The 516,697-nt window shown below is 41.6% G+C and overlaps 2 protein-coding genes and 1 long non-coding RNA gene across 3 annotated transcripts; 1 reads left to right on the top strand and 2 right to left on the bottom strand.

The window, feature by feature from the left end:
• Positions 1-154,447: 154,447 nt before the first annotated feature.
• On the top strand, positions 154,448-461,298 carry auts2a (activator of transcription and developmental regulator AUTS2 a). Its single transcript, XM_062432791.1, is given in 19 exon segments — positions 154,448-154,735; positions 226,570-226,782; positions 288,927-289,028; positions 357,511-357,540; positions 427,633-427,681; positions 447,858-448,210; positions 448,212-448,429; positions 449,763-450,055; positions 451,281-451,519; positions 452,586-452,630; positions 453,844-453,939; positions 454,035-454,106; positions 454,496-454,525; positions 455,673-455,744; positions 456,485-456,626; positions 457,768-457,848; positions 457,936-458,019; positions 458,182-458,434; positions 458,625-461,298. Coding segments are annotated over 19 exon segments (3,957 nt in total). The 3' UTR covers positions 459,922-461,298.
• On the bottom strand, positions 456,548-469,711 carry LOC133994374 (uncharacterized). The gene is made up of 4 exons (XR_009927101.1): positions 469,578-469,711; positions 469,394-469,479; positions 457,701-457,877; positions 456,548-456,659 (listed from the first exon to the last, which is right to left on the bottom strand). It is a non-coding gene; the product is annotated as an uncharacterized LOC133994374 (long non-coding RNA).
• A 5,476-nt stretch (positions 469,712-475,187) lies between these two features.
• cxadr (CXADR Ig-like cell adhesion molecule) lies at positions 475,188-516,005 on the bottom strand. The gene is made up of 7 exons (XM_062433255.1): positions 515,853-516,005; positions 493,513-493,682; positions 486,015-486,219; positions 481,260-481,415; positions 481,020-481,142; positions 479,475-479,613; positions 475,188-478,393 (listed from the first exon to the last, which is right to left on the bottom strand). The coding sequence occupies exons 1-7, from the start codon at positions 515,902-515,904 to the stop codon at positions 478,111-478,113; spliced, it is 1,128 nt and encodes a 375-aa protein (XP_062289239.1). The 5' UTR covers positions 515,905-516,005; the 3' UTR covers positions 475,188-478,110.
• Between the last annotated feature and the right edge of the window lie 692 nt (positions 516,006-516,697).

Genomic DNA, 516,697 nt, shown 5'->3' with positions numbered 1-516,697 from the left:
GATTCAGTGATTTGGTGATGGTTAAATACTTGGTTAAATACTTGTGTGATTGTTTAATACTGCTCTGAGGTGACAGAAAATATACAGCCAAGTGATGTTTCTGTTGAGGCTTTGTCAGCTAATGGCAGCCTGTGACCAGTGGATTGGTCTGAGTGCTTCTTTTAGGCTGAATCACAACTCTTAAACGACAATAAAAATGAATTGACTCTGGTTAAATCCTGGTTCCAGCTCGGTCCTGGGAGAGAACGTGGTCTTGGCTGAGACATGACTGTGGTTAATCTTGGATTTGACTTTGGACTCAACGTAGGTGGCATTGCCTACAGCCGTGCTAGTAAAAGACTCACTGGTTTGGCTCTTGATCATATTCAAGATAAATATTTTGAAAGCCACAATTGCTGTCAGTCTCATCTGTGTGGCTTTTATGGTAGAAGTATCTTATTGCACACATCCGTCTGGTACAGCTGCTTTTTCAGTATAGCTTGTAAGCATGTCAGCTGCTGAAATGTCTTACTGCATGTTGTTAGGTTGTATAGGCATGCTGTTGTTTGTCGTAGATCCAGTTGAAGTAACCATGCCAACGCCAAGATGTATTGCAAAGTGTGAATCAACTCATCATTGGCGTATTGTGATTAAAGAAAGAACTGTAGCCTGTTTAAAGACATGTTGCACAATTCAGTGGCCTACGCAACACATTTTAATCTGTTTATTCATGTAAAAAAAAAAAACACTGAGTTCTTACATTTTATCCTCCACTGTAAATAACACAGGATTACCACTGTATAACAGCAACTGTTAATAGACAGAAACAAGTTGAAGCGACTGCCGCCTTGTCTTTTTATGCTACTCATCACACTTATGACTACACATTCATCTATAATATTGCAGCTGTACCATCATATCCTGGTGATTCACCAGAGGGCAGTCTTGCCACAGCGTAAAACAACTGATCCATCCTGTCTGACTAAACACACTAATTACATAAACCTTCAGGAGTCAAGAGAAGAACTGGAGTGTAGGGTTCAAGTTTGCACACATAATTCCGAAATATAGAAATCACCTCAAATGTATGTATACAGCCATATGATACCATCTATAAGGAAAAACATACAGATGTGCAATAGATGTGTGTGTATAGAAAAGTCCAAAACAACACAATTACAGTATGGATAATTGATTTTTGAGCTATTACTGTTATAAAACAATGTACTGTAAACTGTCATATTATTTACATTGTTTATGATTAATTAATTGTTAGGTTTTTTTTAACATTCACATTATAAGTATTTTCTTGGCACTACACTGATTCATGACTATTAAAAACCGAATAATGTACATAAGAAGAAATGCAGTAGAATGACTTAAGATATATAATGTACTTATTTGTATCTCATTTTACAAATATAACATTATGTAGTATAGAAGTTGCTGGATACACTACATTGTACATCTTATAATCTTTGATGTGAAGAGGCTTGGACTCGCTTCACAGATCCGACTTCTTCACCTTCCCCTCTGTGGTGTTGAGGTATTTATGAAGCTCGGCAGCAGTTTGTTGTGCTCTTGCAGTTTCCCCGATGCTGTGAGAGACGCCTGAAGCAAGCGAAGGTGAAATCACAGAGCAGTTTTGTTTTCACAAGCGTTGCTGCTGCGCATCTAACATCTCGCACCTAAAATACAACCCCCCCCCCTGCAAAGTGCAGAAAGAGGGCTGCTCAGAGGGAAGCTAGAGACGGCAGATATTCGGATATTCTGTGTTCAATATGAAGACTAGATGACACACTGATTAAATAGTGAATATGCAGCTATACACAACTCCTCCATTCATACACAAAAATATGACCTGGAGTCAGACATAAGCTAAATAAAAAGATCACGGATTGTGATTAAACGTAACTTAACATTCATTTCTTATTTAATCCTGTTGGCTTAGTGGGAAACAGAAGGTTGTTATTTGTGGGCCGCAGAGGTAACCAGACCTTCATTTCTTGTTAGGAATTCTGTTAAGCCACATGATGGTAATTGGGATTCATTGCAATGTGGTGCACAAGCTCTGTGGACTTTGAGCTAAATCTCTTATTTGCGGCATTATCTTTTTCTCTCTCTCTCTCTCTCTCTCTCAGGCTTTGCACGTCGGGGCCAAGGATGTGTAAACACCGACCTTGCTGAAAACCGTTTCCCGACAATGCCTCCGCAGCTTTCTGGAGAATGCTTGAGGGAAGCACTTAAATGGTGTTCTTAATGCACTTAGCCAGGTATACACTACCTCCAGCTTTTTTTTCTTTCTATTCACATCACAGGTCTATTTGCTTGTGTTTACTTGCTGGAAATAAAAGGTGAGCCCTTAAGAGGCAGCAGAAAATCCCACTTCAGCTAGTTACAAGAGTCATTGAGGTTAGCAGAGCATTCTCTCCCTGTTGGCCTCGTGGCTCTTTGAGAGAAAAAGGTACTTCAGGTATAATACATAAAAACACCCACATACTGCTGTGTGACTACTGCTAAGCCAACCACAAGGACAGTGTTTGTCTCTCTAGTGCTCTTTGGGGTATTTGACTTTTCAAACCTAGTATTTGAATTTGGAAGCAAGGTCCCTCGTATTTTACCTATTTTTATAATACTGAGATAAAAGCACCAGATGTCTCTTATGTGTCTTTTCCATAGTGGATTTCTGGATATTGCAACAGCATTTTTTCTACTTCATTTCATATGCCAGTGTTTAATTCCTCTGCTTCTGTCTGTGCCCTTGTTGGTTTGTTTTTTATTACAGATGAATACCTTTTTATTTTTTCCTGTCTTTGCTATCAGTGTGACTTTATGGATGGCGATGTCACTCAGTTGGTCGGTCGGTTGGTCAATCCACCACTGAAACCCAAACTGACCAACTATAGTTTGCATTGCCACGAACCTTGTTACAGATGTTCATGGTTCCCAGATGATATATCCTAACTACTTGAGTCATCCTCTGACTTTTTCCTCTAGTGCCACCATGAGGCTGCTATTTGTAGTTTTGAGTGAAATGACTCCACAGCTATTTGATTGATTGCTTTGAAATTTGGTTCAGCTATTCATGTTCTCCACACAATACACTGCTATAACTCTAATCTTCTGACTTTTCATCTCCTGTCATCATCAGGTCCAAATTTGAATGTGTCCAATACTTTACTACCAAATACCTGCAAGACTAATGACACTCAGTCTCAGCTGGATTTTAATTTTAGTAATAATTAGTAAATGTTAACATGCTACCATACTAAACTAACATGGTAACCGTTATACCTGCTAAACATCAGCATGTTAGTATGTTGAAATTAGTCTTTCCTGTTCCTGCTGTCTTTACTCTCCTTCCTGCAGTGACTTCTGACTCATGTGATTATAATTGCTGCCATACTGGCCATGACTTCCTCAAATTAGAGATTTACATTTCTAAAGACCATCCAGGTTTTTTAAAAAAAATCAAAGATATGGGTGACTGTGTGGGTGTATTGGTGAAACACATGCTGAGAAGTTTCTGCTGGGTTTATAACACTGTGTGAGCCACAGCAGGTGTGTGAAGATGTATCTAGTTAAAGGTAAAACTAACTTATCATTGATCATATATCAGTGGTTAGGGTATTAGTGAACACAGTACGGCATGGAGATCAATCTGTTCTGACCTTTTAACTCCTAACTTTATAATACAATGAATGAATATTTGTCCTGCACAGATAAGGTGCTTTTCTCTTTATCTATATTTCTTCGAAGTGAAAAGAACCTTGTTTTTCCTGATCAAAGAACAAGGAGAGACAAGTGAGATGCTGGTTTCTCTCAGATCTTCCCTCCGCCCCTGTCTTTTTCAGCTGGTAGAAGCTGAGGGAATTGATTACACGGAGCAGGAGCACTTTGTCAGGCCTGAATGCATTTTTCACAATGTATTGCCAGGAACAAAGGGACACTATTAAAGCTTTCGTAACACCCTCTAAAACTTTTGATTTCCCCCTCGGTTGAGCAGAAAGCGTCAGGAAGACGACGATTGAAAATTAATTGGCAGCGTGTCAGCGGCGTATTTACATTTTGTTCTTTTAAAGATGCAATTAATTACAAGAGATGAAGAGCTCTGTAGAGAGATGAGATGCGTTGCGTTGGTTAGCCTCCTCCCTGCAGACCGTCTTCTGCTCTGAGGGAGTGTAGGCAGGCTTGCCAATTAACCACAGACTAAAAAAGACCCAAAGCTCCCATGTTTCAGCAGGTAAAAAGGCCCAAATTTAAATTGCCTGGCAGGAGATGTAACAGACAGTAGCATGTGGTTTGCATACTCTTATGCTTCAAGCTACACTAGGAAGATGTAACAAAAATGTTCTCTTTCAAGAGTTTTGTAACTCCAGGAAACTATTGCAAATTAGGTGCAGGGCAAACTGTAAGTGCTGTATGCAATGAGTAAAGGGGGCCCTATTGCTTATGCTTTTATTGGCAAATGAGCTTTTTTTTTCAAAGTATAAATAACAGAACTGAACCAGAAAAAAAATGTGTCTGTAGTTACCCTTACATAAAGTCTGTCTGGCATTCATCATCACTATCAAGGGAGCAGTTACACCGACATGTCACAGTCTTCCCTGTCTACACTCCCAGACTATTTATATCACAGATATTAACTGAACACAGATGATAGTCACTTAGTAAAAGAAATGAAACAATGCCATAGTGTTGTTCTCTTTATTGTTTGGCATAATCACAGCATTTTATCTGTTGATTTCTTATATGTTGTACACATCTTTTTCTATGCTGAGGTCGTGCTTTTTTCATATTTTGATTAAACTCTGGAGTCCAGAATTTCAATTAAAGCATCTCCACTTGTGAGGGCTTTGGACAAGTGTGTGTGTGTGTGTGTGTGTGTGTGTGTGTGTGTGTGTGTGTGTGTGTGTGTGTGTGTGTGTGTGTGTGTGTGTGTGTGTGTGTGTGTGTGTGTGTGTGTGTGTGTGTGTGTTTTTTTTTTTTTAATCTCTTTCTTTTGAGGTGCCCTTAATAACCCATATGTCTGTACTGTCCTCCAAGCTGCTGGCCTAGAGAGCACACATGAGCTCCAGTGCTAAAGAGAGACCCATGTCAGAACAAAGTAAGGGTTAGGCCGTCTCATTCCTTTTAATGCTAAAGCACAAAGTGGAGCTGTCAGAAATGCCCTGAGGTAAAATAAGGAATATTTTTGTTCCTGTCCCTCTTCCCACAGCGACCGCAAACACGGCGACAGCACCCAGGACTCACTGCACAGCATCTTTTAAAAGCAACATATGCTTTTGTACTGGAAATACATTAGTCATAAGGAGAAGGAAAGGGTGGGAGGGGAGGGAGTGTGGGGGGGCAATTGAAGTTTGGCAATAACATCTCAAATGCCCCACATTTCCACTCTGGCAGTAAGTACGGAAAAGTTTGAGAAGAAAGAGAAAGTTTGATGTAAGAACATAAAAAGGAATAATGCTAGATACCTCGGGAGCTCGCTTGCTTTGCGCATTCCTGTGAAGACCAAAGAGGGCCTTTTAAAAAGCTTGTATAATTGATTCCACCCAGAGGTAACCCAAGGCAATCACCTACCTCACCACGAGCGAACACTAAAGCCTTGTGTAAAGAGCGCCTGTTTTTGTGCCGTCGCTATTGCTCTCGAGTCCCTGCAATCTTTTTTTTTTTTAATTTTTTTTTTTTATTGGTGCTTTCATCTGCGAGTGTGAATAACTGCGAAGTGAGGCAAAGCTGAATAAACATTGTCTGAATAGGTGATTGATGGATCAATTTGGGTGCCTCGTTTCCCAGCGCTGGTGGCGGCATTCGCATTGATTATGTTGCCTGTGGTCGCCGGCCAAAATACAGTCCTTGAAATGAGTACGTCTGTTGGAAAAGGTCCAGCGCCGCCTCAGCCAAACAGATGGCTCCCAATGCTGCAGTCATATCCATATTAATGGCGTGATTACAACGCATTACAATCGAGAGATCTTGTCATTAATGTTGTGATTTAAAAAGCAATTATGGGTTTTGATTATCCTTTGCCATAGTGAAAAGGTGTATGCGTGTGTGTGTGTGTTGCTTTGCCGGAGGGGCCCGTAGAGATGGCTGATTGATTCATCAGCTGAGGACTGTGTTTAGCCTCCTGACTGACACCTAATGAGCTGAAATAGCTTCTGCATAACAATGGATAGGAGCAGGGTTGAAGAGTGAGAGTGGCTCAAATGGGAGTATGACGATGGTGATGAGAGCATTATTTTGTGTGAAGAACGGATGCTCTGTTTTCAGGTGTCTGAGCTGAGCAGACTTGAGGATCAGTTCACAAGGAAGATTATTCCATTTAATGCAGCAACAAGATGTGTTTTAAAGGTGCAATATATAGAATGTAGTGCCATCTAGAACAACAGACTTGGCAGAGATGGAATATAATTCATTAGTATGTTTTTATGACCTTACAATAAGCCCTTTATATCTACATAGGGAGTGGATCCCATTCTTTTGTGCACGACATGTTGCACTGCTATGTTTCTACAGTAGCCCAGAAAGGACAAACCAAACATTGGCTCTAGAAAGAGCCTTTTGTGTTTTTTTGTGATTTTCGTGGCCATCGTTGGTTCTCCTACACACCCGGAAGAGGAGGGAGAGGAGTTATCAGTTGGTTCTGAGTGTGCAGCCTCACCGCTTGATGCCATTAAAATTCTACACATGGGTCCATTAAGTAAACATGACAGGAAAACACCCCTAAGAACAACAGCACTAACCACCCACATGATAAACAACAGATATATGCAACAAGCTAAGGGTGGTTTGCTGGTTGTGAAAGGTCCTGTAAAATGTAGAAAATCACTTAGTGAAGTCCAAGTAGAAAAGGCTGAATGAGGTAAAGTGATATTACAAAATGGCACCACTTCAGATGATGATATTTAATAATGTAAGAGTTTCCAGAAGCAATTGTGTGATTACAAAAAGCCCTGAAATGACACAAATGCACACACCTTCAATTGAATTTTGCCACTACAAAGTGACACAAAAAAATTGCATTGCAAAAAAAATCCATTACAAGCTAAAGTCCTGAATGAAAAATCCTACTTAAGTAAAAGTATGTAAGTATCATCAGCAAAGTAAAAGTAGTGGTTTGGTCCTGCTGACTGATATATTATTATATATTACACCATTAAATTATTAATAGTGAAGCATCAGTGTTAGAGCAGCATGTTACTGTTGTAGCTGCTGGAGGTGGAGCTAGTTTCAACTAATTGTACACTTACCTAGTTTAGTCCAGTGGTTCCCAGCCTTGGGGTCATGCTCCAGATAAATGTGAGGGGTGGTGAGATGATTAATGGGAGAGGAAAGAAGAATAAACAGAGTTCTGATACACAAATCTGTTTGTTGGACTTTTTTCTCTTATCTTTGATATTCGCATGTGAAATGTAACCCCGACTACACACTGCTTTTTGTAAGATGTCAAAAGACAAATGTTAAGATGAATGTGCTTTTTAAATGAGCTTAAAAGACGTTTAATAAATATGGTTAAAATTAAAAAAGTTAAACATGTTTATTTTATTTTGAAGAGTTGATTGTCTTAACAGGAAGTGGTGTGTGTGAGAAGAGTAATACTGGTCATTTATTGGCCAATGCAAGTGTAATAGAGACAGGCGGGAAAAAAAATGTTTTTGTTTATCTGAAAGTCGCGACAGAAACACGTATGTGTTAAATTCGTGTCAGACAAGTGTATAATTTGTTTCTGAGAGACTTTTTACCCGAAAGTCATTACCAACATATTATTCCTTCATACTTTCTGTTGTTTACGTTTGTGCGTTAGCTTGGCACACGTACATTAGCTCATTAGCCTGCCGAGTGTATGTATTAGCATTCATTAGCACAGTGAATGAACTCTTAGCCACTGCACAGCTAACCCAGTTCATGCTACAGGCTACAGTTCATCCTGTCCGACATGGGAATCTTGAAGATTGAGCAGAAGGAGGTACGAGCTATCGATTCAATGCCATGAGTAACTGGACTATACCAAACATTGCGGCTTGCTGTCATGTTTCCAACCCAAGACCCAGAGACTAGTCATGCTACATAGACCACACCATCACACCTGCTCGCTGGGTTAAAGCCGCAGAGACCACGCCATCTGGGGACACCTGTTTACCTGCGGGATGTGGGTAAGTTTATTTGTGTTGTTGAACATAACTGTTTTCGTTTGGTCTGAACGCCCCTTAACAATCTGATTCACCGTCTTTCTTAATGTCACCGCTCCCTCTCTTGATTCACCCTCTACCTCGCTTGATAACAGCTTCATGTAGCCTCTTACTGTTAAAAACGTCACACATGTAGCTATGACACGGGATGCTTGGATATTTTAAAAATGCCGGTTTTACCACCCAAATACACACAGAGGATGTGTTCTTGCTCAGGGAACACATCATTGACAACCACCATTCAAACTTACTGAGATTAGTGGTGTCTGTGTTTCTTAAAATTAGGCTGCAACACATTGCAAAAATGACTTCAGAGTGGCAGCACAAGAAAGAAACTGCAAAACAGTTCTCTTTCAGGGGTTTTAGCTGCCATAGGTAAATAATAATAATAGTAATAATGATAATAATAATAAAATGATAATGATGATAGTATTATTAATTATAATGATAGTAATAATAATAATAATAATAACGATAATATAATGATGATGGCAATATAATTATAATAGTGATAATATAAATAACAATAATAATAATATAATGATAATAGCAATATAATTATAATTATAGTGATGATAGTAGTAATAATTATAATAATAATAATAATAATAATACAATGATAATGATAATAGCAATAATAATAATAATAATAATAATAATAATACAAATCAAATGAAATATATACCCTACAAGCAGTTCTGTAAATAAAGACTTGAACACACCTGAACGTTTTCTGGGTTACTTTTGTTCTGTTTGTCTTTATCTGTCTGTCTGTCTGTCCCATAGACTGTATATAAGAAGGTCTGTCCCCCATGTCTGGCATTTGTAACAAACAACCCGCGTGAATATATGTTGACAATTGAGCAATTTTATTTATTTATTTATTTTTATTACAATTGAGCGATGTATAATCACTTTTTAATTGAATAACTCAAGCCCCCTTCCTGAATAAAATAGGAATAGGTACATATACATATTGTATTTTATAAGCTTATATTATCCATTGTGTCAAATCTTCATCTGAAAAGTAACTAAAGTTGTTAAATAAATCTCTCTGAAATGTAGTGGAGTGGAAGTATAAACTAGCTTCAGATGGAAATACTTGAGTTAAGTAGAAGTGCCTCAACACTGTACTTAAGTACAGCTGAGTAAATGTACTCACTTTCCTCCACTGGTTAAGTGAATGTAAGACACCCGGTTGCTCTTTTAAAGAACGCGCTAGTGTAAGACCTTGTAAAGGGCAAAACAGTTTTCCCTGATGAAGAGAAAGACGAGTAGCAGTGTAAGAATTTGATCCCATCTTCTACCTCCGCTCTGTTATTATCTCAGGTGTGAAATCCTTCCCTGCTCACGCCAGAGAACCAAGCGGGCGTGCTCAGCTGTGAAATTGTATCTTTTCTGCTCCCTCTGCCCCCTCCCACTAAGCAACTTTCTCCATCCTCTGACAGGATGGCAAAACGCTTTTCTTTCCTTAGCTTAGAAAAATGCAATGCTTCCTGTTGTGAGGTGAAACCATTCTGCTCCACAGCTGAATAACCAGATACCTTCCTCTGCGTGTCTCTCGCTGCTAATAATGAAGGGCTCAGAAACCCAGAGACACCCTGACATGGCAGTGGTGCGTCTGTACACTACTGTCACGACTCGAGATAGATGACTTCTCACATTACAGGGTGACTGGGCTTATGTTGGCTTGTAAGAGCACTCAGAGGAAATGAATCCCACACAGAGCTGAAAAGCTCCATCTGGGGACATTTGAATTGAGATGTAAAGAAAGCATTGCAAAAAGGTACCATCTGTTAACATTACAAGGTAGTTTGAGCACATTTTTGAAGTGCACTCTGCGATGTGGAGCTGGTGCAGCCGAGTAGCTTGGGGCCTGCTTGCCTAATCCTGCGTAGGTCCTCTGTGGCTTCTCCCATGTCTTGACAGCAATGCCCTATTTTCTCCGTGGCTTCCCCTGTGAGAACAGACTGCTCTTCCACACCTTTCAACACTGCCAGGGGGGCCAGAGAGCAGCAGTTTGCCTGGGGCATTATGGCTCATATAGTGCTGGTCTGAACAATGACATGTCACAGTGCTGGAATACATAACCCAGAGGACTCCCTCTCAAAATCTGGAGACTACATTTGCTTTTATTCATCTACAATACAATAGCTTTAAATCAAATTTTGAGCTAACTGTGGACTGTAGGAGAATTTGTTGTAGTCAGGTTAAAGTCATACGTCTCAAATAATTCATTCCTGGTTGTTTTGGCGACCTGTGGTCACTAGTGGTAACAGCAATTGTGTTTTATTACCACAGGTCCCAGATCTCTTGGGGCAGGAAAAACTCTGTTTGAGCAGGTTATACTATGTCAGAATTAGGTTTGTTTGTGGATTAGGGCGATGTTGGAGGCCCACCTATCCTGTAAAATTACTCAATTCTGTCTCCTCTGTGTTTTTAAAGCTGAAGTGCAGGATGTTTGTTTCCCCCTTGGGGCAGTGAGAGTAAAACATTTTTAAAACATCAGTTTTTTTAATGTTTTAAAATCGTCATGTCTGTCTGTTACTCATCAGTTAAAGGAATATATATTATAATATAATATATAATATTATTTTTAATATACATTAGAAAAAATGACTTTCTGAAGAAATTTAGATATGATCTTAATGTTCTGAAACATCCTTTGGAAATGTCAACAGTGCAAAAGCAGGTTCTTCTGCTTCACTGATGGTCAGACTCCACCTCATCAGACCCATATTTACTGTCTTACAAGATGCAGCATAAGGAAACTTGCATTATTCATTAGGTGGTATTCCAACTGACTGGGGATGAAGGTGGGGGCCACACCTCCAGCCAGTTGGAATAGGTGGTCATTAATAATGCTGATTTTATATATATATATATATATAGGTTCCAAGTCAATCTGGGCTGTATGGACAGATAGATTTAGAAAAATCTTGATAACTTTATGTGGATAAAATGTCACAGATATGCTTAATGTAGACTCAAAAATGTTAGAATACCAGATCTTTAAAGCTGAAGGGGTTTATTAGCTTGGTTAGGAGTTGGTGTTGGCAGGAGTTGGCAGCTCATTGTGGCTGCTCCAGTTACTCCCTCAAATATTTAAAACTTAATTACTGTCAAAAAAATGTCCAAAATGTGAGATTTTGTTGATGCTGTCAGTGCTATCCTCTGTGATAAATGCATTGCATTACATGTTGCTGCTTCAAAATAACAGACAACTCTCATTTAACTAGTTGGATTCTTTTAGTGTGAAGTAGCAGCAGAGGTAAATGCTTGGTTTGCATTAGCAGTGACTTAAAACAGCTCTGATACAGCTGCAGGAGAGTGAACAGTAGACTGATACAGCTGCAGGAGAGTGAACAGTAGACGGTGATCTCAACAGTAAAGCAGCATCGTTTCCTGTGTGTTCCAAGTGTTTGAGAGAGGAAATTTGAATTTTGCATGGGAATGGTGGACTCTGCCACTAAAAATGGAGACCATATATGGTTTGATTACATGGAAATCTCAAAGGGATACTGGGCTTTTTTTTTTTAAGGATTTCTGATATCTGTGCTAAACATGGTCAGAGCATGTAGAAAAGCTCCCTCCAAGTCAAAATTGGGGCTTTAATAATTCCTAAATGCTTTGTGGCAGTTGTTTTTTTTCTACCTTGTGAACAAGCTGACCCGGCCATTCTGTAGCCTTTAGGTTGTTGCTAAGGTCGTTGCTAAGGTTTTTCCATGTGTTGTTTGCATGTTGTAGCTTGAACATATACTGATGTGTTTTGAGAAGTTTACATTTTGACAATTAGTACTACTGCTGTTTTTTGAATTGTAAATCATGTGAAGATGTGAAGATTCCAGTAGAGCTCCATATACAATACAGACTTGTAAATGAATATGTCTCCTTTGAAGATTACACAGTAACTTAAAAGGTGACATCAGAGTTAAACTAAAACACAACCAACAAACACAGCTGTAAAGTCTTTTTGTGTGGTGACGGTTGAGCCTCAAGCTTGTATCATCATGATCACGTGTTTGATTCACTGTGTGGAATGATCCTCTGAGTGTTAGCTTACCCCACCGGTTTGTCTTTCTCCTCTGTGATTCATTTCCTCTGCAGCACAAAATGTTGGTGAGACATACTGCGTGCAATAAATCCCTTCCCTATGAAGATGTTTCTCAGGCTCTCTTCTACAAGTGATAAATAACCTTCTAGCTTAAAAAAAATATGGCAATGACACCAGAGGGAGCATTTTTATGTGACTATAGAATCGACAGTAACTCACATGGTACAGGTTGAGTACTGCAGGCTGCACAAAAATGACCACAATCCCATTAAAAAAATAAAGCAGGGTTGAACCAATCAGTGATAATGTTAATAAAAGGGAAAAATATGCAGATTATTACTTAATTTGGAATTTGAACGGCATATCTTACCAAAACACATAACATGGCTGAAACTGCCCGCTGTATAAATTCCTATATTTGGTTACACTAGAGCGCCCTCGCGAATCTGGAAACCTTTCAACAGGCAACATGAGCTCAAAAGCCTTTATAAGAGAATAGTGTTTCCCTTCCTGCAGCCCTCTCAGTGGAGCAAGGCTGACAGTGTGAACGCCCGCAGAATAATTTAACAGAACTGTGGGGAGAGCAAGAGAGAAGACAAAGCCCTCCAATATGATCTCCGAGGACCCCGCAGCAATCCACTGTTCTCCTCCCTCCATCGCCATTACTGACACTATTGATTATGGCTCTGGGAGTGATGATAGCATTCAGCTCTCAGCCCCCCCCTCCTCCAGCGGAAGCCACAATCACGCCGCCGTGTTGCCCAAATGATAGACTGTCTCGGAAATGAAAGAGGAGGTGAGGCCTGGAGAGAGAGAGATAAGGGTGATTGAGAGAGATAGGAGAGGGGTGGGTGGGAATGGAGGCTGGTGAAGGGAAAGGAGGAAAGGGGGGGCATTAATATGACTGGGTTAGTTTTTCATAGCAGCTGAGGAATGTAATGTTTCTGTCGTCCGTATTAAAACACGAAGGCGCAGTGTCAGAGTTGTGTCGGAGGCAACAGGGGCCTCTGTGGAAACATGAAAATGGCGTAATTGCCTCTTTGCCTGTTTGAATTGCTAACAAGGGAGCCTGACATTTCAAATGGGCGTGATTGCGGGAGAGCTCAGGACACCCAGGCAGCCGGGGCTCTTATGTTATCGCCTGCTTTTTAAACGAGACAACGGACAGCCTGCTTGTACATATGGAGCAAATCAAAAACTTTTAAAAAATCAACAGGATCTGCAATATTGTCTGGAATGTCTGCATAAACAGGAGCGGCAACTTTTCATCTGTGTTAGGAGCCACACACACACACAAACACACACACTGCACGTCACACGCCAGGTGGCTCCTTGATTTAATTAGCACAGTGGAGCTCCAATTAGCTGCAATAGTAAATCAGATGGTGCTTTTCATCACAGCACTGAGCTGATAGACCCAGTAGGACTGTATTCTTGATCTCCTCCAGGGAAGACACTGGATCACAGTCGGCTGTGACAGGAGGATTACAGAAGGATTATAAGTAGACTTCAAGCCACTTCTGTATCTCGGTCTTTGTCTTTGACCCTCGGGAACAGAATGTGAGAGTCAGACTAACAACATCACCTTTGGTTGTTCAGTGTGAAGTTGCCATGGACTGTATGTTCTCTGATAGTCGAGATAAAGCGTGTACATGCTTGTCTAGTGCTGCGCTTTTTCATATTCACACACCTGTCACTCATTTTTACCACTACTTTCCATCACCTTAGTTATGATGTACCATACTGTACATATGGGCTTCTTACTTGAAATCTGTATTATCTGTCTGCTCCTCCTGTCTCATCCAACATTCTCAGAAGAACCCTAGAAAGCCTAAATCAAATTGTATCTTATCTGTCTTTATTTATATTTTATTGTAAGACTCTTTTAGAGGTTACAATTAAATAAAAAATGACATTGTTTAAAACTTTATTACCTAATTTCCCATGCCATAAAGCACACCTTTATAATAAATCAGATCTGCCGACACATGAAGTCATCCTGATTTTATCCTGATCATTAATACTGTAGCTACTCCCAAATGTCCTAAGTGTTTTATGTATATTGGACTGTTATGTAAATTGGACTGTTAGATATCTAAATGTTTCTGTAACGCAATCAGATTTTTGATCAATCTAACACATGATAGCTGTCATCATGCCATTTTTCCCCCTGCTGAGTACAATTGCCTAAGATTTAGAGGTGCTGACCTTCATTACAACCACTTCCCACTCAGCTGCAGTGTGCACTGGAGACCGCCTCCCTGATGAAGTAATGCATCATCTGCAAAGATTAGATACATGATAATTTATGTTTATGAAACAGGATCTGCTCCTCAGCTGCATTTTACCATGCTGCACCTGAAAATCACTTGAATGTGCATCGAGGCTCCCTACATCATTACCATTTTAACATTACTGTATCAATCATGGGTGATTCCCCCAAGCAAGATCTGCAGGATTATGGAAAGTGTAGCACTCAGGATATCTGTGAGAGAGCCCCCATTCAGGTTACTTAGTTTGTAGCTGTAGGTATATTTGGTTTCCAGTAGACAATTTTACAAACAACACAGACAATAAACACACATGATAAAAGTGCTCATGATTCAAATAAGCAGGACTTAAAAAGGAAAAATAAATAAAAGTGATTAAAATGAATATCCATTAGAATAAGTAAAATAAAATGCAGGTAAAAATAAATAAATAAATGTTCCATCTATAGGATCTGTGCAGTGCTGCTATGCCTTATTCATCCGAGTGATGGCTGCTGGAACGAAGCTGTTTTCACACCACTTTTTTCTACACCGTCGAACCATAAACCTTCGTCCAGAAGGAAGAAGCTGAAATTCACTTTGCAACAGATGGGAATTGTCCTTTAAAATTGGAGCTGGTTTATCCACTGTAACGGTCTGCTGTGTACAGGGATGCTGGGTTAAGCTGTAACTCACCAATCAACCCACTTAACAATTTGATACAGAGAGTTTCCAGACCATGTTGCCAAAAAAAAGATGAAATTGATTAAATAAAAGCATGATAGAATAAGGACATCATGGTTTTGTCAGTGTGGAAATGGGGCAGTTTCCTCAAACAAAACAAATGCTGGTGCCCCTTTTTGCGCATGACTTCACAGTTTACTTAAACGTTAAGTGATAATTGTCCCAAGACTGTCATGGTTATGCCGGCAAGTGGACCCAAATGCACAGACAACAAGCAGGCAACAGGAACTGAAGAATATAATTACTCACCAGACTCTGGTTAGTGGCAGACAGAGAAAAAACAGAACAGGCTAACTTGAAACACAAGGAGCAAAAAATAAAAGCTGCAAACATCAGGGCTCTGTGCTATGAAGCAGGATTTGGAGTTGGGGAGGTAACTGCAGGTTTAACTCTGGATGTCAGTCCCACAATGGTGATTCACCTCTTACTGTGGTACATCACCATGGTAACATATGCTGAACAGCTAATCACAACCTGTCAACACCTCAACCACTGACCAGTGAGACCAGATCTGAGTAAAAAACGAACAGTATATATTTTTATAGGTCAGTAGAAACATTTTATTTTTCCAGTTCATGACACTAAACACATAATGATGAATTTAGCTGCATCTTAATTGTGCAAAGTTGATTTTATGCCTTGAGTGATGTAAATGATTTTACTCTCTGACTCCATCACTGCAGTCAGAATAATATGAGACAACTTTGTGATGCTAATTAAAAATGAAAAACAAATATTGTCTTTTATTAGAAAAATAATCCACACACTGTTAATTGGCTCCCATGATTATGAATGCAACATTTGGTCAAATAGACTTCATCAGTCATTAATTGGTCTACTTTTTTGTGAGACATATTCTGAATGTTTTTTTCATCCTCCAACTAAATAGCAAAAAATACTCACTCTATAGTGAAGTCATATATCATAAAACGTACATGTATTTCAAGCCTAAGCCTAGTTTTAATGTGGAAATGATTGTTAGTGTTTCTACATTTTATTCTGTTTTATGATTATAGGCTGTCATTCACATTACACTATGTTGAATATGACTTTTTACTGTTTTTAAAATGGGTACCTACTATCACCTTGTAATCCTGTATTATATTATACTTCACCTTTGGTTCTGATGATGTTGCTGTTAATTAACAAACCTGCCTGTTTCACATGAACGTGCACATTGCTGGAGAGGAAAACCTGGAGTTGACTGAGCGCAGGTTGATATTACTGGTTATCTGTACAGCCAATGTTGGGCTCAGTCAAGTCAGATAATGAAAAGATATCGTGGGTATGTTGAACTTGCTTCGTAGTACAGGTCCAGACCAGAGCAAGTCAAAGAAAAAACTACAGAAAACAACAACAGCCCTTGGCTCGAAGAAAAAACCAATACCAAGCTCAAACACTACACAAAGAAACACAAATGCAGTTATCACAAACAAATTATAACCCAGAGCACATTCAAAACACACACACAGCAACACCGAAAAGCCTTAAACAAACAAGTCCAAAACAGTCCATGACAAAGATATTTGTAAGACTGCACACATTCTACTGTTTGACCCTTAATAGATATGTGTGGGCATATCTTCTAAAATCAATTATCATATATTTGGTTGAAGATGGGACTCCTCACACTATCTGACAAAGTCGATGATGACCGAGCAGTGGCTGGTTTCATTGTCCTGGAGCTGACTAACAATAACAGAGACATCGGCATACTTTGAAATATTTCTATTTTCACACCTGCTCTGACACATATTTGTGTAGAGGATAGCCCACAGGGATGTTCACTCTACTAAGCCCTCATGTACTCCTGGGAAACGCACCTGAAATAGATTTGTCTATGAAGGCAGATTGTGGGATTGGATCTAGGTGTCACCTTTCTGAAGAGCAGTTTGCAGATTTATATAGAAGTTTTTTTTCTGTTGTTCTGGATTTAGACTGGAACTCACTATACTGGAACGCAGCCATAGTCAAAAAAACACAGGACAGTCTGACTGGAGTCCCCACTGCATGAGGCTCGACTGTCAGTCCAGATGAGGCTTGAATGACAGCTCAGTGTGTGGTCGAGTAGCTCCAGAGATACTGACAGCGTGCTACACACACGCACACACACACACAGTGAAGTTCAGTTAAATCAGTGATAACAAGGTTTCAACCTGATTGAGCTGTCGGTACCTTGAGAGCTGTGCGTGCGTGTGTCGCTAATTGAATTCAGGGACCTTGGCAAAGTGAGAATGTATTCAAAGTCTCTGCAACCCTGCTTTACTTGTATTGTTATGAATCAGGCCAGCATGTAATTGCTATTTTGACACAGATGTCGTAGCACTGCCTTTCTCCTGATTCCCTTCATCCACAGTCATTTTCTTCATATTTTTAGACCTGAGGAACACACTGTAACATGACTGTGACCTTAACCAGCATTTCTTTGATACTGCTCCTGTTTGAAATGCTGTGAAGGCAGAGCTTTGAACAGATTATATTATCATGGTAGCTGTGTAGCAATGATGTGTTACATAGTCAAAGGCTTTCTGTGCCATGTAAATGCACATATGGATGTTTATTTATATACTGCATTACTAACACAAAGGAGTTAACTAAAATCAATAGGGCTCATCAACAACACATTTCATGGCCATTAGTTTTCAAGATATCTTTTTAAGATGTCTTATAAATCAAAGTGTTTCTGGTGCAGACATTTTCAACTGAAATGAAAGCATTACGAGAGGATTCCTGAGTCAAGTACAATGGAGAATACTGTAATCAAATATTTGTCAAGTAAAAAAGAAGACAAAATATGAGGCTCAGTGACATGATACAACTACATTTTTGTATGAAAGTGCACGCAAGAAAAAATGTAGGCTTCTCATCCTCGGCTGCAGAGACAGCGAGGCCCATCAAAGGACCAGATGAAAGGCTGACCCAGAGAGCCCAGCTCCGCTCTCCAATTCAAACACTGACATATGCTGCTGCTGTTCCTGGCTGCAGCCGCTGCGAAGGCCAAGCAGATGGAGGATGGCCCAGGATGGTAGCAACAGTGGTCTGTGTGTGTATGTGTGTGTGTGTGTGATGATGGGCAGGAGGCAGGGTGCGGGCTTGATCTTGGAGGCTTCGGTGTGTTAACCCTCTATCTCTCTGATTTATATGTGCATTTTCATACACACCTGCCACACTGAGCCAGATGAGCTGCTATGGATTTCCAGATGTTCTGCTTTGCATGTGTGCAGTGCTGTAATGAGGCCCACACTACTGTTTTCCTCTGCACAACTGACACAATAAATAAATGAAGTAGACTCTGTTTTAATACCAGTCAGAAATACATTTCATTTTAAGACTTCAATTCAAGAAAGAACTATGTGACAGTTAAGTAACAGGGGCTTGTTTGTTTCCCACCTGTATGTTTTAATTCTAATTACTTTGATAATCCCCTGACTTTTCCTGCAGCGCCACCATGAGGTTTTAAGTGAAATTAGTGACAAACGTTGACGTTTCCATCAGAGTGTACTTAACGACTCTGAGGATCACTTAACTTTCCATCTTGCGCCATCATCACTGCAAAATTTAAATTAGTCCAATATTTGGACAAATTGCCAGCTGTTGTTTGTGTTTACTGCTAATTGGCAGATGTTAGCATGCGAATATAGTGAACTAAGATGGTAACATGCTTAACATTGTCTGCTAAATATGGTCATTATGAGCATGTTAGAATACTGATTAGCATTAAAGCACTGCTGCTCGTAAGTACAGTAACTATAGTGAGAGAGATGCTTTGTCAGTGCTTTCTCATGCTCTGTGTGAGAAACCAACACTGACAGGTAGCAGACAGGCAGTGAATGCTGTAAGATCTACAAATACTGATGTTTTTCTGCTGAGGACAGTCTTATATTCACACAGGCCTGGTTTCTAAGTTATGAGAAGGTGCCAAACTTTCCATGAAACTTTTCAAAAACCTGCGCAAATCTGAAATATTAATGAGCGATTGAGCGTCAGAGCCAGGTTGTAAAAAGTGATGTGATTTCTCAGATAATACACGTTAATATGAATAATGGTTGGGTAGTGCCATTAAATGTCCATCTGACAGGAGAGGGTGGGAGGAAACGGGAGATGTGAGGAGATTAGATGGAGTGAAAAATGGGTCGTTATGAGCAGTACTGTTACCTTGTAAAGTAGTAGATTGACAAAGATGGATTTCTCACAGTTCCCTGATGTCCAATATATCACCAGGGGCTGTCTTTGTCCTTCACTGTAAGCCCTGAGAAGTACCATCTACCTTAAAGTACCTGAAAACAGCTAAGGAATGTCACTCAACTTACTTTGTAAGCCATTAAAAAATGTCAATTCAGTTAAATAACTGATGATGATAACCAAGTGAACTACTTTTCTTTAGATTTATTGATCTTTTTTTTTAATTTGTTGTTGTAGAGTCCTAGTTCTGGTAATGGCAATTTTCCTTGATTTCCCCCGATTGAATTGAATCTTACACTCCCTTACAGGAAGGTCTGTTTTTCATTTGCTTCCCAAAACCTATATTTAGACACATTTGTCCCCTTATAAAGCCTCCTTTGTGAACACATTACTGTGTATTTAGCCTTAACCTTGTTTTCCTGCTTGCAGGCTTGAAGGAGCTGGCATAAGAATTACATTTGTGTGGCTTCTAACTGATAGTAGTATGAACCACTGTGTGCTCTCGTTGTGTTTATCAGCCACCTGTTGGCTCTCTAAACTTCTTTGAATCCACTTTTGTGGAATTACATTGGCAATATTACCTGTATGTAGTTTATTCCCCCTTCCTCTCATGTGGTTTTGTTTCTAGGCGATGTGATTTCAGGGACAAGCTTTTCTCAAAAAGGCATTTAAGGTAATTATTAACCTTTTTATCTTGATGAATTGGAACTGTTTGCTGGGAAATTGGCAGCCACCCTGCGAGTTTTCCTTGAGTCTTAACATACCCAGTAACATCTTAACTAATGTAATCCCATTAAAACCAGACTCAGCGGCTGCTGGCTTCCACCCAGCTGAGTCTGACTGTGCTCCAGGCCTATGAAGATGAAGGATGCTAGATTACAACAGCTGAACACACTGAGGCTAAAAACTTTCAGATGAACAGACAAGCCCCGGATAATCACATCTGTGGCTACTTCCATTTACATAGCTATCCATCTCTGATAGCAGAACCGCGCCTTTTGTTTTGACCAGAAGGAGTGGAATAGCTTCTCTATCAAACACAACGGTTGCTCTCTAAACACAACCAATTAGGATGACGGATGACTCGTGCCTCGGCAAGCGTCCCAAGAGAGACACGAACATACAACTCGAATAACAACACAAACAAAGAAAACTGTGCGAGCCGTGTGTGAAATATTGAAGTAAAGTGAAATATTTTTCATCCTGGGAATTTTTTGCGCTTTGATTCCCTCCCCTCGGTTGATTGTTCTTTATCATGCCTGACACTGTTCTATTTGAGGAGATTTGTAGCGCCGGGTTTTGATGCATAATGGATGGGGGGCTGACTCGGAGCAGTGCCTTGTGGGAAGATGGAGGAGAGCCGGGAAGGGCGTGCCGCTGTTGCTGATTGCTTCTTATTGAGCCCGGGCGCCCTTGGGATCGTCGTTATGAAGCGCACAGCATGCAGGAGCACTGTACCGTGTCACGCCTCATGCTATAACCTACATGAGTTGCATGCAGTATATCTTCTAGTACTCACAAAAAATAGAGCTTCTCTCCCTTATTTACAATTCAGTAACGCACCATTATTTCTTTAACTTCACATCCTGTCTGAGACACTGAAGGTGTCATTGACGAAATCAACCAGGTTGTAAACAATAGCGAGATGAGCTCCAGCAAAGCAAAACCTAGAAAGGTCTCGCTATAGCGTTCTGCAGATCTGTTAAGAAAACTCATTACTGAGAATTACTGGTGAGAAACCTGTTAAATCAACATCGTCTTTACCCTGAGGACAGAGTTACACAACGACACAGGAATCCTTATTGTTTTTGCTTCTATATTTTCTAAATGAATATCCAGGTGTCCAATGTTGCCTAGGGGATATGTAGGATGAGCAGTTTGTACAGCGCTCACAAGTTATCCTCATTATTTATTACTTTGTTACAATAAAATTCATAAAGTACGGTGTGTGCATTCACCCATGATGCATGTTTAAATTTGGATTTAAACTACCAGCTGTGCTTTGCAGTCGCCTCCAGCTGCATCTTTTCTCATTCCCTTATTTTGCTCCTATCCTCTTCCATTTTTTTCCTTACACAGTGGTATCTTTGTCGATAGCTTGTCGTACCCCACTCAAATACGTCTTAGCCCCAGCCCTGTTAAAGAAAAAGAAAAAGAAAAGAAAGGAGTTATGTTCAGTGATGACAAGAATTGATTTCCAATTTCCTCTACAATGACTGCATCATTTCCAGCGACTCAGGCAATTTGGCCTACATTACTGAGGTTGCCGGGGGCTGTAGATCAGGGTGACAGCTGTCTTCACCTGAGGCCCTGGCTCGTTGAGATCAGAGAGAGATATTTACTCTCACTCCTTTCACCGCCTGGTTCACAAATCAGTCCTGTCCTTTAGAGAATTCAACATTTGCACCTTTTTCATGGACAAAACAAATATGCTGTGTGTTTATATGAGGGATATACTGTAGCATTTGGTTCTGTTTATGTCTGGGCTGTGATGTTTTTGTTTTAGCTTTTATATGTAATAGTTCAACTTGACATTTTTAAATGTACAGTGCCAAGATTCTGATTGTTTAATTTTACATTTGACATTTATTTGTAGATCGAACAACTTCCACCACTTAAAGAGCTAATTGAGGGGAAAGGAGCTGAAAAATGAGCCTGTCCTGATTTACTGATGGTATGAACACCTCCAGAATAGTAAAAGCCTTCAGTATAACACAGTGTGTTTAAGATTGCTTTGAATTTGGTAATGTACTGGTAAGGGAATTTTTCACTTTTAAAGACCACACAAACTTAAAAGCCATAGAAGTATATACTGTTTCAATAGTTTGACTATCTTATCAATATCCTGCAAATATCTCCAAGATGTCTAAGTGGAAAGTTTATGGATTGTGGTTGCAATATTAATGGAGCGTATAGATTCCAGGGCTAAGAGAGGTTTTCTACACATGTGGGAGATATTTGGCAGGGAATAAACTGCATCAGAAAATGCATGACTATAGATTTCTTACATGTGCTTTTAGATGAATCTAGGAAACACCCATAATATATATTATAATATATATAATTAATAAATAAGTAATTGTATTTGTATATCTTATGAGCTGGATACATGATGTTAAAAGCCTCTCGTTTATGTGTTTTTGGAGCTTTTCCTCCACATGTATTCATAGCAGCAAACTTTTGGCCTCAGTTTTTTGTTTTTTTGTTGTTGTTTTTTTTGATAGAAGTTTCAACACAGTGTCGTTATGCTGTATTGATTAGCTTCCCTTTTTCAAACCTCTCCTGTCTCCCACAGGCAGGAAAATTGCCACAGTCAAATCTACAGTCAACACCACCTTTTCACCACCTCACACGAAAAAAAATCAGATCAGTTGAGCTTTTCAGCACGTTGATCCCAGATCGGCAATTGACTTGTTATCGTTGCAGAACCAAAGGTGTTGCTTTGTAGGACTCCTCTCGCTGATTCATCCACTTTAAATGTTTGTCGGTCATCCTGTGTGTATGATGGGCCCTTAAACAGAGAATAGAGGCTTTGTTTTTTTAAAGGTTGCAATTGTGAAATGTGTTGATTCAGTGTTCCTGAGAGTGCTTCATGGTGAGCAGTGACAGAGTGATGGGCAGGTTCCGTGGCTGGCAGTTTGTGTGTGTGTGTACGTGAACGTATGTGTGCGTTATATATTTTGAGATGGTGGTGATGGAGGGGTTTTAGCGATGAACAGCTCGTCGACAATCAGCCCCCAGCTGTCAGCTCTCCACCGGCGTCCTTCACCTCTGTTGGCAAATCTGCAAATGTCAAACTCTTAGGGCAAGAGGGTCTGTCAGTACCTCACAGAAGCTTTTCCTGAAGGCAACAAATCCAATACCAAACCAGCACACACAGATCATCACAAAGACTAAAAAGACTGCTCCCCAATTAGAAAGACATCATCAAGTTTTACAAGTTCCAACTGTTAAAAGCACAATAAAAACAGTGTTAAAGAAAGGCATCATCATTCAATTTACACCGCATGTTAGGTGTTAAATTGGGTCTCTGTAAGGTGACAGAGGCTCCTATTAGGCGTGGTGTGAGGATGGAACTTTATCATAGTGCTGGTGCAGAGGGATAAGTGGGAGGCCATTTATCAGCTGTAATGCATTGCTCACAGCAGTTTTAATCAAAGAGCACTTTGTCCTTTTGACGAATGGTCTGGCAGAGGGCCGCTCCAGCATTGAAACACTTTGTGGCCGCGTTAGATGGCAGGATGGAATTAAGCTTCAGTTACAGCATGCAGTTCTACAGTATATGTGCCAGCGAGGGCGGTCGTTTAAGTTTGACTCCATTCCTTTTGCGTTATGTCACTATCTAAGCTGCTGTAGTGAATCAGTGGTGCTGTTGCTTGATGGAGAAATGCCAGGAATTTCACTGACATGTTAGCGGCTCTGAGGCTGTACTGTGTTGTGCTGGACAATGCAAACATGCTGATGCTGAAGAAAGTATCCATCAACCTAGTTTAGAATGCTTAACAGCTGAAGCTAATGGACATGTCAATATGTATTTTCATAAGCCAAAATGTTGGACAAATGCAATTTTTGGCCTTGTGCTGGTCATCTTGAGGGGAACATGAACCAAACCTCATGACAGTCCATCCAGCAGTTTTGAGATATTTCACCCAAAACTCGAGAAGAAAACTCAAGGGAACACCAACGTTATTAGGACGCATCATATGGGAACCATGAATGTCTGCACCAAATTTCATACACCATAGTGATGCGCCTTCTTAATAAGAGACGGAAGCTACGGTACTAGCATGGCTTAAAAAAATTACTCTTTTTTATTATTGAAAAACCAAGAATTAAACTGATAAAATCAAAAAACTTAACAGCTTTCTTTGAAATATGATGACATGTAACATTTTTCAGAGGCGTCATGGACTGAAACACATTAACCTTGCTGCTGTCAATCATCATTTTTAAGGAATTGCAAAATAATTGCTGCTGTTAGATTTTTAGCTGCATCAATCTACATACTCTTTTCAGTATTAACACTCTCCATGTCACCTCAGATGTTTTTCTTCTCCTAAAGGAATCAGTGCAGTAGATCCCAGCTTTTACTTTTGGTGCATTTAAAGGCTTCACATGGAATTATAATTAGATGAGCGAGATATAGTTCAACCCCCCCACCCCCCCGATGGATCACAAAGAGAATGTGGTATAATTAAACCAATCCCTAGACAGCCGTAGCAGTTTACAAGAAAATTCATTACCTCTTATTCAACTGGCAACGGGTTTACAAATCATTTCAAGTTTAAATAATCAACATTTAAAGCTGAAATGCAAGACTATTACTATTTGAGGAAGGTGTCATTTTTTTTAAGTGAGCTTAAATTCATACATCAACAGCATTCCACATGGAGCTAAATATAATTCAAAGGTCAGGGCCTAAATTCTGTGCAAAAATTACTGTGATATGAAATGAGCAAAGACATGAAATAATTTATAAGAGAAAGTGTGATCTAAGGGAAAAGATGGAGTAGATTAAAAAAAACCCCTTATCCAACCATTTCTTCCTGTCTCCTCTTCCCTCAAAAACAATCAGCTCCCAATTAAATCCTCACACATCTAAGTAATATTCCAAATAACTGAAAATCTCTAATACTGTTATCTAATGAGTCGGCTAATCCAAAGCATGTGTTGAATCAATGTAGAAACCAGTGTGTGAGTGAATGAGAGGTGCTGCTCAAAGTGTCTGGGTGCTTTCTGATGGTCCAGCCTGTTATTTAAGTGAAGGAGACGAGTTGGGGGGAAAAAAAATCAATATCTGAATTCATCTCCCAGATCCCAGGAATGTATTAGCGTTGTTAAACACATTCCACTTAAACAGCAGATGAGCTGCTTTTCCGACACATAAAATGAGTCATCGTTTAAACCATCTTTTAATAGTGTCTCTAGCTATTAAACGCTTTCAAACCGTCATTAAGCCACGTCTCATTTCTTGTCAAACGGTCATGTTGATGGAGCTGATTCATAGATGCAGACGCCTCGCAGCTGATGGGAAAGCACCGGAGGGTCTCATCAATTTAAAGTTAGGCTTGCGTTGACCTTAACTTCCTCTGCCCCCTTCTCTCTTGCACACTCTCTCTCTTCTCTCTCTCACACACACACACACACACACACACACACACACACACACACACACACACACACACACACACACACACACACACACACACACACACACACACACACACACACACACACACACACACACACACACACACACACAGCTGCATAGACATATAAACTATTTTTCAGAGCACATTAGGATTACCATTATATGCAGCAGCTGCTTTAGTCTCACAGCAGGATTTATTGAATGATCTCATGTTGTGTGTGATCTCAGACAGTAATATTGTTCAGTTAACACAGAGATGCAATGCAGAAGGATCCACAGTTAGCAGGATCATGTGCTTGGCCACAGGGTGGTGATGTTTGCCTGTGAAACATCTTTGAGATGATCATCACCTTTCCAATTTAATAAGCAGAGACACTCCACACATATTTGTCTTCATCATGGCTACATTCAACTGTTAGAAGGGCCCAGCCAGGGCTGAAATTTGTTTTCTGGGTCTTATTGACCCCCCCTTGAACCTGAACCTTGTGGTTCTAGACCCTTAAAGCAGTCACCCGCTATGTGCGGCTGCTAACTCATCCGTTTTCTTTCAAAATGTCTCTTTGTCAAAGCCACTCTTGATTTTGTGTTTTTAACAGTGGTGTTGTTCCCAAAACAGCAGAACTATTCATCTCATATCAGTATGTGTCACTCCAGTCTTTTAGTGTCTGTACAAGTTATTTGATATCGGACCAACCAGGAGGTGTTTAATCACTAACTAAGATTTCCGTTAGTTGAAGTATTCTCTGTTTCTCTCCTGTCTCTCCACTCAGCTGGTCTCCCAGTGTTGCCGTCACAACGCATGCCAAACCACGGTCTGAAAGCCTCAACCGAGCATGACAGCCCCGCGCCCCGCCGTTTCTAGCCCCACCACTCTTGGGGATACGCCTTAATTGGCTCTCTTCTTGTGTGGCGACAGGTCCCCCTCTGCTTCGTAAGTCTTAAGTACAGCGGAGCATTAGCATTTGCTCATGCAAAGAGGGGCTTCTAAAGCTTTTCCCAAAGACGTGCCACTGATCTTTCCCAGGGTTCAGTTCAAAGGGAACATCAGCGCTGGCCAGATGGGGGCAAGAGAAGATCCGGCTTGCCAAATGAGCTCTCTCTCCCTCTCCCTGAGCCATCTGCACACATACATATAAAGACCCGCGCACACACACTCTCCTTTCTCTGATCCAGTCATTGTAACTCAGATGACTAGTTAAGTTGACCCTTCAATGCACTGGCTTCATTAGAATAGATGTGACCCAGGGATGAATAAAATACATACTGTGATAGAAAGATAGGATCTGATCCATCTGATCTGTTAGAGTTGTGTAATACAGGTGTACAGCTGTCATCACCTGCAGTGCAAGATTTCAAAGAGGGGAAACAAAAGAGAATGTGGTAGAGGCAGAACAAAACAAAACCAAAAAAAAAGAAGACTAAGTGTGTTGAAATCAGAGCAGGAGGAGCCTTCAATCAAATTCACTTCATTTCAAGAGAGATAAGATGGATCTGCCTCCCAGGTCATGTCTTTCCCCAAACTCCTCTCTGATTCTGAAGTACCTTAAGAGCGAGACAGATCGATACACACAACGCTACCGGGCTTTTGGCACCAGTCACAAATTCAACAAAACACAATATCCTGTTACCCACCGTTAAATTGGATCAATAGTTCCTGTTCTTTCTTTTTTGCTAAGTGTGTTCCAGCCTGATATTTCTTTTACTCGCAGTCTTACAGTCCATAAAGGCAACCTAGCGGAGCAAGAGTGGAGATTTAGTGTAGCAGAGAGTCAGAAACAAGCGCTTCATTATCACTGGAGGTTGGAGTGAAAGTGTGTGTAGTTACTCAGAGGGTTGTTTTGAAGCAACACATGCTTAGTTAGCAGAGATGTCTGGCTCACTACGGCCGCATCATCAATCAGATGGAGGGTGGAGATGGAGATGGTGTACATGCATCTTCCTTCACAGGCCTCCTTATTCCTCTACACGACATGACTCTCCAACTTACACTGTAAAGATTTATGGTATTCACTAATGCCACTGTGCTCTCTCTTCCTTTCATTTGGGCTCAAGCCTCATTGTTTTCAATGTCAAACAGTGAGCTTTTTTGTTTTTTAAACTAAATTATCAGCACATTTTCTGGTGTTTTCTTTTTTTTGCAGAAAGAGAATGCTCTTAATGGTCCCATACATAATGATAGTGTAAGCTGATATAAAGAAACTTTGCACTAATGAACTTAACAAGACGCCACATGAGAAGACATTAGTGCGCTAATGTAGTGTACAATTCCATAAATGGCTAATGCAACAGTTTTGGACATTAAACTTGTATTTTAATTCTATTGATCAGCACAACAAAATGCAAATATGTTTTTTTAATTTAACTACTTAAAGAATATTCATAATCAATCCCTGCTCTTTTGTTGCTTTAGCTTAGGTTTGTTTAACTTGGATGATTGCATTTTTATACACCTCATACACATTCTTAGGATCTGTTGATGTCAGAGGCTTGAGTGACTGGATCACTGGATCTTGTAGTGAAGTAGGTCAGATGTGCTGAAATGTTGATGGATGGTATTTAAAATCAACTGATCGCATACCTTTGTTCCTATCTTAAATGCGATATTTGTATTCTGCTACTCCTACAGTCATGTCTGCTCCTTTTCATCTCATGTGTTTTTCGTTTGTTTTGTCAGATGTGTGCTGTATACAGACGGTATAATATTTACAGACATGCATGTTATACACATATATATAAAAACATGTTTTTTTACTGAGCTCTGTCAAAGTCAACTCTCCTGTTGTGAATCTGAAATCAAATAAGCCATCTAGCAGATTTACCTCACCTACCTATGCAATGTAAAATGTGTGTAGGGGCTGGAGGAGGCTTCTGTTTATTTTCAGTAACTCCTCTGTTGCCTCAGAATGATTGGGTAATGATTTATTGATGATCTAAAATGTTTCACACAGCATGGCAGCAGAGCAGGGGAGAAACGTGACAGTAACTGAGGACAGGAAGTTTGGAGGCCTTTTACAAGCTACAGAGGTTTCGACATCCTAATTAGGATGTCAGACCTCTGCTCATTAACGCAGCTTTTTTTTTTCCTTGAAGGGAAAACGCATCTTCCTCTCTCCCTCTCTCTCTCTCTCTCTTTCCTTGGCTTCTTTAATCTTGTTTTCTCCGTCTCTGCTGTGAAGCGCCGGGTAGGTACTGCGTAGGAAGATTAAGCAGCCGAGAAAAGACATATAGCGAAGGGCAAAGATGTTGACACGGCAAGCTATCAAAGGAAGTCATGTTGATCAGGCAGGAAACATGCCTCACCTTGCGAGGCGTTACATTATTTATTTGTACAGCTGAAGCCTCTTTCAGAGTAAGCAGCGCAACAGCACGTCACTTCAGATTGTGTCTTACCTGAATGGTTGATAAGCAGCTAGAAGTCAGGTTGCTTCCAAGTGGGTTTTTTTTTTTTAAGAGTCAAGGATAAAAGTGTACTCCCAGGAAGAAGAGGCATTGTGCAAATTAGAAATGGAGCCTCAGATTAATTTGACAGTGAAAATCAGAGACAAGATAAAAGACAAGAGAGATATGAATGAAAATTGTTAATGAAGATGATTTTGCTCACGTCAAAGGCAATAGAAAGGTTGTGGATATCATGACAGTGTAATTAGATCATCATTAATGTTATACAGCAATAAATGTTATACAGCTACAACTCTGCACCAAGCTTTTGCAAGTGATTAACCTTCAAAACAGTTTGACTCATGACTGGCTGGTGTAGGCGGAGAGAGCTAGCAGCACCAGCATAAAGCAGAAGCTTCATGATAACTAGTTAGCTTAGAAAGCCCACAGATAAGTGAATGAGGATTTCCATACTGCTACTTTATTCTACAGTACTTAACATCAGCCTTACAATACCAGATCACCACAGCATTCTGCATTCTTTAGAGAAATTGAACATAGTCAACATGTTGGTTTGTACACAGTTCTCAGCTCTAGTTGTGGCCATTCAACAGAGACACAATGAACTGTGTCAGAAATCACTCACTTATTCACTCATTCACTTCTCCCTTTATAATAGACACTAACTAGTTCACTTAATAGTGAGCATTAAATCAAGATTTCACTAACTAATCATCATCATTTTGTGTCATCACCATCAGCTGTAGAGTCGCACAATGGTAGTTTTCACATCTTTGAAACATGCCACATGTACAAGACTCTATTTGTTCCATTGTGGAATATTTGAGGGTACTATATAGTGGATATATTTACACAATCTAATAAAAATTAGGGTACATTTAGTGCACTATAGTAAATGGGGAGTGATTTCGGACAGTGTAATTTGAAATTTTCGGTATAATACAGAATTATATTTATTATGTGTTTAATTATGTGTTTTATGTGTTTAACATTGTTGGACAAACATCTGTTTTTGCTCAAATACAAACATATAAAATGCAAAGTAAAAATAACAACTGTCATTAAAAAACTAACACGACAAGAAGCTGACTTAGCATCTAGTGCTAACCTTTGGTACTGATAAACAGCGCTACTGTACACACAACTGAGTTAATGCTCAATAAACAATGAGTTGTATCTTGGCACAGGATAACCAATAGGAATTACCTCCAGTATGTGTTTACTTTTAGAAGGAGTCAACCAATTTATCCAGCATTTTCTGCTCTGAATAAGAAGACAGAATGAAATATTGCTAGTATGTGTTTGTGCACATATTGTTGAGTGTCAAACAAGCAGACAGACAGGACCAATGGACAGATAAATGAAGTGGGACACTTACAGACAGTGTTCATATTCTATCTTCTTCAGATTTCTGAACAGTGATACATGGAGACGGGGAGGAGATGTAGACCGACGTGCTCAGATATCACAATGGCGTGCCGTTGATTGATGAGGACTCTGACCGACGATCTCTTCCCGCCGTCTTGTTTCTTGTTCAGATCAGTAGCAGACAGCTGACACAAGTGATGGATGTCAGGCTTTTGATTAACTCAAGTCAGACACTCAGTCGGGCTTCCCGAAAGCAACTTTGGAGCACAGATGTATGCGTCCCATTTATCTGTTAGGATGGAGGATGAGGTTACAGGATGTTACGTGTGATATTAGATTGTTACTATATTGTTCCTCGCACTAAAAGTAGTCTACCAATCGAGTGAAACTTGATTCTGTGGCTTATTTATACCATGAAGTGTAAAACGGCAAAATTCACCTCTAATGCTGGAGAAATGGAAATAATGGTATAGATTTTACACTTCTTTCAGTTCAGTGTAGAAAATCACTATGATGTGTGTGATGCTTAAAAGGGAATTTCCTCAGAGTTAACTGGGTGCTGCTGGGTTGGAAATATGTATTACCACCTTAAAATAAGTGGAATCAATTCAGAACACATTTTAAAGCATGGTATTGAAATTCCAGGTATTTTTTTAAGGATTACAGTTTTTGTCTGATATTTGGTATATGACCAAATTCATGCAAACTAATGACATACCCATCAGCCTCAGCTGCACTTTATGTTTAGTGCTATTTAGAAAATGTCGGTATGCTGACATTTTCAGCTAAGATGGTGATAGTGGTAAAAGTAACACCTAATATCGATGTGTCATCATCATTGGGAGTGTTAGCATTTAGCTCAAAGCACCCCTGCCTGTAGCACACAGGTGTAGGGTGGCTTCTAGAAACACAGGAGTAACTGTGTTTTTGCAACCTAGTGTAATCCACAGATGGCGGTTTTCTATCTACTATTATTCCCCATATAACCTCACATGTTTCTCATTCTATAACTGTCCTACATGAGGACATCAAGTGTGTGTGATAGGGATGTGTGTGAGCCAGTGAGAATGAAGGGAGGGACCGGTTTGGAGCCGCCGAACAGACATGTCATTCCCCGTTCAGCTCAAAGCCCGTCATCATCATCCTCAGCCTAAATCATCATTTCCCCTAGCAGCTGATTGCTTTTTATTACATGCACCACACTATTAATCCAGGAGAGAGCCTCCACACTGACACACACACACACATCAAAGAAAGATGTCTGTTGACGTCTGACAGCTGTGTTCGACTCAGGATCACTCCACCATGTTGAGTTTCTGCCAGAGGAAACAGAGAGAAACGCGTTTGATTTCTCATGCAGCTTGGGGAGGAAGGGAGGGTGGAGAGGGACGGCGGTGAAATTCATTAATTCCAGCGATTTGCCAGTCAAAGCTTTTTTTTTTTTTTTTTTTTTCTCCAACCAGACCGAACATAAACAAACACAATCATGTGCAAATGAGTCCAAATGAGATGTGACAGTTCTATTGGGCTTAATTTATTAGCAGTGATTATGCAAGCCCGCTTTTCCACTGGCAGCCAGCAGAGACAACTGAGCGTAAATAAAAGAAATCAGCAGCTTTATGAAAAGTGGATATTATTAATAGTGATGGCTAAAGCTGCTGGCATGATGAGATTCATTTAAGCACTGATATGCTCAGGCTTTATGAAAGGAATTGTATTTTTTTTCTTCACTTCTTGAGCACTCAATCTAAACCTAGAAATTAGCTTTTCAAGGCCCGCTTCAGGCACTATTGTTACAGCAGGGGTTAAACGGACACTATGAATATTTAATGCAATATTATTATTATTTTTTTTACATTATAGCACACAGTGTGAAGTAAGCTTCACGGCAAGAGAAAAAGAGATGGTAATGTAAAGATTATTTGCGCTTGACATAAATTACCTAGTCGTAAGTCACAATCCTGTTAAACTGAACCACAGCATTTGTTAGAAGACTGTAGAAGCATGAAAAACAATGATAAAGCTCATAGTGTTATACATACACATTAAACACACAGGGTTTTGTCGTGTGAGTCACATGAGGCAGAACCTCATACTGAATGCACAGTGAAGATGGAAGTGTACAGTATCACCATGTAAATACATTCAGCTTTCTATCACTGTTGACAGATGTTGAGAGGAATCTGTTTCCAGCTGTGTACTGTGGAATAGTTTATATTCATCTGTCAAGAGACTTGTTAGACTAGTAGATATACACTATGTGCACATATAGCATATGTATATATATATATGTAGTGCTTTAATCAGTCTGCTCATGCAGACAGCTCTTCATAATTCTACCCATTTGTCTCAGTCTGTGTCTTCAGGCTATAAACAGCTCTCCTAGAATCTAATGTTATGCACTTGGGTTTACTGTAAGTTTAAAGTAGAGACAGCCAGGCAAAAAGAAAAGAGTGGCGAGGTGCGAGGCATTGATTTCACACTGTGATTACATTGTGCTGACAGCTTGCTGTTAATCATCTCCGGTGGCGTGGAGGAGCTGATATCATACGGCATTACCCACGGAGGGCCCTACCTACCTTGTCACATAAGAAAAGCAAATTCACCAACGTTCCTCAGATCAATAATCCAGTCAGGTGGGCGGCAGTGACACCGCCGGCCGCCGGGACTTGTTTAATCAACCTGTCGACTGAAGCTGTCCTCGCTGCTCTCTTGGAATGGGGCTGATTTCTCAAAGGAGAGGCTCGCTCGGCTGCGCAGGGGTCAAAGGTCACGGGGCCTGCAGGGGTTTGTGGACTCTTTAATTCTTCCCTCTTGGTGAGCTTTCTTCAATTTATTTGCAGTGGAGCACTCAGATCAATAATCATATCACATTTGATCAGCACATTACTGTTCACTAATGGATGGTAATAAAGCACAAACCATGAAACACAGAATTAAAACGTCTCTTCACATCATTATCATCCTTCTACAGTCATATAGTCATCTAAAATAATTGTCTTTTATCTTTGCAGGTTTGTTTGACAAGGTGTTTAATTTACCAGATTAGCATAATTTGCATGTAAGAGATGAAAACAAAAACAATAGGCAGAACAACGGTTGAATTAATTAGGCGTGTGAAGATGCTCCGTAATTGCTGTAGCTTTGCTGTTGTTGTAAATAGATTGTGTTTGTGTTCCTGTGTGTTCATGTGTGCATATGCGTTCCTGCACACTTGCAGCTAGATTTTGGGATAATTATAGAGCTTTATTGAGTTTGGATTAGAAACATGTCTTTACAGAATTTGTGAAGGCACCTGCCTCCTAAACACCAGCCTGTGTGAGAGAAATGAGGAAGTGAGACTATGAATATGAACGTGATGAATTTGAGTCAGTGTGTCAATTTTGATGTATGTAGTTGTTAACAATTAAGTAATTTGGGTAGAATCCAGTCAATGGGCCTCATTCATGAACATTTTCATATTCTTGTCTTATAACTCTCATGGGTTCAGATTCAACAAACTTAATTTGTTCAACTTAATTCATCTTAATTGCCTGAACTTATTGTAAATTGCTTGTTTCAGCCTGAATTATGTCACATGTTCATGAGGAGGTGCATGTTCACCAGTTCATCAGTAGTGGGTGGCCCAAAACAATAAAACAACTAATACAACACACATCAGCACTGTAGTGAGTCAGAAACAAAGACGGAATGCTTCAATTTGAAGTTAAATGCTAAAAAAAAAAAAACCCTTCTCTTTAGAGCAAATAGCTTATGATGGGAGATGGTCAAGCAATGTGACAGTTACAGAGATGTTAGAGGAGAGAATATTAATGCCTAAAGGTCGGTGATATTACACTGTCAGCTGCAGCAGAAGGTGATACTGGACACTTGCAGAGAGTCATTCCTAGCTAATACTGTAATGTAGGCTATACATTGCTGCACCATATATGCCAATCATAACCTAAAAGTGATCTCCGTAATCTGGCAGAAATGATCATAAGATGGTGGACAGAATATTCATTTTTGCATTATTTTGTTATATATTTTATTTTAGTTGATTTGGTATCATATTAAACTCCAGATTTATTCAGATTTAAGATAGTATAACTCCTCTAAATCAAACAAGTGTTTACCCACTATCTGTTCAGGACTCATATGACAGGTCTGGACCACTTGTAAATTCAGTTTGTATTAAGTTCTGATGAATGCTACAAATGTTCTTCACATCACTTGTTTACACCTCTTTAGAATTAATCTATTTGTATGAGTGCTTCTTGCATGAGTACAGTTGTTTGATGCAAAAATGCAATCTTACATTCAGCTGAAGTTAATGAGCCTTTAGCAATTTAAATTAAACAAAGAGTGTAGCTCTCAAAGTGCCAAATTCCATCTTTGTGCTTCCTTCCACAAATAGTCCAGTGTGTGAAATAGTAACACAAAGCAGCTATTTTGTACTAAAAAGACAAACTTTGGAGGATGCTCATTTGTTTATGTCTAACTCAGAATGCTCAAGTCTGATCAGGACTCTGGATTTTTGTCACTCATCATTTGACTAATTTAAGAGTGTAATTTGAAGATTGAGGCAGGTGTCAATCAAACACAGCCTGCACAACCCTACAGCCTCATGAGAGGAGCTTTAATCATCCACAATAAATGAAATGACATGACATGAGTGTGCAGGCCCTTTTTTATTATGGGAGATTTAAAATGTCCCACAAGATGTTTCTGGAAACAGCTGTAGTTATCAAAGCCACCATTGAGTATGGTCCTGATAGATGTGTCCAGACCTCCCAGCGTGTGCTAACTGAACGGCCGTCTCCCAGTAGAATGAGATCAGAGGAATATCCCTGTTTCATTTATCTAATATTGACCTTTTCGGAGACATTCACAGTCACTGAGCAATGAGCCTGTAGCCAAGGCCTTAAAACCCATTACATGTTCTGATTGTGTCAATCTAATGCGCTAATTGAATGCTATCCCTCAGCCAATCTTCATCAGTGAAGAGCCCACGCTGGTGAACTGATTTGGATATAATTTGCACAGCGAGAGCTTCAATCACAAGAGACAAACATTTTCCCTCTCATTAAAGAGCACATTAAAGATTATCTTCTCTAGTTGCCACAGCGACTCTATCTAATATGATTTGCTGGAAGTGTGCAGAGAACAATTTCCCTGTGATCCAGCGAGACTTGTATTTTCTCTGCTCTCTTCTCTCTCTCGCCTCCTCTCTCTTCTGCAGTAAGTGAGTCTAAAGAGACCTCTTTGATCTTGTCTCCTTGCTCTCAATACTCCAGACTGAATTTAAATCACAAGGCCGACTATTTTAAGAACAAAGCCGCCGTTGTGCTGAACAAGGAAAAAGAGCAGCTCACTTTTATTTCTCCCCACTATCCTGTCAGAGTGAAATTTTGCTCCACAGTAGTAGACGCTGTGCTTACTTGTCATTTATAAACCGGGACATGACATACGAAAAATGAGCCTAGTGGGCACGCTATGAGACGTTGATAGTTATGTGAAGTGAAGTAATAGTTTTTACTGATTTGAGACTAATTGCGAAAACATGTTTGTGTTTACTGCTTTGACTTTGATTGAAATTAGACGTGGCACACATTTTTACAAAGATAGACTACTTAAAACCGTTTAGCATCCGTTGTCATGACGAGGATTAACAAAACAATTTCAAGGCTGGAAGTGCATAATTTCTATTTTGGAATCAGACATTAAGACTCATGTCAACTTAGTATGATTCGTTTATTCAAAACTCTTTTCTTGTGTGAGATGAATGAAGCATATAAAGACTGAGGACAGTGAAAATATTATTCTCCTCTAATACCATACTTTACCTGCTCCTGTCAGAAAATGTTTAAATGACTATACTTAATGCCCATTTAATTAATCACAGAACATTTAATTGCATAGTGCACACAGACAGGAGCTGCCCTGACCTTACAGCTTCACTACTGTAGCCTATAATGAATGCAGATATCTTTGTCACATGCAGGGGATACGTTTATTCTGAGAGCTGAGTGGCGTTTCCTTGAGCTTATAATCTTTTAATTGAAGTGAAATTCTAAAGATGACCAAAATATTGCAAAAATATAGTTAATTAGAACATTTTCAGATAGAAACAGAAATAATACACCTTTTTTTAACAGTGCCACATAGAAACCTAATAGTATTGTATGTGTACTTTCTCAATAAAGTTGAATCTAATCTAAGAAAGATGTGGATTGACACAGGCTATGAGTATCTTAATCACATCCTCACAGAGTCTTGACCAAATTATAGCCAGAGCCTCCACGCTGAGTGTGTTTTTCTCTGTTCCTTAGATGAGAATGGTTCTCTAGGTTTCAAACAGGGTTCAAACTATTTCTGCCCTCCAAGACACTTTGTTTTCCCGTAATCTCATTATCTGTTGAACATTACCCAAAGAGCTCAGATGGATGTTTGGTGTCCGTCTTTTAAAATCAGGGTCAAACAAGAAGTTGTCATTTTCAGCTGACAGCTTTTTTAAATTTTTGTGCAACTACTCAACTAGTTTTCTCTCTCTCTATTTAGTTTTCCTCTTTTGTAACACTGTGTCATGTTGCTGAGCAGTCACTATCAGTGTTGTAATCACCTCCGAATGCCTTACAAACACCGTCAGCGTTTCAAAGCTCCTCCGCTCCTCGTCTTCTTTCTGCCTGCTTGTATGGAAATCCTCGTTATTATTTTTCATCTGGTTGCCCTTTTCAAAAAAGAAAAGAAAAAAAAAAGCAGCAAACATGCCACCAGAAAGGTCAGCAAGATCTGAATAACATTAAAGATCTACACAGACTCTCTACCAGCCAAAGAAAAAAAGACATGCATCTGCTCCTCTCCGCTCACAGGTAACTCTTTAAGGTAGAAAACTGTCTACGGACCAGTTTCACATTAATCTGTGAGCTATGTCTCTTCCTGACAGACTCTTGGCACCTCTATTGCTTTTATTTTGCTGACTGACATGAAATTTACTGGCGGAGGGTTCCTCACCGTAAACAAGGAGGGAATGTGTCAAAGGTTGGAGCGATGGGGATTTAAACTTGACAAGGGATCTAGGCTGAAAGCCACATAAAGCCTCAGTCATAAAAGGGCACGACTCCCTGTAGCAGGTGTTGAACAAGGAAGATGCTTGTAATAGCTGTTTGCTGATAGAAGGCTGCCAGGAGACAGAACAAGACATACGCCTTAACCACTGGAATCCTTTCACATGGGGGCAGTGTTGCACCACCTGTCACACTTCCTTCCTCCACTCCCATTATCTGTCTCCCCCGTCCTCCTCCTCCTCCTCCTCCTCCTCCTCCTCTTGCTGATGTGTTCTTCATCTACCTTTTACTGCAGATGCATGCAGCAGGCGTCCTCCACCCTGGGTCTTCTCATTTCCTCCACTCATGCTGCTTCTTATGAAAGACGACCACAACAGAGACACCCAACAACACTCAAAGCGCCAATAGGAAAGCAGCACGAGTATCAACAGCATATACAGACACTGAAAATGCCAGTCATTTCTGATTTAAGCAGCTGATTGCTAATATTTTGCTTCAATTTTTTTAAAATATATATCTTTGAATGACCTTTGCATTACTAAACAAATCTCACTCACAAAAGAGTTCAAAATTATGTTCATATTAAGTTAATGAGATACTACAGATATCAAGAAAATAATGTCCTTCTATTAACAAACAATGCAGTATTGATTATTTCTGCACTATTAGTAGAAGTTTCATTAACTTTGTACATGTGGAAGCCAAAATTCTTTTTTTTTTTTTTTAAAAGCCAAAGTTGGCCAGACACTTTTACAAACAAACAGCAAACTGTTGGAGAAATGAGCCTTTCTGTACTTCCTTCGACCTCTCTCTCTCTCTCCCCCCTTCTTTCCTTCCTCCCTTTCATCCTTCATCGTGAAGTTAGTTATGGATGCGATCCAGGCCAGCTTGTCTGAAATCCCCCCCCCCCCCACCACCATCCAAAGCAAAAGCACCCCTAGCAATCTCCACTTACACAAGTCTGTTCCACAGGTGAGCGAGTTAGAGCGCCGTCTGGTTCAAGTGTATCACAGCGGACTACTTTTTCTCACCGGTTCAACAACAGCCATTGATTTATGAGCTGATGCTGCACTGTTCCGTGGGTAGTCTGAGGCATCTCTCCTCTTTCTCTCTTCCTCTACTTGCTCAACCCCCTCCAAGCCTGGCAGCAGTCAACTGAGGACAACTGCATCATGAGATGAAGGCAACACATCCAGGGTGGGCGGGGCGTTCATTTAACATGACGCCGATGGAAGAGACTTGACCTTGGTGAACGATGGAAGAGGCACATACATGTATTTTTGTCAGAGCTGGAGGGAAAGATCTGCAAACAAACTAATATCGAGAAATCTTTCAAATAAGCTTTTAAATGTTTATTAAGCTCAATCTAGCCTGTGATGAATTTCTTCTATATTTCACCATCATGATTTTCATTAAGCTTTTACAAAGAAAAAGAGCTCCAGGGTTTTCTTTGATTCTCACTACACATGATAACACTAGATTTTTGTATATAAATTCAAGCTGTGGCAAGCATTGGAGTTAACTTATGTCTGTCTGGACTGGAATGCAACATGACCTTTAACCTCTCTCAAAGGCATTCCTGAGGAAGAAAAGAATCATTACAGAGCAGGATATTGGAATAGACTCCTTCCAGTGGGCTCAGATGAAACTGATTACACCTAAACCATATTTTATATTCTCTCATTTGGACAGACTTTTGCTGAGCTGTGTATTTTCCACCTGCTGATGGAAAGAATCCTTTTGTTCATTCTTTCCTCCCAATCTGTTCATCTGTAACAGCCCTGCATGGGCCGCTAGATCTCCGGGATTGATGGAGGGATTTAAAGATGGACCGACTCAAGGAAAGCCAAGATCAAGGGACCGGGCTAAAATGAGGGCTTGGTTTGAAGGCTGACAGAAAAGAAGAAGAAGAAGAAGTGAGAAACTGATAAATAGCCCCTTGCTTTTTTCTTGCCACTGGTTCTCTATTCTTCTTTTTAGGAACCCCAACATTCCTGCGGTGAAAAGTCACTGCTGGATCCTATTTCTTACCAGCCTGTGCTATGAGCACATAGAGACAAACACACATGGAGATTGTTACCCGTTCAAAAGGCCATGTAATCCAACCAGTTTCCCTTTAGGACTTTTTTTCCTTTTTTTTTTCTTCCTTTACTGTAAAACACGGTTTATTTCAATCAAGATCCACTCTAACCGCTGCAGTGATTTCTGTAAACTACAATTAGCATGTGTGTGTTCAGAGCCAGATAAGTGATCGCAACTTTTCCTATCCCGAAAACTTGGTCAAGTGTGGAGGCTTATGTCATTCAGGACTCAATGTGGAGGCCTAATAATTGTCCTCATGGGATTTTATGGAAAATAATGATAGATAGATGAATGTCTTCAGTTTTCCTCTGGCTCAGGAACCCATTTCATCAGAGTGGAGGGGGCAACGCGGTGGTTCATGACATGTTGAAGTGTCTTTGAGGAGGACGTTTAACTCTTAACCTGCCCATGTCCTGACTGGATATGAGGATAAAGTCAGTACTTTGTATCAAAACGGATCCATGTTTTTCTCATTTGCTTTGGCATTAATTCACCCTCAAGTTGGTAACCAAAACAGATGACACAGCTTTTCTAAAGAACTATTCTACTTTGATATGTTCATCAATACGCTTCATAAGTAGTTCCTCACATTGAAATATTTGAGCCAGTCATAACTTTTAAAGCATGGTAAATGGACTATAATTATATAATGCCTTTCTAGTCTTTATTCAAAGAGTTTTTTTTCACATCATGCCAACATTCACATACACATTCATACACAGATGGCAGATGCTGCTATACAAGGTGCCAACCTGCTCATCAAGATCTAATTTAATACACACACACACACACACACACACACACACACACACACACACACACACACACACACATACACACACACACACACACACACACACACACACACACACACACACACACACACACACACACACACATATATATACAGCGATTTGGGGGTCAGTATCTTGCCCAAGGACACTTGGACATGTGGACTAGAGGAGCTGGGGATCAAACTGCTGATCTGCATGATTATCACACTGTCAAATGTAGTTTACAGGTGCAGCTTATCAGTGGGTAAAAGTGAGTTTTACTAGCATTTGTGTGACAGTAGTTTTGATGCATTCAGTCGGCTGTAGAGGATATTGGACTTCACAGGCTATCACAGAGTGACTATCTCTCAATGAGAGATTAAATACAGAACAAGATTTGTGTTGACTGTGGTTTTGACTTGAGTACTGAGATATTTGGTTGTCTTAAGTGATGATAAAGGAACATGACTCATGAGTTTTCAGTGAGTGGCAGCCTTTTACACAACGCAGATAGCAGCTGTAATATTTTCAGAACTGCAACATTGTGAAAATGAGCTTGAGCATTTGGCTCTACATTAGAAAAACTATCCTGATCCTCCAGCAGAGTTTAAATAGACGTGCATCGATTGATGGATGCATTGATGTCTGTATCAGCTCTGCTTTGTGATGCACTTCCATCCTCTTTTCACATAAAGTTTTCTATGAGACATTAAGATCTCTACACTTTTTTCCCATCTTTCTTTCATGCATGTTATGTTGAGAATTAAACTCTCATTCAGAAGATGTTAAAGCTTGTAGAGGATTATTTTTCTCTTTCTGGCTCTTTTTGTTACGTGCTTGAGTCCTGTGTGCAGACACGGCAGGTCTAAACATTTCATTACAATCATTTGCAGATGATTTCTATCCTCTCAAAGTGTTATTTCAAACAGTATTATCTGTGATGCTGATGAAAAAATCTGGACATCCTGTGCCTGTGTGTGAATGCATGACTATTATTAGCCTGTTTAGTGTTTGATCACCTGCCTCGGTCACTTACTGCCCACTTAATCACGTCTAATTAAAGAATTAGAGGGTGGAATGAAAACTAACAGACCTCTCACCCCATATAAACACTAAAAGTCCTTATCGCCTCTGCCCTAAGCCCATTATTACCCCCCCTCCTCTCTACCCCTGTAATATAAAACAGCTGTTGTTTTGAAATCTTGTATTTGGCGTGGAGCTCTGTAATTAGACTAATAACATTGTCATATTACACTCAGATGTGCTTTGATCCGCACAGTCAGTTGGCAGTTGGATTAGGCTGTGTGCATGTACTGTATGTACAGGGTTGAAATGTGTCTGGAAGATTTAAAGTGTAAACGAGGCAGCTGATTGCATTGGATATTTCTCCAGTATCATCTCGCTTAACACTCATCTCTTCTTCAGTGCCAAAACATTATGATGCAGGCATCACAAGATGTTTACACTGCATGAAATATTCATTCTAACCAGTCATTTACTCTCATGTCGGCTCTCTTAAACTGAGTGAACCAGAATCAGCCAGATAGAGTGCGATAATTGTTTTTGTCTCTATTTCTCTGCCTCTTCCTTTTCCAGTTTCCCTTCATGTTTAATGCCTCCTATCTCTCTCTCTCGGCACAGTGTTTTTATCCAGAAAGCCAATTTTCTCCAGGATATAGTGGCTTCAGGAGACCAAAGGAAACCTTTCCCAAACCTAATCCCCTCACACCTCCAGGGACTTCGAGTTTACATGTTGAAGCACCTTGATCTGATAAACTCCCCTGCAGGCTCGCGTCGCATCTCTCCGAGCCAGCACAACACACTCATGGGCACCCACCCGTCCTCACCCGCACACCACATTTATGCATTTCAAAGTGTTACTGCACTGAGTGATATTAACTTTCTCCGTGATGTGAGAAGTGGAGAGAGAGAAGATTCCCAGAAAGAAATCAACAAATACTCAGTGATTGAACTATTTTGTTGTTCCCTGTGAGTATGTGCGTATAAAGTCAATGTTTGAGATGGTAAGCAAGTATGAGAAGAGTTGTGTTTGTTTACCAGCAGTCAGACCGTAAGGAGAAAAGTTTTTACCTCCTCTCTCAGTGAACAACACCCTCGTGAATGAGCTCTTGCAGATGTAAAAGAAACCAAGTCAGTGTTTCCAAGCACATTTTGTCCTTTCTAACTGTTCCAGTGGTCTTTTGACTGCACAGTACTGATGCCTCATTGCTTCAGTGTGTCTAAAGGACGAGAAATCCCAAGACACCACTACATTTTTTGTGTTATTGGTCTTTAGAGTCCTGCACCAAGGGAAATGCCAACAACTTTTACTTGGATTTACCTGTAGTTGCTGTTTGGTTGAGACTGCTCAGCACTTTATGTCAAATAGTCTAAAGTATAAAGATTTAAAAACTAGAACAAACTGTTTTCTTTTTCTAATCGTATGGCAAACATACATAGAAGTTATAAATCATGGCATACCGTCACTCTATCAACATAGAAAGGAGTCGCCCTTTAATAAAAATTATAATAATAAATAGATGAATAAATCCTGGAAAAGAAAATGTTTTAGAGCCCGTCGGTTTAATAACATGTTGGTCTTTACATGGAGATGGGCTGTTCTTTTTTTCCCCATTGACTAAATCATCATTAACTTATCTTTTCATTGGTGTAGAGTGGGTGGCATCGCTTTGAGCCAAAATAAAGCTATTTTTCTGCCACCAACCAGCAATATGTTCAACAAGTATGCCTTTCTCTTATCCATAACTCCATCAGGGATCACTCCTATAATATAATACAATTAATGTTTAAAATGGCAAGTATTTCTGTATGAATCCCGTCCCAGTATGGCTTCAGTTGTGGGCAGTCCCAAAAAAATGTAAATCCCAAAACCTCTTTTGTTAACCATAAGCAAATCTCACCGATATTAAGTGCTTTTTTTTTGTCAAAGTAAATAAATTCCTCAGAGCATAAATTGGCGGTTTCCTTTGGCAATCTTCTCATTTTCACTGTAGAATCATCACTTTAGACAAATATTATTCCTGCAAAGTAACTTAGCAAACCCAATCTGGCAGCTCTTCAGTTATAGATTTAGAGTTTGGCTCGAGTTCAAATTTAGTACTTTAACATCTTGAAAGAATATGCGATCTCCTCAGCAGTTGTTTTTGGTGTACATTTGTGGCCAAACTTTGGAAATATTTATCACAGCCATCTGTAGCAGTGACACTGATGGCTGATATTGACACATTTTTACCATCAACACTTTACTTTTTTGCAGCTTGCCTTTAGTCCACTGCAGCAATCTACAAGTAATATATACTGTATATTTACAGCTGAATGTAGTGACACAGACTTTGTTTTGGCAAGATGAAACTATGAGAGGTTTTTTAGTACCCATTGCAATTATTTTTGCTTTTCGCTTAGGTAAGAGAAGATTTCACAAAATTTTGAGATCAGAAAAAACACACTAAAACATATTTTAAATTTGAGGAATGTAAAAAATGCATGAATAAATTGATTGGCTAAAGAAATACTATTCATCAATTGATCCTAATTATGACTACAATAAGTGTGAGTTTATTTAACGGTATGTCTGTTCCTACACACCACACTGACATATACACACTGAACATGAAGATATTTAATTTCCTAAGAAAGTTATAATATCTGTCTATGAAACAGACTGACGGAGTGAACTTATTGACTTTACCTGTTAAGCCCACTTCAATCAGAATGCTATGAGATGAAAGTGAGAAGACGGGTTAAATAAGGTTTTTTAGCCTCAAGCTATGCAGGCTTGTGTAAAAAAAAAAGTGGGTTTAATGCTCCAGCCCTGTGCTCACATACAGCGTGCAACAAATATAGCAGGCAGCCAGTGTAACACAATTGCCATTCCATTTGAACAGAGGGTAGTAAATCATCACGAGAATTTTCCATGGCAACCATGCTGGTAAATGGTCGTGTTCGGGCTTAACGATACGTCTGGTGAGAGCAAGCAAGAGAAAGGGAGTGAGACGATGATAATAATAATAGGAAAGTCATATGAATAATCATCAGATTAATGTCATCCACATCAACTGTATGTCAATAAGTGTGAAATTAAACTTGATGTTTCTCTTAGCAGCCATTAACAGTCGATCCAATTAGCCCATCGGACAGGGAGATGTCTCATTCTTAATTTGTTCACTTCCATATCAATCTTATTATAAATTGGAGGGTGAAAAATGTGCGCAACAGGCAATATGTGCTGTTGTGTCGTAGCCAGAGCAGAAATGATGTGGTATTATTAACGTCACTGCGGCTTGGAATACATGAGCCTGGCTGTACTTTGTGTGTGTGCATGTGTGTGTGTGACTGCAGACATATCAGACTCTGTATTCTAATGCAGAGCTGTTATCCTTATCACCAACCTGTTGCTATCAAAGTCACAATCTCCCGCTCTTCATGGCTCCCTCTCTACCCACTTTCCTCCCCCATAGCTTCACTTATATGTTTCTACTCCTTGTTTTTCGCCTCACCTCTGATTTCATCGACGTGAAGCGGGACGCTCAGCTCTCAACAAACCAGTTTGAACAAACGTCATCTCTAATTACAGTCACTTTGCTCAGATAAATGTCATAAATGAAACCTCTTTACTTCATTACACAGTGATTTGTGAACTTATTACATCCTCATGTCACAGATTTAATGATTTGGTGTTTACTTGCTGATTTACAATAGGTGTGCTATACATGGTGAGCAAACAGCTTTAATGACAGACAATTAATGTATGTGCACTGGAGGGAATTATTTACTATAAACATTTATTGGTCATGGTGATAGAGTGCTGTTTCATCTTGGTGATAATGCCCAGATCACTAGTTTCTATACTATTAGAGTTTGCTGTATTAACTGAATGCATATTAGTTTGCTGAAGGTATTGATGCTCTCTGAAATGTTACTAATCCTCCACTTTCTGCTAGCTAACTGCGTATTTAAGTGTTTCTTCAGTAGTTACTAGTGTTTGTAAAAAGGAGCCACAAAGCTACAGAATGTCACTCAATAGGATGATAAGGTGTATGAACTATGTGTGCTGTTTAAAGGCAATAATGGCAGTCATGTGCTGTTTGAATTGCAGAGTCTGGTGTTTAAATGGATACGAATTATAATCTGAATTCAGTTTGCTACTTTAATATTTGATAACACCGCTCAAAGTCATCTGTTGTTTTAACAGCGTTACTTAGTGTCAAAAATGCTGCTGTCATGACACAGCATTTATTTGCACTGGCTTAATGTCATCTCACTTGTCACATATAAAACACGTATACACACACACACACACACACACACACACACACACACACACACACACACACACACACACACACACACACAATTCCCTGCTGTAAATGAGTACACATAAGGTGTGGGATCACTTATGTTAACAAGCTTTGCTGACACTGATGCCAAATGATAACTGCAATCTAATTTAGCCCTTCTCTACACCGTGGTGGAAAAAAATGAATTACAAACTAGAGCTGATACAGTTGAATTGATTAGCTGATCAGCAGTAAATTAGTTGGCAACAGTTTTAATAATCTCTCAATTGTTTAAACTGGTGCATAAATGAGAAAAATGTGGCGGTTCCACCTCATCAAATATGAATATTTATTGCTGTTCTTCCCCTTCAATGATAATGAATGTAGTATTTTTTGCACTGTTGGTCATACAGAGCGACCTATTTAAATATGTTTGCATTTGGGACTATTTTCTGATATTTTATAGATGAATGACAATCCGCAAATAATAACACAATCAGGTACATTTTTCCTCATATTATTTATGGTGTTAAGTAGCAGAATTGATGCTAAGCAAGCAAATCAGCCTGCATCACGCCCTCCACAAACAGTCAGTCCCGTCCAGTCACTCACTTGAAGAAGAGAAGACAACACACTGCGAGTTAGCGACCTTGGGTGCATTTCATTTGCACTTCCCTCTCTGGATGAGTGGAGGTCAAAGGTCAAACAACTTATATGCTAAGTCAACAAGTGCCGCCATCTGTCTGGTCATTAGCACTGACCTTTCAGCAGTTAAGTGGGGTCACGGAGTAGCAGAAGAATAAGAGCAGCGGTATATAGACACATAATGGCTCGCCCTCTGTTGTGTGGGCTGAATGAGCTTATAATAAAGAACAGCCACTTCAGCACTCGTGTAGAAATGTTACATGAGTATGAGCAAGTCAGACTTTAAATGCAAACACTTGTAAAATATCTTTCTTTGTCCTATCCAGAGATAGTTTTTGCACATTATAAAACACATTTAGAAAATGACTGACATTGTTCCTTTAATTGTAGCAGCACACTAAATATGTGAGCTTGTGTACATATAGGCTACCTTCAAATTCACACACATTCACAAAGAGAAACCAGACCTGTCCTGCAATGATAGAGCAGAGCTGCAACTATCTAGTATCAATTCTCTCATACACCACAGTAACAGCAACAACACACACACTGCAGACAAATCAGAGTCTGTAACACTGAAAAAGCAGAGGATCTGGCTTATAACAATTTACTACCGATACAGAGGGGAGAGGGATGGAGGGAGAGGGCAGTTAAAGGAGTTGGCCCAGCCTAATGGCCTTCACCCGACCACCTGGCCTGATTTTACAGAGTCATGCTGAGGTGAGAGAGAGAGAGAGCGAGTGATATTTCCAAGCCTGGCCGGACATGAGTGATAGGAGATGAAGATAGTGCTGATAGAGGGTAATGACTGTGATCTCTCTTTCTCTCTGTCTCACTGAGCCTGCGTCTAGGTTAATGGGAGTCAGGTCAGGTGGGGCGGATCGGGGAGGGGGGGGGGGGGGGGACGCGTCCGGGTGCTCGATGTGATGGTCATCTGGTTATCTGGGCTGTATCACTGTGGAGCAAATGGATGCTGATAGTGTGGTCACCTACATCACTGTGTGAGGTGCAGGTGTCTGGCTTGGTGGGAGCAATAAAACAAAAAGCAGAGCAGGGATAAGGAGAATAAATGAGTTGAAGTTAGTATAAAAAATGTATACAGTTCACAGCCATCATTGAGGTCTAATGGTTAATTGGCTGTGCACAAATAATATATCTCACTGCAAACAGAGATAACCAGGGTGTGAACTAGACGGGAGCCAGGGGAAGGTTGGTCTTTGAAATATTGACAGTGAGTTATTTTTGCGATTCTATTTTTCTGCATTTGCATTATCATGGATCATGTGTAAAACGTGTCTGTTGAGGATGCATTATTCACACATCAAGGTCACTTTAATAAAGACTGAAAACAAACTTTCTTGGTCCCTTAGTCTGTGCATCAAATTGGCATTATTCATCTGTAGTCTCCAATTATTTCTAAGTATTTCGTCGTTCGAAAAAAAGTTGAAGTTCCAGAAAGAATCAATCAAAAATCACCAGGAGTCATCCAGCTGAATGCAGTTACAGTTTTATTGTCGACAGCAAAACCCCAGAGTTGTTTCGGTCTCTAGGAGCCTGTAAGCTTTGCCTTGAGTTCTGTTTTTTTCCCTCAGTGCCACCCACTATTCCCCACAGCTGCTGTTAGCTGTGTGAGCAGTGTTTATCACAGATTTCTTTAAGTTTAATATTACCCAATTACTTTTCTTACTGCATTCTTTTTCTATAGTAATAATAATAATAATAATAATAATATAAACGTGTGGTATATATAATCACATATATTGTGGTTTCTTATACTTATTCAATCATAAAGTACTTATTCACTCAGTAGTTGCAGAATCACATACACCTCTTCGTTTAACATAATGCCTTCAGATTTGATCATCTTTAGCAAATAATAGTCAACAATCAAGTACCCTTTTAACATTGATAATTGTTAGTAATTATCACCAACATTTTACACTACACATCTCTCTGAAGAGCAGCCAGAGCCAGTGACGTAGTCTTCGGCAAATGTTAGCTTGAACTGACGACAACCAACACTGATGCGTACACCTGCTGCCCCCCCTGAAAAATGTGAGTTCCCCGAAAGCCATGACATAGTTCGCACACTGGAGATAACCGAAATGGAAAGTCTACAGCCATGCTAGCAGCTATGTTAGGCTCACTCTATCTGGCACGACTTCACCTACTTCCAAGGTGTATGAATAAGAGGAAAAGTTTAAAGAGGTCAAAACTCAAGTGTTGCTAGAGTTTTGTCCTCTTTAAACACAATGACATATAGTAAGTAATGTTTTATATGGTCTTTTTTCTTTGCTTTGTAATAAGCACTAAATATGAAGTACAGCTGCAACAGATGGAGATATCATTATTTAGATATTAGACATCTTGAACTAAAGTATTAGACAAATTAAAATATGACTTGCTGATGGTTCTTGAGGAAAAGTTTATCCCAAGGGAAACATGAATGTCTACATTTCATGACAATCTATCTGCAACAGTTGTTGAGATATGTCACTAAAATCACAAATGTCAACATCATGGTTGCAGAGTAGGAAAAGTCAGGAAATTGCCAACGTCAATAAGATCATTCTGTTGAGACCATGACGCTACAAATTTTCATGGCATTCCTTTTAATAGATGTTGAGATATTTCAGTCTGGTCAGAGGTAGACACACGGATGTACTGACAGACTTACATTGTCATTCATTGAGTCAAGCCTCTAGCATGGCTAAGAATAAACATGTAAATGTACAGCAAGCAAAAATAAAAGTGAATATTCTAATTTAATTCAAACTTTATTTCAGATTTGGGTCCTGATAAAATACAGAACATTAGATAGAATAAATTACATACAAAAGCACAATACAAGATCACGGTTTAAAAAAGAATAAATATCATATTGATGTCTTACAAAGAGACAACTGTACAATTTACTCTACATCTTTGATTGGTAGCATGTAGTACTAAACCTTATTAACTAAGATGATTTCATTTTCAGAGCCTTTTTTAGCCAGCAAATAAATTCATACATGAGATTTTTTAAAACAGTTAGGAAAGTACATACTCCTGCACAACACTTAACTTCACTTGTACTACACCATCTGGGTGTCTTAAAGGAAAACTCAGGGTTTTTTCAACATCATTTTGTGTCAAAGTGACTAATAGCAACAACAGTTTTTTAAATTGGTCCGGTACTGAGCAAGAGTGCTTTAGCCAGCTGCCACAAAACAGGCTGCATTGAAATCCTTGATGTACATCCACTAAAGTGCTTGTTTTTGCCACTGACAGGCTCAGATCGTTATTCATAGTGTCAGACAAAAGACATAACTTGATCATTTCGCTTGATTTTCATTGTGTCTAACCAAGTCTCGCTCAAGAAGTCTTGTTCTGAAATCTTGTGAGAGTTGAGTTGAGTTGTTGAAATCAGCTAAATATTCAGCCATGACTTTAAGAAATCGTTTCACTAAGCTCCACTTCTGTTCTCCAACACAACAAACTCTTCCTGGCACCCTCCTCTCCACCGCCGTCTTCCTGAAACAACCCAACTTTCTCAAGATTTCAGTGTGAGACTTCGGATGAATTCACATCAAATCAGGCAAAATGCCAGTCTTCCCATTCATTTAAATGGAGGTAGTGCATTTAGACTATGTGAATGGGGGCTGCAGCTGGCATATTTAAGGTGTTCAGCAGTAATATGATCTAAACCACTTGCTATGTTATCTGACAGCTTGTTTATAGCTCAGTTCACCTAATGTGACATAATCACCATTGAATCATTACTCTCAATATAGTACGCCTTATACAAATCACTTTGGACACAGTTGAATAAGGTACAATAAGGCTGTCGCCATAACTCAGCAATATTGTCTGTTCCAGAGATTCATCTACAGTGTGTGACAGATGTTTTACACTTGTCAAGAACTCTCACTTCTTTGTAAAAATCAGTAGGATTGTTACTTAGCAGCTACTTAGTCATGGAATCAGCCTTCACGACTTGCTCATTTCTACAAATGAAATGAATAGCATACTTATATCTTGCATTAGTGAGCTTTTTGTACTCAAGCACAGGTCCTTGTCTGGCTCTACCATATCCCATAATTTAGAGGCTTCACAGGCTTGAGCATGTTACTCAGCTACTTGTTCCAACCAGGCCTGATGTCTGGTGTGTGTCTTATTTTTATGTTTGTAGTGGTGCTTACAGCCTTCATACAAGGCACTTACTATATTATTATACATGGAGCACTGGTCTTTAAGTAGATAAGGGTTGGTCTGTATGAGCATAATAGGCAAAGATGTTTTCCTTTTTGAGGGTTGACCAATTCCGTTTTTCTGTGTTGACACTATTTCCATTTGTAGATAGTACAGGTAGATGCAAAAGGTCAGTTGTTTCTGCACCCTGTGCATCAGCTGTACTAATACAATGGTCCAGTCATTATGTAGTGTGCCAGGCCTCACAAATGTAATTATAATTATCTGTAGGAAAATACACTTTGCTTGACAATAGAAAAATATTATCTTGACAGAACTGAGCCATCTGAGTGGCAAATAATGAATTCCTGTCTGAGAGATCTGCATTCATATCCTTGATGACATATACAATAGAAGATGTATTATCTTGAATGAAGGAATATAACCAATTTAGAAGTTCAGCCTCATTCTGATGGAATTCATAGGGTGAATACACATTTAGGATTAAAAAAAAAAAATCTAAAAATCCTTGTCATTTTGAGTAAACTGTATTGCAACATACCTAACCACATGTATCAATTGGTCCAGCCTGTTATTCCATAGAATAGCCACACCCCATGGTATCCTACCTCTAGGTATCCCCATGCATGAAAGTTATCATTGAGTAAGTTTACTTTTTCTAAGTCTTGCTTTGCTAAAAATGTCTCTTGCATTCATTGTATGTTACAGTTCTCCAAACTGTCATCAACAACTATGTGGCAAGCCTTATCCCCTGTGCTTTGGCCCAGGCCATGACAGTTATATGACAAAACCTGAATGGTCGTTAAGCAAGACCTAGTGAAAGCTCAAAGCACCAGCAGGCACACTCATTCCCCCCCACAGCTAGTGCAGGGTTTGACCTTGAACTCCAGCCATGTGGGTCTCATAATTGCCCTGACACATTTTACATTCATTAATTTAAGGCAACTCTTTATGTTGTTGACGTCTTTCTGTGGCCCCTTGAGAAACGCAGCACTGTGTAGGAGGGCGAGGTTCAAACAATATGTCCAACAGAGCAAGCTCATTCATTTTTAGAGTAAGGAAGTTAAGCCACTGTTCCTCCTTTGACACTGACAGTCTTGTAGATCTCAGGTTTTATTTGAGACCTTCTAAAAATAGGAGCAGCCGAGCCTCGAAGTGCAATGTCAGCCATTAGCTAGCGTGTGTTGATCCATTCAAAGTAATCTAATAAGGTGCTCCTGCATCCACAGTGTTTCTGATTTTCCAGGTCAACACTTGATATTGTGCTACTAGATGCATTAAGTGGCGAGCTAGCCTGCAAAATAACCGCAGCTTAGAATGATCTTTTCATCTTGAAAATTATGTGTAGATGTCATGTTGCATCAGGTGATATAAATGCAGAAATTCAACATTCACAGTCTTACTTCACGCAATTGAAGATATGATATAATATTAACCTATGTGTTGCAGATCTGGTGAAGGATGAAGTTGGACAGGTGGCCATGTGGGAAATGACATGAACTGGTACCATGTGACTACTGAGCTCGGCAGAGAAATGTGGTAAGGAGAATGAATTTACTCACCCGTCATCCATTATATCTGCAGATTGAGTTAGGGAGCATATAATATGATAATTCATATATATGTTTCTCCATAACAGTATTATCAGGAAATAAATTGTCTTCATAAGCTAAGGGAGCATAGGTGTAAATGCCGTTAGCTGCTGGTTACACTGGTACCCAACCGGAAAATCAGGTCTCATTCCCACTGTACAACACCTAAACTAAACCGCAGTACTGCTCCAGTCTTCCACAAAAGCATGTTGAGCATTCCTCTCCTGTCTTCTGTCATTAAGAAAACAATTACTCTGCTCCCCATACCTCATCTGGGCCTACGAGCAGCAGTCACAGGCACCATATGGCCATATGTCACTGAGCACTGTATATCACTAGCACACTGATGTTAGCCTGCAGGCGTGTTATTGCCTACATTCTTCCTATTCATGTACTTTCATCTTCAACAAGACACTTTGACTCTATTTTCTACTGACAGTGTTCCAGCCACTTAATTTACCTTATTTCAAGCCACAAGATCAAAGATGATGTTAGAGAGCTATATATCAATGTGATATTTTACTTCTAATATCAAATATAATGCAGCTCTTGAAAGGGTTTATATTGTATATTTGAAATGAATTACTGTAGCCTGTGTGCTGTGGTGGAATGCATATTTATTTACGTATATTTACTTAAGTATCATTTTGAGGTACACGTTCTATTTTATGCCATGCTGCCATGCTATGCTCTTTCAGAGATAAATATTATACTTTGTACATGTATTTCACAGCTATATCTGCTAGTTAGATCTAAATATGTTAAAAAATTCTTTAGGGGAATTAAGGTATTTTATATATTTTTTTTAAAATAAATTTAGGTCACTTTAAAGGGTTATTTCTGTTATCAGTGGGAAGAAACCTACATTAATTTGGTGTAAAACAAAACATGAAAAGAGGTGAATACTATTTTTTTTAGACACTATATCTGTAGCTTTTTTATACTGCCTAAGATATAATACTGTGGGCCGTTTTGCATAATGAGCACATTTAGCTCTGATATTTTAAGTACATTTCTGTACTTTTAAAATGTCAGTCACCTCCTCCATATGTGGAAAGGTTCCCACTTAATATCCTCTCCTGTTTGCTTCACAGTGCCTGTGTATGTAGGTTAAGTTGTGTGACACTGAGTCTACCACATGAGGCTTTCTTGGTGCCATAATGCTTTTATACCAGTAAGTGTTGAGCATTTAAAAAATAGAGGCTCCTTTTGCTCACAGATCTTTTAGATCACATAAATGTCATTTCATTGTCATCCTGTCAAGTTTTACACATCCAGCCCTTTGTGTGTGAAAAAATGATCTGTTCATCTAAAGTGGGATTTTGAATAGCGGTTAGGAGTTGTTTTGGAGAGTTTTCTTGTAGCTCTTGTATGTTGTTCAGCTGATCATTAGAGAACCCTTGACTCTCATCTCTGGTTGTTAATATCACACTGAAATCTATATCTGCTCATTGTTAATTTTCTTATAAGAAAGGAGATGAGAGCCTGGCTTGCAAGAGCAACACGTGTTTCTCTACAAGGACAGGGCTGATACTGTTAGTATTTTGCCGTAGGTTTATTGGCAGGTAATCATTATCATTGAATTGCATTACAGATGAGAAGGGCCTTGTTAGCATTCAAGATAAATTGCAGACTTTTTGCACATCACAAGTTAAGTACATTTAGTTAAGAATATTTCCCTCTGGACACCGTTAGTATCTTGTTAAATACTAATCTGAGTGACATTTAAGGGACATTGCAACAGGCTGTTACATAGATCCAGTATGGTGGATCTCAGTGGTTCTTTTGATTGTGGGAATTAGCATTCTCAGCTGAATCCTCGAGCTCCTTCAAAGAACAGAGATAATCTATAACTGTATTACCAGTTTTAAATGGTCATTTCTTCGAAGTGTCTCTGACTGAAATCATTGTTAATGAAATGCTACACCAAGCCGACGATTCTTTGTTGTAAATACTGCTACCATCCGTTCAGTGAGTTAATTCCACTCCATAATATTATTATTAATGTAGATTTAAAATAACATAGGACCAATAATTTGACTCCTGTTGTGCTGCCATTCTCAAGCGAAGGAAAACTGAACTAGATCACATCCATCAGTTCACACAGCAGAAGGTTGACTATGCTTTTTGTTAAGAGAATTCTCAGTATCATTTGCCAATAATGATGAGGATTGTCTAGTTTTAAATCTTGAATACAAACACTTTAAGCTTGTATTCATAAACTGTTTCATGTTTTTTTATTCTAATTCAACCTCTGAGCTCAAAACAGATCAATTCACTCATAGTTAGTTTATGAGCTCTGAAGAGGAAGTAATAATTATGACTTGCGCCCTTGCAGTGCAATCATTTTCAATGTATTTTCTCTCTTTCACCTTAAGTGTCATGTCTCATCCCAGTAAAATGTGTGAGGCAGCACATCAATTCACAGTTCAGTTTTAAAAGTACAATTTTCAGGTCATGCTCAGCATTTAGCCTTCACCATTTAGCACTTGTCCTTCAGCTATGCCAGAATCTGACTCACGAAGGTGTGTGGTGCCAACTTGAATCAGAACCCCCACAGCGTAGATGGAAAACTCTGCCTACTGCCAGTGGGATCCTAGAACTGTGTGAGTGTGCAGGTGTCAAGAAGCATCTTGCTCATATTACTGGCATGAAGTGTCACTAATGTCTCCTTCTGAGGCACAGGGAGCCCTGAATCAGCGCTAAGCAAAACCCTGAATGGAGACTTCTCCACTGAAGTTTGCAGTCTGATGATCAGGAAAGCTGCTGCAGATGTGCTTGCAGAGCAGTCATCTGTTAAACTGTCTTTTCTCTTATTCTCATATGCACTTAAGTACCTGGGTTACAGTCAGCTTTGTCCAAAAAAACAGATTTCTTTACTGTCATTTAAACTAGAAACCTGGTTTCTGTAATCAAGGTAGGGGATTAGAGAAACCAGGTGTCTCTTGGTAGATTTATCTGCCATGTACTATATAAGCATAACCAGGTTTCTTATTAGCTTTTTAAAAGTGTGCCTGTGCATAACAATAGACTGCATACAGGGAAAGTACAGTAAAGAGCAGCAGAATGAAAGGAGAGCTCATTGCATGGAGCGATGTGCTTAAAATAATTGCATGTAAAGTATGAAATAAAACAAAGCAGCTTGTAGAATTCAGACACTTTTACACCTTTCTGTGCCTGTCTGCTTTGACAACCCCCACATCCCCACTCCACCTCCCTCAACAGAGGTCTGGAACCAAGGTTGGTGGTAGAAGGTAAGTGTGGTTGCATGTATATGAATGGACTTACAGTAACCAGGTTACCACAGTGCATGTTTACACGTTTACTCACATAACCTTGTCTCTCTGAGTCAATAGAGAACTGTCATGTTCTCTATGACAGCTCATAGAAGCTTCTTGAACATATCTAGTGAGCAGTCTAGCCTTTTTGACCACAGCACATCATCAAAGAGGGTCATACGGTCACTATTCTCATTGCCAAGAAAAGTGTTAACCTCTTCTTTCAGCCCCCACAGTTAAGCCTGTCCTCCTGAACACCACTTGACCTCACAGTAAAAATGTCAGTCTACCGCCCCCATACTTTGCAAAGGTCTCCACTTAATAAAATCCACCACCCTCGCAACCACATTGTTACGATTCAGTCCGTTTTTGCCTGGGTCTGTTAGGTGTGGTTTAGCTTGAAGGTCAGGAACAGCGAGATGCTTTTGATGTCAGTAAGTGGTGACCTTGGCTTGAAAGTGTAGGGACCTTCAGGTAAAAGCTAGGGGAGCCTTAGTAGGGGTTGATAGCATTATATGAACCTAGGTTAGTTTAGTAACCGTACCACACATCCTTTCCTGTTTGCTTCCCAGTGCTTGTTTATGCAGAATAAGTTGAGTGACTTTGAGTCCACCACCAACCAAATGAGCTAAGGCCTTCTTTGTACCATAATGCTTTTATATCAGTAAGTGCCAGACCAATGTGATTTCTTTTTTTTCTGCTAAAGCCGTGGGTTTATAAAATTGGCACCTCTTCAAAAGAAAGGCTCTTTTTGCTTTCAGATCACAGAAATGTCACTTCATTGTCATTCAGTTAAGTTTTGGATTTCCAGCCATTTGTATGTGAAAGAGGGACTGAATCTATTTGCTCGCTGCCTCTTCACCCTGCATAGCACCACTCACCTCTTTGAGGCTTGATCGGGTTCTCTTCACTGTGGTGAGGTTTCTTTGTCTTGGTAGTGCCGCAGGCTTACTCTATAGAGGCAGCTCCACTTCCTTTTGAGCACAACGGGAGTATAGGACGACACATACTTTAGAGCACTTACATTCAGGGACAGATTTGCTGTAGTGACTGTAGTTTATATAAGATGAAGATAATGTATAACAATGGCTGACACTTATCTTTCACTTGAATAATGTGTTCAATCATAGTGAATCAGAGAAGTACAATTCAGATAGAGAAGATATAACTCTCACTCCCTCACTGACACATTGACTCAGGTTTCACATCAGAGGCTGGAATCCATGTCACTAACTACCCAGAGGAAAAGAAAGTTAGAGAAGAGATCTCAGTAGTGTCTCATTCATTTCTCCTAGACAACTATGAGATCTATGTGAGACCAAAGTGAGGCTGTGGCTCATTTCTCCTGTTTCTCAATTGTTTCTCCTGAGAAACGCTCACAAAATCTCAACTTGGGCTCCCTGTAAATTTTTTCTGAAATCTCAGATTGTCTCAACTTCTGTGTCTCTTTGTGATCTCAGGCAGAGACATCAGATAGGTCTCTTCATGAAATCAATCTACTCTCCTCCCAGTCTCCTCGATTCATGTATCTCAGGTTGATCAATCAGGTGCACAAAATCTCTGCAAGTGCTCACTGAAGACTTAAAATGTTAGCCATTTTCCTAACCCACTCTATAGGTGCATTATTCAGGTCTGCAATGTCCTCCTACATGTGTAGCTTATTTTGTATCATTGCAACTTTGTTTCATAGACCACAAAACAAACCCTTTAAAACTGTCATGTATTAGGTCTATTTTATACTGTAAAATCAAACTATTGGTGGCTGGAGCACAATAAAGATACTATCGTTGACTGTGGTTGAGAAGACATTTGTTGAGGTGACCATGGTCATATTAGTCCTCATACACAAATACTTCCTCATACTACAGAAGAGACGCATTTACACTGCTAGCTGAAATAGTCAGTTGTTGCAGGTTGGTTAAGGCAATATGCATTTTTTTGTGAAGAGATCACTATTGTCAGAAGTGTTATCATGATTCTTTTCAAACTGTGCTTTATAAAGTGCTGCTCTCTTGTATACTAAAGATGGTGATTTTACAGGCCTTTTTTCAACATTTTTTAAAAGTGTCGATATATATGCTCCATAATAGCTCTAGTATTGCTCATTTTTCTTTTCAAAGGAGATCTCAAATAAACCTCTGTTATGTCTCAAGTAATGTTCCATTTGCTAGCAGTCATGTCTCACCTATTGCTGAATTTTAGGAGAAATAAACGAGAAATCTCAGTTTTGTCTCCCTCATGCTGCAAAGGAGCAAGCTTTGAGCAGTAAAATTTTCCTCTGGGTACAGCTGTTTTTGACACACAGTAAAAGTGTCATGTGATTTTTGCTCATAACCTAACATTGATAATGACTCTATGAAAGGCTTGCAGCAATGATAAAAGGGTTAGTAGAATGTTGCTTGGTGGGGAATTAAAATCCTCATACACTCATCATCACGCACCCACAGGTGTTTCCAGTTATTGCAACCTCTTCTCATGACAGTACAGGCCCTTTTCACATAGGAAAAGCACAGGTGTTATTAATACTGTAACATTAACGATGGCTCCAGTAAGCTGTGACAGTGAGCCAGCAATTCAGCCATTATTCATCTTATTATTTACTGTGTTTTTCCTCCTGTGGAAAAAAAAGCCAATACTTTTTGGTGACTTTGGTGATCTCATGTAAATCCCAGCATGGCTGAGATGTCGGCAGTTGCTGTTTCACTTCACAGAGGTAGGATAAACATTAGTATCTTGTGCTAATATATACATATACATAGTCCTGTTAATTTGTGTTTGTATGCTTAGTGATATTAATAGGCTATGTCTGCTGCATATCTGCTTGTAGATTATGCTTTGTTTCTGCTGGCTGCTTGTTTCTGCTCCTATATGTATACTGTGGCTGATTACCTATGTACAGTATTTGTATTATTCACTTGTGATTTTTTTTCTCTCGCTTTGGCTGAGCTCAGTTTTCTTTGGTTAATTAGCTCATGCGTTATGATGGTTTTGTTTTGTTTTGCACAGTGGGGAATATTAAAATTGTGGTTTTAATACACAACCCATTCACATAATTAGTTCCTTTTAATATTGGCTTCATGGGAAATTCAGCATGGCTTTTATCACTCACACAGGACAGTGCATTAATTTTCTAGCACTAGAGAGAGATCTCATCTGAAAGCAGTGGATGTAAGTGGCAGGTTGCTTCACTATTCTTCAGATCATAATTACAAATTAAATGCTCCCGTTCTATGATTTTCACTGCTGCTGCATTTAACTGCTCCACCTCAACGTCTAAGGTCATATTCATGTATTGATGGTCAGATTCTGCGTGACAGTGCTACAAAAGAATATGATAAGTGGTCATTGTCACTTTCAAGCCATCATTTTTCAGTCTAACATGCTGAAGTTAATTATCTGCTGCTTATCCGACTTGTCTAAGCCTGCTGCTACATATCCATCAATCAAGTTTATTTGTCACATGCAATCATTCAGGCATCATGCGGATTGTCTGGTTTATCCATCATGACTACTAGATGGTATATTCTCCATTTGGGAACAACAGCTGGTCCGTATTCACATAGAAAATCTGTTCCAGATTGTTGGCTGACTGAAATCTGGCTTCTCACATCACAGCAGGAACAGTTTTTTTAGGTCACTTGGATCCCTTAGTTCTTCATAAAGAGACTGTATAGGTTGTTGGATGACCTCCACGTCCTTGAAATGGCACCAGAGAGAATAGTTAAATTAAAGATAAGGGTCAAGGTTTTAACAATTGGAATGGAAATACATTTTCTGCAGGTCAAGGACAACGGTTATCAGATTTAATACTGAATAAAGCACTAATACTGTATAATACTGATTGCATTGCATATGCCCTTCGAATATGATAAGAAGAAAAACACTGTTTAAATGATTAGACAATGAACTGCAATCCTGCTTGCGAGTGTGTTTTGGGAGATAATATGACCTCAAATCATTGTATTATTCTGTGCTTAATCAGACCTAATCTGTTTTTACTGAATCTTTAAAAAACCATTAGGAAATCACAGGAGTGCTATAATCCTTATTTGTTTTTTCCTTGCATAATTAGTGAGCCTGACTGAGGAAAACAGGAATCCATAATAATGTATATTCAGCATAAAGAGGAGATATATTTATCACCAAATTAGTGGTTTAATTCATGCACCTTGTTCTGTATCGTAGCTCAATAAGGCAGTCGTACACACAAGGTCCCCACAGACCTTCAAAAGCATTTAAGTTTGATACATTTTTAATTTGGCCTTTTAAAAGTTTCACCCAACCTTGGAAATCACAACCTTGAACATAAACAAGTTTTTAATTGGAATGTTACTCTATTTTAAGATGTGGATCTCTCTGTATCAGGATCAGCTGTTCCCAACACGCACATTTTTAAAATGAATGACTTCACAAGGATTACTTGACACAGCTATTTATACTAAATGAGGCCTCAGTGATGGTTCATTTGGTTTCCATGGTATCCATTCTATCTATTTCAATTCTTTTTACCGCAAACAAAGCTCTGTGAATGTGTGTTTGTGAGTTTAACCAGCTAAATCATTTGACATTTCTGTTTGTGCATCATTAACTTGTTGATCATAGCAGTTGGGATTTTGCCCACAGCTTGAATGTTAACCTCTACCACCAAGCTACATGTTACCATAAAAGTGTGAATACACACTGTACTATTGTATCTTTAATTTAATTAGATTTTTAATTTAAAGTCAGTGAATATTCTGCAGTAAAAAGGACTGAGACAGTATCACATCACATTTATCACTATACTTTGGAGAGGAAAGTTTACCACAAATATGTATAATTTTGATCAGCTGTCCAGAATTTAAGGTGGTGTTGTGAATTCCATCTGTGCTGCCAGATAACCACTTCTCGAGGGCTAAAAGATTTTAATTTCCCTGATTAGAATAAATAAGTCCAGGTGTGTTCAGTGTTAGCAACATGGCTCGTTCCACCACTTTGTTCCGGACCCAAATATCTAACAATCTGTTTGATCATTTTCTGTAATGTTGTACAGGGGATCCCCTGACTTTACCTCTAGTGTCACCATGAGGTTGACATTTTGTGTTTTTAGTGGAATTTCTTGACCATAATTTTCCATGTTTACCATCATCATCTAATTATTTGCAAATGTAAGCATTGAAATAAGCTAAACTAAGAAGTTGAACATGGTAAACATTACCTGCTAGACATCAGAATGTGAATCGACACTGCCATTATGAGCATGTTAGCAGCCTCACAGAGAAAGCTTGTGTGGCTGTAGACAATATGTTTGATTTTATCCTAGCCAAAACAAGATGTGCTTGTAGTGGGAGAATCTTAAAAGACTGGTTTAAGACAGGATATGAACTGTATCTGATAAGCGTAAAAAAGGAAACAGGGCAACATGGAAGGAGGAAAGGGAGCTAGTGGACACACACACTTCTCACCTGTTTGCACTAAATATTGTGAAAATGACTTGCACCAGTCAGAGATCTTTGTACACCTCATCTGAGGGGTTGTGTGCCTCCACATAAACATGACAGTTATCTGTGAGAAGCAAAATAGCCTGATAGTGTGAGCAGGACCAGAGCCATCAAAGATTTTAAAAGTCTTCTTCTGCTCAATCTGCAAGACACACGGACATCTTGAATCAGTTGACGTCTGGCAATCATGTGTCTCCAGGCGTATAGCTCAATGTAACACTTTTTATTCTTGGATGCTTACTGCTTTGAATTATGGGTTAGAACTTGCTTAAAGCAGCCTCTATTTTCATATCATAAATACCACTTTGGTATTGATCCTTCTTTCAGTAATGGCAAAACAAAGCGTTAGTGTAGCGTGCAGGCTGGGAGACAGCATTATTGAGTTTTCCTCTTTGACAAAAACCCCCCCAAGGATGTTGGTAGGGAACCATCTATTAAGAGCCAAGGGATCAGAGAGCTCCAGCTGGGCTAAGCAGCCCACCAGTTCCCCTGTGACTGGTGGCGTAATAGTGAAGCCAGTTAGCCTTCTTCCTTGGCTGGATTCTCTGGTCTCGCTGGGTTCCCTCCAATAGGAGAGGATGAGGGGGGGGTGAGGTGGATTTGTTTTTTTTCAGACGCACTGTAGACCAGACCTCTTATCTTGGAGTCTGGAGAAATGTTTCTGTTTAGCAGGGAATAAAGCAGCTCTCTCTCTCTCTTGGTTGCAGTGTGTGCTCGGTATGCAGGGAAAGGCTGTCGTCCCATTGAACTCATGCTTACAGATGGCTGGCCCCGAGCTCACTGCTGGGTCCTGGAGCTCCCTTTAACTGTGGTAGTTAATGAGCGGTCCTGTTGCCCCTGGTAATGCTCTGACCCAAGAACAAAGTTGATGGTAATTGGCTGACTCTGGAGTGCTTGCGTGCAAAATAGGATTTGATTCATAAACTGGCCTTTTTGAAATTGACTAAACATGAAGTTTGTTTACCGAGCTGTACGAATTAAGCCAAATGAATGTTTTTTTGGTTTGGAAACTTAAGTATTTGTGTGAAAGAGGTCCAGACGAAGGGTGCACATAAAGCAAGTATCATTAGATATAATAAAAATATCCTATTCCCATTTAGCTTTTGCTGAGCTCTTAAGAATCCAATTCCCACAGTACAAATAAAATATTAAGTAATGCTTTCAACTCAATTATGGGCGGCATGCAAGTGTATCCCACAAGGTTTTTGGTAGCATGGTTCCTGGCAGACTTTAAGCCCTGCCATCAGCTGCACTGAAGAGAGGCATCCCACCTTGTTCTTGCCTCATTTTGACAGTAATGCCTGTCAGCGTTGGTGTCTGCACCGTCTGCCTGTCACACAGGCTCCACTCTGACCACCGAGCTGAGAGGATCTCTCCCTCTGCCAGGCTTCATGGAGAGAGAGCCTCCCTCTTATCCTCCAAAGGCTCATCAGATAAGAAACGGGTAAAGGCACCAGAGAGTTTCTCCCCAGAGGGAAAGGATTTCACTTCCTTTGTGCACTTTCCTCTATGCCTTTTCTCCCTCTTTTTTTCCCTCTTTTTTCTTTCTCATTTCTGCTCTCGTTTTCCTCTGTGTGTCTCTCTCCAGCTGGCTGAGGGAGAATCCTATCCTCCCTGGGGTCTTATGATGGAAGGAAATCTCAGTAGTTCAGAGTATAAACAGGCACTGTTAACATTTGAGACTGTGGGGGTTTGGAGCTTAAAGGAGTTCATTGTGTATCGTAGGTAAAGAAAATACTTCCTGGCTACACACAGCGTTTTCGATGTCCACTGATCAGGCTTCAGTGATATCACAGTGATCAAAAATAGTTCTATAGTAAAACGCCTCACTGAGGGATTAGTTTATATTTCAACAATACGTGTGCAGTTAAGAGTCCTCACTGTAAGCTACTCTACATTAGTACTCAATGCCTTGGGGATTTGTTGAGCATGTATTGGAGTGTTTGTTGGTGAGTTTTACAGCAGAAATGACAGTGATATATCCTCTATAGGCTTTTACAAAGTGTTTTGACAATCCTGCACAATCCTAGATACCATGCCATATTTTAAGTGTTTTTATGTTTCCTTACCTTATGCAATAACACTAGGGAGAGTTACATCAGATCACAGATCTACTGGTAAATCTGGTCTCATCCTTTTGTCTTTTTTTCTTGAAAAGGGTACTTGACAACTAGGGAGAGACCATCGTGACAGCTTGGAATGACAGCAAACAGGAAGAGATGGACTCCTTTGGGATGTCACGGACTGACAACTCACAGCAGAGATATCCAGGCAGATTTTCTGCACCCTCACTGATACAAATACACAGGGAAGAAGAATGGCTCCAGAGTCTGCAGCAGCAGAGGTAAGAGATGACTCTAAGTGAGAATATGTTGAACCAGACAACAGCTCGGTCATGATAACAGATGGCATGAGCCCAGACCAGGAATCCAGCAGATAGTGGAGGGAAGAAGCTCCGGGTCTTCTCCTGGGGATGAATGAAAGTATCAGCACGCCTGATAAAGAGCTGCTTGGCCAGTCAAGGGACCTTGCATTGATTGCCTCTTGATTCAAGTCATGTCAAGTCTATTGCATTTCTAGAGTATCTTTTAACAAAGCCACTCTATAGAGAACAGATGTAAGACTAGACAATTAAAGGTTAATGGAAATCAAAGATGAGGTTCAGCAAGTGTATCAAAATCTCTAAAAAGAGGACAAGAGTTAACAGAGGTTGGTCTCAAGTCTGGATATTCATGTTGACAGTGTACTGTATGATTTGGGCTAGGTGCCTCAGTCAGCTGTACTTTTGATAGAATGGATTGACAAAGAGTCCTGCTTCTTCAAGGGGAGAGGACAGGAAGACATGACAGGATATCAGTACCTCTGTCAAGTAAGAGCATACAGACTGAAATGGAAAAGGGTCAAAAATGGAATTGAGTAGCTTTGAGTCACTTTGAGTGCTTCTGCTGAGGCAGGAATTATATCGGCAAATGTCAGCAATTGTGTGTCAACTGAGGATAAACTTAACATAAAAGTAGATGTATTGTGTATGTATGAAAAGATGCAGGAAAAGTGAGATAGGACTTGAGGATCAAAGATGTGAAAGCAAGCAAAGCAATCAGATAAAGTGCAGGAGAAAATACAAAGTGTCGGTTTTTTGTCTTATCTGAATAGCAGACAGGACAGAAAACAACCCAGAAGAAAAGGATGCTATAGCTGTCATGTCTTTGATCAAGGCAGGCAGATGTACAGTACTGATATAAATCCACTTGTCAGAAAATATACACATTTTTGGATTATTAAAAAAAAAAATTCCCCACATTGCAAGTGTCTTAAATTTTTAGAAAAATAGCAGCATTATCTGGTATATAGTCTCTTTTAGCTTAAGCATTGCTTTCACTGTGATAGTAATCATATACTGTAGAGATTAAAAAGTGCTGCAAGGTGGGCTTTGTTCTTGAATAAAATGATAAGTACAGACTAAAAACTGCTAAACCACCTGGCACAAAACAACAACTGCTTGCCAGGAATGGATTTTTTAAATGTCATATGTCAATTGCCATGTGCCTATTGTCAAAGAAGAAGAAAATATCAACACTAATGAAATATTTTACATTCTTGGGGAATCAACTTCAGGCCTGTGAAAGAGATCAAATATACTGTAGAGATCAAATATCCTGTATGGCTCAGCGGTTGAACAGAAATGTTAGAAATAGTGTTACAAATCACAAAGAGATACATTTAAAATCCCCCTCCACTCAAAAATGTGTTTTTCTTGTACCTACAGTTGGATTTTTGAGCTTCACTGTCCCTGATGATGCAGGTGATCTTTAAATTTGTGAAGGAATAAATAAAAAATCTCTGACAGCAGGTCGAGAGAGCCTCGACAGCAGCTGTGTCATCTCTCACCAACACAGACGCAAAAGGTACATAAAGTTTCATTTTTGAGGATCGCGCTAAAGAGAGAGTCTAAACAGATGAGTGGCCGACCAAAGCAGTCTGGGAGACTTTGTGTCAGAGCAACCTGGGAGTCTCTCCTCCATCTGTTCAGATCAGTCTCATTAAGTCGAACAAGTGGCCCAGAGCTCCTCCACTCAGCGCGCTGTCTCTCTCTCTCATACTGCTGTCCCGGGGCAATGATTACATGAAGCCTAACCTTGTAGAAAATGACATTAGAGAATGCAAAACTATGGTAATGGTCGGGCCGCACGGTCCACTGGCTGCCAGTTAACCCCGGCCTGTATGCAAGCAAATGCTAACGTGTGCATTTAATGGTAGCATTGTAAAGGTTTCACTACTTCTTGTTATTGCATTTCGTTAGTGATTGATGAATTGTCAGACTTCATGCATATTTATCTTTGCCTGTTCAAAAGTAAATGCACAAACATACCTCATATATTATATACTGATTTGTGGAAGCTTCTGGCTTTAATGGTCATTTCTGGCTGGACTACACTCAGTGCAATATTTTAGTTTTGTTGTTTTTGGAGTGAATGCTACATCTGACAGTGACAGAGTCGTACAGAGGTGCTCAGGTTTGGATGATGGGCATATAAAGTGCTGGACTTTGACACTGGAATCCAGGCTCGGCATCCTGAGTGTTGCGTGTGGCTAGGTGTATACAGTAAAAGCACTTTGGTTAAGGTTAAGGAAAGATTTTGGTTTGTGGTAAAATATTAATAATCACTTTGTGTCTTGTGCTTCAAGTCACTTTTGAATTTTTCAGTATTTAACCAAGACCATCATCCTTCCTTCAACCTTAACCAATATCTCTCAGTGCTTAAACAGAAAAACTGTCATGTCTTTGTTGGTGTCAGCACTTACTATGTTGCAAGAGCTGATATTCTAGTTAAAACTAATGTTACACTGTCAGTGAGGGTTCTGTGTAGACATGTTGGGAATTGCCAGATACATTCATTAAAACATTTCTCCTGTTTGATTAGATAACACTCAGGTGATATTATGTTCCTTACAAGGCATATTTGATATTTTAAATTAACAGTATATAAATGTAATTTCAGAGTTGGGTGTGGTTGTGGAGCAAAAAGAAGTGATGTGTGAAAGATGGAGCTCCTCAAAATGCTGGACAGCTGAACAACTGAGCAGAGGACCAGATGACTGATTAAAGACAGAGTCAGGCATCAGATCAGGCTGTCTGTGTATGATGAAGAGAGTATTTGATGAGGTCAGCTGCTGGCACTGATGTGGATTACGTGACTCCTCTGGGAATCCTTAGTGAGCTCTGAATAACAGCAGAGGAGATGTGGAGAAGGGCGAATGGATGTGATTGAAAAATGTGATTGCAGCAGGAGTTTGTTTTTTTTACATTATGTAGCTTGCACGCCCACTTGTTCAAGGATTGTACTGCAGCAGGGTGGATGCTTGCTGTCACAGGGCAGGAGACCCTCTCGCTCAACATGACGGCACCCCGCTGCACTTTTTGGAGAGCTTGATGTTTGGGAGATCATTGAAAGGGAATGCAGTGTGTTGCAGGAATGGCAATGAGAAAAGCTGCCTTTCTTCACAGCAGAGGAAAGAGTCAAAGGAACAGTTCTGAGCTCAAGTGTCTCCTTTATGCAGCATCTCAGTAGGAGTGGAGAGCCAAGGGTGGACTGTTTGAGAATACTCAAACATAAAGAAGAGTCAAAGGTTGGTCACTTATAGATCAGAACTGAGCACAACTCTCAAAGTTTCAAAAAATGATATTTTCTGTAGTATGTTAAAACAGCTGGACATAGCATTGTTTTCACATTGGTATATCATATATCAGTCCCACGAGAAAATGGCAATTTTACAACCACAGTAATTAATTAAAAAAAAATCTCTGCAATATTTTTGAGAGCTGGCAATTTTGCTAAATTACCACAACTTTGCAGCTGCATGAAATAGCCAAGTCAACAGAACGCTTATTATTTGGACCAGTTGTTGCATTTGGTGACATGGTAACTCACATCATCGCAGCATGCAGTATGCAGTATTCATTCAGCAAGGATTCAGGTGCATATTCAGGTGGAGGTGGACAAATCTCACCTGCCAACAGAAATGACTGCCATAGACTAAGAAAAATAATTCCCAAATGAGGTTTGCATTCAGTTTGTCAGAATAATGTAAGTGGATTCACTATTTAAACAGCACAGGTAGACATAATCTATCTCAATCATAAAAATGGGCACTTTGGAAATGAAACTGTATTTTATATTTATTTTAATGGCATTATTATGTTGAGTTGAAAGTTTATTTCCAAAATGCTTTTAAATGGAACTCAAGTACAGTATTTTCTTTATTAGATATCTTTGAACCCATGGAAGTACATTTAAAAAATCTGATCTTCTGTGATATGCAGCACACTTTTTATCGAAAGAAGTGATTATGCATGACTCTTGTATGTATGTATGACTACACTGTTAGTCATTTTTAAAAATGTCATTATTTACCACTTTGCTTGCAATTTTCTTTCGCAAATTTCGCAATTTTGCCACGATAATAGTGCAAAACATCTCAAATTGTATTGCAATTTTCAAGCAATTTTGCCTGCAATAATACAAAACGCTAAATCCTGGAGTGACGGATATATGTGTAGAATCGCTACATACCTGCAATTGGAAAATACTGTGTATGTATGCATCTCAAACTGAAATGCTCTTTCAGAAAAGCAAAATATACCATGCAAAGCAGCTCTGTTATCTTTTCCATGCAACGCTTGATGTTGGAGAGTCATTTTTGGTTATGGTTTTATAATGAAAGCCTGTGAGTGACATCACTACAAAAAAAGTGTGTCCTTTTCAAGAAAATACTGGTTAATAAGAGAAATATTACCTCAAGCATTCACTGAGAGCATGACTGAAGAATGTGGTTTTGACCCTTGCAGGTAGTGGGGTATGACCACTGAACCTGGTTGATACAGTGTGTTTGGCTGTAATGTCTGTAGACACATGACTTGTCCCCCCTTCAGACCCACCAACCAACCAAACCTCCCCAGTTCCCCTCACAAGGAAACACCACTAGCAAGATTTAGGCTTTTGGAGACTTACATAAAGGTATTTTACTGCACAGCATGTAGTCCAAACCATCACATCCTTAAATGTTAAATCCCCTGTTCCAGATGCATGTGTGAATATGCAGAGTACATGCACAAGCCCATTTAGTGTTTAAATGTTTCAGTTATATCCCTCAAGTTGCGAATAGACACACTACTGCTACTACTAAGTGCCTCTGAGTTACTGTGCTTGTTGTTGAAGAATTGATGTTGGAAATGGCTTGGCCTTGGATTGATTATTTATTGTAGAATACTAATGACTTAATTAAGAAGACATTGATCTTAACACCTTTTTCTTGAACGAGCAGGCTGACAGAACAGTAGTTGAGCGCAACTGTGATCCTGTTTTTATGGTCAAAGTGTATTGCACCTCCACTCTCTGGGGTTACTGCAGCCGCTCCTTGTGTCCCCTGCCTCACACTTTCTTCTGTGTCGTGCCTGTGGTAGAGCAATTTTCTAATCAAGGTTTAATTAGAGAGGGGAAGCTCAGCATCTCCCCTCTTAATGATCGACAAAGCAGCTAAATTGTCCAGCCTGTGGAGTCTCTAATGGGAAAAAAAGTTTAGGGGCCCTGGGTGGCAATGCAGCCAATGAACCGACAGCATCGAAAGAAGGATCATGAATCTTCACTCTGAAGCAATTACAAAAGCTGCCGAAAGGCCATTCTCTAACCATTCGTCCTCATAATGGCAACACAAACCACCTAATTGTTATTTCATTTGACTCGGTTGTAGACTGTTTCCATAGGCAACTCATTACAACATGAAGTGGGAAATTTACAGAAGATGGGTTATAGATAGAAGCGAAGGAGTCGACGATCGTGTCCTTTTTTGCTCGAGGAGCCACATGAAACAATGCGACAGATGCGGCTGGAGTGGGGCTAATACCCGCTGAATGCCATTGCACTTTGGGTAATGCAAAGCAGCTTGACATTTAAGGAGCAGAGGCTGCGTGTAATTGGAGCTGTGGCCTTTCAACGGCTACTCTCCTCCTACTTTGTCAGGACAAAGCCAACAGGGCACCTCTCTGTGAAAAACACCGAGCCCACTAAATGAACAACCGAGAGCCAAGTTGGGCCAAATTGGTCACATCCGCTACCCGTTTTTTAATGAAAGAAGAAGCAGGAGACTCTGCTTACCAGTGCAGAGCAATTTACATTGACATTTCTATATTAAGTAGAGTACATGATTTAAACATCTGCTTTGTGGTGGTAGGGAATCTGTGAAGTTCATGGAGGTTTAAATAATTATTGCCTGGACAGACATGAAGCAACAACTCATTCTATGATGGTTAACCCCACTAAAGACCTCTGTCTTAAGGCTTAACCTATTTAATTTGCCCTACCCCAAAAAGTGTCATTTCAATGGCATCATAAAATGGCAATAAACTGACATTAAATGGCATATTCATACGTGATCTTGCACATAAAACATTTCAGAGGGCAATCCATTGCCTAAACGGCTCTTCATCAGGAGCCTTCAGTTCCTGTGAATGCACAGGAGCGGCTCTGCTCACTTATGCTTTGTGAAACCACTGTGTAAAATACACAGTCATTTCCTCTCCACTGTCTGGGTTGAGGGTTGTTAGAGTCCGTGACCCTGTAATTCCCCACTCACTTGAGGAGCGGCCCACCCCAATTACACTTTTACAGACTTCTCCAGGCTCCCGTCGCTTGGCTCGATTCTTCTCAGTTTCCCCCCCGTCTGTCAATATGAATTGAGATCTTGCGCACATGGCCCCATTGTGGCAGTCAAAATGATGTATTATATTCAACGTGTGTCATATCAAATTACCTGCAAGGAAACAGCTCATATAGCATGCCAATAAGACTGTGCCCAAATGCTGTCGCTGCAGTGAGTCCAAAGGGAAGCAGGTAGGAGGATGGAAGAGCTCTGAGGGCCATAATGAGATGTTCTTTGTATAGACTGTTGTGATCACTGCTCTGTGTAGCCCTCACATTGCTACACCTCCTCACTATCAAATCAAATTGCTGCTGGCTAATAAATTAAAACAACAGGAGGTGTGCTCCCCCCTCTTCCCCCTCCCATTACCAAATCAATAGTGTCCCCTCTTGGCTGACAGCTTAATCGCCTGTACTGCCTGACCCAACAAAATAAAAGCCCATTGTGCTGGCCCAGCACTTTTTCTCCCCTCTCTCCCACTCTGACCTTGCTAAAACCAATAAACCCCACTCCTCCTCCTCCTCCTCCTAACTCCCCCCGCAACGGTGTCTCGTTCATTCAGAGGACGGAGTCCAGATAACACATGTATTAAGTATATCCATCCTCTCTATCGACTAGAGTGCCGATCCAAAGTGGGTATTAATAAAGAATGGGTGCTTGACTGAGGCGGGGCAATGATTTTGCTTGATACAAATATTGATAAGAAATTCAATAGAGCCTGTTAGTAAAAAAAACAAACAAGCATTGGTCCATTGTCTGCATAAGATCCTCTGGCATGCTTTGCCTGATAGGAAGACAGAAGTGACCCCAGCGCAAAATCGATGCAGCCGCTGCATTCTGAGGGCGAGGCTGTTTTTTCAGTCCACTGCCTTTTTGGAAAACACAATCCAATCTGGCTTTATTGGCTTTACAGCGATTGTCGCTGATCTGGTCTGTTGGTTATCGGAACACAAACCTTAGAGTTAATGATGAAATCTTTAACTTTATCTATGTTCAAATTACAGCAAAGATTACAGAGGACAGTCTAGGGTTGCATATTTGTTGTTTCTCCTCAATGGTAAGCCATGAAAACCACAAGTCAAATTAAGCGAATAAATATGTTGTTGGATTTAGCACTTCAAAAAATGCATGGACCCATTTTCTGTTCTGATGCCATGGTCAGCAGTCATCATTTGTTTGTGCTTTCTAAAACCATCACAAATCGCTGTTGAAAAATAAATACATTTCATGATGTGATGCTGTGGTTAAGGTCTGGTTAGATTTAGGCACACAGATAACTTTGTTAAATATAAGGTTTAGGGAAAGATCAAGGTTGGGATTACTTTAAGGTTAGAGAAACATTGTGGTTCGGGTTCAAACCACTACTTCCTTATGGTTAGGGGACCTTTGTTGTCATGGTTACAGTAAAAATCATGGTTAAGGTTATAGGTTGATTGTGGTCATGGTTTTAATAAAAACATTATTGAGTTGTGGTTGCAAACGGGAAATGAAGAGCTGTCTGTTGGGTTAAAGTTTATTGAACCGTCCATCAAAGTAACATCACCTGATTTCTTCCTTTGCTCTCGTCATAATTTCATCAGCCTTTACAGGGCTTCTGTCAATTGAACATAAAAATATGTTTTGAGGTACTGATCCAGTTGCTTGGCATCAACAGACTAAGTTTGCTATGGTCAAGCAGCAGGTGTGATCCAACCGCTTCAACATTTCTCAACAGACTGTATGTAGTCTGTTTTGTGGCTCTGCAATGTTTAAGTGATATGTTGCATTATTCCCTATGGCACAGCTTGTCCTGTAAGCTTTTGTTTATCTGCCAGACCTCAGGCCATCAGTGTTGTTTCTGAGATCCCATTGTCCTACGAATAAAGTTTCATATCTCATTATATCATTTGTGATTATGAGATACTGTGAGAATGTTTATTTTGTCATGGTAGATCTGCGTTGCTGTAGATTAATGCCACCAGAAATGTTTAGTACATATGACCCCAAATGTTAATGTATACATATTAAACCATCATCTTTCATACAAATCCTATGTCAGAGGTTGTCATCTTCAAAGGGCAGGGCTGAAGTTACAGCAACAACTGTCTGCACATGTTTGAATGTCATTGCAAGTTTCCTTACCTTGCATCAGGCAAATGAGTGCTGTGTCTCAAATCTCATACTCCTATACTTACACGTAGTATATTAACAGTCTGTAATGATTTAGTACTGTGACTGCTAACGCTAACCTGCTAAAAAGCTAATCCTCACTTCTGGTAAATGCACAATGGCTGTGTTTGATTTGAGACAACACTACCCTGTCGAAATGTGCACACTGCGAAAGTAAACACATAGTATACTAACACAACTATTTGATTTGAGACACAGTATGAGTGTGATTCAGTATCGCAGTGCACAGGTAGAAGGAGTTGTCCCCTGAAATGAGACACGGCTAGTCGTTCCCATTTTGCTGTGCTTGTTTAGATGTCCCACGAGGGACTTTGAAGTGTGATGGATTAACATGCCTTGTGAATGCAGTTTACTCTCCCACGTCTGTCTGCCCACCTCACATTCTCTCCGCCTGTTCTGCTCCAATTAATACGCCGCTAATTCTATGAATATAACAACAGCTTTAATTAGACCTGCCTGTAATCTCAGCACCGTGAAACAGATTGCCACAGGTAAAAGAAACACTCGGCAGAAATGACACTGCACGGGAGGGGAGGAGGGGGGTCGGGGGGGAAGTGAAGGTAGGAAATGAAATGGAGCAATAAAATTGAAATGTGATCCCAGTGGAAATTAGCATGCTAAAATGGGCCTGAAAATATTTATGATCCCATCACAGCTGCTTGTTTGTTCATTTTGTTAGTTTTTTTTAATTACTGCCACTGCCTACAACACCTCATTCAGAAGTGCATCATACACGCATTCACTCACAGTGGCAAATACACAGAAAGATACATGTTATCTTATTAGCAGGGGTGTGACCAAAGATATATTGGGAGGGATAAGTCTGTGCTGGGAGGCTGCTCTGAGAAAACCGAGTCAAACAGCCATAAAGTTTGTGTTATCCATGTTTTTGCAAATGTCCGAGAATCAATACATCACACAGCAGAGTACATTCCTTCTTATAGCTGTCTTTGTAGTGATTTTATCCCATTTGAATACTAACATTAAATAATATGAAGCATTAACAGAATTTAAGGGCTTAGCACACTGACTAACAAGGATTGTGATGATTATAATTCAAAGCTTTTTATTACATTTCATTAATGTGGCTTATTCACATCTATTTATATTTAATGTATGAACTTGATGCTTAATTATCATTAACCTCTTGCAAAGAAGGTTTAATGTTTCAGGATATCATAAAGTGGTTTATTTCTTTAAAAAGTCATTCTGGGGCCACAAGTAGAGATTGTAAATGAATACATTGTCATCATCATAATTGCTGAGATTTGGAAATGTGGTAACATTGCTAAAGAAAAAAGAAATTCAGACAGGAACAAAACACCAGCAGCCACAGAAGCATAAACGTTTTGAACCTCAGATTAGTATAGAAGAGAAAACACTGGTGAGCTGTGTAAATATCCATCACAGTTTACAGAAGGACTTATTTTACTGCATGCAGACAGCTTTACTTCCAAGTTAAGCGGTTTAAATAATCTGGCAAAATCTTTTCAAAACCTGATGTTTAAGAGCATGGTGAGTATGACTCTAATTATTATCAATAGGAATGAAATAAGGCAGAATGTTTACCCCAATTAAGTACTGTGTGTATGTGTATTGTGCATTAGATAAGACTGTGTATTAGTGTGTGTATTGGATAAAACTCATACTTTAGACTGTAAAAGTTATCATGAGGCAGGAAGAGAACATTAAACACACATCTGCATAAAGGAAACAATATCAAGTCAACAAGTTATTGTAACTATGGAAAAAATCCCACTCATGTCTATATTAATTAAATTCATTACTGTTAATTTACTCAGTCATAAGTCAAGTGCTGAACTGACATGAAGTTCACATCCGTCTTATGGCTTGAGGTAACATTTTTGATGCAGTTGCGCATTAAGATTGTTGATAAAGAACACGATAAAATATTGAAATAAGTTACATTGCTACAGATCAGACTATCAGCATGTCTCTATTTACTGATAGATAACACTTATGTAGTACTTAACACCTCAAGGAAAATCTACCTCTTAAAATTTGCTGCTTTCTTCTTGGAAATAATGGCATACATCCATCTACAGACAGGAAACTGCAAACACAACTTCATCTAATAGATTTATCATATTTAGCAGTTAAAATTAGCTGCTGGTAATTAGTCTCAGCATGTAGCTTGTCCTTATCTTGTGTCTGACATTGGGCTGCCTACACAGTTGGCAACAACATGGTCCTCTCAGCAAGTCCTGGGTGTACATATCTCCACTCTAATGATGTGTGTTGAGTTTTCATCATATATTTTCTTTTATCCATGGCCTCAATAAAGTTGTTTTTAGCCAGTTTTTGTTATTTTTGGTAATCTTTAAAATGAAAATACATAAAGTAAAACAGTAGATCTCTGCTTAAAGACTAACAATTCAAAAAAGTAATTTATACAAAAAAGATCTGAGAACAGAAAGTCTTGGTAGTTGTTTTGGCCAAATATGCTTAGTTTTGAATAGTTTTGGGATTGCAAAACAATGATACAAAGGTGCTGATATTGGAAGCTCAGCAGAGATAAGCTGTGAACCCAATTGCAGACACTCAGTAGCAAGGAGACAGGGATGATGGGAACAAAGTATTTATTTTGAAAGCTGGAGAAAGGGAGTACAGGTCTGGGAACATGGGGCCGGGGCTCGTACAGAAAGCTGGGAAGACCGAGGGTCTAGGGGACAAGCCCAGGGAAGGCAGATGGAACTGCAGGAGACAGGAGACAGAGCTAGGCAAGGGGGGAAAAAAAACAGGCAAGAAAACTGGTAATGCATGAAAAATGGCTCGAAGCGTAGACTGACTGAAGCAGATCTGGCAGAGAGGCAGAGGCAGAGCTGGGTGTTTGTGGAGAGCTTGATAACAGTGATGAAGTGCAGCTGGTGTGGCTCTGCTCTGACTCCAGCACACCTGTCTCCACTCAGGCACACACACATACACACACAGAGTGAGAGTGAGAGTGAGAGTGGGAGAGTGGCAGCAGGCTAACTTGAGAAAAGTTCAATTTGCTTTCGTTGCACATTCGGTTCCTCTCTCGATGTTTAAAAAAAACAAAAACAAATTGAAGTGAAGTGTAAATTACATGATATATTGTAAAAATACAAATTACAAAATAAGAAAGAAGAACCCATTATTATTGTAAATGTAGTCTGAAAACCCCCAGCAACAAAATCTCCATCCAGCAGCGCGCTAATGTGAGATGTATGGTCACCGACATGAAACATGCTGGATGAGGTAAACAAAGTTAGCCCTGGAGCCACTGTGGTCAGAAAGCTTTCTACCATTTGATATTCTACGAGACAGAAACATTCACTCTTCACTCTGGCTCGTTGCTTTTCAGAGTCAACTTAATTGACTCCCGTTTCCAAACAGTTCATGCGTTGGACGTACAGAATGCACGCCTCCTACTCTCTCACACATTCTCCCGTGCGTTGCCGTCCAAAGGGCTGCCCATAAACTACACATTGCATATTCATCAGTTGGAAATTTGCCTTCATCTCTCAGGAATATCTCCTGAATAAAATGCACACTGCCTCTCTCTGCTTCCAGCTGGGCTGTTCCGTCTTACACTGGCTGAAAACACACAAGGAGCGATTTTCATGTGCACAGCGCTATGCCCCCTCGCCCACACACACATTGCTCTCCGCGTGTTAATTTACCAAGGTCACGGAAAGTCCGTAGCTTGTGCTATTTTGATCCTGCAGACCTTCAATAAGAATGGCCTTCCTTATTAGGGAAAGCACAGCTCTGGCGATCATGTGGAGATTAATATTCATAAGCAGTGGAGGCAAAGCAGAGAGAGCCGCCGACTGCCTACCAGCTATTTTACCTGATCCTATGTGGGTTTTTATGTAAATTTCTTTCCAGCTCTGTATACATTATTGAGATCATCTGGGAAAGTTGGAGGACATATGCTCACCCACAAATGTTGTTAAGTCTTAATGGGAACGCTGCTTAAGGTCTTTGCTGTCACATTAGTTTTACCCGCATGTTACAAGCTCCTCACATTCTTTCGTCTCCGGCTCAATGATCTTTAAGTGATGTTTCACTTGAGGAGAAGGTTTTTTTTTGTTTTTTTTGAATAATGTGTGTGCAGCAACTGAAAGCAACTCTCTGGCTTCTCAGACTCACCGCCTCTCTATGGGAGCGTGCACTGAATGAAGAGCCTAAATATTAATGGTGATCACAGATTGCCAGGTGAGCTGCTGAGAAAGGTCACACATTGAAGTTTGCATGTGACAAAAGGATTTAAAAAAAAAAGAGAAAAAGTTATAGTCTCAAGGTTACTGGAGATTTACAGTGCGCTGCAAATCATTAGGGGAGTTTGTATGAGAGCAGGTCTATTCAAATATTAACACAGCATGTCAACGGTTATCTTAATTGCATGAAATGTCTCACGCCGGCTCTCAATAAGACATTCATATCTTGAATGGATGGCGAAGGCCTCGGGGCACGATGCTAAGAACCCAAACCTGTCATCTCTTCATTTGTGCTGAATGTCGACATTCTCTCCTGCATGATTCAGAGGCTTCTCTCATTGCTGCAGCAAATGGAAAGCACAGTGGTACATTTGTTGCATTTAAGGTGTTTATTTACATTTGAGTCTGAATCATATTACCAGCATACAAAACGCTGAGATTCCCCCCCCGCCCCTGCTGTCTGTGTATTATCTCGTCTGTAAACATTCCCCAGATGGTAGCGTATGCAATGATATGACTAAACCCCCAAGCAACAGCGCTCAGTTTCCTGTCTCTCTAAGTATCAAACTCCAGAAATTGTATTCACATCAACAACATAAATCCTGCTGTTTCTTAATTATCTTTCCCATTTTCACCATTTTCTGCAATCCTAGTAAAGCCAAGTGTACAGTACAGGACCTTTGCCCTGATTTTAAGTCCCAGACAAAACCCACACTCATTTTCCAGCCGCTTTGTAATCTTGAAAAGAATCCTGAGTCAGTCGGTTTTAATAGCCCCGTCATGTGAGATGCTCAACAATGAGATTATTTTCTCTCCCGGTCCAATCTGGAAGTCATGTTTGACCACAGGATCATTTTAAACTGTTTTGATTTCGTTGGAAGTCTGTGGGACGTGCAGTGATGCAAAGCCAACGAATGAATGGGTTTAAAATAATAAACATCAGTGGCTGGGAAGATGGTGGAGGATCCAGCAGAAGGAAAAGTTGGTGGAACCATTTTCAAGCTTGCTGCTAGCTAACATTATCTTCCAAACTATTTTACCTTAACTCTTCAGCTAGCATTTGCAATTAGCTAATCTTCATAGCTCGAGTGATTCCGGTCAGAGGCACTCTGCGTTACCTTGGCAACTTGGCGTAACAACTCAAAGACGTAAACAAGTCCTGTAAAAATCCTGATGTGCAACCTCACTATGATTAATTGCCCGTCATAAATCGCCCTATCAACAGGATTTTTAAAAGATTTCAATAGTCGTCCTGTAGTCTACACCTGGCTTAAGTTAACTCCCATTTTTATCCTAAATATATTTTCTATTTTAACCTGTTTTCATTTACACCCAACACTCTATAATACTTATGGATTCAATGTGTGATTGCATTTTATTCCCAGGTTGAAAGGTGATATCAGCAGCAGTTAAAGGTTTGACCTGACACCGTAGAGCACATATTTATTCATCTCTGTTTAGATAAGTCACCCTGACACCTTTTCACCACCTCCACCTCCTTTCATTCCCACCTCCATGTCCCTCAGAGTCGCCTCGATAAACTGCTGAGAGCGGCCTGGTAGGAGCGTTCCTCGGCTCAAAACACTCTCTGTCAGACACAGGCTTTGAATTCCACATGCAGCTGGCGGGTCATCGCTTTTTGTCACGTTCCTTTGGGTAATAAGAAATCAAATTCAAAGAGATAGTGTTTGGCCTCCTCTCTTTTGTAACAACCTCGGTGTTTCATAGCCAGGCCCTTTTATATTCTCGGGGGTTTGATCCATTGTTAGTTCATTGTTGTCCTCTTGCACTCTGGGAATGCCTTTATACTGATTTGTGATTGCAGTCATTTTCACGCTGGATTGTGTTTGTGTGAGTGTTGATGCTGCAGAAAAAGGCTTATTGGGTTTTTGAGTTTCTACCAAAAACTCTTGTAAGTGGAGGGAATAATATGTTTCTGTTTTTTTTGACATTTTATGATCTAGATTGCCAGAGAGGAATCCACACTGACTCTTTCTTTTCTCTCCATCCCTCCATCTTGCGCATTAACATCTCTCCTCAACCATAATAAGAAATAATCTCAGTTAAACAGCCTGCTGACGCACAGATCCAGCAGCAGCAGCCAGGCTGACATGTTTGGTCCATATCAGGAATCCTCTAGCAAGGCCTTCTTTACTGTGCATCAATGGCGCCAAAGTCACATTAGTTTGGATTATGGAGCTCTGCCAGGGAGCAAGTCCCTTTCTCGCATGTAATACGTCTGCAAATACAATACTGAGAGAAATGCAAAGATTTATAATAGCGCCTCCCTAGTCAGCATGTTTTTTTTAATCCATAGCAGGAATTTTGTTAATGTGTTTATTCAAGGCAGATCCTCAAGCAACGTATTACTTTTATAGCATGAAATGATTATTAACACGTTTATGGACAGAAAATGTGCTCAGAACAATCAGAACAAAAGCCAGAGGAGAGTAAAAACAAACAACATATTGGTTTCTAATGTTAGCATTGCAATCAGTTAATGCTTTATGAGTATTATGAGCAACATTATCCAGAGCAGATGGCTCACACAAAACTATCTGTGGCGTTATATGGGTTTTAATTTCAAAGACGAGTGAACAGTTGCGGAGCACAAAGTAAATCCATATGCCAAGAAAATCACCTCGTGTTGACAATTAAGAATGAATTAGATTGTGTCGGTTCAATCTTTGAAGAAAGCGGTGCAGTGATAGGAGAATGCTGAGCTTTCTATCTAGATTAGACACATCACATTTGTAAAATTTCTTTTTTTTTAAATTCGTAAGCAATCAAAGTTCATTAAAATAAATAGAAAACAGGTTTCAAAGTCCTTCCTTCTCCAATATCATCAATGATAAGCCTGTTTTCTCATTTAAATACATGGATTTTTTATAGTTTTTTATAGTTATTTATTTATTTCTTTGGTGATAAAATGCTGAGAACAATTGTATCAGTGATCACAAGCAGCCTAATCTATGACACAACAGACTGTTTTATGGTTGTTTAATTTTCCACTGAGCTTCACACAGCCCTTTAGGAAGAACAGTGCATCGCTCCATTAAACTTTAGAATATTTACTGTGTTGAAATTTAACAGGTTTTCCTATAAGGAAACAAGCAAACATGCTGTAAAAACAGTGCAACAACTATCACAAACATTTATGACGGCAGTCATTATGATGAAAGAGCTCTCAGGCAGACTTAATGTTTTTTTTTTATGATCCATCCCATGACATCCGGCGTTTCAACAGGTGATAGGTGGAAGCACGCTACTGTAAAAATGCAGATTGGTGAAGCAGCTGGCGCGGCCTCTCGGGTGCCGCCACTCCACCTGGAATCTCTTCGGAGCTTCACCTGCTGTTCCCACAGAGAGAACGGAGCGCTTTCACGTATCAACTCTCAGTCAGCTTAGTGCAAAAGATCAAATTGCAGCTACAATCTCAGAGGGGCTGACGTCTAATCAGGTTCATTAGCTGTGAAGACACCTGGGAGTGACTGAAGTGGGAGGTTTATGTTTTTCAGGGGACTGTTTAAACTGATAAAAACTCCCTCAGATACAGAAGTGCAGAGTGATACATGAAAAAGATCATGATATTTTTTTTTAACAGGCACTCCCTTACTTAATTTTCCCTCCAAATTTCCCATTGACAGCTGCATTCAAGTGTGTCTTCAGAGCAACATTGACCAGAACACACCAGAACACAGAATCAATGAGGATCAGTTGTAGTGTGTAGGGTGAGTTTTATTATTAATATGATATATCTAAATGATAGTATACAAAATAGACTGTTTGGTATTTGTATTGTTCTGGTACTCAGGGTCTTCAGAGACACTTTAGCCTGTTGGCTCAAGTTCATTTATCACCTAAACAGCCGCGGCAGGGATTTTCAATATTGTCGCAGCTTGCTTCATTGCCTTGCTTGTGTAGGCTGCACAGCCCCGTGCACAAGACACCTGTAGACGGGCGCCGCAAAAACACGCGAGTCGGGGAACGAAAGTGGTCCAATTCAGATTTTATAGAGCAGCTTTTGTTTTGTATTGTATTCCATTATCGGGGGCTTGCTTTAGTGGCTCAGTGACCACTGATTTTCTGCCAGAGCCCATCAAATTCAATAGGCTCCAGCTCCCCCCTCCCACCTCCTCCCAGATAACAACAGAAAGCATTTCTCTGGGCTTTTAAACACTTCTTGGAGACTTATCTATTGCCCTGATGGCCTGTCCACACTAATCCATTTCAGCTCTGTACCTCCCTCACCATCCTATTGATAAAGTAGTACTCTTTTATTAGACTAGAAGCTGACAAAACGGCTCTAAAGGGAAATATCTTGTGTATGTGTGTGTTTTTTTTAATGGGTTTAGAGGGTGCCAGTTGAATTATATTTTCCTTTCTTGTTTCCGAATATCAGTCAAGGCATATAACATTTTAATAGTGCCTAACAAAAGTCTTGTTTAAGTTAATGTAACATTAAATTGAAATAGATTGGTTTGTACAGTGTAATTTTCTCTGTTGTGCTGGAGGAGGGAGAATAAGTGCCCAAGCTGCTATCAGGTGTTGTTCTGTGCGTGCGTGTGTGTACGTGCGTGTGTGTGTTTGGTGGGTTTATTGACACTTAGCCAGAGAAGAGTAATTGGAGCTCTGAAGAGAAATGAGGGAGAGGGAGACAGAGAGATAGAGGGTGAAGGCAGGGGAGGCAGAGAGATAGAGGGTCTAATCTATGGGGTGTCAGCCCAATGCCAGATGAAATCCACCACTCCTTTAATGAGGGAAGGCCTTGAGGTGCAGATCTAATAGGGAGGGATTGGGAGAGGGATGGCTTCAATCTACAGGCCAATCCTGTTCAGGCATCCCCACCACTGAAAGGACAGAGGGATTATCAGTGCTGGAGGCTCAAGAGAACCTTTTTTTTTTTTTTTGGTTGAATTTGAACGATCATGAACGCTGCTATAGCTGGAGAAAATATATCTGGGTGGCAACAAAGATGATTTTGGAGAGCCATGATATTCAGGGAAATATTTTATTAAAAAGCTGTCATCTATTTGTCACAGGAGCGAGGTCACTGCAAGGGGAGAGATGGAGGATGGCCAGGGATGGAGGGCATGTCTGGGGCCAGCAGTTAGCTACGTCTTTAAGGAGCTAATGCTGTTATCTCAGGGAGTGTACCTGTCACTAATCTGATTGCGGTCCTTTCATTCTCTCCATGGCCGATTGATGTCGAATAATGAAAGGTGGTGGTGCCCAGACAAAAAAGCACAAGGCCACAGGGATTAGTTCCCGTCCAGGAGACATTGATTTGGTTTTAATGCTCACAAATATTGATGGACAGCTAGAGCGGAGGGGCTGGGGAGGGGGTTAGGGGCTGAAATACAAAGCTTGGGTTTTTCAGAGCCAAGCCTCTCCATTTCCTTCCCTTCTGGAATCCGTGCTGTTGTGTTCAACCACAAAAAAAAGAGGAAAAACTGCCAGATCTATAAATGAAGAAAGTGTGTTATTACAGTCCCACTCAGACATCTCCTGTGTGTTTCACCATTTCTAATGCCGGCCGATTGTGGGTGGCCCCCGCTTGGCTCCAGAGAAAGTTGGTGCGCTGCCATGTTTGCACACTAACTGGCAGCAAAGTAGGCACAGAGGGGCCAAAGATCTTTGATGGCCAGTGGAGCAAAAAAAAAAAATAGAGAGAGAGAGAGAAAGCCCTCTGGAGGAATGGCTTTCATCCGTTCTTTTCTGTATTTCTCCATCTCTATCAATCTCTCTTGTTATGATGATGCGTAGCAACCAGCAACACAGAATACACTGAATCATAGAGGAGAAGCTCTGAACTCAATCGCACGCCGTACAAAGAGGTTTTGTATTCAGCGCGTATAACAAAGCCGCACATCAAAAGCACTCATTCATATCATTCATTTGCACAATCTACCGGCGGGCCATGCGTCGTTGCACTTGTTTATGCGCTACCTGTGTGTGGTCGTGTGTGTGTTGCGATGCTTGTATTTTGGCTCTCATGCAAGAAAAACTGCCAGTCCGCCTGAGGAAACTGGTGAGATGTCAAATATGAGGTCCCTCCCTGGGAAAATGTGAGCTTTGCAGAGTTAAGGCCGCCATATCCACAAATCCCAGCATTCCTCTCCCATCTCCCTTCCTCCTACTTTTCCCAAGAGCCGCTTCAACCCAAGTTATCACGCAATACATCTGGGCAAAGCCTGGGAACGACAGACCGCAGAGCAAAGCAAAGCACCGTCAGACCCATGTGGAAATTGCTCATTACCATACGCTCGCCCTCACCTTCTCTCTAAGCAGGTATAATAATATTATACAGCGAGCCCCAGCTTCAGAGGTTTCCCTGTACTCAAACCTGCCAGTCTCTCTCCTATAGTGTCATTGCTCAGCTCCAATGATGAGCTGATTGAGTCGCAGCCTTAATGGCAGATGCCTGTCAAACCTGGTGAGTCTGACAGATGGGGATTAGCCACTCAGTCGACGTGAGGGATTGTGAGCCCCCCCCCTCCGTTTTTTATCCACCTGCAACACAAAAGAGGTCAGCCTAACCGATAGCGATTGCTGAGAAATGTATCATTAACTCTCAGAGAAGATTGGCACTCAATGTAACTGAGGAAAAGATTGATACAATTGCGATTTTATATCTTTTAGCAGAGTTTTTTCCATTTCGTCAAACGTGGATTAGCACACCTGTTTCTCTAATTCCTCTGTTGTGAATTTTTGGGGTTGATGAGATTAGGTGCATTTATCACACACTTTCTTTCTTAGTTTTCACTGTGATGAAAAATGCATCAATTTAGTTTTTGGAAACTGATTATTGATTTTGTACCATCACCTCATCAGTAAGATGAGCAGATTTTGTGATGTTGGGTGTGTTCAACACTGCAATCTGGTGCTCAGAAAACCTATTCATTCAAAACACAAAGAAAACTAAAGAAGCAATTATTGATTTTTAGAATAAACTCCTCTCTGCCTTTTTAATTATTAACAATACAACTATTGAAATAGTACAGGTGTATAAGGACCTGGGCACTATTATTGATAACAAGCTGACATGGAATGCTAATGCTAGTGTTGCAAAAGCTCAACAGCGCCTCTGCTTTTTAAGGAAGAGGAAAGGAGGGAAAGCTTTAATTCAGAAAGATCTATGCTTGTACTGTTTTACTGAACCTGCATTCCGAGTACATTGACCTTTTTGTATTGGGTGTGTTGGGGGGTAGGGGGGTGAACTGCCTGTACAAGACAAGAACATGGTTGTTAAACTGGGTGGAACCAATGAGCGGTATTATTTACATGACAGACGGTTACACCATGAATTTAGCCGCCAAGGTCATAGCAGACCCACAGCAGCCACCATGGTCTAAATATGCACTGGAGTGTTTCCCACACACATTTGAGAGACAATGATGGTTAGACCTCAGTCTGACCCTCTATGGGGGTCTGGAAGCATGCTCCCCGGAAGAAAATGTTGTGAATTTTTTTAAGTCGAATGCATCATTCTGCTGGGCTCCGGTGTCACTATGTGGTGGGCCTCCACATTCTATATAATTAATGGGAAATGCTGCACTTAAAGGAGGCATCACATCCTTTGTCCTACAATGTTCACTGAAAGTATGAAAGTCATTTTTGTTATGGACTGTGTAAACTGTGAGCCACGGTGTGCTGCAGCAGCACTAACGGTACCTTCTTTGGCTTAAGCAGTGGGTTTCGTGTCTCTGCTGAGAATACCCTGAAATAATGAAAGCTTTATCTACCATCAAGGAAAGAAAAAAAAAAAAAAAGCTCTAGAGGTACTGATACCAAATTTGTTTGAAGATAAAGTTTCCCCACGGACCTCCGAACTGTTGGGAACAGAACATCCTTTCATTGCGGTTCAAATGCTTTACGTCTTCTCCCTTTTTTCTCTGGCAGGCTGGTTCGTTTTTGTTCCTCACAGATAAGAGGGCATTCATCTTCTTTTTTTTTTTTTTTTGTCATTGTAGAGTCATAAAATGATTAAGTCAATTAAAAGCCGGCCAAGTTTCTCAGTGTGGTAAAGCTTATCAAGCATTAGTGCACTCTCTCTTTCTCACTCACTCACACACACACACACACACACACACACACACACACACAGACACACACACACACACACACACACACACACACACACACACACACACACACACACACACACACACACTAACACACACACACACACACACACACAATCACGCTCATTCATTTGTCAAGGTACAAGAGGACACAGTGTCTAACACTGACAGATGAAGTGATATACATGAAAACGGTTGTATATTCTGAGTCCTGACAGTCAGCAGTCTATTACCATCTCTAATCTGTTCTATCTTAAACTGGGATGTGCTCCAAAAATAGACACCTGAAAGAGACATTCCTCTACCTTTTTCATTTGAGACTAAAATACATCGGTGTTGTTTCTGTGGTTATGATAGCTATCAAAGCACAAGGGGCTACTTTACCAAACACCAGGAAAACAATTTGGTACGTACAAAAAAAGAAAGGGGTATGTCATTTTTTTCAAAATTCATCATCAGCTCGCGACTATGTAAGGATCTCCCATGCTCTTTGTGTGCCTGTCCGTCCGTCAGCTTCGGTTCAGTGGTGGAGACGAAGCTGGGAGCCATCATTCCAGATGACAACAAAAACCATCTGTCCCCCCGCTCATCATTAACCCTGCTGGCTGCGTCCCGGCCCCTCGCTCTGACACAGATAGAGCATAGATATAGACGAGGCTCCCCGCTGATATAAGTGTCTCCAGCACAGACGGACGATCCCATCATAGCCCGGCACATTTTGTTGTAAGCAGCAACAGAATGATTCTTGACATTTGCTATTTTTTTTTTCTCTCTTTCTCTTCTCAAAGCGCCTCAGTGTTGCTGCCTGTAGAGAAATGTCTTCAGGCTGGAGCCGATACAGATATTTGTGTCAGGGAGGATTGAGGGTTTCTCTCTCCAGCATGTGCTGCGATGCCAGCTGTACACAATGAAGTCATTCTAATAGGTTTTATTACTGTGATTACACGTTTGCACTATGGCACATTGTACAGTCATGAATCTGTTATCTTTTCATTATCCGTGATGCAAAAATCTAAATCTGATCTAAATCCTGGTTGCAATTTATTTGTATGTGCAAATTAATCTAGAAACTAAACAACATGGTGAATCAGAATATGAATCATGCAGTCATCTAAGAAAGCATTGCTAATTACACCAGATACAGATATGAGCATTAAAATGATTATCTGCTCATTTTAAGTGTCACTTTCACAGTGTTCCACTTTAAGAAAATACCTAGATTCAAACTTTTTTTTTTTTTTTTAAGTGTCAAATTCAGCAGATCTTCACTTGTCACACATGCGTTTTATTCCTTCCAACAGGATTTCAGGTCTCTTGGTGGTTAGGTAGGCTGATGTTTTAAATGTTTGTTTTGTACCTTTTATTCAAACAACTATCTGATTCCTGCCATACTGTAAGAACATTGTTAGCTACAGAAAGTCCTCATAGAATTGTGAGGTCGATATGAATAATTCAGCTGTGTATTGACTCAGCCAACACAGCTAGAAGCATTGACCAGTTTAGAGATGCATCCACACCCTCTTTTATCTGTCTGAAAAAACCCTGACTTATGAATATTTATGTCTTTTTTTTTTCTTTTATCTGAAGCAGTAATGTGATATTAATGACGAAAATGTTCCACAGAACTTCACCTTCATCCATCATTAGAGGACATAGTGCATTTCAAGTTTTTGGAATCTATGCAAAGAATGTTCCCATTACAAATCCAACCTTAAAAAGGGAACTCCAGTACGGTGTTGTTTCAATGGGAAGACATGTTGTAGTAACACAGTTTCATATAAAGCCTATATATTTCTATGCAACATCCCTGCCAAGGACGTAATGGGAAAATATGTCATCAATAAAGGATGTGGCGGTTGTTGTGGTAAAATCGTGACAGTAGTTGAAAAATGGAGAGGAGCACAGCTGTACATGGTTGGAATAATCAAAACAGCTGGAATAGCTCGTACGTGTATCTTAGTTGTTGAAACATTTTTATTAGTTCTTTAGCTAGCAATAAAAACATATCAGGTGCTTGTCTGACTGACGTAGTAACGGAATCTTGACACAACTGGTCAGCTTGAGACACAGAATAGAGACAAGTGTGACAGGCAATTTGTCCCGGCTGTCCACTTGTGATCGGATCACTGGAGACACATGTCAATGCCAGGTGTAGACAGGGTCCGATGGGCTTTTTTTGTATAAATACTAATTTGTTATCCTAGCGACGTTTTGAAGGAAACGTAATTGTTGCCTGTATTATGTTTGCAGTCCAGTGAAGGGTTTTGGACTGCCTACAGACTGGATCAGGACTGATAATGTGCATAGAAAACATTGGAAGACTGCAACACCATAGACTCTGGTTCACGTCCTCTAAGCCTCGCGTGTGGCTTAGTCAAATGGATAAATGGAATGATATCTTCTATAAGAGAGAAAATGAGCAGAACAAAACAGGAATAGTTGGTGGATTTGTTTAATCAGCACAGAAAGGATGCTGTCAGTTGTGAGGACACACTTTGGTTTTGGTATGACAACACACAATGACAGCTAATTTAAAATCACTGCTAGAAAGTCATACTGACATCAGATGAAAAAAACAAATTCTTCATTCATTTGAATTTCTTTGACAATTTCAAAAAAAAAAATAGAGTGCAAGGCCAGCTGAGGCAGATTTAAGATACGCTTGAACAGAACAGCACATCTTACACGCACAAGAGTGGTTTCCAAACAAATGGTGCTCAATAAGAGATACAATCTGCCACTGCGCACATATTTCTCTCAGAAAAGCTCTGCATGAAGCTCTACGATAAATTTCATGACAGAATAACAGCTGTGATTAAAGGCTCCCAACTCGTTGCAACAGATATATGTTCAAGCTGTGCCACGGAGCCCCGTATGAACTGACCCCGCTCTCCGTGATCCAGGAAAACCTCTGCCAGTGCCTCACAGGTTGGAAGTGTCAGCTGGATGAATGGGTCATGATGGATACGGTCAGGAGGTAAAAAATCTCTTTGTAGCCAGTGAGGAACTGATCCTGATGTTCCGGGCCCTGAAATATATTGCTTTTACTGACCCGCTTGATACAATTCATCACCTCATTCATGGACATTCATCATGATGCTGACAGACACACTGGTAAAATATGTCTTCAGCTTTATCTACTCTACTAAATAAAAGTTGGCAGAAGAGATGATAATATTTATGGTGAAGTATCTCCTCATTCGGGTGGGATTAACTTCTCTAGTGGAGATTTGACAAATGTAACATGGTGTGTATAGCCAAAATGACCTACTGTCATTTAAATCCTGCTTAGTATTTTAAAGTAGATCTCTATGTTAACACTAACATACTGTATAGGCCTATTTGTGAACCAGTATGATGACAGAAAGGAGAGCAAGACCCCATAAACACCAATGAAACAGTATTCAATATTCTCATTTGAGCCCCATTTCTAGCTTAAAATTGTTTACATGGCAAATTTGCACCAAAAAAATTTCTGAATTAGCTATTAGCTGTTCCTGTTTGTAATGTATCCATTAATGTACAGACAAACATCACTGGTTGACTTAAATACTGAATAAAGCTTTATAATGTGATGGTTATCAAGTTCTGAAGCCTCTTTTTTCCCCTCTGATTTCCAAGTGAAATTTAAATTATGACCCCGGAAAGGAGTGCAATTTTTGATTCCCATTCATCTCACCGCATTTGCGGTCCAGCACTCCCCCGAGGAGGATTTTGGTTTTCTCAGTTTTTGGCTTCATCCTGTGGAATGTCCACGTCGGTTAGAGACCACATCCCGTCATTTCCCCACTGTTAAAAACGCTGTCCAGAGAGATAAGTTAAATTACGGAGGAAGCACAGTGAATATTTCATTACCCACCTCTTTTTCTGTAATGTTAATCCCATCCGAATGAGGCTTAAGACACATTAAATTAGCAAATCCATTTACACATCCGGAGTAGAGGAGATTCTCTGCGTTTCCTGCATATTCATTCGACTTTCTCATCTCGTCTGTTTTTCATCTTCTCTCTTGCCCACGTACGCATTTGAAGTAGGAAAACTTTGCTTTGAGTGATGAGATATTGATGCGGCGTGCTGAATCTGATCTTTTATTTGAGCCGGTGTAAAAAATAAGCAAGTAAAAGGATGAGGCGGTGCTGCCTGTCATCAGAAGTGCCCTTGATTGTCCATCAGTGGCGGTGAACAACCAGTGAAGCATTCTCATCATGTTTGCTTCTCCAACATATTGGCAGTACTTGGCAGAAGGGCATGAGAAATTGACTTGGCAGTAAGTGGAGTGAAGTGAAGTGTGTTTATGTGTCTGTGTGTGTGTGTGTGTGTGTGTGTGTGGGAAAACGTGACGAAAACGTGTGTAAAATCAGACAGAATTATAAGAATCACAAGCTGCGAAAGAGTTAGCAATTGTAATAAATACAAAAGAATTCTTTCCAAATAAAAGCCAACATTTAATCTTGTAAGAAGACACATTCCTCTTAGAATGTAGCAACACACTGTAATTGGCTCAATATAAATAGGAATGCAAAATGTCAGTTTTAATTAATGCATTGATAATTACCATCTCACTCAGAAAGAGGTGTCTGGGCTTTTTCAGTGCGCCAACAAACAACGAGCTTTAGTGTATAATTCCCTGCATCTGTTTATTTTATGTAAACCTTTATCTTTAATTATATGCTGTTTATTGCCTGCGCTCAAACAACCTGGTAAAGACCTCAATAAACAAAAGGGACAAAAAGGGCAAAAGTCTAGTCTGCTTGCTTTTCTTTGCTCCCACCATGAACAGATTTAATAACACCCACACTGGGTTGTTTAATAATTTAACGTGGCTTATTACGGGAGCAGAAAAATAGTGTGAGAACTTATATTTTCTCAGTTTTGATGTTGGATTCTTTCCAGCAGATGTCACAGAGGGTTTTATGGGATCTGGGTGGTTTCACTCACTCTCCAAGGTGCGCTCAAGCAATTTGGTATTAACCTTCCATCAAACTGGAGGATTTTTCAAGAGAGATAAGCAGAAAAAAATGATGCAGCAGACGCAGCGATATCCTGATTTGTAGTTCCTACTCAGCCATGATTGTCCATTTTGTTTTCACTTGGTTAATCAGCCTGAGATGGGTTCGTGTTAGGTAGGGAGGTTGTTTTTCTCTAACCAATCAGAACTGACTGGCATGTGTGTGCTGCTGTTACAATTTTCAGTTGACACCTAAGCTGCTGTAGAGGTTGCTTGTAGCAGTTAACTTAACTGAGCGTGAAAGTCCATTCTTGACCTTGGTTTGACAAAAGAAAGAAACAAAAATCAATGCAAGGTCATCTTGTTTTTTTCTAGTTGAAAGCTTTTGAAAAAGCTAGTAAGTGGAGCTTGAGTTAAGGTTGTTTTTTGTTTTTTTTGCAACTTGAGCTTAAAGTTTGAAATATGCAAAGTTATTTATATACTACAATATAAGCTGACTCTTCTCCTGCAGTTTCTCATGTGCTAAATCCTGATAATCCTGCCTACAAATCTCTGAATGACACTCTTGTTTTTCCAACCAGGGACATGGTCAGTGCACATCGTCTGTTTGAATCACTGAAACAAATCGGAGATGTGGGCTTGGATCCAGGAGTGAGGAACTCGGCTAGTCCCAGGTGAGAGTCAAGCTAAAACTGCCTCCTATACTTTCCATAACGCAGGTCTATGGCATCTCCTCATTCCAGCTCCCTTGTCTGTTTAAAAGCCCACACTCCCAGTTTTTAAAGCAGTTTTTTTGTGTTAAAGTCAAGCTCAAGCTGATGTCATCTCTGATGATGTCACCTGAATCATATCACCAGAGATTAAAAATGAGCTTTGGTTGCACTCTTTGTCACTGCTAGCAGTTTGTATTAGATGTCAGAGCCACTGAGGTAACACCTTTCAGCCCTTTGCCAGTTTCCTCAGCTTGGCCTGGTTGGCCCAGTCCTCAGCCCTGAGCTGACCGGTATAATGACCTCAGTGAGAACACGGAGGAGAAATCAATATGAAAGCCCTGGGTGTTTATGATGGCGTGGATGCACTCTCTGGCCCCGATTCAGGGAGCCAACTACAGAATAAGAACATTCACTTTTACGATTGTATCTCACATAGTCTCAGAAGACTTCAATGTGCTTGCACAGTTTAACATCACTGTCATATAGTGTGTGCTTTCTTTACTGTCTAATCCACTATTATCCAGTGGAAAGTGGAGAGATTTCAGTTATACTACAGTAAACATATATATCATGAGCCTGTTTGGAAATAGCTCTCTCCAGCTCTCTGTCCTCTTGGTCAGCCATCTTCGGGCCTTAGCTAATCAGCTGCTTCAGGTCCTGCCCCCTCCTGGAGAATATACAGTACAGACATACAAATGGATCATGTTATGGGAAAATACATCTTGGAAAACAATTACCATATGTTACTTTTATGATATAGTAAAGTTTTAGTTTGTGAATTTGAAACAGTCCGCTTAAGCTGAACAGCAGACAGACTGTAGTGATGATGTCATCAACAGATAAATCCTGCAGCTGCTCCTCAGACGGTAAATAATGAAAATCTCCAAAGTCACTATGGGAGTCAGAGCACCGTGGAGAATTTACTGGAATACGGGCACATCGTCTAATTCACAGCCGTAAGCCTCGTACTAAAATACAACTCATTTGGATGTAGAGTAAACTCCCACAGAGCCTACAGTGTAATTCATTTTAAATGGACCAACTCTATAACTCCCAGTTGTCAATTCAAGCCTCAACAAACACAAAAAGACAGTTTGTGTTTGTAGATATTGACTTGTCTGTCCAAAAAAAGGGAAACAGAACAGTATTTTTGTCTGTTTTTTTATGGTGCATTTTCCCTTTAAACTACCCTGTACAGCAGCTATCGAGAGGGAAGAGTGATTAATGGAAGCAAGAGCTGGAACACCACTGTATTACGTCCTGGAGTGCTAGAGGCAAGGGGTAGAGTGTGTGTGTGTGTGTGTGTGTGTGTGTGTGTGTGTGTGTGTGTGTGTGTGTGTGTGTGTGTGTGTGTGTGTGTGTGTGTGTGTGTGTGTGTGTGTGTGTGTGTGTGTGTGTGTGTGTGTGTGTGTGTGTGTGTGTGTGTGTGTGTGTGTCTTACATTGGGGTGGTGGGGCTGGCAGAGATTTCATTCTCCATCAGCTCCATCTCAAAGCTCATGTCTACCTCAGTTGCTTCTGTGATCAGTCATGTAGAAATGAAAGTACAATAACTTCAGTGCAGTGGTTTTACAACGGTGCTACATGCATACAGTAATGCATACAGAATACACCCTGTGATCCTTATTCTCTCATCTTAATCTGCTGATTGAGTTTGATTTTCTACTTTATAGATGAACATGTCTCACTAATAAACTGTTGATGCCCCTTAGAACCAGAACTAAGCAACCATTCAATATGACTGACATTTATATCAATTGTATACCAATTTACATCAAGTTATTACTTAAAAGTCTAATTAAATGAGTCATTTAACTAGTTTCTCTAATCTAATGCATAACAGTGGAATATTAGTGTATTGAACATTACAACATAGTTAGACAAGTTTAGGAAATATTCTACATGTATTTGTCCAATAGTTCTGTTGATATTTTAAAAATATACATAATTATTTTAACATGTCTTTTATCCAACCCTCTTAGAAACATGAACAACATCTGTGCACCAAAGGAAATATCTAGCAGACACTGGATGCTTCACATAACATATGTAAAGGTTTGATATCAACACAGACAAGCAGAACAAAACCCATTTTAAATAATTTTCTAGAGTCAGAGATGAATTAGTTGGACTGGTAGTTATCTCTGGCAGGCGTAAACCTGCAGGGGATCATGCAGTTGTGTGTGTGTGTGTATCTGCCTGCAGCTTGCATACTAGTGGACCATTCAGTCTAATATTTTTTGTGTACATTTCTGACTGTATGCTTAGTGGATTTCTCATGGCCGCAGTGATTAACAATAGTTGAAAAACCTGTTTTTTATAAGGCCATTCCTCATGAGCCTATTGTAAAGCTTAGACTTTCGTCCTTTTGGCAGTCCTCGCCATTTCACCATATGCATTATAACATGGCAAAAGACATTTCCAGCAATCAGCCAGGCTAAAAACCAGGCTTACATAGTCTGTTGCCATGTTGCTCAAAACCTGACATGCATAGAGAAGTTTGATTTCATCTTTAACTGGAGCATCTGCAGATTCATTCTCTTCTAGTTTAATGAGTGTTCATGCAAATCCAAGGAATAGCCATTAGTCAATAATGCCCCTATTAACTGTAAAACAAAACACAAATCTGATAAAACTACATGTGTTTTGTCTGTTTGTGCAGCAGTTTATTGGGTTTAGTGTGATAGGGTGCCATTACTGTTACACAGACAAACTCCACTCCGCCACTCGCTCACCACGGTAATAATGATTGATGCAAATAATGCCTGTCCTCTGTCTGAACTTCTTCGTGTGCACACTGGGGGGATGTCAATCATCCTCATAGTCTACGAAATATGAAATACTACAAGTGCGACAGAATGAGAACTCAGACATTTGCCATTCTGCTTGGAGAAAAAATCTAAATGCATGACTGGAATGCCTCCTTTTTAAAAGGATTGCATTATAAACACAGCCATTTCCTTCAGCAAGAAAGATCTTCCACTGAGCCCGAGTTGCATAATAAGGCAACCAGACTGCAGGATACATATTTACACAAACAGGTCATAAAACCAGCCCTCCTGAGTTATTTGTGCTCTGGGCAAAGTGCTCTCAAGGAAAGAGATTTATTTGGCTTCATTATGTTTGCATGGCGAGGTTTGTGCAGCCATCATTTCTATTAGACACTTTTCTGGCCCATTAAGCCTCATTACATATTGATCATGTTCCTCCGGATGATAATGTACCATTTATTTCCATCGGTTCCACTTCAACCTCTTTTATTCTTTCATTGTTCACGAAGTGTCATTGAATGCCACTACAGATGCATGCGCTTGTTTTTTTAACATGACATGACAGTTCTCCCTGTCCTGTGCGTGCAACAATAAACACATTTTTAATCATTTGCGACGTGCAAGTAAACATCGGCAGAGTGGTTACGATCCACAATAAAGTGTGCTTTGTTGACTTGAACTTATCTAAGTAGTCTCCTCCAAACAGACTATAAAATTGAACTAATATTTACACATGGCTTGTGTTCATAAAGACGTTGGTGTTGTTTTCTATCTTCTTTCTGTAAGATTGATGCTTTTATGACATAATTATTCAGTTATTCAGTGGGAGTGTGTTTTACTGTGTATATATTATTATTATACTGGAAGACACCTCTGTATAATTCTGCACATATGCTATATAATAGATTTCTGCCTCACAGTTGCAGTTATTTACACATTCATTTACACACTCATTTCTCTATAAACACATTTTGCCTACTTGTATGTGCAAAATGGAAGCATTGTTCTTGAGGAACATTTGCATATTTGCATTGCAGTAAACATCTGTCCTTCTGTAAATTTCTTTGTACAGGTTTTAAAGATTTTATTTGTTGAAGCTTTATTTATTATGTTGCTACCTGCATCACACTCTCTGCTTCTTAACATCACTATTGATTACTCAGCCTTGGATTCATTTGATGTTCTTTTTTCTGCACTTCTACTACTGCAACGATGCAGTTTCCCTGCAGGGATATTTAAAGCTGTTTTACTCCCACCTCCCACCTCCCCTTCTTATAAAATCACCCACTGGTTGTCCCTCAAAGCACTGCATTATCAGTGTCCCTTAGAAACGTGCAGTTTGCGAAGATGCTACTTTTTTTAGGAAATCATATTTAACATGTGACTGAATAGACACCCATTGAGTGTTTGGCTATGATTTTTTTTTTTAAAGTCAAAGCTCCAGCAACACTCTCGGTATACAGAACAACGTTATTGTGAGACCAACACGTTTCAGTGTGGCCTTCATCAGGGCCATCATTACAAACAGCATTAACATAGAGTAGTTAAAATAAAAAACTAACCAATTATGTGCATCCAGACATGTATCAGCCAATGGGGTATCTACTCAGAGGGGTTGGGTATATAGTCATGTGACTCCAGGCCAGTTATTATCCCAGACAGGCAAGGAGGCAAGGAAAATATCCAATTAACAACATGGGTGACACCGTATTTGGTCCATAACTCAGAAAAAAGATGCAATGAAGGGGGGTGTGACGTCACATGACCATACCCAACCCATTTTGGGATACCCCATTGGCTGATACATGCCTGGATGCACATAAGTGGTTATTTTCTGTATATTTTCTTGTCTTTTCTGAATTTTTACAGTTTTTTAAATATGCTATTTAAATACTATTTGAGATATGTTTTATGATGACCCTGATGAAGGCCATAAGCGGAAACATTTTAGTGTCACAATACAGTTGTTCTGTATACCACAAGTGTTGCTGGAACTTTGACTTCTTTAGACTTTTTTTCCCTTCTCTGTGCACCTTGGAAGTAGGTGAAGTTGTGCCAGAAACCTGTGCTATGAATTGTTTTAACATAAAGCCTAAACGAGAATGGGATTTCTATGCTACCTGGTAATTCTGACAGGCAGTTGAACATCAGTATCAAGACAAGGCATGTTGCGTAACTCAACACTTAAAAAAGGCAAAATTCATTCATCAATATCTGTGCAGTTTCACATCTAACACTACACTGTCATAAAACAGTGACAGGATTGTTTTTAGCTTTGTGCCTCCTGTGCTCTGCACCAGTTGTACCAGCTGAGCAGCCTCCCTGTAGTTTTGTTGTTTGTCTGCTGCAAGATCAGCTACCTACGAAACAGCACGTCGTGATTTTGTGCACGCGGCGGGGACATGAACACGGTGACAACCCCTCAGTGGTCGCTCTCTCTTTCACCAGGGTGAGGTCTCTGTCTGAGGCCACCTGGCATCCCTCGGGGGACGTAATTTATGATGCTAATGAAATGTGAGCATGCATAGGCCATCGAAAAAGCAAGTGATGAATCTCCTGCGCTGAGCTCGTCATCCATCACGGAGCCCCCTTCAACCCCTCCCTTCCCTGCCTGTGGAAGCCTACAGGAAGCCCGAGCCTGTTCCTCTCTGATTAATGTTTAGACTGATGCACCTCTAAGATTATCTCTTTTGATCGTGTCATCTCTTTGTTATTGCCGCTGCAGGCTTTCTCCGATTAGATCATGGACTCAGGGCTCCTTTTTAATACAAAGTCATTGTGAGAAATGTTTGACTTTGCCTAAAGAGGAATTATATCATCAAGCAGAATAACACATCTCCTGCTACAACGCCAGACTGTTCCGCACACCAGATTTCACTGCTGCCGTTTCCTTATTTAACCTTGCTTACTTTCCATTACAGAAAAGTTTAGTTACATGCCAATTATACCGGATAAGTTCTATTGTTTAAATGCAGATTGGATCCATTTAGTTCCACTCAAAGACAGAACATTTGAACAGACAGTGGGGGATTTTTGCAATTACGTTTATCTGAGAATGTCCGTCGCTTTGTACACTGAAAAGTAATTTTGGTCAGCAGAGATTTGCAACCGTTGCTACAGCCGCTGAATTTAAACAGTTTTCTAAGCGTGTTTATTAAAGCCCAGCAGTGTTTATCTGTGTGAAGAAAGTTTTACCCTCTAGAATGGCTGCATTAACAAAGGTGTGTCGAATATATGCAAATATATACCCCTCCCTCTCCCTGTCTTTGTCTATCGGTGTGTAGACAAATTACATTTTTATGCAAGAAAAGATGTAAGCAAAGATCCCAGATAGCTCAGTGGTGCAAGGTTGTTTATTTGTTTGCATTGCAGCCATGTAGCCTCGTAGCCATTTAGGGCTGCAAATAAAGATTATTTTCCTTACTGTTTAATGTGATGACTTTTTAATGGAAATCAGTAAATAATCTTGTTTTGGAAAGAAAAGGGTGAAATATAGCAATCAAAAAGAGTTCAAGGTAACATCTTTAATTCGCTTGTTTTCTAGCCGCCGTCCTTGCAGCATGACTCAGGGGACAAGACGTTCAGTATAACGATCAGTCCACATTATTGGTCCTGACTGAATAATGGAACTATTGCGTGGACTGACTGTGCTGTACCACTGAAATCTGTACAGAGATTCATGGTTCCCAGAGGGTGAAGCCTACTAGTTTTGGTGAACTATCACAGTGTAATTTCTTGACAATTACTGAATGGATAACTATGAAACTTAGTATAGACATATGTGTTCTGCACAGGATGAATTATCACCTTACTGATCCTTCGGTTTTCCCTTGAGCACGATCATCTGGACAAAATTTATCAAAACATATCCTCAAACCCAATGATATTCCCATGAGCCTCAGTGGTACTTTGTTAACATGCTAACATAATAAACTAAGTTGTGGAACATGATAAACACATCTGCTAAACATGTTAACATTGTCATTGTGAGTGTGTTAGTGTGCTGATGTTTGCATTTTGCTAAAAGTACAGCTGTGATGAAGGACAACATCACAGAGCTGCTAGACTGTAGACTCTATAAACAACAACAAACAGTCAAAACCCCAGAGAAAATCTCAATAGGCTCACAGTAAATTGACATCCTTGCTTTTTAGATGAATTAAAACCTTAGGACTAAATAAACATCAATGAAAGTTAAGTTTTTAATCAAAACTAGTGTTAAAGGCACTGATAAAAACACATGCAGAAATACAACAACTTCTCATGTAAAACAATCAAAACACGTTGAGTTCATAAAGAAGCTCCATCACTTAGAGTCAGAAGCTGATTGAGAGAATAAGTATTCCGGGACTCATAATAATATGCGCATTATTATTTAAGAAAAGTATTGTAATGTGCAATTAATTGAATCTTTGATGTTGATGGGATGCCTGTTGCTTTAACAGATCATCAGTTGGTGAAGCCTGATAATTAAATGCAGATGAATTCAAAGGCTGAAACATCACATTGACACAAGCGACACTGTTATCGTACCTGCTGAACCAGCAATAAGACTCCTTTAACACTGTCAACCTTTCTGTGTGTCTGTATGTGAGATCCATTAGCATCAGTGTTTGCATAATTAGAAAGGAGTGGTGAACTAGTTCAACTACAGTTGGAACATCTTTCTCTTCACATCAGTGGTTACGGTTATCTGAGCAGCTTTGTTCCACTCCCCCCACCCCCACCCCCACCCCCACTCCCATCAGCACAGTGGTCTCTGTAGTGTAGTCTGCATGAAAAAATCCTGCCAAGACAACCCCTCCTCCTCCTCCTCCTCCTCCTCCTCTTCCTCCACCACCCTCACCCCCTTCCCCCACCACCGCTGTCATCTCCAATAGCTTTCCACCTTGCCATGATAAAGTGTCGGGCTCTGCCCTCGTTGCCCTCCCCTCATGCAGGCAGGCTGGTGAGCCAGCCGAGTAGAGAAAACAGGCACAGCTGGTGTGAGACATGAGGCAACACTTTCTGCACCCGGTATGGATGATGTGTTACTGGGCCGCACAGCATAAAAAGTAAACCACTTCTAAATTAATTAGCTGCAGTCAGAATGGTAATTAGTTTGAAAGTGCCAGGGATTTACTTTGTTTGAGATAGATGTGGGGGGAAAAAAAAGGGAAAGTGGAAAAATGTTCAGTCGGTGAAGGAGCAGAAAGTGTTACAAGAGGAGGAGGTGTAGCTGACAAGTACCTCTGCTAATTAATCACTCCTCTCTGACAATGCTTTATATATTTGCTTTTTAAAAAAATCCACCGTTCTTCATCTCATCCTCCCGCCTGTTGTGATTCTGGCCCCGCTTATCGCCGCTCTCTCGTCTCGCAAAAACCCCTTGAATTCTTTGTACTTGCTTACCTATGCTAATATTGCTTCTGAAGAGATAACGACCTTGAGGCTGACACTAATTAAAAAGAGCGACAAGAAAACAAAACACCCTTTCTCTTGTAAACAAATTTTAATGAATTCCTGCGGAAATGAGACGTGAAGGGGGAAAAAACCTTCATCATTAAGCACTCTGGGTATTCTTGTTCTTTGAGCGTCTTGTTTTGTAATGTAAGCTTGCCGTAGTGTAAATGAACAACCCCCCGATACAGACGAAGAAATTAATTGAACACGAGGTCTTCGGAGTTATAGTGTGGTTTTTTTCGCTTGAATCAAAGTAAAGCTTGGCACAGGAATCGGCTCCATCTCTTTGGTTTGAACCCCGCATGTCTACAGCTGAATAACACATCAGTTGTTTTGGGTTGCGCTCGACATGAGAGCTGCTGTTCATGCATTCTGTATGTGAACTAACAAGCCATGTTGACTGCGAGATACTCCTCAGATGTGTTATTTTTCTACCGTTGTACCGGCCTCACATTTTTCAGGCAAAGCTGTTTTCTCCACCATCGCTCTCACCTCGCTGGAGGGGCTCACGCTGTCTGTCAGGCAGCCCTGCTATTCACAAATGTACATTTCTGCTGCGTGGGTGCTTACATAGAGATTTTACTCACAATGACTTGTGGCGTAACTCCATTTTTACAGCAGTCAACCCCAGTATGTCACCTTGTACAGAGGGGGAAATTGTAAATGTGAAAAGTACGCTACTTGCTGACACATTCATAATCACTCACACTTGCAGAAAACACGATGTAACAGTTTCTTTACAGCTTACACAACCCCCCCCCCTCCCCCCCATGTCTTTATTTCTTACAGTAGCCAGAGCTGAACGGCGATCATTGCAGTCATTTCTAATATGTGCATCTGCAAGGATTTTTTATGAAAAGAGGATTGCATGCCAATGCCGTGTGTGTGTGTGTGTGTGTGTGTGTGTGTGTGTGTGTGTGTGTGTGTGTGTGTGTGTGTGTGTGTGTGTGTGTGTGTGTGTGTGTGTGTGTGTGTGTGTGTGTGTGTGTGTGTGTGTGTGTGTGTGTGTGTGTGTGTGTGTGTGTGTGTGTGTGTGTGTACATATGCATAGGTGCATACCTGTCTGTGTTTGTAGCTGACCACATGTAAAAATGTATCTTCATTCATTGAGACATGAATAATTTGATGTGGCTGGATATTGATATTCTGAGTGATTAACAGTCTCTTGTATTTAGTAGCAAGTCATATGTTTTAAAGCATTTATTGCAAAAATGAAAAATCATCACTTAGAATTGAAATTTTCTTATTTTGGTGAACACATTAAAACATATTTTAACTGTCAGTTTTGGACAAACTCCAGTCAATGTACCTCATCATGGCAGACCCCCCATCATGAAGCAACTACTGGAGTTCTGCTCACCTCATTTGAATCGCTTGTTGCTGGCCAGTCAAGGTTCAGTATTCTGGCTAATAATACCCTTGTTAGGACTTTGTCAAAACTTCATCATTTACCTCATGAAGCATGTTATGTCAGTGTTTAACTACAGCACATCTGCAAACATCATTTCTAAACTATTCATGACTTGACCTCCACCTCACACACTGGCTGCACAGTAAGGGTTAAATCAGTGTGAAACCAGCCAGAAAACAGCTGCCATGTGACAGAGGGGCCAACACTGACCTGACAGCGTCCTGCATCAATTAATAACATTACCATAACACACACAGCTAACATCCAACATGTCCAAATATTATTTTTCACAGTTCATTTGCAGTAACTGTTTTCTGTCATGGTCTGCGTCCTGTGGTGTAAAGATTTGAAGGGTCGGGGGTTCACTGGGTCTGTGTAATGGAAACAGATCTTTGTTAAGGCCGACCCTACAAGGCTTTGGGGCTGTAATGCCACATTGCCGAGCACCTGTGTCCAGAAATCCAATCAAACACTAAGCAGCTAGCCCTCATGTGGTCAGCCTGATTACACTAATACGATTAGCTCTTACTTTTCTGTCCTGTCTGGATTATAATATTGGATAGCTGAGTAGAAAGAAGCATATTTTAGTAATAATATCAAAGAGTTTTGTTTAAATAAATATATGTTAAATCCCTATCTATTGCTGATTGAGGTAACACAATAGTGAAGAAAGACCTTAGATTTTGTAGTATTATGATTATTGTGAGCTTGGTGTCGGTGGTAACATGCCTGGGAAAAATTCAGAGGCAGCACACAGTTAATGTTGTGTTTTCCATCACTCAGCAGTGGTTGGTCAGCTAACACAACACACTAGCTCTTCAACTCACTTGTGCGTGAAGCAGCATGCTGCTTTTTCAAGAATGGTCTCTCTGTAATCTTGCAGCCCCCCCCTGATCTTGTCACTGTAATATCATGTTACATGGCACACACCGTGACCCCTAACCCATAAACATAACCATCTCACTGCTCATGTCTAAACCTGACCAAGAGGGGGTGTCATGCAGTAAAGTGGGTGTGTCGTGTAGATACTGCAATTCACAGATAGCCCTACTTGGTTTTTCCCAGCCTCCACTTGCGTGACATTGCAAATGCAACAAAGTTTGGATCACTGGGGGTGAGGTTGAGTGAGGTCCAAAACACAATTGCAGTTACTGCTTATTGCCATAGGGGGCGCCAAAGACAACCAATCAGATCTTCAAGATTGTTACTTTAATGATTTAAAGGTGCCATGCATCCGAATTGTGGCATCTAGTGGTTAGGCTGCATTTTGTAACCAAAGGTCATTCTGATGTAACGGAAACACAATTATTCTTATTACACTAATTAAAACATACGCATTGAATATTATATTCAATTTCTACCTAGTCCATTCCAAGATGCCACAAAATTCTAAACACTGCACCTTTAAGAGGTTTACCATCTCCAGTCTGACTCTATCCTCCCACACACAAACACACACATACATATATACAGTAACATGCATGGTTGCTCATGCATGAAGGCCCGTGTAATATACTTACTTTATAACCTTGATGGGTGACAGAAGACATCATATCTTGCCATCAGTGACCTACATCATGCTGTTTGTCAAAGACTTTTAGAATCTTTGCTGTGCTTGCTTCATGATAATCTGCAAGATTCAAGTTTGTCAGTACCTTCAGTGATAAGCAGTTATTACTGGTGTACCGTTTTCTATTTTTATATTAATGTTTAATGATCTACTATTGTATTTTTCAATTATGTATCACAGCCTGTGTTCACATAGTATTTAAAACAAAAATGGGGTACAGAGTATCAATTGTACAGTTAAAAAGACAGGAAGAAAAAAAACGTTCTTTTTTATTTATATATTTAACTTTAAGGATGTTTTGTGGAGACATTTGTTTCAATAAACAGTAAAACATTATTGCATAGGGAAGCGGGATCCAAATATGCTCCGCATTTTCCCAGTTTGTGTCTTCTCTAAACAGTCTAATAAACAAACTCCTTCAGTTAAACTTACTCCCTATTACTGCCCAGCTTATTTGGCAGCAGTGTGTTCTCCCTTCTCATCCCCGCCGCCTTGAACCAGCTGAGTACAAACACACTGATTATTGACTTGGCTTGTGGTTAAAAGGAAGCGACAACAAGCGGCATTCTGGGGTAATGCCTATATTTGTAGCCCAGCGGGCCGAGCCATAACACTTACCATTTAATAAGCAACAGCCTGCAGGGAGCCGTGGGCTTATTCATCCTCCAGTAGCTTTCTGCTGAACACACGGCACGCTGCTGGGAGCAGGAGCAGACCAGTCAGCTGTGAGCTTCCCCTGGCCAAGGACACAATAACAACACTGGACTGGCCTGGCTGAAGCATCAGTGCTGTGACTTATAGTGTATCTGTGTGTTCATTCATGGGTGCCACATGTGTCTGCATTTGACACTGGAGACTGACTCGTGTTTGCTCTAGTCATAAATGCATCAGTGGTTACATGTACTGTACATGCACGCTGGTCTGTCTGTTGGCATGACTCCAGCTAAGGTTACATAGAGCACAGTAGGTTAAATGATTTACATGGATTTCTGACCTCTGACCTCTTGTTTCCTTGAATAAATCAACAGAGTACGATATGTGTCTACATGTGTGTCCTGTTCAAAAACAGTGGCCCACCAACAAAAAAGTACAATAATGATGGTGTTTAGGATGAATGCTAAATGTGTTCTTTAAATTCTAGTACATGGAAAAATACAGATTCCACCAGCGGCAGGTAGAGCAGATTAATGTTTGCACCACTGCCACATGTCATCAGACTGCATCACTGAGCCCAATCGGCTATAAGTTAGTCGCCATGGCCCCACTAATACTTCATAATCCAAGCCGCCTCAGGGGAGCAGCAGGGGGCCCAAATCAGCTCAGTTAACATGAACATAAACTGGGTGTAACCATGGTCACAGGGGTCAAAAACCATACAACAGACACCCTGCACACCCCATTCCCTAAGTCATCTTGGATAATTGGTGTCTACATAGCCTTATAACTAATGGTATTTCACCAAATTAATACAAAACCGGGGGCATCATGAAACCAAAAATATAAAATATGAATTACCCCCTTTTGGTTGCTGTGATTTACAGAGCAGATATTTATACTGCTGTAGAAAAAAAGCAATTTAATTTCAATTAGACTAAATGGACAATGATTTAAAATAGAGATAACTTTTACAATGATCTCATTTGAAAATGCTGCCGAAGTCTTATTTTACCACTTAAACTAAATGTCAAAGGAATACAGCGTTTCTGTAGCACAGTCATTATGTAATTAATGTTCATTATTTGCACTTGAGTGATTTTTCAAAATTCCACCTCAAACATTTACTTGCATTGACATAATGTAAGGTTAATTTTCAATGCATGACAACTTTTTCAGTGTTATAGCCCAATGTACTTGCTTTAGAAGTGATAGAGCGAATGGTGGGCTATTTTGGGAAACTATATTTTATATTTTCTTCCTTAGGATGCCAACATGTTTCCTCGGTTAAGCTGCCAGATGAGGCAATTTTTGCCAATCAGTATTCATAGCATAGAGAGTCACCCTGGGATTCTCTTTTTAGTCAACACCCATTTTTCCTGCATTGATGTCTCATCTCCCCTGATGTCGCTGCTTGATGCCCCCTGTCTCTTTCCTTCAATCCTCTGTTCTTTTGCCTCGGGCAACACCTCTCTCCTAAGAAAGAGATGTGATGGGTAGTGCTTGTGCAGAGACGAGTGATAGAGCTTTTTGCGATGCAGCAGATGTAGAGTAAAAGCAGCTTGTCATACCAGGTACTTTTCCCCCTCTCTGTAACAGATGGCAGATTTGCTATCACAAGCCTTTGTCTTCATATCTGAAGGAGAGATAGTTCTTGTCAAACACCCGGGAAAGGTTAAAGGATGCTATTGTCTCTTTTCTCAGTGGGGATATGACATGAAATCAAATTTCATGGCATAATTGTAATCATCTGCTCCAGAAGTACATGTATTGTAAAGCCCTGCTGACAGAGCAGAGTTTGTCATCCCTTTATCCTGTCATTTATTCTCCTCTCTATTTTCTTTATTAAACTACACGGGTAGATAAATGCTTTCCCCTTCCATCTAGGCTAAAACTTGTTATATAAAAGCTGTTCTTTTGCACTCTCCCTAAGGCCCATTTCCTCTTCTTTTCTGAGGCTATTAGCAAGGATAAAGCACTAGTAGGAAAAAATCCTGCTCCGCCATGACTTATGGGCCATAATCCTCCACTTATGCATTGACAAGGCATCCTAAATACACAAAGCGTATCCCTCTCTATACTGATACAATCTGAAAGGATAAAGAAAATGGGAGTGAATTTCCCACTGCCTTTTATCCTCAGTTTTCTATCAAGTTCTCTTTACCTCGACAGACTCTGGCACGCCGTCCTGTTACATTTGTTGCTGAAATTAGATTAGCTTCTTATCAGATGAAATGCTAGTCCCTCTGAGTTTCACCTTCCACGTAGGTGATGTCAGGGTTGAGGCAACAATTTCTTACTGCTGCTAAAAACATGGCAGAGAATGGTTTGTCGGGGGTCCATCGTTGGAGGTATAGGTTAAGTCAGGGCAACGCCAGCTTTAGGCTTTCACTGGCTATATTTTTGCCAATAAGCCTGGTATTCCTATAATGGACACGACTGAACCCCGCCCAAATAAAACTATGTCATATAAATGCTTCACTCATGTAGAGAAACCCAGGCTGAAATTTCATTTTGATGTATCCTTACTCAAGAGGATCAGAGAGATTCTTGGTTCCTAAAGGTCTCACTGCAGTCTCATTCTCATGTGCCCATGGATCACTGCCAAAATCTGCCTGAGCTGAGAGAGAATGGAGCTGAAAAGCGGTATTGTGTGGGCAGACCCCTGATGGAGAGATACAGTAGTTGTCTGTTACGTTCAAAGACACACTGAATAGATGAAAAAAGGTTAAAAGCACAGCTCTGATGATTCTGTATAGAACCGTTTTGACTTTGATAGATTAATTCTTTTTAAAACGACAATGACACTTTCCACTTCACAGTACTGTTCTACTGACACTAGTTACTACTCCTGTCACTGCACTTCACCAAAGATCTGTGCTGCTGCTGCTGCTGCTGCTGTGCAACAGGGTGAAATCCTATCAGAGAGAGCCTGGATGACATACATAGGAGGCTTTTCCTGGATTAGACAACCACAGAGCATCTCAGCCTTGGTGACATCATTGGGTTTGTTTACACCAACATGGTTTACTATAACTCTGTAGGCTTAAAGGGTCTAATCCTGTTGTCAGAATCCAATGGTAACAAGATGGCACAGCCAAATAAGTAATCAATTCAACACATTTACACAGACAGGACTACATAAGTGAGAATTTTAAGAGACCATGTACCTCAACACATTCATGCCACTCTATTCACAATAAAGTAAACATTTTCCAGGAAGACCTTTGGAGTGGTTTAGTCAACACAATCGGTTAAAAACTGCTATTTGAAGGAGGCTCACATTTTCCGCAGCTCCATGATAACTTGTTTTTCATGTGTTTTCAGTGTGTGATCAGCATCTGTAAATAGAACCACTTTTTATCCCGGGAGTCTATCACAAGAACCTATTGATGTAGAAAATAAAAGCCAGCACCTGCCACGCTGTTGTCTAAATTGTCTTTTATGCAACCCAAACCCTTTTCTTGCTCAAAATCAACAGAGCAGAATAGCCAGAATACCAGAATGGTTAACTGTGAGCATCTGCATTCATAGATTTCTCTGTAATTTCAATAGCAGTATCATCAAATACTGTGACAAATACATGTAGCTATGTGGAGTTGGTGGTAGCCTGCTTTCAATGGATTATATAATAACATTTTTTCTTGCAAGTATTGCCTTTAGAAGTGACACGAACACTGCACAGATCTCATCAGCTACTGCCAATACCTGCATAGACGGTGTCCGATATTTAAGTTTTTGACTTACCTGGTAGATGAAAAGGCCCACCTGCCAAGCAATTTTTTTTTTTTTTTTTTGACATTTTGTGTCATGTACTCTGGCAAGTGACAGTTTAGTGTTTAGAGCTGCAATACTGAGTAGCTGATGATCTCATACAGTTAAACTAGGAGCGCTCAAGAAGGTCTATGGCTGGCACTTCTTAGCCGGCAGTCTTGAGCACTCCTACAGTTCCATAACACTGTTTAGACGTAGGTAAAACAACACATATGGTGCACATGTCTACACTGTAAAGGGACAAACATGATTATCATGCCACATAATTTATTTCATTACTCCTAGGTACAAACATTTACCCTCTAGTTTGGCGGATAACTTTCTGAGATTTACTCACCAGCCAAAAACTCTATGTGCATGTGGTGATTTGTAGGGCTTGATTTTGGACCCTGTGTGTAGGGATAGCAGCACACTAAATAATTCTCAATCATGGCCAAGAATGTGAAAGGTGGCTTTAAAAACACAAAGCAGTTACTTCAGTAAGATTCTTTCTGACCCAATTAGGTTAGTAAAATCAATTTTCTGTCTTTTTGTTCTCCTGGATCTGTTGCCTTGTGATGGATTGAAATAGTAATAAGAGAACGATCCTTGAAGCTTAGAGTATGTTGTTCTGAGGTGAAATTGGATGGTTTTAGAAGTTTAATGACCAACTAATGGCACTCACATATAAATGGAGCAGCTTTGGGTTTATTCTGATGATGTTAGGAGGCAGTGGAAGCAGCAGCAAGTTGTGAGAGGAAGCAAAGCAGGTGAAGGGTTAGTTGTGGAGTGAAATGGGAATGGCTAAGGTGAAGATTTGAGGGGAATGTGGATGTCAGCCTACCTGCCAGTTGACTCCAAGTAGCTGTAACATATAGAGGTGTGTCTCCGTGGCAGACACAAGCTGAAAAAACACACACCCTGCAACAGAAATGTGGCAAATGTTTAAAATAACAGACGTGCTTAAGGCTGACAGCAATTTAGCCTCCAGGTTCTACAGTTTATATGCATTTATGACAACTTGCAAATTGGTGCGGCAGGCTCACAGATTTGTCAGCAGACATGGCAACTCCAGGGTCAACAGTAGAAATGTTGATGTTCATTTTTGAATAGCTTTTTGTGAGTGACTTGCAGCTTTTGCCATCTTGGAAGATGTGGAGTTAGGTTACCTTTCAACTTGGTGGGTGGATTTTTTTCTTCTTCTTGAGAAGGAGGTCACACTGTACAGATTGTGTTCACATCTGCCTGTGATCTGACCACAGTGTGAGCCAGACCTCCTCCAGATGAGGTGTCACAAATTGCGTATTTGAACGTGGCATTAACATGTGCTTTTATATCAAGACTCAGATTGCATGTTAACGCCAGGTGTAAATTAATCTTTCAACCCAAACCTCTTAGGATCTTGCTTCAGCAGTTAAGGCTAAGCCCAGTTCTTATATAAGGATTAATGGCACCCAGAAACTGAGAGAACCTCTTTCAAACAATAAAACTAAAAAAAAGAAGGAATTTCTGTGATATAGTAGCTGCAGGAAATGTGCTGCTCCACTGGACAAATGACTGAGACCAAGCAATATACTCAAATTGGCCTCTCAAGTGGAAAAACAATGAGTGAAATGCAAAAAGAGAAAAAGCAGAAATAAAGCAAGGCTTTGATCAAATATTTATTTTTGAACAAATATGGATTTCTTATCAAAGGCATGGAAAGCAGCTTTAAAAAAATAAAAAATAAGATGAAGTGAGTGCAACATGCTGCAGGATCTTTCCCTTATTTTCTCACATAGGCTCATAAAGGAAAGATGAGGGACCAAGGAAAGTAACACTAAATATAGACACTACATTTAAGATGCTCCGATAGATCTAAAACACATATTAGCAGTCCTATTAAGAGTTCAGTTCAGCTGCCCTGTGAATCAGAGAATTGAGTTTGTGAAATTTGTCAGATTACATTTGTGACTTTTGTGGTGCAAATAACAGATTCCTTTCATACAAAAAATATATACATACAGAAAAATGTAAGTGAAATGATTGGGTGCTGTACTGATAGTAGCTATAGCATTCATACAGAGTGACACGTGAACGCACGCATGCAGACACACACAAACACACACACACGCATACATGCCCTCAGTAGCTGATTAATAAGAGCACAGCCCAAGGCATTTACCACCACTCCATTATTCAGTTTGATTATCTGGAGGAAATGATAGAGTATTAGAGCTTTTAATGACTTTGGCATCCCCTCGTGTATTACTTGCTGATGAGGACGGTTTTAATCATTGTGCTGCGCTAACTCGGTCCAGAATCACAGCGGCATATTAATGCAATGTGTTATAAACTATACACAAACACAGGTTAAGGGGCCTCATAAGCAGAAAAATAGCAACATGGGGATGCCGGAAAATTAAAATACATGATTAATTCTCATACACTTCGGAGGAGCTGGGAATTCATCTATTGGACCTCTGACACTGACAGCTGGGAAAATTACCCTGCCTGCAAAGGTAAATAAGCTAATAAATGCTGACAGTGGATGCACAGATCATATCCAATTCCCAAGGTCTAACCATTTTTATTATACACAAGAGTGTAAAAAACAACAGCACAGTGTGGGAGTTGAGTCACTCAAAAAGAAAAAAAAGAAGCAGAAACTGTCTTTGCATTGGAGTAGACTGAGAACAATGGTTTTCTTCTCTTCTTTTTTCATTGTGTTTTTCTTTCAGTGCGTATACTGTACAGTGTCTCAAAGCTGTAACTGTGGGGAAAGTATGACGAGATACGCAATTTGTGACATCTCATCTGGAGGTCTGGGTAGCACTGTGGTCAGATCACAGGCAGGTGTCAACACAATCTGAACAGTGTGAACACATTCTGAAGAAAGAAAATCCACCCACCAAGTCGAAAGGTAACCTAACTCCACATCTTCCAGCTTGAGTAAGAACGGCAAAAGCTTCAAGTAGATTTCTATAGTTGACCCTGGATGTGCCACGTCTGCTGACAAATCTGCGAGCCTGCCGCACCAATTTGCAAGTTGTCATAACTTGCATATAAACTGTATAACCTGGAGGCCAAATTTCTGTCAGACTTTAGCACGACACAGAAACACAGCATAGTTCTGTTATTTTAAACATTTGTTGCAGCCTGTATATATTTCAGCATGTGTCTGCCTCTGAGACACCTCTATTTCTTACAGTTACAGTTTCTTGGAGATCTCGGGTAGGTAGGCTGACATCCACACTCTCCTCAATCTTAATCTTAGCCATTCCCATTTTACTCCGAAACTAACCCTTCACCTGTTTTGCTTCACTCCTGCACTCCAACACCCACAGCCATGTCACAAGTATCGTCAAAGTCTGTGAGGGTTCGTGGTTTGTGGTGAACATTGGAGCTGAGCCAATGGGTGTCTGCAGATTTTGCACAAATATTCTGTGAGCTCAACACACTGACACTTTTGCAAATGTAGGCAGATTGGACTAAATAAAATGCATGAAAAAACAGCAATTGATAACACATGCACAGCAAAATTAAACATTTTCCAATTTAACCACACATATTCAGCAGAACAAGACTCACCACAGACATCTCCCAATGTGGCACACATACATTAACCTAATATGTAATACGTATTACACAGAAAGAGGTTCAAACACTTCCTCCAGGCTAAATTCACTTTACAATGAGTTCCTTGTATGTCTTTTTCAATGAACATTAACATTGTATGGATATATAAGAATACATGTATTCATACTGAACAAGCATGCTCATCATGAGACTAAAACACATGTCTGCAACCAACACCAGATCCATAGATTCATTGTCTCACACTCATAGGCTCTAATCATGTGACACACTCACACTCCCAGTAACAGCCACAGTTTGTCTCTCAAGAGTCGACATTACACATATTAATGTTAAGACATTAATATACAGAATACAGTCAAATCAAAGTTTCCTTCACACATATTATTAGCTAATGTTTCTTAAGAAATCACACTCCTGGTGCGCAGGTGGTTTTCAATGCTGTTAGTTTCAAAATGACTTCATTTGCAATTTCAAGTATTTTAATTGCCTCCATTAGTTGTGTGCCATAGTCAGTGCTGCAGCTTCAACTGTTGATTGGCAGCCAAATCAGGTCAGTCTATCATAAATTTACTGCTCGATGTTTTCAGAACACCAGAACACCTGAAGCACACAGTATCTTTGCCTTTTTCCCCCATGGATGTATTATATAAAAGCTGGATACTGGACAGAAAATTGTCTGCAAGGCTGAGCAGTGGCGCCCTATCCAGCTCTTGTAATACTTCCATGTTTGCCCTCCTGTGCCTCATAGTTAGAAAACCTCTAATCTGCAGCATACTGTATATACATGCACAGTAGATATAGGCTAACATAGCATCTGTCATATTTAGTCAATTTAGTAACTTGAGCTACAGACCATGGCAACACCACACACATGTTCATATTATGTGTCCCCTGGAAACTTGTTTTGTTACTTAGCTCAGTTTTGTGCTACTTGCAGCGTTTCTGTATTTCATCATGCTTTTTCTGCTCGGCTGTGTTAAACGGGTGAATGCGTTCTCTTCATTTGATTGTATTTAGCCTGTTTGCACGTGTTTTTTTTGTCGCAGCGCGTTGAACTCTCAGGGTCACCGTGCTACCGTAACGACTTGTTGAACATTTTATTTCCCGTCCATTCTCGTGTGTCAGGATTAACCGGTCGGCCTTGCAGCTGCTCGGAATTGCTACAAACTCGTGAAATACGTGTCACGACAAGTCACCGGATGTTTTTATTTGCCTCTAGATACAATTCATAAACACAATCAAACCCCCTGACACACTGTTTAACGGCTCTACTCATATTCTACACACAGTGCGAGAATATGAATCTAGTTCTCACATCAGGCTCCGGCGCATAAAACACACTCATCAGCAAGGTGGCGTCACCTTAGGCGCATCTGCCATCATCATAAACACATCTGAGCAGCAGCGGAATGATAATGAAGCCACATACAGTAGTATCCCTTCACTCTGCCTCAGGGTTTAAGTCTGACCAGTATAATCTGTGATATAACAGCGATGGAATCTTGATATAATTGACTGAAGGATCATTTGATTGCCTGAGTGTGACATTCATTTACACAGCCAAAGTGATATAGAAGGTCAATTTCACACTGGAGTCAGGTGGACGTGTTAGCGCACTGACAGCGGAACCATGCGAGGTTAATCCCAGTGGCGCTCACCGGGACAGCGGGGCAGGAATTAATGTGACATGTAAATGACAGTGGTTTCCTAAAAAAAAAGAAGAGGGGCGAGAATCAATTTTCAATATGCAGCAGCTTGGTCTGACCCACGCTGGCAGACAACACCCCTCCATTCCCTTCCCTTCCCCTCCCTCCCGGCTCCCAGCAGAGTGTGTTAAATCCAGTCCAAGCACAGGGCTTGAATAAATCTGCATTCAATTATCGGATTAGCTACTGTTTAAACATGGCTTCCTCTCTTCGCCACTAATCCTCCAAGTGGGTGTTTCAAATAAGTTTGCATTTGAAATGGCTGGGAAATGATTTGAGGGAAGCGCGTAAGAGGGGAAATAAAGATCTTCACAGGTAATACAATCGGTAGGGTGGGGGAAGAAAAAGGTGTAACGTTTTAGATTTTCTGACAGCGAAGGAAGGAAACCTAAATGTGTAGAATGTGTAGAGTAATAAATCATTTTTGGACAGCTTGGATATTGTAACTGGAAAGTGCTGACTGAGATGCAGCAGCAATTAGCGGTTATAAATATAGATGTCAGAGTAATTTTGGATTGTTTTTCATAGTTGCTTCACACTGACACATTTTCTCTCTCACACACACACGCACTCAAGCCATTTTTGGCCGCACCACACACACATCCTATACAGACGCCGCAGTATGACAACATCACCTCAGGACATTATCTCACTATCATTAACACATGATCAGGACCCATCTATTCCGTCCCCCGACTTCATCTTCTCACCGATATGATGATGATGACGAGGAGCGCGCCCGCTACAAGCTCGGCCTCTCCTCTGCCCCACATTCATCCATCACCCCGTTCCCTCCTGCTTCCTATTGATTGGATGTTATGGCGAGCAGTGACATCATCAATCCCCATTTTCAAGGGAAACATTGCAGAATGCATTAAGGAATAAGTAAATAAAAAATGATGGGTAAGATTGTGTTACGCTGTGTTGGTATTTAGACTGAACTGCATTATAGGAAAAGGTTCCGTTTTTTCCACATCTGTCTTAATGCAGGACTGATGTGCCATTATGTATGTGGAAATGGGTCTCGGGCGCAGTAACATTCGCTTCTCTCTATACTGACCCTGAGGCTATTTTCTCCGAAGGACTAAACTGTAAACATGCATTCCAAAGTTTAGCTGAAGCTAATGTGATGCTTTAGCAGTGTGAGTTAACTAAATGGAGTCAGTATCTCCTGTTAAGTATAAAATCCCCCTTTTTGTTTTTCACATGTAGATTTGTTGCTGGACCTTGAAGCACTTTCAATGTAGTTAATTACACTCAACCCATAATCAGCTTTTATCTGAGCTGGTGACCAAGATCTATAGACACTTTCTCACAGTCCTTCTTCTACTGAGCCTTGAAAACAGTGTATTTTTGTTCACTTTGAAAGCTATAATCAATCCATCAATAAAACTTTATTCATCTAGCACCTTTCATACAGGTTAATGAAGTTCAAAGTGCTTCGAAGTTGATTGACAGGCTGATGATAAGATAACAAATGTAGACCAAGGACAACATAAAGAAGAACAAAAATGATGAAGGAATGTAAACAAAGAGCAAATTGAGACCAATACATGCGAGAGGAAATAAGAATGATAAATATGTAAAATCTAGGATTATAATAAAAATCTAACCCTAACCCTTTATCAAAAGATGGAGCAAAAATTAGGTCGAAACAGATTAAGAAGAGAGTAAGAGAGAAAGTAAACTGAAATGAGAGATAAAGTTGAATAAAAAAAATATAGACTAAATTATCCACATCTCAGTGTATTTAGGATATCTATCCAGCACAAATGTACCTGTTTCTTGTTTTTGTATCAGAACACTCCAGATAAACACAGATGTGAAACATATTCTATGTGTTACGTGCAGAGGCAGGAGCAAGTCAACATCTGGAGGAAGAAGAGGGAGAACAGCTAGAGATGGACTCTGTGGTGTCACACGCACCAAAACACACCAACAAGAGTCCGAGCAGGTTGTTATCAAAATGTTATTGTCCGAAAGCAGAGACTGTAAAATGCATTCCATTGAATCTGATGAGGAAGAAAATCACTTCAATGTGTCTGAGCACGCCTTGTAGGCCGGGTAACGTCAACAAACTAACAAACAACTAGCAGAACGGATCCTTCCACTACAGCTCTGTGAGGAACTTCCAGGGGGGAGAAGAGGGGATTTAGTACTAAACAGACTGTAACTTTGGAAGATGCTGACTTGATTTAGCAAACTCACACTGCTGAAGCCTTCTTTTTGCTGAGTTTTGAAATGCATACATAAAGTGTATTCATTCTACATGAGTAAGGCTATAGTTGAGAATATATATAAGATAACCTGTTTCAGCTCCACAAGAAATGATACTCATTGAATGACTCATAAAAATCAATGTGGGAGATATGCTGTAAAACTTTTAAACACCATTTGAATAGATTATCTCTCTAAATAGATAGTAATAAGCTTGTAACAGGCTTCAGTAAATAAGTGTTTTTTTTTTTCAACCTATAGCTTTCATGGTCCTGTGTCTCCCTGACCTGCTATCACTGTCTCAGTGGCTCTCTCCCGCATCAGCTGCACCTCATCTCAATTATCGAAACCTTTACAAATACTCATCCCTGCCACCTCCACTCTGCCAGATCATAGCCTCTGCAGTTAGTTCATGCTTTGAGCCATTCTTTGATTCATTACCAGTTTTCTACTTTTTCTATCCTTTTCTACTTGTTTTTTTCTTCCCCCTTTGCCTAACCTGGTTCCCCATGCAGTTCCAGCCCCTTGTCATGTCAGCCCTTCTTCCATTCCCTATCCCCACTCTTCCCAGCTTCAACCCCAAGCCCCAGCCTCCATTATTTCCCAGTAACCAGCCCAAGCCTCCCCAGACCTCCTTTCCATTTCCCCAGTCTTATAATATATAACTTCTTTTCTCCTTTTTCTATCATATCCCGTTCTCCTTCCAGTATCTGTACTTGGGGTCACCTGCTCCATCCCACATAACACTAACTGCTGTAGCCACTGTCAATACCATATATTGCATCATTTGCTCTGTATTAGTGTTGTTCATAGGGAAAACTTGTTTAGAAGAACACATACAAAGCTTTAATAAGTGGATACAATTTGTATCACTATTGCATAACATCAGATTTAGATAAATAGAACAAATCAGCACTTATTTTTATGCAAATGTGATGGATTATTATTTATTAGATAGAACAACTGTGTGTGTGTGTGTGTGTGTGTGTGTGTGTGTGTGTGTGTGTGTGTGTGTGTGTGTGTGTGTGTGTGTGTGTGTGTGTGTGTGTGTGTGTGTGTGTGTGTGTGTGTGTGTGTGTGTGTGTAATGGAAGAGATTGGAATGTAGAAATCCTTTAATCACTGTGCCGATATTAATGGATCCTGCTGCTTTAGCCCCCACTACAACAGCACTTCAGCTTTCCAATAACAGCTAATTAATAGAGCCCCTATCAGCATCCCAGAATGGAGTTAAAACAGTGTCACACTCAATTTATTTATTCAATACGACACACTGCAGCGTGTGAAGGAGCAGAGCCCACACACACTCTCTCATAGACACATGGCCACACACTCGCACAGTGACACACGCCTCTGACAAATTCTTATGCACCATTTTTGACAGGCTGCTTCAAGCAACCATAGCAACATACAGTAAATTCACACACACAAACACACACACACACACACTGACTCCTCATTGAGAAGACAGATCTTTTGAGTTGTAGTCGACATCATGTACTTAGCGTGTCATACAGATGTCACAGTGATGCTGCTCAGTCTGCCAGAGAGCGCAGTGAAGTATGAATGGCAGAGCCCGCAATGAATTCCTCCGTCTGCCACAGTCAGTCAGCAGACCGTCTCACAATCCCCCTTCATGCCCCCCAATGAATTACTGAGATAAGTGGCTTTCACAGACCTTGTACACCATTGAGTTTGTGTGTGTGTGTGTGTGTGTGGAGCTTCTCAGCTGATAAGAGGCTATATCACATGCGATAAAAGATGTTACGTCCTCCGTTGAATGCAAACATGACAAAAAAAGAGAGCCATGTTACTTCATGTTGGAAAATATATGCGTGAAAGGGACAGGGTCACAATTTTTCAAGGTCAGGTGCCCAGATGAAAATTGCAACAGATTTTGGTTGCTTCAATCATTCCTGCTGTTCATACTAACCATTAGGAGATGCCTCCGTAATGTGGTTCCAATATCAGTGATGGGGGACAAATCTCACAAACATTGTTCTGAGCCAAAACTCTTGTGTTGAAGCCTTTTTATTTCACATTTACCTCCTTTTGCTACTGTTCCTGTTTAAAAGGGACACAAAGAAGGACTTTTGTACATAGAAGGCCGTAACTTTGGAAGATATCCACTTGATTTGACTGATTTAGGTGGATAAAGCCTTATATAATCCACAAATCAACTTCTGAATACATCTTTCACAAAACGAGGTCTTTTTGTCCCCCATTACTTTAACTGTAAGTGCATTTGGAAGGTCATTTCTCAGTCAGTATGAACAGTAGCAATGATTACAGCAAGAGAATCCTCTTTCATTGCTTACATGGGAAGCTAACTGTTTAAAGATAGACTTGATGAATGGTGAATCTGTCTTTTAATCAGCAAATTTGTGTGAGTGACAGAATATCAGAGTGAGACAGGAAATCAGTGAAGCCAAAAAACATTTTTTACCACTCTTAAGGGGCTTGAAGATCTCCCGAGCACTTAAATTCAACCCTGAAATTCATCTGTATTCAGATGAACTTCTTCAACGTATTAACTTATTCATGCTGTAGAGCTGCTATGAGGCTCACTCTCATTTCTCTGGCATTTGCAAGCCTCCTTTAAAAAAACAACAACTCTTCTTCAAATTCTGATAAACTATTGCCCTAACAGTGCCAGACAAATTACTCTCCTCTGCCGGCTCAGTGCAAAGACAAAATAAAACCACAAATAATGCTAGAAGTCATCGAAGGCGTTAAAGAAAACACATCTTGGTGTCAGCGGCGTGCTGAAGGCAGGAAAAACACTTCCTTCCTCACCATAGCTCTTGGCATGCCGACAAGTGCCGTGCAATGACACTGTAATCTGAGCTAATGAACCATTCATCAAGGGAGATGATCTGCTGCCTACATGTGGTGGAAATATTGATGACATAGGCGAACGTAGCCACAACAACGCATCAGACCACCCACCACATCTCCCTGCCCCCAGAGGGAGGAAGAGGCCAATTAATTACAGATTGTTAGCTCAATGGCAATTAGACCACTTGTGAGCTGGTATCCACTAAACGCCACAAGCTTCTACCTCTCAGCGCCTCTATCAAAACCTCCTAGGACGGAAATGATCCAAGTGGGACTTGAATGAACCTCTTGGAAAAAAATAATATAAGCATGAGCTGAAACTAGGGAGTGCGAAGCTGAAGCTATATGCAGTGAGACATGTAATGCCAGGAACAGACTACAAAAATTCAGCCAGATTTTTAACACAATTTTGTTGTCACTGACAAATTTCCAGTGTTGGACTCGAATATGAACATTGGGAATGAGGAATGTGCGTGTTAGTGTGACATAATTGAAGAAGAGCGATATGGCGGCTGTGACACCCAAAAAAAAAGTGTAGCATGTCCAATTTATTTGTATTTTCCAGACTAGTTTGACAACTACGACGTGTTTCTTGAAGTGCCTCCACTATTCTTCGCCAACATTTATCTTTTTTGACTCTGTTATGGTACTCCCTCGTCAACTGTCATAAACCAGGGGTACTGTTGTCACTGCCCAATGAACCTTTCCTCACAGTGTTGTTCCATCCAACTGCAGCGTCCCATACAGAGTTTATATAGCCATGATTGACAATTTCTTAACCACACTCCCAGATGATCTATGAAGTTGTGAAAGGCAGCACACAATGAGTGGTTGGGCTCATACTTGTAGTGCTGCCAGTCTTCTTGCCAAGACTCAGCATGAATTTATGGCACTGTGATTGCCTAATCTGACATGAAAGACAAAATCTGACTCCAGCATAATATCCCAAAGGAAATAAAACTGGATTCGTATTAAGGTGGAAAAAAGGCAAAGAAAGCTATTCAGTCATCCCTTGGCAAAGCGACAGTGGAAATTGTGCGGTGGAAGTTTGCTGTAACATTTAGATGCATCATAGAGAAATGTCCGCAACATCGTATAATTAGATCCTGCTGTTGTTGTCTTTCTGTTTGGGTAATACAAACCAAGAAGATTAGATTACATGAAAGCTAATTAATCCCAGATAGAGAGCTAGTATGTGCAAGTAAAGGGAGGAAGAGTTTAAGCATAGTTTTAAGCATTTAGCTATTTCCTCATCCTTATTCAGAAGTCAGTTAAAGTGCGAGTGAGGTTTAGGTGTCAATGGCATAAAATCAAGGGTAAACTTGTCATCTACAAATGGGCACCGTTAAATCAGGAGTAGTTTCTCTCATCTCACTTTCATTACAAAAATGGATTTTAATTAAATGAGCCAAAATAGTAATAATGTCTTTTAGAATTAGCACCATTGGCGTCTATAGTGTTACTTTTGAAACTGTGTCATTCTGTAGGATAAGTTATTGTGCTCCCATCAGGCTAATTAGGATGTGTTACACCAAAGCCATGTGTGAAAATGCATAATTCCCACCGGTCTCTTTAAAATCAGTATAAAACAACGGCTTTCTGAAGAGATGTGTGATAAAAACCTCTAATATATTTTCATGGATGAAAAAAAAAAACACATTACAGCTCACAATCAGTCAAAGTGATGTCGAGCTGGAGTCAATACCAAGTCTCACAAAATCTGACCATGATTGAGACTGCTTGATTTAAGAGTCTCATGTAGCTCCTCCAAACAAATCTCTGAAAGATCCAGTATTTCATCTTTTTCTTTAGTTGCCTAGCTGTCTGTTTTTTGCCTGCTCTCAAATGGGAGCATGTGAGAATAAATAATTCTCATATCACATTTGTATAACTCTATCAGAATTATGATGCTAGAAGAACCCTTTGTATTTATATTCATGTGTTATACACTCAACACTGTCTGCAGAGAGATGGAGACAAAATTATATTCACATCTATCCACTGCATGCACTTCCAAAGGGTGGTGCATTGGTTATATAGTAATAGTAATAATTACTTTAGTAGTATAACAAAGTAAATGACATACACCAAGTGCTTCACATTAAAAGGACTTAAAAGGAACATTGAACAATTAAAAAAAAGAAACAAAGAACAACAACAAGAATAGGTCATAGTAAAAATAGCTAAAACATAAAATAAATAAAATATATAAAATCAAGCAAAAAACATAATTTAGATAGAAAAGCTACTTAAAGGCCAAAGTGAGGATTTTTTTTTAGCTTTCTTTTAAAAATATTTTGTGATTTGCTTCCATAGTTTTGGGGTGTAATTGATAAAGGCTGCATCCACCTTGTTGTGAACCTCCAATAAACCAGCAGCAGATGATCACAGTCTTCTTGAAGGTAAATCATTAACAAGGGAGTTAGCCATGTAGCTATGTCCTTGCCCATTAACAGCTTTGGATGTAAGCAGGATGACCTTTAAGTCAGTCGGAAAGTTAAAGGAAGTCAGTGCAGAGCAGCTAAAACTGGACTAATGTGCTCTCTCCTCTTGTTTCTGGTTAATAGCAGAGCTGAGTTGTGGGCATAGGGTGCAGTGAGGTTGATTTACTGTAACAGAATTTGCAGATGCACATTCACATGAGATGAACATCACTTCATAGTATGTGCTGTATATTGTCTGCAGTATTGTCTCTGACCTCCAGCTGTCTGATCTTTGGGTCTGTGGCTGTACCGGTAGCTACCGAGTGCTGCAGATGCTTTCTAATCTGTGTCCGTCCTGCCTGTGATGACCGAGTGTAAGACCTGTTTGATCCTCCTCTCCCGTGGACACAGTTTTCTCTTTGAGGCTCCATCAGCCCGGCCTCTTATCATCTGGTTGAGTCAGAGCATGAAGGACTTCATTAATCCTCCACAGAGGGCTCCCAGGTGTTGGTTTCAACAGGAGGAGGTGAAACACAGGCTGTTTCTGGCACAGGGAGCTGATCTATGTGTCCCACAGGTGTCTGGAGCAAAGCGATGGAAGTGTAGATTAATGACTACAAAAGTCTGTTGAGAGTGAAAGAATATACGTTTGATTTAGTTTTATTAGAATTCCATCTGCTGCAGGACAGTGCTGTGCAAAAAGGCTTTAAATTGGCAATGATAAGCCACATTGATTAGCAATTTTAGATCCTGAATGAAAGTGCTTTTCATCTCCTTAAATGAACTCAGGTACGGTACCACAGGCTGAACTGTTTTTGTCTGCTTCACTATTAAATATTTATAGGACCTCACATTACCCAGCTGAACATTTTGAAGGTCAACTAACGGCTTCAAATGTTTCTGGTTGCTAGTTGGTCATTGAGTTGATTTAAAGGCGGTGCTTTTTAGTGGAATTGTTGTTTGTGCATTTGACTCAGTGTGTTGCTGTCTGAAAGAACAATAAGAATAAGAATAATACCCGCTTCTGAAATCAGTAGTTACTTGTGAATCCACCAGGAGCCTGACTAAGAATATTTAGATGCTAAATAAAAAAAGCATTGTTTTGACTTGACACTTTATTGAATTCCGAGCCCACTGATTTTTAATGCATAACCAAATAATGACTGGAATAAACTGGCTGATTGGATTTTGATAAAGCGCTGTTAGTGAAAAGGAGGGAATAAAGAGCCTAAGAACAAACGGATAGAAAGTTATCGATTGGTTTTGTATTAACTCAGCTTCAGTTCTGCCATTTCAAACGGAATTAGTTTACATGTGCTCAAAAAGAAAAACAAAATGAAATCATTCTGTATTGATCTCATCTCTACATCATGTGCAGTTAGTTTATTAGATCTGTGTAATCTACTTCTGTTACAAACAGCTGGGCGTCATTACCGTAACAATGACTCTATGAATGTATGTGTTCATTTGTAGTGTTGTTGTTGAGTGTACATCCTGCAGACACATTTGGCAGCATGCAAATATCCTTCAATATAAGGGGCTTTCATGTGTCTCTCTCTGTGTTTGAAGCTACAGTGTGTGCGCGTGCGTGTGTGTGTGTGTATGCTGTGTTTTAGTGCCATCATGATGTATCTATGTCGGCCACCTGTTGGAGCGGCTGACGGGGGCGTTTTCTAATCTGACAGGTAATCTGCCCACCAGACACACTGACGAACGCCAACGACTCCCGGTGACACCCCTCCTCTTCCTCCTCCTCTTCCTCTCAGGTGCACAAAAACCAACAGACACTTAACGGTGTAACTAGGAAGAATGTGCAACCTCAGTAGGTCTATTTACTGTGTAGATAAATACCCCTCCTTGTAATAGCCTCATTAAAGGAAGCAGGTAGATCCGTTCTGTTTATGTACGTATGTTTGCTTTATATTGCACAGGTCTTTAAGAGACAGAGGGAGAGAGAAGAGAAGGAAAGAAAAATATTCTCCTGGGATATTTGATGTAATCTCTAATTGGATATTTACAGGCAGAACAGTTAAAATATAAAAATGAACCGCTCAACAGGAGCTGGTGTCACCTGGGACTTTTTCCAAGTGTTCTCTTTCAATCCATCTTAATGAGGTCAGTCCAGCTCGCTGTACAAGCTTTACTTTTGCCTTTCATAGTTTACTGAGAAACAATGATCTACCGTAGCTGTGTGACTGATGACCGAGACCTTAAGAGAACAAACAGCATATCCAGGCGGCGCATGAGTGAGTGCTGGTAAACAGCCTTGGCGGGGGACTCCTTAGGGAGAAAGGGAAGCTATCTCATGTAAAGCAAATTGAACAAGGGGAGCCAGCGTTTTCTAAATTTACACAGCAAAGGTAAATTGCCCAGGGGGCCAAGCACCACCACAAGTTCATTCTCCCAATTATAAAGTGGCTCGCCAACAAAAAACCTCCTGCAATTTGTAGTTAAAAACTGCTGGAGGTAGCATTAGAGTATTTTAAAGAAACTGCTAAATATTGTGGTTTCCCTGCTACACCTGAGGGTTAAGCCATGACTTTGATTAATGACTCATATCCAGGTTGGGTGTTAAGGTGTTTGCTATTATGTGGAGAGCAACCCATTACAATTTTATAACTGAAAAGATGTGAAGGACATGCAATTGGACAATGCACCACTGGTGGGTGTAAACTCTCATTGTCACATTATCTGTGAATAGATACAAAACACGGTCTGTATGCCTGCTCTCATCTCACTGTGTTAAATACAATACTAAGAGTACATCATCTAGTTGGCTGAAAACACAATGAGCGTGAGAGGCAAGTGGTACGCCGTTGAATCGAGTGGCGCGGTGTGTGATTGCTTCAATGTGAAAAAACAAAACAAAAAAAAGTCTTTGAAATGGGCATGAACTTGAAGTACAGATTATGTGTTGTGGACATGATTAATAGTGTGAACGTCATAGGCTACTCCACAAAAGCAGATATAAGCATGGACACACCGTTTTCACAGTTCACACACACACATTTTCAACAGTCAAGTAGCCTTTTTTCACATTTTGTTGGGCTTTTGCTTTTTCTGCATATAAGGCAACTAAAGTCACTTGGTTTAGACAAGCAGTTCATAATATATCTGTTGATTTTAGTGCCTGAGCTGTGATGTACAGTAAAGGCAGTAAAATGTTTTGATTCATGTTTGGTGCTGTAGGTGTAACTTTAGTCTTGTTTAAATATTAAAACCTTGTAATCACATAGTCTTCGGATGGTTAGGCACGTGCACACATACTATGTAATTACAGCGAGGCATCATTTTAATGAGACAGAGCTGAGTTGTCTAAGTAACAAGTCCAGAAAACAGCAGTAATGAACTTATAGTGTTACAGCAGTTGGTATGGTTGGCGAGAAAATATTATATAAGCAGAAAAACGCAGAGACACACGACATGAAAAGCAATTTCATCGCCTCATTATAAATCCCAATTCAACATTGAAACACAGCATTCTCTATTGTCATGCTTCCTCCTCCTCCTCCTCCTCCTCTTTCCGTGTGTGTGTTTTATTGTAAAGCAGCCGCTCAGAAAGACAGCTTTAATCCATCAGTTCATTTATGAAGAAGCCATTACCAAATGTGGGCCCCTTACAGCAGCAGCAGCTCGGCCTCTTAGTTCCTCAATCTCTTCAGCTTTTGCTCTGTGAAGGCTTCCTATTTCAGAGTGCGTCGCTCTCTCGTATTCTCAATAAACACAGATATTGGCACGAGCAGAATGTGACTATCTGATCTACTGCTGTGCCGTGCCGTGCTGGGCTGCATTAGCGAGACATTTCTAACAAAGAGCTTTTTTCCGAGTGTTACGAGTGTTCGGGGCGGGATCAGCTCCATTTTCTCAAGATGAAGCCTTACATTTTCTTCCCTCCTCTATTGGCTCTGTAAGATTGGTTATTTTCATTTACATATATAGCGAGAGTATGCAAGCAAATGAGGCAGGGAAATTAGAAGAAAGGGGAGCCAAAGTGGTTCCAGGTGGTGCACTATGATTTTAACAGGGGTGGAATAATTGGATGTATTATGAAATCATAAAAGATTCATTATAGCGGCTATGCAGGAAATGGGATGAGAGCAGGGCTGTTTGTTCTGTGGTGGGGTGGATGTGCAAATCAGGTGGCGCAGACAGGAGGGTGTGTAACTCAAATGGAAGAGTGCTAAGTGGTGATGTGACTGTTTATTCTGAAGGGAGCTGCTAAATATGCGTTTCATCTGAGGACATCATAATTCTCCCATTGCCGTTATGGTTTTCCGCTGTTTGGTGATGTGTAATAACTGCGGTCTGTAATGTTTATTTAAAGCTAACGTGCTTCAGATTGTAGGATTGATTGTTTGTGGATGGAAAAAGTTACATTTAGACAGAATGAAATCCATTTTTTTGCTTCTACTGACGTCGCTGTCCTTTGTGTCTATGATAAACCACTTAAACTGCAATTTAAGCAAAATGTTTGGTCAAAACAAGCAGTCAGTATGACCTCTGTGCCAGCAATATTTCAAGAGGTTCATGTCTGCTTTGCAGGGGGGAAATCTGCACTTGTCAGAGCTGTGCAAGCCTGCAGTATTGTCTGCGTGGGGTCAAGCTCTGGGGTCATCTGTATTGGGTATCTGCCTGATTCACTTGTCAAATTCACTCAGATGGATGTACATTGGATGCCAGGTTCCTGTCATCGCTGCAACATTTTGGCAAGTAGAGAAATAATGAAAGTGGGAAAACAGACGTTCCTCATCATCAAAGGCTCGAAAAGATTCTTCTGTTCAAATAAAAGGAAAGGAAAAAAATCACAGGTCTTTTTCAAGTATGACAGGATGGCAAACTATTTCGCTTTGGTTCCCTTTTTTTATAATAACATTGGTTACATCCACCAAACCTTCCTGTGTGTCATAGTTAGCAGTTGCTGAACACACACTCCGAACAAGATTAGGCTAATATATAAATATCCAGCATCTGTGGATTGTGAAGAATTTATGAAACCTAATTAAGTCTTGTCGGTTTAATAGGCATGGGGTATGTTCATCATTACGAGACTCATCACATATTAATTATCGACCTAATTGTGTGTCTTCCTTCCAGCTTTGGTCCAAAAAAAGCTTTTTATATAAAAAAACTAACTGCACTGCTTCCAGCTGTACAGTAACATGTAAAATCTCTGTAGGGTGCATGTTGAAATTACTGTTTTAATGGTGTACTGTACCTTTAGGCAGCGTCTACTGAGCTATGCCTTGTTCCTGCTGACTGCAGCACTGAACTCTTCATCACCTGCTTTCTTTGAATCATTTAAGTGGTATCGTACACAAACAGGAAACAATGGAATAATGGAAGCATGTAGTGACATATGATCAAACTGTGTCATATATACATTCATACAGATGTCATAGAAAGTGTGTGTAGCTCTCAGTTAACCTTTTATTTCACTCATGTCATTTTGTTTATACAGAGGTGCATTTCTGAAAATTCACCTCATATCTGCCTGTGTACAAACACTCATTATCATTATGTTCACAGTATTAGAGTTGACAACAGGCCAATCGCTGTGCTCTCACCGTGGGCTGAAACAAACAAATAGTTAGGAATAAAAATGCTTATCCCTCAAGAGGTGGGGGGTTGATGCTGGGTGTTGTTCATGTGAGGGAACCTTTAAATCTTGCCTCTAAGGCTAGTTAAAGCTGCACACATACAGGGCCCCCCACACTCCCCTGTGGCTCATTGATTTCTCAAGTTTCCTTGAGCTAGGTTGCATTTAAAGCACATCTTAAACATGTTGTATGAATTATACAACAATAAGGTGTAATCTCATTACTGTGTGCTGTAACTGTACCTCAGAACTGTTTTTGTAATTCTGTATTCATCGCTGCAACTCCAAAATTCTTTAAAATATTACATTAGAATCTTATTTTTTCTGAAATGAATTGGCTTGTCAAACTCTATATTGTATGTCAGCCTATTTCTCTAAGAAAGATACTCAATCTTAGGCAAGAGCTGACAGTTTTAGACAAGTGTGAAACAAATGGATTGCGTTGTTGTCATATAGAGGACATAAATTCATAGAAAACTGGAAGGTGTTGCTAATTTGTCTTTTGTCTTTTTGTCTTTTCTTGACATGGTAAAAGGCACAGTCATCTCTGCAGAAACTATATATTTATATAAATGTAGTTGCACTTGAGGCAGGTTGTTGCAGTAGTATTGTAGATCATGATTCTAGAACTCTTATGAAACATGTGCGGTCGATCCTTACTGTAAGAGGGAGGCCTAATGTTTTGTAGTGGCCTGTTAGTTTTTAAGATATGCTTTCAAGTCTTTGTAGACTTGATTGTGCTTACCCTGTGCTTTTATTTTTTTGAACTAGCAAAATACTCAGATTGCTTGAGCTCAAAGGTTCACTTTGTGGTAAGCATGTTTATAGAAGTGGATATTGCAGTGCAGTAGTCATGTGGTTTTGATTTTTGTACTGTGTGTAATGATAAGTAGTTCATTGTACCCTTAGGGAATATTTTCTTGGGCTCAGCATCACTGCATCACTAAGCTTTCATCCCCAGACATACTTAAAGCATCCTTACATAAAAATATGTAATCATGTACATAAAACAACATTCACAATTAGACCAATAGAACTGATACAGATGATAAAAAGAGCAAAATAATAGTGCACTAGTATTGCACATTGCATCAGGATATTGTACCTTCAACATAAAACCACTGCACATGCCAATGTAGACCCAACTACAGTATGAAGTGCTCTGTGACCATGTAATGATCCACCAATGCATCATTCAACTGCTGTGATCTGAAACCGTAATGGAAGATGTAACAAATGAGTTTTTATAACAATTCATTCTGCATTTTGGAGCTCTAAACATTGGCCACAAGGTAAATACTTTTATTCAGAGTGAAGTGTAGGGTGTGAGATGTATCACTTATTATTTTCTGTGCCTCTCTAAGCACAGACTGCTCATAAATAAAGTGAAGAGAATGCCGTTGTTTCCTCTCTATAACCTTCACAGCAGTCTGCACAAGACAAATAGACAAATTCACTGTTGATTCATGTTGTATTCGAACATGTTCAACCCACTTTACAGCTTTTATTCCACTTATGACCTGTAGCATGAATGCACAATGTCAAACTGGATAAATTGCCAATGTGATTGATTGAAAGCAACCCTCTCAAAGCGACGTGGCTGAAAAATGTGTGTTTACGCTCTTAAGTTCCTTTAGAGCTAATTAGATTGTCGCCACTATTATCCAGCAGGATTGAGTCTGTCAAACTTAAGCAGCGGGAATTAAGTGGGTGAAAATGTCCACACATTAAGAGCGCATCTCTCTCACGCAAAACTTGAACAGATCTCTACGTATTCATGGCACATTTTAGTATTTACAGACAGCTTAGCGCTCACAGACGAGCATTTAACATACGAGGGAAACAGCTGCTGTTGTATAAATCCTATTCATTATATGATGTTGTTGTTGTCATGCTGCTATGTATCAAAACAGGAGGTTTGAATCCCCTTCCAGCACAGGAGCCATGTTTAAAATATACTGCTGTTGTGTCTGAGTGATATTCACACAACATTTGCTTTCTTCTCTTCCATATGCTATTATCGCATGAGTTGTAGGACAACACACCAACCTTTAGCTTTGGTTCAATGGCATGCCGCATGATTTTACAGCCTAATGTAAACAATAACTTTAATGTGGCGGCGCCAGTATAAATAATGCATTTCATGAATGAATGCGCAGAGGGGGGGCGGGGGTGAGGTTAGATTGTGAAAGGTCAGGGAGAGTTTACACAGCAATATGTAGCAGATGGAGGGCAAAAAGCAAGAGTGAATAATTTAAAATGGGAAGTGACAGTGTGGTGACAGAAGGACAATTCAGAATTAATCCGGTTTGCCAACCTCGTCTGCCAACGCATCTCAACACGTCTTCAAGGACCCCGAGAGGAAAAAATTCCACTTTGATTTAACCTTCTGTCAACTTTGTGAAGTCCGATGAAGCTCCGTGTATCGGACGCACGGCCGCTGATTGGCGTAACGGCTGCTTAGCGAGCCACGAGGAGATAAATGCAAACGCCCGATCGGTAGCGGTGAATGTAATGATTGGACAGTTATCAGACAAGCGCAATCACCGCTCGATAGCAGAGTTGTGACACTGAATTCCCCATCGATTCCCGGCGACATACCATACATACAGTACTGATGCGGAGAGAAGAGGCAAAGCTGTCCGTCACGTAGGTAAATCTATAGCGGCTCATTGATTCTCTTCACCAGCAGAGAGGCTGCACAAGAATAATTAACTGCGCTTTGTTTTCCTTTCACATAAAGCAGTATAACAAAACCCCAGCAATACATTCAATATGCCAATCTCTTAATGTGAGCTCCTACTGTTCAGCTCCTTCAGGCACGTGTTTTGTAACCTGAGTGGAACTCTTGTTGTTTTTGTGTGTGTGTGTGTGTGTGTGTGTGTGTGTGTGTGTGTGTGTGTGTGTGTGTGTGTGTGTGTGTGTGTGTGTGTGTGTGTGTGTGTGTGTGTGTGTGTGTGTGTGTGTGTGTGTGTGTGTGTGTTATGTGTCTACTTGAGGTTGTACCTGCGTGCGTCCTTGTCTGCTTAAGGCTGCGACTGCGCACCTGTAACTCACTTGAAGAATTCTGGACACATGTCAAGTTCTTTCATGTTTTATGAGGGTGCCGGCCGAGGGCTTGTTCGCAATGTGAGCTAAAGGCACAACAAGGGCACCTGTCACTTGATAGCACACCTATTGTGCTTTTCCTTTCTCCCAGCCACGTTTCAAAGAGAAGCCCTTAAGAGATGGAGAGGAGGAGGAGGGGTGAGCAGTGGGAGAGGAGGATGAGGAATATGGTGTGGGAGAAGAAAAGAGGAAAGGTCTTTTATCTCTTACCTCTGCTTCTGCTGCTGCTGCTTCAATAATGGCCAGAGCTAATAATTGACAGTAAAAGCTCAAGTGAAAGGCATGATTCAGATCCACAGTGTCTCTGGCGGCTGGGAGGCGTTTTGATGTTAAATGTTAAGATCCGCTGATAAATGGCTCTTGGCATATCACATTCTAATGGTTGCAGACATGTGTACTATAAATGTTCCACTTTTAACAGTTGGCTGAATGATTTTATACCCATAAAGGTGATATTTTCTGTAAGAGCTACATTCTCTAGGCCCTGTGAAATGATTTATTTTGACAGTGTTCCTGCTGTTGATGCATATAACAATTTATATTTATATTCAAATGTCTATGGTGTTGGTATAAAACAGTTAATAAGGTTTCTGTTTGAAATAATCATGTTTTATTTTTCTAGAACAACTATGTGTTAAACATTACCTGTAATTGGACAGTGATAATGAGAAAAAACACATTCCCTTTCCATTATATGGTAGGTACTGGGGATTGTTTTGCAGCCAGCATGTTGTAAGCCATTTGTCTCACCTCCAGGTTGTTTACATATAGTATATGTGGTTCATTTAGAAGGTGAGGAATGCAGTTTTGAGTGAGTTCCCATTAACTTCACTTCAATAGAATGACAGGTTAACAGCACCAATAAACACACAGCTTGGGAGCTTGTAAAAGCTGCTTTGTAGATGCAAAATGAACCAAATATTCCACTGTGATAGTAAGAAAACAAGAATGTACAGTCATGCTAGTGGCTCAGTGAGCTAAATGCTAATATGATCACAACGACAATGCTAATGTGCAGATGTTAAATGGGTTTACAGTGTTCAACATCTTAGTTTAGCTATTAGCATGAAAACATTTGCTAATTAGCGCTAAACGCCAAGTACAGCTGAGGCTGATGACATTAGTTTTTCAGGTATTTGCTCATAAACCAAAATAATGGACAAATTGAGATTTTGCAATGATGATGGCGCTAAATGGAAAGTTAATGGATCACCAGAGTCATTCAGTTCTTTCTGATGAAAACATGTGGCAAATCTGAATGTTTGTACCAAATTTCATTACATTACATCCAATAGCATCACTTAAAAATCACTATGTCAAACTCATGGTGGCACTAGAGGGAAAGGCAAGTAGTTAAGGTTAAAATACACATTCAATGTTGTTAAGATATATCATTAAAAGCCAAAAATGTCAATCTACTTGTGGCGTTACTGAAATCAGGGGATCACTAAAGCTTGCAGGATTCATCCTCTGTCTGCCCAATATCATGGCAACCCATCCGACAGTGGCTGAGATATTTCAGACCAAAGTAGACTGACAAACATTACCATCCCTAGAGCTACTCTGATAGCATGGCTAAAAATGATTTGTGACCATAGCCTAAAAATCATTTTTACCACATTGGTCACCAAAGTGAATTTACAGCTGACTGATGGTAGTTTGAGGAAACCTGTTTGTTGCCTGATAAAGCTATCCCGCTTGCCACTATTCTTTAGAGATCAGCCCAAAGTCAGCATTTGCTCAGTCATAAGTCATAATTTAATGAAAATAATTGTGACATTCCTTACTGCTGGTGCCCACAGACCCCGTCCAGGCAGAGTTACACCAGCAGAGAAACACCCACTAAAATGCTCTGAGGCTGACCTGAGGGCAGAGACACAACACGCACTACATCTCTCTCCGTACATGCTCGCAAATGAACTGATTGACTTTTATCCTCCAATTCTGAAGGAGAGTGAAGGCTCCTTAGGCAAAGACCAAACACTTATTAGAAAAAGAAGTAGATGACACTGATAAGCCTTTTTTTATTTTATTTTTTTAAGAAGCACTCTAGGGGCCTTTTAAAATCCCTTTGACATGTTGTAGTGCATTAAACACTGACAGCTCTGCATTATCTGGTTGCCAAAGAGCAAGTGTGATGGTAGTGGTGTTTTTTTTCCTCCACCCTAACAGTACATTACAGCCCCCGTGAAATATAATATGCGAGCGATGCAGCGGGCTCTTGTTTCTGCTGTGAACGCAACTCTCTCTCCAATTGTAGCTTAATCCAGAGTGCTTTAAAGCCTTTATTGCAAATCATCTGCTTAGCTATTAGGCTGGGGTTGTAACGATGGCATTTATGGCTCATAAACAGTGCTTTCATACGCTAATGATCATTATACACTGTTAAAACCGAGTGTCAGAGCATGTCTTGGCACTGCATAGCTACAACAGTAAGTATTTCAGGTTGGTTAGTGTAGAGGTTTAATAGTTGTCTTGAGGTTAGTGAAGTCAGTGTGCACTTTATGCTATTTCATGTTTTGTCTCTACATTATGAATACTGTTTGTTGTTGTTGTTCATAGGCTTTAAATGAGTGCACTGTTTCACATACAGTCCGCATTATTATGCTATTAATTTATCATTATATCAGTGGTATAAAATGATCTTCAAATGACAATAATATCGTTTATCACGATTATTTCTGAGACAATATATAGTCCAACAAAAGTAGTTACTGTGATTGGATTAGTTCATCGGCTTTAAATGACTGCACTGTTTCACATACTGTACAGTCAGCATTATTATGCTATTATTTTATCATTATATCAGTGGTACAATCTTCAAATGACAATAATATCGTTTATCGCGATTATTTCTGAGACAAAATGTCGTCCAACAAAAGTAGTTATCATGACAGGATTAGTTCATAGGCTTTAAATGCATGCATTGCACTGTTTCACATGCAGACCTATCATTTAATTTGGTTGCTCAAATCTTATAATGAAGGTAAAGATTTTAAAACCATTTTCCAGTTTGATATGATGAAGGTATTTAATGCATTTGAAGGTCTTTTACTTTGGTAGGTTTTCAAAGAAATTCTCTGTCACATATTAAAAAACAAACAAAACAGAAATGTGTTTTAAATGATACATATTATATTTCCACTAAACCTTCATGTGATTTACTATTTGCAGAATGATAACAGCACGCTCAGTTGTTTTGATCTGTTTTGATGTGCGCTTCAGCTTATAGCGATCTGTTAATAGATGTCATCATGCAGAGTTAAAGAAATGAGTTAAACATACTTCACTGTCATAAATACCATCATCCAGCCTGTGCTCTAAATCATACTTCACTCTGTTGTCTTTCAATCTGTCAGGCAGAGTCTCGTTCTCACTTTGATGCGTGACAACTGTGACACTGACACACTTTGGCTTAACTTTCTGCACAATGAGGTGAAGTATATCAGAAAGCATTGTGCGTGCATTATCCCCCCGCATGCCCCCCGACAACACACAAGCACACGACTTTCAACTACAAGACGCAACTTAGAGAAGGCAAATGGGCTCTTTTGCTTTCTCTTTCAACCGGCAAAAAGGATTTATTTACTGTGAAAGCGGCGTTTTCCTCTCTCTGTCTCAGCCTCTCGTTTTCTCTCAGCTGTTTCACCGGGCTTCGGTGCACCGTCAGCTCTCTGCTGCATTGTTGGGGGGGGGAGCCAGCCTGGCGGCACCCGGGATCCGTGTGAAGCTTCACAAGGCGTCGACAGGGAGCTCCTAGTGATCTCCTGGAAGAAGATTTAAACTTTGAGCTTTTTAATGTGTTTCTAGGGAGACAGGCAGGTGGGTACACAGGGCCCCATCATCTTCCCCCCTGGAGATGGTGTGGATGGTGCCTGAAATGTGAATAAATTTGGGAGTGAGGCACTGTGTTGATGCTCCGGGAGATAACTTGGAAAAGCGGTTAGAGATTCTTCTGCAAATAGTTCCCTAAGGTGGAAGCCATGTGAGCTATAGCATAACTATTCATCTTTGCATGTTTAAGCAAGGCATGGTTGTGGTGTGAGCCCGGGGGCGGTGCAGTGGTAATTTATTTTCATCTTTGTAGCTTTGGGTTATGTTCTCCTTTGCCCTTTTTGCTCTTTTTCCCCCAGGTAAATTGCATCTCTGTAATGGGAGCTCAAAATGTCCTGTGTCAACACACGCAGCTTTGAAGTAAATACAGTTTAACAAAATTGCACAGATGCTTAAAAAGAAGAGATTGACATATCATCAGTCTACCAGAATAAAAGCCCAAACGTCTCATTAAACGACGACCAAAATGCAAATAACCACGAGGCCAGAGACCTTATCAATAATTCATGAATTGTTCCCATAAGCAGCAACAAATCAATAATATTCCCCCGTCTGCATTCTGATCTCAGGGAGCTGTGTATCTACTGCGCCGTTAAACAACAAACAAAACTTCAGTTTCTAGTTAGAACAAGTGGAAGATGAATAGGACATGAATAAACCGCAGAATCTTCCTTTTCACCTTTTTGACCTCAATAAAATCATTCACAGGTTTTCTAGACAAAGTAAGAACATGTGACAAGAGGTTTTTGAAGAGGAGATTTAAATAGAAAATTCAGAGGTTGAGGACGCCAACAGGAATTAGAACATCCAGACACTGTTCATCCTGGCGTATTCATCTCCCTATGTGCCGTCACCATACTGTAGCTCTAAGTATCATGATCTCCGTCGTCATCGCTGCCTGTGTCCTCTCCTCAAAGTCAGTAGCGTTTTGATTGAGATCAGCTCGCCTGGCAGTAAAGCCGCTGCCTAATATTAACAGGATGATGCTGTCAGAGCCATATGCTTCAGATGCCTCACCTAGAAGCCGTGCAGATGTTTAGTATGCATGAGCTCGCAATGGAAGACTGATAGCCGTCTGCCTCGGGGCCTTTTAGCTTTTACAGCCTCTTCCTCTGTGTGTCCCTATCATCCCTAATGATTCACTCAGGACCTGATCTGAAAATAAAATCCCAAATGCAAGGTTTGGAATATGCCATTAAACAAGCAACAACACATTATGCCCAGGGTCAGTCGAAGCCATTAGTGGAATTGGATCCGTTTTTAGGTTCATTACCTCTGTGTGAATTGGATGGCCTCGTGGAACATTTTCGCTCTCCAGACCAGACCCTGTTAAGCCTTAGCAGCACAGGTGCTTTGCCCTGTTAAATACATACTACACGACACAAATTATTTACTCAAAGGCAAATAATTAATGGGATTCAGCTCTCCTTGTAGAGTGATAAGCCTCAGAGGAGTGTTCCCAGCTCTACTGTACATCACAGCATGGTTATAAAAATAGACTGTAAGACACTATATTACAAACCTGAAGCTGGAGAGACATACAGGAATATTTTTACATGACATCAATATAACAAAGTGTTTTTCTTCCCTATTGAGGTTGATGTTTCTAGATCAGTGTCGTGTGCACGTTCTGTATTTTTCATAGACATTGAGAAGTAAAATGACAAACATAATTTTTACCTTTCAGAGACAAATAATCCTGATTTGAGGAAAGCTATTGCTGAAAAAAGGGACATTAAACCTTTGAATAACACTGTAATCACACAGCTGCAGTTCAAATTCAGTTCATTGTGTTGTTATTTCTGATATTACATGAAGGGGAAGCATATAAAAATCAAGGAATTGACCAAACCTTGACATCAGCTATTATTATGTGCTGCTGAATACAGTGCAAGTGGCTCTTATGTTAACTATTTTGACCTCTGCCAACTAACCCATTACACTATAGACTGTCAATTTCACCAACAAAAGGGTTCTGAGTGTTACACATCTGTGACATCAAAGGTCTAGAGCTTTTGAGTTGATGAAGGCAATTTCACATTCTTCACATCGGCTCATAAGGCAGCTGTCAAGAATGTGACTCACTCGGTTGTAAATTGAAAACGGTATTGCTCGCGGAGTAGTGCTAATGTTACAAGTGGAGAAAAAAAAATTACAGTTGGAGAATAGACGACTGACGTAGCCACCCCTCCTTTGTCATGTCCTTGTAAAAACCATTATGACACTCATGGCAGCGCTTGTATGTCTGTGTTCATATGTCAGGTGTCGGTATAGATACAGTTTCAATGTCAAAGGTAGTAAAAATCTCTTTCTTGCTCCAGTGCCAGTACAGTACTCTGCAAACCATATTTATTGAGCATAGAATATAAGAGTCATATACTGTATACAACATTTACAAATAAACATGTAACTGCAGAAAGTATAAAAAAACACTGACACATTGTTACACCATTAAGTTTCTCAGTCTTCTTGTTTCAGGTGTGTATTACATGTGCTATATATGACACATATAGTGTTACTTCACTTACGTATATGTCTGTGCTGGAGGTCTGTGCTCAAGTGAGAAAGTTGTATTGTAGAGGCAGCAGAGTGCAAAGCGTTCCAGCACTGAGAAAGAACGATTGGTTCCCAAGTCGAAAACAAGATTAAGATGTTATTCTGCAGTGTTTTGCACTCAGCAAAAAAAAAACAACCCTCTGATATGATCCAGGGAGATTGCATCCTAAAGTAGGCTCCATTGTATTTTGGAAATCATCCGAAAATACTTTCTTTTTTTGGCATCCAAAGTGTTTTTTTATTCTTCTTTTTGACAAGTGGAGGCAGAGAGTAAAAAAAAAAAAGTGTGAGATATGTGAATGCGGGCCCTGCTACACAGGATTACTATCTCCCCACAGTAAATGTATGCAAAGCTATTCATACGCTTCAGCTCCGCCGATCCACACAGATGCACAGGCACTTACACACGCATCATTCTCCAAATGCCAGATCGACATGCTTACATGAGGTGTCTATTGATTGCACTCGAGGGGTTGGATGATTACTTTCAAAAGTGTTAATTCTGTTAGGCACGCCATCAATGGGATAGCCGTGCATTCTGGGTTTATTTAGCACTTTGAGATTGTCCTGGGACTTCTCTGCATTCAAGCAGAAAAGAATGATTTAGACGTGTGAAAAACGACATAAAAGAAGGTCTGCTGGATCGCAATCACAGCAGACGATTTTACAGGCAGATTAGCAACATGTGTACTGTTACGCTTTAGTTCAATATGGATAACAATCCACTCTGAGTCAACATAATGAGATTTCTTTTGTTGTTTTCTACGCTGGAAAAAATTAATTTGAACAACTCTGGAAAAGAAATGAGGTAGCATTTGGCACTGTTTTTTAAAAGATGAGTTGACATTCAGACAATAGAATGAACACAATAACATAAATTTACAAAGACAGAGGTTCCTGGTGGGATAGGCTTTTTAGTCTCCATTCGTTTTCTTTCCGCGGTGAATTAGTTTTAGAGTCAGTTATCCATGACAGTTGTTTATGTGATGTTGGCTGTCATCTTAACACCAGGGTTAGCTTGTGATGAGATCTGCAGATACTATTCTTGTGTAAATGTGTGGTTAAGTGGAGTCAAAGGGTATGGATTACAGTAGATGATCATTTCTAGCAGCGTGGCGTTACGTTTGGCAATGAGGGTCCGTCAGTTAGTTGGTGTACTACTTTGGTCCAGACTGAAATATCTCAACAGCTGTTGGGTGGATTGCCAGGAGATTTGGCACATACATTCATGTTCCCATCAGGATAAATTGTAACAACTTTACTTATTTCTTAAACTCCTCTAGCATCCTCATCAGATAAAATACTTGCAAAATACCTGCAAAATCCCATCTGCCTCAGCTGTACTTCCTGTTTAGTGCTCATTACCAATGTTAGCATACTAACATGTTAATCCAAGATGTTCAACATGGTAAACATTAACCTACTAAATATTAGCCAAATAGCATTTCTTTTGTGAGCATGTTGGCATGCTTACAGTTGCATTTAGTTCCAAGCACCTCACTGCGTAAGCCTCATGAAGCCGGTTTCTGGGTTAAACAGAGATGTGGGGCATCCTTGTGGCTTTGGGATTAAGATGGCTTGTATCCAACTGAGGATGAGTGTTACATCTCTTTTTCCCTCATTTCCAGTCATCTCTCTACTATTGTCTGTAATAAAGGCTAAAAAATGCCTCCCAAAAACAAAATACAGATGTATTACATGAGCTTGATACCAAAATGGCACACCATTTGTTCCAATGAAAGCTGCTCAGTGGGCACATATGCTGAAACATTTTCTTTATACTTCTGTGGTTGGGGGTGAATATGTTCATTAGAGTCCCTGTACACATGAATGGTGTAAGAAATGATTAACAGATACCAGTTTACACCAACGATTCATGATGAGACAAAGCATTTTAGAAAGTTGTAAGGAAAAGTTGCAGTGGTGTAAACTGTCCTGTCTCAGCTTGACTGAAGCCAGCTGGTGGCGTTGGCTGTGACTTGGCTTGTCAAGTCGCCAGTGGCTGGTATTAGAACATAATGTACATCACCTGTTCCAACAGCCAATCAGCCTGTAGCCAAGTCAGCTTGTCAAGACAGACTTTGACATTTGTTTTCACCATTCCATCAATGCTGGAGCTGCATCCAACAGCAAGTAAGTCACTATCACTATTCTCATTCATATTTTAAGGGAGTACAATTTATCCAGCTACGAAAAAACTTGAAAAGCCGGCAGTTAGAAGCAAAGTACAGAGAGTTGTTGCTATGGAAACTGTATATTGTCTTGTCTAGTGTTACTGGTGTAAATTGGCAGGCTTCAGAATGTTGCAGATCGGGGCATTGCTAGTTTGAACTCGTTGTGAATCTTTGGTCCAAACTGACCTTTTACATTCTACATTGGTATTCAACGTTTTATCGCCCTTTATTTGTAATGATTCTGAATTTTGGGGGGGGGGGGGGGGGGGTTCCAGTGAATCACATGACTTGCAATTCTGACTGTGGCCACTGTGCCAAAATGACCACAAACCCCACCACTGGTTTAATGTCAATCTAAACATGATGCATGCTGGGAAATGTTCCTATCAACATGAGACCAGTAAAAAACAACAGTTCTGTAATCTATTTCATTTACAGTGCTAAAAGAAATGTATGTAAAAATAGCTGTACTAACACGGAGCAACTGATTATTGATGAACCAAACAAATCAAATATCAAGTAAATCATAGCCAGTAAAATACTATCAGTACTACCAGTCCCTGGATGATTCAGTTTTACACTGCACTTCTCTGCTCCCATTTCTTTTAACCACCATGTTGGAGAGAACTGTTACAGACTGACATTTTCCTGTGGTTTCACAGCTCTGCAGGAAGCCAGCCGCCTCGAGATAAAACAATTTAATGAGTATTATTGGCGTGTCTGTTGCTCAGCTCTATGTTAATCTCATCTTTTATCCAGTTTATGTCTTTTTTGATCACTGACATTTATCTCCGGTTTATTATTTTTTGTATTCTCGCAGTGCTCGCAGCGTCCGGGGTCAACGTCGTCTTTTTTGCTTCGATGACGGGCAAAAAAAAAAAAAGTGTTGTCAGCTCACCCTATTAAAGCGGAGGTCACTACGCCAAGTAGACAAGGGCAACAGTCACCTTTTCATTTAGCTCCCAGCAGGTTGTTGACATGAACTCAGCAAAAAAAATAAAAAAATAAAAATAATAAAAAGGACAGGCACTACTTGACTCATAGTTAGCTTGGCAGGGACGTGGTGGTCCATTTCTATCACAGCTTGGGTATGTTTTCAGTGATATTTATGAAACTTATCCCAGACATCAGTGGTTGACTGCCAAAGTGGCTTGCTAAGTAACACTGATTTGTCAAATATGGGATCCCTGTGAAGTGTGTTAAAGGGAGCTTCTTCTCGTGTGCTGTGCTGTGTTGAAATTCTCCTATTTTGCGTTGCGGAATAGATTTTTATAAGCCTTCACTTCCCAAACAAAGCTCTGGTTGTGACACTTCTAAAAGATGCTCGTCTTCTTCTTCTTCATCTGCTCCACAGTGATGCAATATCTACCAACAATATGCACAAGCTCAGATAGACTGAGAAAGCTGGCCTCCTTCCTGCTGCTTTGTTTCCTACTCTTGTCACTCCTCCCACCCTTCTCTCTCTCTCTCTCTCTCTGCTGCTATCTCTCTGACATAGCTCATTACATTAGCAGGGCTGCGTCGTTAACACACACACACACACACATACACCTGGCTCATTGGACTATAGCTGTAGCGCTGTCACGCACTGGGAGGGAAGGAGGGGGGGTGGGGGGAGCGGGGGGAGCTAAAGGTTTGACAGGAGACAGCGGGCTGTTGCTGAACAGACAAGCGGTGAAATGCGTGGCAGTGTAATTGCAATGAAGGGATAATTTGACAGCCACTTGGTTATGATAGCTTGCAATTCTCTCATTTTCCCCTGAATCCTCACTCACACACACACACACACAAATACACACACACACACACACACACACACACACACACACACACACACACACACACACACACACACACACACACACACACACACACACACACACACACACACACACACACACACACAATCTGCATATAAACAATGTGCAGAAGCCAAACCCCCGAAACACAGTATTACTCATGTTCTCACAGACTTACTTGTGTTATGTTTCTATGTTTGTCCCCTTGTTTCTTCTTCTATTAAAACCCTCCATGTTGAAAGAGGTATAATCAACATCGAGACATTTCAGCACAGGAGAACTTACTATAATATAATTTTTCATGCCATAGTAGTAGATTTCTTTTTTCTTTTTTTAAAGAAATGTTTCAATTCTCATTTTATCCACACTGACAGCGCAATTCATCACTGGCAGGTCTATGCGAATGCCTTCTTTAAACAATGCCAGTGCATCATTGCTCAAGGACTGAAATGCATAGACTGCATACCATCCAAATCTTGTTTTTTCCCCGTATCTTTCCTTTTCTTTCTCTCTTTTTCTTCAACAAAATGAAGCTGTCTTGCTTGTGCTTCTGTCTGCTCGGGCTCCTGCTCTGCTCAAGGACATGGATGAAACTGAATAAAACATGACTTACATCTTGTCATCTGGCAGAGGACGGGCTGAGGATGGGGAAAGGGAAATAGAAAATCTCACCTCCTGCTTATTTTGTCAGGGTGGATGAAATGCGAGGCGGATGTAGATGTGCCTGTGGTGGAAGTCTGAACCTTCTATTTCTCAACTGCAGAGTGTATGTGAAATGATTTGAAACACCCGGTGTGACAGTGAGTGAGAAGAGTTCATTACACTTGTCTAACAGCTAGCCACTCTTCTTTTATCTCACTGATCAGTGCTTTCTTAAGCTTATACATTAAAACTGCAGATCCTTTGATTACTCAGGCTGCCTTGTCGGGCCTGTGGTAATAGTAATGCTTGATGTCTCGGTAATCACACTGTAATCTTCTTCTGATCTTAATCCAACACTGATCTTTTTCCCTTGTTGATCATTCTCTTCCTTCCATGCCCAACTTTTCTACTGCTAATTTCCTCAGGCTCTCTGCTGTTATTCTCCTCCATGCTGGTGTGTTTTCTTCCAGATACATCAGACAGAAAGGCTTTCGCGCACCCGACAACCCCCTCCTCTCTCAGTTGAAGTGGCATATGATGTATGGCTTTACACTGGGCCTCGTGGCCCCGTCGCCGTGGCTGCAATCACACAGAGCTAAAGTCATAACCTAGGAGAGCGGAATACACTGCCAGCACACATTCGGTAGGGTCAGATGGTTACATTCATGCAGCTGTACTGTTTCATACTGAACAGAAGGGTCACTCTGTAGGTAGACAGAACAGAAGTGATGTAAACACATGTGGATGTGAAGTGACAACTGATCATAGACATGAAATTAACGTCATTTGTGTTTTTAAAGGCTATAGAATAGAAATGTTATGCCTTTAATGATTTCCTAAAACTATCAGGATCAACTACCATCAAGGCTGTTGCTGTAGTGTGTCAACTATAGCAATGTGTGTGTACATTTTATTAGTTTTTCTATAATAGGCAACCATCTAGTCATTATGAGGCGCTATCCAAATTGGGAACAACAGCTTTAAGTTAATATTGTACATGGATAGAAAACGTACACATTTTATATTAACACAGATAACAAACATGCTGACATATTACTATGATAAGATAAGCTTTAACGTCCTGAGGGAGATTTGTCTAGGACAAAAGTGCAATGCAGAGCTGCAGTCAAGCAATACATGGCAATACAATACAGTCTAAATGTCTAGTCTAAATAATACATAACCAAAAAGAGTATGCAGATAATGAGATCTGTGAGATATCTTTTAAGCCTGTCTTCAGTTGTTATAGTGACTTATCATGGACTCGGGTCAGCTTCAGTTCTGTGACTTAGTTGATTTGATTTATGAGGACAGCCTAATATGCTCGGCTAAAATTGAATCACAACTGTATCAATAATAAATATGAGTAGTTATGCTTATATTCAGCTTTAATTCGAGGGTATTTACATCCATATCCAGGGGACAGTGTGAAATTTGTTGCTCTTTTTAAGTATGCCTTCCAAATACCCTCAAAGTACCCTTAAAGCTGAAAGTCAGCACATTAAACTCAGAGTAATTGTTTCATTTATCATGATGTGCATTATTGTGGAGTCCAAACAACATAAAAGTTTAATGAGTTGTCTAACTCAAAGATTTTGCCACATAAAGTAAAATGGGAACTTAACCTTAAGTAAATATATGAAGTGCTTCCTACAACTCACTTCAAAACCAAATAATTAACTTTGTGCTTTTCAAAATGAAGCCTAAAAAGAAATCAGTTCCAAAATCTGCAGGTCAACACGTAACTCCTTCTTTGAAACATGTAATCAAACACTTTATTCTTACACTGCTGGAACATTAAGCATAGTTTTACATACATTTGCTGGAGAAAAGACAGAAACAGAGAGAGGTGTGCACTGATGGTTGCTTGTTGGTATTCACTTCACATGAAGCTGCAGCGTCTGTTGGAAGCACCCAGTGTAAAATCCTGCTCTTCTGTGAAGCCATCAAACCAAACTCCTCTGCTCAGTATTTCTTTGTTTAATTCCCCACATTTTCCGATTACCTTGTACCCTGATAAAACAGATGTGTGTAAATTCTAAGCTTCTTGACAAAATCATCCACTTTTCTATTGGCTTGGCTCTGAAATTGGAATCGCTCAAGTCACTTAAACTCTCTCCGACAGCTGTGCCGTTGACCTTACGAGCGAACTAGAGGAATCTCCTCGACTTGAGCAATTAAAAGAACAGCGGGATATAGATTTCCGTTGGCTCCGATAAATGTGGTTGGGAAGAATTATAATGTGTGTGACTAATGGTATGCTCGCAGTATTTAAGCATGATTCTCATTAATATGTTAAGCAACCGGCGCTTAGCTTTGTCTCCTACGCTTCTCCTGAGATCTATTGTTCAGCGCTGAGCTCAAGCGATTCACCCTCCCTATTGTACGTATGGGTGGACATACCCATTGAGATTTCACACAGTTCAAATGACTTTTACATGGTGTTAGAGGATATCAAATGGATACAGAACGGCCTCTCGGGCTGCGGGGTATTATACAATTTCCCTAGCTGATATTCAGTCCAGTCACAAAGGTAAGAGAGAGAGAGAGAGAGAGAGAGAGCTGGATTTGGAACTGGAGGCAAGAGATTTGATGGAATCTAATAATCCGCAACATCACACCTCTAAAAATATGAAACAGCTGTAGTTAATGATGGGTGCTTTATTAATAATGTCGCATGGGGGGTTATTCATCTTCATCAGGGGATCTTCACGGCTTAAGAGTTGAACTGTGCTTTTTATCTGGCAGGCAAAAGAACAACCTGCAGTATTTCTAGTTTAGTTGCCAGATTGGACCACTGTGCTATCCATCTGTCACAAGCAGTCTATCAGTGTATTTAGTAGCGTGCCAATCAGAGCTGCATCCAACGCTTCTATCAAATAAGGGTTCTAATGTATGTGTCAAGATATAGCGGGCCGACAATCAATGCTCTCACCCTCCTCCAGTGTATTCATTATAACATACGGGCTCCATCAAAGCCTTCAGAAGTATCCCATTACCTCTGGGCCTGTGAGACGCCTGTAATTACAAGCCGCGTGTGATCACAACCTGCAAGCTCCCAGATAAAAAAAGCATAAAGACGCACAGTATACTTTACATAAGATCTGAAGCAGATCGCCATGGCAACCCTTGGTGTGTTTTTAAGGAGTCAAAACTGCTTAATAGACTTTAATTTGCCTTGGTAACATAATATTCAAATTTGCCCGCTGCAAATTCAAAAAGCCAGACCTTGTGCTAAATGTTAATAGAACTCATTAGAATCCCCATTAAAATGATTTCAGTGCAGGTTTTCATGTGGAACTGAATATATTTTAAACGATTGCTTAGACAGAAGCTTCACATAGGCAGACTGGTGCAGCGTTAAAGGGGAAGATACCCACCAGTGTGAGTACAACACTATGAAACAAAGCCTTTTTTTAAGCTAGTATTTCTATTTTTTAACAGTGAAATAATTAGTGCATTGTCAAGAGATGTCAAACACTTTCCTCAAGATCATAACTAATTAAAATTACCATCTCAAGAAAAAAAAAGCTTTATTGTGATCTTAGCCTGCCTCGATAATAAAATAGTCTTTTTAAAATGACAACTTTAGTTAATCGTCCTGCTTTCCTGCGACAGTGTCTCAGAGCATGGTCGTCCTCAGCTGAGTTTATTGGACAGAAATGTAAGCGGTGACAGACAATGTCAGACAAAGGAGAGAACAGCGATGATCATTGAATTACATTTTTGCTTTCATCAGATTCCATCACATGCAGAAGCTGTTCGGTGCCCTTCAGATTGTACTTAAACTGAAGGCTTCTTGAAGATGTTGTCTCGACTCGATTAGCTTAATTATTCATCTTCTTGAGTAAAATCTGATAGCTAGATAGATAGTTTCTGATCTCATGCTCAGGGAAAAATCACTCATGCAAACATTGTCTATCTTATTTACTTATGAGAACAGTTGAATGGTATATTCTTATTAAAACTGAGGAGAGATCCACCAAAAATTATCTTCTAAGTAGTTAATATTATTTTTCAGTGCCTGAATCAAATTTTTTTTGTTTGTTTGCCAGCAGCAGTCTGTAGATCGCTATATGTAAACAGCTGTTGTCAGATAAGCATACATGCCCTTGAGATATTGTTCTTTTACAGTTAATAATGTGTTATCACAAATAAACATTCGTGTTTTTTTTTAACTTGCATTAACAGAGAGGATTTATATTCTGAAAAAGCTGCAGTTTTGCTTGAGTGGGTGTCAGCATCTTGCCTTGTTTTCTCAGGCAGTGGCTATTATCCTGAGTGATCTTCTTACTGTAAGAAGAAAATCTGGTCAAGACTCTCGTGCGTGAGAGTACGGCTGCATCGTCAGCCAGTTTTTTTAGCTCTCGCGGTGCATTTGAGCAGATGACGCCACGGTTATGAGAGTAATTTTTCATCTGATTTGAGAATTCCACGCTTGGTTTGTTGCGGAGAGGCTTTTGAGGCGTTGCGGTGTCTACCTAGCCAGCAGAAACAAAACCTGTGAACCGTGCGCCGGTTCACTCAGACAGACAGCAAGGTCAAAGAAACTTGACTCTCATACAGCGTAACTCTAAGGTGCTTCACCTCCAAAATAAACAACTCCTTTCTGCCATATAAAGATGGATGAAAGTGAGTGTTTCCCCTGACAGTTTTTGTCATCTGTTCACTTTAGGTGATTTGATTGATTCTGACGTGAACACTACGAGTAAAATTACAGCTCCTCTAAAACCTTTAAAGGGTTAAACAGTCCGAATAAAATGACTGAAATCCATGTGATTACTGAGATGGACTTTGTTGACTGAACTGTAATGATCTGTGTATTCTTCAGTAGTGCAGCTTAAACTATTCATGACTCCTTTTTGTCTCTCCCACACAGCGTGCTTTGTATGTAACTGTTTTTCTCTGCTCTACTACTGTCGCTTTCACTCTCACGAAGGATTTATGATGTCTTTAGCAATATTTCAGTAGTCGCTTGCCAATGCACCAGGTTAGAACAGTTTAAACAAATGTTCAGGAAGTTGGAGTAGGAGAATGCATTTCTGTGTGTATGTGTGAGTGAGTGTGTGCATGTTAATACACACAGTCTGAGGGCATTTTTATGAATATCCGCTATTTCATGCACAATGTACATTTTGTCTTCTTCCTTTCCTGTTTTTTTCTTTGTCAGATGATTAATACAGTAAGCCTAGCCCTCAATAACATGACATCTCCCAATCAGACCCTACTCTAACTGCTGGCTTGAACCATTTAGACTCATCTGACCTCCATCCTGCTGCATCCAAATATAATTTGCGTTGAATGGAGCTCAGTCGCTTCAAATTAGCCAAATGACATTTAAACATTTAGATTGGAATACATTTGTCCCCCAGACAAACACGGATTCCACTGTCACCTCCTGGCTGACAGAAATCATTGTATGAATATGTATAAATGTTTGTGTGAACTTTTGAAAATGTTAAAATTCTTAGCGATTGTCACAAAAATCATATTGGTGCGTCTGAACAGTATGTTCCTGTGTGAAAGAGAAACAAAGAAAATCTGTTTATGCTGAATCAGATCCCACCATGTCTGTTTGGGTAGAATCATACGTAGAGTCGTCGCAAAAAAAACTCCTAGAAGGTTGTCGTGAAACAGATTAAGAAGTATTCAGGCTCAATCCTCTACATTAGCTTATATGTCGGTATCCATGAAGGTGTGACTATCCTATATCCTGAGTTGTCTTTTTCCTCATTGAAGTCAAGCACAAGAGGTAAATTGCCACGACAACAGCCATCCGCATCCTGCAAGCACCAGGAAGAAGCCTAAAGTATGTAAATACATCACAGAGTTGTCATTTATCTCAATTTTTAAAAACAGAAAGCGTGCCTTGAGAGCAGCATGCAGCAAACCAGCCCTGTTGAGACAGGGATATTTTCAGCAGCTGGCATATGGAGGAGATGGAGTCTGAGACAGGCGGAGCTAGTGCAGATGGAGCTTCACCAACAGCACACATTCTGCACGGTCTCATGGGGAATCTGAGCAGACAGGAATGGCTCGCCGTGTAGTAAAAGTTTTGCCGGAACCAAACAAGTGTGACCCTTAATAATCCGCTTTTAATTGTGGGGTTTAGTTATGGGTGCAGGGATTACGCGCGGGTATGATCGTGAAGATTATTTGCTTTATTCTTTTCATCTTGATAACTCCAAATTGACGAGGGACGTGGACGAAATCACTCGGAAGCCTTATGTTTTCAAAGTAGAAAAGTGCTTTGGCATTATTTGGCTTTATGAGAAAATATAATAGAACCACTGGAGGCAGAAAAGGAATTTTGTTTCACTTTATGTGCTGCTGTTTGTAGAAAGGTGTTCACTGACTACATATTTCATATATCATACTCAAAGTGTAGTGTTATTTAAGTCAAAATATGTTTGTGTATCTCCAGAAAGTGTATTCTCTTTACCCATAGGTGTGTGTATTTTGTAGCCCATGCACTATCTACTGTATCTGGTTTGATGTCAGCGGTGAGTCTCCCAGGAAATACACACATACGCTCCACTATATTATTTCATGACTAACACAATCCAATTTAATGTTATTGTGGATTACCCCGTGCTTTCCGGGGCTTTTCATAAAGGGAATACCAAGTTTCCTTCAAACAATAAATAATAAATATGAGGAGCTTATGTTCTAGTTTTTTTTCTATCATTTATTAAATATGAAAGATGTTAGTATGTGTTGATGATTGCTTCATATCGTTAACGTATGTTTCATGCTGACATTCGGTGTCCTTTCGATGGCATGCTGTTCTCATTCTGCCACCAAATCAAATCCCGAGAAGAAGAGTATACTGCAGAGAGATCATCCTTCTGATCCTCATAATCTGTCCAAATCCTCGGGAACAATGCCTCTCCATTATGGAAATAGAAAACATGAGCATTACAAGTTTTATCCCCGGGGAGGCTCCCTGCTAGCCTGCGTTATTGGTGAGACCACACAGTTGTTGCATAGGCCACCGTTTCTTTTTCTTTTTATCACCGCTAACACTTTCCATATTTATATTCCTTTGTGTGTTTATGGGCGCCTAATGAAACACATGTTGTTAAAGCACAGTCACCCCTGAGGTTCCATCCTGATGACGCCGGCTCCTTCCATAATGGACTCCTCCAGTAGGTGGGCCAGTAAATTAATGACTGTAAAACGACTCATCTCCAATAATACAAGCCGGCAACTCCTTGCAGTAGGAGATAAATGAGAATCAAATGGAGTCGTAGTGTATTCACCTCCTTCATGCCCTCTCCTCTTTTCCTGTCACTTTACCACCTTCGCTCATCCACCGCTCCCCACAGGGACCCCAACCCCGAAAAAGAAAGGAAAAAAAAAACATTTCTCATGTCATTTTGTCTTTTACAATCCACTTCATTTGGAGGCTTATAAATTCTATTAAGGTGATCTTGTGTGCATTGCACGGTTGCTGCAGGGTGAGAGGAGAGAGAGAGGAGGAGGAAGAGGGCTGCCTGGGAGGGAGGGAGGGAGGGAGGGAAGGAGGGAAATAGTGGGAGGGAACAAGCCCCTAATACTAATAAATGAGCTCGACTTTGCCTCCCCTGCCCTGTGAGATGGGAGGGAGAAGGGGCAGAGTAATTGGAAAATATCCCTGCCTCCCGTTCCAGAGAGACCCCCACCTCTCCTCCGCTCCCACACACACACTAACACACTCACACACACACACACACACACACCATTACCTCTTTACAGCTTAACCAACCACTCCCTCTCTCCTGGAAGATGAAGAAAAAAAATGTGTTTTTAATTTTAAACTTAAAAAAAAAGGAGAGAAAACAACACAATTAGTCTGATTTTTAAAGTCTGTCTGTATATGTGGAGGAGGAAAAGGGGGGGGGGGGGGGGGGAGTCCAAGGTTAACAAAAGGACAGAGGATATTAGTGTATGTGAGGCTTTCTATGTCATGCAATCTGCAAAGTGGAATCAGGGATGAGGTTGGAAAGGTTCAGCGGACACTGGTTGCAGTGTGGGATTGTGTGTTTGAGCATGCAGGAGGACACTTGCCCAGCAGTAATGGTAATCAAGAAAAAGAAAAAAAAAGAATTGCGAACTTCTTGTTATTGGCGACGTTAATGGAAAAAATGAGAGTGCGATTCATATTTACAACACGAGCTGGAAGAAATAAGAACAGAAGGCAGGAGCTAGTGATCCATGTCCGAGGTATAATTGACACACCAGGCAGTGCGAGCGAGGGAGACTTGAGCTTTAATGAAACCTTTATAATTCATGAATTTCACATTGTAATACCAGAAATGGTGCAACACATCCTCCCGACCTCGCAGTCCCTCTGAAGACCCTCCGTGACTTCATTTATGTCGGGATTAAAAGCCACATGCTTCTATCGGGCCTCAGTTGTATTTTAACTCGAGTGAAACCGATGAAAATCATTCTTTTATATCTCAAGTGGTTGAACTCATCTCATGAAGTAGTTAGAGGTGGATGTTTCTCTTATTGAGCTGTAGATGTGTTATTCAGATGAAATGATTGCTGTTTTGTTTGCAGCGCGTATGTATTTGACAATATCATTAGCTTTTAGATAGGTTGGTGTTGTTCTTTTTTAGTAGGTCAGTCATCATTTCCTCCGCCATTCAAAAAACGTATCGGCGGCGCTTCAATCTGGCGCCGCATCGCACAAAGTAAACAGCCAGCCATGTCGGCTTTGTGTTATTTTCTGTTTCCATCTCCTTTTTTTTATATATTTTCCATGAGGTTATATTTGGAAGTGATTTTCGTTTATTTGCACAGATGACAGATCTCGAAAATTACGGTACTCCTCTGAGCCGCAGAGAGAGAAAAAAATAACAGCTTACGTGCATCAGCTCCTCTCCTGAAATAAAGCGTACACGAGTAAATGATCTCCTCTTAGAGCTGAAACATGCAGTGAAAGGTCATCCTTGGCATTTCAAATGAGGGAGAGGTCACAGGGAGACCTTCAGAATGACTGACATCAAAACCCTGGCTGGCATGTATTTAAAACTGAACAATACAGCTGTTGAATGCTCAAAATAATCTTGTGCTTCAGTTTATTGTGAGACTTAAAAAGACCTTTTAAGGGCAGACTAGTAGTTTGTTTGTTCACTTCTTCATTCAATAGACCTTTTTCCCCTGCAGATATGTGGACTTGTGGTAGTTGTTACTAATAGCATTAACAATGGCTACGCTCTGTAAGTCCACAGCCAGCAGGCAAAATACCAGGGCCTTATAACTAAGGCAATCAATCATTTTATTATTTACACCTGTGCTTTTCCTACTGTGACATGTCAAAATGTTTTTCGATGAAAAGGTCCTATTAGAAGTAGAATTGAATCCAAAGTCAGTCTGATGTTTCCTCATGTATGAAAACACCCGATCTTATGTAACAACCCATCAAATGTGCCCTACGATGCTAAGCTCTCAAACGGATCCATTATCACAATGGTGTCCCCATAGCAACTGGTGTGTGTGATCATAATGCGATTTACCTTGATATGATTATCATACACAATCGGTACATTTCCACAAATTAACACCCTGTTCTCACGTCTCTGATGGTAAATGTGGGTCTTATCAAATACCTGAATAATCAGCAGTGATTGATCGAGCGAGCCAGCTGAAGAACCATGAGCTAAGAGGATTTTGACAGGCCCTATACATTACAAGCAGAGAGGCTTTTCTGTCATTATTACAGGTGCGAGCCTCACTCGTATCGATCTGGCTTAATCAATCATTTGAATTCACATTTCTGCTTTAAGCACAGTTCCATCTTCTCAGTGAAATGCATTGTCACGTTACTCTGCTGCTTCTGTCTCCGATCTGACACCGGGGGCACATTGACACTATTCATAATTTAGGTCATCTTTTCAACAGAGGGACAGGGGAGGGGGGAGGGGTCATGTGCCACAATTTAGCAATGAATATGACATGCACTTGTCATGTATTAACATGCTCTTTGAGGGCATTAACCACTTGTTAGGGCCTTAAGGGGACAAGTCATTAATGATGAATATCAAACCTCCCACAAGCGATTCAACATCTTACATCCTGCTTGAGTCTCTTTCCTGAGAGGTAGAGATAGTAATGTTGAACACAAATAAGATAAAGGTTAAAGATAGATAACAGACAGGTATGAGAGAATATGGGGATATGTATGTCTTCTATGTTGTGAATTTGATTCTCTAATTACCGCCATCTGTCTGTCTGAGCTAAACGCCGAAGAAGAAAAAGGAGGGTGCGTTCTGACTTGGCAATGAAAGACAAATAAGCACTGTAAACATTTTTGTTTCTTCCCTAGGTATCAGCGGTTACAGAATGGCTTGCCTGTGATTGACTTCTCCCAAAGGCTTCATCCTATTACGAGCTCTTTTCAAGCTTGCGTGGCATGTGGAAAATACCTGCACCATGAAGAATCTGACAATCTTTATAAAAGCCTGATAGGATGTGTTGGCTTACCACTAAGTTTTAGGTATGTGTGTATTTTTCACAGACAGTATCTGCTCTTTTCAGTTTATTTTCCTCCACTGGGTTTTGTTTTCCATTGTTGAAAGCCCGGCGACTGACCTTTACTCAATTCACAGATGGGGGTCAGGGGACCATTATTATAGCTGGTTGGAAAAGCTACATTTGGAAGAGATTAGCTTTGACTCTTGTTGTGTTGAGAGTTGTGGAAGCTGGACGTCATAGCTTTTCCAACCTCGTGATTTGCGGTGCTGTTAATGTGTCCACTTAAATGACCTGATAGCTTCATTAATCATTAATCAAAGTGCTTTAAAAAATATGTGGGGAATCATACACATCCTGTGGTGCCAAAAAAAGACTACTCCCTCCTATTTTCACAGTTGATCAGAGTTCAAGTCCTCGCATCCAGAGGGTTGTGTGACAGTGAATGAAGCTGTGGATGCAGAGAAAAGTTGGGGCGAAGGTGTAATTAAAGCTGATTATGGCAAAGCAGAGGGGAGGATAGAGAAAGCACATTTGTCTTCCCCGCCTAATGAGGGGAGGCTGGGAGAGCTGAATTAGCTACCTCGCTGTCATCTCTCCCCTGCCACGCCACGCCACTTTGTCACAAGGACACTCCTCCAGGAAGACGAGACGGGGTCAAGTGCATGTGTATCCCCTGGCATTGTTCTTACAGGCCAGTGGGGTCCCTGTTCTACTGGGCAATGGGACTCGAGGCACTTTAGCAAGCTCTGAGCCACACCACTCAGCCTCTGCATCATTAAACCAGGCTAAAAATACACAGCCCACCCATGGTCCCCCTATTCACAGAGGACCAGTTCATTGCCGCACTGAAACAAGCGCTGACTTCTGTTCATGCAGTCTGACACCATCATTTTTCACTCGCTCTTTAAATTTGATCAGTGTTATGAGGCTATGGCAATACAGCAACAGTATGCTCAACAAGCCATTATTAAGTCCCCTTCTCCTTCACCCACTAATTTATATGATAATTATTGACACCACTACAACCATACAAATTCACACTGTTGTGTTCACAGTGCTGTTAATGCTCATGTCATAGCCATTAATGGACCTGGAAATCAATATTGGATGGCATTATTCTGGTTTTATGAGTGGAATCTGCCACAAGACATTACTCACTTCTGATGACAAAGCTCATACTGTACTGTAAAACTACTCACATTTAGGGCTGCAACTAGTGATTTTTTAAATTACTGATCATGTTTTGTTTTTTCTATTATCTATCTTTAAGAATTTAAATAGTCAGGAAATGGTCGCAATGTCAATCATAATTACAAGGAAACCAAGGTGATGTCTTCTAATTGCCTCTATTGTGTCTGACTGACCTTCTGAAACCTGGTTAATTTTAGAGATGCAATGATTTGGTGATTAATCGATTAGAAGATTGACAGAAAAAATTAATTGGCAAATAATTGGATAAGTGAATACTCGTTTCAGACATTTTTTAGGAAAAAATACCAAACATTAGTTTCCTCTTCTCAAATGTAATATGATGGTTTTCTTTGGCATACATGCTAGTAGAGCCATTCTCTTGGACTGATCAAGACAAGGTCACCTTTGACTCTGGGAAATTCTAACAGACATTTTTTTTCTACTATATTCATTTATAGATATAATAATGAATACATTAATTGGGAAAATAATCAGCAGATGAATCTACAAAGAAAATACATTTCAGTGCTGCTTAATTTAATATCACAATTGTGTCGACTTTTACTCAAGCAAATTAATCACATTTACATTTCATCAACTGTACTTGCATAACAATAGACATGATTGACTCATCAGTGTTTATAGTATTGTGAAAATCGATTTGCTGCTAAAATCCACAACAAAGTGTGAATAGGTATTTATTCCTGGCAACTGATGGATTCTATTGATTGACAATAATGGTTATTTGTTGGCTCTAATGTGACACAATTTTCAGGTAAATCATTGTATCTAGCAAGAATAGCACTTTATTTGTGTTTATCATAGCCTATTTTGGTATATTGTTGGAATGCAATGAGCGCCGCAAACACTGCATGGTACACTTAACCACATGGTGCACAGGTGCAAATCATTTTCTGATTGTATGGGTCTGAGTGACTGTAGAACTCAATGCACCGGACCAGCTTTCCAAGGTAAATGTTTACTTCTAATGTCAAACGGATAAAATGAATGTATGCTACGTTTATTTAATGGTTTACTATTCACTGCAACAGTAGTGGAAGGTCAGACTTCTGTTGACTTGGCCCAGTGTGTCCCTGAAGTGGAAGCTTCTAGTCGCTTTTATGAGGCTGGTGTTACATGAGCCAGTACGCAGCATACATAAATTGTCAGTAACCTAACGAATGATTAGCATGATGCTAGGCTACCACAACTGACGCAGTTAGTAAATGTGTATGAATATGTAAATGAAGGGTATGTTATTTGCTCACTTGTTGCCCCTTTGCGACAAATAAAGAAGAAAAAAATAAAGAAGAATGAACCAGTTTGGTGAATTAATATGAATGACAGCTTTGTGGGAGTCACTCGTTTACTTTTAAATGTAGCTAGTTTGGGTAATTATGTAAAGTGCATATTATCAGCGCCTCTAAACGGCTTTAATGATAGAGCCCAAGTTCATTCATCCTCATTATTGACCGACACGTAACGGTATTATTTATTTTTATTCACAGCTATCCTTATCATTATTATATACACAAACGTGTCACTTGTATACCTGTGCACCTACTTCTATTTACATTTTTGTGATACAATATACAGTAAATAAAAAAAAGCGGATGCATTTTATACCGGAGTAAAACAAATAAAAAAATAAAAAAATAAATAAAAGGAGGTGTGTAAACGGACTTCATCTCGGCTGGTTGTATGGTTTCATTATAGCAGCTCAGAGCCCACTACATTTCCAGAGACAGCACTATTTGCGCCGAGGAGGAAGCGTGCAGCCTGTAAAGCGGCACTGCGGCATCGCCATATCACTGCGCCCCGGTCCCCCCTTCTCCGGGATCCTGAAGCTCGGGTCTGGGGAGAGGAGGAGATACCCTATGGTTTTTCCTTTGCGGGATTTATTTGTCAGCTCCAAACCTTCTTGTGCTTTATCTTTTTTTTTTTTTTTTTTTTTTTTTTTTTAAGTGACCGAAGGCCTGCAACTTATCCGGACGGTCCCTCCCCACTCGCAAGGGTTTGCATTTCTTGGTTTTGCATGACGTGTCTTGGAGCACAAAAAAAAAGAAGAAAAAAAAGAGAGAAAGAGAGAGAGAGAGAGAGAGAGAGAGAGAGAGGCTTGCTTTTGTTGTGTGTCTTATAGTGGAAAATGAAGCTTGGAGAGCCGGAGCAGGAGGCAGTGCCAGTCCGCTGCTGCTGTTGTGGGCTGTACTGGATTACAGAGCCTGAGATCTCTACTGACAGCACAGACAGACAAAAAGGGACTGTGAGCGAAGACAAGGGAAAGAGTCTTTTACTGAGCTGGAGCCAGGGCGAGTGCTACAATTCAGTTTTTCCACCAATAAGCGATATTTTGCGAGATGTTTGTGCACTGTGTGTGTGTGTCATTAGATGAGTGCTGGCACGGGGCATCAGGTTAAAGGCATAGGTACTGAGGGAGGCAGTGGGGTGAGGTTATTATAGTAAAGGTGGATTTGCCTTTTCTTTTGGGTTGTTAAAATGCAGAACATCTGCATGAAAATAATATTTTCTGAATGATTGCTGCATAGTTAAATGTTGGCATGCTGGCTTGTTGGATGTGTCTTTGTTAAGTGTCCATTTTAAATGAGCGATTTTTTTTTTTTAAAGTGAATGTAATTGTGCATGTTGAAAACATTTGTCACTTTGCAGGGTGTAGCAGAGCATTTGAGCGCTGCATGTATGTTGCACAATCCAGATGAGCCACATTACATGGCAACCTGTGTCCTAGGAGACAATGTAAAGTTGAAGATGGTGGTTGACTGTGACAGATTGGTTTGGGTTTGTGTGCTGATGCAGAAAAGGTGCGTTCCCACTGTGTTTGAAACGTCCACCAGCATTTGGAGGCATGATTATTAAGAAGAAGGTTTCATAAAAGCCTGCAGTTTGTTTGATTCAGTTTTCTTCCTCATAGAATACCGTTTCTGCGATGTAATGGATGAGAATTGATATTCTAGACACACAGAGAAGCCATATGTGTTTTAGGCTACCATGCCAGAGTGACTTTCAGTGGCTTTAGGCCTAGGCTGTAGGCTATGCCTTGGAAAATGATGCAGAGTAGGACTACAAGCTGTTGAATGTTGCATCCTAAAATCATAAAGCAGCCAGATGCCTTCACTGTCACACATTGCAGTCAAGTGCAGGCTGGCATTATAAAAGGGTCTTGACATCTCTCTTGATTTCTTAACTATGTGTAAAACCTCAAGGGTAATCCTCTGTTCTATTAGACCGCCTCACATTCATGAAAGAGAGAGCGAGAGAGAGCTATTGTTTGTTTGTAATATGTGAGTGAGCTGTTTTGTCCAAGGTGATACTTTGAAATAGTTGAATGGCAAATTGTAAAAGTTTGAATTTGTAAATTCCAACTGGAGTGAATGCTGTTTGATGGATGTCTACAATTCAGAATAGTTTATTCAATAAGAGCTATGAGATCAGTGACCTACTCTATGTGGGTAGCTCAGATGTCTTTAAAGTATTAGGCTTTAACTTTAATTGTGAGGATGTTACACCCTGCATAATCAATGTGCACCTTGATACAAGCTTATGTGAATTAATGCAATTAGCAAATAAGTAAGAGCAGCAAAACTGCTAGCATAGATTGACTGACAGCTTCCTACAGCATTTGATTTAATTAAGGCTTTATTTGAGTCTGTTTTTATACCCAGTGTTCTGTGTATTACTGATGTATTGTCACACATGATCATATACATTCTCTGTAGGTCACTTATAATTAGCAGTGACCATGCCAAAAACAACAGCTAGATCACATTGAGAGGCTCCAGACACCCAAGTAGCCAAGTAAAGATTCTGGTACATAATTATCTCTGCCAGACCTAAGCCTGGAGGGGATCATGCATTTGGTTTTCTGTGTGTGTGTGTGTGTGTGTGTGTGTGTGTGTGTGTGTGTGTGTGTGTGTGTGTGTGTGTGTGTGTGTGTGTGTGTGTGTGTGTGTGTGTGTGTGTGTGTGTGTGTGTGTGTGTGTATTTGTCTGCAGCTAATCTCACATACTGCTGGACCCATCAGCCTAATATATTTTGTGCACATTTATGACTGTATGCTCCAGGACATCTGGTGGTTTACGGTGACTCACAATCCTTGATTCCCTGTGAGCCTAACATAAAGCTTAGACTTTTCAGCAGTCCTCGCCATTTTACGATATGTGTTATGACATGGCGAAAGGCATTTCCGAAAAAATCGGCTAGGCCATAAACAAGTCTGTTTACTTAGTGTGCTGCAGGCTGGAGCATCTGCAGACTAATTCCATGCCTGATATGTCATGATTCATTAAAGTTGGGCACGATACGACAGGAATAAATCCCCGTTTTTGTTACCTTCGCCGGCATCTTGACTTGAACACACCTGGAAGTGCACCCTACTGAGTGCACTCCTCTTGTTCAAGAAATGTAATCATTAATCACACAGTTTAGGTTACAAGCTTGGCAAAAGTGTCAGACACTAGTAAAAGAGCACTTACAACACATAATCATCTCATCTTGGGGCTTAATGGCTTGGCGGTGTAAGAAAACCCAGTATACTCAGCAGATGAGACTGAAGCCACCCCCTAATAAAACATCCATCTTGCATTATGTGGAATGGGAAGAACCTTCTGTACAGTGTGCAGCACCTTTTTTTGGAGAATAGCTCATTGACTAAATGCACTGTTGAACTTGCTGAGTGAACATGTTGCAAATGCTCTCTCTCTCTCTTTCTCTCCCCCCTTCTGTCTCTCTCTCTTTATCTTGCAGGAGGGAGAGTTTGCTGACCTTGGTTAAGAAGAGTGGGTTCCTGGAGAAGAAAGATGTGGCGTCACCTGCTCAGCTCACCATGGCGGGACACGGTCACTGAGCAGACATTTGCTTTAACCTGAAAACCAACTCGTCTGGCTGAATTGACAGCTTGGTGGTAACGTGTTTAATAGATCGTTTTACACCTCTGTCGTGGGATTTGATGGACTGCATTTTGGGATCTTTGTTCAGAACCTAGCTTGGTTCAGCGACTGTGGTTTTGCGTTTGCTGTAAAAGGCGTCATCTATTGGATATTACATGGTTACCTTGGATCTAAAATATTAATACACTTGGATATTGTGGAAAATTCTCTGTGGGGGTTTTGACACAAGTGGAGGTCGAGAAGCGTCAGTTTCTGGCCCTTGAAGAGTTTGATTCTCTGTGAAAGGAGGGTTTATCTGGATGTTTCCTATGAAGGACATGGATGGCCCTCGATCTAGTGGCCTCCACAAGAAAAGGAAGTCGAGGTCAGAAAGAAATCGTGGGAGAAAATCAAATGGGATAAGGAACAACCGCGTTAAGGGCTCCGTGTTTCGCTTCTCCTCCGACTCGGAGCGAGAGGGCGACAGGGAGCCCTCCTCATCCCGTCCCAGACCCCCACGCAGGAAGCGCAAGGAGTCTACTTTTGCTGAGGAGGACATCATCGACGGCTTTTCCATCACGGGATTCGTGACCCTGGAGGCTCTAGAGGTGAGTGCTGAACCACAAGGGGTAGCCCTTTCAACCCTCTCCAGCTTTGTGTGTGTTGTGCTTCTTCCATGAAAATCCGGTCGAAAATCTCTTTACGCTGCCTAAAGATGTTTATTATTGTGTGCGGCTCAGTGTTTTGGCCCCTCTCTGCATATTTGGCTGTCGTGTGAGTCGGAGTTCAACAGATGTAGCTTTAAATGTAGCTCTGCAGCCAGAGATTACTATCTGTGTCACTGAGAAGCTGTTGTTGTTGTGTGCACTGCTCTGGATTTGTTTTCACAGGAGTTTTCCCTGCAAAGCCTTATACCAGATGAAGTGTGTTCAGTTATGGCTGTAGTGGCTATTGCGCCTTTGTACACTTCAGAGTGAAAAAGCTATTTGATCCATGTTACAACAGTTTATTCAGAGTGGGAGTAATTTATTGTGCACTGGCTATCCATTTTCCTTGGAATGCAAACTGGGCACAGGCTGCCTTCCAACAATATAGTTCTGAATTATGACTAACACCAGCAAGCCAATCATATATATATGTAGCACAATAAACAGCCATATATTTCTGTAATGGTAACTGGTACGTAGTTGACAAATTCAATGAAGACTTAGTGAGGTGTTGTTGCATCACAAGCCTCAAGCAGAGTTTAAGTGCTCCTTGGCATAGATTCTCAAATTGTGTGAAACGCTACTCGAGGGATAGACTTTATTAAAGATATTCCACATTAATGGTTCCTGTACAAAGAATCTAATCTTTCGCCCCATTCTTCTAAGCAGACAGTGTTCAAATGTTAAAGTTTCTGGGGGGCCCACTGGACAATCTTTATCTTCAGTTACTTCCACAAATGTTGTGTTGGGTTCAAGTTCGGTGATTGACTGAGCCATTCCAACACCTTTATTTTCTTGAACCAGCTGAGAGTCTCCTTCGCAGTATGTTTTGTCCTGGGGAGGGTCCACAGAGTCTCATCCTAATTTTGTTGGTGGATGGCAACAGATTCTTCTCCCTATAGATAGCTCCATCCATCTTCCCTTCATCGATTGGGATTCTGTTAGTATCATGAGAACAGAAACAGCCCCATTCTATAATGTTTCCACCTCCGAACTTCACTGTAGGTATGGCAATTAGGGTAGGAGTTATGGTATGTAGTATTATTGCCAAAAATTTCAGTTTTTGTCTCATCTGACCAACACCACATTCTTCCAGTGATCCACAGGCTTCTCCAAATGCTGTGTGGCAAACTTCAAATGAGCTACTACATGCCTTTGCATCAGTAATGGAGTCTTGAATGGAGATTGTAGAGTTGGAGTGCATCACCTACTGTTTTCTCTTTGACGGTTGTACTTGCTTCTACAAGGTCTTTCTGGTCTTATTGTGTAGTTTGTAGATCTTGAGCCACTCTTCTGACTAATTATCTTCCTGTCTGTTCAGTAATCATTTGAGGAGCTCCTGTGTGGGGCTGGTTGACGGTGGAGTGATGCTTTTTCCACTTGTGGATAATGGCCCCAGTGGTGCTCTTTGCCTCTAGCCATCATGAGATGATTCTAGCATGACAACTTGATAACATTTGATTCATTCACAGATGCCTAACCCTTTTTTAAAAAGGTGGACGTACTAATAACCACATGCACTAACCCAGCTAATTATAATTAGCACAGGTAAGGGGACACATTAGTGGAATCATGTGGTTCACTGCTTTTTCTTACTTTAAATTTAATTATTATTTTTTTCCCTGTGTCATTTCAATTCAGTGCACATAACTTTTTTATTGATTAGAATGTTATGATTTATTTAACTGTGTTGCTTTATTGAGTTAATACCAACGTCTGGTCTTAATTTCATTATAATAGCTTCACTGGAAATATGTTCATTGAAAGAGATGTTGACCTTTTGAGTTATTATTTCCCCCACTGTGTTTAGATTTGTGTTAGCTTTTCAGCTGTCTATGTATGTCAGTGTAATCTGTTAGAATTTGTCCCCAGATCATAATTTTGCAAACATTTTATAACTTAAATTGTGTTAGGATAGATCCTGATCTTATTTCAGCCTGATGTGAAAATAGTTTGTCTTCACAAGGTCGGACTCTGCAGTTTCCTGGGATAACACAGTTTGACTTGCACTTTCTAATATATGCAGTGTGATAAGATTCCTTTGTTCGGCGGTGTGACCCATCTCAGGGAGAGTTCTGCTGCATTTGTCTTCACTGTATCGCTCTGTTAGACAGATCAACACTTTTTACAGCTCAAGGGTGTTTTACTGTCATGTTTTTTCTTATTTTTACTTTTCTTAGAATTACTGTATTTAGCAGCCATGGACTTTTGTGCCTGCATGTTCTTTCTCTGTCTCCTCGTTTTGTTTGACCTTCTTTCCGTTGTTCTTTCCATTCATGTTGTCTGCTTCCATCTTTTAAAGTGATGCTATTCAGTTTGAGTATCGACATGGCAACTTTGTAGTCAATGTGGAACATTTTAAAGTGAGTAGTGCTCGAGTTTGCAAGGCCAGTGTGCAATAAATACAGTAAAAAAGGTGCCTTTCAGCTTGAACTTGAATAACTATTGTTTTTCACTAATTTTTAATAATTCTAACATCTAAGTTTCATTATCAGAATCTCTACAGTTTAAATCAGACTGACCTCTCATGAGAGCCACATATAAGCAATGATGTGTCCTTAGTACTTGACTCAAATAGTTTCCTGTTGGCATGAAAAGTTGTAGTAATCTTTTTCTATGACTCTGATATTACATTTTATAAAGGTTAGCACTCCCCTCCTACAATCCCCAGATACTGAGTCAGTATGCTAGTCTGTTAATATTTCTGGGCTCTTTATCAAAAACAATTTGATGCCTAACATTCAACACATTAAAATCAAAGTGGAAGTGATACTGTAGTTTTAGAAACCCTGATACGTTTATGGCCATTATGTATATTATATGTACATTAGTCGAGATGATTTTGACTTCTTTTTTTTTTTTTTTTTACCAATACAATATTGTCTCAGCCTCTGACTGCAGTCTACTGAATGAAAAACAGACTAATAAACCAACATATATTGCAGTATCAAATTGAATTAATATCAAATCAGTGATTTAGAAGGCATTTTATACAAACCAGTTTTGTGACTGTGGTTTACTGAGTAATAAAAACGTGCAGAGTAAGAGCAGGAGAAAACCAAATGAAGCTGTGTGTTTGTGTGTGAGCGCAAACCCCCCCCCCCCCCCCCCCCCCCCCCCCCCCCCCACACACACACACACACACACACACACACACACACACACACAGGCGTGGCTCTGTGAGAATTTGACATAACTTATTAATGCAGTATCATCTCCCAGCGAAGTGAAAGGAGATGGCAATATTGAATTGCAATACTTCTTACAGTGGTTTGAGAGCTCTTTAAATATAGCAGTTTGTCGCACTGCATCCCAAATGTAATGACAGCATTAATAACAGAGGCTGTGCTGGGGATCGTGTTTCTGGACTGGTCCACAAAGCTCCTTCCAAAGGCCTAATGATATGTTGTAGTGCACAGGGCCTTATGCCTCACTTCAGACTTTTTCTGTCCAGATTTATGCGGTTTCAAGGTCAAAACTGTCACGTATGCTTCATCAGTCTTTGCATCCTGAACATATTTTAGATGAAGCATGAAGAGAGCAGCATCTGTTTATGAAGTTCAAAACTGGCTTTTCTTTTAGTTTTAGATGCAAAAAAAGTGAGATTGCAGGGAAAGACCCCAACCCAGCGACTACCTCTGAAGTACCCCTGAGTAAGGCACTTGACCCCTAGTCGGTCACAAGCCAATAACAGACATATTTTACTTGGATAAGTCTCTAGTGTGACTGTGTTAAAGTTAATGACTGAGGGTGAACCAGGCAATTTCTCCTCCAGATAAAAATCAGTAAGATTTGCCAGGTGAAATAAGAAACACAGATTAAATGCCCCCAAAGGACTATTGGAAAGGCAGCCTTGTTGTTTTTCTTTCTCTAATGACTCAAAGATGACCATTTACTTGAGGAGACCTTTAAATAGATAAATCCCAGATCAGAAAAGTTCCTCAAATTTGCACATAAAGCCATCTTATTAGATTTTTTTAGGCAATATGTTTCTTTTTTCCTCTTTCTCTTTAATCTTTAATAATTGATGTGACTTGTTAGAGCTGTTCTTGCATTTCACTGCCTCCATAGCTTTGCTCCAAATTGTGTTAAATAATTGGGTTTAGTGTTTATCCAATGCTTTCCGGTATCATTTTGTAGATTTTCATGACAATCCCTCACTGTCACATGTAATATTTGGACAATATTTCAATATTCTCTTGCTAAGTACTCCTGATTCTCAACTGATGTCTTAATGTCTCCATCTTTTCCTTTTGCTATTCTCCAACGCCTTCTTTGCTATTATGAGCTGTGTTATTAATTCTTTGATTGTCCCACACAATGTTTAAAAGACTCTGTGGAGCTGTGCACAAGCATATCACAGCACCAGTGGCTCTTTTTTCTGTCTGGGTAAAGTTAAATTCTGATGAGGTCAGAACCCCGGAGGTATATGCTAGTGCTCTCCATCTGTCACCACAGTGCTGGATCAACACTGCTCCTAGGCCCTGCTTTTCATGTACATGTTGATATCTTAGCTTTGCATTTCTCTTTTTGCAATCTCGGCGCTGAGGCCTCTGCGATGAGGCTCTTGAAATACTCAAGTCGCTTTTGGTGGAAGTTATGAAATATATTGTTTGGATTACTGGTGGTGTTTTGGGATGAACTGGTTGGCTTAAGTAGTTGAATTAAAAGTCTTTTTTGGGGGTAAAAACCTTGACCATCAGCTGGTGGTAGCTAGTGAGGAAGCATATTTGTGTTTCTTATTTACGGTCTTCTGACCAGCCTTACTAGAGATGCTGAAATGCTTCTAAAATCCACAGAGTGTATGTTTCAAGGAGCTCCTTGTAAAAATGAGTAGAACTCATTTAGGCTATTCATACTTGGATGAAGTTGAATTGAAAGTGTGAACACAAAGCAAGGCTACAGAACAGCTGCTTTAGCTTGTCTTTTCTTCATATCTAGGAGGATTAATGCTTGGGCAGATTCTTGAATAGGTCATAGTATTAAGTGCAAGAGATAGCCAAGGTCGAAAGTATTTCCACATTCTTTTGAGCGGAGGCACTCACTGACTAGTTCCATGCCTTCAAGTTTTCTCTCGGTGCATTTGCAGTTCAAGGAATGTTGATTGAATGCATTGATAAACAGATACTTATGATGATCTTATTAGTGTAATAGTGCAGTAGATGTATCTTGCAATATCCAACACACCATTGACTATTTGCTTGCTGTGGTTTCTGTTTGATATTTTATTATTTACTGTCATGTCTCACAGAGCTCATTTTCTCAAAACTAGACTATTTCACTCTAAATGGAGCAAGAAATTACAAAGCAGTATTGAGCAGTGAAGTAAACAGAAGCAGCTGACCCTCTGAAGGAGCTGGTTTGGAGACACTTTTTATTGAGAAAAGCCTGAGCAATAACCTATTAACAGCACTTCAAGAAATGACTAAATTATTGAGTGCCATCCCCTCTAAAACATTGTTGCTCTGTTGCCATAGTTAGCTCACCGTTCCATTTTTTCCCTGTAATTAGTAGTGTCTAATGTCTGTATGTTTGTGACACACACACACACACACACACACACACACACACACACACACACACACACACACACACACACACACACGCACACACACACAAACACACACACACATACACATACACACACGTTGAGATAAATTCTCATGTCCTTCATCTCAGTATCTAATCCAGCCGGGATCAGGCTCCCTTCCAATCACACCTTGTACTTTTTCCAACCTTCCCTTCACTGTTGTTCAGCGTCGTGCCCGAAGGCTAAACAACACCTCATCTTCTTGCTCAGCAGGTTAACAGCAGTCTATTACATGATTGACTGCCTGTGATAATACGGCAAACGGCACAAAAGCCGTATTGTGTACATTAGTACGTTTGCAGTCTCTCGTTTTTCTCCTCATCTCACATTTAAAGTTCCGGAAAGACTTCTTAATTCACAATGTCCCACAGAGCTCCTGCAGTTTTTGTTGTTCCTCTAAATAATTTTCCTCTCTAACTTAATTTGTTACACGCCATAAAAAAACAGAAGACAGCGGATTCACCTAATGCACAAATTGCATACAGAATGGCACTGGGCACATAACTGCATAACAGCACATATGGCAATACAGAGAGAGCAGTCTCGCATTAGGATGGACACACAGAGCTGACACAAGCAGTTTAGAGCTTGCAGTGTAGAATAACTCCTTTCATTACAAATAAAGAACATCAACAAAGAACAAAATAGTAGTTGTCACTTAATTGATAAGACATCTTTAATTTGTGGAAACATTTAGTAGTTTATGTTAGTCATGTGATTGTAGGTCAGTACTCACTTAGTGGTAGAATTTTAGGATAATTTAGGTAGTAACTTTGTAGGACATCCACAGATCAGACTGTTTCAGTTCTGATACTGATACCTGGTCTTTGGTTGTTGGCCCATAGCTACTGAGTACAGATCCAGTACCAGTGTATGATGATGAATACCTCACTGTGTCAGAGAGACTAGGATCAATATTTTATGTAAGGCTACATCAGACTTGACATTGCTCGCCTAATGTTGTAAAACAAAATGTAAGAAATATGTTTATTTGTTTTAAAATGTTATAATATAATCATGAATTTACGAGTGAGTGATTCAAGTCACTTGTTCTCAGGGATACACTCACTCACAGAATGATTCAGGTCATTTGTTGGCAAGAGGAATGGGGTGTGTTCAAGAAAATATACAGCTGATTCTGGTTGCTAACATTTAACTGCAACATTGCTCTCAGACTGCAGTCCAGATATGACATCATCTAGATTGATATATGCACAGGCGAACATGTGTGTGTGTCTGCGCACACACATTACTGTTTTGAAAAGAGGACAGTTATAAGGATACACCAACTGGAGTGTGTATGTGTGTGTGTGGCGCTACTAATCTGTTTTAAATAAACAAAATATGTAAACAATATGGGATTTTCTAGATTGAGTCAAGTGAACCTACCCAGAGGTGGTGTTGACCAACACTGCAGGTTCTCTGTCATAAGCACAGAAACCTGAACAAATCCAACGTTATAAGACAACTGACAGTCACAGTCACAGACTGCATATTGTTTTACTGGAAAGCTCATCAGTGCAGGAGTGATGGTGATTTGACTGAGAGAGGAAAGTAATCCTGGAAAGAAAAAAGCATGCAGCTCACAGCAATTGAGCCTGAGGAGCAGAGCTTAGCTAACTGCCAGCTATTGCTAAATAATCAAATGGAAACCTGACTTTTATAAGTGGCTTGCTTTGACATAACCACCATAGTTATAAAGTAGATAGTCAAGGGGGATATTGTTCAATTTCTGTGTTGCATTAGATAGAATTAGCAGAGGTGTTTTGCTGTTACATTTTAAGACACACACGGCTGGTTTTCTCTGAGTAAGATTAGCTACAATAGCCCATCTTATTAAGGCTACAAGGGCTCCTCAGGCCAGCTGCCATTTACTAAAGATAGCGTCCAAAACAACTTCACATAGTATTATAAGTTGGCGTACACGTTGTACTGTCTATTAAGCCTTGTGCTTCATATTGCTGAAACAATAGCAGCAAGCGGGCTCCAGTAGAAGAAAAGCTTATTCTGTATATTATATATATATATATATATATATTCTGTATTCTAGATAATACATTGAGTTTGGCACAATTGTCAACCACACCCAATCCAGCTATTTGAGTCATTATCAGACTGGTGAACTCACATAACTTAGTATCTCAGCTGATAGTTGTGGGTTTGGTTGCTAGGTTGGTTTGTTTGTTGAGCTGTATGTCCAACACTTTGGTCCAGAGCAGGATGTCGTACAATGAGCAGCCAGATTATAGTGTGTATGTGGACGTCTGTGGTCCCAAAGAGGATAATTCCTATATTTTTTGTTGCCCTTTTTTGTTAAAATGATACAACCCAGCAAATGTAAAGCTTCAAGAAAGACAAGCATTGTCTTAAGCAGTAGATTGGAGTTTCTGTCAGTCTTTTGTGCTTGATTAGTTTTGTGTAAGCAAGAGATATACAATTACTAAAATTACTAAGTGTCTGTTTCCCCTGGAGAAGCAAGTACCAGAAACAAATTCCTCCTTTTGCAGCCTAGCTACGAGGGGGAAAAAAATACCAAAAAATAAGAGCTAAACTTGTTTTTGGCTGTTGGAATACATATTGCATCAGGTTGCACTCTCGCACTGGATTTGTCATGTCATGCCCAACTGCACCAAACAGAATACTACTAGCCGCCGACCACCAGAGAGCGAGGAGATAGTCAATCGATTACAAAGAGCTTTAATGCCTTTCACTGCAGGCTTCACATCACACTGACAAAAAGTCCATAAGAGGGGGTTTATGTATAAAGCATGTGTCTGCTGGAGGAGAAATGTTTTCATAAGAGCTGTGGAAATCCTCCGCCTGTGCTTTTCCTGCCATTTACATTTCATTTCAGCACCACCAACGTGTCATGAGGACCTTGTTGGTTCCAATTAAGCACCAATTTCTATTTATGGTTTCTGCTGTGCCCATCAGTCATTTAATTTTAGGCACCAGCTTCACAGCCATCTGTCACACCCACAACGGCCTCTGAGATGTGACACATTCAAGCCGGGGCGCCGCAAAGCATCGTAGCTCACAGATTAAGTTGAGTCGTGTGTGTGTGTGTGTGTGTGTGTGTGTGTGTGTGTGTGTGTGTTGATGGAGGTGGTATGAAGTGAGGAGTTCAATAAAATGATAATGGCCTCATTGATAAGTTGTCAGACCTTCTAATAACAAATAATATCCAGCTAATTAATGGCTATTGACATTTAAAGTGCAGCAGGAGTTAAGGGACAGGTCCGCGGCCCTTAGCTGAGAGGATCAACTGCAGTAATTATGTCAACAAAGGGTATTCCTCTCATACGGCCAAAATGAAGATGATGAATTGCAGTTTAACAGTCTGGCATTTTTTCCCTCTCCTCGTATGCCGTTCGTGGGATGGTGCTGTCGGCCTGCCAACATTTCAAAAAAACAATTGATTTTCTCTGGCTCAGCCCTCAGAAGTCTGCCTGGAGGAGGACTTGGAAGCGCAAGCAGAAAAGAACACATTGATTGCTACTTCATTGTAAGAAGGAGGCTAATGTGAAATCAAATGTATTGACAGCTTGTTTCCAAAAGAAGAGGAAGGGGGGAAAAATTACATTTCAAACAATTAAGAGACATAAGTATCAAGCCAGGTTTTCTTCAAGCTTTGTTCTGGAGAAAATGCAGGTTGATGAACAAGGACACCTTGTGCCAAGCTCTGCCTTGACAGATATTTCTGTCTAGTGAATAATACCACTTTTTTTCCCCAGCCCTTTTTAATTAATTTTCCCACCTTCCACACATGTATTTATTCCAGCCTCTCTTGGCAGTAATGGCAGATATTCATTTAGCCACAATTTTGGAAGTGTCAGAGAGTGATGCATGGTATGCATTAATGTGCTGTGACAGCCCAGTGAGTGACATGTTAATGAAAGAAGCTGTCAGCTCTGGATGTTAAAGAGCCTTCCAAATTAGGTAATCTCACTCAGATAGTAAGTTATTTGCTATTTCTAGATGGATTCTGCTATTTTCTACTATTTTAGTGAACACTCGCATGTTTGTATTAACATTTAGATACTGATCAGATTGCGTTCTCATTCCTTTGTGAGTGCGCAGTCATTTTAGAAGATGAGTAGGTCTTTCATTTGGACATAAAGTGAGCCAGGGCTCTGTTTAAAGCCTCATTGATCTCTTCCCAGTGTACATTCAGTATCTCGGCTGTGTAATCGACCACTCAGACAGCCAGTTTATTGTGGCGCTGATGGGGGACCTTTTTATTTTTTGCCACAGATGCAGATTCATTTGTAAAACTTAGCGTCTGCATTGCGGAGCCACGCTACATGCTTTACAACACAAGCGTTATCTTTCCCTGCAGGTTTGTTTTTTTATTCCTGCCTCAGTTGACAACCTTTCCATCTGTTACTAACATGTGTCCTAGTTGATTGGACTGTAAAGCGCATGGAGCAACAGGCCATAAAATCCAGGTGTAAATTGGCCCAAGACACATTTTTAGAGCTGATCGCCTAAAGCAGGATGTGCTAACAGATATATTTAGTCAGATGTGTAGCAACAGGGGAAATATTTGCATTAAACATTATATCTGAAGGAGGAGAGTAAAGGAAGGAAGCAGTCTGATTTCACTATACAGCCTATATCTAACAGCTGTTTTTATTTACGTGTTTAAATGTAACCTAGCTACACCGTATATACACACACACCTCAGATATAACATACAAATTGATTGATGTCATGGTGCGTGGTTCCGCTCCTAAGGTTTGAGTCACGTGCTCGACACCGACACCCTCATCTGACTCTCTGAGGTGAAAAACTACCACCAGTGTATTTGTATGAACTACTGAGGTAAAACAAATAGCTTGGCAGCAGGGGAAATGTGCAACAAGCAGCGTCAGTGTTTGGAGTTGACATACAGGCAGAAGGAATGGGACTATGGGATGTTAGAGCAAGGTGTAGGCATGATCAGCCTCTACACACATTTCCTGCTATCTCTATGAACACATTTTACAATGGTTTCCTCACTTATTTTAGCTGTATTATTGTAGCTACAGCAAATCTGCCGTAGGATGTGCTGAGAATATGGATAACATGTTTCTGCAATACTGAATTTAAGAATAGATTCAGACAGTCCATGTCTGAGGAGATTGATCTCAAGTATATCAAAATATGTTACTCTGTCCATCTTAAAACATAGTTTCTGTTAGTAGGGCGTTGGTGGTGAAGGAATTTCCCTTGAGGTGATTCAGTGATTCAATATGTGATATAAGTGGCTTCTTTTTTTATGTGTCGACCGAGCAGCAGCATTTAATAAACACTGAAAACACTTTAAATCGTGTTGTGGCAGGAAATAATGTTTACCTACAGCCCTTTAAAAGCTGGATTTGCTTTTATATTATATGATTGGTGGCAAAACTATTTTACCTCGCATGTTAAATAGCTGTGTGGTGACCCGGGAGAGTGTAAACATATAACCGAGACAAAATATTCTCACAGATGTATTTTTAACTACTGAGCATCAGCAGTGACCACCAGTCAGCTCAACCAAAGCCCAGCTTAAGGGTTAGGGTCCAGGTTAGCTTGTTAGCCTGCCTACTAGCTGTGGGAGGCTTGTGTGAAGCTCTGTGGAGCCCAATGAGCAAAAACTAAGTATGTGAGATGCTGTGTGTGGCTGGCAGGATCCTGTGGAGCTGCTTAACATCCAATACACATGCACTGAAATTTTAAAACAAGAAGAGCATAACCCTTTAAAAAAAGAAAAGAACACAGGAACACAGTATGGTTTTTGCAGTTGCTTGCCATCAACTGCAGTTAACTTGTCTATAGCACAGTATTGCAATATTGCAGTTATTATGCAAGCCTACCTGTCTACTCACAGCTTCTTTTAAAAAAAACTGCATTGACACCTAGAGAATAGAGTTTTAAATGTCTCAGTGCAGGAGATAATTCCTCCCAGGCCAACAGAGAAATATTTGTTTACAAGCAGTGTTTTCAAAGACTGAATGCTGCTGTTTCTGAGATTTATGAATGACAGCCAATAGCAATTTCCACACAAGTCTTCCAGCAGCTTATGTCTACATTAACAGCTAATCTTTGGCTAATGGCGCATCCAGAGTGGCTGAAGAACATTGGATTAATGGTTCCACCTCTTTAAGACCTAAGTCTCCCAGCCACTTGTTAATGTAGGAAACAGCTATGAAACAACATCAGCACGTATCCTTATCCAAGTATTAGCACAGAGGAAAATCACACCCTAAAATAATTGACTCGCCTGAGTTAAGAAAAATACATTTCCCCCAGTCTGTGTGCCACCAGCTCACTGAGCCCAAGCCATTTTCTTTTCCATTTCATCTTTGTCTTTATTCTGGCAGGTTCCAGTGACAGATGTGAGGGGGGGAAAAAAGATAAACGTTTGCGGAGGCTGATTGTAAAATGCCATCTCTGAAGTAGAGCCATGGCCGGAGTCACACTCTCTCTTTTGTGTGTAATGGCCCCCATGATGATGCATTTGGACAGATTTTTTTTTCTACTTGAGAGGAGACCCTTTTCATGCTTAACTGCACAGTGCATACTAATGGCCCCACAGTTACGAATGCGTCGGCGTGTGCGTGCGTGCGTGCGTGCGTGCGTGTGTGTCTTTGCACGGCGGGGCCTGTGGACTTACGGACAGAGCCCTGTTGAGATCTCTACCTGCAGCTTTGAACCTTTGATCCCCTCTCTCTCTCCTCTGATCCTTCTTTCAAACCGAGCTAACCCACTGCTGTTTCCATTTCCATCTGTTTTCATTCCTGCACTCTCAGATAAGCTTTGCTCAATAACTGTACCGCTTCATTTCTTTTTAACGCGAATTGTTTACACGAGCCAGAATGCCAAACTATAAATTCATAATCACATGCTTTTGCAATATTTAGAAAAACTGGAATATATCATAGTAGCTAATAACAAACTATTAGCTTTGCTCACATCACCTTGGACACCCCCCCCCCCCCCCCCCCCCCCCCCCCGCTTGGCTATGTAGCACAGGGATGCAGTTATCTTTTCCAGGTCAAATGATATTGAAATACTAATTAAAGTCTCCATAGCTGTGTCTCAGTATGATGTCACCCCCCCTCCCTGCCTTCGCCTGTGGAACTAACTGCTCTAGATGCTCAATAGGAGGGTTCATGTGGACTGAGAGGGCTTCAGATGAGAGTCACTCAGGTCCATTAGAAGGAGATTTGAGTTTCCTATGTTATGTACTCATTCAGCATCCACTGTGAAAATGGTTCTGGGCCATGCACTTCATGTTTGATCACTGATGGAAACATTTGGCTTATGGAAGCAGCATTTGATATTTTACCCAGTGGGAGTCATCTAGAACCAGTTTAATGCAGTCTTGTAGTTTTTAGCTTTCGGTTCTTGTAAACTTCAGAGCTCCTGGCTCAATAAGTTAGAGAGAGGAGGATTCCAGAGGGTGTTCTTTAATGAATTGACCTAGAATATGTTTAAAATAAATGCATGACAAAATATTGTTTTACTGTTCACTATAGAGCCCCATAAAGATGCTTCAGATCCCAGGTTTGAAACGGTACAATATGATTATAGAGTGATTACAGTGATTTTCAATGCACTCATGTACGCATGTGTGTGAAAGTATGTCGGCCATGCATATTGCCTGTAAAATGCATTTTCTATGATATAGCATGAAGGCACAGGCTATACCTAGTCTGAACATTTACATGGCTGGAATGTTAAGCATTAAAGTCAAGGCTTAGGAGGAAGAAGCGAGGATGACAGTAATACTGTATTTGAAAGGCATGAATCCTGTGACAAATGTTCTTCCTGGGAATTCCTGACAAGGTTTGGAGGAATAGTGAAGGCAGAGCTGCGAGTGCGTAGTGCGTGTCTGTCTGGAGCCGAGTGCTGCTGCTGCTGTGTGTTTATGTTGTATAAGTGGGAAAATGCTTGTAACATATGGTTTAGGCCTGCCATTCATTGCCTTGTTGTTTTGCATATAAGATAGTTGCTATTTATGCCATCACTAAGGACAAATCTGTACATGCTTTATGCATAATGCAACGCTGAATAATGCATTAACATGTGTATGTCTTACAGCTCGAGTTATGCTTTAAACTGATGTCTGTAGCAGAAGTAAATTATTACTTTGAGCCACAGAAACCGTACAAATATCAAAATGTTCAGCCAGGACATTTATGCTCTGACTTTTCTTCTTTCCAGCATATTCCAGTCATTTTATGTCATTTCTTTTAAATATTAAAATTCATGATGGAAAGTCAATGGGAAGAATGTTAGCAAGCTGAGATCTCAGAAACTAAAAGTGCTGAAGTATTTGTACTTCATGGACAGGTGTCCCATGTGGAAATACTTAACTTATTAAAACATGGGACCAATAACACCACATGTTTTACATTTTGGCTAATAACTCATGAACCCTGAGGCCTATCAAAACAGTATTTGCATAGTGTGTTCCTTGGATGATGCCAATTGGCCTGGAAAACATTTCTACCATTTTGAATTTTTTGGTAAACACTTTTCCCCCCCCTTTTTTTAAATTTTTTTTTTTTTACTTCTGTTGGTAAATATTTCATCTAATCTTAACCAAACTTGGTACACACCATATGTAGATGATCCTGAATAAAACTTGTGTGTGTTTATGGGTATCACAGTTTGTTGGTGATTGGTTACTCACTTTTTTTAAGGTGTGGTCTGATGCACCTAACGGGCAACAACTCTTCATTGTTAAATTGGATTGCAACCAAATTTAACATATATAAATGAGATGATGCCAATACCTGGACCTCCGTAAAGAAATAACAGAATGTTGGGCATGTGGAGGACTGACAGAGGACAAGTTAGAGTGATACAGGGATATGGATAAACAGGTTTCCATATTATATATTGAATATGATCAGGGATAAATCATAACAGGGACTAATGTGCATGTAAAGGTGCTAATTGAAAAGATGAATCCAAAACAGTCGCAACCATCCATATTTATGCATGCACAGATGTGTGTTGCTATGTGTTTGTGAGAGAAAATATGAAAGACAGACTACATAAGAAGGGTGGAAAATCTACATCATGTTGTGAGAGATAAAAACAAGTGTGTGTGTGTGTGTGTTTTTGTGCGCAAGTGTGTGCAGCAGGGACAGCTACGCTCCAGAAAGCCAGATGGATCCGGAGCTCTCTACCCCAAATGAAAACACGGGCCTGTATTGTTTTCTGTAAGCACTGTTGGGCTCATGTGCCTTCTGGTGTAGAGAAAAGCAAAAAGAAAGCAGGATCCCACAACATCACATCCACAAACTGCACATCTCAAGTAAAAATGCCACCATGGATTAATGTTTTGCCCAATGGCCAAAGTACACCGGGCACGGATGTGACACGTCTGTCACAGCATGGCTGCAGCAGAGCGTGTCCATTATAATCTACTGAAGCTGCTACACTGACCATCAGATCATCACGCTGATCATCTTTAGTTTTACATGGCTGGTCATTTTTTTTACACCACCCTTTAACAGGTGAAAACTACTTTGAGCTGTGTAAAAAGACAAGGCCAATCTGTTTGAAAATTATTCAAATAAAGACCTCAGTGTGCCAGACGCAATGTAGCAGTGCAGGCTTGATTTTTGTTTTGTTTTTTGTTTTTGTTTAGATTGCACATTAAAAGAAATCAATCAAAACAATGTACATCCATGATCCTGACGTTAAAATGATCTAGTTAATTAATTCAGTACCAGTTAATATAGCTTGTGCTTCCCAACCCTCCATAACTAACTGCATTTTCACTTGGATGGAGACAGTGTGGGTGTAGCAGGTAGAAAACTGCTCCGCCCGCCTACGTGACTTGTTGCATCCGTGCCTGGTGTATTTCAGCTGTAAGGAGGGGTTTACATATGATTTCATTATAACAACCACAGTCTTGTTTAGTGGTTTAATTTCCCACAAGTTGTCACCTTCCAGCTGCTTTGTTTACTCATTAGATTCTACAGCTCTGTGCATCTTTACATTGTTTATGTAGATGTAACTTTCACTGCTCTGATGTTTATTCTGCAGCTGTAACATTTGGTTGATAGAAGTTTAATCTGAAACTCTTTAAGCAGTTTTAAGAGACAATACTAAACATTCACTGGCTCCAGCTTCTGAGATATGAGTATTTACGCGTTTCCTCAGTGTTCTATCATATGAAGTTACTGTAAATATATTTGAGCTTTGGGTTGTTGATAAGACAAAACAAGCTATTGGAGCATGTCAACTTGGGCTTTGGGAGGTAGTAATGTGCCATTTTATAGACCAAAGAATTAATCAATGAATTATATGAGTGAAAGTAATTGTTAGTTGCAACCTTAGCTTATTACAAGCAAATGAATTGCTGCAACAAATGTACTGTAAATGTTACTGATGGTGTGGTGTGGGATTTTTAATAGTAATGATATTCTCACTGAAGCAACAGCAAAAAAAATTCTCATGAGCTCAGCTTTTCATCAGCTTCTAATGTTTAGATCATGAAATAATGCTCATTTGAAAATAACACGACAAGTAACATCACAAAAAACCTATCCAGCTCTTCATATGAGAGCATAATGAATGTTTATGTGAAAATATCCAATTTTGTTTGCTTGAGATAAACAAAATAAAAATGTTTAAACGGTATCACTATATTTGAAAGTTTCTTCAAAATCTAAACAGCAGAGGACTCATGTATAACTACATTTTAGCATAGTTAGGAATTAGCATGATTGTTATGAACAGGGTGCTACAGGCAAAAAATGGAAACGTTTATTCTCAACTAGATAAGCTCAGGCTAATTAGTAAATATGGCGGCCAGACTAATCAATGATATTTCCCAGACTGTGGGAATGTTTGATGAAGGCAGAGCATTCAATTCCAGCTGAATCTCAGGTGAAAGTTGTGCTTTAAGCAGCCAGCTCTTCTGCTCTTTCTTCTGCTGTATTGCTTCGGACACACTGTTAAGCCTAGCCTGAGCCTCTTGGCACTTCTCATTACAGCCGAGGCAGGTCGGGGTAGCGGGGCTATTGATGGACTGTCTATATGACCCCTCTGGGGCTCCAATGTATCACTCACCTAAACTTCCACACACTTCCATCTATATGGCTTCAGTCCCCCGGGCGCTGTGTTTTTATTAAACATGTGCAGGAGTTTTGTAAATGGGAGGTTTGCACTGAGACAAAAGGTGCTCTTATGTAAATGCCATCGTGGTCTTTTGTTTGTTCAGTGCATCCCAGGGTGTGCATGAAGCATACACACACACATGCACACACACACACAGTCACTAGCAAGGCAGGCTTTCAGGATGGATTTAGTTTTGCCAGCTAATAGCAGGGTATCAGCTGCACTGTACAAGCTGTGAGTGGAAGCAGCCTGTAGGCTATCCACACTGGCCTTATCACTCAGCAAGCAGAACCCATGATAAGGTATTATGTTTTCCACAATAGTCCGCTGTGTTTTTCCTCCTGTTTGTGCAGTTTCCTCGTAGTGCGCGTTCTAATAACCCAAGGCTGCCAATTACACAGACGGAGCGTGTTAGTGGCGCTTAAGCTTCTTTCGTCACATCCGCGGGCTTTAAAACGCCAGCAGTGATTCAGCAGTCTGAGTGACAGTGAGTGATTTTCCAGAAGCCTGGATGTCTCGGCCCGCGTTAGATTTCCACTCTGTGAATTTAAGAGCACGGTTATCCCGCGCCCTCTTCATTTATCTGCTCTGTGGGATCATTTCTGGTTGAACTCTAATCCCCCTCCCTCTATAATAATGCAGTGGTCTCCTCCATCATATCGATCTCTTTCATTCAGAGGTACGGAGAGAGCTTTGCCGGCATCTTGAAAGAAATCTAATGATGGAAGAAAAAAACTGAATATTGTAATTCCTTTCTCGTGCACTAGCTTGTGCATGTACATGCATTATTGGATTCCCTCTTATGAGTTTTTCCCCCCTCTGTATTATAAGATATGTAGGCACAGGACAGTCATAACATCCTGTGCGACTTTGAATAAAAGTGATTCATTCAGTATGTTTTTCATTTCACTCCAGACATTTAGTCGCTCCGTTGTTGTTTTCGCTCTTTTGTCTGTTTGAGTTTCAAGCTGTTAATGCTGCTCTGCCCATTTCAGTTCTGAGATGAAACAATCAGCGTAAGCTTTCTGTATGACAGGTTGCTGCTGAAGATTGGCTCGCAGGAATATGTTGTCACAGTTACTGCTGTTAGGCGAGGCAGCAAAACAATCAGCTGTGGAGAGACTCGCACAGATCAACCAGCAGTCTGTCATAGGTGTATTTTCTTTTTGTTTTTTACATACTGTAGCTTATTGCGTTCTTGGGTGATGAAAATACATTCATTACATTTCAAAATAGAATAACCTCACAGCAAGTCTGGCTTCTTTCTTGATGTATCAGATGGATTAGTCTTATAGGAAAAATGAGTAAATGGAGTTAACATTGATAGGGTGAATTAACACAGCTGGGGAATGCTATGATTATAACACATGTATCAGTGATGCCTCTACTTGGGCATGTCATTGCTTCTGGATTGTAAAATATTCTTCATGCTACCAGCTAGTTGAGAGCAGATTCAAATAAGTGATAATTACCCACTAGAATGAGTCATTACTGTTACTGTTCTTTTTTAAACACTGCAAAAAGGAAGAAGAAATGCATCTTGTCAGTAAAAAGGTTTTTCGTGTTCTTTTTTTCAGGCAGTCAGTAAACAGACAGAAGGTTGATTTGATGTTCCTCCATCTCACTGGTGATTTTTTCGCTGCCAGTCTTTTCCCACTTTCAACAAGAGACAAAGCATCAGTTAAATGGATCAATCCACTCAGTTGTTCCAACCCCTGTGTTGTTTTTAAGCTATTAATCCAAGACAGACAAGCAAACCTGCCTGCAGCCTCAAGGACATAATTTCTTGAGTCCTCGTCTTCACAATCTCTCGTCAAGTGGAAACTACAAATGCCTGTTTCTACTAAAGGACTGTACATAATTCACATCAGTGTGTCAGTCCTCATTATGAATACTTCCACCGTATGCCTCCTTGCAAACATCAGCCTCGCTTTATGTTAAATATTCTACATATTTTTTTTTTAAAAACCAAAAAAAACCCACAACATGTGCTTAATCTGTGTCCATGTAACCTCGTGTTCCCTGCCGAGTGGAAAGTGTTTGGTTCTGTGCCCTCGAGGCACTTGACATTAGATAAGTCAGCTGGCGCAGCTCCACATGCAGTGAAAGTGATTTACTGCTGGCTCCACGGCTTGTAACAGAAAAAAAAAACCTCACAGTAGAACACATATACAGTACAATGTTGGCATAAATGCACCATCGCTCATTACGTCTCCCATGGTCTGTACATTAGAGTACAGTGTCACAGTGGAGTGCTTTCTCTCTGTGGTTGGCCCAGTTCTCATTGCTGCACAAATGGCGTTGTAACTGCAGTACTGTGAACAGGGAGGAGGGGGAGGAGGAGGGATTGGGTTGGTGGTTGGGGCTCCCGCTTGTCAACAGCTCTTCGGTGTCTGCGGGGCCGCTGGCATCCCGACTCTCCCACAGGGCTCAGGCTTCAGCTGGACACTGGAGACTCATGCTGTCTATCTTTATGGCTGTCTGTCTCTCTCTTGCTGCCACAGCCGTCTCTCTTCCACGTCCTCTGAGCTGCCTCTACCCCAGAAAGTCTCTGGTGAAATGAAGCATTAATTGCCCCTGTGCAGATGGAGCATAATGCATAATGATATTGCTCTGCACACCAACCCACCACCAACACCCCCTTCACAATTCTCTCAAAGATTAGACAAACCAATATAGGCTGTTAGGCTAATATTAGGCTTTAAGATTACTTTGGAAAATAACATTTGGTTTCTTTAAGTATATACAATCTTTGGTCTGTTTCTGCACTTTTTCCATGTTCGCCACTAGAAACTGTCTAATACTGAGCAAGTCAAAGCAAAGAAATGGCTCTACCGCTTCAGTTCAGGCTTTAGCTGTGTTCTTGTGTGGCCAAACTGCAGGTCAGCCTACTGGTTCTTGGCAGATTGACCAGAATGTAAATTTCAAACCGGGCAAAAAGGAACCAGAGGAATGATTCAATCTAAAGGCTCTGGTTGGCTATGTCCATTCTCTGCTCTATTAGTTCCATTACTGATTAGAAAACTCCTCCTGCTGCTGCTGCTAATAAATTATTGAACATCTCTGTTTCCTGGTGTAAGTTTAACCTCAGGCAAGCATTGACAGATATTCAACCTATTGGATTTTTGTGCGATGGAAACTGAGAGAGTCATTATTGTAGATGTAGCAACCTGAGATGTATTAAACATTGCTATTATTGGAAAACTGACTTGATTTGGGGACAAACAGTGATTTTTCTTTGGCTTCCATAACAAATTTTATAATCTGAATTCTGTGCGCTGCATTACACTTGCACAACTGGCTTGTTTGTTGCTTTCATTGTTGACAGTTTAGAAATGTGTGTGCTTAATTTTGACCACAAATTGGGTAAGTCAGATATAAGAGGCATTAAAAAGCAAACAAATGATGAAATTTACTGTTGAAAATGAATTTAAAATAATTTGTAGTATCAGTAATCACTACCAGGATTAATCGGGTGTTAATATTTCTTTAATAAAAATTGCTATCTTTAGCATTTAATGGACTGTGAACATTTGGTGGATAGTCCCATCCAACAAGATAGTGATCTTAATTATTGTATTTACATCAAATAGTTATTACAGTTCCATTAGCTGTGCTGTTCATTACAAGTGATAAAGTGTGCAGAGTGTGTGGTGTGCTGCTGAATGCCAGCCAACAGTTTGGTTAAATAGCTCGCTTCAGAGCGGTCCAGCGAGAGGGAATATAGCTCCCCAGGACATGTCTAGAAATTTGTTAATGATATGCAGTGCAGAAAGAAACACACATACACCTACACATATTCACAGACTGCAAATACCCACATAGTGTATCGCATGCCAAGTAAACAGTTCAGAAATGAAAATGTAATTATGAGGGGACAAATGTGCTTCATTTTAAGCTCTTTTTCATACAGAGTAGACAGCAAGATTAAACAAGTAAGTAAGTCATGGCTTTGTCCTTTAATTTTAAGCCAGCACAGATCCAGAGCACTGATGATTCCGTTTTACTTCCAACATGAGTTGCATTTCTATTTGTGAAACAGTGATCAGGTTGTACGTGTTATGTGGGTAACCACAGATGAGTTTGACTCTGTTTAGGAAACAGTGAAGTCACAGGCTTTCAGTAAATGAAACCCCACATTGCTAATTCCATTAAAACCACTAATGATGCACAAATTGTGTCTCTTTTTAAGTTTATTGAGTTGTGTCATGTTTGATACCTTTTTAAACACTGATGAGACGGACATATAAAAGCTTTTATTTGGTGATCTAAACTGTTGACCTTAGATACAGCATGTGGCTTATAGTAGCTGTATTTGTTCTCTGACCAAACTCTGTTAAATGTTAAAGGTCATAACTCAAAGCAATAACTGACTTCTTAACACTTCACAGCTCCACAGATGGAGGTGGCTGATGATTCACAGTTTCCGTAGAAGAAAAAAGGATAAAATGAGTCAACTTAGGGTCTGTAATAATAATTATATCACTAAACTGAATGTTGTGTGTGTACTTATCATCCTTGTGGCATTTTGAGTTGTCTTCTTTAGGTGTAGACTACACTTTGCTCCAGCTTCCTCTGAGGCTCAGATACCAAATGAGCCTCCAGTCACCATTCTGCAGCTTCAGAGCTGTCATAACATCCATGCGACGGTAGGAATTTGGGGTTGTGAGCTGCGGCTACAGTCGCGGGGAGATTACAGCTGTAAAAGTCAACCGGGCTTGTCCAGAAGCTGTGTGTAGCTAGAGCGGGATGATTTGAAGCATTATATTGAAGTTTTATTACTCCGACCCACAGAAATCAGGACTTGACTTGAGTATTTGTCGAGCGAGGTTTTCCTTTCCTCCAGAGCGTTTTGCTGCGGCCACATCACACTTTTGGCTTGTGATTTCATCAAAGTGCTGGTGGAATGGTTTAGAGAAGTGTTAAGAAAACAATCTGGCAAAACCCTGTCTGAGTATAGCCATAATTACCGTGTCATTATTCTCTTTCCCTGCCGTCTGCAAGCCAGGGATATGTAATGATGTCTTTGGAGATGTTGTTAGAGACTGAAATAAACCAGAGAAAACACTCAGCAGGGTTCATTTTATCAGAGGGGAAGCCCAGTCTGGAAAGAAGTGTCAGAGGTCGTCCCCCCAAAATAGAGCTGTTTATTATCATCATAATTTAGGTTTTTAAAATATGATTTAGTATGAATCCTCAAATTTATAAATTGCGTGTTACCGTTGCCACGAAGACCGCCGCTTTCAAACCAGTGTTGTGTTTGGAGCATCCGAAAGGCTTGGCAGGATGAGCTGCACAGTAAGCAGTCATAATATTGTGGGTTTCATAGCTGGCTGAGGTTATGTGTGGTAGGCTATCTGCTCTCTCCTCTCTTTACTTTCTCCATTGCATCCAGTGCAGTTAAGCAAAAAAAAAAAAAAAAAAAAAAAGCCTTTAAAACACAAATGTGCCAGAATAAGTTTTTGACACCAGCCGTCCTCTCTAAATTTACCTCTGGAAAAACATTCCTGAAGTCAAAAGGCAGACACGGTTTCAAACGGAAGACCTTTTGTCTGCTTGGCAAGCTCGATAACAATCACACTATATGAACTAGCAGGCACCCTCCTCTTTGTCTGAAACGTAAGCCTCTCATCCCGCTGTCAGCTGAGACTAAGGTTTGTACTTTTGCATGCTGATTAAGACCGAGGGTGGTGCGCAAGTGTGTGTATGTTCGTGTGTGTGTGTGTGTGTGTGGAGGGAGATTGTAATTGGGTGAGAGTGTTAGCCAGATTGAAGGCCCCACTGAGCAATTAGTTCAGTAGCGAGTTGCACTGTTAGACAAGTTTCATTAGCCGTCAAGAAACTCAGCAAGTAAGATTAAAAAATCTGTTTTTATTAAAAGCAACAGTCAGTCATGAACTAAAGAGCACACAGTTTATCTAAAGCCCAGAGTAGTTACCGATGTTATCTTTGGAAATGTACAAATCAGGATCGTGGCAGATTGTGTTGATCCAGCACAAGAGCATCTTAGTGGAGATGTCAGGGAAGAAAAATGAGTTGTTATGAAATGAAACAGGCCGGGGCAGGGCACGTTTATTTGTATAACACCTTTCAACAAGGCAATTCAGAGTGCTTTACATACAACATACAAAGAGACACAATGCAGCATAGAAACCATTTAAAAGTTGTGAATTAAAGTACAGGTTAAAGCAGTTTAAACAAGAAAATAACAATTGAAATGCAGTATGAGGCATGAATACACAGCTCCAACTTTAAATCAATAAACGTCTGCAGCATAAAAACTGAATGGTGCTTCTGCATGTTAAGCTTTGACTCTGGGGACAGTAGTAATCAATACCAAAGAAATTAAACAGTGTGAAAAGAAGAAAGACAGTTACACCTCAGCCAGGCTGCAGACACACAAACATGCAAAGTGGAACAGATACAAGCTACACTTGTCTTATTCACCACAGTCAAGTCACTACAGCTCCCACATTTGTTCCCTTTTATGTTTTATTGAGACAATTTTTCAAAAAGTCTTGTTATTAATTGATGGGATGTGCTGTAGTCATTAACTCAAAGCAACAGCTTTCGTTTGATAGTTCATAAGCACAGCACAGTCTGTACAGTGTGTGAAACCACTGAGTGGCTGAGACCTTGGTGGACTGTCAGACGACACCAACAGAGTTAGATGTAGGAATGGAGATGGGTTCAGCTCACTGCTTAGACACCCCATCCAATACTCAATTTGTCTACGTTGGATGATGATATAAGTGTACTGATTTAGAAACCCCACAGGAGATTTTCTTTTGGGTGTTTACAATCACCCGTAGGTGCCTGAGCTCCAGAGCAACCACACAATCTGTCCATGCATGTACACGTTGGTGTGTTTGGTTGATATGAAATACAGTCGTGATATCTTGAGCTCTCCACCTAGATTGTAATAATCCATGTTCAGTCTTTTTATCCACTTTCAGCACCAGTGTCATACCCGATTACCTGGTTTTTATGTCATCAGCAGTTTTCATGGTATTTATTAGCAACTCATTCCAAGTGAATCAGTTAAGAAGGCTGGTGAATGTAGATATGTGACTGCACAGTTATTGTATGAAGTTCACAGGTAAGATGAATAAAGAATGAAGGTTAAGTTGGCTTTCAGCCACTGATATAGATGTATGAATTACAAGATGCTCAGAAAATCAATATGACCTCAACAACACTGAAGAACAGAGACTAAACTATAGGTCTGCTGGCTGCCTACAGCTCAACACAACCTCCACTCATTGCAGAGTGATCAGATTATTTCCTCTGATGGATTTATCTAAAAATCTCTCTAAAATCTAAAGTTTTCTTAAATGTGATTTGAAGACTTTGTCCTCCCTTCAAGTAGTGAGAGAGCTGACATTTAATAGCTTTATCTGGTGTTATTTTGTCTCAGCTTTTCACAGAATAATATTAATATTATAAGCAAAAGTAATTCTTAGCCTACTTCAGTATAGTTTTTTTTTTTTTTGTTTTTAAACTTGCTGATCATCCAGCATGTGTTACACAGCAGATGAAGGTGAAAACAGTCTTTTAGCATCAAACTCTACACATATCAGTCTGCACAATGAACTTCAAACATCCAACTGATGTAACAACAAACAGATTGATCTGAGTGACTTAAACTGAATGGGTTAGATCCATAATCCATAATTGCCTGCTGTAATTTAAAATGTAAGATTTATGGATTATTATGATACCAGCATTGTCATGTCTGTAAAAAATGAAAAGCTTTCAAGCATATTTGGCAGTTGAAGGCTAAAAAGCATGTGTGGAGCTTCACTTTGACAGGCCAGTAAAGTCTGACATGCTGCTACAAATGGCTGCCCTCTGAAAAGTCAGCTCTTTTGTTTTTGTGTGTTCTGGCTGTCCATGTGTCCTCACGCCTCAGTGCTCCTCTCGCTCAGTTTGCAGCACAATCCAAGACGGTTTGCTCTTGTATTGAGCTCTCACTTTGGCATTAAGCACAGAGCAAAGTGCTGTTGAGTGACACAGGAAGAGTATTTGATATTTGAAGAGTCATATCGAGCGAGAACTCTTGAATGATTATGCTCAGCAGAGCTTTGCGTGAGAGGTTGAGCCATACCGACCTGTCACTCCACAGGCAAGCTGAGAGGATCTCTTCTTTACACAGATTTTTTTTTAAACAAACCATGCATCAATTTACAGGACATATTGTGAGCCCATCTCCAGACACAAAGTCTTTTTTATTTTTCTGCAGGTTGTTTTGTAACTTGTCTGCGTCCCTGCGGCTGCTCACAAATTTGTCTGCACATTGTACGACTGTGTGCATGCATGTACACACTTTTCAGGTGACGTTGTGAATGTCAAATCCAGCAAAGCCGGAGCCTGAAAGCCCGAGTTGTTGAATTTGCTTCTTGTCATAGCTGGCTCTTTCATCTCCGGGTGTCAAGAAAGAGCTGCTTTGCAAGGGAAATGGGGTTTTGGCAGACAGATCTGTAAAATATAATCAGAGACGCCAGAGTTGGAACTAGTTAGCTTGCCTACAGTCTGCCAGCCCACATTCTGTATGCTGTCACCATCATAAATATTTTGTACGCCTCTCACAATATTGAAGAAAGCAGTAGGAACACAGCACCACTGCCTATTTTCCTTTGTAATAGCGAGTGTATTATCACAGTTAAATGCAAATTACTGCATGTGGTTACACCAACGTTATGTGACAGTAAATTAGTATTAAATGGGAATGTGCATTGGTTCATAGAAGGGCTGGCGTAAGTGTAATGGTTTTCTATGTAATTGAATATGTATAAAATATTAGCAGTTAACGGAACATTTTGAGACTCTGGCCAGAAATGGATTTTTGGGTTACGAAAGAAAAAGAAAGTTTTAAAGAAGCTCAAATCTAGTTTCCTGGACTTGCTTTATCTTGAAACAATCTGCTGCACAGAGCTTTTATCATGATTTAACCTCTATTGCAGCTTTCTTAGGAAAGCTAATGCTAGTTCATACGGGTTAATGCCTTCATACACCAAACCTCTTGAGACTCCAACTGTGTAATGATGTACTAGAGGACTGTGCAGCCCCTGTATTAAATTAGCCTGACGCTCTCTGGGAAAGTGAAAAATCCTGCCATTCTGCCTTAGTTTAGTACACCTGCTCTATACTGTAGGGTGTGTCGTTATCTCATGCTGTTAGCCCCTCTATATTCATGTTTTAATATATGCTAGAATGAGAGCGGTATGTAATCATGAGGTGATTGTAGTGAGTTGATCACACTCGCTGGGATAAACGTCTGACACTATTCCTTGATCTAAAGTGATGAGTTATTTGATTGGAGCTGCTCACATGTGAATATTTTCTGGTTTCTTTGATAGTAAGATGAGTATCTCTGGGTTGTGGACTGTTGGTTGGAAGAAAATACTTCTGAGGACGTCATCTTATGCTTTGGGAAAGAGTCACTGACATTTGTAACCATTTTCGTAAGTTTTATAAACTAAACTACTGTCAATTATTTGATAATGAAAATAATAATTAGTTGTAGTCTCAGCTGTGTCATCAAGCGAGGAGGTGCAGAGAGATGCAGAGCAGCAGAAATATAAACAATAGTGGTGTCAATGGAGTGTGACAGCAGTGTCGCCAAAGATATTTCACAATTAAAAGAAACTGATAACAACACTGGAAGCTTACCTTTATATCAGGAGATGCTGCCCATGTTCCTACCATACTCTGTTTAAGTAGCTCAGTTGCTGTTGAACAATGTCTTTTTTAAAGACAGAGAATAATAATTGAGGTATAGTTATGTTTTTTTACTGGATATCATGGCTGCCCCAAACAATGCAACACAATCCATAAGATATTATTTATCTATTTTTGTACATGTCTTTTTGATTTACTTACGGTGGGTTTCTTGAAGACTTCTATCATTTAGATATTCTTTACAGATGAATCCATGACAAATAAAATATTACATGAGGTAATATCTCCTATGGGCAGTTACTCTGCAGTTGAGACATGCTCATGCTTATGAGGTTACCTCTGACAGCGTTGACATTGCCAGCAAACTGGTGAATAGAGCACTGTGTGGTGGGTGCCAATAGTCATACATTTTGGAATATGATGATGAGAAAAGCAGCATTACACATTCCCCTGTTAAGCTATTATCCCTCACCAGCAACTGTCAAAACATTGCTGGTCTTTGATTTTGTCAATGATTTACGTAATTGTTTTTTTAAAACTATATTGTGGAATAATGTGGTATAATATAGTAAGTGTAAAAACTTGAGAGCTTCTGGGTTATGTTTAAGCATATTTAACATATTTTCTTGCTGTCACAGTATTTTGTCAATGTGCTCAATTGTGGCCAATGAATGATTCAAGCATTGCTTTACTGCCAGTTACCATGGCAACATTGTATTCATTTGACTTACCATTGTTGCTAGTTTGTCACTTTTGGCATAAGAGACATTTTTCTCTTAAAATGTGATGGGCCTCAGAAGCAGATGAGTAATCCTGCTGTGTAAGGGCAAGCCATCAAATGACCTGTAAGTGCTGTTTAATTCTGGTGGAACACTCACACTTTATTAGCTCGGAAATAAAAAATGGAGACATTGGCAGGCCTATGTAGTCTAGCATAATATTAATGTAAGTTGCATGCAAATAAATGATTGAATTAACATAAAAATCAAATGAAATGTAATTTGCAAACACATGAAACATGAGCTAAATTACACAACAAAATAGCATTGCTTCCATCACCCAGATTAATAACCTATGACACTGACAGGGGAGACATGCAGTGGTAATACACAGTGATATAATGACTATTCCTGCTTTTACAGTTTTCTTGTCTTCTGTGGTGTGTGCCGGCTACCATGACAACTGTTGAACAGTGAGAAGTCTGAACCCTGGAGAAAACATAGTGGTGCCTATGAGCGACTAAGCAAACACACCAAACGTATCGTGTTACCCGCACAAGTTTGACAGGAGGATTCTTTGTGCTTATATGTCCCAAACAGCCAGCGAGCTACAGCAAGCACAACTAGCCCCCAACCGGTGTGGTGATGTTATTAAAGCTCAACCTGAAGGAACCCAAAATCATTTTTAGATTTTGCTGTAAACAGATCAAATGGATGCAGGAATAACTACATCATGATGCTGATGTCAAAAGTCTGAATTCATGCTTTGTCAGGTCTGTCTGCAAGCAAACAACTTTAAAACTGCTTGTTTTCTGAATGGAGTTCACATGGATCAGGACTGTACCATCGCTGTAGCTGCTCCGTCCACACTCAAAATAACATCATCTAAAGACATGAATATAATATATATAATATTTCTAGATACTGTGTAACTTAAAAATTCTACAAACTTCTCAGCATTTAAGAGGTTTATTGTTGATGACAGCAGCTGAGGTGGTGTGTGTGTGAGCCTAGTGTTAACTTAGCTCCAGCTCCGTTAAGCAAGCAAGTTTGAAGATAAATCCACATAATCTCAAAAGTTTAGAAAATAACTGCCAGTAAACCACATCAGATCAGAGCAGAATCAGGTATTTATTTCTCCATAAGATGAGACAGCAGCAGCAACGCAGGGCTCTCTGGCTCTGCTCCTTTGCCCTCCAGAGCTGGCTGGTGCTCGGTAGCAGTTGATGGCCAAACAGTTGCTCTGTCACCTGGTTCTATTTTACCCATTGTAGTAACACCAAGGAGTCATTTTGCTCTCCCCTGTTGGCAGTTAATGACCATGAGACTTGGATATAAGCCTACATTTCTGAGTAGCTAATCTCCAAACCAGCTAATTAGCAGATATTAAAAAAATAAAAAATGTACTTACATAATTAAAAATATTTTTAGGTAACAGACTGATTTTAGATGCGATTTCAATTTCAAGTTTGTTTTTATTTTAGCCCTGTACACTTTCCCTTCATCTACTCAACCACACCCACATCCCTGTTTTGTATTATTTTTATTCTTCCATCGGTCATTCGAGTCTCGACAGCATGTCGTCACCTGCCCCGCTCCCATTCTGATACTGAAGCTTTCCATTCACTACTGTACTGTAATTAGATTGCTTGGAGACCCAGGTTGTAAACGGAATGAATGTCTGGCAGATATTTTCCTCCCTTCCCTAAATACATCCTTTAGCAACAGTAATTGATATTGATGCCTGCTGCAGGAAGCGCTCTTAAATCACAGGCACACTAAAGGGGACGGCGGTGAGTTTAGCAGTTCCAAATAGTGTGAGTTATGTGTGAATAAGTACCTGCCGTCTTTAATGATGTGTTGTTGCCTGGCGCTCCTGCTGGGGACCTCTGACAGGCCTGATGGATGAAGTGCTCCTGACGTGCCCTCCCACAATCACCTATGTGCACTTTCAATCGATAGTTGGTTAGAAATTGTGATCACTTTCCAGCAGCGCAAGAATTCCACAGGTATTTATTTTAGTTTAGGACTTATGGCATTTGTTTGTTTAATAATGAATATGTTATCAGTCATGTAAATGTGTGCGTTTAAATATGTTTTCCAGTTAATTTCATCTGTTAAATGGACTCATTTGGCCAGGAAAGTCATAGTGTTATAAATCTGTCTCCATGAGCATTCGGTGTATGTTACATTCACTCCACCAGCGCTTAAGTTGAGAGGGTTCTCTATTTTCCTCACTGTGAAGCATGCTCTTATTGTTGATCTGTTTTTCACACACAGGTTGCAACTATGTGTTAATCAGTCTGCTCAGAGCCTTTGTTAAACAAAAACCCCCTCCTCACTCCTCACTCCTTCTCCTCCTCCTCCCGACTTGCCCTCCAAATGAATGGAAAGGCAAATTAATTTGTGCGCTCTGTTGCTCCGGTATCGACTTGTTTCCAGTTTGGCCCTGTCACCCCGTCAGCTGATAATTTGAGTGCGGGGATGGGAGGGGGGTGCGGGGGGTTGGGGGGTGGATTCGGAAACCAGGGCTCAGGCTGCTCCAACAGATCCATCTCATCTGGCAAGTTGATCAACTGTGGCTTTAACCAGACGGTAAATGGTTCTACTCAGACTAGAAGGGGGCGCTCTGCTGTCCATGCATGGTAAAAGTGACTGCAGCCATTGAGTGGTCTATTGTTCCCCCATGTTTCTGTAGTTCAGTTAAAGGTTTGTGTGGGTCATATCACCCTTTGATTGTTTATTTTATGTAACCACTGGGAAGAACATAGAGCAGTTATATAACCTGTGGATGGGATACACAAAGTTATCCTGAGTTTGTGACATTAGTGGTTTTTTTGTGGTCTTTGGCTTCATCATACATTTAGGAGTAGCCTGAAAAGAGTTGATATGTGCAAGAATCTCCTGGGTTCACATCCAAAATCATTTGAATTAATATTAATTGTGTGTTAGGGGGAAAAATCAGTTTGAGATTCTTCCCTTTTTAGTCTTTTATTCTTGTCTGTCTCTGCACCGTTTAAGAAAAAGTCAACCAACTATGATCAGGTCGGCAAAAACGTGTTCTATTTAACAGAAAGCCTGTAGCATTACAGAGCTGTGATGGGTTTCCCCGGTGCTGGAGATGTTCATACTGTTAACAACAGCAGAGTGGAGCTCTGCAGACTGACTTCTGTTCCTACAAAAAGACATTTAACCAGTGGTTGTGGTCACTAAATTACATTTCATTATTTCATTGTTTTCATATAGACACAAGATAACAGGCTTGGAAATTATTGCAGTTAACTTGGTTTGGTGCACAATTGCCTGCAGTAAGAGCCAGAAAATGTTGCCTCCTTTTTATTCAGTCAAGACTAGACTTTGAGTTGAATTGCAACACCAAGAATTAGAATTGTGAGTTGAGAGATTTCACCTGCTGTTTCTTTTGATCAGCTTTTACTAAATGGCCAGTCTGTGTTGAAGTCATGTAGTAAATATTTGTGACCTGTGCTCATAATATTTTACATTGTGTAATTCAGAGGATCTAGGAAGTCAGTACATTGGTAGAGCTGGTAGATGAGCAATATCACATTAACCACAAGAGTTTGTTCCAGTATCAAAACATTACTATTACTATGCATGTATGAAAGACTCAATATATGTCAAAATGTCTAATGTCCATCAGATTAAACTACATAGACAATAAATAGTCCAAAAATCACAATAATCAATATAGAGTCAATTAATAAATAGTAAGTTTAGACAATACATGTAAAATCTACTTGTTTTATATGTGCTTTACAATAATAACATAAATTATATGTGATGTAATCAGAATAACTGATGATACATCATGAATATCAATATTTCTTCCAGCCCTGTTTATTTGTTCTTAGAGTACCTGCATCATCAATCATGTGGAACACTCTACATGTAAGTTTATTTGTGGGCTTGTAGAATTCCTCCAAAACAAAAGCAGTGTTCTCACACTAATAGGCTGAGGTTAATTAAATCACCTCTTTGTCAGCCCTCAGGTGCTAATCTGCTCTTAATGGAACAAATTGTGGTAAATCAGGGGAAACGTGCCTCTTGAGCTCTGAATTACACAAACCTTCCTAATTGTGATTAGATTTAGCAGAGCAATTTAACTCTGTGTGGCCTGGTGGGCATCAGTGGAGGGCGAGGGGGTAAAAAAGCTTAAAGGTGATACACTGTATATGTTTGTATGTAAGCATGATGTCATACACATGCCGTCCTGTTCTGATTTAGTTTTATTAAGGTTACAGTGTCTGTGGGAGTGTGTTATGGTGAAAGGAGATTGTTTGATAGGATAGAGGGTGGAAAAAAAGAATGGAAGGTAGGAGTGGAGAGGAGGAGGAGGAGGAAGTGGGGAGTTTGCTCTGGTAGCACATGCCATTATTTGCTTTGTGGAAGTAGGCTCCCAGGGACACTCAGAGAGGAGAGGAGGGAAAGACTGATTGTTTTCCTAAGAGGCTCTGCTCTGTGTGTGGCAAAAGAAGGCCCAGTCAGTGGAGGAGACAGCAGACAGGCTGGCAGTCACGCACACACACACACACACATACACAGACGGATAGACAGAGAGGCAGGTGTACGGACGAGAGGAGACGGGTGTGAATGCAGAGGCTGACTGACATGTAAACACACAGAGAGAGAAAGGCAGACAGACTAACCGACACCCCTGACAATCAGCCGAGCTGCGGGCTCATCTCGGCACGTTCAGGCACGGTTGGTGAAGATGGACAGCTCATTCCCCGCACATTCCACTCTGTGACAAACCACAAAAATAGTAGGGTGGAGAGAAACGTGTCAGCTGCTTTTTCATCTCATCTGCAGACAAATCAGAGTGTCAGTTCACAATAAAACCATCTTCTATACTACCACCTCTGACTATCCAGAAAATGATGTGAAGCAAATATCCACAGCGTAGGCACCCAAATCCATTAATGCATGTTATTTTTAACCAAGTTTGGACCCATTTGACTAATTAAATAAGTTTTTACAACACACTCAAAATATTAATTGTTTTGAGTATTACTCATGTCTGGAAAGTCAATAAAGAAATGTATAATGAAACTGATAAATTCCAGGTCTTACAAAGTCTGCAAAATAGCTAAATCTTTAATTGTTAAAACAGCTAGAACTTGCTGAGTGGTGCAGCTCACTTGCATTTCTTTGGCCTAAATCATGAAGAGCATATGCAGTCCCAGTCTGCAGCGTGAAGGCAATACATGCATGACTGCACATAAACACATGGTGCACACATCGCTCTTACAGAGGAGAGAGGCGAACCCTCTCTGCAGTGGAATCTTCCGCGCCTTCCAGGTAATTGCAGTATCTGTTTCAGCTGAGGGGTAGTGATTTCTGGGAAGTGTGAATCCTACGTGTGTGTATGTGTGTGTTAGAGTGCAGTTTAGCTCGTAAGGTTGACGGCAACCCCGAGCAGCACGGTGAGCATCGCCGCCTCTGCCCCGCCAAGCGTTGTGATTAGAATTTCAGATGCGCAATCCGTCACTTTCATCACCGCATCCCAGTATTCATCAGAGCGGGGGTCCCTTCTACTCTCACCTCCCACTCCCAGGAGACAATTTCCCCCTCATATGGCTTCTGTCATCACCAGAAGAGGGGACAGCAGAGGGGGTAAACACCGGTCTACAAGTTGTCTGTGATAAACATTTATCATAAGCCGCACATTTTCCTGTGGTTACACAGAAATTAGCCCACATATGGTTTTACTGTAATGATGTCTCATACAGTAACAGATGGTTTATAACATGCTTACTGCCAGCATATGTGTGTAGTCACTTTAGACCCTCCCATTTTAACTGGGCAGATTTCTTTCTTACCCAGACCTCCTCCATAGGGAATAGAGCAAGAATTAGCCCAGTACATTTCCCTGTTTAATTCCTTTAATGAAAAATGGGTCAGCAGTTTTAAAGTCATGAAATGGGTGTGATTCATTGTAAGCAGCATACACTGGTGTCCGCTGTGAGAGAGAGAGTCCTTTGAGGAAAAGAGCTTAACCTCATTCATCATAATGGCTTTATTTAGCAGTTTTTTTTTTTTTTTTCACCTATTCAGAGTGGTAAACTTCACTTAAAGCCAGTAAGTAAAATGTAAAGCCTGGGAATGGGATTATAACATAGTGATTTTCCCCAAGGTCCAAGTGGAGGTCAGTCTCAACAGGGCCCACTTAGCTTTAGCAACACAAGTCTTATTGGAACACGCATCCACCATCTTATTTGCCTCTGTTGTTTTGTTCACTAAATGGAAATTGCCAATCACTTGTCAGACGATAAAGGATGACCTGACAAAAGCAATTTAAAGTGAACTGGCAGCGGTAGTTTTACATGATTTACATAATCTGGAGTTCCTCTGGAAAAAAACCCCAAAAAAAACAAAACACTCCAGAGCAAATGGAACAGCAGTGTCAGTGGAGTATGAACACAAGAGGCTGGAAACGAGGGACCCTAAGTGCTCTACGATGCCATGTTTTACTTTCCTCATGAGTAAAGGGATAAAATAAAATGACTTTTTTTTTTGGAGTGGTCTCAGCTGTTGTGTTTTTCTTACCACAAGGTTTCATAGGTGCTGTTATTCCTGTGCTTTACATATTATAGTCATAAGAGATCAGTAGGTTCTATTTTACAGTGTGAGACTTTTATATTCCCCATTATCCCATGAAACAGTGGAGGCAAAAAGTGCAATGGAGCAGGATACAAACCTCATCTGATGTTTCACCATGGGAATCATGTCAAATCTGTTTGAAAGCTTCATATGTACATGTTCTTCATAACGTATCAGCACATGTTGTATCCAGTTGTCTCCCTGGTGTTTTCATGCTAGATTTGGGGCTATTTTCGAGGATGGAAGTTGGAAGACTGGCTGTTCTAGAAGCATCCTGAATTATATTTTGGTGTATTTTTAACCCCATGTATTTCTTAACCCCATGAACCCAGCTTTACAGTACAAGCTGTACCTCAAGGCTATGGCAAAGAAGAATTATTGTAGTCTGATATCAGCACTTAGAAGTCATCAACACTCATGCCTTTTCCTCCCCCATATATTTTGAATGACATTTTTTTTTTCATCAAATTATTACAGTAATGTGGTCCGCATAAAAAAAAAAAACCTTAAAGAGACAAGATGCGCAGGAGGGTATAATCGCACGGTTACATCACAAGAGGATAAAATGCATTTATTGCATCAAAATAAGCTTGTCTCCTCCCATTGTTGATTCCTAAATGAATAGATATTTAGTCCATGGCATTAAAAGCATTTTTTGTACCAGCCTGTACAACTATTGGGGAAATACTGTGTTGTACTATACATTCTATAATTTGGTTGATATGCCTGCAAGTGTATACTAGATGATCCATGTACTGTATATTTAAGCAGTGGAGTTTAGATCAAAGGAATTAGAGGTTGCATTGAGTTAATAAAGTTTATGGGGCTAAGTTGTTCATTTTTATTACTGCTGATGTGGACTGGGGCCATAGCTGGCAGGTTCCTCTCATTTTTAATACATCTTTTGATGTTGTCAGTAATTTAGCCTGAGTATAACTGTGATCTATCAGGTGATCTGTCTATATTTACACCTTCATCTGGTAATAGATTGTAACATATTAGCTTCTTCTCCCACATTGAATAGAAGTATGCTAACCAGACCTGACCCTCACTATTTGATTTTTAAATTACACTTATTTCTTTGATACTTTGCCACTGTAACGCTCTCCAGAAGTTACAACATGTATCATATTAATAATATATGATCTGTGGTATGATGAATGCCCTGTAATCATACTGTTTCTAAACTTTCTTTTTCCAATGAAAGTCCACATTTCTAGTCTGTTATATAACGTTAGTCTTAAAACCCTTTATTACAATCCTTTAATCATAGTCAGAAAACGACACTCAGACAGATGCTATTTGTGACAAAGTGAACATTATTCCTCATTAGCATAGACTGTGTTGACTGTGCAGCCAACAGCAACACTAAGCTGTACTTCAGAGTGAGACCTTCCTCACAGTGTTGTCGTCAAGCTCTCCGCTGTTGAAATGTGGACTCTAGCCCTCGAGGGGGACACACACCATCTCACTCGTGGTGTGAATTACACAGTCGGAGAAGGAGCAGTTCCCATATGGGCTCTGTGATTTTTATTCCATAAACTGTGGGGATGCAGCACAGCCACCATGACAATTAATAAGTTCACTCATGGGTTAAACACAGACAGAGGCTCTGCACAACCAATATGCACCGAGTACTCCAAGTATATTGTTTAATTGAATAAATGTGATTGATGTTTAACATTATAAAACTGTAATTTCACTTTTGCTTAACACAGAAATAGTTACGGTTTCCTCTATTTTCCATCTATTAATCTATAAGACATTTTTCACAGACTTACTCTTACAGTATGCCCACTGGCTCCCTACTTGAGAGCATGACTAATGGCTTTTTGTGTAGCTGATAGCAATGCAACCAAAAAACACAGAAACAATACAAATGAATAGAAGAAATGCCGAAACTATACAAATAAAAAGGAAAAATGCATTGGTTTTGATCTATAGTCATTTCCAACCATGTATTTCTCACTATACATTCACATTTCTGCTTGTTTTTAAGCAAACCTGTTACATTTTCAAAACAAGAGCCATCGACCATAAGTAGTAAATATCAGCTTATGGCACACTGAAAATCTCTCAGAATCCTCTTGAGTCAGGGGCTTTAGGCCCAGTTTTATTGCTTATGATTTCAACTCTTGTAATAAAAGGAATGTGTTCTTTCCTCATTGAAAAGTAACAGGTTGGCTTAACAGCTTAACAGAGTTATGATGAAGAGTTAACAATGGATCTTAATCGATGTAGCAGAACCAGATGTATCCCAAGCCTCCTTCTTATGTGCCAAACATGATGCCTACATTACCCACAAGGCCATTTGTGAGGTAAATACTTGATACAAATGGCTTTTCCTATATAATTAATTAACCATGCCTTTGGTGTTTTACCCTCTAATCTACATCACTATATTTATGTCAGATCAAGATCAGTGAACCCACCACAGTTGACGTGTAGCAGCACTGACAGGTCTAATGTTACATATCTTCTCAACACCAATTATCTCTCGCTTCTCCAAGCTGTGTTCATACCAGAATCCCCCCACTGACACAACCAGTCAAGTGAGCGTCACAGACATGAAACTGTCTCGTCTAATCACAGAAAACCCGGAGCGTTAAGACATCTGTAATTGCAGCGTGACTGTAAATGATTTACACCTGGAGTAGCAGGTCATCATTTACTTTATTGTGACACTGCTAATTACATACATTATGATTACGCTATCGTCAAAGCAACAACGCATCACGCCTGTAGACCCGAATTCAGAATTGGAATAATTACAGGAGAACAGAAACAGTTCTGCTATAGTGGGAAAACTCACCTTTTTAAATGTAATTAAAACGTTGGTGTGCACGCGCCAACACACAGACACACTCACAAGCATTCTACAGTCATTTTGGTAAAAACTTGGCAGTCGCAGGGCCCATTCAGTTGCATAAAAGACTTTGACTTCCCCTCTGCTTGCTGCTGCTGTGCTCAGCCAGAGGGGCAGTGTTAGTGCCAGCCAGCCAGCCAGCAGCTTACCACACTGTCCTTCCTCATCATTCAGTTCAAATCCTCTCAAGGACAGTGACTTGTCAAAAGTACTAAGCTGTCTTTCTTTCTCTTTTCCTACTTTTTTCCCCTCCCCCTCTCAGTATCTTCCTCTCTTTTTTAGGTAGAGTGCTGGCAGCGCAAACCAGCCACTAAGATTATATTACATTAATTGGCCTTGCACTGCGATCATTAAGAGCTCATAATCCCTGAGTAACTATTGCTTTTTTATGATAAGCATTCGGTTTGCCTCATTACCTTGCCGCTGTGTTTTCCGGGCATACTGCACAGATATGAAGATGTATATGTAGGTCTGCATGTGGTCATCAGGTGGTCATTCTCAGTGCTGAGTTTAATTACGCCTACGAGGAGCGGAGTATTTCACTGGCCAGCCCTGACTCGTATCATCGCTCATTATAGACTGAAGTTGTAAAGACGACTACGGTATTTGACATTCATTGTTTAAGAAGGAGAGCTAAGGTGCTGGAAATGTCTCAAATATCAGTCTAAAGGATGATGGGAACTGGTGGCAGAAGCTTTGTTTGCGTTGGAGAACAATTTGATGCTCAGGAATCTGTATATATAGAATGTGCAGTCACATACTTCATTTTATGTTTTTCTCTAAGATAAACAAGTGAATAGCTACTTTCGTGTACCGCATATGCTCTAGTCTGGTAAAGAAAGAGAACATTTGGATAGATTCATATTTGATTATAGCACCACTCATTTATGTCCTGCACCCAGCCACTCATTTTGGAACAGGTGTCAGCCCTGATACTGGTGATATTAAAGTACGAGCCAGATTCTATTAATCCACATAAATGACTTTGAATACTTTCTGCTCTGTTCATTTGAGCTCATTTTGAAGCATTAAGCATATATTGCTACTGATCACTTCCTGCATTTGCTTGACGATAAGGCCTCGTGTTAACTTCCATAATGATACGAATGAGATCCGTGGAGTGACAGCGACAGTGATGGCGTTAAATAAATTTTAAATGAGCTTCACCGAGAGCATTGGCATTGGATAGGTGTGCTTAAACACATTAGTTTTTTTAAAGGGACTGAAATAAAGTGACAGTTTTTTTCGGTTCTGTCCTCTCCCAATTTAAACAGACCAAGAGACCGAGTCATAAATGTTGGCCACTGTATTCACAGTCAAGCTTGTCTGAGTTCACAGCGAGTGTCAAAAAACTAAAATTCCGACTTTCCAGACTGACTCAGCCTGTGTGTTTCTGGACCAAAGTCACCATCAAGCCCGCGGTACCTTCTCTTTCTTTCCTTCACGTGCTGCATGTATTTCATACAGCAGCTGTGTTCCCTCTCAGCTGTGACAAAGGGTCATCTTGTTATGATGAAAACAGCTCAGCGGCGTGAGTCTCCTGTTACTGTCTCTCACCCCCCCTCTCCTCTTCCTCCTCGGGCCCTGTAACTCTTCTAAAGACACAAACAGCTCTTTCGCCTCATGGGGACATTTTAATGGCTGCAAACCACACATCCATCTCCTCCTACATGTCACCTCCAAATAGGCTAGGAGATGGCAAGAAATAGGGAGGAGGGGGGGGGGGGGGGAAGGAGCTTGCTTGCTTGCTTTGTGTGCGTGTGTGTGTGAGGGAAAACAGGGGCAGCCTGGGTAGATTTATCATTCCTGAGCCCTTCACCCCTGGCAGTCACAACAGAGCGTTTCATCTTCCTCTTCATTCATCTTGGATACATAGAGCCACAAAGAGCAGGAAAACATAAATAATGCACTTTATACCACTGGGCTCGTCTAACAATGCACACGGTCTATACAATATATTCAGCTGATAATGTACTGGTGCTGTTTATTCCTTTACCAGTATACATTGCCATATCATATTAAGGATACAAAAAAAGGGCCCACAGAGTGCAGTGATGGCTGTGTTTTTGGAGGTGTTCTGCTGTGTAAAGCCACTAACCTAATGTCATGCTACACTGCGGCGCTTCATCTTAAGACAGCCACGAGGCTACAGCGGCTGAACGGAGATCAAATTTCATCACATCATTTAAGCTCATTTCGGCTAATGCGTCTCTATTTGTGTGTTTAAATGGCGCTCAGCTCCCATACACCGAGCATTAACATCAAATAAAAGCCCCTCCGCTTCAAATGTGGGATTTTTGGACGTAAGAACGAGTTCACCGGCGCGGGAAGAATCGCCGCTCGACGACTTTTACGGAGCGCAAATCAATCAAGCTGCCAGTCGCTCAGCTGACAGCTTTATTGCGGGGGAGAGAACCGTGTTTGAGATGCGCTCAAATAACAATGATAGAGACACACAGAGACAAGGGGAGAAAATACGGGCCGATAATGATAGTGGGTGAGGAGGTGGAAGAGGCAGAGGCACTTTATTTGAGTTCACTCATATTTTAGAGGCTTTATTTTACTGTCTCTGTTGTCATTTTAAAGGCTGCAGTGCAGTGTTTGCTCACAGAAAGTTAATAAGTCACCACGTTTCACTTAATTTCACAATTTCCAGAACATAAGTTCTCATTAAATATTTTGACAATGACTAATAATTACAGATGATTTATCAGCCTCCGCCAGTGTCAAACAACTTTTTATAAATAAAGCGGCAAAATGAAAGCTGCTATAACATCTGCAGTCATCAATCACTGTTAACTGCATCATTTTTTTCAAGTGGGACCAAATGTGTCTCTCATATGAGTTCAAAACAGTTTCCAAAGCTGGTTAGTTTGAAATGTATGTTGTTGTTGTTGTTACATGTCATATAAACCTGATCATGTGGAGTCATTTCCTGTAGAGCTTCTCCATTGAAAAGTTAGAAAAGTCAGATTTAGCTGCTCCACTCTGATATTTTTTGAATACCTTTTTTGTCTTTCGAATAAAACCTAATGAGATGCAGAAGCTTTCAGTTCTTTCTCAGTATTATTTAGAAGCTACAGCCTTTAAATGTAATTGGGTGGCAGTGATGTAGAATGTATGATGCACATAATCATGGAAAGGGCACATTTGTATAGTTTTCCAGCTAGCTGCTGTGTGTTAATTTATCTAAACAACCCTTCTATGAATAATGCATCCTCTCACTGTGTAAAGCGACATCGTTGCTCTCTCTCGTGTTTGTGTGTTTTTCTGAAATGTAGCGAGCGAGCGAGCACAGCCCCGCTGGCATGCAGACATTGTTCTTTGGTGGCGAGTGTTTGTGTTTACATTGGCAGACAGACTCTCTGCTGCAGGCTGATGGGACCTGACTGTCTGGATTTGCAGGAGGTTCCCTCCATTTGTCTTCATCAGGGACTGAGCCCAGATAATGAGAAGGGATTGCTGCAGAACAAGTGATTAGTTGAATTAAAAGGGCAATATCGCTTAATTAGAGAGTTTACATCTGGTAATCTTATGGCCTTAGACAGTCCGGTATCTGTTTGTGAACACACGGAGCTGCTGTAACCCCCGCACAGCTAGAAAATACACATCCAAATATGTAATGTGGTGCATGGAGATACAGTTGAAATGATTAGTGTTGAGTGTGATAAAGCACTTGAAAACCACAGCTGTCTGACTGGTTCTGTGTTCAGACATGTTGATCGTCTATCATCAGACTGCTCACTTTAATAAAAATGTCAAATTTATAGTTTGAATAAGACAAGAATGAGTGATGCAACATGATGATAAATGATGACACCCGTTCATCTATTTTTATCACTTATACTCATGTTTTTTCACTTCTTGTGGAAATATAAAACTGACATTTTAGGAATATTATTCAAAATTGAAGTGATATATCAGAGCACCTTGATTTACTAACTAGGAGATGTCTGTGAGTTGTACCTGTTTCCATCTATTCCAATCAAAACCCTGTCGGAGCAGTTTATTAGTGTGACATCACAGATTAGACCCTCTCTTCTCATTACTGTTCAACACAGCAGTGGTACAGTAAACACTGAGGGAACAAGGCGTCCAAGAGTCCAGAACAGGATAACACACTTCAAAGATGAAACTTTTCTGGTTTACATTGAGGAAAAAACCTCCCTGACTGTTGTCTTTGAAATGTCAGAAAACACAGGAGCTGAGAAATGCGTGTTGATGCTGTTGTTGATTGCAGTTGAGTCTGAAGACGCCACAGCACAGTATTATTAATGGAATAAAAATGATGCACTGAATAACTTCTAATATGAAATACAGCCTTGTAGCCACCTCACGTCCCACCTGTAGATTCAAGTTAGTCGGGTGCTGCAAACTGTCTCGAACGTTTTCACAGGCGGTTTGACATTAAATGAGTTTACAGCAGTGTTTATTGTGACTGATTCTCCTTCTCATCTCAAAATAAGCAAATTGCTTCAGTTTGAGATATTTGAGGGGCACACACAGCAACAGCAGCACTTTCTAGAGGAAAGTGAATGATAAAAACAGCTTGGAGAGCTTGAGCTTTCACAGTAATTGTTGCTGTTGTGTGATATTGGGCTTCCCAAGTAAACTTGCATGTAGCATCTCCTATGTTCATACAGCAGTGCACATTTCACTAGTTGTGTTATGTGTTTTAGTCAGGCTAGAAACATGGCTCTAGCTATGTCTATGTAAAGTCACCATTTTAGTCAAGACATTAATATCTCAACTATGATATTAGATTTCCAGTTAATAGTAGTGCCACCATGAGGTTGAAATATGTGGTTTTGAGTGAAGGGTCTGAACAACTACTGGATGGTTTACCATGACATTTCAGACATCCATGTTCCCCTCAGTATGATTTATAATCTTTCTGGTGGTCCTCTAACCTTAAATGTAGCAGCATCATCAGGTCAACCTGTTAATTTGTTCAAATACCTCCAAAACCAATGACATGCTCATCAGTCTCACTTATAAAATGATATTAGCACCATAAACTAAAATGGTGAAAACATAAATGTAAACAGATCTGCTTAGCATCCACATATTAACATTGTGAGCATATTAGCAAGCTGACAATAGCACTTTGCTCAAAGCACAGCCTTGCAGAGCTGGTACTGTAGCCTGGCTGTGGACTCTTCTTATGTGCACACAAGCTTGAGAGCCCATCAGCATACCAAGCATCATCATCATCATCTGTGCTGAGGTCACGACCCGCAGACTGCACAGAGACTAAAAAGAAATAGTGGGCTGCTGAAAGTGTGTGTTCGCTCAAACCCCTCGAGAGCCGCCGCCAATGTGAATCCTTCCCATTAAAATGTCCCCTTTTGTTTTTGTTTCTGTCGGCTCCGGCGGGCGGACCTTCGCTGTTCAGGTTCAAGTGATTTTACAGGCCTGGCTGGATGTAAATTGCACTCAGTTCCAAGACAAACACAGGTAATGAGCTAGATCCAGCCCAAAGCAGAGACACGGTCTTTGTCGCCGTTCCAACCCCTCTCCCTTTTGTGAGTGCTTTCAGCTGCTGCCATAGTGTGTGAATGCTTTCAGCTGATGGAGGGATTCTCCACTTAATCTACCCTTAAGACACTGATCAGTCCATCACTGGGCAGAAGGGGAAATTATTATAGATGGAAGTAGATGCTAGCTACTGCTTTCTCTGTTGTCTATCTTTCTATTTTTCCCTCTCTTTCTCTGCTTCATTTTTTTGTTCTTTCTGCCCTTGTTAAAAATCAGTGATGCATTGGTGAGCCTGAACATTGCTTGATTGATTTCTCCCTCTTTCAATCTGTCTGTCAGCCACGCTTAGTGTTCCTCCTCCTCCATCCTTACACTGGTTAAATTCCCACTTTATAATGCTAGTTTCTCTTTGTGCAGGAAATGTTCTTTTGGCAATGAAGTATAATTCAAATGCATCAATACTTTGTATCTTCAAAAAGAAGATGAGGACTTAAGAGTGAGTGGCCTGCAGTTTGTGGTAACTGACTTGTGTGTCTAAATAACTTGGTAATATTATTATGTTTTGGATTTTTATGTAAAAGAAAAAGAATAGAAACAGTTGAAAATCAGATGGAAATAAAATCAGAGATACAATAAAGCCGACACAAATGAGAAAATAAAAGTACCACATGCAGAGCAAATCTCCTACTTCAAACCTTGTCACTTTAAGGGATCTGATGTGCAGTATAATCAGCAGATCCTCTTGAGTTTTCTGAGAAGTATATTCTGAGCTCTCCTCACCACAAAAAGACCTTGTTTACAGTGAATGACTGTCAACAGTCTCCCCCTTACCTCCCATGTGTAGTTTGCATGTCTTTCTTGTTTCTGGGTTTGTTTCCTCTGGACTCTGTGGTTTCTTCCCACAGTCCAAAAATACACAGGTTTACTCTAAATGTGCCAAAGGTAAAACAGTTTTTCTGTGAAAATCATTAAACACCCCCCCCCCCCCCCCAAAAAAAAAAAAAAAAAAAAAATGCTCTGAGGTTTGTTCCTTTTGCTGGATATGCATATTATTACAGCATCATCCCTGGATAAAGCCTGTACTGCAGTGAAAGACATCTCACAGTACTGAATAAAAAAATCCCCTCATCACATTTTGCTTCTGTCTCCTGCCCAGCTCTCAGGCTAATAGTCAGGTCCAGCCCTCCAACCAGAACTGTTAATATGGTAATGACCCTGCAGAGGTCTCATTTTTGACCAGAGGGACCCTTCAGAGGAGCCCAGAGCCAAAGTGAACACCTGTATATAAATGTAGTAACAAAGACCTGATAATATCAGGTCCTGTGCTAACCTACTGTCTCATATCCACATACACCCATTCAAACAGCATCTCTTAATAAATGATTTGATTTAATAGGCCTGTTAATGTCCAACTAACTTATTAAAGTAGTCATTTCATTGTGAGTAGCGTACAGTAACATGAATCTGTTACATGCATGGGCAGCACTGCTATTTAATGGATAAAAAAAGAACACTGTCTTCACTTGCTCAATAAAGATGCTTTTTTTCTGAGACAGTCAATAATAATTCTATTTGTCAGCATATACCTGAAGAAGGTCAGTGACTGAAACCTTGTATTTATTCAATAAATATCTTTATTGAGCAAGAGAAGACAGTGTGTAGATGTTCTCTTCTTCCTTTTTAATATGTGATCACTTCACCAAAGCACCTGTCTACAAGACATGTACTCAAGTGTACAAGATATATTTTGATGATGTAGAACTACTAAGGAACTGTGTCAGTACCAGTGCACATCTAATATCCACATTGTCTATATTCATTAGTTAATATACATGTAAACGATATACAAGTAACATTCAGTGCTTTTCTGCTTAGGTTTAGCACTTTAAAATCCAGACCAGCACAGGTTGTGGCTTCCACCAGTCAAACACACTACACTGTGTACATGAGAATAAAGTCAGATAGTGAAAAAGAGTATGAGGAGAAGCAGCTGTCACTTGTGCTGTGTCCACTGCCACAAAATCCCACTTATGTATTATTTAAGTCCAGACAGATGAACAGTCACACTCGGGGTCTTGACTGATGAAAAGTCCACCCCCTCACTGAGCCACGGGTGACACAGTTGACTTGGCAGTTCTTCTGGCCAGTCGAGGACACATATATTATTCTGCAGTATAACTGATCACATGTCCTTGACCACCACTGACTGTGATTTAAACATTTGGATTGGGACATTTTCTCTTTCTGTGTGTCCCTCCTCTGTATCCTTGGACTGTTCCCAGGCCTCCGTGGTGCTTTGGAGAAATTCACACAGATCTGTTTTAGTGTGCGTGTGTGTTGGTCAGACCCATTGTTCCACTACAGCTTAGTGTGCAGTACAGCTGTGTGCACTCAAACACACATTGACGGGGAGAGGGGGGACTCAATGTGCCAGGCACTGCAAAACTGCAGAGCTCAGTCTGGGACAGAGACGACAGAGTATGCGTGTGTTTCCACCTACCAGCGTGTGCATCCTGTTATGTCTGACATGCAGGGACAATGTTTCGTCTTCCTTTTCCCTCCTTGAAACACTTTGAGCGACTTGGCTTTCAAGTGTTTTGTGTTCCAAGAACCTCCTACATCACATTTGTCTCCTTCCAGTGTTTCTCTGCCTTCATAGTCCTTACACAAGCTTTGATCTTCACACAGTACTGTCTGTATGTGTGTGTGCTTGCTTGAAAGGCTCCATCATTCATCTGTCTACAATAACACGGCAGAAAACGCCTGGCTGCATACAAAGCAGTCATTGGATATTGCAAATTCTCTATGCTTAGTTACAAATCAATGTTGCGGTCTGTTGTTGAAGTGAATGTGTTGTCTAGACTATAGTTTCCTTTTATTTGCATTAGTTGACGGCTAATGCAAATAATGTCGAGTGTTGTGGTTCCTCAGTTCTAATCGTCAGTAGAGATATTTGTTTGCAGTGTTTTTTCCCAACATGAAACGTATATCTCAAATATGCCACTACATATTTTGGGTTGTGAGAATGTGGGGACATGCTGCAGTCAGAGTGAGACCTAAACACAACAGAACAAATCAAATGCCAGTCAAGCTAACAACACTAAGAGCACAACACCATGCAAGCAGCCCCTAGAGGCTGCACTTAGAACAGCAGTGCTTTGACCTAAATGGTAATGTTAGCATGCTAAAGGCCAGGTAATGTCACTAGTTGAAAAATAAGGGGATCATCAGAGTTGTTAATAAGGTATTCGTCAAAGCTCAAGGCAACCTCCTCTAATTTTCATGAAGACATTTAACTCAAAACTACAAATGTCAACCTCATGGTGACACTTAGGGTTGGTACTTTTGGGGGGAACCAACAGAATTACGTCGGTATTGCCAAGAAGCTATACACATTAGATCAGTCGATGCCAAATGTCAGTATCTTGAGAGCAGGTCGTGTTGTGAAATTTCTCTCCTATCTTCCTGTTCGTACTCTCATATATCAGTCTTATTTTACTGTTCTCTCATTGCTTCCAGCTGTATCAGGGCTATAGGTTACTGCTGGTAAAACATTTTTCCTGCTGCTACTTCATATTAAAAGCTTTCCACTGACAAACTAACGGAAAGCTTTTATTGTGTGGGAGTGTATAGGAAATGAAATGTTCATAGCTTTGTTAGCAGAGCTTTATTAACAGTGCTATTCTTCAATAAAAAACAAGTTGACACAACAAGATCTGGAGATGTCTGGAGCTATTTGTTCAGTACATCAGTTAAAATGCTGCAGAGAGGAAGAGTACAAGCAGAAACAGCCACAGTGACATGTTTAAAGAGCTTCAGACAAGCAGCACAATGTTGACACTGAGAAGTTTGGACTTATTTTTTTACAACTGAAGTTACATATCTGTTATTACAGAGAGAGTAAAGTACCATAAAAGGTACTGTTGAGTACTGTTGTCAGTTAAAATGTGGACTGTATCCAACTCTAGTGGCACTAGTGGAAAAGTTAGATGACTAAAGTCAGTAGGCTTTCTCCCCTGGGGACCACAGATAGATAGCTTCTGTTGCATTGTTGCAGTTAAATGATCAAATTGTTAAAAACATTGCAATAGCTTGTGGTTGACTAAAAGCCATGTTGGACTAAGTTGACTAAAGTGCTGCTGAGTTCTTTGTTTAAAGATGCAGGCTTGACTCAAACGCTCAGACTATGTACTTAAGACATGGCTGCCTTACCTCAGACAGCTTGTGTTGGGCTGTACTGGTAAAGGCCAGTATGTCAGGTGTATCTCGTTATCCTTGCTTGTAAAAGTGTCATTCACCGAGTGTGTACTTTTCTTCCCCGAGTCCATAATCTCGTCTCTGTCAGTGATGTAAGCGAAGTGAAGGTTCATGTCATGAACCCCCCCCAGTTACTCAAAGAAAATATCTCCCTGCTCCTCTGGCCATTGTTTTGCTGACAGTGTTGACTGACTGAAATAAACTCTGACACTTCAATCCAAAATCACCAGTGCAGTAAAAAAAAACATTAAAAACGGGAGCTTTTTGGTCTGGCAGCTGCAGCGACTTAGTTACCAAACACTTTTATCTCATACTGATCTTATTGGTTTCTTTACCCATGATATGTCAACCATGCTTGCCGAAGCACTTGGAGATATGTTGTCTGTCCATCTCTGATCTTCCCACATCCTCCCACTTTGTTTTTCTCACATAAACGCTCCCACTCCTCTGTTCCTTTGCCTTTTCTTTTTTTTTTTTCTCACTGCAAACCCCACTCCTCCTCTTCTCTAAAGCTGCGGACCAGTGCAAAATAACAGTGTTGGCATGCAGCGTTCTCCATTTATCTCCTTCACTCCAAGATTTTCTCACTCTTATCTATCCCTGTTAAAGTGCTGCTTCCTGAAGCAAAAGGAGGCCGCCCTTGCCTGATTCCACACTGAGGACCTTTTGTGTAATTGCAGCACTGCAGTGATAATCACTCGCTTCTGCTGCTTCTCCTCTCCATCTTCCACTGCTAGGCGTGTCTTTCAGCAGCCACTTATCTTCCTCCTTTTCCTCCACCTTGTTCAGCTTGCTTCCTTCCTCTCCTCTCAGACTTACTCAGCACACACACACACACACACACACACACACACACACACACCGTGAATCCTCTGCGCGATGAGTGTCTGACAGGTGACAGGTGGCACAGATTTCACAGAGACAGGGTGTCACCGCTCCATAGTGCTGCCTCACCCAGCTGATGTATGGTGGGGGAATTTCTGCCCCCGGACAAACCATTAGTTATGGTCTGACACAAAACACTGACATCATCAGCTGCATGCAATTGCTTTGATCATTTGTAAAACCCTTTTTAAATGTAGCCAAGGCGAGTTTATCCCCGGATGACACACTGTGCTCTTCTTGCCTCTCATCGGCGGTGAAAGCTGTCATCTCTGTTTAGGGGCGACTTGGGGTGGGGGGAGTTTGACAGACAGGTGGAGAGGACAGAATGAACTGTCATCGAGGTCACACAGCCTATGCTCCTCGGGGGACATGGCCGCCACATCTAGAGAAAGAGAGAGAGAAGTGCTGCAGGGTGACCTCAGATGCGCAAGTGCGAGAGTGACAGCTAAACGCCTCCGATTCCACTTCCCCCGCAAGATGCAGAGGCATAACCCTACAGGATATTGGTCGTAAAAATAAATAAAAAAAACCGGCAAAACCCATATTTCCTGCCGGCACTGTATGTCAGGGCCTGTAGTGCATTTTCCAGCAGTTTCTCTCGAGCTGTAAAAGCTGTCATTTCCTTGGCGCTGCTCAGCTCGCCTTCTACTGCGTGCACACTCCCATGAACATTAGTGCTTTGAGCTAAATCAAGCAGCCAGGCATGCACAGTAGAGCCAGAGCCAAGGCTACAGCAAGTGCATGTAGCACTCTGAGTAGGGGCCTGCACCCTCCCCCATAATGATTCTCTGCGGTCTACTCAAGATAAAGATCATGCCGATATGAGACCAGTGATTGCAATGCTTTTTCCTTTCTTTCTTTTTTGTTCATTACTTCTTCTGTTTGTTTCATCCATTCAGTAAGTGGATGTTTCATGTTTCCGCCGAGGACGTTTTATAGCGTGCTAATGATGTTGTACAGAAGCACTGGAAATGTCAGAACACTTAAGAAATGTGGTTTCCTCCACAGGATGAGCACGAGGCTCTGAGGACTAGCCTTTGAGCACAGTGATGTTATGTTGTGTTTCCTCCAAGGCTCCATCAATCTGCCCCTGCAGGTCTATGGGAGGTCAGCTGAGATGCATCTTTTATCCATACAATCATTTGTCACAATGAATGTGAACATTAGAGACTTTTCAACCTCCTGTAGATGGAGATCATAACAGGCGGATGGTGCAGTGAGATGCCGGATCACCTTACAAGGGCAAGAGAATGTGATTTAGTCAGTTGGGTTTGGGCAGTGAAAGCAGTTGAGTTTCTGTAGCAGTGATACTATATTCTATATTAAGCTTTACACCAAGTAGCCTTGAGAGAAAAAAGCAGAGCAATTGTTGTGAGGCGGCTTGTCTCTGTCTTTGTTCTTTGTTTTTACATCTCTCACACACACTTTGCCTCTCACTGCATTTCTGGATGTTATCCCAGTCCGTGTCTGCAGCCTGTGCAGATATAAATATAATAGACATGCCTGACTCTGCAAAAGCTATCAGAGTAATTGATTTGGCTGAGCAATGGCAGGTACAGTGGAGAGTGTGCCATGTGATAAAGGAGCAGGGGAGTGGCATTAAGATATTTCCCTGTAATATTTCATTAGCCAGGCTAATTAAAAAGTAACTTTTTTTTGCACCTGTTGTCAGGGAATATTAATTCCCCGGCTTTACACAGATGTTTTATTCTGTGGAGATTTTTCAGTCTTTATTCAAGCAGCACTGCGTGTTTTGATTTTGATTTAATGAAGGCTAAGCTGTGTGGAATGGATTAAGCATGTAATTGTAGCATACATTTCTGTTGTGCTAAGAAAGACATATGACATGTCAATCTATTTGTCAATATTCAGCAGGCTACATCTTGTACTCTGGTAATTGCATTGTGCTGGATTGTGATGATGAAGGTAAAAAGGCTCGCGCTGAACACAGTCTCCAGGGACTGGAACACAATGGCTGAGATAACATAATTATACACACTGTTAACTAATGTTCAGATCTGCTAACCTTAGCAGTGCTTCAATGATTTATTTATGTTGACATATGTTCTGTTGTCAAGTGAGAGTGGGTGGGCAGCATGACTCATAGAAGCAGACCTGAGAGCAGCTTCCATGTGAGCTCTAAAGGTACAATGTGTTTGATGTGATCTAAATGACTAAAGGAAGGTTATTTGGGTGCCAGTTCATGTTGTGTATCATGCTGTGTAATATTTATGACAATGACATGAGAGCATGTTCATCTGCAGTATTACCAGCAGGATAAACCATACATGCACTTTGGTTGGCCTTAAACCACTTAAAGCACTTTTAATAACAAAAGCCGCCACGACCTCCATCATGCTTGTATTAGGTATCATTTGGAGGATAAGCTTCTTATGTTGCTTTTAGGCTTAGGGTGTTGTCACACGTTGGCTCTCTGAGCGAGCCACAAAGAGGACAGTGAGCAAACAAACTATCTGCTTCTGGATCTTCTCTAAAGGAGAACTGTGTGTCCTAACCCCACTCCCATCTCTGCCAGTGATACACCCCCTGTATGGATATGAGTATTATGGATTACAGCAGGGGGTTCAAACAGATTGGCCTGTTAGTGAAATTGAATAGGCTTATGATAAGCTGAATCTGACTGGTTAATTATGACTTGTTATGATATGGTTACTAGGTTTATCTCCAACAAAGACTCCAGACAATAACAAGGAGGTTTATCCTGAAAATGTACCAATCAATCATCTAGTGGTCTTATTTTGTAAATCCTGATATACCAATGTCAACATGTCAGTGATTGCCAATGTCAGCTAGTTCAAGCTGCAAATCTTAAATGGGTACTCACTGAATTGGCATTGTACTGGACTATCAAGAGACACATTAATCCCCCTGTCAACCCCCTCTGCCCTCCCTAAACCCACTAACTTGTTGTTTTTATACTTTGGCTTTTCTACATCTGGTACAGATTAAACAAGATATAATGTGCTTTTTAATGTGCTTTAGAGGTGCTGGCTGGTAGATTTTCACATTTTTATTACTTCTTCCTGTGAATTGGTGCAGCAGTAGCCAAGATACTCTGACCTCTTCTCTCTGGTGTGGGTCAATCATTAAAAAAAAACCTAAAAACTAAATCCCACATTTCCTATAATGCAGCCCAATAGCATATTTGTATATCCTGCCTGATGACATCATCTTAGTATTTTTTTAAAAACTCTAGAAACCTCCCTTCAGAGCCACAGAAAACATTATACAACTATTGCCTCTGGTTGTTGTTCGTGTGACAAGTAAAGTGATCTTCTTATGCAAAATCAGTGGAGTGCCCTTTTATCAGCTGGAGGTACTTGGTGATTACAGCACACAATAACAGCCCACTGATGATGATTAAACAAACCAGACATAACAAGGAGGATGAGTAATGTTTCAGCTGAAATGGATGGGAGGGTGAACAGCATCTTTTATCAGTTGCACACCAAGGTCCGGACATGTTGAGGTGACCTTCCTTTGATATATAACTTATTTTGACCTTTTTTCGCTTTGACATGATCACAGAACTCTCCTAAAGTTATAAATCAGCCAATTGGACACTTAAGTTATCGCTTTTTTATCTAATAATAACATCTAGAGGAATCAAATGCAGTATAATGTTTAATAAAAGAATATATAATCCTTTGTACCACCTTGAGAAGTAACATTTATTAGGATTAATTTAAATGGAGTGGACAGAAAGGTGTAGGCGGTGAATATCAATCAGTTGAGGAGGATCATCAGTGTAATTTGCAGGCGTAGTGTGATCACAATGCATATTCATATCACTCCTGTAAGCTTTAGTGAACAGCTGCCAGAGATTCTGTTGAACTAGTTTCAATGGTGATGAATTGAACTTTAACAGTAAAAAGCTGTTGATTATGTGATGAAATGCTGTGCTACACTGTTTTTTCCCAGCACTTTGTAAGCAGAGCTGCAGTCACGTTGTAAACACGTCCCTCCACATTTCATTTGACAGGAGTGATTCAGGTGGCTTTTACCCTTTTGGCATTAGTGATTTGTGTCCTTTATGGTCTATCACTTAAAAAAAGGCATCCACTGTGAATCACTGTATGGAAAAAAAGAGCTGTCGGTAATGTGGTCTACTTAGATTTCTGCATACATTTGGTTGTTTGGGGGATTAATTTATTTTTTATCTTCTCCTGTGGTGGATAACTAGCCAAATGTAGATGTTGTGTCATCACACTGACATATTTCCAGCTAAAATTGAGTTCAAAGTGAACACCGAAATAGAAACAGAGAGAGAGAGTATCAGCTTTCTATGTCAGTTGTGAACAGTTTGTCAGAGCAAGAGCCTCTTAGGCCGGTTAATCTCATAGCGACATTCTGCAGTGATATAGAGAGGGGGAGAGGGGGGGGGACAGCCATTGACAGAAAATATCTGTACTTGTGTTATTGCTTTCTGCACCTACAGCTAAAACGATATTTTCAAGACACGCTCTCTACCAGTTGCTGCTGAAAGTCACTCGCTGATGTAGAAAGTGGGCACAACAGAAGGCAAAATTACACCGTTTTCATCTTTTGTGCTGTTTTGCTGTGATGGCAAAGGCCAGCATAAGCTCATACAAACAATAACATGCACTGTCTGCCTTTCACAGCAGCTTTGATTTTTTTTTTACAGAGCAATTCAGACACTCACTGGAACAGCCTTTATACCAGGTGATGGGTGACTTAAGCTATTAATTTCTTCACCTGTAACAGAGTTAAACCAGTGAAATGAAGTGTAAAAAAGATCCCGCTACGCTCGCCTGCAATTTATTTCCCTCTCTGCTTTGAATTCTCTTTGAGGTTTAAGTTGCAGAGCAGTAATATCAGGCGTAATCACTTCTCTTCTCCCTCAAGGATATCCTTGACCAGTATGAGGCATGGTTTATTTGAGCATGTTTTCAGGAGTGTGGTTTAGGATAGCAAACTGACAGCAGGAGCAACTTGTTAACATAAGAAGTAGACAGGATTGAAAGGAGCTGTCATTTTTGCCTTTCTGCATCTCTCATCTACCTGTGTTTTGGGAGCAGATTATCACCATGCTTCCTCTGCTTTCAGAGGTGTTGGACTCAGTGAGAAAGGTGTGAAAGCAGACAGATGGTATGTGTGAGTACTATGAAATTCAGAGCAAATTATCATACGGAGAAGGAGAAGAGCTTCCCTCCTACTTCCTTTTCCTCCACTGCTAACTAATTAATTCTCAGTGGCCTGAAATGGATTGCCATGCCATTCACTTTGACTGGCAGTCATAGCGTAGCTGCTGCCCATCGTGCTGCTCTTTACTTCGGTCTGCCTCAGCTTGAACACACACCTGGAGTGAGCTGAAGTCACAGAAGTCTGAAAGCACTCCACTTTATAAACAGTGCTTCAAACATATTCACCTTTGTTTTATTTCTACTGCACAGACAGAAATAACACTTGGGTTTCACCGTTGATTACTTTGCTCTTTAAACTGCTTTATGAGTGGGTGGTGTCATTTAGGAAGCTCCAGAATACACTCGCACTATTTTTGGAAATTGTCTCATATTGATTCTCTGTTGTTGTCTGTTATGACTGACAAATAACAAAGCAGACAGTAAAATGGCACCATTGGCAAAGATGGGTGGCAAACATGCTGGTTCAGTATGTAGAAGCTGGCTGAAGAGAGGGAGAGAGGGAGAGAGAAGGAGGGGGTATATTTCATCAGTGACTTTGTGTGATGTTCCACAAGTGGTTTCATCTGTTGGTCTTTCATTGATAGTGTACTTCACACTGAGATAGCTCAGTAGTGTACAAGGATAGTCTGTCACCTTTTTAAAGGAAACAAGGTCCCAGTTGGGTTAAAGTAGTTCAGAGTAGCTGTGTTTGATATATTCATCAGTGTTGAAATGACTTTTTTCTTACTGCATTTTCTATGAGGGTCATTCTGTCTCAAATCAGACAGAATCCAGGAAAGCATTTCCAGCACGGTCTCACATGTTCAAAGTTTCAATGTCTATATTTTTGCGCTCTCAGAAAAGCCTGTGAAGCCATGTTTGGCATTTTTCCTTAAGATAGAATCGTTTCCTAATTTCGTGCCAATATTTGAGGTCTCTACCACTAATTGACAGAAAGATATTATGAAAAAAAGGCGTGGTAGCTTTTCATTTTTTTATAGGGTTGTGGGGTCGCTAGTAGGAACATGAAAATATATGTGAACATAGCTTAATGTGTGATCATTTCCATGTTCCCTATACCCAAGGTTATCAAACTATTTCACTTATTGTCAATAACCAGACACAGTTTCCATCTTAAATTCCCTCTATTCCAGTGAACATACTCAAAACATATTTATCCTTTATTTTTTAAAATTCCTACAACCCAGGAATTTAATAATCATTGAGATACCGACGTAAAAAAATATGTCCCTCTGAAATTAAAGTTTTTTTCAATCTATATTTATATGAAGGATCATGTGAGTATTTGTCTTCCAATTTGATATACTGAGCATTGAATGTTATCAGTGGAGTTTTTGACCTCCAGCAGCACCATGGAACCATGTTTTTACATGCACATCCACATTCACATGAGGTTTACTCTGTTCTGTTGATGCTGGTAGTAACACACAAAGATACACAGTAACGTGGCAACAAAAGAAGACTACTTGCTAGTAAACATGGATATAAACAACATCATATGTCTTAAAGTATTTTAAATATTGGCACTGCAAATATTTAATAAAGAAGGAAGTTCATTCAACACATTGGTCAGACCTCAAAGACACACTCGTATTTTAGTAAGAAACACTGATTATTAACATAACTTTATTCAGAAGAGTCACATAAACTATTAGCGATAATTACTTGAAAAGCTGATGAGTGCTTTATTATAACTCCATTGCCACATGTGAATAGAAGTCTTTGTTGCCTTCAAAAGAAGCTGGGATTGATGCAGCTTCACTGCCCTAATGAGGGGACATCAATAAGGTACCAATAATAGCTGGTAATGCATTTTAGGGTGAATCAAAGGCTTGCAATCTTCTTCCCAGCTGGAAAAAAATATAGCTAACCTTTTAGTTAAAGTAAAACACAGCAGTGGTTTCACAGTGAGCATTGTACCTTGTAACTCCCAGCTTGCAGCTGTCAGGGAATGAGCCAGTAATGATCGCCTCTGTGAGATTTTCTCTGCTGGATTTCACTTCTCAGACGCCTATGATACTCTCAAGTGGGATGTGTAGAAAATACCATCAGCGGCCAATAAATTCTGTTTTGTCTGACACTGTTGGACAAACACTTGTCTGTACTGATAAATTAATGGCCTTGTCACTTAATGTGGAAATGAAGGCACTTCAGTTGAGCTGTGTAACTACAAAACGGACTCATGCACGCTCTTAATGACTCTGGCATGCTCTCAGCACAAAAGATGAAGCATATTATTATCAATGTTGGATCACCAGATGCTTGCAATAAATGTTTTAATTGGCTGTTTGTATATCCCTTAGTACCTTCACAGCTTCAGCTGCTCCTGTTACATCTGGCTTACTATCAGACAGGTGCTTTTTTTCTGAAGCCTCACACTCTAACATTTTCTTTCTTGCAAACCAATCAGTGACAATGTCAATATTTTCACAGTTTAACTGATACTAATTGCATTGTTGCATTGTTGAAGTTTTGACCCATTCTTCCATGGTTTACACAAGAAGACAGTAGTGTCTCTGTGTGATGGAGTAATGAGGAAGTCAGTGTGGGAATTTTCAGTGTGATTTGCTGCAGGATTATATTGAATAGAGTTGATACAAGAAAGATGAAGAGTGGTGTAATGAGTAGAGCAGGATGAAAATGTAAAATGCTTTAACACAGCCAGTCCAAAATAGAATTTAATTAAAGGAACTATATAAGGTTAATTGAGAGAATCAATTAAAAAAGAAAAACTTGACTTCTGGCAAACTTCAGTGTGTGTGTGTGTGTGTGTGTGTGTGTGTGTGTGTGTGTGTGTGTGTGTGTGTGTGTGTGTGTGTGTGTGTGTGTGTGTGTGTGTGTGTGTGTGTGTGTGTGTGTGTGTGTGTGTGTGTGTGTGTGTGTGTGTGTGTGTGTGTGTGTGTGTGTTCCTGTGCTCTTCATTAATACCTTGTCTTTTGTCTAAGGTGTGAAATCACTCATGCTAATCACGTACAGCCAAAAGAAGCTTCAGTTGTAGACAAATACCACAAAGCAATTTATATAATCCTATTAGTTTATGACTTTATAACATGTGCCTGTGTATTCTTAACACTTGAAGCACACCATTCTTACCAAATGCAGGCTTTAAAATGAATTGACACATTTTGCATCATCACATAATTTGCTTCTGTCCCTAATCCTTGAATCAGCCCTCTAGTGCACTTTTGGCAGTAGAGCTCTGTGTAATCAACTAACCTGCTGCTCATAGCACACATGCTGATGTGCCACTCCCGAGCCAGCCCCATGCCTCTTCTAGCACTCACCCAGAGAACAAAGATCTGATCCTCTCCGATGTCTCATTTTTCAGTCGCATTATCCTCATTCACTACACAAACCTAATAATCCTGTAAGCCAGTCTTCCCTTCATTCTGCTCATGTCATGCATCTCAATACTCCCTCAAGTCTCCTCTTTGTACCTCTATGCAGTCCTGTACACTTACATTGAAGGCATGATTTATGACTTAACATATACTTTTTACATGAGACATATGCAGTACATTACCCCTGTGCAATATCACTAAAACATCAAATGATTCAACTTAAAATAGTTGTAGTATTAGGGTATTATTTTAGTTACACACAAAAACAAACAGGGAAGATAGACTAAATTGAAAATACAGGTAGTAAAACCTCAATGCAAAACCAGTGAGTACACCCGTGACCACTGAACCAAAAGTGAGAACACCCGTGACCACTGAAACAAAAGTGAGAACACCCGTGACCACTGAAACAAAAGTGAGGACACCCGTGACCACTGAAACAAAAGTGAGGACATCTGTGACTTCCAGTTGCGTGAACAGGGTTGTAACAGAACCTATAAACACCACAACTTTCTTTGTTTTGACCTTGGATGTGTCTAATGCAGCATGGCTCTACACGGTAATGAACTGCCTGAACAAGCAAGAAAGCAGTTTGGGAGACTTCATAAAGATAGGAGAGGGTGCATGATCATCAGTGGGCTACAGAACAGTAGCCAAAACACAGCTGTAACAGTGGTTAGGAGGTAGAGGACCCTTATTACCAGTAACAAAGTGCAGTGGCTGTCCTCGAAGAATGACGGCATGCATAATTCGCTATTTATACATCCTTGCATTGAAAAACAAACAGGCATGTGCTTCTGACTATGCACAAGGAATGTCTGTGGAAATCAGTGTTTCAGTGACTGCTCAGACAGTGCAAAGGACATTGCATTAGATTTCTGCGTCCAGAAATAAAACCAATGCTCACAAAATGGCACAAAACTGCAAGATGAAACTTTGCAGCCTGATGGATACTGGTGGCACAGCAGGGGCTGCATGAGTGGAATAGCTTAAGGAGAGATGACATTTATAGATGGCACTATGACTGCAACTTTATATATCCAAATACTGAATGAAAAGATGACTTCCAGTCTCAGGAGGAATGACAGGGGAGGAATTCTCCAACATGACAATGATCCCAAACGCACTGTTATAAAAAGGGGGGAAAAGTAAAGCCTGGCCAAGCATTTCCCCTGACTACAATTCAATAGAACACCTTTAGAGTATTCTAAAGCAGAAAGTAGAGCAACAAAACCCCTCCAGCAAAGAGCAGCAGGAAATAATTATCTGTGAAGACTGACAGAACATCTCTCCACAGATTTGTTCTACACTGGTATCATCCCTGCCCAGGAGGATCAAACCCTTATATTAAAAAAAGGCAGGCATACTACATATTGAAAATTTAAAGCAACTGTCCACCCTTCACTAATAAAGGGTGTACTGACTTCTTGAATGTGGACCTTTCATTATAGTTTAATTAGACAAAATGTATTAATTGGCTTAATTCTTATTGGGTTTAGTTTAAAAATGAGAAATTGTATTAAACGGACTGGATTTGATATTGACCTGGGGTGTAATCAGTTTAGTTATATACAGTGCACTTTGTGTATGTTAGATAATTGACCAGTTTTAATGCCACAGTATATTTTGTCTAACTGAAAAACTACTTCATGACTACAAATCCAATGAAAAGACCAGAACAGTTAAATTGACACTTAAAAGCTTCCTTCACCCCATATGTGGTACTCAGCCTGTTCTTACTGAGGAAGTAAACATTTACAAATAGGTCATGAATATATACTTTGATTTAACCCAGCATCAATTCCTGAAACAGCTGTACTGTAGTTTTATGCTAACACGACTCAAACAAGAGTAAATAGTTGTTGGACTATTTTCAGCTGCAGATTTGGTGCTTTAGTGAGATATTACAGCAGCAGGATGGTGTGTGTGTGGGACTGACTTAAAATAAACTGCACTGTGTGTGTTCACGGTTATAAAGAGTTACCCAGAGTAACAGCGTGGCTCACTGATGTGGTTTTTAATAGAGCAGGCAATACTTTTTATTATGATCATTTATTTGTTGTGTTGGGTTTTGTTGACAATAACAGAAACTATAGGAAATCACCAGTAGTATCGTTAAACTCTCAGAGGCAGCAACATAATCTCTACTGATAGTTCACTCTCAATGCTGCCTTTGAATATCAGCCAATGCAAAGATATTGAATATAATAAGCAGTGTGCTGTGTCCACTGCATCTATATGTTCTTAATTTGATTCTTTTTTATTACATTATGAGCTGTAGTAAATAGTACATCTTATTGTTATAAATGGCTCACCAAGTAGTGCACATGGCTTACAGTAATTACAACAACTGGCTGCATTAGACGGTTTAGAACTTAAAGAAGTTACTGCATGGAAACAGTAGTCATTAAACGAGTTCAGCTACAGCTTAGCAACAGCTCTAAATCCAGAAAAAAGTGCCTGGCTTTCACTTCACTAATCCTGCAACAACAGTATAAGAGATGGGGAATGCCAAACTAGCCGAGGAGGTCTGGAAGTGTATTCTGGCACATCTCCAGTGTGTCTTTCCTGGCACCGTCTTTTCTCTTCCATTGTGGAGATGGCGAGCTTTCACTGGGTTTCTAATTACCAGTGGAGGGGCAAGTCTGCAGTCTCTTGTTACACTGTTAGCTTTAATGTCCGCGGGCTATAAATAGTGCAGGTGTCGGCTCTCTGGTGAGCGGTAGCCTCTGCTCGCAGTCTGTACTGAGGCAGGAAACAGAGCTCTGCATTCACAAACACAGTGCACTCCATTGATTTCACTTAATGTTAACGGAGATGAGGTAAGCAGTGTTTGTGCAGTGCGGTCGCCTTATGGAAAGAGATAAACACTATACCATAGCTCCATTTTCATTCTGGGGGGAAAGTTTCACCTCAAATAACCTGAAGACAGTAAATCTGATGTGAGGTGTACAGTGCGCTATTAGCATTTTACTGACATCATGTTTCAACATCATGGTAGAGACTTACCGTCAAAGCCATCAGGAGATGAATTTATCATTGATAAATCATTTTCATGCTTGCTTCCTCAGCAAGGATTTCACTCACTGCTTGGAAAACAGCTTACGTTAATGTGTTGAGAAATAATGATGATAGATTTGTTATTATTTCACTAAGTCAAATGTCTGAGCACTACATGACAAAAGACAAAGGCAACAGTAAGCAAATGAAAAGTTGTGATATGAACAGTTTTGAATGATAAATCTAAAAGTTAATATATAAATCAGTATGATTTGATTCGGCAGCAGTTTGCTGGAGGAATTTTGCAGCTCTCTCTCTCAGTGCTGCATCATTTGTTTATATTTTCATTCACTGCATGAATTAGTTTGAATGACCTGAGGTGAAACACCACCTTCTTGATGCTGCGCTGCACTTTTGAGACATCCGAGTTCATCCGAGGGAAGATTCTTATTCTTGTGGAGCAACAAGTTCTCAGATACATAACGAAGGACTGAGCGAGCATCAGTACCATTTAATGATCTTCTTTCTGTACCCAGTTGCTAAGCAACCTGCACCGTTCCGTCTGAAGCCACGGCATCCCAAAAGAAACATCACGTCATTGGTCTGGAGAGCTGAGGAATGATAGCAGGGAATGCAAAGCCACAGGGGTTTAAGCATAGTCTTATTTCTGCATGCTGACTCTCTCAAGGTTCCCACATGATATGTTTTCAATAGCGCTCCTGTAAGGGCTCAAGTTAAATGTTTCAATGTAACCAATAGGTGTGATAATATGGAGAGAGTTAATCGCCTCCTGCTTGGTGGTCATAGCATGCAGACGTGACTGTTACAGTAGTTAAGGCTAGAGCCCATTGTATGAGCCTGCTGGGCTAATCTAACAACCATTCCTTAGCTGGAGAGCCCACGGAGGGGGCCTCTTTTGTTCAGGTGCCATTAACCGAACACTGGGGTCGCTACGAGGGGGGGGAAAAAGGAGCAAATTAAACCAATCGCTTTAAGTTTCTCCCTGTAGAAAAACACTCCTTTCTGAGGCTGACAGCAGTCTGGTTTTGGCAGCGAGCAGCAGAAGAGAAGCACATTCAGGACAGGAAGGCTTCAGCATCACCCACTATTCACTCCCTCCCTGAGTCAATTTTCTGCTGTGAATCATAGAGGTGAGGGGGGCGGGGGGGGGAAATAAGAGGGAGTGAGAGCAGTTGCTACAAAGCCACAGCTTGAGCGAAATCAAGCATTTCTGTTCTCTTCTTCCCAAATCCCCAGAGAGGGCTTTTTTTTTTTGGTTTTGTTTTGTTTTTTTTCTCCTGTGGTAGTTGTTCTGGCTCCACCGCACACAGAAAACAATATGTTCTGTATACAACAATGAACAACAAATGAGCTTGGTAAACTTCTGAGAGGACAAAAAACTGAATTCCATTATTTACCCACTCTTCACGCAGTAATTGATGCTTTTTATCTATATATTATATATAACTACAGATATGAAGTTATTCTTTAACATTCTGTGCTGGGTTAAAGTGTTTTTGAGAAGTTTCATTTCCAGTGTAGTTCTACTTCAGTTTTCAATCTACCACAGAGAATATTTTAATGACCTACACCAGCCTTTCAGTGCTCCAATATTGCAATATTGCTGCTTCCTTTGCTTACATCACAATAAGCACTGCTGCTGTTAATAGTCACTTCTTAATCTAGCCTGCACAGACACAGTGAGCAGTCCATTGGTTGTGCTCATTTTTCATGCTCTGATGTGTCCTTTGAGTGATATCTCAAAGGACACATCAGGTCTAAATCCAGAGAGATGCTGTAGAGAGCTTTACACCTCCCCCTGATTTTTGACATGATACCCTAGCAGTGCACGCACACATAACACACACACACACACACATTTCCCAACAATTTCTTATGGAGTGATCATGCAGCTCCAGGGGCTGAGATACTCAAATGGGACAATGCAATAGACAGGTAAGGTTTTTATCATTAGTGTTTCCTTCCTCCTCTTCTCCTTTCTGGTGTCTTCCTCTGACAGAATAAGATAAAATGCACGATGTTCAGCAGCCAGTGACAGCTAAGATCTATTTAAAATAACTAAGTAACTTTATATAGCACCTTTTTAGAGCAGAGAGGTCACAAAGTGTTTCACAGAGGAAATAAAACATACATACAAACATAAAGCACACACACAAAAATATAAAAATGATACAAAGGCAAGTCTGAACAAATGACTCCTGAGCTGTTATTTAAAGGTGTTCACAGATTTTAAGTTCAAAGGGAGACAGTTCCAAAGTTTAGGAGCCACAACCTCTAAAGCACAATTCTTTATTTTAAGCCTGGATGGAGGAACAACTAGCAAACCCTGATCAGAGGAGCTCAGACACCTGCTGGTGATTTAGTGCTGCAATAGATCTCTATTGTAAGCGGGTGGCTGACCATGCAGAGCTCTGTAGGTGATCACATGAACTTTGAACTGGATTCTGAATTGGATGGGGAGCCAGTAGATAACAATCAGAACGTATGTGTCACACAAGACCTTTTTGGAGGACCTGGTCAAGAGTTTAGCAGCAACATTCTGGACCACCTGTAGATGAGGCAAGGGAAAAGGGTGTTACAGTAGTCCAGATGGGGTGATATAAAAGAATGACTTCAAATTTCCATCTCAGCTTGAGACACAGTGGTCCAGACCTTTGTGATGGTTGTAGGTGGAAAAAACAAGAGGGAGTCAAATGTCTGCACGTTATTTAGTTTCTATGGTCTTATAATTACTATTCATGTCAAAGAACACAAGTTGGTGTTTTTACAGTGTTCTACTTGTGATCCTGTTTTGTGAAAAGCTTAGTTTTGAGAGGAAGAGGCGGAGGGTTAAAACAGAGAGAAAAAGATGCATTTAAAACCAACCAGCTGGACATACTCAGCCTCCTCGTCACTTCTTCCAAGCTCAGTTTTAGCACCGAACAGATTTCCTGTCACCATGTGGCAAGCCTGTCAATTTATAGTTAGTTGAAAACAAGCAGCAGTGTGAGCAGTATTTCTGTGTGTTCGCTATGCATGCGCGAGTGTGTCAGAGCTGCTGGCCGTCTCCTAAATCTAGCTGCGAGTTGGCCCAACACATTTGTTTCTTGAACATGTTTGGCCATAGTTGGCTGCAGCACTTTGTAGGAAGAAAACGTGTCATATGGTATTTATTATGTTCTCACATACAGCATGTTTTTGTTGATGATGCATCAAACATTTGGCATTTGTTGCACAGAGATTGGCTTTTATAATGTTGTCGGCTAATCTATGTGTGGCTGGGAGACATTCATTTTCATCAAAGTTATTCCTATTAAATTGATGTGATTTAGCATAACTGTGCTATCAGCTGTCACCTCAGCAACAACAACAATTTATCATCTTGCAAAAAAAATTACATTTGAACGCAGCTCAACAGATCAGTTGAATACACAAGCTTAGAAAATCTCCTTTGTTAAGGCATTTCACCACAGCCTCATTTAAAGTGGGAGCATTTTGGGTTTTTAAAAAAAAAAAAACACTCGAACAAAAATGGCTTTGCAAGTATCCAAGTAGAATCACACCACGCTTTTCTCCCTCTCTCAACATGGCTTCAGGCACATTTAATGGTGTGGAGTATTTCTTTTGCATCATGATAATCATTCAGCATTCACTGCCGCTCTTCCTGCCTTCAGCTTCCACTCACAACTGTGTGTATTCTACAGATGAGAAGTTCTGTTAAGAGCCCATATCACCAAACAAAATGATACTAGTTGTTTATGATCAAATATTTGATTTAAAAAATGGTTTTGCTGTAATGTCATCCACAATGCTGACTCAGAGATACTCTATATTCTAAATGTGAAAGATAGACATTAGTTAAAGGTTTTAGTGCCTCTAATGGAGCCACGATGGGTAAACCTGGAGCACAATGGTGACATTGACTAAAGAATGTAAATGAATCAAGCTTAACATATTTATATATATATAGCTTAATCAATAAAGATGCTTCGATTGCTCCGGGTATTGATCTTGAAGATTAATTTAGGTCATCCCTAGTTATTACATATTTTAAAAATATTAAATATAGTTGTAATAATGATCAACTGAATATATCTCACAATGTGTTTTTAAGGCTCACACTCTAAGACATATCTAATACTATGGATGTTAACTCAAGTGTTCATATTCAGGTGTGATTACGCCCAGCCTTGAGGTGTGTGTTGTTTTTTTTAAGAATGACAGTGAGTTGTCAGTTTGTCGACAGCTAAACAAATTAGCCCATTTCTTAGAAAGTGATTTTTCTTAAGTAATCATGACTGGCAGAATCCAATAGAGGCTCTGACCCGGTGCAGTCACCGTGAGCAGTCCCTCTGCCTTGTTTAAGCAAATGGTTCATTTGCCTTTACATCTGTCAGCAATTAGACGCAATTATTTAAGCCAACAAGGGCAGCTTCAAAGGGTAAAAAAATCCATCCCACAATGCCACTCGGGTTGGTTTTCAGCACATTATTCTCCCTCTTGTTTGTTCTCATTGGATGAGGACAGCATGTGCTTCATCTTGTTTCGCAGTATGCTTTGCTTATTCAGGTTGTCACCACATGTTATCTCGCTTTTTGTTTGCGTTACACAGAAATCCTTTTTATTCACATTCTCCCTAAACACAACAGATGACCTGTCAGCTGATGTCTACGTCTGGAATATTCTCCTATAGGTTTTCACATTAAATTGAGCGCAGTGATTTCAGCAATACAGCAACACAAACAGCACCGGTTTACATCTCTCCTTGGCCATTAAAGGGCCACTCTGTCTGCTCTGCTTACTCAGTGATTAACATGAAAAATCCCAGGCTGACAGGCTGTATCTGCTCCTCATGTTTATTTAATCATGGTAAATGTTGTGGGTTCTTGTGGCTCATGCTGAATATGTTTGTTTTTCATTAAGTCCTGTGCTCTGCTGGCGTCTCTACAGAAGGCCTGATTTCCCTCCTTTTTAAAAATGAACACTGGAAACACATACACACACATATACATACATACTCAAAATGTAAACGCACATGAATACAGAGCTACTGACTTTGGTGCTGCTGATGTAAGAGAATAAAATGAAAAAAAAGAATACTTCCTACCTCCCACCCACTCCCACAGGCTCTGTGTAACAGTATATTATCAATTTGGACACGTCTCATTGTCTCAGTGTTATTGTGGCCAGAGTGCAGCCGCTCGATGGCCGCCTTCGATACGATATGTGTGGCTCACAGCGCTCGCTTGTTTGATTTGGGCAAATCAATTGTTGTTCCTCTCCCAGGACCCCTGATAAGACCGAAAGATACAAATGGAACCCGGTCGCCGATATCTCCAATTACCCCAGCAACCCCCCCCCCCCCACACACACACACCTTCCCCTTCTCCCGGTCCCATCTGCGCTCCCAGAAAGAAAATAATCTGTATGTGTTGAACGGCCAGACACAACTAGGAAATCAGATCGTCACAGGCAGGATATCCCCTTGTGTTTTTTCACGCACCCTCCTGACTCAAATGGGAAAAAAAATACTATGATGAGATTAGTGTCTGGGGGGGAAATTGGCTAGGTGTCTTTGTCTGTGTACTCAAGTAGTGTGTGTGTGTGTGTGTGTGTGCTTTTTTCATAAGTGGACACTATTTTTTCAGGTCCCTCTGTTGTTGTGGAGCAGCTATCATGAGAAAGAAAGAAACTAATGCAGGTGAACAAACATCTTGTAGATGGCTCTGTCTGTCAGGGGAATAATTTACTGCCTCCCTGAAAAGCTTTACTCTCCTCAGACAACCCCCCCCCCCCCCCCCTCCACCCACAGGCCTCTGCATGTAATGCTGACAGTGGCTCATCTGCACCTGAAAATACTCAGCAGCTGTTTGTGTGTGTGTATGTTTGTGTGTTTGTGTGAACACCTGCATCTATTCTGAGACAGTCAGAAGGGAGGCAGAGCTTCAGAATGTGGCTTTAGAAGGAACTGAGCTAGAAAGTGTTCCAGTTTTTGAAGTGGAGCCTCAGCCGCCAGTGTCCACACCCCCCACCCCCTGCAGCTTCCACAACAATGATGCAGTAATATTGATACTGCCAGCACTTTATCTTCCCTGTGATATTAATTACAGATAAGTAAGAGTCCCTTTAGTCATACGCTCTGCTATAAAGACATCTGCTGGTTTCCACTGAGGAACACAATGCTTTAAGTCATATTCTCTTTCTTACGGAGTCTCACATACTTTTATGGGATATGTGCTGTTTACAGCTCAGCTGCACCTTCTAAGTGGTTGAATTGGAAGATTGATTTGATGCTTGTGTGCTTGGGTAAACAAATGAATTCATTATTTGAATATGGACATATATTGTCCTCTGAACCATAATTGATACAACTTACCATAAATGTTATGGAACTACATTAAGATCATATAAATCATAGATTATGTTGCAGATGAAGACATATATTCAGTACAATAATTAGTAGTCTAGGTAATTGTTTTCTATACAAGCAGCACTACTGTCTACTATGATACTGCATCAGGACTCTCTCTTACATGCGGAAGCGACTGCTTACATGTCTCGTTCATGCAGCCCAGGCGAAGATGTTTCTTTTCTTGGTTCAGTATCAAATCTCCAAACAAGATTTACACCAACTTCCACTGAAGCTTTGTGTTTCACAAATGTTTCCAGATGTATTTAACGGCAGCCTTGAGATACGCGCCATCGAATAGTTACACTTAACCTGCGTAAACTCACATTCTTACTTTTACAATATCTGCAATCAGGCTGGAATCCATTCATTTATCATTCATTTAAAATAACGAGCAAAGAATTTCCGCCTCAAGGATTCACTTTATTTATATTTATCAAAAAAATGTGGCTGTAAATGCAGCCAGAGTCTGTGCTCAAGCTTAGTTCTTCATCTGTTGCACTATTTTTTAATCGCCGCATTTAAATCAACCTGAATGTGGTCAAAATGTATCATCAATGCTAAGTTTCTATCTCCAAAATAAAGTTAATATTAAAATAGTTCCTTTTTTTGGGAGAGTCTCTCTCCTACATTTGAACTTCTGCTTCTTGTGTCTGTATTGAGGAGAGCTGCTTCTTCTCATAGCAGCTCTCCGTTGTCGTCGTGTTTTCTCTGAGCTGCAGGTCAACTGTCTGGGTGGACTGCTGAATCATTTTCTGTAGGACCTTGCTTTTCTTCTCACAACTCTCATCTCATTGTTGCAAGAGAGGCAGTTTTTCAAGAGGCTGAAGAATCTGAGAACAGACTAGTGCTGAAGTGTACATGGCTGTCCATATGGTTGACTCAGCGGTTGAATTCCTCATATGTCGTGCATGTGTTTGCAGCATTTTCTCCACACTGCCAAATGTGCTGTAGACCCATTTGGCAGCGTGCTCGTCCAGGTTGGCCAGTTGTATCTGGTAGCTGGTGCCAGCACTGGCCAATGCCCAGAAGCTTCAGCCACTGGTACATGGCTCTGTGGACTGATAGGGTCTCTCTCACTGTAGTGTTGTCCCCTAAATCAAAGAAGTTGTTGTGTGTTTATCAGAACTGCTCTGCTTTGACACAAAGGATTGGATTTAGCATTGTTACATGACCACAAAAAACAACACCATAATTAAAATGCCAAATAAGGATTTGAGAGATATTTAAAACACTTTTTTCCAGCTATTTTTGAACATGGGACTTTTGGATTATAGTTTCATAAAAATTTGGTACCAGGACTTTATTATATTTGACTTAAATGCTGAATTGTTATTTCAGCTGTCTTCAATCTTAGGTTATATTTAGTGAGTGGTATGGAACATAAAGCTGCAAGTCCTGATAGTGATAAAGTAGTTTGTTCCATCACAAAAACAAGTACTGCATAAATTCTTACAAGATGAGCTTTTTAATGCAGTACTCGCTTATTACTGTGAAACTAACTTCTATATTTTGGCCATGTGTCTTTGTGCTGTCATATTAAACCCTGCAGGAACCAGGGATTGAAACAAAGTTACATTTTGTATTTAAATCTCATCACTGTGTATAATGATGTCCTTCCTTGTCTACTGCTTGGTAAATTGTAATGATGACCTCCACAGTGGATTAAAATGATAAATACCCTAATGCAGATAACATTTTTTTACAGATTTATTTAAAACTTCTGCAGCATATGTTAAATGGACCGTTTGTTATAGTTAGGCTTTATGAAAATAAACTTTAAAGTCTTAGTCAATTCAGAGTATACTGTGTAGTGTATTTTCAGCATATTTAAAAGGAATGTTATATGGTTATCATCCAGCTTGTCAGTGAACTGTAGTGGGAGCTAAAAACAACATGCCTGCTTTGACCTCTATAATGAATTATACCATATGTGTTTGATAAAGAGACAAATTGACAGGAACAAGTGAAATGAGTCACATCTTTCCTCTGACTTATTGAAAAGTTTCAGTTTGTAGGGATTTGATTCTTATTTATAATAAAAATCACACTGTTTTTTTTTTTACTGTTATCGATAATGTTACTTGTTTAATTATTTACCATCAAAACTCTGCAAAAATGTGTTTTACCTTGTTCCCTCATTGAGTTACATTGAGAGAAATCTTTCACTTATATATTGCTTCTCTCTTTCTTTGCCAGTTATTGTGACCAATATCAATAGTGTCCCTGTAACTAGCATTAAAGCTTCTTTAAAAGGTACTTAGCCAGTTTTCACCATATTTACGTGACATTTAAACCTGAGTTTGAACCATTAAATCACATATGAAGCAGTTCAGCCGCTCTAATCACACCTGTAATTGGTTACATCACCACAAACAGCAGCAGTGAATTACAAAGCAATTTGTTATACCCAACACTCTGTGCTCACTTAATGCTATTTCACACCCACTGAAAATGTGATAATCAGGTCAAGGACTCTCTAAAGAATGAGAGACAATTCACTGCTCAACTTAACTAGATAGCTCAAGTTAATGTGGGCTGTTGTCCTGGAGTGCCCCGTGAGGAGTGATTGTACTTATCAGTCTTTATTAGCATTCATTACATCTCCAATTATTGTTTACTTTGTCTTTTGTTGTGCAGAGTTTGCTAATATCGTCAGCCAGGCCGATCTGAGACGTGTGTGCGCGTGTGTGTGCGTGTGCGTAAATGCACTTTGAGCTTGATGCAACACTATCGCGGAAAGCCAGATTCATACGCCTGTGGTGCGTTCAAGTGCTCTCTCTGTTTCTCAGTGTCTCTGTCTATTCCTTTTTTGCTGCCACCATCCATCCCTCTGTCCCTCTCTCTTTTCCTCTCTGCTGGGAGCCCAGTGTGTGTAGACTAATTAAATTGTCTCAGTCAAATTGATCAGACTCTTTGATCAGCCTCTCACAAGGCTTGTCTGTTTGTGGTCGCTCAAATGCCAACAGGCTGTGAGAGACCAGAGAAGGCCCAGCTTGTTAAATCTACTGCAGGAGACTGAGAGTTCATAGTGCTCGGGTACACAGGCGGAGCTTCTCTAGAGCCATGTTCAAACACAAGACAAAGGAGATTGAAGAAAAGTAGTGGAAACAGGCACGAGAGGGATCAATGAAGTGAAATTATGTCCCACAAAAATATAGGAGAAATTAGAGATGATGGTTGCCTCAAGGATGCAGCCAGTGTGCTAGTGGTATCAAAACTGTGACGTTATTGTACAGTAAACTAAAAGCCACAATGGAGCTTCATGTAGGCTCAGCTTATATGAGCATTTTTACTATTTGATTACATGAGTATCATATTTAGAAGATGTTTCCAAGATGTTAAAAACTTGCACATAAGTGAGAATTTGGAGAATTGAATTAGACGTATCCCATTACCTCACACATGCCGCAATGGTTATCGAGCCCGGCTCCTGGAATCATCCATTGGACCACACTCTGTCCCTTCAATTCATCATCTTTATGCGCTGACTCATTTCCAGTTTATTATTTTAAACTGCATTTCTTCTTTCTTTTTTTGGCAAGCACAGCTTTCCATTGTTTCATTCAACCTCTCCCTGACTGTGAAGAGTAGCAGCACAGACTTACTGTTCCACGCGTTTGTTTTTTTGTGTGTCTTTTGTAGAATTGCCTTTTCGCACTTCTGCTGTATATGAATTGTTAATGAGCGTTTTTTGGAATATTCAGCAGGAGGAGTTTAATGCAGCACACGAATATACTGCAGTAAGCTACTTTAGATGATTTACAACTGAAAATGGTTCACATTTCATTGCTTCAGTGTATGTGCACATGACATCACATCACATATGTGTTATGATGTTGCCCAGGATTGGCTCCAAACTAGTTGTGATGTCACACATCGGGTAAGATGAGGTAAGAGAGAGAGAAACTTTCCTCGTTTAGTAGATGACTGTGAAAGCAAACTATACACAGAGAAGCTTAAACATCCAGCTGAAGGAATAATAAGCAAACCACCATTTTTGACTGCAGGGGAACTTTAAGCAGTTAAGTAAATGTCTCTCTGATGTAAGATTAATAACAATGTTTGAAGATGACAAGTTTTTAATCTCTCATTAGATGCGGCACATTATGCAGCCTTCATAAAAAAAATCAAAAATGTACAAATGAACAAAGGTAATTAAAATAGCTGCTTTCCAGACTGTCACCTGTTGTGAGCATACCTGCAAACACGCACAGCCACTAAAATGTTGCTGTAATTACTTTGTACACTGCCAGACACAGTGAGGAGAGCTAGTTGGAGAGGGAGCCACACTGAGCAATTACTTTCCTTTCAGTATCATCATAAGGCCGCTGAAATAAGGAATTTGTCTTGCCATTGTTCGGCGAGCAGGCAAAACATATTGTGCATAATTTATTCCCGGCAGTCAGTGAGGTTTGGAGGCTTAGAAGCATGCAGAAAGCTTGCACAATGGAAGCTCTCTCAAGCCCCATCATAACTTCGTCACTTATTCTGCGCACTGACAATGCATGTCATGTTGCATTATTTGCCTCGGATGGGGCGTGGGCGGAAAAAAGGCAAACAAGATTAGTCGATGCGTGCGCTTGTTTTTTTCCGCGAGGGGGAATCGAAGGCCTTTAGAAATGGTTTAGTGAGTCAGCGCCAGCAGCAGCAACACCCATCAAATTCATCCTCATGACAGCAGGGTATATCTGTAACACCGGTTAAGTCATTCTCTCTACAGGCACACTACGCCTGCTCCGAGGTGGTCCATCGACAAGGAACCGCTCCTGCTTGAGATGCTTTGTATTTGTGGAAAATCTGCCTTGGTTTTCATCCTCATACGCACTGTACACCAAATATGAGGCATATGGTCTTTTCTGTGGGCTGTGGGAGAACCTGAATCCTGGACCGATGCTGAGTCCAGCTCGAGGGCTGTTCAATACCCCTAAAGTTGTTAATAACAAAAAGAGTACAACAAAGTAGAAAAAGATGTCCCAGTGTGTGTGAGACAAGTGTGAAAGGGTCCATAATCCAGTAGAACCATTCATTTAGCCCAAACGTTGTGATAACATAGGAATTAGCAATATAATCAGTCATTTAGTGGAAAACTGGCAACCTTTCAAGTAGGTCAGTTGTAGAGGATTTAGAAGGCATTAAATGAAGCAAGAAGAGGGAAGAATACTAGAAAAACTAACAGCACATGTACAGCTGGGGTGTTGGCCCTTTTAGCTGCACTAACACATCATACATATATTGCATTTCTTGACCTTTGTAGTGTCCGTGTTCCCATACGTCAGTGGTGTGAATCCCTCTAGACAGGAATGAACTTGTCTCTCTCCAGCCCCGCTGTTAAAATGTTGCAGAGTATCGACATGTCATTAGTGCAGCTGTGGCAGCTTTGCACCTTTCCCCTTCAACAGTGGGCCTCCACACTGATGGCTGCTTCACCAGCTTCAATTCCTCCCCGGGGGTATTAACAACAGCTTTTTGGTCCACAATGGAGCAAAACAGGTCAGCCCTTCAAATAACAATGCTGATGTGTTCAATAAGTTTCACTGTGGACGGCTGTGATAAATTACACACTCTCTCAGCAGCAGATGAGTTGTTGTATTGATCAGTGCTGTCAAACTGTATAACCCCGGCTGTTTGGAAATATACTGCCTTATTGGAGCAGTAGCTCATTGTATGGTTTTGTTCTCTATGAAGAGAAATGTCTGCTGACATTTCAGGCAAACTCAACTTAAATGTTTGTTGCGGTGCGGTAAACACAAGCTGAATCTATGTTTCTTCTCAATATCTTTGCTTTCTCCACTTCAGACTAAGCTTGAATGTTGTTTACAGTCCAGTAATGTGGTGTTAATTAAGAAAAGCCAGTATACTGTTAACTATTGTATTGTTTTGGATGGGAAACATCACATGGGCACTTTTACATGTACACTTTAACTGGAATCAACACAGGCAGAAATGAGTAGTTAAGTAGTGACAACCACCTACTGAGACTCTATCTTCAACAGAAACTCCTAGAACTAATGAGTGATTAGCTAGCTAACTCAAGTATCCCTGCAAATATAAATGGTATATGAAAATATGAGTGATTAAGAAAACAATGGAAAAAAACCCTATTTGGCCAAGTGGTCTAAGACACGTACCAGCCAGCAGCAGCAACCTTGATTTTAAACCCAGCCGGGGATGCTTTCTGACTTTTCTCATTATTCCTATCGAGCTCTCTACTGCATACTTTCAAGTAAAGCAAAGGCAAAACATGAATCTCTTTTTGTTTTGCTGTTCTTTGTGGAAGAAAATATTGTATCTAAAGCCTTTCTGCACAATTGCTCCTCAATTTGGAGTAAATTCACTGCACGGCTTACTGTTGGCTAGAGATTTGCTATTTGTCAAAACATGCTCTTACGAGTGGATATCCAGCCTGTTTTTAAGCTCTGGTAATGAGCAGGTACAAGAACTTAATGAAACATTGATTTGACTGTTGATGAACCCTATGATTGCAGAATCCTCTAAGGGTAGCTGTACAGCTGATACATTACCAGCGGCGCTGATAGAATATTTGTTTTGAAGTTCTAATGTAAGCCTCCTCTGCTTCCTATCCTCTACAGAAGAACATGACACTGAAGCCCCAGGAGTCCAGAGAGAACCAGGCGGGGCCCCTGCACAAGAAAAAGTCTGCCAGGGTCCCCAATGGCCTGAGCCTGGAGCCCTGCAAGAACAATCACCACCATCACCAGTCCTCAGACCAGGAGAACAACCCCCGCGTGGCACACACTCAAGGCAAGAAGAAGAAGAAACACCTGAGCAAGAAACACACAATGGTGAGTTTAACAGATTGGATTTCACTATGACACTGTAGTAAGAGCACAACTAGCATTATGATCTGTGACATATATGGAGAAAGCCTTTTTGACGTCCCGCAATGTCCCAGTTTAAGGTTTCAGCACAGTACTATTACCTCGTCATCTTCCGTGATGCTGAGAAAAGTCATTTGTCGGCGCTCCGCTTAACACTCTTCCTCTCACTCTAGTGTTTGCTTTGTTTCAATGCACTAAGCGTGTATGTGTTGTATCAAATCTGTAGTCAAGGCACATGTAAAACAACAGTATTTTTAACACAGGCCTCTCCGGGGGGGGTTGTTCAGTCGACAGTCTCTGGAGGTGGGATGGATGGAGATGTTTGTCAGAAAAATGGAGCAGCTAGTTTTTTTTTCTTCAGTTTCTCAGTAAAAATGTGCATTCAGGAAGGTTTCAAGGTTTTGTGGTTTTCATTGGCCCTGTGCTGCTGTTGTTTACATCACTGAATTAATACAGGAAAACAGAACCTGTTCAGTTGTTACTGTTGTGAAAACACTGAAAAGCTGCTATAATTGTAGTTTTAATAACTGTGTAATCATGCAAGCGATTGAATGTGTATGTTGCATCATATACTGTATATTGTATGGCGTTTACAATACGAAACAGCAGGGCTATGTAGAGCATGTCAAATGTATTGGAAGAGAACAGTGACACTGTAGCAATATCTTAATGTAACAGCCAGTTGAAAGCGTATCAGTGTTCACAGCTCTGCTGCTGGTTTAGTGGGAGCCATTGGTTCTGCTGTTGGCTTTAGGGAGTGAGTCGCTCTAACATTTTTTAGCTATTCTCACAATATTTGCTACACAGTCACACGATAACAACCAAGCAAAAGTCATTTGTAAAAAGAAGAGACAAACTATCATCCGGATCACCAGTAAGGCTTTTCAAAGTGACATCACACACAAGCACAGCACACCTGTGATTAGCAGTTTTGTGTTTAACTTGCACCGGGGCTTGTAGTTGAATGAAGTCATGCTCTACTGGTGTGAAATATAGCTTCAAGGGTATGTGAGTGTATATCAGTGTGTGCCTGAACATATTTTTGTGTGTAGCAAGGTGACAAGGTCACTAATGAATATTTATGGTACACTGATGCAATGCTGTATCTCCAGCAAGGACTATCTGTTACATTGTTCTCTTCTGTCTGTTACACTGTGTGTCTGTGCCCACTGTTTATACACACACACACAGGCAGGGACTGAGAGGTTAGGCTTTACCATTTCTTTGGGGGAGGGTCAGCGTTCTCGAGCTCCATATTCCAGGATGTGTTTGTGTAGGTCGCTGCAGGACAAACCGCACCATTAGCTTAAATATAGTATAGACTCCACAGTGGTTTAGTGGTTTTGTTGGACCATATATGGTGGTGTACTTTATTTATTTTGGCGCCACCTTAGTGTAATTGGTTGTGTTGATTTAAAGGTTGTCCAGGTTGTTACACAAAAAATCACATTACTTTATTGCAGTTCAAATCACCTTTCTCTGACAAATTCCAGAAAATTCTCAGACATTTTAAATATATGCTACCTTCACTATCTACAGTAACAGGCACATCCACACCCATATAATCCTACAAATGTTTGTTAGAGGTTTTTATATAAAGTAGTTGTGGCTGTGTTGTTGCTGCAGCCTGTAGTCATTAGTAATATGAGTTAGTGTCCCAACTGCTTTTTTTCAACAGGTCACGTGACAGAGAGTGTCCAGTAGTTGTGTGGATGCAGTATAGCAGACCTGTGGTATGAGTCATGTCAGTCCCAGTACTGGCTAATGGACAGATGGTGCTACCTGCCAGTTTCAAGGTTGTCTTATACTGCTGTGATGGCTGTGCATGCTGTACAGAAAAGACTGCATGTGGTCATATGTGCGTGAGACTGTGTGTTGATAAATATCGTGCATCTGCTTCTTGTGTGTGTGTTGGATATGTTGGCAGGTGGCTGTGGCTGGCTGTAATTGTGTGTTGGTCATGAGTGGTGTTTTGGCCATTGGCAGCAGGAGCCCAACCCTGATCTCCTGAGCGCACACACACACACACACTTGGACACAGACTCAACCCTTGCAGATGCACACACACACATACATGGACACATCCACCACTTTCTCACCCACTCTCTTTCTCACCTCCCTTTCTCACCTCCCTCACCTGTTTACACACATACGTGCCGACACACAAACAAACATTAACTCAGCATGCGTGGCCATAACCCTCCACACACATCGCAGGTGGCTGTGACACGACAACAACAACACTGACGGGTCAAACGCAAAGTGTTTTGGCTTAGATATTAGCGAGAACCCTCTAAATTACAACAACTTCCTTCTTGGTAATCTCAGTAATTATGAGCAATTATTAGAGAGATTATACTGCAGATGATAATGATAATGTGTTTGGCTTCGAGGACAGCTAATGCCCAGACTGTTTCATAGCAAGACTGTGACACATTCACCCTTTTCAGTAATGACAGATATTTTTTCTTCCCCTGCAAAATGTAGATAGACCTATCAACCTTGATGCTCAATAACACCCTAATCTGTCACTTTATGACATGTGCCTAATTGAAAAGATCATCATCTGATCCCTTCACCACCCCCCCTTTTTTGTCCTCTCCTAAAAAATAAAAAAAAAACAAGCTGCCCAGTTATCTAGCAGAACTATTATATTTTCTTTGGCTTCACTGTAAATAAAGGTTAAGGTATTGTCCTCCCACAAGGTTACATTTCAAATGTCAGAGGTCCATCCTAAGGTTTAATTCTCCATTTAGAAATGCTAAGAGAGAGAGAGAGAGAGAGAGAGAGAGAGAGAGAGAGAGAGAGAGAGAGAGAGAGAGAGAGAGAGACTGTTATCAGCACTTTTTGTTAGCTCTGACTTAAAGTGGAGGGAAGAAGGAAGAGAAAAAGAGAGGGAGAAAATTTTGTGTTGAATAAAGAAAGAAGCAAGTTATTTTTTTCTTCGTCTCAACCTTTTTTTATATTCCCTTTCCAGCCGAGCTCACAGATTGCAGCAAATGTTTTCGATCTCTGGCACTGACCCAATGTACTGAACTATGAGATATTGTAAGCTCAAGGGTGGAAAAGTAGAGAAATGTTTATAAGCGCCTCTGACATACAATCGCCTCACAGTAGGAAAAAAAGGCCAGATAGAGGGAGCTTCAGCAGAGATGGATGAGAATACAGTAGCAAGCCACAAATTGTATGATTCTCTGACTCTTCTCTTCTTTTGTCATATTGGACGGAGCTTTTTTTCATTGCTATTTTTTTTACTGTAAGAAAATAATTAATTTCTCACCTTCCTGTCAGTCAAAACAGGTGTGTGTGTGTGTGTGTGTGTGTGTGTGTGTGTGTGTGTGTGTGTGTGTGTGTGTGTGTGTGTGTGTGTGTGTGTGTGTGTGTGTGTGTGTAACGAGGCTGAAATCCTCTCCAAGCATGCAAAGCGCATACAAATATGTATTGTCCTGCAGAAAATTGATTCAATGTACAGTAAGTATTCTCTCTTTGTGTAGGAGGTTCTTGGTGTGTGTGTGTGTGTGTGTGTGTGTGGGGGGGGGTTATACGAAGTGAGAGGCAGGGGACAGCATTCAAGATTGAATGTGTGTGTGAATGAGGGTGTGTGCCTGTTTATGCATGTGTGAAATCAGATGAGCTACTCTGAATAACTTGCTTGTGTGTGAGAGCTGCAAGCAGGTTACAAACTGTCAGAGAATATGCTGCATTTCTCTGTAATAGACAGTAAATAAATACCATGGAGTGTTACATTTAGGTCATGTACTGTAGGATTATAGCAAAGTGTATTAGTACTTGTGTCACATAGCCGTTGTATCAGACTGTGATTTTAAGCTGTTTTCAGGAGCCCAACTGGAATTTGAATGTGTACTCGCTTCAAAACCTAAGAAAACATTAAAAACCCTGAAGGAAAAGCATTTCTAGTCTTTTTGCTGGTCTGTTTGTTCAATTTTGGCAAAACTTGGGGAAATGTTGCATCTTATCATTTTGTTTGCACCAGTTCACTGTTTGGCTCACTGGTGGTGCTGCAACTACAGGTCAGACCGAGGTCACATATTTTTATGTGTGTGTTTGTGTGTTAGTGTTTTTCTGTTCTGGTGCGGCTCTGTTCTGCTCAGTGATGTTGGAGTGGGGGCCTGTGGTGCGTGCTGCCATGTACAGTAGCTCTGTTGAACAGAGGGGCGTGCTGTGAGGCCCATCTGCTCTCTGGCACTGGGGGAGTGGGACTGCAAGGAGGTGGGGGGGGAGGGGAGGACGACGACAAGCAAGGAGAGCTCAGGTTGGACAACCCCCTTCCCCACATCTTAGTCCAACCACCTGCCTGTCTGTCTGCTGGTCCGTCTGACCGTCTAACTGTCTGGATGTCTGTCTGTCTGTCTTTTTGTGTCAGTCTACCACTTAGGTGTAATGTTTTGGTAGCCAACAGTCTGGAGCAATAGTCATTTGCCTACATATGAAATTAAGGTGAGACTTCCCCCTCTTGTGAGTTTAAAAGCTAAATCAAGTAGATCTGAAGTCAAACAACTGGACCACAGCTGCACACAGCTTTACTTGTATAGCTGAGGTTTTATGTTTCATGCCAACTCTCTCATGATAAAAGTAATCAGCTGCTGCCTTGACATTCTTTCTGAAGAACTGTCATCACAGTGTAAACTTGAGTGATTCCACACAGTATCTTCCACTGCCACTGTGAACAGAACTGCATTGTTTACAGTAAGTGAATCAAGACTAAGAGTTACTAAGTTGGACTTGGACTGTGTGGATGTTAGCCTTTTGTTTAGTGTAGTTTCTATGACATTCATTTTTGCGTACAGCAATCAACAATGTGAGTTAATTTCATCTTAGTAGTACTTTATACTTTGCACTGTGATATCATTATATAAATCTCTCTCCTGCACATATATCATTAATTAGTGTGACCCCTGCATCAGGGGCTGTCAGCTGGTTGTGGTGTTTAAATGGCTCATTATAAGGCAGTGTAATATAATATAGAGCTACAACAATTAGTTTTGATTAATCAGTTATCTGCCAACTATTAAGGTAATTGGCAACTATTATGATAATTGGTTTTGTAATTTTTTTGAGAAGAAAAGTTCATATTATTTGATTCCAACTTCTTTTAATAGGACTATTTTTCATCCACTGTGACAGGAAACTGAATACATTTGAGCTGTGGACAAAACAGGACATTTGAGAACCTCGCCTGGTTTCTTAGAAAAACAGTGATCACAACCATGTTACGGACTAAACCACTGACTGATTAATCAAGAAAATAACCAACAGATTAATCAATAATAAAAATAATAGTTAGTTGCAGCCCAAATGTAATGAGGATAACAGGCTGTTCATGTTCTTGGACCTGAGAAAGTCTTTTATGAGCCTTTGCAAAGTGCTCCTCTGGAATGAAGAGATATTACCTTTTACACACATGCTGTAGCAGATCACTTGTCATTCTGTTTGTAGTTTCAACAGTCTTGCATTAAAAAGACACTAAGACAGAGACATACAGTATGGCAGTGGAGGGATGCAGCTGAATATCTGCAGCAGAGGTCCGGTGTGACAGTATTTTTAGACGTTGTCCACATGAATTATTTTATTAAAAATAAAGTAAAAGCCTGCCATCATTTTTTGGCTGCCCACATTTGTCAGTCACACCTAAAACTTGTGAAAAAAGAGCTGCAGTCTTCGGTGTAATTGCTGCTCAGCAGCGTCTAGCCCTCAGGGTTTGAGGACACCGTCTCCAGAAGCTCTAACCAGGTCAGCCAGTCAACCGGAGGGCTCTGGTCTCTGGCCTTTGACTGCCTGAATCATCTCACAGGGTAGATCCTCAAACCACCTGCCCTGATGGAAAAGCCCTTGCCTTAGGCCTGCCAGAGGCTGCATTATCATTCAGCATCAGTATCTTACCTCGACTGAACTCTTACTTCAACCTGCTGGCATCCACTTGTAATGAGATCAAGCTAAAAGCACTAATGACATATCCCCCGGGCTTGTTATGGTGTGCGTGTGTGCATGCGTGTGTGTGTGTGTAAATATTTGGACCGAAGCCCTGATTTTGTTGAGTTGGGAGTGGGGGGGTTGTATGCTTTTCAATATGCAGTTAAAATGTAATGTAATGTTCGGCTCTTTCAGCTTGGCGGGTCACCCTTAATAAGCTTATCCGCTAAGCCAATAAGAGATTCGAAGAAAAGCAATGTCCTGATTGTCAGATAAGATGCTAAATCCATTCTGGTAGGGGGGCCTCTGTTGTGGGGATGATAATTGTTGCTGTCACAGCGCCGGTTTATAGCACTGGATCAAATCAAATCCAATCACGATGGCTTGTTTTTTTGTTGGTCTTTGTGACACACACATGACAACAATCGCCAAACATCTCGGTGCATCTGTAAGCTCGACACGGCATGTTTAATTGGTGTGTGGAGGTGTTTTTACAGCACTGTATGGTGTGTTCATGCTAATGCAGTAAAAGTGTTGGAATAGTGTGCAGTAGAGTGACATGAATTTTGTCAACTCACTGCAGACCCCTTAATCTCTGCACAGCTTCATCATGAACTTTGTACTCATGTTTGCCGTGTGTGTGTATGTGCAGGACCTTCTGACAAGATATGATTCTGAGGCTCTATAACCGGGTCCCTCTAGCTTATACACTGTCTTTTTTTCCCCCTCTGTTGCAGCAGGGTCTCCTCCTGCTTGAAGCCCTCTGACAGCACATTCACACCCCCACAACTATAACTACATGTATCCACCGCCCTGTCTGCATCCCTCACTGATGACTTGTGTGTTTACCACGTCCCTTCAGCCAACTGACTGTCTTTAGCACGAGCCCCTGATGCTGTTTGACAAGTCTGGGCCAACATGTCTTTGAAAATGGTTTAATGTGTTTTTGTCCACTCTCTCCCTCAGCCTGCCTGCCCTGCATTGAGAAAACTTGTTGTTTTTTTTAAGTGTCACTTTTCTCTACGGGAGGACAGGCAGGGGGAAGGCGGGGGAGTGTGGGTGTTGAATTCCCTGCTCATTCGACGGACTCATTTCATTGCACTTGAACAGTGAAGACTCTGTAGCTGCTACAGGGAAACAGAACATTGCAATGAAAGACAGACAGACAACATCTGCTCCCACTAGTCACTGTCCAACCTGACGCTGGCTCTCACTTTTGACAGCGCTCACAGTCAATTTGGTAAAAAATTAAGTGGCTGCACTTTAAACCAAAGTGTCGGCCACTTAAAGCCCAGACCCATCTCAGCTGTCAGTCAGCACCGGGCAGTGGACCGGAGGTGTTTTTGAAGAAGCTTTTATCATAGCTGTCCAGCCTCTGTCACAGGCAGAACACTCATGCACAGCAATCAGACTTCCGACTAATCCAATCTGAGACCGTTTATAACGTACAGGCCAACAGATGAACGCTGAAGATAGTTCAAGTCCATTTTGATTTGGAAATAGTGTTTTTGGTCTCTCCCACTCACCACACATAATATAAAACTATGTCTGTGTGTAACTTAGTGTAGTCTCCGCCTCCTGTTTGGGCTCTACTGTATGTGTGTGTGTGTGTGTGTGTGTGTGTGTGTAGAGAGAGAAGGGCTGAAGAGAGTAAGGAGGGAAAATTGCTGTTTGTGTTTTAAGAAATTTGGTCCAGACAGGCATGGCTCCCAGAGGATGAATCATAACAATTTTGGTGATGGTGACTTTTTATTAAATGACACCAGCAGGTCATAGTTTCCTGTTGTCTAAGGGTTGGCTTATGCTACCAAACAACTCATTTATTCAACAAAGCCAAAAGTGTTTATAGGTATTCAGACCGCCACACTCAAAGGTTAAAAGGACAACTGTTAGAGAGAGAGGGGAGACTCAATAATCTGTTAATATTAGGTAACGCCGCACATTTTCATACAGTCTCCCCTACAAGGTCATCCATAGTGTTGCAGCCGGATGTTTATCTGAAAAGTAACAGAAAAGGGTGTGTTGAAAAAAAGGAAACCCAGCTTGCTTATGCGCCTCCACACGCCTGAAATAGTGTGAAGGTCGAACTGTCAGTTTTGTAAAATTCCAGAAATGTAACTAACTTAATTTGCTGTTAATATTCATGGCATGCAGAGGGTGAATCATGACATAGTTGGTACACTCCTAAATATCCAAGGATAGCAAGCCTGTAACCTAGTGCCTCTCCCTGTGTGTTTCATTAGACGTGAAAAAATGTGACCTAGACTTCCCTGGGTCAGTGTAACCTTTGCTATCTGTGTGTGGTTGACTCACCAGCCAGCCCGCTCTTTGAAGTGGATGTTCAGCTTAAAACAATCAGTTTACGGTGGTATGTGAGACAATCTGTTTTCTCTTTTTTTATTTATTTCTGTCTCCAAAATAGCTCGCTTTTGGCGTCTTCTGGCATGTCCAATCCAGCTCAAACCCAAATAGCTCTCCCTACAGGTGGAACTCCTCATGGGTCAGAGCCTCCACCCCCCACATGTGACATCAGCCTCCTTCAGCCTGCCTAAACCACGCCTACTTCTAAATAAACCATAAAGCTACACCATAACAGTCATCCTTTGACCTTCTCCTTCTGCACCACAATTAGGCTGAAATTTCCAACTAAACAACAAAACCAGGAGATTGACTGAATACAGCCATTGCTTCATGAAGGATCCTTTGGATTTTAATGACCAGATATACCTGTTCCAGTGCCTAACCTCAGGCCTAGCTGCCCTGACATTTTACACATAATACCCCCAATTCCACTGAGACCATAACCGTGACATTTGTCCAGCAAATCCATATTTTCCACAGGAAGAACCTTTTGAATGCTGACCCCTGACCCACTGACACCCAAGTTAGACCATCTTATGGGCAAAAAAAACTATACCACTTTATATTCTGTGTCTTGGTCATCGTACCCAGAGCAAGTGAAGATAGCATCATGACAGGCTAAAAGCTAAATGTTGTCCCAAAATGACCTAAAACTAACCTAAGATTTGTCAAGGATACTTTGTCTTACATCCCTACTTAGAAACACATTTAGCTAGTATATGGAATTGTCCTAATTATGAAAATACTGTTATCATGGGCAAAAAACAACAGTAGTGTTGTACAGTATCATGACTACCCTGAGATTCCTAATATATCCAGCCAGGCAAATCTATGTTATGCTCACCTGAGGATAAACCAGCCTAAATGTATACAACAAATGGCCTTTCATATGCCACTGCCAAGTTCAAACTATATTTTTGTCCCATTACTGAAATACAAAGTTATGTATTGATTTCATCCATTTAATAATTTTACTTACTATGTTTTGTGTGTTATTGGCCTTTTGATAGACAACACCTCATGTGTACATTCCAGCCATGTGTACATTTCAGCCATGTGTACATTTACAACACAACAGATCACTTGGAATGCAGCCACACACAAAACACGCACACGCAAACACACGCCACCTCTTTCACACATGCACACAAACTGTGCCCTCCTCTGCACTGCAGCACACTAATAGGCTTTAATAAGGTGTATAATTGCCTGAACCTGTTTCTCCTGCTGCTCTTTGATGCAGCCTGCACACTGCAGAAGCCGTTGCTCTATAAATATCAATTAGACATATGCTGGATTTTAGCTAAGCTACATGTATAGAAAGCTGGTCTATATGTAGTTCACCATGTATGAACACATTCTGCAGCTTATTGGCTACAGGTGAAATACATACTGTTCCTCACCTGTCTTCACTACACTTTGTTGCCATGTAAAATAGGAGGTCAGGGAGCAAGCACTTGCTGGGAAAGTAGAGTCTTTATGGGAGCACCAAAGGTTCATGGAGTGAAATATCCCCATGTGGGACGTGCCCGGACTGTTAAAGTATCTCAGGTTTAAGAAGAGGACATAGTGGGGGCTGCTTTTTACCCCGCATGTGCCCCATAGAACCAGTCTGTTCCAGCCCAGCTTCATCCACAACTGCCCGTTGACCTTCTACCCCACCTGCTCTGCCCAGGCGCTGACTTAGATGTGACTGAGCCAAACTTACCTAGCTCATTGGAAAGTTAGAGGGGTTCCACTGGGAGTTCCAGCAGTTGACCTCCTTTCCCAATGTCGTTCTTTCTACTAAACTTACTCTCAGGGGGAGATTTTCTTTTTCCTTTTCTAGGTGGGGAGAGATTTTTGTATAGAGGGATGGTCTCCTTTCACAGCCGGGCCCCACAGGCATTTCAATCCAACCAAACATGTGTTTTTCATTTGACGTGGGGGGTTCTACCAGTTTTACAAAATTTACTCAGTAATGTTTTCTTGGCTCCTGACAAGTAAAGGTGTCAAGTAAAATAAGCATTTGAAGCGAAAGTAAACGTCTGCTCCCGCTGCTTCAGACAACACACACTCCCACTCGCTCAACACTTGAATCTCTGTGAAATCTGTTACCACAGATACAGCTACTACACGCAGTTTAATCATCCTAAAAGAGTTAATGTTAGGAGTGATTAAAGCCAGCACAAATGGTGTTATTCTTGGATCATATTCAGAAATCACTAGTGGAAATTTAATGAGAACTCTTTGAGTAAGATATAGTATAAAACAAACATAAAAGCAATTTAATAAGCCCCTTGCTTGAAATGTTTAAAAAAATTCAGTCTTCTGTCCCAGTTTTGCACACTGCTGCTTCTTGTACCTCTAATGAACTCATTTTAATGGGCTGAACTTCAGTTTTGTAGCTGTGGAGAAAAAAGAAAAGCTAAGTTATTATTAACTAACTATCCTATCCACCTGAATTAGACCAATGGGTATTTGAATAAGGATATAATAGTTAGTTCTTTAAATTTAAGCTCCCTTAAAACTTCCATTTTTAACATCCAAATGAAGGACCAGGATCTTTACTTTATTTGGAATACTGTAGCTGTAGGCAGGAAAGGAGTTGTAGGAAAAATTCATGATATCAGAGGTGGACAGTGGGGTCGTATCTGATTTGTTTTTTTTTTTTTCTTCTGAAAAAGGCGATTATCTGTTTGATTTTCAGCCAACAGATCAGTCCAATCCTAATCTCCACATCATCACTATCCTTCAAGGCAAAGGACAAGGACAGTTGTTTGGCTGATACGGAGGATGACGAGATAATCAACATCACCATTATCACCCGATTTGACTCTTCTGTCATTGAATGGAATCCACACACTCATGTGTTATACTATGAACTGGAACAATAGCCTAAAGCACACCAAAATATAAACCTGGATTCATAGTATTTTAGGTAATGTACTGTACTGTAGAGCTGATGGTGGTCAAAGAATTGAAGCAGTGTGAGCAGCTAATGATTGAATGAAAATAATCACTAATGAACTTTGTCTAACTTTCCCTTTTGTTCAAGAGTCGTTCATTTTTATTATCAGTAGAATAACCCTGACATCTTTTTACAAATATAATCTTCATTCTGCTTCTGCTCTACAAATCAGCTCTAAAAAAAAAAAAAGAAGCCCAGTTTTGTCCATTTGTTTAATTACTTCCAACCAAAACCATTTAAATGCCGTGACAAGTCCTATTTATGACTCCCAAACTTGTAAGTAAGGGGCTCGTGATGAGCACTTAAGTCAGCATAAGTAGTCCTTCATCACGCAGGAAATGAGAGCAAGGCTTTAATGACTGTGGCAAGCAATGGCTGCACGGGAGGAGAAGGAGGAGGAGGAGGAGGAAGAAGGAACCGAAAGCTCATATTTGCATATGTTTGAGTCATTGCTGGAAAGCCACTTTTTCCGCTTTTCATCAGATCTACATTCCCTGACAGGGTGAACAAACAAAAAAAAATCAATTTCCCTCCATTCCCTTCTGCCTCATTTCCCTGGTTTTGATAACATGGTAGACCATATTCTCTTAGTAATTTGTCCACATAGCGCGTTCGTCATTTCCCAGTGAATTGTCTCTGATTTTTGATGACTCTTAGTCCAGCGATGATGTAACCTAACGTAGTAGCATGAAATTGAGTGTAATAATGGAGGATCATTTTCACAGGATGTCTGCTATGCTGTGTGCGATAAGGGCAATCTCATGACTATTGTATAATTAGCGCATGTCATCTCCCAGCTAATTGTCTGTAATGTCATCCTCAGTTACCCTATCATCTGGCAACAGATCATATTCCAATGCATAACTATAAGGAAGATAATATAGTGAATGACAGGAAGAAGGCTGCCATACTCCATGTTTAGTTTGAATAAATGAAGCTTTTTACATAAACTGAAGATCCGTGGAGCCTAGAGTCTGCAAGCCTGACCTGGACTGAATACAGCTGGTTTAATTTAGTTGCCTGTATTTATCACTGCAGTGTTTCCAAATTAGGACAGGTTCAGTTAATGCCCTCTCTCAGACACACATACCCACACATCTTTATAACTAGATGAATTGAGGTGGAGAGAAAGCAAACATCTGTGGAGGAGAGAGCTGTCTGGTTCACTCGCTTACTAACAGCTATATCAGCTCTAACAGCAAATAGGCACAACTCTATTTCGCATAAGGTTTTCACAGTGCAAGCCAATCACATTAGATTGGTTATCAGAAAGAAATACAATTGACAGCCCAGTCTGAACTACTAACAAGCCACTGACTCTTAAACAACATATAAATAAGTGTATAACTAGTTATTGTGTGAGCTGATGTAAACAGAAGTCTTATACAACAGTAGTATCCAAGCTAACAGCAGCCTATTTAGATCATGTTGGCTGTGTGGAGCTAAAGGAATGAACAGAGTGTAGTGTTGGTGTTTTGAGGGGCAGAACCAGCACTGAATGTTTTACACTTGATAAAAACACTCTCATACAAGCTATTCACACTATGAAGAAAAGTATGCTGGAATGACAAATATTGTTGAACACAATGAAGAAGAAAAATGTACTCATGACAAACAGTATGGATTTAATTGTGCTGGATGACAACCCACTTCTCAGATTGAGAATAAGGGATTGCAATGTCAAGTCTGCCTGTGTCGAATTAGAAAATGACAGCTTATTCATCGTGTATGGACAGCTATGTGAATAGACAACTATTTTAAGCCTGAACATTGAAAGGGAGTTAATTATAATGGTGTGTTAATGTGATATCATTGGCAGAAATTAAAATATGATGTTGAGCCACTTCAGGAGAACTTGGCTGCAATAATGTTATGTTTTATGTCTCTTGTTTAACTTAGTCAATAGAGTATGAGCATGCTTTTGTGAAATGATGAAGTTTACTCATCTACAGATTAGCAGAGTGTAGTCTGCTCCTGATATATGACCTGACTGCCCTGAATTTCCCTGTGAGTGATGACCACTGCACCATGGCAACAGCAGGGAAGTAAAAAGGACAACCGGAGAGAGACAGACTCTGTTGTTTTTCTCCGTCTGCTGTTCTGGTTTCATGGTGGGGGCTGAATGAGCTGTTACAATGCAGAGTGAGAGTTGAGCCAGATAGGAGAGCCTGACATCTTCCAGATAACATCGGGAACACATTCTTTCCATTTTGCTGCATTACATGCGCTCAAAATGCAAACACCCCGGAGCAAGTTACGATTATCACGTTTTTTTCCCCCCGGCGGCTCATCACACAGTCGCTACAGTTTCAGCGAGCTCAACGTCGCACCTCCACTTGACTCCAGCCAGATCTCAGGCAGGAACAGGATGAGAGTTATTGTCCTTTGACCTTGAGTTAAGCTTGTAGTGCCTCCACTGCTAGTTTGGAAACTCCTCTTAACCTGGAACACGGGCAGGGATCCAGGGCAAAAAAAAAGAAGTGGTATTGATCCTCTAACATTACAGGTCACTGGATATGAAGTAGTGGAGCTACAGAAAAATAAGTTACAACACACTGTCAGAAAAGTGGATGTACTTCAGAAAGAAGAAAGAAACACATCTCAGGTTCTCACCCTGCCAAACACAATCTATTTCTGATGTTCAGCGCATCGAATGATTTAGTGATGAACTTTGCACACATTGAACGCAAATGTGTTCTGTATCCCCCGGTGCATATGTAGATTCATTTACAGTAGAATAGGAAGAAGGAAACAGTGAAATCTGTTTACTGTCAGATTTGGCCCAGATGAGCAGATGGAGACAGTTTCTCTGAGGAACCCGCAGGGAAGGCCAGACTCTATCCTCTTCTTTCCTCTCCCCATCCTCTTGACAGTGCCAGCTCTTTTGCCACCGTGGGCCTGAGGAGGTGGCAGTCTCAGCCTGTTTTTTTCCTGTCGCCCCAGGGCGGAGAGAAAGAGAGAGAGCGAGAGAGAGAGAGAGAGAGAGGAATAGCCATCTGTGATTTACCCCGACTCTGGGCGTCGTCTGCCACAGGCTAGAGGAGGGATGAGAAACCTTAAATCTTCTCCAAAACGCTCACACAGCCGAGAGTGCTCCAAATCTACGCTTCAACAACGTTTTGACAAATGTATCTTCTTGCCTCTGCATTTACACTCTGTTATACTTCTGTAAATTACTGTAATAGTTCACATGACAACCACAGCTGATAGCTACTCAGATAAATGATATTCACAAGTTGTTTAGAAGGCATCTCTTCTATCTTCGCGTAAACTTTCACCTAACCTAGAATCCCTCGACTGTGACCTTAAGATTATAAGCCACCATCTGAAACATCATTATATAGTTTCCTGGAATAAACACAGCATGTCTAGACCATGTCCCCTCCCAGACATAGCTGTCAGTGGTTGCCAGGAAAGATGGAATAATTGAATCCTGAACAAAAAGGGGGGGGGAAATCACAGCTGCAGTATGCCAGCAATGGGTCTGTCTGTCTGTCTGTCTGTCTGTCTGTCTGTCTGTCTGTCTGTCTGTCTGTCTGTCTGTCTGTCTGTCTGTCTGTCTGTCTTTTTGTGGTATTTTTAGATGAATAAACTGGACTTGGAGTTGTGTGGAATGTGTGGCATGTTGAACCGTGGTATTTTTGTGATGTACTGGCACCCTCTGCTGCTAGCTAAGGAGAATGCCTGGGACCCCCCTTTTTTTTCATGGAGGAATCACATTTAGGATGTGCTAGTTTTACCACTAGAGCTCTCCTTTTCACTGTCTACTGCTCAGACTGTGGTGTTTCTCTGAATCTCGCCTCCCTCTTAATTGGATGCAATGTAGCACAGCAGGGTTGAGCTTTTGTCATTTTCCAGTTCCACCAGGGCAGAGGCAGCGCCACTGATCCACCAGTCAGCAGCTGTAATGTAGAAAGGAGCAGAAAGAGGCGATTGACATGCACAGCAATTTTGAAAATGTGGCAGCATTACCCACAAATGGTGTATTTTCTTAAAGGCCACGCTCAGAACAAAGTAGCATTTTGATGAAAGTGTACACCTCTGGGTTTTAACCTACAAGCCAATATGACTTTTCTGTGTGCCCGGTTTAATGGAGGCGCAGCGACACACACACACACATGCTGATAGACACTCAAACACAGATTCTCCATCTCTCTTACTCTCTTATTACGGTCTATCTCAGAGCCAATTTGTCTTGATGTTCTCAGATGCAGGGGAGCTGGTCGGCGATAATGAAGCTAAAATAAGCAGAGCTTATTATACAGCCACACATTGGAACTATGCAGGGCTCTCTGCACACAAAGCACCACGCACAACAGTCATTTCTCCTGCAAAAATATGCCACTCTGCAGGGATCGACTAGCAGGGACACAGCCTTATTAGTGTAGAAGGCTGGATGTGAATGTGTGTGTGTGTGTAGGCTCCTCTGTATAAAGCAGATATCTTATGTGTCTGAATGTCACACTTCAGAGCTAACTGGGTATAATGAGCAAAAAAAATGTCGCAACGGAAAACTAAATTCTTTTGATTGTCGTCAGTATCTGAAATCTCGTTGTTGACACGTATTATCAACAGGTATATAAAGGGTCTCAACAGATGCTTAACATCTCTGAAAATACCCTCACTGATGTTAATGACGTGTTTTTAACAGTAGGAAAGGATGTGAGTCATCAATGATGAGCTTGTAATGACTTTATGTTAGAAATAACATGGTGATTTATATCCATGTGGCAACATTTGCAGTTAGTAAGTGAAATATGAAGTTGCATCATGCTTGCAGGGATCTCAGCTCCTTTCTGTTTATGTCAGATGTCATGTTATAAATGTTCAAGCTACTTTAAAATTTGTTTCTTTTGGAGCTGAGGCAATTAGGTAATTAATCCATTTGTTGATGGATAGAAATATGAGGTAATAAGTCATTTGTCATATTTCCAGAATCAGTTTTGAGGATTTATTGATTTCCTTTGTTTTGGGTTTTGTCCTGGACATTAGACAGAACAAGATATTTAATGACTTCACTTTGGGGTTTTAGGAAATTAATTTCTGCAGATTGATTGATAATAGTATATATAGTATTATAATCAGTTACTTTCTCTGGCTTGTGTGTGTTTTCAACGCCTTTGCTGAACATTTTCCATGCAGGAGTTATGTTAAAAATATCTGTCCACTGTCTGTATTACTGTTTTAATCATATCATATGGTTCTGCTAAAAGTCAATAAACAATCATAGCAATTTATCACCCAGCCCCAACAATCACTTACCCAGTTACTTACATTTATGTCTCAAGTAAATTAAATGTTTGAAGTGACTGATGGGCGATTTCTGTGGTTTTAAACACCTACAGTGAGCTAGAAACTGTGATCATTCTTTACTGAATATACTGACATAAGTTGAAAAATGGGGCATGGCTGACTTTGCCTTATGACAGCATAATATCAATACATCTTGTTTTTAATTTATATCACCAATACATTCCTTTTTACTCTTTGCTGCCTACAGTTTATCCTCTGATAGATGTATTTATCTGTTGAGTTCCAGTGTAGTCTTCAGCTCCACACTGTGCAGGAACCATGAGACAATGTAATGTGATGCAATAAAAGTATGCACTTCCCTCTTATTTTGAAGGTGTAAGAGCAACCATCATTACTTTTAAAATAGAGATTCGTCTTTGCACAAACGGTGAAGTTCACACAGATCAATATGGCACTTCTAATAGCCTCTACCTTTATTCCTTTTAACTGTGCCTTAGATCACTTTGATAGCCCCCCCCCATCCTTCTCCTCCCAGGATGCCGTTAACCTTGATTCAAGTGTCTTTGGCTCACTGCTATCTCTTTGAGTTGACCCGCTAAGTGCTGGGGTGAAGATGGTTGCTTTGATGCCTTTATGCTGCATGTGCTTCCTCTTCCACTCGCCTCCAGCTATACAATACAGACATACACGCAAGACTGATAGAAGAAACATTGCAAAGAAACAAGCCAAGCAGTGGGGGGTGGGGGGGGTGTAATGTGTGCCAGGAAGCATGCAGAGTGCACACGTATGTGTTTGCGTGCGCTCGTTTTTGATGTTTTGTTGTTTCTCTTTTCTGGAAGCGAGTGATGTAAGAGCGAGTCAGAGGGCATGTAAGGCATATCTCTCTATTTTTCCCCCTCTCCCTGTTCACCCAACACCCCCCGCCCCCACCCCCCTGTGCCTTGATGCATTTCCCCTGTCAACGCTACACATGTAGTTCACAGGTTACGATCAATAATTTGTACTCTCCACCCCTCTTGGAAGAGATGTGGCCCATCCTCCACCCATCCCCTGTAATGGCTGTTGCTAAGGAGCACGGGTAATAGGCTGCGGTGTATTTTTCAGGCGTGTTTGAGACTTTTTAATAATGGGCAGAGGAATGAGCTGGCATCCTCTCTACATGCTCAGGAATCATGAGTGTTAGAGCTCGGAGGTGAATATCTTCTGGTCTCATGCTGACTTATCCCCTGCCATAGAGGCTGCACTGTAACTACATAGATACTCAGTTCAAATGGATAGAGAGCATAGAAGCATCCACCGGCAATTATTTGTGTTGCAGTGATATGGCCAAGCTTGGGCGACCTTTTAAAGGTTACACATCCTCAAATTATGGATTACAAAAAAATGTTATAATGTGGCTTATATACTACTGTATGTATATGTTAGAGTCATGGATTTGATCATTGTAGGTCACTATCTCACACCTATTGTAATAATAATTCTGTCATCCTTCCCTCTTCTCCCTCACTACTGTCACACTGAACTATCTATTAGAGAGATTGCATGAAAGTTTGGTAAAGGTATCAATAGTAGTCAGAGGATGAATCCTAAAGACTGTGTTGATCCACTGACTTTACCTGCAGCTCCACCAGCTGGCCACATTTTCCCATAACCAGTGAAATAGCTCAGTGTCTACCATATGGTTAATATTTTCCCTTTTATGTGAGATATTTCAACAACTATCAAAAGGATTGCCATAAAATTTGGTTCCTTTCATATGCCTCTCAGGATGAATTGTAATAACTTAGTGATCCCCTAACTTTTCATTCAGTGCCATCATCTGCTCAAAACTGGAATACTTTGCTTTATGACAAAATATCTGCCAAACTAATGTGAAATTGCCTCAGCTTTGCTTTGCATTAAGTGCTAATTTGAAAATATTAGAGAGTTAACATCCTAAACTAAGATGGTGCACTTTACATCATACTGTGCCTTTTGAGCTATGAATAAACTCTTCTATTTATTTTACAGAAGAAATAAGTTAAGAAAGTTATCTGCAGCAGATCATTACTATTCAATTGCTAAAATGTGTGTATAAAGAAGGCTGTGCTATAATTATAGTATGTGAACAGAAATTAGCAGTAAGTGCTCCCAGTTTATTAGTACATGTAGTAATTCCCAGGTAAAAGACTGAAAAGATGCCTCAACCCTGATAGAAGTCAAAAGCTCAGAACAGTGTACAGTGTAGCAGGTCACTCTACAGACTCTACAGGGCCATTACATCTATCCCCTTGTTCCTTTTTTTTTTCTCTCTCTCTCTCTCTCTCTCTCTCTCTCTCTCTCTCTCTCTCTCTCTCTCTCTCTCTCTCTCTCTCTCTCTCTCTCTCTCTCTCTCTCTCTCTCTCTCTCTCTCTCTCTCTCTCTCTCTCTCTCTCTCTCTCTCTCTGGGATTGTTTAGTTGTTCATTACTCATCCCACCCACTCACGCTTCTAATTATGATAGTGCTTTCTTTCTTTTAAATTATTTTCTGTTCTTTGCTCCAGTAGATTTGTTCAACAGCTTGTGCTTAATCCCTTCAATATTTCTGTCTAGATTCAAGACAGACACACACACACACACACACACACACACACACACACACACACACACACACACACACACACACACACACACACTCACACACACACAGGATTTACAGAGGTAGGTCATTTTCCAGCTGAGTGTCATTTGATCTGTTGTAGAGTAGTGAAAGGTCAGTGAGATATTGTATATAATGAGAGATTGAAGTATGTAGTCACTTCTTTTATGGCCTTCACCACATACTTTTTTTAAATAGTCTGTCTTTGCATTTAAAAGAATAATTTCCCTGATCTAAAATACTATTTCAGACATCTGAATGGAATGAACGTTGGATTCCCCCTCCTCCTCCTCGCTGATGTTAATAAGTATTACATGTGGAATTGTATGGTGGCTGAGCCGTAGCTGACCCGAGTCCACACTCTCCATGTCCTGTCTCCACTCAGCTTGTTACAGCTGGCTAAACACACCAGACTCTAGTACACATATGGCTTAGCTTACACCATCTCTCCCCCCTCTCCTGCCTCAGATTATTGTAGAAAATTTAAGCTGGAAAAAGTGTGTGTGTGTGTGTTGAATGCACATTAAAAAAGGAATACCTCATAGGCCACTAGTCACAGTAAGCAACAGTGTTATTGAGAATGATTTTTTAGAGGCCAGTGACAATGATTTGGTTGGATTCAGTTGATTTATTTAGATTCATCAAAGACAGATAGTGTAATATCATGAGACTTCCATTTTATTATTAATAGACAACACTGCCCACTGTTCAATATGCAACCAAACCAACCAAAACATCATTATATTCATTGTTGTAACAAGGATTCTGATGTGAAGTAGCTTTTTTTGTTTCTCCTACCAACTGATTCAGTCTCTTTGTTGTCATTCAGTTCAGTTTTTAACAGTCCTGGGTGCAGATATTTTTTTTTAATCTTGTGTGGATTCTGAAGTGAAGTTAAACAACTTTCCGTGCTCAGTCTGCGGCTGCCAGCAGGTTCCTTTACTTAGCTTCTCATGACTCGCTCTGTGATTCTTCATCTGTGTTTCTGGTAATCTTCTGAAGTGTTGTCATCCAATGTGCACATGCAAAAGATTTTGAGGGGGGGGGGTATGGCTAGCATCAGTCAACCCAGCAGCAGTCCGGTTCTGACCCCACTTCCAGCCATGCTGTTTCTGAACCTTTTGCCTTACAACTCCTAACCCCCCCCCCCCCCCCCCCTTTGCTCCCACCACTCCCCCTGTCCCAAGTCTCTCCTGTCTGTGAGCAATTAGTCTGTGTTTATTTCTCGCTTCCTGCTTTCATCTGATCCATCCGCCGACTGATTCTGGGACAGCTGGGTCTGTGGGCCTGTTTCCCTCGAAGAATAGAGGAGAGGGGCGAATGCGTGCAAAGGCATTTAGGCAGGGAGGAGGTGAACTAAAACATCATGGAGCTGGCACCGGTTCATGCATCTGAAAGTCATTGGAACATGGAATCATTTCCCCTCCTTTTTCTCTTGCCTATTTCTCTCTGGAGCCTAATTTCCTCCTCCCTCTTCTACCGGACCCCTATCCAAATCGCCTGCTGACTTGTGTTTGGAAATGAGTTCCAAATGAAGTCCTGGCTTGTTACTCAGACAAGACAGTATGTTTGTTTGTGTGTGTGTGTGTGTGTGTGTGTGTGTGTGTCAGTCAGTTAGATGGCGTGTGTGTGTAAATCTGTGTTTGCAATGTGTTTTTTGCATGCTGACATCCACCTGTAGTTATCTCTGCATGTCTTAACAAGGTCATGGTTACGTGTAAACACACTAGGAGATAGCATAGCTCTGGTACTAGTTTATACAAAATAACTCCTTACTATATTCCAAATTGTACAGGTAGAGGATGATGATTTAAAAAAAGATGAATTTCTTGAACTATATATCATTTGAAATACTCTTCTGTGGGGTCTGTCAGGGTTTATTGAGGCAGTTAAAGATAAGTAGCACAAAGTGTGACTTCTCAACCTAAATCATCATGTCACCTAACCATTTTTTGCCACAGCTGTGCTCGAGCTCCTCACGTGGTATTTGAACTTTCCTCCCTCCACTCAAGTGCTTTTTAACACTCAATATCCCTCACATACACACACAAGTGGCTCCTAACGTCTGCATACACACACAGTTAATACCGCTGCCGTACTGATTAGATTGGATTACATTAGATTGTGCATCTTCGCTCTGCTTGCAATATCACCTGCATTATAGAAGGAGGCAGCAGGAAACATAATTACTGTGTAAAAGTGGTCACAACAAAAGGAAAGCACACCATGTCAAAGTTGAACAAAAGCTATGTATTTAAACAAATTAAACCCAATTAAAGGAGGTAGCTGAAAGTAATATGAATGAGGTGTGGAGGTCATTGGGGTCTGAGGTGTATGCGGTGTACGGGTTAGTGTGTGAGTAAGTCTTGGAAGAGGCATGATAGCAAAAGAATAACTAAAGCAATAAACCCTGAACCAAAACCATTTATCATGTGGAACAACTGGTGCTAGGTGTTCCCAGTCGGGCTAACAAGCACCTGTAGAGCAGAGCAAACAGTGGGAATAAACAGTAATAGCAAAATGACAGAGGTCACCACAGTCTGCTCCTCTCATCGAGCTGTGTGCTAAATAGTTTCATCACTCGACATGATGTTGCTGTCTCTCTTTGGAAGAAAGCCAGAAATAGACCATTCACCAATGATGTCAGCAATGTGCTTATTGGTTTACAGTATGACGGCGCAGCAGCAGCAACAGCAGCACTGTCCTCCTGTGACCTTAATGTTGCTTTGGTTGGCTGCAGAAAGCTTTCAATAAATGTTGTTATACATCAAGCTTGAAAAAACTTAGCAAGTATTTCTTCATCCCCTCTGTGATCTTCTATATATCACTGTACTGTACTGTACTGTGAGGCTGTATTACTGCTTCCTTTATTGCAGAATAATAATAATAATAATTAATCATGATCATGTTTAGTAAGTGTAGCTGAGCTTTTTCATTACAATATCTTTGACTTTTTCAATGCCGTTGTATTCTGGCCAGTTATGAATATACATTAATGTGCGTGTTCTTTTTTGCCTCTGAGGCTCAGACGTGCTGCTAATTATAATACTTATCACTCTGGATGACCTTATTCAAATGATTGTGAATTATAAATGTATTTGTGCAGATATTATGGAAACTACATACCTTTCAAGAAGCTGTTATCGCTTGGAGAAATTGTACAAAACGTGTTAAATGCAACCAGTGGTGGAAAAAAAACAAGCATATGACAGCCTTTCTTTCTCTCTCTCCTTACCTTTTCTCCTTCATCTCTATCATCACTCTTCTTGTTGACATTGTTAGATGAGCTCAGCTGGTTTAACAGTTGTTGACTCATTACTGCACACATGTTTTATTGTTTTTTTGTGGGGTTTTTTTTTTAACAATAAACACATCTTGTTCATTGTATCTCCAGCCAGTCAGTGCACAGCTCTCCCAAAGGAGGAAATTCAGGTTATTACTGCGCCTCATGGACCTTAATACAAGTTGCCCCACTGCTTTACAGCAAAAGTCATTAGTGCCAGGCAGCCTGGTGCCATAATCCCCAGTATTAGTTAGGAGGAGGAGGAGGAGGGGGGGTGCGGGAGGCTAACGTGATTTCCTGGCTGTGGCCTAAATGGGACTCAGGCCTGTATTATCTGGCCATCAGAGAGACTCAGCTTCAACTCGTATATCTGTGTGTGTGTGTGTATAGAGCAGGAAATGGCCTTTGTGTTGCTGGCCAATACAGCCCGCGGAGAGGAAGAGAGGAAACATGCACTATGTCGTGCCATGTCGGGCCACTGCCTCTCAATGCGTGCAGAACTATTCCAGAAAGAAGAGGAGAAGGAGGTCTAAGGCTAGCAGACACAATCAGGTCATGGAACTTCTCTCGCTAGCTTTCTTAATCCAGGTAGTGGCTAACTGGGATATATTGCTACACAGGTTTAAATGACTCCTCCAGCTTCTCTTTTTGTCTCTTCTCTTCCCTTACATTTGATTATGTAAGGAGGCTGTGTTACATTTAACAGAACAGAGCAGCGTTAGCCCCCGAGAGTTTAAAAGATTAAAGCAACCTCTAAGAGCATTTAAGGAAGTCTGGAGAAAGTTTTTTTTTTTTTTTCTTTCTGCAGGAGAGCTCTGCGTTTCCTCCTTCGTTCTCGCTCGTTCCCGCTCGTCTTTCGTGCCAGCAGGTTTAATGGAAAACTGGAGCAGGGCTGAGGAGTAGTAGCTCGGGGGTGTTGAACATCTGGGCTGATGTAGCTGAAAGAGAGAGAGAGTGTGGGGGGGGGGGGAGAGAGCAGAGCATCCCTGCAAGCTAGAATACAGACAAACACAGAAATGTACTCCCATGCCCACATGTGTTACACTCAAAAACACACTTGGATGAGCCTTTACAGCCACTGATGTCAAGTAGGAAGATACAGCCATATCCACACGGTCACACACACACACACACACACACACACACACACACACACACACACACACACACACACACACACACACACACACACACACACACACAAGAATCTCTCTTAACCCCCAGGAGAAGCAGTGCCTCCAGCGGGGAAATGTGCGCAGGCAGGCAGCTCCAGGGCCTCTGTAGGCTTCTAAAGCTGCTTCTCTTCTCAGCCCTGTGGGGAAGAGCTACTCAACAAGGGAGAAATCAAAAGGAATTGTATCATCAAACCTCTCCCACCTCTGAGACACATCACTGAATTAGATAGATGTCCAAAAACCAGAACATGAAAACACATTTTTTTTGCTCCTTTTCCCTCCTGCGTGCTGATAAATTCATATGGAAACAATGCTCGTGTAACCTCGCGTTATTCCTTTCCATCCCAAAGTTAATTGTTTTAATACGATCTCATCGCGTGCTACGTTAAATTGTTTTAACTAGAGTTTCAAAAGGATCTCGAGATAACCTTATAATCAGCAGCAAGTGTGCATTTTATAGCCCTCAACACATTATCACCAGAGCACTGACTTCATGTTTTCAGCCCGGTTCGAGCCTCTGCGTCATGTCTAAATCCACACCAGGCAGCAGGGATGATACTTTGAGCTACTTTATCGTGTTTTTTTGGATTTCAGCCCTCTGAGCTTTTGCAAAGCCCTGTTTTCCGGGCACAGCGATGGCCACGGGGGATGTGGCCAAGCGTAGGCATGTGTGTGTGGGAAGTGAGCAGGCAGGCAGGCTGTCACTTAGCATTACAGCTCTACAGGCTCCCCATGGGTGACATGAGGAGGGTGGTAAGGGAGGGAGAGAGAGAAAGAGGAAAGAGCGAACGATATATAGCATACCACACACCAAAAAAACACACAGCTGGCCCCTAGCAACCCCAAGTCTAGGAAACCTGCTGTTTGTTTTTCTTTTGATTAGACCAACCGCTGCAGATAGGCCCACCTGACAAGGCTTGACTGTTGGCCCCTGGGAAAAAAAACATCCACACTGAAAGGATGCTAAGAGGGGAGAGGAAAGGGTTAAAGACTCCTGGGTAGAGAAGACAAAAATAATCAGTACAGTCTCTGTGTCTGTACCAGAAAATCTTTTTGGACTTTACGGAGACAGAAATTGACCTATAATCTTTTGGTGGCACAAATTCTACATTTGTAATGCATGTATATTTTTCAGGACAGCAATTTCACATCACCCTCATCTTAACCTGAAAAATGACTGAAGTGAACTTTAAGTCACAACCATGCAGTGATACTGTACATGTGACATGACCTGTTGACCTGTTGTCACTGAGCCACCTGCTCTTACTGCAAACACACTTAGAAACCAACGCTATATAAGCAAACTAGTGTTTCTTACCATATTGTTCTGTCAAATGACTCCTCTCATTTATCCAAACAGTAGAAATCTGGAGCTTTGAGATACTAATCCTCCCAACTTGGCAATATACTAACTCGACATTTATAAACAGCCCTGATAATCAACTTTTCTGTTTAGTTTTTCACTGTTTTGTTACTACAACTTTAACTTTCATCAAGTTTGTTTAGATAAACCGCATGTTATTCCACTTCCATTTCCATTGTGTGCTGCTCTTTTCACTCGCACATGCTGCTTCAACAGCAGATTTGCACCTTTAATAAGCTCTAGCCACAGGTAGTCAGAGTTGTGCTAACAACTTTTGATTGTGGTATCAACATTTCTGCAGTGAATTGAAAAAACTATGTAGCAATCCTTTCTACTTCAGTCCTCTGTGATTCTCTGTTAATGTTCTACACTGCTGCATTTGGCTTTAATTAAGGAGAACAAATGAATCAATGTTGCATCTTCGACACTGTTATTGCAATGCTGTAATGTAATATTCTGACATTAGGGCTGTCATCTCTTGTTGACTAACATTGTCAATTTTAGTAGATTAGTACATTTTAATCATCAATAAATGAACTATTAGCTATTGCTTATTATTAGAAATGATCTGGGTTTGGTTTTCAAAGGTGGCTTTAGTTTTTAATGAGCAGAAGATGTAGTAGAATAAACACTACTGCATTAATCTGTGCAGTAATAAAAATGTGACTGTTACATCAACAAAATGATTACAAGTAGAAGCAGTATCATCATTAGTCAAAGCATTTCTACAGTCATGGTCAGCCTTATCTTGTATATACACACCTTTGACTGCTACTGTAAGCACTGTGTATGTTAGCAGGAAAACAGTTTCCCCAGACATAATTTTGGACAGATACCAACCAATCCATTGGTTAAACTCCACTTTCTGTAAGAGATGCAGTCAAAGCAGAATGTATGTTTTCCCTGTTGTTCCACCATGCTGATAGCTCTGCCAGACTCCTCCGTGCTGGCACAAAGCTTTGGGAAAACATCTGGCCAAGGGAGACGATGTTTCCACGCATGCTAACACAGTTGTTGAGTGATTGCTTTTTTGTTTTTATAACTCTCTGCTTTCCTAAGATCGAGGAGTTGCATCAGTTTAACTCAGGAGCTGCCAAATTTGGCTAAATGGTTTGGGATACAGGAGCTCATTCTAGCTGGCAGATATCTCCAGTCATAGTCAAAGGTGACATGATTATATACACAGCAGTGTTGTGTGTATGGGATCTGGGATCTGGGCCCTGCACACTGAAGGGGAGAGGCAGAATATAAACATTGGCTGGGTGGCCCAGTCTCTCCTCCGGCTGTGGCCTTTTTAGTCCTTAAGCCTTCACAGTAGGCGAGTGGCTTTTTAAAGGTCCAGCTCATGATGTCAGCTTGCTGCCCCCTGCTGAAAGCCTCCATCCTCACTGCTGGCTTTGTTTACATCTGGATTTATCATATCAGAAATATTTTGATCAAACTAAGCCCACATTCTCTGATATGTATGTTTATGCTAGAGTTGAGATGGAGTGCTCCCAGTAGCACATGATCTAAAAAATTGTATTGATCTCATCTGGCCATAGTGACCTTCAATAAGTTCTCATTTTTATTCTCGTGTGTCTGTAGTCCAGCTGTCTTTCATCTGTGTTTATTAAAAGCTGCTGACGTAAATGTGATCCAGGAATCATAATGTGATGACAGGTGAACATCATCTGCAGGAAGTGTTGATGACAAACACACTCAGGAAGTTTATATAAAACCTGAGTGATTAATTTGAGGTTAATCTCAACATTTGTATCAAGCGGCAGATGAATCACACAAGTTCTAAAGTTTACTTGTTAAACATGCTTCCTCAGTAAACAGTGTGTTTTCTGAAGACTGTAGACCATATTTGATCATATTCTCAGTGTGATTCATTTATTACATTTATGTTTACTATGTATTCTCTAGTCATGCTAGTGATATGGCTTCAATTGCACTTTGTTCTCCACTTTGATCCAAACTGGAATGATCTTAACTATGGAATGAATGCCATGAAATTTTGTACGGACATGCGTTGTCCCCAGAGAATGAAGCCCACCTACGTTGATTATCCCCTAAACAGAAATCTGTGAAATCTGCAATATATTATGGAATTGCTTTTGGGTTTTTTTTAGTTTCATGTCCTCATGATTAGATTCCATTACGATTCACTTGTCCATTCAATTCTATGATGTATCATGATGCATCTCAACATATTATATCTTGAATTTTTAATTACTACACATGGCTCATTTTACATCAGTTGATACAAGAAGATAAATATGATCCCTTTTTTTTACTTAGAAAGTACTGTAAAAATCTGAATGTCAACATTCAGCATACGTGTGAAATATAAATGTCTTCACATTAAAATACATTGTAAACCAAAATAAGAAAATAGTATAGACCTAGTATGGGTGGGATCTTGGGTAATGCAGATTTAAGTGCTGTTTAAGGAAGGATTTGTGTTTGTAAAATGCTTTGAGAAAACACAGGATGTTACCCTGTTATTTTGGTGAAGAAATATTTATAGACAATTAATAGACACTAAGTATGGGTAACAGTTTAAGATAAATTAAGAACACAGTGAATGTGCCAGATTGGTTTAACTTCAAAAGATTGCATGCAAGTGAGCCTGTGGTTGGCATTTCACGAAGTGGGAATAACAGAACACACACGAACAATAATCCTTTGTGGAATACGTGTAAATATTTGAACTATCATGCAGAGTGGAGCTGTACCCAATCAGATCTCCACATAACTGCATTTGACAGAGCATTTTGGAGGCACATTTGTTCAGCCGTCAGAGTTTATTTGGCTCGTGGGAACGCTGTGCCTTCGGGGTCAGACCAACATCAGGGGCTGCTGTCTGTAGAAATAATAAAGCAGACAGTGTTACTTTACAAAGGGCAGAGAAACACAAGATTGAAATAGATACAGAAGGGGGGTTAAACAAGGTCAGAGTGAAAAAGCTTAACGGTGCATAAAAGACAGCACTGGGGGGAGACATTGAGTGAGCAAAGGGCTAGAAAATGTTCAAAAAAGGGAGCAAGAGAGGCAGAGAAAAGGGAGCAAGTGGGATAGACAGGAAAAAAGAAAGTTGGATGGAGAGAGGGAGAGGGCAGTGAGGGAGATTGGTGCTCCAGTCTTTAGTTTGTTCAGTCAGAAGGGAAACATTCTCCTCTGCTGGCATCTGCCACCACAGCTGAAGCCCATCTGAGGAGCTCTCTTGTCAGCCATCCAAGCCTGCCACGCCACACACACACACACACACACACACACACACACAAACTCACCGCACACCACACTACACCACGAAGACGAGGGAGCGGGAGAAAAACGGTAGCAGGGCTTAGAGGCTTGGAGTGAGACACAGAGCGAGAAAGAGCAAGCACAAAGACCAGCAGGATAAAGTAGCTGGAACATTTCAAGTGTCACCGCAGCGCACATTCAACATCAGTCTTTGGAGGAGACTTAGACTTTTCCCTCGGCACACTGAATCAGTCAGGAACAGAGGGAAGGATGATCAAGTCCAGTTGGTTCTATGTCAAGTTCAAATACAACGAGAAGGTAAGTCCATATGTTGAATTTTTTATTTTTTTTCCTTGGCCCTTATGCCTATACTCAGAGTGTCTTGACTAATATCTAACCATATGATATTGATCGCCGATATAAACGTTGAATTATTTAGTTGTGCATGGATATTCTTTCCAGACATTCTTCATCTTCTCTCAGTGGCTGCTTTAAATTCATAGTGAGGCTTGGGTTTGTAGGCCTGTGGTAAAGTGGAGGTTAAATGCGAATGTTGTCTGTGTAATTTTGCCCACGGGAATATTGACTCCTAGCTGCTGACAGTGCTTTTTCCCGTAAATACAGCATTTCATTTAGAGGCACACTAATACACTGCAGACAGGCTATGTCTAATGGCATTTGTTTGATGGTATTGTGTGTTATATAAGTCCTATTCGTGCTTCAGGGAAATGCTGTTTAAGCAGCGAAACTGCAGAAGCATTTATACTCTGCACTACTTTTATTAAAATACATGTGTCGATATTTGAGTTCAGAACCCTTGTTGCCAAAATGTGAATGTGATTCTGTAGTCTCAAGAACATCCCACAATTGTTTTATTTTTTAATATCAAATAGAAAGTCTTTCACTACCTGTGGCATGCTTGATATCAATAGGCCTGCAGCCTGCTTCCTATTAGCATTTATTAAAAAGTCCTTCATTTAAACGTAGTGTAACATTGTGTCAAAGAAGATGCATTGACTTAAAATGATATATACTAATGTGTTCAATGCCTGTTGTAGAAACTTAAATGTATGATGAGGTCATGACCCTGTCTTGTGACGTAACACACTGGTAAAGTTTTAATGCAGTGAGTGATGTCATCCTCTGAAGCTTGGATCCTATAGCTGGTTTAATAGGATTGAGTCTGAGACAAGTCCTCAGCAGTACTCTTCTTGATGGTATTACACCATGAAAGCCAAGCTTTGGGCCAGCCGCTAGCACTTCCCCGAAAGCTGCTGCCGTGCTAATGAAGACGGATACAGTTACAATTACCTTCAGTCCGTTAACCAGTCATTTAACCAGCGAGGGAAGTCAGTCAGGCAGACGTCAGCCACCAGCAACCATCCCGTCAGTCAGCTGGCCGCCCGTTGAAGCCAGGCTCCCCGTTCATGCCTCGTCTCTCTTTTGTGTCACGACTGACGGTTTCGGTGGTGACCCCTCGCACCGATCATATTCTCCTCGTAGCATCAGGTGTCCGCCCCGCAGGATCGATAAAGCTATCCCATTACATAAAACGCCATGAAGCAGGGCTCTGTTTACTGCGGTTTGTGCTTTTACTTCTAACAGTTTATTGAAAACATGTGGCGCTATAAATATATGGAATAATAACAGTGTGTTTGTGTTCGACTGGCTTTGCTCTACTCAGGCTTATTATGGTGGATAAGCGAGAGTGTGCCAAGTGGCCTCATGGGAGCATCTGTCAGTGCCCGAGGTGCTCTGTTTCCATCTGGTCTGCCATTTTGTTCCCAAGCAGTGTTGATATGGAGAAGTGAGAAGATGGCCGCTCTTTTTATCTTAGAGATATATCATCCTCGCTGCTGAGCGATACACTGTATACTAACAATGTGGGATTTTCAGCTTCTGGTTAAAAGGCACACTCTCAAACTTTGTTAACAAAGTTTATAGAAAAAGTGCTTGAAATATTAATAGAAATAGCTGGAACTCTGACTGTAGCGTTGGTCAGCAGATGGGCCTGCACAAGAATACATTTGCCAAAAGAAAAGGCGTCCAATCAGAGAGAAATGTTGCTGAGAAACTGGACAGAGTCACAGCCATAAAGACAAGTCAAAGCAACCATGACAACAGCACAGGTGTTCACCGGCAGTGTCTGGAGTAGAAGTGGAAGAAGGAGTTCAGTACCACGCTCCTTTTCCTCCCAATCACTACTTCTCCATCACATTTGGCCAAAGTTAAGTGAGAACATTTTCACTTCACACTCCATCCGAAAAAAGTAGGAGGAAAGTGGAGGGAACTGAAACGGAAAGAGGCGAGACAAGATAACTGGTTGGGTTTTACTTCAGCGGTCTTTGCAAGCGAAGGAACGAAGAGATAAAGTTAACAGTCGAGCTGACTTTTTTACAAGCCTCATTGAATCAGAGATATCTCTAATTTGCAGTACTTTGATCAGCAGCAAAAGCTCCAAATGGTATTTTTACTGCAAACATATGAAAAATTCAACAGTTTCATCCATTGGTGCTGTATTCCTAGGTGGCCTGCCTTTTGCTATACTTTTCTATTTTCCCTCTGTGTCCATGTTCCCAGTTAAAATAAAGTATACACAAGAACAGGATGTGTGTGTCAGTGCTTTAGGAGGGGTCTGGGCTGAAAGCTGAGTTTGTGTCAGAGGAGAAGAAGAAGGGCTTATGCAGCCGTCGGTTTTTTTCCTGCTCCCAGCTGTCTTGCCTCAGGAGCAGCCAGCCTCTGTGTGAATTCCTGTGATTGACAGGCACGCTTTGAGCAGCATGCGAAAAGGAAATGACCTTAAACAAGCACTGCCATTTTTTTTGACTGAGTGCCTGTCTTTCCCTGTGCCCCTGCCTCCCTCCCTCGCTCGCCAAAGAGAAAGGGTGAGAAGGGCACGAAGCACTGTGGCTTCTGGGTCAAGAACCCAGGGTCATCCCCGTCTGGGGAAAGGGTAATTGCTACCCCTGTGTGTGGGCTCACGTTATGAAGTGAGAGGGGTATGAGAGGGAGGGGTAGGTGGAGACTGGAGGGAGGCTGGAGGTGGGTTACATTGCTCCGAGTGGAAAGAGAACACAACACTGCTGTCCTGCTCTGTGTGTCTGCTGCCCGCAGCTCTTTGTCCTCTAAACCAGTGCCAGGACCCCCAGTGGGCCAACTCTGGGGCCACAGACCCACAGAGTGACCTGACTCACACTGGACTAATTCAATTTAACACACACTGAGTGCCCTGTGATTGGTGTGTTAACTCTGGCCTCTCCCATGGCCAGATGGCTGCACTCAGAGAGATACATTTACACTTGAGGGCATTTGACTGATGCCTTTATGAATGTACAGTGTTTAATAAGCTCACACAGAGAGGTGCAATTTGCTGCAGTATCTTTAAGGTTTGAGTACTTTTGTATGTAAGGATTTCCAGATAAAGGAACAACAAGCAGAGTGGGAGGAAGAGCTTACTTAAAAAGTAGTAATAATTTCAGACTGAAAACTGGCCTGACTTAAAACAGTACAAGGGTCTGCTGTGGTGGGATCATGTTGTTTGAGGTACAGGTCTTACAGTGAAATACGATCGAGGAAGTCCAGTTGGAGTTACAGATTAATGGCATTTAAAGACTTATCAGAAACTAAAACACTGCAAGACGAGTAATGATATCCTCACACAGGATATATTAACTCTGTGGCAGCTCTTTTATCTTTTATCGTGAAGATCGCAAGGTAAACAGTAGAATATATGGCATTTATGTTACAAAGAGATCCACCAAGAATGTGCTTGCTTGTGTGTGATTGGCCAACGCAGCATCTGTCCATATGACAGTGGGTTGCATGGCAGGAAAAGATGAGACCAGTTCAACTTTTTACCAGATGGCCACTGTGTTTTTTTTTCCAAGCCGTGTGCAGAACACTATACAGTATACAGTACAGTAAAAAGTATAATACATTACTTTAGTACTTTAGTAAATGTACTGAGTTTATTTACCTCTCCTGACCGAAAGGTAGTTGTATATAAGCAGATCATTCTTCCAGCCACATTTCATGTAAATCTAACAGCAGCTCCAGCACACTGTACGGAAAGTTTATCGCCGAGCTCCCATTTGGCAGCACTGATGCTGGTTGACCGTTTATGCTGTTGACTTCTGTTTGTTTATCATCATGAGTATGTGTACAGTACATTGATGAAAAGCTTTTTTCATGCTGTAGGAGCACAGTATATTGATGTTATTTTTTCTTAGCTTTTATACATCGTGTCCCACACACAGCCCCATATTTATCTTGAAGCCGTATTTATTTTCGATCAGATTTTTTTTCGCTTAGGCCATATTTTCTACAAAGTGACACACAGACAACTCTTGTTACTACATTTAAACATTCAAACAAACTTGTGGCTTTCAAAACATTTGATGATTTATGTGCCCAATGGTTCACTTAAAACTGGCCTTAGTTACAGCGGCGTCCATGCCTTTGTTTCTCCATAACATTTCATGGAATCCTCTCCAGTATTCAGTTTGCTCAATCACAGCCTGTCAGTATTGGTTGCCTTTAATTTACTGTGTTTTAAATGCACGATTTGGATAATAAAAAAAGAAAGGCTAAAATACTTACATTATAAAAATATCATAGAAATAGATTTGGCAAGGATAAGGTTGCATGACATTGTTACTAATTGTAATAGGCTGATAACGAATTTACTCACAATTGGCTAAATCACAGGTCCCAGCTGTTACATCGATGAGGCCTGTTGGAGCAGCTTGTACTGCGTAACGTGCATTCCCACGTAGAGAGAGGGGCAGTGGATTGTATACTGACTGTGTATTTACTGTGCCTGTGTGCCCGGCTCGGTTTGTTGATTAGTAGGGGAGTGACTGTAATGACTATAATGACTGTGAAAACCAGAGAGTGGGGTGTGGGTTATCATTAAGGGAGGCTCATTGCAGCGTCTGATGATGCCACACTACGTTATGAGTGGGACATGGTGTGGAAACCTCTCTTGGGTGGTATCGCCTGTTTCCAACACAAACCAAAGGGAGAAGGTTGAAACCAATGATATACATTCCTGTGGCGTATTCTCCTCAGGGGAATTCTTGAATATATCCTCCATTAGAAGTCCATTGGGAGACTATTGTCAGCTGATCTGCTTTTGTAGGTTCGCAGCTTTCATCTAATTGTGTTGGCTGCCTCAGAATATTCCTCTAGTGTCACCATCCCAATAGCAAAAGCCGTTCCCTTCTCGTCAAATAATGAGTGGGTTGATCTGCTTGAAAGTTTTATCCCTCTGCCCATCCGTGCACGCTCGGAGGACTTTAATGAGAGTTTATTGGAGCCATTTTATCCAAGCCAGTTTAATTTATTTATGCTTAAAAGCTGGAGCGGTAAGAGGCTTACAGAACTCTTGACCCCGGGAATGCTTGTCGCAAAGCGGGCCCCGTCAGCCTTTTTTTTTTTTTTTTTTTCCAGAAAAGCTTGCTTACTTTACAGACACATTGAAATTCTAGGGGAGCGCTCCACAGCTTGCCGAAGGGATTACTTGTAAATCCCTGCAAACTCCAGATGTTTTCCCAGGCAGCACGCAGCGAGGAAACATCGCCCCATCCCCTGTAAACATCTGTCAGACAAAAGCCTCCGCCACAGAGGAGACAACAGAAGCTTAGAGGGAGTAAAGTAGCTTGACTAGTCAGATTTTCACTCTGTTAGATCTGTTTGTTTATGGAGAGCTAAGTGGCTTTGCGGGGCATCTTGTGTTCCTGCTTACGCTAAGCTTCAAAGTGGACGAGCATACAGTATAACTGGAATATTTGGTGGTTAAACAGATGAGGAGGCCGTCCGGGCAAGATGATAACGACAGAGTCTCTCTAAACTCAGAGCTTTCCCTGATGGACCACCAAGAGAGACATCCTCAGACCTTTTTATTTAATACAAATTAAACTCTGAGTTAAAATAATTGTAGACACTTTGTAGAATAAGATTGAAGTATGGTGTCAGGGTGGTGACGCCAGCTCTGCATACTGTTGGGGATTTCTGATGTCACTGTAGCAGAGTATCTCTGTACTGTGTGAGCGTGTGTGTGTGTGTGTGTGTGTGTGTGTGTGTGTGTGTGTGTGTGTGTGTGTGTGTGTGTGTGTGTGTGTGTGTGTGTGTGTGAGTGATGTTAGTGGCAGTTGCTGCAGGGTTCAGGCCCCTGGCAGCATCTCATATCCCCCTGCCATGTTTGTGTTAATTTGCTGGATGTAAACAGGGTGAGTGGGCTGTAACAAGGCAGCGCCTGCCTCTGTGGCTGTGTTCTCCAGCCTCCTCAGTGGAAGACAGAATGCAGAGAGGGAGCGGCTGACCAGTGTCTGGATCACTGAACAATTGCAGGCCAGAGAGAGCGGAGGAGAGAGCGAGCCCTCAGTGTAGCCACTAGGGACAGGCCTGACAGATGGATGGAGCGAATGACTGGATGCCTAGCCAACTGGAAAGACAACTTTCACCCACACAGGCTGTATGCTTTTTGCCTGATGCCTTTTATCCCCATCTCTTAAACACAACCTAGACTGTCATTGCAATGTCTACATCATGGTTCTAAAACTGGAGATTATTTAAGTAGAAATGATGAGTATATCGAATCGACTGCTCTAATGACAGGTTTCACTGCCACAAACACAATTTATCTACTTTTAACTGTAGTGTTTAAAACAGTTTGATGTCAAATCAGTAATTCCAAAATATTGTCACAATTTAAAATCATAATCCTTTATTTTTTGGGGGTTTTATTTTTTGTTTTTTGATGCAGTAAAACCTCATTATGATTCTAGTTAGCATTTTTTCATGTTTTCCTTCATGTGGAGGACAACATTCAATCATGTGCTGAGACTGTTGAGTCTTCGTTAGTTGTCTTTGTAGAAGCACAATGAATCCTCTCAGTGGTGAGTTGCTTCTTTGTTCTATGTTCAGTGCTGCTCTCAGTGATCAAATCACATGTCATCTCTAACAGCAAACACACCTGCTGTTACCACTACTAACTACAGGTGTGGCCAAATAAACCAGGACTGAAATCACAAGTTTTATACATTTCTCTAGGATAAAATCATATCCTCCAGCTTGCAGCTTAATTAGTCTGGCATATGAATATAGATAGCAGAGATGTATCAGTACCCGTGGCACTGAGTAAAGGTGTACAGTATGCTGAGCTGCACAGGCAATGTGTGCCTCATTTTCTCCTCAGAGGAGTTCTCCCAGAGCTCATTAGCCCCAGCGAAATTCCCACAGGAATGCCAGGTCCTGCCTGCCGTCTGCTGCCCGCTCCTGAGCAGCTCTGGTTTCAGCCTGCTGGATGACTGGGCACAGGGATGGTTCCCATAGTTGAGCTGCCTGAGCCGCATGGGCAGACCCTGGTACCCCAGCTCAAAGAGCCCTCTGTTGTCCCCCGTGCACACGCTCACACGCAGGGCAGGGTGGCTTCACGCAGACGGACACATACACAGAGACGCAGGCTGGCAATGTGAGCTATGGGAATGTCGCAGATTTATGGGAGGATGGATCACATGCTCGCAGACTGTCGGAGAGCGAAAGCCCAACAATCGCTTTTTGTCTGGATGTAAACTTGTGTAACTGTCTGGCAATACCAGTCGACGCTGGTGCAGTCCAAAGAAACAATCCTATGCTTTTTTCTGCAGCCTCCCCCCCTGAGTGAGGCTTGGCTCCAAATCTGTCTAACTTGGCCAGAGCTGTGGAACAGATCTACATACACACAAACGTGGACTCGCTCCCACATTCAAATGCATAATGTCTAGATCGTTATTTTCCATCAGGACATCGGGGAAAAGTGTGTTTATTAAACACCATTGTGTTCTGCAAGTGGCCAACACTTTCTCTGTGTGACTAACTAGCTTTCTCTGCATTCAGCAAAAACCCACTATAGTCCAGGTTGGCTTTTTCCCCTTAAAACTTTTAGCCAGTGATGGAAGGGGAGGGGAAGGTGGGGGTGGGGGGGAGTGTGAGGGAGAGCGGGCCAGAGGAGAGTGCATATCAAAGAGAAGCAACCATCTGTCAGCACAGGCAGCAAACAGCTGGTAGAGGAGATGCAAGATGTCTGAACAAAGACTGACAAGATGGAAGATGACAGGAAACAGATTTCCCTCCTTTTTACCCCTCCTGTAAGAGAAAAGGTTGACCATCAGAGCGCTGTGATGTCTCACAGTCTCCAGATGCTGGCTCTCCTCTCCTCCTCACTCCTCATCTCCTCTCCTCTAATCATCTCGCCGTCCTGTCCTTTCCATCTTCTCTTTGCCTCCTGTCTTTCTTCCCTGTTTTTTCCCCTCTTTTCTCCTCGTATCATCTTCTCTCCTCGATTCCTTTAGTAGCACAGCAGAGTGATGGTTTGTCAGCTCACCGTCGGACTTTCTACTCTTACTTTTTCCATGAATGGTTACTGGAGAGATTCTTCAGTCTGGTCCCTGGCTGCTTAATTTGTTCATTTGCATTGCTGGTGTTCTCAACAAGAACAGAGAACGTCTCATCTCTCACATGTAGGCAAACGCAGAATTAAACTATTTTTTTTAACTGGAATTACCATGTAATAATTAATACATGATATGCTTTAATTATACTAATTATGATAGCGTTTACTCAGTGTAGAAGTTTTTTATTTTTTTTATTTTAGAAAAGGATTTTTGTGGGACCTAAATATTACATTCTGTGAATTATTTAGCTTTAGTAATTGACCTGCTGCAGCTTAAGTAGATACACATCTCTCCGCTCATTTGCTCAGATAAATGAAGCAGTGTGAGCGGTGTTAAGTAAATTTTTAGGAAATGAGCGCGGGGCCGTATGTTAATTAGTGTTGCAGCGTAAGCCTCGTTACATCAGGTCTTCTTCTCTCTCTCTCTGTCTCTCTACTTAGCGCAGTCTATTCCCCTTTGTGCCTTCCCCCCCCCTCCACACTGTTAATTTGAACAGAAAATGCAGTCTGTTTCTAAATAGGGCAGTGGTGCACACTAGTCGCAATCATTAAGCCCATTTTCTGCCAGCTTAGAGCCGCTGAAGTGCCTGTAATAGAGGGGAAAGCGAGCGAGTTTTTGTCTACTCTCTATCCGCAGTGTAATGCGTGATGTGTGACATTGGCCGGTCTAATAGCGTAATGGCCCTAATTGTCTAATCACTCTAGTATGTGGCTGCTGCTCCTGGACATGACAAGGGCAGAGTGAGCTAATAAACAGTGATTACTTTAACTTTAAATCAGCACATAAAAGAGAGAGAGGGGGGCTTAGAGGGGGGTGTTAGCTGTTTCTTTCTCCTCATCCTTCCTCCTGGCTGTTTTGTGTTTGATAGACAGGGAAAGCACGGTGGCAGTGAAAGGTCAGGCTGTGGTTGCACACAAGTGATGGAATGACAGAGAGAGAGAGAGAGTAAGCGGTATCAAAGACTGAGAGGGAGAGAGTGAAAGAGCTGTCATCTCCGGATCTTGTCCCTTCGGTCGGTTAGATTGACGAGCTGTCAGCCCCGGCCAGCTCAGACTCTACGGAACAAAGAGTAGACAAGGCAGAGCTTTCACTTTTCCCCAACCATCTGCCTCTCTCACTCTGCCTCTTCCTCATTCTCATACACTGTTAAAAAAATAGAATTTGACGTATAAGATGGTGCCGTGGATGGCTGCCTCGGTGTTGCGCTCCATAATATTTTTTTTTTTCTGTTTCTGTTTATATGTGCGGTCTTCAGTACTCCCTTTCATATAACATTCACCAGGGAAGAACTGTTGAATATTTGACAGTTCACTCTATAAATGTTTTTCACCAGTCTTTACACACGCAGAAAGTTTTTCAGAGATTTCAGTCAGAGGAACAGCAGCCGCTCTCTGTGGAGCTCGAAGGAGATGCATGCGAGGGAAGCAGAGAGGAGCGCTGGGTAAACTTCCATCATTATATCCGGTTAATGTCCAATTTCTGTTCAACAAAATAGATGAGCTGCTACTCATAAACAGAACAAAAATGGATTTTTTTTTTTGGATCTGCTGCCCTTTGCTTCATTGAAACCTGGCTTGGTGAGTCCATCCCTGACAGCATTATATGTCTGCTGAGAGTTAACAGGGAATATGACAGGAGGCAGAATCTGTTGGTGTAGCGATGTCACAGTGACAAGCAAAATATGCACTCCTATTTTCATCAACTGCCAACCGTTTTATTCACCGCAGGAGTTTTCTTCCTTTATTCTGCTCGGTGTTTACATCCCACCTCAGGCCTGCATTAGTGAGGCCTTGCAGCACCTGGCTGACCAGATAACCAGCATGGGGCAAAAACATATCCACACTCCCCTCTCATTATCCTCAGGGATTTTAAAAAGAGCATACCTCAGTCACGAACTGCCAAAATGCAGGCAGCATATTGAATGTGCCACCAGGGATAACACACACTGGACCACTGCTACATAACATTAAAGGACGCACATCACTCTGTTCCTCTCTGATCACCGTCTGGTTCATCTACTACTAACCTACAGGCACAAACTAAAATCTGCAAAGCCAAAGTGGTTAAAACTGTGGACCAAAGAGTCCAAGCTGGAGTTACAGCACTAACTAGTGTTTTAGAGGCTGCATCTACAGACCTGGACGAACTCACTGACACCTTTGCTTTTGTGAGGATATGTGTGTGCCCACCAAAACCTTGGGTTACTTAACAGAATCCCTGGTTCTTACCAACTTACTGCTGTAATGCAATCACGTCATGCCCACTGCAGAGTCACTGCTTCACTGCTGAGTGAGTTATTCTCTCAGGTTTGGCATAAGAATGACGTGCCTGCTGAATACTGACCAATATTCCTACTGCAAAGTCGGCCTCTTAATGAAAATGCTGAAATAAAGTTAGACATTTAGACTGTAGAGGCCAAAGCGGGGTCATCTTGTACTTGGAGTCTAGACAATGAATATGTTCACAAGATCGGGTTGTATGTAGCCACATGTTGCGAGACTAGCAAGTGTCTTAAAGCCTGTCTAGAGTGAGCATGTTAGTCAGTCAGTCCAGTTTAACCTGCAGGAGTTTCTGAAGGCTCATGTAACGTGTTTGTCTACTGCAGAAAGGGAATATGTCAAGTTACCAAATTACAGATAAGAAGCTCAATAAGGCAAACAGTCTGATAAATACTAACTACCAGAGAAAATAATTTTTGACTGCTTCCAAGAGCATGCTAGGAGAGTGAGTGAGTGAGTATAAAACCTCACTATACTATGATGTAAGTTTATATTCCGTTTCTTCCCTCGGCTATGCAAGGAGGGAGTTGTACAAGCTTTGTGGTGTACTGCTTAAAACTTAAAACACTATCAAACCAGATGCCATGATTCCTCGCACCATGTCTGATATGATCCAATAGGGAACAGCAGATGACAGAAATAGTTTTGCCCTGTGCTGTGACCCAATGATAAGCATCTCCAGAGTTTCGCCATAGGTTGACTGCTTTGGGGAGGGGGACTGCTTAGTAAAACTTTGGAGAGACTGACCAACTAACTTGGAGGCTCACCCACTTCTTGGCTTGGGTTATAGAGACATGTAGCATTTATTCTCCAGAAAATAACCAAGACTGTTCACACATTGCACTGCTACACTCACAGCTATAATGCTAATGTACTATTTGCTCCAGTCTCTAGCCTCACCGTCACATACACACACTCTCTCTCGACCGCACACTTGCTACTTTCCGCCTTAATGGAAGACTAATACTCGCTATTTTGGCTGGAATTTTAGATGTTTGTGGTCGTCTTCTGTTCGTCTTTGGAAACAGATTCCATTAGTAAATCACTCATGTTGGCTTTTAAAGTTAAGTGAACACAGCTTTCCAGGGTCTGTGGATCTAACAGGCAGGTCATCTGTGCACCATCCACCTGACAATGATTAGAGACGCCATGTCTATGAATAACGTGCCCTAGGAAAGGATGTATAATGAAAATAAAATTGGTCCCAAAACTGACCCCTGAGGCACACCATATTTAACAGAAGATGAAAACGTTGAGACATACTTGTTCACAGAGGCACAGCACCTCCTGTTCAACAGCTGAAAAATGAAAACTGTTCTAAAGCTGTATCAGATATCCCACCCAGTGCTGTCTGTCTAACAGGATACTGTGATCCATCAACCATTACGGCCCAAGAGATGGCTTTGCTGGCTGTATATCTAGAGGGCTGAAAGACACCCTCATAAATTATACTGTCTCTAAAAGTTCAGACAAGGCAATGGGATACAACTGTTTATCTTGTTGCAGGACATTAGAGTAAGTCACATTGGGGGTATTAGAGGCTCTAATTGACTCTACTTTATCTGTAAAATAAGATAAAAACATTTCAGTGATAAGGTGCATAGCAATGGGTACTTAATATTCTCATCTGTGGTTAAATCTGCATGTACAGAAAACTGTTATTTCCTCATCAGTGTACAATGTGATAAACAACAGTAATCTCAGTAGATCTTTGTGCATTTAGGGTCCTGATTCAGATAGTAGATTTTTGTCCAAGTTGCCTTGAGTTCATTCATCTTGGTTGTCACAATTAGTCCATCCACTCAAGATGGAAATAATAAAAACTACAGGTGCGCCCCACGTGCACATAAAAGAGACAGGCTTGTGACAGTGCTGCAATTTCCGCAATTGTGACGAGTGAAGCTGTGCTGGAATTTTTATTTCAGACGCGCAAACACTTTATTGCCTGTGAAAATTTCCCATTTACTTTCTAGTCAGTTTTATAGTCTTCTTTTCTTTTCTCTGTAGACAGACCCAGACATGAAGACTCAGGCAGGCCTCAGCCGGAAACATTCACTAAAAAGTCTCTATTTACAGTGTTTGTGCCTTGTGAGATTAATGTGTTTTTTTTTTGTCTGTGTGTTTGGAGTTGATGTTTTATGCACTGTCCCCAGGCTATGAAGCCCTCATTTCACAGCTCCCAAGAGACCAGTTAACCCCTCATTTCCTCCCCAGAGCATCCGATAAGGAGTCATGTATGTGTGTGTGTGTGTGTGTGTGTGTGTGTGTGAATCTGTGCTGTATCTTTTGTTGAGCAGACTTTTCTCTACTGTAGCCGGGCACCCTGATAGCCTCCATTCATTATTCAGCTCAATTCCAGCTGCACCACACCCCCAAGCAGCACAGAAATAAAACAAGGTTAAGAATTGGCATGAAATGTGTCTCAGTGTATCAAGCGGTGGGGGAGGGGGAGGAGGAGCTTGTGGAGACGGAGATATGGACCTTTATCTGTGCGCCATATTTTATTAATTGCCCTGGTGCTTAGATTGCGAGTTTCTCCATGATCATTAATGCATGCGCGGAATAACGTATTTACATGTTCTCATGCAATATGCATGGGCGGGGATGAGGCTACAGTGTTGTGGAGCACCTTCTGCCCACAGGTCTTGTGTTTTCTTTGTGTGTGTGTGTGCGTGTGTATGTGTATGTCTGTGTGTGAGCTGATCTCAATTCAGCCACAGTGTGAAATCCACTTGCTACCAGACCCCTGTGTTGTTACAGGAAAGCAATGGAACATTGGGCAACAAACATTCCTATTGCTTTCACTCACACCACTGAGGGTTTGACTGTCTGACAGAGGCTGACAGGTCACCAAGAAAAGGCAACCAAATATATTTGCTTAAGGAGCACGCATTGTAAGTGCAGTGAAATATTTAGTTGCAATCCTTATTTATCTTCTCACCCACAGACACATGTAGTCTGCATTCACTGTGTGTTTTCTGTTTACTCATGTGATGATAGACAGAATGTGAAAATCTTCTATGTTACATCTGAAAGGTTCTGAAATAGGTTGGCAACACTATGGTGAAACAACCTCTGACAGTGTGAGTAAAGCTTCTCTGTCTGTCTTGACATTTTCTCTTTGTCCAGCCAGCAAGAGCGCTGATTGATCAAGTCAAAGCACAGCTCCCCGTCGGCCTATTCACCTCGGTGATCGATTGATTACTGACTTAGTCACACCCGCAGCTCTTGTATTCCCACCAAGAAGTCAGCTCTCTGCACCGGAGCTCTCCTCTTATTTAATTTGTTTATGTATTTCCTTGTTCTTCCATTCCTGCCTCTATTATCATAAACCAAGCTCAGCAGACACCCCTGATATCGATCGATGGCTGGCCTTGGCCGCTCTCATTTAACTTGTTGTAAGTGAGCAACGTGTGTCTCATTATTTTTTTGTGCTGATTGCTGTGTGTTGTAATTTGCGTGTTGTAGTTGTATCAGAATCAACCATGCCAGATAATTAGGGCCAGAGCACGAAAGTACTTAAAGTGTGAGGAACCCTCTGTTTTTGTAGACATTATTATTACTAAGGCCCGAACATGAGCCAAGCAAGAGTGGTCCAAAGGCCTTATTGTATTTCAAAGAATTGTTATCATCAGGGCCTGAGCACAAAAGTGAAAGTGCAAGGAAACTATTGTTTTTCTATAGATTATTATTATTATTGTTCCCCCACACCTTTACATTTTTGAGATGCTTGGGATACTTTAAAATTGCCAAACACATCAGAATTGGGAAAATTGTGATGTGCTATAGTAATTGGGCTTGGGCAAGGCTAGCAAGCTCCATAGTTCCCCCAAACACTTTCACAAATCTAGTCGTCCTCCAAGCTGGACATATTACATTGTGCTCATTTACAGCCGGCTGTGAGATGACTGTCTACAAACTGCAACACACATAAACCTTTTGCAATTTGCGAGACGTGATTTTTATTTTATTTTATTTTTTCACAAAGTGTAGCCATTGACAGATTAACTTGACTTCCAGATAATATACTCCTCCCAGATAATGAATCGAACAACTTCACATTTGGTAGGTCAGGTCTTTAGACCTTAGCAATGCTAAATTGTGAATCTTTTTTCATTTTAATGTAACACCTTTAACGTAGCATGCTGGTCAATTTTGCCCAAAACATAAAACAGGAAGTTGTAACTTGAGTGTACATTGTCCAATCTGCCCCAAATGGCCCATGCTTGATAAGAATCCAGGCCTGAACACATCTACATGTCATCACTGAGTCCTAGTCGTAGCGCCACCTACAACACATGATAAAAAGCAAAATGACTTATATTTAGTGAGTATTCTCTAGTGCCACCTAGTGGACACATAACATGATATTATCTCCTACATGCAACCCCCAACATTCATGGAAATGTATATCCATTACAGCTGCCCTCTGGTAAATGTATTGCTGCATAAATGTTTAATTTATGTAGTATTGCCTACAGGCAAAGGGGAGTGAAGCCTAAACGACACATAATTTATCAAATGTTTACACAATTTCCAATATGTCATCTCCAGCATGATGTACTGCACACAGTAAATAATATTTTACCCGTTCACACTGTATCCGGAAATCCTGAAAATTAGTGTTAGTTGTGTCAACTGACACACAAAAGTGTCACCACGGCTGCAGCTTCCTGTGATGGGTGTAAGCCCATTCATCGCTGCTTGCTGCTTTAATTTGAAGTGATTTAGTTACAATTTAATTAATCACACTGTTTAATCTCTGGTACTTACTGTGGACTCATACTGTTAGCTTTCCGTGTGTATGCATCTGAATGAGTATTTGTGTGTGTGTGTGTGTGTGTGTGTGTGTGTGTGTGTGTGTGTGTGTGTGTGTGTGTGTGTGTGTGTGTGTGTGTGTGTGTGTGTGTGTGTGCGTGCGTGCGTGCGTGCGTGCGTGCGTGCGTGCGTGCGTGCGTGCGTGCGTGCGTGCGTGCGTGCGTGCGTGCGTGCGTGCGTGCGTGCGTGCGTGCGTGCACAGTAACCATTTGCAGAAAGTAACAGTTCCGCACAAATAAAGCTGTTAAATTGATACACTTTAATCACTTTCACAGAGTCAGGAAACAGTATGATGAACCATATCAATCAGACTGATAAGAAAAATACTAGATTTTTAGTAAATTAGCAAGAAAAAAAAAAGGAAATGAAATGTAGCTTTCCATCCAGTACTGTTATGCAAACATTAGGAGTTGGGTCATTGAGATAAAAAGTAGCACTAATTTTCCAGTCATGTGCCAATAGCCACAAATGATGAAAAATGTCTTTATGTTTGATTTTAGGAGCATTACACTCTCCTCATCCCTCCACACAGAACTGATGTTTGCATCTCACTCGTGCAGCGGAAGCTTCAGCCGACACAGTCACACACATCATGCATCTCAGCCATGCATAAAACTTTTTTTGACATATTTTGAGATTTTTCAAAATTCTGAAAACACCATATAAAACAGGTGGATGGAAACTGACATTATTATTAAAATATAAGTGCTAAGAGGAGAGAATTGTTCAGCTTTAGCAGAGCCTTGCATTTTGAAACTCTCTTTGAGTTAACACAACTTTTCCATGTTGATAACGCGGATATCGATGTACCGTACACTTTCCAACAGTGTTTCCACTATCAGGACACTGTTGGTTAGATTTTTGCACTTTTGAACTAACCAGTGTTTGCAGCACAGGAATTTAAGCCTGGTTCCTCTTTTGTGCTTAATGAGGCCTCTTGGCATGTGTGCCTATACCTTAAATAGGATGTGGTGTATCTGTGAGCTGCTGCAGTTGTTGCTGTTTTGTATATTTTGATTGGGAGTCTCCTTGAATCGCTGCTCAGCCGTGTATTCTGCAGTGGGACGCGCTGACAAGGAGAGAACCGCCGCTGTTGTTGTTCTCTTCAGGTTTATTCATCCTGAAGAGTGTTGAAGTGTGTTGCCGTACGTGTGTGTGTGCGCGCATCCCTTCGCCTCCTTCACGGCGTTGGAGAAAACAAAGGCGTCCTCGCTCTTTGCAGGCCCTGATTGCAGTCATTAAGATGCACAGGCGCTCCCGGTGTGGCGGGGCCTCTACTCGAGGGGATTCAGCTCGCAAAGCACCGCCGCTCGCCTGTTTTTCATAACAATCATCTAAAATCGCTGCAATTAGCCCGCAGCTACAACGAGATGGAGAGCAGGAAGATGTAGAGAGGGGAGGGGTGGGGTGGGGGGTTGTGGGGGGTTGAGGGGGGGAGGGGGCTACAAACTCAGATTCAGTGAACCCTTCGAATGTCAGCTCCTCTTTCACATGGAAAATTCAAGAGGGTCTTTGTGTTCATCAATTATTAGCCATGAAAGTTAAAAAGATCCATTGTGTATTTTTAATCAGACTTATATGTAGAATCTTTGAACTGATTCCCAGTCTGGCCCGAGGCTAGAAGCAGAGGTAGCCTCGGCCACCCCACACATCCCCTCCAACCACTCCTCCTCCTCCTCCTCCTCCTCAGCTTCTCTGTGTGCAGCTCAATACTGTATTATTCCTGCTCAGCCCAGGCAAGAATATTCACTCTGTAAATGAGGGGCTTCAGAATGAAAAGCTCACTATCATTTCGGGCATCATATCAGAATGCAGAGAGATAAAACCAAAAAAATACTTGAGTCCTCTGAAATAGTATTCTAAAGTATTGAATTTGTTATCATAAAGGGAGAAAAAAACACACACATAGGCTGAAGAATCTGAAAGGAACCAAATACAAGATTAAACCTGAACACAATAAGTTCAATTAGTTTCACATGTCCATTTTAAATAAATAAGGATACATTACGTTAGGTGAGGAAAGGGAGTGTATAAATGAAAGGAAATATGGATCTTTAATACATATTCTGTTGCACTGGCCGAGAGCGCTGAGGCTGCTGATACAGTAGATACACTGGTCTGTTTTAAGGGGAGAGGTTGAGTGAAAATGTAGGTATTATCCTCAGGGGAGTACAGAAACAGACAGGAGAACAGAGAAGTAGAGAGATATAAAATACTGAGCTTAACAGTTTCCTGTGGTCTGCAAACAGGATGTGGAGTATTTAACATTTAATTTCGAGCGTGTGTGTGTGTTCGGTGTGTGTGCTCAGTTATGTCCTTGATGCACTGCCTTTGCCAGAAGCTAAACTGACCAAACCATGTGGCAGGAGTTGATCTCCTGTATCAGCCAAAGTCAACTCCCATCAGATTCTACACAGCGAAAAGAAATGTAGTATTTGCTTCAACTTTTATTTCTCTTATTTTATTTCCAACTTTGATTTTTGAAGTCTGGCAATGGGTTGAAAAAATGATCTCCCCTTTTTTCAGATTCATCGTTGTTTTTTCTCTCATATCGAGTCCTTGGTATTTTTCAAGATAAAAAAAGCTTTTTTCCTTGAAATGTCTCGCATTGAAAACAGGCGTGGAGCCCTCCTGCATTCTTGCCAGCATAATTCAGTTTTATACATGAAACCAGATTGCTGCATCTGAATCAGAGCATTGTTGTCTTATATATATGTATCCTCAGTTTTAGAACATGTAGGTATATAGCTCTGGTTCTAAAGAGATATCCACTATTAAAAATCACATTTAAAGGCACATTTAGAGTTACAAACATAACCTAAGCTGCAGGCTGGGGATGTATGGAGTTAAATAGCCTCTTCTGGAAGCACCCCTACCACTGCAAGATTAAACCTGCAACCCCCCCCCCCCCAAAAAAAAAGGAGACAGGATAGCCAGATGAGAGGAAAATTATGTTAGTGGGAAGTATTAGTATTAGTTTAGTTTGATTCCTCCTTGGTTAGATACATACACACTAGAAAAAGTTTGTATGTGCAATGGGATGTGTTTTTAGTTTTATTTGCACACTATACAGTTTATTATTTACGTCTTAATATTTCTGTCATGTGTACCTCTCCTGTCCTCCTCCATCCTCTCCTCATCCTGATGTGTTGTCATGTAGCACCACCCACAGGTCAACAGAAGGGTGACAGGCTGCTGTGCTGCAGCTCTCCATCAGGGAAGCAAGACACAAGACACAAGGGTTCTGACTCTAGTTGCTGGCTTAAAAAAATATCAACTCCTAAAGCTCCAAACTAAAGCTGCAAAAAAAAATTCTCAGTCACGTACAGAGAGAAAAGTGCCCGACTTATTGTTCCTTCTTATGGGACAGGGAAAGAAAGTGCAGCACACACCAGAGAACCCTGACACTCTCTCAGATTCAGTCTTTGTTCAGGCTGTGCTGAATTATTTACCCGTGTGTTTAAAAGATGGCTCGGGGGAATTTTGACATTAGCTCTCGGGAACCGGCACTCAAGTTCTTTCTGGCCTACAAAAGCGGGGCGTCTTTTCATGTGCAGTGTATACAGACAATTGTAAATGAAGAGTTATCAGTGGGAGAGAAAAGGAAAAAAAATTAAAGAAGACAACAGGGGGGGTGGAAAAGTTTTTGATAAAAAGCATTGTTGAAAGTGTGCTTTTAAATGCAGCGGCTGCTTGTTTTAGCCTTGTTTTTTGGCTCACTGTGCTCTCCTGTGAGACTGCAGGGAAGTGAAAGCGCTCCTCATCCCAACTCCCCGACGCTTCCTATTACTTTTAAGATTGTACCCAGCTTTGCATGTTTTCTCTGCTTCACTTCTTTGTCTTTTGGATTGAGTATAAGCCTCGTATAGTTCTCATTTGCATTCGCTGAGCTTCTCAATAATTCATAATACAAGTACCTTTACACGGTTTGAAACTGTGACGCTTGTCTGAGTGTTTTTCACTTGAAGTTACAGCTGTTGTTAGTAGACATAAGTTAGGTAAGGTTTTTTAAATTAAATTGACTCTTTTGAAATTTGTCTTGGGAATGAGTCACCTGGAGGTCAGCAGTGATTCAACATTACCTTCAACACAATAATACTTCACAGCCTTGACCCAGTTTTAATGTCGTACTCAGAAGAAAATATATCACCATTGTGATTATGAGGTGAACTCACACATTCACTCACTCACTGTTTTGTCTTCCTCTGGGCCATTTAGGTCCACACTGTAATCTCAGTAGATAGAAGTGAGGCTTATCTGCAAAAACACGGATTAGCTTTCAAGGTTACATCACTGTTATCACGCCAGGCAGCTCAGCCTACATTAAAGCAGAGCAGGTCATAAGTCAGCCTGAAAAACATTAGTTGACCCAAACTTAATTCCACACTCTTATCAGTGAAACACTAAAACACTGGCTCTCACATCCCTCTCCAAACAGCCAGCAACTTGCTCTGAAGTCATAGTTAATCTTATCAGCCGGCCTGATGGACAAGGTCTTGTAATGCAGGTTATCCCCCCTTTTTATTGCTCATTAGCCACAATTATATGAGAGCTGCCTCTCTGGCCTGCTTTTTTGGCAGGGTAATTGATTGTGGCTGAGGAATATGTGTACGGCAGCCAGCGAGAGCAAAAAAAGTGCACTGATGAGACTATGATCCCCTTGTTCCCGGGTTGTTTATGCAGTCATGTCATCGACAGCCTATGTAGTTCAAAGCCATTTGACACAAAAGCCGTCACAGTGGAAAGCCACAGAAATGCAAAGCATAACTCCCACATTACTTCCTTCAGTATTTCTTTGATTAGACCTCAGCGGATTCTTGCGCTGCTTATATAAAGTCTTCATCTCATACTGGCCTATTTGAAATGATTACACCAGTTTTGTTCCAGAAAATGCCTGAAGTTTCGAGTGATAAACCTCAGGCTGAGAACGCAATTTTCCCCAGCAAACTCAGAAAGCCACAGGCAGACTCCCACTCCTGCAGAGCCTGCCTTTTAAATTGTGTTTTATTCATTTTTTCCCTTTTTTTTTTTTTTGTGCGCTTTCACCAAAATTGCCACACCGAGGGTTACAGAAATAATTTTCAGTTGTTTCCTCAGGGGGGGAAAAAGGCTGCACACTCCCATTTTTTCTTCTTCTTCTTTTTTTTTTTCTACTGCCGTGACGTGACCATGGGTTGAGCACAAAAGGGAGACAAACGGCTTAGTATCAGCCGTGATTTCCTGAATAGCCCAGTGGGAGCGCGGGAAGTCGGGGCGCATACAGCAGATCGGCATTACTCTGAAACAGCAGCCATGCTGTGAGGGAGATGGCTTTTCTCTGCGACAGTCCCGGCTGTGAGCCACGGGTCTGCAAATGAAACAGGGGGAGGAGGGATGCAGCCTTTACAGATTCAAGGCCCCTGTTGCCTTGCTGGGCTTGTCTGCCACTGTGGTGAGGCAGAGTTAAAAAAAACAGCAACGGATAGACAAAGAGCTGCAGATAATTCCGTTGAAAATACAGTGGCGCTATTTCCTGCTGTTTGTGAATTCATCAGGCCCCACGCTGTGCCACTAGTGATTTCTAAATATATGCAGCTCATCTGATCTAGATGTGTAAACTCTGTGTAGGGTTATGGATGGCTGTGCAGACAGATGTTTGCTCTGGGCCCTCTATGATCGTAGTGGGTGGGATCTGCCAGCATCATCTTACATTGTTTTCCACATGAGCTTTATTGAGTTCCCAATTACAATGCTGGTCATCTTGTCTTGGGCTCACCGCTGCTGCTGAATTGACCTTGCATTTTTTTGCTGTTGTGTATTCAGGCTAGCGGGCCTGTTAGGCAGGCAGACAGTGAACCAGACTGACTCCTTCTCTCAGGCCCTGCTCCTACAATACCCTGCTTAACAGGCATCAGGCTTACACACTTAATACTTGGGAAGAGAGAGCGGACTTAGCTTTTAGCTCTCACCGCAGCTGCCATCGAATAAGGCAGCCCAGACAAGGCCGGACTGCTGCAGCCTTATTAGTCCTGTCTGGAGTGGCTATTCCACAGTCTGACGCTAATGCTCAATGAGAAAGGTTACTTTGGAATTTAATGGAATGGGTAGAAATGAGCTGCAGCCGCATACACGAGCAGCCGTCTCCTGCTGGTGTTTTCCCAGAGCTCGCCTGGCTGTCTGAGCAACAGAGGAACGGGGCACAGAGGACACACTTGCAGTAGGTGGAGCTCTTGTGTTGGATTTTGATGCTGGAGCTCCATTCACCTGCTGGTAAAGGACACGACAGCTGCCTGCACGCGCATGTGTCTGTCTGTGTGTGTACATCCCTTTCGGATGGCATTTATGCAAAATGCAAAGATAGCATATAACAGGAGATTTACAAACTGTCTGAATACACACGCGCACACACACACACACACACACACACACACACACACACACACACACACACAGGCCCAGTCATATAAACCCATAAAACACATTTTCAGTGTAGAGCTAATTGACAGGTCTTGATGGGTGGTACAACACTGCCAACTGTTCATGTTTACATAAGACCTTATTAGAAATTGTAATGGGACTCTTATGTTTTCAGCTGGTAAAAGTGGGTGTGCGTGCGTGCGTGCATGTGTGTGCACGTGTGTGCATGCACAGACACACATCCGCTTTATTTACTACCTGCAGCCACACACTGCCTTTCCCTCGCAGCCTCCTGACACCTTCCTGCACAGGAACAAACGTAAATGACTCACCACAATTCATGTCTGCTCTGCCTGTTTTTCCCCTCCCACTCCTCCCCCCTACTCTCCCTGCTTTTTCTCCCCCTTTCTCTCTCTCGCTCTCTCTCTCTCTCTCTCTCTCCCTCTCTCTCTCTCCCCCTCTCCCTCTCTCTCTCTCTCTCCTTTGCGCCATCTCCTCACCGCAATCTACCGCAGGCCCTCCATCTCTCCGGCCTGTCAGCACGCTTTTTCATTTGGCTTGTTGCTACAGGGGGCTCGACGCTGGCAGATTACAACTCGGCAGCCAGTCATTTTCGATTTATCAGAGCCCCCTCCCTCTGTGCCTCCTCTCTTTCTCACTCTTTCTCTCTCTCTCTCTCTCTCTCTCTCTCTCTCTCTCTCTCTCTCTCTCTCTCTCTCTCTCTCTCTCTCTCTCTCTCTCTCTCTGTGTCTCTCTCTCTCTGTCTCACTCTCACTCTCTCTCTCTTTCTGTCTCTCTCTTTCTGTCTCTCTCTCGCTCTCTCTCTCTCTCTCTCTCTCTCTCTCTCTCTCTCTCTCTCTCTCTCTCTCTCTCTCTCTCTCTCTCTCTCTCTCTCTCTCTCTCTCTCTCTCTCTCCCTCTCCCTCTCCCCATCTCAGCCTCGCCAGCATCGGTGCAGACACATAGCAATTGCTCATCACCACCACCACCACAACACCTCCACCCTCCCCTGTTCCCTCCCACCGTCCATATCTTCCTCTTTCGATCAGCGTGGAAAATTTAGCTCGCAAGCCTCGAGACAAAAAAAAGAAAAGAAATATTGTGGCAGTGGAAGCATTTAAGTTAGAGAGGCAGCTAGAGCTGTATTATTACTTAGGCCTCTGTCACTGGTGATGACCTGGGAGAGTGGAGAATATCGATCGCGTGTCACTCAAGGCATTCAGCAGATTGCATTGACATAGCTTGTCGGGCCTTTAATAGCAAGGTTAGCAGCCTTGGCTGGGGCCCAGGAGAAAACTCTAACTGTGCCCTATTTCATGGTGGCTTTTAACCATTCCCTGGGTCCAAGCAGTGGATTGATAACAGTAAGGAAGTAATTTTACTCTCATAATTGCCTTCCTGTGGTTGACATTTGTGGCCCTCAGCGCCTGTAAAAGAGCCTTTTCCAAGAACAGAAGAAAGAGGGCCAGCATTGTCTGGCTGCCTTTGTGTGTGTGTGTGTGTGTGTGTGTGTGTGTGTGTGTGTGTGTGTGTGTGTGTGTGTGTGTGTGTGTGTGTGTGTGTGTGTGTGTGTGTGTGTGTGTGTGTGTGTGACAGAAAATAGCTTCACACGAACAAATATGCGGTACACTAAACAAAACACGGAGAAGGAAAAAAGGGAGGGAAAAAAATATCAAAAGGGGTGTACAAGTGTGATTTATGGGTTGAAGGAAGTCCATTACTCGCTAGAGGAAGCCCAGACCAAAACACAAACAGAGTAAGGGCATGGCTTGCAAAGAGGGTCACGGAGTAATTCTTTTACTCTGCCAAGATCGCTGATAGCTGCTGAAAACACTACTTGTCAGAGGAGGAAAACATCTGACAGGATTTCGATCTCACTGTAATTCTTAACATAAATAAGAGCTAAACCACCTAAATAGTCTCTCTTTTAAGCCAAGCGATGTGGAACTACGCTGAAATGTAACAGGTCCCCAGTGTGTTGTAATTTGCCTCACACACATGTGGGGAAGCTATTCCTACAAGCAGCCTAGTCATTGTTGGATGCGCTCAGGTCTTGCGTGACAGGTAGCTATTCTCACAGCCGCGTAGGCCGAAATCATTGACTTCTTTTAGTTCCACTGTAAAGCTGTGACATTGGATAAAGCAATCAGTTCATGTGTGTTTTATTCACGGTTGGAGTTAAAGTGAAGTTTGGAAAAGATGGCAATGTTCCATCATGTGTAAAACCATCATTAATTAAACTACTATGAGTATGCGCCCCAGTTACTGCTGCTGCACAGAGGCTTTTCAAGTAGTTTTACTTCCCAAACTTCTTCCAACTTTTTAAATGTCTTTGAAAGACAATTTAATTCAGCAGACATTAAATTAAATTGTCTTTTTAGCCGAAACTGCTGTAGAAAGATTTCTTATAATTGTGCAAAATCCTCAACACTGTTCGATGCCTTGAGTGTATTTTCTGATTCTTCTGTAGTAAACCTAGTTCCATGCTCTTTCTACCAATTCACATCACCCAACAGAGTTTGGATGTGGCACCTTAGTTCAGTTAAGGTAGTTTGTTTAATTCCAAATTCAATTTAAATTCAATTCAATTTCTCCCTCCCCAACTAAAAACACACCATCACTCAGATTGGTAAGGGTTGCTAGTTTTGCTAACTTCCTTTGTATAAAACTTATAATGGAAGATGACAGACATATAGTGTATGGTCCAGCACTAATTATGCAACTTAAGTGCATGCGGTCCCATTACGATGTCATTTCTGGCCAGTTTGGTTGTTTTGATTGGAAGTGTGAGAGGAAATCCTCCTCTTCCAGCAGCACCAGTGACCCTTCAGTATCATGCTGGTGCAGTAATGACTGTGTGGTGAAGTACAGTACAAAGGAAACACAAACATGATGCTTTTAACAGGGCAGTGGTCTGCATTTGTAAATGTAAACAGGGAAGTATTTGAAATATTAATAAGATGCTCAAACATTAGCACTGAGGACAAAAGGTCAGCGTCTCTACATTCATTTCCCATCTGCTTCCAATATTTAGCTTTTATTGCAGTTTTACACAGCACACACCTCCTTTGTGTATTCTACTTTTCAAGGTCAGTAATATCTACAGGATAAATCTGAGCACTGAGGGGAGAATTAATGTGCAGGAGATACTGTGGATATGCGCTGCCTTTCAAAATCTCAGCATAAGCGGCTTCTTCTGAAGATAGAATTCATAAATACAGCTTAAGTGGTGAAAAGGTAGCCAATTACACAGCCTGTAAAATGAATAGCTTTCTGATCATTGCGCTGTTAAAGCAATTCAACTATTTTGTTTTGTAATTGAAAAAAGACAAATTGTGAACAATTAATGGAAAACAGAATGTGAAATCAGTCAAATTATTAAATGATGCAGTGTAATATAGTACATCACTGTTGATCTAGTTTCATATTGTCTCATCTCAGCAGTTTAGGTATCAGAATGTCCCCTCTGTCCCATTGTTTTTGTATCTTTCATGCTCGACTCATAACAACAATATTTGTAACAGCACATGAAGGCAGCACAGGAACAGTGTGAGATCCTCAGCCTCTCTGCTATGACTACCAGCACATTATGGACATATTCCAACTGCATCTTTACAACCTGTCAGGTACACATCAGTGTGCCTCCACTACTATAATGTTAATGGAGAAAAAGCTGTCATCGTCAGAGCTGTATGTCCCATCGTGCGTCAGAAAAAAAAGTATGTGATTTTGCTTTACATGCGAGTTATTTCCTGTCTCTGAAGTCCTGATTATTTCAATTACAATCATGCTGTTTGGCCGTGGTTTTGTTGCCCTTGGCTTTTTTCGCTGTCTCCCATTACCAGTCTGTTAAAGCAGCCAGAGCAGATGTTTGCTAGCATACTCCTAACAAAGCAGGCAAACTCTGGGCCGCTATTAATACGTTACAGCACCGGAGCACCGTCTTGTTTTTACGACTCGATAACGACAGATGTGAATTTCAGGAAGGTGGCTAAATGAGAACATTTACAGCCGGGATTAGCGATAACAGCGCTGGCCTTTGGGCAGGCACCCGAGGGGTCAGCCAAATAGGAAACGTATATCCTGCCATCAGATTTTTACAGCCTCCTCTAATCCCCCCCACTCCGAATAGCAGTGCAGATAGAGCCAAAAGCGGGAAAGGTGAGACGCTATCCTTCTTGATGGTTTACAGCAGCGCACAAACCACAGCAGGGTGCTTGATAGGCAGGGAGGCCTGGTCAGTAAACAGCTAAATCCACCTGCTAACATGAGATCAGTTCATGACCCCTTGACCTTCACGTTAATGCCCATTTGGTTATCGGACACTGTAACGGAATGAGAGAGTTGTATTCGCTGCTAAGGTGATTAATAACGAGCGAATGATGTAATGTTTCAGAGAATGAGCTGGCAGGATTTTAGCTCACGTAATACTTACATGTTAATATATGTGCATGAGTCAGTTAGTGTAGCCTGTGTGCTACAATTCACACCAATAGATGTAAAATCCAATCCCAAACATTCTCATGTTGTGTCCAGAGCGGATGTAATGACTACTTTAAATCACATGTTTATCGAGTGGCCTTTTCTCTTAAGGGTTTGAGTGGAAAGCCTTTTAATTAATCTCCATTAGCTTACATTAGTGTTTTTTTTCTTTTAGCTTTATTTACTGAATTATTTTCCAGCCAGTAGTTCTACAGCGCCTCAGGGTTTAATGAAATGGCACAGCATTGACCTATTTAGGTTTTTTTCTCTTAAAAAGCCACCATCAGGGTACAATCGCTCTGCCAGTTTGCAAACGTTAGTGTCTTCATACTCCATTTTAAAGGCTCCGGTTATGTATTTTCCATCTTTTTTTTTTCCTCTCTCTTTTTTTATTTTATTTGAAGCAATGCATGTGACTGTGAGCACTCTGCTGCTATTCCTGTAACATAAAAAAGAGCCCTCTTTCCCTAAACTAGAAGCGTTTGTCTATCATATTACCACCACACATGAGCCGCACACAAGGCTTGACCCAGTGTTAAGTGTCTGCGCTAAATTTCATTGCCTCCATCTACTGGAAGGCTTGCCAATATACTGGCAGTGAATTCCTGGAGGAAAATAAATGGCAATAAAAAAGAGAAATGATAGCCCCTGCAAGCTGATAGGAGAAGGCTTTTTCTCTGCTGTCTCTTTTTTTTCCATACCCCTCTTTATTGAGGCTGCCCAGCTCGGGGATCTGTGATTTGGCACACTGACTGTGGCTTTAGTTGGAAGCGTCTCTGAAAGCCAATATTGAAGTAACGACTCAGCAGCACAGATTGAAGAGCTGGGGAATCATGTAATTAATTGCACGCAAATTTCTTTGATGAGTAGTTATGTGGTAGTGAGTATTCAACTGGGCAGCAAGAATTCTTTTTGACCCCTCTCCCCCTCTCCTCCTCCTCCTCCTAAGTCTCTCAGTGCATTCTGGGAAGGACCCTAGTAAGAGTATTCTCTCGGTCTGCTTTCTGTCCACAGTACATGGGGAATGTTAGAGTTGAGGGAATTGGAGGTGCGTAAAGTGGGCAGGAAGGTTATTTTACTGCCACGCTGGGCTACTATAACAAGATGTTCGGATATGATCTGAGAGAATAGAGGTCTCCCGCTGCTCTTATATATCACCCTCCCCCTCCTCCTCTCACCACACACTTTTTCTCCACCTGCTCAGTTCATTATTAAATCTGGGAATTGTCCCCATAACTCAATCCACCAGACTACAGCATTATATGACCATTTGTGAAAAGGAAGAAGGGTGATTGCGACGCAGGGCAGAGGATGGATGTTAAAAGCATATTGATTTGTCTGTAATGTCGTCATAGATCAGAGATTTATGGCAATATATAAATGCAGCCACAAGCCTCTAGTAGCCTCCAGCCTGCGGTGGAGGAAATGGAGTCCTTAGTATGACTGATGAGATCAAGACAGTGCTCTCAAACACGTTTACCCCCCCTCCTTTTTACTCCCCCCACGCCCCCTCCAAGCCTCCATTTCCCATTCCTCCTCTTCTCAGGATGCTCTCACCCTGCGGCTGCTGTGAGTAGTCCTCAGTGGCTCCGTATCTTCGCTTTGGCTTCACATTCCAGCACAGAGGTTAGAAAAGCCTCCTCTGTGGCCCGAGATTGGTCAGAGTAGGTGCATTCGGCCTCACTGATCTCTCCCCTGCTAGAAAAATGATGTCTGACAAGGTCAACAGAGATCAGCGCTGCACAATGATGCCAGAGGATTGAAAGGAAATTGAGCTTCTCCATGGTTATATACCTAGGCACTAATAAACAGTGCTGCACCACTTTATTGCTAGTGACATCTTAACCACAAGCTACCAGTAGGCTTTAGGATAAACATGCCAAGAATACACAGTGATGAAAAAACAGGCTTTAACTGCACAGATAAAAAGGGGTATTAAGGGTTATTTTCAAACTGTACGCCCGTGACCTCTTTGTCACACACAGAGCAAACAGTAAACAAATCTGGGCCAACGGGAGCCAAGCGCTGATGCTCAGTGACAGGCTGTGAGCAAGGGTGGCAGAGGGGCTTATGGGTGACGAGAGGGGCCGGGCGGGGCTGCTGTCTGCGGCAGTTACAGCAGCTGGGCCTCAGAGCCGAGCGCAGGGTCAGAGCCGGGCCACACTGGTGGGACTCGCCCACACAGCCACTGTCAGAAGGATGACGCAGGGCCCCTTGTCAGGCCCCCTTACAGGCCCTGACGAACACTCGCGGCCCCTCTCTTCACATAACAGTCTCGTCAGATAAAGCCGGCTGTGAGTTAAACAGGCCGCAGCAGTTTCCAACTGCTGTTGTCGACCAGCCCAAGGTGGTTTTTACTAGACAGGGCTCACTGTGAGGCTGATGCGATGTAGAAGCTGGTAGGGACGTAATTAGCGATGCTTAATGCGCTCTAATGTTTGCAATGGCGTCTCCTAAGGCTATACGAGAGTGCCTCTGTAAAGCCGACAGAAATTCTTCAAGTTGTTCATTTTAACTGCAGAGTCGTGAAGCTCCCCAGCACTTTAATAGTCTCGGTATATAGACCTCTGAAGGTAGGATAAAGGAGATATTCAAAGTGTAGTCAGTGGAAACCGAGGGGATTTGACAGTGCCGCAGGAAATAGACAATTTATTATCAGCAACACAGCCTAGGTAGTGGATTATCTATAAAACTTTCATGGTTCTCCCTCAGTGGCAAGCAGCCATAAAACTTCCCAAATGAGGGACTTGTTAATTTACTTGTTAAAGCAAATTAAAAATTTATAAGCGCTTTTAGGTAAATGAGATCCTCTTTCATTGCTGCCCTAGTGGGAATCTCTCTGCCAGATCCTGAGAGGACAGGTTAGCTGTTCTGAAAGCCGCAGAAGAACAATAAAAGCCGTTAAATTGTTCCAGGTTTTATTACCGCCGAGCTCCGCAGCTGCTGTTGTGCGTAACTAAGGGAAACCAGGAGCTGATGGCTACAGAATCCCACTGAGGCCATTACAGTAAACTGAGCCCAGTTCCCTTCTCTGTTTTTTCCTTACTGTTTGTGGGATGAGGGATGACGGGGGTGGGGGGGTGGAGTTGCTGGGGCAGGCGCGTTGTGTATGGCTCTGTTTAAAAAGGCCTTTGTGGTTAGAACTGTTAGCGGGCCTACTTTTGTGCTTGATTGCATTGAGTCTGTAGTGCAGCCCTTGAGAATAGGTCAATACACTTGTAAAATTCCACTATGGCAATGGTGAGCACTTTTCAGTAAGTGAGAAAATAATTGACTCCACATGTTCAAGACAATGTTGTAATAGCTGTTTTAGCGTACTTTCCAGGGGAACACTGTTAGATGAGATATTTCATCATTTCTTTCTGCACTCTGATCTGGAATGTAGCGCGCACGCTCCGACTCGTGTTTGAGTGACTAAATAACACTATTACCCCTACACTGCCTCGAACAACAATACTGAAATGAAAACATTCCACATTGATTTTCTTTTTTTTAATATTTGAAATGAAATCTTTTGAATTGTAAAGACAGGGATCTTTTGCTTTGCCAGACATGTTGAGGTAAGTATTTATGAGGCCTACATGACATTCAGCAGCACCTTTGGTATTTCTATAAAGCAGCTGCAATAATGCCACTGTGTGTGGTTAGTTGTTAAGATGTTTCTTTCTTTCTGTCTGACCTTCAGTAGACGTGTTGAAAAGCAAGGTTCTTCTGCTATTCTTCATGTTCACTGCATTTTAACTAAGTGAAATTGAAGAGGGTTGGAGTGAATATAGGTTATATGGGAACTTTGCTTTGGTCGAGGCCAGTCGAGAAATGTCATTGGAAATCCATGTCATGGTAAACCTTTGAAGAGGGAGCCACTGACAGCTCATTTGACTTTATATTGTCTATTAAAATAGACTGAACATTCTTCTCTAACCACATGCAGATTCAGGCTGTTGGGATTTATTATTTTCAGATAATAAGGTTGCTTTGGGTGCATCAGACCATTGAGAAAATACTGGTCTTTTACCAGTTTGCGTTGGATTTGCATCCACGGAAAGTTTGTCCTCAATTAAGCCATTTTAAATGACTAAAACTAATAGGAAATTATTGACGAGTCAATTAAATGATTAAAAAATAGAAAAATAGTTTGTGTAGTGGTGTTTTCTTTCCTCAGACAAATGCTTCCATGAGGAATGAGCTGTTTCCCAAAACCTAGCTCTTATTAGACCAACAGCATATTTCTGAATTCCAAATGTCATATTTCCTGGAAAAGCTAAAAGACTAACTTATGACTAAACGGAGCATCTGCTTCAAATTGTTCCATTTTCTCATAAATAAATGGACCAAGCACAACAAAGTGAATTTGCTACATGCCCTCACATATGACTTGAGATATTGATACATTATAATAATTTTTTATGGGAGGTCTAAATAAAGTGTGACAGTAAGCATTAGAATAGTTGCTAGGAACTTGAGTAGAAACATTTTAATGTCCTTTGAAGGAATGATTTATAAGAAACGTTCAATGATTTCTCATACTTGTGGGCTGAATTGTACATTCTGAGGTTTCGGCCGCTCTCTTCCAAAGCATCATGCTGGCTGCTGATTGAAAACAGTTGCTGATTCTCTACTTCAATAAATTCTGACTGGTAAGAAAGACATGGGAAAAAAAGAAAAACTTTATCCCCTAACACGGAACAGATTGCAGGAAAACAAGACCGCACTGTGTGGAAATTAATGGCAGATGCACTTACTAGTAGTTTAAATGTTTCATTAGATGTTAATGTCTCGCTGTGTCTTTAATTGTTGTGAAATGAGCCTCTGGAATATTAAAACCATCTGTTTATCTTCCTGCAGGGCCGGTCCTTAGCCAGGCTGTGCAGATACAGTAAGGTCATTAAACAAATGCATCCGTATGCCTCAAACCTGCGTCATAATTAATGTCTTTATGTTATTGCATCAGCACAGCGCAGCAGTCTGGGGGCATGCGTGCGCACACACAGGCACACGTCTCGCCTCAGATCCTAGAAGTGCAGGGGTGTTCATCACAGGAGGCAAATACTGGAGCTAAGTTTAAAAAGCTGTAAAAATATCTAAAATGACTGGCACGCTGTAACAAGTGGGAGTGATCCGATCAGCTCTGTTATAGCAGAGGTCACAGAGACGGCCCCCCCAACCCCCCCGACTCCAACACACAGGCTTCTCATTTAGATTTATCATCAGACAGCAGGTCATTAAATTTCATCTTCACTTTTTTTTGATGGCGCTGACCACCAGCATTCCCTCCATTTGCTTAAGACATCCATTAATCACACCATAAAAAGAAATGAATCCATCATCCCAACCTCAGAAAGGGGAGAGCAGATAAAAAAAACACAATTCTCTGAAGTAATTTAAAGGAGCTCAGGGGGAAATTAAAGGGAACAAGCTGAGGGATACGTTTTCAAATAGCTGTGTAATCAGGTCCCGAGCTATGTAATAGCCCTGAAAGATGAGCCGCTCTTTATTGGAATGTCTTTATTAGACATGTTCTTCAGACATTACACACAGTTAAATTTGTGCAAGATTTCTGATTTCATGGAGTACTTTCCCACTGATAAGCCAGGATACAGACGGTACGATTACACCGTTTCACCCCTGCAGAGTCACTTTGATAGCATATTGATTAATAAAAGACAAATCTCTATATCTCCTCCCTACACTTTCCTGATTATATTCTTGATAAGCTTCCCATATGAGTTTTCTTCTGGGCTGCTGATATTTGATACAGGAGTCAGCAGCAGCTTTCAGGAAGGTCTGTGTATTTTTATTTATTATTGTGTGCACATTCATAAATGCATGAGTATACCGGCGTGTGCTGCCCAGTGTTGTCAGCAGGGACACCGGCTGGTTAATAAATATTATAGGTCAACATGTTTTGATGAAGGAGCCGCAGACCGAGGCGTAAACAGCGTCCCTCGCCCCTTTCTTCAAGGATCAGTTCACGGGCCAGGGTGGATGAGATATTATTCCCCTTTTTTCCTCTCTGAAAATATGAAAACTCCCCTCAGACAAACTGGCATTTACAAGAAAAAAGCAGAAGAAAATGTGCCCTGGTTTTTGTGGGAATAAGAATGTGTTGGTGGTAATTAGTGCTATCACAGCACAGGGCATTGGCGTGCACGTGTGTGTGTGTGTGTGTGTGTGTGTGTGTGTGTGTGTGTGTGTGTGTGTGTGTGTGTGTGTGTGTGTGTGTGTGTGTGTGTGTGTGTGTGTGTGTGTGTGTGTGTGTGTGTGTGTGTGTGTGTGTGTGCACGTGCCACTTTCGGGGTCTTGTGTATTCTCTTCAGTTTTGTCTCAGAGCTGTCTAACCCCACGCAGACACACACATACACACACATTGAGACACGTGCACACACACACACACGCACACACACACACACACACACACACACACACACACACAGAGAGTCAAACCGGCCCATCAGGCATTCCCAGCGCTCAGACTCTGTTATCACGTTCAGCACTCCGGCAAATCCACCCGCCTTCCACCCATCATGCAATCCTCCCAAGGAATAGGATTCCTTTCACACCGTTAATGGCTTCAGAAAAGGGAACATTTTCATTTTAATTATCCGCTCAACTCAAGGGTTCTTTTGGTATTCCCCCACCTTGTGCCCTTTCATCGCACTAAACGATGGCCGCTACCTGAAAGGAGACTTCTAAAAAAGAGAGGTAAAAAAAAAACAAAAAAAAAACATACTGTAGCTCTGTCCCTTCCCTCCAGAGCCTGAGAGGGAGGGGAACAGAACAGAAGAGTGCCATCATCTTCTACTCCCAAGTCCCTTTGTGTGCAGCACCGCACTCTGCTTTTCCTATTAGGTGGCAGAGCAGCCGTTTACTGCACTGTCCCATAAAGACAGCTTTTTATGTGCTTTGAAATGAAACCTGCAGCGTTTGTCTGGTCTGGAAGGAGCAGCATGGGAGCTTCAGAGGACATCAATCGCAGACTTGGACAGGGAGCGCAGGACCCCACCTCCTTCCACTCGGCTCAGAGCTCCCAAGAGTCTTTTATTGTTCTCCAGATTTTGAAGGGCCTCAGATGCTCGCAGATTGGCGCGTCCTCCTCTTTATTCTTGTCACTTTGCTGCATCTGAGTGTCTAGAGGATGACACTTGCTGAGCTCCTGCTGCCTCAGCATGTGGTGTCTGCTTGGAAAGGATAGTGGCTCCATTTGAAGGTTCTGGAGGGGTCTTTGTCCCCCGTTCTCTATTCCGTGGGCTGAGAGGAGTTTCATACTGCGAGATCAGATGGCGTCTTTCATTGGCAAGCGAAGTGATGGCTGCTGAATAGGCTCCGAAAACATGACAGATTTACAGAGACAGCGCCGCAGCCCCTGCCAGTTCTCACATATTCATGAAACCCATTTCTGTGGGATACCTTCCCTCGCCAGTATTATCCATGTATAGCTCTAAACCTGCACTGTTAACAGTTTTTCTTCATGTTGTTAACTCACGGTCTCCTTGTGTGTTTCGTGTGTCTGTTTTTGTTTGTTTTTTTGCAGCTGAAGCCGGGGCAGAACAACTGTAAGGACAGTGACAGCGAGAGTGTAAGCGGAGCGTCCAAGCCTTCCATCAGGAGCAGCTCCAGAGACAGACTGACAGATGTGAGTACATAAAAACAAACAAGCTCACCGCCTGATAACTCACTACTGCAGTGGTAGTTTGAGGTTCTATCATGGCTGGTGTTTCATCTACCTGCCAAGAAGTTATGATGGGTCTTACCAGTAAATATATATTTTTATGTAGGGTATTTAGCTCTTGGGCTCAGCCTTTCAAATATAGACATCAACACATAAACAGAAAAAGACTGGACACAAAATGTTAGCAAATATCTTACTAACCAGCTATTCCTACCATTATGTTGTATTTATTAACAACCTGTATTAAAATAAGATATCATCAAGACATCAAGGTTTTGGCAATCTTTATGAGCAAGAACTGTTGCATGAGGACAAGGAGATGCAACTTCAAATCAGCCTACCTGCTCAATCACTACATGTAGTTTACTTTACCTCACCAGGGTAATCCACTCAGTAATGAAGGCTGCTTTCCAGGGACTCCTAACAATAAAGTAATGAGACAATTACAACATATCAGTTAACACAGTCTGATGATCAAGTGTTCTATATTATGATACCCAGAGAAGTAAATTGTGCATCCTTTCAGCTCAAATTCAAATACAGTTTCATAATTCAAGAGTTATTATGTGTATGTGAGTGTGTGTGAGTGTGTGTGTGTGTGTGTGTGTGTGTGTGTGTGTGTGCAACGCAGACGAAAGGTAAGTTAATAATGTGATATATTCAATTTCTTCAGGATTTCTTTTGGTCGTGAACCAATAAAATTCAGCCTCAGCGGAGCACTTTGTGGTAAATCTTAAACGTTCTAAGTACACTCTTGAGATACTTCACATGAAGAGCACTGTTTGCACCCTGCATAGACAAACACTCATACACACACACATATACAGACATACACTCTTTCTCTGAGGTTCTATCTGACTGATACAAAGAAGACACTACTCACCCAGGTCCTCGTTCCTCGCGGAGAAGCTGAAGGCGAGCATTAACTGGCAGACGAAAGAAAGAGAGCAGCTACGTGTCCCTTTGCCCTGTGACATATTCCAAGATGTAAAGGGAGCAGACTCGAGGGACCTCGCTGCCACACACTCACCCCTGCTTCTTTGATTTGTGTGGAGAATCTACAGCGAAGCGATCAGATATCTGGCCATAATTAAAGCTGTCAGTTGGGAGGCGAGCGAGTCTTTGAGAAAGACATGGCCGAACAACTGAAGCAAAACTGATTCTGCGTGTAGCTTTACGATGCTTGACTGGGCATGAAATGAAATAAGTAATTTGATGTTGACAACAGAAATTGAAATGATACTTGCTGATTTCTGTCAGACTGCACTGTGGTGGTTCTGCTGCAGTTAACCAGTATAAGTTTTGTTTGACAATGGCTTGAAAACTGAACTTATGGATTACTAATACAGCTCACCGAGACTGCCATACACAAGTCAATATATCATATGCGGTTAGCTACATCAATCGATCAATCAATCTTTATTTATATAGCGCCAAATCACAGCAAAAGTCATCTCAAGGCAAGTACAAGCTACATACAATACAATGCAATATAATACGTTTAAATGTAAATGTAGGAAAGGGTTTTGGATTAGCCTTTTGTTATTCTGTTTGGTTTTTACAAAACTTTGTAGAATGATGCTAATATTGCTTCATATCAGAATATCCAAATTACATTGATAACCTCAAGGATGTTAGAGCAACTATATATTTAATGCCAGTCTCATTTGGTCGCTACATTGAACCTGATATAAGTTGTTGTCTTAAAGGAACAAGCAAGAATCCAGAAAACACTACTGAGCGTCACTGTTCACTATGTCTTGTGGGGCCTCTGCTCCATGTCATTTCTTTAAGCACTGTTTGGAGTTTCATGATTTCTTTGCCTGAATTGGCGAAAGTATAATCCAACTTGGTCTCATTAGCAAATCATTTCCCTCCATTTAGATTACAGCACTGTGATGATGTCTACTTTGGCCCATTACACGCTAATGGAGCATAGTTTCATCCCTGCCCTTATTACTCAGTCACTTCCATATGCCTATAAGGACACTATTACTGATGCTTCATATTCAGTTTGCTCTTCAATGTTGTCTTTGAAATCATCACCGGCCAATGAGTTAAGTTTAAGGGATTTTACTGGAATATTGTTGTACATTCCAAATTATATCCCCGATTCATTTTTGAAAATGTCAGGATGTCGAGCAGAAACTGTCTACTTTCCCCCACTCCAGACTTGTTCTCAGGAAGCATCAGTCACCTTCTCTATAATCACTTCCACCTGAGCTGGCATTTCAGCCTAACAGTACACTCTGGAGGATAGAGGGAGGCGCAACCCTCTGGTCAAGACACCCCACAGGAGACTGAGCATGTCTTCAGAAGAGCTGCTGAAAGCTGGGCAGTATGAAGACACATTTTTAGACCCCCATGTCACTTTAGATGGTCACAATGTATGAGGCTTCATCTCCGGTCCCCACTGAGTTCTGAACAACTCTCCCTCCAGCCACGCTGTAAAAACCTACTTCACACATCGCAAGAGGTGCAAGCCAGTGCTTTTGTAGCACAGCTCTGTTCCCCAGACAGAAAGGGAGGAACGAAAGTGGGAAGGAGTCTTTGGGGTGTGTTCATTTTTATGATTATACAATATAGTTTGAAGTAGGGCATCAACTAGCAATCATTTTCATTATCAATTATTCTGAGGATTATTTTGTCATTTTACTGATTAGTAGTTTGGTCCAGAAAATGTCAGAAAATGGTCAAAGTGACAGCCCACAACCCAAATATATTCATTTTACTGTTATAGAAAACTAGAAAATATTCAAATATATAATTTGAGAATCACATCATTTGGATATTTAAAAATAAAAATGTAGGTATAGAGAAATACCTCATAGTTAAATGGTATTAAATGGTTACAGTTGAAGGGAGACATGTGTCAGGTAATGAATAGAACCTGTAGTAACTTCTCTACTACAGTCCATGTCCTTGCCCTATTGAAATGTTAAACAACTTTGTTTGGAAGACAGCACAATGCAGCTGGACTGCTCGTGTGGTTCAGCTACACCGAGATGCTCCCTCACAGAGCAAAAACAAAGAGAAAGCATCTAAGTCACTCGTTAGTATCAGGGAGCAGTGTGAGACAGGAGCTAGCTTTGACCCGAGCTGTTCATTAGACCAACAGTTCGCTAATGGTATTTGCTGTAGCACTCCCTTCCCCTCACGGAGCGACTACGCTCCAATGAAGCAGATGAACTGAGTTTGCCGACCTGGCACTGGCTGGTAGGGAGATGGAGGCCAGAGGAGGTCAGGCCTGGCAGCCTCCTCTCTCCCACTCTCCTTCCCTCCTCACTCTGTCCTGCCAGCTCATTAAGGCCTACAAATGGCACATCAGCTTGGCTGTGTTTGCCTCAACCCCAAACCCCAGCTAAATTGGCAGGCTTAGCCGCATTTGCTCTGAAGCGCCGGGTTCCCTTTTGGGTTTGTTTGAAGCCACATGGCAGCCACCCCCCACATCCCCCACCACACCCCACCCCTTCGGTCTGGGTGGCAGGCATTCAGGCAGGCAGCAGTCCTGAGCAGAGGGAGTCTGCTGGATCAGGGAGGGCAGGGAGCTTGGGATGAATCACTCCCGTTTAGTCTCTGCGGCAAGGGGTGAAATGCCATCATTACCCGGCTGCCTATCAAATAAATTGGCAATTACGGGCCTGGGATTGCGAGTAAACAGCATGTTACTCCTTTTTTTCCACCCAAGGCTCTTGATGAGAGGCGGGTGCAGTAGAGAGAAGCTCCGGAGTGCTGGGTCAGAGCCCGCCAGTCAGAGTTAGCCAGCCTGATGAGAAGCACAAGAGGCAGACTATAATGAATGCACCCCTATATTTCAGTGGCCATTTTTAGTCAGCCACAGCTTCCTGTTGTATCTCACTGTAGCTCTTCTACTGCTGGTCAAATCCAGACAGATGCTTTGTGAACACCTTCCTATAGGATATGTTGTGGGATAACTTGCTGTAACATGGGGTAATGAATTGCATGTTAGACAGGATAACAGTGTTACTGTATTAACTGTATTATTTCCTTGGTGCAGCTCCAGACAGTTTTGCATGCTGGTTTTTCCAACTGAAATGAAAATGTGAAAATTGCGGGTTCCTGAAATCCATACTCGTGTGTCCTGGCTCCTCTCACACGAGAAGGTTTTCTTGCGGTGAGGTCTTTGAAAGTTGTTTTGTAATGAAACATCTGGAAGTGATATTGTTAAAAGTCAAGCACATCGTCTTCCCATGCTTTTGAAGCGGTTTCAGCCCAAACACAGCAAAAGTCTCTCTTACGGCTAGTAAAACTGAACTCCGTTATTACTGGCTTTCCGTTGAAAACATGACAGCCTAGTCAGAATCCATGTGTGCATGTGGTAAAACCATTTCAAATACTCAAATTACAGCTTTTGGAAACTGATTTATGTCATAAAGTATATTTGTTGTTGTAAAGATCACTATTATGATTAAATTTGCTTGAGCATACAAAGACTGCACATAATGTTTTTACTTGACCTGGCAGTACAAACTTTTCCGCACGCTTCTTCTCTGAACTGAATCTGGCCGTCCAAGAGAACCGCTTATGTAATGTGACCAGAGCTGGTCTGCATTACACTATGCCCATCCCACCTCCTCAGTACATTCTCCAATTATTTCCTGACACTCTGATGTAAATGAGGTCGCAGTCCCCCTACATGTCCAGATATGCTGGCCAATTTGCTCCGACACAGAACTCGTAATTGCTTGCATCAATTATCCGTCTCTTTCTCTCACTGCCTCTCAATAATTTGAAATGTTTCCTATTAGAGACAAGCATTTAGATATGGAAGTAGGAATGTTGTACCTATAATTAGCTCATTATCATGGGATCGTACTCTCTGCTGAGGCCCCTGTGTGTGTGTGTGTGTGTGTGTGTGTGTGTGTGTGTGTGTGTGGGGTGACGGTGTGAAATGAGCAGCAGATGCAGTACAGGGATTACTTGACAGTCTTTTTGACTGTTTAATGGCTTTTCAGTAGTGATGAAAATATGTCACATCACGTGTCAGGGCAGATTGTATTTATATTGTTTGTGTCCTGTTATTCAGATGTAAATAACAGACAGGATGACATCCCTAAAAAATATATATATGTGTGTGTGTGTGTGTGTGTGTGTGTGTGTGTGTGTGTGTGTGTGTGTGTGTGTGTGTGTGTGTGTGTGTGTGTGTGTGTGTGTGTGTGTGTGTGTGTGTGTGTGTGTGTGTGTGTGTGTGTGTGTGTAAAAAGATATTATTGCATGACCACATATGCACCCCATGTATGCGGATAAAACTTGCTTTGAGCCTTAAAATAAGACATTGTTGGGAGTGTAATCTCTTAAAGCATTTTTGACAGCTTTATATTTTATACTTTGAACAATGAAGAGAAGTCCTGAGATATCAATTTCAGGTATATGTTGTTTTTTTACCACTGAAATCTCAAGATTATCCACTTCTGTGATCAAATGTGAAATGATTTAAAGCACAAGGTTTCGACAGGGATGACTCACTCTTTGATTCATGCCATCTGGGATTCCAACTAATTCAAAAGAAACACCTGGAATGAATCGTACAGTGTCGGCTTTTATTTTTTTAACATTTTCTCTCACTGGCTTCCTAACTAGCTCTCAAATCCTGTGAGTTAGTGAAGAGATCATGTCCACAATGAAAGCTTTCCCAGCTTATTTTTCTCATTCATTATGCCATTTTCCTGCACAGCCAGCTCGCCAGAGGACCCAGGCACAAGATCACACGAATTGCCTACACCTTTGACTCTAAATCAACCTGATGAATAGGCTGTCTTCCAGGAAGTAGCCAGACATGCTTATTACCACCTCTGGCATACCAGATGAAGCCCCCCTTTTTCTCTCTCCTCTCCCTCGCTTTTATTTCTCTTTCCCATTTTCACTCTCATCGCCTGCAGTCGGGTTGACAGGAACAGATTGTGACACTTTGTGACATGGCAGTTGGGCAAAATTATGCTGCGCCTCCATCACCCTGCCAGTACCCCAACAGCCGAGTGTCCGTCAGGGGCCTGTGAGAGGGTCCCGCCGGATGGCTCGTCTCTACAAGTGCTGGGGGCGCGCCTGCCTCCCTGCCTACATTCACAAGTGTTTAACTCAGACTCGCCTGCATCTAATCTCCAGAAATATAATTAGAATGAGAGAAGTGCAGTGTGATTGTGTGCAGTGACCTCTGAGGAGCCCTCGGGTTGAGAATAGATGGCACTAGTTTATCTCTGCTAATTATTTGCCACACCTAGAGGCCATGAACACAAAATAAAATATGAGGAATCTGAGGAACACTGTGACCTTTCGCTGTAGTTACTATACGCACACCCAATAAAATAAGGCTCTTTTAATTGTCAAATGGATATGGAGCGAGGTCGGTGTGGTAAATACTGTACAGGGCTGATGCTGACTGAATGCAATCCCTCATTGCTGGGGATGATAAATCTATTCTCATGGAAGATTAATGGACTGGAGAAGTGGTGTTGAATGTCATTGTTGAAGGTTGAAAGTATTGAGCGCCTGAATCCTATCCATATGTTTTCAGGAATGACATAAATAGGCTCAGCCGGAATCCATTTTGACTTATCAAGCTTAAACCAGTGCCAGAGCCACGCGATACTTGCCAAGTATTCAGGCTCTGAGGCTTCCAATAACAAATCCTATTCCACATAATTTCCACTGAAATTGGCCATGGCCACGCACTTCTACCCTGTTTCTGCCTTAACCGTGCACCCCGCAGCTCTTGGCTACGTATTACTTCCGCATTCCCCGTTACCCGACCCTGTAGCCCCAATTTTTGATGTCATACCAGGCTCTGGTGAGGGAGTCTCTCCTCTCTTTGTTCCAGCCTTTTCAGCATGGAGGCTGTTCCGGTGGGGTAAGTTGAATAAGTGGAGCCCGGAGGAATCTCTACAAAGGTCTCACTCTGATTGGATGCATGCAGAGCCCAAGGAGAGAGCGCCGGTTGCCATAGCAATGAGAGCAATGTGGGAACTGGCTGCATGAAGGAGAAAGGGGAAGTGGTGCTTTCTTTTGTGATAGGAGGTCTTCATCGACTGACATTCCTCTTTATGAATACACACCGGCCAACACGCATGTAAACAGGAACACGCACAGGCACACAAACGGTATTACACGCACCTTTTTACCCCCCAAGGAGAAGCCGAGCTAGAGTGCATACTTCAATCACAATGGCCTGGTAGGGGTGTACTCAGAACCAAGCTGGGAGCCAGAGAAAACACAATCAGGCACACCAGGAGTCCAGAACCATCTCCCCCTCATAAACATGATTACTGGCCATTCACTGCTATATATCGCTTACCTCTCCTGTGCCAACAAATCATCCTTACCCTTTCCTCTGGCTCATCACAGCCACTGTAAACAAAGAAATGGTGAAAATATCCGTCTGCTATTCTGTCTTTTTGTTATTGTTGTTTGAATCCGTGTCTGACTTCCAGCTGATTTACTTAAATTCCTTAACTCATAATATTCAGGCCACATGACTATCCGAAGGGTGCGATGCAAGCATCTCTAAGGAGCATGTGTTTGTGTTTGTGTGTGTTTAATACAGTATATATGAATCCCTGGTGTGTGTGTATGTTTGTATCAGGGAGTTTAGCTTCAGGGTATAGGAACTGTGTGGGAGGTTTCGAGTTTTGTGGTTGTGTGTTGTGTTGAGTCTTGTTGGGTCTGCTTGAGGGGCACAGGGGACTGAGAATGCTGTATGGGGGTTACCCGGGATGGCCTGGGTAACCCTATAGACATGTCCAATCGGTCATGTCTATAGGTCAAACACAGCAGTTGAATCTTCTCTCATGTATGTGATTATGCAGTTCTCAAGGTTTAAATGGAAATGAAATCATGAGGTACCTAGAGAATTCCAGCCCTGCTGCTCTCCATAAATATCCCCATGTATAATGCAGCAATGAGTCACTTTTCATCACATACACTCTAAGTGACATCTGAGTTTCCACAAGCGCCACAAAAATTATAATCTCCAATTTTCAGTTTGTATATATAAACAATTATTATATGACTGTAGATCTGTGCTGCAAATAGATTATCCCATTACACCATGGTGCTGTGGTCTCCATGAGACCATTTCTACCAGGACAACATGACATAATCTTAGTTTTCAAAAATACCCTGATCACTGGACAGCAGTTACACTGGAATGTTATAGTACTGTGCACCGCAGTGTAGTATCAATAGCTTTCCTTTTTTGTGTTACAATATTTAGCATATGCTACATTTGTGGTTGAACAGCTTGCAAGGACAATGGTTTAGGTATATACTATCTCTGACAACAAAACTTACAATAAGACAACATCTGGCAGATGCTAAACCTCATAAAACCCAATTCATGCTTTCTGCGAGTGGACAGCTGTCGACTTGCACTTGGACCGCGGACGCACACACACTGTTCCATACATACTTTTTGGAGGCCGGAGGACACAGACGCGTTCCACATCTGCACACTAATAAACAGGGCTGCAGCACGATTACGTTCCAGAGATGTAAAATTCGATCTGTGAGCATCACAAACTGCTGTTCAGTGATTTTCTGACCAGCCTTTAAATGTGTTTCTCCAACTGGACTTGCTGGATCTTGTTTCATTGTCTCACCATCAACACGCCAACACAGCCTCTTGTAGTGTTGTACACAGGACTGTTTTCAGTCTGAATGCAGCTGAGGAGTTCCTATATGTTGCTGAACAGCAAGAAAAAGTCACAAAAAGGAAAGCAATAGCTGGATAAGAATAGCAATGCAGGACATACATACAGTAGACAAGACAGGCGTCCTGTTGGCTTTTCTAGCACATGTGCAGTTCTTGCTATGAGTGCAGTCTGCGTGGTCACTAATTTGGTGTTGCACGCAGACGTCTGCAGAGAGTTCATGTGGACCTGGATTTGGTGAAACAGGTAAATACATGATGTTTCCTTTAAAGGAATATTGTCAGTGCTACAGCTACTATGGCTGTCAGGACTTCTGTATAACATTACTATATGTGCACACTAGAGTATGTGTTATCTGAAAACTGGCTTACATGCTTAGATTGTGGAATCACTGATTTGCCTTTCGTGTTGTGCTTTGTGTGCAGTGAAAGACGGGCAGGAGAGAAAAATAAACGGAAGCATTGAAAAAGTAAATGATGTTCCTAAGTGTCACAACAGCAGAATGGTGTTTTGCGCACTCAGCCTGAGAACATTCTGCTAATATTATGTTTTGCATGTGTTTTGAATCGAGCCCGTGTTTTTCTTTCTGACAGGCTGTATTTTACAACACTGTGTGCATCAGAGCCATTCTTTTTTTCCCCACCCTTTGCTGGAGAAGGGCATGTTCTGTCTTATTCAAGGCCTGCGCGTCTGACAGGATTACTGTGAGGCATTGGATGTCACATCACTTCTATTTCAGAAGCTAGTGCAATTTCCCTTAAACCACAAGGCAACAGCGCGAACAATAAATAAATAAATAGATACAGTGGATAGATGGACAGAGGGACACATAGATATACCGAGAAAGACAGAGAGATAGTGCCCCTGGAATTACAGTTGCAAGAAGATTATTCCAGAGACATTATTTCCCTCAAGTCGTGGGCTTAAGTCAAATTTGGAAGAGAAATGAAATTGCCAGCAGTGAAAACCCAGACTAGGTAGGAGTTCATGAGTAGAGAAATAACATTTTCATTTGTTTCTGCCCCAGTGGGAGACGAGCAGCCTTTCAGTAAATAGAGACGGCTATGAGAAATGATTTTTTTGTGGTCGGCGGGATATTGTTTTAACGCGCACTTATCCATCTGCAATCTAGATGTCAGGCCCCAGGAATCCACAGGATGGTCATTCGACTGTTGTCTTTATGACACACAAGTGTTGGCCTCATCTCGCCTCCAATTGTCTCTGTTAGTGTCCCATTTCCACTAGAGATTCAGTCCTATATGTGGTCTTTTTTAAAACTCCCTTTGTTAAGAGCAACCAGCTGATGCTACTCTTTGGAATTCAGACTTTTTTTTTTTTTTTATAAATATATATTGAGCTTCACTGTGAATAGAAATGAAAAATTCAATCCTGGTCTGTGTGATTGTGATATCCACCTGCACAACCTAGAAACTGTGAGTAGAGGCACACACTACGCCATTGTTATTTGTTCCCCTGCAATAATAATAAATCAAGTATGGTGCATTTTAGCAGAGATTGGCACATGCTATCAGTCTTAGTAGATTTCTTTTATGCCAACACTGTTCCATTGTCTTCCTCTTTGTTGTGTTTGGCGTGTTGGAGCCTGGTTTGCCTGAGGTAGCAATGCGTCACAATCCACCCTTCCATTGTTTTGGAGTGACAAGTTTTTCTTAACTTGTCACATGCATTGCACGCCTTGTTTGTATCTTTGACTATCATTTGATATCTTCATGTCTTTTCCTATTAAGGGTTCTGTGCTTTTGTGCATTTCCGACAACGCCGTACATGCACTTGGATAAATGGTCATGGTGTATCATCTCGGTTAAGTGTTATCTGGTTTCAAAGAGATTTTCAGGGGATTATTAGGGGATTACTTCCACTTGTGTAAACTGCAGCTGTCGACTTGTGTGAGATGTCTGATCAATGAATGTGTTTCTATATATGCTGGCTCTCTATTGAAGTTATTTATATGGTGCATTACAATTCATGATTAATCTGCAGGAGCAAAGCTTTGATCCAGAGCTGTCAGCAGTGATGTACTCCCAGGTGATTACGTCTACTTCCTGTCATCCCGTATCAGCCAACACATAAAGCACTTGTCACATGGCCCATTCTGATTATGGTTGATATTGACACTGGAATTGAATAAATGTACGCAATAAGAAGATTAGTGTTTCCCAAGAGGCGCGCGTCCCTCTGCTGCATTCATTCCTGATGAGGCGCGCTGAGCCTTTTGAGGGACTCGTTTCATACAGGCAAATCCCATCTCTGACTACACAATGTGTAAATAGAAAAAAGAACGATGGCGATTAATCTGCTGGCCATCTTAAATGGAACAGCAGTGGTCTCACATTAAAGCAGGGGTGAAATTGCGCTGGAGCTTTTTTGTTGAAAAATGTTCTGCATAATCGAAAATTCGCTCCGCTTTGAATTGCATATGCATATCAGTCGACCCCGCCATGACATATTGCAGATCCATGGCCTCAAGAGCAGGGAAGAATAAAATTGATAAAGTAACATGTCGCGTAAGAGATTTGTCTCTGTCTTCTCTGCCATGATTACTCCTCATGAGAAAAATTAGCAAGTATAAATAAAGAGATTTATTTTATACTATGCATTATTTGTAATTTGTGTGTATAGGAATAATACATTTTATCACGTTACAGTCAAAAGCTCTGCAGAAACCTGTGTATGGAATGGTGTATGTGCATGTCTTTTGTGCATGCACACATCCTCTCTTGTCACACCTTTGTGTTTGACAGTATAGCTGGTTGTAATGCAAGGTGTAACATTTTCGGTAAACTAATGAGACAGTTGTCTCTGACCCGTTTAAAGGGAGTCACATCAGATGTGTTTGGGTAGAAGTGAGAGGTCAGAGGGCAGCACAGGTCCACATAGTACAGGGGATTGGATGGGATTAACCTTGGCCTGCCCCTTTGGCCCCGGGCCCAGACGGCCCAGGAAGAGTGGAATTAGCCAAGCCAGGCAGGGCCATCTGATTCCAAGCCCTCATCCAATTACTGCCTTATCTCCTGGCCAAATGAGATCAATGCATGGAGGGCAGGGAGACCTGGCAGGCTGGTGAAGGTGCGATAATCAGCAGTAGGGAGCCCGGCACTTAATTCCCCTGTGTCCCTGAAAGAGCCAGAGCATGTGTTAGGAGCACCACTCACTGCCATTAGCTCTTGGTGCCTGCTGGAGCCTGACCTGCACTTTGCATGAGGACAACGTGGTGTAGTGCATTTAGGCATCTTAGCTTTTTGTGTTTAAGTGCTGCACTTGAAGTTGAATAATGTGCATAATTACAGTTTTACCTCTTATCCTTGGTGAATCTACCCTGCAGATTACACTCACTAAAAGGTAGCACTGAAAAAAAAAAAACCTGCATAATTGCTTTTTATATGTATTGCATATGAAAGGCACTTTTAAGCATTTCACAGTGGTTAAGAACAACCCTACACAGCTAATATAGTCCACTGTTAATTCTCTTGTCAATTAGGGGGAAAAACAAATGTTTGACGTTTGGAGGTGTAATTATGAAAATAATTAACCTCTGTGTGTGCCATAAAAGCAGACAATTTTGCTCTCTACCTGCACTTCTTGAAATGGAATCGCATTTGGCGGAATGAGATTATGCTGTTAAACGGTATACCTCAGTTAAATGGATTTTTTTTTTCTTAAAAATTATGTTTCATCCTCTTCTTCTTGTTCCCTCATTTAATAACTTTTCCTATTGGTAATATATTAAATAAAATACTGTAGAACCATGTCAATTTGAATGTGTCTTGACTCACAGAAATAATGATAAACTTCCTTTTTTCATCCTCTTTTCAGAGTAGTAACTAAAGAATTGATGGCAGGCAGCAGCCATTTACCAAAATTCTACATTGATTAGTATTTATACCTGCTGGTAGAGCTGATTCATATTAGAATGTGTCATAAAAATGGAAGTTTTATCTTTACTTTTACTGGCTGGACCTTTTATATGATATAAAGCTCTTCATATTTATTCCTGATAATTCTGCAATGCCAGTGATTGTATTGCACCACTGGTGTGTCCCTTAGCCATCTGGAGGACCGTTCTGTGCCCACAGTATGGCTGGCGAGGGACCCATAGTGCTGAATTTATGTCCGGCTATTTCTTCCCATGCTTGTGTTCTGGGCACGAGTATCCATCGGAGAGCAATAGGTAGCCCTGAAAGAGAGTATGTTCTCAGCTGTGGCCCTGCGATTGTACATCCATTACTAACCCCCCCCATCCCCTCAGTCCTCCTCCTCCCACCTGTCCCTGGCTGCTCCTCCTCTCCTCAGCCCAGTTAGATTAAAGTCCTCTTAAATTCACCACAGCAGGCCGGCCACATAGGGAGAGCTGCCATCACTGGGGCCCTCTGACAATCAGCGCCCGGCTAGAAAGCACTAATGAGCGCTGGGAGGGGAGGGTGTTGGCGGCTTGCACACAGACAGCAGCAGCGGTGGGTAGGATTGGAAGGGGGGGGGGTTGTTAGGAAGGGAGGCAGTGGGCTGGCATGTTGCTCAGGCTGGGTCCGATGCAGCACTGACTAGATTAGCTTCCAGGGGGCAGAGCTGCAGTCAGTTTGGGAAAATATCACAGCCCATTAGTTAGGAGCAATGAAATGGAGTCAACTTCTGGGACTCCATTAGGCACGCTGCGCTTAGGCAGACAGCGTCCCTCGGTGTGATGTTACTATTCTGGAAGGATTGAGCACAGAGATATAATTGGACTGGGGAAATCAAGCAAGTTTCAGTGGTCCTGGTGGGGCTCTCAGACAGAAAATGAGAACACAGGCCTTTGTATTTTCTCTCCCTCTCCCTGCTAGCTTTACAGCTTTTTTGAAAAACAGGAGTGAAAAGGCAGCTACTGTGCTTTTTTTTTCATTTTTCTCTCCTCCCTCTCTCTCTCTCTCTCTCTCTCTATCCCTCTGTATGTCCTCCATTCTGTAGCTCTGTCTCTCTGTCTGCACCCCTCCTGTTTCTCTTATTGGATTTACCATCTGCTTTAAATTCATTTTTTTTCATTTGTGGCTCCATCTCTGGCTAACCCTAAGCTAAACAATATGCATTTATTCATCTGCGCCTTTCTCTAAGCATTGATGAGACTGAGGATTGTGCTTGATAATAAACACGGCTTAGTCTAACACAGGCTGGTTGCTAAGCCTCGCTAGGCTGTGTACTGTAGATCAGTGCCAGCTAACTCCACTAGTTAGAAATATATATGACAACGTCCATTAAAGCAAAGCCAAAGTATGTAGTATACCATGTTTTTCCTGCTCCTTCTTCTTAGAAACACCCTTCTCCAACAATGTCTAGATAGCTGACTGACATTTGTGTTCCTTATAGGCACAACTCCGATGTAGATAGAGCGGACAGGCCTCAGTGCTCCAGGTAATTGATGTGCAGTTTTTAGCACCATCGTGGGACATCTCCATCCCTCCAATTTCTAGCGGGCATGCCTCACTTGGTTTGCCCAAAACGCTCGATGTACTCTGTCCTAAATAAAGGACATTTTGCCAATTCTCCAAGTTAATATACTTCACAGCCGCAGTCGGTAGCAGTCCATCATATTCTTCTCATGCCAGTTTAGTGTCTGGTGAGTAATTGGACCGAGTCTCCGATGCAGTTGTCTTCATTGCAGCTTTATCAAGCACATGTCCACCGCCATTTACGCAATCAGTCAGTGACGTGCTGGCCAGTGTATTACTGCTGTAAGCATAAATAAATCTGCTGTTGCATAAATATAGAATATCACTGTTAAGTAAGCCATTTATCAGGTACTTACTTACCATAGCCTTCAAGGGGATTGGTAAGAAATCAATCGGGATCTATCCATTTAGTCTAACTGGTTTTGGGAGGTATTGTTTAGTATGATTAGATTAAAAGGTTTCTATAGTCCAAACACTTGTACATTTTCTGCTTAATAGTTTGTAAAGAAAACATGGCTTTAAGTATCAAAGAGCTAAACATGCCAATATACAATTCACCGAGATACGGCTCGACATAGCAGAATGTGCCACCTCTCTTGCTCTGGCTCTTTGTCCTTTCTATTCATAGATTTTTATGCCCATAGCAGAAGAGTGTTGACATTTGTGCACCTCATGGGAACACATCACTATGAATGTTATCAGCACCTTAAAGACAGCCCTCAGCCCTCATACATCCCTGGTAGACACTCTCAGCCCCTGCCTCAAAGGGCACACCCCACCTCAACCTTCCACCCCTGACCTGTCTGCCAGCCTGAAGAAAGAGACCCTGACAGCTCCTTTGATGGTGGGAGAAGAGGGTGGGGGGCTAGCTTGTAAAGAATAGGTGAAATGGAGGGTAAAAAGGGGGCCAGCCATTTGAAATGTCTACATTGAGATCTAATCAGGTTGCAGTGGCTGTGCCCCTTTTTAAAGGAGCACCGCAGCATTACAGCTAGCAGCATCATCTCCTGGGCCCAGGCCTCACAGGGTGTCTCATGTCAGCCCCCACCCCCAAGTAACCCTCTGGAACACATCATCCACCTCAGTCCCAGCTCTGGATTTATTCCCCCCCTAAAGCCGCCTTGACAGGTTTGTTATCTGTTCACCCGGTCGGCGAGCCCTGGAGAGTCGCAGCACTGGCAGTTAGGAAGGGGAATGCTACAGGAGAAGCGGGGCAAGTAAATGTCAAGTGAACCACCAAGGATGGATATTATAGCTTCTGGGGACCACAGAGAGAGGGATGGTCTGTCTTACTTGTCTGTTTCACAGCCCACCCCTCAAGATGGCAGTCGTCACTGAATTCTGTCGGTCTCCAGACTATCTATAATCTTCATTTAGGTGCTGGATGTAGTTCAATGGCCTCCAAAGAGCACGGCTACATACTCTTCATGACTACTAATCAGATGGTAACAGGAAACGATTAACACAAGAAATGTTATGAGTAGGGGGATAGTGAGTTTTATAAAAAAAGATTTCTCATAGTTACCTGTCTACAGATAGTTTTGACCTTTTTTTGACCAATTACAAATAGCTAAACAAAAAGCGAAGTTATATAATTTCAATATCATTGCTTAACTTGTGTATGTTTTATAGACTGACTGCATTTGGGCTATTGCTAACAAAGTTTACATGTCTTGAGGAGTGCTACTGTACATATGATAGAAGCTGTATAGAGTTTGTTGTGGTTCTAGAAGAAGAGGCATAAATTGGATAAATTGACTCATGAGATGTCACTTGACATGTCAGCGTGGGTTTGGAAAAGTTTGAAAATGGAAAAATTCTGGGGGCGTGGAGTTAGAAAGAAGTGAGGTTACCAGACCTTCCACTCCTCATCTCTACTCAAGGCTACATTAATTACTACTAGTGTACTGGGCTTTCACACATAAGGACTGAAAAGCTGAGACAGTGTCAGATGCTGGTCACTGTAAATGAGAACTGGCTTTGCAGCCCAGTGCCCCCCGCTGAGCTACAGTGATTGTCAAAGTGCCCAGCTACACCACACTTCATGCAAATATCCTCAAATGCAGCATGAGCAACAACCAGTGATAGCCAGTCATGATTGTTTTGACTCCTGTGGAAACAACAGCAATGTTCACTACTCCACTTTACTACATGAAACAACTTAAAACAAAATGGGGGAAAAGCTGATCATCACTCTAGTTTCCATTTGTAGGCTATTAGCGCACTCAGCAAGCTACTGGGACCATTAAAATAATGATGATGCATGGAAACAAATCGCAGGCATTGTTGGTTCATTAGTAAAACGGCTATGTCAGAAAACAAGTGTCCAGTCTGAGTAGAGTATGCAGACTACATGGTCAGTACAACACACACTACTACAGAGTCATGAAAGGCCAGAGACAGCCTACTACTTTGCATCCACATGTGTGAACACACCATAATACAACTGAGTCATAGTGAACTGTCAGTGGTTGTACTGTGGCTATATGTAAGCACCAGGTATGGCCAAAGAAGAAGACTTGATTAAGTAAAAAAAAAAATTATTATTTTTGGACCTATTTTTTTAAACTGTCCATCTAGAATCTAATGGTGTTATAGCAGTGAAATGCTAAATTTGTGGGGTACTCTTAAAGCCTATATCTGTTTAAAAAAAGAAAAAGCAATGATTTCCATTTGCAGTCTTTTAGCAAAGTAGACAATTATGTTAAGGGCAATGTGGCTTCCATTATAACGCATTACCAAATATGAAATATAGATCTGTACTTTTGCTTTATTGACATCTTATTTGATTTGGAATCTGTGAGTGCTGCAAGTCAGTGGACCAACTGTGAGGTTTCCTGCTTGGCCACTCAGCTTTAAATATATACCGTACATATCCCTATTTAGCCTTTTCCAGCCCCCTACCATTTTAGTTTAGTGTATAAGACTTAGAACATGATGATGGAAGTATATAATTGTATTTCCTTTTCTCAATTATGTCTCATAAGTTGTTGCAGCAGTTTATATGTTTTTACCATTTGATACATAGATGTGGTGCAAAATAAATACAAACCATTTTAAACTGCTCAACAATTGATGAAAATTGTCTAAATCTCCTACCCCCATCACATTATGATACCAAGATCTTGAGGAACACCATAGAAAAATGTATGCTATGATTTCGTAACAAAAACCTTTTGGCAATCAGATTGTGAGTAAATTGCTCAGTTTCATGAGGCTGTGATTATCCAAGAGGCCACATTAGGTCATTTAATACAGTCGGTCAAGTTTCAAAAAATGGTCTCACAACAATGAAATGGCTCCTATGGGGACCAACATCATCACACATGAATACAGTTGGGCTCATTGAATCCACAAGAGTGTCAGCTTTCCTGTCATACCCAATTTATGCAACAAGATTGTTTAGGAGTCCCAGTATGCAGAAATATTCAAATACATCATTCAATAGGTGAAAATAGCACATTTGTAAGGCATGCAAACAACTGCATGGTTTTTGCCCAAACCCGTGTGGGATTAGCATAAAGGGGGCAAGTCTATAAAGCGGAGACTCATGGGTACCCATACAATTTCATTCAGGTATCTTTAGGTGAGAGGTCAGGGGACCACTTTGAATATGGCAATGCCATTTTTCCTCAGCAAAATGGAGTGTTATCTAGCCCCCTTCCTTACAAGCTAGCATGACATGGGTGGTACAAGTGGATGCCTTAAGTCTTGTAGTCTTTATTCTAGCTTTTAAGATCTAGCTTTGAACCCACTATAGTCTTTGAAAGACTTTAATGTCGGCCTTGTGAAGTTTAAGAGGTTGATATAAAACATACCTTTATCAGTAGTACTGTATGTATATACATTAATGGAAGCAAGGTTGATGTTATGCTGAAGCAATTTTCACAAAAATACTGTCAGTATGACTCATACCCCTTCAAATACCCAAACTTGGTTTCCTAATAAAAAACAGAAGTCGTTCTCTATCTTGGATCCTGTGAAAAGTAGTCTTGCATAGTGCCAAAATACATTTATAATCAGTTTAACTCCAAACATCTGATGCACAGACAGCAGTCTTATTTCATGAGCTTGGAATTGGAAGGTTCTGTGTGGGTGGAGTGCTGCTCTGAGATACTGAGTATTAAAGATTTGATATATCAGCTGTGAAGCTGTCATGTATTTTCTATCCTTTTTGAATATTTAACACCACCAAATAACACACGCCCAAAGTAACATTCAGGGGTTCATGAGAGGAAAAACAAAATTTTAATAAAAAGAGGTCAGATGCATCTTCACAAGTCTGAGCTCACAATTTACCAGCATCCACTGAGGGTTTATTAGATTCAATAGCTCTGGATTTGAGTGGGGTTTTGTCTGGGTTCTATCAAAGTGAAAAGAACAGTGAAAAGGGACATTTTCAGGCAGCTTTTTTTGCTGAACTGAAATATTCTCAATTTTAATTACAGAACCCCAATGGGCATTTTATGTCCTGTAATAGATTTGCATAGATAAAATCTAAATTGCCCACCTGGATTGTAACACATTTCCTACTTGCTGTCAAACTATGAAACTCAGTACGTTTGCAATAAGACTGTCAGACATGTTGGAGTATGGAAGTATAGTGTGTGACTATCCAATCCAATCGAGCTAACAATGCAAATAAATTAGGTAGGCTAGTTAGCAAAGCCAAGAATACTGCTGCTACAAATCCTTAGTTTTGCTGTCTAGAAATAACATCTATTACAAATTATCATCATTAAATTTAATGGCATTAATGTTGTGAGTGGATGTTATGCTCTCTCTCCAGACATGACAAATCAGGAAAATGGGACTATACCAGAAAATATTTTGTAGCATTGTATTGATATACAGCAGCATCATTGTAAAAAGAACTATTCTAAGCCACATTTATTTTTTCCTTCTACTTTTGTTGCCTATTATGTCATTTTTGCAGTGGCTACATTATTACTCTTTTTTCCCTGTTTGTCGACCACATCAATCATGTTTTAGTGTGCTAAATAGTTTATCTGTAATGCAGCACTTTGCTGTAATTTTATTCCTCCCAAATGCTATGGCATTTAGTGTTTTTTAAGTGAATATTGCAATTCAGTTAAGTTTTTAAGTATTGCCATTTTACAGCACTCAGTTGTGTTATTAAACCTGTCTAAAGAGGTCAAAACTCCAGCAACATTGTAGTATATAGAACGACTTTATTGTTAGACCGGTGTGTTTCAGCTTGTGGTCTTCATCAGGGCCAGTAAACCTGTCAGCCTCATTCCCTCACATCTTCCTATTGACCACATAATCTTGTAGAGATGAATCGTCAAGTTGTATTTTGCCAGTGAGTTTTCTGTACAGCAGGGATTGGATTTGTTTCTCCTTTTGATTAACTGACTCAATAATGAAGCTTCTCACAACAGTTTTCACCTTGTCCACCACTACTTTCAGGTATATCTATTGTGATATTCTGATGCGAGATCACCTGAGCTCATCAAAAGCCTCAAACTTATATATTTGCTGCTTGTATGTGTATGATAAATGTGTTTGATGTCACATATTTGTTGATAAAACTGTGTACCTGTTAGTCCTCTGATCCTCCCCCCCATTCCCACTTAGGAGAATAGGATCTAAATTGTGTGATAATTTCTCTGGACTTAATTGCATGGCTGCAGTGAAAGCTTTGCTGCTCTCCCCAATCCTTTTAGAACTACTTAAATGTTCCGCTTGGGTGTGGATTAGTGGAAAATGGGCCCAGCAGCAGGCCAGGTACAAGCTATTGAAGTGTTCCTGAGATAGCCTTGGCGGACCCTAGGGGTAGAGGGGGAGGGTTCATTGTTGGTGTGACAGTTTGGCTGAGTGGATTACATGCAGTTTAGAGGACTGTATTGGATTGGGGCTGTGCCCAATTATCCCCTTGGATTGGATTGCAAGTGAGTCACCTCCTACCCCAATTTCTAGTGCACCAGGTAAAGCCTATAGCTACCTGCTGCTGTGACTTCCTAGAAAAATAGTCATGTTCCCAGGAATGGGCTTGCAAAAAGTTGCCCTACTTTCTTGTCATCAATGTACAACATAGATTAACTGAGTGTGAAACTACTTTCTATCTTGGATATTTTGGCCTCTATATCTCCATAGGTCATCATGTCTAAAGGCCTACAGACTGTACAACATTTTCAGTTGTTTAAAGGAGAACTCCACCGATTTCACAGCAAAATTAGATTACTAGTCATGGGAAGTACTACTCAGCCTGCTGTGGTTATGGAGGGACCTTTCGAAAGTCAGAGAAAACAACCTCAGTAATGGGGTTATGTGCTTTAAGTCTTAAAGTTATAATAGAAAGCCTAAGTTAATGTCTGGGGGCATGGAGTTTAAAAGATGTAGATTTTTATCAGGCAGGGAAGCTCTGACAAATATTCAGTTGTCTTGTATTGTGGGATTTGTAGGTTCCAGCTATAATACTCCATACTACAGACTAAAAGTCAGGATATCTTGGCATCATCTGCATTGACTTTGTGCATTTTTCTTCAATCCGTCTTGTGTTAGTCTCCAACTTCATGGAACTGTGATACTCAATAGCCAGAGAATTTAGCCAAGGGACAAACTGTCCCCTTTGGCTAACACTGGCACAGTTACGAGGATGTTGATTAATATTAATGTGCATTGTCCCTGTAAAAATAAATAAATGAATAAAAGACTAGACAATGGAGACGGACGCATTACATGTTTGGAAGTCAATGAAAATTGAGAGTAAGGAAGGAGCAGGGTGGACCAGGTGGAATTAGCACAGCCATTAGGAACACTGTTTTCTGTGTTGTGTGACTAATGCATTGCATGGGATCAAGCCATTACCAGCTTATACCATGTGTACCATGTATACCAAGACGCTAATGGAGTGGTGTTGGCATTTACTGGAAGAACAGTAGTTTTCTAGGGTTATCTTCTGTTTAAAGCAGTTAGCGAGTAGTCACAATTGGCGTCTAACTATAAAAGAAAAATGGAATCTCTGTCTGTATGTCTCTGTCTGTGTGTTCACATATCTTTGCAACTGTTCATCCAATGGACTTCACACTTGGCAGGTGTATTGCTGAGAACCTAAGGAAGTGTAATGTTGACTGGGGAGTTTGTGTTTGGACGAGACATCTATAGTCATAATGAGTTGATTTAAGTTCTACTAATGAACTGTGTACTATGAACAACACTTGGCATGTATGCTTAAGACTTAGTGCAGGATGTCTCAGAAACCTTTTAAACAGGCACTACAGTTCATGTTACTAAAGAGCAAGGAATCGGGTGTCAGCACGTGCCCCACTCAGTTAAACTGTCCGAGAGGGAATTTACCAATGGAAGGCCTTAAATTGCTTCTACAGTTCAACCTCAGTTGAGCCTCACTGGTGAAGTTTCTAACCGGATTCAAACCATTTACTTTATTAATTCCTTATCCTTTTGATTAATACATTGGTCAATTGATATGTGCATATGTGGTTCTAGAGAAATAAGAAGCAATCGGCCCATTCCTGACAGCCGTGTTTTAAAAGGGCACTGCACTAGAATATTAAATTCAGTGAAAGGGTCACCAGGTAGACTACGCCCAGCTCTGGCCTGCATCTTTCTTCAAAATATTCAAAATGTTTAGATGCATATTCACCAACGTCCCCCATCCCTTATCTGACGTCAATTCTCCTATGGCGAGCTGTCAGAACCTGCTGTCGCATTTCTTCCCCTTTTCTTTCTTTACTTTTTTTGATGGAGACTAGCAAGTGGATAACAGTGAGTCCCATGGCTGTGCTCATCTGATTCCATCAGGAAGAGGAGAAAAGCACCACAGCGCCTTGGGAATATTGTGCCTGAAAATGGTAATTTGCCAGCTCGAGCAAATCCTGGGAGAGCAGGGAAGATGAAGAGTAGACAGATTTCACTTGCTTTATTTATTAAATTTGATAACCGGTACAGGCCTCCAGAGAGGAAAAAACATTCTGCTGTGTGTCATTTGGAAGGAGGTAGAGAATATGGTGGAGATCTGTCAAAGACAGGCTCCCAATCATTCAGTCAGTCTGATGTTAGGTATCTCTGGGTCCACAGCCACCTTCATTTGTGCAGTGCTACTCTCATACCTCTCTCTGGCTGAGAACACTTTATTAAAAGGCTGGCTCTGGTATGTTTTGCAGTATTTTTTCAGCTTCTTTTGTAAATAGCTCAAGGACTCTATCAGCCACATCTTTCATTGGAGGATTTTTTAAAAATCCGGTTCAAGCAGATTTGTTTCTCTAAGCGGTTGAAATATGTAGAAGTGAGTCAATAATTTAAATTGATTTGTATAGACCAAAAACATCTTTCCCATACTTGATGTGTATCAGGGACAGTACATGGCTACTGAGCCTCCCCTGGGCCGGCCTTATGGTAAAGAGGAAGTGCGTTAATTGATTAGCTGACAGACACTGTTTGGTGTCTTGCAAGCAAAGAGGCTACCTCTAGTTTTCACTCCCCCAGGCTATTATTTAATACAGCCATTTTGTTCTCAGTTTCCTCCCTTTGTCCAGGAAAAGCTCCCTGCCCTCTCGGTCCTCCGAGGGTTCCTCAGGGACACTACACACAACTCAGAAAGGAGGGGGAAGAGTGAAACATAGCCACAAAGCCATACTTGAGAGGTATCACTTTGCAATCCGCCCGTCTTCCAGCTCTGGCATCTCATTTGTTCTGTGTGCTGATGTGCATCAGGGCTTCGGGGCAAGGTGATAGTCTCGAGGGACAAGTTGCAAAGGAAAGTCACCTGAGGAGATAAGACAGTAAAGGGAGAGGGGTGGGAGAGGGGGGGAGAATCCTTTTCTGCACTGTGGATCCTTGTGTTTCTTGCAAAAACCCGTAGCAGCAGTTTAGCAGTTCCCCCGCAGAAACTTGACTGCAGAGCCAGAGGTCCTTGAATGGGTTGCCTTTGAATGGCTGGGGCCTTTTGAATGTGCTCTGCTTGAATAAGAGTTCTTTGATGAGCGAGGGCTTTGTGGTTCTCCTGTGCTCTTCTGCTGTTACCAGTACGGCTGACTCGATATGCTGGAGGAGTAACAGCTCCCATTGCCAGTATTCTCCGACGGCACTTGTGTATGTTTATGGATAGATATACTTTATGTTTGGAAAGCTCATTGGGTAGACTAGGTGTCTAAACAGCTTCCCCAGTCACCAAAAAGCTGGATTACCTCATGAAATATTATATTATTATTTGGGAATTAAAATTGCTCTAAAAAATATGGTGGCGCTTTAGTGACAAAAGCATTTAATTTGTTATGTTATGCTGTATATACATAGAGGAAAAGAATGACATAGTCATCAGCATAGTAAATGATTGACATACCTCACCTAGAAACAGTGGTAATGTTTAATCCCTCCTGCTGAATCCCTGAGCCTCTTAATGCTTCAAAATATAGAAGCTCGTATAGTTTTTGTAATTAACAAATCACAACTTAATCCGCAGTGCATGACAATTCAATTTGTTGATTGCCCCCTCCCTTCCACCCTCAGCTCTTCGTCTATTTAGGAGCGAAAAGGAAAGAAAAATAATCTCGTTGAATGTATTAATTCAACATGATGAATCCTGTATTCAAGTCAGTGGAGTGAATAATTAAAATTAGCTGATAAAACTTTCAGCAGAATTACTTTGCCAAAATTGCTGAACAGATGTGTCATTTTAATGAAAATCCACAGCCAAGCTCCTTTCCCCTTCCCCTCTGTCGGATAAAAATATTATTCCCACGGCACATTCTTAATTTGGTGGTAAATACACTCGGAGCCATCTCCGGAAGGGTGGGTGGGAGCGGGAGGAGAGAGGGAAGAGCAACTTGTCACACTTAGTAACTTGATTTCTCCTCCTGCATGCAGTAACAGCTATCTACAGTAATTCACAGCACTCCATTGTTGCAGCAAGTCCCAAGGAGGACTTATTAAAATGCAATAATCTCCCTATTTAAACAGAAACAATAACCATTAGAATTCCCGCAGATCTAAAACAGAGCGTAAGCCCCCATCTGCTGTGAATGATTAGAGTCTTGACGAGGGAATTTAATTTGCAACATTCAAAGATGGGAATCTGAGCAGATCTCTCCTCCGAGGCTCTCACCCTCATACTCATTTGCCTCTCGCTTTATTTGTCTTTTTAATTATTTATTTAGCCGCCACTAACGTTGCTCTAGAGAGAGGCCATTGGATGCATTCATGCTAGACAACAAAACGCTTTGTAGATCCTTCAATCGGTGTTTTAAAATCACATGATGTTGTGACACATTAGCATACACTGTGATGCAAACATGTGACACGGTGCAATCAGGACAGAAGAACAAGGTAGTAGTTTAATCTAGTATTTCCTCATTTCTCAATATATCTTTCATTATTACAGCAAAGTAATCAGCATACTACTTGGATGCTAACTTGGCTAGAAACAGAAAATGTTAAAGAAGCAACATGAGCTTTACTGTGCCTGTAAACCTCTAACACTGGGATTATGGCACGTGAGATGTACAATCAGCAATCATTGTTTTAAAAAATGACTTAAACAATAATAATAATGATAATAAAGACAGGCACTTCATGTCTGCTTTTTAAGCACAGATCTGCCTGATCTCTGAGTCTCCTCTGGTAATCAAGTAAATTGCCTGAAAATGACATAATAACTGCAGCAACTAAGGAATATATGTTTGACCCAACTTCAGGTAGAGCATGGAAGAAGAGGCTTTTAAGCAGAGTTTATAATGTCAGATAATAATAATTTCCAGCAATCAAAAGTCAAGTCAGTTCTCTTTTTATCCACCATCTTCAGTTAACCTGTACATTCAAACATGAAGGTAATGTATGAACCTGAAAAGTTATTTTTCACTTAGTTTAATATCAGTTCATTCCTGTCCTGTAATATTGGCATTATTATGTGCAGATCATTAGAAACAGATTTGCAAGACGAAAAACATATCTGCTTTTGTATTGATGGTAAAATGGACTGGTTTTTATCAGTCCCACTAGCAGGAAAGCAACGTTGTCTCGCTGGATTACAGCTGTGTGTTTGTGGCATTTCCCACTAATTCTCAGTGGCTTTAGAGCCTCATAATGTTAATTTAGGAGTCAGGCTCTGGATGTATGAGATAATCCGTCATTCCACTCAGTTACCCCCCTCCCCTCCCCCTCTACCATCATCATCACACTTACTGTCAAGAAAGCGAATTCTTTCCATGGCTGTAGTGTAAGTAGAAGGAGAAACCAAGGAAGAGAAGGGGCTACTCATTGGCTTTTGGCAAGTTAAATATGTTGTTTCACCTCAAGACATTTAAGGCTGGTGAGTCTGAGCTTCCAGAGGGAGATCAGTCACATCTCCATCTTGGCTGGCTCGGATGGTGAACATTATTCGAAGCTGTTCTGAACCAGTTACTTATTATTTTAGGCTCACATGGAACTCATATAGTGATCTTCTGTCTACATGTGAAAAGCTGGTATCAAATTAATACCACAGGAGTTGCTACAATCTCAGTGAAGTAGCACTCATTTCAAAGGCCTGTTCTGTATCTTAATGATAACTACTACTTGTCTACTTTTTTGTAAAGCTTAAAGTCTATATTTTTCTATAATCAGCACTTCCTCAGAGTCTCTTGAGTACCCATTTTGATTGTGTGATTTCAAATCCAGCAAACTCAAATCTTGATGATGCTTGCACTGGTGTAGAGCTTACTGGAGGTACTGTGCTCCGATACTCCTTTTTGGATGGTAAAAACATCAACCCCATAGCGCCACAGTGGTTCTTCATCATTTCAAATGACTGCCAAAAAAGAGAGCTGTACCCTCCATATAGTACCTCAGCAGGCTAAAACGTAGCAGGTGCAATGCTAAATATATATTAAAAAGTGCCTTACTCTGCAAGTAGCTGTATTCCCGTGGGCTACTCGCGCTACTGATCTCTCTGCCTGGTATCATCCATTTCTGGTTTGTGAGTGTTCAGAGCGAATCCTAATTCCTGTCTCTGGTTAGCAGAGCGCCCTAGAGAATTCTGATAATGAGCTCGGAGGTTAAAAAAGTGGAGTGCCAGTCCCAGAAGGTGTTGTTGAGTTATGGATGGGGGGGGGACAGATCCATGGAGCCCTCCAGAGACCCAGTTAAGGCCAAACCTTTGGCGAAAAGCATATTATTTCCCAATTTGAAAGGAAAGCTGTGCCATTTTGAATTGCAGCTAATTGGCACTCAATAGAGAAAGACTTAAGACAGGAACACTTTTTTTTTCATGTTAGTCGCAGCAAAATGGTCTTTTTAAAAGTGGAATAGATTTCAGAATCTAATGAAAAGATGTCCCTGACTTGGTTTATTATCATAACACATATTGATATAACAATCTTTAAATATGTGTTGTTGATTATATTAAAGTCACTGGCCTTAAATGTAATTCCTTATGAGATCCTTACTAATCCTACCTCCAGTCATTTTAAAACTGAATTCATTTCAGATATATAAAACTCTGCCCTTTGAATGCATGGGTTGAATTGCACAGCAAGGGAAATATCACACACAAACCCCTCAAGCTAAATCTAATCAATATGAAACAGTCACTTCCCTCCTGCTAAAATCTTCTATTAACTCAGTGGTGCAGGCAACATATATTTTATAAGTATCAGCAGTAAGTATGATTTCCAAGTATAGTTTCAGTGTGTTTATTTCATACCACTTTACCACCAGCTCAGGGAATGCAGAAGGGAGCGTAGGGGGGGGGCTGTCTCTGGTGCAATATACTGTACAATGTAGTGTATTGTAAACAGAAAATAAGAAGAATATGGCACTGTCCCAAAAGTATGTTTATGGGATGTAGATATGATATAGATTTATGATAGAATGGATTTATGTTATAACCTAAAAAAGCACATTGACTCAGTAAGTTGAAACTACTATAATATTAAAGGGTCAGTTCACTTTCTATGAAGCCATAGTGAGCAATGCAGACTATACGACATGATGCCCTATTATTTCTCAGCAATTTCTTTTAACTGATTAGATTTTTTCAGAGCATATATATATATATATATATATTTATGTATATATATTTTCAAATATATTGAAAATATGTAAGTATGTACTATTATGGCATATAGCACCCTAGCATCTCATCATCTTGTTTACCAGTTTACCCTTTAGTTGAGCCGCAGACAGCAATTTGATTTGGCATAGCTGATGTACTTTGTCAACACTGGTTTTCTCACCGCATGTCGTTCTGTGGCTTGACATCGCAGTAAATTCACTGTGTCACATTCAAACAGTCTGATTCTGTTTGACGCCCAGTGGGTGTCAAAATCACAGAAATTAGAACGGAGGCGGGTCCGGGTCACTGGAAAGCACATATGATGCGCAGTGAAGAATATAAATCAGGCTTGCCAACATACAGAAGCTCATTGTGCGATGGGCCTGGAGGTTCAGCACTGTCAAGGTTAAAGCTGTAAATTCCTTACAGTCAGTGAGTTATTGTGCATCAGCCAAGTAATCTGCTGAACAAGTCTCAGTAATAGACTCTGAGCTGATAATGCTTATAACCCAGGAATTCTGTAGATATTAAAACTTTACCTGCAGCATGAACAGTTTTATCAGCTGGAGTCTGCAGCATTTAAAGCATACATCTGTCACTTTACAGCACAGTACAATATACCTTCTCCACCATGCATTTCAAAGATGTTTGGCTGTAACAAGATATCTTAAGTTGTTCTTCATGCCCATTATTTCTTACACAAGTCATTAAACCTGGTTCCTTATTGAAATTTATATTCGTTACATATTGATCTCTTATAGCATTTCAAAGCACTTAGAGCGAAGACTTAAAGGCAGCTATCATCTTCCAGTAGCCTGTTTATCACTGCTTGTAAGCAATCAGTAAAGAATACTGTTGCTCATCAATATTTTTAATAATGTTCATAATGCAGATGATGTTATGAAGAGGTAACAAATACGGTGTCAAGTTCAGTTTTAATCTTACAGGAATGTGATTGCCATATATGAAGTACTAAATTCTAAAAAGAATGTTACTGGGTTGACATACATTTACATTACATTTCAGTTTTAGTCAGTAACTAAGCTTAAATCAACTAGATTTGCTTGTTGGATTCATGTAAAGTATGATTAAACAGGGCTACCATATGAGTATATAGGATTAGTCATCTTTGGATTATCAGCTTTCACTAAAAAATGTAAATGTTTTAGATTTGGATGTGTTCCTTAACTCTGTTGCATCTTTCAGAGCGCTATCCGTGTGAATTGTTTAGAAAAATGTGGTTACCTAAATATTACACAGATCCCTTTGATGAATAATTCCTCTTGAATACCATCTTCTCCTTTAATGTTGCCTTTTCATATTCTACTCATCCTTTCCCTTTCAAGATGAGCAAGAACAACAGCACCCAAATCAAATAGTTGCCAAAATGGATAAATTGACTGAAGTGCGGCTCGTGTACCTTGACTTTTTACTCCCCAGAAACAAAACAGTTTCACTTTGTTGACTTACCTTAGTTTTTGATGTGATTAATTAATGAAGGGGGGAAATTGGAGGTGCTTTCTCTAAAGGTAATGTAGTGAAGCCCTGTGGTGGCTCTGCCTAATGAGGCTAATTACCCATTGTGGATGTCCAATCCAGACAGGCCTTTCTTTTGATTGCTTTGATTAATTACAACACACTGAGTGCTGCTCTTACAGCCTATTAGAATGGCAGGAAATAAAAAGCACTGCATCTAACCGGTGAAGTGGCAAAGGACTTGGAGCCAGGAGAATACTAAAGGCCTGCAGGGGGAATCCTCCACATCAGCATTTTGCATTCAGGTGAACCATTTTGTTGGGCTATGACATCACTTCACTACATTAGTTAACATAGTAGGCCCTTATTGAAACCACATGTTTGCCTATAAAACAAATACTTTTAAATATGGCTGGCTAAAGAATTGAAGGGAATTGAATTAGACAGGTCATTTTGCAGACATGTTGTTCATTCTGAAATATTCCTGCTCAGTATTTAGGTGGCGGTGACACAGTTTTCACATTAATACCACCTGACTTGATTGTGTCTCGATGAGCTACGGTGCATGTCACGTGTACGCTCGAGTGGAACGGTGAGATGAAAGGTGTCTCGGCAGTTCTTTTAGGTTGAGGTTTTTTCCACCTCACCAAGATGGTAGTGTAAGGTCCCCGCTTCATTAGGTGTTGCGGGTGTTAGTACAGGCTCTCATCACTTCCCCTGACTGAGCCCAGCGGCACGCAGCACATTACAGCTGGCACGTCACTCCCAGCTGCATAAATCTGTGCTTTGTTACATTCCTGTGCCCCGACATGGACAGCCGTGAATAATGTGATAGTTATATAGTGCCTGACCACCTTTCTGATTTCCAAGAAGGCTATTTTGAGTCGTTGGATGGAGACCTTAATGATTGGTTAGATTTTCTCTGGATCATTTTGATTATACATTTGGTAAACATGGTTGCATTGTAAATAGTGTATGTTAGGGCTTACTTCCCACTGGAAATATGTGACTACTATAAATAGAAATGACCGAGGCTAGTATCGTTGCATATCACAAAATAGATTATCAATCCACATCTAATTTGCTATGTGGACAGCCAGTTGAATAGTTTTACAGTGACTCATGCATGCATTTAACATCAATGTAGCTGAAAAGCAGCAGAAAATCTGTCAAGATGTATGCTCTTAAGGAATAGCCATTTGGCTCCATCACAGTGTGGAAAATCGTAATGAAGAGAGGCAAGCGAGGGGGAAAAAATCTTGACCTGAATTTTGTTGGTTTGGTGACAATGAGAAAGATAAGTGGTTGTGACAGTTGTGAATGATGTTCTGCCACGGGCCCGTGAGCTGCGCTGTGGATAAATTGACACCGTTGTCAAACACACTTTTCACGATGCCCAAGCCTCCCGTGAACCATCTAATGCGACAAATGGGAACCCTAATTCTTCATTAACTCGCAGGAAAAAGGAGATTTGGTCATGTAATTTTCTCCTCACTAGCTGTTTTAAAGATTCCAATAACCAAGCATTTACAGTTGACTGAGCAGGAATTGCTCCTCCCCTCCCCCCAGCACCGACACCCCTTCCCCCGTCCTCTACCCCCTTTTCTTCTCCACTTTTTACAACATCGACACGCTGGCTGTGAAACCTAGTGATGCTTATAGCCAGACTTATTGCCATGGTTATCTTTAATGACTTTGAAATGTATTGGCCTCGTTAATAAGCGGCGAGGTTATCAATTCCTCTAATTAGGCTGCATGCTCCCCGAAGAAATTTCACATTAAAGAGCCAAAAGATGAGTCTGAGGCGAGGGACGTTCACTGGCAAGAGGTGGATAGGGGGGGTACAGTGTGGGGTGGGAGGTGGCGGTGTTTGGAGCTAAAATTCAAAGTCTTACCCCGTCTGGGAGGATTAGCATTAAATCATTGTACCCCCACCACCACCCAGCTCCCATTTTAATACAACACCCCCACCCCTTACCCTCGCCGCCACCACCGCCGCACCTTATTCCTCTCCCCTTGAAAATGACTGTTTCACTTACACATTATAGCTATCAGCGGACTGTGTGTGTGTAGGGGGGGGGTAATCACAGCCGGGCAGGGCTGGGTGGCGGTAATGGGACATGAGCACTGCTGAGGTGTGTAATACGATCAGGAGTTACTGTCACAGAGCACTGATGTGCATATCTCAGGCTGACATGTTGGGGCCGCAGCGAGGCCATTTGGGTAAGCTTTATGTGCCGTTCCGGGGGAGCTTCAGTCAGCTGCCAGCAAGGAATATTGGCCTTTTAGATGAAATGGATGCTTGCCTTCTGTCTTTGTCACTTCTCTGAGTCTGTGTGCCTGACAGCTTTGAAATAGTCAAATATACGGCATATATATGCACAGCTGAGAGTGATAGTCTGTTATTTATATAGGAAATAGTGCAAAACAAAGGATACAATGTCATTAAATACTGTAAAGTGAAGATAGTTGCAATCCAAATATTCATCATTATTTATGTAAATGTGTGCAGATCCAAATATTTAATTTTCACACTCAATCGTAATACTTGACCATAACAGGTCTGTATTTATTGCATAACTAGTACAGTAAATCCATCAGTTAGCAAGGAGCAAAACATGACATGTGTAAGCCACAGCAGAAGTCTTCATCCTGGTGTTGCAGGCAAAAGATTAAAATAAAGCCTTCAATATGTGCAGCACTTCTTGGAAAATGTTTGAACGTTTTCATTATGACCTGCTGTATATAATGTGTTTACACACACATACATGTGTGTGTATGTGCATGTACAATATGCGCATACTGTTGCTTGTGTGTCACTATCCATACACACGCCTGAAAATAGAGATTAGCTATAAATGGCTCTGATTTATTTGTGCCGCGGCCTCAGCCAGACTGAGCCTCCCGCAAATTTATAGCCAAACGTCACTTTTACATGATGGGTTTGTAACAAATATCTGCTGCATATTGTTAAATTAATCTTCCATTTAAAATTAATGGAGTTAGACTCCCTAGGTTCAATGTAATTTGGTGTTCACGGGCAGCAAGTAACGCAGTGTGAATACAGAATGAGTTGAGGCCAAACGGCCTAATCTTCCATCACCTTGAACCTGAGAGGAGAGGACGCCTCATCCAGCAGTGGCTAATGAGATTGTGCTCCCCTCCCGGGAGAAAAAGAGACTGGGAGGGAGGAAGGGGGTTTTGTGGGAGTGAGGGAGGGAGGGAGGCAGGCTGAGTTAGAAAGATGGAGGAAAAGAGGATGGATGTGTCGAAGCACGCCATGGCGGAAAAAGGCGAACAGGATATGAAGTGAGAGAATGATGGTCTGAGTGCTGGAAGAGGGACATAAAAAAAGGAGGGTGGGAGATATATAGAGCAGGTGCCTGATAGCAGCTTTCCACCATGCCTCACCACTTGTCTCATTTTCCTCAACTCTAAGTCCTGCTGTAGGACGTGGTTGATGTATGTATGAGAGAGCCGGGGCATGTTGAGATGAAATGAATTCTATATCATTATTTCACAATCCTCACCCGGCCATGACAAAGACACAGGACATATTTCACGGTTAAGGATGCACCGCTCAGCAGGGGTGTCTTTCTCTCCATAATTCATAAAATGAGAAAAGGTTCCCCTGTGCAAGCCAGGCCATATTATTGTCAAAAAAACCACAGGGAATAACTCTCTCGTACCACACACCGTGTTCTCTACATGGCTGCTGTTACGTAAAGCATACTGTGGGTCCATATTCCTGTTACAATGAAATCAGGCACATTTCATGTCTGCACTAGTGAAGTTAAAAGAAAATGTGAATTTGATGACAAATTTCATTCTACAGTATTAAATCAGAAATATATACACACACACATATACAGTTAATCCAGCAAATTCCTATTTCTGCTGTGGATTGGGTGTTATAGTGACTGTCTTAGCAATGAATTGCCCTCCAGCAGACGGTGGCAGCAGTGTAAGCCAGCTCTGGACTGAGCTCTGCCAGCATTTAGGGCTCATATGGTGGGTTTTGGACGGGGATGTAGCTATCCAAGCCAACTAGGTGGATTAGCAGCTCTGTCCTGTACAGCACAGCGCTCCAACCCTAGATTGTCTCACTGTAAACACAACAACATTCATAACAGAGACGTCAGTTTCATCTGCAGCACTTGGGTGGAGAGTGAAATCCTTTTTCTGGATGCTGTGTGAAATCTGTGTACTTCTGTAGTCGCTATATGGATCAAACAAATTAGATTAGGAGGGCAACATTGGACCCTTGAGATATACAGTATACTAAAATACATGCATCATAACACTAATGTGGACTTTGTAATGGAGGCACCGGAAGAAATCAGTAATTAATCACTTTGTCCCTTCTGTTCACATTTGTCTAATTTGTCTCTGACTCTGCCAGCAGGGAGAAGGAACTGGTCTCAAATCTCATCCATAAACAAACCACCTACAGTATTTCACTCTGTGGCAGAGAAGTCTCACGCCAACAAAATCGTTGCATACATTTCTAGAATATTCCATCCACTGCTGCAATATAAAGTTTAGCTGAAATCCAAACAAAAAAAACTAATGTAGAACAAAAAAAGTACATAAAATGTTTAGGGGTATTACTACTACATTACTGTATGAAATCATTAACCAGTAATGTATTTGAGTAGTGGTTAGAAGCAGTGTAGCTTAATGGCAGTAATTGTTTATAATATCCATAAACTTCCATACATTGATAGCCTCGAGATATTTCAGATAGAATCAGTTCTGGACAAATGCTCATGTTGTTTACCTGCCTGTACAGCAGTTTGGGTAATGATAAACTAATATTACTATTAATCTGTGCTCAGTCCTACATGCCCTCCCTCACTTATCATTAATGCATTTTCATGAGTTTATCGATTAACTCTTGCTCTTAATCACCTTCCCATTCCATCACACCCCTCAGCACTTTGTCCTTTCACTCCCTTTTTTTTGCTTGTTTCTAATTTTTCTTGGCTGCTACGAACTAATTTGCACACCTACACACTCATTTGTTTGTCTTTTCATTCACTGATTCCATCGATCCGTCCATCGATCCGAAGCTCTTATTATTCTCTTGCCCACGTATAATCGATGCACCTCTGTGTTCGCTAGTGTTGTTTTTATACTTAAGCAGCATGTTAAAGACCTAAAGATGTGTGACTTTATCCCAAAACAGCTGATTCTCTCGAGCCTTTCTCCAGAATATATACTTTTACATTGGTTTGGGTTAATTTAATAGAATTCCCACACAGTTCCTTTTAATCTCACGGCAGTTAATGAAACCCGAGAAGACCATCAGTTTGCCATCTCTCACATCAGCACGTCACAGTGATCTTCCTTGCCTCTGAGCAGCCACTTGGCTCGGATTCATACCTGTCCAATTTGAGCGATGGAGTGCTTCACTGTCTCCTGCCTCCGGGGTTTACATATCGACGGCTCAGGCACCCAGCATTCAGCTAGGATTGATCAACAAATAAGTCCGACCAGCTTTAAAAAAAAAAGACGTTAAAAAAAAGAGAAGAAAAATATGGATCTGCATGCTTCTTTCTTATAATCACAACACCTTCCACCCCCACTTGCTTAATGCTTCCTCCCTGGGCAAAAATGTATCGAGTGGGCTGTGGGGGTTATAAAGTTCCAGCTGGCAACATTTGTTTAATTACTTAAATCCATTCGATCAAAGCTTTTCAAGCAATTATGTCAATGCTTTCAAGGCCCTAACACAGCGATAAATGAATTAATTCAGCTGGGCTCGCACACAGCAAATATTCCCCTTTAACAAATGGGGTCAAATGGGGGTCAGGAACAAGTGAGCTCAGTGCGGGGGTGTTGTATTGAATTTATGAGCAAAAGTGCATTGTGAACATAGACTGCACAACAGTCCCAGGCATTAAAAGAGGAATGCAACCTTGAGACTATTCAGGTTGCGGTGGGGTTAAAGCTGAGATCGGAGACAAGCAACATTTACCTAAAAGCCTTTTAAAGCATGTCATGCTGTCTCTCTTAGCCAATGTCAGGTCAGGGAGATGAATACCAAAAGGAAGCAGCAGAGTGGTGTAGGAAGTTGTCTCTCTCTCTGGGAACAAAGGCTCCACTCCATGTCAGACAAGCTCCATTAGGTTGTTTGTGTGTCTCTGCCATTAATTGTGACAGACGAAATGAAGCAACGTCCTCCTTTTTCGCTCCTTTTTTGATACTCGATAGCAGAGTGGGAAGCCGCACGATTGTCTTTCTCTACTCAACTGTGTGAGTGCAGTGTTGGCGGATGCACTCCTCAGTAATGTGCATTTGTGTGTGTTCATGTGTGCAATGGTTGGTTGGTGGTTGGGTGTGCATATGAATATGTTGAGGTGGAGGGTAGCAAGGCCCAAGGGCCACAGAGGCAGCTCTGATGTTCTTCAAAGTGGAAAGTTTTTGAAGGCTGCTGTGAAAACTCCTGAGCATTTGTGTCATGGTAGCAAACCTAATAAAATTGCTCTGGAAACAAATTAAAGGCCCTGAAAACACATTTGTCAATCAGCTTCTTACTGCCAGTGATGGATCCAACACTTTTGGTTATTTCCAAGCCAGACTCACGACAGTTTGTGAAATAGTCACGAAATTTAATCTAGATTTGTGCACATGGACACGAATTTTCCATTTTTTTCAACTTCAACTTTCAAATGTATTTCAATGGGAAGTGTGTTTCATGTCTGCACTGCTTTATTTTTCCTGTCAGTCGTGAATTGGAAGCACAGAAACTCTATTGTTTATTCTCATTTGTTCTTTTTTATTTTTTACCATAACCACCACATTGCTCAACATTTAATCACGAGATTTTATCCTTGTTTTTAATTCTTCATTGTAATTTTATCAGTACACTCAATGGTCCGCATCAGTCTGGTGGGCGGATGAGAGGACCTGCTGACCCCATTCAAAAATGTTAAGATTTAAAGGGGACTTGTGTTTTTCCTTATTTTCAGTCATATATATCGTGTTATTATGTTGGATGTCAATGTTAAAAGTGGCCAACGTGTCAAATAATGAAGTAAACGTATGTAGAGGTAAGTTCTGTAAGCAAAAAGCACCAGCTTCAGACTGATCTGAACACTCGGTTTCCAGCATTTCTTTCTACTTTCACTGACGCTGTGGCTTTATCTGCTTGTACTGGTCCTCTCATCATTATTTCTAATTGATCAGCTCGACAAAGAGCTCCAAATACCTCCATATGTTGTTGTGTTGCCCGCTTTTTAGCGCCGCTAGCAATGCTCTGCTAATTCGGTGAGGAACACGTTTTATTTAAAAGTTGTTAAAATGAAGCGGCAAAAGCAGAAAATGTTGGATTTTCATCAGCAGTAACTTATCACGTCTCTGATACAACTGCCCTTTGACAGACGTCCATAAATCAGAACATAATTTGTTGCTATAAGAGCTATAAGGACGCTGTGCTCTCACATGTACTGCATTGATAGTCACACACACACAGACGCGCTCGTTCGCTCCAGATTCCGGGAGATTGGATCTCATATACAGGCGTCAGAGAGCCGTTATCAATATGCGGGACAGTTGGGATGTATGGATTACATTCTGTATATAATATATTAATTTCTGTGCAGTGGGATCTATGACTTCTCAGCGTGAGAAACGATAGGTGTGGCGTGAGAGCGTGTGAACTGCTTGAAATGCGTGTGTCTCAGGTCAATGCGTGAGACTATTATTTCCATTTAGCTATTTTTTTCTTGATTTTAATTTATTTCTTGTTGTGCTGTTCAAATATATTTCAAGTCTGAGTATATTTTGAGTTCTGGTGATTCAATAAATGCTTATGTTTACAACTCTATGAATAATCATGTTTTATAATCGCGATTTCAATATTGATCAAAATAATCGTGATTATGATTTTTGCCATAATCGTCCAGCCCTAGTATGTGATAAATGAAGGGTGTTTTGAATTGTGAACCATGTATAGTTAGTTTAGTGGAGTCCCAGAATAAAATTATAGAGCTAGAAATGAGCACAATAGGTCCTCTTTAATATTGCTGTCGTTTTCTGAAAGCAGATCGACTGAATGTGCCAGTTTAACAACCAAAGATCAGGGTTTTTTTAAAGCTTTTATAAAATGTTCAATCGGGTTAGTTAAGGTTAACAGCTTTATTTCCGCTCTGCAGTGACGCATCAGCTGCTTTTGTTCAATTTCTTAGGAAGAGTCCCTGATTAACCTTCACACAGCTCCAAAGATGGATTCAATTAGCTTGCAAACTGTTTAATGTATTTTTCTCAGTTACATTAGTGGTGGCAGGTGCTAACAGGCAAAGCAAACAGCTAACAACTCAATCTGTACGGTCAAGACATTCAAGTCAAGTTACACTGTGGATAATGTAGTTTTGAAAAGAAAGAAGAAAGCATGGAATAAAGAAGATTATCTCTGGTTGAACTGTATTGATTTGAATCCTTTAAAAACTACCCTTTGTGGTGAACTTAATGTTAAAGGAGCTACTCTTTAACTTTGATTGTTGCTTATTTAGTCATCCATATTTAATGTTATAGAGGAATCCAGGTATAGAAGAGTTTTATTTGAAAGCTGCTTGTTAGTTTATGTCTTGCATCATTTATACGTAGCATATACAACCCAGGAGCCTAAATCAAGGTTTCTCAAAGATTTTGCACAATTAACTACAAAAAACAATTTCGAGGGTTGTTTGGAGTGTTTCTGCATTCGTGTGAACAAAGAAAGATGAGCCAAAAAGCCTTGATTCCTGGAGGTTTTTCATCACAGTTAGTGGCTTTTGATCTCTTAACAGCTTCTCATTGTAATTTGAGCTGAATATGTGCAGAAACTTAAAATTGTTGTGTTGTAGTTTTCGCTGCAAGGCTGCCCAGTTCATTCAAGTACATTACAAATTCTCTTTATATGGGTAAATCTTCTCTTGTTATCTTGCATTGTGAGAGTGAAGTATTTTCTTTTGTGTAGAAAACTTGCCTTTAAATCACTTCTACAGTCAGAATGCAGAAATTGTCATGTCCCTGTGATAAAGATTTCCGGACTTGAGTGAATCTCTGCAGTAGATGACACATTATACAGCTGCTATACCCAGCTTTTTACTGCATTACCTAGCAAAACTGTCCACCTCTTACTGCTTCACCATAAAGAAATGTTCAGTGCCATTGTATTTATTTGAAGAGTAAAATTTTATCACAAAGTATCACAAGGCTATAAACACAGCCTTGCAATAAACATAAACAATAGTACAATGAGACGGCAGAGTAGCATAGAGAATGAATTTTCAGCTGTTTCTCTAGTGACAGATGTGTGGTATAACTTTTACAGTGGAAAACATCTGACTTGAGGGGAAAACAAAACAAAATAAAGTTATGGTATGATTCTTTTTAACAACTGTCTGGTCCCCATCCTTACTGCTGAGAATCATTCAATAAATATGTGAGGCTGTAAATGGGCCACAATTCATTTCTGTGTTACAATGTACAGTTTATTAAATGGATGTACAGTATACAGTAAAGCAAGGCAAGTTTATTCATTTAGCATATTTCAGCAACGAGGGAATTCAAAGTGCTTTACATACAACATTAAACACATTATGTCAAAGTGCAAAAGAAACGCATGATATTTAAATATAATTAACATTTAATTACGCATTTATACACGTGTAACATTTAAATACAATTTAAAAAGTCATTAAAAAGCTGAGAGTAGAGACAAAAACAAACTAAAATAGACTCAAAAGCAGCAGCAAACGGAACATTCTTCGCCTTGATTTTAAAGAAGTGAGAGTTGCAGCAGACCTGTAGTTTTCTGGGAGTTTGTTCAGGTATTTGATGCATAAAAACTGAACCTTGCCTCTCCAGGTTTAGACTCCGGGGACAGAAAGCAGACCTGTCCCAGACGACCTGAGAGGTCTGGATAGTTCATAAGGTAGCAGCAGATCAGATATTTTGGCCCTAAACCATTCACTGCTTTATAAACCAACAGTAGCACTTTGAATGAAATAAAGCTGTAGTAAGATGATCTACTTTCTTGGTCGTAGTGAGCAGTTGAGTAGCAGCATTTTAATTAAACCTCAGCTGTCGTAGAGCTATATCGTAGAGCATTGCATCATGCTGCTTCTTTTTTTACAGTACATGAATGATGTACAAGGTTACACTATAGGTTAAGAGTTCTGAAAGGGTGGCAATGAATCATTATCATGAGTTATATAGTTAGAAGTTATATCTCTTTTTCATTTATCTGGTTGTAATTCAGAAGCAATAGAACTTGCTGTTGTCATTGACCTTGCCATTGAAAATATATACACAGCATAATAATGGTTGTAAAATAAAGAGTAGTGTTATGTTGTATTTCAGTACCAGCACTTTGCTGCATGACATCACATCACAGTCAGACAAAAGTTGAGCTGGATTCAACTTCTGCATTGATCACCTTCCCATCACACACACACACACACACACACACACACAATCTTTCAATGGATAAGTCTCATATAAAGTGATGCAGGGGCTGCATTATTTAGAGCTAAAGTCAGTCTGAATACATCCTAAACTTCTAACCCTGAGAAAGACTTGTGCTTTAGTATGAAAAAGTCCTGTTGAATGAAATATATGTTGTCTTGCGGTGTAGTTTGGAAGTAGGTGTTGTTCCTTGTTTGACTGACAAAGCTTTGAAATTTAAGTAAGTCAGGTTTCGCTTTGAATTGTTTTTGAAGTGCCTTTTGAAATATTCAAAGATAGCCTCAGAGTTGAAGCTCAAAGCCGCTAACTAGCCTACAGAAGCTCAGCTCGCATAGCGCCCTTGATTCTGTTGAGTTTAAAGTCAACATTAGGTATTGTTTTCAAGTTTCTCATGAATACCGTAGGCAGGGAATAGGCTGTGTATTTTGTGGGATTCTTGCTGGAGGCTTACACAGTTAAAAAACCATACAAAAAATGGTTGCTTTGTTGTGTTGTGTTGTGTTTTGCTCAACTCCTCCATGAAGACATTAACTTTTTGTCTCCTTTTAAATGATTTTGGAGACCTTTCTATTGATGTGATCACACTCAACCCCCTTTGTTTTAACCCAAAAGCCTTCCACTAACCTTTTTCACCTCTTTTTCCAAAATATCATCTTTGATTCCTACCCTATCTTACATCTCGAAAGCCCTGGGCTCTACTGTTTTCAAACACCATTCTGAGCAATACATAGCTCATATTAAGGCCCTTAGATGAACTACTGCCAGTACTGTCCTGTCCTGCACTCTCTGCTTTTTATCTTTTTACTACTTACACTTATCCTTGGGTACTGTTGTATGATCATTGTATTTAATTTATTTGCGGTTCTTGTTTATATATATATGTTTAATGTATAATTAATGTATGCACTGACACACTTCATGCCCAAAACAAATTTCCCTGCCGGGACATTAAAGTATATCTTATCTTATCTTACATAGAGGGAAACTATAAATCTTTCATTTGTGGGTCATAATGGGTGTAACAACTTGTACAAAATCATTTGACATAATCTAATAGGTTTTTTTTTTTAGTATTCCAGTGTTGTCTGACTTGGTTACAAATGATATTAATTTGATGATATTCCAGTCTAATTAATCCTGCAGAGCACATTAATAAAGACAGTTTTTTACAAAGGAACTGTCTATTCCAGCACTGACATGCATCAACAGATATCAAATAATTGTATTAGGGACAATTTATTAGATTCAGTTCTAATAAAAACAATAGTTTTGTTTACCGTTCCATCAAATAATAGCAATATGTATTTAATATTCAACTCATAATCTGCCAAGACCACAAAGCCCCAGCCACACATGTGTTATTCAGAGGATGAAGATGTCAACTCCTCAGTATCCTCCATGGAAACAGATTTCCTCTCAAATGCCTTCCGAGTGCACATGGGGACAGATGAATAATTATATCGCCTCACCCAGTGAACATATGATAGCCCCAGCGCCTATCAGATTTTTTTTTTTTACCTCGCTCATTCTTTCTCATTTACTCACTCCATCCCTTTTTCTCTTTCTTTTCCAAGTCTCACAACTTTTGATTTAATGACCTGCTTAATGATCGGCTCTTGGGGGAGTTTCCAAAGACTAAGTGCAGATTCACAGATTTAAAATGCAGGCTTAGCAGTGGCAATCTCTGCTGCCAAGAATGGATTTTCCCTGGTGTTCTGATGGTGAAGTAGTTAAGCTCCTTGTTGTACCCCATCCAAGTCTTTCTGCTCTGCTCTGTATTTCTCTTTCTCGTTCTGTCTTTTACTTTGTAATAAAAATGCCAAGAGAGATATCGCAGAGCTTTGTGCCTGTACTCTCCTAGATTAAGTCATGACTATTGTGATTGTTATGATTCCTATCTGTCCTTATAGTTGAAGAGGAAGTCTTAAGATTCTATTGCTCATAATACATACTATTGATTATCAGTCTTTGGCCTTATTAATACCAGTGGAGCTCCAGAAGAAGTGGTGATATGTTATAAATGAGCATGGTCTTGAACACATGCTGAATGTAAGCTCACCATGGAGGGAAAGGGGTATTGCATTGAATAGTGTGAAGAAATTCTCCTCAGCGTACACTGGGATCAAAAGAAACAGGATGAAGGCGTCTTGAAACATTTATGAGTTGTGACAGATCTGGCCTGGGGGAAAACATCCTTGATCTGATTGTAGGACCTGGAGTGGATCTGCCGGGTCCCAAGATGCTAGGCAAGGCTACGATTAGACCAGGGGCCTCAGTGGTTTTCTTAATTTATACCCCTTGTTGCTGACGCATACTCCTGTCCACTGGAAAATACTGCTGCCTCCCCCAGTGAAAAGCTTGCGGGTGACAAATAGCTCCTGCTTTACACTCCATTTGGTCTGAGGCAGCTCACACCCTCCTCCCTGTCTTAGCCGCTTCCATCCTTGAGCCTCCGTCATACCCTGCCCCTCCTGTTTCCTCTCCAGGCACTGACCTTTCAGATGATGCCTTTCCTGGCCTCCCTGGCCAGTAGCTCCCCTGGGAGCTATAATGGACTCAGTGTTAATTGCCTGTTGAAGGACAGAGGCAGCCTGATTGCAGAGTCCCTTGAGAGTACAGCTGTCTGTTTGTGTGATTGTTGCTCTAATGCAGCACGTCTGGAAAATTCACCCGGCATATGTCAACACATATATAGACAGATATAGTGCAAACAATACACACCGATTACTTGCATGTACAAATATACTGTTACTGAAGACTGATTTGCCATGAGGTTTCTGTCTATGGAGAGAGACATTAAATTGTTCCTGTGGTGCAACACAGTGTAACTTTGTGAATGTCTCACCCACCAAAACTCTCTCAGAACCTTTCATTTCTGTTCATTTGAGTGGATATTGGGACGCTGGTTTCTACCTCATGCTGTCTGCCAGTACTTGCCCCCTACAAAGTGGCACTGTGTGTGTGGTTCACATCAACATGGCCTCCCCTTGTGGCCTGCATGTCAACCTAATTCATGGCTGACCAGACTAGAGCCAGAGAGGAGAGATTTATCACCCACTCCCCGAATTGTTTTTTATATCTTTTATTCAGCAGAATTGAGCTGGATGTAAGGTTAACTCATTCAGCCCTCTGATTCTTGAGGGTCATTGAATAATACTTGTCTACTGTGCTGCCATTTCCATGGATACACAGCCCATTGTGTACCACAGGCCTCACAAATAGTTGAAAGGATAAAAGCCTACCATAGAGAAATAAGTGGAGGCAATACCAATTCCAATATAGCAGGCCAGTGTAGGGTATCATTTCCATCGTAGACTGTTTATTAGCGGATCTGTAAATAGCCTCAATCTGCCTCCTGACCTCCAACTTCAGATCTCCCATCTTCAGATCTCCTGTCAGCCCGCAGAAAGAGAATGATGACATAGAGATGAGCTGTTAAGAAAATGTCAGTAAGACCGAGCAGGTGAAAACTCACCACTGCTCACCCCCATACCCAAAGAAGCGCCTGTGTGCACATGGCCTATGGCTGGACCTTGATCTCCAGGGTTTGAAGTTGAAAGTAGGTCCCGTGGTCCTGGCGGCCAGAGAGCGATTCCTGCTAGATAAGGGTCCCCTTTCATCCCCTGTTCGTCTCTGAGCTATGCTGTCATGGTGAGGTTGATTCACATGAACAGCCTCCCTCCTGGGCAGACCGGGCCAGGAGACGGCCATGCTGGGATTTATTTTGACATACTGCCGAATTCCCGCTAGCCGTCAATGTGGAATTTCTCAAGAATTCTGAGAAGTGAATATTGACCATGACAGCCATAAATGTTTTGCTACGGCCATGAAGCAAATGATAGTGTACACTTTGGCTTTGACACAGTACTTTTTCCCAACTTTGACTTATAGCCTGTTGTCAGTCCTGGGTAAGCCACAATAGATAGTTTTATTTCATGCCAAAACATTTGGACACTGCTGTATATAAAACATGAAAAATACAATATATGACACCTTCTAGTAATGTATGTATTTATTTATCAGATAAACTGTGCACTGACTAGCAATAAAGAACATCATTCTGATAATAGTATTTTTTCATCATCTTCCAGGCTTTCTTCAGGTAAATTGGCAAACTTATGTTTGTGCATCTCTGTATTTATTTCTCTCAGTTGACCGTACATTCTCATTTTCATTTCTCTCTTTACTTAATCTGTAGCTCCATGCAGTTTTCATTATGGCCTCTGTCCACCGTCATCATTTTCCATATGCATGTCTTTTCGGGGGAGAGCGGTAGTAAGTGCCTAAAACAAGCTAGAGTCAACTGGAGATGCTTAATGTTTTCAAAATCCGTTTTGGTTAAGTGGACATGATAAATCATTTCCATTACACACATGACTAATTTTTTTTAATTTAGCCTGGGATTCAATTAGCTGGTGTCTGATGGGAGGACTGGGGGAGGAAGAGAGGTCCACCATGCTACACACAGCAACATAATCACATTAAAAAGCCATGAAGGGGCCCTTGTTAAGACCAAGAAATCACCTTGAGTTAGGGAAAGAATAATTTGAGACATCATAGACCTCATGGGTAAACTCAGCCACAAGCTTGTAACACAGTTTGGACTTAAAGCTTAATGGCTCATAATATTTTATTGTGGAGTAATATTTATTCGCAGTTATACAGTGAACATGGAGGTTGTGATTGGTCAGAGGGTGTGGCTTATTTTCAGTAAGCTGCTCAGCTATGATGCAGCAGATGCATCAACATTCTGCACTAATACTTACTGCTGAAACTAATGTCACACTTTTCTTAAGTTGATATGCTAACACAGAATTTACATTTAAAGTACATATTAACCCAAAAGTAATTCATATGGTTTCCAGAATCAAAGGAGTTAGGATGAAAAGATTTAAATGCGTAAGTGTAATGAAAAGTGATAATAAAGTATGAACAAAATGAGAAGAATTTACATTATATGTCTACCTTCGCACCTTGCTACAGGTGCTAATGCAACACAAACACCGGTGTTATGTGTCACTTCTATAACATGAATTAATTATACATAACATACAATACATAATTTAATTACATTTATAATTCAATTATCTACTTCCTTTTTAAATGGTAGTTTCACCACTTCTTAAATAGTTGACATACTCCCACTCTATTCATGCTTGCATGTCGTACTTGTACCTCATCCTATGCGTGAGATGAGTACCCAGGAATCAACACTGTGGTGGCAGCAAAAGACCGATTTAAAAGGAAAATTCCATTTGTTCCCCAGCGACTTCATGCTTTGGGCTCTCGCATTTTCTCTGCCTCCTGCTCACAAGGCAAATTGCAGTAACGGTTGTCGATCAGGAGAAAACGGAGCAGAGGTTGGGGCGGGTGAAGGCTTTTTGTCTTCAATCAGCATTACCACGCCTGTTTAGTTTTTTGTTAAAGCAATGGAATCCATCAGCAGCTTCCCATAAGAACTGTAAGAAAGCTAATAGCAGGTGGCGGTAGGTGTGAAATGGGCCTTTGGACGGGGCAGCCATGGAGAGGATAATGCAGCCATTCAAGCTCTCTCTAGCAGGGGCCCCCTTTGTGCCCAGAGCTGACATGCTACTTCACTGTGGCTCCTAAAAGGCTCCATTTTGTTCAATTTGTCTAAAAGCCACTGACTTATGTGACAATTTAAAGACTTTGGATGTTAAAGTTTCCTTAACCTACCGACAACTGAATGGCTTTTATGTCCTGCCCTGTGATCTGTCCATCATTCTCACGTGATCATACGAAGAAAAAGAGTTGAAAGCTGCAGAGAGGGCACCCTGGTGGGAGCTCCTCACAGATGACCAGGGTACACTGTGAAAGGCCCAGATGACTTTAATTCTGTGGAAAGCGTGAGAACTAGAAGAGGAGTGAAAGTTGAATTAAATTCCCAGTTAGTGCCGGCAAATGTGTCCATTTCCACATGAGGTATGCATTATTCAGCAGCACTCATCGACTGGACTGACTGACCAGCAAGCAAGATTGAACTCTTGGCTTCTCTGGAGTTTTTACAGTCTACAGGAAAGCATCATCAGATCCCTGACAAGCCTGACAAGTGCCTCAGAGCCCTGGTGCCTCATGTACTGATGAGTAGACTATGCATAATGGACAGGTACAGTGGAAGAGAAAAACATTGTGACCTATGGATCATCATTTAAGTCAAATACTGATTCAATCTTTGTGATCACAAACCCTTTACAGCCTCAGAATATTACTCACTTTTAGGTCTCACATAGCCCCCCTTACAAAGCAAACTATAAATGCATGGAGAAAGCTTTATTCATTTCAAAGTAATAAATGTACACGATGCTGTAGTCCCACAGGTGTCACCATTCGATAATTCCGTGTCAGGCTTTAAAATTGATATTAGTCTTCTCCCGAGTCAACAATGAGACGGTCAATAACAGTTATTGAGGAGGGTCCCCGTGCATTCAAGCATCATTACATGGATACAGCAACCTCGCACACATGAAATGTAGATCATCTCCGCAGAGCCTTGTCCTTCTCTCTGGCTTTTGATTAATTATTACTGGCTAACCATAGAACTGTCCCTGATGCACTTGCAGAACAAGAGCTGCACAATGGAGGTGCAGTGAACTGTTAAAAGCTATTATGTCTTTGAAATTAAGTCAAGGTAAGGCAGTATACTGTGAAACAATGTAGGGTTTCAAGATTTAAATAGTGCCCAGTGCCCAGGGGCAATTTCTGGCACTCTGAGAAGGGCAACTAAATAACAACCTATACAGCCTCTGAACAATGTTTTAAAATGACTCAAAAGGCATCTTTTCAGGAAACTGTTTTTCATTAATGATATCACATTTAATACTAGAAATAATATTCTTAGATTCATTTAAATATTGTTAAAGGTATTTTAAGTCATCCTTTACTTTCAATGTTATGCTATGTTAAAAGCAAGTTGTACTATTACTGAGTAATATACAATACTGTAAATATATAAATATAATCCATGAGTTGACGTTTCAGATTTACTCATTCCTGTTTTTGCACTGGTGAAGGCTCAGCTAAAAAGTCATTACTAAACAGAGCTACACACTGACTGTGAGGTTCTCAGTTCAAATGAACTGTAAAAATCCTAAGTGAAAACATAAACTGTAACCCACAATCAACCATTCTGGTACTACATAAACATCATTTTAGGTTTGTTTCTACCATCATTGCTGTTGTAAACATCCTGTAAAGATGTTAAAAGATGGTAAATGGAACGGTAAATGCTAAATGGACTGCACTTTTATAGTGCTTTTCCAGTCTTCAGACTATTTAAAGAGCTTTACAATACATGTCAACATTCACCCATTTGGGGTTCAGTATCTTGCCCAAGGACACTTCAATATGTGGACCGGAAGAGCCGGGTATCGCACCACAGATCTACCAATCAGTGCAACATCATCTGCTCTACAGTACCTGCTGAGCCACAGCTGCCCCAAAATATATTTGTCCTTCTCTTCATTGTCCTCATATATACCTAACACCAGTGTAATTTAACAAAACTATACGTGATATGACTTTATGATTACACAATCACTGCTGCTGTTTTAAAGATACCACAGGACAGCCACTCAGAGGAAGATACCAGTACAGCCAAAATGGAAAAAAAGTCAATTTATCCCCGTTAGAAATGTAATAATTAGGGTGCACTAATGTCATATTAGGAAGAATTACCATAGCTGTCTCATTTAAAATGATGGATTACATTCATCAGTGCAGAAACACGTCTCTCTGAGCTGTTTCTAATGATTCTTTTGAAACTGTGAGAGTATGACTTCCAGGAGGTAGGCAATAAGAGTTGGAGTGGATTTAAACTCTATAGGCATTCACGTCAGCTGAAATAGTAGAAATATCTAACTAAATATAAATAACATGCACACATTATCTTTTGGGATCGAACCATTGACCTTCACTTGCAGCACCGATAGGTGAAAATGATGAGATGGATTTTTAGAGGTTTTTGGTGCTAAATTATCGATCACTCTCTATCCCATAATTGTCATATAATCAAAGATCCTCTTTGTTTTAATAGATACTTGACTTAGCAATACTTTGACAGATTGACCCCATGTTGTGTAACTCTCAGCTGCTATCTTGTGTAGGAGAGCTGATATAAAGATCATAATCACCTTGAAATGATGTAATGGAAAAGCAACAACTTAGTCAGAAATTCCCTTTTTTGCCAAAGATACAAGCTGATATACTCGCTTCATAGGCATTTTTACAGCTCAGAGGTACTCCCTAATGCAGATACTTGTTGAGGACACTGTAACATCTACGTGTGTGTGGAAAGGTTGATTTGGCCCTTAAAGGGTTAACCGGCAGAGACAGACCTTGCTGGATGTTGCCATTCATCTCAGAGGCTGAATATTTCATGTGGTAATTAAAATTTGTAGGTCAAGTCTCCTATGACACCTATTTCTACTGATATAGGGGGAAAGCAGCACTGCCTCTCCTTTAATGCGCTCCGTTCGCCCAGCTGAGATTTAAAGGATGAAGGGTGACATTTTCCCCCGTTTTGTAAATGAATGCAATTGATCTGCCTAACAAGAACAAAGTTAGGTTTCCAAATACTGCATGATACAGAGATTAAGCCTTTAAATGGCTTTCCAAAGGCAATCTTTATTGCAAGCCCTAAAGTAAGGGCATTGAACTTTCAATTAGAATTTCTAATAGGCTATTGACTGGAATGTATTAAATGTTGCTACACAGCTATACAGATCCTGAGAGGGGATTTTTTCTCAATCCAGGGCACATGACCCCGAAATCCCTCAGCGAGATACACAAACATTCACAGCAGTCACCTGATGTGTGCGGTGATTGAGTTGAGCATGTGTTTTCTCTCTACAAGTTCATGTGATTCTTATTGTAATTGCTCAATGTGAAGGCGTTTACTTTAAACAGCATTACGCTGACCCACCTTTAGTAATCTATGGTAATTTCAGCAAAGCCTTTTGATCCTCGTATCCTTTTATTTGTGGTCAGGATTCTTTTTAACTCCATGTCAGCTTAGTTCATTCTTTTTCTTGGCGAGGCTTTGATGTCGCTCCAAGACCTTTTAGATTGTCTTAATTTCCGAGGTTCTCCGAATCCAAGCGCATGAGCTGTTTCTAATTTTCCGTGATTGATCTCTGGGTCTAAATCGAATTTAATTGCCTCTAATGCCATATTAACTGTTGTCAAAATATTTTTACTTGTCGTCCTAATTCAGCTCGCTACTCCTAGAACAGCACAGTCAAGGAACGTTCCATCTGTTTTTCATTGTCTCCGCATCCCCCTCTTCTATGCCTCTCACTTTTTCCATCTCTCAGCCATAATTTTCTCTGTCTTTGTTATTCCCACCGTCTCTTTTCTTTCTGTTGCGCACACATTGTAGCTGCAGGTGATTATAAGCTTTGAGAAAGCTGCATCAGGATACAATTTGTCAGGGTCTAACAGCCCATTCTGTTCTGAGGGGTTAACATTCTGTTTGTGTTACAGTGCATTCAAACTCTAATTAAAACAACATTACATTCCCCATCTGCCAATCTCCCATAATCTTCTTTAATTACTGTAATTAAACTATATTTACATGTGCAAAATACTTGTAATTTAGCAAATTGCACTCTACACTCTTGCACATTTAATCAGCGGTGCTGCAGTGGAATGGAGTGATTTCAATGTTTTGATTTCAGCGGTGGGCTGGTTCTGACAGGGTAAGTGGACCTCTGCCTGAGGTCTTGCAGAGGTTAGGAAAACAAGCCATTGGAGAAGTATTGTCATTGGGCTCTGATTGCAGCTCGTGTGGCTAATTACAAGCCTGAGCTCCCTCCTGAAAACAGGCAGAGATGAGGTGTGTGTGTGTGTGTGTGTGTGTATTTTCGTGAGTTTGTATGTACAGTATGCGTGTTCAAACAAGCTTCTGCAGTCTAGTATACTGCTTGCGTAGTTCACCGCCGCTTGGCTCGTGATTGACATCGAACATCAGCTTTCATTTATTGCGAAATGCAAAGTGAATTTGCCAAAGTGTATTTGCCACCCAAACACAGAGAACTGAGATGAGGCGCTAAATACCTGAGAATTAAACCTGCAGCTGGCTAAGCAACTGTCGCTATAATGAAAACGTCAAGGACTGGCTCTGGCTGAAGAGGAGCAGCATGCTTGCTTTCAGATTAATGGTATTAGATAGGGATTAATCCAGAAGAGGGAATTTGTCAAGCTGTAGCTTTATATTAGCATCGCTAATAAGCTAGCTTCTAAACGCCCCACATGATGACACCATATTTCAAACACTTTCTCGACATTTGCGGTTTATTCAGTCATTAGCTCTAAACACCAAGACCATGATTTGTCACTTGGACAAGCTGACGTTCATCCTCGGTTTTTGCTGTTGGTCCTACAGTAAGTACAGTCATTAGAAGAGCCTCAGTGAAGGTTTACACACTTGTCAGTCAGGTCAGTGTAGTCTAGATGAGGTCCCTGGCTTTCTGTCTTGACTATTGCTGAGCAGCTAGCATTAGGCATCTCCTCTCGCCCTAATTACATTCCTGTCTGCCTGGATGAGAAACGCTCCAATCAGGCCAGATGGAACCTCTGTAACAGCTCAGCAGTTAAGAGTCAGGGGTCTCGCCCTGGACGACCCCCCGCAGCCCTTCCCAACACCTTCAGGCATTGTCAGGTGGAGGCAGACCTGGCAAGAAGAAGCGCGGCTACTACCGCCGCAGAGGTAATTGGTATGCTTTTGCAGAGTTTCCCCCCCCCCTCCCCATCCTGCTAGAGATGCTTATTAGCTTCACGCCAGCAGTATGCACATCATTAGAACATACCAGGGAGGAAGACAGGAGCACTGAAGGGAGATTTTGCAGAAGGGAACTATCTGTACCCAAACATAGTGCTCAGATTCAATGCTCTCTCTCCATTTTAAATGAAAACTTTTTCTCCGGATAGTCACAATAGATGTTTCCCCCTGTTCTCACTAACCAAGGTTTTAATTGCCCATCCTATTACTGCTATTTTGTGACTGACACACAAACGGCGGTTTCATCTGCTCGGTTTGAATATAAAAGGCATCGGCGGCTCTCTGAGTTAGAGAAGTAGCTGGCGGGTAGTGCCGACCAAATGATGTTATAAGATGGACACAGCCCCAAATCCCCATTAGCTGACACGTAGTTCCTCTTAATTAGTTTCCATTCACTGTAATTAGCATGGATGAGGCTAATCATCTGATGTGAAAGCAATCTAACGCTTGGGATACAACGTCCTTGGCCTCACTTTCATGTCAGGTTCACAGACATTTTTTTCCCTTCAGGTGCTGTTGCTCTTTTTCTAAGCTTGCTGTGAATAAAAGGCAGCATTAGTCACTTTGTGTTGTAGTTTTTTACAAGTGATGTTCTATGCTCTTAACCATTCAGCGCTGTATATTTACCTGTAAGTGCATATTACAGCCAATCTTTCGTCCTGACATTAAAGGCTAATTAAAGCAATTTTCCGTTTATCCTAAATCTATGAAACAACTGTTAATGCCCCGTTGAAACAAAGCATGTCTTTGTAATGGGATGTGAAAGAATGTCAATCAATTTTAGATAGACCTCATATTTTGGCCGTGAAATGTTCAAGGCCTGAGATGAATAAGAGAAGAAAAAGGGGTATACGGTGTTGACAGTTGTGTTGAGGCTGTTGTCCCAGATCAAAACAAACGTGTGTGTTGCGTAACACAACGGAGCAGCAGGACCACAAGTAGAGCAAAAGCAAATGATTGTGGATGGTATTGTTGGAAGCACCTACTGTAGCAGAATGATTGATACTCTCTGCCTGCCCGTCAAGCCCTTGAGAGAGATATTCCTCCCACTAATGTTGTGTCTGCTGCCAATCATCCTTTGTCTTCCAGGTTACTGTGTTCCAAGCTCTCATCTCTCTCATTTTTCCTCGATGCGTCTTTGTTTTTAAAAAAGCGCACGTGACTTTTATTCCTACAAACTCATAGACAACAGGATGGAAAATCATCCAGTTGATTCCTAACTGTTATATTGGGTGGGGTTACACAGGATATGAGCTTTTTATTTGATTTTCTGCCTTGTGGATTTTGCTCTTCTGCTATCTGTGTCTTTATTGATACCAAATCCCACAAGTGATCTCAGATCTTAAATGTGTATCCACTCACCACAAAATGTCCTTGCACCTAATCTTTTGGCCACAGACAAAAGGATGTGAGTGCCGGCCAATCCAACATAGTAAGGTCTGATTTTCCCAGAGTGCCGAGGGCACGCTTTCCCTCCCTCGGCCCCTCGGAGCTGTAGATTCTAGTCTGATCTAAAGCAGAACCCTGTTTATCCCCTCCACTCAATGTTATTATGACAGTGATTATTTAAGACTGAGAAGATCTGGATGGGCCCACAGTAAATTAGATGTGTATAGACCAAACAGTATCATATTTCTGGCATTTTAACATCTTTCTGTCATTCTCTCAGTTCTCTGTCTCTTATTATTTCTTTCCTAATATGCTTTTGCTTTCCCGCAGGCTGGATCTTTTTTGTGAAATGGAGTGTTTGGCATGAACTTTTGCCATATGCCTGTCGATTTGCCAAAAAATATTCAGAGCAGCTCTTTTCTTGCGCCAAGTATTTGGCCATCTGCTTAAGTCTTTAACCAGCAGCATCCAGGGACTTCATCAAGCTTGAACTGCGAAGTCAAATGGTTTTCTTCAGCTCCCAAATCTAGCTAGGCACTGCTGTGCAGATTTACTGCACTGGCAATTCTAAGCAATCACACATATATTTTATTATGCAGTACATAGTCGCATTTATGGGATTTACACTTAATGACAGCCAGGTTTTCCCAGAGCTGTTTTTATGTCGTTAAAATTACAATATAGTTAAATTAGACCAAGTACTCTCTCTTGAATCCTTCTAAATCACTGTTGAAAATAACATTTAACAGACAGGAAATATATTCATGTTAGTTTGATGGTAAGTGTTAAGTATCTGCAAATGAGGGTGCAGACAAATGGCTGAAGCAGCTGCAATAGTCATTTCCCAAAGACGTCTGATTCTACCTCTTCAGTTTGTACAGGCCACACTGCCACATGCAGACCGAGGCTTTTAAAGCAGGAGACTGTGCTGAAGAATGTGCTGTTCCTCAAAGTGGCAGAGAAGAGGAGATAGCTTTTCTATGGGGGTGGGGTTCATTATGCGGCACACAGGACACCATTATTAGCCCCATTACACACACTGACAGCCGCACATTCATTCTCCTATACCTGCTTTTTAAAGTCACCCATAAATAATGAGGGCTGCAGCTAGCCTCGTCTTGGAGGAAGGGAAAAAGGTCATTATAGACCAGAGCTCCATTTGTCAAAATTATTTCATAATCTTAGGTCACAAGGAGGGTTTTAGCTTTAGTTAATTGTAGATCGGACCACTGAACATAAATTTTCATTAGCAATCAATTTGTCACTCTGCAGATTTTGACCCTGTCTGCTCTTTGTTGTGATAATCAATGACATGTGTAGAGAGACTCTGCAACAGTGACAGTATGAAATCTAGAAAAATTGCACGATGCATTTGTTGAGAAATGTGAATGTAACTTAAATAATAACAGCAGGAATGAGGCAAAGAAATGTGTTCAATGAAGTATTTAACATCTTGCTATAGCAGTGCGTTTCCTACAGCGGTGCATGGATTTTTTCATTGATGGCGTTCAGACTGAAGCTACGTCAGTGTGGATTTGCTGCCATTCCATTGTGATGTAGAGGTCACAGTGCCTTCCTGGTTAAATGTGCTCTGACTGGTAATCGGTGGTGCTGTGCAGGATAATTACCCCAGCTTTTATCAGAATGACCTCTCTGACAAACTTCCCTAGTGGAAGGAGACACCTGAGAGCTTCCACACTTCCTATCTGCCCTTGTTTTATCGAAAAAGCCCCGCCTGAATGTATAATAGAGCCCCTGTTCTCCCAACAGACGGATAATGGAGGGTGGAGTGGTCCTCTTTGGCAGACTACTGCCTCTTCCCTGCACTAGAGAAACCAATACCAGGCCTATCGGCTGATATATGACACTAATACACAGGCTGACTGGGGCCCTAAACAGAAAAGAGGGATTGTTCCGACTTTCGACTGGCTGTAGGATCTATGACTCACGGGTACCGCACTGTCTGGCCCCTGAGACCACTCTAATTGCTTTACATCTGTACAAAGGTTTCTTGTAATCGGGCCTTCTGCCTCCATTTGTCTTCCTTTCAGTCTCCTAGTGAAGGCCTTAATTGGTCTTAGTGGGGCTTTTTTTCCAGTTAGCTCCCGGGCCTGAGCTAGTGGAAGACTTTACCTCGGGGGGCAGTGGGGTTTGTCGGCTGCTAGTGGTTGGGGAGGCTGCAGAAGAGAGGAAGTCAATACTTCTTTTACCTTTAACACTTTAATTAATGTTCTCCTGACAAGCAGTGTTTTTCCCCATAGCTTCACATGGGGGGGAGGGGGAGGGGGTTGGCTGAGCTCCTGGGATCCACACAAGAATCAAGACTTGTACGGCTTTGTGAGAAAACCTCCCATGCAGTCTCCAGTGGCCAATCGGCATTTGCTGAGAATCCAGTTCTTCCTTTGTTGATTCTTAGTGCACATTTTGCCTGCTGTCTTCTCTCCGAGTGAAAGTTAGTCTATTTTCTTTGCCTGCAAGTCTCTCTAGACGCCGTTACTCACATTGCAAAGTAGTAAACACTTCTGCCAAATGGTGCCACAAGCACTGGTATTGCGAAATAATTGATTTTCAAATATTACATGTGCTTTTGTTCTGAGCTTCAAATTGCGTCAGCACAAAGATGTTATGATTTAGCATTTTGTCAGTTGTCATCTGTGCAGATAGTCCAAAATGTATTATGTAATTGTCTCAGTCTATTCGTCATATACCTTGAATATTACATTGCAAATTCATAGTTAATATGTTTACATGCTCAAGCATCATTTGATGAGTGAATATTCAGATTAGGGCTGTGGTTTGAGATGAGCTGATTAACCCGCTAAAGTTTATTGCAAAGTTGAGACAAGAAAGATTTGAGTGTTTTTTTAAATTGATGATCCCCAAAAACCCACTTTTTTTTCCCACCACTGCTAACCCTGCCAGTTTTTGTATTTCTAAATGCAACTTTACATTCCATTCTTTTTGTTTTTGCTCTGCAAGATGTGAAAAACTTAAAACACTTTTTTTTTTAAACCTGAATAAGCTGTAAACATGCCACAGTGATTTGAACGGTTGTAATCCAGGACTTTTTTAACAAAGCATGCTCTCTGATTTCAAGCTTAAGGGAACTACAATAACATTGTTACGGTGCTCACATCTGCAACAATCAAAGTATCGCCTTACTCTGCATGTAAGTGAATCATTACATTTAAACATACTGAATAATTCCTCTAGTCATCAAGCTCCACCAGTCTGATCATTAAACCCCTCAAGAGTGTTTACTTGTGGTGAAGTGCTGCTGTAAACCAAGGAGGATTCCTTGAGTGTAATGTGACCTACCTCGCTTTATCTGACTCGACTCTGTTCACACTTGTCTTTGCCATGAGATAACATCTCATGTGCACTGCTCCACAAACCACAAATCACATCTTTAATTTAAGATAACATGACATTGTCCTGGCTCTGTACTAGTTTACATGTATATAATACATTCCTTCAGATAGCATAGCTTCTGGGCTCTAATCTGCAAAATATTCTATAAATTTTATACTTTCCTAAACATACTGATTTCTTTATGTTGAGCCAACTTATGTAACTGTGCACTGTTGTATAAATGCAATTTTAAAATACATTCTTTGGATTCTTACAACTGGAAATACTGTATTATCTACCAAAACAACACTTGTTGGCAACAGATCTTTATCGTGTTTTGCATGGGTCATAGCTGACATTTCTGCTGTTGGGTCCAGTGTTGGGCTCTGCAGAGTCTGTACTCTGTCAGTTGCAGTTTATTTGGATCTCGAACATTTTTGCTACTTTTTGTGCATTTTACAGCTGTGGGGTTTAGTGAGTAAAGGACAGAACAGCTCATGCCAGGAGTGTGGAACAGGAGCCCGGTGTTGTGAGCTCTCCTCTGCTAGTTTCTGCTCTGCTGTGCTCCCTTGCATTTCCTGCTGACTGACTGATATGGAGATCTGCTGCCAGGGCTTAAATAGCAGCTGTAAGCGTCCAGCTGCTCCCTGCCACGCTCCACTTCTCCCCAGATGGCTCCGAGACGTTCCAGCAGCCCTCTGGAGGAGCGCTCATGAGGAAAGTGTTATGGAGTGGCTCTCTGAAACACCAGGGAGCATCCCTCACCGCACCACAGCCACCCTCCTCCTTCTCCAACCCCCGGGCCGAACGCCCAAATCAAGGGAGGGCTGCTTGTGCAGCCTTGTTTGCCAACTTACCAACGGGAGTCAGCACAGATGGTGGTGTCCGCAGCATAGGCCAGCATGCAGCAGGGCCTGAGGGGGGGGGTCCTGGAGAGAGCACATGCCATGTCTGGCCCAGGATGCCACTGATATCCCCTAGCAGGAGCCTCTCATTGGCCCTCAGCAGATGACCAACAAAAATCTGGCAAGCTCTCCTCAGCTCAGAGATGGTGTAGTGAAATGTTTTTCTTTACCCACATGGGTGCCTTTGATAAGTGGGTTGTTTCAGAGCGTTTCCAACCCAAGAGAGAATGTGTCGGGTAAAAACGAGTGCATTCAAAGGCATGGTAATTTTCCTTGAACACTCTGTGTTAATATATTATGCCGGCTGTAGTGCTCCAGGGCAACAGGCTCTGACCTTGGCTGTGTGTAAAAGTGATGAATGGTCCATCAACTTCACACCACTGAAGCAAACCGCAGGGTTCACTTCAACCATGACATTGCCCACAGAGATAATATCATGTTTAACATATCCTGCACTCACACTGCTCAGAAAATCGACTTTATTTAAAGGTACCCTGAGGAGTTTCCCACCACTAGTGGCGCTGTGTAGCACTTATTTAATGAACACAATCTTGTATTTCTGTCAGACACATTTCTGCTGACTGCAGGGGGTCGTAACAGTCAGGAGAAGCAGTAATGTGATGGTAATAGAATAGAGGACGACTCAAAGCTGTAAACAAGGCTGGGCAGTTTTATGACAAATCACATTTTGCTACAACATGCCAATGTAAGTATTGCTTGTAAAAATGACATCACCAAAGTATACCTTTAACTTCTGTGGTGGTAGAATAAGGTTAACAGCTAGCTACAGTATGAATGTAACACATATTATCATGTCATGTTAAACTGAATCAAACACACTCATGTTGCACTGGGTCTCCTTGCAGATGCATTTATAGTGTCAAAGACTCCTATTTGCTCTATTTCTCTCTATTTGCTTGACCTACAGCAGGTGGGTTACAGATATGACCTGGGGTAAAAGTTTATACCGATTATAAAGTCCCTCTGGGAGCGACTGCTACTTTTGTCCCCAGAAGATGTATTTTCGTGAGCCACCTCTCTCTCTGAATCTCATTTCTCCTTATCTCACCATATTCCCTGTGGCCCGCGAGTAGGAGTCTGCTCCACGGATGGATGCCGGACTGCTATTGCTTCCAGCGGGGGGTGGGGGTGGGGGGGGGAGTCCTTGCTCTGCTGACCTCACTGTTATCCTTGTCGTGACAGGAAACATACATCATAGCGGGGCCTCTAATGTGAAACACATTCTGCCACAACTTGATCAAAGCCAGGCTGCCTGGACAACAAAGTGCCCTGTAATGCCATATTTTGACCATATAATTGGAGAGTAATTACAGCTGACAAAACACTCCAGTGATTTTCTCTGTTTCTCTCCCTCCCTCCCTCCCTCCCTCCCTCCCTCTCCTTCCCAGTGTCTTTGCCCAGAGAAGGGTTGTCATAAACTATGTGGGATATTGTGTGCTGAGTTGGCTTGAAAGCTCTTGAGTGGAGCTGAGGGTAGGTCAGTTTTTATTGGAGCGCGATCGCTTATTCAGAGACACTATAACAACACACAAGGGTAGCAGGAACCGGTGGCCCAGAAAAACACTGGTGCGCCACATGACAGCTGACCCTCGCTCACTGACAAGATGGCAGTTTCCCTAAAAAGCTGCGTGCTCTAATTGTTCTGATCAAACTTGATTTTTAGACGGATTGGATTGTATTCCTCTGTGATCACACGGTGTTTGCGGTTAGCCGAGTTCTCCTTCTGGTAAACTCCACAGTGTACTAACCAGTACACTAATCATAGATGTTTGAGGAGTTGACCCTGAAATCTCAGCCTCAGTACAACAAAAAAAAAGAATGTTAAAAAAGAAGATCCTTGGCAGAGAAAAGTGTGTAGTCAGATATTTTTGCGAATGTTGGCAGTGTTAACACGGAAGAATCGAGGCAAACAGTAAACAAGTTAGAAATCATTTCAGCTTGAGAACAGAGGAAGAACCTTTGACAAAGTCAAAATGTGGATTTGATGCAGATGTTGGCATGTTGTTGTATTCACATCTCTCTGGTTGTTCCACATCGCTGGGCAAACAGTTTTTTTTGTCTCTCTAAGCGTAGTCTTTCATTGTGAAGTCCACCCTCCCGCTGGGGCAGTCGATACGAACAGAGAGCCTTGGGGTCTGAGTTCTGTGGTATTCTGCTGTATAGCAATCAAACACAAAACACATGAAATACTGCAAAACATTACAGCTTGACAAAAGTCTAGAACAATCTGCTAGATCAAGGCTCTGAAATAAAAGTTCCACATCACCACTCACCACTGACCTAATGTTTGCACACTGCTAATGGTTTCAAGAAACAAAAGCAAGCTGTCTGTAGTTAGAGCCAGTCTGTTATTGAACTAATCTTTATCTAGGAGTTATCCTTCAGCTTGCTACAATTCTAGCTGTCATCCTGTAATAATGTGCATGATGTATTGTGAGCCAGTCTGTTCAGAGTCTGTTCATTGCTGTAAAGTGACACACGAAACCTGGAATTATATTTTAAAAAGTACAATTGAGCAGCCTGAAAAAACATCAAGACTTTTTCTTTTTTTTTTTTTTTTTAAAGTTGAGACATTTTAGTTGTAATTTTCTCGACAAAAATGTTGAGAGTAGAACTTGTTCTGAGCTGGCTGCTCTACCACAGACAGCTTTAGTCCCCTCATCTCTAGCATCAGTCCATATTTGCATGCCTTTTATCAGGAGGTAAAATCATGTGTTTGAGGGGCCGGAGGGTGGGTCATAACCGTAACCGTACCGCCGGTCCTGTGGTAGGTGGTGGATGTCAGATGGCTAGTCCGTGTCTCTCAGCCTGCTATGGTGCTCTACCACTTAGCATGCTAATTAATCCCAACCAAAGGGCCGTGTCAGTCACCCCACGCTCCGCCAGGGATGCTCCCACTGGGCTCATCCTGCTTTAATTGAGCACGTTTTTCAGGAGCCCGCTGTCCCCGGGATTACATTAGATCCCTCTAATTCACCCAGCCTGCCACTGGTGTGGGCACAGCCGACGAGAGAGGGAAGGAGCTAGATGAGACGTAGAGCTGGGAAATGTATAAATAAACCAAACAAACAAACAAACAGAAAAAAAACCAGGCAGAGTGTTTATTAACACCCCTGGGATGAAAAAGGAGGTGAGTGCAGGAAATCATTAGCGCAGGAGAGTCAAACTAGGCTCGTTTGATCTCGCTGATGGAGGAGCAAATGTAATTTAGCACGCTGCAAGTAATTTGTTTTAGCAGTTAGCATGGGTTCCTTTTAATTTCATTTTGCCTTGCATCAGTCTTTCAAATTAAATATTTTTATTTTGTACAAAGCGGATCTTTGTGAGCCTCGCGGCTCAAAGACCAGCCCTCAACAACAACTAATGTTTATTCATCTTTGCTTGTTTGCATGCGCTCTAGACAGAATCCTGACAGTAGTGTGCAGTGTCGGCTTTTATTTGAGTACTTTCTGTATAATGAGGCGACTCAGATGTACACTGTGACAGCTAGCAAATCATAGCAGGAGAATAACAAAGTGTTTTTGTCACTGCGGCTCTAATTATTTGGGAAGACGGTGCTGAAGTGGCTGCATCTGTTTCAGTGTCTCACCTTATGTCCTCATTCTACTGAAAGTTGTTGACTGTGCAATCTGTTTATGAAATCCAAATACTGTTTTCCCACCTCGGTAACTGAACAGTTTCCTAACTAATAGCATCAAGTGCTCACTTCGAATATCATGTATAAACTAAAGCAACCCGTCACAGTAAATCGTATCAATGGCGTACAGCTGACTGCAGGGTGTGGCCTTTCAACGTATTAGCTCACATAACCGATTTACAGATTTCATTTTTTCACGGTTCATCCGGAGCACGGAGGGGTCGACCCCGCGTCTGTGGGACACTGGCGTGGTATGAGAGCTTAAGCCGGAAGTTTATCTCGGCCTGTCAGGGTGTTGTTGTATTTAATTGGTGCTACCACCCATGACCCGTGGGAGGCCTTCTCCTGTATCGGGACCGGCTAGTCTCAGTTCTGGTGAGTGGAACAGAGAGAGAGAGAGAGGAAAGTCTTATCAGCAGGAGATGCCTGGAACAGTGTTGTTCTGAAGCACCTTATCAGGCCAGTGCTCACACCACATGGAGCACCTGCTCTCTCGCCGGCAGCAGAGATGCGAGATGCCCTCCTCTGGTTACAGAGAAGCAGAGACACAAACAGGGTGCATCATTGTGATGATGAGCTGCAGTCTGGAATCATGGGCAGCCATTTTGGGTGTATGCAAGGTGGTAAATCAGACTCCTGGTGTTGTGATGCCATAAGATTCAAATGCATCTTATTTTGAAGAACTATCTCCTTGAGAATCCTTTCAAATGATTGCATTCCTCTCTGGATTTATTACCATTGTATGTATGTTACACATTTGTAAATCATAATGTGCTTTGTAGTATTTAATGGAAAATAACAGAGAATGTGTGTCTAAATGAAACCATCCCTAATGATCTTCAGATATGTGTGTCAGCATCTTGTACAAGATTTCAAACCTTCCCAAAGCAATGCATTCCTAGCTGCCATTACAGACTGATAAACAGCGCGCGCTCTAATGTGAGAGCACCGAGGGAACTCTGCATCTCTCAGCTGTGTCGCTGGCAAAGCCTGCAGGGGTTGTTAGCATTGACAGCGCCAGTCTTTATGCATGAGACTTCCAGGCAGATTGTTGGCAGAGCTGGGCAGTTTCTTTCAGACGGGTGTCAGCTGGCTGCAAGCCTTGCAGCCTCCTCCTCTTCCTCCTCCACCTTGCTCTCCTTCCCATCATGGCAGACCCAGAGAAAGGGCTTTATGGAGCCCCATAATGATACGTGGCGAATGTGCAGCACTGGGGTGATTGTTAACGGCGGCAGCTGCGCAGATAGCCTAGATGATGGAAAATCAGTGGGACCTCATTTTGGTTTGCCAGTATGAATATTAATGGCTCGTTTCCAGGCCATGGCTAATGATGAGGAAAATTCCCTAATAAAAACTTGATGTGATGGGCAACGACCCGCGGGGTCACTGGAGACAGTCAAAGTTAATAGTGTGCCATCAGGTGTGAGGAGTTAAGTGATTAGAGGCACAGAACCTAATCCTGGTGTTTTTCTCCCCCCGCAGCTATGAGTCAGTGTGGAGGGAGGGAGGGAGGGAGGGAGGGCTGGAAGTGGGAGGTGGGAGGTGAGGGGAGCAGATGAGGTTTATATCTGTTGACAACAGAGGGTTGCAGCCCGTTGTGAAGCATACATCCAAGTACAGTATATCCAAGCCATGAACGTTACAAGTAATAATAGAGATGACAGACAGACATTATTTTCTGGAGAAGAATGACTTTTCTATATTTGTTAAATTCTCTTAAGATTATACAGCCTGTGTGAGAATTGCTCTACAGTGTGTGATGTTATCACTTCTCACAGGAGATTGGGTTCATCTACATTTTTCTATACTAGTGCTGATAGGATGTGATAGGAAATAAGATGTTAGTGCTGATATTAAAACAATAATTTTACCTTTTATAAGCAATACCTTATGAATAATAAATGTGTTTTTTTACATAATCATTTTGTATCATTGAACAAAAGATGTCAAACTATTAAACTAACTTCAGTTCAAACAAAAGTAGCTGTAAAAGAACTTAACCTTAATAATTACAATCTAAGGGTCCTTTCACACCTACCTCACTAAGTCTGGACTTTCCGACTGTTTAGTTTGATTTGAACCGCAATTACAGATGTGAGACCTTCCCTGGACCACGGTCCGGACCAAACAGCCAAACCCTGGTCCGATGAAAAGAGGCGGACTGGATAAACCTGAAGCATGTTTCAGTGTGTTTCCAGTGTGAGAACATGTTTTTGGATTGTTCTAACTTTCCAGCAGGCTATCATCAGAGAGGAGGAGACCAAGTTTTTAATTGAAATACGGTCTGATGACATTTTTAATCAACTAAAATGACAACACCTTCCAGGTATTTTGGTTCAGACCTTGGTTCTGGCTTTCAAGTGCGAAAATACACCAAACTGATTGATTCAACTCAAAAACAGACGAAAGAATGAGCTCACAACAGTAAGAATCAGTGCCAGCTTTTGATATTTTTAGTTTTTAATGCTTGGTGCTAGAGACACATTTCAGTCGGCACCAAAAAAAAGAATTGAGGTTCAACACCCTGTGGTAAATTTCACTGGCTCCAACAGGTCAGCATCTCAGGGGTGAGAACAGGGCAAATATGCCTGCTCAACTGGCTTGAAATTAATTTTTGCTTCCATCTACTCATCTGTGCAAAACTCCCCCACACCTACTTCCTCTCTTTCAAAATGCAGTTTGTCTTTACGCTGGAAAAATTCTGCTTCTTTAGGAGCGTTCCACAAATCGTCTGAAATGGATTGTTTATGCGTGTGGCCAGATTGCCGTAATGAAGATGCCAAATTTCATCATTGTTAATGTCTAGCATGTGGGGTAATTAAAATACACACCAAGTGGGCTCCTCTCAGGGGAGTCACTATAACCACAAAAACAATGCAATTTGATGTATGTAATTATCTCAAAATCCTTCTATTAATCTTTGATTAATCCAGCATCTGCTTGGTGCCTCAGTCCCCTGTTGGCTTATGGAAACAGAGTGCAGAGCCGGGGTGAGGAAAGGTATGAGTCTGTGGGTATTTGTGTATGTGCCCACACTTTTTTTGTGCTTTTTTTTTGTTGCAATTTCTATCAGATAACCAGTAAACACTTCCCACCACCAGGTACCCCGGAGCACTGCCTGTAGCCAAGAGATTTGCCTCGAGATGATTCTGGAAAGAAAGATACGGGGTGCTTGTGTAACAAATGGATTTTTTAAGAAAGCAAAGTGCTCCACCTCTGTGTTTCTTCCTTCCTACCCTGGTCCTTGTCAGGTGTGTGTGTGTGTGTGCGGGGTGAGTGGGTGGGTGGATGGGACTGATCAACAGACAGGTTTACCCTGCGGCAACATCTGTTTCTGGCAAGTATGTTGCACATCTCAGGTTGAGTTAAATGTCCTACCCTCCTCCACACTCAAACAGAAGGAAACAGACATACACCACTCATATGCCTCCTGAACAAATCTTTTCATCCCAGGCATTGAAAAGTGTATGAACCTCAACATGCAGTTCCTTCTGCAGATATCACTGAGCCAATTCTCTGATGGGACATTATTGGTGCTGTTTTACTGTAAATCATTAGAGACCCAACAATATGGAATTAATAATAAGGAAACGCATTTAAAACTTTCTCGAATATTCTTTCAGTAAGTTTGGGCACAGTCCAGTGAAATAAAACATAAAAAGAATGCACTCTAGAGTATTGAATCCAGAGGTCACAGACTATAAAGTTCTTATTATTTTATGGAAGGCTTCATTTTTCTGTGCTTCTCCCCCATCGTCCCTCCTTTAGCTCCTCTTCTCCCAGTGACTAGAATCCAGAGTTTGCGGTCAAATTGAATATCTTCTGGATAAAGTTTTACATTTGAAGGGAAATTGCATTCAGATGTTGGCCTGCTGAATTTGGCCGGTGCTCTACATGTGGATCAGACCTGGTTATATTAGTCCAGACAGAAGTCTGGTCCTCCCTGACGAAACATTCTTGGCTGCTGAAAGAGGCGTTTGCCTTATGTGACTATATAGACTGTCTCAAATACTGGAGCTGCACTGCTTTGTTTTCCTTACGATTTTCTTTAGGTCTTTTCCTCTCCACCACGCTTTCATATGACAGCTCGACATCAAGCAGATGCTGTGGAAATTAAATGTTTGATGTCATCGCCACAGAGCCCTGCTTATTTTAATGATCTGTCCCAGTCAGGCATGTCATGTTGAATTTCCTTCCACTCGCTGAACTTTTAGGTGTATTTACAAATCTGTCTTTTATGGATACCTTTTTATGAAATGCATGTCTGCTGGACTTATTTCTAAGTAAAGTAATCCCCGAGTTTATTTGAGGTTCACTCCAGTGTAAAGTCTATTAAGCAGAGTGTGCAGTCGGGCCTGTGTGTGTGTGTGTGTTTGGCAACATTTTTTTGGTTCATTATGACTGTGAAACAGTCTGTAGTGTAGCAGCGGTTAACAGTGACTAAGGAAAAGGAAATCTAAAACAGAAGGTCTATCAGTTCATTATTAATATCACAAATCACAGCTGATGACAAAGCTGCATGAAGCTGGCAGTTGAGCGGTCACGTTGTTGCCTTTTAGTGCAGTAAATCGAATTGGACCCGCCCTGAACATTATTCCCATTATTTTCTTTCAAAAAAAGTCCAAATTCGATGTAACCGAATATTACCGTCGGTTTCTTTCTTTTTTTCATATCTGTGTTATAAGAAACTAATTTGTGAGTGTATTGTGACGGGGCCTGCTGCTCCAGCTCTGTGTGCCAAAGCAGGTGCTGTGTAGCAAACCCTGAGCTCATCAGTCTCCTCCTGCCCAGCTCTATTTGTTGTTCCTCAATTCACAGTGGCGGGACTGGCAGACTGTGTAATGTGCGGGTGAGAAAGAGAGAGGGAGGAAGAGGAAGACAGTCGGGAACGGGAGGTGTGAGTGAGGGGGTGGGGGTGGTGGGGGGGGGGGGGGGGGGGGGGTTGGAGAATGAGCGTGGCACAGATCCCCATTTCGACATCCTGTTCCTTCCTCTATTCCCCATGAATAATGTGGCACAGACCTTACCCAGCGGTAGGCCAGGCATGCCGCCATATCAAGCTGTGGTAGAAGAGCGAGGTGTCCAGCTTGACGAGAGTGGGCCCCGGCCACATTGTAGCCCCCGTTTCACTCCTAAGCCCCCCCACTCCCATCCCCAACCTGCAGAGAGGAGCTCTGGGCTCCAAGATGGCAATCAAGGCTTGATTTGCCAACACATTTCCAATGATTAAAATGTAATTAGCACAAGCGAGCACCTCCTCCCCAGCTAATTTCCACGCACGCTGTGACAGGCAGGCGGTCGGCGGCACCCAGGCCCCAGCAGCAGATGGAGGAGGATGCAGCAGGAGGGGGAGAAAACCATTTTGCCATGTGACTGTTCGCATCAGAAAACCATCAGGACGCGCAGCTATCTGGAAGGAGCTGTTAGGAGGAGGGAATGAGGAGCCCTTGACGACAGCACATCAAATTGGCACTGTCAGAGCTGACCGTGGCAATGGCTGCCATCCTTCATGCTGTCTTTCCAGCTTCCAGGCATGCGAGCAGGTTGGCTCCTTCCCTGGGCTTTAACCCCTTCAGCCATCCTGCAGGACAGCCTGGCACAGACTGATAAACAGACACCATCCTCCTGTGCAACGGGGTGCTTTTAATGAAGGCCGTATCAACCATAATTATTTCTAAGGTCACGGCTAGAGAGCAGCATAACCTGAGGCTAATGTCACTCATGGGGGGGCGACAATACGCATCCATCACAGATCCACATTTTAGAAGATCCCATTTAAGACAAAATTAGAGGCAACTTGTAACACCGGAGACAGCAGATATTATATATAAACCGGTTTAACACACCGTGTTTGCATTCAGAAATGATGTTTTATACATGTCATTTTTGTCTTGATTAACTTAACATCTGTTAGTATTTGTGGACCAGTGGGTTTCCAGGAGGTTATGTTGGAAAAGGTAACAATGTGCATACTTGGCTCGCACGCATCCTCGTGTGATGTGGTTACCTCCTCGGTCCAGACATTTTTCTGTGGGCAGCTCTGGCAGCAGGCTCCGGTGAGCCTCGCCGCTAACAGACGATAGCACAGCCGCATCGTTTAGGATTTGGCCCGTGGCTTCTTATGTCCCCCTTCTATTCGGCCAGTATTACTCTCAGCTGGAGAGGATTTAGGACAAGAATAATTTACTCCTACTCCCAGACCAATATAAACAAAAGGCTTGATGCTTGGACAGAGCGCAGGGAAATTTGTAAGAGCACTCAGCCAAAATAGAGGCCCGGGTGAGAGCAGAGGGGCAATCAGAAGTGCTCCGGATACAGGCCAACATCAACAGCTCTTAGAGCTGAAGCTAATGTTTGACATTCCTGTGTTACTTAAACTAAACACTAGGGTCTAGCTGTACAGTATAATGCTGGCCCTGTGTAAATAGCAGTGGGCCTGGGTAGAGTATCACTTTTCTTAGTCAGCCCCCTCCCAGGACTAATGGTTTCCTTATTGTACATGACTGTTGCTTTAAATAAGACCTGTTTCCTACCTCAGCCTGTCAGAATAGCTAACTCCACTGATCTCAATAGCACCATTGTTGTTTTGTTTTTTCTCGCTTAAGTGTAAAATATTCATTTTTGTCATTCATTTTAAACCTCTAACATATGTCTTTTCAATACACATGGCCTCTCAGGATTGGTAGTTTTAGGTAGGATTAGTGTTTTTGACATTATGGTTCACCATAACACTGCAGCTTTATTCATGCTCACTCACCGGTAGCTATGCAGATAACCCATAATCATAGCAATAACTGAATATTTGAGCTCACGCACACCTCCTAAATCAATACCATACCCCGTTATTAACGATGAGGTCCTTCAATCATTCATAACATTTCCAACAGGCAAGTGCAAAGCTGAGACTTTTCTAGCTTTCCGTCTCTGATTCTAATGTAGGATTCGGTTAGTAGAAATACAAGGAGTGAAAAAAATCCATATATGCAGAGATTCTTATCCCCCGCCTCAGGTTGCTTTATGCATGAGGCTACGCATTAGTTTACTATGATCACTTATCAGTGAGTGACAGCGCTGACTTATTTGTATGCCCGAGATGTTTTTTTTATCTTTTCACACGTATCATTATTTGTTACTTTTTTGTTACCTTTTTTTTTTCTATACTCGAGCAGCGAGTGCGAGGGAGCTTTGGCGTCTTCACTGTAAGGACGATCAAATTGCCTGCCCTTGCCTGTCAGGCCTGATCTCAGGATTTTTTACTTTGCTCATTATAAAGGTATTTCCATTTTATTAAGTTTTCCCTTTTTTCCACCCTTTGTCGCACTGGGAAATTTGCATACCTTTATTCCTTGGGGGAAAAAAAGTAATGACAGCAATTTCTTTTCTTTTCTCTCCCCCACTAGCCGTGTGAGTGCTTCGTTTAGTGGCACCTGCAAAAGCGACAGGCGCGGGGATGAGAAGTGAAAGAGAGCAGTTGATTAAATCATCATCAAGTCGCAGCACAGAAAGTCAATTCTGCTTGCCGTCTACAATGATATCCTTTTATCTTAAAGTAATGAGCTATGGCACTTTTGCATCGGGTAATACGATGAGTTCCATTAGCATGTTCCATTTGCTTCACAAGCAAGGGCGAGTCATTCCAGCCGTCTTCTATCTTGGCAATCAAAGCAATTGGCTGCACAGGCAGGGAACAGGGGGAAAAGGGAGGAGAGCAAAAGAAGGGAACACAAGAAAAGAAAGGCTTGTAGTGCTTTTTTTATGGATCACAACACAGTGGAAAAAAACTGAAATGATGTCCATTATTTGAACCCCTTGCATGCCTCTGTTCCCGGGTGTGTAGTGTGCACAGGCAGAGAAGCAGCTAATGAGTGCTCGGTCGCATTACTGCTGTCACATTCTGAGAGGCCTCAATACATGGAAGCAGTTGAGACGGTTAACACAGCTCATCAGATCTTGTCTGCTGCTGTATTAGTCAGCCCTGTGTGGGAGGCCACAGGAGAGAATGATACTTGCAGACACGCCTATTTATTCACAAGCGACAATAGATGTGCATAAATACACACAATGTGCAGCTTTTTGTATGACATAGACATTTACGTGTAATCAGAACCTGCTTGTCTTTTATTACTGTTATTTATTCTTCCAGCTGACTGTCTATATGGCTGCCGGCTCTCTGCACACTGTATTAAAATGGGGGGGGTGGACTGTTGTGGGTGGTGGAGAAAGAGTGAGAAAAGAAATGGAGAGCAGAGAGCGTCTGAGGAGTGTTTGCCCAGTGCGTTTATTGCCTCTGCATAATTTATGAGGTGCTGGAGCTGACCATCATGGCAGTGTGCCGCAGGCGGCCCCTGGGGCCGTGTGGGACAGGCCTGTAAATTGGATGCTATGCTCATGCTGAGCTCACAAGGCACCTTTTTACTGTCCAGCCGGAGAAACAGAGCAGCCACGAGACCAGCCAGCTACCTTTGAGCTCTGCAGGGCCCCAGATCAGCAAGAAAACAAGAGATGGAAGCAAAAAAAAAAGGAAAAGATAGGGAAAAAATGACAGGGCCTTCTGTCACTCACTCTCTGGGCTGTCTGTCATTTCACCCCCTTCCTCCACTCCCTCCCTACGTTAATCGACACCCACCGACCCCTCCCTGCTCCCCCAGTACCCCCGCCTACACACACACACACACGCATATAGTGTGCCAACCCCTGCCCATATTCCCCCCCAGTGCCTTCTTCATTACTGACTCCAGTGCTTCTCTGCACCTCAGCCATATGCACCACGTTGAGGGCCGCCAGTCACCCAGCATCACACTAATTAGTTGATAAAGAATTAAGTGGACCTTGAAATTGAAATTGGAAAGAAAAAATGAAATCTAACCACTTTTTTTTCCCTCCCTCCATTACAAAGTTGCTTTCCTTCCCTTGTCATTTCTCCATCCCCAGCCTCAAGCAGGAATACACATCATGGAATTATAATTCTAGTGGCGGTTGGTGTTTTTTGAGATTCAGGCTCCATCTGAATTTCACATAGGTTTCAATGTTAACAAGGGCACGGCTGCTCTTGAGTGAACATTTGCTTTGTTACACATCCCAGTTCTTGTGTCAGCTAATGAAGTGATCTGATGATATTCAGACAGTGTATAGAGTATGATAAGTTGGTCATTAAAGAGCTGATAAGATGTGCTTTTTGAAAAGGTAAATTAGATGATGGAACTCATCTGTTGGAAGTGAATGCAATCAAGCAGGAACAGTTATAAAATAAAAACGTATTATTACCAAATTTTAACATTGTCTTTCTTTTTTCTTGCAGTGCGACACTGAGAGCGACCAAGACGACAAGGTAAGCCTGCCTTTCACTATCCTTTGTTTATATACTAAAAACGTGCTTGGGTTATTTTCAGCGTCCTTTATCAGGTTTCAATAAGACTCAAATATTAGACTTTCTTTAAAGCTGAGAATTTAATGTAATTAGAATTAAACATCCTGTTAATAACTATGAGAAAGACTTAATTAGCTGCGCATTAATTATAAATGACTTAATGATGTGCAAAATCTAAATCGAACTGTTCTGGCTTTTTAGGATTTAGATACATTTAAAGAGAGTCTGTTGTGACAGCCAGGGCTGATGGCGCAGGCTTCCTTTTGCTTAAAGCCAAGCACTGACTGATATATCTACAGTGTGTAGTACACTGCTTATATTTATATATGTGCAGCACCTAGCTATCTATCTGTCTGCCTTTTGCCACACACGCCTTTGCTAATTAGAAATAACACAATCCTATAATCAGGTATTCATTGCTTATTTCTGCTCCTATAATCTCAAATAACACCTCCTACTGTTACAATCCATAACATCTTCCTGTGGTGTAATCGTGCTCTATATTTGCTGAGAGGTGCATGGTTTCAATTTTGTCATTTTTGTTGCGGTTTTACACAAAAAACCACAAACAATCACCAACAAACAAGTACTAAGGATCACTGGAAATGGTCAGAATAATTTTGTAATGCTTGGCGAGGTTTGGCCTGATGGTGGCAGTATGGAAAAGGTCACGAAATCACTAAATTCAAGAGGTGCCTTTTTTGTCTGGAGCAGAATCTGTACCGGAAGTGTTGTGTCTGTATGAGTAATGGACCAGGAGATACAGAGCAGTGTATCAGTTTCAGAGATGAAGGTTTGGGCCGACGGTGACACCTATGGTAATACAAGTGTCATCATCTTATTGCTGAATACTTATGGTGTCACCAAAATTGACAGGTTTTGTCATTAAAGCCCACATGTCAATCAGAAATTGAGTATTAGATATGAAGGTAGAATCTATCATAAATACAAAGAAGGGCAGACTGATTGGAGATACTACTTGGCAGAGGTTATATAGGAAATGATTTTTGTTGGCAAATATTTGCAAGAAAATACAAGGTCGAGGCATAGTCGTGCACACATTTCATTTTCGGCCGACTCTTGGAGATGTCAGCGAGTTAAGCCTGATTCACTACTTCTTCTTTTTTGGCCAATAGGAAAAGGCTGCCAAACTTTTTTCCCATTGGCTAGATTAATATCGAAATTAGTTGGCAAAGGAAAACAGTAAAAACAAACTGAACTATGGAGCATAACTATAACTTCATTGTACTTGAAAAAGCACAGATGTACCATTTTAATGATGGTCATCACATTTTGGTCAGAGCAAAACCTACTGATTACAATTCCCATTACAAACCCAAGTGCAAATAAGTCTCCAAGTTTGTTCTCAACTCTTTCTACAGTTGAGCTCATTCATAATATCCAGGTATTCACAGATTAAACGTACCTCATACATTCCAAGAGCAGCCATATTATCCAATGACTTCTAACTAGAGATCTAGATCCACTCTAATGATTTAGTAATGCCATTTGCTTGTGGTGTTTAGACTGTGAAGCAAATTGAGTCATTACTCAGTGTTGTCGATTTAAATTGCTCCTGTCTCGGTGGCAATTCCTTTTTGTTTCAGGAAGAGAGCGAGAGCATGGTGAGCTGTAATCCCCCCAGTGACTGTATTAATTCGCCCTGGCTCACGTTACGCTCCTGATGAACAGCGCCGACTACACCTTCCTGTCATTGATTAATTGTGTGTTAAAGTAACAGAGGAGTGAATTAGTAAATAGGGGACCCCTATGACAGGGGCTGACTCATGTGTTCTTCCGCGATGTGAGGGAGTAATTGGAGCTTCCACTCAACACTTTTACCCCCCGCCCCCCCTCCTCAGTCCACGTCACCTCTGCCACTATCTGTTTCTGCCAGGCGCCGGGGCACGCTACGCCCACCGCCGCTCTCGTCATTTGCATTCTGCGGACGCGGCGGTCTACTTTACAACACCTCGGCAGAGAAGGACGCGGGAGAGCAAAGTCGTTTTAATGGGTCAAATGTATTCATATGAGGACAAACGTGGCTTATTTAGTTTCCCTTCAAAAGCAGGAAATGGAAAAAGTGTTCCTGGGAGAAATCATGTTCTGCCTGGCGTAGAAGGCCTCCGCCGTGTCGGCGGGAGCTGCCAAGCTCTGATAAGAGACAGCTATTCGCATCTCGGAAAACCTGCGCGTACAATCCCGCTCGTGTGTTTGTGCGCGTACGTGAGTGTGTGTCTGCGTGTGTTGGAAACTGTCAGAGTATTTTGCTCATTACAAAGGGACCTGTAGGATGGGCCCCTCTCCAGCATGACATGTTAATGGCATGCTGGGAGAAAGGTAGGAGGCAGGCTCACTGCAGTCATCCGTCACACAACACTGGTATTACTAGCACTGTGTGCGTTATCATTAGCATCTCTGCTCAGGCCCACATTATCAGCGCTCTTCTTCTTCTCTTTCTGCCACTATCAAGAAGTTCATTCAGAGCTCGGCTAATGAGTGAGGCCAAGGTTAAGACTTGTGCTTTGAAAAGGTGTACGCTGTATTTAAGACACAGAAGTAGCACTGCAACCATGTTGAAGATGTAATAATCAAAGTTTTTCTCATTATGTTGTATGTATGGAATGAGATAGTCTCCTTTTTTCCCCAACCAGTACTGTACAGTGGGCCAATTGAGTGAACTCATGTGATTTCTTAATAGGCATCAGTACGCAAGTAAAAACGTGTGCTGAGTCGCCAAAAACCTCGTCTCAAAGCTTTTATTTTTGCTGGCGAGGATGTCCACTTGTGTGTGTCGCTATCATGTAGCTTGGCCCATCTTCTGCTCCTGAAACACAGTCAGCAAAGTGTGCTTTTGCACTCATCCCTCCCCTCTGTCTACCCTTTTTGGAGGATCCAGGCAGGATCAGGTGGTCATTTTTATTAGGTCTAGGCAGGACCGGCTTGAGCAGCTTGTTACCAGTTATGATGCTCCTGCTTTACTGGCAGGAAGGCACACGGAGGGAAAAAAGAAGCCCCATAGCCTCAGGTGTCTTTCATGTGCATCCACCAAAGCCCCAATAACACAGCCTCATTTCATAGTGTAGTTAACACCAACAGGTTTCCCACCATCTGAGACCCTTTAGGGAGGCTATGAAACATCACTTAACCCTCAACATGTGTTTTTATATTTATATTATATTTCTACATTTGTATCCATGTAAATGTACCCTACTTATCTTTTCTTTTATAACAAGTATGACACATTCACAGAACATTCATCTTTTAGATTACGAACCCATCAGCTGTAAATTTCTGCACCTTGTCTTAGCAGTCTTTGTAATATTGTCAAGAGCGCTCAGGCACTCACTCTGTCTGGACTCGCTAATGCTTAAGTGATTTTTGCTTGTAAGTGGCACCTTGAAACTGCCAGTCAAACATTAGTATGAATATCTGCTGCCGCTCAAGTGCTTTTTCCTGTTTAACTGTTCAACAATCATGTTTGTTACTTGGGGCTTTTTGTGAAGACAATGACTCCGTGCTGTCATCTGCAGGACTTTATCAATCTGTCTCCTTTTTTTTTATCTCTTTCCCTTGCCTCTGGGCTTTTTACATTTTTTTTTTTAGTGAGACCACACCTTTTACTAAGTGTTATTTACTCGCTCTATCAGCAGCCACAAGCTGTAAATGCCATTTTGAAAATGCTTTGCGTCTTATTAATGGCTATGCAACGAAGTGTTGTAATTTGCTGTGCTTTGCTCTCATTGGAGGCGAGGGATCTAAGTGGGTGCTTTAGAGCAGCCCAGGGAACCTGTTTGTCCTTGACATAAAATAAAGATCTGAACTGGTAATATATTTGCTGTTTCTCTTCCTTTATTGTTTTGCTGTGTTTGCCTTCAGGCAATTACAGCGGAAGAGTCGTGTTTCTCAATCACTCGGCAGCACTGTACATAAAACCATTTTATATCTTCCTTCCCCCCCCACCCACCCCCCCCTCCCCAAACCCACCCTCTTTCCACCGCAGTGGGAAGGATGAGTAATAAAAAGGAGAGAGCAACTTGTCAGCGTTAAAAGATTATGTGTTTTGCCCCCTCCAAAGGAAGAGAGTAGTGTTTACAGGCGTGAGTGGGTGCTCGCTAGGCCGAGGCTGAGGCTGATTGCACTAGAGTACCCTGTCAGCCAGTGATTTGTCATGTACTTTATCATCCTTGTCACTCTGCAGAGCGTTGTCATAGGTAACGTTCCCGCCTGCCCCCTCCCCCCCTCTGTGCTTTGTACCCAGTCAGTGTAGGAAATTTGTATTTACTTTGGGGGAGTGTAATTTGTTCCTCATGGATAATATGACCCTTAGCGGAGCCGGATCACGGGTTAGTTGAAGTGATATTTTCCGGTAATGGTAGTCGTACATCATGGCTGTCAGGCCGGGTTAGGAGGCGAGCACATTACAGCTCCATTTTAGCACTGCAGGCATCTGGGATTATTTTCCATAACCAAGTATGACATGACCGCTCTGTGGAGTGCATTAAATTTTTACTAGCTTTTTTCCCTCCCCCGGCAACTTCTGTGGCTTTTCCCCCGGTCTGGGTCTCGGGGCTGCCACAGTGATGGATACCCCCGGATTCCCAGTAGCCCTGGCCAAGGTTAGCGGGTGTCACAGACCTACACCGTTCCCCTCCATCCAATAACCGGCAAATCCCTGCTCCCTCTGAGGCACGTGCACACAGGCCCACAGCTCACCACTTCCGCCAACCCTGAACCTCCAGTCGCCTCCACACACACACACACACAAAAACAGATACACATAAAAGGAGCCAGCATATTCCCTTTTGAGAAGTCATTAAATGGGTTACTGTAAATGCGAGAAGGAAAAAAATATGATTACATTTCAAGGTTTGTCACCTAAAGCCAGTTTCACTCAATAGTCAGATAGATGGTCATGTGGACACTCGTGTCACACTGCCACGCCCTCCTCCCTTCACTTCCATTGATTGTCTTTACACATGGCAGGGCTTGTGACGGCAAACAGCATGGTGCTGCTGAGCTGTTGATTGCTTTCCTTTTCCTTTTTATTCTTCCCCCTACTTCTCCTTTCTCCCCCAGTTGTGATTCCTCTCTCCTTGGCAGCAAGGTCAGCAGTGTAAATGCCACCTCTTGCCATTGACAAATGGTCGCCCCCCTGTCTGATAATCAGTAGGGTCTCAGAGGTGGACGAGCAGGCGGAGCTCATTAGGAAGCCACAGATGAGAAATTAATGTGGAGATTCCAGGCCTGGCAGAGAGCTGCGCTTGATGGGCTCCTGGGTGGGGGGGAGTGCAGGAGGGGATGGGGAGGGTTTAGGTGGGGAGGGGCTGAATGGATGGGACCCTGTCTTGATGGATGGCCAGGTCAGCACGCAGCAACACTCCCCAGACAGACCCACACACACACACACACATACACACGCCTGTCCTCCCCCTGTAACCTCCCCTTCTCCTTCCCTTCTACCAACCTCCCTTGTAAGTGCAGCCCCCCCCCCCCCCCCCCCCTCCCAGCAGAGCAGTACAGTAATGACACTGCAGAGCACAAGGCCATAAGAGAGAAGGTCAGAGGAGAGACATTTCAGCCCCTCACTGACACACTGGTAATTAAATGGAAGTAGCCTAATTGACACAAATTTCAACGTGCTTTTTTTTCCTTCAGAAATGAGACGGTGACCCAAGGTGAAAATGTCAACCTGTCAGTGACCTTTGCGGGTTATTTATATTGCCTGTCTGATATCCCCATGCCAACAAATTACACCTTCTTTTTTTTTTGTCTTAATTTACACTCGTCGCACCATTGCTGGGAACATATTCTCTCTCGTGTTGATCCGTTACACCGTGAATACTCTTTGTGTTTAGACTTTTCAGGCTTGTTTAGAGATGTTTAGGTGAAATTTCCTCAAAGGGATATTTGAGCAAAAGGATTTTCCACATCAAAGTCTGTTTACAGGTCTGAGAGAATACTACTGCATATGTGGAGGGGGGAAAAAAGGAGTATTAAACCTTTTGTGGCTCCAGAGAGAGCTGAAAGAAAATGGGTAAATTGCTCCAAGTGATGTCACTGGAAGAATACAAATTCGGAAGAGGAAACATGATAGTTTTGCTGGCCCTCTGCTGGTCGTCTTTATCTGTTTTCTTTCACTACCTTTATGAAAATCTGACAAACCCACACCCCTCACCCCCCATCACCCCCTCTAGACTTGTTTATGCAGCGTAGCCGTTGTTACATTAGAGGAGACTTAAGGACCTGTGGTGGCGAATTGAGAGTCAGCAGGCCAGTTTGCCTCTGGGGCTGTGACCATCCTCCAACCCTCCTCTACATTTACTATGACCCATTTACAATAGCTCGCTGTAGAGCTCGCACCACCTCATTGTCCCAGCAGGTAAATCCTCATTCTGTCACAGCACATCTCCGCTCGCTAACACTTACAGCATCGGATGTGCACAATAATCAACATGTCATCAATGCTGCGTTGTTGGTTTTCAAGGGTTCCCTTAGGCATTGAAAATCCTTGGATATGACAAAAAAATAAAAGCTTTTAGAAATTGGGGAATAGCATTTGTATTGTAGCATGAGAATGTTTTGTTCAGAAAAACCATTAAAATAAGTGTTCATATGTTCAATTTTTTTCGTGAATGATCTTTGAGAGCAAGATTACATTATCCACCAACATGTCAAGTCACTAACAGCTCAAGTTGCATAGATAGGACATTGTTGCTATAGTGTAGAGTTGGAAATAGAGTCCTGTTATCACACTTTCACCATCGGCACATCCTTTGACGTCGAAATCCTCCAATTTGCTCTATGCATGACAAAAAGATTGATACACCCATTTGATAAAATTACCTAGTGGAAATTGTCATGGATGGATAATGTTTGTTTTTTTTGTTCCCCCCATTTGATTCAACATGCATGCAGACACAGTGTAAGTCTGATAAGGCATCTACAATGTATGAAGGCAGCCTGTTGCTCTGAGTTTATTTGAGGCATTTCCCAGGTGCTTCAGAAATGTTTAAGCTCTAAATCAAGCATGTACTTGTTAAATATTTGTCAAATGGTCAATAGAAATGTATTAAAGTAATCTAGACCGATGCTGATTACATTGACGTGGCATAATCGAGATGTTTTTTCTTGTTCGTTTGTTTTTTATTTGTAAAAGTGCCGCCTCTCCAGCGCACATTTATTCTAAAGCAAATGGAATGCAATCTTAAAGTTGTTGTATTCATAAAAGGCATCGCTATTGCTTTTTAAAATTGCCTTCTGAGGCTTTTTGATAGCTTTCAGCATAGTAGTGTTGGTGTTGAAACAGAGCATTGTAGAGGGTTTGACTCTTACCTTGAGACGTGATATTATACAAGCCCTAATGTGTTACTTGCCACTAGAGTGCTGAACCTCACCATTCATTTATGGCTAACAATAAAAGGTAATAATGCACACGTTTGAATAGGACAAGGTTGCCAAGTCCTTGAAATTGAATAGAGAAAGAAAAAACAGTCGCGCAGTGAATTATGTTTCAAAGGCAATGATTCAATTCCCAGTGCAAGCTGAGAACACAGGGAATGGAAAATAATTCAATCAGCAACAAAAACCATAAATATGTTGTTTGACTGAGATGTTCACTCCTGTGGAAAGAAAAAGCCATTTCCATCTTTCCTGACCTGGAAAAGAAAAAATCTCTCAGGCAAATTGTGTACATATATCAAAGACTTTATGAGATTGGCCACATGCAGAGAGGCTTTGGTGTGGAGACAAAACCACAGTTAAAGAAATATTAAGTCCAATATTTATATTAGGACAAAGCGAGAGTATAATGTGGCAGACATTTTCCTCTTTTTAAATTGTGCACACATGATGTAACAATCAGTCTTCTTGCAGTGAGACTCCTTTATCAATAGGCATGGCATATTATTCTTGGGAACTGATTGAACTATCTGTTACGCACATCATTAGCTCTCCCCGTATTTCTAATGTCACTAATATTGTTTTAGCAGCTCTGTTGAATCAAATTAAATGACATACATTTTTAATACCAATGACCTGCGCCGTAACGAACTTACTCCATATGGTGTCATTTGTCAGTTGCATTGACAGTAACAAAATGGAGGGCTGCTGGGTAAAGAGTGTGGCTGTGGCGTACTGTGTATGTAGAACCTTCTGGGTCATGTTAGGCCGATCAAGAGCGAGCAGCGCCCCGGCTCCTCAGGTGTCTGTCCTCATCTCTATTTATGAGGCAGTGTTGCCAGTTACCGGTCTTTAATAATGTATGGAGTAAGACCTTGGGTTCAAACCAGTGTCTCTGGAAACAGACCGCTTATGAAAAAAAAAAAGAAAACTTGGTTGTTGTTATGCAGGAAGCCATTCAGAGCGTCTATCCCTTTTCTCTCACACGTTCTCTCTTCATCCTTCACTGTCTGTCCGTCTGCCTTCTCTCCCTGTTGAGAGTGAGTTCTCCCACACGCCAAGGTTAAACTTTCTCGCTGCGGCCGGCGGATGTCAGTCAAGGCCCCGGCTCACCTGCTCAGAAGACCCCCCCCCCCCCCCCCTCACGCGCCCACGCTTCCCCCCAACTGGGCCAATGACTCTCGCACAAACCCTCTGCCCCCTCATTGCCCTTTTGTCAAGCCAATGATTTCTGCAGGCAACTTGCTTCAGAATTGACTGGCTCCTGGCTCTGTGTCTTTCCCCCTCTCCACAGCAACCTCAGCTCACCACAGAAAATGGCTTTATCCCTGCTGCCAAGAAAGGATTTCTCTCTCTGCTGTTTGTCAGATGGCAAAAGCAAACCCTGTGCACTCAACACAAAGAGTGTTAATTATACCATATTAACAAGGTTGCTGGGCTATAATGCAGTGAGGATATTCCTATGGCAGAATAATGTGGCAAGAATGTGATCGCTGAAATACTTTTTATTACATTTAGTCAAAATATTTCCTTTACAAGATCTGTAAAAGGAAAAAAAAACTGTTTTCTACTTTGATGCACACTCTCACATTCTCACTGATTTATCTTTTTTTTTTTAGATAAATTGTTTCATCCTTACTTTCTCCTTGATAAGCCAGTGATCAGTCAGTAATAGTCATTAGATTAGTGTCCTATTGGGCTAATATATTCAGTTTCCAGAGCATTTTACATAAAGTGCAACAGCTCCAATGGGACAAATATGTAAAAAATAATGTGATAACTGACTTTATCATGTAAATCATCTTTTGGCTTGGCTTGAATAGTCTGGTAAGCATCATTTGGTTTGCAATATTTGTAGTAGTAGACACAAGATTGATGATTATTAACCCCAGAAATGTACTACATAAGTCTCACAAGCAAATGACTGCTGTAGAGGAGCATATCCCTAATATCTCAGTGTGAAAGCCACAAGAGGCAGTGAGTCACAACAGAAGAGGATCCTAAATGAGGGAAATGGAGAGCAGGCCTGTCAGAATGACAACGCTGTCCCAGCATGCATGGCGGCAGCCACAAACAATCCTAATGACATCAGGGGCTCTGAGGAGGGGCTGTATACTGCCTGCTCCCGGGTTTTGGCCGGTCCCCCTCCACACCCACACATCCTTCCATTTCAACAGCCACCACCACCACCACCACCACACTGCTTGTTATAGGCAGTGTAATTAGGTGGCTGAGCTTGTTGCAAGAAGCCCAGGTCACAGAGGCATGTCCAACCCTTGTCCTGATTGCTCCTCTGGGAATTATTGACAAAACACAAGGAGCATTGCATGTTGGGCTCTAATTATGTGTACAAGACATGGACGGCCCCGGGGAAATTAAATGAAATTCCCCAGCTTGATGGGTCCTCCACACTCATGGGATCCATTCTGTTTCTTATTAAGCCCCACCATTGTCTGCCTTTATGAGGCTGCTGTGTGGAGCTCGGCACCATCTAAATGCTTTTAAGTGTCTCTCGTTTCACAGCGGCGATACATCAATGACTCATGATGGAAAATTGCCTGTCGATTGTGATCTACGCTGAGAAGAGTGTAAGCAATAAAACAGTAAATATATTTAACTAATGCTCGCTAATATTGTAAATATAGGGTGTGAAATGGAACACCTGCATGGCGTTTTCAGTGTGTAATCAGTTTCCTGTCGCAGCAGCGTGGTCTGGACACATCCAAACACCTCTGCTCTAATTCCCCTGGCCCAGATATTGGACAGGAATTGATAGTCTCCAGCTTGTGCAAATGAAGTGATAAGGGGTCTCACCCAGATTACACAAGGCCTAAGTGGTGCTGAGAAAGCTTATGGAGATGAATGAATTCATGAGGCTGCCTGACAGATTCTTAAGAAGCAATGTAATAAGGGATAAATCAAACAGCTACCATTTTGCTTCTGAATGATTTCAAATTAAAGCCGAGGGAGATGGCAGACCACCCGGGAGGGGGTGAACTTCAGTATAGAACTGCGTCTGACCCTTATGTATATTTCTCTATCATTAGAGCACCCTTATGGCTAATGTTTCAAAAAAAGGCTGCATAAGCAATAAATACTCCATTCCTTTTGATTCCACTCAGTGGGTTGTAAGCTGGCTTTGAGTTGGCAGACTGTGGGGGCAGACTCAATCCCAGAGGTCTGCCCACTGATCATTCTTACCACCATTAATAATTGAGCATATTATGTTGTAAGATGGTAGACTGTCCTGGACTATTTTGGATAAATCTATTATCTCTAGTTCCAATGGCTGCAGCTTTATCTCACTTGTATATAGGGATTTTTTGAGCCATGCCTATTACAGTATGAAAGCTGGTCCAAAAATAACGTTAACAAGAACAAAGAGAATACCACACAAGCATACGTCGAGGCTACCAATAGCATTCACTGAGCATTGTTGCATAGCTCCAGCAAACTGCATAAAATTAGGTCAGATCTTCCTCTACAATACTCTGTAGACCGCTGTTGTCTCACTCTGATTATCTCCCATCGATTGCTCATATGACAGTTTGTACAAGCACACACCAAAGCCTCGGATAAAGACGGGCCTTTATGAAACCAGAACCATACATGAAAATGTCAGGTCACCTCATTGATATGACCTGCATCACAACAACACGGCTCTTTGGTCAATTAAGCATGGGCAGAGCGCGAGCGCCGTATCAGCCCATTCCACCCAGTCCCACATGCCCCGTGGCTATGCAGACAGCCAGCTCACTAGTACAGTGAGCACACACACTGAAAATGTTACTGAGAATAATTGGCAGAAGATGCAGATGTGCAGGCTGCGGCGCTCTGAGGCCAGAAAGAAGAATGTGATGTGTTTCGAATGGCAAGTGGAGGTGAGTCATACTGACACTGCTTTGGCCCTGATGATATTTCTGCTTGGCAAAGCTACATAACCACGGGAGGGCGACGGAAAGAATGTCAGCATGCAGACTAATGCGAGGATGGCATTTGGGGTTCGCTGTCACGCCTCGGCTTGAGTTATGTGATTTGGCATCTGCGGCGATTACACGACGGTGATCAGGGATAGGCATCACCGATCCATGTCTATCTTCCCCTTCCTCCAAATCCGCCTCCTCATCTTCACACTCAGAAAGCCAGCATAGGAGTCAGCTCGCAAAGTTGTGGACATACAGTTCTAAATAACAAAGCAAAAGACATGTGCCCGTTGGGTGGTGAGATAGCTCATTACCTATGAGCGACCTTCCATCTGCACTCATGGCTGCTCTGGGAGCCATTATGATTATGATGGAAATCTCACAAGCCATTACTGGGAGACAGCACAGGGCTCACTGCAGACACACTAATGGACTCATTTGTAATTGGGAGAGAGGGAAATGACTCTGCAAGCTAGCAGTGGCTTTGTTTGATGGAGTATGGAGGAGCGCATACTAGATGTGACAAATGAAACAGGGTTAGTTCTCTATGTGAACTAAACTGCTGTGCTTCCTTGATCACTGCACACGGGCGCGCGCGCACACACACACATACAAACACCATCCTCCCTTTCTTGTTGTGTCAGGCTGTGACTTAACTTCCAGGAGCCTGATCGTGTTCTCTTTTGATGTAGGGGTTGGGCTTTAGAGTTTGACAATGAATCTTAAGGACAGGACATGTAGGGAGAGTTATTAGAGAGCATGTTTCTGAGAGGTGCTTATAGTGTTCGAATTGACTGGTTGGGTGGGGGTGGGGGGGATAATGTCACCTCTTAAATCTTGGGATTAATGGTAAAAGCCGTGCTGATCCCCCAGCAGGTTATTCAGTCAGGACAAGGGAACAAGAGCACCAAAGGAGGCCCCCCGAAAGATTTAAGTGTATGATTTTATTGGTGTTTTGTGTTCATTTGACTTGTTTCAGTAACTCACTGGGGACCATACATGAAATCCATATTGATCCACTCCCACTGTTTACCAAGACACCGTAGAGCATTTTTCACCCCATAACTTATCTCTCTTCCCTCACAGTTTATTTCAGCAACATCTGGGAAGTAAACTGCTGAGGTTTATTTCCTCCTTCTCATTATTTTTAATTAGCAGATATTTCCTTGTTTTCTGTTTGCATTGTCCCCACAGTGTTGTTCCACACATCGGTTATGATTTTCTAGTTATGCCCCAATTCCAGGAGGATTAGAATAACCATAAGTGCCATTGTGGTAAAACATTAGCTTGTCATTTGTTTACAACAATAGCAAACAATGCTTTTTAAAGTTGAGGACAAAAGGGTGTCTCTTTTAAAAATGGGGATGCTCTGGTTAAGTTAGTGTATACCAAGAAATATTTTTAGTCAAATATTTTGAGGCATGTTTGCACAAATCTTAAAATACCATCTTGTATCTCATTGCATATACAGGAAATGAACACAATAACATGAACGGCTGTATAGAAGTCAGTATTTATTGACAGGCAGGAATTTAGAAATAATATTTAACTATTAGGAGCATAAAAACATCACAAAAAATAGCACATCAACACCTCCCAGATACAACAAAAACTGTAATGTGCATCACGACTCCCATCACTAGACCCATTATATTTGTATATTACATTGTTTTATTGCTTCAGAATGCAATATGTAACAGTGTGTAGATGATATTCTACCTACCCACCACGCAGAATCTTTTATGATCCAAATTGATCTAATAAAAGGCGTGGTAAATGACTGACTGGCCATATTTTGACAGGAGCCGGAATTTATTTTTTTACATTGACATCAACTGATTGTTTAACAAGGTAGTATTTTATAGTAAATACTTCAGTGTGAAAGGGGAATAGGTTAGCTGCTGCATAATGCATGCAAATTCTGTATGGCAGGGTCTGTGTTGTTAGTCCACATCCTACCTATTGAACCAACAGGACATTTAACTGCATGTTTATACAAGGAAGCTCCCTCAACACGAGCCTGACAGGGACGAATCAGAGAGAGAGATGGGAAGGAGGTTGTCGAGAGAGGGGGGGGGCTAATAAGATTGCCCTGACCTGGGTGATTTATAGATTCATTTGTGTGCTTGTTTAGGAACCTGATCTGCATTATTCATGTCCACAGAGGAGCAGTACTGAAGACATTAGCTGGTTAACCCCTGCACAGGTTAGGCCACATTATTTTAATGGTCATTGCGAGGGCAGGCCTCTCAGCCAGAGGAAGAGGGAGAACACAGCTCATTTATTCCAACCAAACAGCTATCTCCCCTACACAGAGAACAGGTGGGGCCAGGGCATTATTATTCAATTAGGTCTGTTAACAGTAAACAATGCACATCGCTTTAAAGCTCACAAGAGAAGGATAATTGGTAACCGAATGCCTGGCGACTTTTGACTGCCACGCGTTTCCATTATTTATTTGTCGCACGCCACCTGTCATGCATATGATGCGACCGCAGCGTCCTATGTTTCCCGCGCATGTAATTACTATTCATCTTGGTAATGATCATGCCTTGTAGCCATAAAATAGACTGCGGCAGCTTTGACACAAGGCCACATTTGTCATCATCTCTGTAGATTGATGTGACAGTTATTAGTGACACAACAGTCTCCTCACATGAAGCTGCCACAGGAAAATAACGCCTCAGCTACATCACAGCATCCATTTAATTTTGATGCTGTGTGCCTTTCAGCTTTGTCTTTCTAGGGTTTTTTTTATTTTTTCAACAATCTTTATTTAAAAGAAAAATCAGGCGTTTTTATATCAAGCAAATGAGTTACCTTATTGTTCTTAATGATTTATCTGCTATTTCACCTCTATGACATTCAACTAACACTGCCCTGAGGGACATATAGGTGCCTGTGTTGTGATATTTGTATTTTCTGGAATACCCTTATACTATTTATCATAGGATCACTTAACTGTGACAAATGACACACACACACATACACACACCAGTTTGAGGAAGGACGAGATGTGATAGCTTTCCCTCCATCTTCCCGGTGAGGATGATCCACCTCTTTCTCTGCTGCTTTTTTTCTCTCTCTTTCCTCTCTCTGGGGAGAATGCCATCATGCATAAAGAAAGACACGGAGAGCGGCAGCAGCATATGTCTGCCGCGGTGGGTGCGGCGCTGACAGGCCGGGCTTATCGTCTCTGCAGCTCTTCACTACAAGCGTGATTACCGCTGACAGCTCCGACTGCTGATAAAAGCGGGAACATTAAAGAAAACAGAAGAGCCACGCAGTCAACGCACCAATGTTTCTTCTCATCAAGCTCCCACCCACCCCACACCCCCTCCCCTCCTTCCACTTCCCAACCACCACCACCTCCACCACCAGCGCTCCAGCAGCTCTTTCTTATTTTTCGCCTTCCCAGTACCCCACGCCAGGGTGTCAGAGCTGTCGAGAGCGGGAAGTGACATCACAAGAATTTGCCAGCAGTCTCGAGGCTCATCATGTCAGCGGCAGCCTGTCTTGTGTCAGGCTTCCCCCAGGCAAGCTGTGATCCAGCCCTCTTCTCCGCACATCAAGACTCCTCAGCGAGGAGGAGGAGGGAAAGGAGGGAGAGGAGGGAGAGAAAAAATTAACAGAATGTTTTTCCATCTTGTTAACTGACAGCATCGTTTGTTAGATCGCTGTCTCAGCAAGCGGGAGTGTGTGGAAGGGTTTCAGATTGGCAGAGGGAAGAATTGGCAAGTGAAAGCATGGTGAATTATTGAGTTTGGATGAGGTGTCAGTGCTACCGCGTTGCTTTTTGCGTGGGTTTCCAGAAAGCATCTGAGGTGTGATAGGAGAACAAGTGCGGAGGAGTGCTTGATTAAAAAGTTGCAAGGATCGCGGGGCATCATTTTCTTGGGCTGGCAAGACAATTTGTGTTTGCATGTCTCTATATGCAGGCACACTGTATATTATTACTTTGAATATCCAAGTTTAAGAAAGCGGTACAAAAGCTGTCCCTTCTTTCTTCCAGAACTACTTTTGAGTCTGCCAGAGTGAGACACTGCTTCAGGAGTCATGGAAAATCTGTTCTATCTCCTGGGTAAATCTCCATCTCCCAGATCTGGCCCTCTGTCAGCTCATTTGGACGGAGAAAGGGGCTGCCTCGGCAAAGAATGCTTTTGATTCTCTTTTCATTTATTTGAACTGATCTGCTGTGATTAAGAGCTCTGTGTCTCATTATTCTCTTTTGGAGAGGAGCGGGGCATTGCCTTTTGCCAAAATATTTGAATGATTAGGGCCCAGGCACGGGCCATGCCAAAGCGACGGGAAGCATTCACTCTGCTTATTAGATTCACTTAAATGCTGTTGTAAATCAATGCTGCCAGTGCATGCTGCCAGGCCCAGGCTCTAGTTCGAGAAGCTTCCACTGCCAATGCCAGAGCACAGTGTAGAGCCACTAGAGGCAGCTGAGGCTGTTGGTCTGTACTGATGTTTGTTTTAGCTCAGCCTCTTAATACAGCAAAACAGTTGTTTGACCAGTTTCGGATTCATTTCCCAGATGAAAATGCAATTAATCAAGCAGCTGTGAGTTATGGGTGAGTTCGAGAAAGCTGATCCTGTTGAATAGAGGTTGAAACCATCAGACCGCAGCTGGAGATGATTTCTGTCTCCGAGCTGTAATTTCTTAAGACATGAGTAACGATGACTTCAACTTAAAGGCACGGAAACATTTATTAATACCAGGGAGCTGTTGTTTAGCCAATCTCCATCCATCATTTAAGAAACAATTGAAGTGTTCAGCGGGAACGCGCCAGATCGTCGCCTGCGTGATTGTGGAGTTGAACCTGAGTGTTATTCTATTGTTCTGTCAATTTTAAGATTGTAGAGTGAAAGGGGGGGCAGCTTGCTGAACACTCAAGGAAAAAGGCACGGGCTTTGGTCTTTCAAAATATCCCTGGAAGCTCAATCAGGCCTTAAGTTTAGCACGTTGTCAAAAAGCAAATTTAACAAATCAGAACATATTGTTCCTCGGGGGGGTGAAATAAGAGCCTTTGAACAATGAGCTCCACGCTTCTGCTCATGCTTTCCTGGAGACAAACTGGCTCCATCACTTTCTTATTTGCATTACCCCAGTCAGCGTCTGTCAGGAAAAGCCATCTGTGGGGATATGGCCTCCCTGTTTGTCATGTGGTGACTTTCCTTCACAAATAACATAAAGGATGTGTCATCAGTCTGTCTGCTGAGGTAAAGGTCAGCGTGTTGGGATGGGCCAAACATGTGAGGGGGATTTCCTCAGTCCTGAATGGCCCATAACACTCACTGCTGACTTTGGCTCTAGCACAGCTTGCTTTTCAATAAATGCTACGGTGCAAAGGAGGACAGATGAGGATCATGAGGTGTGACTGGGGCTAGGGGCGGTGGGGGGAAGAAGAGGAGGGAAGGGGACAGGCAATTTACCAGCGGCTGTGACTCTGGGGGTGGGGTGGGGGGGGGGGGGGGAGATGTATGGCACCCAGCCAGCAGAGCAGTGGAAAACAGTGGTCCAGACTAATGATCCACAGCCTGATCGTTATGGCCCCCACAGAAAGGATGGGCACAAGGCGCAGTTCCCTGGAAATCAATTCCCAGGAAGCACATGAGTACTAGTTGTAAATCATGGCGGTATGGAAGGATGGATGGAAGGCACTCGGGATGAAAGGGGAAGGTGGTTGTAGAAGAAGGGAATCGGTAAAGGGGGAGCCTTCAGGGGTGGATAGACAGAGCATGAAGGGGGAACTCTTTCGATCATAAACCCTGAAGGCAAAATTACTCGTGCCCCCTGCCCCCCTCAGGAAAAGCAAACCAATGATGTGGCTGTTCCAGCCTTTTGCCCCTCAGCCACCCCTCTGCTTGATGGCTCCATTGCAGGTTGAGGCTGGGGTTTAGAAAAGTGTTCTCAAATTGATTTATATCCCTCAGAAGAGCCCCATCAATCCTAATATGAAACTAATGAAATCATCGGGTGTTGAGGAGAGAAGTGTCAGTGTGCGTGCAGGCATTCGTGTGTGTGTGTGGAGTTGTATGTGTTTGTGTGTGTGGTGGCGGGGGGTAAAAGTCACTTTAAAAAACATATCATGATAAAGAAGGCATTGATCAAGGGGAGTCCAATGATGACAAATGCCACAGCTCTGGAGATAAACAGCCTAAAGCTACAGTAATGTGATTCAGTGCTATCAGCCAGCGTGTCCTCAAGGCTGCCTCCAATGAAAGGAGATCTCTCATGTGGCTTTCACTTGCTCCAAAGGTTTCAGTTTAATTGATGTTTTGTAATAAATGTTTTGTTTTACACCATTTCGATATACTTCATACAATACTATACAATATTATATACTGTAAGAATATATTATACAACATTTTAAAAGACCATACCAATGCTTTTGGATGTTTTTGTCCATCAACCACAAATTGCATATTTTATTTTCTATTATCTATTGTTTTCTATCTATCTGTTATTTGTTTAATCAAGAAATACAGCTCTATATTGATAAAACATGTGATTCATTTCATCAATTTATCAATTAGGACCAGCAATTTCCCAAATAACTGGAAAAAGGCAGTCATTACACCTGTCCTCAGAACAGAGGCTCATGATCTGATATGCAACTATTTCCCTATAGCTATTCTTCCTGTCCTATCAAACATACTTGAGAAGGTTGTGGCAGCACATCTAGTCGAACATCAAGAGACCAACATATTCCTTCATCAACAACATTTTGGCAGTGTTTCTTCCTGTCCAAGTTCTCTTCAAATAGTTTCTCTTCATCCCTTTTAAACATCAGAAAGGGTACCCACTCAAGCAGACCTTTTTTATGCACTTTTTGTAGTATATGACAGTATGGACTGAAGCATCACCCTCTACACTCACCTGACATCCTTATACAATCAGCCACAGAAAATAATGGACAAAAAGCCTGTCTGGAGGCATCTCTGTCACATGCTGAAAAGATAGTCTACTTAGCTTTGAGAGCTTTACTTGTTTTTGTTTTCTCAAATGAGTATCAGCAGTCTAGCCCCAGAGTCTCTGTCCAGATATTTCCAAAGACGAGACAGTAACAAAGTAACTAGGGCCATGGGGAATGGCAACTGTAAAATACCACATCGTAAATCTAAATTTGAAGAATCAGCTTCCTCCATAAAGGGCTATCAACTTCGGAACACATTACTAAAGGAAATTAAATTAATTCCAGATATAAAAATCTTTTACAACAGAGGTTAACTTCTGGCTAAAAGCAAACCAGATATGTACCCACTTTTAGCTAATGGCACTCTAAGTAACTAAGGTCTTGTTTTTTGTTTTTGCTATGTGTATTTTATCGTACTTCCATAGCTATCGTGCATTGTGGTTTTATGATAATGAAAGTTGTATATTTTAATTACATTGTACATGTAAAGCCCAACTAGAGACAAGAGGTTGAAATGAGCAATCTGCTGTATATTTTATAGTACTTCCATATCTGTAGTGTATTGTGGTTTTATGATAATGAAAGCTGTATATTTTAATTAAACTGTACACTTAATGCTCAACTAGGGACAAGAGTTAAAAATTGGCAATAGCTATAAATTCTCTGTGTAGCACATAATTTCCATGCTCTGTATTGGAACTACGTTAAATTGCATAGTCCCTATCAAATAAAATTCCAATAAAAATCAAACAAAATCACTGGTTTAGTCGTTATAGTCTAGGAATTTAAAGTTACCCTCCACACAAAAATGTGTTGTGCTTATAATTCCTTAACTTGGATGTTTGGGCTTCACTGTTCAGAATGTTGCATGTGCAGAGTTTGACACTAGAAGATTGTTTTCACTTTCATCTGCTGAAGGAGGAAAGTTTCTCTGTGCGTGTCATTTTCAGAATCTTGGCGTGGTACGTGAACGCTTTAGTGCTGAAACCATATCATACACAAAATATTATTCTAACCGGATCATTTTGATATATTTTACAATTTTTCCTGTCAAATACTTTGACACATGAATTTCTGTGATCTGGAAACACATGAATAAAAAGAAGACCGGCCAAGAAACACAGATATCAGGAGCTTTGTCAGTAAGCACCACAAATGTGTGTGTTGCAGACGCGCTTAAACAACTCAGTTGGTGCAGGCTGGGCCTAAGAGTCTCTATTAAATCGAATAGAGACCATAACCCATATAAACGCATCGCAGGGAGGGGAAAAAAAGTAATGTACTGTATGTAGCACTGAAAATTAATCAGGCCGCAACTTAATGTTTCATCTCCTCCTGCCTATAAGCTGAGGCTCCTGCTGCTTTTCAGACTGTGGTGAGCCATATCAGTTTCAGCAATAACAAATGAAACCATCCCCCTTTTCCTATATTTTTTTCCTCTCCCACCGTTCTCTTCACTTCATTATGCAGGCAGCCTGACGCTATTTGACAGAATGTGCTATCTGCAACCCCCAGCTGCAGTCCCCCTCTTACTATCGGCGCATCGCTGGCAGCTTAACCCCAGTGCTGCCTGCCACAGTGAAGCAGTGAGGAAATGATGATGATGCTGCTGTCTGAAGTGAGAGTGAGAGGAAAGAAAGACAGAGCTCCAAGCACCTATGAGGATGTTGGTGTTATTTTTTTAATTTTTTTGCATTAAAAGTGTTTCTTGGTGTGGCGGGGTTGTGGCACAGCTGCCTTTCAGACGCCTTTAAAGTCTGCAAAATGAACACTTACAGTTTTACACTGTATTGTTCTATCACCAACTTTGTGACAGGTCTTTCCTCAGTTTTGATCATTTAGTGGCTTCGCTGTTAATCAGGAGGCATTTAATAGCGTGTATCTGAACTCGCATCAACACACAAAAGCCCTGAATTTTAATTGTCCTAGAAGACCAGCAGCATGGCCTGAATCACTGAACAATCTGGTTTCTGGCATCAAAATTAAGCTCATTACATACTCAGCCTTCTCCGACCTTCATGCCCTTACTTCAACTTCACACTACTTCTTACACTGGCACTGAACATTTGGCTTTGGACCTAAATCCCGTGCTACGAGAAATCCTCCAATATGAACAGACCTCCGAGTGAACCTGCTCTGTGCTTTACATACTGGACTTTACACAGTTGGCACAGCGGAGTACAGTGTACGCCGGCTAATTCGGCATTTTGTTTCCCTCACAAACAAACGCTCGCAACGAGACAGCATCCGGATCAGTCTCCAGAGAGCTGTAAATGAGCTTAATGAAGAAACAAACAAACGGCTTTAAGGGCGAGCCTCAGAGAGCTGCAGGTCTGGAAAGCGTAGCATATCTAATTTGTAGGTTAATGTTGGTGCAGGCTTATTTATCTGGGTTATCCTCCGCTCCAGATAATTAGACGTGCACATGTAGCATTAGGGACAATGTCAACAAAGGCTGTGCTTGTGTCTGGCATCTATAGCTTTTTATTGTTTCTCTCCTTTTTATGTCATGGGAGCATATTGTAGAGCCGCTGTCAGTATTCTGACATTAGCCCTACACTGGATGGAGATTGCTGTGGTTGGCTTTCATTATTATTTCATTCGCCAACATTATTGTTGAATTTAATATTTGAAAAGATGAGAATCTTAAAAAGGATTTGACATTGCGCCGCAAATCTTGAACAAATAGCCACTTAGACTGTAAAATGTATTTTTCTTATTATCTGCATATTGCTGGTACTAATGATGCATGGTGTCGAATCATAGGCATTGTGTTGGCTGGTGCATTGTGGGTAGTCGCATAATGAGTGTTGTGGGAGACTTGCCAGTGACAGGTCCTCATTCCCCGAACTTGGCTCTGGTCTATCTTTCCATACGGGTGTGTTAACTGTCAGGTGTTGAGAGCCAGACTGCTGTTGAAGTTGTTTTTTTTCTCCGTGCTGTCTGGTTTTGATTTCTTCTTTCTTTTTTTTTCCAGAGGTGTTTAAAAAAAGCAGCTCGATTGTTAGTGACAATCAGCCACTCTGGCCCCTTTTGAGCAGAAGGTTTGATTTAATAGTGAGGCTGTCATTTATTATTCTGGAGCGGCAGCCGCCCCTGTGAGGCCTGGGCCTGATCAAGCGCCTCTGAGCTGTCCCCAAGATCTCACTCTTTTCCCTTTTCCCCCCGTTATGTCTAAATCCTCAATACAAATCGCAGTGTTTCGGCTCTCCCAGTGGGGCCTATTACTGCCTGTGGGGCATTAAAGATCATTAATAGTGCTGTCAGAGAAAGAGAGGGAGAAAAGGGAGCGAAGAGGGGGAGAGCGGGGAGCGGCAGTGAGTTGCTTAGCTGCTCATAAATGGGAAATTAATACATCTGCTTCATTAATGCTGTCTCGTGTTTGATGTTTGTTAGCTGGCAACTTTAATGATGTAGGTTTGAGCCGACGGGGCGCTTGACTAAATTTGATTCCTCCAATTAAGTAGTCAGGCTTCTTTCTTTTGGGAAAATGGTTAGAAAGGAAAAACTGCTGCCTAATTATGGACTCCAAACCATCAGTTTTGCGGCTCCTGCTCTTTTTTTTCTCCCACCCCCCCCTCCTTCCTCCCTCTATTTTTTTCCTCTCTTTCTCTCACTCCTCCTCTGTCAGCGACTGATTGCAGCGACACATTCATCAGCATTGGCCCGCACCGAGTTGTTTACCGTTCACTAATCAAGGGGAAATATTTTAATCAGTGCCTGCAACTTTCTTAATCATTAACATTAGCGAACAGTGTATGTTAATTGATATATAGTGCAAGGTGATGAAAGTCAGTCTTAAGTGCAAATGATGAAATTACCACTATCAAGGTTCCAGACAAGAGCAATTGCATCTTAATCGCAGCCTTGGAAATCGAACAGGCAGGAAAAACATAAAAGCCTCTGAAAGCTGTTTCTTATGCATGAGTTCAATCCCACCATACATAAAATAAAAAGACACTTACAGCCCATGAAAAGAAGACAGTTATTCATTCTGCTGACTGAGGATCAAGATGAGATCATTCTTTCATGTATTTGTACTTCAAATGAGTTGAGAGACTAAAGCAACCCCATTATATGAGATTATAAGTATATATGTGCATTGTTTCAAAGCTGTCATTTACAATGTGAATGAGGGAGGCTACCAGACCATTACACTGCATGAACAAGACCTTGATTCTGATTAATACACTGTATGTACATGTCATTCATACAAGTGCTGGAGCTACTGAGTCAAGAGTCATTGACAAACCACCATTATTCCCATTAGTCCCATTTGTTATATATGCGGTCGATACTACAGAAGATAATGGTGCAATTAATCTGTTAAACTCCACTTCCGCCACTAAGCATTGAGGGAACCGTACACATATAAACACGCACTGTGTATGCGACAGAATTAGAAATCACCTCAGTTTACCAGACTGAACTTTATTTCATGCATGACTGAGCGTGAGATTGAAGTGGTGAGGAGGCAAAAGATATTGAGGTCTGTGGTCAGCCTCACTTTCATCTGCCAGAGATGCCAGTTTATCCTTATAGATGTTCATAATAATCAGCAAATATATTGCATGAGGGAATATCTGCTTGGCTTCTCTAGATGTTACCTAACAATATTATATCTTAATATACAGTAGATAGATAATACGTTTAAATTTGTGTGTGTATATGCCTAAGTTACTGCACAGTAGTTAACTTGAATATGTCACATAAAAATACTGTGTTGAACTGTATTATATCATCCTATGAATACAACTGCACATTATCAATACCCAAAACGCCCATCCCAAACTCCAAAATCTTCCAGTGTACTTCACCACCCCCACAGATTGCCAAGAAATAATAATAATAAATCTACTGTACACATAGGCACACACACATGCACTCACTAATACACTCCTATCTACACACGTACATACACATCTAGATATGTGCAGATCTATTCCAAGTGTTCAGTCAGTATGGATGTAAACTAACCTGACGTGCCAGATGGTTTGTTATACAGAACCATCTGAGCAGTCATCTTTGGAAACTGTTCGGAAACGGGGAGACACTTTCAAAAAGTACTTAGTAGGTGATTGGATGAACCATCTGTGATGTATCATGATGTATAACAGCTGACTTCAGCCAGTCAGATCAACCGATTATAGGACATAGGAGAACGCCAAAGAGGAAACACAAGCCGCAGTCTGAGAAACTTTGAAAGATAGCAAGCAAGGCAGTAGTTATGTATGTATATGTATGTAGTTATATAAAGACACTCCATTTCTGATATAACTGATACTGTAGCAGCATCTGCACTAACTTATCTTATCTTATGGACTGCTCTGTACACAGATATAGCGCCAATTGGTTTTATTATGTGACCCATCTTTTTATAGCAGCGTTTGCATTTCAGATGACTTCAAAGTAAAATCCTTGTTACTTCCATAATTTCATCTACCATTACCCTTTTTTTCCATTAGCTGTTGTAACATTGTGTTAAAAGGCATGTCTCAGTTCATCCACGTAATAGAGGTTTGGTCATTAGACCAACTTCAAGTCTTCATCTACCCAATTACCACTTTTTCCCCCTGGTTGTGATGTCATCAGAGATAGATGGTGACACCTCTTGCCGCAGAGTAACGACCCACTCATGTTAAGACTATAGTGAGTCCATTTGATCGTCTTTTTCCATTCTTCCATTATTCAGTACATCAATACGCACAGCCTGTGCACTATAGGAACGTGTTGGCTTGGGGCAAAGTATATGCAGGTTGGCAAGCAAGGGAGCATTAGAAGACTGGGCCTCAGGCTCTGCCGACCTGGGACTAATGATAATAATCCCTCTTGAACAACTGGCCTACTAAGCACTTTATTCTCTCTTGCCTCCTTTCCCTGTGATTCTTTCACATACCTGGTCCACCCTCTGCATTGAATAGCAAAGGTGAAATGTAGTTGAATCAAAATATATGCAAATGGAGACACGCTCTGAGCTTTGAGCTTATCGTTAAGATAGAATGTCCTGTTCAGCAGCAGTTAATGAAACTATATTTAGTATACACTGTGTTGTTTTTATGATATGGAAAGATATATTGTCATGATCTTATGTTTATCAGTGGTGAGAGTTTAGAGCCACAGTAGACTGTTGGGCCACCAGAACAGCTTCAGTGTTACTTTGCAGAAAATGCAAAAGAACAAATATCTAATAAAATATTTCTTCCACAAGGAAACATGTTTTAATGTTCTGTTGGATTGAAGTGGAGAATACTATTCCCGATGCTGTGGTCACTGATCAAGGAGCTTTGGTGGAAATACAGATGTTCACAGTGGCTTTGTGAATGTAACCTTGTGAAAAAATGTTCCGTTCAATAAAAATGTAACCCTCATACACCTCATTAATTTCACTCACCAATTTCCTGCATATTATTTGTAGTTTTGGTCGTTCCCCGTGTGATACATGGGGTACAAAAGGAAAAGGTACAAGACAGTTTAAACTGCGATTTCTTGCTGATGCATAACCAACATCTATTATCAATGTAAATGAGCCGCCAACTTTCCTATTTAAATGGGAACAAAGTGGAAAGTGCGCTCGCAGGCATGCTGAGGGAAGACGAAGGAGCAGAGAGGAAAATGAGAGCTGCACACAAACAAGCCATTATTAAACACAGTTCTTCTTTAAGCTGCTTTCTGAGGAGCATCGGGCCTAGAGCACTTTAATTTGCCAAAAACATGCTCTTTTTCTTTTTTTTTTGGCGCTTTGAAATCGGGAGGTAAGATCAACGCGGGATGAAAAGCTCAACACACAGGAAAGCAGAAGGATGCTTTATTTGTTTACCGTGCGGCAGGCCGAGGGCGATAGTCAGACTTCTCTTCATCCACAGGAGAGCTCCTTGCTTGGCGGCAGCGCCGATGCAGCACATTGCCTCCCACCAGCACCACGCACAGCGCCATCTGCTAGGACCTGTTGGCTTGTTTGTTTTCCAGAGCAAACAGCAAATCACTTCTTTCCTGTTCCTGCTTTTTACCATATGCCACTGTCTGTGTATCAGAGCGAGGCATGTATATTAATGAAGTTAATCAAAGACGCACACACAACCACATCTGCCAGGGGAATTTTTGATTGATTCATCACGTCACTATCCTCACCTGTCACCATGGCCACCTCTAAGTGTAGGTGTCACAGTTATAAATGGTAATTATATCATCTGTATGAAATGTTTAGTCTAAAAGTGCTTTTGATTAATTCTGTATGTTCCAACAATTAACATATCAGGCAAGATGCCAAAATGCCCATTCTAGTACATAAAATGATGTGCTACCTACTATTATGTCTCTAGAATTATGATTGCCATTGTGTAGTGTGTGTAAACATACTGCACTTAGAAGCTTCACCAATTAGCATGCTCACAATGATCTGTGTCACAACAGCATGCACTGCATAACAATTTTTTTTTTAATTTTAACAAAAATAGATAACATTTGAAAGATGCTGTAAATCTTCTTGGTTGTATAGCAGCACATGAGGAGACCCTGAGTTCCCAGTGTCACTGCAATTAGTGGCTACATTAAACAGCAGGAGCAACACAGCCAAGCAATGCATCCCTGTGCAGATGGCAAATTATCCTGCTGATTAGCCGGTGAAACCTTCCCAGCCTGTCAGGTGCACACGGCGGGCTGTTGTTTCAAATATAGTGACCTAAACTTTGTGCAAAGTGACAGATTACGATTTTTAATATTGGTTGTTGTAGTTGATTTTCTTGTTCCTTCATGATCCTTCCCCTGCAAATATTTGTATGAACTCATGCTGGTTACCTTGGGTCTTTATATCTTGCTTTTTGTGTTATCTCTCATAGCTTAGTCTCTCACTCTGTAACTAATATGCTTGCTTGTCAAACACTCCCTTTTAGGCTTGAAAGGTGGCTGTTGAATGTTTTCCTTCACAGATCATAGTGCCTGTGGTGAGCTTACAGTCATGTTGGTTACAATGGATTTTGAGAGTTTTCATTCTAACAGTGAAAGTAGGAATTTACTGTGATCATACAGTAGAGTTGCAGTAATATTGAGTTTAAAAATACAACCCCATTTAAAGCATCTTTGAAAACACATCTGTCTAAATGGCCAACCAGTTTCATAATATCAACTCTACATGCATGCGTATTGTAAGAAGTGACGTAGTTGGAGTCATGTGGGTTAGTTGTGATGTTTGTGTCTGGATTTTTTTTAAATTATTATTCCAGTCCTTTGGTGAATCAGACCATAAGTGGTTCCCCGCTGTCGTCTCAGGAAGTTGGCTAGAATGAATAATACTGGCTGGAGCTTTCTAATCTACATGTTATATAGGCAGTATAGTTTATTCACTGTTCTTACTTGGCTGTCTGTAAATTCAAACATAATCAGCGCAATATCACATTATCATCTTGATCCAGCAAATTGAGTTAGCCTTAGTTTTGGGTTTGGCAGTGCAGTTGTCATAAGGACCCACTTTGCAAGCAAGGTAAAGTTCTAGCCCAGCACTACAGAGACCCAGGGTTTCCTGCAGCTTATTGAAACACATTAAGCACAATTGAACAGGTTTTTGAGTGTATGACTGCAGAATTTGAAGCACTATTCAATACACTTCAAAACGTGCCTGTTCGGAATGGGCCGACTGCTTGGCCTCCAGTATCGCTGCTTCAACGCATGTAAAATTAATGCTGCTGATTTGAGGTGTGAATGAGTACCAGGAACATGAACGAATCTAACACAATACACAAATGTTAAGTACTGTTATAGTGAATCTTTTCTCATTTCAAGTATAATGAGGGCTGTATTTAAAAGTAAAATACATAACCGAGAGCTTTTGAAAAAATGTGCATAAAGTGGATCGATCATATTGGTCTCTTTGAGCTCTTTTCTGTGGCTCCAGTTCGGATCATTTGAGTTGGTATATTTGCTCAAAACATATGTGCTTATATGAAACATACTGGTTTTGAACTACCCGTGGGAAGTAGCCTAAGAGTCTGTCCATTCTTGATTAAAAGCTCAGTTTTTGCTGTCTACTTTCTCTTTTTGGAACACGCCATGTGAAATTACTCTTCTCGAGCTGTTTCAGAAAACACTTTCCACCACTCCCTCTCCTCACTCCTCCTCTGCTGCCTTGCTTGAAACACATCATTCGGACATGAGGAAATAAACAACAGATTTGTATTTACTGCTGCATTTGTTGGATGGAATGAATGAATGAAACGGAGAACTGCAAAAGAGGAAAATGAAACAGAAACGGAGAGCGTCTCACAGTAAATCATCTGTTAAGTATTTGATGGTTGTTTATTTGTGTTGTAGAATGTAACCGCCATGAAACAATCAGAAAATAATGTAGTATTTGTGCCATTTACAGGCTTTCTCTCTCTCACAGAACGCTTTCCACTGCATTCTCTCTGTTGCTTTCTCTTACTCTGTTTGTTCACCCTCTCTCTTTCTCGTGTTTTTTAAATTGAGTCTGGAAGTCAACAACAACTAACCTAACTTTTGACATTATCAAACAAAGAGAGATGTCCTCCCTTTTTCTGTCTCGTGGCGCGGTTGGATAGCTCTGATCATTACATGGAATCACAGAGTCCAGAAGACCAGCCTCACTGTTGCAGAGCTTGTTTAATTTAAGTCTATTAATAATGAATGTGCCGTGTATCCAAATTGCACCAAATTTGACACTGCACTTCCTCGGTTCCCCAGCAATACACCTGTTATGTCTGAAGTCAATCACATGAACAGTTATCAAGTTACACAAAGGACATACATACATACTAATAGAGATTCTTTACTTAAGTCCATTGACTCAAAATGTGTCTGGCCGGTACAAGCCGATTTCTTATTATTTTCTTGAGAGCTGCATAGACACTAACTGGCCACTTTTTTTAGGTACAACTCGTTAGTGCCAGGTTGGATCCCTATCTCTCAAATTAGAATGTTTTTGCCATTTTTTAACTAATATAACCTGGTACATAAGGCTTCAAATGAGGTATAAAAAAAATTGAAAGAAAGGAGCTTTATAAATGAAATGTCACCCTGAAACCGTAATAGAAACCAAAGCTGTGTTCTTTTCATATTGTGGACATTTTCTGGGCCGTTTTTAATGATCATTCTTATTAATGAATTTCAGCTTTTTCTTTAAAATACTTATTGAAACTAACAGTGGGAAAGGAAACTGTACCTTTCAAAGACTCCATTAAGTTCTATTCACACTCACTTTTGGTAAGGACTGTGTGTCAGTGTTACTATACGACAGCGCCTCATGTGTTGATGTTGTTGTTGTTGTTACTATTTAGTGCATAATTACACTTGTGGGTTTGCTGAGTGAAACTTAATTTGATCGTTCTGCCTGTCACTCAGTATGAAAAAAGACAAATATGAAATGACGTGTTTGAGGTTGTTTGATTATTGCTTTTGGTTGGACGTAATTGAGGACATATTTTCTGAAATTCAGTGTTGTGGCTTTCGGTCCTTACCTTGCCAACTTTTCAGCCACAATGTTGCTGTAATGAATCTTTAATACGTCTCTGCACAAGTGGTTAGCTTTGTTTTGGACTGTGCTTTGTTTTGGACTGTGCTTTGTTTTCATGCGGCATTTGTTTTTTTTCTGAGGTATTTGACAAGGCTTTCCTGTCCTGTCTGGTCCAATAAAGTCTGCTGAAATGCAGGCATGGATTCTGAGGGCTTATGGGCCTGTGCTGGACCCACATGTCTGTGACTCAGGCTATGTCATGCATGATTGCCTACATGATGCCTACAGGAGTCTTCGGAAAAAGAGGATGCATAAAAAAAAACGTACACCAATCTGGCACGGCTTAGCCTCACACCTTGATAGATCTGAGGCATGAGAGGAAGAACGCTCCGTCTGTCTCAAGGTCTCCTCCTGGGTCCTGGCTGATGAGTCAGTCGAAGGGTTGGCAGGTTTCCAGGAGCCAATTTTACCACCCCTCAAGCCCCCAAAAAAACACAAACTGATCTCCTCCCACCACCAAGGTTGGCTCTGGGCAGCAGTCTAGCTGAAGGCAATGCCCTGATCAAGCATGGTAGTGGGCTGACATCCCCCGCTCAGACAGAGATAACACTGTGGGCTGTACACTGCAGTCTGAGAACCACTGACCTTTTGTGAAATTGACTGATGGGTTTATACTTTCTCCACACAAGATGCATGCTGACAACTCCATCGGATACGCTGAGAAACATGGTAGACGAGGGTTATTCCTTGCTCAGAGTTAGTCAGAGTATACTTTAGAGTAGTAGTTAGAGTATAGTTTAACAAGTGTAGCAACATGTAGGTGTGCAGACGTTGATCAGTCACTCAAGATTTCAAGTCTTGGTTTCTGACCGCTCGTGTTGTTTGACTTAATAGAAAAACTCGTATCTATCAGTGTGTGTCTCAGAACTCTTTTGAAACAGAGCTTTTGGAGCAGCCCTGAAGTCTGAGACATTTTAAGGACAATCTGATTGACATTATTCACAGTTACACACATACAGTTATGCTTGGGTTAAACCATTCCCCCAACAGTCTGACCCATATGAGCCAACCAACTTACTAGAAAGCCTGTAGGCTGTCCGAAGGAGATGGACATCACCCCCACACACTTGCCCTCACGCCATCACCCCGGTTCTGACCTCCGCCTCCATGGCCAACTTCTCAGCCTGCTTGTCTGCTGTTGCTCCACAGTGCCGCCGGTGGGTCTGCATGGTGAATCAGCCTCCATGGTGAAACCCAAGGCCAAGGATCAAGACCCCCCAGCATTTAGTTTGCACCACATTAACAACTCTGGCTGCTGGCTAAGGAGTCATGCTGCAACAAAAGAAGGGCATGTATTGCTAGTGTGTGGAGTATTCAAGTTGACAGAGCTAGTTGCAGAGTTGCTAGTTGATGTCTGATTATGTCATTTGTATTTTATAACTTTTCATGGCTGCTGCGGCATGATAGGAAACAGAAGTCATAGAGCTTGCATATCTTACGATGTTGAAATCGTGATGGAGCAGTTTTAAAATTAAAACTCAAAATGGGACAAAGTCATTTCATTCATCAACTCTTATCATCATACATGACATAATTTGTCAGATTTGCTGTTGTATATTTGCAAAATGCTTTCAGCACTTGCAGGTCTAGCAACCAAAACAATATGTTTTAGCAGGATATGCTAATTGAATACAGGGGCTGCTGTCTTTTCTTTTTTTTTTTAAAGTGGAAAACAAATTTAATTCTGAAGCCCCATTTGGAAAGATTAACATTATAATATTAACATGAAAATATTCACTCTGCTTCTCAGTAGTTATACTCATTGTTCTGGACAGAGTTTTAACCATTACGAAAATACATAGTGTTATCTGTAATAGACATGGACATTCAGAGGGAGCAGTCAAAAGAGATTACTACCTATCACTACCTACCAAACTGTAGTTGACATTACAAAAGTTTAACATCTTACAGGGTCTTCCTCTCGTGATGGCTTCAGTTTTTCAAGTATTAAAGTTCCTGACAGTTAAAAAAACTAAATGACAGTCAGCTGTGTTCACATTTTGTGTTTTTAGAAACTGTCTCTTTGCTTTATAAATGCTCAATGCTTTCAGTTTACAACCTGCTCTACTCTTTTATAAGCATATTGTTTCAGGAAATTAACTTGCGGCTCTTTTTAACACTACGGTAAAGGCTCATTAAACAACCCAGATGGTGCTTTCTAGTGTCATTCTAATAATAGCATGGTGTTTTAGTTATGATCAGCCTGGAGGCCTCTGGGCCTCTCCTTCACATCTTCCCTCTGTCACACACACTCATGCTCACACCCTCTGCCCCTGCTTTGACAGAATGAAGCGGAACAATAACCACGCGCCATCTGATGCATGATCCATGGGTTTGACCCGCTGACCCCGAGACACATTGTTACAGCCTGTTTACATTGTGTAAATTGACAAATGTTTTCATGAGGCCTTTTAACTGGCTCCCTGCACGTTTCTGACATGTTCGCCGCATCCTCCTCCCCTCTCCTTTTTTTCCCCACTCCCTTTGTAAATAGTTACCCTTGCTAAAGTCAAGTTGTTAGCTGAAGATTGCACGGAAAGACCACGGACGAAGACGAGGAGGAAATATAGGCAGCAGAAAGAGGCGCATTTGTATTCTACCCATGTTCTTACACATTAGGAGGGCATCAAGGTGCAAATATGAGTCAGACAGCTCTCATAATGAAAGAATCGAGACGCATTATGAAATAAGTGGAAGTGACCAATGAAGAGAGACGCGGCACTAGCTGCTTTGAATTCCAATTACGGAGACGGGGTAGAGAGCGAGGTGCCTTTTTAATGTCTCTGAGGCGTTATGGGGCTCAGACATTGAGACCCAAGCCTCACATATAAAGGTCAATATGGCAGAGGTTGGCAGGGTCACAGAAAATAGACTGAAGCCTTCTCCACTACATCAAAATGGGGAGACGAAATTGCTACCCATCAAGTAGATGAATACACGCCAGCTATTCGTCTTTTTCTTCTCAGGCCAGAGATATGTGCAGGATCTCCACAGAGGGGTGGCAGGGGTGAAAGGGAGTGGCGGACCACTATTGAGGAGAGTGGATTATCTCATGAAGGGAAATCAATTAGAATGTTACGGTGGACTGTGAACATTTATCCATTTAGCTTGACCACTATTGAATTTCCATGATGGGCTTTGACTGTTCAGAGGTAGAGATCAGAGTTAATGGCGATTGTTCTGCGCCCCTCCAAATGTATTATCTGCCTTATTCAATGAGAGACACTTCATCAAACCGGAGAGAGTCCTGCGGCCTATTGATAGATGGGCTTTGTGTGGGGTTTGAAGAGAAAGAAGAAAAAAAGATGAGGCATGGGGGTTGAAGGCTGAGGGGAGAAATGGAGGGGAGTGTAGGGTTGGTGGAAGAAGGAGGGGTGGGTGTAGCGGGGGGGTGTCACAGATGTCCAGGCCTTTGAAAGAAAATTAAACAAGTACCTCATTAGCCAACGCTCCACTGCTCCCTGGAGGTGGCCACTGAGCCAGGCTTTTTAATGAGCTGGGAACTTAAACGCTGCCAAAGTTTACCCCGGCCTTGCCTTTCTCTGTTAGGCCACTGGGAAGAGCCGTGCCCTCCCCCTCTTGCACCTAGTCCCCCTCCAACCCCTCACCCACACCGCCCACACCCCTCTCCACCTCCTCCAGCTTGGCCCTCCTTTTCCATTGAGGACCGCTCATGCAGAGGAGAGAAAGGCACCACGCTGATTCCCTGCCTTTCAGCTCCGGAGAGGGGGATAATGCTGTTTTTGTACAACGCATCCAGAGGAATTATGTGCGCTAATTTGATTAGGGGAAGATTTGATTAACTGGAAAATGAGGGCTTTGCTTAGACTTTCACACGCTTAATTTATCCCTTGCAAAGCAGACGCAACATTGTGTCATGAAACTCAGAAGGCATATGAGAAGCCCATTCACCAGCTAGATGGCCCTTTCAGACTCAACAATATCTAGGACTGCCACGGTTCAAATTGGGATAATCAGTTTAGAGCTCTTTGCCTGGCCTCAGAATACAAATTGCATTTGGCATTAACAGTGAAAAGGTTCAAAGGATAATGAGATTAATGTAGCAGGGAATTGAGCTAAGGCAGAAAAAATTCAGAAGAAAATGCAAAACTAGTGGCATTGTTGCACGAGGTGGAGGATTTTTTTATCTTCCATGATTTATGTTTGTGTGATTCCTGCCGCGGTTGCTAGGAGATTATGATAATGCTTTGGCAGCAAATGTCAATCAAAGATATGTATGTCAGACACAGTGTTAAAATACTAAAAATTATAGCAGCGTTTAACACATATGCACCGCATGCGCATTTACATTTCTGTGCAAAGTGAAAGGGCCATTATTCTATGATGCTTTGAATTCATTTAGTGGTTTTCGCTTGTCTCTATGATCCCTTTGTATACTCTGGAATGGCCACAGGGACTGAAGGAGCTGAATGCTTTGCTTTTGCTCCTTTTAACATGCAGCCATGAAGGTCATATTACTGCGCGGTGATGATTACATTTGAATGAAAAGCAACTTCTTCTGGGAGAAAGAAGAAAAAAGAGCCACAGGCAGGCTTGATCTTTTTTCTGATCTAAAACCCTACACTGAGTGACCTTCCCCTCTGTTTGGCTAGATCTGCGGTTGGCGGTTCTCTATTTTAAACAAATAGCTCTTTTATTTTACAGAGGGATTGCCTGGATTACCTTTTAATAAGTGCTTAGCCACTCTCCAGCACAATCCTCCCAGGCCCAGTGCTGGGCTGGCCGGCACTAGCCCAGCCCATAATTATCCACAGCAAACTAAAGGCCCACGTTCCTTCAAGAGCCCATGTGAGCTGTGTGTCTGATTTGTTTTTTCCCTTGTTTTTGTCATCTGTCACACCGCCAGTGTGGAAGCTTTGAATTGGGATACTCTGAAAGCCAAGAATTTATCTGAAAAGAAAAAAAAGAGTAGAGATGAGAGAGGGAGGGAGGAGGATTGGGAGAGATGGAGGGATCGAGAGAGAAATGTGGAAACCCTGACAGATGAGCTGTCTCTTGTTGGACTTCACTCCATCTTCCCCATCTGTTCACCCCAGTTTTAATTAAATCTACTGAGATGAGGATTTTTCCCTTTCGTGCCACCTATCTCAGGCTCTCTCCCTCCTCGTTCTCCTCTCCCTGCCTCGCTCCCATGCTGTACTTGAGTGCAGGTGGGTTGATGCCAACGTCCACTCATCTCCCCACCTCGCTGCCAGCTGCTAATGAGAGTGAGCCAGGGTAGCGCAAGGACGTTGCCAGCCATTATGAGCTGTTAATGAGGAGCATTCGAGAAAGGCCCTGGCCTATAGGCCTGCTGCCATCAGTTACTGCAGCCTTTATCTCCAGCAAGCAGACACAGATTCTGTACATATACAAACAAGCAGAAACATAGTTACATATACATACATACATACCATCTACTGACAAAAAACTGTATTTGTTGCAAATTGAACCTTCCTTTTTTCTACCTCCAGAGACAGTGTATTTACAGTGTCACACAAATCAGCATGTTTTAATGAGCCAGGATATGTGCTTATGTTTGGTTGGCTAACCTCACAAAACCTCATGCAGGGGTCCTCTGTTCTTTGCTATTGACATGTCCCGGGCAGACTACTCCCCTATTACCATAATGGCCCTCACATCTAGTTCAATGCTATGGGCCAACCCCCTGTCAGCTATCACTGAGCGCTTCACCTGCTCTTGGCCAGGAAAGAGGTGTCTGCTGAACCTGTTGGCCGTGTGACGGAAAGGGCAGGTTGCAGCAATGCTGTGAGCACATTCTCTCCTTCCAGGCTTGGCACAGACGCCTGAAGCAGTAGCCTGCTCCGGTGGCTAACTGTATTGCAAAGCCATAACTCCCAGTGGCTTCTTCTAATCGAAACACAAAGCCACAAAGGGTCGGGGGATTCAGCGATGGACCGATGGTGCCCTTCTGGCGTAGCAGATTGGCTCACTGTTATCTCACCAATGCAAATCTGACTTCAGTTTATACCTAATCTTAGTTTAAAGAACCAGTGTGTAGGATTTAGTGGCGTCTCACAGTGAAGTTACAGATTGCAACCAACTGAGTATCCCTCCCACTCCCCTTCCAAGCATGTAGGAGAACCTACAGTGGCCCCGAAACTTGCAAAGGTCTCTCTCCAGAGCCAGTGTTTGGTTTGTCCATTCTGGGCTACTGTAGAAACATGGCCATGAAAGTGGACCCGCTCCCCATGTAGATATAAAGGGCAGATAACATAACAATTCTTATTTTCAAGGGACTCTACACTAATTAAAACATACTTATGAATATTATATTGTATTTGTGCCATATCTGTTCAGCTAGATGTCACTAAATTCTACAAACTGCACATTTATAGATACTTTCTTTTGTATCGATTTTTCTGTGTCTTTCATTCAATAGTGCCCCCCCCCTCGCCTCCCTCCTTCCACCCACTCACAAAAGCAAACATCTCTTGGCCTTGTATGTACTGATTCACTGCACTGCCTCTTTCTCCTATTGATATTATTTTCTCTTATTTTCTGTCACCTCACCTTTTACTGTGCGCCCTCTCATCATCTGCCCTTTCCTTTGTCTTGCCAGCCTACGCCAAACACAGGCTGACGCTTTCTTTGTGCTGGATTTCCTATCAATTCATTTGCATGGTGGCAAGTGTGGCAACAGTTGCAGACAGTGCAGGCAGTGCAGATAAAGCAGGGTCAGAGTTTAGCAGCACCTTGGGCTAAAAAAACATGTCTCTCGACCTGAAACCACTGTTTTTACAATGGATGAGAGAGCGGTGGACATGGAAATTTGAAAAAAAACTCAAGATACTTAAAACTTATGATCTATGTTTCTCAATAGTTAGAAAAGATCTTTAAACTGTGTAAGGAAACTTTTGGCTTGAACATCCTACAAGGGTATATGTTTAAACATGGTTAAGATGAATTCTGGATAAAACCTTAGCTTCCCTTTTTATACGATCACAATATTTAGACAGGTAATGCACATTTTTATGTACATATCCTTTAAAATTCTGTATGCCATACCAAAGTTGGCACCTTAATAATGTCCTGTGTGTTTGAACAGTGCTTGGCTGCACTATTTGAGTTTGTATGGATCGACCTGTCAAAGAGTGTCGAGGTTATTTAAGTACATGTAATGGTTTTCTTTTTATTCTGTTTCCAAAAACAGTCAAAAACCCAAATGTGGTTGTAGATTTTATAATGTTTCCCCGCTTGGCAAGCAAACTTGGAAACAATGCATCTATACTTTGGAACAGACGATAAAGTAATTAAAGCCTCCGTGTGTGTATCTCACACAGGCTTCATACAGCATTCTTGTCACAACTGTTATGTCAGTTGGTGGCAAAGCTGATTTTTCTATGGTGGTGATTAATATCAAGTCTGACACCATAGAGGGAGAGATACTACACTGCAGTGACAATAAAACAAGTGTTTTTATCATTCCACAGACAGGCGCCCAAGGCCAAACAGCTTGCACGTCACATGATCACAACACCCAGATTATTGGCTGTGGGTGCCATAGTTCTCGCAGTAAACTACACACTTGAGTAAAGTGTTGGGCTTGTAGCATACAATTAAGGTTTTGACAGAAATAAGTGCTCGTCTTGTTAGTTGCACACATGAACTGACAAGCAGAGCTGCCAAGTCTCACGCTTCGACCGTGAGATTCACGCAAATTAAACAGATTTCTCGATGTCACACCACACATGTTTTCGTCTTTGCTTCCTCCGATGTAAAATGTATGATTTATAAGCAAACGAACTTCATGGTTCAGGTTAGGCTGCACTTTTCATGGATTGTCCATGAATGCATTGAACCATTTTTTTGAACTGAAAGTGCACAACAATAAATAAATGCTACGTGCGTTCCAATGGAGCTGACAAGGACAGCTGTGGACAAGGCATGCAACAATTTATAATTAGTTTTTCAGCTCTAGCATGGCATTGATATCACTGCATGTCTAACACTACTTTTGGGTCAGTTTTGCCAGCTGGGTCCGGTGTACAAGCTTAAACCCTTACTCATATGTGTACCAGCTGAACTGGCATTTGTCATTATGAGATGTCTAAGCATTGCACACAGAGGTGTTGCTGCTGTCCACCTAACTGGATGGCGAAGATGAGATGGAGGAGATAGTTTAGCCTGGACTAATGGCACAAAATGATTGATAACCCAGATAGGCTGCTTACAGCTCACCGCAGTCTGAGAGCAGCTAGTGTTTTGAAAGATACAAAGCAACAGGTCACTTTACCAGCCTGCACAGCAGCTAGCAGCTGATTAGCATGTCTAGCAACATTAGCCTAGCATAGCCGTGCTGTGCTGTGTGTAGCCGCAGTGTTTCTGACTGTTAAAACGGAAACCGTGCAGCTAAAAACAGCACAGTAGCACAAGAAGAACAGCTCATTTGGATGGTCATTAAAAATAAAAATGTCACTCAGTTATCCTATATTATATATCTTATGTTCTTATTTACACCTAGTGGTAAAATTCAGTATTACTGGTCCGGTCCAATATCTGGCTTTCTGTCAAACTGGTTTGAAAACTTTCACCTACTACTGGCTCTTTGATCTATCTGGAGGGCAGTAACTGCTGTGGTTATACTGAGGTTATGTTTAAACTCTGGGCTGAATAGACACTGTGCTTCGGATGAATAGAAGGTTATGGCCAACACTTCTTCATAACAAGGGAAATGTTCCATGTTTACAGGCACTGAACTGTCAAGGCCTCTCCACTTATCTCTTTGTGTCACTGTTGAGAGCTTTTTCTGTGAACATTTTTTTTTCTTACAGGTGATTTCTTATGTATGTCTGTGGTATGTATCCATGTGTTATAGAAAGTGAATGAGAGGAAGCAGTGTACAAATTTCACCGCCCTAATAGTTTGCAATTATTCTGCGGGCTGGGAATTAAAATAATGTAAACAGTGAGTGTGAAAACACTCGACTGTTCCAACATGGTCAGATAGTTTACTTTTTTCCCTTAAGGGCTGACATTTTCTAAAAAAAATCTAGCACACATTGATGTGTTGGGTCTCAGAGCTGCAAAAGCTTAAGACCATTTAAATTCTGACACACCACATAACTCTGCTGTTCATGCCCCACAAGTCTTCTTTCACTCACTGCCTTTTGCTTTGCGGTAGTTTTCTATTTTTTCTTTGGTGTCATTTTCAAACCGGATAATTGACAACAACAGCGGCATGAAGTCCAAAACCAAGGCCCATTCCAGCTTCAAAGCTTCTTCATGTCCAGAGGAGCTCAGACTTAAAGCCCTCGCGCTGCGTCTGGGCAGCTTCAATTCCTTTCACACACGCTGGGAATCATTGATTTGATTCTTTAGTCGATTGTTCTAGTCTAGTCATCGGGAAAAACCCTGCGTGTTCCGTCAGGGCTGTGTGCAGCTGTGTGTGTGTGTATGTGTTCTCCTCTGTGTAAATGAGTTCCAGCTAGATTTAGTGGAGGGTTTTACTCCTAGGCAAGGCTGAGCCCATGGCACAGCCATAACAGGTTGAGTTTCAAAGGGGCTTATCGGGGGAATTAGGCGAGCCTTTGGAGTTTGAGCATAGCCTAATTCCAGGTGACCTTTCCCTGGCTCTGGTTTGACTTTTTGTGGTGATCAGCAAGTGCTCTAACAAGCTTTTCCGTCTGTGTGGCTGGGGATTACTGTAGAGCAGCCGTGCCCTCCCCTGCACTCACAAGAAGCCATCTGTGGTGGAGAGAGAGAGAGTAGGTGAGAGAGAGAGAGAGTGAGAGTGAGCAGAAGTAGGCAATAGCCTGAAGGGGCATTGTCATGCCTGTCTGTGTGTTGGTGAGGATTCTGCGCTTGTCAGAGTCTCCTTTTGTGACAAATTGGTATGTTTTGTTCTGCCATTTTAAACTGCCAGGCTCTGGCAACCTTTTCAACCCATTATTCAAGCATTCATGGACATTTGAATTATTTTTCTTTTTTCAAGGGGAAGTCTCTTACTTTGTTTTGTTTTTTCTGGAATATTGCCTTGATATTCATTTCACCTTCTCTTCGGCACAGAAGCTAGGATTATCATTACTTACAGAAAGGGCTTAGTGGAATCTGAGGTAAGTGTACACTTTCTTTCATCATTGTTTTGAATAATCTTTCACTGGACCAGATGGAAATACTTCAGCGTGTATGAGGCAAGCATCAGGTGCAGAAACTTTTCCCTGATGGCTTTGTGAATCCAACAATTATTAACACATAGCTCCAGATCCAACATCATCGTCATACTGTAACAATTTTAATGTCTATTGTTCTGGGGGAGATGACTATACATATAGAGGAAGCATATGGTTTAATCAGGCTTTATATCTCCTTTTTGTGTTTCAATGCAACAGTATGCAAATGACATGTTATGTCATCTGATTGCATTCATTACACTTCCACAGATGATCTTTGTTCAGAACCCCCTGCTGTGTTAACAATTGAATTGATTGCATTTAATCAGAGCACTGAATTAATTATAGAAACAGAGAATGTCACATCAGTTGTAATTAAACAATAGATGGCTTGTTTACAGAATGAAAAAGATACCAATTCTCATGTTACTCATTATACTACTATGTGAAGTACATCAGTGCTTGTCTGTAAGCCATGTGGTATTTTTAGTATGGAGAAAGTCGGTTGTCAGTCTGTTTTATCTACTCTTGTAAGCAGAGTGTTTTAGTGAACCCACACACAGATATCAGCTGTTACCATTTTTTTTAAAGAACCACAAGTCTTCTCATTCATCACCCTGATTTCCATGCACAACAACCAGTGCAACAAGCAGTGCTTCCAACAGTTTGGTATTTTCTTAAGTGCACGCTGCGCTGGTGGAAGGAGAGGTGCGAACAGGTGGGAGGTTCATGCAAATGAGGCAGTGCAAAGTACATTTTTGGCATTTTGGTGGAAATGTGATGCTAGACACTGCACTGAGAATAAACACCTCAGATCCAGATCTATTTCTGGCATAGTGTCAAATCGCTGACACTTGAATATTGTCAACAAGGTCAACTGAACACTTGCTGCAAATGGACAGCGATAACAGATTAATGCTGAAAATATAAATAAACTTTTAAATAACATGAAAACATTGGATACATTTAAATCAGCATAAAAAACGATGTCGAATGGGTTTAAAGTAAAGGTTAATGAAGTCTCTGCTGCGTGTCCACCTCGTGCCACTCTGCACCTCCAGACAACTATGTGATTTACTGAAGGAGAGAAACTTTCTACTTTCAGCAGATAGATGTGAAATTTGCCTTGTAATGTCAAACTTTATACAAACATCATTCTGCACAGTAAAGCTCAAACATCCAACTAGAAAAAGAAGAAAAACACATTTTAAGTGGAGGGGGACTTTAATAACTCTGCTGAAAGTATTTTGTGGATTGTATTCATTGTAAGTGAATCTGTTTTAAGTTTGTGGTTTGCACTGTGTTGCACAACACAATTAGATTCAGCTTTCATAACGTTAGACAAAAAAAGTTACAGCAGTGCAGAATGTAATGAAGAAGATAATCCAGAGAGTTTAAATGTTTTTAAAATCATATAAATTCACTCATTTTAATTTGCATTTGCCTCCCAGTATAATGAATAAAAAATGATGGAAGCAAAATGAATTTAAAGTATTTGCAGAATCCAGATAAATATGCATTTAACAGAGTTTAAATATCGAGCAACCTTGTACAAAACTTGTTGCTGTTAGAGTCGTTACAGCACTCCTTAAAACCGCTACGTATCAGAGATATATGGCACCCTATATATTTGGCACCCTGCAGTGGTATCTCCATAACAAAGCTGTGCTAGACAGAAATGCACTGAACAATAAATGAAACACTTTTTTTTTCGCAGCACGAAACTACCTGCAGAACCTTACATAGATAAACAGGATCACCAAAATATGATCAGTCCCCAGTCACTCCTTTGAGTAACATTTGTACTTTATACATGAGTATTTTCTGTACGTTAAGAGCACTTATATTATGTCATTTTAGATATGCTATATTTCAATTCATAAATAAATTTTCGAGGCAGAAAAATAAAAGCATGCATTTGCCCTTTACACCACCTGTCAGTTTCAAACTAAAAGCAACCATTAAGAAAATGAACTTATCTTTATTTATCACTACCGTCTAAGTAAATTAGCATAGTGAGCATGTTGGCTAATCTGGTCTGTACACTCCTGGCCTGAGTTGAACCTCTCAGGCTGTTTTCTTGCCTACATTAAACTCAGCCTGACTCAACCACAGCTGCCTTAGAAGTTCAATTCATCATCTAATAATATTCTCCATTTTTCAAACCAGTGCAATGTTGTAATATACCTTTTTGAATAGTCATAAATCAGGTCTTTCATTCTTGGCTTCTTAGTGGAGCAGTATCTGTGGAGGGTGGTGCAAGTACAGTATGCTCAATGGGTTTCCTGATGGCCATGCCAGGGTGCACTGTGAGGGCAGTGTAGACCTGCTGCTGTATCCCTTTAAGAAACCTCCGTGGGTACAAGGGTGGGGAGAGAAGAGCCTCATCATCATCATGCAGGAGTCATCTGGGTAGCCTCTCCTCCCTCTCTACTGCATTATCATAAAAAGTGATTTAGGACTGATTGATGCAAATGGCCCTCTGTTCTTTTCTATCATTAACGGGCCCTTCGCCGTGGCCACAGGCGGTGATTAAAGCTGTCATTTCCAGCTACTCATTAAAGGAGAGCACCGGGCCATGGGAGGGATTCATAGAGGGCTGGAGAGGAAAGGAGAGAGAGAGAGAGAGAAAGGGAGAGAGAGGGAGACATACTAGAAAGAGGAGGAGGAATGGGGCCATTTTCCTCCTGAAGAAGTGCTGTCGAGTGAAACTACCTTTCTAAAAAAAAAAAGAAGAAGAAAAATCGAGGCCCCTGCAATGTTTTCATAATTGTTGTATTCCTCCCAGTCTGGTTCAGACAGAGAGAAAAAATCTGTGGTCAAAATCCATTATAATGGCATCTTTTATGATTCCCCAAATGCTTTTTTAGTTTACGCTGCCAGTGGGGTTGCTTATGAAAAAAGCAAGCAATAACAAGCGACAGTAGGGTTCAAATCGAAGTCACTTTGCAGTTTGTATTAATTTTCACATTTTTGGTGGTACTAGGAAAAAGTTATGACGCACACAGACAGTAAAAAAAATCAATATGACTTTGTTTTATATTCTTGCTTTGCTGCTGGCTATAAATCACAAACAATGCTCTCAAAGAAAGTGAAACTGTTGACAAAACAACCACAACAACCCCAGATACTGAAGTGTGTCTGCAGCCGCCCCATGACTACTGGCAAAGACATTACTCTATGTGGCCCGCGCACACACTCCAACGCACAAGTGTGTGTGGGTGTGTGTTTTGTGTGCTACTCGCCGATAGGAACCTTATCAACTCTAATGGGGGGGTTCTTGGCTGTGAGGCAGTGAGATGTGAAGCTCCAGCTGAGCTCTCCTCTGCAGGGGCCCTACAACACCACTGTGTCCTGGGGACCTGCGCTAATGGCCTGGGGAGCCCTTACTGCTATTGTGCCCAGCAGGCAAACCCCCCCCCATACACATATACTACCCCAAGCTTCCATGTACCCTCCTCCTCCCATACATCTCCTTAATCTTTCAGTATGATTCAGTCTCCTTCAGATCACACACTGGGATTCTGGTCAGGGGGTGCACATGGCTTATAGCAATGGGGGTCTAAGGATTGGGGAAGACAATGAGAGGAAGAAGATATGTTTTCTTGTCTTGGCGACCAAGGCACTAAGCTCCAATCAGAGAGGTCCATCGATCGACATCATTTAGTAGCAAAGGTTTCCTGGCCCAAGATGTGATACCGTCGCCACGAGCCACCCTGTTTACACAGAGAAATACTAGTAAAGGTTAGCCCCTCCCTCTAGCTGTGAGCTCTGATCTCAGAGTAATCACCCTGCTCTCTCACTGCATCCTCCACATATGCTTCCAGTGTTCTCACTGCATTACATCCAACATTATCCTATGGCGTGTGAGATAAGAGGAAAAACTGAATTGCTGCTACGTCCTCTTCAATCCTCTCTCTGTCAGGACAGTGTGGAAGAGTGAGTCAGTATTGTGTAGGAGGACTCGCAGACTAACCGTGCCGCTCTCATGTGTAGATCTCTTGTGAGATACATTAGTAGCAATTAGTCGCCAGCTGAAAGCCCATTAATTACTCGCCAAAGGCAAACAAGTATAATTATTTAAGGGGGAATTACAAGCAATGTAAAGGCTTTCACACGCCGATGTGCTAACTTGGTTGTGCACATGTTGGCTTTTTTTTTAACTCTATAAACAGATATCTGCATATAGGCAACGAGACATGATTTTGGTACCGGAACCCTTCTGGTTTCCATTTGTAGTCTGTTTATAGTTCAGGTTGTATTGACCAATCACGTTAGCCAAAATGCAACATCACACCCTATCGGCTATCGTCTGATGACGATTTAGCTTTTTATTAGCGTTTTGAATGTATCTGCATTCATATCCATACATGTGTTTATTAAATTAGCTACAACATCGTCTGGACTGTCCTAAACTGTTAATCGAACTGCAATCAATGGCCAGCACACTGAAGAACCAGTTTTGGCCTGGATATCCGTTATCCATTAGCTGTTATCTGGATATCCGCTGAAAACACCGGAAGCCCCAAAATACTGGCTGTTGCCCCCAGAGAGTTCTGAGATTGACTTCTTTATAGCTGACGTCTTGCTCACTGACAATTGGTTACAAAACACACAACATAACTCACAGGGTTCTGCACTCATGCTTCATATCAAAGCGAGTGTATATAGATATGCTGTATCTGTAATAAGCCAAGTTCTACCCTCAAAGGAAATTAGCTATGTGGAAAAAGCCTCAAGTGATGCTCAATTGTGAAAAAATTCCAGTCCTTTGGAGTAATGCACTATCCTACCTGTGTTTATTGCCCATTAAATCAAACTTTATTTTTACGGAAAATGTTCCATAATTGCCTTTTTAAGAGCAAAGTGGAGGCACACATGCATCTGTGAACAGAAACCACACCAGCATTGTCTATTGGGGGCCTAATGGTGCAATTAATTTTGTTCCGTCTGTTCTGGAGACTTTCAGGGAAAATGGATTTTTTTTCCTCCCCACTTGCTCTCTAAACTGGTTTTAATGAAGAAGATAAAGTGGTTCCTTGGGTGTCTCATAGGCTCCCAGCAGTCAGTTCATTTGACATTATTCTAGTGCGGTTGAATGGAGATAGCAGCCGGCCTTCTCCTTGGCTCAACGTTGACAAGCCGGCAGCTCCCTCCTAGGGCTGCTTTAATGAGGAAATATCTCCCTCCCAGGATTGAGGCCTCGGACCATGTGGGGGCCATTACACTGTCAGCATTGGTAAAGAAGGGAATGGAAGGACAGATGCAGGAATCCATCCTCCATTTGCAGCATGAACCTAACCTTAACATGGATTATGTCATATGTCAAGTCATGCCAAACTGCTGCTCCAGCCTTATCTGCAGTGGGCTTAAACCCTCAAGGTGCCCAGACAGCTGACAGTGGCATTATTGCTCTCTAGAATATGCCTGCAGGGCCCACCTCTCCAGGGAGGCTCTGCCTGTAGACTGCGATGCCCACTGAGGGGAGGGGCTGACAGGGTCTTTATGACTAGACACTCTCCCTAAGGACTACTCAGGAATAAATTAGCATGGCCACAACCCTTCTGGCATAATGTGATTGGACATGAGGGAGGCGGCCCCACCCCTCATCCCTCCCAGAGGACAAGTATACTCAGAGCTCAACCTTATCTTTGTTGAGCATTAAAATACATTATTGCACCTTCGGGGCATGCACAAAAATCAGTCCTTTGTGTGCATTCATCTCCCCATCTACCCAGTAATCATAGATCATAAACTCTCCAGCTGAACCATTCCAAAGCAAGATATTGTTTGTAAGTTAATAAACATACTAGTTGATCTTGCATTAGGTTGTTTGTTTTTTTTTATTGTCTCCATAGCCGTTTTCTTCCTATTTGTTTGGCTGACTGTGATCCAAAGGAGAAAGGGAGGAATGGAGCATGAGAGCAAGAAGGAGAGTGGCTTAGTGTAAGACGTTAAATCCCTAGCTAAAATACATAGCCCTCAGGTGGTGCAGCTTCTTAACCTCAGCCTGCTTGGTCTGATAAGAATGTTTCTTTGTTGTTGGCTGGAGAGTAATGCAGACTAGCTAAAGGCTATTAAAGCCAGCTATGTCTGAGTGTTGTTAATCAGGAGATTTCATCACCCTGTTGTGTATTAAGAACAGACACAAAGTCTCTTACGCCTGTGCAACCCGAATAGTGTTCACCAATCGAACAAACCCATGAACAGATCATTTTGTTTGCGTACTCTCATGGTAACATCCCATAGTAGCTACCTAAAGGTATGTTATACACCACCGATACAAATCCCTTCTCAGGATGACACTGTCTGTGACCTCCACCCAATATTAAAGAAACTGTTTCACAGGAATTTGCTACGGCCTGTTCCAGCTGTTTTTATGTAAGTCAAGCTCCCAGCTGCCAATGATTACTGCTGTGGACCGTGCCCGGAGCTTCGCCGATGGTCCCCTTTTGATTAGCAATTATCCCGAAAAAAAAAGCGAGGGGAAACTCAGGCGCTCGAAAAACATGGAACCAACCTGTTTTTCCATTGAGTAAGGTTCTGTTAGGGCAGGCAAAGGTTGCTCTGGTTCACTGAGGTCCGCAGTACCACTTGGCTTTGATTCTCCCATGCTGCCCAGATGTTGGGATCTGGCTCCGCACCGCCTCATATGGTTCCACTTACTCTCCGGGGGAGGAAAATAAATGGTTTGTTTTTCTATTGTGGTCTCACTCATTACGCACTTATAAAACCAGCTTTTGAAGATTAGAAACTTGTGCCTGCGTTGAGCCAGATATAAGCTGGCATGTTAGCATGGAATGTGTGGCTTTTCCTTTTAAGATCATAGTATTTTCTTGAGTTCAGTTCTATGCTAACACGAACTCACATTAGTACTGGTGTAATGCATCATCCATTCATTTTGGTTGTAGTTTTAGCTATGTCTGGGTTGCTTTGTATATACCTAACCTTGGAACATTGATTCACTTAACCTGGGAATATTTCAAAGCTTATATCATTTTCCACAGGGAAAACCGTATAGGTTTAAAAGCTACAGTGGTTCAACAAACTATCACTTAATGAGAAATACATGTTTTAAATGGCCCCCAAGCTTCTAGATTTAGATGAGGCTTTCAAAAACATGCCTGCCTCCTTCTTTAACCTTCCTATTACAGATATTGATAAGATTAGATGTTGAACTACTGGAAGAACACCATACCTCGGTATGTCAATGACCCCCATGACCCCCACTCTGTCAATCTCCTGCTGGCCCAGTGAAGGAATTTCACTCTCCATGTTTTTTTTTCCAAACTGCCGCTTTTAACTTCTTTTGACTGACAACAGCTTTGTTTTTGCTCTCCGGTCTTCCTTCCCGTCCACAATAACTCGATCCATGCTTCTTCTGAGCACTTAAGGAAGTATTAGGTCTTTGGGGTAGCAGGTGTTCCCAACCTTGCCTGCCCTGACCTCTCAAGGGTTAGTCGTCTGTCAGTGGGTGTCAGGCCTATAAGTAAGAACCGGGTCAACCTTTTTAACAAGAGGTCACACACCATACACCCTATGAAAGGAAGATGAGGGGGGGGGGGGGGGGGGCTAGAGATGAGAGAGAGAAAACCTGACTAGAAGAGTCCTTCCCCCCCACAGCGAATATCAGACCCTCTTCAAATTTCTTACCTTAGACTTTCTTCTGTTCTTGAACAATATGAGCACATCTGGCAAGCTTCTATGGTTTTGTCACAGTTGTCCTTCACTCTTGAAAGACATGGCCGCAGAGAAAAACAGGAGAAAGACAGCCAGTGTTGTTCTTCTCTTATTTTGGCTTCACTCAAAAAAACGACAAGTCTCTGGAATGTGGATATTTCCTGGAGTAAAGCTGGAGGCAGTGTTGTGTAGATCAATATACAATTACACTGGCACATTGGGGTGTTTTAAAGTGACATGGAATCTGGACAATGTTACTGATAAGTTACTGATGACTGACATTAGATAGAAATAACAAGAAAACAGCAAGGTATCAAGAATGTGTTGACATCTGTTTCCACTCCTTGTAATCTATTATTTTTTTCGACGCTAGTTCTTTGATAGGCTTCCACTCAGCCAAACTGACAACTCCTCTTTTAAATTAGAGCGCTTTGTCAAAGGCACAGAGAAGGCGGATGGATGTAGCCTATCTTCATTAAACGTTCTTTAATTGGCTTTGTAAGGAATAATCTCCCCATCTCTCTGAGCTCTGTGGTTGGCAGATAGGCTGCGTAACAGCTCTGCTCATCTGTCAAAACGTCAGCCGGATCTCAAAAAATAAAAGCGTCACATGCCAGCAAGTTGTTCAACACTGTGTACAAACACTCTAGATCACACTGTAGTAGAAAGGCCTGTCATAATCCTGTTACAAGGAAATTAAAATTTAGGTAAACACAAATGTCATGTGCAAGTCTTCCTTGGATAACTTATTTTTTTCTTTTCTCGGCTCCGCAATCTTAAAAGGAGCCGGAGAGCTTTCTGAATACGGGTTCATTTCCACTCATCACACGGCTGATCTGCCATCGTCGGTGAAACGCTGACAGTATCCTCAACTTTTGAAGGCCCTGGAGCGCTCGTGTTGTCAAATTGAAACGTGGGAAGCAGAATTTTGCTGCCCACCTGCTTAGCTCAAACAGCGCTCCAGGGTCTCGCCTTGATGTGCGATAGAAGCCAGGTACCACAGAACCAAACAAAACATAACAGTGTTGCCTCCCTGTGATTAGCAGACGGCGGCATGATCTTCCCTGTCCTTCACTGAGGCTTTATGCAGTGACAAGCGCACGCTGAGGCCCCTGTAAAATAACAATGAGCGACTTGCCAACTTGTCAGTCTATTTGCTCCATTTCCTGTCTCATGGCTTTCGCAGTCTCTCCAGGCTGCACTGTATCCTGGAGATTAATAGACTGTAGAGATCTCAATTGAAAATGTGAATGTGCCTATCAGAATGTGTAACCTTGTTTGCCCTAGGTATTTAACACAGGACATCTGAAGGCGATGGCTTGACCGAGGCATGTCAGGGACAAATGAAAAGCTATTACTGGAGACATGCCTTTGTGTGTGTGTGTGTGTGTGTGGGCGTATATATATACATGTGTGTTTGTGCATATATGTGTGTGTGTGTGTTTGTTCCTCCCAGCCATCCCTCCAACTCCTTCAATTTCCAGTCAGTGCATCAGTCCAAGCAGGAGTGACATGCGATGGCATTCTTTGTTTATCTACTCCAGGGCCGAGCTCTTCATGTCTCTTTGTGTCGCTGTCACCAGAGCAGTAAGCACTGGAGGAGGCATGGAAACACGGTAATAACAGTGGAGACGTGTTTGTTTGTCAAGACAGCTCTGGCTCTCCAGGCGAGGGCATTGCTAGATTCATGAAACATGACAGCTGTTTAGATAGGGAAGAAAATAGAGAATCAGCCTTCAACAAGAACTTGGCACTTAAAAGTCTATACACTTTGTAATGCCATTTTAATGTAAAACGTGTATTATATTACCGCGGTTGCACGTAGTTGACTGTTGACTGTGGTAAGACGTTGTTGGTTTTACAGACGAACTAAAGCGGCACAATCAGGGTCATGTTTTCTTTCTTCAGCAGCAAATTTGAGTGTTGTCTGCTTATAAATCTGGTGTAATCTAACAATGGCCAACTCATAACATCACCTCTGACGAGCAGCACAAACATAAAAAGTAGTAGATATATGGATAGCAAATAATGAAAATGAGTTTATCTTCAACCAAACATGTCCTGAGGGTGTTGCATTGTATAAAGCTTCTGGTTTGGTTCAGGTGTGGTTATTTTTCATTTTAGTTTATTAAGTTTAGTATTTCTTTCTCTCTCTAACTTTGCCAATTGTCTGCATCCATCCATGCTACCTATTTCAAGTATATACACAAAGCTCAATGGAAAAAGTGAAAGAAACATTCATCTGGCAAGCTAACAATCAGCTTCTTGTATGGACCAGGTTTACATTTCATGCAGAACTATAGACTTTTTAAGTACATTTTAACTTTAAAAAAAGTATTAGATACAGTATGTCTCAGTATTGTTTACCTTTAACATAAGTATATGATGCTCCATTTAGCAGAGTTAACATTTAGTATTTTTTCTTAAGACTATAATTTCCAATCACTTTTGTCAATATTATTAGTTTAACTGAAAAAAGCCAACTAAATAAGATGAATTACACATTTTAATGTCAATAATAGAGGCCAGTGACTGTGTGTGAAAATATGTGTGATTGTGGATGAATGCTGTCGGAAACCAGACCACCTCGCTGGCACAGTATTCATCTGCATGTCGTCTGTTGCAGACATCATTAGCCATTTATGGGAATGTCAACTAATGGATTTGTGTTAATGCATAAACATAAGAATGATCCATCAAGCACTCAGGCTCATGAGGCCCCTGTATGATTTATCATTAATCACCATAAATACAGCATGGCTTTCAAAATGACATTACACACAGGGCCGTGCATGTCGATGCCGTTTCCGGTGGAAGGTAAAGTCTCCGAAGCTTTCTACATGCACTGTCACACGGGCGGAGAGGCCACACCGAGCACTTTGCTTTTAATGAGGATAGCACCGAGCACATGCATTCCCCCGTCATTGCTTTAAAGAGCTTGATTGCAGATGCCGACGCTTCCGATGACAAAAAAAAAACAGCATCTGTGAACATCTGCTTTGGAAATTGAAGCTGGCCTTGGAACGGAACATTGACTTTGTTTGCCGTCTTCGTGGACCAATTAGGGCTAACACATTTACACAGACGGATCAATCCGAAAACAATAACGGCATCACTGTTATTTCTCTGGTTTGATAGCAGCATGGCTCCATTGTGCCCATTAGCGTTACAGAACAGCGAGCACCCTGACCTCCGCAACATCTTCGCTCCATCTACATATACATCCCCAGGAGACACTATTTCCTTTAATCTAGAGAACACACAAGGCCATGCGCGCGTGTTAGTGATAGAGTGTGTGTCTTTTCCCTCCCTTGCTTCCTCCTCTCCGGCATCCTTGCTACAGTTAATTAACAGTTATTAGTGTTAGCGCAGAGCACCGGATAAGATGTCACAAATCATCAAGTCTCTAGGTGCAGTTCCAGCAATTAAGAGCTCTGTCGAACCTTCCCTCTCCACAGTCATTTGGTACGCATCCAGGTTCCTTTTTAGACCTGAAAGCACTAATCAAATCATTTCTGCTCAGAGATTTTGTCGTCATTATTTCAAGCCCTAACGACGTGAGACTCCCAACTCAGCACCTCCCCCGGTCTGCAAAACAATGCGAAAGCTACACTTTTCCTCAGCGCTCTTAACGCGGAATAATAACTTCAAATTATGCGGTTGTACCTTCCTGAAAGCAAAGGTTCTTATCACAGCACACTTTTCTATACCCACAGATGAAGATGTACACTTAGAATGTAGTGCCCAGCCACGTGTCTGCATGTGTGTGTGTGTGTATGTGCGTGTGTGTGCAAGTGTGTTAGGTAAAGATGTGTGAAAGTTGGCAACAGATTAGCAGTGTTTAGTTGCCCGATTTTAATGCAGGCTGTGACTTCTCCGCTCCGATCAATTTGTCATACCTCTAAATGGAAACTTAATTGCATCCATCTGAAGGAAAAAAGGACCTTGAGCTGTGCTTTCTTGTTGTTTTCAGTAGTGAGTCCTCGCCTAAGCTTTTATTTGTTCGCCGTTTCTTTCTTCTGTGGCTGATGTAAGCTCTGGCCTCTTAAAGCTCTTGGCCCAGAAGTGTAGTGCAGTGAAGTGGTGCTCGACGGTGGCAAAAGGGACCGCTGTTGAATGAACAGTAGTCACTTGATAACGTAGATGTATTGGAATTAACAAACGCCGCTCTTCAGGACTTCTGTGGAGATTGCGGCTGTTGAAACAAGTGTACCATAAAGCAACTTTTTCTTTTTTTTAATGTAACACACATCAAACCTACTAAACTTTAACATATTTATCATCTTAATTAAGAGATTTTTGCAGCAGACTGTTGAAGGTCCACATTGTGCATTTTGTTAAATGTACTTAAGTCGGCACTTGAGACAAGATAAGCATCTACCACTGTTTTCACCTATCTGGACAAAGTCAATATTTTAAAAGGTTGTGTTGGAGTATACAGTGACTTTCTAAGAAGCACTGATTGTATGTGTCAAACCTGCTCTGCCTGTGTATAAATAAAAACAAGCAGACACGGCTTCAGTCCTGAAACACTGTTATAAAGGATTATTATTTCACCAGCATTTATCATAAAGTCACATTTATTTTTTAATAGGCCTTTTTTTATTCTTTTTCTTTAAAATGCAGCCAGAACTTTTATTCCTGTTTAATTGAAGAGTGATGAAACAGAATCAAAGTGATGAAGAAAAGGTGTGATTAAAAAACCGGGGTGGAAAAATCGCACAGAGGCAATGCGAGTTGTTAATTTGTGCAGTTGATTTAAATCCACTGGGGAAAATACAAACATTGCATCATGAAACAAAACGGAGCAAAAAACAAACACAGCAAAAACAAGAGGATGAGCAAAAAAAAAACCCAAAAAAGCAGATTTACATAACTGAATCTCAAAGGAATATTGTGGGAAATTGTGTGACAGTATGAGTCTATAGAATGATAAAAGCAAAGATACAACTAAAATTTGGCAAGTCAACATAAGAGTCCTGCGTGAGAAAGGTCTATTGTACTCTGCTTTTTGTGTTTGCTCATCCAGTATCATTTATATCATCATATTAGGTTGATTAAATAGACCAATCAAATCAATTTCTTCATAGTATCTTACATTAGGATATTAAACACACGTTTAAGTTTTTCTCACCTGCCCTCTACATGAGTAGCTTTTCAATAACATAAGTATACAGCTATTTGCTCTGAGATAAAAACATGTCATCTTATTTGGAATATACTACCCGCTTTGTACGTGGCTTTTTTGTGCAGTGTGGGCGGCGAGCATCTTTCTTTCTTTTCAGTGTCCGAATTCCTCCTCCCCAGGGCCACCTCCTGTCAGGTGTCAGCAAAATATGCGCTAAGTTAACAGTTGTTAGAAATGACATATGAGCTGCCATCGATCAGCAGTCATGAATCATCAGCCGTACAGAGACGGACGGGGTGTTTAAAGAAGAGAGAAGCGGAGCGTCGTGGGTCAGCACAGACAGACCGCTGATGTGACCCGACTGTTGTATCTACTTCACTCGTGAAAGCGAGAGATGAGATCAGGGAAGTGCAGGGTGCATCAGTCTTCAAGATGTGGGGGTGGGGGTATCATAGCGTACAGCTACATTACCATGATACCAGCTCTTGGGGGGGGGGGGGGGGGGGGGGTTATTATCCTGGAGTGATCTGGACTGAGGGGTCAGACACTCCCTATCTTGTACTATCACTCATTCACTCAGTCACAGAATGAGCCTTTGGCATCCATATCAATAAAAAAACAAATTAGACAATACGGGCTGCTTCCATACAAAATAAGCTTTCATGTAATAGATTGTGTATCCATTATCTACACTATATCCAGGGGATGTACACAATAATAGCAGGAGCACTTTAGAAATATAATGCAATCCAATACTAGGCTGGCTACATCTGTGATGACTGGGCAAATCTGGTTCTGTGGTGAATGTTCGACATTTCAATATTCCTTTGACAGAAGATAGTTGAATTATCTACTGCTTTGCTTCCTGCTTTATTTCCATCCACACAATATCCCTTTGTTAGTCTGACACCTGAAGTCAAAGCCCACACCCCCACACCCCTACAGTACTAAGTATGTTTTGCTGTTCTTTCACTCGGATGCTTGGCCTTCACCGTGCACAATGATTCGTGTGCAGACTTTGTGACTGGAAGGCTGTTTTCACATCATCTGCTGAAGGAGGAAAGTTTATCTGCGCTTATATTCAATCAGAGTTTAAGGTGTGTACCAGTTAATATTTTAAATTTGCATATTCATAAATTCTTTGAATATGCAGATCAGATATAAATTACTAATCCAAGATGAATATTTAAATGTCTTTAATCATGTGTGTTGGGGGTCTTTAAATAGAAGTGTGCATGCTCCACTTGCAAGCCACTCAGTAAACATACTGACATTGAAAATAGCATATTAATAGTACTTATTGTATCTATTATTATATATGATGTTTCACAAGCAGTGATTGTCTGCTGCAGTATATGGTTACACAGTGCGTTGTATTATGGAGTTCAAACCATCAAAATGCGTGGTTATGCTAAGCACACACACAAATGCAGACATACAATAGTAACACATTATGAAGTCTACTTAAAAATTACAGCACGCATATTCCACTTGTGATGGACACTATTACTTAATGGCTTTGCTCCATTAGTATATTGCATTAAGCACATACAAGGGCACGGAGAGAGAGGGAGAATTGCAGTGATGTAGGACATATAGAAATAGAAGGTAGATGCACAGACCTGCCTCGTGATCAGTGGTTAAGACTATTAGTTTTTAACTAAAGCTGCAGGCAGAAGGGAGCAGTCGTGACCATTTCTCTTTGAGAAACATGAGCACATAAAGACACAGTGGGAGTTTTATATGCCACTTAGTAGCAGCTTTCAAATAGGCACATAGTGCATGTTACAAATTAACTACAATCACCCAATTCATTATCCACCTAATCATATGGTTTCTATGATCCGTTTGTACAGTACTCTCTGTGTAGAATACATTAACAATGGGTTGCTTAAGTGGTTAGTTACTAATACCAACTGAACAAACTGCTCACAGCATATTACAACATATTAAGTACATACAGCAGAAGTACTGCTTTTATATATAATAAGTATGACATGTCAGGTTAAGCTTTGTCTCACAAGCATGGAAAGTGTTTTTATGAGTGCAGTAGAAACATTCTACCTTAGTCATAAGAAATAAAATCCCAAATGTGCACAATATCACACCTGGATGGATACAATACATTAGATCTGCTTTGAATACACTTGTGCAACCCAGAGGTGGTCCAAACATGTTGTTTTGCCCTTTTTAGCCTGCTTAAGATCATGGCTAAAGACGGATGAGCTCATTTTAAGCCCATTTTACACATCCAGTCTATCCCTGAAATGTTCAGGATCATTACCTCATTATCTTCATGGAGTCATGGTGTAAATGGGAGCAGGGATCAATATTCAGGGAAATCTGTACCGCTGATTTCCCACCTCATAACTAATAACATTCCTGGGAAAGTGCCGGTGCAGCTGTGTTGGGAATGAAAGCAGTAACATTGCAGGGAAAAGCAAGTTAACCAGGAGTGAACCAATCACAAGACGCCGTGACTTGTTTACAGTTGCTTTGCCAATGCTTTCATGAGTAATTTGATAACTAGCAAGCAATACAAGTTATTTTGGTTGTAAACAAGCTCTTTTTTTCAAGAATGGCTGGAAACTGGACAGATTCAGAAATAAGAGAGAGCTCCTGTCAGTCCACTGCGTACATGTACAGTACATCCAGTCTTGCCCCATCCTCCTCCTCCTCCTCCTCTTCTTCTTCTTCTACTTCTGTTGAGTTTTATGGCAGTTGGCATCCATAAGTGTTGCATGACAGCCATCTGCTGGACTGCCCCTTGCCCCATCTATTCCATCATTGCTATGGCATGTGTGAAAAGGTGCAAGACGGAAATGTTCCTGATTATAGCTACATGTGTGAATACTAAAAATATCTAGCAGTGCCTGAAAGGTTATCCCACTAATTTACTGGGAACTATGTGTGAAAGAGGCTTTAGATGCTCTTTCTCTGTTTGTCTGCCTGCCTGCCTGTCTGTCCGTCTGTCTCTAAAGAAGGTCTCATCAGAGGGTTACTCAGACACTGAGGGAACGGTTTCATTTTCCCCTCATTACAGCAGGCACTGGAGAATCACCGAGCTTCAAAGCTGCTTGATTGCATTATCAGGCATTTGCTGTAACAGAGGCGTAATCTATGCCATGTGACAGGGGAGCCGAGCCAGCATTACAGCACGGGGCTGGATGGAGAGAGAGTGGACTTGGATTGGTTTTCTTTTTTTTCTTTTTTCTTTTTTTACACATTCTATAGTCATTTATTATATAAACCACATTTGAGATAGTTCTAACTAAATTTTAGCATGAGGTGACACTTTGTCTCCAGAACTAAATGATGAATACTTATTGACCCAAACTATGTTGCCCAAGAGATGCAATTTAGACCCAAATTCATACATCTTAATGTTAACGTCATAACTCTGTTAAACCAAGTCCAACTGAAATTAAACAGCATTTTTTACAGCATAGCCATCTGCTCAGTAAATAACTCGTTCCATGTTTTCCTTTGAGAAAATATCAACCAACAAAGATATTTTGAATCATTTGATGTCATGACGATTCCACCTAATTTTCATTAATTCAATTAAATGCTGTTATGCTATGTGCCGACCTTATTTTGATACATGCAAATCAAGCCTTGCACAAAGCTATGATGTGGTGTTCATTTATAGGCACAGCAGACAGACATGCTTTGCATTTACAGTTTTATCTTTTTCCATGGAAAGTCTCCAAGAACAGATATAATACTACTCACATGCAAAATGATGGCATTTCTACAATAGCCCGACTTCTCCTGAAAAAATCTATATATGGCATGCCTGGGTGACGCGTATAATGGCAATGCAATAAGCCTATAAATGAATTAAAACCAAGCAAAAACACAGGGTTCAAGGGTTATATTTAGTAAAGGACTTAAGTATTTCTAATGTAGATGTTCTGTAATTCATACTGCATTATATAATGAGGTTATGTACAAACATCAGCAAATAACTTGTCTCACTATTTAGAATAATGGTTACACGTAATCTAAAGACTGGTCTCATTGTGGAGTGCTTTATTTGTTATGGTGGTGCTTTCAAAGGTCAAACACAGACAATCACTGTTCATCACTGCGACAATCATTATCAAGATTGGCCGTGGATAAGGAGCTATAAAAGAATTGTAATTATCACCATTTTAGAAACTGTAATTATGGGCATCATTAGCATCCATCATTATGTTTAAGTGGGGCCACGGTCCACTAAACAAGTGTTCATCCTGCTCTTTTTATTTTTTGTCTGCTCTCCTCCATCGTTTCCTCAGTGTAGTAAGAGGAAACATTAGAGGACGTTTTGGAATCAGAGCCAACTTAAACAGAAGTGTCTAGTTTGCCTTTTTCCCACAGGCCAACAGTTCCCTCATTCATCTTTTAACCAGGTCTCACAAAAGGCTTCACACTACTTTGGTTCAAATCAGTTTGGAAGGCGATCACTGATGTTCATGTTGGAATATGAGTAGTTTTCTACTGTCTGTCAGCCATGCATAAAAGCATGGACAGCGCAGTGTGTGAATTTGTAGAAAAAGGGTTGAAGGACAGTTCACAGCTCATTTTAGGGAACAGAAGTAGCAGAGCTTAACTTAAATGAAAGGCAACCGATGAAAGTAGGTTACATTTAACAATCCCCGCTGATAGACATCCACCTAGTATTCACACATTTCACAAGACAGCACAGCCTGAGCTGCGAGCCGGCTAATGTTTGTATTCAGCAGTGTAGCGGTGGAGCCGTGCACAACGTCTCAACCACAGCTTTCCCGCGGATGAATTAGTAATGCTAAAAGATTCCATTTCGTCTATCTAAATGCTGTGTGCAGTGCTCAACCTGGTTAATATAAGGAGCCACTCAATTTTTCATGCCCACGCCAAGTGTAGCCTTCAATTTAACATGCGCTTTTAATCCTGGGAGTGCTAAATTGCTTTTTAATGTCAGGGAACATGGTGTTTTCGGAGTAACTCGTGAAAAATGCATCAGCAATATGCAGAGCAAATCAGATCCAATGTTGTTGTTTCGGGGTTTTTTTTCGTAGGGTAAAGGAACAAAGCAACACCACAGCAAAGAGGAGCGAAACCAATATGTTGTTTTGACACATCTGTCACCTCAGGGGTCTCAGGAGGACACCTCCTGCAGGCAGTGACATTGTATGTGTGTCTGCTCGCATGCAAAAGTGCAATGGTGTGATTAATTGCATGTCTGTTTTCACACATGTATGTTGTGTATATTTTCAGTGCTTCATACATGCGTATCATCAGCATATGGCTCTACATAGGCAATAACATGCCGGTTGATATGTTATATATGCATGCATGTCCCTCCATGTGTGAATTCATGAGCAGTGTCAGGTGTTATTGTGCCTGGAGCGATAGTGGGTGACAGGTGTTTGCAGGCTTTTCTGGCCCTGTTAGATTCCCCTGCAGACCAGAGGCTTTAGTGGAGTCAGAGCCCGGACTCCATCGAGCATGACTAAAAGACGCTCCTCTAATATCTCCGGTCAGAGAGTCAGTGAACTCACTCCGAATAACTTCCTGGGGGCCAGCCAACCAACTGCCCTCTGTTATCACATAACAATGTGGCCATCAGAGCAGACTAATCAGTAGACAGAAGAGCAAAACACAGCCAGTGTCGCTTCCACTAACAGCTCCATTCAGAGCCATAGTGTTTCATCCTGCAAACACACTTTAAAAGGAAGACACAATAAAAACACATTGTAAAGAATGAAATGAAAAGACATTTCATATCTTCGCCTCATATGCCATTCAGAAAGCAATGCGTTTAGAACACCAGACAGTGTGTTAGTCGCTTGATATGGTGCAATAAAGCTTTTCATTGGTGCAAAATGTTTAGTCTGTGTGCATAACACAACATGCTGCATTATTTTACATGCAATCTGAGCAGTGTCATTACAGTGGGAATAAAGGTCCCTCGTTTTACTGTTGAGTTTTTGTTTAGCACAGAGCCTAAAGCGTGTTTGGCTAAACTGCGTGATAATTGTGGACCACAGTATTGTTCATTCAGCCTTTCATCAAACTGAATTAAAAACTTTATTATACAACAACTGTTTACCCCTGTGTCAGTGGACCCAAAAAAATCCTGGGCCAAACTGCATTTTCCTTCAGGAATTGTGTGTGTGTGCATATGTGTTGGCGTGTGTGTGTGTGTGTGCATGTTTACCTGTGCATCCAGGCATATGAGGTAAGGTCAAGCTGTGTGTGGTGCTGCAGCTTTCTCTCTGGATAAGTGACACAGCCTGTCCCTGTTGCCAGTGCAAATCCTCTTACAGGCTTTGTGTGGTAGTGTGTGTTTTTCTGTGTGCGTGTGTGTGTATGTGTGTGTCAAAGAGAGAGAGCGTGAGTGAGATGGACAGCAAGCTGCCCCAGATCATCTTGTTGAAGCTTGGTGTTGGTAAACACAGTACATGGTAAGCCCAGCTGAGACAGGCACTGATGATTGGGCTTAGTGCTGGTTGTTTCCTGGGTGGCCCTTGGCACTGATGGTCCCCTGTTGCCCCTTCTGACACCAGGCTACAAAAACACACACACACACACACACACACATGCTGAAAGAGAGCTGCAGATTTAAGTCCACATCACTCTTTTCGTCACACACACACACACACACACACACACACACACACACACACACACATAAACGCTGGCACATACTTTATCGCTCTCCTGGTATCACTTTAATAGCAAAAACAAACTCAAAGGTGGATGGTTTAACACAATTACATAAACACTAACAAAACACCCGTTTACAAATCACACACACACACACTCTCTATCTGTGCCCTGGGAGACTGGGTCCACTCAAATAACCCCATGGTGAATGTGCTGCTGTCAGAGAGCCAGAGGGGCAGCCTCACAATGTGCACATTTAGTACCCCGAGCCTGACGGCGGTGCAGAGTTTGTGGAGGAAAGCGTGGAATGCGTCCCGCGGGCAGATACAGGCCGCTCTCAAAGGCATCTCTATTACAAGCAGACAAGCGAGGCCTTATGTCATGGTCACCAGCCTCGGAGACACGTTTCCAGACCGGTGCCCTGCTCCATGCCAGCGCGCGCCCTCGTGGAAATGTACTGGCCCACGCTGCGCTCCACCTCAGAGTTGGAAACGCACATCATTCGCATTTACTGATCTGATAACCGGGATTGTTTACTGCAAGAGCGGACTTGTGAGTGCTTTAGCGAGATACTAAAAGTCTTTCTCTGTGATGCCTTTGAAGATAATGAAGAGAAATAAGGGTGCGGCAAGTTTTGATGTCCTTTTATTTGATAAGCCTCCTGTCAAACCTGCTTTACTTCCACTGAAGCAAGGTACAAGCAGCGTGAGCCGGTGCCAAACATGACAGTTACGCTCAGGTCTGTCTTCAGCTGGCCTTTTATCGATAGTGACAGATAAAGAGCCCTGTGATCTTGTGAAGCACCAGGCACAAGCGTTGATTACCATCCCTGCTGATAACGCTGCATGCTAATCATTGTAAACATCATGTTGTGGCTTTGACACACTTGGGCTTATCTGTAATTGTTCTAATTGTTACTAGCGTTTAACGAGATCTTCTTCCAGATATGCTGAGTGCCAAAAGGGCCCGGGTACTGGGGGAGAGGCTCCCTCAGATCTGCCTCGCTGATGGGGGCATTAGATCGACACTAACTCCTCTCGCTGTGCTATTAATGAAAGGCAGCCACGAGCCAGAGCGCAAATCCGATAAAAGGGGCTGGAGATGAGGGGGTCATGAAATATTTAAATATACAGGGCTTCAAAGCGGAAGAGGCCGCCCGCTCTTGTCAACAGACAGACCCCCTGCTATGGGTAGAAATATGTGTCACTAGAAACTGAATTTGAATCATTTATATCAGAATTTGAATTGCTTGACATGAATGATATCATTAAAATACTGAATTTGAATCACAATTTGAATTTGTGTTCAATGACTGCATTGTAAAAACTGGATCTGAATCGCATCATGTTGTATTTATTAGTTGGGAACAGAATTCCAATAAACTTGAAACTGAATTTAATATTATGAAATTGAATTAATTTGCTCTGAAACTTCAATTCCCTATATACTTCCCTATATACTACTCACAGTTCAAATTCAGTTCTTGCAGTTAAATTTCAGTTTGCTGAGCAATGGAGTGCAGACTCACAGATTCATACACATGTATACACTCATACAAACCTGTGAATGGAGCCATGTGTATAACTGATGGCTCTGAGTATCATGTCCAGAGAACTGAAGGGAATTTAAGATATTAACAGAAGCCAACTCAGGAAAAAATGTTACCGTGGCAACAGATCAGGTGCAAAACAAGGTAAGACATGAAGTTACAGTTTTTACATAGAGTAGAGAAAACACATGAAATATCTCATTCCTATTGGTCGATCATATTGTTGAGAGAACATAGTTGCTATAGTATGTGAAAAGGAGTTCTGTGAATCTGCAGTATATTGTGTGTATGGGTGTGTGTCTCTGTAAACTGAATTTGAATTGTTAGAAGTGAATGTGGTTATAGTATAGTATATACATAGAGTTGCATTTTTGACTGAGGGTCAAATACAGGTTCAGAGCAACTGAATTCAATTTCATTTTGCATTCAGTTTCAAGTTTATTAGAATTCAGTTCCAAACTCATACATAATCATGCAATTCAGATTCAGTTCTTCAGTGCAATTATTCGAGTTGAGCGATACAACTTCAAACTGTGATTGAAATTCTGTTTTTTAATGCAATTAATTATTCAAGGTGAGCAATGAAAAAATTCAGTTATAAATGATTCAAATTGTTTTTAGTGATTCATGTTTCTGCCCACACTCTGCAGCCCAGTCATGGCCTCAGTCTCTGGCCCGCAACCAACTCCACATGTAGGTCACAAACCACCGGCTCACTTTCCCTCTGTAGGGACGCCACCAGGGGAAAAAGAGAGGGATTCAGAGATGAAATTGCTCCTGTGTCCAACTACACACTCACATGGACACACACACACACACACACACACACACACACACACACACATACACATACATACAGTCTTCCTCTTGTTCAACCGGTTTCCCATGTTCTAGTGTTACACACAGAGGGAGATGAGCAGCAGAAGGGGGCGACGAGGTCAGTGAGGATATCCAAGCGGCTGTCCCAGTGGACTGTGATATGTTAAAACACTCTTGTCACATGAGGCTGAGATGCACCACAGCACAAATTCTTACACGCACAACCATCTCCAAACGCACCGACCCCTCTCACATTTTTAGGTAGAGTTTCGATAAAAGGATACGTCTCCTGGAATTTGAGTTTTTGTAACTTGTAAAGGGGGGGGGGGGGGGGGGGGGGGGGTAGTACTTCTTTTGAGGAACTCTTGAGGGGACGCAGCACGGATCACTTGTCAACCACTGAGTCACAAGGAGTCTGTAATAACAATAAGCATTCCTGGCTACATTTTCATTGAGAGGGGTCACAGCACGTCCCTCTCTTATGACATGCCAAGCCTCTCGTGTTTGCCTCGCATTTTTGGGGGCGTTTTTTTTTTTTTTGGGTCTCAAAGGGGCTTAAACTTTCCATTTGTCTTTATCCCATCGTTCAGCCCCCCCAGCAGGGAGGCTACTGTAGGCAGAACAACGACCTTATTTAGTTCAGGGCCCTGCAAAATGCAATTAGAAACCCCCTCGATGACCGGCGAGGGCCTGGGATGAGATGGAGGGAGAGAGGGAGGACGGCGGCAGAAAGAGAAAAGAGGGAAGGTTGCAGAGGAGGGAAGGGGAGGGGGGCAGAGACAGAGACTGAGACCTCCCTGCTGTCTGTCACCCTGCTGGCTTTTGATGTCCGTGGCCCATCTTGTGTCCCTCTTGAGAGCCTATCATCAGGGCCCCCACTTTGGAGCTGTTGAGCATAGAGAGAGCCTTGGAGTGGCTTGTTTGAGTGGAGCGTGGAGGGAGAGAGGGGAGAGGGGGATGACTGGGGCTGTCTCCCATGGTGCCTGACAGAATGGTCTTCACGGAGCGTTTCAGAGGCCTAATCCCTCCGACCGTACTCCTCCAGCCGGGTGAATCACTCAGGGGGTCTACAGAGGGTCAGACAGGTTTTAATACAGCGTCTTAGTGGTGATTTCCTCAGTGCTTTCCTGTAGTCATTCCTTTTTAAAAGACACAGCAGGCTGTTTCTCTCCCCCTCCTTTTTTCTTCCCCCGCTACCTCCCTGTTTGGCTCCCCTCTCCGTCTTGTCTGTCTCTCCACCGTCTTCTCCTGTTTTATTTTCTTCTCCGCTCTTCCTCTCTAGTTCCTCCTCCTTTATCTCCCTGCCTCCCCTTGTCTACTCGCTCCCATCGCAACGCTGCGAAGAAAGAAACAAAAAAGGGAAAATATTATCCCTGCCAGCGCAGTTGCTCTTGGTTAGTATTAAGTCGAGGCCTCATGGGGTGTTCCAGCGCCACGGTTCTTTGGTTGTAGATGTCTGCTGGGTCCCCGCAAATATAAAGACATGCAGATTAGGGAGAAAAATTAAAGCTGGGGGTTCGTCATGCAGTGGGTTATCTGTTAGGAATGTTTCTGTCTGGGATGTGGCTCTACAGTAGAGCTTCACAGTGAAAATTGAGGTCAAATTTAAAGAGGTTTATAATCCTCCTTTTTTCTTTTTTTTTTGTCATTGAGATCAAATGACGCCAACAGCTTCACGAGGTTATACCGAAGAAGCTTATCAATGAGTTCGTACGACAAGCCGCACTGAATCTTGTTTACGGGGTTGTTTCAAGTCGGCGGCGAGCGCTGCTGCAGAAATACATTCAAGGACAGTGACGTGATGTAGAGATGAAAGTAAACATCACACAAACAAATAATCTCTTAAAATACATCGCATTAACATCCAGACTCCCCCCGTCGCACGCTTAGTGTTTGTTTCAAAAGCTGAGACATTTCATTTTCTTTGGTCCATTGAAGCTTTATGTAAACACTGATTGACAGCGCCGGGAATGAGAACACAGATGCGCCATTTAAAATAATTTGGCTTGGATTTGGGAATTAATAATTGTGCTGACATTAAATGAAAATGTTAAAGTTAAATATGCGTGATGGTATGTGTGTGTGTGTGTGTGTGTGTGTGTGTGTGTGTGTGTGTGTGTGTGTGTGTGTGTGTGTGTGTGTGTGTGTGTGTGTGTGTGTGTGTGTTTTGAGGCGGGCTGCACATATGCTGCATTCTGTTGGAAGGGGAGGGAGTGATTGACTGGTCTCAAATTATCCATGGCATCGCAGCCCACAGCCCACATTCCACAGCAATGTCTGTAATTTAGGCAAAAGGGTCTCCCATTTCTCATGTGACTGGGCAGAGGTGTGCGTGTGTGTGTATGTAGGGTGGGGTGGGGGTGTGGGAGTGGAGGGGTGGGGGGTGGGGGGGGTTGCATTACAGATGTAACCAAAGCATTTGAGGCAGGGAAGGTTAAACCAATTTTCTTGTCGGCATTGTTTTCCAAAGCGAGTCCCACGGCAGCAGCAACATCACACTGATGGCCAGTGAAGTAGGTTTGTTCCCGTTGACAGGCCAGTTCTCTCTGCACCCGCAATGTCAACTGGATCTGATTATTCCCTACCAGATCCAGATAATGTCTGCCATTGATCAGGCCATTTATCTTGAACTCCTACGGACCCGGTCTGCTTTCAGAGACCACGGGGAGATAAGCAGATCCAGATAAGCAGATAATATAGTCTCTACAGGCTTTTAACAACCGGAAGAAATACTTTTCTGCTGCTTCCCCGGCTGACATATGATGTGAGTTTCATATCTCGTGGCTCAGGAAGCTTTATAATAACGCAAAGGATTTGCTTTTAGAGGCCTCGTCATCGGATCAGATAGACACTGTCATCCCTTGCGTCCGTCAATCTTCCCTAACTATTCCCAGAATGCCAATCACATCCTGTGTGATAAGCTCAGGTTGAAATAAGTGGGTGAAGTCATGCAAAGTAGAGATTCATTTTTGGCATTGTTATTTACAGGCTTAATATTGAAAAGCGCATCTGTGTGGGAATGCAGATGGAAATTCTCAAGTCCTTAAATCTCTCATTCTCTCTGTCAGGATATTTGATTGATGCAGTTTAACAGACAAGTCTGTCAGCTTTTTCCAAAGGCTTTTTTCACTTTTGGCATGCTATGGTGTCCCAGTTTGTCTTGTGGTTTTTAATGCTGGGTGCATTTGTCTTTGTCTGTGTGTGTGTGTGTGTGTCTGTGTGTGTTTGCATGTACAGCCGTGTGTCATCCCCACATTAATAATAGCAGTGAGTGACAGATTAATTTATGTCTGGCTACGTGTCTGAGGAATTGGGAAGAAAGGGCCTGTCAGTGCTGCTTGTCGGGAGGGGGAAGAGATTAGAGCCAGTTGTCATTGACAACCCAGTGCAGGCTCTGAGAGATAAGGTCGGATGTAATGACTGTAAAAAATAATAACAAAAAAATAATAATAATAAAATTAATTTCAGAAAACATCCCACTCTGCCCTCAAAAGGCTGGGAGAGGAGGATATGTTGGCAGTAGCAAGTCTGGATTTATGCATGCAATTAGTAATATTTCATAGTTTTTAGATATGCATGCGTGTCAGCTTTTGGACCTTTCAGATCTTAAGCAACAAGGAGGATGTGAGATAATCCCGCCCCCTCTTCTAAGAAGACTGGGATTTTTTTTCTCTTAAATCCATGTAAAACAGGTTTTATTTACTTTGAGCTGCATACAGTACAAGCATTATTTAGTTAATTACAATAGTCAGATTACTTGGTGTATACATACTGTACATGAAGACACTAATAAAACATGTTTTACTGTTTACTGTGGGTCCCCTCATGAAACTTCAATACTGATTAAACTGGCAAGCGGTTGTCATATAATCAGGTTATAACCAAGGTGTTACTTTTAGTTTGGCTGTTTGTTTTAAGTGTAGTTTGAGTCTCAGGATTGATAACGATGTGAAAATGTAAGATGCTTTGGATGTCGCAACAGCAGTGTGGAGATGTTGGTCTATCAGTGTGTCGGTGTGTCCACCACTTTGGTCCAGACTGAAACATCTCAACAATTATTTTAATATCTTGTAGTCAATCATGGTCCCCAGAGGATGAACCCTGCAGACTTTGGTGATCCCACGAGTTTCCCTTTGGCACCACCAACAGGTCAAAGTTATCTTGTGTAATACATTATCTCCACATCTACTTGGTGGAATGACATCAACTTATTGACTGTAAAGTTTGTACAGATATTCATGGTTCCCAGGTGATGTATCTTCATGACTTTCATGATCCTCTGACTTTTTCTTTAGTGCCACCATGAGGTTAAAATATATGGCTTTCAGTAAAATGTCTCAACAACTGCTTAATGGACTGCCAAGAAATTCAGTACAAATATTCAAGCTCCCCACAGAATTGGGTAACTTTCCATCTAATGTCATCATCAGGTCAAAATGTTCTATTCGTCCAATACTTTGCTTTGTTACACACTAAACTGTTTTATACCAGCTTAACATCAGCATGTTAACATTGTTATAGTGAGCATATTAGCATGCTGTTGTTAACATTTAGTTCAAAGCACCACTATACCCAACTATACCCTCACATAGCCAGGCTGTCCACATTTAGTCTTGGTAACTTATATTTATCCTTTCATCCTTCGTCTAGCTCAGGATTTCGTCTGTCTCACTCTGATGTCTCTGTGAGGTCAAACAGTTTCTAAAGCACACACCCACCTGAGATAACTGCTGTTCACCCCTGATTACAACTCTGCTCAATGTCATTAAGAGAATTCTTGTTCCATTTCCTGACCTCTGCATACAGTCCTGATTTTTTTTTTAAAAGCCCAGCTCCTCATAAAGCAAAGACAGGGCTCAGAGTCAACAGGCAAATGTAATAAGAGCTTTTAACATATTACATTGCCAGCACTCATGTTACACTTATCAGTAATATTTTAAACGAGGCTAGATTTGGCATAATGGCAGGAAGGCTCATAAAGCCGAGCCGGTCCCCTGTGATTGTAATCTAGGAGAGAGTTCCTGTAAAATTAAACCATGGTTGTGAGGGGAAGAGACAAACATGCCTCTGGTTTCTTTGAAGTGGAGAATCAGCGTCCAAAAAAAGGAATAAAAGATGACAAAATGTCAGTGTGAAGCTGATGGTCTATAGACAGAACTTACGTGCCCAGACAGCAATTACTGAGATACATAGCATACATCCAGACATTGTGTTTGATCTCATTGTCTCATTCTCCTGCACAGACTGTTTTTCCATGTGAAACTGTGCAGGGCTCTTGTTATAATGTGCTTGTTCATCTCTGTCAGCGTTTCATTTGAATTAAAAATAATGTGCACTGAGAGATCCGGACGCCGATTGTTTGGCAGTGTGGCTGTAATCACAGACTTGAGGTCGCTCTCAAATCTGATAATGGCCATTTAAAATGGAGAACAGCGGCTCGTTCATGCTGCTGCTGCTGCCGCTGCTTTTGCTGCTGCTGCTGCTGCTGCTGCACAGGCCTCTGGAAGAGGACTGGTAGCCATTTTCCGTCGGTGGCAGTCGTGTAAATACATACCTTGAAGCCAGCCGTGTCATGCGTTTGAAGCTAAACCAAGATAAGCGCTTGATGTTTCATCACAATCACCGCTTCACACATAAGAATCCCTGTGATCTAATTACACATAACCACAGTTTGTACATTTGCAACTCATTTCAGACATGATTTACTGCATTTCTTTTAAGCTTGTGCATGAACTGTGGCGCTGTACAGCTGAATAATTCTACTGTTATCAAAGAACTTTTCCCACAGCCTGTGAGCAACAATAAGCCAGAGGTTAATGATTTCATTAGTGCGTTTTTTAATGCATGATGCATACATCTGTGAAACACACAAGGATGCATAGCAGGAGCCTCTAACTTGATGAACACATGGTCATGCAGGCTGCTCTTTCTCCCAGGCTCTTTGTGACCGAGCCTTTATCCTCTGTAGCTGAACCAAGTGGCTGGACTTTAACCGGCCACCTGAGGCCAATACCTCCCACCCCCTGATGGTACTTCACATTCTTTGTTCTGTATGTCATGAGTGTGTCCACCGACAGCCATGTGAGGCCCATTGTACGCCGATATGGATAAATAATCTTCTACTAAACATAAAGTTTTCAGTTTAAGCACAGTGAGCGGCTGACTGCAGTTTGGAAGAAGAGACCGTTGTGTCGACCTCTGATGTGTGTGGATTTGTTTTGCCGGTTTTGAATCTCAGGCGACTGTTTATCCTATTTCCCATGACTTCATGTTTGTATGGCCGGTCCCAGCCAACGGACCCTCGGTCTCTCTGTTACCGAGGGACGGATTAGCATCTCAGCTATGAGCTAAGTCTGTTTTCTGCTCTGTGGTTGCTTTGGCTGAGCTGACAGGGAAAGACTTTGCAATGTGACTCTATTGTACATCCATTGACCTCCCAGCCAGTGGGTTAATTCTCATTAGACGAGCTATAGGATGCAAGGGTTGGCACTATTAAGAGGATTTCCCAAGAATGTCCAGCATTAGATTAGGATTCACATGTGTCAGTAATGGAGGCAAAAGAGGGTGAGAGTTGTTGCCTGTCAGGTAAACATTACTTTCAGGCCTGCAGTGTGAATATTGACAGGATAGTGTCCCACATTAAATCTGTGTGATTCCTTCTAAATGCATCAATGCTGGGAAGCAGCTACACAGTGGCCCTTTCCAGCAAGATCCCTCTATGTAATAAAGTTATCACATAATTATAAAGTTGGTGGTCATGATTTATGTCTGCAGTGTCAGGGGTGGAAGCTGGTTAGGTTATAGGTCTGTCAAGGGTAGACCAAGAGAAGTCAGAGCTCAAATTGAAGGCTGAATGACCCAAAGTGGCTTTTCTATTACCAGCTGACCTCCCTTCAGGCCAGTGGAGTGGGAGTTGATCCAACTGGAAGACAGCGCCTGTGGGCTGCGTGGAGATGCATGCTGCTCATAAAGGAGCGTTTTGTTTTTCTTCCCCTCACGGTAGCAGCACCCTACTGGGGAATTCATTAGCGGCTGACATCATCTCACTCAGTAGAGAGTGAAAGAAAGAATATCTTTCTGCCTCAGCTCTCCCCTCCCTCCTTCCTTTCTCCTCTTCCTTCTTGTTCGTTCTCTCTCTCTCTCTCTCTCTCTCTCTCTCTCTCTCTCTCTCTCTCTCACACACACACTCTCGCTCTCCCTCACTCTCCCTGCCTCCTTATCTGGCTATGGTGCGCTGCCGTCCCTCCTTTTGCGCGCCATTTATGCAAAAGGTAAAGCGCAGACGTGCGCCTCTGCTATCCGGCTCCAAGAATTTCGGAAGCTCAAAAAACACGAGTGTGTTTGTCTTCTGAGGGAGCACGACTGAGGTTGAATCCAAGTCCGCCTGGAAATCAGGAAGTGGGAGGACCTGACCGTGAAGGCAGCAGCAGCAGCACTCAGGCAGTCAGTCGCTGGATGAATGGGAGTTTGTCTGGTGCTTGGGAGCGGATGGGGAGAGGCTCTTGTGTGCCCATGGTCGGGATCCGTCAGAGAGATCACGGCAGACAGGCTTTGCAAGTGAACACACAGCAACATCGGGCTTATACCTTGTGATTTTTTGGTGTGATTTGCCTCTTTCCACGTCTCCACAGAGGAAAACTGGCCGTGCGCTTTTGTTGGATTGGTTTGCTCCGTCGGACGCAGCCCCTCTCGGCGCACCAACACACAAACCCACCCGGATCCTGTTTGGTTACCTCTCACGGATATTTCCGACAGGAGAATATACGTGCATTAAAAAAAACCTCACCTTGTGTCCCATATAAGGAAAAAAAGGTGTATCAAGGGATTTTTCCCCCCTGTCTCTCTCTTTTCGTCTGTGCTGTGTGAGACACATGGTTCCCTTTGTCCAAACGGCGCAGTAGCTTTGTGAGAGGCTTTGGATTTTTTTTTTCTTGGAAAGGCTTCTTCTCTCCGCATGGCTGTCCCCAATTTAAACGGAGTAGACTTCGCCGCCTCTTGTGTGGATTATATTATTTGAAAAGCAGAATGTGAAACGGGGCCATATTTACCAGACCGCGAAAGTAATATCCTGACTTATTTGCCTTCTTACTAAACCTTACCACATCAAAGGTATGCGCGCCAGCCTATTATTATAATCCAAGTTTTTATTATTATTATTTATCATTGTGTGTGAGCGTGTGCGTAATGGTCTGAGTGCATTTTCTTTATAATAGTTACCATTGTCATGCCACCTATTCTGCTGTCATTTATTGTGCGCCTTTCATTGTTTACATTCTGTCAGTGAATGAATGCCTGATTTATGACAAGGTTTTATGTCTAACAATAAACCAACTGTTTAGTTTATTCATTGGCACTGTTTCCTGTTTTTATTCTAATTGTGTTATTCCAATAAGAAGCTTCTCCTGCAGCATTAATAACAGATGTGTGGGGATAACAGACATGAGTGCGCATACAACTAAGCTGTCAATGGTCGCGGATATTGAGTCTTCCTGTCATTAAGGTTGTTACAAGACAAGAAAATGTAGGTGTACAGGGGCTGGCTAGTGTGTGGTGTTGTGCAGAATTTCTCATTAAATAACTGAGAAGCGGGTAAACCCACACAGCCAGTTATCAGAGATTTATTCAGAGAAACCTGTCAGTCTTCTTCCCATGTGCAGTGCAGTTCAGTGGATGTTGTCCTGTTTCTTCCCTGTCCTTGTAACCTGTATTCACTTTGGAATGTCATCATTTTTCACCCAAATGTCTCAGTTAAAAATACAATTCATCTGTGACTTGGTGTTTTTTTTAAAAACCTTTATACGTTTTTTTTATCCAGTTAAAATTTAAATCCATCACTGCTCAGTTTATCCTGCTGGGGAGGCTGGGAGAAGGGATGGAGCTGTTTTGTTACAGAGCAACAGTGCCATCAAGTGGCCTGAAAGTGAAGAGCACTTGTTTTGTCTCAGTCGCAAAATCAAGTGTTGATCATGATGTTCAGGTTAACTCAATAGTTGTGGACATGATTTAGGCGTGACGGGGTGTGGACACTGGGTGTGTATTGGCTTAAATGTTGTGAGATGTGAACTTGAAGTTTGTGTCAGTAAAATTGAGAGAATAGACCAATAACAGAGTGTCGGATATTTATATTAAATCCAAATTTAATAAGTCTAGCCAGGAGGAGCAAGATCTTCTTTAAGGTGACTGAAGTGTCATAATTTATCATGACAGTGGTCCACTTCTCTTAACTGACACCAGAAATGTTGTTTAGGAGCACATTTGGACATTTTGGTGGATATAATGTTATATTCAGGTTTTGCACTTCATTGTGATATTTCCCTCATTGTATTTTCCTCTTTTCCAGGTCTCAGATGCCGGCTCCGAGAAATTTTTCAACACAGCTTCAATTAAAGGTAAAGATATTTTTCATCTTATATTTGTACACCGCTGAAGTGTCAATATTAGATGCGCAGGTGTATTGCCGTCCTCCTGATTTCATTACTATGTCGAAATTGGTATGCGTTGTCCCTGTGCAGCGGTTGTCATATTTGTTTGGTCATTTCAAATAATGCAGCGGCAGCAATAATAATGCATCAGATTAACAGATAAGTGATCCAAATGTTTCAGGTGCATAATGTGAAATATCGCTCAGTGTTTTCTCTGCACATAGGCATGAAATAAAATGTCTCTCTGTCAGTATTTCATTGGAAGGAATCATTAAGATGTGAAAACGTTGTGTCATGCATCATCATGACATCATCGTGACACGAAAAAGTGTTGAACATTGTGCTTTTTTGGTGACCCTTTGTTGCAAAATGTGCTGAAATGTGGCAGGAATTGTACTGCAGCCAGAGGAGGAGGAGGAGGAGGATGTACTAATGCGGCAGGGAATGAAGTGAGGGCAGGAAAGGCATCTGTTTATGGCCTCAGTGTGCCAACACCACATGTGACCTCATTATCAAGTCACTAATTTGCTGTTAAAAGCAGACCCATTTTCTCCGGCTCAGGGATAATGGAGGTGCCCCGCGTGAATGGACATTCCTCTGTAATGGGGGGGAGTTACCATGCAGGGCAGGAGGGAGGCTTGGATACGAGGGTTATGACCCCTTCAGGGCTGTGGCAGTAACTGGGCCGAGTCCTGCACTTTACTCCGCACAGACCTCCAAACACATTTCCCACATTCTGGCCTTTGATTCCCTTCAGGGCTTGATTTGTGGCATCCATTGGAGGGTGGGGGGGGGCTCAATGGCCATGCTTGACAGGGAGGTTTCCTTTTGAACGTGCTCCTCTGTGGACTGATTTGGTTCCCTTGAAAGGATTAAGGCCCCCTTTGTGCAGCCTAAATCAACAGAGGGCCGCCCTCTCTCCCCCTCCATGAAAGGACCTGACCGGGGAAACAGTACACAAAATACGCTTTCTCCCTGCTGCATGATAGTCCACTTTCTTGGCCCCTATTTCCATTTAAATATATCCTCTTTTCTTCCCTTTTACCATCTCCGTCTCCCTCCCCCTGCACTCCTCTCCTGCCATATGCTAATGCCTATTGCAAAAGGCGAGTAAAAGAATCCAGGTGCAGGGAGAACAGGGACCTCTGGTATTTTTATGGAGGGTGGTGTTGAGATTAAAAGAGTTGGGAGGATTTTGGTCGGAGGGGATTACCAGCACTCTAATGCAACCAAACCCCAGAACAAGCAACAACTCGGACAAAAAATAGCAAGAGAGGCTCTCTTGTGGGACAATGAGTGTCAATGTTTGCCCAGAGGCAGGTGCATTTGTTTGACGGTGTGCATGTATGTGTGTGTGTTTTCTTGCTGGCACACATAAAATGCTTATAGTGCATTAGGGACCTGAATAGGGCTAAAAAATGACAGGCCATGACAGCGAAAACAGCTCACACAAGCAAAACAACGGCCAGTCGCAATGAAGGAATAGTTAGGCCTACTATTCACAAGAAATGAAATGTTAACAGTGAAGTGGCAGCGTTGAAATGTATAGACTGGTCTAAAAATACAGCTTAACTGACAGTTCAGAAAATGTCAGGTAGAGAAATAAACATGCCAAATGCCGGAGAAAGCTGTCATCGGTGTATTAATCAGGCTATATTTGACATATAATAACAGACTGTATGTATGCGATTCTTTGCAGATGAGCCAAGTGCTTATTTCAGCCACAGATCTGTTATTATAATAACATTGTGACGGCTCGAAACAAAGGTAATACACACTGACTATACCTCAGGACTGAGAAGGCCATTGTAATTCAGCTGCTGATGTGCCGCTTTGGTAATGACTGACTGTTGGCTTTTTTTTTGTCTGCAGTAAGACTAGAAATCAGCCCAGGGCAACCTCAGGTTTCTTTGAAGACTTAGTGCTGGTCCCTCATCTTTTAATCTCACAGTCTTCTCACCTACTCAATAATTACAGTGTATTTTTCATGCTCCTGCAAAAGCCATAGTGTGTTTTTTTTTTTTTCTTTCCTCTCGCCCGAGGCCTACCTACACCGCATTTTAAAAAGAAAATCCAACTGATGAGAATCCGGCTTTTGTGTTTTCAGACGTCTCAAGGCTCGTGTCAGCTTCACCTCGGGGCCGTCTGTGTCAACTATTCATAGCTGTCTAACATGGGGCTTAAAGTCGCCATTACTCCCCGCTTCCCTTTCTGTTGTTCTCCCTCTTTCCTGCTCACTCTGGGTTCAGTTTGTCCAGGAATGGATTTCATTAACTAAAAGTCATTAAACGTTAGCTCTAATTACCACGACTGTCAATGCGCCTGCAGGTGTCAGCTAGCTAACCTGATTCATTTGCTCGGCAGGAGAGTAAACAGCAGTCAAAAGCTGAGGCGTAGTCTATCGGCCACCAGTGACACAAAACAACTTCCCCAAAGTATAAGCGGCTTTTTCGAGCTGCCGTGGGTGGAAATCGGTAACCAAGCCTTATTAAGGCTGTGACTGCTGTCCAGGGAGTGGATTGAAGTGCTGAGTTGCACACATACTGATGATGACAAACCTGCTCAGTGTGTCACCACAAAAGCCTGCAGACAGATCTATCAAATGATTAAAGCTGTGTCCCAGGGCCATCATCCCTTCCTGTCACCCAGTTACATTCCCATCTTTTATGATATTGTCAATCCACAAGCATCACATAGACTCAGCCAGTCATTAAAGAGCACACACCAGGCTCACTCTGCATTGTTTGTTGAGCATAGACCAAGCAGCAAGATGAAGATAATGCTATATGACATTTAAAAAGCTATGCGGTGCCATTTATAAGAAAAATGTACTCATCAGTGAACTGATGAGTCTGGAATGTATTTAGAATTGAATTTATGGTTTGGTTTAAAACTGTAAAAATAGAAAATGGAAGAATAAGTAAAAATAAAACCGTAATCCAATCTTGAAGCATTTTTAAATATGCCTGTGTACACATTATCAAAGTCACAATTGAATAAAAACACGGTCACATGTAGGAATGACTTCATCATGTAATATTTCAGTTAAAAGTGAAAGAGCACAGGAGATTTATTTTTTAAAACATTCATCTGGTTGATATATTGGTGAAGCGAGTCCCTGGTGAGACATCTCCTGCAGCTGTGTCTACGATGTGAGACCGAGTTCAGTTGCGGGGGTGAATTGAAGTGCACAGTGTAGTGATTCTCAGCCCCCCCACCCCCACCCCTCAGCACAGCGCTGAGTTCACCATGCTTTACTGGAGTTAATGTGAAAATGAAGCGGTGCTACAGCGAGACCCAGGGCTGACGCCAGCGTGAAGAGCGCCGCCGGTGAAGTGTGTCAGGCTTGAGTGCGTCTGTCACCGGGGGAGAGAATAATGTGCGATGTGGAAGGTGTAATTTGCGGCGCTGATGGCATTGTTTAAAAAAATAGTGGAAAGAGAAAAGTGGAGGTGAACTTTTGTGGCAGATATCAGAGCTGAAGAGCTCCCTGGATTGTCATAGAGAGCTCTGCTGGCAGTAAAATTGCCTGCGAGCGTATTACCACTGTGTGGGAGGGAGCCGAGGGCTTCTTTTTCTCTCTCCGCCTCATTTTCTCTCTGTTTCCTGAGAGGGAGGACTGGTGATAGAGCTGTGTGTACTTCCAGGCTGCGGGCCGCCACCTGCTGTAATCTCAAGTGATATAGAGAGCAGCAATCACGCCACAAATCACCCAGGCAGCTCCCTAACTCATTCAGTGGACTGGAAAGAGAAGGTTGGCCTTTCACAGCACCAGTGTTGGTTTACTGCCCCAGGCTCCCTGCACTGCCCTCATGCTGACCTCTGCCGTCTGTGTGGGTTTGTGTGTCAAGAAATCAGGGCTGCCTGTGGAACTTGACCTGATGCGCAGTGGAAAGATGACCTGACTACCATTGGCCTTTTGTGCCTTCTGAAGAACGGCTAAAGTCAAGGACGGTCTCTTTTTCCCTACCAGGGAGCTGAGAGGTCATTAAGGGGTCATTGCCCCCTCCCTGCACACTTAACTGCTGGAATGAAGCATTGTTGTTGCTGCGGCTCAAACACAAGCTCAACTCGAATCAAAATGCCCTCTTTTTTGATATTTAATAAGCGTGTATGTTTTGAGAAATAAGACAGGGGATCTGAAGGATTTCAGTCTAAATGATGCATCACTGAAGCAGATTCCAGCCGTTTCCCCAGCGGTCTTTGCTTCTACTGCCCCCCCCCCTCCCCTTCCCGTCCCCTGCTAGGAGCATTTAATGTATCTCTAAGGGGTAAAGGAAGCTCAATATCCTGTGCTGCACAGAGGGAAGCCCCCCACCAGCCCTCACCCCCCACTTCTCTCCATGGCTGCAACTACAGAGAAAGAGGCTGTATTTCATGGCCATGAAAGGGGCCGCTCTAGCCATGCTTCATCTGCTGACACAGCCAAACAAAGGTTAACAAATCAAGGGTAGCACCGGCTGATTTACTGCCTGGCTGTTGCAAACAATGGCTCGGCCCCCATGTCTACAGCTCACACAGGCTGTGTCTGTCTGTAGGCTGAGAAATATGGCAACATTTCCAGATGTTCATATTTCAAAATCACTCACTCATCAGTTTAGAATTGATCATAGTTTATTGGTCCTGATCTCAGCCTGTCAGACTTCTTGCTTTCCTTCGAGGAAGTCTTTTTTTCCGCCTTATGAGTAGGATTTGCAATTTTTAACATGTGAACAGATTTTTTTCTGTCACAACTTTAATAGAAAATGTGAAAAATGTTTAGTTTGCTTCATGCAGCGAATCAACTTAATCATAAATAATTCATTTTTTATCCCACCAAAGTCACCTGTTGCAATCATAACATATGTGATCAGATGTAAAATATGTCATTTTTGGCACACAGCGCAGTCGGTTGAATGCTGTATGTGAGACTAGTCGGTTCTCCCTCTGTAGAAGTTTGTTTATTGAGGATCAGTTTTGAGGGGATGCTGTGAATGGGTCTTGTTGGGTGCTGAAGAAACAAACACACACACACACATAGAGCAGTGTGGGCCGGTCTTCATCCTTTTTCCCCTCCATGCAACACAAAGAGGTCATTCAGAGTTTGTTCCCTCAAGTCTTGAGGTTAGAGACTAAGTAAATCCATCCATCTTAATGCACTTATTTCAGCACCAGGAGACCTGGCGGGAGACTGTGTACACAATCCTATATCCGACATGCCATGCTTAACCCAAAGAGCCTGGAACCCATCAGGCCAAAATTAAAGGTCTACATCTCAAACACAAACATTTAAATGGGCTGCACTCCAGAGATCAAAGTGAAAGGCCTTAGTTTTCCTGCTTGGCCCCCCTGCGTCTGCCACACTGAGATATGCAGCGGTTTAGCAGCCAGTCAGGACTAAATGGTGAGCAACTGTATACTGTACATGTCTGTTTCTATCAGGTCTCGGAGGTAATGCACTGTGGCATGTTTGTTATTGGTGTAGATGAGGGAAAAGAATGTATATAAGTGTGCTCAGTTTACTCAGAAATCTGGTTTTGCTTATAAAGACAATATTGAGGGTCATGAGTAGACATGAAACAAGATTTCTTTGTCTTTGCTGATTAGTAAAACTCCAGTTTTTCATGTTTTAGCTCCTATTAAACAAATTTTTATTTCTATGTGAATGGCAGTGTGAAAGCTGCAGTCACTAGATGAACAATCATGATACATATAAATCCCAAACTCCTTTTTTAAAGAAGCAATCATCTTTTTTTAGTTGTCACCGTGTTATATGGGAGATGTCTGGTTAGTGGAACAAAGACTGGTGTTAGTGGATGTGAGGCTGGAGGTGTCGAAAGCACCAAGTCTCCTCATCCCAGGAGAGTTTCTCCCACCATCACCATCACCAGCATCCACTGATCCAATGTGACATCAGCCACTCTCCTGCCAACTGTGCAGCATTAACAGGGTCAAAGCTCCACACACACACGCACACGCACACATGCACACACACCACTTATCAAGACCCAGGCATCCCCAGTGCACTGTTGGTGTGTTCAAGCCAATTATGCCTGTGTCAGTCTTTGGTCCCCGCGGCAGAGGTGACATTGCCAAAGAGGGGAGAGAGAGCAGGCTTTCCTTAATGAGGCCTTATGGTGGCTTAGAGGTGCATGTGCACATGAGTGTGCGAGTGCATGTGCGCATGCATAACAGCAAGGGACTGCTGGTGTGGAATGATTCACCCTTCTATCATGATCTACCATGTGTGTCTATGACAGTCTTTTTCCCTTCTCAAGGTCTTCCCCCTGCAGCCATTTCCATCTCGCCGCCTTTTCCAAATCTCAGTGTTTTTAAGTAAGCGCCGCTGCCTCATGATGTCATTTCAGCGAACAGATTTTGGTTCTGGTGAATGACTTGAGGGCTCTGTCCCAGAAATGCAGCATAGCAGATTTGCAGACACATGTACTAAAAAGGAGATGGGATTAACACAGCGGATAAGATTCCCTGCTTATGATGTTACTGTTCACTGTGAAACGATTCACCCCAGCGGTGTTGGTGCTGCTTTGAGCAGCATGAAGTAGGATTTGGTCTCTTTTAAATAGAAAAAAAAACTGCATAGCTCTGATCAGTAGGGTGAATGACAACTCAAAGTTTAGAGAAACCATCCATCTTGGATTATATGGTCATGGAGAGTTTATCGGATAGAACAATGCCACAAGGCCACCCCTGTTAAAAATGTTTGAGCTGTTTAAAGCATTTGTTGGATCCTTCTGAAACTGCAGGGTATTGCCATCATGTTCAGACATCATGGTCTACATCAAATAAATGATAAATGTAATCTCTGGAATGCTCAACTGTCACAGAGAGTATTGCACATATAGAAGCTTAGAATCAGACTTTACCGGTGGCTTACAGCATGTGGTTTTTTGTTTGTTTTTTTTTTAAATAGAGGAGGTCGGATGTTCTGTTTCCCTATCCGCGCTTGTGTGGACCCAGAGGAGGGTCAGTGCAGTGGAAGTGAGAGTGTAAACACAGCCTTTAAAGACACAAAAAGCTGAGAGAGAAAAGAGAATGAGACCTCTGATCAGGATTGATGAAAGCAAGGCTTTAATTGCTCCCACAAGAGAAAAGGTTATCTTTTCTTTTTTTTCCTTTTTCCTTTTTTCTTTTTTCCTCCCCCTTCTCGCACTCTGATTCTCATAAATATGCAGGGCAGAAATAAAGCCCTGATGAGCCGCAGGGCAGATTAGAGAGGACTATAGAGCAGGATCCTGGTTTGTTAGCAGCAGTCCACAGATCCCTTGCATGTGTTTCTGCTCTGCGCACACATTGCCTGGCTTTCATTTGTCTCAACCCACATTTCATTATATTTCCACAGGCTACTGACTGCATAGGGTCAGATACTAGTTGTGATGGGGGGGCTGTCAGACCTGTAGTGCAACATTGCCCCCTGGTGTCGGGTGTGATCTCGTGATAGACTGTGACTCCCGGGCAGAGTGGGTGGAGTGGACACGGTTAATTTGTGTTGGACGATGTGCATGCGTAAAGTTATATATGTATCTTGGAAAGGGAAATTTCAAAGCATGTGCATTTGATATAAACAAAGGCTAACAAACTGCACAATGTTCCATTTTATCACCATCTTTTTGGTTCATCATCTCTGGCTGTTGGCCACAGTTCTTAGAAGCCTGCCCAAACCCATCAGCATCCGTCGGACTGTCACCATCTGTTACAGATTAAGCTGCTCCAGGCGGGAGCTATTTGATTTCGGGGTTCCAGCATTCCCTCTTTATTCCACGTGTCAGGTTTTACTGTAAACACTGTCGTACAAAAACCAAAATCCCAGAAGGGATTGCTTTTTCAGGCCTTTCAAGCCAAGAGCAAACAGGCCGTTGCACTGGTACGGCCTGCACGTCTGGTTTAGCTCTTAGTGGGCTGAGACTGGGGGGCTCTGCTGGGCCGTTTAGAAGCAAAGCTGTGGAAGCTGTGTTTGGAAGCTTTTTCCCCCCCTAAACCCTGCGCTCAGTCAGTGTGCAGTGTGTGGTGTTGTGATGTATGAATCCCCTGGCCATGCCTGACACTAGCGAGCCTGTCTGAGCCCATGTCTACTCTGAGTAGGAGGCCGTGGACAGAGGCCGCATTGTTCCCCTAAAGTAACCCAAGCCTAGGGCAGCCGCTGCCCAAAGGGGGATATCAAGTTGTTCTCTCCCCACCACCACCACAATCCTAGCTTAAGCTCTGAGGCTTGACGAGGGAGCAGAGAGGCAGCTGACTGTTTGGACGACGGCGCAGTTCAAATAAACAGCTCAAATCCCAACCACCCTCCCCTGTACTAACCCTCCCTCGCCAAGTATCGCAGTCCCACAGCCATAGCTCGTCACCGTGAAGCCTGCCAACAGCCCTTAGCTAATTTGTGGTGTTATTTTGAAAAGCATGTTGATGTGGCTTCACTGAGGTTTCTGCAGAAAGAGGGCGGCGAGCAAGAGAGAAAGAGAGTGAGAACTTTAGGCCTGGTTGCATCTCCCCGTTTACCACCACATCAGCAAAGACCACACAGCATTTTCCAAGCCAGCGGGATACAAGGGGATGAAAGTATGAGTGCGGAGAGGAGAGACGGCCATTAACAGCTCTGTTTCTGCTCCGGGTGTCCTGCTAATCCGACTGCAGTGAAACCTGAGCGAGGGGGTAATGAGACGGCACTTGACACGCTCGCACACACACGCACGTAGACACATCGGCTGCTCCTGTAACGGCCAGTGAAGATTTAAGAAGAGAAAAGGGCTACATGCAAATTGATACTTCACCAGATTCTCAGACATTTGATCCACGCATTCAAGCTATTACCCCTCTGGAATGAGTTTTTCTTCTATCGTTCTAACACTCAGCACAAGCTGTATTGAATCTGATCCCTGCAAGCTGCCTGAATGTGTGGTGCGGATGTGTGTAAAACCAGTTGGCCCCATTTGAAAGAGAGCGAAAGAGGCACAGACTGATGACTCTCCGGGGACAGATTTCTCTTTCCATCGCTCCATGCCTGTCTCCCTGGTGAAATCATGGTGGTGTCAGTGTGTCAGCTCAAGCTGTCACTCTCCTTATTGCTACGAGCCAGTTACACTCACTCTCTGCCCGCTGGCTGAAGGGAGGGAGGGGAGGAGGAGGGGGGAGCAAAGAGAAGGAGCAAGAGAGGAAGAAAGAAAGAGGGTTTTACTACATTCGACACAACAGATGAGCGGAGCGTCAACACCCTTGACCGCTTTGGGTGAGTCTCAAAAGAAAAAAAAGGGAGACAGTCGAGGCCATCGATCAAGTCAGAGGAGCCAGCTAGACGATTTAAAGCTACCACTTCCCCCCTGTCCCCAATGGGCCGGTGTGGTACAGTCCGCCAGGCTTAGCTGACAGGCTGACAGGGAGTCATGGAGGACAGGCCAACACTGAACAGATCCAGGCAGCTGTCATAGAGCTGCAGGGCATGCACCTCAACCAGGGTGGCTTTGGACCTGTTGACTGGTGGAATTTCCTGTGTGTTAGACTGAGTTAGAGAAAAAGAGGGCGTTAGGATAAGGTGTTTATGAGCGGGTGTAGGCTTTTTTTTTTACGATCACGCAACTGTAATCGAGATTTAAGCATGTCGGCATTTGAAGTTTATCAGCTCAACGGGCCATTGTCTATTGCCACCCCCCCACCCCCTCAAAGCTGCAACAAGGACTGACAAGAAACACATGTTGCAATGCCAGTCACTGTGTTGTGAAATGCTCGAGCTGTTCTAACACGCAGCTTGAATTTTCAGTGTTCTGAGGCTCGAGTTGTGTTTTTATTTTTGTTAAGGCTTAACAAAGGTTGGTGAATTGACAAATGACTTGAATTCACAGTCTTTAGATACTGTTTTGGAAGGATGCCTGTACTCTGGACGTTTTCAGAGGACGTACTTTGTCTCAGATCCCCTGTGGTGGGACTTTGTAGTGCATGTGCTACTGTGGGACATTAAGCTGTGTACAACCTGTCGCCTAATGTTGATGACATTTTTGAAAAACATCCCAGTTTGCTAATGTATAAGAAGTAATTAACTAGCCTCAATGTTGCAATGCAAAACAGACACGAATACGACAGCTCTTTTTTCCAGCGGCAACAAAAGTCAAAGAAGCTGAGCCGAGCTATGTCAAAGCTGCATGCTAAGCATTTTTTTGTTTCAGTTTTTTTCTCAAATGGGAATTGATGACGATTTATAGTCTGACTGCAGCAGCGCCTTTCAGCCACAAATGTCAAATGTTCATATTGCAGGAGCAGGGGGGGGGTTGAAGTTATTAAAAACAGTTATAGTACAGCAATGCTTTGCCTCGCCCTTTGATATGTTTCCCAGCTTGCTGCTATTAGTGGTCATCAAACTACTGGCACTTTGTTGACCGTTTTCCGCCCTTTAAAGATACCCTGTGGAGTTCTTAACCACTGGTAGCACTATTAAGCAAAGCTTTTATGCGTGGGCTCCTGTTTCGTTTGTATGGTGCAGTGACAAGCACACAAGTGACACAACACACATTCCTGCTGCCACTGATAGGCTTTTAGTGGCAGTAACAAGCCACAACAAGAAGAATAAGATTGACATCTTGCAAATGTGAGTAGCGATGTTTTAAGATGGAATTTCAAAACTGTTTCATGTGAAAAGAACTACATCTAATACATTTGCTAGACCAAAAAGATGCAATGCATTTTGGTGAGGGACATGGGATGTAAACAAAAGTTTTGTTTACAGGAAAACTCACTAGGGTCACACTTCAGACACAATGATTTAGAAGGATGGGACAATCTCAGAGAGAGCACATACTCTGCCAAACTATATAAATAATAACTCAGTTAATGATATTGGCAATGTGGCGTTTCCCCTCCAGTCTTCAATATATTGTCTAGACTGTGATATCAATAAAATATGCACCCTGCTGTGAGAGACTGTTAGAGGACTGACAGAGGATTCATGGCTGACTGAGGGAGTGAGATGCTAGTTGACTTGTATAAGGCACTGTGGGCCTCTTAGCAGCTCCTTCACTCTGTTTGTCTCTCTAGGGAAATCGCATACACACAAAGAATGGCCCCCTACCATCTCTCACTCCTCACAAGTAGATCTATCAGGTCCTGTGAGGAGCCCTATCGGCCAGTGTATGTACATGTGACATGTCTGAGGTCAAACGGTCTGGCTCGCTCCACAGCTGCCTTGTCTCTCGGTGTAGTTTTACACCATTGTGACAATGTGCACTGACCAATTGCTGGAAACTGGATTGATCCTCATTACACGCTGCTGTTATTTCAAAGCCTCAGTGAGCCCGGGCATGACAGCTAAACCTGCAGAGGATCTGTCAGCCGCGGGCAATGAGTGTCCCCCCGAGGGCTGCCCTGCACAGGCCCCTGGCAGCAGAAGTCTGGCACCTTGGCCCGGCTATCCAAACCACCCCTTCTGGTGTTCACCTGTGCCCGCACGCCCGTCATCGAGTCCCTGAGCCAGCTCTTCTCCCGTTACGTTCCTCCAGCCTGACCTCACACTCTCAGGGATATATAAAGATTTGTTCTCTAAAGGGGCAATCGCTCGAGGGGAGGGGGGGGGGGGCTGGAAATGAGACACTCTGCTGCCACTGATCCCACCGCCACATCCTCATGTGTATGTAAAGAGATAGTGATGGTGTTTTTTGGGGCGTGGGGGTGGGCATGAGGAGGGGGGGGTTAGGGGAAGGTGTCCAAACGCTTTGGTCCCACAGCCTGTCTAAGCAGAAAAAAGCAGCAGATTTTCCACATGCTGCCGGGGTGAGAAGTGAGAAGTGAGAAGCGAGAGCGAGACACAGAAGCAGTTAAGAGCCATTACAGGAGCAGCTGTAATCAGAGCTACTGTGGGTGGAAGAGTGTTGTCACTGCAGCTCTCTGTTAGTAAATGGCTTCATTATGACTAGAGGGAGAAGAGACAGAACACATTGCCCCTGCCAGACAGAGTATGAATGGCGCACGGATGGATACTAGCAAAGGTAGGAGACAGGACGGAACAAGTTTCTCTCCCTTTGTGCTGTGAGATGTTATGTTTATATACCTGTCACTCTTCTATTTGCCTCCTTCTTGCACTCTGTCATTGTGTAAACATGTGTAAGTGCTTGTTCTCTGTGGTTCTGGCAGCCGATCCTCTATGGCCTCGCATCTGTAAGAAGAGCTCACAATATTCAGTGGCTCACTGAGCCCAATTACCTCAGATTACTACCATTTCACAGAAGATCACAGTCAGACGCTGAATCTTGGAAGAGGGCTCAGGGGTTTATGCCTCTGTTAACCACGCACACCATGCGCCATGACATCATTTCATACATACTCTCTATTTATATTTACATGCGCACCGGCTTTGAATTCGCAACATGTAATACAAAATTCATAAACCAAATGAGATGGGCATGAAATATAGATGTTAAGAGAGGCAGCTTAACAACTTCAACCCCTCTCAGCCCCACCTCCCCGCCTCCCACCTGCTTTTGGCCTTTTGCTAAATCACCGCTTGTTAAAGCAGCGGTTTGTGTTACCGTGAGGTGATATCAGCTCGCTGTGGTATTCTCACTGAAAGACTACACATGTCACGCTCTAACAGCCAGAATAGTTGGCCTGCTCACTTGCCCCCACCTCCCCCTAACCCCCTCTCCCCCCCCAACCTTTATTTCTGTTTAGCTTCCCACTCCTCTTCCACAGCCACCCCTGGGAGTCTAGCACTAATAAAACAGCTCCAGTGCAAGACCCTCCACATGGCGGGGTGTCCAGGCTGTGTAACCCAACACTCCCTCCTCGCTCTAGCTTTAGAGAGCTGCTGACATGACGGAGAGTCTGTGGGTGGGTGGGTGGTTATGGGGGGGGAGGCGCCCAGCAGGGGAGCGTCCATCATTGTCAGGGCCCAGTGCCCTGGACTCCCATCTGGGGCATGTCCAACATGCATGCCTGTTGCTGCGAATTCACTGCTGTGAGGTGCTTCGACACTCTGGAGACACATGGAGGGGGGGGGATAGATCACACAGTGTGGTGTTACTGCTCCTGGAGAAGCTAATGCTGTTAAAGTCTTCAGAGCTGAGGAAGGGAGGGATAAGGAGCTAATAGGCTGGAGATTCTCTGGAGGCTTTGGCTATGAGTTCAGGGATAAAGCTTCCCACAGCTAAGGTTACTGACATGAGGTTTCAGCTTCTCTGTGAACCCATATCACAAGAACAAAGTGCAAGTCTTTGCTCTTCTCCTCAACAGCGTTACATCGGTAACCATATGTAGATTTTAGCATGGCGGGCGAAATAAAAATGAACACCTCCTCAGCAAAACTCACAAAAATGTTGCGGGGCAGGGTCTCTGCAGAGGAGGAGGGGGGGGGTTGAATCCCTCGGTTAATGTGCAGGCTTGGGCAACATGGACCGTCTCGACCTCGGGCACCAGAGAGGAGTATTAGAACATCAGGGATCTCAAAACAACTTCCAATCCCACAGGCATGGGAGTTGAGCTCAGATGTCATCCACTAATATGAACTCCAGGGTATTCCACTAAGCTCCCAGACAAGGAGGAGAGGGATGGACCCTCCTGAGTGTGCGAACATTGTTAGATACACACAAGCAGTAGTCATAGAAAATGTGCAGCTTTACTTAAAAAACTGGATACTAGATGAAGGTAAAAACACTGTCGTGCGTCAGCTGTTGCTTTTATGTGCACAGCGTCTAAGTAAGAGTGAGCTCTGACAGAAACTGGAAGCCGGCTGTTTATTGTTCTCCTCTGTGTGGGAGAGATATCTGGTAAAGATGTCTGCCGTTAATGCGACTGCCGGCTTCATTAAGAACAAATAAACAGAGCCCAGTCCCTCACCAAGGAGCTCTTTGTGGAACATACGCTGTCTAAACCACTCCTGAGGTCAGACCACTGTCAACGCTTGCTGCTCAATTACTACTCTAATTTTGTTGTCAAACTAAATATGGAGATATAAACAGAGAGATTTTTTTTTTTTTGCAGGGCCTAAATGGTTTCCAGACAAAGGCCTGAGGCACAATTATCTTTAAAAACATTCAGAATAACTGGGGACTGCGAATATTCTTGAGGGAGATTTTATTCCACCAGCATCTGAAAGCCCGGCCCAGCACAGAGCAAGATCCTGATTGTAATTAATGTTTACAGAGACATACCAATGCAAGATGGAATTTTCAATGAGGGCCACAAATCCTTGTTCAGCACAGTGTGCACTTTAATGGATTCAACTTGAGCAAACAGTCTGGCTCGCTCTGTTTATTCGTCTGTTTTCTGAGGAGAAGCGGGGATGATGATGATGTGTACCGGAGGAAAGAAGGCAAAGTGAAAGGCAGAAAAATGTAGCCGCCTCCTAACAATGCTACCATTGTTTATCCTCGCTGAGTTGGGCCTCGCCAGCCCACGCGGGGTTTTGAAAAACATCTCCAGACCAAATGAATCTGTTTCTTATGATTCACAGGCAGCGCGGTACAGTTTTCTGTGAATGCGTTGTGTCGGCTGGTGTGCGGTAAAACTGTTGCCTCTGGAAGAGCGATGTGATCTGTGAGCGGTTTGGGCATGATTCTGCTTAGCATCGCACAACGGGGGAGCGAGAGGGAGAATGCCAGACGGAGATAGAGGAAAAGAGTTGCAGGGCCAACAGTAAATCAGAGGAACATCGAAGGTCTCTGTCAGCTGTGACAGACAGCTCTGGGTTTTGGAGTTGTCAGCACTTCTCTTTCAGACGGCTTTTCTCTTTTTTTACATTCCAGGCTGTAGATATACTGCTAAATGCCTGCAGACTACATTTTCTTTCCTTGTTCACACCAAGCTAAATGCTGCCAAGATGCTGCTTTTGGTTTGTCAGTCACATTAGCAAGTTCATTTTTAAAATCCACAATAAATTAAAACAGCTGTTTGTCCTAAGAGAATTTATATTGTGTTTTTTCACCCCTGCTGTTTCTTTATCTATGCTACAGCTGCATGGCTATTGGATGAATTGTCCTGACATTTGGCACATGATCCCCTCAGGATGAACTGTAATAAATGTGTTGGGCTCATAACTTTTCATCTAATGCCATCATCATCAGGTCAATACTCTCCTGACCAAGTGCCCGCAAAGCTAATTATATTCCCATCAGCCTTGGCTTTACTTTGTGCTAAATAACAAAATAGATAAACAATACACCTGCCAAACATCAACATGTAGTATGCTGACATTAGCATTACAGCCTCACATGGCTGTAGTCTTGTTGACGCATATTTACATGAACAAACACCAGTTCTGAAGAATTCACTGACATCATCTTTGGTTGTCCACGTGACCTTCTCCCTCCCTCACTAGATGATAGTAGTAACAGCTACTGTTGCAACATGACGCTGGCACATGTCAAACCTGCTGTCAGCACCCAGAGGTTACCTGCCATTGCATCATCTGGTGCCCCTGAGTCCACAATGCAGAGCAGGTCACCATCCCTGCAGACCTGTTCCTCCCTCCCTGTTTGCACCTGTTTTCCTAGATGCTCTCAACAGTTGCACAGCTGTTCCAGCCTCACAGCCTCCAGCATAGTAACTCCATCCCTCTCTTTACTACTGTCAGTCTGCTTTGAATAAAGATGTCGGTAAATGAAAACAGGTATTGTTCCGGGTATTATCTGATCCTATATTTGGAGCTGTTGTGTCTACTATGTTTAATAGGGTGAAGGTGATGGTCACTGATATAGGCTTGTAGTACATAAACAGGTAGGCAAACTCAAATTGGCGATCACAGACAAACAACAAAATTGTTCTGAAAAGTGTTTTTGTGTTGTTGCTGTCTGAAAATCCTTCCATCTTAATATAATTAGTTTGGTTACAGTTCATGTATATTCTGATTAGTGCTGCTGCTGCTGCATGATTCATCTAATCGCAATCCAATGTCAACCTGTGTAATTATATAACCGCTCAAGAGACATTTAATCGCAAAAGAGACAATTAATTTGAATTTAATTCATTTTAAATGTGTGCATGAAAATGTTTGGTCAATAATAAAGTAGTTTCTTTTCAGATTTAGATCTTGCCAAATTATCATTCACTTTATACAGTTAGATAACTAGTTAGTTCAGTGTATAAAGTCGTAAAAGTTAGATTCACCTGCAGCAGGTACAACAAACTCCTGTTTAAACATGAATGCATCAATAATTTAGCACTGAAAAGATCCCATTTGCATTCATATTTTGATACTTGAAGTCCATTTTGCAGATGATATTTCCATACTAAACAATACTTGAATTCTAAAAGCAGGACTTGTACTTGTACTTGAGTATTTTTACAGTGTGGATATGTCAGTAAAGTATGTGAATGCTCACTGTTCCTCATTAAAAACTGAGTGGGTTCACAGGAAAACAGAAGCTACTACTCCCATACCCTGCTGGTTAGCATATGTGTGTTTCATTAATGTGCAGTGCTGTATGCTTCTAGACTGTGAGCCGGTCTCTGAAGTACTAGCATCAGCAGGTCGGACTCGCTCTACATTTTGCCTCTGCTTGGCGCACAACCCTGAAGTACCCACAAGCGGCTGTGCCTCAGCTGTCGGTTTTGTGGCTTCTGCTATGTGTTAGGTTGTTGGTTTTGTGTGATTGGAGCTATGCGACCCTTGCCTGGATGCAACCCCAAAAATGTTTGAGGGCTTAGAATACGTCGGGGTACTATTTTGAGGCGAATTGGACGGGAGGTTGACAGCAAGGGACGGAGGCTTGGGATGTCGCAGAGGTCTCTACGGTCATAAATTTGTCAGGATATCTCCAGGCGCGGGTGTAGGCTGTCATATCCACCCACACTCACATAAAAGAGAGAGAGAGAGATTAACAAAGTGGCTTTGGCTCGAATTGGGCACTAATGTATTTTTCAAAAGGACAGGTGCTGGCCTGCCAGTCGCGCTTTTTAAAGATGATGATGTTGGCACTTGTTTGTTAATCATTTATACAAGGCCAGGCTGTATCAAGTGATGGCATTGAAATATAATATGCTAAATTAATCCCCTTATGTACTGCAGTAATGACCTAACACCGTATTAAACTACCTAATGTTCTGCATCTCACTCTGCCAGACCTCCACATCTCTCTCTGTGTGTGTGTGTGTGTGTGTGGATCATACCACAGTGTAAAGATCGGTTTAAAGATTGGAACATTTTGCTCGTCACATGGTTACACCCATACAAATACCTCGCTGACCTCCTTAACCAACTAATACGCAACTCTATTAACCCTGCAGACTCTATGAGATACGAGTAACACATTCAATAAAAACGGTAAATGCAGCCGCGTGGTGCTAATGAGCTGTGGTCCACTGCAGGACAGCAACAACAAAGGTGAGATGAGAAGCGGAGCATGAAAGTGGCCCCCATACCAATTAACTATGTCTGTTATCTCATGTGTTATCGCAGTTTTTAATTAAATTTTTCAATGGATTAAAAAAAAAAAAAAAAGTCCACATTTGCCATACAGTGTTTCATGTTATCATATATTTGGTTCAGCCAGTTTTAGAGCTGTAGCCTGTATAATGATTACATGCTGCAGTGTAGCTTTTAACCATGTAAAGAGATAGAAATCAGGAGTGGTGGTGTGTTGCAGCTAATGCACTGTGAACAGTAGGAGATGGCTCACCCCGGGATAATGAGCTATCTTCCAAAAGCCCCTCGCTGGGTCCCCTGACAGCCAGCCTTAATGAAGGGCTTTCCTGCATCCACACACACACACAATCAGCTGACCCTCACAAAGCCCTCCTGTACCCCCTTCACCTCTTAAATCCGGCCTCTAGCTTTCGCCTATCCAACTAACCCACACACCCGCAGGCCTCATTCTCCACTCCGACGCTCCACCGAGCAGCGCGTACTAGTTAAAAAACGCAATACCACTGAAACGTTGAGAAACAGCAGGGCTCCACATTTTGAGAGAGCCAAGCGGGAATTGCGCTTATTTGTTTCCAGGGATGAAGAAGACTGACAAATGAACCCCCGCGGGAGAGAAGCTGGCGTACACTCCTCTCCTCTTGTTCCTCGCTCTCTGCCTGGCCCTGGAGTCTTCATTATGACCAGAATAGACACCATCGTTTTAGCGTGTTAGCTCTTTCTCAAAGCGAGCCGGGAGGACCTCGGGGGGGGGGGGGGACTGAGGTGCAGTGGGACACTTGAGAATTGGGAATTTCTCCTCGCTCTCTCGCTCTCTCTCTCTCTCCGTCTGCTGCGGTGAAGTTGTTTGCCAGCAGCAGTCTCTCTTGACCGGTAATAGCATTTGTAAGTGGAGAAGATTGACATCGATGTGGGAGATGGATTTAAGGGCTGGACGGCCTTTCTTGTTCATTGATGCACATGAGGGTTGAACAGGGATGTGCTTTGTGTGCAGACTGCCCAAGAACAGATATAGTTTCTATGTGTGAGGGTTAGTTAGCTTTGAAGACTGACACCTCTCCCCATTACGAGGGGTATTTTCTTCTTTGTTCTTGCTCAAGGACAGCTAACAGAGACAATGACAAAAACCCTTCAGCCTGGCAAAGTGTGTTTTTTTTTTTTTTGTCTCTTGACAGGCCGGCAGATGTTCCGGTAAGCTTTCCCACACAAAGCAGGAGTCAATAGCTGTTATTGTAGATATTGATTGGAATCTAGCACCAGGAATTACCTCCCCAGACCTTTAACTACAATATCAAATGCACCTGAGGCTGCTAATACCTCGCTTAGTATTTTAATGCTAATGGACAGAGGTTGTGCTAGAGTCCTGGTAGCTAAGCCTGCTCCCTGTGGGGTTGTCAGTGGTCTGGTGGGAGCAGTGTGTCAGGGAGATAGAAGTGACAACGCTGCAGCTCAGGGGAACTGGGTTCTACCTTCACCTCCTTTGGCAGGTAAGGATTTAGCTGGTTGCACTGAGGGGGAGGGGGAGCCCTCGCTCCTGCCCCTAACCGCCCCCCCTGAGGTTCGGAGAGAGTTAATTACAGTTTATGTATGCGCTGTCATCCCCCATGAGCTTCTCTGCCTCTGGAACAGCCACGCTGACTGCTGATGTGTGAGCACTTTGTTCTGTAGGAGGAGGTCCCTGCAGAGAAATACCCTGGACAGAGCTTATTATCTATTGTTCTGTGTTGTACAGCAGTTATTATTCATTCTTTGGATTAATTCACACATGCTTTGGATATATTAGTAGAGTCCAGCCAGAGCTTTTAATGGCAGGTAATTGCTGTTTTTTTGGCAATTACTGAAAGTCTGTAAAAATTAATCCTCACCTTTTCAGACAGCAAGCTAAATGCATGCCTGTCCTTCATGGTACATACTGTACAATCATGAATTAATGAAAGCAGTGTTGATATACCGCAGTGTCCTTTAAAAGCCCCCAACTGTTATCACTCAAGTTAGTTTGCATGTGGTAAAGAAAAGAAACAGTGGGTGTAATTTAGCATAACTGCAGTTTTTATTTGACTACTGGGAAATTCAGGCCAACGGATACTTAGAAAACCTCTATGATATAGATCTGTTGCGCCCAAATGTGCTCTCTGTAAGTACATGATAAAATGGCACAATAACGCACTCGACCAGAATTGAATTTGTCTTGCAGACGGAAGTTCTATCATGAAACAAAACAAAACCTTGAAATGAAGGTGTTGTGCTGTACGTGAAACAAACTGATTTACCCTGAACAAGAAAAACACATTTCAGCTGTGTAGTGTATCTCCCCAGGGACGGTGTGAAAGGCTGCGTGAAAGGGCTCAGGAATTGGTGCTTGTGCCGGCACAGCTGCAAACCCCAGCAGGGCGTGTCAGTATGAGGAGGAGGAAAATGTGTGTGTCGGTTTGTGCGACTATCTGTTAGCACCAAAAACACATGGCAAAGGAGATGGCAGTTGGAAAAGGAAAGTGTGTGCAAAAAAGGCTTGTAGCTCCCACACACTCATTGTCTGTGTTAGAACTGGAGATGGTCAGAAGCAGCTGAGCCTCTGTGCTTGGTGTATGTATGTTTGTAAGCTATGAATTTTTTGGGTGTTTTGACATTCAGCAGGTTCTAATCAATAAAAGTTGTAATTTCACTGCATACACCAACATTTCATTGAAAACTAACTTCTGTGTTTTTGTTATTTTTCTGTTTTAGCATTTGTGTTCGAGTGAAGCACCATTTTTCAAAGATTTGTTATTGGAGGTGCAAATGTTCACAGTTTTTCCTTTCTCTGTGTTGCAGCTCCAGATTTTGGCATCGATGTGCTCTCCAACAATGGCAGCCAGGAGCCGCACGGCCCAGGCCTCCTCAAGGTGTCAGGCCTAGAGCGCAGTCAGGAGAGGAGCCAGGAGAGTAGGGACCCCCAGATCCCTGCATCCAGCACCCCGAATCCACCTCAGCCCCCACAAGCCCTCCCCCTGCCCCACCCGCAGCCCCCGCCTTCCGTCCCCCAGCTCCCGTCCCCTTGTCGGACCCAGACCAACGGCCCCACCACCCAGGCTCCAGCCTCAACTCACCTGCCACCACGTTCAGAGGCTCTCTCCAGGCCTCAGACGCCTGCAGCCCTGCCTCTCGCCCAGGGCCAAGACCCCTCACCGCCCCCCCCCTCCCCGGCCCCAGCACCAGCCCGAACTGCTGTGCCACCCCAGGCCTCCGCCGACACCCAGCCTTCACCCACACCCGCCGTCTCCTGCCCTCCCTACCCACCACCCCCACCAACAGCACCCGAGTCAGGCAGGGCCACACCGGCCCCCTTCACGCTGCCACCCTCGGCCCCTTTCTGCCTACAACGGCCACAGCCTCAACGGTCACAGGTAACACTAATGTCAGACAGCCTCACACATCATCAGATCCGTTTATTTTCAAAAGCATCCACATCTCTCATGTCCTAATGCGCTCTGATGCAGATAATTGCAGCATAGAACAAAACCTTCCATATTCACACACACTCAAAAATACTAGAATATCTCTTGAGCTGAAAGTACGCATGATGCCTGATCAGTATGTAAATTGTGGAGAGCTTGAAGTCCCCAAGCCAAACAGTAGCGCTGATTATTAACAGTTGAATATAAGGCCTGCACTGCGCCCTGAGTGCCTTTAATTTATTAGCCACCCACACTGTCATCTGGGTCCTGTATAGGTTCCAACCCCCATCAGTTATACAGGCTGTACGTGCACCACGCTGTTTTCATTTATTAGTGAGAGATGATTTGTGTGTGAGAACTGTAGGAAAAAAATACTTCAGAGGGCTTTTATTTCATGATGAAAGCAGAATTCCACTTTGTATGTTCAAATACACCGTGGTAATAATCATGGTAATTTTTTAAAATTATGAATATAGAGTCGGGGCAGGTTTAGTCCGTTGTGTCCTGCTGTATATCTGTAGTGGAGCACCGAGGCGAGCGAGGCTCTCTCCATTAATTTAAGACTTCAGGATAACTCCTTCAGAACCCACTCAGTCCCAACAACAGCTCTGCCTCACGGGTTCTCAGGACTTGGCGTTGCCTGCCTCTCTCTGTGCCAGGCCTGCCAGTCTGCCAGTGCGCCAACAGGACCTGGCACCCGCTGTGAATAATCACAGCCGGGGCCCACAACGAAGAGCGAGCGCTGCAAATGAGCTTTTAGGCTTAGTGCGTGGAGCTGTGGAGACGCAGGCTCTGTGACTGCCCTCGGGGAAAACCCACACACACTACAAAAGATTGTTTGCTTACACAAGCGCACAGACACACGCACACACACACACATACACACATACACTCTCTCCAGCTCATCCCATTTCCGATGCACATGTTCACTACCTGGCTCTGGAGGAAGTGCCTTAACAGAAGCTGTTCAAAGACAGATGCTCGTTCTGTTCTGCTTGCCAGCGGTCGTTTATTTGCATCCGAGGGTGTCACAAATGTGGTGTTTTTTCGCGGATCATGTTTGCCCTGGATTCTGTGAAGCACAAGACAGAGGCGGGGAAGCGTTCTGTAAATGGAGGACAGTTGAGGTGTGAAAACACTCTGCTGGGAATTGAATGTTGGAGCAGATGGAGATGAGGGGATGTGGATGAACAAGTGTTAATTTTGACTAATCACGCCTGGCTTAACCTGGCTCCTCTCTCTTCTTTTCTTTCTCTCTTAATTTTTTTTTCCTTCTTTACAGCAGCAGCAGGAGCAGCACCCCAGGCACCAAGCCCCACGGGCCCCCTACTCCCTCCTTGCACCTCCCCCAGCACCCGCCACCTCCTGCAGCGGCAGCAGCAGCCTCCAATTTCCCCCTGCCCTTGGTGGCTAACCAGAACACCCCCCACGGCTACCCTCCTGCCTTGCAGTCCTCACCGCACCCACATCACCCCAATATGTTCGCTCCTCCAGCGGCCTTGCCACCACCACCACCACTGACGTCTAGCGCCCTGCCAGTACCTGGACATCCTGCTGCTGGGAGTGCCTACTCAGGTAAACATTACAGGCTGTGAGCAAACGTCCCCACATCTCCCCCAAGAGGTGTGGCACAGGACTGCATGTCAGACTAAAAAGCAGTCTTATTTTAGCTAGTTGTTGCCAGGACAGTCACAATTTCACATCAGCTTCAATAGACTTTTTAAAGCATTTGAGATGATGAGGCATATGACAGATAGAATGTAACACCAGTCATTATTTAAAGAAACAAGCACCTGATTCCAAGATGACACACATATATTCCATGCCCAGGGTTTTGTGTTTATAGTAGTGTGGACAGTTCAAGTTCACACCCTGTCTGTCATGCTCTGACTGATCGACTCTCTACACACCAGCAAGCCGGGCCACATTACAAAAGCGATTACAGAACCCCCGTGCACATTTCCGCGCCGCGCCGTTGAGCTAAATGTCAGGGTCAGCGCGGAAAGAGGAGGGTAGAGCCGGCTTCAGCGACGTTCCAAGAACTTCCATTTTCACCTGGAACGGCGTTCATGTGCGAGAAATCAATTTGGTCAATACGGAACGAAGCGAGCTGGATTTTGTTCAAAAGATACTAATGAAATTTTTATGGAGAGAAAATTCCACCTCCACTCCCAGCCCAATAAAGCTTGAAATGAATGCAGAAATATTGTAGCGAGTCACTGCGGAGTAGGAAGGATAAGGTTACTCTGGAGGAGATATAATCTCACAAGGCAGGTTTTGTTGAATTTCGAAGAAAAAGCTGTGATTACTTGAAATACATTCCTTCTCCACAGGCTGCGCAAAGGTTATTAGAACAACAGATGTTGTTGTCTCAGAGGGGCTGTAGTGTATCAAATCACAGCATTTGACAGTTCCAGCAGTCAGACAGTCCTAATCATCTCCAGCCTGGCCTAAATTTAAAATGACATGCTGATAATCACTGCCATTTCCTGCTTGTTCCTTTTTTTTAAGGTAACTTTGACACGGCTTACTATCTGATGACATGTGGAGCACTCACATTGGAGTCCACGGTCCTCCAGGGTTCTTTGAGCGCCAAAATGATGAAGACTTTAATTTCACTAGAATATGTTTCATTTAGAGACACATAAATAGAAAGTGTAATAATATATAATTATAATGTATAGGTCTTCCAGAATGTATATTTTTCATGTACAGCCTAGACAAGAAATGCAGACCTTCACCTTCCCCTCATTAACAAACTCCACCCTAACCCTCACTTCTCTCTGTCTCTTCCAAACAGAGCAAGACCTTCTACGTCAGGAGCTCAACACCCGTTTCCTGGCCTCCCAGAGCGCCGACCGCGGCGCCTCGCTGGGCCCTCCGCCCTACCTGCGCACCGAGTTCCACCAACACCAGCATCAGCACCAGCATCAGCACCAACACACTCACCAGCACACCCACCAGCACACCTTCACGCCCTTTCCCCACGCCATCATGCCCACCCCAGCACCGCCCATGGTGCGTACCCCTGCCAGAAACGTGAGGATAAGTAGAATGCAACCGTGTTGGAGTGGGTGGAAGAGTGGAGGGTGGAGGGTGGAGGGGAAAATAAACCACCACAACCAAAGAGTTTTTATATGTCTTCTAATAATGAGTTTTACATGTGTAAGAAGAGTGGGCGGGCATGGCGCTGAAAGTGTTTTCACTTTGCGGCTACGAGAGGGAAGATTTTACACAGTTGGACATGTGTGTAAGCAGCACGCTGTAGGGACCTGTGGGTTTTGTGGCAGCCTTTCAATGATGACCATGTGTGTCCGTCCACGCCACAATGATGCCTTTATTCTCCCAGAAAGCCATTCTAGTGTTTTCTCTGGCATACTCTTGGACTCCAGACTTGAACGCCGTTATTTTCTAAATTGGCAATAACTTGCCTAAAGCATGTTAACTTTAGAGCCAGCTTTTAGAACATAATACATTTAATTCATTCTGAATTTAATGACATCATTTGGTCCCGTTTGGGGGTTTTCATTACTGGCAAATGTCTGACGTTAAGAGCCCCGCTGTTTGTTGGGGGAGACCACAGGCAATGGGTGGCTGGACCTAAAACTCACACAAACACACACACACACACACATTAGTAACTGCCTGGGCCCATAGAGGGTTCGCTTGGCTCTGATGATACCTCAAAGGCAGCATGACTGGGCTTCTGACAGCTAATGAGGCCATAAAAAGCCTCTTAATGGCTACAGTGTTTAGTCTTGACTGGGGAAATGTTCGCCCTGAGCCCGCGCTACACCACTAAAAGGAGACCAAATGAGACGCAGAGCCTGCACTGGTTTACAAGGTCTTCAGATGATCACAAAAGGGGAGGATTAAAAACAGTCTGGTTTGGGAAGTGGTCGGACTTTGAATCTGTTGACGTTTTAGATCTCCCATCAAAAATCTCAATCTGTAAGCATGTTCCTAGTTAGTCAAATGTAGTTTATGATGTATTTTATGTTGGCCTAAAATGACCCTGAAAGAGGCCAAACTCAACCCTGTTACACACATGTATGTTCAGGTTATGTTGTTCTTTGTACTAAGCTCTGTTTCATTTCTCCTACAGTTTGAAAAATACCCAACAAAAGTTGATCCCTTCTACAGACACAGTGTAAGTTTTCCCTACTCTGTATTATTTTCCTGCAGAGCAGTCTGTTGCTTGCCCATTATGCCATTCCAGCCCATGCAAGTTGTGTTTATATATGTGTGTGTGTGTTTGTGTGTGGTAGATTTCATGTGCAATCGCTTATCCGCTTCTTAATGGATACTGCAAGCATCCTACAGTAGCGGCACCATTTCAGCCTTCAGCCCCAGCCAATGTTGTGATTTAATGAAACAGTGCTGGATTCTTAGATCTCGTAGCACAAGATTTATTGTGCGTGCATGTGACAGTGAAATTGTTGTGCATAGCAATTAATATAGAAAGAGACAGTGGCGGCATTACTGAGACCGCGCTATCGCCAGAGGAATACCGTATCTTTGTCTTGCTTTCTGCTTTATTTGTGCTTATTACTATTACTCAGTGAAGGTTATTACTTATTTTAAACACTGGACCCTGCTCTCCTACCAACAAGTCTAACCTTCAGTATTATCACAGCTGAAAATTTCAATACTACAAAAATCCTGATTTTGTATCCAGACCAGCTTTGGGGTCGCATAGTTGTTGCAGAATGTTGCTTGTTTGTTTTTCAAGCATCTCGTATCTGATTTTTCATATTTCCTTGCTGTTATTATTATAGCAGCAAATACCCTGAAGCCATTTCCTCTCGAGAAGTCATAGTAGCATCTTAAAACATGATGCACAGGGAAGCACGGGTTGCATTTAAACCTTACAGCATGTCATCAAGAGCTTCTAATAACTCAATACAGCAACCCATGTTTAAATAATTCCATTGCACCGTTGATGATTAAAGCGATGAGAGCGCACAAGTTCAGAACAGGCCAAACCTTTCTAACTGATGTGATTGACAAGAGCAATTATACTGAGTAGTTGATTGCATGTCTGCTTCTCTACACGATCATTCTATGAAAGCCTTGAGCACTTGTTTGGTTTACATGTGCTTTGCTTGTATTACAACATTCAAGTTTTTAGATCAAAAGGAGTGTTTTTTCTTATTTAATCTACTGGGAAGAGCAGGGAATATTTAATAAAGTTGCAGTTTATGAAACATGTAGGCAATCATCTTTACGTTTTTCCCCATACAAGCAGTTTTCTTAAATTCAGTCCGATTGTTGAGGTTCATCTGTCGCTATGAATTGTTGTTGCCATAGTTGTTCTACATCTTGCTCATCCTCACACTTCCTCTTCTTCTTTTCTTCTCCAGCTCTTCCACTCCTACCCGCCGGCCATGTCTGGCCTTCCACCCGTCATCCCACCGAATGGGCCCTTCAGCTCATTGCAGGGCGCCTTTCAGCCCAAAGTAAGACACACACAGACAAAACTAGCAGATTACACGCTGAAAATAAGAGTTTTTTATAGAGAGTCTCATTTGAATCTGTGTCTCGTGTTCTCTAGACCTCTAATCCACTCGATGTGTCCACAAGACCTGGAGCCGTCCCTCACACGTTCTTACAGAAAGACCCCAGGGTAAGAGCACACACACTCACAGATCTATATGTATATGTTACATAAGCATTTAAGTCATCAGAAAAAGGCTTTCAACACCAAGTTCAGTCATTTTAGAGAATTGATGTGCCATCAGTCTGTTGAAAACATCCTGTGTGTTGCTGCTTTCCTCTCAGCCATCATTTCCATGTTATTTGTATGCAGAGGGTCACAAGGAGGAACCATGTTTAAAACCTGTGTGCTAATTACTACCAAAGTGCCTAATTTTAAAGGGAAATTTTAACATTTCAATTTGGTTCATAATGAATGCCACACAAGGAGACTAATTAGAAATGGTTTGACTGACAGCAAAATGACTCAACCTCTTTTTTTTCTTTTTTTTTGTCCCCCCTCTCTCTACCCCCCTGTAGCTAACGGATCCGTTTCGGCCCATTCACAGGGTGAGTGTTCATTCCCTGCAGCGTCTCTGTCTCCTGCACCCACCCACACACACACACACACACACATAACCACAATAATAACCATGACGCCTTAAAGGGTTTTTGCAAATGGAGTAAATAGTGTCTTTAATTAAATGAACACTGCACTTAGAGGCAGAGTGTGCTAGTTTAAACGCCAACAAGTAGACTCATTTTGTAGAACAATGGAGCTGCTGCATGTGGAAATTGTTTAAAGATAGATGTACACAGCACTGGTTGACAGTCTAGTTTCAAACAAGACCATTTAATCACTGCTGTAATTATCACTAATCACTATTGTAGACTGTATCTTTATTATGTGATTAAAAGGTGCCACATGTACCGTATTAAAGTATCAGTAGGTCAGATGTCACATCACGTCTGCAAATAAACAAGACCGTTGTAAAAATGGCAAGTATGCTGTTTTTGACTCTTCTTGATGAGTCAAGACGGTGTAAAGTTGCACTGATCACTATTTATAAAATCAGCAACTTAGCCAACGTAGCAGCTGTTACAATTATCTCCTGACTCTGCAAAATGTTATCTTTCAGCTCACTGTGTTGATTCACCACTTACCACTCTCATCAATATCATTTCCAGATTCACTAAAAAAAAAAAGCTCTTATGAACCATGTATACGTTACAAAGTTAGTAACTAGCTGGTGAATATAATGGAGGATTTAGCAGCTAAAGTTGCATATTTTTCTCAGGAACTGGTGAAGCTAAAAGAAGAGTAGATATTAAATTTAACATATTATTATATTAACCAAAAATATGACGCCAATTGAATGTCTATGCTGCTCTGTGCCTCCTGACTGCAAAAAGCTAATATTTGCATTCACAAAATCATCTACAGTGACAATATGTCAGTGTTGTCTTTCTAGCTTGTTGTGCTGCCCCCAAGTGGCCAAAAATCAACATTGCAGGTTTAAAAATAATTTGCATGAATAATACAGTACTGTATACATTAAATAAAAATGAGAACATGAGATATGAGATATTTACTTGCTCACTCACTACTTTATTATCAAGCAACAAGTTAGTACATACATAATACATCCTCTGTTGCATTAGTCATTCACAGTAAAGAATAGGATTGTGACACAATGCTTTTATCTTGTGCTTACAGAAACCAGGGAAGTGGTGCGCCATGCACGTCCATATCGCCTGGCAGATATACCACCACCAACAGAAAGTAAAGGTGAGGACTCATCTGACTCCTCTCTCACTGAACTGTGTTAGCTATCCTAGTTCCATGCTACATACTAACTGAATGCTACTTCTGCAGTTAGTATACAAGAAATCAACATACTGACAGGAGATTTGGCCATTAGAAGACCTTTTCTATGGTCTGTGTGACTGTGTATAGTCAGTGGTTGATTGACATGTCCCTCTTAAGGTGGGATAATTTTAAAAAAGAGCCATATGTTCCTTATCTACATTCTATCTCTGGTTGGCACCTCTTTTTCTAAATGCTAATTCTGTGGTAATAAGAACACTGTATAGACTAAAGCTGACCTTTTTACTCGTATAGTCATTTCCATGATTTGTGAAATTAATTCTACTGTTGCACAGAGTACAAGTCACTACGCAAATCCATTTAAATAATTAAAATGGAACAAGTCATTTTAATTGTGCCTTCAGCAGTCATAACCATAATCGCTTCTTGAGGTTATGATGATGGGCTCCATTAAGAAGGAGACTGCTTGGCTCAGAGAGTAATTCAGTACAGCTTTGCAGTCAGAGGGACACTCTCATCCCTGGAGGGTCTCAGGTTTAATCCCTGGAATACCTCGTGTCCTTGAGCAAGACAGCAAACAGCTAGTCGCTCACGTACTGTAACGGATGTAATAATAAAATACACAGTGATACGAGTGATGGATGCATTTAATGTGTAGAGAGGTTTTACATGTGTTTCTCTGTCGGTTTGGCGTCTTCCAGCAGCAGATGCAGGTCGACCCTCACAAGCTAGACTTTGGACTCAAGCCTGAGTTCTTGAGTCGGCCTCCGGGCCCCAGCCTCTTCGGCGCCATCCATCACCCCAACGACCTGGCACGGCCCGCCACGCTCTTCTCCGCTGCAGGTGAGTGAGTGTGTGTGTGTGTGTATCACTGCTCTGGGCAAAAAAGAAAAGATTGATGGTTAATGATAGCAGCTATTGACATAAACCAGCGGTCGATCACTACCTGGTGGTCAGGTGGTAATATAGCATGACAGCAAAACCAAAACAACATGGACATTATAATGAATGTAGTACATCTCTATGACATCAATTACTGAATACTCTTTTGAATAAAAACCTTTGCTAAAGGTCCACTCACTAGGTTTTTCTGGAGCTTTCAACCATATATTTTTTTCTTTTCTGCCACAGTAGCAGTATGGCTTTAGGCAGGGCTTTGGAGTAGCCGGCTAGAGGAGGTCTGAAGCCCCCCCGGATAAACATTTAGGCTGTAAAAGTCCAAATTTGGTGGCATCTGGCACATTTTAATGCCACTATTCCATCATATACACTAATCTTATAATTATTAGTGTGCGTCTTAGAGATGGCGCTGCTGTAAAAACCACAGTATAAGGAAAGACTCAATCAAAACTCAGTCATTTTTCAATCATAAAGCCCATGAACATCTGTGTAGCATTTATGGAAAATGCAGCACTGTCAGTGGACTTGTTAATACTTACTGTGCAATCATCAAGTTACCACCATTATTTTCCAAAGTAGTCCATCTAGTGAGGATGTCCCGTCTGTGCACTCAATGCATGTCTTAATGTGTTTTGTCATCAATTATTTTGCTAATATTTATCAAACACTGAAGACAACTCTCAGCAGGACATAACCTCTCAGCTATTCTTAGAGAGTATGTGGGGGCGGGACTGATGCTTATTAAAACGATTTTATCAGAATCAAAAATTTAATATAATAAAGTAGCCGACTGGACTTTAGTGAGATGTCAGCACTTAAGTAATGTCAGCTGTTTGCCGCCAGGGTGAATTGTAATAAGTTTGGTGATACTTTAATTTGTGCAATTTATGAGCAAATACCTTCAAAACTAATGAGAATGTTTTAGCTCAAAGCATCACTGTGCCTATTTCTAGCTGCTAGCATGGCTGCTGACACACAACGGCTATTTTTTAAGAAACTATTTAAAACATCTCTTACTTTTGGTAATATCACAGTCCATAGTTGATGGATGTTTTCCTCATGCCTTCTGTCATTGGCTCCTCAGGTCCTACACACCCATCAGCAGGTCCCTTTGGACATCCGCCCCACCATCCTGGAAACTTCCTCACTCCAGCATCTCACTTAGGTAAGTGGACCCTTCGGTCCAGTCCTGATCTGAAAGAGGAACATTAGGATGATTATATGCATGCTAACATGTTGTGTCTCCTTGCAGAACCTTTCAGTAGGCCTACATCATTTGGAGGACTGGGAGCCCTCAGTTCATCAGCCTTTGGAGGACTGGGGAATCCAGCACTAAGTGAGTTACTACACAATAATTATACTTTCATGTTGGAGTTAGTAATATGCCCTAGTTAGTCATTTAAGGTGTATATGGACATCAGCAGAATGGAATTTAAATTCAGACAAGTTGTCGAGATACACATTTAACTTGTGTCCTGCTGTGCTTTTCCACGTATAGAATCCCTAACAGCGGCCAACTCCATGTTCGGCCATAAAGATGGCCCCAACGCACAGCAGCACTTCAACACCAACGGTAACAACAGCCACCAGGAGCCATGGAACCGCCTGCACCGCACGCCGCCCTCCTTCCCCACACCGCCGCCCTGGCTGAAGCCCGGAGAGTCTGAGAGGAGCGCCTCGGTCAGCTCGCACGAGAGGGACAGAGACTCCGACAAACGAGACTCGGTGGTCAGTAAAGACGACAAGGACAGGTGGGTGGTTGTTGTTTGAGTGACACCAGCAAGACTATTTACCTTGCTCGAGATCACTAGATACATTTAATTTAATTAAATACTTCCTTTGTATACCGAATGTTTTAGCTTATTTTTTTCCACAAATAATCTATCAGACAAAAGCCAAGTTACTAGTACTAATAGTGGGAATTTTTCTTTGTATCTCTAGGGACTCTGTAGAAAAGCGTCACTCGAACCATCCATCACCAGTCCCCGTCAACCCCATCAATCTCCTTGGCCACAGCCGGCCTCCTGAGCACCACAGAAACCACCTGCCCCCCGTGCCTGCAGAGCCTCAGAGGGACAAAGAGAACAAGGCCAAAGAGAGGGAGAGGGAGCACTCAGACTCCTGGAAGGACAGTGGCACAGATGACCACAAGCTCAAAGACAACCAGCACAGTGACAAGGACACGCCCGTCATCCACGACGGCCGGGTGTCAGAGGACAAAGTGTCCAACAGGGGGACGGCGTCACCCTACATCCGGCAGACCAGCCTGGAACGTCCCAATGGCGGCCTGAGCAGGGAGGTCCTGGAGAAGAAGGCAGAGCTGCCGTACGAGCACCAGAAAAAGAGCAGTGAGGTCAAAGTGAAGGAGGAGAGGAAGGAGGAGCAAGAGGGAGCTACAGAGAGGGCAAATGAGCACCCACCACAGCCACCCACTACGCCAAACCTCCACCCTCCCTCCTCAAACCTCCTGACTCCCTCCTCAAATCTCCACCCTCCTTCCTCAAATCTCCACCCTCCCTCCTCGATGCCTATGCCCATGGGCATGGCTGGAGTCCATCCGATCAACAGCATCAGCAGTCTGGAGAGAACTCGAGTGGTGGCGCCCTTCATGGGTATAAGCCCCATCCCAGGAGCTGACAGGTTCCCCTACCCCGCCTTCCACTGGGACCCAATGAGGGATGCCTACAGGGGCCTGGACATTCACAGACGGGACCCTCTGACCAGGGAACTGTTGCTAAGGAATGACCCTCTGCACCGGCTGACAGCACCACGTCTGTACGAGGCCGAGCGCTCCTACAGGGACCGTGAGCCTCATGACTTTAACCGTGACCACCCCCACCATCTGGCCCTGGAGCAGAGGAGGGAGCAGGAGCGTGCCCAGCTGGAGGAGCGTGACCGCCTCAACATGCTCAGAGAGGACTATGAGCACGGGCGCCTCCACCCAGCAATGCACCATCCAGCCCTTGACGGACACATGCCCCACCCTGCCCAGGGCCTCATGGCCCCTGGACTTCCGGGCATGCACTACTCCAGAGTCAGCCCCGCGGCAGCAGCAGCAGCCGCCGCTGCAGCCCATCAGAACGGTATTCTGAACAAAACACCACCCACCGCCTCTCTGAGTGCCCCGCCACCGCTCATCCCCACACTGGGCGCCCGCCCAGGCTCACCCAGACGGACTACTCCCATGGCCACAGATATCAGAGACAGACCGGCTCACAAAGACATTGAGGCACGGTGAGCTGAGCCTCAGTAGACTCAGTGCCCCTGCAGCCCTGTGCCTCACTTACACTGAACTCACACCAAGCACTTAGCTTTGGGCAAAGCAAGACTGTAACATAGCTGTGAATAACTTATGTGGGCAGACGTGCCCACACGATGAATTGTTTTTGTATAAAAACTACAAAGACCCAATAATCACAGAACAAAAAAAATACATTTTTCAGAGATTTTTTTCCAGTTTGCTCCAGCTTTTTGTGTGCATTCTTTCTCTTGTATAGCGAAGTGATGTGGAGTAAGAATGAAATCATTTTTTGGAATGTACAGGTACTTTAGCACTGACAGACAGCAAAGTGTGTAGATAATGTGTACAGTCACTGTGCTCGCTCTGTATGGATTAAAATCATGGTACAAATATGCAAAAGAGTGTTTTGAAAGCTTTACTTTGAACAAATGTAAATAGAGGAGTATTTAGGCGGTGATTCAGAATGTGCTTTTTTGCAATTTCCTTTTTTTTTGTTGACGCAGCTGATTAGCATTGTACCAGAGACCCCATATTCAACTATGCAACAAATGTCTGGGCTCCCTTTCTGAAAGCTGGCCTTCTCACCACTACTGACTGTGTACCAATGAAGGACAAAAAGCTGCATTCTCTCCACAACTCAGACTTGACAAACACATTGGCTCAGCGCAGACAGATACAAGGTTTGTTGGTAGCAATTTGGATTAAAAGAAAAGTAATGTTTTAAGAATCATTTTTCTCATATTTAATCAATTGTGGGGACAATACTAGAAACAGTATTGCATTTCAAAAAGCTTTTTCAAGGATTTTTAATGTAAAAAGCCAGCAGCACAAATGTTAAAACACTTTTTTTAATCTCAGTTTTTCCTTCACTCAGTCGTCAGTAGTCTCGTTCTGGGGAGAATGCAGCACACGAAACACCATGACAGCACATCGCCCGATAGGAGTGTAAAGTACATGTTTTGGAAAATAGGTTCCGTTGGTCAAACAGTGTATTAAAAGTGCTTTCCTAAGTTGTTGTACCTACAAAATCAAAAGACAAAAAAAGCAAGTCTAAACTATGGACAGTTTGTTTCTAACGAGCAGAGATCTATTTTAGTAGTCCACTGAAGGTTTAGTTGTGCGCTTCAAACTCTGTGATATCATGTCGTGCAGTGTTTTTTAATCCAACATAAAAATGTCCACCGGAGCCATAGTGGTTAGTCAAAAACGCGTATTGCAAAAAGATTGTTAAATGAGAAAAAAACCTTTTTTTGCTGTTTACCATGTACAGGGGGAAAAAAATGAAGTCTTTCTAGGATCATGTACAAAAATGAGAAAAAAAATGAAGCGACTGAATCTTCAGCATGCTCCTCATTTAAACTTGTGTTATGTAAATTGTGCCATGTTATTAAAAAATGTGTACTAACCTCGTCTTTGGGCCGTTATTCCTCCACCTTCCTGCACTAAACAGAGTAAACAGCCTATATTTCTTTCTGACATATTTAATGACTCTGCACATTAGAGTCCCATAGAGGAAAATAAACTACTGTGGGTATAAAACAACTCTCACCTACATTCAAATTATCCTAAGTGCTATTGATGGTCTAGTTCACCAAATGTACAAGCTATGAAGATTTGATCACTTGATACACAATTGTATTCACACTTCAATCACCTCTGATTACCCACAGAACCACAAAATGAATAATTTCTTAGATATCTACTGTACCAGCAGGTGATGGATCACTAGAAAATGGCTTGGTAACAGTTAAAACCGCAGAAACATGCATCATATCATCAGCTACTTGTAGAGTGAGGAATACTCAGTTAAAAAAAAAAAAGTGCTTTGAACATCAGCAGCCTTCACTGGTGAATCATGGCGCGGTACTTGTGTATTCATCAGAGGATGCGAGAGTTATTGACGTTCCCATTACGCTGAATAACCACAGCATTCATGCACCCTTCCCTGATTGATGTTTAGCACCGCAGCACCCGGGTCATGCATCAATCAAACGCTGGCTTAGTCCATTACTGGTGAGGAAACGTGGCTTGCCTTTATTTCGTCCTGCCAAGTAAATGCTTCCTGCTCCTGGGACAGACACTCATTTTTCCTCTCAGGCCAGCATTCAGGGGGGAAGTACAGTAGAGGGTAGTTCAGGATTTTGACCAGCAGAGGGCGCCAAACTGCTATATACAAACGTGTAACACAAAAGCCCTTATACCTGATGTAAGTGAAGAGGGGATGATAAGACAATTTTACTAAAGCTGGTACAATTTTGATTGTTAATTAATTTGAAAATGATATACTTGTTGGTACCTGACCTGATGATACCTTGACTTAATGGCTTAGTCAATAACATTTCCCAGAATAGAAGATAATATATTCAAATAGCTTTTTTTTGTCCAAACAACATTTTCAGAAATGCTCAGTTTACTATCATGCAAATCTTCACATTTGAGAAGCTGGGATCAGTGAATGTTTGACAAGTGACTTCTGATAATCAATAAATTATCATGTCAAGGCAATTATATATGTCTATAGCCCAAAATCACAAATTGGCCTCAGGGGGCTTTACAATCTGTACAGTAATACAACATCTTCTGTCCTGAGACCTGTGATTTGAATAAAGAAAAACTCCCTAAAAACAAGGACAAAGACCAAAGAAACCTCAGGAAGAGCAACAGAGGAGGATCTCTCTCCAATAGACATGTGGCTACAGAACAGAACAAGAAACATAACGTACAGAAATACATCGTGGGCCAACAGGAGGACGAATCTATCATGGATTTATAAAATCTAAATTGTGCAACTCGTCTCAGCTCTAATCTCACCGCCTCTCAGCAATAACTGACTCCCTTCAACCAGGTCAGCAGCTCAGAGACCATCTAGAAGAATGCATGCAGGTACTTTGTCTACCTTAGTCATGAGATTCATTATACATATCAGCCATGGTCTCTCCCCCCCGCCCCTCAGCCGGAGCTGCTGGCTGCTTCAATCAGCTATTTCTGGAACAGCCTAATCTAAGCACTGACCAACAAAATCCTAAACTGCCTGAGTAAACTGCTTGTGGATGTTGCTACAAATCCTTCCTCCACCGGACAGAACCGAGCTTTTCAGCCTCTGCTGCAGGTTTAATGTATCTAAGCTTCTTCCCTCCATACGTCTCGTCTGCCACATCCTCAGACACACACACACACACACACAGTCTGGAGCTGGGGCTCAGGAAGACAAACACAAGTAAATGACTTTTGTGTGAGAACCCACACAGGACGGGTACTGAGTGTATTGTACAACTTGCAGAAGCCAGCAAATAACCGATCCTACAGTTGTCATTATTATAGGAGGGGAAAAGGTGCCTGAACTGATGAAGCATCCACTCTGTGTACACCAATTTCATTTCTAAAACCTACGCAGTCAGCCAGAGTTGTTATAATTGACTTAAACTGCAGCCAGATTTAGTTGTTGTCAAGAATGGGATGAAGTCACTGCCTGAACAGAACGGAGAAGCTACTCGGCTGCAAAAAAGAGGCATTACCCAATCTGTGCTGATAGGCAGCCTGATTAATGAGGTCTGACAGCAGGGTGTCTGATGGGGTTTCAGTGCAAATGGGATCCTCTAAATAAAACTTCTTTATCAAGCAGCACACTGACAGCTGACGACAACAACAACAACAACAACAACAACAGAGAGGAAAAATGAGACAAAACAGCATAAAACCAGTCAGCAGCTCTGGTGTTTTACTGTTCAGCATGTCATGTTTCTTTACTCTGTGGACTACAGAAGGTTTCATGTAGTGAAATCCTGACACCGATCTACTTAAAAACTCCAAAATAACACGGAGACAGATCAAATAAACATTTTTAGGGCTGCGACTAATGAATACGTTCATTATCACCTAATCCCTCTCTGGAAATGTCTGCAAATAAACATACATGGTAAAATGTGCTCTCTCTGCTGACTGCTCGTCTTCTGAGGTTTTTAAACCTCATTAAATTCACTGTTGCAGATTGCTCCTATTTGTTTTTATGGTTATAGACAAATCTTGTGTTGTTTTAATATGTTTAGGACAAAGTCTTTTGTACGACTGTATTATATTATTTATGTTTCTTGTTAACAGGTGTGTTGGTAGAGTGAACACATATTAAAAAGTAAAAAAAAGAACACCTGCGCAGCGTCATCTCTTGCTCAATAAAGATATTTTTTTAATAAATACAATGTTTCCGTCACTGACCTTCTCCAGGTACATGTCTATTTATTAAAAAGTATCTTTATTGAGCATGTGTAGACAGTGTGCAGGCGTTCTTTTTTTCCTTTTTAATGCATCTATAAAATCTCTAAATAAATAGTGAATGAAGCCTGATGTGATGTCTTCAAACTTCTTTTTTGTCCAAAAGTGTGTCAGTTAAAAAAAACCTGCATACAGTCACATTTGAAAAGCTGTTAGTGGTTGAAAGGTATTTTCTGTTGCCTGACTAATTAACAGAAGAATTATTCCAGTTCTGTTATTTCTTTGTTGGCTGCACTTTTTCAGCTTTAATTACCTGCCGACTTGTGTTGTGTGTTGTGCTAAAAACAACTATTTAATTCACAGTTTTGAACAACAACACTTCTTCATTGTCTTGAGGTAGATCCCTGAGGTATTTTACTTTGATCCTGTACAACATGAAATGATCAAAACCTGCAAACCTCCACTAAAAAAAGCTCATTATTACATTATTTTAAATGTAGCACCTATTCCCTCACTTGTCCCTCCAGGCCTGTAGTTTGTGTTTTGAACACAAGGTGGCATCAGTGTACACTCCATCACTGTGAGGTGAGACAAAAGAAGCAACAAAAGAGAGTGAGTGGATGGATGCCATACAGCAGGTGGAACAGTGGCCCTGTCATCTCTCAGTCCTTAGAGAGTAGAACCGGTTTGGCAGGTCCACTTCCTCTGGCTGTAAGTGTGTGGCTGGTATTTACCTGGACTGACATAAACACCGTCATAACACTCGCTGTCAAACTGGAAGAGCAGCATGGCGTGCCGAAAGGCACTCCTTCCCTGTCTTGTTCTCTCTGTTTGAGCTCAGCCGAAAAGCAAATAAAAGCAGGATCCTCGCTGCTCGTCAGCTGTCTGAGCCATGAAGCCTGAAACTGAGAGAGTCATCTGTCCCATAACTGGTGGCACACCTTGCTCTGCCTCTCAACTCACATGATATCAGCAAACAAGAACAGCTGACGCCTCCGTGCTATAGTAAACAACCCTGTCTGTGGATTATGTAAAAGAGAAGGGATCATAAGAGGAAGAAAGCTACCATGGAAACCTACGTTCACCAACCCTTTATGGTTATTACTGCACCTGTCCTCCATCATTTCATCATAAGTAGTACAATGCACCGGCTCTACCTGATACACTGGCCTTTTCCCTTAGAAAAAAACAATTCTAAAGGGAATGCTCACAGTCTTTTCTCCCTGCTGACACACTTCTAATAACATCCAAACAAACGTTCTCGAGCGCTCCTAAAAATACTTTCCTGTTTATAAATGGGAAGGCATCCCATTCTCAGTGGTAACATTCCCCCTGATGTTTCTACTCCCCTGAGAAAAAAGCCTGTAAACCTAACCAGCACGCTGTCGGTTCCTCTGCCGGGATTAAGTTGACGCTCAGACCGCTCACACGGGGTTCATTCGTACATCATTAGTGGAATCGTTTAAATGAGGGGGAGCAACACACATACACACACATCATCTGAGGCTAGTGTTAAATTCTGGCAAAGGATGAGATCAAAAGAGCAAGAAGCTGGCCTCAAATATGAAATGATGTATTAGTGCACAGTGGATCCAGCCTCCTTCACTGAACCCCAGCACATTATCATAAGGCTTTAGCTGCACTGTCTGTATCCCATAATCTGAAACACTGACTGCTCACACTGATCCAGGGCTGCAAGTAACTAGGCCTGCCAATTACAATACAATAACATCATTATCAACATCATCATGTCTATATATGGACTTATTGTATGATACATGGATCTTGATATTATTATATTAGCAGCTAAGAGGTTATTGATGTCACATTGGCTAAGCAAGTAGTGTCCTCCATTCCTCACTGTGTACGTCCTGAGTGGAGACTGTAGAAGAATTAAAGGTAAATAACTCTGTCCCCAACCATAATGGCAGTCTGTGTGTTCACAGACGTGTAGCCCCCACTCTCCAATTCCACCCCCCCTTGCATTATTATGCTATTATATTATCATTATATCAGTGGTATCTTCAAATGACAATAATATTGTTTATCATGATTATTTATGGGACAATGTATCGTCCAACAAAACTAGTTATCGTGTCAGGTCTACAAGTTACTATTATTTTCATGATTCATTTTATTCATTAGTTGTTGATTATTCCATTTACTATAATGGAAAACCAAGAAATACACAAAGAATATTACATTTGAGAATCTGAACCTTTACATTTTTGGCATTTTTGTTTCGGAAATAACTTTTACTCGATTATTGACTAATCACTTAATCAACTGATCATTGTAGCTCTACAGATGAGCTGGTCTATTGGCGCTATTTCTCAAAATTCCTACTTGAGGGGAAGATGAAACGTTAGATAACGTATTTGCTTTAAGCACAATGTAAACTGACAGCAGGTTGGAGTCTAGCACAGCTGAACGCCCTTCTTCAAAATAGACAATTGTTTTCTTCACTTAAATAGATTCATTTGATCCTCCCGCGTCATACTGTTCATATTGTACAGGTGTTGTTTGATGTTAGAGGTAATTGAGAGGATGAAACTCCACCCGATCCTAAACTGGATCCGCTGATAGAAAACCGGAGTATCTGAAGATATCACGACACGCAACTGCAGCGGGAGGCTGGAGATACAAGACAGAAGCTGTGTCAACACTCTATCAGGGCGATACGGAGGGAAAACACTTCAGGAGCCCAATATCTGCGAGCAGGAATGTTCTCACAGCCGTGACCTTCGAACACAAACACACACAGCTACTATGTGATAGAAGAAAGAACATAACTGGATTCTGAATAGTTTTGTCACAAGCGTCAATAACAATTCCACTTAACATTCACTTTTGAATCCATTGTTGCATTTTACTACTTAGTTCCTGCTCAGACAAGAACTCAAGGTTCATCATGTTGACCTAGATATCATCTGACTGAGAAAACAATGCAGCTTAATCCAACAGGTTTATTTCATTCCTACCAAGACCTTCACAGACCTGATGCAGCAGGGCCTCGTTAGCTCCATCGGTGCTGACTGATGAACTTTTAATTATTGCCGGAGCTGTTTTTTCCTGCCTCGAGAACATTTCGGTCAGACGGCTCATATGGTAGGCGTTATTATGTGAATGAGGAGGATGTACACGCTTGATCTTCTGTGACCTTTTCTAGTCCACGCAGGAGGAGCACACACCATTAAGCCAAAACACACAGCAGAGATTTGAGGACCGCCGGCGTGTGGAATCTGTAACATGTAGGAGGGATGAACTACATGCTAGATCTAAACCCTGCAATTTACCTGCTGCTTTCATTGTGAGCTGCCAGGAGACTGCTATAATACAACACATTAGGCATCTAGTGCTAATATCTCTGCTTTATATTGAACATGACTTCTAATATAACATGACATTATTTTCATTATCAGTTAATCTGTCTATTATAATTATAATAGTTTAGCGATTAATGTAATAAGTGGCTGCTAATTGAATAAACGGACTAATAGCTGCAGCTGTAATGACAGGAAGAAAATCACTGAGCAGCAGGCTCACATGTCAGCTATGCAGCACATCATTATTATATACGTATTAATATAAAAGTTATGGCTGCAACAAACTGTTATTTTCATTATCGAGGAATCTGTAGATTATCTTCTCTAATAAACCCGAGGGGGGAAAAAAACCATCGCAGTTTCCCAGAATTCAAGGTGACATCTGCAGCTGGCTTGTTTTGCTGCAGCATGACTTCACAACCCCACACAAATATTCATTGATATAAAACCAAAAGATAAGCAACACATTCTCACATTCGAGAGGCTGAAACCAGAGAAAGTTTGACACTTTTGCTTTAGAAATAACTTCACCAAAATAATGCTCTTGTTTTTTTGCAGATCAATAAATAGACTAATCATTTCCACTCTAATGAAAGTTCAGCACTAACTCTACCTGTCAAATACGCAGGCAGATGACCATCAGTACATAGATATGAGTTTAGATTGTCAATGAGTGTAGCAGCATACACCATACAATATAATCAATATACACTCACTGGCCTCTTTATTAGGTACAACTGTGTAACCTAATCCAATACAACAGCTTTGCTATAAATGCTACATTTATAAAGCTTATACATTTTCATAAACATGTTTTGTTGACATTGTCATGAAGGTGATAATTGTACTTTATGTTTATTATTGAGGTCATAGTGGTGATGGTGGTGTATTAGGGTGCATTATATTGAATGGTGTTCCTAATATTTTGTCCACTACATTAACATACATGAGGGGGGCAAAATATTAGGAACACAATTCAATATAATGCACCTCAGTACACCACCATCACTTATTATGACATCAGTAATAAACATAAAGTAGAATTATCACTGTTTTGAAAATGTTAACAAAAACTGAAAATGTATAAACTTCAAAAATGTAGAATTTAAAGCAGAGCTGTTGTATTGGATTGAATTAGATTGCACAGGTGTTCCTAATGAAGTGGCCAGAGACTGCATCTTATTCTTTTCAATAATTCATTATGAATAGTTAAAATAACCCAGACTTTGAGGTAAAATATGTCTCTAATAACACAGCTGAATATGGGGAGTGTGGAGACAAAGTGGATGTATATTTGTGCAAAAATCTCCATACAGGCTAGTACAGCAATATATAATCCTATTCTCACAGTAGACATTTTAACTTATCATATTATGAAACACAAGTGTGACTAATCACATTCCTGATTTCTCAGTTAAGTGTCCAAAATAATTCATCCCAGTGAGCCAGCATGCCCAGTACTGGAGTCCAGCTCATCTAAATGGGACGCAGCCAGTATAACACCTGATCTGCCTTCTCCTGCTGTGACGTGTCAACATGTCTGCTGTGATAAAGGCCTGTTATGTGAGCAAGCGGTAAAGGCATCAGTCATGTTTTTCTATCCACAAAGCAAACACACAATATAACCATCAGGTAGCAGAGAGACCAGTGAGTGAAAAACAACAACTTAAGGAGAAAAAGCCACAAATTCTATTTCAGGCTGCAAACATGAGTAACATTTTCACCACATTAATCATCAGTATGAAGGCATCATCCGCGTGACGGCAAAAAAACACTGACAGGATGTGACATATCAGCAGCAAACATTATGACATTATTGGCCCGCCAGTAATTGACATATAAAAAGTTACAGCGGCGAGTCAACAAGCACACGAGCACTGACAGATCATGTCAACAACACTGCCTCGTAAATGTTAGACAAACAGGAGACTTACTGTGGTGCAGTCTCAGAGGAGGGTGATGTCAGCGTAGCAGCCACTGCTTGAAACTACACACCTGCCTTCCCCCCAAAAGGTCTTTTCTAAAGAGACAGAATCACACTGTTAGAAGGCAATCCTGCTTTAAATATGTTTCATTAACAGTGAGACAACCTTACTGAGAAAACAATGTGGCACTTACCTTGGTTGAAACTGTTTAAAGGTCATCATGCTTCACGTGACGCTGACGTTTTGGACAGGTTGTTTTCTTCTGGGTATCCACTGGAGGCCTCTCAGACCCAACCTCCTCATTAACACAGAACAGGAACTTTTTTTGTTGTGAATGTAGCTGGCTCAGCTGCAGACTTCTAGTGTTTCTCTGTGTTTTTCCCCTCCCTTGTTTATCCAGGTCTCCCCTTTTTTGTTTTTGTCTGTATGTAATCGTAGCATAGGCGTGGTTCTCCTCCCTGCTCTCCTTTCCTTCTCCTGGCTCTGCTCAGCCCTCACACCTGCCTGCAGTCTGCTCGTCACTCTGCCCGGTCAACACACCTGCCTCTCATCAGCTCACCTTCTCCCTTCTCCCTTCTCCCTGCCATCAGCCTCCATCTGCTCTCAACTTCACAATAAACACTTCTTTACTGATAATCCTGCTCTCTGTCCTGCTCTTGTTCATAACAATTTTAAGCCTTAATGCAGTATAGTAGCCTTACAATCAAAAAAATAGCGTATGTTATAATATTTAATATTTTTGTCAGATGTCATCGTGGTCATTTTCATGATTTTTGGTGCAGTGATAGCCTTTTTGGGGCGGCTGGACGATCAGCGGTTTGATTCCCGGTTCCTCCAGTCCACATGTCGATGTGTCTTTGGTAAAGATACTTAACCCCAAATTGCTCCACATGGCTGTTGAATGAATGATGGTGTACTCTGCATGGCGACTCATGTCCTCAGTGTGTGAATGGGTGAATGTGACATGTAGTGTAACAGCACTTTGAGTGGTCAAAAGACTAGAAAAGCACTATGTAAATACAGTCTATTTACTATTTTTTTTGTCTACTCTTCATACCTACATGATAAACCTTCCCACTATCCCTGAACATTATTTCTGGAACCTCCGATATAAGAAAGGAAATGTGAATCTCTTGAGTCTGAGTCTGTAAAATGTGATTAAATCTCTTCTATGAAATCTATTACACCGATGCTCTCTCCAGTAAGAATTCTGCTCCCCAAAGATTTTAGCCTGACAAATCCAGACCGATGACTTCTATGGGAATTGCACAGCAATTCATAATCCTGCCTCATCCGGAGCCTCGGTCTCATTTAGCACCTGTGATGGCTGGTGTGCTGCTCGGAGGGGCGGTTTCAGCCTGTGAAGGTGGCCTGAGGTACGTGTCCAGCATGGAGAAAAGACATTGTCTAATTGCATAGCTGGAAATAGCCTGAGGAGGGGGAGTAGGGGTGGTGGAGAGAGGGTGGCTGCTCTGCTTGTGCTGAAGGAAAAGGGATTGCCCCATCCTGTTAAATCACCACCCTGACCTTTGCCCTCACTGTGGCCACTCAGGGTGATGCGACTGCACATGGATACACACGCCCAGTACTAATACGTATGAACACACATGGACAGACCCTGAGAGACACACATATGATATATCACTGACACCGCTTTGGCAATAATAGAGATGACCCCAATCATCAGAGGGAGAAAAAAGGGAAACCGAGCTCCATTCCCTTGCCAAGGCTACATTTTATCACTGGCCTCTATTGTATTCTCTCGATGATATGGCATTGGAGGTTGATCACCTATAATAGAGTCCGGCCGAGACGCAGATTAAAAGTACAAATCACATTGTAAACGACTGAGCTGGCCTGAACCGTGTAACCTCCATCTTTGGTCCACAGGTTCTAAAACACGGTCCTTCCCCTTGGTTTCAATTTCGCAGCTTCACCCCAGGAAGATAAAGAGACAACAGAACACAAATCTAAGTTACTGTTGGGTCCTGTGTGTGCGTGTGAAGATACAGTACAACACTGAGAGAGGATATTAAACCAGGTGTCCTGCTTGTGTGCACATGTGGCTGGATCTGAAACAGCCAAGCCACATGTGGGAGCAACCCTGATGACACTAATTTCCTCACACGCAGGGTCTCTCCTGTGGCAACCGGCTAAGTGATGCTCTCTCTTTTTCGCTGGCGTCACACGCAGCGTTCCCGCCAGTGAATTAAATGTCACATCCACTGATGAGCATCACCTCACTGATCCATGAAGCTCACAAGACAAGGCCCCCTCTTCACCCCCAGAGAGAGAGCGAGAGAGAGAGGAGGATCTTGAAATAACATGATGTTCTCGGACTGAGTATAATCTCAGCATGCAACCACCGCTGCTCCCTAGTTCTCCCTAGAGCGCGGAGGGGAAGGTCATTCATCAAAAGTCACATATTAGTCATCGGAATGTGAACGGCGTGGGGTCGGAAATAGTGACCCAAGTCGATGCTGAGATGCAATGGCTGTAAAGGGTCGGCCCTTAACAGATGACTCCATATCGACCAAATGGGGAAGACAAGGAGAGGAGAGGCTGCTAGGATGGTTGGTGTACCAGCGCTCTACTCCTCCTCCTCCTCCTCCTCCTCCTCTTCCCAGACTGGGAGATGAAGAAGACTGACAAATGAGTGTGCAGCAGCTGGGCAAAGCCTCATGAGAAATCTGGGCTGTCTGCAGGCGTAGCAGACAGAGCGGGATGATCGGCTCCGGTTTGGACTCGACTCCCTCTCTCTGTAGAATATCCTCGGCCGTCCCCAGCCAAAACATGCAGGTTGTTCAAGGCGACATACGGTTGAGTGTCTTGAGTGTTTGCATGGTGACACACTGATGTTGTGCCTCCTTTTCCCGAGTCCTTTTCATTTGACATGGCACAATGACTGTGCGCTTAAAGTTCAGACTGTCAGCTCTCATTTGAAGATATTCTCAGACAGACTGGTGGCTTTGTTGGAAGAACTACAGGCATGTTTTTACTTAATTACCCCTGACAACCCTCATATGTCATATTAATACAGTGATCAGGAAAGTTCATATTAAAGCTGGAGCACGGGACTCTTGTCTCCCCCATCAGGCAGTGACATTAATTACAATAACGCTGTGGACACATGCTTAAATCATAGACTCCACGGTAGCCTAATCTGTCCACGCCACCAGGAACAGTGCTGGGCTTTGAAGCCAATTCGACACAGTGGCCAAACTGAGTATAACAACATTGTGTGATATTGGGCCCAAAGACCCCCGCGAAATGACTCGTTTTACTATCAGAATTTGATCCTTTTGGTTGATCAACTTTTCGAAAGTCCTGAAGAGCCGCACGATCACATCATTTTATCCTCATTCAAGTTAGCTGGAGGGCTAAAGCTAAAGATGTATCCAGCTTGGCTAGCTGAAGTCACAAGTGCACTTGCTCTATGCCGCAATGATGTGGAAGCTATAACATTTTTTGGCTTTACGCGCCACTGAGCATGAACATGGCCCCACCTCTAACGCTGTATCCAGTTCTCTTTAAACATCCATGACTCTGTTGCTACTGTTGTGACTTTAAAACAGAGCATAAATTGTTTTTAATGTCACAGCCACCACAAAAATTATTAACTTTAGCGTCAATATTTGATCTATTTGTTACGATAACAGTTGGAAAGTCTAGAAGAGCTGTACGATTAAATTATATTATCCCCATTCAAGTTAGCAGAGAGCTAATTGGAAGTTAGCCGGCTCGGTAGTGTGCATTCATTGGACAGCAAGGAAATGTAAAACCTTACAACCTCTGGTTTACTGTGAACTACAAAGAGATTTACCTGGCAGTGATAGGCTTAATCAGCATTGTTTGGATTTGTTTGGTGAGGACTTGAATGTAACTAGTGTTCACTTATATATAAAAGTTCTGCACTGCAGCTTAAAGGGTTTCCTTTTTCAGACTTGTCTGAAATACTGAGTGTATAATTTAATGTAATCTTTATCCATTTAGATACTACTGAGACCAAAGAGCAAGCACGTCCAAAAATGGCAATAACTCCTCAGTCATTCATCCGATGTGGTTGTAAAAAGCTTACATTCACATCATAATCTGTGTCATTTTACATCCAAATGCTAAGAGCACAGAGCCAAAATGTTAATGTACTGCTGTGCCAATGGAGCTGATGGGGCTCACTCTTCATGCATATGCATACTCCACTACCCCTACCCAGAATTCCCCCTGCAACCCTCTCCGAACCTGAGTGTGGTTTCTAAAATTGGCAGAAAGCTTAACGTCTGTGACAGCAGACGTCACACTGGAGGACAGCGACTTTGATGAGACCCATGCTTTTAGAGGCCTCTTTTGTTAGCAGGGAGCGAATCACGCTTTACAAGATAAATCATCCCGCTAGCAGCCGGCTTAGACTGTGTACAACCAGATAAGGTTGCCAAGGAAACCCTCCTGGAGAACCAATGAGATTTTTTTTTTGTCATACCAGCTTCCTTGATCTGTGCAAACAATTAATACCTTACCCAGGCACAAGGGATGGAGCTGGGGAAGTGGGAGGCAGGCACAAATCCCCAGGTGCTTAGCACACCACTCTCTCCCTTCATCTATGTGAATGAGGACATGAGGTAGAAAAAAAAAAAAAATGTCATAAATGGATATTGGGCTGGAGGACACTGAGGGATGATGTATGACTCATTGTACATTAATTCAATGAGAGAACAGCGTTTAGTCCATAAATCTAATCTGCACACGTGCAGCAGCACACACATCACTAATGTCCTTTTAATGAATGTTTTGAATGCACAGCCATAAAAGTGCCATTATATCCCGGCCACATCCATTTATAGGACGACAGTGATTGTGCTGGTATCACTGCAGCTCAACCAGTCCCGGCACACACAGGAGAACCCCTGATGTGCAGAGCTGCTGCAGAGCCATTAGAATCCATGAGTGACTTCGACTAGCCGCAGATCAATGCTCCAGGGCCCTATCTATTACTGACATCCAATTATAGCAATGGACGTCCGCTTAGCACTGCTACTAAGTGCTTTAGTCTTTTTTATTGACTTGCTGTCAACGGCCTGCACACAGTGGAGCTATTGGCTAATAATCAGCTATCGATCTATCCACATGTCAGTATCACCAGCATGTTGTTAAGTGTATAAAAGAGTGTGATGGGGCGACAGCACGGTGGTCAGAAAAGAAAGCTATAACACTCCCAACTTGCATGGTTTGTTGTCTCTGAGTCATTAACTAAGCATTTCCCATCATTCAGCATCCTTAATTAGAAAGCTAATTTTGTACAACTTTGATTAGTGCTGGCTTGCAATGAAAGTAATTACCCACCACATTAACTAAGGGAGGAAATTGGCCGTAATTGGGGGAGAAAAAAAAGCTAAGCAAATGTTGAAACAAATGGTCAGGATGCCAGAGACAATACAGTGCAGCAGGGGAATGACAATGAGTCAATAAGAGGCCTACAGGATGAGCGGATGGCTTAACCGTGCTTGGTGGTCGAGCCGGGTCACAAAGCAATGCATGTTTATTGCCCGAGCTGAATGGCAGGCATTGTGATTGTGCCTGCCTGCTTCTGATTAATTACAGTCATTAAGTGGTTAGAAAGTCACCTCACCTGGTGTAAGGGGTGGAATTCACCGGCTGATTAAAATTAATCACAGTCAAAAAAAAATCGGCAGGAGGTTGAGTCCCAGGAGAGCACATGCGCCACAGAGGAGAGATTTAGCCTTTTTCTCTCTCCCTTTTTTCTTCATGCTTCAACCGCTTCTGTATACAAACAAATAAACAATCATGATTTTTTTTCTTTCGTGGACTTTTATTATTCAAAAATACAGCACAAAAAAAATACACACAAAAAGAAAATTGGTTTTCACGCGGTGTGCAAACCCTCAAAGGAGATCTTCATATAATATTAGTATGTTGGTTTCAAAGCTACAGTTAATATTGTTAGTATTAGTTCTCATTAATGTTCTGAGCTTATAGAAGGATAGTAACAGGACTATCTCCCTAACTGCTCTGTACAGTTTGTCAGCAGGTGACGGTCTAACTAGAATCCTACAGGGGGCCCATCCGGACAGCAAACTATCCTCATGTACAGTACACACACACACACACACACACACACACACACACACACACACACTTTTAAAAGGGACTGACAGCTGAAATTTCTTTCTCTGGTCTCACTGTCCTTAATAGTAAGAAAATAGATGCAACATCAAATTTGCCAAGATGTTTCTACAACTGTCACCTCCTCTTCAATCATACAGCACACACACACACGCACACACACACGCACTCACGCATGCACGAACGCACGAACGCACGCATAAAGCCACATATTATTCCCAACTGTACCAGGAGCATTAATAATGTACTGATGAGACCCTGTGTCGCCCCACCTCTTCTGTTTGAGTTATAGATTTTGCCAAGCACAGCACAGCAGAGCATCACATATACATACAAACATCATCTTTATATCATTCGACTGTGTTGTGATTAGATAGGGTTACTTCATCAGGATATTTATATATACAGACAGAACCATTTATGTTATTTCTTAAAAAAAAAAAAAGCACATCCATTACTAAAGTTTAAATACAGTTTTTAAAAAAAACATGAGCTCATGTTTTGGAATACAAAATTAAAAGCTTTAAGACAGTGATATGGGTGTAGTGAAGCTATATGGGCGGGGCGGGTGGGTGTGGGGGAAATCCTACACTTGACCTGATGGAGGCAACAGAAAACAATCAATAGGCTTACTGTGTACTGATACTGTTCTACTGGCTGCAGGCTACAGCTGCCGGTCAGAAGGATGCTACAGACGTAGCACGACACACGCTGGCGTTTGCGCTACGACACAACTCAACTGGGGCAACAAGGCACGATAGAAGTCATAAGAATCCAGCTGTGAGGGCTGTGCAGAGGTGAAGTTACTGGAGGTGCGTAAGGCTAAAAATAAGGAACAGAATAAGGCGCTGGAGCAAAATAGAACAGCCCACTCCAAGTATTCTCATTGTTTTGTTTTTTTCTTGTAAAGTAGCAGACGAGATGAGATGTTAACAATAAAAGAATGGGGATGGTTTACGAGTCAAATAAAACAATAACAGTATGAATTGATGGCTAAAAGTCCTTGCTATTCAAAGACAGTCCAATGGTGACTTAAACTCACTGACTGCACCAACATATATAATATCGAGCAGTGACAAACTGTAAAAATGAACATAAAGCCAAGCGGCTGCGGAGCAACTGGATTCTAAAAAGGCTCATCACATTAGTTCCTCATAAGCGTGCGCTTTCTTCATGTACGCACGCTTTACATCCTTCATTTAAAAGTCTAATTAACACTACAAAAGCCGTGACAGCTTTCATATTGACCACACAGAGAAGGTTAATCAAGATATTGACTTTTTGTAATGCCACTGCAAATAAGGAGGATTACATATGCTGGGACCGCCATGGGTGGTGGGGGGGTGGCCACTATTATAGATGATAAATTAAGACTGGGTGCTCTTGCCCTGCTAATCAGACGTGTGTGTGTGTGTGTGTGTTTGTGTTTAGGGAGGCACTAGATATTCTGCTGGTAACAGGGGTTAGGGGCCTGTTAACAGTCAAACACAATCAAAGCAGATTGCTCAGTGAACCTCGTTGTCCAGATGCCCCCGTTATTTCCCCTCTAAGCTACCTCCTCTAAGATCTCTGAAGGAGGGATTGGGGGTTTGGCGGGGGTGGTGGAGACTTGTCTTTTATTGTTTTTTAAGCTCGGTCAAGAAGCAATAATCCACCCAATCACAAGATCTGGTGGCCTGAACCTCCCCCGCTCACACCCCCCCTAGCCAATCCTGTCCCCTTCAGCCGCCCAGCCAAACAGAGACTGGACAATTCAAACAGCAAATGGTTCAAGCAGCAAACGGCTGACCTACATAGGCATTTTTCAATTCTACCAGTGGGACTATTGTGCACAGATTAATTCAAATCTGGGAATTTTCGTTAAGTGGGTCTTAAGTTTTCCAAAGAATAGAGCGTTTTACTTTGACAATAGATTCATGAAGTTAAAAAACTTGTCAGAAACTAGAAAAGAGTAAATTGCCTGACAAATGATCATACTGTTATGTAGGCGTTAAAAGACGATAAAATGGACTATACATTTCCCAAACTCCTGTTCACATACATTTACATTCACACACACACACACACACACACACACATACAGCTGCACATTTTATACATACGTGCATGCATACAGCTGGCCAATTAGGGGCCTGGATCTGTTTTGTACATACAGTATCTCTACAGCAAGGGCCGTCTTTAAAAAAAAAAAAAAAGAACAAAAAAACATGCATTCAAATATGTACAATATAATTTGTATATTGACCCATACTGCTTTATATCCACACTAATTCATTTTTCAGTGAGAAAGTCCAGGAAGTAAAATTCATAAAAGTTTTTTTTTTTTTTTTTTTTTTTTTAATTTGTATTTGATAAAAAGTTAATGTGCTCTGTTGTGATTCCAGTACAGCTCAATTTCTCTTGTCAGCACCACATCAGAGCCAGGTCTTCATAAGAGAAGTATACTCCCATTTGTAAATTATGAAGAGCTAAAAGTCAGGCAAGTCAGCCCATCCCAGCTCTTGCTTCATCTTCATTGGCTTATGTCCTACTCCCTTCCTCCGTCCTCTCCACTTGTTGCACGTCCCTTCGTTAAAGAAGGGGACAGGCTAGACAATTGAGCCGTCCCTGTTCTGGGCAGGGATCATGACGGGGATGCCCCCCATGCGGCTGAGGTTGGGGCCAGCCATCCTGGAGACGGTAGGTGGGGGCAGAGGGACCTGGCTCGGAGGCCTCTCGAACTCCTCTGATGAGGGGATCTTGTCGTACTGCGGCTTCAGGGCGTACTCGTGCAGGTTGGAAGGCGACATCGAGCCCAGGGAGGAGCGCTGGCTGCCCACAGTGAAGCTGCGCGCCGTGGAAACACGACTCTTAGGAGGAGGCACGTCCTCTCTGAGAGGAAACAGACACAGCAGCACATTTAGACATTAAGATGAGACTGTAAACTCATGAAAATGAGTTTACGAGAATGTCCTGTTGGAGAAACTGAATATGGAAAATCATCTTGTCAGGTGCTATTAACCATAATGAAATGTGATGGTATGTAAGTATAAAAGTCTGGGACTGGCACAGTGAGGAAAACAAATAATGGAGGCGGCGGCAAGAGTCATTTCAAGAGCGAAACATGATTTGACTGAATAAAGAGGAACAAATAATTGGAGTTGGCCCGTTTGATTGGTCGGCACAGCGTCTGCACTGCAGCCACACTGGCTGTGTAATAGCCTTTAGAGACTGAGCTGAGCAACGAAATACAGCTATGCCCTCTACTCCCTCTGCCACCACATTAACAACTAATAAGCAGCAATAATCCAGTTAAATGCTCGATCAAACTGAGCCTGAGGGGCCAGAGCTTGTGTAGTCCGTAGCTTCATGCTGTGGTGTTTCAGCGAATGTGTGTGTCTGTGTATACGAGACAGGACCAGTGGTCTAATCCTCTTTGTCCTACAGTGTGAGCGGTGTCACATTGTGGTCTTAGACAGATTCAGTCCGCAGCAGAGTGATAGTAAGCCCAGGGGTTGTACAGAGCCCGTGGGCCGGATGGAGAGTCGGATGGCGGGGGGGGGGGGAGGTTGGCTCTGGATAGGAGTGGGGGGGCAGCCAGCAGCAGACATGACACAGGATCCACAGAGCAAACAAAGCTTTCAAACTGATTACCACAGCTGTTTATTTGAGGAGGGGTAAAAAAAAGAAAAACGCTGATGGAGGAAAAAAAAAATTTCATGGTTGTTGGAGCTGTTTGTGTGCAAGTGTGTGTGTGTGGGTATCTGAGATGACTGGAGGTCATATTAAAAAGGGACCTAAGAGTAATACTAAAATGTACCCTAAAGCATTTTATGCTCATATTTTTATCCAATAAAATACAAGCTATTCCTCAAATAGTGGAGACTACAACAGTGTTACAAAATATCTTTCCATCAAAACGGAGCTGTGGGTATCTGTGAGCCAAATCTCATTTATGATTTAGTGAGTGTACCTTATCTCATTGCAGATTTCTTTCTCATACTTCTTCCTGTGACGGGCACGGCAACAGCAGAAGAGGATGATGGCGATAATGATGAGGATCAGTAGTACAGCAATTATGGCTCCTGCGATGATGCCTGCAGTGTTGGGGGCTGGAAAACACGAGGAAGAAAAGGGTTGCAAGGTTTGGTAAATGGAATTTGGATAGCAATTACCTGAATATCACTAAAGCAAATACCTTAAAATGAAAGCTCAACAATCACTCTAGATGCTCCAGTCAGTAAAGTGAAAGTTAGACTTTCTGCATAAATGTCACCCAGTGAAACATGAACAGAATCTACCTGACCCTTAAGGATGAGGTTGAAACAGAGGCAGGCAAGTCTAAACAATAACAGGTACAATAAAAGTTAATAAAAGCAACACTGAAGTGTCCGGCTTCTTGTATGACATCATCACTTGAGGTTGACGGTGCTGACACACTGTGGTACCAGAGCACCTACCACTTAAAGATGCTCTGCCCTGTCCACCACACACATGAATTTCTTCTTACGTCAGGTTTTCCTTTATGTAATTATTCCTCCTGTTCATACTGATCACTAAAAGATGACAGGAGCCTGGATTTCCTCATGTGCTTTCAATAGTGATTGGGGAGAAATTCCACAGTCCTTGTTCTTTGTAAAAAATGTGTTCAAATGTTTATTTGAAGCTAATTTGAGGCTTCAGCCATCCAAAAACAAAAATGAATTTTATTCTAGAGAGGCTGTAAGTTTGGAAAATATCTACTTGCTTGATTAACTGAGACTGCTGAAGCATCACATACGCTTTAGATAAACCTCTGAATACATTTTTACACACAAGAATGGTTGTGAATTTTGTTTCCTATCACTTGCATAAGCTAACAAGGCTAATTATTAAGGGATCAGTATGAACTAATGAGTACAGCAGGACAACCTCTTTCAGTGTTCATAGGGGCACCTGACTGTTGTTTTAAGAAACATGCGTGAATGCCGTCATCTGAAACATTGGTTACTACAGTTCATTAATTTTCCATGTTTAGCTGTAATTAACAGGCATGATCTTTAACTGCTGCCACCTTCATCTTTGATTTTAAACACGCAGCTGGGCTTTAGCTGCACTGAAATGTTAATTTTTGACCAATTTATTACAACTGGCTCATTATAATGGATCCCAGATGCTTTACATAAAAACAAATAAAACAGCAACAAACAAAACAAAAGTACTTTTTGACAATATAAGGTAAAGCAATTTAGCCTGATGTTAAGGTCTCGGTTTTTAACCACATGATTGTACACCTTTTTATAGTTAGATTTATAGTTATATTTAGGGGCACACACACTGAGAAGACCATATTATATGTGTTTACGGTACTGCCTCAGCAACAAGCTTTTGTATTCTAAAAGTATAACCATATCTTATCTTGATACTGACAATTTGACAGTAGTTTTAGAAGGCAGTCAGACAGCAGAGCGGGACGTCTAAATGTGAAACAGGCTAAATGCGGGACAGTGCATCAACCTGAAGCTGGCTGGATACTCACGAGGTGTCACGTTGAGAAACAGCACACATTCTTCAGTGCCAACACGGTTGGAGGCAGTGCAGCGGTAGGTGCCAGATGTGCTGGCAGATGCGTTCCTCACGTTAATGGTGCCTCCCACAGGATCTATAGAGAGGGCGAAGAACACATCATTGAAGAAGTGACAGTGTGAAACTGAAAGAGGACCTGTGTGTACGATTTTAAAAACTGTTGTTTGGCAGTGCTTGTCAAAGAGTCCGTTACCCATCACAGAAGAGGCGGGCAGCAGCTTGTTGTCACTGGTTCTCTCCCAGCTGTACTGCAGGGGTTTAGTGCCCTCGTTTGATAAGCACCTCAGCACTATGTCTTTGCCCTCCTGTGTGGGGCCTTCGGCGAAGCACCTGGGCTTGGATGGTTTCACTGTGGAGAGAAAAAGAGTGGAGGGAAAAGATTGAGGTGAAAAACAGCAGACACAGAAACATTCTTCCTACCTGCCAGCCCTGCTATTTGTTTGATGTTGTGAACAAGTTGTGCGCCTGTGTATTGTTGATTTCCTCCTATTCTGGAAGCAGCAGTCATCAGCGTTAATGAGAACAATAATCAGAGTAATTGATACAGCTGCTGTCATTACAGGAGCTGTCACTCAGGACGAAGAAGGGAGTGTGTTTGTGTGCCAGTGGACACAAACACACATGTTCAGAGTTAAGAATGGAGGTAAGGCATCTGAAAGATGAACGTGTGCAAACACTCCTCAGTCAGTCAGAGTGTTGGCAGGAGATGAGATGGGATGGGGGGGATTCAAAAACAAACAGAGCTCCAAATTAAAAGCAGACCCAACTCTAGTGAAAACCAGACACATAGTCAAGCCAGGAGAAGAGGAAAAGCGAAGGGGAGGAGAGGAGAAAGGGAGGGGAGGGGAGAGAAAAAGAGAAAAGGAGTGTGAGGGATAATGTTTGGATAGAGAAATATCTCAGTCTAGTACTGTGTTCACTGACAGAGAGCTGACATCATGGTGTGGTAATGGGTTCGGTATGACAACAAAACACTAGAGTAGGGCTCTCCACATCTACCAGGTGTCAGGCAGGAGGGAAGGGGGCGGGGGGGGGGGGGGGGGGGGGGGGGGGGGGCTTTAGCAGGCCAAAACTGTAAGGATTAGTAGACTGACAGTACAGAGTGCTCCTAGTAATCTAATAAACACACACATGGGGTAAGGACAGAGGGAGGGGAGGAACCAGAGAGCGAGAGAGCAAAAAATTAAGCGAGTGCTGATGGACAGATGGTGGAGTGATGGAGTCCAAGGCTGCGTGGCTCCTAACTCACTGGCCTGCACACTTTGCTACTGTTGTGTTGCACTGAAACACACACACACACACACACACACACACACACACACACACACACACACACACACACACACACACACACACACACACACACACACACACACACACACACACACACACACACACACACACACACACACACACACACACACACACACACACACAGTAAATGTCAAGAGAGCCAAGACATTTTGAATGCATCTTTTAAAAAAGGGTGAAAGTCAACTCGACATGTCGGCCGATGTTAACGCGCTGCTTCTCATATTAGGACCGCTGTCCGCACAGCAGATTTATTTGTTTGAGAGATGAGGTCAGAGGAGAAGGTGACGGAGGCAGCGGGAGCACAGAGAGATAAAGGGCAGAGCGATACAGCCAACCTGGCTCTGTTAAACGAACAATGAACTGAGATTTATGAGTTGCACAAGGCTATCTTGTGGACGAGATAAGTAGAAAGGGATGGCTCGATTGCCGTATGCGCTGCGGTCAGGAGGCGACAGCTGATTGTTGAATTGTAAAGTGAAATATAACCGACTGGTGGGCGCGCTCGCTGGTGGGCAGAATTAAAAGAGATTGGCTCTTGAGCTGAGATCCTGGATGCGATGAGGATGGTCATATCTTGGGCAGGCACAGCTGAATGATTGGATGTGGAGCGTATCGGTGGGGTCTAGTCAAAAACAGTGAACAGTTGTAAGAGTTGTTGACATGTAGCGCTGAGCTGCAGGTGGGTACTCTCCTCCTGTTAACTTCAATGTCCAGCTGTGAGCAGAGGAGAATACACAACGAGGGGATGCTGCCTGCTCCTGTGCAGTACCTGAACATAGGACACCATGTGCACTGTGGGTGACAGCATGCGTGTGTGTATACCTGCATGTGGCAGCAGTGTCACCCAGTGTACATATACTAAGGTGTGTTTATGTTTGTGCACTTCTCCCCTGTTCCTGGGACCATCCACCTTATGACAAGATCAAAATGAAGGTAAAAATGCAGAGCAGGCAACATGTCCTCGCCTCTCCTTGTCAGTGTTTCTTTGCTAAGAACACCCCTGCCCCCTGGGGTCAATAGCTAGCAGCCTGTCAGCTTCAGTAGCCTCCAGCTATCTCTCTCTCTCTCTCTGTGCACACTCTCTTATGCACACACATGCACACTAGAGCTGTAAACGCCTGCTGTTTAACCACAATCCAATGACTAAGATTTACATTTTGGTCACTTAGCGAAGGCTGTTATTCACAGCAGCTCACAAAAGAAAACTAAAAATCAAATCAAGCAACCAAAATAAGCACAAGAACCAGAAGAAATAATCTCTAGTAGATGCAACAAAATAGTAACAATAACTCTAGTTGATGTTTGAAGTAATATTTTCTGAATAGAGGCACAAAGTGTTTTTGGTTCATTTAACACAGGCACATGAATGTAATGCAAATGGATTAATGGATAATTCACATTATGTATAATAATTAGTATTTGCATGGGAAGGGGGTCTGTTGTAAACACAAGTAGCTGTTAGCCAGCAGCTGCTCTCATGTCTCCCTGGGTCTTTTAGCTTGTGTTAGGCAGAAACTCTCCCACTCTCTGCCTGCTCTCGGATGATAGGTGAGCTGAACATTCACTGTCACACACACACACACACACACACTCTCTCTCTCTCTCTCTCTATACCACACACTCACTACGTATTGAGCTATTCCTTAAAAGGAGCTACATTACTTGTACACCACATTTAAGTAAGGAAACCTGCAATGCTTAGATCTGGCAGGGGGGTCAACTCAAGGTAACTGACTCTAATAGTAATTTTTACATTAACATCCAAGCTCAGCTTGTACTGTTTTTACTCCATGCAGAATTAGGTTCTCTTAACAATACGACTCAAACAAGGAAGTTGTTTAAAAAAAAAACAAGCTGCAATAATGACAAAAAAAAATACAAAAATTACAAATAGAAATGTTAACAGGAAGATCAGCCTGCTTGCTAACCTCTCACTGGTGAGGAATGTGGATCTGCTGCAGGGAGGACAAACTGTCACAGCGAGTACACCCACATTCTGTATGTATCAGCTGTGACGTCAGCACTGATTACGTTTTTTTTTTGTGTGATGTTTCTGGTCAGATCAGTTTTTGGGATTAAATAACCTCCTTGAGGGCTGCGTCAATGATTCTAAAGTTAACTGTAGCTCTCTTATTAAAACTACGAGAAGTGCTAAAGAGAATTGGTGACTAATAAACCTGCTTGTTTTCTTTAATAGTCATTCTGGTTGAGCTAGTCTGTGCGGTGCAGTCACTTTTGTACACACGATCATGTCAACAAGAGCAGCAGCCATTTTCTGAAGCTCGATCTATCTATAGAGAGAGAGCGAAACTGTTTCTGATAACAGGGCTGTGATAACAACACAATACTGAGCTGATCTCACAACACAGGCCAGTGCAGCACATGTGACTTGTTTTTCCCATATGCAAATACCAGGCAGGTTTCGGGAAGGCATTTCACTTTGGACATCGTTTAGTCAGTTGACCGACCAGCGAGGCCACTGTGCCTGAATGTGTGTTTGCCTAGGGAGGGAATCATCTGACTTACACAACTCTGATGTGTCATTCATCTCACATCTGTGCTATAAAAAAGCCAGCTGAGTGCATCGACTGTATTTCTACACATTCATTCAAAGGACAGAATAACACTGTATTTTGTAATATCCAGATTATTTGTTTGATTACCTTTGTCTGCACTATCTAAGGTGATGATGAAGGTTTCAAATTCAACAGGTAATCATTAGAGCTGTAATTGATGTAGTCGATCAACAGATAATCATTTTACTAATCGACTAATAATTTTTTGGGCATTTTTTTAAGGAGAAAAAAAGAAAATAACATATTACATATATCTGAATGAATAGTTTCTGTTTTATTCTGGTTTATTTAGTCCTCTATGAGATAGCAAACTAGATCTCTTTGGGTTGTTGGCAGTTGGTTGGGGCAAAACAATATATTTGAGTGCATCATTTTTGGCTTTGGGAAACTGATCAATCAATTAATTGAGAAAATTAATCAGCAAATGTATCAATAATGGAAATAATCATTGGTTACAGCTCTATTAATCATATTATTACAAAGAAATAAATATAATTATGTGAAATATTTGCATAGCAACAGCATTCAAACATTCAGTTCATTTAAAATGAGTGCTGTCATTTAAAAGAGAAACTGATAAACTGGAAGGCACAATCAAAACTAATGAATAATAAATCATGGCTGTAATGTTTAGTGTTAAAAAAATGAAGAGGATTATCATTTTAGAAAACAACAGAGCATCTCGGGTGAATACAGCATTGTATCACAAAGGGGGCAATGCTCATCAGCCTCTGGGAAGGTTATGCACTCGATTTTTTTAGAAGGGATTACATCAAAACAGCCAAGGAGGGCAAAGGGCGTGTGATTTGGTGCATTTCTGCTGTGTGGTGAGATTGAATTTAAACCGTGTGAGAGAGAGAGAGAGTGAGAGAGAGAGAGAGAGAGAGAGAGAGAGAGAGAGAGAGAGAGAGAGAGAGAGAGAGAGAGAGAGAGAGAGAGAGAGAGAGAGAGAGAGAGAGAGAGAGAGAGAGAGAGAGAGAGAGAGAGAGAGAGAAAAAATAGATTAACACCAGGATGCGTTCAGTGGTTTGTCTTTCTGTAACGATCGCTCCACTCACCCATGACGATCAGCAGCATCTTCCTGCTGCGAATGCCTGGAGCTTTCTTCACCTTACACTGGTAGGTCCCCGAGTCGGACGATTTCAGCCCCGTCAGGTTGATGGAGGCGTCGCCGTTCTTGGGGTCGGCTGCGTTGAAATGGACTCGACCCTTCATGGGTTCGTAGTAGTCTTCATAGGCCCTGTCGCCTGAGTACAGGATCACCTGGTCATGGAAAGGGACACTCTGAGTTAGGGAGGTTAAACTTAGAATGGAGGTGCTGTATTTGACTTATCTGTTTATAAAAATATAAAGAATAAATAAAGTCCTTCGAGAAAACAAATAAAACCTTGAAATGACAGTTGTGTGCTTTCTGAAAGTTAAAGCACTGCTCACTGAACCAACTAAAATATATGGAAGAGAGAGAGTACCCTCCTCTTTTATCTCTGCAGTGCCCTTCAGTCTGGCAGCTTGTGCAGCTTTGCCCTTTCTGTGCTTAAGAAGAATGAAGGTGGAACAAACAAAGCGACCACTGTGGAGCCAAATCAACACCTGCTGTGTCAACAAAGACCTTTAGCCCCCCAATTCTGTCCAAACCGCCTCCACACCCTACACACATACTGTCTAGGTGCTGAAAGCAGTGAGGAAATGCCTAGAAATGAAGGCCAGGTGGAGCCAACAAGAAGCCTTGTAGCTTGTAGCGTGGGGGATATGGTGGATGGGGGGGGGGGGGGGGGGGGGGGGGAGATAAAAAACATGGGTAAGAAGAACAAGGAGGTGTGAAAAGAAAAGCAAACAAAAATGAAAAGAGTTCTCATTCTCTTTCACACACACACAGTGGTGTATTCCTCCACATTTCCTTGGAGACGCTCATCAACAGGCTTTTCTGTGCCATGATCAACACCAGGCGTACGCACAGCAATACCCCCGGGTGGAGACAAGGGAAAAAAACAAAAAACTAAACATGGCAAGAGGAGAGAAAGAATAATGAACCATCAGAAGAAGCACAGCACTCAAAGTGAGCACGAGAGGAGCGAAACAAAGGGATGCAGGGGGAAGTTTGCCTCACTTGCCGCGTTTCTGACTGAAGACTAGTTTTGTGGAGCAGCAGCGGTGCCAAAGGTATGCTCACAATGGGGCTGCGTGTCATCTTGTACAGATTAGCCGTATAAACAGGTAATTCTGTTTAAATTCCACCCGGTTCTCAGGGGAGGCGAAACTTCACCGGGGATCAGGACATCAGCAGTAATAACAGTGATATGCGAGATGAGACCGCTGGAGAAGAGGAAATGAAATTGCCCCCGAGCTCAGCCAGACAAGAACTCTCACTTGGGTTAAAAACACTTCACAGGCGCACACAGATGGAAGTGCTTACACACGTGCACACCTCTAGTAAAAAACAAATTAAATAAAAAAATCTGTACTGCACAATAACCTTGAGAATCATGATCCAATGGAAAAAAAGAAAAGAAATCCCATAAAGAGCCCAGGGAATGAAAATGAAAAAAAAAAGGGCAAATGACTAGACAAGCTGGCGGGGCTGGAGAGGACAGAAAAGCAGCGCTGTCTGAGTGTGTGTGCTAACAGTGTGTTTCATAACAGGTAGGACACTCAATGATACAATCGCCACCTGGTCTGGGTATTCTCAGTGGACGGATCGTGCTGCAGAGAGGTACAGACCTCTATTGGTCAGGCTTAGTCTCATCAGACACATGTAAAAAGATGAGGTCATTGTCATGTGACGCTGTTGCTCTGGGGGAGGGAAGAGGAAGAGGCGCAGATCATTTGAGAGGCAAAGCAGAGCGGCCGCGCTAACCTGTATACTCTAAACAACCTGCAAGATCAAAGAGGAGGGAGCTTTTCACTTGAACGGCTGCCATCGCGCTTTAACAGGAACAGCACTGCAAGGTTAAAGCAGAATCACTACCTGAAAATAGAAAGTAGTGTCCTTCAACAGTAAGAATAGAAGGAATGTAAGAAAACACTGATACACACATACAATTTTCACCAAACAGCATCACGGCTTTACGTCCAAATCCTCCAATACTGTGTCAACATACACAAACTCCTGTCGCAATAACTTCGGTAAACAAAAGGCTCACTCCTGTGGTATTTACGCCGTTCGAACATTTGGTTCCGTTATTGTTTTTCCCCGGTTGTTCTCACAGTGGTGATAAATACTCAGGGCGCACCCTTGTTTCAGCTAATCTGCTCACCGACAATGAGAGCCAAAATGCAAATGATTTGTTACTGTAGGCATGTCTGGCATCTCTCATTCAAACCCAACAAAGCAACATGCATTAGCTATGCTCCGCCACCCTCAAAAAGACCCCGGTGATATGTGGTATATGTCAGATGAATGGGGCCATCAGTCCCCACTAGACATTTGTAGTGAATAAATAATGTTCTGCCATAACTTCTGATTGCATCAATGCAAATACCCAGCTGGGACATATAGTTCATAAAATATGTACACAATTCTTAAAGTTAGAGTCACTTTCACGTTAATCTTCCTGACTGCAAAAATAGGGTCTTTAGTTTTGAGCTATATTGTGGGCTCATCCTGTGGTCAGTCCCCCACTTTAAAGCTGCATCTGATATTAGCTGCTTCTTTAACAGCAGGTCAGACTGGATTTGCTCATCTGAGGACACGGGAGCAAAAGGCTCACCATCATCTTCAGTCATCTGGGACCCTCTGGCTATGAAGTTTAGCCTTCATTCTCATTTCCTTTGTCTGACCTGGTAGCCTTGGTCCAAGCAGATCGGCCTAATCCTATCGAACGCTGTCACATATATTAAGCAGTCCGTTGTAATTAAAATGCTGCTAATTACGAGGAATTTAGTCCGTGCATGACTTCATATTGGTTAAAGGCTATATCAGTGGGAGCGTGTGTATGTAGCGAGTAAAATCTGATAGGTCAAGGAGAACAAATGCGTTCAGAGAGACATGTCTGGCCAGTGTAAATTCAGTGAGCACACAGGCTTTAGTTTATTATACAGAAAATAACCGGAGGAAACAGATGCATTTTACACATGTCTACAGATGCATTCACAATATGAGAGGAAAAGGCCCTACTAGGGAACCATCGCTGATATGTACTCCACCAGCTTTGAACTCCTATAACACTGTCACATTCACAATGGACAGTGTTATTTTTAAACAAGTACCAAATTTGATGCAGCTGAATCAGACATGTCATCTTTTATTTTATTGCACACATTCTTCTTCTTCTTCTTCTTCATCAAAATCTGGCACCTACATTACTCAAAATACAACACAACCACTGCCAGTTCGGTCACAGATTTGAGTGTGTTATGCTAGTGGTGACCAGTGTAGAATGTATCCTCAAACAAAGATGACGTACAAGTGACATCACTTGGGGCAATTTATCAAACTTAGCTGTAGCTCCCTCTGGATTTTCAGTACTCCCTAACACCTGGAAACAGACTTTGATGGTAGTTTTGTCACGATACCAAAATTATAACTTGATACGATACCTTTCTAAATATCTCAATATTAATACTGAAACAATATCACAGCAGAAACCTAAAACACCAGGAAAAGTCATGGAACAATAGATGACAGAACATGGAACTTAATTAGTTGTTTCTTGATTAATTAATAAAAAGAAAATATTTTGACAATGTCAATCCAAGGCAGTGTAGAAGAGAAGTCATACATTTCAGTTTAGTTATGTAGACTGTGAACTACTCTGGAGACGGCCTGTTTTTATTAATTGTCATTTTTAAATGTAATTTGAATAGAAGATCTCTGCCAAGAAGGTGTATTTAGTAATTTGTGTTCAGTCTATTTTAATGCACTTTTGTAGTATGTGGGCTAATAATCCTGAGTTTGAGCTTCAACACCATGAAGTGCCAGTTTTACAGTCATTTATATTCATTATTTTCATGCTTGATGAACCTGTAGCTTATGTGCTGTTAAGTGTTTTATTGTTTTTCATACATGTAGGTGTGTTTTCGGCAATTAATTAGTACATTTATAATAGGGATGCATGATAATACCAATGGCGGCTTTTAAGTGAAATATTGGCATCTGCCTGAAATGAACCTTTTAGCATTTGGTTCTCTAGTTGGATCTGCACAGAGAGCCAGGGCTAGCTGGGAGGTTAGTGGAGCCAGCTAGCCTCACCGGGACCATCAGGGTGAAACAGTGCATGGAGGAGCTGCTGTGTTCAGCTGTACAGATAACAAACACCTTGGCTGACAGGATGCAACATTTGAAAAAATGGCTTCTTCTTTCGGTTTTATAATGACAGTTCGAAACCAGCAAATTGAATGCCGAGCTCCCTTCATATATTGTTTTTCTTGATCACACTTAATACAATCTATGATCGCAGGCATAACAGCCTCCTCAGCCAGTTGGTAAAGAATATGTTCATATATCAGTATCAGTCAATTGGCCAAAATGAGTTGGAAATATCAGCATATTGGATATCAGCAAAAAAAATCAAATATCGTGCATCCTTGATTTATACATTAATATATTTATTGTAAATAATTGGATTAATGTCATAGTGTTATTAAAGCTTTTACATGATATGCAGTAATCTGATGTCCCCTTAACTTGAGTTTATGTGATTTCTTTGATAGTTAACTTTATATTTGCAGCCATATATATAAAGTATCATGACTTAATAGTAGGGATGTCCGATATTATCGGCCCTCCGATATTATCAGCCGATATTTACTTAAAAATGTAATATCGGGAAGTATCGGTATCGGGTTTGTTTTGTAGGCTTCAGCATTTCTGAGCCTGTATGAACGCAGCATGGGACGTTTACCGGCGCGCGCTTGATGACGTATAACAACAACAACACGCTAGACTCGTGGGTCGCTAACCGTGACTAAAAAGTTCATAGCGTCCACCGCCATGTACATGAACAAACAAACCAGAAACGAGGTTTACCTCCTCGTTGTCGTTTTCTCTATTATGTTTTCTGCGAGTCGCCTCTGTGACATTACCGTCAGAGTCCGGTGGGTCCTATCTGGGTCCTACTCTGCTGGAGACACAACAGCTGAGAGGAGCGAGTGAGAGGACGTTCCTATGAAAGGTCCCGCCTCTAGAAACGGGGCTTATGTCTGTGGTTTGGAACTATTTCCAAGTGTGTCCTATGGATAGTAAATTTGCAATTTGCAATGACTGCAAAGCAGCATAATAAATATGGCAGTGCCATATAGGCACTTTTTTCCATAACTTAAGTTGAAGTGTTTACATTTGGAAAGCCATGTTGCATTTATGTATACATCCAGTGGGGCCTCACAATAAAATGAGGCATAATGTGTTAATTCCACAATAGGAGATAGGTTATGTTGTTACCTAACAGTTTTGGTGTAAAAAGCCTGCATATATCGGTATCGGGTGATATCGGTATCATAAATTAAGAGTTGGACAATATCGGAATATCGGATATCGGCAGAAAAGTCTATATCGAGCATCCCTACTTAATAGACCTACTTGGTGGAGGTATGCGCTCTACTGAACATATTTTCTTGTAATATGAATTATTATTGACAAAAATGTAGGTGCCATGATTACAATTACCAGTATGGATTGAGTATAAATTAATTTGATTATTAGCAGCATGCAAGTTATAGTAAAGTTAATGTGAGTGGTGTGTTTGCATATAGAGATGTAAGCCACATTGGCAAATTGGCTACAAAGCTAATCCCAAATGAAACAGTTATCATTGCCCTTTATTGTCTCAACAAATTCCAATGATAGAAAAAAGTTGGCTTGTCACTAAATAAATCACACATGTAAAAACCTGTCGCTGTTTGAATTACTTGAACAGGTCGGCGTGTCAGATGGTGAGATGCTTTGCCATGTTGGACATGTTGGCTCTCTTGGTGGTTGTGTAGGTTTGAAACATCTTTTACACACAGACTGTGTGGTGTCTGTGGGCTTGCCCTGACTGTCATCTATGTAAGTGAAATAATACCAGATTTTACTTTTACTACGCGTCTGTGCTTTGTCAAGAAGCCGGTCGGCAAGAGCACTTGTGCTTGCAGCCATGCCTCTCCTTCTGTCACCATGAAAGCTGCAGCTTGCATATGAGACAAGAAAAATAGAAAAAAAAGGTTGGTACGCCCACTGTGCCTGCAGGGAGTAGTAGCAGAGTGCCACTCACACACTCACACACTCACACACTCACACACTCACACACTCACACACTCACACACTCACACACTCACACACTCACACACTCTCACACACACACACACACACACACACACACACACACACACACACACACACACACACACACACACACACACACACACACACACACACACACACACACACACACACACACACACACACACACACACACACACACACACGCCGCACTGTCACTGCTCTTATTAAAACAGTCATTCTTAAAGTACTGGTACTAATTAAATGGAGTACATTTTTAATAGTAGGGTATTGGGGGGTAAACCTTTTTTAGCATCAGTATACTACGTAACAATATTGGTGGAGTTCCCCTTTAAGAATAAACAATAGTTAGACTAAACAATGAGACTTTTTAACTTCTCTGTGACACCACAAACAATTGAGAGCAAAACAAAAGTAGGTTTGGAGCAACTGTTGCTTCCACAATGACACGGTCCATACAATAGAGACAGCAATGAACAGAGGGAGGAGTACAGAGCACTAACTGGGTGAAAGCAGGGTCGATTGGGTCAGTGGGGAGAGAGGGAGAGAGGGAGAGAGAGAGAGAGAGAGAGACAGAGAGACAGAGAGACAGAGAGAGAGAGAGACAGAGAGAGAGAGAGAGCGCACTGGGTGGAGGGCGAAACCTAATGTTGAGACTGTGACCTATTTCTGACATTAAACCAAAAAACAAAAAAGTCAAGCCACAGGACACGGGGGGAAAAAGAGTGTAGGATGAGAAGGCTCTGACAGGTGCGAGGTGGGGGGAGTAGTGAGCCACGGGAGAGTATCACACCGTTGGAATGATCTGTTGTAAGGATCTGTCTCTTTGGCTCTTAAAGCCTTAAGGGCATGTAGGGTTGCTGTAGAATCCATGTAGTCTTCCTTTTCCATAGCCGAGGGCCATGCTGGAGAGGAAAGACCCTACATGGGATAAAGAGAGCTCCCATCGTCCCTACTGTGTGTCTGTGTGTGTGAGAGGCAACTGCAGACAACTAGTGAATGAAGCTCAAATTACATTTGTCTTATACACTGTATGCTTCTTATGTTACACTGAAACACCTTAGGAAAATACACACCAACCATAAAAGCTGTATTACATTTCACCTGTTACATAACACACCTCACACACACTGTGGCCAAATGAGGGGCTTTTATGGTCTTTAAACCAATAAAAAAGTTTAGGATTGATTTGTGTCGTTGATATATTGTTGAGGCTTATGTAAAGCCACATGCTGAAGATCAGGCTGGAAGACTTCCCACCAAAATACGACAACATACGCCATCTTTGAAATAAAACTGTTATTTTCAAGGTTTGTGGGCAACATCTACTTTCAACATACCACTTTGTCCTCTTTCTGGCTGTCGGAGGATAGCCGGCTCCATTCAATATCCAGAGGCCCAGAATCTTCAGGGCCTAGACTGAACTGGCAATCCAGCTTCACACTCTGACCACTGGCCATCTCTATGGATGTCCCTCCTTTAGATGTAATCTCTAGACCAGAGGCCAAACCTGGACAGGGAGACACAGAGAGAACAGGATATTAACTCAACACTGCAGCATCCATCATAATAAAAACAATAAAAGTTCCACCTGAAAGAATCTATGTGATTAATAACCGAGTTTCTTTCTTTTTTGCTTTAGGTGAATCATGAAGACGATTTTTAGCACTGTGCAAAAATGACCGAGCGCACATTCTTGACACATTTTGGTAATTAAAAATGTCATTGCTTATATTTAATTGTATCATTGGATTCATTACTTTTTAATGCAGATAAAGTTTTGATGAAAAGAAGTTTGTAGTGCCTTAATTTACACAGAAAAATCCAGTCAGCTGTCAAATGTTATTTGTTCAGGGCATGTTTCACTCATAAAATAAATATGGCTACATCTTGTCTGAGAGGCAAAGTACCTCTTAAAATATGCATCATGTAAATCACACAGTGAAAAACAAACAAAAAATAAAAAGCTAATGGAGCAGAACATAGCGCAGCTGAAGGAATGCTGATAATAAATAAATGGAAACTGTAGAGCCCATCACCAAACTGGAGCAGACTCTTAAGCATTTATTCTTAGAAACGAATAAACATAATTTCCTGGTGACATCAACTGGGTTAAGATTCTCCATTCAATGAGAGATTTAAATCCCGGCACAGGAACACAGTCCATAGAGAATGGAGTTGTCACATGCTGCCTCGACACATTAAAATCCTTCTGACAGCCTGCCACCTTCCAGTCAGCGAGTGTGGGTGGGGGGGGCAGCTTTAAATATATATATAAATAAAATATAAAAAAGTAAAATGACTACAATATGTCTCTCCTAAAGAGCACTGTAAACGTAAACACTTTTCATGTCAAATAAATAACTAATATTTTGCTGATTTAGATTATGTGTGCATTAAACGTAAAAAACCTCTTTACTAAACCACATCTGCATCTTATTTAGCTGCTTTTACACTAACTGACACATGTAGCTGACTCTACTGTGCAAAGATAATTACAACCATGCTACTGTAAACACTTTGTAAACAGGGAAAGTAACCTTTTTTCTCTTTGTGGAAAGCTTTCTTTTTTGATTACGGTTACCATAAAACAAACAAACAAGCATGTGTGTATCCCCACAAACAGAAAGAGATCTAAAACTAGGGTTCAAACCACATTATGCGTATTATAATGTAGCACAGAGAGTTTAAGCTCTGTTATGAGCCACACAGACCAGCACCCCCTTCTGTTTGCCAAGCCACCTGACCACTAACTCTGTTTTATTAATTTGACAGCATGGCAGGTGGCAGACATGAAGAGTGCACTCAGCAGAGCAGCACTCGATGCTATGTCGCTTGCCTCTGCTCCTCATTCAAAATCTATGAAGAGGATGAACGAGCTTAAGGTGACAGCAGGGATATCAAGCATGCAAATGAAATGATGAAAATGAAAAGTAGTCCTTTGAGAAGATATTTCCTTTTTGGAGTGATTGTGATATTGAGACAAAGATTGTCTGACTTAAGTTACTAGATCCTGGCCCCTCAGGGTGTGGAGGGTGTGAGCTACAGGTTAAGGCCCCTGCCTAGTCTCATGTCCATCAGCTCTGTTTCAGCCTCAGAAACCTCATTTCTCTTCTGGGTCGCGGTAGACGACTGAATGAAAATACACCGCACACACAGGCTTTATACGCATATAGAGAGTGACAGTCTCAGTCACACCCTCTATTGTTGAAGCATAGAGCCTGTAAGCATTTGATATGGTTGCAAAGCACAAGCATAGTTTTTTTTTTTCTCTGTCCCCCGGCCGCTTGTGCTCCAGCTGGTCGTTTCAGCCCACAGATTTTGACAGACGCCCTTGATGAGAATGATCCGTCGCCTTCAGCTGAAGCAGGAGAAACGGTGGGGGGCAATATAGAGAAAACTGAGATACTTGTCTATCACTGTCAAAACGGATACAGAGCTTGGCATCTGCATGACGGAAAGCTGTGTCAATTCATCAAGCACTTAAGGAAGCTGGGGCATTTTTCAAAGTTGCCTAGAAAAGGGGAAGAAAATTGCATTGTGAGAGGGGGGAAAAAGTATTCAGCTGTAGCAGTGTTATCAGAGTGACTGCTTTCTCTGAGGGGTAATAAAGGACACTGTCTGATGTACCAGTTAAATCAATGACAGACCACTGAGGCATTTGGGCAGCATTTGTTTAAATTACAGCCCGAGGCCTCTTCCTTTCACCGGCACACAAATTGGAAAATGTGCCGTTTCAGGATATCATGTCAGATTTGTTTGCTGTAAACCAGCCTGGCTGGTGGATCAAGTGGCAGAGGTGCCAGGGAAGAGGAAACACAGCCATTGTGAGGTTTGTTCCACATTCAATTAACACACAGGAATGTATAAATAAACCTGTTTAATCCAGCTACTGCAACCATTAAGTCCAGTAGAGAAACTGTGGCAAATGCAAATGAGTATAATTTGAGTAGTTTCGTATAAATCACTGAAACTACAGCAAAGCAGAGGCAGGCGGACATTGCAAAGTCAAAACATACAAGCATTAACATAATATTTCAGTGATATTAATGAGGTAAATGCCAAATTATGATCATAATTGTGATCATAATTTTTTAGACATTTGTGAAAAAATCATGTTAAACTTTCACGCTTTGTGTACAAGCAGCCAGATGGCGACCCTTTCTATTAAATGCAAATCACTATTATGGAGATATAAAAAAATCCCTTTACTCATTCTAATAAAAAGTAAATTGAATGGGGGCTGTAAGCAGGGCAGGAAGAAGGGAAATTAGTCCTCATAAAGATCATGTGGTCAGATAAACCCAGTCAAATCAATAGCTGGCAATCTAAGCAACAATGCAACACTCTTATAATAAATAAATAAGAAATAATACAGAGATGGAAGTGAAAACTGACAGACTCATCCACATGGAACAATACAGCAATTTGAATGTCATTAAAAAAAACAACAGACCCAGTCAAGACTAACCAGGAAATGGTAATTTAGTGCCTTGTCAATACTTTGTTTGGTCAGGACTTTCAGACTTTTCAGTTAGATACAAACCAAAATTACAGGTGTTAATCAGACCACAGACTTGGTGGTCTCAAGTCTGGATCAAACTGAACTATGGTTTAATTCTAGATTTCTAGCGTGAAAACATTTGTTGAATGGTTTGGACATTTGAATCAATTATAGGAAGTTTCATCAGGCTATCGTCAGAGGCGGAAAAAGGAAAAATGAGCAGTGGTTGAAATATGGTCCAATGACGTTATAAAAAAGTTAACTGGAGGAAAAAAAACGCACAAAAATGCCAACACTTCCCAGTAACTTTTGGAGAGGATGAGAGGATGGGAGAGCAATGCCACCTGAAGATAAACAAACTGTAGTATGTATAGTATAATAATACAATATAGTGGCAGTGAAATTAATGTTTATTCATTTTTCAAACATTCAGAGATAAAAGGCTACCCACGGAATTGACAACACACAGTTGTCAGACACAAACAAATGCCTGTCTACAAACAAATCAATGTCAAGTCTAGAGAGACAACCCAGGTAGGTGTTGACAACAGGACGTAGATATTTCATCTAAAGTTATAAATTGCATTTCATGAGTCATGATAGTGTTCCTGTTTCCTCTCAGTTTCTGTCTGTAAGTTCTGTATTTGAAACCTAGTCATTTATTGTTTTGTGGCTGAATAGGGGTAGGGGTTGAGGTGTGGTTTTGTGTTTATTGTTGAAAGCACTTTGTGTATAAAAGGTACCATACAAATAAAGTCTGATTGAATAGATCAAATGTACCTTAGTTCAGACTTTGATGTGATAAACGGCCTTTCAAAAACTATGGTTGGAGGATTGATGGAGGATTTCAACATAAATGGCTGGGAAAATCATCCTCTACCACAAGCTGCTCATAGTGTTAAAACAAAAAACACCCTTGTTGATGTGCTCAAAAAGGAAGCTCATGGTGTTAATCAGTAACTATCAGGCAACAACACACATACAGTGTGGAAACCCTGGAGCATGTGACTCGGAGAAGAAATGATCTTACTGAGCTCAAAGTCCACCACAGTGAGGGAGCGCTCTATATAATCACTGGCTTATATAGGGTGACCGTCAGTCTTTATTTAGAGTAATGGCACCAAAGCAAGTAGACTGGCCTTCTTCCTTCAAGGTAGTATAATTGGCTGATAAGAGAAGCTATTATTACAGTCCAAGGAAAACTAAACAACTGTGATAAATAGGCCACTGGTAAATTCAGTCATGCATGTACTGCACATCCCAAACACACACACACACACGCCATTAAACTATTTCCTTGAGCTTGGTGTCTGCTGTTGTAGTAAAAATATGTTTCCTACTGTGTATGTGTATGTGTGTCCACCTAGTAGGGGAGCTAAGCAGTGGGGGAGGGCACGCTGGCTAATTAAAAAGTCTGTCTTAATAACTATTCATGGCTGCCTGTGTCTCTGTGAGTGTCTCAGTCCCGCCAGTCTCCACCACACTGTCTGACACAGCACATCCCAGCGTGGTTACTGGGAGACCACGAATGAGCAGGAGGAATTTAGGGTGTCAGCGTGCTCCACCCCATACCCCCACTGCCATTCGCTCACTCGCTCACTCACCCACTCACCCACACACACACACACCACCACCACCACCACCACCACCACCACTATCCCTCCCTGCCTGTTTTCCTCCTCTCCAACACACCCATGATTGTGCAGTGCCAGTCCCCTAGGCCTCCGATTCTCTCCAGTCGTGCTGATTGTAACCCTACCACCCACCCCCTCCACCTTTGTCGGCATACAATAGGGAGCGAATCCTGTCTCCTGGCAACCAATCCCTCGGAGAAGGTTGCCATGGCGCTTAAGAGACGGTATGAGAGTGAGAGAAAGAAAGAGGTAGATAGGCAGAGGGAGGTAAAGGGAAAGTGGTTTAGTACGTGGAGACAGAAGGGAGGTTCATGGGAAGTTAGTGTTACTTCAACATTTAAAAGTGATTGTGGGTGTCATCAGTCTCTAGCTTAAAGAAGACCTGTTGTGCTTTTTCTTATTTTCAGTCATATATATCTAATGTTGTTCATGCTAAGAAGCAGATATGTCAAATAATGAATAGAGGCAACCAATAAGCCCTGAGAGCAATGAGCACTGTGAGCACACTTCAGACTGCTCTGAACACTCAGCTTCCAACAGTTTTTTCTACTTTCAACCAGAGCTGATGTCGGCTCGTGATGGACTTCCTTATATGAATCACTGCCCTATTCTGTTATGATGTTTTTCCATTGTTTTGGGGGGTAGTCATGCAAAGCCTTGATTCCATTACACAGCATGACAAAGTAAAATAATTAGGTGTTAGAGGGGTGTTGGTCATCTGCAGCTCTTCATCAAACATCATCATCACTGAGGTTGTTTTTGCTTGTACTATTGCTCCCTGCATTACCAACAAGGAGTTCCAAATATCTCCATATGTTGTCATGTTGCCTGCTTTTTAGCAGCACTAACTAAGCTCTGCTGATTCATGGAGGACTACAGTTCAATTCCTGTGAATTCTTTGCAATAAAAGTCTTCAATTATTTAGACTTTAAAAGCTTTGAAAACAGCAAAGTGAGAAATGTTGGGTTTGTATTGGTGGTAACTCTCATCCAGAGAGAGGCCTCAAAGAGACAGCAGCTAAAACTGCCTGTTAGAGACTGAACTGAGGGCTGCATTTAGGGCCAGTATAAGATAAGTGAGGAGTTTTTTCAAATGTTAGTCATACAAAACAATTTTAAGTGGAGTTAAAAAATAAACATTTAGAGCTGAAAATTAGCATAATAGGTCCTCTCAACTGATCATGGTGAGGTCTCTTTATAAACATCCCTGTGGTTTCATTAAAAAAGGATCATCATAGTTTGGCTCTGAATTATTTTGCTGAAATTATTAAGTCATTCATTATTTAGCCAAATGACAGAAGGTTAATCACTTATTTAATTACCTGTTTTTCATATCATTGTAAAGTAAACTGAATAGTACCTTTTCGATGGCACCTGATGACCTGATTTCAGGCATACAAAACTTGCGATGGGCATTTCTCATAATCTAACTTTTAATAACAAATAATAAAACTAAAGACACTAAGAAATTCGGTCAGTGGTAAAGGAATATTTGTTTGTTAGTGACATGTACATATAGTAAATCTCTGAGCATGGACACTGTGTTACGCAGAAGTGTCTAGACAGGCATGAGGTTAAGCTGTTTGGTGTAAGGAGTAGCTTCGAGCATACAGCAGTAAACCCTGAAACCAGGAGCCAGTTTGACAAGCTAACCTCTCCTGACCCTTGCACTAGCCAAGCTAAAGACCCTCAGAGTCTTGGCAGAGGCCACAGAGGATCATAAGCTTCTTTCTCCAACCTCTGACCTTAAACAGCATCATTGGGAGTAAAGTCTGAAAAGCCAAGTCTTACCATGGGGAGATAAAAGCGAGAGCTATTTTAGGCTCACAAGGCAACAACAGACTAGGTGAAAGACGTGAATGACGAGCTAGGATTTACTTCTGTTTACTTTGTAGAAGGTTGTTACATTCTCTTAATGCAGTTACACCTGCCTTTGGTTTCAGTGGCATTGACAGTTGCTGGTATTTCCATCTAATGTTAACTATTTCAACAAAGTGACTGTGGCAGGAATAAAAATGGAATGTAGGAGTGTGAGTGAGTGTATGAGCTCACATCGTTTTCTCATAATCAACACTGCGAGTGGAAATATTTTCACTTTAGGACTCCTTGAAAAACAAAAATGCATGCACACACACACACTAAGTAAACAACCTTAGAAATCACGTATTCGTTTTAACCGAGGGAGAGGAAAGCATCTCAATCATAAGGACAAAACTATAACCTTTGAAAATAAGTCTTTGAAGAGCGTGGAACATTTTGCCTGAATAGGCACTGACGGTGGGATGAACATTAGTGATTCATTATAGTAAAATTGCAGTCTGGGGGGCTCTGGAATGAGCAAATTAAACGGCGCAGACACTCTCCCCATCACAAACAGTCGAGCCAATCCCCTGTGACTGTGCCGAAGAACATCAATTATCTCTACCGTGGCGGAGGATAACTTCATAACTTGGTTGCTGCTCAGAAAGAAGCCTCTGAGTGCTCGCCCCAGTGCCCCCCGCTGGAACCATTGAATTCGAAGCTGATGTGGGTGCCCTGAGAGTGAGCTTGGCTGTGGTTTATTTAGTGTTGCAGAGGGTCTGGGGCTGTTGAACCATACTGATTGTGCTGTAATGCAGCCGAAACCTCCACTTGCCACACAGAGCTGCCATCAATTCCCAGTGAGTGTGACCTAAAGGCTGTTTTGACATAATTGAACATTAAATGATGAAGGGGTGACGAATGACAGGCACTTCACTCGGCCGCCTGAGCATTTGACAGCTTTTAGATGGCCCTATGGGGGATGTGGTTAATGCCATTGCTGTGAATACCCACAGCAGCCAATTTGCTGCTTGTGTACATCGACAGTTACAATAATTCTGATTTAATTACTTAATTCACGAAAGCCTGAGCTTACCAATAATCCTGTTTTTTTTATATATATATATATATATATATATATTAAACAATTAATGGCTCCCCTGCAGCTACTATAATGGAAAATCGTCAAAGAAGACAATTTTATCATGTTTCATATACATTTTTATTAGATTTGAAATTCCACTATCAGGTTGGTAAAAAGTGATGTCTCTTAACAACTGAGGGAATAAAGGAACTACAGGGCTAGTAAGGGCAAATTCCCACTGGCTCGTTCCTTAATGGTCAGTTAATCAAAACGGTAGTCTTCATCACAGGAACCCTTAAGTCATAGCTTTGGGATTTGTATTTCTTATTTATAGAATGCATTACCATCTTACAAGGTTGTAGGACAGTGGGAGGAGAGTAAATTTATCTAAAGCACCGTGAAGAGTCAGATAAGAACACCCAGCGTGTCCAGTGTCTTTGAGACCTGTGGAAACACACACACAAACATATAAAAAGGCTTGTGTCCTTCGGGATTCGTCAAAGCTCGGGGACATAGTGAACTGGTGACAATAGCGGGGGGGCTGGCTGTGCCGTAAAGCTGATAGGCGAGTCGCCAGTCTGTGGAGCAGCACAGATAGCCTGCTGATAACATCCTCGTGGGAAACGGCAGCGATGTGCCAATACGGTCACATGAGGAGGAAATTAAAAAGGAAAAGAGGCAACATGAGGGAACATGAAGGTGGTGAATATGAGGTGTCTCAGAGATGCATTGGTGCCTCGTTTGTTAGAAATGTCTGTCTTTGGAGATGTAGCAGGGACACAGCAGGTAGAAACATTTAACAGCTGGAGTGTTTTCTTCACTTAGAGTTGCCAGAGGAGTAATTACAAAATCATGTCCTCGCAACAAAAAAAAAAGAAGAAAATCCTGCAAGCAATTAGAGAAGACGTGAAAGTAGTATGCATGACTTGAGCACAGTGGTACAAAACAGCAGCATACATCACAAACACACACACATACATAGAGCTTATCATAGTTTATGGACCACAACACTGAAGGGATGAGCCATTTAGGCTAGTTTCAATCCAAGTTGCCACTTAATCCTCAAACAAGCCATTCCAGGGGGAGGGGCGCTGGTGGACAATGTAAAGGTTTTGAATCATCAGCCAGGCTTTAATGGGGAAAGTGTGGGTCAACGTGAAAACAGAGGACCAAGACTGCAGTCACTTATTTGTTGGCCAAACAGAAGCATTAACACCTTTGTTACATTTGCTATCAACATATGACACAATTTGCACTCATCATTTCAAATATCTTGCATCCAGACAAAATCCAGATGAGATTTTAGGCATCTTCATTTACAGTTTCCCACATACAATGGTTTCAGTTGGTTAGTTTTCCCACGATGCATGCAAATAAGGGTTGGTCCCATTCTAGTTCAGAGGACGGTGGTAATGCCAATGAATTAGGAAACTGTAATTTCCCAGCTTGGGATCAATAAAGTATATCTATCTATCTATCTATCTATAACGTGTACACTTAGGTTTAGTTAAATCAATAACTATCCATAAACTAGCATCAACACATGATTAATAATAGTAATGAACCAAGAGAAAAAAACAAAATATATCATCTTCATGGGCTCTCATTCTTACTTCTCCCTTATCCATACAGATCAATGCTCTCTCATCCACACACATTATTCAGCAGTGGAACTGATCAGTTATCAGATAAATGTTTCAACAGCTCAGAGTGCTTTCTGTATGACTGTATATGTTGAAATCAATGGAGCCGCTTTTCTCACCGTCTCAAGTAACAGAGAGCACAACAGATGATTTATGTGTGTCTTCAGCAACCATTATCACAGGGGACAGATCCTGTGGAGGCTACTTCCACAGAGCGCTTACTGACGCAGGTACACTTGGAAGGAGTAAAGATTAAGTATGCATCTCAGAGAGACGGATGCATTTACACCTTTCTAAAGTCTGACTAGAAAGCGTCTCAAACCAGTTCCAAATTGGATTTCAGTCAGTCTTAAATGACTTCGGGATGCATTTAACATTAGCTTTTTATAGTCTGGACAGCTATCTAATCCGCCCAAGATGCCAGGACACGTTAAGTGTGAATGGCATATTGTGTAAAAGATTTTAACCTAACTTCTAACATGCAGAATTAGACCTGCTTTCAGTCTAGCTGACCTGACAGAATATCCTAATCAAAACTGCCCACAAAAAGTCTTCATTTGCATACTAAGCATTAGAGGATTGGAGACACATGTTGATGTGGTGTAATGCATCTCTGAAAGCCTCAATGGTTTTTATAGGCTGTTGAAAGAAACCATGTTTATTAAATGTAGGTATCTGTATTCTAAACTTCAAACAGGTTACTATGAACCAAAACAATGAAAGCCACATGTCTTAGTGGGGTGTAGTCACGGGGTATCTCTCTCCTGACACAGGAGTTTCTATGCACAGAGGGGGGAGGCAGCCATGCCTCTGCCTATCCAATCCCCCATCCCCCAAAACAAATAAAGTGTCTGATACAGACCAGGCCCCTGCCGGCGCCCCAGACCCAGCTTTTGTCCGGGCCCCAGGGCACAATGCCAACTGTGATCAGGAGGCAGCATTGCTGATCAAACACTCACACACAAGTGCACGAGTGCAGCTACTTCATTCAGACCGTTGATGGACTCTCACAGAGGGGCTTTCACTGTGGGATAGGACAAGTTGGAGAGTTGATGCAGATGTAGGTTTGAGTGAACACATAAACTCAAATTTCACAATGCAGAAGACAAACAGAATGTGGGAGGATAGAGAAGCAAACTGAGGTTTCTCACGATTGTGCTCAATTATAACAGAGGTGAACACACAAGTAGTCAGCTTAAAGCAACAGAGCGTAAATATCAAACTGGATCACTCCCCTTGAAACATAGGGCTCAATTAGGGATTAAAAGTCCTTTCTTGAGATCCTAGCAAGCCTAATAAGATTTTCAATGTCATTAGTGGTGGAATTTAATGAAAGAGAAACTCTACAGATGGGGAAACAGTTTCATGTTTCTGGAATTTCCAGAGCTCAGCAGTTTCATCTGCTCAGCCTGAAGTGGGCTAGATGAGGTGGGCTCGCTACATCAATAAATGGGGGATGTGAGAAGGACCAGAGCAAGTTCAGTCTGATTTGCCTTTTTCAGCGATAAGAAACTACTTCCTCATACCATCTGAACCAAATCACTGACACTAACAACCCTGACATGTTGGCTCAGTCAACTGAGGACTTAAAAAAGGGGATGAGGAGGTAAATCCAGTCTCACATACACACCATATATGTTAAGTAAACATATATGGAGAGGTAAAGATTTATGGCTCATTGCCAAACCACTAAAAGGATTAAGATGTGGGGCCAGACTGCAGAAAGTTCTGACACATGTAAGAAATAAAGAATTCAAACATGAATGCCTCCCAATGAATTCCAGGGTTCCTCCCTTGTTTCCTCAAATGAAGCGGTGCACATTTTAAAATGTAACAGTCTGACCACTATTGGAAGTTCACAACAAACTCTATATGAACTCAGAAAAATGAAAAACAAACAATGAAAAGGTATTCTATTTTAACTAAGATGCATTTTCGTTGAATCTGACTATACTTGACTATACTCAAAAATGACAATGAAGCGATTGAGTTGCCTCCGTTATGGCTGATTTTTTCTCATATTTTGTGTAGGATGCCAGTTTTTACAGATTAAGAGATTACCAGTGTCTATGCTGGATTCATATTTACACGGTAACCTATTTTCCATGTGTTGCAGATGCATGTATGCCTGTCAGCTGGATTGGCTGGGAGGCAGTCAATGAGTCTGTCTTGCTCACGCCGGTTCCTCTGGGTTCTGGTCTAAAATTAGGCCCTCTGCCTTCAGGACATTGCATGATGGTGGTATTCTGGACATGGGTAGAAAATACACCGTCCTATACAGTATGTGTTTTATGCCCTGAATGTCCTGTCACAAGCTACAGTGCTAACTCGATGCGTTTCATTGAAAATATATCTGACTGCTGCTGAAAGCTCCCCGAGGACTGGGGCAGAAATGGCATATTGACAAAGTACTTTTGTAATAACTGCTAAAACATCAATTCCTTTTCAAATGCATTTATGGCATCACTTCTCTCTAAACCCCTCTCATCCTGTCCAAAGCACTCCCGACCAGCCAGGATGAGGTCTTTGTGAAAGTGTAACAACACAGACAGTGCCTTCCTGTCCTCTGTGTAGGAGGGGGGCACCACAGCAGGACATCAAGATAAGACTGCTGTTAAAAGATAACAAGATAGATAATCCTTTTTCTTTCCTGTCTTTTTTCCCCCCTCTCTCTGCACAGGCGGTGAGAAAAAAAAGAAAAAGCCCTGATGTTTTCAAGGCTGGAGTCTCTACTCGCTGAGAGGTTCTTTAAGGCAGGTGTAGCCGACGCACCTGAGTGCTGAGCCCTGTAGGAAGCCACAGGCAAAGACTGTCAGTTGTTGTTACGGCTTAACTGAGACCGCTGGGTTTATTCGTGCCTCCAGCTCACACTCTCAGCCCCAGACATGAGGAGGAAGCTCAAAACGGCCGCTCTGGTCTAAAACGCAACATTAAGTGACAAGATGCAATTGGGAACGTTAAAAATAACTCTGCAGCGCTAGTTTAAGCATCCCGCACAAAGAGGCAATCCTATCATTTTTGACTGTGACACAGTATGACGGTATTTATTCTCCGTGTTGTGTTCTTTAACTGTGCATGAGATGAGGCTTGTCAAACACATAAAGAAGAGCGGAGAGTCTGGACGGCGGAGATAAACGCAGTAAGCCCATTAAAGATGCACAGCTCTGATTCGAGGGGATTCTCCGGGTTGCGTTTGTGCGCTGCAGAGAGCCAACAGTTTGTTATTTTGTCCCTGATAGCCATTCGTAGGCTAATTAGATACATCTCAACAAGCCAGGCATCTGTAAAAAAAAAAAAAAAAACAACAACAAACAGAATCTTGGAGAACAAGCAGGACAGAAACTCCTTTAGAAAACATTAAACACGGCGCCTATCGTCATATATATACGTTACTCCCACATTAAATCGGACTCCAGAGCATGAAATTGCTTCTAAATCAAAGAGCAGCAGCTGTGCTATTTTCTAATACACATCAAAGTAAAGCTGATACTTGGGATGCTATAGAGGAGCCAAACCACTCGAGTTAAAAGCAAACACATCTCTCATCATCAATTTCGGTTTTAATGAAGACTACAAGAAGCAAATAAATGCCAGTGCCTTTTTAACAGGTTGTATTACAATGTATGTAATATGCTGTATTCCTTACCACTAAGTGAGTCAATTAGTTCATTAATACTGCTGTACTTTGTGAATGATTAGCCACAATAGTCTTTGGAAAGGCAATGGAAATGCTGTTTTTCAGGACAAGAACATCCAGTTTTTTGTTAGTAGAAACAATACATCAGTTCATGTAAAAATGTTCCTTTAGTTAATTGCTGATAGTGGAAACTCCAATGATTCATACTGCATGAATGCTGCACCTTCACACACTCACTATCTTTTTCTTTTAACATATCTGGCAAGAAGTGAAAGAAAGCGGCACGTACTAACTTCTTGACTTGTAGAAGATTCTGGAAGGTCACCTGGCTGCAGAGTGTTTAGTGGATGTAGTAAAGTGCTTCTGCCTGAAACCTACCATACGATTCAACTCCCTGATGGCTCTAATGAAATCTTAAAAAAGGTCTGACCTCTTGAGCAGTCTAGACTGACAGCCCAATGCTGCTTATATGGCATCCTGGATCAGACTGACAAGCCACATAATCTCAGTGAAAGTGACTGAAGCACAGCGCGAGGGTGACGTGCAAATATAAACAGGTTTTTATGTTCATGCGGGTTAAAAAATGCTGAATGCTGAAAGAGAAAACACTGCGAAACACTGAGCTGGCAAAGACAACCTGACAGTCGATGTGTTGTTTTGATATTTAGGTGTTCAAGACTTCCCTGCCATCTTGATTAATGCATCTTTACGCTGCATTAATATCTGTCCCTGTAGGTCTGTTTTCAGAGACTTTTCATGTCCAAACACAATTTACATATATTTTTAACAAGGTCTTTAAAGCTCTTGGGATGTTATAATGTTACCCAAACGTATGTTAATGGCTGATTAATAAAGGTTAGAGATAAAGACAGTCATTAGTAGATAAAGTGCTTAGTGACATTGTAGGCAGTTGTGTCTACAGGTCATTAAGCTAAAACTGCAGCTCTAGAGTTGTGTTATAGCGCTTGCTGCTGCTGATTAATCATCTCCTTACTCTCATCAGATACATGTCCCGTCTCAGAGGGATGCATAAAAACGCTCCTGCACCTTGTGAAAGGAGTTGGATGCTGTGAGTGTCTTTAGATGGGGTAGGGGGTTTACTCTTCCAATTATTGGCCACTAAGAGAAAGCCAGCCAGCCAGCCAGCCAGCCAGCCAGCCAGCAGCTCTGTGTGTTCCCATGAATTATACATGGGCTCCATTAAGACACTTAACAACTGGTTCCTTGGGAATCTACCAGCAACAACAACTGCAGCCTTGCGGACGCTTTGTGCCCGCTTATTTAAAAAAACGGCAGCACTTGTGATTAAGCTCGTGCAGTAATGTGCATTCTGACCATCGTAAAAAGCAGCCAGTCACACAGAGCTATTTTCAGTTCAATCTCATCTCTCTGGAGGGCGACTGGGCCAGATGCCGATTTCCTCGCATGGCGGCGAGATGCACTACAGTAATTAAATGTCTGTTGTTGGCTTGCTGACCTTGCTGTGGTTCATGTGCTAAGCCTTTTCCATACCCCAACTCTAGCAGATGTGCCGGTCATCATACCTATAGATCCAACAGCGACCCGGGAGTATTAACTTCCCGGGCAGGAGGGACGAGGAAAAGACCGTTTTAATGAATGTTAATGGAGGAGAGGAGAGGTGGCAGACAGCCACGCTCCTTTCAGACACCTGGTTGTAAAGCCATAGTCGGGAAATGGAAGTCATTTGAATGTAGTGACGACCTGTTCAAATTCCTACTACAATGTACCATCCCTGGACTTCTTCCAGCTTGCCTTAAAATAGCTGCCTCTGACTGGCTACTCTGAAAATGAGAACACTGCATTACCCCTTCTTATGAATTCAATATTATTATAGTAGGTGAGTTCAAAGACATTTTCTCATTCAGATGTTCATTATATTCAAAAACCCCAACATCAGAGGGTTATATTTTCCTAAGAAACTAATATATAGGATTACTTTAGATATAGACGTTCTCTATTACAGCAATGACCATGTTTCCTCATGGGGAAAGGGTTCATGTAATCTAATCTCATGTAATGCTCTTTCATCAAAGTCTTTCACATTTCCAAAAGCAGATTAGGCACACTTTATAAAAATGCTCCAGCCTGCACATATACTAAAAATCAATGTTTGATAACCTATAAAAAAATGTAAAAATCACAGATGTTGTAACATATATGCAGCTGCACAGCCAGCCTGGGTTCACATTAAAAACCTACATTTGGTATTTGACCTCTTTCCAGACTCCACATTGTGAGGATTTGCATTGCAGTCTTTTTGGCTTCATTTATCATGAGCTTGATTATGAGGCAACAAATGTTACAGGAAAATGGGATTTTCTGGGTCTAATTCTGAGTCGCTTTGTATCAATGCTCCTTTAAACGCTCCTAACGAGATTCAGCCCGCATCACCAAATTTCACTACACAACTGCTTTAATATAATTCTAAAACCTACAATACAAAGCAATCAAAGTGTTCTTGACTTGGATTTTGAGCATGGCGACAGGAGTTAATAGCATAACTATATAATTTGACATGACGATTAAACATCAGACTGAGACATAAAGACTTGAATACCAGCACTACAGAGAGCAAAATCAAATTGGACTGAATCAAGAAAGAAGCTTTTTACAGGCAACACTTATTTGCCTTTTCCACCATATCCGCAGGTGACAATGTGTAATGTTTTACAATGAGATAGAGGTGCTAAAAATGGCTCATTTAACAGCTGCTTAACCCCCCCCCCCTCCTCCTCCTCCTCCAAATATTCACCCCACCTTCTGCTTATGTTGCTTCTTTTTTTTCTGAGCGATAATATTTTTCAAGATTAGACACACAATTAACTGTAATGTTCTTAGCGGGGAGAGTGGGGGCTTACTGCTAGAGGACACTAAATACAATCATCTTCCCACAATTCAGCTCTGTCGAATACAATGCCTGGACATTAGCTGATAATGTGACACGCACAATACAATATATAACGCTTATCTCCAAAAAAAAATGATGTGTCCGTTGGAAGTCGGAGCTGGCAACAAAAGATTTGTTGTTGGAACACATTGTCATGATAAGGTGATTTTTTTTTCTTTTTGTCTCTATCTAAACCGCTACTGAGTCCAATTCTTTAACGTAGCACAACAGATCATCTAACAGAGGTTGAAGCGTGTGTAGAGCTGAGCTGACACCTACCTAGCAGGTAAGCAGGAGCAGACTGCACACCAGCACCTGCAGATGCAGCACCCTGGGGACTTGCCTGCCACACTGTGTATCCTCACACTGAGATGGCTAGCTCAGATGCCAGGAGATTATTATACAAAAACCAGCAGAATACATAAAAATAAGGGGTAGGAAAAACATTCTAGAAGAAGCAGACATATAGTAATGCTTTAGTGACCTGAATGCTGAATATTCCATATTAGTTTTAATAGGCTATTCACTCTCAACAAAACACATAGGAGACAAACAGTATGAATGAAGAATGAAGATCAGTGTGTGACATCCACCATTTGTAAAAATTGACAATTATATTAAAATGAATGCAGAATGAGTAACATTCACATTTCTTTTATTATAATAGTGGTGTTTTAAGTATAGCACACACCTCACTCAAACTTTAATGAATTCCCCTAACACTTTTTCCAAAAGATTATACAGTGTTGTGTAAAGAAATCCTACAAATCTCCTTCACCTGCCTAGTGTGCAGCATCCTCTCTGCATCTGTGCCATTTATCTACAGAAAAAAATATGAGATTCTGGGGATATTTATTTTGAGCTATGTGAAAATCTTTACTATCGTCACAGTGAACAGCTTATTTGTCACAGAGCACATTATTCCTCGTTAGGAGCAGAGGGCGTTGTGGGCGCTGCAGAGCTGGGCATCAAGTGGCTAAGTGATGAATGTGCTTTGGGGCTGTTTATCGCCCTAACTGTGATGATGACCGATGGACTCAAGAGAGCGGGGAAAATCGGCACTGCACTGACCTTGTTTTAACTGATGGGTTACATGGATAAAAGGGAATGTGTCTCTCTCCTTCTGTACAATTCCTGAGTTTCAGCAGTCATGCTAAAGCTTTCAGAGGTAGCACGTACTCTGTAGTTTAGTCTGCCTATTACAACCATGTCCAAACTATTCAATAAAAGGGCCATGTGCCTGCAGGTTTTTGTTCCAACCAATCAAGGGCACGCAATTTGACCAATCAGCTGTCCAAAGACTGAGATCAGCTGATTAAATGAGATGAGCCTGGTGTGCTCCTGTTTGGTTGAAGTGAAAACCTGCAGCAACATGACCCTTTATGGAATAGTTTGGACACCTCTGGACTACTATCAATACACTAATGAATCTATCAGTGATAGAACTGAAGCAGAGGTGCAACTAGTGATTATTTTCAAGATCAATAATACTTTGGATAACTTTCTTGACTAATCGATTTGTTTTTTTCAGAAAATGGTGAAAAATATCGACCACTGATGCAACCTTAAATGTCTTGTATTGTCCTCCTGACCAACAACAGTCACAACCAAAAGATATTTATTATCATAATCAATGAAGACTAAAGTGTCCAGAAAATGTTCACATTTGAGAAGCTGGAATCAGAGAATTTGGACTTATCTTTTTATAAAATGACTTGAAACAAATAGTAATAGTTGGAAACTCATCAAGTAATAATTGCAGCTCTATAAACATGACCAAAGAATAGAACAGTTTGTGAAATGACAGTAAAGTCCTTAAAACAGCCAATGTTTCCTCAACAAAATGTTATAATGTAATATTGAAAATGTCAAAGCCTTTCACAAAAAATTAACACCTGCAAATAGACTCCAAAACACAAATTTAGATAGCCAAGATGTTTCAATCCCATTTTAATCTTCGAAGGAACGACAACAACTAAATAGGTGTCCCTGTTTTTCATACAGTGAATTAAGCAAATAATCTCCGCGTTCGTAGGAAAAAAAGTTGATTCATCCACTTAATAGTAAAATAGTGACAAGTTGCAAAATCAATATCTGAGGTTTTTCCTCCAGCAGAATGTACAGTAGGTTACTTCAGGTTAATCAGTAAAATGTTCCTCTCTCACCTCATATTGATGCTTGCTTACTTTGCGTCATGTTCTGTTAACCTTGCAACACAACAGATTGTCTTTGTAAGACAAGTGTGTATAGTTTTGCCAATACGAATTATAGTTACAACCAGGGCTGGCAATGGAATATTTCAATGTATCATCTGACAATATAATTATATGTTATTCTGTTTCCAATTCTAATTAAAAATACCAAACCATAATTAATCGTTGAAGTGAGTCATCAACAAAGATGCCAATGATTTACTGGTTGATTCTTGGCAGATCTTCTCTTTTCACATAGTTGTTAATTAAACAAGCAAATGGACCAAACATGAAAGCTGATCAATATACTGTGGTCCCCTCGGTCCAACATTCATACTAATGCGTGACCTTTATGAATTGATGAGCCACTAATTTGTGTCATTTAGACAAAAGTGTTCCACAGCACATAACACATAATTCATTCTACATGCTACACCAGAGCCTGCTCCTGTCAGTGGGTCAATACTGAGGCCAAAGTATTATAGAGGTCAGACGACATACAAACTTGAGATATCTGTCAATATAACATCGACTTTATGACCGTGGAGTTCAAGTAAAATCTTGCTAATATATCTTCCCACGAGAATGCTTTGGCAGCAGCCCAGAGGGCAGTTTTACTCTCTACCTGTGAAGAACGAATGAGCTCTGAATACAGAGTGGCTGCACGGCCATTAAAAGCACTGAGGAACAACCACCGCTATTAATCATCCCCACTGATTCTCTAGCAGGCAGCAATTTGTTCATTCACTAATTCAGACATGAAATGGAGGGAAAAAGAGGGAAGAGGTAGAGTAATGTGACGAGGTACGGGCAGGATCAGCGTTTCACAACTCCCATATAGGTGACCAGGAGTTGGCACGGAGCTTATACGGCACTGGCATGCTAAAATATTAACGTGGAGGGCCTGTGAATATTCATGCGAGGTCGTCCCCATCATCAGATCGTGGAGGACAAAGCAGCGTCCCCGGAGTGTAATCCGATTCTACATGTTCTTGCTTCATTTCCAAGGACGGGGGGCTCCAGGCAGAGCGAGTGGCTGCTTGGTTGGAGGTGAAGTTGGGGCTGCAACATGTTTCTGGCAACAGGAGGCGAGTAGTGGCAGTGGACTGCTGGGTCATGACAAGTGAATGTGACCTCCAGTCATTACTCTGTATGTTTGTGTGTGTGTGTGTGTGTGTGTGTGTGTGTGTGTGTGTGTGTGTGTGTGTGTGTGTGTGTGTGTGTGTGTGTGTGTGTGTGTGGCCAATGACGAAGGTTCAGGTTGTTGCCGTTCATGCTTCCACCCATCTGTTTGTAACTGTTTCCTCATGGGCCCCATCACCTAATAATTGTATCAATATATTTAAAACATCTGCAACAGCTACTGTGTAAAACAACTGGGATTTTTTCTGCAGTAAAAGACGACATAATACACACACACACACACACACACATACACACACAGGCAAGGGGGAGGGTAGCTTTCTGAGGCTACCAGAGCACACACACAAGTACAATCAGAGTATATGCGTCTCTGTTTTCAAAAGGTAACCAAGCAACCAGTCCTGGCCAGGGCGTTTGTTTCTACACTTATCAGGTAACAGCACTTTGCGCCTGCGCAGTTTCTGCAGGTTCCTGTTTGTCCCAGGTCAGTGACTTCACTTTTGACCCAGCAGCCAGGGGTAGAGGGGAGGTGGACGGAGCAGCAGTACTGTAGCACAGAAATCAAGAGGTGTGTCGCCAACAGCATGACTGATTTAAGTGTAGTGTTTCCTGTGAAAGCTGTTAGATAATAGATTTAGGAAACTGACTTGTTGGAATGGAGCTGGCTACAGCAGTGAGAATATCCCGATAAGTTTTAACTGGGGTCAACTTTCTTACATTCAAACAAACTTGAAAATAATGTAAGCCGAACTACTGTCATGTACGTGTGTATGACATTGCCTCATGTCACAATGACGTATCAAAAATAACTTCACCACAAGCAACAGAAAAGAGGGACCTGTTAAAAATACATTTTCCCTGATGTACAACTCTGCTTTGTGCAATAAGAAATGAAAGTATTGATTATTTTAAGCTTTACACATCTCCTGTAACTAGGTACCCACAATCAGTTCCCCAACAGATTTGAGGAACATCGCCACTAAACAAATACACCACCTCCTGATTACATCTCATATGATTTCACGCTAACTTCATAATGCCATCTCCCATCCGATAACGTCAGCTTAACGCTTAACAAAATGAGGATGATAACCACTTTCTGTATCGATGAAATTTGTTGATGAAAAACTTTTACACATTCCAAATTCCCTGACATTGGCTGTAATTTCAAGGACTTTAAACCTCTGTGGCACATTTCAAGCGGTACCTCTTTGACAAATAGCACAAAGAAAATAGAGCAGAAAGACTCCACTTGTTATTTTTCCATTAAAGAGACGTTAGTACATTATTGTGTATCTCTAAGCCATGTCAAAAGAATGTTACGAGTCTGGCAGATACTGTTCTTGTCTGCTGAAGTGGAACAGCGCCCAAATGACGAGGCCATGTTGCCATTAACATGGTAATGAGCCCAAAGTAGTGTACACAACAATGTAAATCATGAGACAAAAAAAGACGGCTGAAAAACATGCCATCTAACCCTTATGGTACACTCGGTGCCCCAGCTTTCACACACAGAGAGAAAAAGAGATGAGCTGGAAAATCCTAAACAAAGTGCTTCTTTATTACACGAGATGTATCACTAATAAGCGGAGTGGAATGCCATCGCTCCCGACTGTGGCTCTGCGGCTTCACATCAAAATCTCACAAAAATATTTCGATAACTGCCACGGCATGTGAGAGATTTCACTGACTGAAACCAAGTGACAATCCTGTAGCACATTATTGTTTAGAGCTGGAGGAGGGACCTGTCAGTTTCAGAGTAAATTCCAGGGCACTACACAGGCACACCCATTTACACGACATTAAAGAGTAGTTAGTACTTATCAACATTACTATCATATTTGTTTACCAATAAATGACTAAAGATAGGCGCTATTTCTGCATTTATTGCCCTTGATGTTGCAAAAAAAAACACAGTTATGAAAACCAAAATAACAACTTGATTATTTTCAATTAAGGCATATTAACTGTGTTGTTTGCTGAATGATTCTTCGACTTAAAAAATCAAACTTAAAGTAAATCGGGGGGGTTACCAAACTAGGAGGAAGTTCCCCACCAAATTGTTTAATTTCACCTTTAAATCATTGACTCTAAGTGAGCAAAGCAGTGAAGGTTTTAAATTAACTACTGTGACCACAGCTTTCACAGCCCACATTGTTATCTACCAGTATCAGCAAACAACAGAAAAACCTCTTAGCTGAGGGTCATTGGGTCTAAACTTTCATTACAGGAGGGTCCACATAGGTAAATACATGGTTTGATTGATCTGATATAATAGGATTTCAGACTTGGCAGAGGGAGGGGGGGGGGGGGGGTGGTCAGCACTGTTGGCAGATGGCAGACAGAAAAGGCAGCACTTTGAAGTCCTGTAGTTACAGGTTTAAAAGCGGATCAAGCTATTGTTTTACCCACCAGACGGTAAACAAAAAAGACATCACACAGATATAACCAGATGTACGGAATCGCATTTCTGTCGGCACTTTAAACACAATGATGTCCATTTTAATTTCCATTCCTCCTGGGTATAGAAATTAACCTCAAGGCAGGCAATTGAAGTTACACCTGATGTAAACCAAACCACCGTCACTTTACTGGTGTTAATGGGGGGAAAGGTGTATAATAATGCAGAAAATAGCGTTGGCAAACTTTGATTTATGAACGACTCACCTTTATTTTGTCTTATTTGCGTTTTTCTTTAATTTTCTGGCGTTTGTGGTAACAGACACCAAGTCTGAGACATGCCATATTGGATAATAGTAACCGTTTTACCAATAACTTCCCTCATTAAATGTAGTTTAAGCTAAAAGGTGTTATCTTATTTCCAGTCGGTTTCGCCGGTTATGCTAGCTAACTAAACTGACCTTGGACCGGAGTTATTCCCCATTGGGAAATGTCTTAAAAAGTGTGTTCTGGTTAACCACTGAGTAAGTTTTATGTTGACCACATTAAACTGGGCTAATAAAAACGCAAACTAAAGTTGTAAGCGTTTCTAACTTGTCCAAAAAGAGCAAGTTTCGGTGTGGACGTCGCTTGGTAACGTTATTGTACGTAGCTGACCTCGACTCGCTGCCGTTTTTAGTAAAAAATCATTCAAAAATCAAAGTAGCTCCGCGGCTGCTCGTGTTAGAAAACTCACCTGCAAAGAGGCTCAACAGTACACAACAGAACCGGCCTGTCGAAAGCTCCATTCCTGTTCCAGCTAGTCCACCACTTCTTCTGTGAAACTTGGTCGAAGAACTTGTGCTGAATTGAAGTAAAAAGCAGCGGCAGACCAGCTAGACCGAAGCATCCAAGCTCCAAACTCCACTCCCCCTCCTTCTCCTCCTCCTCCCTGCAGGTGCACAGCAGAGCGCGCCGCAGGGCGTCACGTGACAAACGCTTTTACCTTAAAAGGCGTCCAGTGGCGCCCTCTGTCGGTGTTATCTGGTGACCCATGTGATTCTGTGGTTTTGGAATAAATACTCAGACCCTTTACTTAAGTAACAGAATCAATACCACACTGTTATGGTTATTATTAATAATAATAATAATAATAATAATAATAATAATAATAATAATAATAATGAGAAGAAGAAGAAGAATGATAATAATGATAATAAATGTATTTAGTATAGCACCTTTCACAGAAATACAATTTACAAAGTGCTTCACAGAATACAAAAAGACAACATAAAAACATGCAAACATTAAAAAACAAAGGCAATAAAAACATACAAACAATGAGACAGAAGAAATAAAAGCAATAAAAACTATAAAACCTAAAACCATAAAAATATAAAAGCAACAACCCAGGCAAACAGAGGACATACAAGAGAAACAAGCACTAAAATACTGAATACTGCATTAAAAGTACAAATCCTTCATTTAAAATCCTACTTGAAGTACTAAAGTAAAATTAGTTTTACTTCAGTAAAGGTAGTAATAAAATTAGTACTTTTAGCCTACTTCAATACATTAAGGAAAATTAGCTAGTAATGCTTC

Source organism: Scomber scombrus, chromosome 14 (assembly GCF_963691925.1).
Source record: "Scomber scombrus chromosome 14, fScoSco1.1, whole genome shotgun sequence".
NCBI lineage: Eukaryota > Metazoa > Chordata > Actinopteri > Scombriformes > Scombridae > Scomber > Scomber scombrus.
Note: the sequence above shows the minus strand (reverse complement) of the source record. Positions and strands in the feature narration are given on the sequence as shown.

Bases quoted from the DNA above. Each gene is read 5' to 3' on its own strand.
- cxadr (XM_062433255.1), bottom strand. From the start codon at position 515,904: ATGGAGCTTTCGACAGGCCGGTTCTGTTGTGTACTGTTGAGCCTCTTT. The intron at 486,220-493,512 runs GTATGTTGAAAG...TTCCATGACCAG, and splicing joins GCCAGAAAGAGGACAAAGTG to GTGATCCTGTACTCAGGCGA. The intron at 479,614-481,019 runs GTGAGTATCCAG...CGTGTTTTCCAG, and splicing joins GTTTCTCAACGTGACACCTC to CCCCCAACACTGCAGGCATC.